Genomic DNA, 576,716 nt, shown 5'->3' with positions numbered 1-576,716 from the left:
TCTGTAATGCCCTACGATTGGTGCAAGGTTCCACATAGAGGTGATTGTCTGTCCCTGGTCATTGTCAAGAAATGAACATACCACGTGATCACGGATATTTTTGGCCTTCTTAAAGGAGTGTAACGGGGGATTCTTGAGGGCAAGGTCGTCTGAGATCAGGTGCCAATGTTTGTTGATCACTTTTTTAATTGCATTGCTGTGAGTAGAAAAGGTTGTTACACAAATCAGGCGTTTCTCATCACTCGGTGTACGCTCATTGGGTTGTAACAGGACCTCTCTGGGATTGAACCATGCTCTTTTTCTGGCTTTCTTGATCAAACGTCTGGGGTAGCCACGCTCTATCAGTCGTTCCATCAGGTTCCCAGACTGTGCCATATAGTCCTCCTTTTTACTACAGTTGCGATGGATTCGCAAAAATTGCCCAAAGGGCAAATTATCCCTCAGGCCTCGGGGGTGGTGGCTGGAGTATTGCAGTAGCGAATTTCTCTCTGTCGGCTTCCTAAACAGAGTTGTATGGAGTGCCCCGTCTTCTGCAATAACTGAGATATCCAAAAAGTTTATGATTTTTTTTGTCAAAGTGGATAGTGAATTGGATATCCTGCGATCTCATGTTAAGCCAACTGAAAAAGTCTGTTATTTCTGTTTCCGTTCCTGACCAAATTAAGAGTATATCGTCGATATACCTCATCCACATATGTATGTTAGATCTAAAAGGATTGAGGTCATTCAATACAAATGTTTCTTCATATGTCGACACGAAAATTATGGCCAGAGCCGGGGCAAAGGCTGCCCCCATTGCCACGCCTTTGGTCTGGAGATAGAACTGTTTCTGAAAAAGAAAAAAGTTTCGCATCATGGCGATTTTCAGTAGTAGGATAATGAATGTCGTGGGAACACGGACAGGTGCTTCCCGTTTGTTCAATGCCAGTGTTGCCACTACCAGTGCTTCCTCCTGAGGTATGCTCGTGTATAGCGACACAATGTCGCATGTGGCCAATAGTTCATTTCTTGGATCAAAGGGACGTCCGTCTATCATATTAATCGTGTGTGTGGTATCACGTAAATAGGTAGCAGTGCCCTCGGCCAATGGTTTTAAGAAAAAATCTATGTATCTACATAGAGGTTCTAATATTGAGCCACAGCCGGAGACGATCGGTCGACCCGGGGGCTTCTGTTGGTCTTTATGTACTTTAGGTAAAGTATAAATTGTTGGAATCCTAGGGTTTTTTTGGTTGAGATACTGGAATTCTTGTTCCGAAAGAAATCCTTGTTCCAGGCCCTCTTGTGTAACTCTGAGGATCTCACCAGCCATGTCTTTCGATAGATCCCCCGGTAGCCTTTTGTAGCTCACTCCATCCTCTAGTTGTCTCATGATCTCTTTGGTATAGTCGTCCACGCTCTGGATCACAATAGCGCCACCCTTATCAGCAGGTTTCACTACCACTGCCTTATTTTCTCTAAGCGATGACAACGCAAGTTTCTCTGCTCTGCTGATGTTGTGCTTGATGAATTTCTTTTCATCTAGGGTCTTTTTGACATCACGTAGTACAAGGCTTTCATATGCCAGGATGCATTGACTCATGGCATAGGTGGGGGGAACAAAAGTAGAAGGGATTCTTAGACCTGTGACAGAGGCGTGTGAACGAGATGGCTTGTCCTTAAAGAAATAACTGAGTCTTATTTTTCGAAAAAAATTGTGCAATTCCGCTATTGTGTTGAAGACATTGGGTCTGGATGTTGGTACAAAGGAGAGGCCACGGCTGAGTACCTTGATTTCTTCTTCTTCAAATTATACGTGGAGATATTCATTACGGGTGAGGCAGCTGGCCTTACCATCTGTAGTTCTTCCTGCGGGTCGATCTCTCTCCGTGTTCTTCCTGGGGGAAATTCACCTGTTTGGTGCCTCTCCCTCTGCCCGAGTCCCACTCGTCTCTCACATTCTGTTGGCCCCTCCCACTGCCTCTGTTCCAATTGTTGCCTCTGCCTCGTGGGGGTCTCCATCCACCTTGTCCTAAAAAAGGATTGGGTTGGTAGGCGGGCCCGTAGGCTTCTTGGTATCTATACGAACCACTCGGACGAGCTTGCTCAGAATCTTCACCGGAACTATATGACGAGTCAGAAAAAGTGGTAAAATTTCGTCTGCCCCTAAAACCACTACCAACCCAATCCTTTTTTAGGACAAGGTGGATGGAGACCCCCACGAGGCAGAGGCAACAATTGGAACAGAGGCAGTGGGAGGGGCCAACAGAATGTGAGAGACGAGTGGGACTCGGGCAGAGGGAGAGGCACCAAACAGGTGAATTTCCCCCAGGAAGAACACGGAGAGAGATCGACCCGCAGGAAGAACTACAGATGGTAAGGCCAGCTGCCTCACCCGTAATGAATATCTCCACGTATAATTTGAAGGAAGAAGAAATCAAGGTACTCAGCCGTGGCCTCTCCTTTGTACCAACATCCAGACCCAATGTCTTCAACACAATAGCGGAATTGCACAATTTTTTTCGAAAAATAAGACTTAGTTATTTCTTTAAGGACAAGCCATCTCGTTCACACGCCTCTGTCACAGGTCTAAGAATCCCTTCTACTTTTGTTCCCCCCACCTATGCCATGAGTCAATGCATCCTGGCATATGAAAGCCTTGTACTACGTGATGTCAAAAAGACCCTAGATGAAAAGAAATTCATCAAGCACAACATCAGCAGAGCAGAGAAACTTGCGTTGTCATCGCTTAGAGAAAATAAGGCAGTGGTAGTGAAACCTGCTGATAAGGGTGGCGCTATTGTGATCCAGAGCGTGGACGACTATACCAAAGAGATCATGAGACAACTAGAGGATGGAGTGAGCTACAAAAGGCTACCGGGGGATCCATCGAAAGACATGGCTGGTGAGATCCTCAGAGTTACACAAGAGGGCCTGGAACAAGGATTTCTTTCGGAACAAGAATTCCAGTATCTCAACCAAAAAAAACCTAGGATTCCAACAATTTATACTTTACCTAAAGTACATAAAGACCAACAGAAGCCCCCGGGTCGACCGATCGTCTCCGGCTGTGGCTCAATATTAGAACCTCTATGTAGATACATAGATTTTTTCTTAAAACCATTGGCCGAGGGCACTGCTACCTATTTACGTGATACCACATACACGATTAATATGATAGACGGACGTCCCTTTGATCCAAGAAATGAACTATTGGCCACATGCGACATTGTGTCGCTATACACGAGCATACCTCAGGAGGAAGCACTGGTAGTGGCAACACTGGCATTGAACAAACGGGAAGCACCTGTCCGTGTTCCCACGACATTCATTATCCTACTACTGAAAATCGCCATGATGCGAAACTTTTTTCTTTTTCAGAAACAGTTCTATCTCCAGACCAAAGGCGTGGCAATGGGGGCAGCCTTTGCCCCGGATCTGGCCATAATTTTCATGTCGACATATGAAGAAACATTTGTATTGAATGACATCAATCCTTTTAGATCTAACATACATATGTGGATGAGGTATATCGACGATATACTCTTAATTTGGTCAGGAACGGAAACAGAAATAACAGACTTTTTCAGTTGGCTTAACATGAGATCGCAGGATATCCAATTCACTATCCACTTTGACAAAAAAATCATAAACTTTTTGGATATCTCAGTTATTGCAGAAGACGGGGCACTCCATACAACTCTGTTTAGGAAGCCGACAGAGAGAAATTCGCTACTGCAATACTCCAGCCACCACCCCCGAGGCCTGAGGGATAATTTGCCCTTTGGGCAATTTTTGCGAATCCATCGCAACTGTAGTAAAAAGGAGGACTATATGGCACAGTCTGGGAACCTGATGGAACGACTGATAGAGCGTGGCTACCCCAGACGTTTGATCAAGAAAGCCAGAGAAAGAGCATGGTTCAATCCCAGAGAGGTCCTGTTACAACCCAATGAGCGTACACCGAGTGATGAGAAACGCCTGATTTGTGTAACAACCTTTTCTACTCACAGCAATGCAATTAAAAAAGTGATCAACAAACATTGGCACCTGATCTCAGACGACCTTGCCCTCAAGAATCCCCCGTTACACTCCTTTAAGAAGGCCAAAAATATCCGTGATCACGTGGTATGTTCATTTCTTGACAATGACCAGGGACAGACAATCACCTCTATGTGGAACCTTGCACCAATTGTAGGGCATTACAGATGTGGCAACTGTAAGGCCTGCCCGTCAACTATACATACCAAGGAATTTGCCCACAAACAGTAACGTGTAACACTTAAATCACACACAATCTGCAACACCCCGAATGTGGTGTATTGTATCATCTGTCCATGTGATCTAATCTATGTGGGACAGACACAACAACGAGCAAAAATGCACTTTCTCCAACATTGTAGTCGCATTCGCTGCAAGGTCCAAGGAGCACCTTTGGTGGAACATTGCATTAAAGAGAATCACCTACCAGAAAATCTAAAATGGACCATACTGGAACAGGTCACATTGGGCCCAAGGGGTGGTAACATAGCTCCCATTCTCAATACAAGAGAACTAAAATGGATTGATTTCTTTGACTCGGTCCGCAATGGCCTCAATGAATCTGAAAGTAGTTTTGCTCAACTGGCTAATCTTTGAAATCTATCCTGTACAGTAGGACATTCTCCTAAACTTACTCTGTCACTCTCTGTCATTCTCCAGTTATTCTGATACTAACCATATGCGTCTGACCGCCTTGTTGGCAGGTTCACGCAGATAATTACTGTGGCTGTGTCCTATTAAATATAAACTTTATTACGTCTTAACCATCCTGTGGATAGGTTCACGTGATTGAGAATCTCCCCCAACATTTTTTTGAATGGCGCAAATTGGTTAACTTCCTATTAATTCCTTATAACCATCAGTGAGCCCTATGCCTAAAGCGTGCTGGTAACACTACTGTGATCTAGATCTAAGCTGAGAGACTTATTGATATACTACTGGCCTAACGTACAATTATATGTTTTAACCATCATGGTGATATGTTCACGGAATCCGATGGCTTCTTCTAGTTCCATGTAATATTTCACGGAGTTTCACTAAGACCTCGCTCCCCCTCGGGGACGCTATCGGTCACCTAGCAACAATGATAGACCAGTCTTTCCTCTATCTTCATCACTTTAGGTTTTAAAGTTACCACGCCCCCTTCCCGCCTGACTTCCTGGTTACGGGGAATGGAGGCGATCGACTGACTCTGTGCTTCAAGCATCGAAATAATTAGGTGAGCGCAATGCGGGACCCCTGAGTACTTATGTGAGTGGACTCTGTTACAACTGTGGCACGTAGATTTACTGATCTACGCTTTTTCTCCTTCCCCCAGAATCGCGCTGCTGAATTTTTTCCAGCCGTTTTCTGCTTACAACAGGTAAACGAATCAGACGCCTCTGATCATTTTGCTCTCAATGTTTTTATACAGTTATACAGCTATCCCTCATAAGGTCCATTTAACTCCTTAGATCTCCGACGAAAAATTGCTGCCTCCATCATCCCACCCCACAATTGTGCTGCTGGATAAATCTAGTCTTCCCTGCTGATTTTGATCCTTCGAAGAGGTAACATATTTAGACGCCCTGGATCACACTGCTCGTAAATCCTATTTACGGCTACCCCTCATAAGGTCCTTTAATTCCCGTAGATCGTCGACGAACAACAGTGGTTTACCTTGCACCAACTAATGGGGTAGGTAATCACGATCTACTTTTTGAGAGCACACCTTGTGGCTCTGTGTATATAGTCCTCAGTATTTTAATGCAAGTCTACCTGCGGTATCTCCGCCGGTTCGATAAGAATTTTTGAGTCTTCCATTGTAAATAGTTTTCATTTCCTTTGACCCTAGGAAGTTTTGCCCTTTCCTTAACTGTCCTGATGAAGACCCGCATTGTAAGGACTAATTATCCTACACGTCAAAGGGTCGAAACGTAGACTGATATCTACCTCGTCAACTCCGAATACCAGCGTGATTTATACAGCCCTTCAGGAGCTTGATTATACATAAAAATGTATTAGATGTTTGCACGTTCTTTTGAGGCCCCGCCAAATGGGGACCATCTTATACAAAGTACACATGATTATAAATATATGTGCTAATGCTATTTCATTTGTAAAGCTAGTCACTTTTACCTTTACTTTAACTATATCCCACACATCTTCCCCTTCCCCCCTTCTTCTTTATGGGCACAAACATTTTTTTTGAACATATGTATGATATATAAACACTGCACTTTAATTGATTCTCTTGACTCGAAATTTCCTTTTCAATTTATTTTTCACACTGTTCTGATTACTGTTGCAGTCTGGGACCCCTCTGTCTATAAAAAATTATCACCCAGGTCCCTCAGACTTTATGGGTTCAACCCTGTGGTTTATAATATAACCTAATCTCTAGGAGTTCTTTCACTTGCTCCATGCTGCCTACAGCAGAGATAGAGGGGGCGGGGAGCCATGGCTTTCTCCTAGCCATATCTGCCCATCAGTCTATCGCGGGTGTAGAAATTTACAGGCAGCCAGGACTGGCGGGACCATTCTTTGAGTCTGTTAGCCATGCTATTTCTCCTATTGCTGCCAAATATAGTCATTGTCTAGTTCTCTGGGATGTTAATATTCATATGGATAATCCCACGGAACCTGAGCTCACGGGGTTGTGGTAATTTGCGATTCCTTAAATGCATTCGCAAAATAGGGAATCGCAAATTTTGTAATTCCCTATTTTGCAAGGGCCTTTTGGGATGATACATCCCAACAGGCGTTTCCCGTTCGCAAAAGGGCTAATTCTGAGAATCGGCCCATTTGCGAACTGGAAATGGGCTTCATACATATGCCCCTTAGTCTCACATGCACGTCACAGTAGGTGCATTTTAAAGATATACTCTCACCTGCACATTTGGAAAAGGGGCGACCGCTCGGTCCCCCCGAACGTATGGTTGGGTGCCCCGAACCTCCCGGGAAACCATTTTGGGCGGGGTGGGCGTAGCCCGGCTGGTATGCCCGAAGTGGCGTAGCCGGGGCGCGCCTTCCCCCGCCCGAGAGAGGTTGTCCTAGACACCTCGACGGAAGACCACGCCCCGTAGGCATATCGGGGACGGGTACACGCCCTCCCGCAGAAGGATAAAGGAGCGGGAATCCAGAAGATCGTCCTCTTGTTCCTCGGATCGGAAGGCTGCACCCACTCGTTGCTCGTGAGCCCTCGACGGAACAAGCAGCAATTTTGAACATGGTAATCCTGTTTTTTCTCTTTCAGTATTCGAAGGACCTTGTGGATCGACCAAGGGCGGAGGACTCGAAACCATGCCTAGCAAGAAAGCAGGAAAGGGTTCCGAGACGGAAAGGGTGTTACGCCTGTTGTCGAACCGGATGGCTTGTATGGACCGAAAGCTCGGTCAGGTCCAATCACCCGGTAGAGGTCTGGCGGAGGTGAAGAAGCAATTGGCCGCATTGAATGACCCAAGTCAGCCGAAAAAGGTAATAGGCCCGGCCTTGCCGGGAGTTGTCCCCGGGGTTAGAGGGAAGCGGGTGAAGGAGAGGGCGGTTTCGGGGGGGGGTCCCAGTCTCAGAGGTACCCCTATTACCCCCCTCGTACCGGCTGAGAACCCAGATTTAGGCCAGCCGATCCCGGTGGTGATAACCCCGGCCGAGGATGATGAGATGCCTAAGCATGGGCGGATCTAGCGGATCTCGCGTACGCGAAATTGCGGATTTACGGATTCGCAATCCGCGAAGATACGCGAACTCTAGCGGATTTGCGGATTTTCCCGTTTTTTGTGTTGGCGCGCGTTCGCGTCGATTTTGGGACAAGTTCGCAATTGCGAACTTACTTTTCGGCTCGCAACGGCCGCGACTATGTTGTTTCTACGTCTGGTTTATCATCACAGGTTCACAGCACCCTCTGTTTCACCACTGCCACCCTCTGGGACACCCATGCCACCCTCTGGTACATCCTCACTGCCACCCATTAGGTTTATTTATCACTGTAGATTATGGTGGTTGAAAAAAGCAAGCACACCTGCCCTTCTTCAACTGCCATCAATTAATTTGTGGGTCATTAATGTGTCAGTAATTTTGAAAGTTCCAGTCTGGCTGGCACCTGCTTCCTTCCTTATCTGTAATTTGCTTTTTGTTGCAGTGAAATTTTTTTTCACAGGACCTTTATGGTCTACTTGTAGCTATTCTATGAGCCTGCTGTTTGGGTCATAGCAGGGTCATAGAATAGTTGCAAACTCTGGAGGGGCCCCTCAGGAAGCACTACCTTGAATGTTACTAATGTTAAGTTTGAACTTTTGCACCTGCTCATTGCTTTCAGTTTAGCTAAAATTGTTTTTTCTGCAATTTCGCGCGTTTTTTGGGGCGCGAATCCGTGCGAGATCGATTTCGGAAGCCGCGAATACGTGCGAATACAAAATTGTTTTTTTTGCGACGTGTATGTTCGCGTGATCTTGCGCGTGTTCGCGAGGCGCTTCTAGCTATACGTTTGCCAAGTTACCCTATCGGTCGTACACGGGCGCGGCCATCTTGTTTGCGTGACGTAATTCCGTTTCCGGCCGCTATGTGTAATCTCGCAAAGTGTGCTGCTCGCTAGTACAATTTCGCGCGTGCTCGCAAGGAAAATCTCGCGCGAACTTACCCACGCGGTCGTGAACGGGCGCGGCCATCTTGTTTCTCATTCATTGCTATGGTTCTGGGCATGCTTTCTCTATCCTCTCTCAATCTCTGCCATCCTTTGCTTGTTTGAAGTTTATTTGATCTAATTTTACTTATTATCTATCCCTCTATTTTTCTAGCTCTATATTTTTGTGTTTTCTGCTGCTTTTAGTTACTTTTAAACTACTTTTTTAAACTCTTTTCTTTTCTTCTTCACTATTCTATTTCTTGTTTATCATTTAACTGTATTTCTGCCCAGACCATGGTAAAGGGAGCCGGGAAGCACCCTGAGAAGGGGAAGGGTCCCGCACCCCGTGCCCGGCTCCCGTGCGGGCGTTTGAGGGGGGAGCAAGTGGTCCCGCGGGAGATCTTCAGCGCGGAGGAAGTGGCGGCACTGATCTTCCACGTCCAGCGCCGCCTCCCCAAGACGATCCTGGGAGGCGGCAAGATCGCGACTGGCTATGGCATCCGGGAGCGCCGCAAACGGTGGGAGAAGGTGTGCCGGGCCATGTATAAGATCTCTGGGGTCCGGCGCACATATAACCAGGCCACCCACCGCTGGACCGATGTCATGGACCGGGAGCGGGACTTGCTGGACGCGCTCGGCGTAGAGGTCCCCGGGCTTGGTGAGTAGTAGTAGCTATTCATTTACTACTCTGTTTTATCCGGCTCTGTTATTTGCAAATCTTTGTTCTTTACCAAGAGCAATAATGCTGCCGATTACATTGAGGTAAATTATATTTCAAAATCTTCTATGCATTTCAGGTGCACTGCTCTCCTTCTCAGTAGCCTTGCTTGCTACTATGCTTCTTTGTTTTGTATGTTGTGTTCAGAAGCATTTCATTGGCCTGAGAAATTATGTATGAGTGTAGTGTAAAGATAAGAACTGCGTAATGCTAGACAGTAAAGTAAAGTAAAGTAAAGTCCACATTTGTAAAGCGCACAATCACCCGTAAGGGTCTCTAGGCGCTGGGGGGCCGTCGGGGAGATTAAGCGAGCTATTGCCCAGAGTCACATGGTGCTGGGCTAACCTGCCGCAGGAGCCGGGGATCGAACCGTGGTCCCCAGATTCCAGCGTCAGTCGCCCTGGCCGCGGCGCCACACCTCTCCCACCTGCTGGACGCGCTCGGCGTAGAGGTCCCCGGGCTTGGTGAGTAGTAGTAGCTATTCATTTACTACTCTGTTTTATCCGGCTCTGTTATTTGCAAATCTTTGTTCTTTACCAAGAGCAATAATGCTGCCGATTACATTGAGGTAAATTATATTTCAAAATCTTCTATGCATTTCAGGTGCACTGCACAGTAAGGGTCATATTTTCAATTACCGGCGCATCCCTGCAAAGTAGCAGGGATGCGGCAGTAATTGTGTGCCATGCCACCACCACCCATTGGCCCAAAACGTCACAGAAGCCTTACGCATCTGTGCCGTAAAGGCAGCGCATTGCTGGAGTTGCGTGCCAACGATGGCGCAGCTCCAGCAATGCTCTGGGGTACCCTATCTCCCCAATGCTGCATCAAGCCGTACGTCGGCTTCAAGCGCGCAGGGTTTGAGTCATGCATCATTGTCCTAAAAGTGACTGATTGACATCTTGTAGATTTCCCTCAGCCACTTTTAGGATTCGTTCCTGCGCAGGTACGCCCTCCCTTGCGCCGGAACGCCCCCTGATGGCGCAGGGCTTTACAACGTGATGCATCGCCCATATGCCCATGTGTGTTTTTTTTTAATATATACGCCGCACCAACACCATGGCGAGTCTTTTGTTCTGCCGCTGCGTCACAAAAGGCACGCAACAATGGAGGAAAATGAGCCGCAAGGGACTTCTAAATCAGCCCCAACAGACTGAAGTCCAGTCCTTCCTTTAGACACATGGCTATAAGAAGAAATAGTGGCGGTGGTGGGTGGATTGATAGTTTGAGTATTCACTGATCTGCAAGCAGGATGGACTTTGTCTGTCACTTCGCGTGCTGCGGACTGCTGCCTGCAGTGCCAGGCCTAGGCAAACCTCTTTAGTAGTCTGTTTATTGAGTTACATAGGAACTTTCTAAGTCAACGTTCCGCAAATCAGGCAATACGAATAACGTAGTATACCACATGAGATAGATCCCGTGGAATAGTTGTCTATCTATTTGCTATTTCTCCAAAATATTTTGTTATTGTTCTTTTGAAATGTTTGATTTGGTTGAAAAATCTCATCCATGTTTTCTGGTTTTTCTTTCTTTCATGTTGTACATCAGCTCCCCCCAAGGGCAAGAGGACACAGGAGGAGGGTGCTGAGGATGCAGGCCAGGATCGGGCAGGCGAGGGCTCCTTTGCTGGCCCCAGTAAGTTTACATTTTAATAAACAGTACCTATTTTTTCCTAGCGTTCCTCATTCGATTTTTTCTAAATCGTCTTTGATCTTCTTGTAGACTGGATATTAAGCATGGGCGGATTTTGCGGATCCACGATTCGCGGATTCAGCGGATTCACGGATCGTGGATCCGCAAAATCCGCGGATTCAGCGGATTTGCGGATTTGGGGGCGGGGCTTCCTCGAGTGTGTGGGCGGGGCCAAACGGACGGGGCTTCCACGCGAGCGCACATGCCTCTTGTGTGTCTAAAAGGTCAGAGACCGATCAGAGCAGCAGATTAAGAGACAGAAGCCCCTGGTCACAGGAACAGCACGGGGGTTGCGCTCGTATGCTGAATGAGTCACTGCATTTGCGCTTCAACTAGTTCCAGCGACCAAGTGTGTGTCACTATGCAATCGCGCCGAAGTGCGCAGGGGTCCCTTGAGTGAAATGTCCATCATAGTGGGTAAATGGCGGGAAGACGGTGCACACCTCGAGTGTGTGGGCGGGGCCAAACGGACGGGGCGTCCATGCGAGCATGCCTCTTGTGTGTATAAAAGGTCAGAGACCGATCAGAGCAGCAGATTAATTTTTGGGCTGATGAATGAGTCACTGAATTTAAGCTTCAACTAGGGCACATGCTTTATTGATATTTGCAAGTGTTTCCTGTTGAGGTTTATTTTTTTGTGCCAGGACCGTCGTGCCCGAATGAACCCTGCCCTTCATATTTATTCAAGAAGACACCACTGTTGAAATAATTTACGATGGCGCCGGCAAGCTGCCAGCGCCATCCTGCAAAAGTTACTTAATTAGCTTCAACAGGAAGCTCCAACTGCTAAAATAAAGCAGGCGCTCGAGCCCCTGCTGTATCTTATCTGTTAGAGCTTCCTGTTGAAGCTAATTAAGTAACTATTGCAGGATGGGCGCTGGCAGCTTGCCGGCGCCATCGTTAATTAGGCGCGCTTGAACTTTTGACCGCAAAATCCGCTCCGATCGCGGATTGCGGATTTTCGGCAAATCCGCGAGAGTTCGCGGATCGCGGATTTGCCGAAAATCCGCAAAATCCGCGATCGGAGCGGATTTTGCGCTCATGCTTACTGGATATAAATTCTTATCCTGCCTCGAATATGACTCCCTGTGGTATTACTAGACTATTCTTATTAGTCTGTCTGTGTAGCTAACTAAGATTGGACATTTGGCAATTCCATTGGACTCCCATTCTATTCAGCAATAGCTCTATGCACTGTCTCCTTACTGACTAGATAGTGTGGCAGAGTCATTCAGCTCCCGAAGTCACCGATTATTGATCCCCAATGATCTCTAGATTATCGTACGCAGGACAAGAGAGTACGGAGTCACAGCACAGTCAAGAAGTGTCAGAGGCACTCATGCTTGCAAAAATTCCAAAACCTTTAGCTCATCCACTCTAGTCTGGAGGAACAAAAACCACACAGTCTATTTAAGTTTAAAAGCTTTATTAAAAGTAAACACATTTATTAAAATCTACTTTGTCATAAAACTATTTAACTGAAAACGGAAAAGTGGTTAGTGCTGACGATTAATTGGACACATTTCTTGTGGTCGAGCCGAGCTCTCACCTGGTTTGAACTTGATCCTGGTCGTGTTCTTAGGAGTCAAGCTTCTGTCTGTTAGGAGAAAAAGTGGTGCGTGTTAAAAATCAAAAGCAAGCATTCATCAGTTGTGCATAAAAGTGCAGCAAGACAACAGCCTTCCCTGGAAAATTGGACATTTTTACTATGGAGTAGACAGTCACAAATTATTACATTGTATTCAGTTTTTTTAACATTTCTCCTAGACCAAATATTATATAGTAGTGAGTGGTGTATTCTAACATTCTTAAATGTACTTTGTAGGTGTAACATCTGGTGACGGGGCCAGCGCGGAGGTGGCTGTGTTGGGCGAGGACTCGGAGGACTCTGGGGAGGAGGCGGTGCAAGAGCCGGCGGACGGTCCTGTGGGGGTTCAAACGGTGGTGGCGGAAACAGGTAAGCTATATATTCCTTACTTATTGAGATTGAAGACTGCATAGTGTGCTTTCTGCACGGGTGTATTACAATTACAAATCAACCAGGTAGTAGCCTCCTCGAAATGTACTTCGACTTAGCTGTGAAGTTTTTGGTGAGAAGAATCCCAATAAGTTCTTAGACGAACGTGATGGATGGGATGAACGAAAAGCGAAAGAAGGGTGTAAGTAAGTGGGACGCGAACTTGTATGATGGCTGGCAAAGAAGAACGATATGTGTTTGCTTGGCCCCCGAGGTGGCTGGGAAGGAAAGAATATGGTATGGTGCATGGCTGGGTCAATGATGAAGCAAGGATGGGTGGAAGGACAGCAGCCTGGGTGGGTGAAACAGAAACTGTATGTGTGCGTATACTTTGACTGAATGGATGCCTGGAGCATGGTATTCTCTGACTCTTAGATAGCACATGTGTATCTAGAGAGAGTAGATGGTCGCCAGATGAAGTAAGTGTTACCTTGAAGAGCATGTACCACCGCACCCGCACGTCCGTTCCAGTGCAGGGAAGGCATGGAAAAGAAATTGTAAATGTGTCCAATACTACCATGAATAGTAGCAGTACTTTGTATTGCGTCTGCAATCACAGCATATATCTGGTTATTACGGTGGACACTCCGTACCTCTCTTAATAACTTTAGTTTACTTGTAGTACGTCATTCATGTGTGGGTGTATCACTGTTCACTCAATATTAAGCAAAGCACCTAAAGTCATCTCATATGTCATCAAATACGTCCCATGTGAAGTGATAGATAATCAAATTAGTTAGCTTCTTCATTTTCCTTTTCTAGTACTCATTTGCACTGTAGGGTGAAAGGTAAATTAATTAAGCAGTAGCCCTTGTAACAGAGTATTCTCAGTGCCACCCGTAATAGAAAAGTAATAGCTTCACCACCTGCATGTACTGGACCGGTACAGTAACGCAAGTCTGTCTCACTCATCATGGTGTGCAACTTTTTTTCTCGGGTGCAAGTTCACTGTGCTGTCCATGTCATTCTGCCGGCTTGCATATGATAACGTACCAATTTCCCTAAACAAGAGAGAAGAAGAAGAATAAGACTGGTGTACTGTCATAGTCGACTGTAATGGAAGTCCATAGTGGTCGTAGAATTTGTTCATTAAACTACCACTAATGTTAGAGCAAGGATGCAGAAGTGGGAGGTTACATAGATACTGTCCTCAATAGTTATGTACTGTGCTTTCAATTTGCTACTTGTACTGTGACCCAACTTTCGGCTCAATCACTTTGTGTTATTAATGCTAAGGAGCATTGGTTACAGACTATGTCTTTCTTTCTTCATATAGTTGCTCCTTCCAAATCAACAACACGGAGGGAGCAGGCTAGAATGGCCCGGCAACGGAGGCTGGAGGCCACTGTCGCCGAATATCGGCGGCTGGTGGCCCTGGAGGAGGAGGAGGACACGCAGTCGAGCGGGGCAACAACAACATCCTCGACTGTGACCACTGCATCCTCCTCCGTGACTAAGCCAGCGGGACCGAGCCGGGCTAACAAAGACAACCGCCACCGCCAAGCAACAGAAATACCAGCTGCCCCCCACAGGAGCTGCAAGGAACGCCAACGCCGCCTACGAGTCCGCATGTCCAACCTGGAGCAGGAGGTCCTGAAGTATAAGAACTTGGTTAAGGGCCTCCGCTCCGAGCTTGCCACCCTCCGCAAGGAGTATGATGCCCATGCCGCAAAATGCACCAGCACCAGCACCCTCCAGTAGTGGAGTGTCCCTTGCCCTTTTTTTATAGACTTTTGGGGGTGGGATTTGGGAGTTGGGATCGTTTTGGGACGTTTCAAAGACAATCGTTGGGGTTAGGGTGGGTGAGGGAGATTATTTTGTTAGGGCTACATAAATATATTTTTAAACTTTATCTGACCATACCTGTTTTTTACTGCTTTTCAGTCTGGTGGGTGGGGGGCGGGGGTGTAACAGTAACTTTGTTTTCATGAACAGTCGTAGGACTTTAGTAGTACAACCGTCAATCTCTTGTCTACTCCGAAATAATACTCCATTATACTACCTCCCACCAAACGCTTATCTTACCTGTAATTTGTGTTAGAAATTAGGGCTAGGCCCAGGGCTGGCTCCACGTGAAATGGGGATTAACGTTGTCAATCCTGGGCGGGTGACATTTCCTCATTGCGGTGGTACTAGTGGTGTGACACAGTGGCAGTTGCATGCCTATGGAAAAAAAGAAAACGAAACCTTGTTTGTCCTTACTGTAGCATTACAACGGTTACGGTACGATCGAGAATATAGCAGGTGACAGACAGAACAGTGCCATAATGTAGCCTAACAAATGGTAAAGTATTTGCTTGCAAGTATAACTAGTACTTGCGTTGAATTTATTTGACATTGGCTACTACTACTAGAAGATATAGTACTGAAGCTGAGTAAGTCTAGAAGATATCCTCGTATTCCTTCACCAGCCTGTTGCTATGACCTTATCCTCCCCAGCAAGTGTGTGGAATTATTGATGTCATTTTAGTCAGACATCAAGCAAAACAACACAGCCCGGGGGAAGAGGGTTAGGGTTTGTAAAATGGATGGGAATGGGGGTTTCTTTTTGGGTAGGTTTTGTTGAGAGAAGAAAAAAAAAGCAGAGCATGGACAAACAATAATTGAAGATAAAGACAATCTTTGGTTACAAAGTAAAGCTAAGCACATGCAGTCACACTCATAGAATAAAATGATGGATACTGTATCTGTATTGCGTATGTTGTTGGAGTTGTCCTTGAATTTGGTAAGTAAGTTGCATGCAGCAAACAATTCCTCTTATTGGCGGCACTCCTCCATTCCAGCTGACGCTTCGTCCATCAATGTTGGTGACCACTGACAGAAGACACCCTGTCCACTGCCTGCCTGGCGGATGTTGACTGAAACCCAGCCTGTAATTATTGAACGGAAAACAGGAAGTGCTATTACAATACCACTGATAAATAAATAAAAGGTATGTACGCTGTGTGGTTCAAAATGTGACACTTTGATTTCCCTAATAGACAGTACAATATTTTTGAAATTGCGTGCTCTGTCTGAGTCACCTTTTTAAGGATAAATAAGTATGGCCAAAATATTATAGCGGATCTTTCCCCTCAAGGTAGGTGTACTGTAAACTGTGTTTTAGAACAAAATTTGACCTTCCCAGCAATGCTCCCACCAAGACCCTTACTAAAGCCAGTCGCAAAAATGTAGAAGAACCCCAATCAGATCTCCAAAAACGATGCCTAGCAGAAAAATGGTTACAAAACGTACTTTGAAAGTAACAGTAGGCCCAAATACAGACCGTGGATTGTATTCAAACCACTTGCAAGCAAGCAAAAGTATCCATAGCCAGCATCGCTCCAACAGTGCTCTACAACACCAGAACTGCGTTGCAATAGAACCCCCCGAACCACATGCAATCCTGCTGCTAGGGCTAACCCTAACGAACCCTAACTTACAAAAAATGCCAAAACTGGTGTTTCCTTCAGGATTTTGTCCAAAACACTTCTATCCGGTATTAGACCTTCCCAGGAATGCCCCAGGCAAGACCCGCCAACCCACCCGGAAAAAACCACCCGACAACACCCCCAAACAGCGAAAAAGCTAAATCTCATACTTACAATATCTCTCGGCCTTCGGTCCAAACGCGGCGCTGTGCAGCTAGGTCATCATCATCATCAATCATCATAACTCCTGTTTTCCACCACGGATTTCCTGAAAAGCAAATGCAATCAAGATTAGATTGTCGCAGCAGTGCTTCGACAGAGACCCCGGCCGCAACCCACCCACGAACAGCAGGAAGCCCCCCAAAACGCTTTATTGAGCAAGATGACAGAAGAAATAGCAAAAAAAAGGCTGTTCCTTCAGGATTTTGTCCAAAACACTTCTATCCGGTATTAGACCTTCCCAGGAATGCCCCAGGCAAGACCCGCCAACCCACCCGGAAAAAACGACCCGACAACACCCCCAAACAGCGAAAAAGCTAAATCTCATACTTACAATATCTCTCGGCCTTCGGTCCAAACGCGGCGCTGTGCAGCTAGGTCATCATCATCATCAATCATCATAACTCCTGTTTTCTACCACGGATTTCCTGAAAAGCAAATGCAATCAAGATTAGATTGTCGCAGCAGTGCTTCGACAGAGACCCCGGCCGCAACCCACCCACGAACAGCAGGAAGCCCCCCAAAACGCTACATTGAGCAAGATGACAGAAGAAATAGCAAAAAAAAGGCTGTTCCTTCAGGATTTTGTCCAAAACACTTCTATCCGGTATTAGACCTTCCCAGGAATGCCCCAGGCAAGACCCGCCAACCCACCCGGAAAAAACCACCCGACAACACCCCCAAACAGCGAAAAAGCTAAATCTCATACTTACAATATCTCTCGGCCTTCGGTCCAAACGCGGCGCTGTGCAGCTAGGTCATCATCATCATCATCAATCATCATAACTCCTGTTTTCCACCACGGATTTCCTGAAAAGCAAATGCAATCAAGATTAGATTGTCGCAGCAGTGCTCCCAGACACCAAAAATTACCCACAAACACCCGGAACCCCGCCAAAGAGCACCTCAAAGGCAAGCAAGTCAGCAAAAACGGCAAGAAATTTCCACCTCATATTTGGTCCAAAACACTTTTGTCCATTATTAGAGCTTCACAGCAATGGGCCCAAATCCGTCAACTCACCCGCAAAGAAGTACAACACCCCCACAAGTGCTGAGTCTTTCTTCATTGGGCGTAATCCAGCACTCTGCTTTGAGGGAAATCGCAGTCTGGAGGAGGAGGATAGAGGAGCATGTTCTTCAGAACTTGTGAACCTGAGGAATGTAGACTGCGGCACCTTCAAATCAATAAGCAAACAAGTGAAGACAGTTCTGATGATGGTCTTGTTTTTGGGATTAGGTGATTAAAGTTTGAATTAAATTAACTGTGCAAAACAAAGAAAGAGAGACACAAAGCACACAGGAATAAAAGTGAATAAGGACGAAAAAGAAAGTTCTTGATTGATTGTCTCATTTTCAGGGCTCGGTGTCAGGGAATAAGAACAAGATTTCGTCATCATACTCTGCAAATTCAGGCTGGATGAGGTCAGTGCCACCGAACAGAGAACAAATCCCCTCATCTACGTTGCCGTCCTCCTCGTCTTCATGCGGCGTGCTCTCTCGTACTTTGTAATCTGGTGGTATGAGGTGCTGATTCATCTTGATCATTGTCAGCCGCTCCACATTTTTGGGCGAGAGGCGGCTCCGTTTGGGAGTTACAATGCCACCAGCAGCACTGAAAACACGTTCAGAAGACACACTTGCGAGTGGGCAAGACAAATAGTTTATAGCCAGGTTGGAGAGCTGTGGCCACAATTGTTTTTTGCCATGCCAATACTGCAATGGCTCATCATTAAGAAAGACCTCTGTTGAGTCATTCATATAGTCCTGCACCATCGACTCAAGGTCATCAACAGTTCCTCCACTTTGCTTACTTTTTGCTGTGCCTTTGACATTTTTTCGAGAACCATACCCAAGCAAACTTAGCCAATCCTCCTCAGCAGCCACTGTTAGTGTTGTGTGTGGTGCAGATGATCCAGTTGCCGGTGTCTTTAACGGCTGAGAGTGTGCCCCAGCCACAGGTGCAGAAGTGGATTCTTGTGACTGGGGATGGCCTGCTGATGCTGATGTACTGTCTTCTCCTTCAATAACCTGCCGTTCTTTTTCAAACCTCTTGGCTGACCAGGCTAACCAATGTTTGTACTTTTGAACATCTGCATCAGCAAAAGGAAAGAATGCTTCGCCTGCCAGCGCCTTTTTGTAGCGTGGATCCAGAATAGTAGCACAAATGTAATGCTGATCTGACTTGATCTTTTGAAGACGTTCATCACCACGTAGGCGCTCTAATAATTTCTCAGACAAAATAAAATGGTCTTTTTTTTGTACATCTTTTTCAAACTCAGAAGACACCGCCATCAGTTGGTGCTCCAGCATGCACAACAATGGGATAGCTTTTCCCAAATTACAGTCCTCCTGGCTGACTGCACGCGTGAAGAACTCAAAAGGACGAAGCATGTCTGTCAGGCTTTTAACTATGTCCCATTGCGCCGCACTCATCCGCAGGTCCTCCTTCTGAGATGTACCCTCTGTGAAGAAATAGTGATCGAGTACCGTATACTGCTCATACAGACGCTCAAGCATGTAGAAGGTTGAGTTCCAACGTGTTGCCACCTCCTGGATGAGTGCTTTCACTGGCATTCCACGTTGAAGTAGCAGTCTCCGCAGATGCTTCCGGGCCTTAAAAGAATGGCTGAAATGGTTGCACATTTTGCGGCAGGTGGCCATTACCTCGAACGCTGGACTCTGTTTATCACCCAAGAATTTTTGAACTACCAGGTTGATACAGTGCGCCAAACACGGCACTCTAACATGGTCACCCTTCAACATGGCCTTAACTACATTGGCGCCATTATCCGTGGAAACATAACCAATCTTGCGTTTTAGGGGGGATAGCATTTTCAAGACCTTTTTGTTAAACTCTTCCAAAAGGTTTTCTGCTGTGTGACTTTTCTCCAAGCCAAACATGGCTAGTGTTGCATGTTTCCGAGCAGCTTTGAAAACTTTGTCCGGGTCAACACCTGCGTTTAGCTTTGCTTTAACACCTGAAAAAGAGACCCAGTGTGCAGTGATGCACATGTAATCAGCGCCTGCGCCACTGGTCCACATGTCTGTTGTCAGATGTATTGTGTGAACAGCACTCTTCTGCAAAGCTGCCCCAATCGCCTCCAGCACATCTTCATGTAGTGCTGGAACCGCAACTCTGGCAAAATAGAACCGGCTCGGAACCTTCCATTTAGGGCAGAGCGTTGCCACTAATTCAAGAAAACCTACCGCTTCTACAAAAGAAAAAGGTAGAAGGTCCACAGCTAGCATTTTAGCCAGCTTAGTGTTATACAGACGCGTCAGTGGGTGGTTGCGTTCATATGGCACGTCTGAAGTAAGCATTGTTCTAATGTTGCCCTGGACCAAGCATTTACGGGCTGATAATGACTTCGTTGACCCAATTTTGCTCGCTGGTGAACTTTTGTGCGTTGGTGTCTCACTCGCTCCAACACTCTTAGTGTGCCTCACATTGGGTGTGCTGCTGACAGGGATACTGGGTGTAAGGGAAGTGTTTGACACGTCTTCTTCCTGCTCGTCATCATCAGATGAAACATCAACGTTTCCTTGAATTTGGCCTTTCTTGATCGCATCTAGGTGCCCAAACCATTTGACAGTGTGCTTTCTCTCAAGATGACCTCTCTGGCCGCCGGTACCATAGTTGGTACCTGACTTACCACGACTAACTGCAAGCTTACAAAGGGTACAAATGGCAAACTTTGGATTTTTGGGACAAACAGTAAAGAAGTCCCAAACTGGGGACTTGAAGTGTCTGTGGGACCTGGAGGAGGCGGCGATACTGGTGGTGGTGGTCATGAAGCTAATGCCAGATGAAGTGGAGGATCTGGATTGCCCAACTTTTGTACGTTTTGCACTTTCACCGCCACTAATTAAGGTCGAGGTTGACGGAGGTCTCTTCTTGCCAGAAAGAAATATGGAAGCGGGACGAGTTGGTGTACTACTTAACTCCAATGATTGTGGTGTTTCCACTGCCTCCTCATCGACAACATCATCATCATCATCATCACGCTCAGCAGCTCTTCGGGCTAGGGTCAAAATGTCTGTTTGCTGCATGCCCGCTGGGGCTGCAGTGACCTTTATGATGACTGGGTCGTCGTTGGCAGAGTCTTCATCAGCAGCAGTATCCGCCACTTCTTGTTGAGCCTCATCACACTCCATAACTCTGAGACTTTGGACGAGCTTCCTTTTACGCTTAACTACCTTTGTTGGATCATGGTGTGCCTCACTCTCAGACGGCTGTGGTGCTGGTTCCCAAGTTTGATCCGTATCATCAGAAGGAGGTGTGCTTGAAGAGGATGTAGACACCACCCTTGATCTCTTCCTTGCTAGGGGTGTGGAAGACAATGAAGGATCATCAGGAGGAGTGGCTTCCTCAAATGATACCTCGCCTTGATTGTCGATTTCCTGATGTGCCCCTACTTCGGGAGGAACAACTATTGTGGGCACTTGTGAGCCTCCATGCACCTCTGCTTGCGCATCTCCTTGCGCTGCCTCTCCTTCCACATGTACTTGGGTTTGTACTTGCACATGTGATTGTTGTTGCGGCTGTGGTTGTTCAACACTCGTCAGATGAGCTACAACAACCTGTGTTGATTGAGGGACATTGCTGCTGCTTTCTTGCGATGACCCAACATCACTGGTCTATGGTGATTGAAGAACTATACTGGCTGCCTCTGCAGCACTCAAGGGCTTGGACTTAAGTTGGCATGGTGGTGGTGGTGGCACTGAGCCCAATGGAGCGGGGGTGCTGCTGCCAGCTTGGTCCCCAGCAGATCCCGCTGCTGCTGCTGCAGGTATACTTTTTTTTTTACTCCCAAAAAAAGGGGCGGGCGGCACACCAGTGTCCTTGGTAACTTGCTTCTTCTGCTCCTTACTGGCACCTTTCTTGCTAGAGGAGCTACGGGTTACTTTTTTTGGGGCCATCTTCTTCAGAGCAGGTCAGCAGGCAGCAGTTGCACGAGTTGCAGAGGGTTCTGTGTCCAGACGTGACGTCGCGTGACGTTATGCTGCACACACACACCGCTGCAGGACTTCTTCCTGGCACTGGTGGTTCTCTTGAGTCTTCTTGTGCACCTAAAAGCAATGGAAGACAGAGGAACATCAGTTCAGTTATACACCCCAAAAAATCGACAAAACACAGAAAAATGAGCACAATCCCATGCCATCCATGATGTTTACATTGAAGACACCCCACAGAAAGACTAGGGACATGCAAGTATGCAACACTCACTACCCCTGGGCATAATGGATGAAAAGTAGGCAAAATAAGTGCAGGCCTCAGACACTGCCTCTCCTCAAAATGGCCCCTTACACCCCAAGCACATGTTGCCTGTACCAGCCAGCACTCAAGATGGCCACCACCACCACCCACATGGCCAGTCCACATCAACAGTACACCCCCAAAAAACAGAAAAACAGCCAGAAATCACCACAATCCAATGCCATCCATGATGTTTACATTACAGAGAGCGAGACCACACCACAGGCACACTCAGTCCATGCACCACCACCCCTGGGCAAAAGGCCACACCAGCAGCCCCCCAAAAACGACAAAAAACAATACAATAAGCACAATCCCAGCCCATCCATGGCCTCAATTATGTTTAAATTCAAGAAGACACCCCACAGAAAGACTAGGCCCATGCAACACTCACCACCCCTGGGCAAAGGGCCCCACCAGCAGGCCCAAAAAAACGACAAAAAACAATAAAATCAGCACAATCCCAGCCCATCCATGGCCTCAATGGTGTTTAAATTCAAGAAGACACCCCACAGAAACACTAGGCCCATGCAACACTCACTACCCCTGGGCATAATAGATGAAAAGTAGGCAAAATAAGTGCAGGCCTCAGACACTGCCTCTCCTCAAAATGGCCCCTTACACCCCAAGCACATGTTGCCTGTACCAGCCAGCACTCAAGATGGCCACCACCACCACCCACATGGCCAGTCCACATCAACAGTACACCCCCAAAAAACAGAAAAACAGCCAGAAATCACCACAATCCAATGCCATCCATGATGTTTACATTAAAGAGAGTGAGACCACACCACAGGCACACTCAGTCCATGCACCACCACCCCTGGGCAAAAGGCCACACCAGCAGCCCCCCAAAAACGACAAAAAACAATACAATAAGCACAATCCCAGCCCATCCATGGCCTCAATTATGTTTACATTCAAGAAGACACCCCACAGAAAGACTAGGCCCATGCAACACTCACCACCCCTGGGCAAAGGGCCCCACCAGCAGGCCCAAAAAAACGACAAAAAACAATAAAATCAGCACAATCCCAGCCCATCCATGGCCTCAATGGTGTTTAAATTCAAGAAGACACCCCTCAGAAACACTAGGCCCATGCAACACTCACTACCCCTGGGCATAATGGATGAAAAGTAGGCAAAATAAGTGCAGGCCTCAGACACTGCCTCTCCTCAAATTGGCCCCTTACACCCCAAGCACATGTTGCCTGTACCAGCCAGCACTCAAGATGGCCACCACCACCACCCACATGGCCAGTCCACATCAACAGTACACCCCCAAAAAACAGAAAAACAGCCAGAAATCACCACAATCCAATGCCATCCATGATGTTTACATTAAAGAGAGTGAGACCACACCACAGGCACACTCAGTCCATGCACCACCACCCCTGGGCAAAAGGCCACACCAGCAGCCCCCCAAAAACGACAAAAAACAATACAATAAGCACAATCCCAGCCCATCCATGGCTTCAATTATGTTTAAATTCAAGAAGACACCCCACAGAAAGACTAGGCCCATGCAACACTCACCACCCCTGGGCAAAGGGCCCCACCAGCAGGCCCAAAAAAACGACAAAAAACAATAAAATCAGCACAATCCCAGCCCATCCATGGCCTCAATGGTGTTTAAATTCAAGAAGACACCCCTCAGAAACACTAGGCCCATGCAACACTCACTACCCCTGGGCATAATGGATGAAAAGTAGGCAAAATAAGTGCAGGCCTCAGACACTACCTCTCCTCAAAATGGCCCCTTACACCCCAAGCACATGTTGCCTGTACCAGCCAGCACTCAAGATGGCCACCACCACCACCCACATGGCCAGTCCACATCAACAGTACACCCCCAAAAAACAGAAAAACAGCCAGAAATCACCACAATCCAATGCCATCCATGATGTTTACATTAAAGAGAGTGAGACCACACCACAGGCACACTCAGTCCATGCACCACCACCCCTGGGCAAAAGGCCACACCAGCAGCCCCCCAAAAACGACAAAAAACAATACAATAAGCACAATCCCAGCCCATCCATGGCCTCAATTATGTTTAAATTCAAGAAGACACCCCACAGAAAGACTAGGCCCATGCAACACTCACCACCCCTGGGCAAAGGGCCCCACCAGCAGGCCCAAAAAAACGACAAAAAACAATAAAATCAGCACAATCCCAGCCCATCCATGGCCTCAATGGTGTTTAAATTCAAGAAGACACCCCACAGAAACACTAGGCCCATGCAACACTCACTACCCCTGGGCATAATAGATGAAAAGTAGGCAAAATAAGTGCAGGCCTCAGACACTGCCTCTCCTCAAAATGGCCCCTTACACCCCAAGCACATGTTGCCTGTACCAGCCAGCACTCAAGATGGCCACCACCACCACCCACATGGCCAGTCCACATCAACAGTACACCCCCAAAAAACAGAAAAACAGCCAGAAATCACCACAATCCAATGCCATCCATGATGTTTACATTAAAGAGAGTGAGACCACACCACAGGCACACTCAGTCCATGCACCACCACCCCTGGGCAAAAGGCCACACCAGCAGCCCCCCAAAAACGACAAAAACAATACAATAAGCACAATCCCAGCCCATCCATGGCCTCAATTATGTTTAAATTCAAGAAGACACCCCACAGAAAGACTAGGCCCATGCAACACTCACCACCCCTGGGCAAAGGGCCCCACCAGCAGGCCCAAAAAAACGACAAAAAACAATAAAATCAGCACAATCCCAGCCCATCCATGGCCTCAATGGTGTTTAAATTCAAGAAGACACCCCTCAGAAACACTAGGCCCATGCAACACTCACTACCCCTGGGCATAATGGATGAAAAGTAGGCAAAATAAGTGCAGGCCTCAGACACTGCCTCTCCTCAAATTGGCCCCTTACACCCCAAGCACATGTTGCCTGTACCAGCCAGCACTCAAGATGGCCACCACCACCACCCACATGGCCAGTCCACATCAACAGTACACCCCCAAAAAACAGAAAAACAGCCAGAAATTACCACAATCCAATGCCATCCATGATGTTTACATTAAAGAGAGTGAGACCACACCACAGGCACACTCAGTCCATGCACCACCACCCCTGGGCAAAAGGCCACACCAGCAGCCCCCCAAAAACGACAAAAAACAATACAATAAGCACAATCCCAGCCCATCCATGGCTTCAATTATGTTTAAATTCAAGAAGACACCCCACAGAAAGACTAGGCCCATGCAACACTCACCACCCCTGGGCAAAGGGCCCCACCAGCAGGCCCAAAAAAACGACAAAAAACAATAAAATCAGCACAATCCCAGCCCATCCATGGCCTCAATGGTGTTTAAATTCAAGAAGACACCCCTCAGAAACACTAGGCCCATGCAACACTCACTACCCCTGGGCATAATGGATGAAAAGTAGGCAAAATAAGTGCAGGCCTCAGACACTACCTCTCCTCAAAATGGCCCCTTACACCCCAAGCACATGTTGCCTGTACCAGCCAGCACTCAAGATGGCCACCACCACCACCCACATGGCCAGTCCACATCAACAGTACACCCCCAAAAAACAGAAAAACAGCCAGAAATCACCACAATCCAATGCCATCCATGATGTTTACATTAAAGAGAGTGAGACCACACCACAGGCACACTCAGTCCATGCACCACCACCCCTGGGCAAAAGGCCACACCAGCAGCCCCCCAAAAACGACAAAAAACAATACAATAAGCACAATCCCAGCCCATCCATGGCCTCAATTATGTTTAAATTCAAGAAGACACCCCACAGAAAGACTAGGCCCATGCAACACTCACCACCCCTGGGCAAAGGGCCCCACCAGCAGGCCCAAAAAAACGACAAAAAACAATAAAATCAGCACAATCCCAGCCCATCCATGGCCTCAATGGTGTTTAAATTCAAGAAGACACCCCTCAGAAACACTAGGCCCATGCAACACTCACTACCCCTGGGCATAATGGATGAAAAGTAGGCAAAATAAGTGCAGGCCTCACACACTGCCTCTCCTCAAAATGGCCCCTTACACCCCAAGCACATGTTGCCTGTACCAGCCAGCACTCAAGATGGCCACCACCACCACCCACATGGCCAGTCCACATCAACAGTACACCCCCAAAAAACAGAAAAACAGCCAGAAATCACCACAATCCAATGCCATCCATGATGTTTACATTAAAGAGAGTGAGACCACACCACAGGCACACTCAGTCCATGCACCACCACCCCTGGGCAAAAGGCCAAACCAGCAGCCCCCCAAAAAACACAAAAAACAATACAATAAGCACAATCCCAGCCCATCCATGGCCTCAATTATGTTTAAATTCAAGAAGACACCCCACAGAAAGACTAGGCCCATGCAACACTCACCACCCCTGGGCAAAGGGCCCCACCAGCAGGCCCAAAAAAAGGACAAAAATCAGCACAATCCCAGCCCATCCATGGCCTCAATGGTGTTTAAATTCAACAAAACAGTTGTATCATGCACCCCTAACCAACCCTGGTCCTACTGGATACTGTGGCTACCCACAATATAATTTATTTAATGTTCTGAAAAAGTTCCAAAATGTTACTTGCAGCAACTGTAATGCCCCAAACAAACTTACTTGTGAAAGTTGATTTCTAATCCAAAAGTGATCCAAAGACAGTCAAAAAGGCCTCAAATCCAAATATCCAGCAGCACCCACAAAAAGTAATCCTTCCAGCTCCAGATCCAAATGAAAGTGACCAGGAGATGGACAAAGCACTGGGAGGAGCCTGCTGGACAGGAACAGGAAGTTGGAGACTGTGGGGCACTTCCTTCCTCCCCCCCCCCCAAAATGGACTCCTTGCAAAAAAAAAGGCCATGCAAATGTCAACCTGAGGAGTGATTCTGATAAAAATCATAATTTTCTGAAGGTTTATCCTGTTTGCTGGTGATTTTCTTGTGCGAAATTGCAAAATCTCTATTTCGCAAGTGCGAGATTGTTCCTTTCCACCGCAACTACGTGTTCGCAATTGCGAACTCTCGCGAGGTGTGCTGTGCAAGGTGGCAAGCCGCGATTACGTATTCGCGGGCGCCAAACTCCCGCGGGAACACGCAGCAAGATCTAAAATGGCGCGTCACTCGCAAAGAAAAACAACTCGGCAAACGCTAAATGACGGAAAGTGAACGCCGTGCACCACGCCGCGCGCCGCAACCAAGCAAAAAATCCGCCGCGAGCGGATTCACGGATTTTCGACAAATTCGCGAGCGTTCGCGGATTGCGAATTTGCCGAAAATCCGAAAAATCCGCGAGCGGAGCGGATTTTACGCCCATGCTTATGCCCCCTGAATTGGCCGCACAGTTGACGGCATGGCTCAAATCGAAGGTGGGGGGCACAGTGAACCAGGGAGATCCGGCCGAAGAAGCCAGAGTACTAATGAAGCAGTTACGGCAATCGAGAGATGTCGCAAAGGCGAGTGTTCCTCTTGTTCCCCCACAGCTGGCACCTGGAGTACCAGCAGCTGGTCAAGAAAAGATGGCGGCAGCAACGGCCGATCCGGGTAAGCTCGCATTGCCGATGGTGGGGGAGGGCTCAATACCCTCAAGGCGGGAAAAGGTTGCACAGCACATTCCCATGGCCACGAAAGAGTTGATATGGGGAGACAAGTATGTCAACATGTTTTCATTGTTAACTGACCATCGCGAGATGCAGTATGCTAAAACGCAGAAAGATTTGTGGCACCCGAGTGTTTGGCGCGCCAAAATGGCCGAGTTCAGGGTGGACGAGACAGTGACGAACTGGGTTAAGGCCTTCTCTATATTTACCGCAGTCATGGGGGAACGTAAACCCGAGGTTATGACTGAGTTGGTTTGCTATCAGAATCGTATTATGGATTTTTATTCAATGTATGAGGGAGAAGAATGGAAAGGCTATGACATGAAGTTCCGTAAAGCAAAAGAATATGATGCTTCTTTGTCTTGGGATTGTTTGGACTCGGTGTCATGGCACAAGCAACTCCTGCCAGGGGCGACAGGTACGTCCTCGCCAGGTGGGAGCGGGTCCGGAGTGGTCCGCCAAAAGCCCGGGGTGCCCTTTCGAGCAGGCACAGGTGGGGGCTACCAGCCTAGAGTTGGCGGGAATGGCGGAAAAGGGGGGGTCTGTTGGGGCTTCAATCGAGACAACTGTAACAGACCACAGGGGACATGCAAGTTTAAGCATGTGTGTGCCGGCTGTGGGAATTCCTCACACCCGGAAAGTGCATGTAGATCAAAAAATGGCGGGACGGGGGGAAAAGGTGGTTCTAAGCAGGAGTGAGGTAGACCTTTGTGACCGATTGCCCACACCCGTTGATCTCATGGTTATGATTCCGTGGTTAAACAAATACCCTGATCATGTATCCGCTGGGGTGTTGAGGAAGGGATTCTTATATGGCTTCCACATCCCAGTGGGGGATTTTCGGGGGAACTCCTTTTGTAGAAACCAGTTATCGATACAGCACAACCCAGGCGTGGCAGAAAAGAAAATAGCAAAAGAAGTCAGTTTAGGGAGAGTGGCTGGGCCCTTTCAATGCCCGCCGGTGGCCGAGTTCATCTGTTCCCCGTTGGGGGTTGTCCCGAAGAAAGATCCCGGGGAGTTTAGACTCATACATAACCTTTCTGCTCCTAGGGGTTCCTCGGTGAATGATGCCATTGACCCAGAAGTTTGTTCAGTACGATATGCATCGTTCGACGATGCCGTGGCCATGTTGAACCACCTAGGCCCTGGGGCGCTGATGGCGAAATGTGATATCGAATCAGCGTTCCGGTTGCTTCCGGTGCACCCGCAGGATCAGCGCCTGCTAGGTTTTGCATTTCAGGGAAGTTATTACATGGATAAATGCATGCTCATGGGTTGCTCCATTTCTTGTGCTTATTTTGAAATGTTTAGCTGTTTTTTGGAATGGGCCTTCACCGAGGCTACAGGGCATAGACATGTTATGCATTATCTGGATGACTTCCTTTTCTTGGGGGCAGCTGGTGATACGAACTGCGCACAGGCGCTGTATGATTTCTGCACTCTTATGAGTGAATTTGGGGTCCCATTGGCACCAGGTAAGACGGTTGGACCATCTACTTCACTGGAGTTTCTGGGAATTGAACTCGATTCTGTGGGGGGGTGTTTCAGATTACCAATGGAAAAGGTGGTCAAGTTCCGGGCTTCCTTGATACAATGCCTGGATGGAGAGAAAGTGACCCTGCACCAGTTACAACAAACGGTGGGTCAGCTTAATTTTGCCTTGAGGGTGATGCCTATGGCCCGCCCCTTTTCGCGCTCTATCGCGCAAGCAATGGTAGGTCTCAAAGAGGGTCACCACCGTACGAGACTGTCGGGGGAGGTTCACCAGGATATGCGTATTTGGTTGGCATTTCTGGCGGACTTCAACGGTCGAGTCGTGTGGAACTCCCCGCCAGAGTCTTCGGAGGAACTAGGTCTATGGACCGACTCGGCTGGGAGCGTGGGTTTTGGCGCCATCTTGGGTAATCGATGGTCGGCACAAACATGGCCAACATGGTGGCACTCCAACGGTCTCACAGGTAACATTGGGTTCCTGGAGTTATTCCCCATCTGGGTTGCTCTGATGACATGGACCGACAACTTCAGGGATCGCTCGGTGGTGTTTTGGTCTGATAATATGACTGTTGTCGAGTGTATGAACCAACAGGCAGCACGCTGCAAATTGATCCTAAGATTGTTGAAAGAAATTGTGCTGCTTTGCATGAGATGGAATGTACAGTTCAGGGCGAAACATGTGCCAGGTGTACTGAATCATGCGGCTGATGCACTCTCTCGTTCACATATGCAGGCATTCAGGGGTTACCTGCCCACTGCGGACCTAGAGGCAGCACCATTCCCCGAAGCAATGTGGCTAATCGGTGCCCCGGATTACAAGACCTCGTGGCAGCGAGTCTAGCCCCCAGGACAAGGAAAGCATACGAAGGAGCGTTTCGTTCCTATTGCACATATTTGGGTCCCACAGAGAGTCGGAACTGGGGTCAGGAGGAATCCTTCCTGGGGTACCTGATTGCACTACACAGAGAGGGCCGATCAGTGGCAACGGCCAGTAGGCATAGGGCGGCCATTTCCTTCATGGCCCAGGTACACGGAATAAGGGACCCTACAGGTTCCTTTTTGGTGAAGAAAGCCCTTCGCGGCTGGAAGCGCCTTGAGGGTCGCAAGCAAGATACGAGGCACCCGATTGGCTTAGACAGACTGTCTCTGCTTTTAGCAAAGCTGGATGAGACGTGTTCCTCCCATTTTGAAGCAGTTCTGTTCCGGGCAGCGTTCACATTGGCATTCCATGGGGCCATGAGGGTGAGCGAACTTGTCGCAAGGAACAAGAAAGATATGGAGGGAGGCTTGTGCAGGGATCACATCCAAATAAGGGGTGATTCGATGGTAATCGTGATAGCCATGTCCAAGACTGACCAGGGGGATATGGGAAATAGTGTTGTCGTACAGCGCAAACGTGGGTCCCCCATCTGCCCGTTGAAGTGCGTGGAAGACTATTTGGCGCTAAGAGCGGCCCCATGGGGGGGGAGTTTGCTCCGACATGAGGATGGCACCCCACTGACGAGATTTCAGTTTCAGAGGGTGCTAGCACTGGCAATCACTGACGCGGGCATGGACCCGTGCGATTTTGGGACCCACTCCTTTAGAATAGGGGCTGCTACAGAGGCTACAGCCAGGGGTCAGAGTGCTGAGGAAGTGAAACAATTGGGCCGTTGGTCCTCGAATTGCTTCAAGAGGTATGTGCGATTGCACATGTTGTGAGCGATCAATTGACATGCACTCATGTTTTCTGTCTTTTGTTTACTTTACAGTTTCGCGAGCCTGCCACGCGGGGCAGATTTGGAGGTCGACCCAGCATCAGGAGACCAACGGTCAGAGGCCACCGACTGGAGAGAGGATGGTATGGGTCGTGGGCCACTCATACGTGAGGCGCGCCGGTGACGTATTCAAGGAAGGTGACGCGATTCACGCACCTGGGGAATACGGGTTCAGAGTGGCCTTCCATGGGAAGGGTGGGCTCAATTTTGACAACTTTGAGCCATTTTTCGAGGGACTTCTAGGGCGGCATAGGTCACCGCCATCTGTAGTCATAGTACACCTGGGAGGCAACGACCTGGTGACACTGGGGAGACGAGTGTTACTTGAACGAGTTTTGTCGGCTGTTAGCTGGTTGGCTAAAAGAGTCCCGGGGTGCACGATTGCCTGGTCCCACATGATTCCTAGAAGGAGGTTGCAGGGGGGCCTTTCGGTGTCAGCTCTGAACCATTCAGTTAAACGGGTCAATAATAAAATTGGTAGATTGTTCCGTTCTGCACAGTTGCATAACATTCCTCATGGGTGTATTCGTGGTGATCATATGTATCTGAACGATGGGGTTCACCTGTCCAGGGAGGGGAATGACTTACTCATAGGAGACTTCATTGCATGGCTAAGGGGTTTGAGGAAGCATGACCTTTAGGAGGAGTTGGGGGGACCGGATAGTCGGTCAACTATCCGGTCTGTGGCGGTAAGGTCATGATCGGTGAGCAGTAATTTCAAGGTCCCTAGAGTGGGGCGCCACCCACAATGGATGGGAGCGCCCGGGGGAAGACGGCCATTGGCCCCTTCCACGGGGAGGCGGCACCCACTAAGGATGGGGCGCCTATGGGGAGATGGCCATGGGGCCCCTCCCAGGGGGGGAGGCGGTTAGATGCCCCTCCTACTAACTTCCCGGGGGCCGGATATCAGCGACGGCGGATAGAGAGTGTGGGGATGGGGGGAGAGTCCACGCTGTCCTTCCTACAGAGACCTCATACGGGAACTCGGACGACCCTTAAGATGGTGTCGGGTAGTAAGGGGGCCCCCACCACGACAAGGGAAGTCACAGTTGGCAATGAGGGTAGAGCCCTCTGCGCATGCGCCGCTCACACAGTGAGGGCGGGAGTCTGGTAGTAGGGATCTGACACCGGTTAAGACCTTGCCGTTGGCCCTTAATGCTAGGATGTACAATTTGAGTTAGAGTGTATGCATTTTTCAGGATGTTAGCCAAAAGTACATGACTGCATCGAAATGTAATAAATGACAAATTGTACATAATGCATAATGATGAAACTTTTATTTAATGTTTTAAATTTTGTTTCATATTTTAATAAATACGGCCGGGAGGGTGACTCCCTCCCGCCTTCCAAAAGTTCAACTATTGTCCGACTTCCCATCCTTGGGGATATGTGTTGGGAGGGGGTGGCGGGCATCCCGGCCATATGGAAAAGGGGCGACCGCTCGGTCCCCCCGAACGTATGGTTGGGTGCCCCGAACCTCCCGGGAAACCATTTTGGGCGGGGTGGGCGTAGCCCGGCTGGTATGCCCGAAGTGGCGTAGCCGGGGCGCGCCTTCCCCCGCCCGAGAGAGGTTGTCCTAGACACCTCGACGGAAGACCACGCCCCGTAGGCGTATCGGGGACGGGTACACGCCCTCCCGCAGAAGGATAAAGGAGCGGGAATCCAGAAGATCGTCCTCTTGTTCCTCGGATCGGAAGGCTGCACCCACTCGTTGCTCGTGAGCCCTCGACGGAACAAGCAGCAATTTTGACCCACCCACCAGCCCCTGATAGCAAGTGTTTGGAGGAAATAAAGTTTTTATGGGTGATGAAAGTATAGGCCTCTTTTCCTTGGTGAGAGAATGAGGGAACGTTGAGAATAAAGATTTGATTTTTTGCATTGCAGAAATGTCTTCTTGCAGGAAAGAGCAGTTGATGACACAGTAAGATGATGTGGAAGTTTCTTTCCTTAGTAGGTAAACAACTGTCGTATTTATTTGTCGGGCGGTAAGGTCATGATCGGTGAGCAGTAATTTCAAGGTCCCTAGAGTGGGGCGCCACCCACAATGGATGGGAGCGGCCGGGGGAAGACGGCCATTGGCCCCTTCCACGGGGAGGCGGCACCCACTAAGGATGGGGCGCCTATGGGGAGATGGCCATGGGGCCCCTCCCAGGGGGGGAGGCGGTTAGATGCCCCTCCTACTAACTTCCCGGGGGCCGGATATCCGCGACGGCGGATAGAGAGTGTGGGGATGGGGGGAGAGTCCACGCTGTCCTTCCTACAGAGACCTCATACGGGAACTCGGACGACCCTTAAGATGGCGTCGGGTAGTAAGGGGGCCCCCACCACGACAAGGGAAGTCACAGTTGGCAATGAGGGTAGAGCCCTCTGCGCATGCGCCGCTCACACAGTGAGGGCGGGAGTCTGGTAGTAGGGATCTGACACCGGTTAAGACCTTGCCGTTGGCCCTTAATGCTAGGATGTACAATTTGAGTTCGAGTGTATGCATTTTTCAGGATGTTAGCCAAAAGTACATGACTGCATCGAAATGTAATAAATGACAAATTGTACATAATGCATAATGATGAAACTTTTATTTAATGTTTTAAATTTTGTTTCATATTTTAATAAATACGGCCGGGAGTGTGACTCCCTCCCGCCTTCCAAAAGTTCAACTATTGTCCGACTTCCCATCCTTGGGGATATGTGTTGGGAGGGGGTGGCGGGCATCCCGGCCATAAGAGGAGAGAGTTAAAGATAACCTCTCACCTGCATGTCAGAGGAAGTAAATGTTAAAGATTGTAAGAAAGTGGCTCTTTTTGACATGGTTAGCCCCCACTATTTGCCGGATGTCTGATGTAATTTCGTACTGTAAGTGCACTGAGTACCTGCTAACCAGGCTCGCAGTGCCAGATCTCCTTTCCCTTAAACTGTACCATGATTGGTACAACTGTTGTTCCTCTGTACACCCTTGGTAAAAGGTACCCCAAGTACGCAGGGCCCAGGAGCAAAGGAGGTTCCCTTGGAACCCCTCGCCCGACCCAGGCAGGCTGCGTGCCTAGGTGTAAGACAATCCAAAGAGTCGACATGACACACAGCCCTGTGTGCCATCCCACCCACCGCTGCATGAAACATAGGTAAGTCACCCCTATGGCAGGCCTTGAGCTCTAAGGCAGTGTGCACTGTATCCTATGCGAGGACATATCAGCAGGAGCAGATATGCCACTACAATGGCCAGTCCATTCTGGGTGTTGTAATTGGACAGGGAACCCATAAAGAGTACATGGGCTGGACATTCGTCAACACAAATTCCTAACTCCATGATGGCTTCACTGACTCCTAAGATGATTGGTACCAAACATTTTGTCTTAATAAATCAATGCTGAGACCAGTATTGGTGGTATTAGTAAATTCATGAAGGAGACCCTTTTAGAGGATCCCCTAAAACCTTAGCAACCGCTGGTGTTGCCTCTGTCTAATTTTAACCAGCCTACCATTACCAGGCATGTTTCTGGACCCCTGGGTAGAGAATCTGCACTCCTGCATCTAGAGACAAAGCCTGCTCTGGGCGGAGGTGGTAACACCTTCTCCCCTGCAGGATCTGCCTCAGCTGAAGCGGGAACTTCAAAGGCCCTGCCACCTTTGAACCCTGCCTACAGCCACCGCGGTAAGAAGCAGATGGTGACCCCCCAGTCCTGCCCCAGTTTAGGCAGATGGACTGATCGGAAAATTAGGGTAAATCAGGAGGTAGGTCTACCTTCACCCTGCACCACCCCTCACGTAAGGAGGCGAAGAAGACCACACCTTTCATTGTCTGCCATATTGAGAATGAGAATAGTAGTCAATTAGAAGTCAAGATAGGCCCACTCCCCATGTGGAGTGAGCCCCAGAGGGTTTGGACACCCTACAGGTAGGTATCCTATTGGCTACTACATGACCCCCCTAAAAAAAAAAAAAAATTCAGTATTTAGTCAGCTCCCCGAGAACCTGACTTTAGATTCGAGACCCAAGGAGACGATGGAAGAAGACTGCAAGAACTGAGAACAGTGGAGAAGAAACTGGCACAAACCCAGATGCTGGAAACAGCCCTGCTCCTGAGAGCCAGCACACTCTTGTCAGTGGAGTCAACAGCGTAAAGCATCAACCTTAGCACGACCACTTCATCCTGGGTCATCTGCCCTGCATCACACCTGTGGCCTGTGACTATGAAACTCCTCGGTGGAAACCTTCCAGTGACCGCAACGGTACCTGAGTTGGTGGACCTCAATCACCAAGCCTCCACACCACTCTCCAAGCAACCGCGACTGCTGGGTTGGCGGTATTCCAAACTAGTGACTTCCAGTGACCTGCTACTGGCAACCTGTGATGGTGGCCGATTGATTCCAATTTAGCTGTATGCTCCATTGTGCTCTTTGCCGACTGCAATGGTAAATATCTAACAGTATCGACCGCCGAGTGCCTAGTCCCCCCCCCAACTTCAACCAAGAGGAGGGTGAGGATGGTGCCTCTTCCATTATCTCTACTAGTGGCCATATGATTCCAGATGGTGGGAGTGGGGAAGGGTCCCGTACTCAGGAACCACCACTGTCCCTTGCAGAGATACAGCTTGAGGCTCAATTAGCTTTGATTGTCTTGGAGAAGGAGAAATTGGAATTGGCTAAGAAGAAATGGGAGAGGGAGGAGGCGTTCAAAAGAAATGGTGGCAGTAAAAATGATGAAGATTTTGAGATGTCCATGGATGGTGGATTTGATCCCAAACTTCCAAAGGGTATAGTGCCAAAGTACACTGAGGGGGATGACATTGACAAATGGCTAGCAGCTGTTGAGAGGGCCCTAAAAATGAGTAGGTTCCACTCTAGGCATTGGGGTGCACTCCAAGTTACACCAGTATCTAGTGGACTCCGACCTCACAGTGTAGTGTAGTTCCTAAATTCCCAATAGTCTCTGCGTATTGGAATATTATATCCTATAGAATTGACGTAGGACTTAGGTCGACTGGGTCTCTATTGAATATATTAGACTTAATTGTGAGTGCCAGCTAGCTCAGAGGTCACTAGAAACTTTCTTGAATAAACAAGAAGGGATTAGTTACTGACAACCGCATAAACATGACAACTTTGTTTCCCAAGATAATTCGTATCTCTAGAGTCGTGGAAACAATAAATAGATATTTCACTCAGTCAATCGTGCATGCTTCGTTTCACCAGGGTGGCAGAGAAAATAGAGGGACGGGCGTTTTGAATAAAAAGGTATTTATTGAACAGTCTTCTTTCTCATGCAGAAGAAATGAACTGCTACAATCGTAATACTGGCTGCAAAGTATAATGCGTACAGTACGAAGAGTATTAGAAAATAATACTGTAAAAGCATGGTATGGTTTATAAGCCATATAAAATAACATACATAAATAACAATGACTAAAATTTACTCAACTGGTGCTTCTAAAATATGCCTACCCCGGTGCACCTAACCTAAGTCTAGTACGAGGGAAGAAGTAAATGAGGTGTAGCTTAGTTTTAGTATTCTTTGCCAAGAATCTATCCAAGATTTCTCTAAGGGTCTAAACAGTTCCATACCTTGGTTTAGAATGAAGGAGATCTGGTATCTCTCTCTCAGGACTTGACTTCCCAACACCCCGCAAGGGAAGCTTGGTAACACTGGAGCTGGATTTCTCGGCAAAAGAAAAGACAGCGTTTTTCTCAGTGCGTCTGCTGGAGGGTCGGCTTCCTTCGGGACTTGCTTCAGCGAGATGCGTCGGGCAAGTAGATAATCGAACTGCTCCAAACCACCGTGTGTTAACTTGGGTAAGTGTGGGCATATTTATACCTTGAAGGTGCTGGGTTTGACGTAAGGTTGGACATAATAACGTCATCAAAGAGCCTCAGTTCTTTGAAAACTACATGAGTTCTTGGACAAATCAATATTCAATAGTTCTACTTTAAGCAGATTACTTTGTGCCAAAAAAGAGTTCAATTTTAGAAAAAGTCAAATCAAATCGTAGAAAAATAGAGTTCCAAAGTTAGAAGTTTTGTTTTTGAAAAGTGAAGGTGGAATTCAGAGTTCATGGAACACTGTGTGCAAATTTCAAAAGTTATTCTCGGTGTCAGGAGAAAACATCAAATCGTCTAAGCTGTCAAAGAAATTTGAACCACTTCATTAAGTAGATCAATTGTACACAGATGAGAAGCATCGCCGTCAGCGTCAGTCGCATTAGCAATGTTCGCAGTAGATGGTACCTGTGTGTCTGTTGGTCCACGTATCTCACCCTCAGCTTGAATTGCCGGTGAGACCTCAATGAATGCCGTCATCAGCATTGGTAGCCGTTGGGGGCAACCCAATGCATGAGCCGTTACCAAACCAAGCAAAGCGTCAACATCCGTTGGCAGTGCTGATGGAAGTGTCAGACATATATCTAACACGCATTCCTGTCCACAAAGCAGGCATCGTAGAACAGGTAAGATGCAATCTTGCCAGATTAGTCTGAACGAAAGGAACCATGTGGTATTCAGATCTCTCAAACAAGCCAAGCCAAGAATCTGTGTTATTCGGTCACAATACTGCATCGCCAGAAGTGCATTTTCCATGGTAATCTGGGTACCGCTGGTGACAGGACTTGCCATATTGGAGCAGAAGAAATACAAATAGTATCCCTGCAACGAGTCCTAAGACGAGAGGCTGGCCGCCGCACAGAGAGTGCACGAAATTTGGAAAAATGCCTGGGACTGCTTCAAAGGGTGCTAACAGTCCCAAAAAAACTGTCTTAAATACATGTACAATACCACTGGTATCAGACATGTTTAGGATATGACCTAACATTTCTGTGAAATTTATTGGACAGTTTGTTGATAATAGGGCATGTATCTCCGCAGAGGACCTTGCAACTTGCAGATCATATGTCTCTCTGGAAGAGGTCAGTGGCACAGTTTTTTGTAAAAGAATGGCTTTCATTCTGCTTAAAATATCAATTTGTATAGAAGAGATGTTCAGTGAAGGCCATAGCGGCGACTCCCCGTCTGTCTTGCTTTTAGGAAACAATACTTGCATACAACAAGGGACCCTGGCTGACAACTCTAACTAGATAGGCTTTTCCTGGCATCATTCCACAACAGCTGTGATCATTCAACATTATGTAGCTACCATTGGATAGCTGCCTAAAAACTGGATCTATCACTGCTGCCGGGGAACCCTGCAGGTGGCAAGAAAGGTTATTTAAAGAACCTTCACAGACTCCGTGTAAATTGATACCTTGACACAAAAGTGTACCGCTTAGTGAATCTTTGCAATTGTTACCACTAAGAAATATCTCCTTTCCCCCACTCCAACATGTGTGTGTGTGTGTATGGTAAATAACAGGTTGACTTAATGTATTCTTTACCCAACCTTTCATATAGGCCTGCTGGTATATAATTTAGGCAATACTGAAACTGGAAAATCCTCACTGGTATCGTGATTGTGCCATGTATTATCCATTTAACGACTAGTTTCTCATAAACAGTTAATAGTAATCGTAATCTTTCCATTTTTTCTATGCTCAGCACCATATAGTCTGCTCCTTTTTGTGCCAACGAGATTTGTTTATCTGTAAGGTTAAATGCAGAAAACAATGACGTGGTGTTGATTAGACGCCATGGCATGTAGCCTGAACTGAGATTTTGTACTGTCCAGCCCAGTAGCATTATAGAACGTAATTGAGACTAGCCATCTAGTAACATGAGCAAGTCCTGTTCCATTATGTCTATGGCAGAGGATACTATGCAGTCCAAAGAATAAATTCTGGAGGACAGAGTCATTAACCCATTGTCCACTACAGAGAATGCTTTCTCTAAATTAAATTAATACAATCAATTTCTCGTATTTTTTCTGCAGTATCCCTTTGCGTGACTTTTCATGCTTCATTATAAGCAGTGTATATACCGGTGTATATGAAACGTTTATGACGTGGTTTACGAGGTCCTAGAAAGAAATCTCTCAAATCAACGCCATCTTTAAGTAAAGTTAAGTGTTGTTTTATTTCTGGAAGTGTGGATTTCTGTAGCCACTCAAGGCATAGTTTTCCTACACTGTATGTTGTTATTATCCCTGGATGTTGTCTCTGGGCATATCTAGGATCTGGCCTGGTTACTGTGAACCCTTGTGTCTTTTTCAGGAATCTATCTTGACAGTTATTCGTGTCTGTAGGCCAGATTACCAATTTTTTCCAATCAGGATTAGTTCTGTTCTGTTGTAAAATATAATTTATGTCTACCTCCTCATCTGTAGTGCCATTACTATCAGGTGTGGGCTTAGGTATGGACGGTTTATTTAAATCCTTTATCTTAGCTATGCCAATACAAGATGTTTGTTGAAGAGTGTCATTTAAGAACATTATTTGTTCTGGGATGATGCAGGCTCAAAATAAAGTTTCTAATCTCTGCACCTGCCAGTCTTTTGTGACCCAGTTTTTGTCTCAATGTTGTCTTTCCAAAAGTCGAAACCTAATGTAGACAACTGAGCATAAAAGGCCACAGAATAAATTTGCTTTGAATTGGTCAACATATTTTTCATTCCTGTCTTATTAACATTTTTAAAGTAAAACGTTTCTGAATTTGTGACATTAAAACCTGAGAAGATTGGAAACTTTTCGAAAAACGTTTTTGAGCTACCCTTTGGTGGCGTTGGACAATGTTCCCATTGATTATAAGTAAAAACATTTCTAGGGTTTGCAGATTTATGTAAATAATGATGACCACAATGATTAAAAAAATACATTTGTTCATAATCTGATGAACCTTCTAAGTATTCATGTTTTGACATTTCTAAGTCTGCCATCATGTTATTAACAGTCTCAAAGTCCCAAGCATCAGAAAATGTGCTGGGTGAAACAAAGTCACTCAAAGAAACCTTAAATTGATGTAGAATCTTCAACAGCTCCACCGGGCCATAAATGTCATAATCAGTTGTGTCCCATGCTATACCACCAGGTATAGGAACGGCTGTGATGTTTACTGAGGACAGGTCTCTTTGTTCACGATGAGAAGATCTGTGAGGTTTCAGGAGCAAGTTGATGTTCTTACTTGCTGTGTCCATTTTACTATATTGTCCATCTATCAGCTTTCCCAAACTTAAAACAAGGATGAGCCAACGTAGGAGAAAAATTACACCTAACACAATCCAAAATTCAACCCATGGTGAAACCAGATATGTATTTTCAAGTCGATGAAAGAGTTCTGTTGTTTTTTCTTTAAAAGTTTTATTTCCTGGCGTTGTTTCGGTCTGACTGGGATCCTCAGAAAAACTATCAAAGTTGATGAAATAGCCAGAGGCAGTTCTGTCAATTGTTGGAATTGCATCCGGATTATTTGAAATCACCGGAGCTGCTTGATCTTTTGTCATATTTGTGTACTCAGATGTTACATCATTGTAGACAGGTGTTTCTTGACGAACTGTTATTTGGGTTTCAAGAGGCACAAGTTCCATGGCTTTGTTGCAATGTCCTTCTTTTCATGCTGCACGTTTATCAAAGGTGATGAGTCTTTCAGTTTGAACCTCTTGGATTGTAGCAAGATTTGGTCTTCTGCTACTTCTTTGGAGTCCACTGGGCCTACTACTTATTATCGGCCACATGATGTGGTTTGACCAGGTCGATGGACACAACTCTGTTCTCCTTTCCTCCATCAAGGGGCGGCAGTAACACTGATCTTGTTCCGTGGATTGCTAAAACAGGTACTGGTTTTCTGTAAGAAGGCCCAAATTCCTTCTTGACCGCGATCTTTTCTCAGACTAGATCCCCAATCTTTGGAATCCAGACGGACCTTGCTGTGACAGGTGGTTGTTCTTCAGTGGTCGTTGGCTTCAGTTGTGTGTTGCTCAGACTTTTTTTTATTTCATTTAAGTCCTGCAAAACAGCCAAGGTTCTTTGATATCAAAGGGTTTTTGTTCTACCACTGAAGTGTGACGATCGAGGTCTTCGATAATCATTCTAGTACCAAAAAGTATTTCATATGGAGTAATTCCACCTAGAGAATGTCTTGGCAGATTATTAAGAGTACGTTGGACACTTATTAGATGTTTGACCCACCTGTCACCCGAGCCTAATACCCTACCTGTTATAGATTGCTTTATGTCTCGTTTTTTCCTTTCCACTACCGAATTTCCCTCACGATGGAATGGACTTGAGTACCGCAATGCAACGCCCAAACTGGCCATGGCCTCCTTGTAAGCTCGAGAGCTAAACGCAGGACCCTGGTCAGAATGTAGCGTGCCGATTGCGTATGTGCCTATAAAGACTCACAAATCTTTTATAACAGTTCGTGCGTCAGCCGAGCGCTGAGGCCACATCCAAATGAATCTTGAGCATGAATCCACTGCGTCCATGATATATTTATAGTTGCCATCCCTCTGTAAGGGACCACAGTGGTCCAGGTAAACGCACGCTAGTGGCTTATCTGAAATAAGAAGGGATGTCTGCGCAGGACGTTTCACTGTTGAAACCTTCATTTTTTGGCAGATTTCACATTCTAGAACATAATTTCTAGTTTGTTTCCTCATGCATGGCCACCAGGATCTCTGTTTTAATAACAACACTGTGGCAGTAACACCTGTGTGTGCAGAGGCGAGTCCTTCATGTTCTGCTAAGATTAGTCGTAATCTATGTTCCATGTTTGGAATTAATCTATCCCCCACTCCAGGGATTCGAGCAAAAGGAACATTATTTGCATTAGTTATATATGAGTACTTGAGTGGAAAGCCTTTTGGAAGTGTTGTACCACTGTCTTTTATTGAAGCAGTGAGAGCTTGCATTATTTCGCTGTCTATTTTTCTTTTTGAACAAGTGATTGCAGCTACGGAAGCTGTTTGCACAGCTGCCTTCGCGGCTACATCAGCCAATGAATTCCCTGCAAAGTGAACGCCATCACGCTGATGACTCAGTGTATGAATCACGTCAGTCTTTTGTAGTTCTTTCTGTAATTGAATTACTTGTTCCCAAAGCATTTTATGCTTGCTTGTTCCACCTTTTGCGTCTTTGAAACCATTTTGAACCCAGTTCTGCAAGTATTCATTGTAAGATTGGATGCAGTAATACGAATCGCACAGTATGAGTGTGGGGAATTCGCGATCAGTATTTTCAAGCGCCATCTTGAATGCTTGGAGTTCAGCTTGCTGACCTGTACAATCTCCTAGTGATTGAGTTTTTGTGACCATGGGTCGGAATTTACCATTGCGCCAGAGACCTTTAACAATCGCGCACGCAGCACTATAAGCCTATTCACCCCCAATTGCGGGCTGTGCTGATCCGTCTGTATTAATTATACATCCGTAATGTTCTAGAGGCAGAATCTTAACGGGCAGAGGACATTCATGTTCGTATTGTAGAAATTCTTGTGTTTTCAAGTATGGGTCAAAAACGTATTCAACGTCTGTTGCAGCAAGAGAGTTAACCCATTGTATCCATCTCGGATGTAAAACCTTAGCATTTGGAATGCTTGCTTTTGTCACTGCCTCTAAGGCAGGTACAGGCGTAACGACCATTATGCGTTTTCCCTGTGCAAGGGCTCTCTCTTTTGCTACTGCAATTTGAACCGCTGTCAGAATTTTTTCTGTTGAAGTGAATTTCATTTCACCTTGTGAGTACAAGTGTGATTTATAAGCTATTGGTACCTTTTCACCTTCATTAAAGGTTAGGTATGTGAATCCGCATCTCCCTGGGATATAACAATGACTAAAAAGTACTCAACTGGTGCTTCTAAAATACGCTTACCCCGGTGTACCTAACCTAAGTCTAGTACGAGGGAAGAAGTAAGTGAGGTGTAGCTTAGTTTTAGTATTCTTTGCCAAGAATCTATCCAAGATTTCTCCAAGGGTCTAATCAGCTCTGTACCTTGGTTTAGAATGAAGGAGGTCTGGTATTTCTCTCTCGGGACTCGATTGCCCAACACCCCGCAAGGGGAGCTTGGAAACACTGGAGCTGGATTTCTCAGCAAGAGAAAAGACAGCGTCTCTCTCAGTGCGTCTGCTGGAGGGTCGGCTTCCTTCGGCACTTGCTGCAGCCAGATGCGTCGGGCAAGTATATAGTCGTACTGCTCCAAACCACCATGTGTTTGCTTGGGCAAGTGTGCGCATATTTATACCTTGAAGGTGCCGGGTTTGATGTAAGGTTGGACACAATAACGTCATTAAAGAGTCTCAGTTCTTTGAAAACTCCATGAGTTCTTGGGCAAATCAATATTCAAGCAGGGGTAAGTCCCTGACTGCTGAAGGCGGGTTGTCCAAGAAATCGTTGTGGATTTTCGGAACTAGTGGAAGTAGCCATGCCGTATTTGGACTGCATGAGCTATGTCTAAATATGGTTATGATTTCTATGCCTATATAAGTATAGGGTGATTTATACCTATATAAGGGCATGAATCGGGAAAATTACACTAGGGTCCTAAAATGCTATACAACAACAGACCCCAGAGAGCTGGGGGAAGCAGCTGATGAGTGGGTGAGAACCCGGGTTTCTATTCAGCACCAGGGGAGTGACCAGAAGATAGGGGGACAGGTCCCTTCCCAAGGGAAAGCCAAAGGGAAGGAAGGTCAAAACCAGAAGGAGTCCTCCAAAGACCCATAAAAACCTGCACAAGGAGGGGGGCCCGGAGCCAACCCAAATTCAAAGGGAGGTGGAATCAGAGAAAAAATGGTAGGTTCTTTGATCCCTCAAAAGTGAGTAAGTGCTTTCACTGTAAACAGCCGGGGCACAAACAGGGAGATGCTGTCTGCGCCAAGAAGATCCCCCTAAGGGGCCATCCGCAGGGATTGCCAGTGTAAGTGTAGGGGTGGAGAGTGGTGCCCCAGAAAGGGGAAGTCAGGTGGTGGAAGCTACGTTAGTGTCCCTTGGTGGGGTGAATATTGCAAACCTTGCTGCCTTACCTCCAAACATGGACACGTACAGGCAGAGGCCTAAAGTGAATGGGACTGAGGTTGAGACTATCAGAGACACTGGGGTTAGTGTAACTATGGTCCTGGATGAGCTGGTGCCTCTAGAAAGGTTGCTACCTGGTGAGTTTCACCAGGTAACTTATGCAGACAGTCCTATCAAACTCCATCCTATGGCTGTGGTGGATTTGGAATGGGGAGGTGTGACAGGCCCTATGAAGGTAGCTGTGTCTAAGGTGCTCACAGTCCAGTGTTTACTGGGCAATGATCTTGAAGCCTCTGTGTGGTCAGGGGTCGAGAGAGGACTCCATATGAAAATATTGGAGCTCCCTGAGTGGGTATATGCTGTGACTAGGTCACAGACTAGTCAGAAGGGAGAGGCTGGACAATTGTACCCTGGAACAAAGGGCCAAGCATCCAAGGGCAAGGGTACTGGGCCTGTTGAGCCAGCCTAGGGAACTCCAGATTTGCATCAGGAATCAGACCCTGATGGGGAGGATCTGGCCTCTGAGGCAGGGACTCCATTCCTGCCAGAGCGATCAGATTTGGCAGAGCTGACAGGAGCAGGTGGACCCTACAGAGAGGAATTCAGTAACGGACAGAGAGACTGTCCCACCCTTGAGAGCTTGAGACGGATTGCTTCTAAGTAAGAGGATGACAGTGGGTTTCACAAACTCTACTGGGAAGATGGACTGCTTTATACTGAGAACAGAAACCTCAAGGAAGGGGCCACCAGGAGGTTCGTGGTGGCCCAGAGGTACAGAGAGTTCATCCTGACTTTGGGTCATTATATCCCCTTAGCAAGACATTTGAGACAGACAAAGACATGGAACTGGTTGGGGAACCATTTCTACTGACCCCAGATGTCTGAAAAGTTAAAGGAGCTTTGCAGCTCCTGTGTCACCTGTCAGGCCAGTGACAAGGCTCCCCTAATACCACTGCCAGTGGTTGGGGATCCTTTTGAAAGGGTGAGGATGGACATTGTTGGTCCCCTGGACCCACCTACTGTATCAGGGAATAGGTATATCTTAGTGGTAGTGGACCATGCCACTAGGTACCCTGAAGCAATCCCTCTTACAACCATTGATGCTCCTGCAGTGGCTATAGCACTGCTTGGTGTGTTTACCAGAGTAGGTTTCCCAAAAGAGATGGTATCAGATAGGGGCACAAACTTCCTGTCCTATGTGGGATGAGTGTGGTGTCAACTACAAGTTCACCACCCCCTATCACCCACAAGCAAATGGTCTTGCTGGGAGATTCAACAAAACCCTGAAGGGTATGATAAATGGGTTGTTGTCAGAGAAACTCAGGAGGAGCTGGGATGTTCTCCTCCCATGCTTACTGTTGGCCTACAGTGCCTACAGGGAGGTGCCATAGAAAAGGGGTTGGTTTCAGTCCCTTTGAGTTGTTGTTTGGACACCCTGTGAGGGGGCCGTTCAGCCTGCTGAGAGAGTCTTTGGAGAAACCCCTTAAAGAAGCAAAGGACAATGTGCTTGACTATGTGCTAGGACTGAGATCTAGAATGGCAGAGTACATGTACAAGGCAAACAGGAAACTGGAGGCCAGCCAGGAGCTCATGAAGCACTGAGATCCAGTGGCATCACCGCTGCACCAAACTCGAGCTCAAGGCAGAGTGCTAGACTGGACACTGTGGGCTCATGACCAATGCGGCTGCAACGTCGTCATGACTGCCAGCCTGAGGTGCATTACAGACAGACTACTACAGTACTGAACAAAGAAGTAAGTACTTTGGCCTGCCACTGAGTGACTTAAGTAGTGTTGTCACACAGCGTATCATACACACTGCTCCGTGATGAAGACGGTAAATAACAGCGGCGTATGATGATGATGCAGATCCAGCCGCACATTCATTAGTAGCAGGGCCCGGGGCACACCGTGCCAGTAAGTAGTAGTTAATATTGTTTGCCGGCTCCGGCTGCGCCATCCGCCTGTGGAGCCTGTATGATCTGCTGCACAGCAAGCAACACAATGCCAAATCAGATAAGTTCGGGACTCGCTTTAAATGGGAAACATCCTTTACAACGCAACTTTTACCACGCAGTGCCTTTACGACGCAACTTTTACAACGCAAACCATTACAACGCATTGCGCTGGGGGGCGCTCTAGGATAGGGAATAAGTTTAATTTACTGTCCAACACCTTCCCTAGTGTCCACGGGGACTGGAGTTGGAATAGTAAATTAAACTATTCACTATCCAGCACCCCAAAGCGCTATGCGTTGTAAAGGTTTTCGTTGTAAAAACCGCATTGTAAAAGTATGCGTTGTAACGTCATACATCCTCTTTAAATCTTCACTGTATTGCTTTTTATGTAGGGCCCACTGTAAAGCAAAGTAAATATACATATAAACTTCAAAAAAACTGAATTCCTTAAAGTGACTGTGATTATTGTAACTATTGTAACAGCATATTTTAATTTCGGGAAGTGATGGCTCCTTATGAGGAAGGAAAGCATCCAGAGACAGCCCCGCATCTCTCACGCTCAGCTTGTTTCATACTTGAGGCACGTATTTAGAAAAGTAATGAGGGTCATATCAGCAGTTTTTTGTTATTTGAAAGTTGGTGAAAGACAACATGTAGAATTCTCACCTGGGCACAGAGTGTGCATGGCTGCTTATTGAGAATCAGGAGGCATGATTGTATTTTGTTTAATATTGGGCCTCACTGCTACCATTTACTCCCTTGTATAGCCGTGGTGCCCTTTTAGTTTCACTGATATTGTAATTGCTGTTTTTTTATTGTTGCTTGAGAGGCCTTTTTGTGTGTTTTTGTTATGTTTTAATTCTGTAGGACATACTGTGGAAACAGTACACCCCACAGGACAGTAACCCACCGAGCACGATGGTAATGGAAACTTATAAAATATATCTTGTAGTAGTCCGGGCTGGTCAGGGTTTTATTGCACTGGGTATTTCCCCACATCCCTGCAATCTGAGGGGAGGAGCTGGGTCCGGAATAGAACAAGTTGCTTGTGATGGAGTTTATGGTGACTGCACAGGAGAGACAGAAGGTAATAGTGGGGAGAGTGACTGTCACAGAGATATTTTATCTAACTTCCTGAACCAGAAGCCTGCCCTGTAAGTGAAGTAACAGCGCCTGAGGGGAGCTAAGCATTGCAGTCACTGTCTGCAATCTGCCCAATGTTGAGTTCGTCAGTGAGGCTGGCTCAGGCTCCACGCTGTAGCCTCTCTCACGTTCTAGGGCACTTCCATTTCTGGTGCAGCAGTTTAAAGATGTTCCTAGAGTTTCTCCTTGCACAAATGGATATATTTCCAGATATTGATATGTTTCCCTCATCTGCATTGCTTGATTTTGCTCGCAAATAAGTGTCACTCATAGCCGTTGAACGTCACTCATAATTTCACTGAGTTTATGAAAATGTCACACATAAGCTTTGGCACCTATGCCAGAGGCAGCACAGAGCTAAAAGATAGAACATTGCAGCAGGCTGAAAGTGCACAGGATCTGTTTATTGAGCCTGCTGCAAGTCTCTGCAGAGAGCAGCAAAGCCCTTAGCCTGGTACATGTGTCACAGGGGCCGGCCTGCGCTAGCAGCCTCACGTAGCCAGATTCAGCGCTGGTATAGGGGAGTAAGACAGTGACATTTAAATGCGTGACAATGCATTTCAGTGCGGTGATGTGGATCACCCCACTGAAATGCGTTAGAGTCACGCCTCATGCGTGATACTTGGCAGGCCTGCATTCTGGGAGTGCACTCTTTGGTTCCTGCCCTGCGGTGAGGGCCGCAGTTTCTTCATGGGAGGGGTTTTCTTTAAGTCCCACCAATCAAAGCCCTACATGCAAGAGCAATGAATTCAATTTTATGCAGCAGCATTTTCACTTTCACTATTTACTGCGAAAAGATGGCTCCCGCTCCGGTTGTCTGTTCCTCGCTCTCGAGGGTTGTCATTGAAGATGACAGGTAAGAGCGTGGGGGCTTTCGAAGAAGGCATGTTAACTACTCACGTTCTGACACAGAAACCACTGCGATTTTAGACTTCACGTTTGGAATGCCGGGATGGGTACAGTCTCAGCCCTCTAACACACTGGATCCTGGAAGTGACGTACACATTCTCAATCCTGGGATCTTAATAGTGCACAGTTTCATGCCCGGCCTTCGGGGCAACCCCGGTCTTTTGTCATACGTGTTACCGTGCCTGGGAACCAGAGCTGTCTGAGAACATTCCTGAGGAATTTATAATAGTAATGAGTGTACCAGGAGGAGTGGCGGGGCACAGGTGTCAAGCTGCGGGCAAAGGTTTCCATGCACAGGAGCTGCTTGGAATCCATCGTGTTAATGAGAGTATCAGGCAGAGTTATAGAATGCCCTTTCACTTTGACAGTCTCACCCTAATGTGTTTTCATAGTTCAAACCAATCCAGGCGCTTTAAATAGATATATATCAGCGGTTGAAGTGCATACAAGTTTGGGAACGGTCGGTGAGCCTAAGTGCAACGGGGAATGGCTAGTACTTCTGGGAACGGGGTCAAAGACGGAGCTAAAATGGGCAAAATAATCTGTAGCTTCTTTAGTTGGTCTTTCACTTTCAGGAAACTGGACATAAAATAACCACACACCTTCAGTGAAAAATAAATACAACTTAAATGAATCTGTGGAAAATGCACTCTTATACATTAAGAAACCTCAAGTGGTGAATGCAATCGCTGCAGATGTCTGTATGTGTAACCAGAGAGTCACAGACTCAGTGGTGTCACTAGGGGGGTGTGGGGTTATCAGTTGTGCACAGTTTTTCCATGCTTGCTTCCTCAATTAATATCGCCCTCGGCCTCCATGATGAATGCAGCCTTGAGCCCCTCATGTAAAGAACACTCAGTGCAGTGGGAGAGGTGTGGTGCTGCAGCGGCCAGGGCAGCGCTGATCTCATGCTCAACATCAACAGTGGGGGCAGCCTTGATGCACAGCAGTCCATGCTCTCATGAAGCAAATTGTAATGTGCATTAAACAGGGCTCATCTGTGGGTAAGTCCTAGTCCTTTCTATTTCTGCTGTACATCACCCTGTCCCTGGTCACATTACCTTGTATCCCCTGCCACGCATATCACTATGACTCATGCTGCATATTGTAAAGAAAAGCTTTTAGTCTCTGTTCAGCTGTATATTTGTTTACCTGCACATATGGATGATTTTATATCTGCTGCATTTAGTGAAATGTATGCCTGCCAGTGTGTGTTCGGGATTAATGTGTGCATGTTCGATGTGTGCAAGTAAGCATGAATGTTGAGTGCCTGCACAATTCGAAACTCAACCTTATGTGCTATGACAAGGCTTCGGGATGCCCCTATTTTACATCATCAGCTCTGGCTGGAATTATGACAACAGCGGCAGTGGCGTCACTAGGGTTGGTGTCATGCCAGACTGGAGGACAGGTGAAGGAAAGTGAGAGAGACAGAAGCGAAGCAGGGAGGGTAGTGATAGCAAGCTGGGGTGGACAGGAATGTGGCAACACTGCAGGGAAGACCAAAAGCAAGCAGGGAAATACTCTGAGTAGAACGCATGGCCTCCAGGGAGAAAGATGAGGAGTTATGAAAGGATGGGTAACACCTCTGCAGTGCTTTAGACTCTGGTGTATAAGAAGACCCCAGAAGAAGAAGGACCCCCTCCATGGGTGCTGCACAGATGACTACATCTCCTCGAGGAGGTCCATCATGGATTCATGGGATAAGTCGTGAGGGGGTGACACCATGAGTTACCCGCACTGGGTGACACCAACCCTAGTAACGCCACTGCTGAGATCAAAAGGCTACTATGCCTGAGTATACTCCAGGACAATTGGTGTGGGTGTTGGAGCCTGTGGCTCCCAAGGCCCTCTATGACAAGTGGAGTGGGCCCTATCCAATCCTGGAAAAGAAGGGTGAGGTTACCTATTTGGGTAACCTTGGCACCCCCGGGAACCCTCACAGGGTCCTGAATGTGAATAGATTGAAAACCCACAATGTCAGGGCACCCATGACCATGTTACTGGTCACTGACGAGGATGTGGAGGAGGAAACTGAGCCTGTGCCCAACCTCCTCTTCAGGGAGTTGTGCTCTCTCCCAAGTTGATTTAAGAATGCACCTGCCACCTTCCAAAGGTTGGTGAACAGGGTCTTGTCTGGGTTGGAACAGTTCAGTGGAGCTTACCTGGATGATATAGTTGCATACAGTTCTACCTGGGGGGATCACTTAAGCCACCTAAAGGAAGTGCTTCAGGCCATGCAGCAGGCAGGCTTGACTATTAAGGCAAGCAGGTGCCAAATAAGGCAGAGTTCTGTAGTGTACCTGGGCCACCTGGTAGGGGCCATGTACAGCCTCTCCAAGCTAAAATCCAAACTATTTTACCAGACTCAGGTCAGGGCATTCCTTGGACTGACAGGGTATTATAGAAGGTTTGTTCAAAATTATGGGACCATTGAAGGGCCCTAACAGAAATCACTTCTTCGAAGTGGCCCAAGAAGGTGGATTGGACCCCAGAGTGTTAGAAAGCTTTTGAAAATCTGAAAACAGCTATAAATGTGGGATACTTGTAAAGCGCACTGTTACTCTACCCGAGTGTCCTGGCGCTGTAGACCGCTGGGGAACCCGTCCTGGTTTTCCCTGTGAGATGGTCCCTTTTTCTGGGTATCTCCAGGGTGAAACCAGGCATCCCCGGCGTCTGTGGGGGCCGTTGTAGAGATGAGGCAAGCTTAATGCCCAGAGTAGCCGAGTGTGTTCCCTGGTTAGAGTAGGCACTGAGGTGAGAATTATCGAGTCCGTTGACCCTGGTCCAAGACCCTGCCGCGTCGGGAGCTGAACCCTGGTCCCGGGCCGTTCTCTGCTTACAGGTCTGCCGCCTCTAACCATTGAGCCACACCACTCTACTATGTGTTCAGCACCAGTGCTGCTGGCCCCTGACTACACAAAATAAGTTGTGGTTCAGACAGATGCTTCAGAGCAAGGTATTGGGGAAATGTTGTCACAGCTAAATGAAGGAGGCCTTGATCAGCCAGTTGCCTTTATTAGCAGGAGGCTTCTTCCCAGAGAGCAGAGGTGGAGTGCCATTGAGAGAGAGGCTTTTGCTGTGGTTTGGACCCTGAAAGAGGTCCATTTTATTTGGGACTCTCTTTCGCGTTCAAACTGACCACAGGCCTCTCAGATGGCTCATGCATATGAGAGGGGAGAATCCCAAGCTGTTAGGTGGTCCATTGCCCTACGGGGAATAGACTTTACAGTGGAACACCGACCTGGCGTTGCCCATGCAAACGCAGATGGACTTTCCACGTTTTTCCACTTAGCTGATGAGGACTACCAGGGTGTAGGTTAGTAACCCATCACCTTTCGTTTGGGGGTGGGGGTTATGTTGCAAAGTCATCCTGTACCCTGGGCACCCCCCAACTTTTTGCTGAATGGTACTGGTGGTAACTGACTCTGACTGACCCTGGGCTCTGCCTAACCAGGCCCAGGGCCAGTGCAGTGCTGAAAGAGACACATTTAGAAGACAGTGACAACACCTACATACACTAGGGTGCACTATGGTATGGGGTACCCCTGTGACTGGCATGAGCTACCCCCTAAGGCCCTAGTGCATATTAGGGCAGGGGGATTGAAACTTCCTAGCAGTCCCTAGTATAAATAGGGCATGGCAGTTTAGAGACCAGCAGCTTCTTTGCACTTGCATGTGTGCACTGCTGAAGCCTGAGGTCAGTTTAAAAGTAGCCCTGGGTGGCAGGACTGCTTTTAAAAAGTAAACTGTGCTCCAACTCGACTTTGGAGTTTGGGGCCCTTAAAAATGGATAACCTACAATTTTTTGGCATATTACGAACCCCCAGGGTCTCCCCTAGGTGTCCCAGGGGTGGGGGGTCAGGTATTTATAAGGTAGACCTTTATAAAATGAGTTTTATATTCCCTGGGTTAAGTGAAATGTCACATTTCACTCCCCACATTGTGATAAAGTGGTACCCAAATTCGACTTTGAAATGAAATGAAATATGAAATGAAATGTAAAGCGCACAGCTACCTCCGGAGTGGTGTCCCGGCACTGGGGGCCGTCGGGAAGATTAAGCAAGCTATTGCCCAGAGTCACATGGTGCTGGGCTAACCTGCCGCCAGGGATCGAACCGTGAAACCTGTGGTCCGGAGTCAGGCACCCTGGCCGCTGCGCCACACCTCTGGAGGGAGGCTCTGCAATATTTCTACAGATTCAGAACCCCTAAAGTCTCCCCTAGTTGTCCCATGGAGTGGGGGCCCTGTAGATATAAGCGAAGTACTTATAAAATATGTTTTTGTAAGTCTTGGTGCTGGAAAAATGGCCCAAGTCATTTTCCCATTGCAAATCCCATGCCACATAGGTAAACATAGCAGGAAGGTATTAACTAATAACTCTTGATAGGAGAGCGCTAGAAGTACCTTTCAAAGACTTCCCTGAACGTTATTAATAAACTAAAGAATATGATATGGTTGAATTTCTCCTAAAGTGTACATACAAGAAGTTATAGGACATTCTTGTTTTTAAGTCCAGATTCAGCCTTCCAGTGGTCTGTCCTGATTGGTCAGAGTTTAGTGGATTAGCCAGGCTGCCTTGAAGAGGTGATCAAGAGCCCCTGGGGTTAACCAGCTCTGCTGGGAGGGCAGTGTGCTGCTACACAGGAATGCCATAGCAGGGGGAAGAGTCGTAAACCATGGTCTTCAAAGAGAAGAGGAGGCCTTAGCGTCATTTACAACTCTAAACTTTTCACCTCAGCCAGAGCTAGCCTTATGGAAGGAATGCATAAATGCAAGGGGGAGAGTTCATTAAAAGTACTCTTACCTCCCTGATGGAACGTCAGCCATTATGAATTTGGAGGATTTGGTGCACTCTGGGACAAAATAATGCCACACTCTACAGGATGTGGTCATATTCTTGGGGAGTTGCCATGCTCCCATTGGTCAGCAGTTACCTCCTGCTTGACCCAGAGAACTTGGAATAAGTATCTGAGAGGGGCAGAGTCTCTCAGATCTGTTGCTTGAAACTTAAGGAAGCAAGACTTTGCCAAGCTGATAAGTTGGGGTGAAAATTCTAAGGCCTGCCCTCTGAAGACTGCACCAGCTGAAACTACAGCCCTGTGGATTACCTGGCTCTAAATGTACTAAAGAGTGGACTCCCTGCAAGATACAGGTTAAAAGAGCTCACCTGGACCATCAACACCAAGGATCCTCAACCTGGAAAAATACCAGTGGATGTGTAAGGGTTTTGTCCAAGTGGATTGTGGGAACTGAAGTCCTCAACTTTCAAGGACCATCTTAGTGCTTCCAGACCCTTGGAGTGAGTTTGAGATACTCTGGGACCCTTTGGGGAACTTCAGGAAGAAGTTCCAGAAGTTTGGAGAACTTTGGAGCAACTTTGAAAAAAAGCTCCATAAGGGGACCGACTCAACCTGACCAGCCAAGCCGCATGCCTTCAACCGCGAGCCGGCCAAGCAATCCAGGTTTGTCCCACTAAAAGCTCCGTAGGTCCCACTTCCAGAGTTTGACAAGGAGTAGAAGAAATCCAAGGCCGGCGAACGCTCACTGAATCCGGCCTGCTGAAGAGCATCGAGGGACCCTGCGAGCAAAATGCTCCGTAAAGGTTTCTAAGTCCGAACGAAAAAACGGTGACCCCTAGCAACCACAAAAGCCTTCAACCGTGTGTCGGCCTGGATCCTGGGTTTGCTCTGCTGAAACACTCCGGAGGTCAGACTTCCATAAGTTTGACGGGAGCTTATCGCAGGCAATCCGGCGAACCCTTACCGAATCCGGACTGGCTGAGAGCTAGGAGGGACCCCGGGAAGAAAAGCTCCAGAAAAGTTTCTAAGTCTGAAGGTAAAAACTGTGACCGGGACCTACTGTGAGTGGTGGCCGCCCAGGGCTCCATCGCGGTCGGCCTGAAACTTTGACTTTGAGCCAGTCTAACGCGACCAGATATCCCAATAAGGTGCTATATGTTTCTAAGTGCTATATAATTCTAAATCTTTTAAAATTCATATCTCCTGGTTCCTACATTGGGTTTTTGTTGTTTTGGTGTCATTTTAAAGATACAAATAGCTTCTATTTTTATAAATTGGTATTACATTTTTATTGTGTTGTGTTTTAATTATAGACCAAATTGGTGTTTTTAAATGCTTTACATACCTGTCTTTGAAGTTAAGCCTGCCTGCTCGCAGCCAAGCTACCAAGGGCTGAGCATGGGAATAATTTTTTAAGACCTATGCTGAGTCCTATACTGTGTAAGTGGCCTTATTGCCAGTGGCAGACTCACAATTGTAAAAACACAGACATTAACCAATTTTAAAAAACTGTCTTTTCTTTCACAGGCATCAACTACAAATCACAGTACAAAATTATAGTAGCGTCGATTCCTTCACTGGAGGTAAAGAGCTGGCCGGGCGGTGAGGTGAAGGAATTGACGCTACGCGTTTAGAACCTGCTCCCGTAACCCGCTCCCAGCAAACTTTCCAGCAGTCTAGACGTAAGTCGGCATCCTGCCTGCAGTCACTTTTTCTTTGAGCCTGTGCCCCGAAGGGCCAGCAACCCCACTAACTACGGTTCATAACATTTAGTTGACGAACGTGCTCAAGCCGGTTCATGTAAGCAGACTTGTTGTTCACTGCGGTGCATGTTTCACGGCATACCGGTATCTGGCACATCACTCCCGTTAAACCGAGCACTTCACCACGTACCACTCACCACATGCGCAAACGTGCGAATGCATCCACCTATTTTGCATGAAACCCTAATGTATAGACGGTCATCGTTATATATCTGAATGTTGATATGACGGGCAATATTGTTTATTTTCGTTTTTAGAGCTCCTAGACAAAGGGCTAACAAGCCCGAAATGCATCGGAGCGGTTAAATACTTTATGAAACAAGTATCAAGGAACAACAAACATGGATTGTTTGATAGACACATTTAATATGAAAGAAAAATATTGAACGGAATCAACTTTGAAAAAAAAAAATTAAAGCTATAACAACGTTATTTGTACAGAGTCTTCTATGAAGAACTAAAGGTGTGCCCAAGGCAGGGATGCACTCATAATCGATGTGTGCACAATTTTACGGTAGACCAAAAAATAATGTCACTTGTACCTCCCCACTGTCTTCAACACATAATGGTGGTACACTGACTGTTTTTCCGGAGGTTAGCCAATCTGATATTAGTTCCCTGATCATCCATATTAAAACAGGGTCTCCTGCGGATTTTCTACCCGCCAAAATGGTTCCCTCCTTAGGCAACCTGCTTTGGCCCATGATTCAGACTGTGATGAATCTCTCCCTCAAAGAAGGACAGTTACCCCAAGACTGGAAGAAAGCTGTAGTGAATCCCATTCGTAAGAACTCGGCCTTACCCTGGGCAGATCTATCCAACCTCCACCCCATTTCTCTTCTGCCATATTTAAGCAAGATGACCGAGAAGCATGTGAATACCCATTTGTCTAATTTCATCGAGGCATCGGGGGGTCTAGACTATACTCAATCTGGGTTTAGACCCAACTACAGCACTGAATCAGCTCTCCTCTCCGTGACAGATACCATCAGGATGGCACAGGATAGAGGAGGCTCTATGACTCTGGTGCCTTTAGAACTGTCCGCTGCCTTTGACACGGTATCACATGAAATTCTTCTCGGTCGTCTGCAGAAGGTGGGGATTGGAGGCTTGGCTCTGTCCTGGCTTGAAAGTTTTCTATCAGGCCGCTCACAAAGTGTCCGGTTGGGCTCTCATCGTTCCACCTTTAGGGAGCTCACCAAGGGAGTCCCACAAGGCTCATGTTTAAGCCCCACACACTTCAACGTGTATGTGGCCCCTTTAGCTGACATTGTGAGAGCATATGGATTCATTCCATTGTCGTATGCTGACGACACTCAGCTTTTGTTTCCATTCCAGACCCTCACTCCTGCAATTAAACACTTCTTTGCCGAAGGTATGAGAGCGGTGTCTGACTGGATGGCCCCGAATTGCATACAATGTAATGTGGGCAAAACCGAGGTCATTCTTTTTGGGGAAGCCCTCCTCCTGTGGTCACCGGAATGGTGGCCATTGGAGTTAGGTCCTGTTACATGTCCAAAGCAGACAGTGAAGAACCTAGGCGTGCGGCTGGACCAGGCACTATTATTAAAAGGAAACGCGAACCAGGTAGCTGGGTCCTGCTTTCGGCTGATCGGAATCCTGAGACGCGTGTTTCCGTTCTTGCTCAACAGTTACAGAAAGACTCTTGTCCAAGCCCTTGTAGTCAGCCGGTTGGACTATTGTAATGGCCTTTTTATATCTGCCAACGAAGATCAGCTCAACAGACTACAAGTGGTTCAAAATACTGCGGCAAGACTGGTCCTCAATGCCCCGCCTAGATCACCTTCACGTCCCCTACTGAAGAAACTTCACTGGCTACCCATTCGCCAGCGGGTAAAATTTAAAATCTGCTGTGTTATACATAGAAGCCTTTTTGGTTCGGGTCCTAAATATTTGGCCGAAAAATTCTACATCTATAAGCCTGGACGCCTCCTGCGGTCTAGTAATCAACTGCTGCTTCAGATCCCTTTAATTAGGAAGGCAAGACAGGGTGGTCGAGCACTTTCTTATAAGGGCCCCACCCTCTGGAACACACTCCCGTTTTCTCTGAGGCAAAATAATAACTATCTGGCCTTTAGGAAATCATTGAAAACTCACTTATTCCTGACAGCTTAATTTTCTTGTGCACTTCTTGATTCAGCTTTAGGCATCTACAGTGAACCAAGCGCGGAGATACCCCTTCGGGGGTCGAGTCCAGCGCTATATAAGAATATAAATAAAGATTTGTCTATGCATAGACTTAAGAGACTTAAATCAAAACATATGGGTTGACAGACAACCATTACCAAATATAACAGAGATGTTGAGTGTGATGGGTGGCGGAAACGTTTTTAGTGTACTGGACATGTCCGCTGCTTATCACCAAATAAATTTGCATCCAGAGGCACGGCCATTAACTTCCTTTGTCACACCGTTAGGGGCTTATCGCTATCGGCGCATGCCATTCGGATTAGCTTCAGCCTCTGCGGTGTTTCAAAGAGTTATGCAAAATATATTTCAAGGGGGGGCGTGGCCAAGCAGCATGGCCGACAGGACGTGAGCTCCTCCAGCTCCGTCCCGAAGACCGACGAAATCCTGTTCAAAATCCTGCCCGGGCTGTCCTGCTCTCTGCGAGCTGTCTCGGATCCCGCCCTGACCTGACCGAACCCCTTGAATTGGAGAAGCGGCCCCGGAGCCCCTCGTGCTTGGGGAAGAGATCTCGGCTGGGGGAGGCTCCGGCGTCCTGTCCTACGCGACGCCGGGGACTGGGCCTGTGTGTGTGGCGGCGCCGGACTGCGGGCGATCCGTTTGCTTCTGCCGGGCTGGCCGGGCCCCTGGGGGGTCCCGCTGCCCTGTTTGGTTTCTCCGGAGGTGTCCTGGCCCAGAGTGGTGTAGCGGCTCTGCGCCCTGGGACCGGAGTGCGGAGGACGGCTTAGTGGACCCACCGTCCATTTTGGATGGGACCCTGAGGCACGGCCCTGCCCCTGATGCTGCTGAGGACCGGGGTTGTCCGGTGTATCGCTGGAGTCGGAGGCCAGTGGTGGAGGGAGTGAGTACTGCTGCCCCCTGTTTTGCCGGTGCCCCCAGTTGGAGGGGGGTTCCTGGATCTCTGGTGCCTGACCTAGCCTGACCCTCCCACGGCGCCCTGCAAAGACTGAGCATCGGCTCCTGTTGGCCCCCCCCCGCTTTGGCTCCATCTCTCGCCGTCGCACTGTCCTTGGGGGACAACGGACGCTGGTGTTCCTCTGTGGCCTCTCGCCCCCTCCCCTCCCCCACGCGGCCGCCATCTTGACTGTCCCTGGGAGAAGCGGTGCGGTGGAGTGCAGTGTTGCGCCTATCCCCCGGCCTGGCCTGCGTTTGTGGACCCCTTCGGGGGGAGGGCGAGTCCGGAGGCTTCTTCCACTCGGCTACTGCCTGGAGCGGAGAGTGATTGTACTGCGAGGGAGTGGACGGGACTGCCCTGCTGCCGATCTTGCTCCTTGCCGTCTCGGGGGTGTCCCGGGGCCCTTGCCTTCTCTGAACTGCTGGGGTCGTGAGGAGCTGGCTCCCTCCTCTTGGGTGCCGCCCGCGCTGTGTTGCCTGGGGACCTGGAGGTGGATTCCTACCCCCTCGGGAGCTAGTCCCGGATTTGACTTGGCAGTTCCTCCTGTGCCCCTGGGGTAGGCATAGCTGCCTTGGACGTTCCTACCTGGTGCTTCAGTCTCCGCCATGGCGGCCCGTTCAGGCTGTTCTTCAAAGGCTTCCCAGCCCAACACGATTGTCCAGTATACCACCCCTCGCCTCCCGCCACAGAGAATCACGCGGCAGTCGGGGGCAGAGGATGGCGGAGAGGGGGCTTCGGAGCCGTCCAGGGCTGACCTCCTCAAGGCCATTCAGGGATCCCACACTGCTCTGGAGCACCAGATAGAAACAGTCTCTATCGATGTCAATCTGCTACGGACGGATCTCCGCAAAGTGGCGGACAAGGTGTCGGATGCGGAGGGCAACATCACTCAGTTGCAGGGAGAGGTTGCATCTCTACAGAAGTCGCTTGCTCAACTTACCTCTACTACCCGCGCGTTGGAACGACGAGCTGAAGACGCAGAAGGAGGGCGCGCCGGAGTAATATCAGAGTCCTTGGGGTTCCGGAGCGACTTGAGGCGGGGAACCATGAGCGCTTCTTGGAAACGTGGATCCGCATGGCCTGTCCAGTGTTTTCGTGGTGGAGCGGGCGCATCGGGCCTTGGTCCCCCCTCCGCGACCGGGTGAGTCTCCCAGGGCCCTTATCGCCAAGATCCTTAATTATAAAGACCGCGACTGCATCCTGAAGGCTGCTAGAGAATCGGAGTCCCTCATGATCGAGAACAGTCGAATATCAATCTATCCTGATTATACCCAGCAGGTGCAGGAACAGAGAAAATCCTACTTGGGGGTGAAACAAAAGTTACGGGCCATGCAGCTTCAGTATGTGCTGTTATACCCTGCCAAGCTTAAAGTGCTCTCTCAAGGCCGTGCGCACTTCTTTGAGTCGCCAGCGGAGGTCTGGGAGTGGTTGGAGATTAGAGGAGACGATTTGCCCCCAGGTGAATGTGGGGGTCCCCGTGAGACTTGGGGGACCAGGCCACAGAGGAGACGTCGTGGTAGGAGAGGGCGCCGATCTAGGTCCCGGGGTTCTCCTGAATCTCGACCCACAGTGGGAGCGGATGGGGCTATACACATGGAATCCTCGCAGAGAGGGGCGGACCCGGGGTTGTCCGAGGCTCCCACTCCTGGTGATGTTTTGGTACCGGACACATTGCAGGAACTGTCCCTAGAAACGGACCCTGAGGCTCCTGTGGTCCCGGAGACGGCCCTAACTGAATCACGGTTGGAATGACTTTTTCCCTACTATTGGTCTGGCCTCCTCTGTTCATTCATCTTGCCCTTCAAGAGCCTGGGTGGGGAACTGTCCTCGGGCTGGATACCAACTGTACGGGGTCCCCGCTCACCGTGCTGACTGTGGGTGTTTTCCTGGTCGCTGGAACATGTCATGTACCTGGGGCTCTGCTGTTCCGTGGAGGGGGGGTGGGGTGTGGGGACCGCACTATTGATCTGTGAGTTGCTGTACCCCCACTGCTGGCAGCATTGAGTGGACATGTCCGGGCTTTCTTTCTCTGGTTGGTTGGGTCTTTCGGGGAGCTGGGTGGGAGGGTGGTGGGGGGGTTGACTTGGTGTGTGTGAGTGTGGGTTGTTTGGGTTGTATGGGGCGGCTGTGCACGTCCTGGCACTGGCGGGGGAAGGGCGGGGTGGCGTTGGTTTGTGTTGCTATCCTCTTGCTCGTGGGTGGGGGCGGTTTGGGGGTGTGCGTGAAAGTTTTGTGTTTTGGGGATGTTGGGGGTTGGAATGGGGTTCATTGCAGACGTTGTATTGGCATCATGTACACACTGATTCGACCTTATGGGGGACTTGATTTCTGGGCTACACCCCCGGATGTACACGTTGTGGGGGTCGGGGGGGTCAGGTTTGCGTTCTATCCACGATATAGCCCGATTGGGCGTACTACTCTGCCATGGGTTTCAAGTTTTTGACGTGGAATGTGCGTGGCCTGGGCACCTGCACTAAAAGACACAGGGTCCTCACCTTTCTTAAACGCCATGGGGTGTCGGTGGCTTGCTTACAGGAGACCCATCTAGACGATGAAGGCGCGCAGCGATTGTCTAGGAAATGGAGAGGCCAGTTCTTTCATTCCTCTTACTCTACGTACGCTAGGGGGTCCTTATTTGGGTGGCCCCGGGGATTCCATGCGCTGTACAATACATAGAGGCGGATGTCGAAGGCAGGTATTTATTGGTGAGGCTTAGACTGGATGACAAGGAATTCCTGCTGCTTAACACATCTGCCCCAAATACTGATGACCCGACCTTTTTCTCTGAGATTCAGGATCTTTTGGCTCCAAGTTTAGATGCGCCCCTCCTTTGGTTTGGGGATTTCAATTGCATCCTGGACCATGAGCTGGACCGTCATCCGCCTAGGGCGGGCACTAAGCCCCGGATGACAGCGCATCTGCGGGACGTGATGCACAATCTGGGTGCGAGTGACGTGTGGCGAACTTGCCACCCCACCCAGAAGCTCTATACGTGCTACACTCCGACCCACGGTACGCATAGTAGACTGGACCGCATACTTGCAGCAAACTTAACTGCCTCCCTTGCCCTGTCGATCACTCATCAGGCTCGATACTTGTCGGATCACGCTCCGGTGACGTGTGTGGCGGAGTGGCCTGATCGTGCTGCGCGCCCGCGTACGTGGAGGTTACCGATTGACTTGTTACTTGATCCAGTGGCTAAGGAACATGTGGCGGAATCGCTGTCGGGTTACTTGGACCTCAATTGGGGGGGGGGATGGTTTATCCTACTCCACCAAATGGGAAGCGTTGAAGGCGGTGGTACGTGGCGCATGTATGGGCCTCACGTATGGAGTCCGGAAACAATTGTTGTCTGACTTGCGAGACGCGGAACTGACGCTACAACGCGCTCAGTCCAGTGCTCATCCTGATGCCCTGGGGCGCCAGGTGGAGGGGGAGGCCTTGGTATCAATCCATGACATACTTGCACGGCTCGATAAATTTACGTTGGGTCAGTACAGGCAACGCCTCCACCGGGAGGGCGATAAGTCCGGCCGCTTGTTGGCCTGGATTCTGCGGCGAGAGTTCGCACCTGAGAGGATCGTGGCCCTACGGAACTCCGCGGGTGCTGTGGTCCACTCGGAGGCGGAGATTCTTGACGTTCTCCGTGACCATTTACGGACTGTCTATGAGGCTGACCCGTTGATCTCGGAGGCGGTCGGTCAGTCGTATCTCGAGGGCCTCCACCTCCAGACTTTGCCGGAGGCTGCGGCGAAGGAGCTCGACGCGAATCTGACACTCGGTGAAATTACGGCAGCGATCGCTGCCCTCCCCTGTGCCAAGACCCCTGGGAGTGATGGCTATCCGGCTGAGTTCTATCAGTCCTTTGGGAACGTCCTGGCCCCCTCCTCTTGCAGGTTTATAATGAGGCTGTGAACGCTGGCACCCTTCCGCCTACCATGAATCAAGGGGAAGTGTGCATGATCCTGAAGCCTGGCGGGGACACCACGGATCCCGCGGCGTATCGCCCTATCACATTGCTGAATACGGATGCGAAAATCCTTACCAAGTTACTTGCCACGCGCCTTGCTCCGCTTATGACGAGCCTCGTCCACCCTGACCAGTGTGGATTCATCCCGGGTCGTAACACGGTGATGAATCTGCGTCGCCTCAACTATGTACTGCATGAGGTGCAGGGACGGGAGGGTCCTCATGTGTTGGTCGCCGTTGACTTGGCTAAAGCATTTGATACGCTGCACTGGGGATTTCTGCTACAGGTTCTCCAGAAGATGGGGTTCGTACTTCGCTTTCGGGATTGGATCCGGGTGCTCTACCAGGCGCCACGCGCCAGGGTACGGCTGGGATCGGCCCGCTCAGCGGAGTGGTCACTGGGGAGAGGCACCCGGCAGGGTTGCCCTCTCTCCCCTCTCCTATTGGCTCTTGCAATTGAGCCACTTGCTGTCTCTGCTCGCGCTGACCTGCGGGCTTGGGGTATAGTGGTGCATGATACTACCAATGTGGTCTCCCTATATGCGAATGATGCACTTTTTTATTTGTCCTCTCCTGTTGAGGCCCTCCCCAAACTACTGCGACTCTTGGATCGATTTGGCGCGGCCTCTGGGTTGCGTATAAATCTTACCAAGTCCCTTGTTTTCCCGTTGACTGATTCTGTCCCAGGTTTGGGCGAGGAGCTTCAGCACCTGGGTCTCCGGTACGAGAGTACGGCGTTCCGGTACCTGGGCGTCCAGGTGGCCACATCTACGGAGGCCCTGCTCGCTTACAACATCGATAGGATACTCACGGCCCTTCGCAAATCCATTGTCTTTTGGAACACGCTCCCCCTTTCTCTTTTGGGGCGGTTGGCGATTGCCAAAATGGTGATGCTTCCTAGGGTCTTATATGTCCTGCAGAACTCTCTATGTCCGCTTCCTCCCCGAGTGTTACGCACGTTGAACTCTCTCCTCACCTCGCTCCTTTGGGCAGGTGGACGCAGTAGGGTCGCCCTGCGCACAGTGACAAGATGTTGGGAGGAGGGTGGTCTCGGGGCCCCGCGCTTTGACTTATATTATTACGCGGCGCAGCTTCTCCCCGCCGCCAGATGGTTCGCTGCGGGTGAGAATTGGGAGCTGGCTTTGCTGGCCGGTGCCGCTACTGATACGACCCTGCAGGTGGCACTGATGCAGGGGCGCGGAGCCGACGTCGCTCTACCTTTTGTGGTGCGTCACACGGCTAATATTTGGCAGCGCTTTGTGGAGCGGGTGTTGCTGCGAGCGCCGTTCCACAGAGAGCTCTCAGTTTGGTCCCTGGCCCCGATACGCCACTTGGAGGAAGCCATGTCCTTTCGGGAGTGGCGGTCTGGTGGTTGTACGACTCTTGCAGACCTCTACCCGAATGACTCCTTTGTGACCTTTGAGAGTGCCAGGGATTCATTTGGACTGACTGAGGGCCAATATCTTCATTACGCTAGCCTACAGGAAGTGGCCAGGATCACGTGGCCCCAATTCCCGGAGGCACCTCCGCTCACCGATACCCTTGATGTCATCATGTCCTGTAGGAGAGGTAAACGCCTAATCTCCCTCCTTTATTCCGCTATGCGTCGGGACTCGATTCCCCCGCTGGCCCCGGCGTGGGGGGCGTGGGAGGCAGACCTGGGAGTGGAATTAGAGCCCGCACAAAGGACGCGGATTGGTCTCTTGACCCATAAGGTCTCCTGTAATGCTCGATTTAAACTTATCCACTTTAATTTCGTTCATCGCACATACATGACACCGGTCTCCCTCCACCGCATTTCGGCGGAGAGAAGTCACAACTGTCCCAGATGTGAAATGGGGAGGGCGGGCTTCCTGCATTTGGCATGGGAGTGTCCTCTTGTTCAGGATTTTTGGCGAGACCTAAAAAAAAGAAACTATCGTATAAGTTACTGCAACTCCTGGTGGTCTTGGCGAGGAGATGGGTGGCTATTACTTGGATGGGTCAAAAAGCCCCTGATGTTCTTATGTGGTTGAGGGACGCGAGGGAATGGGCCCTGGCGGAGGAGACTCACATGCAGCGCACCCGCAAGGACGACAAATTGCAGGATGATTTACTTGCCTGGAGAACACTGTGCATGGAGGGATTGGCGGTGCTGAGCTGTTTTCCTCTGATCCCTCGGAGTCTGAGAGTGGAGGGGAGGGGACTGGTGGGGAGGGCTGTGAGACGGTGTAGGTGTTCCACGCTGCCATGTTACGTACCCTTGCTATGTATGTATGTTTGTTGATCTGATCCCCATGGGTAGATGCTGTCGTCAATTGCATAGACCAACCCTGGCCCCTACACAAATACACAAATGTCCTACACTATTGAGTCAGTACTGTCGATGCCATTCGTGGGGTTACTAGTTGTTTTTGAGTTGTTTGTTATTACAATAGAATGTACTGGTAGTAATTGCAAAGCCACTGCTGGGTTTTCTATCATTGGAGCATGACCGCAGTATCCTTTACTTAAGACCATGTTTTGATCTGACGCCGCCCAGCCTCCGGGATGTGGGCCGACTATGGCCGTGTAGTGCTGTTAGTATTGCATATTCTTATTGATCGTCTATTGCTGGTGACAATGCCGTTATGCTCTGTATACTACTTTCTGTGCCTTCGCTTTAATAAAAAGATGTTTTAAAAAAATATATATATTTCAAGGGATGCTTAGCGTTTTGTGTTTTCAGGATGACATAATGATTGTAGGCAAGTCTTTTGAAGATCATGGTGAGTTAATGAATGAAGTCTTGGGAAGGATTGCTGATCATGGTCTAACGATAAAGAAAGAAAAGTGTCAACTGAGAAAAGACCGAGTGAACTACCTTGGTCATGAAATATCTGTTGGTGGTATAAGACCAAAGAAAAGTAGAGTAAAAGCAATTATAGATGCTCCTCAACCGTCAGATAAAGACTTGTTGAAATCATTTTTTGGTCTAGCAGAGTACAGTTCAAAATATGTAGCTAACTTCTCAAATATTGTAGAGCCTATAAGGATGTTATTGAAAAAGGGAGTGTTATTTGAATGGAATGCTTCATGTGAGGCGGCATTTAAAAATGTCAAAATGTCATTGGTTACTGCACCTACTTTAGCTCACTTTGATGTCTCGAAGAAAACAATATTAACAACTGACGCCAGTAATGTAGGATTAGGTGCGGTTTTAACCCAAAGAACAGCTGAAGGAGAAAGTGTGATTGGGTTTGTGTCACAACGCCTACAAGGGGCAGAGAGGTCTTACTCAACCATTGAGAAGGAAGCTTTGGGTTGTTGTTTGGGGATAAATCATTTTAGATTTTATTTATGGGGACTGCCTTTTGTTTTGAGAACCGATCATAAGCCCTTAGTGCACAGCTTCAAAGTAGGAAGGGGTCTTGCAGGAAATGTTACTCCAAGAATTTCTAGATGGTTGATATCAGTAATGGAGTACAATTTTTCAATTGATTTTGTTAGAGGTAACAAGAATGTTATAGCTGATTGCTTGTCACGGATGCCAATTGAGGAGGAAGAAGATAATTTTTCTTTGGTATCTGAGGTGGAATCTCCATGTATAGTCAATGAATTAGATTTAGCCTTGAAACAAGAAGAGTGGCATGAAGCCTTGAGCTGTGATAAGGAATACACTGAGCTCAAGGACGTCATACGCGATGGTTGGGGAGATGTGATGAGCTTGAATGAGGAATTAAAGAAATATTTAAAAGTCAAAGACCAGTTAAGTATTCTTACAGATAAAGTCTTGAGATGCAATCGTGTAGTCCCATCTATGATGTTAAGAAGTAAATTAATCAAACTTGTACACGAGGGACACTTAGGGAGAAGCATGTGCAAAAGAAGATTGAGACAGAATTTTTGGTGGCCGTAATAGAGAGGTAGAAGAGGTAGTAAAAGATTGTCAAGCGTGCAGTAATAGCGACAAGTCTAGGGTAATCCTGCAACCACCACTGGGTTGTGTAGGTATTCCCAATCGACCCTGGGAAAAATTAGCGTTGGATTTTCCAGGGCCAATTGAGAGATTGGGTGTGAGAAGCAGATTTTTAATTGTATTAGTTGATTACCACAGTAAATGTTTTTTGGTAAAACCAGTAGAACATATTACATCAGAAGTAGTGATTGAGTTTCTGAAAAGTGCATTTTTAGAAGAAGGAATGCCAAAGTGTCTGGTTACGGACAATGGAGTCCAATTGGTTTCGAGTATGATGTCAAGGTTTCTTTAGCGATTGGGTATAAAGCATGAAAGAGTGGCGTTGTTCAGACCACAAGCTAATGGATTAGTTGAGCGAGTTAATCGCATCATAGTGGACAACATTCAATTGTCTTTGAGTAATGGTTTAAAGTGGAGAGAAGAACTAGACAAGATGATCTGGGCTCACAGGGTGAATCCTCATTCGATTACTGGTGTATCGCCTTTTGTGGCTTTAAAAGGAAGGGAACCAGCAACCAAAGAATCTCCTGTGTGGTTGCAAAAGAAAGATCAAGTCCTGGTGGATCGAGAATTAATAGCAGAAAGAGTTAAGGAGTCTCAATAAAGGAACAAAAATGATTATGACAGAAGGAAAGGAGTGAAGGATGTTGAAATCATTATTGGTGATTGGGCGGTTACAAGGAAAATGGGATTTGTTAGAAAAGGTGAGAGCAAGTTTTTCAGACCTCAAAGAGTGATAAAAGTGTTGAACTCAGTAGTAACTCTGGATGATGGAAAAATGTGGAGTATGGTTAATTTATGCAAAGTGGGTGTTCCTAATTCTGTTAAGCAATTGGTGCAAATGTAAGAAAAAAAAGAAATGTTATTGTGTATTATGTTATTGTTGTTGGGTATGTTCATTTCTTGTTATTGATTTTAATATGTATAAGTATTTATGTTTTATTGCAATTCCTTGTAAGGGGGGGATGTGTGGAGATTTCATTCTCCCATTGTAGAACCCAGTGATGCCATAGTATGACATCACTGGGAGATTCTGAAAGAATGGTCAGTTGATGAAGCTGGAGGTTGCTGTACACTTGTGTAGCTGTACTTATATGAATAAAGACCTTTTATTCATTTACCACTGCCTCTGTGGTTACTACAATATCCTAAAATGAGGATTACATTTCAGGCAGTAAACTGCAGTATGAATTGAATAAACTATCAACATTATGCTTTGCACCTACTGACAGTGTGGATGTCTTCTACACATCAATTACTGAATCTGCATATGTTACAACTAACAATGACTAATTGGCTCCCTTACTAAATTACTTTGAGTACACATGGATTGGCCATTCAAGCAGGTCGGGTTGAGGAGGAATCCAAGGTTTCATGTGAAGTTGTGGAACTCTTACACAACCTGCCTAGAGGGAGCTGCAAAGACTAACAATGCCATAGAGGGATGGCACAACTCCTTCATAAATCAATGGGAAAACCTCACCCACACTTTTATCATTTCTTCACAATTTTGAGAAAGGAGCAAAGTTTCCAAGAAATGAGAATAGCGCTATCATTGACTGGTAGTCTGAACACTCGAATTTCCAAAAGAATTAAAGAAATGTCAGAGCGACTATTGGTACAAATTCAACAGTTTCGTTGATGGTGGTATCAGACTACCTAGTTATTACATGCATACTGCAATTCTAACTATCACTAACACCTCTTCTATCTTACTTGCCTGTTTTGCATTTCTTTAAAGAAATTATTTAGGCATTTTTTAAATTATTTTTTAAATTAAAAGAATGTTGGCCTTCTTACCTGAAGTTGTTTTCTTTTTTCAACTCTTGATGATTTATAAACAACCGCTCTTCACCAAGAGTCTTCAGCACTCCAATAATCCAAAGTAACATATCCATATTCCATGAAGGTATCCAAATCCCTCTGTAAACTAACAAAAAAGACACAGATTGGCATAGCCATATTTTTCCAACATATCAACTGTTGGAAAAATTACTGTGTAGTCTAAAAAAATACAAAACCAAAAAACACAATCCCGACTAAGATGTGCTTTTTTTTTTAAAACGCAACAGCAAATCCATTAATCCAATCCACTGTCCAGATGATAGTATTCCATCCATATCCTTCTCTGCGATGTCCCAAAATCCAAAAATCCAATGGTGCACATAGTCAAAATGCTTTTTTCAAACAAAACATCCAGGAAAAAAATTTCAAAATATTGCCAAAATCCAATAGCCAATCCAAGGCATCCATGTTGTCGTTACTCCCACTTGTTTTCAGGATCTCAAATACCAAATTCTAAGTTTTAAAAAACACACTGCAAAAAAACCTTACAATGTATTTATTTTTTTAATTTTGGTTTACAAGAAATGATATTGTTTTCTAAAATGAGCATTTTTTTTAAACCAAAAATTGAAAAAAAAAAACAATCAACCCAATGTGGGCCGACAACCGCTTGCTGCATAAGAATCAAAAAGTGGTTAAAACATTCAAAACATACATCTTACTATTAACATGCATATAACTACCTCCCTCCACTCTCCTTACAATAAAGTATGGCACCCATATCTCAGTTTTGGACGATCGCGAGGAGGAGGAGCAGCCCGCTCCTAAGATAGCGGTGCTCGTCGGAAGATTACATGTGGTCCTGGAGCAGCTTCAAGCGGGCCGTACGCTTGGAGTCGGAGTGCAGGGCTGAGTGTGGCTCGGGCCCCTGAGGCGGCAGCTGACATGAGGCGGGAGATCAGAGGGCATCCTGAAAAACGAGGAGTGACGTCAGGCTTGCCGATCGTGACCCGCTCCCACATCAACCTCGCCCTCGCGCAAGGTAGGGGACACTTGCTTGTGGGAGTGAGAGACTCCAGCTGGCCATGGAGATTCCCCTAGTCTTATGGTGGTTTGCCCCCTGAAATCCCCCTGAATGCTTGGATTAACAGGAACTTGAGCGGATGCCTGACCCTAAGATGGCAGCCGCTACCTTAAGGGAGCACTAAAGAGAGACAGAGGTGAACTGCCCTAGTGATAATTCGCAAAGGGTCATGTTGCAAACGGCGTGCTACACCAGAAGATGCTGTTTAGACCTATAACAACCCAGGAAACCTAGGCTGGGCAACCCCAACGTACAGAGTCAGGGAACCTCTACAGACTTTGCAACTGTCCTTTCCACCTCTCCTCTCACCACTCTTGACCTGGGGGCGACCTGGAGGACGAGGCGGACAGAGCTTCCCAGTAACACTGGGACCGGTGCTTGCGATGGAACTATGACAAAGCCCCCTGGGAGAACACCATAACTGTTTATACTTACCGCGGAGCCCGAGCAACCCTGGACGATACCCGGTGGAGCTGTCCTATGCAGCTATAGAGGAGTTTGGCTCTGGTTCACCCCCTCGGCCATCACCTACCCAGACGGACATCTGACATTGTTTTCCTCGTCTCCCCGTGGTGTTTCGTTTCCTCCCCTGTCTGCCTGACTCCATCTGCATTCCTTACCCATGTTTACCATTCCCCTTCTACCTTCCATTCCCCATAAGACGTGTGTCTGGGCTATGCCACGCGCTTATAACTCATATTATTGTGTAATCTCTTGTTTTTCTCTTATGTCTATACTTGGCTCCTGTAATTGATGTAACTATGTAACCTGTAACTAGCTGCTCCTCATGAAAAGCACTCTGATACCTCCGGGTCTAGCCAGAGCTATATAAAACTTCGCAAATTAAATAAATAAGTTTAATAAATTATCATCTTACTGGACCGCAGGTGTTCTTTGCTTCGGATCTTGACCACGACGCTCCACAAAAAGGACCATTTCTCCCATTGATCGCAATGGAAAAGTGTGGGAAAGAACTTAAAAAAATTATTTAAACATGTTAATAAAATTATTTTGTAAGGAATTGTAAGATTTTTTGAATTTTTTCCAGAAGTTTACTGCACTATTAAATATTTTTTAAAGAAACAAATGTATATATATATATTTTTTAATCTGTTTTTGAAAATGATTTCAATAAATCCATATTTTTTTCCACACCACACTCCGCACCACCTCGCTTCACATCTTCACCCTGGTATCCCCGACAATGCTGCTTCACACCAACATCGATGCCGCTGCTTGCAGAGTGGTTCGAGGGTACTGTTCGTACGTTTTTTTGTTTTTTTTAAGTTTTATTGAAGTTTATGCATGTTACATACATAGCATACACAGCATTGTAAATCGTTTTAGTCAATACAACAAACAAACAACACTACTCTTAAGTTACACAATGCACTGCCCTCATCCCGCACCGCAGTCTTGGCATACCGACGCCAGAGTAAATGACTCCAGTTTGTCAGCCCTGATAGCGCTTCAGCAACAACGACGCCCCTGCTTGCACCGTGACCTGCCAGCATCGCGACGAACATCGCATCACTTCGCACCACAGCCCTGGTCTCACTGATACCGCTAGACGACCGTCGCCGAGCCGCTGCCTGCACAGCGACCCGAGGGTTCCGCACGCCACACAGCTGCACTTAGCACCGCAACACCCAATGCCTGCCGACGCCCGCGCTCCTGACTTCAACTGATAGGAGTTCGATCTGCAACGCGTGGACTTTAAGGGCCCGACGAGTCCCGCACCAACCTCAGGAACCAACGTCTGGGGACGCCGTGCCTTCGGAGCTCAAAGAGAGGCCGCTGACACCCTGCATTTCGAAAAGGTACTGATTTGCGGGTCTTCCTGACACGGTAGCTGGTCCACGATGCTGCGGTCAGCCAGAACTGTTTGGATTTGTTGTTCACAACGCCGTGATAGCCCGAGACGGAGATATTGACTTCAAGGAACTGTTTTTCAAGTTTATTTTGATAACTGAAGATTTCTAAGTATTGAATTGTGGATTTTTATCATTTTTGGTCTTGTCTTAAGTATACATAAATATTGGATTTGGTTTACTTTTGAGGTGCTTACACTGTATTACTGTTGGTTATGTGCAAATGCTTTACATACTGCCTCTAAGATAAGCCTGTCTGCTCATGCCAAGCTACCAAGGGGGTTGCAGGAGTTATTTTAGGAGTGTAACTCCCTTATCCTGACTAGAAGGAAGGGTCCATTCTTGGACAAAATCCGAAAACATTGCCAACTAGAGACCCCCATTTCTTACATTGGTGTCAACGGTGGAGTAGGACTTGCATTTGTACTTGACTTACAGTGATTGATGTGCACTACTACCATATCGCTGACCATAATGTGCCACATACTAGGGTTTTTTTCTGGTTTATTTTTGTGATCCTATCTTTTTGGAACTTTAACTTCCTATTGCATTATGCTGACACAGCAGCATCATCACTGCCATCTCTAGAGGTGGCCTTTGAGGAGGAAAGGTTGGAAACCTACAACGTCAAGGAGTTGAAGGCTATTTGTAAAAACCTAAAAGTCCAAGTCAGAGACCTCACCAGGAAGGCGGAGCTACAAAAGGCGCTGAGGGCCTTGGTAGCAGCCAGACATGCCAGTGGGCAGTCTGGAGGTCTTAGTGGGGAGGCGGAAGAGCCTACTCCTAGGGAAGATGTGCTGTTGGGAGGCTGGGGTCCCTCCAGGTTAGGTAGCAGTGGTTTGTTCCCAGAGGAGCTGGAGGACAGAAGGGAAGCTAGGAGGCATGAGATAGAGCTTGAGAGGCTCAAGATGGAGTCACAAAATATGGCTTTAGACCATGAGCGTGGGCCCAAGGAGCTGGAATTGAAGAGCAAGTCCAGCATGTATGGTGGCAGCAATTTATCACGGCAGTCTGACAGAATTGTGCACATCCCCAAGAATTTAGGCAAGGAATTCAAGAAGGGGATGACATACAAAGGTGGTTCCAGGTGTATGAGGCATCTATTCATATGAATGGGGTTCCTGAAAGGAATTGGGGGGGGCAGGATTGTGGCCTCTCTTTCCAGAAGAAGCTAAGGACACTCTGTTAGCTTCGGGTAAGGGGCAGAACCTCACCTATACTGACATGAAAGACACTCCCCTCACTAGGTATGGTCTCACTCCTGAATCAGTTTAGATCCAGCAGGAAGTCTGATGCCAACACTTGGTTGGAATGTGTAGATTCTATCTGCAGATCTCTGGATGGCTGGGTTAAGGGCAGTAATGTAACAGATTTTCAAGGGCACTAGAGTTTGATTGCATGGTAGCACTTGTCTAGTCTATGTTTTGCAGAGCTTCACCAGCACTCGGTTGATAGTAAGCTGACAGACTCCAGGAAGCTTACTATTGAGGTGGACCGCTGGAAGAGTACCAGGGACAACAAGAAAGCATTTAGGGGAGATTCAGCCAAAGATGGGCAGGGTACCCAACAGAAAAGTGTGGGGGACAAGGGTAAAGCGGAGTTCTCTAAATGGCCCCAAACTAACACCCAGGGTAAAGGTTCCCATCCCCCAGGAGATAAGAAACCAGGGTCTCTTCAGGAAAGCCTGCTGAGACCTGCCCGCGTAAATGTTTTGCATTTGACCAGGTGGGTCACTTGAAGGGGGACCCCAAGTGTCCCAAGAGGGAACAGCCACCCACCGGTAGACAGACCAAGGTGTTGGTGAGTGTATCGCTTGGGGAAGAAGGGTGCCCACAGGAGGGTGGGGATCCCGCAGAAATGACCCTCATCTCACTAGGGGATAGTGAGATGGTCCCAGGAAACCAGGTGCCCCCTAACAGAAAGAAATACAGCACCTGGGTGACCATCAATGGGAAAAGGGTAGAGGCTCTCAGAGATACTGGAGCCAATGTGACCTCAGTCCGGTGTCACCTGGTCTCTGAGGAGCAAGTAGTCCATGGGTCATTCCACCAAGTAGTTGCTGTAGACAACTCAGAGCACCAGTGTATGGTGGAACAGGTTCCCCATGCCTGTAGATTGTCTGCCAGTTAACGATCTGAAGCAGTCCTTGTAGAAGGATGTTGAGCATAGGTCTCACTTGGAGATGCTTGGGTTGCCAAAGTGGGCATGAGTGTCCACTTGGTCAATGGCGGCCAGAAAGGGAGATCAGAAGGACCTAGAGCCTGAAACAGTGGCCCAGGTCCCTGCCAAGAGAAAGGGCAAGGGGTGGGCATGAGTGTCCACTTGGTCAATGGCGGCCAGAAAGGGAGATCAGAAGGACCTAGAGCCTGAAACAGTGGCCCAGGTCCCTGCCAAGAGAAAGGGCAAGGGGTGCGGGAAACCATACTCTGAAATTCCCACATACAGGGAGAAGGCTGACTTTGAGGGGGACGCCCCGGTAACTACAGGGGAGCAGGTAGCTGAACTGGCAGACATCTCTGAGCTGACCCATTGGCAGCAAAAAGGTGGTCCCACCATGGAGGAATTCTGCAGGGAGCAGAAGGAGTGCCCTTCCCTGGATGGTCTGCAGTGGCAGGCTGCAGACCAGGCAGCTGGTGATCAGTCCGGATCACATTGGATCTACTGGGAGAATGGCCTCCTGTATAGTGAGCCCAAGGACGCTGAGCCTGGGTCAGCCCGTCTGCTGGTGGTACCCCAGCGCTTCAGGAACTTCCTACTGGGTTTGGCTCATGACGTGCCTTTGGCAGGACATTGGGGGTGAGACAAGACCTTTGACACGCTTTGCACCCACTTCTTCTGGCCCCAAATGTGAAGACAGTCAGATGGATGGTCAAAGTTCTTCTCCAACCTTTTTCAGTTGTTTGAACCCCTTTTGAAACGGTAGGGATGAACATCGTGGGGCCACTGGATTCCAAGACAGCCATGGGCAACAGGTACATCCTGGTCTTGGTTAACCATGCCACCTGTTACCCGGAGGCAATCCCTCTCAGGACAATGACGGTGCCAGTGGTGGGCCGGGCGTTAATGGGGATCTTTTCCCACGTGGGTTTCCCCAGAGAGGTGGTTTCTGACTGCTGGACCAATTTCATATCGAAGTATATGGCATCCCTGTGGAAAGACTATGGTGTAACCTACAAGTTCACCACTCCTTACCACCCACAATGTAACGGTTTGGTGGAGAGATTCAACCAAACCTTGAAAGGCATGATTAAGGGTTTAACAGAACCCATGAGGTATAAATGGGGCATCCTCTTGCCATGCCTTCTCTTTGCTTACAGGGAGGTGGAGGACAGAAGGGAAGCTAGGAGGCATGAGATAGAGCTTGAGAGGCTCAAGATGGAGTCACAAAATATGGCTTTAGACCATGAGCGTGGGCCCAAGGAGCTGGAATTGAAGAGCAAGTCCAGCATGTATGGTGGCAGCAATTTATCACGGCAGTCTGACAGAATTGTGCACATCCCCAAGAATTTAGGCAAGGAATTCAAGAAGGGGATGACATACAAAGGTGGTTCCAGGTGTATGAGGCGTCTATTCATATGAATGGGGTTCCTGAAAGGAATTGGGGGGGGCAGGATTGTGGCCTCTCTTTCCAGAAGAAGCTAAGGACACTCTGTTAGCTTCGGGTAAGGGGCAGAACCTCACCTATACTGACATGAAAGACACTCCCCTCACTAGGTATGGTCTCACTCCTGAATCAGTTTAGATCCAGCAGGAAGTCTGATGCCAACACTTGGTTGGAATGTGTAGATTCTATCTGCAGATCTCTGGATGGCTGGGTTAAGGGCAGTAATGTAACAGATTTTCAAGGGCACTAGAGTTTGATTGCATGGTAGCACTTGTCTAGTCTATGTTTTGCAGAGCTTCACCAGCACTCGGTTGATAGTAAGCTGACAGACTCCAGGAAGCTTGCTATTGAGGTGGACCGCTGGAAGAGTACCAGGGACAACAAGAAAGCATTTAGGGGAGATTCAGCCAAAGATGGGCAGGGTACCCAACAGAAAAGTGAGTGGGACAAGGGTAAAGCGGAGTTCTCTAAATGGCCCCAAACTAACACCCAGGGTAAAGGTTCCCATCCCCCAGGAGATAAGAAACCAGGGTCTCTTCAGGAAAGCCTGCTGAGACCTTCCCGCGTAAATGTTTTGCATTTGACCAGGTGGGTCACTTGAAGGGGGACCCCAAGTGTCCCAAGAGGGAACAGCCACCCACCGGTAGACAGACCAAGGTGTTGGTGAGTGTATCGCTTGGGGAAGAAGGGTGCCCACAGGAGGGTGGGGATCCCGCAGAAATGACCCTCATCTCACTAGGGGATAGTGAGATGGTCCCAGGAAACCAGGTGCCCCCTAACAGAAAGAAATACAGCACCTGGGTGACCATCAATGGGAAAAGGGTAGAGGCTCTCAGAGATACTGGAGCCAATGTGACCTCAGTCCGGTGTCACCTGGTCTCTGAGGAGCAAGTAGTCCATGGGTCATTCCACCAAGTAGTTGCTGTAGACAACTCAGAGCACCAGTGTATGGTGGAACAGGTTCCCCATGCCTGTAGATTGTCTGCCAGTTAACGATCTGAAGCAGTCCTTGTAGAAGGATGTTGAGCATAGGTCTCACTTGGAGATGCTTGGGTTGCCAAAGTGGGCATGAGTGTCCACTTGGTCAATGGCGGCCAGAAAGGGAGATCAGAAGGACCTAGAGCCTGAAACAGTGGCCCAGGTCCCTGCCAAGAGAAAGGGCAAGGGGTGGGCATGAGTGTCCACTTGGTCAATGGCGGCCAGAAAGGGAGATCAGAAGGACCTAGAGCCTGAAACAGTGGCCCAGGTCCCTGCCAAGAGAAAGGGCAAGGGGTGCGGGAAACCATACTCTGAAATTCCCACATACAGGGAGAAGGCTGACTTTGAGGGGGACGCCCCGGTAACTACAGGGGAGCAGGTAGCTGAACTGGCAGACATCTCTGAGCTGACCCATTGGCAGCAAAAAGGTGGTCCCACCATGGAGGAATTCTGCAGGGAGCAGAAGGAGTGCCCTTCCCTGGATGGTCTGCAGTGGCAGGCTGCAGACCAGGCAGCTGGTGATCAGTCCGGATCACATTGGATCTACTGGGAGAATGGCCTCCTGTATAGTGAGCCCAAGGACGCTGAGCCTGGGTCAGCCCGTCTGCTGGTGGTACCCCAGCGCTTCAGGAACTTCCTACTGGGTTTGGCTCATGACGTGCCTTTGGCAGGACATTGGGGGTGAGACAAGACCTTTGACACGCTTTGCACCCACTTCTTCTGGCCCCAAATGTGAAGACAGTCAGATGGATGGTCAAAGTTCTTCTCCAACCTTTTTCAGTTGTTTGAACCCCTTTTGAAACGGTAGGGATGAACATCGTGGGGCCACTGGATTCCAAGACAGCCATGGGCAACAGGTACATCCTGGTCTTGGTTAACCATGCCACCTGTTACCCGGAGGCAATCCCTCTCAGGACAATGACGGTGCCAGTGGTGGGCCGGGCGTTAATGGGGATCTTTTCCCACGTGGGTTTCCCCAGAGAGGTGGTTTCTGACTGCTGGACCAATTTCATATCGAAGTATATGGCATCCCTGTGGAAAGACTATGGTGTAACCTACAAGTTCACCACTCCTTACCACCCACAATGTAACGGTTTGGTGGAGAGATTCAACCAAACCTTGAAAGGCATGATTAAGGGTTTAACAGAACCCATGAGGTATAAATGGGGCATCCTCTTGCCATGCCTTCTCTTTGCTTACAGGGAGGTGCCTCAGAAGTCTCTTGGGTACAGTCCCTTTGAGCTTCTGTACGGTCACCCTGTGAGAGGACCTCTGAGTTTGGTGAAGGAAGGAAGGGAGGCAGCTCCCAGGACGACTCCCCAGGATATGTTTAGTTACATACTGGCCTTCAGAAACCAAACTGCCCGCTTTAGGAAACTCGCTCATGCAAACCTGGAAGCAAGCCAGGAAGAGATTTAAAAGTGGTTTGACCAGAATGCCACTCTGGTCGAATTTCAACCTGGGCAAAAAGTGTGGGTTATGGCCCCAGAGGAACCTTGTGCCTTGAAGGACAAGTGGACTGGACCTTTTGAGGTCGTAGAGCGCAAAAGTGATATCACCTACCTGGTGAATTTGCAGACTCCCAGGAACCCTTTGAGGTTCCTCCACGTGAACTGCCTCAAACCCCACTGCGAAAGGTCCAAAGTGAGCATGCTCTTGGCGACAGATGCTGGGTTCGAAGAGGAGAGTGGGCCTCTCCCTGACCGCCTGTCAACCAAGAAGCACGATGGGTCAGTGGAAGGTGTGAGCCTCTCCCCCTACATTGATCCCAGAGCAGCAGAGTGACTGTCACCAGTTGAGGCCCTCGGAAAGGCCCCCATCCCTACAGACCACGCACGAAACCTGGGCATCATCCTGGACTCCTCACTCTCGATGACCAGACAAGTCAACGCCGTTTCATCTTCTTGTTTCAACATTCTTCGCATGCTCAAAAAAACATTTCGCTGGATCCCCACCGAAACTCGTAAAACGGTCACTCACGCACTGGTCACTAGCCGCCTGGACTACGGAAACACCCTCTACGCCGGTACCACCGCAAAACTCCAGAAAAAATTCCAACGCATCCAGAACGCCTCTGCCAGGCTCATTTTAGACATCCCGCGTAAAGAACACATCTCTGGTCATCTGAAAACCCTCCACTGGCTCCCCGTAAATAAGAGGATTACTTTCCGCCTCCTAACCCACGCACACAAAGCACTCTACGAACTGGGACCTGAATGCCTCAACACACGACTGTCCTTCTACACCCCCTCCCGTCAGCTGCGATCCTCCAACCAAGCTCTTGTCACTGTACCTCGCATCAACAAAACAACCATGGGAGGCAGATCCTTCTCCTACCTGGCAGCTAAAACTTGGAACTCCCTTCCCACTCACCTTCGCCTTACTCAGAACCACCTAGCGTTCAGAAAGCAACTTAAAACTTGGATATTCGACAAGTAATTCCCCACCCTTCTTCAAGCGCCTTGAGACCCTATGGGTATGTAGTGCGCTATATAAATCTTTTTGACTTGACTTGACTTGACTTGTTGGGTCAGTTTGCCCCACTGTTCTCTCTGACTCCAGGTGTTAGTCACTGGTGTACTCATGACAAAGACACTGGTGACAGCCCTCCTGTATAACACAAGGGGCCAGATGTAGGTAGGCTTTTACCCGTCAGTAACGGCCGAAAACGGCCGTTATCGGCCAGTAAAAGCCTTTTCCTATGTAGGAGGCTATTTTACCGATTCGGTAAATAACGAATCGGTATTTACTAATTCGGTATTTACCCAATCATCATTTACCGATTCGGTATTTACCGAATCGGTAAATGAGATGTAGGATGCACTGTAAACAGTGCTTCTGGGCTTTAAGAATTCGTTATTTACCACCAACTATTAGTTGGTGGTAAATAAGGAATTCCTATGTGTGAGAAGTTGGCCTGGTAGGGGATGTTTCCAATTCTGGAACCACCTACTACCTGACCAAACAATCCCTTATGGTGTCTGGTTGTAAGTCAACCTTATTAGACAAGCTATCCTAGGGGTAGCATGGACTAAGCAGCCTAAAGGCTTAACTTAAGAGGTCGTGTTAAGCGAGCTGTTTTACCACATACAATCCTGTAATATCAAATGAAAGGACACCACACAAGTATATATTATAAAAATATATGTGTTTATTACTAAAAACAATCCCCAATATTCTTTATGAATAAAGGGGCACAAGCGTTAAATCAAAAGCACTGTTTAAACATACAAGTTGCACAATTATGGATGAGGGCGGGTGGCCACCCAAACCATATACTAAACAAGTGGTATAAGAGAGGCCACTCGAACAGTGGTTAGGCCTAGGGCCTAGGGAATCGCTGGGAGCAGTCAGGACAAGCAATGCTGAAGTCGGGAATGGCCCTCGGGATTCGGGAGATGTGCGGGAAGCGCACGCATGCACCAATGTTAACCAATGGTGCGTAAAAGTCATAGAGTTAAAGTTTAAGGACACTTCCGCTGGACCTAGAGGAACAAAACTTAACACACAGACCCTAGAGATGTGCACCAGTGTAGGAACACCGGCGGAGCAAAGTTACCTCACCCACAGGAAGTGGGTGCACAGGGTCGAAGTGGCGTCGGGTTTTGACACGCAGGCTCTTGGTGCTTGAAGCTGAAAGGGCTGCAGGCGGGTTGAAGATGAAGTGTCCGGTGGAGTCCAAGGGTGGACTCAAGTTGTAGAGTACCTGAAAGCAGAGGGGACAGAGTCGGGGTCACTCAGCAGTGACCAGGGTGGAACCAGGACGGAACCAGGCAATGTCGGGCGCAATCAGGTGGTCGTCGAGGAGCTTCTCTCCGCTGTCACGTGGGCTCTGGGGCATCTGCGACGTCCAGGAGCAGGTCACGATCTGTCCCACGCAGGCTCTCACCGTCGGTGCAGTGGGCTTCAAGTTTGGAGCAAACAATCCTTGGCAAGAGCAATCCACGCGGGATCGGAAGATTGCTTCTCACTCGGACCAGGAAGGTCAGAGTCGGGGCTCCTTTTCAGGGGAGCTGGTGTGGATCTGGAGCGACCAGATTCACGAGTCTTCTTAGTTAGTTCGTCGGCACAGGGACCACTAGCCAGCCGGCAAGTGACCGGGCCAACGCGTTGAGCCAAATAGAGCCAAAGGGCCCCACGCAGCACTCGTCGAGTGTGGAGGGCTGAACTTCGGCTCAGGAGCAGCTCAGGGTGGGGGCTTCTCAAACCCCGGTGCACAGCTTCGAGGGTCACTCGTGGGCTGCACGGTCAGCGTCTCGTGGTCAATTCAAGATGGCGTGCCCCACGCTTCCGGTCGCCTCCACGGGTCTCAGCTCTGCAGGGACTGTGGATCGGGCTGTTGGAAGGCAGGCAAGCTTGATCTCGTCGATCTCAGTCGCTCGAGTTCCGGCGGGAACTGCAACTAAGTAGACGTCGAGGGCTGGATGGTGCCTGCTGCTGCAGGGTGGTCACTCCTTGACCGCAAGGGAGATTCTTCGGGCTTCCACGTTGAGATGGAGGTCCAAGGGTCCAGAGTTTCGTTTCAAATGTTTCTTCCAGGAAATCTGATGTGCATTGGCACTGCTCCCACTCTTATTCCAATCTGGGGGGCGTGATTACCTGCTAGGTCCCTCCCTATGGGTGGGACCCAGGAAGGGGGTGGATACACCCCTTTCCTTTGATCCAGGCCGCCCTGGCACGAGGGCTGGAGTGCCCCAGAACCGGTTTGGCCGGATTATGCAAGGGGCAGCCTTGTGCGCCCCAGGCAGTGTCTGGTTTCTTTCAAACCTCCCTGCTACAATCCACTATCTCCTGTCTGGAGGGTGGTGACACCCTCCTGTGACAGGAAACCCTTTGTCCAGGCCCCATCTGCTGAGTTTCGGTCAACTGCAGGGGTCCAGACATTTGTCTGTGGCAGAGGCATCCATTTTGTGGATCTTAAGGTCTTTGGAGAAATTAACCGCATTTAGTAAAGGAACATGTCTTACCCCTCTAGAGGGGTGGAATGCCATCCCCGTAGCCAGAACTGGCGAGGGGATGGTATTCCAAATCGTATGACACCTTACACGACATGTTTTGATAAAGCCAAACCAAAGTTGCTATATAACCGCGAGGATTATAAGGCACTTAAGAGTATATGGTATGGCATTATCCTGAAACAGCTTAGGGAGTTGTTCCCGACAGCTGCAGACAGGCTCAGCTCATGCTAGAGCTCCATCTCACATGAAACCACGCACTCTGCCTCCAGGATTGATGAGGCCTTCCATAGGAGTGGCTCACAGGTTAATATGTGTCCAGATATAGGTTTAGATATAGGTATACTATATCTAAGCAAGGGGTGATTACACCACCTTACCCCAGCTGAGTGATCAGCCAGTTGTGTCAATTTAAGAACCAGCCAGGGGTGGCAAAAGATATGCTGCAGCCCCTGGTAGGCCTTGGTGGCCCCTATGCCCTGGGCACCTATAGTGCATTATACAGGGGCTGACAAGGAGTCCATTTCCAATTGTGGTATGTACCTAGGGTACATGGAATCCATTTTACAGAGAGAGCAGATGGCCTGGGGCCCTGATTAGCAGGGAACCAGGTCAACTAAGTCAAAAAACCAGCTAAACACAGGCAAAAAATCTGGGGTAACCATAGTCAGGTAGCCACCTTCCTACATAACCCCCCCCCAAACGAAAGGAGATAAGGCTATCCTTGGCCAGGTGAGCCTATATTGCCTGAGTGGCCATATAAGGAAGTACCTGCACTAGCATGGGTACCCCCTGTCTCATGGTCCACTAAGCAGTCCCTCACCCTTTGGGTATTAGAGGGTCTCCACCATAGGGAATCACTACCTTGGGTGTGTTTATGCAAAGTTAAAGGCTGGTTTGGATATGGAGTATTGAAGTGAGGCTCTACTAAGTTAGGGCTTGGCTTCCTCCAATTATCTTCCACCATGTGTGCCTTTCTTTCTTTAACTGAGTTGCACTGTGCTCTCAGGGTCAACCTCTGGCTACCTAAAGCGGGAGGCTGGGTCCCTCTGTTTGGCTTGCTGGAGGGACAGTTCAGGTTTGGGCCCCTTGGGTCCCAGGTTTGGCTGTGCCCAACAGAATCCATCTGTGGGAGGTCCCTAACTGTTTTTAAGGGGGCTCCCTCAGGAGTTTTTAAAGTTTTCACCTTTCTAGGGCTACTAGTTTTGGTGCACCTAATCTTTTGATGGGGGTGCTTTATTTGACAGGGGGCCCTCTGGGTCTCACTGTCCTTCTTGTCCTCTGCAGCCCTGGGCTGGCTAAGGCAAGGTAGAGAGGGGCAGGTTACCTGCTCCAGACTGGGTCCCACCTGAGAAGGGTCCACCGCCATCAGAGGCTCTGTCAGGCCAGGCCTAACCACCTCTGGGGCAGTTCCTTCATCAGGGGTAAGATCAGTTCCCTGAGGAGGCTGATCCTGTCCTAAAGTCTGGTGAGGGGGAGATTTCTCTTCCTCCTCCATGCTCTCAGTTTGTGTGGAGTTATCCATCATTTCAGGCTTCACAACACACATATCAGTTTGAGTTTGGGCTGTGGGCCATCACAGCCCCACCAACCTTTTCAGGCGGAGACTCAGTTTGGGTTTCTGCTGTTATCATAACAGCTTTGCTATTCTGTTCAGGAAGAGCTTTTGCTAAAGATGGGGCAGAGAGTTTCTCAGCCCTACCAACCTTTTCAGGAAGGACATCTTGCATTGGGGCTGTAGCCATTACAGCCCCACTAACCTTTCCATTGGAATTCACCATTCTAGAATGGGTTTCCTGTTCAACCTCAGCCCAGGCTGAGATCTCCAAATCATTACCAAGTAGGCAGTCTACAGGCAAGTTTGGTGACACTGCCACTCTCTTTGGGCCAATGACACCTCCCCAGCTGAGACTTACTACTGCCATGGGATGATTTGTGTGGATTCCATCAATGTTTGTAACCTGGTATGTGGCACCAGGTAAAAGTTGCTTAGAGGGGACTATGCCATCAGCCACCATGGTGATGCTAGCCCCTGTGTCTCTAAAAGCTTCAACTTTCAAACCATTGATGATGGGTTCTTGTCTATACTTGCTCAAAGTATTTGGGCAAGCAGAGAAGTTGGCAAACCCCATGCCAGTCTCATAAACAAGATCATTGGGTGATGGGGACCTGGATAGGCCAGGGTCCACCTGAGCTCCAACAGTAAACCCACCCAGATTCCTGGGTGTGCTTCCACTTCCTGGGGGATTACTGCTGACAGTAACAGGAGGTGTTGAAGCTGGCTTTGGAGGTATATTTTCTTTATTGTTATTCTTGGGACAACAGTTGTCTGTTTTGTAATGCCCAACCTGTTTACAGGTATAACAATAAGGCTTTTTCTCAGTTGAAGAAGTGTCTTGGGACCCACCCCCATTCTTGGAGTTTTGGGGCCCTGGGGAAGTCTTTTCTTTATTTTTATCCCCACCCTTATCTTGAGGCTTGGTAGACTCCTTCTTCTGGTTACTGTCCTGATTCTTAGGCCTAATCCTGGTTCTGACCCATTTGTCTGCCTTCTTTCCCAATTCTTGGGGAGAGGTCAGATCAGAGTCCACCAGGTGCTGGTGTAAGAGCTGGTTCTGACAATTACTTAGGATCTGCTCCCTCATAATCAAATTATACAATCCTGTAAAGTCATGTACTTTGCTGCCATGTAGCCAACCCTCCAGAGCCTTAGTTGCACAATCAACAAAATCAGTCCAGTCCTGAGTCTGTGTCTTCTGGGTGTCTCTGAACTTCAACCTGTACTGTTCAGTGGTTAAGCCAAACCCATCTATCAGAACACTCTTCAGGACTTTGTAATTGTTTGCATCCTCATGTCTAACAGTGAGGAGCTTATCTCTCCCTTTCTCTGAAAAGGAGTACCATATGATTGCTGCCCACTGTTCCTCAGGAACCTGCTGTACCATGCAGGCTCTCTCAAGAGCAGTTATCCACTTGTGGATATCATCCCCTTCCTTGTAGGGGGGCACAATCTTTGTCAGGTTTCTACTATCATAGGACCTGGGTTTCTCTTTAGGAATATTGCTGCCACCAGTGGCATCTAAGCCACACAATTTCTGCTCTCTTGCCAAGGCAAGTCTAGCTTGAGCCAAGGCTACCTCCTCCCTCTCTATCTGGAGTTTGACAGCCCTCATTCTGGCCCTATGCTCTAGCTTTTGAGAAGCACTCATGCCTCTCTGTGATTCTCTGGAGGCACTAGAAACATGAGAGTCCCCTGAGGGAGATCTCACTCTTCTGTTGCCTGGGAGAATAACATGTTGGGTTCTGGGGAGGTGCTGGCCCTCTCCATTCCCCAGTAGGTCCAAGTTGGCCTGGCTAAGCCTGGCAACTGGAACCTGGCTACCCTGATCCTGTACTCCTAAGTCCTCAACATCTGAGTCCTCATCCAAGTCATCATCACCCTCCTCTTCAAGGGGATCAACTGCAGGGGGGTTCCCTCCAGTTCCTGTATCTAGGGAAGCTGCTTTTGCCTTCTCTAAGTCATCCTGTTCTAGGATTTCTACCAGGATTAGGCAGGTGGGGCTTCTGCCCCTTTTTAACCCTCTTGCTTTGCACAAGGCAATCAAGTCTCTACGGGTTAACTTGTCATATCCAAAAGTTGCCTGGGTAAGGTCAACTGTCACAGGATTAGACCCTGAGGCTTTTCCTGTGTCAGACATGGTTACTAGTGAGGTGTAAGTGGTGCACTTACCTACACTAAGTGTTTTCCTACTGTACCTTGCTAGTGAGTTGTAGTCAGGGTGTGCTAATCCCTTTTCTCTACAACTACTAAGTTCAGTAGAACTTAATATGCTAAGCTTTTGATTTATATGTACCTAGAGGTACTTGATGTGATCTTTCAATTTGATATAAAGATTGCAATGGTAAAACAACAGCAAGCTCAAATCCGCACCGCTGCTCACCAATGTGAGAAGTTGGCCTGGTAGGGGATGTTTCCAATTCTGGAACCACCTACTACCTGACCAAACAATCCCTTATGGTGTCTGGTTGTAAGTCAACCTTATTAGACAAGCTATCCTAGCGGTAGCATGGACTAAGCAGCCTAAAGGCTTAACTTAAGAGGTCGTGTTAAGCGAGCTGTTTTACCACATACAATCCTGTAATATCAAATGAAAGGACACCACACAAGTATATATTATAAAAATATATGTGTTTATTACTAAAAACAATCCCCAATATTCTTTATGAATAAAGGGGCACAAGCGTTAAATCAAAAGCACTGTTTAAACATACAAGTTGCACAATTATGGATGAGGGCGGGTGGCCACTCAAACCATATACTAAACAAGTGGTATAAGAGAGGCCACTCGAACAGTGGTTAGGCCTAGGGCCTAGGGAATCGCTGGGAGCAGTCAGGACAAGCAATGCTGAAGTCGGGAATGGCCCTCGGGATTCAGGAGATGTGCGGGAAGCGCACGCATGCACCAATGTTAACCAATGGTGCGTAAAAGTCATAGAGTTAAAGTTTAAGGACACTTCCGCTGGACCTAGAGGAACAAAACTTAACACACAGACCCTAGAGATGTGCACCAGTGTGGGAACACCGGCGGAGCAAAGTTACCTCACCCACAGGAAGTGGGTGCACAGGGTCGAAGTGGCGTCGGGTTTTGACACGCAGGCTCTTGGTGCTTGAAGCTGAAAGGGCTGCAGGCGGGTTGAAGATGAAGTGTCCGGTGGAGTCCAAGGGTGGACTCAAGTTGTAGAGTACCTGAAAGTAGAGGGGACAGAGTCTGGGTCACTCAGCAGTGACCAGGGTGGAACCAGGACGGAACCAGGCAATGTCGGGCGCAATCAGGTGGTCGTCGAGGAGCTTCTCTCCGCTGTCACGTGGGCTCTGGGGCATCTGCGACGTCCAGGAGCAGGTCACGATCTGTCCCACGCAGGCTCTCACCGTCGGTGCAGTCGGCTTCAAGTTTGGAGCAAACAAGCCTTGGCAAGAGCAATCCACGCGGGATCGGAAGATTGCTTCTCACTCGGACCAGGAAGGTCAGAGTCGGGGCTCCTTTTCAGGGGAGCTGGTGTGGATCTGGAGCAACCAGATTCACGAGTCTTCTTAGTTAGTTCGTCGGCACAGGGACCACTAGCCAGCCGGCAAGTGACCGGGCCAACGCGTTGAGCCAAATAGAGCCAAAGGGCCCCACGCAGCACTCGTCGAGTGTGGAGGGCTGAACTTCGGCTCAGGAGCAGCTCAGGGTGGGGGCTTCTCAAACCCCGGTGCACAGCTTCGAGGGTCACTCGTGGGCTGCACGGTCAGCGTCTCGTGGTCAATTCAAGATGGCGTGCCCCACGCTTCCGGTCGCCTCCACGGGTCTCAGCTCTGCAGGGACTGTGGATCGGGCTGTTGGAAGGCAGGCAAGCTTGATCTCGTCGATCTCAGTCGCTCGAGTTCCGGCGGGAACTGTAACTAAGTAGACGTCGAGGGCTGGATGGTGCCTGCTGCTGCAGGGTGGTCACTCCTTGACCACAAGGGAGATTCTTCGGGCTTCCACGTTGAGATGGAGGTCCAAGGGTCCAGAGTTTCGTTTCAAATGTTTCTTCCAGGAAATCTGATGTGCATTGGCACTGCTCCCACTCTTATTCCAATCTGGGGGGCGTGATTACCTGCTAGGTCCCTCCCTATGGGTGGGACCCAGGAAGGGGGTGGATACACCCCTTTCCTTTGATCCAGGCCGCCCTGGCACGAGGGCTGGAGTGCCCCAGAACCGGTTTGGCCGGATTATGCAAGGGGCAGCCTTGTGCGCCCCAGGCAGTGTCTGGTTTCTTTCAAACCTCCCTGCTACAATCCACTATCTCCTGTCTGGAGGGTGGTGACACCCTCCTGTGACAGGAAACCCTTTGTCCAGGCCCCATCTGCTGAGTTTCGGTCAACTGCAGGGGTCCAGACATTTGTCTGTGGCAGAGGCATCCATTTTGTGGATCTTAAGGTCTTTGGAGAAATTAACCGCATTTAGTAAAGGAACATGTCTTACCCCTCTAGAGGAGTGGAATGCCATCCCCGTCGCCAGAACTGGCGAGGGGATGGTATTCCAAATCGTATGACACCTTACACGACATGTTTTGATAAAGCCAAACCAAAGTTGCTATATAACCGCGAGGATTATAAGGCACTTAAGAGTATATGGTATGGCATTATCCTGAAACAGCTTAGGGAGTTGTTCCCGACAGCTGCAGACAGGCTCAGCTCATGCTAGAGCTCCATCTCACATGAAACCACGCACTCTGCCTCCAGGATTGATGAGGCCTTCCATAGGAGTGGCTCACAGGTTAATATGTGTCCAGATATAGGTTTAGATATAGGTATACTATATCTAAGCAAGGGGTGATTACACCACCTTACCCCAGCTGAGTGATCAGCCAGTTGTGTCAATTTAAGAACCAGCCAGGGGTGGCAAAAGATATGCTGCAGCCCCTGGTAGGCCTTGGTGGCCCCTATGCCCTGGGCACCTATAGTGCATTATACAGGGGCTGACAAGGAGTCCATTTCCAATTGTCGTATGTACCTAGGGTACATGGAATCCATTTTACAGAGAGAGCAGATGGCCTGGGGCCCTGATTAGCAGGGAACCAGGTCAACTAAGTCAAAAAACCAGCTAAACACAGGCAAAAAATCTGGGGTAACCATAGTCAGGTAGCCACCTTCCTACACTATGTAAATGCATAAATGTGCATTTACACCTGTGCCATGTGACAGACATACATGCCCTTAGGGCCAAGGAGGGATCAGCATTCTCAACTCCAGAAGGACATTACCAGTTCCCGATAATGTCCTTTGGGTTGAAGAATGCCTCTGCCACATTTCAGAGGTTGGTCAACCAGGTTTTGGCGGGACTGGAGGATTTCAGTGCCACCTACCTGGATGACACTGCAGTTTATTTTAGTTTTTTTTTTTTACAGAGTTTTACATAGCGCAACTTGACCCGAAGGTATCGGGTATCAGAGCGCTTTGCATAGCACCAGTTACGTTACATGAGGACACATTCATTTCTGTTAGGCAGTGTTCAGTTCCAGCTGGGAAGAACACTTGCAGCACCTCAGGGAAGTGTTGAGGGCTCTGCAGAGGGTAGGCCTCACCATCAAGGCCAGTAAGTGTCAGATCGGGCAGGGCCCTGTGGTGTACCTGGGACACCAGGTCGGAAGTGACCAGGTGGCGTCCCTATAGCCCACGATTGACACCATTATGGCAATGGAACCCCCCAAGACCCAAACAGAGGTGAGAGCCTTTTTAGGTCTCACCGGTTACTACAGGAGGTTTGTTAAGGGCTATGGCACCATTATTGCCCCCTTAACAGGGCTGACATCCAGGAAGCAACCCAAGAAGGTGATTTAGGCTGAATCCTGCCAGAAAGCTTTTGGCTTAAGGGCCGCCATGCGCACGGAGCTCGTGCTCAAGGCACCCGACTTCTCCAATGAATTTGTCGTGCAGACCGGCGCTTCACAGCATGGTGTGGGAGAGGTGCTCTCACAACTGAACGAAGAGGGCCTAGACCAGCCTGTAGTCTTTCTTAGCAGGAGACTACTTCACAGGGAACAGAGGTGGAGTGCCATAGAAAGGGAAGCTTTTGCTGTGGTCTGGGCACTGAAGAAGCTGAGGCCCTACCTGTTTGGGACTCACTTCCGAGTTCAGACAGACCACAGGCCCCTCAGATGGTTGATGCAAATGAGGGGTGAAAATCCAAAACTGTTGAAGTGGTCCATCTCCCTACAGGGAATGGACTATACGGTGGAACACCGCCCTGGCACAGAACACGCCAACACAGATGGTCTGTCCAGGCTCTTCTGCCTTAGTGAAGAAAACTCAGAGGAGGTTGGATAGTTCTCCCTACTTTCAGCTGGAGGGGACGTGTTAGACTTGGCATCTTTTGGAAGGTTCCCCTGACTTTTTGCTTTCTGACCTCCCGGTTTTTACTCTGTTTTTGCTGGTTTAGTGTTTCTGCGCACTTTCACACTGCTGTTCAGTGTTAAAGTGCAAGTGCTCCTGTTGTTAATTATGTTATGGATTGGTGTTTCCATGATTGGCATTGTTGGACTTTGGCCCTTAGGGCAGGTTCACCCCTAGACTTTTTGCGTGAAATGGTGACCTGGCAATGGTGATTTTTGGGATTCTGCGCACTTTCACTGTGTCCCAGTGGAAAGTGCGTGCGCACTCTGAGTGCATGTGCTGAGCTAGGCCTGCCCGCCCATAGGAATGCAAGGGGAATGTATGTGTCCCTGGTAGTTCCTGATGCGTGGGGTGTACAGGCTTGAGTCTCCTGAGGCGGAAAGCCGGGAGTGAGCCCTGACTTTTAAAAACTTTGTTGTGTGATACTTTGCATTTTAAATCACTTACCCCTGCATTTAAACAGCGGACTTAGCGCTGCAACGAACTCTTCCATTTCCGCCATCACTGAGGGCGAGGCGCCACGGCGGACACGCCCACCTCAGCTGGCCACGCCCCCTCCTGACACTATAAAGTGCGCGCGGCTGGAAAGCGCGACACTTTAAAATTGTGAGTCTCCTGAGGCGGAAAGCCGGGAGTGAGCCCTGACTTTTAAAAACTTTGTTGTGTGATACTTTGCATTTTAAATCACTTACCCCTGCATTTAAACAGCGGACTTAGCGCTGCAACGAACTCTTCCATTTCCGCCATCACTGAGGGCGAGGCGCCACGGCGGACACGCCCACCTCAGCTGGCCACGCCCCCTCCTGACACTATAAAGTGCGCGCGGCTGGAAAGCGCGACACTTTAAAATTGTGAGTCTCCTGAGGCGGAAAGCCGGGAGTGAGCCCTGACTTTTAAAAACTTTGTTGTGTGATACTTTGCATTTTAAATCACTTACCCCTGCATTTAAACAGCGGACTTAGCGCTGCAACGAACTCTTCCATTTCCGCCATCACTGAGGGCGAGGCACCACGGCGGACACGCCCACCTCAGCTGGCCACGCCCCCTTGACGCTTCTCTTTACAGACATTAAATATGTGTCTTGCCAGGAAGCGCAGCGGACGGGCGCAGCGGGCGCGCCGTCAGCGCGCCGAAGGCGCGCCAAAGGCAAGCCCGTCTGGGCCCGTCCGGGCCTGGACCGGGCCCAGGGCCATACCCCCTGCCTCTTCCACTAGCCCCGTCCGTACGTGTTGGACCAACACCCAACTACACCTACTTAATCCTCGCCCGTGCTCGACCTGCACGCGCTGTATCCCAAACCATCTAGAATCCGCTCATTTCCTTTGCCCAAAATGCAAATTCACCCTTCCACCCTACCTACCTGGTCTCTCTCCTCGGCCCCCTTCACAGCCATCCTTTTCTGATCAGCATACCCTGAAAGCTGGTTTGATTAATTGCCGCTCTCTCCCCCGTCATGCTAATGACATCTGGATGTCCATCTCCTCAGAGGAATGGGATATTCTTTTTCTCACCGAGTCTTGGATTACTGACTCCTCCTCTCCGGATATCTACCTGGCTATTCCCCCAGGTTACGATATAAAATGCTTGAATCGGGCTGGCGGTAAATCTGGAGGCGGCCTAGCCGTCATTCTTAAAACCCACCTCCAGCTGACCTTTACCAAACTCACTAATATTGGTATTATTGAAGCCATGTACTTTTCCGTTTCCCACTCCTCGGCAGTTATCCTGGCTGGCGCATTAGTTTACAATCCCCCTACCGCCACCTCCCTCTCTCTCACTGCCCTCTTTCACCAACTGGCTGATTTATCTCTCAAACACCAATACTTCATTGTCCTGGGCGATTTTAACCTCCACGTAGACAATTCGCTCTGCGTGAAGGCTAATAATCTGCTGGAAACTATGGATAGTCTGAATCTTAAACAATTAGTTGCTGGTCCCACTCATGTGGCTGGTCACACCCTTGACCTTATATTCGTTAATTTCTCAAATATCACTGTCCTCCCCCCCCTCCCCCTTACCTGGACTGACCATTACCTCATCTCCTTCTCTCTTGCCATCGGACGTAAAACTGCCCCTCTGGCTCCCAGGAAGGAGCTGGGAAGAAAGTGGCATAAGGTTACATGTGCTACCCTGGACCCGGTATTCCACTTTGAGACAGAGCACCTATCCTCTGATATAGATGGAAATGTCCTTAGGCTGAATGCTGCCCTCATCAATGCGATTGATTCCATCGCCCCCCAGAAAACCATCATTTCCACTAGATCTCGACCCTCTGCCCCCTGGTTCACTACCCCTCTCCGGGAGGAGAAAAGCAGATGTAAAGCTCTTGAACGGAAGTGGAGATTAAACTACGATCTCGAAGCCAAACTTGTATACAGATCTGCCCTGAAAAAATTCCGTAAACAAAAAAAAATCGCTATGAAAGACCACTTTGCCTCTCAAATCACCAAGGGCAATAACTCATCAAAAACCCTCTTTAGCATTGTTAAAGACTTCATTAATCCTCCGGCCAGGGCTCCTCAGAACACCGTGAGTCAGACTCTTTGCGAAGGACTCGCAGACTTTTTCCTCGAAAAGATCAATAAACTCTGTGTCTCCTTCCCCAAAGGGCCAGCCCCCATGTCTCCCTCCATTTGTCCTCCAGAGCTTCCGTCCTTTCTTTCTTTTAGTAAGCTCAATCAGGAGGAGGCTATCAGGTTACTTACCCTTTGCAAATCCGGCGCCCCCTCCTATCCTGTCCCCGCGAAACTTATGGGAGAACTGGCGCCTTCTCTGGCCTGCTCCTTCCTTTCCATTTGGAATGCCTCCCTACACCACGGCTTCTTCCCTACCACCTGGAAGGAGGCCTTGGTGATTCCCATTTTAAAAAAAGCGGACGCAGATCCCTCTGTTTTTTCTAATTATCGCCCCATCTCCCTCCTCCCTAAACCCGCTAAAGTCCTGGAAAAAGCCGTGCAGCTGCAACTTACGGAATATCTAGAAACCCACTCTCTGCTGCATGGATCTCAATCCGGATTTAGAGCCGGATTCAGCACTGAGACGGCTCTGCTGGAGGTTTCCGAAACGATTCGGGAGTGTGTGGACAGGGGCGAGGAGGCCATGTTGGTCCTCCTCGACCTGTCCGCAGCTTTCGATACGGTCTCCCACTCGATCCTCCTTGACCGACTTAAACAGATAGGCATTGGTGGCACTGCCTTCAACTGGATCGAGTCCTTCCTTTCGACAAGAAGTCAGAGGGTACTGTTGCGACCCTTCAAGTCAGAAAACAAACCTCTGTCATGCGGGGTGCCACAGGGTTCTGCCCTCAGCCCCCTGTTTTTTAATGTTTATCTTGCCCCATTGGCCGACGTTGTGGAGTCCTACGGAGTCAGGGTGGTCTCTTACGCTGACGACACTCAGTTGGTGTTTTCTTTCAGGGACCACTCTGACTCCGCATTCGCCAACTTCCGCCAATGTCTCACCAATATCAGTATCTGGATGACCGCCAATCATCTCAGACTGAATGCAGACAAAACGGAGGTACTGTTTTTCAATCAGAGAGCCTCCATCCCCTCCTCTTGGTGGTGGCCCACGGCGCTTGATCCTGCCCCATCCCCCGTTCACTCGGCTCGGAATCTGGGTTTCCAGTTTGACGACTCCCTGTCATGCAAAACTCAGGTTACTAAAGTCACCTCTGCCTGTTTCCTGAAGTTGCGCATGATCAGAAAAATCCTTCCCTATCTCCCCCTGGATTCCCGCCGCACTGTTTGCCAAGCCCTCATCACGTCCCACCTGGACTATGCTAACAGCCTCTATGCAGGTGCCCCCCAGTACTTGGTAGATCGGCTGCAGATTATCCAGAATGCTGCAGCCAGACTGATTGGCAACATCCCCTATCGCCAATCTGTCTCTGCCTATCGGAGGGAACTCCACTGGCTCCCAGTGGCCAGCCGCATTCAGTTCAAAGTCCTCACCCTCACCTATCGAGCCGTTAACGACTGCGGACCTAACTATCTGAAGAAACGTGTCTCGATATCCCGCTCCACTAGATCCTTGAGATCCAATGACCTCCGCCTCCTGATCTCGCCCCGTTTTAAATTATCTAGAATGGGTGGCAGAGGGTTCAGTGTCATTGCTGCCAAGCTGTGGAACTCCCTACCTATCGAGCTGAGATTCTGTCCTTCCGAATCCCTCTTCCGAGCCAAACTCAAAACCTGGCTCTTTTCCAGACCCTGAATCGCTCTCCTGCTCTTTCTTGCTCTTCTCTACCCATTCCACCTGGGAGGCTCAGGATTTTAGCGCCGGGACACCCCTTCGGGGGTAGCTGCGCGCTCTACAAACTACATAAAATAAATAAATAAATAAATATGTGTGAACTCGTGTGAGTGAATGCTGCGCAACGGTGTATGCAGCATGTATGTGTCTAGTAGGGAAGCGCCATTTCTAGACATGGCTGTACGTGTGCTGTGAGGGTGCTGGCGTGTGATTGGCTGGAGCTGGCTGGCATGCCAGGCTCCAGGAAGTCTGGATGGGTCTGCCCGGTGGTGAGTGGGAGATCTGCATGAGTAATGTGTGGGAGGAGTGTACCTGTGTCCTGGATGGGCTGGGTTTTCCCCACACAATGCTGGCTCCGCCCCCCTGTGGAGAGTCTAATGACCCAGGCCCTGCCAGTGAATAGAGAGGGTGGTTGAGGTAAACAGAGTACTCAAGAACCAGCTGCGACTGGTTCCGCCCCCACTCTGCACCCTCAGACAAAGGGAAATGTTGTATAAAAATGGGGCTGTGTCCCCACAGATGTTCTCTCTTTTCCAGGATCCTGAGGGGGCTGTTGCTGCTGCTGGGTCAGAGGACCGCCACTTGGGGTGTCTCCCTGCCTGGAGACCCAGTGTGCTGGCTCTGGGCCCAGCCTTGCCTCCCTGCCAGCCTACAAGGACTTTATTGCTGAACTGAGTGCTCCCTAGCGCTTGAGAGCGCTTTTCTTTGGCTTATAGCACTTGGAGCGCTTTACTTTCCACTTGTAGCGCTTGGGAGCGCTGTGACCCTGTTCCTAGCGCTGAGAGCGCTTTATTGATGCCCCTGGCGCTTGGGAGCGCGTGGTCTGCTGGAGGCCGGTGCCCACCCGGCATTTGCCTGTTCGTTTGTCGATCGCGCTTTCCCGCCCCGCATTTTGCGTGGGGAAAGCAGGGGCCGCCCTGCGTGCTGCCGCCGGTTCGCGGCTGCCCACGCCGCACCTGTGGCTGTTGTTATTGCCCTTTTTGGGCTGTGCCCCTTTATTTGAATTTGCGAGTACCCACCTCGCTTCTTAATTTAATTTAAGGCCGGTGCCCACCCGGCATTGCCCCTCGAGATTCACCGCCGCAGCCCGGGGTGTTTAAAAACGTTGCCGGGCCGCTGCCAAGTGCGACCCGGAAGTGCCCGCCTCCCTGCGAGGAGCCGCGCTGCAATTGGCTGCCCGGCCGGAAGCCAGGCAACCCGTGGGCGGGACTGCGGGACAGCCGGAAGCAGCCTGCCTTTCCTGCCCGGGGCTCCCAAGTGAGGAGAGAGCCCCGGACTCCTGCAGCCGGCGTCTGCTACGAGGCTCCATGAGTGAAGGGAGAGCCCCGCAGCCAGCAAAGAAGCCGAGGAGGAGCCCACACCCCCCAGAGTCCCGGTGAGTGCTGCGCTGTGTCTCCGTGCTGGGGGGGGGCGTCCTCTGCTTTTCGAGTCCCCCCGGAGGGACTCCAACGTGTGGGGCATATCTGTTCGAGCCCACGAGAGGTTCCCCGCCCGCATCTTGGTTTGTTGGAGCCACGAGGCTCCAGGGGCAGCATCCATTTGTTCAGAGCCCAGAGAGGCTCGTGTGGGCACTACTTGATTCTTGAGTCCAGGAGGGACTCCCACACGCCCCATTGGTGTTTCCAGCCCAGAGAGGCTCCCCCAGTGTTTCTAGGTCCCCCGTGAGGGACCCCAAGAGCCCAGAGGGGCTGCATTGATTCATTTTGAGCCCAGAGAGGCTCTAGGGGGGCATTTTGATTTACTTGGAGACCAGGGAGGCTCAAAAGCGCCACAGTTGTGTCTAGAGCCCTGAGAGGCTCAGGGGGACAATTTAGTTCTGCAGATCCTGCGAGGCTCCAGCGTTGGCCCCATCCTCATCTCCAGCTGCCCAGCACTTTGTGGGCAACTGCTACGTTTAGGACCCTGACTTTGGACACAGGGCGTCCTAGCCCCAACAAGGCCAGAGGGCCTAGGGACAGTCACAGGTGGTGACTTACGTGAGTTTGGCGCAATTGTACTTTCTATGCACCTCTGAATGTATTGTTTATGCGTCATGTGCCTTTACACCTCTGAATGAATGTTATGCATTGCATCATGTGTTTTCCTCTTACACCCCTACAGGTATTGTAATACATAGGTGGTTGTTTTCTCCCTAGTACAGGTGGTGCTAGTGAGGTCCTGGTTACCAGTAGATACTGGTTGTGTGCTATTTTGTGCTAAAGTAAATTTATATTCTACCTTCTAAGTGCTATTTCTGAAAGTGCTACTTCTGATTCCTGACAGTGGTCCTTGTGGCCCTGTCTTGTACATAATCCCTTGTAAATTCTGCCCGTGCCTCTGGCACATTGTAAAGTGTGTGTTCTATCTAATGTGTTTTGGTGTAATACAAAGGCTATTTTTATATAACCTTGTGTGGAGTTTCCTTTGTGGTGGGCCTTTGGTTGTTGTTGCTGGGGTGCGTGCGCAAATACTTAGCCTACATCGCCTCCAAGTTTAGCCTTGCTGCTCGCGCCACGTTACCTAGAGGGTGAGTAGGGGTTATCTTGGCGTGTAACTCCCTTGCCCTGACTTGGGAGTGGTGGTCTCTGACTGACTTTGGCGAAAGCCCTGGCCAGCCAGGGATCCCATTTCCAACAGGCATATTTGATTTACTGGTGAGGCCCTGGTAAAGTGCACAGAGAGTGCTAGAGCTGGAAAATCAAATGCTACTAGTGGGCTTGCAGCACTGGTTGTGCCACCCATGGAAGTAGCCCATAAAAGATAACTCAAACCTGCCACCGCAGAGTCTGTGTGCAGTTTGTAACTGCCATGTCAACCTGGCAAGAGTACCCACTTGCCAGGCCCCAACCTTCCCTTTTTCTATATGTCAGTCACCCCTATGGTAGGCCCAAGGTACCCCTGTTGGCAGGGTGCAGTATATGTAAAAGGTAGGACATGTCCTGGTGAGTGTGGCATTTCCTGATAGTGAATTACTGCCAATTTCATTTTTAACTATTGCAAGACTAACTGTTCCCCATAGGACAAAATGCGGACTTTGTTTATAACATCTTATAAACATAACTGGTCCTGGGAATAAGGTAGAGAAATAAAGTTTAGTATGCCTGAACTCAGAATCTAAAGATGCATCTTTAGTGAAGTTGATTTTTACACTCTGTGTTTGAAAATACCACTTTTAGAAAATACATATTCTCTTGCCTAGCCATCCAGTATGCCTCTGGTGGGTTTGTGGGTTGACTGTCTGGTTTTGGGGTGACAGGGGCTGGGGAGGAGCAGTGGCTCTAGAGAGTCTAGATGGGTCAGGGATCGGCTGAATAGACCTGGACTGCGTGGGAGGAGATTTTCTTGCACTTGAATGGGCCTGGTCTGCCTCTGACAATGCTGTCTCCAGCTCATGCCAGGAAGGTGTATCAGGGAGGACAGAACTGGTTCTGGCTGGGCATAGACATTCTCTTCCTGAGAGGACAAAGGATTTTGGGGTATAAAAAGTGGGGCCCAAACCCCTAAACTTTAGAACTCTTTTGGACTAAGAAGACTGTCAAGAAGAAGAGCAGGAGAAGCTGTGAGGAGGAACTACCACTTTGCTGTGTTGGTATGTAATGGCTGTTTCTGTCTTAGGCAGTGAATGGACTGGACTTGAACTTTCTGCAATCTATTTTTGTGAGTTTCTCCAAAGGCTTGAGATAGAACTTGCCACCCTGTGCAAGAAGTCTAAGGAACAGCAAAGACTTCAAGTTTGTCTGCCCTCAGCACTGGGAACTGTGTGTTTTGTACTGCAACAGAAGAAAAAGCAACCCAAGGCCGTCAATGATGCTGCCGCCGACTCTGTGTCCTGAAGGCACTGCAGAGGGCACCACCGCAATGCTGCACTGCAACCCTGATCTCCCCGACGACTCCTGCTGACACCGCCACCGACCAGCTGCTTGGACCCGTGACCTGTGGGCATCACACTCCACACTGCCTCGCTTCACATCGTCGCCCTGGTATCCCCGACGACACCGCTTTATGCCAAAATAGATGCCGCTGCTTGCACAGTGGTTCAAGGGCACTGCCCGTAAGTTACATGCCCTTATCACACACCACAACCTTGGCCTACCGATACTGGCGCCATTGACTCCAGTTCGTCAGCCGACGACAGCGCTTCAGCAACTTTTGAAGTTTTGACAGTGCTCTGGGCCCCTCTCCAATATGGCCTTCCGATACTGGCGCCATTGACTCAAGTTCGTCAGCCGACGACAGCGCATCAGCAACTTTTGAAGTTTTGACAGTGTTCTGGGCCCGTCTCCAATATGGCGGCAACTTTGAGCCCTTGCAGTATGTTAGTCCCACATGAGGACAGGAGGGGTCACATGACTGGAGTCCCGGATCACATGAGCTGCAAGGAGCGGATGTAGCCAAAGGAGAGTGTGTCACGAGCACACATGGGGTGAGGGGAGCGGCACATTGATGTGGCGTCATACACTTGAGGACGCGAGTACAGCTCTGTAATGGAACGCGTAGCTTATGGAGGGTTCTGCAACGTGTGAGGGAGGGGTGTGACTTAAACACAAGCACCAGGTACATGAGTGCCGCAGAGTTATCCTCCTTTTCCCGCATCACATTGAGTACCGGCTCCAATCTTACGAGTGCCGGCGAGGTTTCCCTCAATACCCAGCATCTCATTGAACCTGAGAGAAGCGGAGGGAACCCGCAAATTTTAACAACTTGACTAGTGGGGCAATTATCGCAGTGGAGCGATGGAATAAGCTTTCATTTTACATCTCACATGACGGGAGATTGTTTTTCAATTAATTTGATTATCGCTTCTGTGTGTATTTAGTGTGTGACTACAGAGAGAGACGCTCCTGATCGCACATCAGTTCCAGAGGATGGATTAATGAGACTTGGTAAGCGTATTTTAATTGCTGCATTTGGTATGAAAGTGCCCTCTTTTTGCATGGTTGCCCCCACTTTTTGCCAAACTGTTGTTGTACCTTGACTGAGTTTGCCCTGGGTTCCTGCCAAACGGGTGCCCAGGGCCTATGTTCTTTCCCTAAAACTGCATTAATACTAAACCCAATAGGCACTCTTTGGCCACATGTAAGTCCATCGTAAATGGTACCATAGGTACCAAGGGCAGTGCGGCCAGGGAAGGTCTCTAAGGGCTGCAGCACTTATTGTGCCAACCTTAGCGTCCCTGTTCCTTTACACACTGACACTGCCATTGCAGGCTGCGTGCTTTGGTGCACAACTAAGTGAAGAGTCGACATGGCACACATCTCTGTGTGCCATGCATACAACCCAATGTCCTGGCATAGCTAAGCCACCCCTCTAGCTGGGTTCATTGTACCAGTGGTGAGGGTACAGGTGCATGAGCCCTGTACCCCTACAGTGTATAAGCCAATTCTTAGACCTTGTAAGTGAGGTATTGTCATTAAGAGTATATGGTGCTGGGAGTTTGTCATTACGAACTCCACGGCACCATAATGGCTTTACTGAAAACTGAGAAGTTTGGTATCAAACTTCTCAGCACATTAAACCCATACTGATGCCAGTGTGGGATTTAATGAAAAATGCACACAGAGGGCATCTTAGAAATGCCCCTTGAAAAACGACCTGACTCTAGTGTCTTGGCTGAATGGCTGCTCACCTGCTGTCACCACCAAACATGTTTCCGGACCCTGGGGTCAAGAGCCTGTCGCTCTTGGGGTCCAGAAACAATAGACATCCTGGGACGAGGTGCCAAGCCTCCTCCCCAGGATGGGCTGAGTCCACAAAGGGGAAGCTTCAAAGGCTTGCTGCTCCAATCAATCTGGCCCCCACCAGCTCTGACCCCCACTTTGGGTGGGTGAATCTGCGGGAAAACCAAGTTAGGAGGAGAGGTGTGCCCACCTTTGCTAACCCCACCCTTCAAGTGGGTGAGGCGTGGTGAAGATGGGGGGACCCAGCCAACCAGAGTGAGGCTTATGCCCCCTCCCACTAGAGGGTGGCATAATACGGGGTGTACCCACCCCAAGAATAGGACCCATTGGCACCTGTACCTATCTGTTACGCCCCTAAATTTAGTATTATGGGGCAACCCCGAACCTTGCCTCCTCAGACAAGAGAGAGAAGAAGGACCGAAGAAGCTGCGCTCAACTAAGAAGAGGAGGACGTCCACTGACTTGGGCCCAGCCCTACTGGCCTGTCCCCACCTCAAACCTGCTCTAGCTAAATCCTGGTGTGTTCTGCAGCCAGCAGCCCCCAAGAACCTGGAGGACCGGCCCTGCCTTCCAAACCCAAGACTTTGTCTCACGTGAGCATGGGATTTGCTCACCAACAGACTCTGTCTCCGGCCAAATCCGTAAGTCTGCCCAAGGCCTGAGTTTGAGTGGCCCAACACCACGAGGAGTTCTCCACAGCGAACCTGACCTGAGATCTGGCGATCTCTGACCTGCCTCGAATGTCCAATTGATGCCTGCAGCCCCTTTCTGGAGGATCCCCCTGACCGCGCCCATAGCTGTTAAGAAAACCCGACGCCTAAAGGCACCCCTGCACCCGACGTCCCATGGCCTTTGGTGGCCCAACCGATGGTGTCTCCACATCCCCAGGCATCCCTACTTACCTCTCCAACTGGTGGTCACCTCTAGAAGATCTCCCCAAGCCTGCAGTCTTTGTTGCAACCATAGAATCCCAATTGAAACCAACAGGGCGCCCAACGCCAAACCAGCACCCTGCACCTGGTCGCCTCTGTGCCTCTTATTTGCTAAACCGGATTCCCCTTTGCCCTGAGCCTAACACCAGGAGCTTTGCTCTCACAACCTTGTGGCCTGCTTGTGAGAAGCCACCAACCGGAGGCCCCTATCCCCCATTGGATAGCATTGGGCCTCAGCACTCAGCACCCGGCCCCCCCAGCGCCGTTGAGGGTGCTTTGAGGGTGCATCCTCGACCCTGGCGAAACCCCAGAAACCCAACTCCCAAGATAAAGTAATTACCGGTAAACCGATAACTTCATTTCCTCCCAGAGGACTGCATTGACTGCTTTTCTTGAAAGTTGTTCTGAAGTGTGGAGTTGGTTTTGTATGGAACTCTTAAGAAACTGCAAATATACAAAAACTGCTTTACTTACCTTTTCTCTAGGAAACGTCCCAGTGTGATATCTAGGCATATCACACTGAGTAGAAAAATTAATCCATAAAGTAATCTGCAAAGTAATCTAACAGTAATCTAACAGATGAATATGCCTCTTCACTCCACATACCATTATCCCACATGCTGTCACAACGTGGTCGTAACAATGACCGCGTTGTGACAACGCATACCATTACCCCGCAAGTCGTTACAATGACTTGCGGAGGGGGGGCGTTGGATGTTGAAATAGTAATATTTACTATTCCAACTCCAATATGTGCGGGTATTCGGGAAGGTGTTGGATTTTAAATCCAACACCTTCTCCCCCCTCTGCAAGTCGTTGTAAGGACTTGCAGGGTAATGGTATGCATTGTCACAACGCGGTCGTTGTTTCGACCGCGTTGTGACAGCATGCAGAAGCTCGGATGCGGGGTGAAGGTAGTTTACTATTTCAACTGTATTCAAAGAATTTACATACCTGGAACAAAGTCATTTTCATTCAGCTTGCTTGTATTGTTCAACCTACTTTGAAAAGTTCAATTCACACTTACCTGTGCCAGGCTTGCTTTCTTCTAGAAAATAAATATAACTAAATAATATTTTTATACAAAACAATTGGTCTAAGGTCAGTCTTTGAGTGTGTGAAATCATGTCTTGCCTGAGTGTGTACCATAAATGCCTAACACTACCCTCTGATAAAACATTACTACTCGCCCAAGCTACCACAAATAGAGATTAAGGAATTAGCTACTTTAACCTTTGCCTACCTCTGGGGATCCACTGGACTCTGTGCACACTATACCTCACTTTGGTATAGTATATACAGAGCCAGCATCCTACAATTTGTCCTTCCCTATATCTACTATTTGCATTTCACTTTAGGGTGGGGCTTGATAGTGGTTTTGGAATAATAATATTTTTATTCCCGGATATCACTGCATGAATTTAAGAAGAGAGTGTGCAGAATGGTCATGCCTTGGAATATTTGGCCAATGACTATTACAAAGAGAACAAACATTGAATGAGTTCCCTTGGTTTTATCTAAGGATGAGTGTCCGGCAAAATGAGAATAACGCATTAATTGTCTGTGTAATGTACAGGGTACTAGTTGTTTGTCTATTTGTGTTATGTGCCATTGCAGGAGTAAACGCAGTGTGTTTACAGACAATACCAGAATTGGTTATATAGCTCTACTGAAAGTTCCAAGTAGGATAGAAGGGGCCGATTCATAGAACTAACTTAAGACAAAATCCTCAACTTACTACTTTTGGTATTCACAGAAGGCATTTAGTAGTAGTAAAGTTAGGATGTTGTCTTAAGTTTGATTTAAGACAAACTTAAGACAGACTTAAGACAAACTTGAGACAGACTTAAGACAGACTTAAGACAAACTTGAGACAGACTTAAGACAGACTTAAGACAAACTTAAGACAAAATCCTAACTTAAATCTTTCTTAAGTCTGTCTTAAGTCTCTCTTCAATCAATCAATCAGGAGTTTGTTAAAGCGCGACTACTCACCCGTAAGGGTCTCAAGGCGCTAGGGGTGGGGGGGGTTTGGGGGGGTGCAGGTTCCATTCCATCAAGGAGGGGGTCTGTCGAAGAGCCAGGTTTTGATGTTTCTTGCGAAGATGGGGAGCGATGTGGTCTGTCTGAGGTGGAGCGGAAGGGCGTTCCATGCTTTGGCCGCGAGGAAGGAGAAGGAGCGGCCTCCCGATCTGGTCTTTCTGGTGCGGGGGACCACAGCGTAGGAAAGCTGGGCTGATCGTAGGGTCCTTTGGGGTGCGTGGAATTTGAGTCGGCTGTTCAGGTATGCTGGTCCGGTGCCGTGGAGGGCCTTGTGTGCGTGGGTGAGCATCTTAAAGGTGATTCTCGCCTCGACGGGGAGCCAGTGGAGTGTGCGCAGGTGCTGGGAGATGTGGCAGTGTTTTGGCAGGTTGAGGACCAGTCTTGCGGCGGCGTTCTGGATGTTCTGTAGCTTGCGGATGAGGTTTTTGTTTATTCCGGCGTAGAGTGCGTTGCCGTAGTCGAGTCTGCTGGTGACCAGGGCGGGAGTGACTGTCTTTCGGTGTTCGAGGGGGATCCATTTGAAGGTCTTACGAAGGAGGCGGAGGGTGTGGAAGCAGGAAGATGAGACAGAGTTGATCTGGCGGTCCATTTTGTGCTCGGAGTCCAGGATGATTCCCAGGTTGCGTGCGTGGTCTGTGGGGGTTGGCGGGTTTCCGAGGGCGGTGGGCCACCAGGTGTCACTCCAGGCGTCGGGGTTTGGGCCCATGATGAGTACTTCTGTTTTGTTGGTGTTTAGTTGAAGGCAGCTGTTTTTCATCCATTTGGCGACGGCTTCCATGCCTTCTCGAAAGTTGCGTCTGGCGGTGTTGGGCTCGTTGGATAGGGAGAGGATGAGCTGGGTGTCGTCTGCATATGACACGATGTTGAGTCCGTAGGTTCTGACGATGGGGGCAAGTGGAGCCATGTAGACGTTGAAGAGCGTCGGGCTGAGGGAGGAGCCCTGGGGGACTCCGCAGGTGATAGGTGTGGGGTCCGAGAGGAAAGGGGGGAGTCTGACCCGCTGCGTCCTGCTGGAGAGGAAGGAGCAGATCCAGTCGAGGGCCTTGTCCTGGATTCCTGCATCGTAGAGTCTGCGTATTAGGGTGCGGTGGGAGACTGTGTCGAACGCCGCTGATAGGTCGAGGAGGATGAGGGCTACTGTTTCTCCTTTGTCCAGTAAGGTGTGGATGTCGTCTGTTGCGGCGAGGAGGGCGGTTTCCGTACTGTGGTTTTTTCTGAAGCCGGATTGGGAGGAGTCGAGGATGTTGTGTTCTTCAATGAATGTGGCGAGTTGGCTGTTGATGGCTTTCTCGATGACTTTCGCTGGGAACGGGAGCAGGGAGATGGGTCTGTAGTTTTTGAGGTCGGTGGGGTCCGCTGAGGGTTTCTTTAGGAGGGGGTTGACCTCGGCGTGTTTCCAGTCGTCGGGGAATGAGGCGGTCGCCAGGGAGCGGTTGATGGTTTGGCGGAGCATGGGTGTGATGGTGTTGGCGGCTCTGTTGAAGATGTGGTGGGGGCAGGGGTCCGTGGGGGCCCCTGAGTGGATTGACTTCATTGTCTTCAGTGTGTCTTCGGTGGTGAGGGCTGTCCAGTCATCAATCGCTGGTTTCCGGGTGTCGGGGGTGGTTGGTGAGGGTTCAGTGTGTTAAGTCTCTTAAGTTTGTCTTAAGTCTGTCTTAAGTCAAACTTAAGACAAAATCCTAACTTTACTACTACTAAATGCCTTCTGTGAATACCAAAAGTAGTAAGTTTAGGATTTTGTCTTAAGCTAGTTCTGTGAATCGGGCCCTTAGGGTTTAGGATAGTGTTGTAGTGTTTGTGTAATGTAGTGTTTTAGAGTTTAGGGTGTGTTCTAGTGTTTGGGTATTGTTTTAGGGCAGTGATGTAGTGTTTGTGAAGTGTAGTGTCATTGTGGGATCGATAGTCCTGAGGAAGGCTGAGTGACCTGGTAGGGCAAATACAGGGCTGCCGAAACATGTCGACGTTTTTATTGACAGGAGGGATGAAGGAATAATACCTTTCCCCTTTTCATCACTGTCCTTTAGTTATTTTTAATCACAGCCAGAAATTCCAAGAATACATTTAGGGGTATTCCCGAGCCAGTTGTAACCACCGTTTTGTTGGAGTTCTGACACTTAAGTCAGTCATGTCAGAGGCTTCTAAGCACTAACAGAGCTGCGGGAAGAGAAGGCGGAAAATACATTTTTTCAGTTTTATATAACACGAAACCGACCCAAGGAAGCGCTTTACACAGGCAGCACGTGCATTGCACAAGGACACATTTAAACTGTGGACATTAAGTGATTTGCTCAGAATCACAGGGTGCTGAGCCGACGCTGGGTCTCGAACCTGGTCCCCAGTTCTAAAGTCGGCAGCTCTGGCCATAACGACACATCCTCTCCTTAGCCAATACTAACAGCGAGGGCTTCCAAGCGCTTTTAGAATCAGACTACAGGCCCACCAACGCCGCAGAAGCAAAGGGGGCGAAACAAAAAAAGAGGGGGTGAAACCCCGGGTCAGACTCTTCACTGGTCTGCAACCAGGACGGGCAACGAGGACTTCGAAGCACTGTGGACTGTGGATCAGGACAGGAAACGACACTTCTGGCTCCCCTTTGCTTTCACTTTCACGTCCTCTACAGGTGTGATAAAAGAGATGGCGGAAAATCAGTTATATAGCGCGAAACCGACCCGAGGGAGTGCTGTACACGGGCGCCAGTCACATTACACAGTCACATTCATACTGGGGACACTAAGGGATTTGCCCAGAATCACAGGGTGCTGAACCGACGCCGGGAATCGAACCTGGTCCCTAGTTCCAAAGTTGGCAGCTCCGGCCATAACGACACGTCCTCTCCTCAGCTAATAGACACAGGCAGCGCCCACCAAAGCAACACAAACAAAGAGAGGAAAACAAACAAATACAGAGAGAGGGTCAAAACTGGAGGGAAAAACAACACAAGTGTAAGGGGGGATCACTGTGCAGACTCTTCACTCTGGTCTGCAGCAAGGATATGCAAGGGAGCTTCTAAGTACTTTATAAAAGACAGAAAGAAAACGAAACTTCTGTCTCTTCTTTTCTTTTCACTTTTCCATGCTCCTTCTAGCTCCTCGCAGCGAGGCTCTACCTGGTGAGTGATGACGCGCTGCTGTTCTGCCTTCTGATTGGTAGATTCCCCTCGCCCTCCAAACCCTGGGGGGAGGGGGGCTGAGCTCAGATCTTGTGTAATTTTCACCGGAGGTCGTCCTCACCGAAGGCTGTGATTATTGCCCCCTCTGTGCTCCCCCCCCCCCATCCCATCATGAGCTGGGGTGCCCCCCTTCTCCTGCTCCTGGGGGGGCTCTGGCTGCAGCCGGCCCGGGCAGGTGAGTGATTGGGGGGGGGACACACACATTATGGGTGGGGGGTGAATAGGCAGGTGGCCTCCACTAGCGTGTGTGAGGATCATCGGTGTGACACGGGGTAGGGGTGTATGTGGGGATCAGTGTAACACAAGGGGTGAGGAAGGGCTTTAAGTGAGCCGGGTCTCACCGGTGCTCAACACCGGCAATTATTTTAAGGAGGCCTCGAAACGGGTATCTATCGGGCTCTGTTGTGTGCCCTGGCACAGGTGGAGGGCAGTGACAGCAGGCACATGGATGTGCGCTGCTCACTTCTCACTAGAGGAGAAGCTATGGCATGACGTCATGCCAGGCGAGAGTTGTAGGGGAAGGGAAATCATTTAAAGAGTAATTTTCTCTCTGGATTTCCCTTCTCTTTTTGAAACTCAGGAGCAGCAACATTGTCGTGGTATCACCAGGGCTTTAAGTGGAAGCTTTTTCAGTATTATATACAAGCCATAATTGCTGCTTATTTATCTTATGCAACTAACAACCGTTGAGAAAGCCAATCGTCCTGACTTGTTGTAGATATATTAATTGTTGTATTATATATCGGGAAGTAGCAACAGAAACAGCAAAATACAAGTCGTGCGGCACACTATGCTAAGCACAGATTTTTAGCTTACGTCTTTTAAGCCACGCCCTTTATTACACTGACCACGCCCCTTTGAGAGACCATCCCCCCCACCCGTTTTTTCACTCCACTTAAAGCCCTGGGGTGAGGGCTGTGTGTGGGGATCAGTGTAACACAGGGTGGCGGCTGTGTGTGGGGCTCAGTGCAACACAGGGTGAGGGGTGTGTGTGGGGAGCAGTGTAACACAGGGTGAGGGCTGTGTGAGGGGATCAGCGTAACATGGTGTGAGGGCTGTGTGTGGGGATCAGTGTAACACAGGGTGCGGGCTGTGTGTGGGGATCAGTGTAACACGGGGTGAGGGTTGTGGGTGAGGATCAGTGTAACACTGGGTGAGGGCTGAGTGGGGATCAGTGTAACACGGGGTGAGGGCTGTGTGTGGGGATCAGTGTAACACCGGGTGAGGGTTGTGGGTGGGGATTAGCGTAACATGGTGTGAGGGCTGTGTGTGGGGATCAGTGTAACACGGGGTGAGAGCTGTGTGTGGGAATCAGTGTAACACGGGGGAGGGCAGTGTGTGGAGATCTGTGTAACATGGGGTGAGGGCTGTTTGTGGGGATCAGTGTAACACGGCATGAGGGCTGTGTGTGGGGATCAGTGTAACACAGGGTGAGGGCTGTGTGTGGGGCTCAGTGTAACATGGGGTGAGGGCTGTGTGTGGGGATCAGTGTAACACTGGGTGAGGGCTGTGTGTGGGGATCAGTGTAACACAGGGGAGGGCTGTATGTGGGGATCAGTGTAATATGGGGTGAGGGCTGTGTGTGGGGATCAGTGTAACACGGGGTGAGGGCTGTGTGTGGGGATCAGTGTAACACGGGGTGAGGGCTGTGGGTGGGGATTAGCATAACATGGTGTGAGGGCTGTCTGTGTGTGTGTGGGGATCAGTGTAACACGGGGGAGGACAGTGTGTGGAGATCTGTGTAACATGGGGTGAGGGCTGTGTTCACATCATTGTAACATGGGGTAAGGGCTGTGTGTGGGAGTCTGTATAACACGGGGTGAGGGCTGTGTGTGGGGATCAGTGCAACACGGGGTGAGGGCTGTGTGTGGGGATCAGTGTAACACGGGTTGAGGGCCGTGTGTGGGGATCAGTCTAACACAGGGTGAGGGCTGTGTGTGAGCATCAGTGTAACACTGGGTTAGGGCTGAGTGGGGATCAGTGTAACATGGGGTGAGGGCTGAGTGGGGATCAGTGTAACACGGGGTGAGGGCTGTGTGTGGGGATCTGTGTAACATGGGGTGAAGGCTGTTTGTGGGGATCAGCGTAACATGGTGTGAGGGCTGTGTGTGGGGATCTGTGTAACATGGGGTGAAGGCTGTTTGTGGGGATCAGTGTAACACGGCATGAGGGCTGTGTGTGGGGATCAGTGTAACACAGGGTGAGGGCTGTGTGTGGGGCTCATTGTAACATGGGGTGAGGGCTGTGTGTGGGGATCAGTGTAACACTGGGTGAGGGCTGTGTGTGGGGATCAGTGTAACACAGGGGAGGGCTCTATGTGGGGATCAGTGTAATATGGGGTGAGGGCTGTGTGTTCACATCAGTGTAACACGGGGTGAGGGCTGTGGGTGGGGATTAGCATAACATGGTGTGAGGGCTGTCTGTGTGTGTGTGGGGATCAGTGTAACACTGGGTGAGAGCTGTGTGTGGGAATCAGTGTAACACGGGGGAGGGCAGTGTGTGGAGATCTGTGTAACATGGGGTGAGGGCTGTGTTCACATCATTGTAACATGGGGTAAGGGCTGTGTGTGGGAGTCTGTATAACACAGGGTGAGGGCTGTGTGTGGGGATCAGTGCAACACGGGATGAGGGCTGTGTGTGGGGATCAGTGTAACACGGGGTGAGGACTGTGTGTGGAGATCAGTGTAACACGGGTTGAGGGCCGTGTGTGGGGATCAGTCTAACACAGGGTGAGGGCTGTATGTGAGCATCAGTGTAACACTGGGTTAGGGCTGAGTGGGGATCAGTGTAACATGGGGTGAGGGCTGAGTGGGGATCAGTGTAACACGGGGTGAGGGCTGTGGGTGGGGATCTGTGTAACATGGGGTGAAGGCTGTTTGTGGGGCTCAGCGTAACATGGTGTGAGGGCTGTCTGTGTGTGTGGATCAGTGTAACAAAGTGTGAGGGCTGTGTGTGGGGCTCAGTGTAACATGGGGTGAGGGCTGTGTGTCGGGATCAGTGTAACACTGTGTGAGGGCTGTGTGTGGGGATAAGTGTAACACGGGGTGAGGGCTGTATGTGGGGATCAGTGTAATATGGGGTGAGGGCTGTGTGTTCACAACAGTGTAACACGGGGTGAGGGCTGTGGGTGGGGATCAGTGTAACACGGGATGAGGGCTGTGTTTGGGGATCTGTGTAACATTTGTGAGGGCTGGGTGTTCACATCAGTGTAACATGGGGTGAAGGCTGTGTGTTGGGATCTGTGTAACACGGGGTGGAGGGCTGTGTGTGGGGATCAGTGTAACACAGGGTGAGGGCTGTGTGTGGGGATCAGTGTAACACGGGTGAGGGCTGTGTGTGGGGATCAGTGTAACACAGGGTGAGGGCTGTGTGTGGGGATCAGTTTAACACAAAGTGAGGGCTGTGTGTGGGGATCAGTGTAACACGGGGAGAGGGCTGTTTGTGGGGATCAGTGTAATACGGGGTGAGGGCTGTGTGTGGGGATCGGTGTAACACCGGGTGAGGGCTGTGTGTGGGCATCAGTGTAACACGGGGTGAGGGCGGTGTGTGGGCATCAGTGTAACACTGGGTGAGGGCTGAGTGGGGATCAGTGTAACACGGGGTGAGGACTGTGTGTGGGGATCAGTGTAACGGGTGAGGGCTGAGTGGGGATCAGTGTAACAGGGGGTGAGGGCTGTGTGTGGGGATCTGTGTAACACGGGCTGAGGGTGCTACAGCGCGGCTCCAGAAATAATTTCTAATCAATACTCACCATTTCCCTGAAACCTTAACACTCACAAATCATGCATCAGTGGGGCCCATAACACTGCGCATTTGCTCTGTTCACGTACACTTGGCTTCAAGGCTTTGGTGAATCGAAATGGAGAAATGCTGTAACATTTGGTGGAGTGTCTAAACCTATTTAACTATTTATTTTTTTACACCTGCAGATTATTACACTTTACCATCGTTTTATTCAAACATTTAATTATTCTGACACACCACCATAGTGGCAGTGGATCTGCTAGAACGAAAATTAGGCGTAGGAAGAATGAAAGACCAGTTTTACTTCTTCATTTATCAAATTTTTTTTTAAAGCAAAACTTTATCATGTCCGACATTTATGCTTTAGTAAATCTTTATTCAGTAAAATCTTAAACTTTATTTCAAAATGATCATTTTATTTAGAGCTCAAGAAAATTGCTTTATTTTAGAAAACAGTTAAAGTTTAGCAAAGAACAGATAGTTCCAAATTCATTCTCTCCTAACATCCCTAACTAACACCCTCATCTTATCCTTCAATCCTGCAAAGCAAACAAGTAAAAAAAAAGTCATTAGAATCTTACATCCAGGAATCGGTCAGCAATCGGGCAGCATCTCCGATAGAAATTGAAAAGGTGACCCCTTCTAGCTAAAACCAGGGTTTTTTATACCCTATTTCTCCAACTTAATCTATCTAAATTGTAACTACCATCACTTATTCAAAATTTCATTGGACAATTTCGGGGTGGGTGAGCATCACCTCACTATTACGACATCATTTTCTCGATGGTTCAGCAGAAAAATAAAGGGTCTTTGTTTTAGGACAGTCTTTGGCCTAGCTGTTTCCTCGAGTAGATACATCGAACAACTTTCACATGATCACAACTTTAAAGCGTCCAGGTTTGGCACTCATCCTAGGTTCCGGGCCACGGCAGCCTTGAACCTCCTCGAGCACAAGCAGTTCACTCTGACTTGCAGGTTTTTGGCACGCCTCCGCTGTCCAGCTCTTGCTCACTGTTTACCCAAACATCCATTTTATTTTAGGCCTCAGAAGCCACTCTTTGGAACTATCATAGAAACAAACACAGATTTATGTTAATTATTGAATTTAAACCCGTTCTGTTTACCTCCCACCTTACTAACGTTTCCCAATTAGTTGTTACCTAGCAAATAAGCCACATAAACGCGTTTTATACTTACATTTTCGACCACCTCTTAACACAGAAACATGTAAAATAAGCACATTAAATTGCGTTTGTTTACGACTAAGCTGCACGTTAGTTCACAACACGATAACAATACATATTAGTTAATTTTATTGCAACATGCAAGCTTAATTAGTTTCCCCATGTGTAATAGAAAGAAAATAATGTGTGCATTTTACTGTATGGTTGGTTAATTTTGCAAAACATGCAATCAGTAAATATTAACGTTATGGGACATTAATTTCGGGAGGGGTACACAAAATTTTGTGTTTGCCACCTCGCTCCATCAATTCCCTCTTCTGGTGATTTTATCACCAAATAACTCTCAAAATTTTGGAAAATTTAGCAGAACATGTTTCAATTTCTTTTTGTTAATGTCATCTATACTTTTGTCTCTTTTTCTCTAGAGTCTTTAAAAATCTTTTCTCTTATTTCTTCCATTTCTATCTCACTCTTTTCTTTCATTCTTGCCAGCTTTTCCTCATTTCTTTTCTTTACTGCTTGTCTAAAATTTTCTCCTACCTTTATATATGCAACATAATCTTATAAAGAAAATTACTATCACTATAACTGTTATTGGAATTAGTATCTTACCTATAATTGAACTACCTACTTCTTGAAACCAATGCTTATTTGCTGAGAAACTTTTACCCAGCTTTTCAAGGACACCTTCAAACTCCATTGGTTCAATTTCTTTATGCAAATCTGTAATATTTATAATATACTTTTCAATGTTCTGACTTTTATCTGGAATATAAGTACACCAATGTTGAACTTTCAATATTCCACAGACTCCTCCCTCTTTTGCTAAAATTATATCAAGGGCAAGTCGGTTTTGCATAACCATAGCTCTCATAGCAACCATTTCAGTATTGACCATCAGGAATCCTCCTGCTGTATCTGTTGATAATTTATCAACTATTGTAGACAATTTTCTGATTCTATTTGCATTAAACGAAATTCCCACTGCTGGTATCAGTGCTCCAAATACATCACCTATCATTTCTACTTAAAACTTTACCTATCTCATGCTTTCCATTAGTACCTCTATCTACATGGAAAATTTTAGGAAAGACCAAATCCACATAACATGTCCCATACCAATGGTCCGGAAGTCTATAATAGGCTCTATTCCCACAAATGAAATAAATTCCAGGAAAAACAGGATCATTTCCTCCTTTAAATCTGCAACCCTCTATAATTCTATAGGTATCTTCACATTGACTCGCACCCACAAAATAATTGTCATGCATTGAGTTATCTCTTCTAATACAACATTTTCCCAACATTGGTGGATCTATATTGATTGCTACATTCACATTCTTGTCCTCAATATTCTCATCATCAAATGTATAATATTTTGACTTTGCATGTTTCATTTTCTCATTTCGTTTGTAAGCAATTCTTCTTTCCTCAACCATATTTAAAAATGCTTTTTCCTCAACTCTCATTTTACATGTCAAATTATGATTAAACGCATACTCGTGCGTTAACTCATCTACTTCTAGGAAATATTCTCCCATTACCTCTGCATGTTTTCTTTTCTTTAATGTATTGTCAATCTTTAATTTCACAAATATTTCATCCACATTGGAAGATTGATATTCTAGTTTCCCAGTCTTATAAAACAAACTTGCAATTACACTACACGTAACTCCATATGTGAGTGGAAGGTGGTGATATGTCACCCCTTCTGACACTGATGCTGGCAATTTTACACACACATAACAGTCATCAACATTCATAGTTTTAATGTACTCATGCAATAACGTTGAAAAAGTATTTTTGGTGTAATCGGTAATAGACCTATCTTGATGCAACTCTGGCTTATACACATGAGTCTCATGCACTTTTTCTTTCTCAATTGGCTTACTTGAACTCACATTCGGTTTTAATGTTGTTAAGTTAGTTTGAAAAAGAATCACAATAGCTAAAATTATTCATAGTATAGTCAACAACCCCATGCATATTGTAAAGCATCTGCACCATTTTCTAAAAATAGAACATTTAGTCTGGTGATTATTCATTGCCATTTTCCCTAACACTGTTTCTTCGACCTTATGTCACATATAAATTTCACACCTCTCAGCACTCTAATAAGTTTTCTTCGACCTTGTGTCAATTACTATTCTAAATTTGACTATAATTAGATTTTTCTAACAAGTTTTCTTCTAACTTATGTCAACTCTGACCTCTTCTATATTTAAAAAAAACGTCTCACAGGACTTCAGACTTTTTACTTGAATATCATATACTTTGAACACCTAACTCTCCATTTCTTAGTTGACCTCTTTTACTCACTTTTCCCAATTAGTTTTGGGTTGTACATGTTTTCTTGACTGCTATTAACTTCAACAATTGGTGGCAGGACAATATATGCCCACTCAGGTGATTTGTACCTCTGATTTGGCTGTCTTACTCTTTTAGGACTCTGAATAGTCTCTATTTTCTTTCCCAATGTTTCTTTCTGACTGGAGATCTCATTCACTTGGTCTTCTTGCTCTTTTGTTTTGTTCACTATTTTTAATCTTAATCCTCTGGCTCCTTTAGGCCAATTGTCTCCTTTGCATCTTTAATCTTTGGCTCTACTGTATTATGCTCCACTCTCCAAGCTCTTTTTCTTGTGCTTTTTCTCAAAGGAGTTTCATCTGCACTGTCATCAGTTTCACTTTCAGTGTCTTCTACTGTATCATTGATTATGATCTTCACAATGTCTTTGTCTTCATCAGTTTCAGTTCTCTCTACTGTTACTCTGTTAGGAATACCTTCATAACTGGTACTTGGAATCTCATCCTTGTCGTGAGTTACTTCCTTTTCTCCAGTTTCACGATTTCCGTTCCTGCTTTCAGAGTCTTCGGATTGCTTTACAGTTTTCTCTTTTTCAACAATTTTTTCTTCACTTTCTTTTGCGTCTTTACTGGTGCTTGTCTTTACCGATGTCGACCTTCAAGTTGATCTTCTGAATCTGGTATTTCAACAATCTCCCTTTCACCTTCACCTTCAGACGCAGAACTGGCTTCTGATACTTCCAGATGCCGATGTTCTTGTCGATCTTCAGTATCTGGATCCTTTTCTGGTTCACCCTCAGAATCAGAGTCAGTTGTACTCTCACCGTCGTATGGGTATTCAGGTTCAGGCACACGGATGGTGTGACTAGCATGAACCCACCTTTTTAGTCCAGCACACTTAACTGCAGTAGTACTGACCAAGATCACTTGACGTGATCTTTGCCACCTTGGTACCAAACAATTCCTTCTGCGATGGACTTTCACTCGTACCCAGTCCCCAGGGACTAGATCATGAGCTGGAATTTTCTCTTTGGAATTTGATTCAGTTCCCACCTGGTGGAGCACAGAAGTTACTACATCAGATGGATTCTTGCAGTAATCCAGTATGATGTCATCATTTATTGTCAACAACTTATTAACTGGTACATAGGCCTGTCTCATCACCCTTCCCATCAAGAATGCGTGTGGACTTAATCCAGTTTTTCTGTCAGGTATGCTTCTTAATGTCATTTACACAAGTGGCAAAGCATCTTTTTCTGTCAGGTATGCTTCTTAATGTCATTTACACAAGTGGCAAAGCATCTGGCCACTTCATTCCTGTTGCCAAACACATTTTATGAAATTCTGTTTTTAATTGTTCCATTCACCTGTTCAACTACTCCTGAAGCCTCAGGTCTATATGCACAATGTAGCTTCTGGTGAATGTCCAGAGCTTCACAAATCATCTGCATTAACTCATTTCGGAAATGCGGGCCTCTGTCCGATTCAATCGTGACCGGAAACCCGAAACGTGGTATTATCTCACGCAAGAACAGCTTAGCAACAGTTAATCCATCATTCCTTCTCGTGGGGAAAGCTTCTACCCATCGAGAGAACAAACAGATTATCACAAGAACATATCTGAGTCTGTTGCATGGAGGTAATTCAACAAAATCCATCTGAACTCTTGTAAATGGGCCACCTTCCCGTCCTATGGTTCCCAAACTTACAACAGTTTTTCTGTTTGGATTAAATTGCTGACAGACTAAGCATCTTTGACACAAACTTTCAGCAATCATTCTGAATTTAGGATTATACCAAGTCTGTCTAAAGAGACGAATCATAGCGTCTCTGCCAATGTGTGCTTGACCATGGTACATTCGGGCCATATCTGAAATCATGCTATCGGGCATTACTGGTCTTTCATCTTTGTAAACCCAAATGTCATCTTCCTCCCTTTGTCTGCAACCTGATTTTAACCAGATATCTTTTTCCTCTGTTCCTGCCTCTTCCTGCATCTGCTTCACTTCCTGCCAAGTTTCTACTACAGTGGTTAGCATTAAAGGACTTGGAACATGTTCTTCAGTTTTTTCTCGATTGATTGAAATTTGATTCTTTGCGCAATGCTTTGCAATTGCATCAGCGTAACTATTTCCTCTTGTGATATAATCTTCACCTTTCTTGTGAGCGGAACATTTTACCACAGCCAATTTTTCTGGCAACTGTATCACGTCAATCAGTGTCTTCACAAACTCTGCCCTCCGAAAGGGTGTTCCTGCAGAGGTCAAATAACCTCTTTGGGACCAGAGTTGTCCATAGTCATGAACAACTCCATAACCATATTGACTATCAGTCACTATGGTTACTTTCACCTCTTTTCCCAACTCACATGCTCGTATCAAAGCAATCAACTCTGCTATCTGAGCAGAATGAATTCCTTTCAGTCAAGATGCTTCCAGCACTTCTGCCACTGTACAGACAGCATATGCAGCACTTAGAACACCACTCTCTGTTCTCAAGCATGATCCATCCACAAACATTACAAAATCTGATTCAAGCAAAGGTTCATCTTTGATGTCTGGACAAGGCTTTGTGCAATATTCCAGAACATCCAAACACTTGTGATCAAGCTCACCTTTCACTTCTGCATCAACTGTATCAGGTAACAATGTTGATGGGTTGACATTCACACACCTTACAATTGTCACATTTTCAGCTCCCAAAATTATTTTCTCATAACGAGTCATTCTGCTGTTGGTCATGTACTGAGTCTTTGCTCTAGTAAGGAGAATCTCCACTGAATGAGGTACATACACCCTCTGAGGAAATCCCATCACAATTCCTTCACTTTGCTCCAAACTTACACTGGTTGCTGCTACTGCTTTCAGACAACCTGGCAAAGCTTTTGCAACAGGGTCCAAAACAGCTGAGAAATACGCAATTGGTTTTCTCATTCTTCCATGCCTCTGAATTAATACTGACAGAGCACATCCTTCTCGCTCACTGCAGTACAGTTTAAATTCTTTTTCATAATCAGGCATTCCCAATGCTGGTGCTTCACATAATTTCGTTTTCAACTGTTCAAATGCTTCCATCTCTCTTTTGGTCAGAACAATAGGGTCTCTGATGTCTGCCTTTGTCAGTCTCTGCAATGGTTTTGCAATCAATGAAAATCCACTTATCCACTGTCTACAGTAACCTACCATTCCTAAAAACATTCTTACCTGTCTTTGAGTTTTAGTTGGCTGCATTCCCTGTATCATTTCAATTCTTTCAATTGTGACCTGTCTGATTCCTTCAGCAATCTTGTGACCTAAATACTGTACTTCTTTCTGGCAAAACTGTAATTTTGATGGAGACACTTTATGTCCCTACTCTGCCAAATGATTCAATAATGCCACTGTGTCAGTTACACAGGCATCCTTTGTTTTTGATGCCACCAAGAGATGATCAATATACTGCACTAGCACAGAATCTCCAGGCATGCTTACATTTTCTAATGATTTCTTTAGCAGCTGATTAAAAATCGATGGACTCTCAGTGTACCCTTGCGGAATTCTACACCATGCTAGGATACGATTTTGGAAATGAAACGCAAAAATTGGTTGGCTTTCTGGATGCAATGGAACAGTAAAGAACGCATTGCACAGATCAATCACTGTATACCATTCTGCATCATGTGGTATTTGGTTCAGTATCACTGCTGGATTTGGAACAATTGGACAACATGGGACAACAATTTTATTAACTTTTCTCAGGTCCTGCACAATTCTAAATGTTCCGTTTGGCTTTTTCAATCCCATAATTGGTAAATTACAAGGACTGCTTTCAATTTCTCGTAAAATTCCTTGCTCAATCATTTTGTCAATCACTGGAGTAATTCCTTCAATTACTTCGGCAGTGATTTTATACTGTGGTATATTCGGATGGCTTGCACCTTCTTTTATGGACACTTTCGCAGGATCAACTCCTTTCATCAAACCTATATCTTTTCCAGTGAAATCCCACACACTTTCTTTCACTGCTTCTTTCAGTTCAACAGGAATTTTCTCTTTATCAAAAACAGGAAACAGTTTTGTCTTGTTCTGCCTCAATCATGAGCGTTGTCAATTTATACAAACTATCTTCATCTGGAGTCTGCAATTCTATGCCATCTGATGAACAGTATATGGCACAGTTCATTGTACACAATATATCCCTGCCTAGCAAATTAACAGGACTGCTGTCGCACTCTACAAACCGATGCATATCTTTATATGTCCCAATCTCTATTACAACTGGTTTTGTCAATGGAGTATTTATTTGTCTGTTAGCCACACCTACAACCTGGATTGTCTCACCCGAGAGAGGAAGATTTTGAATTTCCACTGATCTAACAGTAGAACGGGTAGCACCACTGTCCACTAGGAAAGTTATTTCCACATCATTCACCTTTGCGCTCACAAATGGACCTGACTGATCTACCTCAAGAGTGGCTCCAAGCACACACTCTTCTTCCTCCCTCAGGCACCTTCAGAAACTTTCATCCGGCTCACTGCCATTCTCTTCTTGCAACCTATATTGAGGACACGCATTTACTCTTTGCGGTCTTTTTACCTGCTCACCTCCGCTGAATCCTGTCTCTGCACTGTATCTCTGCTGATTCCTACTGTATGGCAGTGGCGGTTGCGGCACCTGACTTTGCTGATTTGCTATCTGCTGTTGCTGCATTTGCTGCTGATTTACCTCAAACTGCACCTGCGGATTCAATGATGTATGTTCCCCTTTAACTCTAGGCGGACATTTACACTCTCGTTTCCAATGCCCTATATTGCCGCAGTTGAAACATGGCATTTTATTTTTCAATTCGTCAATATTCCCTACCAATTTAGGTTTGCCTTTAAACCCACCTTGATCCCCTGCATTCTTATTCTCCATCTGTGCTACGTGTTGTTCTGCGACTTTTACTTGTGCCCACATGGCTTTCTCTTTTAGCTTCTTCTGTTTTGCATCAATCTCCTCACTACAATACTTTGCTTGTCTCAGTACCTTATCTACTGAACTCAACTGCCAATCCATCATGCTATGTCTAATCATGTCTGAAAGTTCTGGTCTCAATCCATACACAAACCTATACACAAAATGAGTCATGTCTTTCTCATTTAATTCCTCATAGCCACTGTACTGTTTGAAAACTAACAACAACCTTTCACAAAATGAATGCACAGTTTCTTTCGGCTCCTGGGTAGTCCTGTCTATCTTTACCCAATCAGTTTCTTTTGGAGGTATTTTGTTTTCCAACCACACTATTTCTGGTTCGTATTTTCTCATCACGTCTGGTGATGGAGCTCCTGTTTTCTCATCTCTGGGATATTCCTCCCTTGGCCAATCCACAGATATTTTACATTCTGTCCATAAATCTGTTGGCACTACTATGTCAAACAATCCATCCAAATCAATCCACAGTACCTTTGACACCTTTACGAATCTGTTAACTTGTCAATACCATTCTACTAGTTTTTCTCCCAGTCTGGGGAAATCATTCGTAAATGACAATATATCTTGTCTGCTCCAGGGCACATGTACATATCCTCCTCCAGGAATTTCTCTCATAGGGAATTCAGTTGCCACTTTTCCTTTTTCTCTAATAGGGAAAGCTAGAGTAGATTTATCACTATTTTCTTCTTTCTTCTTTGCCCACTTGACTCTCCATTTACCTACATCACCCCATTTGCGTAACAACACAATCAAATCTTTTATCTGAACTTGTCTTCCTGCAGTATTCATATTTTCAATGTCTCTTTCTGCGAAATCTACTCGATAAGTTTTCTGCAATGACTTTATTTTGGAAAAGCCTATTCCACATTCACTTGCCACTTCTTCTAATTGATCATACATTGTCTTAGCTCTCCATGTAATGCTTTTACATAAAAACATGAGCTCATCATCATGGTAAGTTTTTAATCTATCTGTCCCAATTGTTCCAATTATTAATTCCTCCATATCTATTTTTAATTTGGCCACATCCAACACTTTTGATTCCTGCTCTTTTAATTTCAACGTTTTTATCCATTCACTCAATTCTCTATCTGATGGACCCATTGGCGTCTGTGTCAAATCTATTTTGTCTGCACTCCTTTCTGGAGTTGCATAGTCAGATTCGGCTCCTGTCGGGAATCCACATGTCATATTTTTAGGTCTCGCCTGTCGATGCGCATGCGCATCGAGCAAGGCGAGAGTATTGGGACTTATCCGCTCTTTATCCACACTGCAAGGAATCGTGGCGATTCCTTGCAGTGCCCGTGACTTTTAAGCTCAATGCGCATGCGCATTGAGCTTAAAAGCGCGTGCACGTCCGTCTTTGTTTACCCGCTCCGCCCCCTCCCCTTCCCGCCGTCTCGCATTTCCCCTGTCGCACTTCTCCTCCCCCCTCCCCTCTCTTCCCTCCGTCTTGTTTATTGTACCCGCTCCGCCCCCTCCCCTTCCCGCCGTGTCGCATTTCTCCTCCCCCCTCCCCTCTCTTCCCTCCGTCTTGTTTTCATCTTTGTTGTCTTCCTTTGTGACTGTTTTTCTATCTATATCTTCCTCGGTCTTTCTTCGTTTTCTGTCTTTCTCTGTTTAGCTCTGGGTCACCATCGAGTGTGCTGGCCCACCACCACAGGCACAATTTAAACACACCTTAGCTGTTAAGAAAATGTTACTTCCAATTCCGCTAAAAGGCAAATGTATCAGTGGAATAAAAAAAGATTCCCGATTTGTTGTACATTAAAGCACAGCTGCTGTGAACTGCCATGGTTTTCTGTATAATGGAAAATATTGCCGGTAACTTGAAGTTTGGATCAAATCTTTAACAAAATTATGTTACATGTCTGTATGCAGCGTGAAAAAAAATAAGTATTTTGAAATGGAAAAAAATGAAAATAAGTGGGCAATTTCCTCAGCTGCTGTATAAATCTAAAGATTTCCAGTTTATTTTTCATGGAATTTTGCACAAGCTCTATTTTTCAGTACTTAAAATTACAGCTCTTACTGTCAAACCATTAAGTCGAACCGTTTTTAAAAACATTTTTTATGCTGTTACGGTAGATAGAACACTGCCTAAAGTAGCTGACATCTTTCCGAATGTCCCTGCCTACCATATAGTTTCTAGTTTGCTACAGAGGCGTGGCAGGATCGGCATCTATAGCATGCCTACGAACCCTTACCCTCCCCCTTTTGTTTCAAGTTTGTCTTGCCACTTGCCCCATTCTGCGTGTATTTTGCTTCATTTCCCCATTCTTGGTTGTGTTAATCCTTATCGCTCGCGCATTTATATCTTAAATGACCTGACGATTTTCAAAATCTCCTTTAGCAACACTACTTTCCCTCCCCCCCACCACCACCATATCTCCTCCCTGACTCCCTAATATGCACTTCAAAATTTGACCTAGAGTGTTAGAGAGCTGTTATTATGTGAACCTGCGTGAGATCGAATGAGTGGGTGCCATCCCTTGCATACCACTGTGTATCACCTCGGGTGGTCTTCTAGGCGCCCTGGTCCTGCTTCAGACGTCTGTCGAGTTAGCTCGAGCGGTTTGCATTATAACAAACGCTCATGTGCCGTCCGCTTCGTAATCTTTACCTGCAGAAGAGACTTGAATCATCGAAGATAGATTGAGTTAGCCTGGCAGAATTTCCATGCCTGCTTTAAGTGCGTCACAGCATTCTGCTCTCGCCTGGTCATGCTGTTTTCCCTGGAATGACTGTTTTGCTAAGCAGATCCCTCTGTCATTGTTCCAGCATGCTGCTTCACGGGCTACATTACGGAATGCAGCACTGTCTTAATTATTTGCATTTGGCACGCGACCTTCTAAATCTGCATCCTGTCAGGCAGTTCCATTTTCGGTGCGCCTTGCACCTTTTCCTGGAGTCTCCTGCGTGCATTGAAATGTACTTTGTAGGAAGGTGGCTACCTGACTATGGTTACCCCAGATTTTTTGCCTGTGTTTAGCTGGTTTTTTGACTTAGTTGACCTGGTTCCCTGCTAATCAGGGCCCCAGGCCATCTGCTCTCTCTGTAAAATGGATTCCATGTACCCTAGGTACATACCAATTGGAAATGGACTCCTTGTCAGCCCCTGTAGAATGCACTATAGGTGCACAGGGCACAGGAGCCACTAAGGCCTACCAGGGGCTGCAGCATATCTTTTGCCACCCCTGGCTGGTTCTTAAATTGACACAACTGGCTGATCACTCAGCTGGGGTAAGGTGGTGTACACACCCCTTGCTTAGATATAGTATACCTATGTCTAAACCTATATCTGGACACATGTAAACCTGTGAGCCACTCCTATAGACAGGCCTCACCAATCCTGGAGGCTGGGTGCATGGTTTTTATGTGAGATGGAGCTCTAGCATGAGCTGAGCCTGTCTGCAGCCGTCGGGAACAAATCCCTAAGCTGTTTCAGGATAATGCCATACCATATACTATTAAGTGCCTTATAATCCTCGCGGTTATTTAGCAACTCTGGTTTGGCTTTATCAAAACATGTCGTGTAAGGTGTCATACGCTTTGGAATACCATCCCCTCGCCAGTTCTGGCGACGGGGATGGCATTCCACCCCTCTAGAGGGGTAAGACATGTTACTTCACTTTAATGCGGTTGATTTCTCCAAAGGCCTTAAGATCCACAAAATGGATGCCTCTGCCACAGACAAATGTCTGGACCCCTGGAGCTGACCGAAACCCAGTCAAGGGGGTCCTGGACAAAGGGTTTCCTGTCACAGGAGGGTGTCACCGCCCTCCAGACAGGAGATAGTGTATTGTAGCAGGGAGGTTTGAAAGAAACCAGACACTGCCTGGGGCGCACAAGGCTGCCCCTTGCATAATCCGGCCAAACCGGTTCTGGGGCACTCCAGCCCTCGTGCCAGGGCGGCCTGGATCAAAGGAAGGGGGTGTATCCACCCACTTCCTGGGTCCCACCCATAGGAGGGGACCTAGCAGGTAATCACGCCCACCAGATTCGAATAAGAGTGGGAGCAGTGCCAATGCACATCAGATTTCCTGGAAGAAACATTTGAAACGATATTCTGGACCCTTCGCCCTCCATCTCAACGTGGAAGCCCGAAGAATCTCCCTTGTGGTCAAGGAGTGACCACCCTGCAGCAGCAGGCACCATCCAGCCCTCGACGTCTACTTAGTTGCAGTTCCCGCCGGAACTCGAGCGACTGAGATCGACGAGATCAAGCCTGCCCAGCTTCTAACAGCCCGATCCACAGTCCCTGCAAAGCTGAGACCCGTGGAGGCGACCGGAAGCGTGGGGCACGCCATCTTGAAGTGACCACGAGACGCTGACCGTGCAGCCCACGAGTGACCCTCGAAGCTGTACACCGGGGTTTGAGAAGCCCCCACCCTGAGCTACTCCTGAGCCGAAGTTCAGCCCTCCACACTCGACGAGTGCTGCGTGGGGCCCTTTGGCACGATTTGGCTCAACGCGTTGGCCCGGTCACTTGCCAGCTGGCTTGTGGTCCCTGTGCCGACGAACTACCGAAGAAGACTCGTGAATCTGGTTGCTCCAGATCCACACCAGCTCCCCTGAAAAGGAGCCCCGACTCTGACCTTCCTGGTCCGAGTGAGAAGCAATCTTCCGATCCTGCGTAGATTGCTCTTACCAAGGCTTGTTTGCTCCAAACCTGAAGCCGACTGCACCGACGGTGAGAGCCTGCGTGGGACAGATCGTGACCTGCTCCTGGACGTCGCAGATGCCCCAGAGCCCACGTGACAGCGGAGAGAAGCTCCTCGACGACCACCTGATTGCGCCCGACATTGCCTGGTTCCGTCCTGGTTCCACCCTGGTCACTGCTGAGTGACCCAGACTCTGTCCCCTCTGCTTTCAGGTACTCTACAACTTGAGTCCACCCTTGGACTCCACCGGACACTTCGTCTTCACCCTGCCTGCAGCCCTTTCAGCTTCAAGCACCAAGAGCCTGCGTGTCAAAACCCGACGCCACTTCGACCCTGTGCACCCACTTCCTGTGGGTGAGGTAACTTTGCTCCGCCGGTGTTCCCACACTGGTGCACACCTCTAGGGTCTGTGTGTTAAGTTTTGTTCCTCTAGGTTCAGCGGAAGTGTCCTTAAACTTTAACTATTTGACTTTTACGCACCATTGGTTAACATTGGTGCATGCGTGCGCTTTCCGCACATCTCCCGAATCCCGAGGGCCATTCCCGACTTCAGCATTGCTTGTCCTGACTGCTCCCAGCGATTCCCTAGGCCCTAGGCCTAACCACTGTTCGAGTGGCCTCTCTTATACCACTTGTTTAGTATATGGTTTGAGTGGCCCCCTGCCCTCATCCATAATTGTGCAACTTGTATGTTTAAACAGTGCTTTTTGATTTAACGCTTGTGCCCCTTTATTCATAAAGAATACTGGGGATTGTTTTTAGTAATAAACACATATATTTTTATAATATATACTTGTGTGGTGTCCTTTCATTTGGTATTACAGGATTGTATGTGGTAAAACAGCTCGCTTAACACGACCTCTTAAGTTAAGCCTTTAGGCTGCTTAGTCCATGCTACCCCTAGGATAGCTTGTCTAATAAGGTTGACTTACAACCAGACACCATAAGGGATTGTTTGGTCAGGTAGTAGGTGGTTCCAGAATTGGAAACATCCCCTACCAGGCCAACTTCTCACATTGGTGAGCAGCGGTGCGGATTTGAGCTTGCTGTTGTTTTACCATTGCAATCTTTATATCAAATTGAAAGATCACATCAAGTACCTCTAGGTACATATAAAATCAAAAGCTTAGCATATTAAGTTCTACTGAACTTAGTAGTTGTAGGTTGAAGGGAGTAGCACACCCCTGACTACAACTCACTAGCAAGGTCCAGTAGGAAAACACTTAGTGTAGGTAAGTGCACCACTTACACCTCACTAGTAACCATGTCTGACACAGGAAAGGCCTCAGGGTCTAGTCCTGTGACAGTTGACCCTACCCAGGCAACTTTTGGATATGACAAACTAACCCGCAGAGACTTGATTGCCTTGTGCAAAGCAAGAGGGTTAAAAAGGGGCAGAAGCCCCACCTGCCTAATCCTGGTAGAAATCCTAGAACAGGATGACTTAGAGAAGGCAAAAGCAGCTTCCCTAGATACAGGAACTGGAGGGAACCCCCCTGCAGTTGATCCCCTTGAAGAGGAGGGTGATGATGACTTGGATGAGGACTCAGATGTTGAGGACTTAGGAGTACAGGATCAGGGTAGCCAGGTTCCAGTTGGTAGGCTTAGCCAGGCCAACTTGGACCTACTGGGGAATAGAGAGGGCCAGCACCTCCCCAGAACCCAACATATGATTCTCCCAGGCAACAGAAGAGTGAGATCTCCCTCAGGGGACTCTCATCTTTCTAGTGCCTCCAGAGAATCAGAGAGAGGCATGAGTGCTTCTCAGAAAGCTGAGCATAGGGCTAGAATGAGGGCTGTCAGACTCCAGATAGAGAGAGAGGAGGTAGCCCTGAGTCAAGCTAAGCTTACCTTAGCTCAAGCTAAACTTGCCTTGGCAAGAGAGCAGAAATTGTGTGGCTTAGATGCCACTGGTGGCAGCAATATTCCTAAAGAGAAACCCAGGTCCTATGATAGTAGAAACCTGACAAAGATTGTGCCCCCCTTCAAAGAAGGGGATGACATCCACAAATGGATGACTGCTCTTGAGAGAGCCTGCATGGTACAGCAGGTTCCTGAGGAACAGTGGGCAGCAATCTTATGGTACTCCTTTTCAGAGAAAGGGAGGGACAAGCTCCTCACTGTCAGACATGAGGATGCAAACAATTACAAAGTCCTGAAGAGTGTTCTGATAGATGGGTTTGGCTTAACCACTGAACAGTACAGGTTCAAGTTCAGAGACACCCAGAAGACACAGACTCAGGACTGGACTGATTTTGTAGATTGTGCTACTAAGGCTCTGGAGGGTTGGCTACATGGCAGCAAAGTACATGACTTTACAGGATTGTATAATTTGATTATGAGGGAGCAGATCCTAAGTAATTGTCAGAACCAGCTCTTACACCAGCACCTGGTAGACTCTGATCTGACCTCTCCCCAAGAATTGGGAAAGAAGGCAGACAAATGGGTCAGAACCAGGATTAGGCCTAAGAATCAGGACAGTAACCAGAAGAAGGAGTCTACCAAGCCTCAAGATAAGGGTGGGGATAAAAGTAAAGAAAAGACTTCCCCAGGGCCCCAAAACTCCAAGGATGGGGGTGGGTCCCAAGACACTTCTTCAACTGAGAAAAAACCCTATTGTTATCCCTGTAAACAGGTGGGGCATTACAAAACAGACAGCTGTTGTCCCAAGAATAACAATAAAGAAAATATACCTCCAAAGCCAGCTTCAACACCTCCTGTTACTGTCAGCAGTAATCCCCCAGGAAGTGGAAGCACACCCAGGAATCTGGGTGGGTTTACTTTTGGAAATCAGGTGGACCCTGGCCTATCCAGGTCCCCATCACCCAATGATCTTGTTTATGAGGCTGGCATGGGGTTTGCCAACTTCTCTGCTTGCCCAAATACTTTGAGCAAGTATAGACAAGAACCCATCATCAATGGTTTAAGAGTTGAAGCTTTTAGAGACACAGGGGCTAGCATCACCATGGTGGCTGATGGCATAGTCCCCTCTAAGCAACTTTTACCTGGTGCCACATACCAGGTAATAAACATTGATGGCATCCAAACAAATCATCCCATGGCAGTAGTAAGTCTCAGCTGGGGAGGTGTCACTGGCCCAAAGAGAGTGGCAGTGTCCCCAAACTTGCCTGTAGACTGTCTACTGGGTAATGATTTAGAAATCTCAGCCTGGGCTGGGGTTGAACAGGAAATCCATTCTAGAATGGTAAATTCCAATGGAAAGGTTAGTGGGGCTGTGATGGCTACAGCCCCAATTCAAGATGTCCTTCCTGAAAAGGTTGGTAGGGCGGAGATACTCCCTGCCCCATCTTTAGCAAAAGCTCTTCCTGAACAGAATAGCAAAGCTGTTATGATAACAGCAGAAACCCAAACTAAGTCTCCTCCTGAAAAGGTTGGTGGGGCTGTGATGGCCACAGCCCAAACTCAAACTGACACGTGTGTTGTGAAACCTGAAATGATGGATAACTCCACACAAACTGAGAGCATGGAGGAGGAAGAGAAATCTCCCCCTCACCAGACTTTAGGACAGGATCAGCCTCCTCAGGGAACTGATCTTACCCCTGATGAAGGAACTGCCCCAGAGGTGGTTGGGCCTAGCCTGACAGAACCTCTGATGTCAGTGGACCCTTCTCAGGTGGGACCCAGTCTGGAGCAGGTAACCTGCCCCTCTCTCCCTTGCCTTAGCCAGCCCAGGGCTGCAGAGGACAAGAAGGACAGTGAGACCCAGAGGGCCCCCTGTCAAATAAAGCACCCCCATCAAAAGATTAGGTGCACCAAAACTAGTAGCCCTAGTAAGGTGAAAACTTTAAAAACTCCTGAGGGAGCCCCCTTAAAAACAGTTAGGGACCTCCCCCAGATGGATTCTGTTGGGCACAGCCAAACCTGGGACCCAAAGGGCCCAAACCTGAACTGTCCCTCCAGCAAGCCAAACAGAGGGACCCAGCCTCCAGCTTTAGGTAGCCAGAGGTTGACCCTGAGAGCACAGTGCAACTCAGTTAAAGAAAGAAAGGCACACATGGTGGAAGATAATTGGAGGAAGCTAAGCCCTAAATTAGTAGAGCCTCACTTCAATACTCCATATCCAAACCAGCCTTTAACTTTGCATAAACACACCCAAGGTAGTGATTCCCTATGGTGGAGACCCTCTAATACCCAAAGGGTGAGGGACTGCTTAGTGGACCATGAGACAGGGGGTACCCATGCTAGTGCAGGTACTTCCTTATATGGCCACTCAGGCAATATAGGCTTACCTGGCCAAGGATAGCCTTATCTCCTTTCGTTTGGGGGGGGGGGTTATGTAGGAAGGTGGCTACCTGACTATGGTTACCCCAGATTTTTTGCCTGTGTTTAGCTGGTTTTTTGACTTAGTTGACCTGGTTCCCTGCTAATCAGGGCCCCAGGCCATCTGCTCTCTCTGTAAAATGGATTCCATGTACCCTAGGTACATACCAATTGGAAATGGACTCCTTGTCAGCCCCTGTAGAATGCACTATAGGTGCACAGGGCACAGGAGCCACTAAGGCCTACCAGGGGCTGCAGCATATCTTTTGCCACCCCTGGCTGGTTCTTAAATTGACACAACTGGCTGATCACTCAGCTGGGGTAAGGTGGTGTACACACCCCTTGCTTAGATATAGTATACCTATGTCTAAACCTATATCTGGACACATGTAAACCTGTGAGCCACTCCTATAGACAGGCCTCACCAATCCTGGAGGCTGGGTGCATGGTTTTTATGTGAGATGGAGCTCTAGCATGAGCTGAGCCTGTCTGCAGCCGTCGGGAACAAATCCCTAAGCTGTTTCAGGATAATGCCATACCATATACTATTAAGTGCCTTATAATCCTCGCGGTTATTTAGCAACTCTGGTTTGGCTTTATCAAAACATGTCGTGTAAGGTGTCATACGCTTTGGAATACCATCCCCTCGCCAGTTCTGGCGACGGGGATGGCATTCCACCCCTCTAGAGGGGTAAGACATGTTACTTCACTTTAATGCGGTTGATTTCTCCAAAGGCCTTAAGATCCACAAAATGGATGCCTCTGCCACAGACAAATGTCTGGACCCCTGGAGCTGACCGAAACCCAGTCAAGGGGGTCCTGGACAAAGGGTTTCCTGTCACAGGAGGGTGTCACCGCCCTCCAGACAGGAGATAGTGTATTGTAGCAGGGAGGTTTGAAAGAAACCAGACACTGCCTGGGGCGCACAAGGCTGCCCCTTGCATGATCCGGCCAAACCGGTTCTGGGGCACTCCAGCCCTCGTGCCAGGGCGGCCTGGATCAAAGGAAGGGGGTGTATCCACCCACTTCCTGGGTCCCACCCATAGGAGGGGACCTAGCAGGTAATCACGCCCACCAGATTCGAATAAGAGTGGGAGCAGTGCCAATGCACATCAGATTTCCTGGAAGAAACATTTGAAACGATATTCTGGACCCTTCGCCCTCCATCTCAACGTGGAAGCCCGAAGAATCTCCCTTGTGGTCAAGGAGTGACCACCCTGCAGCAGCAGGCACCATCCAGCCCTCGACGTCTACTTGGTTGCAGTTCCCGCCGGAACTCGAGCGACTGAGATCGACGAGATCAAGCCTGCCCAGCTTCTAACAGCCCGATCCACAGTCCCTGCAAAGCTGAGACCCGTGGAGGCGACCGGAAGCGTGGGGCACGCCATCTTGAAGTGACCACGAGACGCTGACCGTGCAGCCCACGAGTGACCCTCGAAGCTGTACACCGGGGTTTGAGAAGCCCCCACCCTGAGCTACTCCTGAGCCGAAGTTCAGCCCTCCACACTCGACGAGTGCTGCGTGGGGCCCTTTGGCACGATTTGGCTCAACGCGTTGGCCCGGTCACTTGCCAGCTGGCTTGTGGTCCCTGTGCCGACGAACTACCGAAGAAGACTCGTGAATCTGGTTGCTCCAGATCCACACCAGCTCCCCTGAAAAGGAGCCCCGACTCTGACCTTCCTGGTCCGAGTGAGAAGCAATCTTCCGATCCTGCGTGGATTGCTCTTACCAAGGCTTGTTTGCTCCAAACCTGAAGCCGACTGCACCGACGGTGAGAGCCTGCGTGGGACAGATCGTGACCTGCTCCTGGACGTCGCAGATGCCCCAGAGCCCACGTGACAGCGGAGAGAAGCTCCTCGACGACCACCTGATTGCGCCCGACATTGCCTGGTTCCGTCCTGGTTCCACCCTGGTCACTGCTGAGTGACCCAGACTCTGTCCCCTCTGCTTTCAGGTACTCTACAACTTGAGTCCACCCTTGGACTCCACCGGACACTTCGTCTTCACCCTGCCTGCAGCCCTTTCAGCTTCAAGCACCAAGAGCCTGCGTGTCAAAACCCGACGCCACTTCGACCCTGTGCACCCACTTCCTGTGGGTGAGGTAACTTTGCTCCGCCGGTGTTCCCACACTGGTGCACACCTCTAGGGTCTGTGTGTTAAGTTTTGTTCCTCTAGGTTCAGCGGAAGTGTCCTTAAACTTTAACTATTTGACTTTTACGCACCATTGGTTAACATTGGTGCATGCGTGCGCTTTCCGCACATCTCCCGAATCCCGAGGGCCATTCCCGACTTCAGCATTGCTTGTCCTGACTGCTCCCAGCGATTCCCTAGGCCCTAGGCCTAACCACTGTTCGAGTGGCCTCTCTTATACCACTTGTTTAGTATATGGTTTGAGTGGCCCCCTGCCCTCATCCATAATTGTGCAACTTGTATGTTTAAACAGTGCTTTTTGATTTAACGCTTGTGCCCCTTTATTCATAAAGAATACTGGGGATTGTTTTTAGTAATAAACACATATATTTTTATAATATATACTTGTGTGGTGTCCTTTCATTTGGTATTACAGGATTGTATGTGGTAAAACAGCTCGCTTAACACGACCTCTTAAGTTAAGCCTTTAGGCTGCTTAGTCCATGCTACCCCTAGGATAGCTTGTCTAATAAGGTTGACTTACAACCAGACACCATAAGGGATTGTTTGGTCAGGTAGTAGGTGGTTCCAGAATTGGAAACATCCCCTACCAGGCCAACTTCTCACATACTTTATCCGTATTCTCTGAAGTTATCCAAGTTCTGGCAAGCACCATGCAGGAGTCCTGCAACACCGCCGCTGCTGCCGTGAGCAATTCACGGATTTCCGGCTATTTGCGCGTCCACAACACTGTACGCAGAACAAGAACATCTGGGGGCGCCGCCATGCTTTCAATAATCTCCAAATTCTCCACGGACCACCCTCCGGCGTTTTTCACAAAGCTGCTCCTATTTCACACTCCCCAGTCTCACGTGGTACACCCCTCCTACCAGCCTTAGTGGTACTCAACCCATACCAACCCCAGAGATCTTCTTGCCATTCCAGCTTCGCGCGGGTTCTCTGTCCTGCCACTGTCCCAGTGCGTTTCTACCCTGGGAATGCCCCACCGTGCGCCGGTCACAATATCTCACACAGTTCGCACCTTGCTGTCTCGCTGTGGTGCTCTCTCTGCCCTGCAAATCTCTGGCCGTTTTTCCGCTCTATCAACTCCCAGTGGTATTTATGCTATAGCCCCCTCCTGTGGTATTTCTGCCCCCCATAGCTTTGCGGTCCCTCACTCACCCTCAACCCCTCACCCTCACTCACCCTCACCCTCACTCACCCTCAACCCCTCACTCACCCTCAACCCCTCACTCACCCTCAACCCCTCACTCACCCTCACCCTCACTCACCCTCACCCTCACTCACCCTCAACCCCTCACCCTCACTCACCCTCACTCACCCTCACCCTCACTCACCCTCACCCTCACTCACCCTCAACCCATCACCCTCACTCACCCTCACCCTCACTCACCCTCAACCCCTCACCCTCACTCACCCTCAACCCCTCACCCTCACCCTCACTCACCCTCAACCCCTCACTCACCCTCACTCTCACTCACCCTCAACCCCTCACCCGCACTCACCCTCACCCTCACTCACCCTCAACCCCTCACTCACCCTCAACCCCTCACCCTCAACATCAACCCCTCACCCTCACTCACCCTCACCCTCACTCACCCTCACTCACCCTCACTCACACTCACCCTCACTCACCCTCACCCTCACCCTTACTCACCCTCACTCACCCTCACCCTCACTCTCACTCACCCTCAACCCCTCACCCTCACCCACCCTCACCCACCCTCACTCACCCTCACTCACCCTCACTCACCCTCACTCACCCTCAACCCCTCAACCCCTCACCCTCACACAGTGGAATAGGTCTCGGAGCATTTGAGTTAGAGCTTTTAGAAATCTTTATGGTTTTTTTTTAAATTCTTTAGCATTGGCTACAGGAAACAAAAATGCTAAAGATTTACAAAAAAACCCATAAACAATTCTAAAAGCACTAACTCTAATGCTGCGAGACCTATTGCATTTCCAATGCTTGTTATTAAAAGTTAACTCTGGTGGATTTACACTCGTATTCTGTCTTATTTCTGACAAATCAGGATAAGTACTTTCTCTCGCTCTCTGTAGGCTTTGTTGCAACGGAATGGTTAATCTTGGCTCTTTTATTTTCTGAACATCAAATACTGGTATCACAGGTCCTATCGTTACTGGTACAGTTACAGCTTCCATATTTTTAGTAAGGTTTTGAATCAATTCACGTGCAGAACGCTCATAATCAGACATACACGGCTGTTCATTACCTCGTCTTTCCGGACTTAACACAATTCTGTGTGTCTCATTACTTTGTACAGGAGTACCAGTAATTCTAGCTTCTCCTATGGGTGTACACGGGATATATCTTATTTCTACTCTTTCAGGAAAATCTCTAAAATTTGATGGTTGTCTTGGCGTATCATCTACTCTTTCTTCCGGCATTGGGGCATTTGGGGTAGTCCATAAAGAACTTGGCTGATATGGGGGCAGTCTCCTATTTAATATTTCTTCTAAAACAGCATCCTCTGATTCGCTTTCACCATAGCTTTGATTTCCTAATTCAGTATTCTTTTTCTTCTCTGTACTCTTTCGTCCCTCATATTCTTCTGTCAATCTGACTGGATAAATGCCATCGCACATACTACTATTTCTCTATCTTCGCATTCTAGTCTCATGTGTTTCTCTCCACAAATCTCTACCTCTACCTCTTGGTCTAAGATACTTGCTCAACCTCTCACTTTCCATTTCATGCATCTCATCTTCCCATTCCACCAATGCTTCAAACTGAGTCGGTCTAGGTCTCGGTTCAAGTTTCATAATTTTGTCTCTCAAATTTCTCAAAATTGCTACATCAAACGATCCTCCTTCTGTAAAAGCTAACACACCATCATTCTTCGTATACTGTACCCAATTTTCCAACCAAACACACGTATGGTAACCATATTTCGTCAACATATAGGAAGCAGGCGTTTTCAGTGAAGGAAGTACTTTTCCCTCTCTCGTAACTACCTCTTTGTCTTTTACAAACATGTTTTTCAGCTTTTTGAACCATGAAGATTTCTTCCTGTCATCATCATAATAGTAGTATGACATTTTAGGTAACTTTTCCCTGCTTTCAAAAGATCGCGTACTATTCTGTTGCTGATTTCGTAACACCAACCAATCACAGCGCGGTTTAGACTAATGCACCTGTTAGAACACGATACGTCACTTTAGTGCTTAACCAATAGCCTTTGCTCCTTTCTGTGATGAACCAATCAACTCCTACTCTGCCTTGGTCACATGGACCAATCCCAGCGCGACACTTTTGACGTCACCAGCACTCCGGCTTCTGCAGCGCCGACTGACCCCTCCTTTACAAGGATTTTTCAAGAAGCCGTATTTACAAGATATTTTACAAAATCAGTTAGTAACTTACACAAAACAATTCCACTAATCTGTTTCGCTAATAAAGTGATAGAATTTTCAATCGCACAAGTATTCTGTAACCGGAGTAGACGACGCTTATCTTCTCAGAATTTTTTAGACTCGCCGATAAAGCAACACTACTGGCTTTACCCTTCTATCAGGCAATAACGTACTTGTTTCTCCAGGAAAGCACATACAGAGATATTTTTCACCTCCTTAGAGACAATCCCAGAGTTTCACTTGAACGCGTATTGCAATTTCATTTACACACGTTCATACGGAAAACCCTATTCATATACACATGAACTCTGTGTTACCACCCCTCCCTACACCTCCACTGCTACACCACTTAAATGGGGAGTTCCACAGGGCTCCTCCCTGAGCCCGCTCTTGTTCAATGTTTACTTTTCCCCCTTGGCTAAACTGATTGCGCAAACTGGGATTAAATCCACCTCCTACGCTGACGACATTCAGTTACTCTTCACCTTTGATACCCCCACTGCCTCTGCCTTCGACCCATTGAAAAACTGTCTAAGAGACATCTCTAGCTGGATGGACTCCAATTCCCTCCGACTCAACGCTGGAAAGACAGAGATTTTGTTTTTTAACTCATCATCCCCTCTTGATTCTAATTTATGGTGGCCGGATGATCTCAGCCATGCCCCCACGCCTAAAGACTCGGTGAGAAACCTGGGAGTGCGCTGGGATAATCATCTCAGTTTCAACGCCCAGGTTCAAACAGTAGCAGCATCCTGTTTTGCTAAGATCAAGACAATTAGACGGCTCATCAACTACCTGCCGATGGACTGCCGTAAGACTGTGGTACAAGCCCTGATAATATCTCACCTGGACTACGCCAACGCACTATATCTTGGCATCACAGCAGGCCTATGCCACAAGTTACAAACTGTCCAGAATGCTGCTGCTCGGCTGGTTGAGAGAATTCCTGCCAGACATCACATCTCCCCACACCTCCGTAAACTCCACTGGCTCCCCATTTCCAAGAGATGTATTTTTAAGGCCATGACCCTGGCTTTCCGGGCCTCCAAGGGCAAAGGCTCGGCCCATCTGAAAAGCACTCTGAGACCGTATGTCAACACCAGGACATTACGCTCAAATTCTCTACTTCTGCTGGAAACCCCTAGATTTAAACGTACTCGCGCCGGAAGGAAAACATTCGAGGTCTGTGCCACTCGGTGTTGGAATAACCTCCCGGTTGCATTACGAGCCTGTCAAACTGAATTAGCATTCCGAAAGTCCCTGAAAACACATCTCTTCCCCATATAATGCCCCATTGGTGCCTAGCCTCTAAGTTCCATGATTTATTAGCGCCGGGACGCCCCATTGGGGCAGCTGTTGCGCTTTACAAAATACACAAATAAATAGGCAGCGCGTCCATCTAACCTACCACAGAATTTCTCTATCGCTAGTAAACTAGACGCCGCTCCTTTACCCTTCTTTCAAGCTCGGGTTGAGTCTTACTATTCTCCCAGCAGTAAGTTTTAATCAGGATGCACGGAATGATCCCTATACTTGAAGGGGGAAATTTCATAGACTGTCCTCACTATACATTTATCCTTTCACACCTAAGGTCCCTAAACAGTGATATACGACGATACCACCGCAGTATTCGGCGATACTCCTTTTTTGAAACAGACTAATTCACTGGGCGACTTTACCTTGCCACACTACCTCCCTCTGCAGACAGAGGCACTGGCTTCACCCAACACTTGGAAGCCTTTTCAAAACTACATATAACGTAATACAACTCAACAGATGTTAGTCATAATTCTGTACATCAAACTCTATATAGTACTTTATACATAACCCTGGCTAATTTCCTTAGCAACCACTACTCTGCTACCAAGATATAACTGCTACAGCGCGGATCCAGAAATCATTTCTAATCAATACTCACCATTTCCCTGAAACCTTAAAACTCACAAATCATGCATCAGTGGGGTGCTTAACACTGCGCATTTTCTCTGTTCACTTACACTTGGCTTCAAGGCTTTGGTGAATCGAAATGGAGAAATGCTGTAACATTTGGTGCAGCGTCTAAACCTATTTAAATATTTATTTTGTTACACCTGCAGATTATTACACTTTACCATGGTTTTATTCAAACATTTAATTATTCTGACACACCACCATAGTGGCAGTGGATCTGCTAGAACGAAAATTAGGCGTAGGAAGAATCAAAGACCAGCTTTTACTTCTTCATTTATCTAATTTTTATTTGAAAGCAAAACTTTATCATGTCTGACATTTATGCATTAGTAAATCTTTATTCAGTAAAATCTTAAACTTTATTTCAAAATGATCATTTTATTTAGAGCTCAAGAAAATTGCTTTATTTTAGAAAACAGTTAAAGTTTAGCAAAGAACAGATAGTTCCAAATTCATTCTCTCCTAACATCCCTAACTAACACCCTCATCTTATCCTTCAATCCTGCAAAGCAAACAAGTAAAAAAAAAGTCATTAGAATCTTACATCCAGGAATCGGTCAGCAATCGGGCAGCATCTCCGATAGAAATTGAAAAGGTGACCCCTTCTAGCTAAAACCAGGGGTTTTTATACCCTATTTCTCCAACTTAATCTATCTAAATTGTTACTACCATCACTTATTCAAAATTTCATTGGACAATTTCGGGGTGGGTGAGCATCACCTCACTATTACGACATCATTTTCTCGATGGTTCAGCAGAAAAATAAAGGGTCTTTGTTTTAGGACAGTCTTTGGCCTAGCTGTTTCCTCGAGTAGATACATCGAACAACTTTCCCATGATCACAACTTTAAAGCGTCCAGGTTTGGCACTCATCCTAGGTTCCGGGCCACGGCAGCCTTGAACCTCCTCGAGCACAAGCAGTTCACTCTGACTTGCAGGTTTTTGGCACGCCTCCGCTGTCCAGCTCTTGCTCACTGTTTACCCAAACATCCATTTTATTTTAGGCCTCAGAAGCCACTCTTTGGAACTATCATAGAAACAAACACAGATTTATGTTAATTATTGAATTTAAACCCGTTCTGTTTACCTCCCACCTTACTAACGTTTCCCAATTAGTTGTTACCTAGCAAATAAGCCACATAAACGCGTTTCAACCACCTCTTAACACACAAACGTGTAAATTAAGCACATTAAATTGCGTTTGTTTACGACTAAGCTGCACGTTAGTTCACAACACGATAACAATACATATTAGCTAATTTTATTGCAACATGCAAGCATAATTAGTATCCCCATGTGTAATAGAAAGAAAATAATGTGTGCATTTTACTCTATTGTTGGTTAATTTCTCAAAACATGCAATCAGTAAATATTAACGTTATGGGACATTAATTTCGGGAGGGGTACACAAACTTTTGTGTTTGCCACCTCGCTCCATTAAGCGCTGAGTGGGGATCAGTGTAACACGGGGTGTGGGCTGTGTGTGCGGATCAGTGTAACACGGGGTGAGAGCTGTGTGTGGGGATCAGTGTAACACGGGGTGTGGGCTGTGTGTGGGGATCTGTGTAACACGGGTGAGGGCTGTGTGTGGGGATCAGTGTAACACAGTGAGAGGGCTGTGTGTGGGGATCAGTGTAACACTGGGTGAGGGCTGTGTGTGTAGATCAGTGTAACACTGGGTGAGGGCTGTGTGTGGGCATCAGTGTAACACGGGGTGAGGACTGTTTGTGGGCATCAGTGTAACACTGGGTGAGGGCTGTGTGTGGGCATCAGTGTAACACTGGGTGAGGGCTGTATGTGGGCATCAGTGTAACACTGGGTGAGGGCTGAGTGGGGATCTGCGTAACACGGGGTGAGGACTGTGTGTGGGGATCAGTGTAACACCGGGTGAGGGCTGTGTGTGGGGATCAGTGTAACACCGGGTGAGGGCTGTGTGTGGGGATCAGTGTAACACCGGGTGAGGGCTGTGTGTGGGGATCAGTGTAACATTGGGTGAGGGCTGTGTGTGAGGATCTATGTAACACGGGGTGGAGGGCTGTGTGTGGAGGTCAGTGTAACATGGTGTGAGGGCTGTGCGTGGGGATCAGTGTAATACAGGGTGAGGGATGTGTGTGGGGATCTATGTAACATAGGGTGGAGCGCTGTGTATAGGGATCAGTATAACATGGGGTGAGGGCTGTGTGGTGGGGATCAGTTTAACACAGGGTGAGGGCTGTGTTTGGAGATCAGTGTAACATGGTGTGCGGGCTGTGTGTGGGGATCAGTGTAACACGGGGTGAGGGCTGTGTGTGGGGCTCAGTGTAACACGGAGTGAGGGCTGTGTGTGGGGATCAGTGTAACACCGGGTGAGGGCTGTGTGTGGGGATATGTGTAACACGGGGTGAGGGCTGTGTGTAGGGATCAGTGTAACACTGGGTGAGGGCCATAGTGTAACACAGGGTGAGGGCTGTATGTGGGCATCAGTGTAACACGGGGTGAGGGCCGTAGTGTAACACAGGGTGAGGGCTGTATGTGGGCATCAGTGTAACACGGGGTGAGGGCTGTGTGTGGGCATCAGTGTAACACGGGGTGAGGGCTGTATGTGGGCATCAGTGTAACACTGGGTGAGGGCTGAGTGGGGATCAGTGTAACACAGGGTGATTGCTGTGTATGGGGATCTGTGTAACATGGGGTGAGGGCTGTGTGTGGGGCTCAGTGTAACACGGGGTGAGGGCTGTGTGTGGGGCTCAGTGTAGCACCGGGTGAGGGCTGTGTGTGGGGATCAGTGTAAAACGGTGTGAGGGCTGTGTGTGGGGATCAGTGTAAAACGGTGTGAGGGCTGTGTTTGGGGATCAGTGTAAAACGGTGTGAGGGCTGTGTGTGGGGATCAGTGTAACACGGGGTGAGGGCTGTGTGTGGGGCTCAGTGTAACACGGGGTGAGGGCTGTGTGTGGGGATCAGTGTAACACAGGGTGAGGGCTGTGTGTGGAAGTCAGTGTAACATGGAGTGAGGGCTGTGTGTGGGGATCAGTGTAACACAGGGTGAGGGATGTGTGTGGGGATCAGTGTAACACAGGATGAGGGCTGTGTGTGGGGATCAATGCAACATGGGGTGAGGCCTGCGTGTGGGGATCTATGTAACACGGGGTGGAGGGCTGTGTGTGGGGATCAGTGTACCACGGAGTGAGGGCTGTGTGTGGGGATCAGTTTAACACAGGGTGAGGGCTGTGTTTGGGGATCAATGTAACACGGGGTGAGGGCTGTGTGTGGGGATCAGTGTAACACAGGTTGAGAGCTGTGTGTGGGGATCAGTGTAACAAGGGGTGAGGGATGTGTGTGGGGATCAGTGTACCACGGGGAGAGGGCTGTGTGTGGGGATCAGTGTAACACAGGGTGAGGGCTGTGTGTGGGGATCAGTGTAACACCGTGTGAGGCCTGTGTGTGGGGATCAGTGTAACGCAGGGTGAGGGCTGTGTGTGGGGATCAGTTTAACACGGGGTGAGGGCTGTGTGTGGGGATCAGTTTAACACGGGGTGAGGGCTGTGTGTGGGGATCAGTGTAACACGGGGTGAGAGCTGTGTGTGGGGATCAGTGTAACACAGGGTGAGGGCTGTGTGTGGGGATCAGTGTAACACCGTGTGAGGCCTGTGTGTGGGGATCAGTGTAACACGGGGTGTGGGCTGTGTGTGGGGATCTGTGTAACATGGGTGAGGGCTGTGTGTGGGGATCAGTGTAACACAGTGAGAGGGCTGTGTGTGGGGATCAGTGTAACACTGGGTGAGGGCTGTGTGTGTAGATCAGTGTAACACTGGGTGAGGGCTGTGTGTGGGCATCAGTGTAACACGGGGTGAGGACTGTTTGTGGGCATCAGTGTAACACTGGGTGAGGGCTGTGTGTGGGCATCAGTGTAACACTGTGTGAGGGCTGTATGTGGGCATCAGTGTAACACTGGGTGAGGGCTGAGTGGGGATCTGCGTAACACGGGGTGAGGACTGTGTGTGGGGATCAGTGTAACACCGGGTGAGGGCTGTGTGTGGGGATCAGTGTAACACGGGGTGAGGGCTGTGTGTGGGGATCTGTGTAACATGGGGTGAGGGCTGTGTGTTCACATCAGTGTAACATTGGGTGAGGGCTGTGTGTGAGGATCTATGTAACACGGGGTGGAGGGCTGTGTGTGGAGGTCAGTGTAACATGGTGTGAGGGCTGTGCGTGGGGATCAGTGTAACACAGGGTGAGGGCTGTGTGTGGGGATCAGTGTAACATGGGGTGAGGCCTGTGTGTGGGGATCTATGTAACATAGGGTGGAGCGCTGTGTATAGGGATCAGTATAACACGGGGTGAGGGCTGTGTGGTGGGGATCAGTGTAACATGGTGTGCGGGCTGTGTGTGGGGATCAGTGTAACACGGGGTGAGGGCTGTGTGTGGGGCTCAGTGTAACACGGAGTGAGGGCTGTGTGTGGGGATCAGTGTAACACCGGGTGAGGGCTGTGTGTGGGGATATGTGTAACACGGGGTGAGGGCTGTGTGTAGGGATCAGTGTAACACTGGGTGAGGGCCATAGTGTAACACAGGGTGAGGGCTGTATGTGGGCATCAGTGTAACACGGGGTGAGGGCCGTAGTGTAACACAGGGTGAGGGCTGTATGTGGGCATCAGTGTAACACGGGGTGAGGGCTGTGTGTGGGCATCAGTGTAACACGGGGTGAGGGCTGTATGTGGGCATCAGTGTAACACTGGGTGAGGGCTGAGTGGAGATCAGTGTAACAGGGTGATTGCTGTGTATGGGGATCTGTGTAACATGGGGTGAGGGCTGTGTGTGGGGCTCAGTGTAACACGGGGTGAGGGCTGTGTGTGGGGCTCAGTGTAGCACCGGGTGAGGGCTGTGTGTGGGGATCAGTGTAACACAGGGTGAGGGATGTGTGTGGGGATCAGTGTAACATGGGGTGAGGGCTGTGTTTGGGGATCAGTGTAAAACGGTGTGAGGGCTGTGTGTGGGGATCAGTGTAACACGGGGTGAGGGCTGTGTGTGGGGCTCAGTGTAACACGGGGTGAGGGCTGTGTGTGGGGATCAGTGTAACACAGGGTGAGGGCTGTGTGTGGGGATCTGTGTAACATGGGGTGGAGGGCTGTGTGTGGGGATCAGCGTAACACGGGGTGAGGGCTGTGTGTGGAAGTCAGTGTAACATGGAGTGAGGGCTGTGTGTGGGGATCAATGCAACATGGGGTGAGGCCTGCGTGTGGGGATCTATGTAACACGGGGTGGAGGGCTGTGTGTGGGGATCAGTGTAACACGGGGTGAGGGCTGTGTGTGGGGATCAGTTTAACACAGGGTGAGGGCTGTGTTTGGGGATCAATGTAACACGGGGTGAGGGCTGTGTGTGGGGATCAGTGTAACACAGGTTGAGAGCTGTGTGTGGGGATCAGTGTAACAAGGGGTGAGGGATGTGTGTGGGGATCAGTGTACCACGGGGAGAGGGCTGTGTGTGGGGATCAGTGTAACACAGGGTGAGGGCTGTGTGTGGGGATCAGTGTAACATGGGGTGAGGGATGTGTGTGGGGATCTGTGTACCATGGGGAGAGGGCTGTGTGTGGGGATCAGTGTAACACAGGGTGAGGGCTGTGTGTGGGGATCAGTGTAACACCGTGTGAGGCCTGTGTGTGGGGATCAGTGTAACGCAGGGTGAGGGCTGTGTGTGGGCATCAGTGTAACACAAGGTGAGGGCTGTGTGTGGGGATCAGTTTAACACGGGGTGAGGGCTGTGTGTGGGGATCAGTGTAACACGGGGTGAGAGCTGTGTGTGGGGATCAGTGTAACACGGGGTGAGAGCTGTGTGTGGGGATCAGTGTAACACGGGTGAGGGCTGTGTGTGGGGATCAGTGTAACATAGTGAGGGCTGTGTGTGGTGATCAGTTTAACACAAAGTGAGGGCTGTGTGTGGGGATCAGTGTACCACGGGGAGAGGGCTGTGTGGGGATCAGTGTAACACGGGGTGACTGATGTGTGTGGGGATCAGTGTAACATGGGGTGAGGGCTGTGTGTGGGGGATCAGTGTAACATGGGGTGAGGGCTGTGTGTGGGGATCTATGTAACACGGGGTGGAGGGCTGGGTGTGGGGATCAGTGTAACACGGGGTGAGGGCTGTGTGTGGGGATCAGTTTCACACGGGGCGAGGGCTGTGTGTGGGGATCAGTGTAACACCGTGTGAGGCCTGTGTGTGGGGATCAGTGTAACGCAGGGTGAGGGCTGTGTGTGGGCATCAGTGTAACACAAGGTGAGGGCTGTGTGTGGGGATCAGTTTAACACGGGGTGAGGGCTGTGTGTGGGGATCAGTGTAACACGGGGTGAGAGCTGTGTGTGGGGATCAGTGTAACACAGGGTGAGGGCTGTGTGTGGGGATCAGTGTAACACCGTGTGAGGCCTGTGTGTGGGGATCAGTGTAACGCAGGGTGAGGGCTGTGTGTGGGCATCAGTGTAACACAAGGTGAGGGCTGTGTGTGGGGATCAGTTTAACACGGGGTGAGGGCTGTGTGTGGGGATCAGTGTAACACGGGGTGAGAGCTGTGTGTGGGGATCAGTGTAACACGGGGTGAGAGCTGTGTGTGGGGATCAGTGTAACACGGGTGAGGGCTGTGTGTGGGGATCAGTGTAACATGGTGAGGGCTGTGTGTGGTGATCAGTTTAACACAAAGTGAGGGCTGTGTGTGGGGATCAGTGTACCACGGGGAGAGGGCTGTGTGGGGATCAGTGTAACACGGGGTGACTGATGTGTGTGGGGATCAGTGTAACATGGGGTGAGGGCTGTGTGTGGGGGATCAGTGTAACATGGGGTGAGGGCTGTGTGTGGGGATCTATGTAACACGGGGTGGAGGGCTGGGTGTGGGGATCAGTGTAACACGGGGTGAGGGCTGTGTGTGGGGATCAGTTTCACACGGGGCGAGGGCTGTGTTTGGGGATGAGTGTAACACGGGGTGAGGGCTGTGTGTGGGGATCAGTGTAACACGAGGAGAGGGCTGTGTGTGGGGATCAGTGTAACATGGGGCAAGGGATGTGTGTGGGGATCAGTGTATCACGGGGAGAGGGCTGTGTGTGGGGATCAGTGTAACACGCGGTGAGGGCTGTGTGTGGGGATCAGTGTAACACAAGGTGAGGGCTGTGTGTGGGGATCAGTGTAACACTGTGTGAGGGCTGTGTGTGGGGATCAGTGTAACACGGTGTGAGGGCTGTGTGCGGATCAGTGTAACACAGGGCGAGGGCTGTGTGTGGGGATCAGTGTAACATGGGGTGAGGGCTGGGTGTTCACATCAGTGTAACATGAGGTGAAGGCTGTGTGTGGGGATCTGTGTAACACGGTGTGAGGGCTGTGTGCGGATCAGTGTAACACAGGGTGAGGGCTGTGTGTGGGGATCAGCGTAACACGGGGTGAGGGCTTTGTGTGGAGGTCAGTGTAACATGGAGTGAGGGCTGTGTGTGGGGATCAGTGTAACACAGGGTGAAGGATGTGTGTGGGGATCAGTGTAACACAGGGTGAGGGCTGTGTTTGGGGATCAGTGCAACATGGGGTGAGGCCTGTGTGTGGGGATCTATGTAACACGGGGTGGAGGGCTGTGTGTGGGGATCAGTGTAACACGGGGTGAGGGCTGTGTGTGGTCATCAGTGTAACACAAGGTGAGGGCTGTGTGTGGGGATCAGTTTAACACGGGGTGAGGGCTGTGTGCGGGGATGTCAAGTCAAGTCAATAAATTTATATAGCGCGCTACATACCCAGAGGGTCTCAAGGCGCTTGAAGAGGGGTGGGGAATTACTTCTCGAATATCCAGGTTTTAAGTTGCTTTCTGAATGCTAGGTGGTTTTGGGTGAGACGAAGGTGCATGGGGAGTGAGTTCCAGGTTTTGGCTGCTAGGTAGGAGAATGATCTTCCTCCCATGGTGGTTTTGTTGACGCGGGGAACAGCAGCGAGGGCTTGGTTGGAAGAGCGCAGCTGGCGGGGGGGGTGTAGAAGGAAAGAAGTGTATTGAGGCATTCGGGTCCAAGTTCGTAAAGAGCTTTGTGTGCGTGGGTGAGGAGGCGGAAAGTTATCCTCTTATTGACGGGGAGCCAGTGGAGGTTTTTCAGGTGACCAGAGTGTGTTCTTTACGCTGGATGTCTAATATGAGTCTGGCTGATGCGTTCTGGATGCGTTGGAGTTTTTTCTGAAGTTTTGCGGTGGTACCGGCGTAAAGGGTGTTTCCGTAGTCCAGGCGGCTTGTGACTAGTGCGTGAGTGACCGTTTTTCTAGTTTCGGTGGGGATCCAGCGAAATGTTTTTTTGAGCATGCGAAGAATGTTGAAGCAAGATGAAGAGACGGCGTTGACTTGTCTGGTCATCGAGAGCGAGGAATCCAGGATGACGCCTAGGTTCCGTGCGTGATCCGTCGGGAAGGGTGCTTTTCCAAGTGCCTCTGGCCACCAAGAGTCGTCCCAGGCGGAGGGGGAGGTACCTAAGATAAGGACTTCTGTTTTGTCTGAGTTCAGTTTCAGACGGCTGTGCTTCATCCATTCGGCTACCTCTTTCCTTCCTTCATGTAGGTTGGTTTTGGCGATGTTTCGGTCTTTGGTGAGTGAGAGGATCAGTTGAGTGTCATCAGCGTAGGAGATGATGTTGAGGTTGTGTTGGCGTGCGATGGTCGCGAGGGGGCTCATGTATACGTTGAAGAGGGTGGGGCTGAGTGAAGATCCTTGTGGCACGCCGCAGATGACTTCAGTGGCCTCTGACTTGAATGGCTTGAATGGTGGGAGGCGTACTCTCTGAGTTCTTCCGGCAAAGAATGAGGTGATCCATTCCAGTGCTTTTCCTTGGATTCCGATGTTTTTGAGTCGTTGTAGCAGGGTGTTATGACAGACTGTGTCGAAGGCTGCGGAGAGGTCGAGGAGGATGAGGGCGACTGTGTCTCCATTGTCCAGTAGAGTTCGGATGTCGTCTGTTGCTGCGATGAGTGCGGTCTCAGTACTGTGTTTGGCTCGGAAGCCGGAGTCGAGGGATTTGTTGGCTTCGAGGAAGGCGGCGAGCTGGTTGTTGACAGCTTTCTCGATGACTTTGGCCGGGAATGGAAGGAGCGAGATGGGGCGGTAGTTTTTGAGTTCGGTGGGGTCAGCTGTGGGTTTTTTCAGAAGGGCGCTGAGTTCGGCGTGTTTCCAGCTTTCTGGGAAGGTGCCGGAGTTGAGGGAGCAGTTGATGACGTCTTGGAGGTGTGGTGCTATGATGGAGTCTGCGATTTTGTCGTGGAAGAACGAAGCTAGGGAGTCGCAAAGGGTTTGAGAGGGGGTGATGTCGTTGGAGTTGGCAGTGGGGTTGGTAAACTCTTTGACGATGTTGAATAATTCCTTGCTGTTGTGGGCATTTTTGTCTAGTCGGTCTTTGAATGCGGTTTTCTTGGCAGTCCGGATCAATTGGTGGTGTATGCGGGTGGCGTTCTTGAAGGCGTCCCTGGTGTTGGTGTTTGGGTCTTTTTTCCAGGCCTTCTCAAGGGAGCGACAGAGTTTCTTGGATTTCTTAAGATCCTCGTTGAACCAGGGGGCGTTTTTGCTGCCTAGTTTGATTTGACGTTTTTTCAAAGGTGCTAGGTTGTCGGCGGTGTTGCATCAGTGTAACACGGGGTGAGAGTGTAACACGAGTGGATCAGTGTAACATGGGGTGAGAGCTGTGTGTGGGGATCAGTGTAACACGGCTGTGTGTGGGGATCAGTGTAACAGGGTGAGGGCTGTGTGGGTATAGAGTCAAAATATCGAGTTTTTAATATCGACTAGACATAATATTGAGTAAAAAATATAGAGTGGACATAATATCGCCTAGACATAATATAGACTACCAAAATATCGACTAGAAAATTATAATATTGAATAAAATGGACATATTATCGAATCAAAATATAGAATGGACATAATATCGACTAGACATAATATAGATAAAAAAAATATCGAATTTTAGGTAAGTTAATATTAATTGTTTTTGTAATATAAATCTGTAGCGGGTTGTGGGTTTATAGGGGAATAGGGTGAGAAGTAATTTAATTATAATTAATTAAATATGTTATTTTATTTTTTGTTATTTATTTAGAATTAATTGTTAATTAATTATTAATTGGTAAGTAAATAAAATATAATTGGTAATTAATTTTAATTGATTAATTGATAAATATTTTAATTTGAGTAATTTATTTTCTGTAGCGGGTTGTGGGTTTATAGGGGAATAGGGTGGGAAGTAATTTACTTATAATTAATTAAATATGTTAATTAATTAATTGGTATTTATTTTGAATTAATTGTTAAATAATTTTTAATTGATAAATAATTAATTCTTAATTGATAATTAATTTTAATTAATTGTTTAATTGACAATTATGTGAATAATATCATTTTATTTTCAGTAGTGGGTTGTGGGTTTATAGGGGAATAGGGTGGGTAGTAATTTAATTTTAATTAATTAAATATGTTAATTAATTAATTGATTGGTATTTATTTTGAATAAATTGTCAATGAATTTTTAATTGGTAATTAATTATTTGGTAATTGATAATTCATTTTTATTAATTGATTAATTAATAATTATGTGAATAATATTATTTTATTTGTAGTAGCGGGTTGTGGGTTTATAGGGGAATAGGGTGGGAAGTAATTTAATATAATTAATTAAACATGATCAATTAATTGGTATTTATTTTAAATAAATTGTTAATTCATTTTTAATTGGTAATTAATTAATTCTTAATTGGTAATTAAAATGTATTAATTGATTAATTTATAATTATGTGACTTAGATTAATTTATTTTCACTAGAGTGGGGATATTAAAATGTACCCCTATGCTATCCAACGCTTTCCCTACTGTTGCACTCTCTGGAGTGGGAATAGTAATTTTTACCCCTACGCTATCCAACGCTTTCCTTACTGTTGCACTCTGTAGAGTGGGAATAGTAATTTTTACCCCTACGCTATCCAACGCTTTCTCTACTGTTGCACTCTCTGGAGTGGGAATAGTAATTTTTACCCCTACGCTATCCTAACCTTTCCCTAGTATTGCACTTACTGGAGTGGGAATAGTACTTTTTACCCCTTCGCTATCCAACGTCTTCCCTACTGCTGCACTCTCTGGAGTGGGAATAGTAATTTTTATCCCTACGCTATCCAACGCTTGCCCTACTGTTGCACTCTCTGGAGTGGGAATAGTAATTTTTACCCCTACGCTATCCAACGCTTTCCCTACTGTTGCACTCACTGGAGTTGGAATAGTTATTTTCCCCCCTACGCCATCCAACGCTTTCTCTACTATTGCACTCTCTGGAGTGGGAATAGTAATTTTTACCCCTACGCTATCCAACGCTTTCCCTACTGTTGCACATGCTAGAGTGGGAATAGTAATTTTTACCCCTACGCTATCCAATGCTTTCCATACTGTTGCACTCACTGGAGTTGGAATAGTAATTTTTACTCCTACGCTATCCAACGTCTTCCCTACTGTTGCACTCTCTGGAGTGGGAATAGTAATTTTTACCCCTACGCTATCCAACACTTTCCCTACTGTTGCACTCTCTGGAGTGGGAATAGTAATTTTTACCCCTACGTTATCCAACGCTTTCCCTACTGTTGCACTTGCTGGAGTTGGAATTGTTATTTTTACCCCTACGCCATCCAATGCTTTCCCTACTGTTGCACTCTTTGGAGTGGGAATAGTAATTTTTACCCCTACACTATCCAACGCTTTCCCTACTGTTGCACTCGCTGGAGTGGGAATAGTAATTTTTACCCCTACACTATCCAACGCTTTCCCTACTGTTGCACTTGCTGGAGTTGGAATAGTAATTTTTACCCCTACGCTATCCAACGCTTTCTCTACTGTTGCACTCGCTGGAGTTGGAATAGTAATTTTTACCCCTACGCTATCCAACGCTTTCCCTACTGTTGCACTCTTTGGAGTGGGAATAGTAATTTTTACCCCTGCGATATCCAACGCTTTCCCTACTGTTGCACTCGCTGGAGTTGGAATAGTAATTTCCCCCCTACGCTATCCAACGCTTTCCCTACTGTTGCACTCTTTGGAGTGGGAATAGTAATTTTTACCCCTACGCTATCCAACGCTTTCCCTACTGTTGCACTCACTGGAGTTGGAATAGTAAATTTAAACCTCTCGCTATCCTACGGAAAAAATATTGTATATGTTTTGTTAATAATATGTAATAATATTCCATCAAGTCCCACTTTTTCCAGCAGTCAAAGCCAGGCCACCTTTGATGCAATCTGGGATCTACAAAACCAACCATCTATGGAAGATCTTAGGGATGTTCCCCTGGAACCAATTGAACATCGGGTTACCCCCTTCAAGCCGAAATCCACCTTTTTACCCATTATGACTCATGACAACCTGGATACATTTCAGGAAAGTGTGGTCCGCGATATCAAACATCTTTATACCGCCACTAACAAAAAAAAGTTCCACATTTCCAAGCAGAATCAATGCTACAAACAACTGGTTGTGAAACTGCAAAAAAACAACAATATTATCGTCAAACAGGCCGATAAAGGCGGCAACGTGGTCCTGTGGCCTAGGGACATGTATCTAAAACAGGCGGATTCACAACTGAACGATATATCCTGTTATCGTAAAAGCAACATACAGGTTGTCAAAAATGCGTGGACCACACAACATCAAAAACTACATGTGTGGAGAAGTGCGGGGTTACTCACACATGAGGAATTTAAATACCTCAAGGAAGATTACCCTGTCATCCCTTCTTGGTATTTACTCCCTAAGATACATAAGGACAATCATGTACCACCTGGCCGTCCAATCATCTCGGCCATAGACAGTTCTCTGGAAAATGTGTCCAAATATATTGACTTTTTTTTTACAATGCCATGTCAAAAATCTTCCTTCCTATGTCAAGGATTCTTTTGCTAGGATCGACAACTTCATTTGGGAGGACAGCATGGTACTTGTGACTTTAGATGTTTCATCTCTCTATACCTCAATCAAACATGAGGATGGACTCAAAGCCTTGGCCCACTATTTGAATAAAGACTTACCTCTCCCAACGGCACATAACAAAATGCTGGTGGACATGACCAGAATGTGCCTGGAACAAAACTTCTTCATTTTCAATGGCGCAATTTACCATCAGGTTAGAGGTGTGGCGATGGGGGCCTGTTTCTCACCTAGCTACGCGTGCCTTCACGTTGGGCTATGGGAGGAACAGGTCCTAGTCGGTCAGCACCATGATTTATTTTCTAACAACATTGTTTTATATTTGCGTTACATTGACGATGTTTTCTTGATTTGGAGGGGTGAAGTAGATGAGGCCAAAAAGTTTGTTGATCTGATTAACCTGAATACCATCAATCTTAATTTCACAGCAAACTTTAGCACTGAGTCCATTTGTTTCCTGGATGTCGAGGTATTAGTGGAAGGTACCAGTCTAAACACCAGACTATATAGGAAGCCCAGTGCAGGAAACACCATCCTACACTCCAATAGTCAACATCCAGCACACCTTATTCGTAGTATTCCCTTTGGGGAAATGCTGCGAATAAGGAGAATCTGCAGTACAGATGCCGAATGCGCGGCTGCGCAAGAGGCATGCAGATTACGCTTCCTAGCTAGAGGCTACTCCCCTGAAATTTTGGCAAAGGCTATCATACGTTCCAATTCCATGAGGAGGCAGGAGGCATTAATACCCAGAACTAGGAATGCTCAATTGAACAACGATGTGACTAATGTTGCTCAAACGTGTTCCACCAGAGCTATTTTAACATTCAATCGACAACATGGGGCAATTCGCAAAATTATAAATTGGAATTGGAATTTGGTTCTTAGTGACCCTGTGATTGGTCACAAGGTGGACACCAGGCCAATCTTGACCTTTAGAAGATCCCCATCAATGTCCAAAGCTCTGGTTAATAACACTTTGGAACCCAAGGTTTCTAACACCTGGTCAGCCTTGAAGAAGGGCTTTAAGACCTGCCCCCAATGTAAGGCCTGCCGCTTTGGCAGTAATAGGACACATTTCAAAAGTCCTTTTTTTGAGCATCCTACAGCCATTTCCAAGTGGCTTACATGCAAAACGGAATATGCCGTTTATGTGTTGGAGTGCCCCTGTGGGCTACAATATGTGGGCAGCACCAAGCTGCCCGCCCACAAGAGAATACTCCAACACATACGAGCAATTTCGGGTCACGACCAAAATTACCCGGTTGCCAGGCATTTTCAGGACAAACACTCTGGGGTCCCTGATTCACTTGTATTTTTCCTAGTGGACTGTGTCGAGGCGTCAAGGAGGGGAGGGGACCGTGAGGCCAAACTCCGTCTCCTTGAGACTCGTTACATTCTGGAATTGAACACCAAGAATCCCAATGGCCTTAATGACAGGGAAGATCTTTACACTTGTCTTTAGTTTTGATTTTGATGCCTGTCAATGCCTGTCCGGATATTTTAGCATTCGTTGAACTGTTCCCTGCAAATGTGTTTCCTGTTGTATATATGATGAATTTCTCTCTTTTTTAACTTCAGCATATAACTGTTTCTGATTTTAACTTTGGAATCACCTATGATTATTTCATTGCACTTTATTCACTTTTGCACTTTACATATGCACTTTTCATGCCTATGACTATTTTTGTGACTTGCCCACTGGGGCCTAATTCTAAAATTGCATATATTGCGTGTCATTATTCTTGCTGCTACTGGATTTGCATTATTTGCACTATTTGTAAATACTTTATTCTTTTATACAAGGCGGAATATTTGGATGTTGACACTTCAGATTGTACATAGATGAATTAAGTTATCATGTACATAGTGATTGTAGTGTTTCATATGGATCAAGTTTTGCAATTTCTACATGTTTTTATCCAGTATTTCTTAATTGACATACATAATTGATTATAAATATGTATATTGCTTTATCTTGAATCAAGGTAGCCCACTTAGGTTTTATCCTCTTTTCTTCCGTTGTATATATTTGCAGCAAGTGTGTTCTGAAATATTTCTTTCATTTCTATGACACGAGGTAATGCACTGTCACTTTAAATAGTCTAGCATGATGCACGCAGTTTGTCATGTGATCAAGCCTCCTTGGAGGCGAAACGCGTCATGGCGGCAGCGCTGGCTTCTACGGAATAAAGACACTATTCACCAGCACCTTTTGGGTCGGCTCTTTGTTGCTGAGTATTTGGACTGTTTTTTGTTCTATGCGACAAGAATCATCATATATATATATATATATATATATATATATTCCTTCGCGCTCTACCTCGTCGCAGGGGGAACACATTCACGCTGGTGCCATCGTCGGGATCGAGGTCGTCTCCCACTTTACATCCAACACAACAGTTTCCAAAGTATTGATGGCACTCCACTCAGAGGTTGCTTTTCAAATTATTTAATGATAACAATTGAGATCGCCTACGCGTTTCGAACTGGAGCGTTCTTGATCACGGCATAATTTTAGACAGTCAGTCCTTCTTTGCTTTCGCATTAAATACACATGTAAGCAGCTGTGCATTGTGGGCCTTGTAGTGCAGTTTTTTTACATGTGTGCATTTGAACAATTTAATTCATTGGACAAATGAGTGCATTATCAATTATTTCATTCAAGTACACTTGTACCTTAAGAAATAGGTTCTTGGGCTTAGTGCCCTTTGTGTGCTTTTCTATTTGCAGGTGTATTGTAGCAGATAAACAGATCTGAATATTTCTCCCTTTGCCTATGTGGCCTTGCGGCGAAATGCTTCCCATGCGTTAGTATCATTAGTTAGCGCATTATTCTCTGATATGCCTTTGTGTGTTTCATCAGGGGTTATATTAACTGTGGACAGCTGTATATATATGCATGTACAGATGTGATTGGGAGCATTTAAGGTTCACGGGCTGAGTGCCCTGGTCACCGCAGTTACTGGCCATAGGTATATGGGAGTGGGCTGTAATGTGTTTGTCATAGGGTGCATCAATCTTCAGTCTTAGCAAACAGTGTTTTTCAGCAGTCACATTTTGCAATAGTGTCAATAATTACAGATGTACATGTAGTTCAGCGTCTCCATTCAGTCCATGTGGTTGCATCGTTTTAAATCTCATGATGAGTCTCGATTCGAGTCGTCTCAGATCCAATTTTCTGTCCCCGCCACGTTCGTTTTGGGGTGTCACCGCCAGGCCAGAGTATGTCATGTACTGCCATGATTTTCCAGGGTGGGTGGCCATGTGCTTTGCCATGGCATACGAGAAATCTTTATTTTGGATCGCACGAGTATGCTCCAGGATTCGCTTTTTCAATGGACACGTGGTACTCCCTATATATTCTTTCCCGCATTTGCATTGTAATATGTATACCACAAAGGATGTTTCACATGTTATCACATCTCTTACTTCAAAGTTTTTCCCAGATGGATCACAAATATTTTTAAGATTTTTGCCAATCTGACATGCTTTACATACTAAGCATCTTGTAAATCCTCTTTGTTTGATTTCCAACCAGGATGGTTTTTTGCGTATTTCAAAATGGCTATGTACCAGGTGATCCGATAAGTTTGGTGCTCTTTTGTAGCTCACTAGCGGATTCTCTCCTATGTCCCTGCCAATGTCACCATCCTTTTTTAGAACATGCCAGTATTTGGTTAATATTCTTTGTATTTTGTGACTCTCCTTTGTGTACCTCATTATTAATCTTGGTTGATCTTCTGGTGTTGTTTCTTCCATTCGGGATGGTTGTTCATCTGTAATTATTGTTTCCGGTTGATTTCTTTTCCTTTTCTTTGGTAATGACCTTTTCATCTTTTCGCCAGATATCAGCATCTCGTCTCTGTGCATTTCCCTTGCTGCGTTTTCTCCTCTGACAACGTCCTTCATTTTGTACCCCCTCTGCATGAAGCGGGTCTTTGTCTCCTTAAACTTCTGTTCCATTTCATTTACTTCGGAACAATTTCTTTTCATGCGGAGCAGCTCTCCATATGGTATGCTCCTTTTTAGACTCTCGGGGTGGAAACTCTGTCCGTGGAGAATACTATTGGTGGCAGTTTTCTTGCGATGTACAGTTGTCTCCAGTTTGTTATTCCTCACATACACTTTCGTGTCCAAGAACTCTATCTCGCTGGAACTTAGGTTAAATGTGAATTTGAGGCCAACTTTGTTGTTATTCAAAGCCTCGAAGAACACAAGAAATTCCTGCTTTGTTCCCCTCCATAGCAGGAACAAATCGTCTATAAAGCGCAGCCACAACGCTACGTTGGCCATATGTTGGTCGTTTTCTTCTCCCCAAGCCACGCATCTCTCCCACCACCCCATCATGAGATTAGCGTAGCTTGGGGAGAAGGAAACTCCCATGGCTGTCCCGCAGCGCTGCATGTACACCTTCTTATTAAAAAGGAAGACGTTGTTGTATAGGCACAGTCTTATCATTTCCATTAGCATTTTTGAATGCTCGTATTGGCCAATTGGAAGTTGTTGAAGGAAATATTTGATTGCTTGGAGGCCAATTTCATGGTCAATTGAGGTGTATAACGAGATTACATCAATCGTTATGAGTAGATAGTTGGGTTGCCAGTCAGTATTTGAGATAATTCGCAGGAAATCCCCAGTGTCCTTTATGTACGACGTGAGTGTGGGGACAATCGGTGCTATGAAGTTGTCCACATAGTTTGAGATATTTTCATACAGGCTCCCACAGCTCGATATTATTGGTCTCCCCGGTGGTTTGTTGAGTGTCTTATGCACTTTCGGGAGAAAGTATATTGTCGGTGTTCTGGGGTTATCCGTCATTAAGAATTTCCTCTCTTGTTCGGAGATCAGACCTTCTTTTTTCCATTTCTCCAATTTGTTCCTTAAATCCAATGTTAGCTCTTTTGTCGGATTTTTTGCAAGTTCAGTGTATTTCGTGGTGTCTTCCAATTGTCTCATCGCCTCCCTCACATAGTCTTCTTTTTCTAGGATGACGATGTTGCCTCCTTTATCGGCGGGCTTTATTTCAATGGTTGTGTTTGACTTCAATGTTTGTATCGCCAATCTTTCTTCTTTGCTTAGATTTTCACGCTTATTGTTGGAGATATTGGTCATTCTTTCTAGCTCTCCCAATACCAAGTCCTGAAAAACATCTATTTTGTTTCCTGGATATAGGGTTGTGCAAAATTTTGATTTGGCCTTGAACATTGTTTTGGGTCTTTTGTTGGTATCTATTTCCATTTTCCGCCAGTATTTGTGTATCACCAAGTTGTGTACTTGATGTATCATTGGCTAAGTCATGAGCAACCCGCAGTTGCGGTATTTCCACCATTTTAAATACAGTGTTACTTGTCTTATTAGATTTATTTTTTTCTTGTTCTAGTGGTGTTGAGTCTGATTTAGGATATTTTTTGAAATGTTTTTTCAGTTTTAATTTCCGTACATATTTGTACAATTCAATTTTCGTCTCTGTCATGTCTTGGTGAATTTCTGGACAAAATGACAGTCCTTTGTTCAAGAGATTCCTTTCGTTCTTTGTCAGAGTATATCTGGATAGATTGATAACCAGATCTGGGGTCTTTTTCTGTTTTCTCATTACCTTCACTTTTTTATTATCGTTCTGTTCCTCAGGTTGTATCCACCGCTTGTGTTTCCTGCTTCTCCTTGTTTTCCGGTTGGATTTTTTGATGCCTGAAATGATCCCCTGCCTCTTGCTCTGGTACGGTTGTATCCCCCTCTTTGCGGTCTTCCTTTTGACGTTTGCTGCTCCTTGTGGAGTAGCTGAAGTTCGTCTAAAAAACTCAGCTGTTGGCCGCCAACTTGTCGTTGTTCCCCTTCGCTGGCTTCTGATTCTTCCTCGCTTGCTGATTTCTCTTCATTCCCAGCCGGGGTGCGCTTCCACTGTTTCTTGTAGGAGTCATATTTCTTTGCAAATGTCAGGATTGTTCCGTAGAGGTAATCATCCTCGTCTCTCCTGAACTTTCTCTGTTTTCTATTCTGGATTTCTTCTTCATGTTTGTCCAGATTAGTTTCCATTTCCATTCTCATTTTCTTCACATTTTCGGGATTTTCATTTTGTTCAGAAATGATTTTTTCCATTTCACCAATTGCCACATGTAATTCGTCAACCTCAATGCACAGAGACGAGATGCTGATATCTGGCGAAAAGATGAAAAGGTCATTACCAAAGAAAAGGAAAAGAAATCAACCGGAAACAATAATTACAGATGAACAACCATCCCGAATGGAAGAAACAACACCAGAAGATCAACCAAGAATAATAATGAGGTACACAAAGGAGAGTCACAAAATACAAAGAATATTAACCAAATACTGGCATGTTCTAAAAAAGGATGGTGACATTGGCAGGGACATAGGAGAGAATCCGCTAGTGAGCTACAAAAGAGCACCAAACTTATCGGATCACCTGGTACATAGCCATTTTGAAATACGCAAAAAACCATCCTGGTTGGAAATCAAACAAAGAGGATTTACAAGATGCTTAGTATGTAAAGCATGTCAGATTGGCAAAAATCTTAAAAATATTTGTGATCCATCTGGGAAAAACTTTGAAGTAAGAGATGTGATAACATGTGAAACATCCTTTGTGGTATACATATTACAATGCAAATGCGGGAAAGAATATATAGGGAGTACCACGTGTCCATTGAAAAAGCGAATCCTGGAGCATACTCGTGCGATCCAAAATAAAGATTTCTCGTATGCCATGGCAAAGCACATGGCCACCCACCCTGGAAAATCATGGCAGTACATGACATACTCTGGCCTGGCGGTGACACCCCAAAACGAACGTGGCGGGGACAGAAAATTGGATCTGAGACGACTCGAATCGAGACTCATCATGAGATTTAAAACGATGCAACCACATGGACTGAATGGAGACGCTGAACTACATGTACATCTGTAATTATTGACATTATTGCAAAATGTGACTGCTGAAAAACACTGTTTGCTAAGACTGAAGATTGATGCACCCTATGACAAACACATTACAGCCCACTCCCATATACCTATGGCCAGTAACTGCGGTGACCAGGGCACTCAGCCCGTGAACCTTAAATGCTCCCAATCACATCTGTACATGCATATATATACAGCTGTCCGCAGTTAATATAACCCCTGATGAAACACACAAAGGCATATCAGAGAATAATGCGCTAACTAATGATACTAACGCATGGGAAGCATTTCGCCGGCATTAGCACACTTGGGACAGGAGAAAGGCCGAATTCAGCAGTTAAGTGCAGTGGGTTGCGCAGGACATTATCATCATACCCCACTTGGGAATTAATGTGCATTATTGAACAACGCGGCTGGAACTCACTAGAGTAAGATGGTGAAGCACTACAGGAACCAGCGGACTTTGCGGCTGGTAACACGCCCACATGGGCAGGTCTTCGATAATATCAGGTGCTCCAGAAACTGTGCCGCGTTTGTTAGCATTTTTAGCCCATGATGAAGTGCGTCAGAGCACGAAACGCGTCGGGCCCTTTAACAAGTTGATGAATTGCCTTGACATCCTAACTGCTGCTGGCTTCATTAAAAGCGCCGAAATCAATCCCCTGTGTGTGGCTTTTTTCGAGGGGACAACTCTCTGTGATTTATATATATATATATATATATATATATATTCACTGAAAAAACCATAGGTTATAGACCATATATAGTTAGGAATTAGCATTTACAAAACCTTATTTTACTCACACAAAACCATTGAAATTCCATATATAGTTAGTTGCACTAACTATATATCGCGCACCCGCAATCCACTGCTGATGATGTCACATATTACATCATTCATGACATGGTCAGTGACATCACTGATGACATCACTGATGACATCTCAAATGACATCACTGATGACATCACTGATGACATCATCCGGTGACTGTGTGTTTCTGTAAAGTTTAAATATGTTTTACATATTGAAGAATGAATAGATGTATAAGTGTCTGGATGAAGGATTTAGTAGGTGCGTGACTGACTGTATGAGTGAGTGATTAAATGTGTCTCACTGAGTGCATGGGTTAGTGACTAAACTGTCTTAATTTGTGCATCATTATGTCTGTTGTTCTGTAAACTGCTGCATGTGTTGATCAGTAGCTATATGAGTAACTATATGGGTTATTGATTGATTGTCCAAGTATTTTTATGGGAGACTGAGTGTGTGTGTGGCTGGCTGGGAGATGTGTGACTCTGTGCAGATCAATGTGTACTTGTATCAATGATTGTATAAGAGAGTAAGTATGTGTTAGTATATGTTTGAAAATGTAAGGTACTCTATGTTTAACTGTATAGATTAGAAAATGGAAGTGTGATTGATTTTTTACAGGACTGACTAGGTGTGTGAGTAACTCCATGGATGAGTGGCAGAGTGTGAGTGTCTGTATAGGTGTATGAGTGCATATGATAGTGTTGTAAAGATGAGTGATTGTATGTATGAATGATTGTATGGGTGAATGAGTGAATGTGTGTGTAGACATAGGAATCAGTGAGTGCGTATGTAGTAACTAGCATTGGTGTGTCAATGGTTTAAAAAATTATATTCTGTATTTAACACTGGGTGTAACAGAGGTTATATTAAAGTGTGAGGAGATGCATTGTATTGTCACATGAATGATATCATCAGTGATGTGACCATTGATGTCAAATGAGATGTCATCAGTGATGTCATCAGTGAGGTCATTTGAGATGTCATCAGTGATGTCATCAGTGATGTCACTAACCATGTCATGAATGATGTAATATGTGACATCATCAGCAGTGGATTGCGGGTGCGCGATATATAGTTAGTGCAACTAACTATATATGGAATTTCAATGGTTTTGTGTGAGTAAAATAAGGTTTTGTAAATGCTAATTCCTAACTATATATGGTCTATAACCTATGGTTTTTTCAGTGAATTTTCAAGGTTTTGTAAATGCTAATTCCTAACTATATATGGTCTATAACCTATGGTTTTTTCAGTGAATTTCAATGGTTTTTTAATAGCAAATATCAAAAGCTTTTTTGTGGAAAATGACTAAAATTAGGTATACATAAGCGGCGTTCATTTATGTTCACCACAGCCACTGTTGAAAGTAAAGTGAAAGTCGTGAAACAGTGGCCACGCCATATTGTCCCATTTAGGCCCCATCATGCACGTAAGTGACAGCCATTTTGTGTGTCATGGCCTCTCTGCCCACTGCCAATAGCCTATGATCGTTCGGAATTGGTTCTCTTTGGGTGATTCTCTATTCACAAATAAGCACAGAGTCGCAATACTCTGTTTAGTCTTTGCGGATAGTGAAGGATAGGTAGTGCAGACTTTTGTCCCCTTTGTAACCCGTCATGCCTATCTCTGCCCCGTTTGTTGGTAGTTGGTTCAACCCGGACCGTTTATTAGAGGTAGATCATCCGACTCCACCGGAGGACACCCCTAAAAAAAAGGACATATATATATAAAATGCGGACTAGCCGCTGTATCGTGCTAGCAATCTATAACATAAAAATCGTTAGAAAAAACAAAAGGATTCGAGCAAAATCAGTAGGCCACTGATGGGATCTCTTTTTGACCTCGCTAAAATAGAAACATTAGGAACAACCTCTCATGAGAAATATGAAACTAGTGAGAGGAACCGAGCTCGACGCCATGATGGCTGCAAGACAGCTCGGCTCCGCCGCCCACCCCGCCCAAAATAACGACAAACCCTATGCAAATATTATAAATATATACAACACACCAGCAAAGTAACAGGGTAAAACGTTTTATTAAATAACTATTTACATGGCAGCCTGCTGCAACATCGATCCAAATGCATGACGCTGTTCCTGTCCCTCCTTCCTTAAAGTAGCAATGTTGGGCTACTTTGGGCTACTTTTTAGTAGGATTTGGGCTTTAGAAAGTCTACAAAGGCCATCAGCCGGCGAGGTAGCATAGGTGGCGGCCTAGGGGTGGAGGACCGTTGTGCAAATAGCCCGGGGGCGACACCACGCGCCAAGGCTCGTCCCCAGTACATCCAGAGGTGATGTCCGACAAGTTGTGTGGGGGGATGCCTTGCTGATGCCGCCACCCCCCCCCACCTTCTTGTTGCCTGATCCGGCCAGCTCAATCGATCGAGCATGAGACTCTCAAACCCAGGGTCGTAGGCCCGGCCATCTTGTGGGGCGCCCGCAGGAGAGACGGCGCGGACGGCCCCCTCTCCCCTCACCCCCAGGTGGAGCTGCAGCAGGGCGACCCTTAGCGTTTCACTCGCCGGTCAGCTGAAGCAGGGCGACCCTTAGCGTTTCACTCGCCGGTCAGCTGAAGCAGGGCGAACCTTAGCGTTTCACTCGCCGGTCAGCTGAAGCAGGGCGACCCTTATCGTTTCACTCCCCGGTCAGCTGCACCAGGACTGCCATTGGCGTTCCACTCGGTTGGATGGCCGGGGACCCGCTCCGGTGGCCGGGGTGAAGAGCGGCTGTTGCTGCGGAACGCTCAAAATGGCGGCCGACTCCCCGGATTTGGGCCTGGTCCACTAGAACGGCTCTGGACTACCCTGGAACTCGAATGCTTGCCTGCTCGGGCATGAGCCCCACTCTTGAAGACGTCCTCTCAGTTTTAAAGGTTCTACGAGAGTCGTTGGCCCTCGACTCCTGCGGGCTTCCGATGGGGGCAACCGCCACTTTTGCTCGACTATCCTCCATGGATATACCGCTGCCACGGGTGTCCGCCGCCTTATCCACATCTGGTGCCGTGAGGGAGGCTGATTCAGTGCATCGGCGGAGGGATACGCCTGCTGTCCCGCTCTCCGGAAGTGGCCACAACATTGTCACAGGATGGTAGTACTCTCATGCTGACGCCAGTTTTTGTCCGAATTACTAAGAGACACTGTAGACTACCAACTTGATCAGCTCCGGTGGGACCTCAGCGTGACCCGGTAGGGAAGATTTTGCCTCCCTCACCTTTGAGTCATGGTTCATGCTGCCTGTTCTTTTTGTTGGCGCTAACGAACTTTTTGAACTGCCGAAAGGGATTCTGGTCCTGCCGCTAGTTATTGGAGACATTGAACTATACTCTGGACTGTAGAAGTTACAAGAAATTAAGAATATAAATAGGGAAATTGCTATAGTTTGAAGACAATTCTGAGGATTTTGTGATTATCAAACAATTTCAGGAATTAATGTAATTTATTGCTTTCCAGGATTAGTGGCAGAGCGTCCAAAATCCACAAAAAACACCACTGCCAACTCTTCAATAACTTCCATCACCCAGCACCGCATTTCCAAAGAAACAGCATAGCACGCTTTCGGGATACGCCTGCTGTCCCGCTCTCCGGAAGTGGCCACAACATTGTCACAGGATGGCAGTGCTCTCATGCTGACGCCAGTTTTGTCCGACTTACTAAGAGACACTGTAGACTGCCAACTTGATCAGCTCCGGTGGGACCTCAGCGTGACCCGGTAGGGAAGATTTTGCCTCCCTCGCCTTTGAGTCATGATTCATGCTGCCTGTTCTTTCTGTTGGCGCTAACAAACTTTTTGAACTGCCGAAAGGGATTCTGGTCCTGCCGCTAGTTATTGGAGACATTGAACTATACTCTGGACTGTAGAAGTTACAAGAAATTAAGAATATAAATAGGGAAATTGCTATAGTTTGAAGACAATTCTGAGGATTTTGTGATTATCAAACAATTTCAGGAATTAATGTAATTTATTGCTTTCCAGGATTAGTGGCAGAGCGTCCAAAATCCACAAAAAACACCACTGCCAACTCTTCAATAACTTCCAGCACCGCATTTCCAAAGAAACAGCATAGCAAGCTTTCGTGGCCTTTAGAGTTTTCGGAAGCAGTTTCCCAAGACCATCACTGCAGCCATTGCAATCCAACAGAGGAACTTTTTCCAAGATCGGCATATTAACAGGGCTGCTGGTGTAATCGGGGCTCTTGCAGCCATTCAACTTAATTGAAGCTTTCACAATAACAGACCGCCCACTGAACTTTGTGCCATGACATTTACTTATAACATTCTGCTGGGTCTTCGGCGAACTGAAGTCTACAAATGCAAAGCATTTCATTCCTCTTTGACATTTCTTGACATGTAGTGGGTTGAAGTCTTTAAAGAGGTCCACAATTTGCTCCTCAGTCACATCACTTGAAAGATTCCCCAAGCCAGGCAGGTCCCACACCACTTGAAAGGACCTGCCTGGCCTCGACCAAAATGGCGCCAGTATGGGAGCGACTTGCAACTCCTTATGACGTTCTAGTTACTTAGCCTTGACGTTATGGGGGATGTATGCGGTCTTTGTGCACATGGCGGGCGGGGAAGGGTACTGACTGGCCATACGGACAACCCTATTGATGTCGGTTTTTCATTATTGATTATTGTATTATTAAAGCTTCGAAGTAATGTTACCCATGATACTCGCCCTTGGTGTGCGTATGGACGATTTTATTGTAACTGATCCTGTTATACTTTCGAATAAAAAATCAACCTTCACTGATCCTGCAACCGTTTGTCACGTTTATTTTTTTCAATTAAATGGCTCGCTTGTTACATACTCCTATACCCCTGGCTTTTGACCCTTTCCTACGCGCGGTCTGTACTACCGCCCTCAGGCGATCTATGTAATGAACAGACTACCGTTGCCGAGACACAAGGGAATGCATCTCAGAGAGATAAGTCAAGTACGTGGTAGATAAAAACATTTTCTTGTTTATGCACGCTGATGTGCTTTGAACGCTGCCCCCCCCTCTTTTCTTTTTCTGCAGGTTACATTGGAATTTCAGCTGAAGTATGGAGAAGACCTAAACCGCACCGTGTTCCACGCGAGGAAAAATAGGCTAGCTCTGTGAGACGGTACATTATATGTACGAGCTATCTCTGGGAGCGTGAAAGATTGTATGGTATGAATGTGCGCATGGGCCCTGATTTGTACGGTATGAATGCATATGTGTGGCGCACGACTGGGTCAATAAAAGAATGCTTTTTGTATGACTGAGGCGTTGATCGAACGGTTAATGGAATGAGAAAAATAAGCCCGAACATGGTATCCGCATGTGAAGGACGAAAAAGAATATAGCACTTTCCTTACTTAGGAAGACTCTCTCTGGAGCTAGTGAATGGGAGAGTAGCCTACACCAGAAACTTGAAGGGTTATTTCAGTACGACGAACCCGACCCCAACCGATATTCCAAATGTACACCCAAAATAATGCGCACCAGTAAGTCAATTTATGTGCTGACTAAATAGAGAAGTTAGCTCGGCTCCGCCGCCCACCCCGCCCAAAATAACGACAAACCCTATGCAAATATTATAAATATATACAACACACCAGCAAAGTAACACGGTAAAACGTTTTATTAAATAACTATTTACATGGCAGTCTGCTGCAACATCGATCCAAATGCATGACGCTGTTCCTGTCGAGGTAGCATAGGTGGCGGCCTAGGGGTGGAGGACCGTTGTGCAAATAGCCCGGGGGCGACACCACGCGCCAAGGCCCGTCCCCGCGGTCAGATGCAGCAGGGCGACCCTTAGCGTTTCACTCCCCAGTCAGCTGCACCAGGACTGCCATTGGCGTTCCACTCGGTTGGATGGCCGGGGACCCGCTCCGGTGGCCGGGGTGAAGAGCGGCTGTTGCTGCGGAACGCTCAAAATGGCGGCCGACTCCCCGGATTTGGGCCTGGTCCATTAGAACGGCTCTGGACTACCCTGGAACTCGAATGCTTGCCTGCTCGGGCATGAGCCCCACTCTTGAAGACGTCCTCTCAGTTTTAAAGGTTCTACGAGAGTCGTTGGCCCTCGACTCCCGCGGGCTTCCGATGGGGGCAACCGCCACTGTTGCTCGACTATCCCCCATGGATATACCGCTGCCACGGGTGTCCGCCGTCTTATCCACATCTGGTGCCGTGAGGGAGGCTGATTCAGTGCATCGGCGGAGGGATACGCCTGCTGTCCCGCTCTCCGGAAGTGGCCACAACATTGTCACATGATGGTAGTGCTCTCATGCTGACGCCAGTTTTTGTCCGAATTACTAAGAGACACTGTAGACTGCCAACTAGATCAGCTCCGGTGGGACCTCAGCGTGACCCGGTAGGGAAGATTTTGCCTCCCTCGCCTTTGAGTCATGGTTCATGCTGCCTGTTCTTTCTGTTGGCGCTAACAAACTTTTTGAACTGCCGAAAGGGATTCTGGTCCTGCCGCTAGTTATTGGAGACATTGAACTATACTCTGGACCTGCCTGGCCTCGACCAAAATGGCTCCAGTATGGGAGTGACTTGCAACTCCTTATGACGTTCTAGTTACTTAGCCTTGACGTTATGGGGGATGTATGCGGTCTTTGTGCACATGGCGGGCGGGGAAGGGTACTGACTGGGCATACGGACAACCCTATTGATGTCGGTTTTTCATTATTGATTATTGTATTATTAAAGCTTCGAAGTAATGTTACCCATGATACTCGCCCATGGTGTGCGTATGGACGATTTTATTGTAACTGATCCTGTTATACTTTCAATTATAAAATCAACCTTCACTGATCCTGCAACCGTTTGTCACGTTTAGTTTTTTCAATTAAATGGCTCGCTTGTTACATACTACTATACCCCTGGCTTTTGACCCTTTCCTACGCGCGGTCTGTACTACCGCCCTCGGGCGAGACACAAGGGAATGCACCTCAGAGAGATAAGTCAAGTACGTGGTAGATAAAAACATTTTCGTGTTTATGCACGCTGATGTGCTTTGAACGCTGCCCCCCCCTCTTTTCTTTTTCTGCAGGTTACATTGGAATTTCAGCTGAAGTATGTAGAAGACCTAGACCGCACCGTGTTCCACGCGAGGAAAAATAGGCTAGCTCTGTGAGACGGTACATTATATGTACGAACTATCTCTGGGAGCGTCAAAGATTGTATGGTATGAATGTGCGCATGGGCCCTGATTTGTACGGTATGAATGCGTATGTGTGGCGCACGACTGGGTCAATAAAAGAATGCTTTTTGTATGACTGAGGCGTTGATCGAACGGTTAATGAAATGAGAAAAATAAGCCCGAACATGGTATCCGCATGTGAAGGACGAAAAAAAATATAGCACTTTCCTTACTTAGGAACGACTCTCTCTGGAGCTAGTGAATGGGAGAGTAGCCTACACCAGAAACTTGAAGGGTTATTTCAGTACGACGAACCCGACCCCAACCGATATTCCAAATGTCCCCCCAAAATAATGCGCACCAGTAAGTAAATTTATGTGCTGACTAAATAAGAGAAGTTAGCTCGGCTCCGCCGCCCACCCCGCCCAAAATAACGACAAACCCTATGCAAATATTATAAATATATACAACACACCAGCAAAGTAACAGGGTAAAACGCTTTATTAAATAACTATTTACATGGCAGCCTTCTGCAACATCGATCCAAATGCATGATGCTGTTCCTGTCGAGGTGGCATAGGTGGCGGCCTAGGGGTGGAGGACCGTTGTGCAAATAGCCCGGGGGTGACACCACGCGCCAAGGCCCGTCCCCGCGGTCAGCTGCAGCAGGGCGACCCTTAGCGTTTCACTCCCCGGTCAGCTGCACCATGACTGCCATTGGCGTTCCACTCGATTGGATGGCCGGGGACTCGCTCTGGTGGCCGGGGTGAAGAGCGGCTGTTGCTGCGGAACGCTCAAAATGGCGGCCGACTCCCCGGATTTGGGCCTGGTCCACTAGAACCCTCTGGACTACCCTGGAACTCGAATGCTTGCCTGCTCGGGCATGAGCCCCACTCTTGAAGACGTCCTCTCAGTTTTAAAGGTTCTACGAGAGTCGTTGGCCCTTGACTCCCGCGGGCTTCCGATGGGGGCAACCGCCACTGTTGCTCGACTATCCCCATGGATATACCGCTGCCACGGGTGTCCGCCGCCTTATCCACATCTGGTGCCGTGAGGGAGGCTGATTCAGTGCATCGGCGGAGGGATACGCCTGCTGTCCCGCTCTCCGGAAGTGGCCACAACATTGTCACAGGATGGTAGTGCTCTCATGCTGACGCCAGTTTTTGTCCGAATTACTAAGAGACACTGTAGACTGCCAACTTGATCAGCTCCGGTGGGACCTCAGCGTGACCCGGTAGGGAAGATTTTGCCTCCCTCGCCTTTGAGTCATGGTTCATGCTGCCTGTTCTTTCTGTTGGCGCTAACGAACTTTTTGAACTGCCGAAAGGGATTCTGGTCCTGCCGCTAGTTATTGGAGACATTGAACTATACTCTGGACCTGCCTGGCCTCGACCAAAATGGCGCCAGTATGGGAGCGACTTGCAACTCCTTATGACGTTCTAGTTACTTAGCCTTGACGTTATGGGGGATGTATGCGGTCTTTGTGCACATGGCGGGCGGGGAAGGGTACTGACTGGGCATACGGACAACCCTATTGATGTCGGTTTTTCATTATTGATTATTGTATTAATAAAGCTTCGAAGTAATGTTACCCATGATACTCGCCCATGGTGTGCGTATAGACGATTTTATTGTAAAAGATCCTGTTATACTTTCAATTATAAAATCAACCTTCACTGATCCTGCAACCGTTTGTCACGTTTAGTTTTTTCAATTAAATGGCTCGCTTGTTACATACTCCTATACCCCTGGCTTTTGACCCTTTCCTACGCGCGGTCTGTACTACCGTCCACAAACGCCAAAGTTATTAGACATAGAATTTTCAAAAATCCCATAGAGAAAAAATCCTAACTATATATACCTACTGGCGACCGCCAGTAGGTAATAGGTAATATATATATATATATATATATATATATATATATATATATATATATATATATATATATATATATATATATATATATATATATATTACCTACCTACTATATATACATATATATATGTGTTTTAAATTTTTTTTTAAGTTACAATAAATATTTATTAATTTTAAGTTTATTTAAGTATTTTAAATATGTTTAAATTAGTTATATTTATTATTATAATACTTTAAAATTACTTTTAAGATATTTAAAAAAATCGATATTTTGACTGTCTATATTTTTTCCTATCGATATTTTGGAGTCAATATTTTTGTACTTACCTGTTTGTAGATAGGAAGTCGATATTCTGGCATTCGATATTTTTACCTCGATATTTTGACTGTCGATATTTTGACTGTCGAAATTCTGTCAGTGATCCGGCTGTGTGTGGTGATCAGTTTAACACAAAGTGAGGGCTGTGTGTGGGGATCAGTGTATCACGGGGAGAGGGCTGTGTGGGGATCAGTGTAACACGGGGTGAGGGCTGTGTGTGGGGATCAGTGTAACACGGGGTGAGGGCTGTGTGTGGGGATCAGTGCAACATGGGGTGAGGCCTGTGTGTGGGGATCAGTGTAACACAGGGTGAGGGCTGTGTGTGGGGATCCGTGTAACACGGGGTGAGTGCTGTGTGTGGGGATCAGTGTAACACAGGGTGGGGGCTGTGTGTGGGGATCAGTGTAACACAGGGTGAGTGCTGTGTGTGGGGATCAGTGTAACACAGGGTGGGGGCTGTGTGTGGGGATCAGTGTAACACAGGGTGGGGGCTGTGTGTGGGGATCAGTGTAACACGGGGTGAGGGCTGTGTGTGGGGATCAGTGTAACACGGGGTGAGGGCTGTGTGTGGGGATCAGTGTAACACGGGGTGGGGGCTGTGTGTGGGGATCAGTGTAACACAGGGTGGGGGCTGTGTGTGGGGATCAGTGTAACACAGGGTGGGGGCTGTGTGTGGGGATCAGTGTAACACGGGGTGAGGGCTGTGTGTGGGGATCAGTGTAACACGGGGTGAGGGATGTGTGTGGGGATCAGTTTAACACTGGGTGAGGGCTGTGTGTGGGGATCAGTGTAACACGGGTGAGGGCTGTGTGTGGGGATCAGTGTAACACAGAGAGGGCTGTGTGTGTGGATCAGTGTAACACAGGGTGAGGGCTGTGTGTGGGGATCAGTGTAACACAGGGTGAGGGCTGTGTGTGGGGATCAGTATAACACAGTGTGAGGGCTGTGTGTGGGGATCAGTGTAACACGGGGTGAGGGCTGTGTGTGGGGATCAGTGTAACATGGGGTGAGGGCTGTGTGTGGGGATCAGTGTAACACAGGGTGGGGGCTGTGTGTGGGGATCAGTGTAACACAGGGTGGGGGCTGTGTGTGGGGATCAGTGTAACACAGGGTGGGGGCTGTGTGTGGGGATCAGTGTAACACGGGGTGAGGGATGTGTGTGGGGATCTGAGTAACACGGTGTGAGGGCTGTGTTCACATCAGTGTAACACGGGGTGAGGGCTGTGTGTGGGGATATGTGTAACATGGGGTGAGGGCTGTGTGTTCACATCAGTGTAACATGGGGTGAGGGCTGTTTGTGGGGATCTATGTAACACGGGGTGGAGATCAGTGTAACACGGGGTGACGGCTGTGTGTGGGGATCAGTGTAACATGGGGTGAGGGCTGTGTGTGGGTATCAGTGTATCACGAAGTGAGGGCTGTGTGTGGGGCTCAGTGTAACACTGGGAGAGGGCATGTGTGGGGATCAGTGTAACACGGGGTGAGGGCTGTGTGTGGGGATCAGTGTAACACTGGGGTGAGGGCTGTGTTTGGGGATCAGTGTAACTCTGGGTGAGGGCTGTGTGTGGGGATCAGTGTAACGGGGTGAGGGCTGTGTGTGGGGATCAATGTAACACTGGGTGAGGGCTGTGTGTGGGCATCAGTGTAACACTGGGTGAGGATTGTGTGTGGGCATCAGTGTAATACGGGGTGAGGGCTGTGTGTGGGCATCAGTGTAATACTGGGTGAGTGCTGTGTGTGGGTATCAGTGTAACACGGGGTGAGGGCTGTGTGTGGGCATCAGTGTAACGGGTGAGGCTGTGTGTCGGGATCCGAGTAACACGGGAAGAGAAGATAACAAGCGGTGTGCTTTTATTTCCCCTCCATTGCATTTGCATTTAAGTGTGAGGTTCCAACCCACGTCCAGCAGGCGTGCAACGTCCATTGGGCTCAAAGGGCTTCAGCCCCCACCGTTGTGTGTGTCAGCCCGGGCTGAGACAGCTTCCCAGGCACACCAGCTGTACCAGAGTACTTCACAGGTCTTTACAAGACCATTAACTTGTTAAAGAGGCTTTGTTGCTCTTTCACCCCTTCCTAGAGCCCCTGCATCTTCACTCTGCTGATTGCTGGAAGAATTAGCCCCACCCCCTAAATGTTTATTAGCCCTCGTCCCCCCCCAAAAAATGTCACTCTAGTTGCGCATCTGATGTCCAGCTTGGATACTCCATCAAAAGGAGGCCTGATGGCCCCTCAACGTCAGCCTCTATCTGTGTCCAGCTGGAGGTGAAAATAAAAACTCTCCCTCGCTGCCTGTAGGTTGCTGCTGGGAGTGGAAAGCAGACAGCGAGCAGGCGCTGCTGAACTTGTCCCAGTCTCTGAAATTTACACTCGGATGAGTTCAGCATATTTCTGTGGGGCCCAAGGTCTTGGCAAGATGGACGGTGTCCACCCTGTGAAAATAGTGGGTGGACGCCGTGTACCCGCGTGAACCCCCAACTTGTGCCTGGTGGTGGTGCATTCGAGATGGTGATTAATAGCAACAATGTAAAAGGCAACGTCATTCAATGTAAAAGTGTTTTTTCAAAGCAGTTTCCCATTGGTGAGCCTTACCTTCTATTTTTATCTTATTATGCACCTTACTCTGTGGTAAGGAAGGCATGCATAAGCTGGAGGGCAAGGGGTCATGCTCCATTAATATTTCACTTCGGGGAACCCTGCAGAACGAATTTTATGGAGTTGTTGGCTGTAAAGAAGTGGAGAGGACATAAACACAATCAAGGTGACGAATGGAGCTGGTTCCACGGAATGTTGTCATTGAGGCTAAGCCTTTGGGTGCTGAGCCTGTGTGTGGTGAGACCGTGGGTGGCGAGATTGTGGGTGGTGAGACTGTGGGTGCAGAGCCTGTGGGTGGCTGGGTGGTGAGACTGTGGGTGCCGAGCCTGTGGGTGCAGAACCTGTGGGTGCCAAGTATGTGGATGCAGAGCTGGTACACCCACCATTGCTCTCGCTCGAGCTGTGTTTGTGGTGTGTTTTTGCTCATAAATACTTTCTCTATAACCCTTTGGTATAGATCAGTATCCATGTGTCCTTTTTTGACAAAATGTGTGGCCAATTTGGTTGAAGACCATTTGCAACTGATATTGCTATAGTCTCCCCAATCCTTGCCTTGATGTTCCTTCATGTCATGTCAATGTAGCATAACTTACAGGGGCATTTGATTATGTAAATCAAGCTATTTAAATTACAATTAAAACATTAGAATTTTGCTGTGTTTTGTCATAGGGTATACTGATCATTGCCCACAAGAAAAATGACTGTTGACAAGGGGGGGAGAGGTGGGAGGAGTCCTAGAGTGCTCTGTTCTTGGGGGCTAGTTATTCTTGGTCTGGTGCGGAACAAAGTATTCCTTAAGCTGGTGCATGACAGTTTTCTGGGTGCTGATTGGGAGCCATTTGACACTGTTCCTCGGTATCTTCAGAGTATGAAAGCATGAAGCAGTGGCGGTATTGACCTGGGTGATTATGTTGAGTTTGCTGTTGAGGACGATCCTAAAGGTGTAGGTGTGCGTGGGGGGTCAGAGTGTCAGTCCTAGCTCTTTTGGCCACCAGGTGAAGTCCCGATCCAGGTACTGGGTGTCTTGTCCACGAGGGACAGCATGATTTGCGTGTCGTCTGCACAGGAGGGGACAATGATGTTGTGAGAGCGGATGATGCTGAGTAGAGGGATCGTGCATGCATTGAAGAGGGGCAGGCTCGGAAGATCCTTGCGTGTCATCCGCATAGGAGAGGACAATGATGTTGTGAGAGCGGATGATGCTGAGTAGAGGGATCGTGCATGCATTGAAGAGGGCCAGGCTCGGAAGATGCTTGCATGTCGTCCGCATAGGAGAGGACAATGATGTTGTGAGAGCGGATGATTCTGGCAAGAGGGATCATGCATGCATTGAAGAGGGCCAGGCTCGGAAGATCCTTGCGTGTCGTCCGCATAGGAGAGGACAATGATGTTGTGAGAGCAGATGATGCTGAGTAGAGGGATCGTGCATGCATTGAAGAGGGCCAGGCTCAGAAGATCCTTGTGTGTCGTCCGTATAGGAGAGGACAATGATGTTGTGAGAGCGGATGATGCTGATTAGAGGGATCGTGCATGCATTGAAGAGGGCCAGGCTCGGAAGATGCTTGCGTGTCGTCCGCATAGGAGAGGACAATGATGTTGTGACAACGGATGATTCTGGCAAGAGGGATCATGCACGCATTGAAGAGGGCCAGGCTCGGAAGATCCTTGCGGACGACCACATTGGATAGGACAATGATGTTGTGAGAGCGGATGATTCTGGCAAGAGGGATCATGCATGCATTGAAGAGGGCCAGGCTCGGAAGATCCTTGCGTGTCGTCCGCATAGGAGAGGACAATGATGTTGTGAGAGCGGATGATGCTGATTAGAGGGATCGTGCATGCATTGAAGAGGGCCAGGCTCGGAAGATGCTTGCGTGTCGTCCGCATAGGAGAGGACAATGATGTTGTGACAACGGATGATTCTGGCAAGAGGGATCATGCATGCATTGAAGAGGGCCAGGCTCGGAAGATGCTTGCGTGTCGTCCGCATAGGAGAGGACAATGATGTTGTGAGAGCGGATGATGCAGACTAGAGGGATCATGCATGCATTGAAGAGGGTCAGGCTCAGAAGATCCTTGCGTGTCATCCGCATAGGAGAGGACACTGTGAGAGCAAATGATGCTGGCTAGAGAGATCATACATGCATTGAAGAGGGCCAGGCTCAGAAGATCCTTGCGTGTCATCCACATAGGAGAGGACAATGATGTGAGAGCGGATGATGCTGGCAAGAGGGATCGTGCATGCATTGAAGAGGGCCAGGCTCGGAAGATCCTTGCGTGTCGTCCGCATAGGAGAGGACAATGATGTTGTGAGAGCGGATGATGCTGAGTAGAGGGATCGTGCATGCATTGAAGAGGGCCAGGATCGGAAGATCCTTGCGTGTCGTCCGCATAGGAGAGGACAATGATGTTGTGAGAGCGGATGATGCTGAGTAGAGGGATCGTGCATGCATTGAAGAGGGCCAGGCTCGGAAGATCCTTGCGTGTTGTCCGCATAGGAGAGGACAATGATGTTGTGAGAGCGGATGATGCTGGCTAGAGAGATCATACATGCATTGAAGAGGGCCAGGCTCAGAAGATCCTTGCGTGTCATCCACATAGGAGAGGACAATGATGTGAGAGCGGATGATGCTGGCAAGAGGGATCGTGCATGCATTGAAGAGGGCCAGGCTCGGAAGATCCTTGCGTGTCGTCCGCATAGGAGAGGACAATGATGTTGTGAGATCGGATGATTCTGGCTAGAGGGATCGTGCATGCATTGAAGAGGGCCAGGCTCGGAAGATCCTTGCGTGTCGTCCGCATAGGAGAGGACAATGATGTTGTGAGAGCGGATGATGCTGAGTAGAGGGATCGTGCATGCATTGAAGAGGGCCAGGCTCGGAAGATCCTTGCGTGTTGTCCGCATAGGAGAGGACAATGATGTTGTGAGAGCGGATGATGCTGAGTAGAGGGATCATGCATGCATTGAAGAGGGCCAGGCTCGGAAGATTTTTGCGTGTCGTCCGCATAGGAGAGGACAATGATGTTGTGAGAGCGGATGATGCTGAGTAGAGGGATCGTGCATGCATTGAAGAGGGCCAGGCCCAGAAGATCCTTGCGTGTCGTCCGCATAGGAGAGGACAATGATGTTGTGAGAGCGGATGATTCTGGCAAGAGGGATCATGCACGCATTGAAGAGGGCCAGGCTCGGAAGATCCTTGCGTGTCGTCCGCATAGGAGAGGACAATGATGTTGTGAGAGCGGATGATTCTGGCAAGAGGGATCATGCACGCATTGAAGAGGGCCAGGCTCGGAAGATCCTTGCGGACGACCACATAGGAGAGGACAATGATGTTGTGAGAGCGGATGATGCTGAGTAGAGGGATCGTGCATGCATTGAAGAGGGCCAGGCTCGGAAGATCCTTGTGGACGTCTGCATAGGAGAGGACAATGATGTTGTGAGAGCGGATGATGCTGGCTAGAGGGATCGTGCATGCATTGAAGAGGGCCAGGCTCAGAAGATCCTTGCGTGTCATCCGCATAGGAGAGGACAATGATGTGAGAGCGGATGATGCGGGCTAGAGGTATCTGCATGCATTGAAGAGGGCCAGGCTCAGAAGATCCTTGCGGACGTCTGCAGATGAGGTGCAAGTCTGACTGACTGGGTCTTTCCAGTCAGGAAGAAGCAGATCCATCGGAGTACGTATCTGATGCTGTATAGGCATTGGATGAGGATGGGGGGAGACTGTCAAATGCTAAGGAGAGGTCCAGGAGGACGAAGACAGCTGTGTCTCCTCTGTCCAGATGCAGGAGTCATCCCTAGCAGAGAAGAGGGCAGTTTCCATTCTGTGGGAGGGTCTGAAACCAGACTGATTGGTATAGAGAAGATGGTCGTCAATAAGGTATTCAGTGAGGCGTTTGTTGCTGATTTTCTCTAAGACCTTGGCTAGGATGGGTAGCACAGAGATTGTTCTGTACTAAGTGAGCGTTCAAGGGTCCACATGGTGCTTCTTCGTTGGTGTGTGGACAGGTTTGTGTTTTCCAAACATCTGGGAGGGTCACTAAAGAGATAGAGGCTTCAGATTGGATGCAAACATGGCACTGATGGGTTGCTGTCCTCTGGAGTAGGTATGGGGGGGTCTGAGGTCCGATGGGGCACCAGAGTCAACAGACTTCATGGTGGCGGTGGTTTCTGCTGGGGTGATGATGGGCCATGTGGTTAGCATTGGCTCTTTGGATGAGATCAGGTGAAGTCCGTTGGGTCTGTTTGCATGTTAAAGTTTCTTTAAATGGAAGTGATTTTGTTGCCGAAGAATTGAGAGAGATTGTTGCAGAGGGTCTACAAGGCAGTCATAAAGTTGGAGAGAGCGGCGGGTGAGGTGAAATCCTTTACTATGGCGAAGATTTCTGTGTGTCTGTTGGTGTTGGCATTGTTATCGTCTGCCAGGGCGGTGGTCTGTTTCATTTCGTTCTAGCATCTCATGGCGGAATTTAACATGCTCCTGTCTGCATTGTGCTGGCTCGCTCTTTGCTTGTGCTCCTGTTTGCTGAGACATTTATCAGTTTGAGTTCCTCCATGTACCAACTGGCCTGGGTTCTAGAGCTTGTTGTACAACTATGTTTGAGGGGGCCCAGGTAGTCGGCACCAGAGGTGATCCAGTTGTGAAATTCTTCTTGGCTTTGGGGAGGTTGTTGCTGTGTTCAGGTCTGTGGGTATTGAGAGGTTAGTTCCAGTCCTTATCAGTGATTCTGTTCCAGTTTCTATGGGCTGGTCTAGCAGTAGTCTGTGTGTACATTGGACTGGGATGAAGGTGGGGTGCTCAACTTGACAAGGGCATGGTCTTTTGAGTAGACTGGTGTGGGCTTGTCGACTCTGATGTTGTTGTAGGTTGTAAAAGTAGGGTCCAGGAGATGTCCAACTGCATGGGTAGGTCCCTTTACTTGTTCGGTGAGGCCCAGGCTTCCAAGGTCTTCGATGAGTGTTTTTGAGTTGGGGTCGGCGTGGTCTTCTAAATAGAAGTTCAGGTCTCCGAATAGGATGTAACTGCCAACGTCCAGGGTGAGTGGTGCAACAAAGTATGTGATGGTGTTGGTGAAGTTGGTGTGTGTTCCCGGTGGTCTGTAGATAAGGGTGCTGCTTAGCATTAAGTTGACTGTGACATGCAGCTTAAATGACAGGTGGGTGGTAAATAGGGGTTGGCGGTAAACTCCGCTCCTCCAGCTGAATTTACAGAGGTTCGCTCACTCCGCTTGGAACATTAAGTTCCAGAAAAACTCCACCAACTGTCCGGCTTGCCTATGCTAAGTGCTAGACTGCCTCCCGGTGAGATTTCCCAACGTGGGCGGTCACTTCAGGTCGCTACCGCTCGTGTTGAGGAAGCTGCCACTCGAGTAGAAAATCCACTGGGACGCCACGTGGCTCAGTTTGTGCTGATTTTACAATGCAAGACAAGATCCTGGTGCTAAAAATCAATGCCAGCAGCGCGACGTATCAAAATTCCACCTTTTGAGGATCTTCGCTGAATCTTACTTTTGCCGACTTGGGGAAGATTCTGCTGGATCTTCCGAGGGGACTGCTGATTTTGGGAGGAGACTTTAATTCTGTGGTTTCTGGGGTGCTGGATAGGCACCCCCAGCGTGATACGAGGCGTGAGCGGAGATGGCTCCCTGACTTTCTAGATGCCCTGGGGTTAGTGGATGGCTGGAGGCTGCTTCACCCGGACCAGAGGCAATACACCTTTCATTCGGGGGCCCATGGTAGTCTTTCCCATTTGGATTATTGCCTTGTGCCCACTGCCCACGCATCCTACATTGCGGAGGCGGTTCACCTGGCCAGGGGCATCTCTGATCATTCCCCGCTTTTAATCCGTTACTGTATTGAGTCGGGGTCGGCGGGTAGGATAACTCCTATTAACCCCTGGTATCTGCGTAATCCCAGAATTCGTAAGGACCTGATTAGGGCTCTGGAACAGTATTTTCTGGAAAATGAGGGGTCGGTGTCCTCTTCTGTTTCTCTCTGGGAAGCCTTTAAGACTGTTATCAGGGGTCAGGCTCTGTCCTTGATAGTTGGAGCGAAGAAGGAGAGGAATAGGGAAGTTGTTGAAGCAGAGGCTGAGATAGGTTGCCTGGAGGCAGGACTGGAACAGGAGGTAACACGCGCTAATTTGCAGGTCCTGAATCTTAAGCAACTTGAGTACAGAGCTCTGGTCACTGATAGTGCCAGAGCCCTGAGTAGAGAGCAGCAGTGTCGGCTATATGATCTCGGTGATAAGGCAGGGAAGCTTATTGCTTGGCTGGACAAAAAAGATACCGGTCCCCGGAAGCTTGTTTCCTTCCCAGTGTAAGAATTGGCTTTTGTAGTCTGGTCTGCCCTGTTCCCATGATGCACTGGGCCAGGGACAGACTAATTTGCATACAGCCAGGTTCTGAAACTGGGATGGTGCAATGAGCTAAAAAACGGTGTTGGATCTAGCCCTGATCTCTTGACTGGGTGAGAGTACTCTGCTTAATTCAGAGACTCTGTCCATCACCACCCCTTGTTGGACAAAAAAGATAGGGCAGATCGTGTTGTTCCAGAACTTGTGACGGCGGAGGGGGCACGGCTGACCGATCCTCAGGGGATAGTGGATAGTTTTGCGGCTTATTTCCACACTGTTTATACATCGGTGTCGGATCGACCGTCGGAGGACTCCCATTCGCTGCTGTTAGATATGAACAAGGAGGACAGTGAGTTCATGGATAGTGCCCTTACCGCTGATGAAATGGTTCGCTCCTTGAACTCTGGTAAGGCACTGGGACCGAACAGGCTCCCCATTGAGCTATATAAGCTTCGGCCTGATAAGATCGCTCCTTACCTTAAGGGTATGTTTGTTGAGGCCCGTGAGCATGGTATACTACCTTATGATCAGAGAGTAGCGTCGGTGGTGGTTATTCATATAGAGGGCAAGCGAGGGACTGATTGTTCCTCTTATAGGCCTATCTCGCTATTGAACGCAGAGCCCAAAATACTTGCCAAGCTTCTTGCCAACAGGTTGATTAAAGTGATTAGCGGACTGGTACATCTGGATCAGTCGGGCTTTATTCCCCATTGAAATACTGCCCTAAGTTTACGCAGGTTACACGGCGTGATAGCCAAGGCTCATACCCTGAAGGAACTGGCCATAATAGCCTTGCTGGATGCAACCATGGCCTTTGATATCGTGGAATGGCAGTATTTGTGGGCAGTCCTGGCTAAATTTGTGTTTGGTCCCGACTTCATTGGCTGGGTGTGTTTGTTATATACTGAACCGCTCACCCAAATAGTGGTGAACAACCGGGTCTTGGCGTCCTTCTGTCTCGGGCGGGGCACCCGACAGTGATGTCCCCTCTCTCCTCTTCTTTTCTCGCAGGCTCTTGAACCTTTGGCAGCTTGGATTCGTTGGGAGCCTTCTATCCGGGGTATTTGATGGTCCCCAGATTGGTAGGACCGAGTCTCTCTGTATGCGGACGACATTCTACTTTATTTGACCTCGCCCAGAAAGTCCCTAATTGTCGTTTGTGATGTGCTGGCATCCTTTGGTAGGAATTCTGGGTTGTCTATAAACTGGGGGAAGTCTCTCTTGTTTGTTCTTAGTGGGGAGACTCCGGTCCCTCCGCGAAATTGTCCGATTCAGATCGCTATGGGCAGTTTTAAGTATTTGGGGATTTACATTTCCTTGGACCCGGCGGTCCGGTATGCAAGGAATCTCCTTCCCCCATTGCAGAGACTAAGGACCGATACAATTAATTGGAAGAAAATTCCTCTTTCCCTTTTGGGGCGTGCAGTCCTCTTTAAAATGATGTCACTGCCTCGGTTTCTGTATACCCTTCAGAATACTTTAGATATAGTGCCTGCCAGTTATTTTCGTGAGGTGGAAGGGTTGCAGCGTAGTCTATTATGGGAGGGAAGACCCCGTATTGCTGTGGCAAAATTGACGTTTCCATGGTATGACTGCGGTGTCGCTCTCCCTGACATCAAACGATATTACTGGGCTTCCCAGCTTGCGGCCATTAACCAGGGCACATATGGGTCTGTCGCGAATCCCGGATACGTGATGGTTAGGTGGCTTCTCCCTGGAGGTAATTACAATAGAGCATTGTATGCTAAGTCAGCAAAATTGCACTTGACAGGGCCAACTAAACATGCGGTTCGGATCTGGCATGACGCCACGAGTTTGTTGGGATGGAAGGACCGATTGACACTAGCCACTCCACTGTTTGACTCTGAGAAATTGGGAAAGCTTTGGAATACAAAGGTTTTGACAAGTGAGATTTGATAGGGATTTCAACCATCGGGGACATCTGGGATAAAGGGAGGATTAAAACATTTGAAGACCTGCAGGCCGAATTTGCCCTGAGTAGAACTGAGTCCTTTCGCTATGCACAGGTCTGGCATGCATTGAAGGCGGACCTGCCTGCGGAGGCGGACCTTCCAGAGGCCTCACCCCTTGAGGATAGGATTCTAGATGACCATTTGCCTGAGAAGACTATCTCCCTGATCTATAAGAAATTGATTAATCATAGAGCGGATCTCCTCACAGTTCTGAGGGATAAATGGATGCGGGACGGCATTGAATTGGACGATGAGGACTGGCAATCTGCTGTGTCTTCACCAAAGGAAGTTGCGATCCCAGCGCGACTGAGGCTTGTTCAGTTGAAGATACTACACAGGGTTTATGTCACAGGGCCCCGCTTAGTTCAGATGGGGCTATCTGCAACAGACCTGTGCAGACGGAAGTGTGGTCTTGTGGGTACATTTCTCCACGTCCTCTGGGAATGTCGGTATAAACTGGAGTATTGGGGTGGGATCCACGACACTATGCATGAGGTCTTGGGGGTGGCAATATTGCCGGAGGCAAGGAGATGCCTCCTGAATATTTGGGAGCCCACGGATCTTAACTTGGCACAGACTAATTGGGCAACACTCGGTTATATGATTGCGTACAGAAATATTGCTCAGCTGTGGGGATCCGAGCGAGTTCCTATCCTTGAGGGATGGAAAGAAGACATGGATTGGTGTATGTTTCGTGAAAAGACTGTTTACATAGCGAGAGGCCGGCCTCGAAAGTGGGCGTCAGTGTGGGGACCATGGAACCGGTATAGGGGGGAGATCTGTGTACCGCCTAGAGACTCCGTTATTGAATTTCCCACATCCCCTTGAGTTCTTGATGTGTATGTACCCCGTTCCCCCCACTCCTTGATGACGTAATGTAATGTGGAAAAGTGTATCTTCTGTATTGTGATTTTTAGGTCTCGCACCTGCGACGCATCGCGAAGCGATGTCGCAGCGAGACCTATAGCCGTCAGCTCTGCTTTCAAGGAGACCACGGAGACAGGAGATGGGCACGTGCAGCATGCCGTAATCGGATCAGGTTGCGCGCGCTTTCACCATCTACTGTCTCCCTTGAAAGCCTCCAACACACACAGCCACACTCCCCTGCTTTCGCTTCGCACATGCATGCACACACACACACGAGCACACACAGACACGCACGCACACGAGCGCACATACACGCACGCACACGCACACACACACACATACAGAGACACCCCCCCCCCCGCCGGCACCACCAGCCCCCAGTTCAACTAAGCCCCACTCACCACATCGGCGCCACTCTGGACTTCTTTGCAGCCTCCGCGGGGTACTCCCTCGGGCAAGGGAGCCCCACGTCACCACTGCTCCTCTAGCCAGCAACTCCGTGGGCGCGGGCTTCAGAAGACGAAAGTCCCGTCCCACAACAGGACAACAGGCGTGGCGTTCCTGAACTTCCCGTACATCTCCTCGCAGTTTGTTTTATAGTGGGTCTGTGTTGGCGAAGCTTCATGAATATAAATCACGGGGACTGGTAGCCGCAGTGCAAGCTCCCTTGACATTACCACAGCTCCTAGACAGCTGGTGGTAGTGCCTGCCAACATGGCATTGAGAGTGCACGTTTCTCTGTTTATGGTGATACTGGTTTATACCTCTTGCACACATATTGTCAGCTTAGACATTTAAAGGTTTGGCAGTGCCAGTGCTTATTTATATTTTGTATCAAAGAGCACTTTGCCGACTACACACTAATTTAAATCCTCTATTTTTAAGGAAAAACCAAGTGAAACTCCTGGGTTAATTGGGTATATTTTACTCTTACCCTTTTATTTTAAGTTTTCAATTTTTGAATATTTACATGTATAAAAGGGACACTTTAACGTTCAGTTTCATTTACACATAAAGACTGTACATTTCTACAACACAAATACAACATTTATATATACACAAATATTTTCTTTGAATTTATACACAAGCATTTGTTTTCTTGAAAAGACAAGAGTCACACTTTGGACTCAAGATGTAACTAAACAGCAAATAAATGCAGCCAAAAGAGTATATTTATATATACAAAAATAAACCATAAATTAATTGTGTGGCTTATTAGGCAACTGATGTCTATCTTTGTGTGCCAGACATCAGTTGCCTAATAAGCCACACAATTAATTTATGGTTTATTTTTGTATATATAAATATACTCTTATTTGCTGTTTAGTTACATCTTGAGTCCAAAGTGGGCTCCAGAGAACTGCGCCAACAGCAGCGGAGTGCACATGCGGACAGAAAGTGATAACCGGACGTCACGTGGGCATGTCCACCACCTGCACCCTGGGATCTTTCCACCCAGACAAAGCTGACCTCAGAGCTGCCTGGCACACTGCACGCGCCCTGGAGGGCTTCGGGTGTGGGCATCGGACCTGTGGGTGAGTACATGCGGTGCCCTTCCAGACAGCGTCCCATCCGTGCTCCTGGACACACATCTCATGGATACAGCGCTCTTGTGTACTTCGGGGCTCCAGGCCTCTTAGCTAAACCCTGAAGGAGGGGTTTGCTGCTGAAGCTTGTGTGCAGCCTGCGGCTCAGTCTTCCGAGTCTCTGCAGACCCAATTTGGCTTTTTAGGTTTTGCCTGGCGAAAAGATGCGCTCTGCGCATCTTTTTCGCGCAGGCGAAAACCTGATGAGAACTGTAGTGTGGCTTTGGGTCGGCCCTCGTCATTCATTGGCTGGCTCCATAAATGGAGCCTAGCCATTGGACGAGGGGCCTGTCCGTCAATGCCGGACCAGATTCGGGGGCGTTCCCGAGATTCTTTGGCTTTTGCCGACGTCACGCGACGTCAGCCGAAAGCCGGGAACGCCCCCGAATCTGGCTTTACTCTGTGGGCAAACACGAGGAATTGTTCCTTTCAGGTCATTTGCTTTCATTGCCCCCAGGCTATTGGGATTCTGCGGTGGTTTCAGCGTGCCGGAGCTTTTGTCAAAATGTTTCTGCTGAGTTGCTTTGTGCCGCAATTTCTTCATATAATGATCCTGTTGAGTGGAAGAAATGGCTCCGAAATGATAGGTAATCTCGCGCTTAATTTTCTTTTCTACCCGAGTCCTGCAAGTGACTTGGCTTGCAGGGTTGCGGCGCCTCGCCTCTCGAGTTCAGCGGGGGCAATGGATGGCTTCTCCTTCTCGTCGGGGACTTTCTGCGTCTCGGTTTCCCACAATTTCAACTGTATGGCGAAATGCTGACGAGAGAGTAAATTGTAGTGGGCTGCCTGTGTTAATCGTCGGGGTAATTCGAGGCTTGTGTATAAGGAGCCGGGCATATTTGTACACCGCCTCTGGCCGTTTCCGTGCTTATATTATGATATATTTAAATTCTAGAGGACCCCATTACTCTCAGCTGTAAAGCCAAAGTGCCTATAATGCACCAATATTGAAATCTGCAGTAGTAGCGCGTAGCGCGATGTTTGCTTCTACGGCAGGCTATGGGAATGGTTCATCTGCTCCTGTGCTACAATGTAACACCAAGAGGACTGACGTCAGAAGAGGAGTCATTGTGAGTGGCAAATTGTGAGACCCGTTTTAATTGGGTGGGCAGGCAGGCGCGAGAGGGCTGTATATTTTAAATTTAGTAACTGGCTGGGCTGCTCCACTGCTGTGCGCGCGCGGGATTTTGGTAGTGCAGTTGAGCACGCTGCTTCCATCTGTTGCAGCGGTGGCGGCATAACGGATCCCGTGGGCAGCTCGAGCTGCACCCTCTGAGGCTCAGCCGACCCCCAGCGCTGCAGGCGGGTGACTCACTCGCCCCCGTGAGTCTGCTGCTCAACTTTAATAAATGTAATTCTGCGTAAGTCAAATTATTTTATTTTTCTGTTAATTTATAATGAAGAAACTGAATAATCGGAGCTGGAATTGAATCATACATGGCGAGGCCCGTGTTTTACAGATTTGCCGTGCCCCGCCTGGCCTGCCTCTGTCCGAGTTTACTCTGGGTATTATAGAAGAGCCCGGATTGCTCTCTACAGCGCTACAGGCATGAGTGATCCATGAGCGGCGCCTTGCCTGCAATTTTCCTGCGAAGTGTGTGCCATCAAAGGGGCTCCCCTTTGATGGCCAGCAGCGTCACACACCTCGCAGATTGGCCCCAGATAGGCAGAATGACGCCGGGCGGCATCTTTGTTTTTCTTTGCAGCGCTGCCATCAGCAGACTTTCTGTGCCGTCTGACCCGACCCTTTCAGTGTTGTGGGTAGGGTCATGGTAGAGGTTGTTGGTTTGCAGCCTGCTGGGCCCATGCCTTCCTAACCCCCCACAGATTACTTACCTCGGATTGTTGTGAAGAATCGATTTGCAACTCTTGCCCTCCAATCACATATGGTTTCAGGAACTGGCACAGTGTTTGTTCATTTTCCCGATCCCGGGCCTTTTTCGGTCAGCAGAGCGCCCAAGCGTTTGTGTGACCTCCAGCCCAAACTTGTCAAGGTTCCAGTCGAGGCTTGTGACATCCCCCATCCCAAAAATCAGAAGGCCGTCTGTACTGTAGAACCTGGGAGACAACCCAACCCAGCGCGAGGATGAGGTCAGCCAGCAGCAACAATTTGGTAGGGAGCAGGGATAAATGTGCAGTGCGCGCCATGGCAGATGACAGCTAAATTCTTCAGAGATCGGAAAACTGCTGTCATTAATTTAGGTAATGCGTATCAATTAAAACTGAAATACCAAACTAGTGTAACATTTTGTTTACAACAAAATTAATTTCTACTTACAGATCAAAAGGGTATAAACAGGCCAACCCTGAGATAAGACAGCTGTTATTTGGTATAGATTACCTGCTGAATTTTATTAAATGCTACTAAAACATGTTACAGGAAGGTATGGTATGGCAGAAAAGGGTGCAGGGCAACTTCACAAATCATACCAGGTGTGAGTGGTGTATTTAATCCAGGTACTACACGCACTTAATACAATTTTTTTTATCATTTTGTACCATACATTTTCTTAAACCACTGCGCCTTATAAAGTATCACTGAAGGCATTGCACAGGAGATGTGAAAATCACTTATACTTGACTTGAAAACAGAAATGTTACTTGTGTGTACTGAGTACTTGGCAGCTATGTTTGGGCCGCGCCAGTGATGGTCGGGTGACACTGATAGTTGTGACGGCGATAGTGTCACTCATAGTCATTGAAATGTCACTCATAATTGCACTGAAATTATGAAAATGTCACACGTAGCAATCTGAAACCTTGGCAGCTATGTGCCCGTATGTACGTCAAAGGCTTCTTTCTAAAAGGAGATACAAATCATGGCTTTTAATAGCGCCTAGTGAAGGGTGGCGCACTTACATTGTTGAATATATCTTATAACTAAATCTTCGATACGGAGCGTTAGACATCAGCCCCTTTGTAACTGGCTGATGCGTGTGTATACAGGAGCAAACACATACTTTTAAAGCGCCTTACGAGATTGGTGTGCTTATATTTTACCGAAAATTGACATTACTGAATATTTATAATTTCACACCAGAGCAGGAGCGTCTCGTCTGAACCCAAAAACATGGCTTTTAATACAGCACCGTATGGAGGTCGGGAGTGTAAAATTATAAAAAAATAGGTAAATTATAAAATAATCCACATAAACCGAGGGTTGGACCACAACACGATGCCTTTGTTTACTAGAGACCAGAAAACATGGCTCCACATAGCGCCTTATGGAGGTTGGTGCATTTATTTGACTGAATATTGAAATTCTAATTTCATAAACTGCGACGTGCGCACTTATTGGGATGTGTTTGTTTAAATATAACCAGTCTTTTCTAAACTCATCTATACGTTGTTGACTTTAGTAACGAAGAAGATTCAGAGTGCAGAGGCAGATTCAGAGTGCAGATTCAGAGTCAGAGTGCAGATTCAGAGTGCAGATTCAGAGGCAGATTCAGAGTGCAGAGTGCAGATTCAGAGTCAGAGTGCAGATTCAGAGTGCAGATTCAGAGTGCAGAGTCAGAGTGCAGAGTCAGATTTCAGATTCAGAGTGCAGATTCAGAGTGCAGATTCAGAGTCAGAGTGCAGATTCAGAGTGCAGATTCAGATTCAGAGTGCAGATTCAGAGTGCAGAGTCAGAGTGCAGAGTCAGAGTGCAGAGTCAGAGTGCAGAGTCAGAGTGCAGAGTCAGAGTGCAGATTCACAGTGCAGATTCAGAGTGCAGATTCAGAGTCAGAGTGCAGATTCAGATTCAGAGTGCAGGTGCAGAGTGCAGGTGCAGAGTGCAGATTCAGAGTGCAGAGTCAGAGTGCAGATTCAGAGTGCAGATTCAGAGTCAGAGTGCAGATTCAGAGTGCAGAGTGCAGATTCAGAGTGCAGATTCAGAGTGCAGAGTGCAGATTCAAAATGCAGATTCAGAGTTCAGAGTGCAGATTCAGAGTGCAGATTCAGAGTGCAGATTCAGAGTGCAGATTCAGAGTGCAGATTCAGAGTGCAGATTCAGAGTGCAGAGTGCAGATTCAGAGTGCAGAGTGCAGATTCAGAGTGCAGATTCAGAGTGCAGAGTGCAGATTCAGAGTGCAGATTCAGAGTCAGAGTGCAGATTCAGAGTGCGGATTCAGAGTGCGGATTCAGAGTGCAGAGTCAGAGTGCAGAGTCAGAGTGCAGAGTCAGAGTGCAGAGTGCAGAGTCAGAGTGCAGAGTCAGAGTGCAGAGTCAGAGTGCAGAGTCAGAGTGCAGAGTCAGAGTCAGAGTGCAGAGTCAGAGTCAGAGTGCAGAGTCAGAGTGCAGAGTCAGAGTGCAGATGCAGAGTGCAGAGTGCAGAGTGCAGATTCAGAGTGCAGATTCAGAGTGCAGAGTGCAGATTCAGAGTGCAGAGTGCAGATTCAGAGTGCAGATTCAGAGTGCAGAGTGCAGATTCAGAGTGCAGAGTGCAGATTCAGAGTGCAGAGTGCAGATTCAGAGTGCAGAGTGCGGATTCAGAGTCAGAGTGCGAGTGCAGAGTCAGAGTGCAGAGTCAGAGTGCAGAGTCAGAGTGCAGAGTCAGAGTGCAGAGTGCAGAGTCAGAGTGCAGAGTCAGAGTGCAGAGTCAGAGTGCAGAGTCAGAGTGCAGAGTCAGAGTCAGAGTGCAGAGTCAGAGTCAGAGTGCAGAGTCAGAGTGCAGAGTCAGAGTGCAGAGTCAGAGTGCAGAGTCAGAGTGCAGAGTCAGAGTGCAGATGCAGAGTGCAGAGTGCAGAGTGCAGATTCAGAGTGCAGATTCAGAGTGCAGAGTGCAGATTCAGAGTGCAGAGTGCAGATTCAGAGTGCAGATTCAGAGTGCAGAGTGCAGATTCAGAGTGCAGAGTGCAGATTCAGAGTGCAGAGTGCAGATTCAGAGTGCAGAGTGCGGATTCAGAGTCAGAGTGCGAGTGCAGAGTCAGAGTGCAGAGTCAGAGTGCAGAGTCAGAGTGCAGAGTCAGAGTGCAGAGTCAGAGTGCAGAGTGCAGATTCAGAGTGCAGATTCAGAGTGCAGAGTGCAGATTCAGAGTCAGAGTGCAGATTCAGAGTGCAGATTCAGAGTGCAGAGTGCAGATTCAGAGTGCAGATTCAGAGTGCAGAGTGCAGATTCAGAGTGCAGAGTCAGAGTGCAGATTCAGAGTTCGGAGTGCAGAGTGCAGATTCAGAGTGCAGAGTGCAGAGTGCAGATTCAGAGTGCAGATTCAGAGTGCAGAGTGCAGATTCAGAGTGCAGAGTGCAGATTCAGAGTGCAGATTCAGAGTGCAGATTCAGAGTGCAGAGTGCGGATTCAGAGTCAGAGTGCGAGTGCAGAGTCAGAGTGCAGAGTCAGAGTGCAGAGTCAGAGTGCAGAGTCAGAGTGCAGAGTCAGAGTGCAGATTCAGAGTCAGAGTGCAGATTCAGAGTGCAGATTCAGAGTGCAGAGTGCAGATTCAGAGTGCAGAGTGCGGATTCAGAGTCAGAGTGCGAGTGCAGAGTCAGAGTGCAGAGTCAGAGTGCAGAGTCAGAGTGCAGAGTCAGAGTGCAGAGTCAGAGTGCAGAGTCAGAGTGCAGAGTCAGAGTGCAGAGTCAGAGTGCAGAGTGCAGAGTGCAGAGTCAGAGTGCAGAGTCAGAGTGCAGAGTCAGAGTGCAGAGTCAGAGTGCAGAGTCAGAGTGCAGAGTCCATTCCGAGTGCAGATTCCATTCCGAGTGCAGATTCCGAGTGCAGAATGCAGATTCAGAGTGCAGATTCAGAGTGCAGATTCAGAGTGCAGATTCCATTCCGAGTGCAGATTCCGAGTGCAGAATGCAGATTCAGAGTGCAGATTCAGAGTGCAGATTCCATTCCGAGTGCAGATTCCGAGTGCAGAATGCAGATTCAGAGTGCAGATTCCATTCCGAGTGCAGATTCCGAGTGCAGAATGCAGATTCAGAGTGCAGATTCAGAGTGCAGATTCCATTCCGAGTGCAGATTCCGAGTGCAGAATGCAGATTCAGAGTGCAGATTCAGAGTGCAGATTCCATTCCGAGTGCAGATTCCGAGTGCAGAATGCAGATTCAGAGTGCAGATTCAGAGTGCAGAGTGCAGAGTGCAGATTCAGAGTGCAGAGTGCAGAATGCAGATTCAGAGTGCAGAGTGCAGAGTGCAGAATGCAGATTCAGAGTGCAGATTGTGTGGGTGACTCTATGTGTGTGTGGGTGGCTTTGCGTGTGTGGCTCTGTGTGGGTGTAAAATGCAATAGGTCATGCATTTGCGAGCGATTAAGCTATTGGCATTGTAAATGACAAGGCCATTTATTTAACGATTACGCTATGGGCAATGTAAATGACTGCCATTTATTTATGATTTTTTTTAAAAAACACCCCCAAAAAAATGTCATGAGCAATGCCAATAGCTCTACCTTTAATATTGCCGAGACCATTGCATTGTAAATGCTTGTTTACACTGTCACCCTGCCTCAGAGACACACATTTCTCAGTCAGTCCCTTCAACGCTCAGTTGGAAGTTGCCAAAACCCATTTTTGAACTTTAGACACGCAAATATCCGGTTGTATATTATTAGATATGTTGAGTAGCCCATCGAGTCTGTTTGTGTTTTTCCTTTTGCTTTTCATGTTAAAAATGCGAACTCGAGCAGCGGAAAACCCAGAAAAAACGTGAGCAGGCGGACTACTCGCTTGTAAAAAGCTTTCTGAACTTCCTAGTCAACTGCTATTAAACGCGTAAAGTGTATACATGTTGTATATGGTCGTTTTTAGGGTGTGCAGGCAAAAATGGGGGTAAAATTGGGGTCTGCAGTGCTACACGGTGAGCTCTCCTAGATATCAAGTGTGTATGTTACTGTTTTAAACACATTTTTGGTCTGGCAATAATTGTCAGTATGGAACTAATTAAGTTCTATCAAGCCCTGTGTGTGTTGAGGAGGGCCCCTCAGTGTTACACATGCTTTTACGGAGGTTTAGGGACCTTGTTGCTGCACTGCTGATTGGGCTCTGAGACGGCCATCCTGCCTAGTTGCCTGTTGTGAATGGGTATAAACAATAAACGTCCGATTATGGTGCCGGTTGGACCTATCCCCCCTCAAGAACACAAAGAACCTACTGACATTTTCTACCTGAAATAGACCATCTAATTTGGAAAGACCACCCTGTGTCCTTCCTGATTTTATTTTCACCCAGTCACTAATCTCAAACTTATACTCCTTTCTCTCCATGCTCACATTTGTCCCCTTGCCTCCTACACCATTTCAACCTTTCAGCCATGCAGGGACCAATTTAGTACCAGGTAAGCATCACACATCTATTGAAATGGGGGTCGCAGTGTGTGGGGGGGCTCGCAGTGTGTAGGGCTTGCAGTGTGTGGGGGGGGTCGCAGTGTGTGGGGGGGCTCTGTGTGGGTGTGTGTGGAGGGCTCTGTGTGGCTGTGTGTGAGGGGCTCTGTGTGGGTGTGTGTGTGGGGGGCTCTGTGTGTGTGTGTGGGGGGGTTCCATGATGAAATATCGATTACTAAAACATCGACCTACAAAAATATCGCCACAAATACATCGTCTACAAAAATATCGTCACCATATACTTAAACAAGAAATTACACAAATATCGATATTTTTTTATCGACTACTCTAATATCGTTAACAATTATATCGACTACATAAATATCGACTACAACATTATCGACTATCTTTAAAATAACATTACCTTCTACACTAATATCGACTACACAAATATCGACTACCTTTCTACTTATATTAATATACAAAAAATATCGTCATTTTCATTATAACCTTATATACACATTACCTTTCTATTATTCACTTTTTCATAATAATTAAAAATCAAAATAAGCTTTTCTAACATATATGTATATACACTATGTATGTTTTATTTATATATAATAATAAAAAGATACATTAGTAATATAAAGGATGTATGACGTTACAACGCATACTTTTACAACGCATACCTTTGCAACGAAATTTTTACAACACAAATACTAATACAACGCATGAATTTACAACGCATGTTTTTACAACGCAAGTACCTTTACATCGCATACCATTACAACGTAAGTATTGGTAAGTATATATTAATTTTGTTAATATAAATTAATTGAAAAAAATAAATTGTAAATTAATTTAATATAAAATCATTTCATTTAAATTTATTTTTAATTTATATATAATTTTATTTTTTTCTATCCTGTACCCCTGTACCCCAAAAACTGAAAACTGACCCTGAACCCTAAAAATACCCCTTTACCCAAAAACTGAAAACTGACCCTAAACCCTAAAAATACCCCTTTACCCAAAAACTGAAAACTGACCCTGAACCCTAAAAATACCCCTTTACCCAAAAACTGAAAACTGACCCTGAACCCTAAAAATACCCCTTTACCCAAAAACTGAAAACTGACCCTGAACACTAAAAATACCCCTTTACCCAAAAACTAAAAACTGACCCTGAACACCAAAAATACCCCTTTACCCAAAAAATAAAAACTAACCCTGAACCCTAAAAATACCCCTTCACCCAAAAACGCTAAACTGACCCTGAACCCTAAATATACCCCTTAAAAAAAACCAAACATTTTACATTTTAAATATAATTATATACTTACAAATACTTACGTTGTAATGGTGTGCGTTGTAAAGGTACCTACGTTGTAAAAACATGCGTTGTAAATACATACGTTGTAATGGTTTTAGCGTTGTAAAAGTTAAGTTGTAAAGGTGGTAAACCAATATAAACATTACCAAACACTATCATACACTCTTATCGGATTACTTTAAATAACATTTCACTAATTTTAACATTGTAATAAATATTTACATTTAAAATAAAACACATATAATACATTTTGTAATTAAAATCGAAAACAATTATTGATGCTACAAACTCTTTACAAATTAACGGCTTTCAAATTCAAACTAATGTTCTCAGCCAATGAATTTAAAATATATGTAATTGAACCAATCAAATATAACAATTAATTAACTCACTACTATAAAGACAATTACAGAATTAACGTAATTTACCATTTTTTGGCCAAACTTGGATGAAAACGGTTACTTTGCTGAAAACAAGAGAATATACACCTACTACAACGACTACAACACAGCATACTAAAAATCAAGTAAGTGAAGTCCCATTTCATTTATCATACAAACCTGTCGATAACTAGCTAAACTCCCTAAACTAAAAAGATGGTCTTTTTATTTGTTTAAATATAACTACAACATCCTATCAACAACTACCACAAGATAATAATTAAATGAAATTATGAACTGCCTTATCCATGTGTACTTAGAAAGCTTTAAAATAAATGTAAAAAGTCACAAAGTAAACTTGCTAAAGACTTGATATGTTATTACCTACTAATAGATCCTAATACAATAAATAACACAATTTAACTTTCTTTTACAGATTATAGAAAATTCATCTACCAATCTACAACTAAACTAACAACATCTTCTACTACATTAAGTAAGTATACCCACTGTGTCTATTAATAATCAGAAAGTACAAACAAACAACTATAAAACGAAATCATTTTTTTGTATTATTCTTTACCACAACTACAGAACATTAAAGAGTGAAAATCTACATATAAGAACAGAAAACATATAATTAGCAGGAAAACAACATTGGAAGTAAGTTTTTGCAGTTTTTCCTTTTAACGTACACATGTCAAGAAATGTTTATCACTTTTACTAAAAAAAATATATATGTCTTCACAGATCTACCTTAGACATGGCAACAGGAGCTACTTTTATTACTTCTCAAAAAGGGAAAATTATGCTGAGCTACATGGGTTACACCTACACCCAAGAAAGAATCAAAGGGAATAAAACTTATTGGAAATGTAGTAAATATTACTCAACTGCATGCTATGGTAGAGCACAGACTGTTGATAACAATGTTGTAAATGTACATGAGCATAACCACCCACCCAATGTAACAGAAGTCGAAGTAAGAGAAGCACTAGAGACATTGAGAGAAGCTAGTACAGGCTCACAAGAAACAAGCACCACCATTTTGAAAAATGTTTTAAGCAAGGTGCCAGAACATGTCACAGGACAGTTACCTTCAATACCCAACTTGAAAAGATTAATTGCAAAAACAAAACGAGCTTCTGATCCAACTCCACCAGCACCTAAAACTTTTCAAGACATTATAATTTATCCTGAATATACTATTACACACAATGAAGATAAATTCTTAATGTATGATAACCACAGTCATGATAAAAGAATTTTACTTTTTGCAACAAATAGCAATTTGCAAAAACTAAAATCGTGTGAAACCTGGATGATGGACGGAACTTTTAAAGTATGTCCCAAACCTTTCTATCAACTTTATACCATCCATGGTGAGTACCAAGAAACAAATATCCCTTTAATTTATACACTGCTGCCAAATAAAACAAATGCTAGCTACGTAGAAATTTTAACAACTATCAAAGAATTTACTGATAATTACTATCCACAAAGAATAATAATAGACTTTGAAATAGCCATGATTCAAGCTATACTTAAAATATATCCTCACACATCAATACAAGGGTGTTATTATCACTACAACCAAAGTTTATGGAGGCACTTACAAAAATCTACTTTAAGCATTGAATATTCAACAAACAGTAACTTTGCTTATCAGATTAAAAAGTTAATAGCATTGGCATTTGTACCAACAACAGAAGTTGCTAACTATTACAATTTACTACTTGACAGCCCTTTCTACCGCACCAATGAGACAAAATTAACTCCCTTCTTAGACTATTTTGAAGATACCTGGGTGGGAAGATTACATCGTTCGGGCCACCGCAGACAACCTAAATTCCAAATTCCATGGTGGAATGTGTATGCTAGTACTATGGCACAGAAAGCCAAAACCAACAACGCAGTTGAAGGATGGCATAATGCCTTCCAAGCCACAATAGGAAGAACACAACCCACACTTCATAAACTAATCCAAAGCATCAAAAAAGAGCAAAGCTACCAAGAACTAAGAATAGAGCAATCTCTATCTAAAATCGGCCCTAAACTAAGTAAACAAACATTAAATATGTACGAATACCTACAGCAAAAAGTCAGAATGTACCCAAGTATTGAAGGTATTGAATACTTAGAACTAATAGCAAAATCTATCCTTTAACAAGCAACACATAAAAACATTTCAAACAATAAATAAAACAAACCTTTTTATTTAATGTAGTTACATTATGTCATGTAAAAATAAATGTAATCTATTATTACAAGACATAATAAAACGACATTAAACAAAATTGCACAATATAGCTCAATCCACCCCAATCTAAAATATAATAATAACTTAAGTGTTGTGCAGCTGTAGAATGTGTTCCAAAAAGATGGTTTCAAGACGAATAGAACATAAATAAATCCACATGGTTTAAAAAAATCCCCACAAAATGGAAAAAAACAACTGTTTTATAAGGGTCCCACGTAGCAATCCTCTTGAGAACGGAACCATAAAAAACGAGAAAAATAATGACGATAAAAACGCTCCAAAACCCCGAAAAATCAAGAAATGTAGTTAAACATTTAGCTGTATTTAACCAAAATTACGCGATAAAATCCCTCAGCCCACCAAAACGAACACCTGTAAATAAATACAAACAAAACTCACCCACAATAAATACGAAAGCCACTAAGCCTAAACATAACATATAAAACATAGGAAAACACCTAAATTAATTCATTTACACAATACATAAACCTTAATTTCATAATAAATATCTTACAAAGTACGTTATCAATAAAGACCTTAAATAACACGTATTTTTCACATAAACTGTAAAGTACAACACATACCAACACTTACACAATACAACTAGCTCTATAATGTCTTAAAATGTAGTTAAAAATAATGTAAAATAAACTTACATTCACCAACACGAAGCAGCTCCCAACCGCGAGGTTCCGTTTTCTGAATTGACCCAAACAACGATGTGGATAGACAAAAAAGTGAAGTTCAAAAATTAAAATGGCAGCACAATAAAAACTAAAATAGGACTAAATCCCCATAATTTAAACAAAAATAGAGATGAATAGCATTATTTTTTCCATGTATTGTAATAAATGTATTATTGTTTGTAAAGAACCTTTTGATTAATGTAAAATATACAATAATATTTTTAATATAATTATATATTAAATAATTATAGTATATTAAAAATATGTTTTTGATTGTTAATTTTTTTTTATATGTATAACACTGAACACAATTTTATGTACATACTGTAGAAAAATACAATTACATGTAAATTAATTAACATATTAAATTTTAATTTAAAAATGTAAAATTTAATATAGTAATTAATGTAATATAACAATGTATATATGATAAAAATTGCAATGTAGAATGTAAACAAATATTTGAAAAAAGTGTATTAAAAAATATGAAAATGTTTGCATCAACAATTGAAAAGTATGAATAAAAAAAGTGTCCAAAACTATATTACCATTGTACTTAATAAATGTTGACACTTGTGATATATATGTAAAAATGTACAAAAGAATCATATTTGTTTATGATTAAAAAAATATAGCAAAATTATATATCATAATATTTGTAAAATATAAAAACAAAAAAAACAAAAAAATGTTTTTATAAAATATAAAATATAAAACATAACACATAGAAAATACTTAACAGTAAGCTAAAATAAATCACAATTTTAACTCCAATCCTACATAAGTCAGGTAAAGTGCTGGACAGGAAACAATAATATTTGTGATATTATAACACATAAACATCACTACATATATTAATAACCACTCTTATCTATTATACTACAAAATAGACTATTAAATTACAATCACACAATATTTTATTTTGAACATAACAATACCAAAATTTTTAACCAAAATTTAAAATTTCAAAAATCTAAATTTTTTAACAATTTTAAAAAAGTTTTAAAATTTTTAAAAATGTAACCCAAACTTTGTATATTTGTATTTTGACTCATTCTTAGCATATATTATAACAAATACACAAACATAAAATATTACACACTTGACTTATAATAATATAATTTAAAAAATAAAAGTAAAATTTCAAATTTCAAATTAGAAATAAAAAATTTAAAATTTCAAATTTCAATTTAGAAATTTAAATATTGAAATTTCTAATTTCGTATTATTTATAGAATTTTTTTTATTAAACACTATATAAAAAATATAACACTTAATTACCAAATTATTATATAATACATTCAATTCCAAATAAATTAAATACATTTTCGTATTTCAATTTATAATTTATTTTAATTTAATTTAAATTTTATTAAACATATTTTAATATACTACCCACCCTTATCCCCTATTTCACCAACAACCCGCTACTAAATCTTTAAAAAAAACAATTCAATCAATAATTCAGTAATTTAAATTAAATTTAAAATTTCGCCATTGAAAAAAATTTTAATTTTAATTTTTCAAATTTTTTACCATTATATACATATTATTTACACTACTTTTTAAAATTACTACCCACCCTTATCCCCTATAATACCAATAACCCGCTCCTAAAATATTTACTAATATTAAAAAAAATTACATTTTTATCCCTATAATAATAAAAATAAACATTTAATTAATAATATTTAAACATAAAACAAATTTTTCTACACTTATATTACACATTCAATTATTTTGTCGATATTATATTCAACGATATTTCTCTAAACGATATTCTATTCAACGATATTTTATTTTGACGATATTTTTGTCATTCTACAAAAACGATATTTACAACAACGATATTTACTACAACGATATTTTTTACAGTCGATATTCTTACCTCGATATTTATGCTAGTCGATATTATCCCGTCGATATTCCTGCTTTATACCGTGTGGGGGGGCTCTGTGTGTGTGTTTGTGTGGGGGGGCTCTGTGTGTGTGTGGGGGGGCTCTCTGTGGGTGTTTGCGTGTGTCATTTGCGAGAGATAAAGCTAGTTGCATTGTAAATGACAATGCCATTTATTTATGTTTTAAAAAAAAAACATAAATAAAAATAATGTCAAGGGCAATGCCAATAGCTCTAACTTTAACAAAGGCAAAACCATTGCATTGTAAATGCTTGTTACATTTTGAAAGTCCAAAGAATGGAGTGGCCTGTTTGGCAGAGGCAACGGCCTTTTCCCTTATTTACCTCTCAATTTATGTTTAGGACATGAAAGGCCAAAATCTGTGATCGCAGGCACTATAATAAATAAAATCATGAAATGTTTTTAAAATTGAGTCTTTCCCTTTCCAAACTGAGTCGGTTGAATTAAAGGTTGTTTGTCCGCCATGCTGCCCACGATGTGTTCTACAACTTCTTGTTGTGCAGTGGCACTTTTTTGGTCAAGAGCATCACCTAGGCTGTATTTATTTTTAGGTGTCTGACGACTATAAAGACGTCGGTGGCTGGAAAAGTGCTGTTTTGAGGTCACTGGAGTCTGAACTCCGTGGTTGAGTTTTAGCGTGCAGCTTGGCAGCAAATCTAAATACCTGGCTTGGCATGGAGCTCCGGGGTCCCACTCAGTTGACAATTTGATCTTCATCTCTCTCTTCAAAATGCAGTTGTGTTTTTTTTATTATGTTTATACAAGCTCCTATTAAAGGTATCCATCGTGGGTTGTCTTTCTTTTCCTTACTGTGGACTGAGAAGTTTGTTTTTATTTTTCAAGTTGCATTTCAGTAATAAATGCCTGTAGGATTAAACACTGGCTATAAAAGTGCGAAATCTGTTTGGGTAAGTGCATCTATTTGCATGAGTGATGCAGTGATCAGTTGTACTAACTTGCATCGCTTGCACAGTGGACATTAATATTTAGGTTTGTTTGTATGACGTAGTCTGGTATTGGAGTGGGATCCATTGCTGATCAGTGGGTTCAGTCTTGGAGGTGTAAGAGCAGGTGTATCCAGTTGCACTGGTATTCAAGCACAGCGATCCAGTTTTGCGGTTTACCTTAAAATGTGTGAAGAGAGGTAGCAGCTTGCGGGGCGGCAGGGAGAGCGTCACGGTGTCAACTTGTTGAGGCGCATTGCTGTTATTGTTAAAGGCACTAACAAGTGCTGCATGGATGCAGCGGGCTAAACTTTGCACTGAGGTATATTGTAGTGGTAATGCACCAAACCTTTAATGACTAGGAGAAATTGTCGGACCTGCCTGCGGTTCCTTCAAGGTAGCAGGAATGTTTCTTGAGATATTAAAGGGGGTTTGCGTGACAAATTGAATGACTAAGCAGGAGGAGATCTACCTGTAGGTTGTAGTGAGCGATTACTTTGCTTATGACTACGGTGTTAAGGCTCAGACTCTGTGGTACCAGAGGCGGATTTGTGTGAGTTTTCCACCTTAATGTTGGCAAAGGTTGGTGTAGCGAGTTTGACAGTTATGAGATGCACGCTGGAGTAGACGAGTATGCCAAGGGTTTTGCCTGAAGGTCGGGAAATACAGGATTAGATGGAGGGGCTTGTTGAGTAGGCGTCTGGGTGAAAAATATTTAAAAAATGGAGGAATTCTGCTTTAGCAAGTGGAGAGGCACTCAATCTATCTATCTGTCTATCTATCTATCGCCCTCACTCTATCTATCTATCACCCCTCACTCTATCAATGTATCTATCCATCGCCCTCACTCTATCCATCGCCCTCACTCTATCTATCTATTGCCCTCACTCTATCTATCGCCCTCACTCTATCTATCTATCTGCCTATCTATCTATCTAGCTGTCTATCTATCTATCTATTGCCCTCACTCTATCTATCTATCGATCGACCTGACAGCACTGAGCTCCTGAGGCGAAAAGCCGGGAGTGCCAATTTGTTTTAACTTGTATTTTAAATATTGCATTTGAGAGTCACTGTATTCCTGTGTCACTGCCTACCTACTTCGCCTCCTCACTCCTGGTCACGCAGCCGATTTAGCGCTGGCGCGGCCCCTCTAAACAAACTTCTCTGCCGCCATAGCGGCGTGCCCAATGACCACGCCCCCTTTTGTCGAGACCACGCCCCCTTTTGCCGAGGCCACGCCCCGTCCGCCGCCCTTCATTTAAGACGCTGATTGCAAGCGCCCAAGACCTGACAGCACTGAGCTCCTGAGGCGAAAAGCCGGGAGTGCCAATTTGTTCTAACTTGTATTTTAAATATTGCATTTGAGAGTCACTGTATTCCTGTGTCACTACCTACCTACTTCGCCTCCTCACTCCTGGTCACGCAGCCGATTTAGCGCTGGCGCGGCCCCTCTAAACAAACTTCTCTGCCGCCATTGCGGCGTGCCCGGAGGCCACGCCCCCTTTTGCCGAGGCCACGTCCCCCGGCCGCCGCCCTTCATTTAAGACACTGATTGCAAGCGCCCAAGACCTGACAGCACTGAGCTCCTGAGGTGAAAAGCCGGGAGTGCCAATTTGTTTTAACTTGTATTTTAAATATTGCATTTGAGAGTCACTGTATTTCTGTGTCACTACCTACCTACTTCGCCTCCTCACTCCTGGTCACGCAGCCGATTTAGCGCTAGCGCGGCCCCTCTAAACAAACTTCTCTGCTGCCATCGCGGCGTGCCCGGAGGCCACGCCCCCTTTTGCCGAGGCCACGCCCTCCGGCCGCCCTATCTATCCATAAAACATGTGCATTTTCCGGAAGCGCAGCGGACGAGAGCAGCGGGCGCGGCGTTTGCGCGCCAAAGGCGCGCCAAAGGTAAGCCCGTCTGCACCCGTCCGCGGCCGACCGGGCCTAGGGGCGACCCATCATGCCCAAACTATTCAATATTCACCGGCACAGCTTCACAATCTCCAGGGACCATGGCCCTTAGAGGACTCTGTGACTTTGCACATTGGTAAATTGGGTTTGACGGCTCCGTGCCCTCTCCCCTCTTTCCCGATCATGTCCTCCCTCCCCCCTCTTCCCTCTGATCCTCCTTCCGCCCACCTTGCGCCCCCTGTACCCACTACCCTTTCCGTTTATTACCTCAACACCAGGTCAGCAGTCAAGCACTGCCATGAACTTTTTGTGTTATTAGACCTGCACAAACCAGACCTACTATTTCTCACTGAGACTTGGTTCGCTGACCACTCCCTCCCCTCTTTGTTAGCTACCCTTCCCGTCACATACTACGCTCTGCGCACCGACCGTCCTTCCGGCAAATCAGGAGGCGGCGGCGCACTGATTGCTCGTAGAGAGTTCTCTTTTCAGTCCTTAACCTTTTCCTCCATTGGCTCAGCCGACTTTTTAGTTGTGCGCTCAACGTCTTTCGGAGTCCCACTTACCTGCCTGCTCATGTACCGTCCCCCCCAGCCCTCTCAACTCTTTCTCCCCGGGTTCCAAGATCTAGTGGCCACCCTTGCGGTCAACAACTCCTCCATATTGGTGTTAGGAGACTTTAACTTCTGGCCCTCCGACCCTGCAGAATGCCCTACTTCTAAAGAATTCTCAGAAACCCTTCGTTCCCTCAACTTCGACTCCCACGTTCACTCTCCCACTCATAATCAGGGTCACATCCTTGATCAGATTTGGTCCCTCAACTGCCCGATAGCCTCCCTGTCTATCTCCCCTTGCACCTGGTCTGATCACTTTCTGATATCCTTCTCCCTACACCTTAACCCAGTCACCAAGCCTCTCCTTCCCATACACACCTGGGCGCGCTCTTGGAGCAAGGTGGATGTGGCCGCTCTATCTGTCACACTCTCCGCATCTAGCCCGGATTTAGACGGACTGTCATCTTCCGCCCAAGCCGACTCTATAAATTCCTGGTCCTATCGGCTTGCGACTCTGTCGCTCCCATCAGGCGGGTGTCTTCCAGACGTCCGAATGACGCTAATCGCTGGTTTAATGAAGAACTCAAAACGCTAAAACTCTCAGTACGTCATGCTGAGCGGGCCTGGAGGCGTGACTACTCCCCAAACCTTAAAACCCAGTACTCCGTTCTCCTATCCCAGTAAGAAAAAGCAATTCGGGCCACTAAGACCGCCTTTTTCTCCTCAAAAATTTTAGCCGCTGAAAATCAGCCCAGGGAAATCTTTTCCATAGTACACGATCTGGCCTACTCTGATAGAACCACCCTCAAACCTTCTCCTTCCCAGGATCTTTGCGACTCCCTTAATACCTACTTTCTAGATAAAATCTCCAATATCAAAGCAAACATCCCTCCTCCCCCCCTACTTTTGTCGACCCCCAGTGTCCGTTAGGCGAGGCTCGCCTCGCATCCCTCCCCCCTTTGACAGAGGAGGCCTTTCTTACCCTCATCTCGACGGTCAAATCAGGCTCACCCCTGGATCCCTGTCCCCCTCACATCCTCAGACATATCTACTCCACCTGTGTGCAGCCCCCTCTCAAACTTCTCAACAGCTCACTGTCTCAGGGCATTGTTTTCCAACCCCTAAAAACAGCCACCATCTTGCCCATCCTAAAGAAACCTGGAGCCGACCCCTCCGCCCTTGTCAACTACCGCTCTATTTCATTATTGCCCTTCCTAGGGAAGGTACTAGAGCGCCATGTCACCCATACGCTTAGCACCTTTGTGGAGGAGAGCGGGGTTTTAGCCCCCCGGCAGGCGGGGTTCCGCCCCGCACACTCCACGGAGTCAGTGGTGCTATCGGTCCTTGACAACCTCAGAGAGGGTATGGACACCAACCTTCCCCAGGCCCTGGTCCTCCTCGACCTCTCCGCCGCCTTTGACACGGTTGATCATTCCATCTTACTTTCTCGTGTCAGGGCGGCGGGGATTGGAGGTTCGGCCCTGGTCTGGCTGTCCTCCTTCCTGAGGGACCGCATCCAGGCAGTACGCCTGGGCGACTTCTCGGCGGACTTCCAGAAAGTCCCATGCGGGGTCCCCCAGGGTTCCTCCCTTTCTCCCCTTTTATTTAATTTGTACATCGCCCCTCTTATTTTCGCCCTCCACCAAATGGAAGTCACCGTTCTTAACTATGCGGATGACCTGCAGCTTATTTTCACCCTGTCCCCATCCCCATTGTCCATGGTGAATTTTCAGTCCACCATGATCTTCATCCGGGACTGGATGAATTACAACCACCTAAAGTTAAATCCAGATAAGACCGAGTTGATTCTGACAGGTGGTTGCTCCAGTCCCTGGACCTCTCTCTTCTGGCCCCCCTCACTAGGTCCCCCTCCATCCCCTTCCTCCTCCGTAAAAACGTTAGGGATCAAACTGAATAACCAACTCACCCTGCACTCCCAGGTCAGTTCGGTGGTGTCCTCTTCTTTCCTTTCACTTCGCACCATCCGCAAAGTTTCCCGTTTTTTTTCGTTCTCTGCCCTTAAACTCATTGTCCTAGCGATGGTGGAAATGCTCTATATTGCGGTATGCCCGCCTATAGCATGCGACGTTTACAGCTGGTTCAAAACCAGGCGGCCCGCCTGGTCTACAACTTGGCCAAATTCCAAAACGCTACGCCTCTCCTAAAGTCCCTACACTGGCTCCCTATTCGAGAACGAGTCCAGTTCAAGATGGGATGTATCACCTTTCAAGCCCAGGCTGGCACAGCTCCCGCCTTTATCTCTGCGGAAATCAAGGCATACGCCCCCGCCAGGGAACTTCGCTCATCTTCCCAACACCTGTTGGCAGTCCCACGCTTCAGACGTAAAAAGTGGGGGGGCACGAAATTCTCCACACTTGCCCCCGCCTTTTGAAATTCTCTGCCTGCCCACTTCAGATCTTCCACTCAATACTCCCACTTCCGAAAGGCCCTAAAAACCTTTCTTTTTTCACAAGCCTTCCCTTCATAATCCATCCCTCCTCATCTTCCCCGACTTCCCTACCCTCTAGGGCTCAGTACCTCATAGCGCCATGAAACCGCCAGGTGTACGCGCGCTCAATAAATGTTTTAAACTCAAACTCAAACTCTATCTATCTGTGTCTATGTATCTATCGCCCGCCCTCTATCTATCTATCTAGCGCCCTCCCTCTATCTATCGCCCTCACTCTATCTATCGTCCTCCCTCTATCGCCCTCCCTCTATCTATCGCCCTCACTCTATCTATCGTCCTCCCTCTATCGCCCTCCCTCTATCTATCGCACTCACTCTATCGCTCTATCTATCTATCTATCGCCCTCACTCTATCAATGTATCTATCCATCGCCCTCACTCTATCCATCGCCCTCACTCTATCTATCTATTGCCCTCACTCTATCTATCGCCCTACTCTATCTATCACCCTCACACTAACTATCTATCTGTCTATCTATCTATCTATCGCCCTCAGGCTCACTCTATCTATCGCCATCACTCTATCTATCGATCGCCCTCACTCTATCTATCTATCGCCCTCACTTCCCTATCTATCGTCCTCCCTCTATCTATCCCCCTCACTCTATCTATCGCCCTCCCTCTATCGCCCTCCCTCTATCTATCGATCGCCCTCACTCTATCTATCTATCTATCACCCTCACTCTCTCTATCTATCGCCCTCTCTCTATCTATCCCCCTCACTCTATCTATCGCCCTCCCTCTATCGCCCTCCCTCTATCTATCGCACTCACTTTATCTATCTGTCTATCTATCTATTGCCCTCACTCTATCTATCTATCGCCCTCACTCTATCCATCGCCCTCACTCTATCTATCTTTTGCCCTCACTCTATCTATCGCCCTCACTCTATCTATCACCCTCACTCTATCTATCTATCTGTCTATCTATCTATCTATTGCCCTCACTCTATCTATCTATCGATCGCCCTCACTCTATCTATCTGTCTATCTATCTATCGCCCTCCCTCTATCTAGTGCCCTCCCTCTATCTATCGCCCTCACTCTATCTCTCGTCCTCCCTCTATCGCCCTCCCTCTATCTATCGCCCTCACTCTATCTATCGTCCTCCCTCTATCGCCCTCCCTCTATCTATCGCACTCACTCTATCTATCTGTCTATCTATCTATCGCCCTCACTCTATCAATGTATCTATCCATCGCCCTCACTCTATCCATCGCCCTCACTCTATCTATCTATTGCCCTCACTCTATCTATCTAACGCCCTCACTCTATCTATCTATCACCCTCACTCTAACTATCTATCTGTCTATCTATCTATCTATCGCCCTCAGGCTCACTCTATCTATCGCCATCACTCTATCTATCGATCGCCCTCACTCTATCTATCTATCGCCCTCACTCTCTCTACCTATCGCCCTCTCTCTATCTATCCCCCTCACTCTATCTATTGCCCTCCCTCTATCGCCCTCCCTCTATCTATCGCACTCACTCTATCTATCTGTCTATCTATCTATTGCCCTCACTCTATCTATCTATTGCCCTACTCTATCTATCACCCTCACTCTAACTATCTATCTGTCTATCTATCTATCTATCGCCCTCAGGCTCACTCTATCTATCGCCATCACTCTATCTATCGATCGCCCTCACTCTATCTATCTATCGCCCTCACTTCCCTATCTATCGTCCTCCCTCTATCTATCCCCCTCACTCTATCTATCGCCCTCCCTCTATCGCCCTCCCTCTATCTATCGCACTCACTCTATCTATCTGTCTATCTATCTGTCGCCCTCACTCTATCTATCTGTCGCCCTCACTCTATCTATCGCCCTCCCTCTATCTATCGTCCTCCCTCTATCTATCGTCCTCCCTCTATCTATCGTCCTCACTCTATCTATCGCCCTCCCTCTATCTATTGCCCTCCCTCTATCTATCGTCCTCCCTCTATCTATCGTCCTCCCTCTATCTATCGTCCTCCCTCTATCTATCGTCCTCCCTCTATCGCCCTCCCTCTATCGCCCTCCTTCTATCGCCCTCCCTCTATCGCCCTCCCTCTATCTATCGTCCTCACTCTATCTATCGCCCTCCCTCTATCTATCGCCCTCCCTCTATCTATCGTCCTCCCTCTATCTATCGTCCTCCCTCTATCTATCGTCCTCACTCTATCTATCGCCCTCCCTCTATCTATCGCCCTCCCTCTATCTATCGTCCTCCCTCTATCTATCGCCCTCCCTCTATCTATCGCCCTCCCTCTATCTATCGTCCTCCCTCTATCTATCGTCCTCCCTCTATCTATCGTCCTCCCTCTATCGCCCTCCCTCTATCGCCCTCCCTCTATCGCCCTCCCTCTATCGCCCTCCCTCTATCGTCCTCCCTCTATCTATCGTCCTCACTCTATCTATCGCCCTCCCTCTATCTATCGCCCTCCCTCTATCTATCGCCCTCCCTCTATCTATCGCCCTCCCTCTATCTATCGTCCTCCCTCTATCTATCGTCCTCCCTCTATCTATCGTCCTCCCTCTATCTATCGCCCTCCCTCTATCGCCCTCCCTCTATCGCCCTCCCTCTATCGCCCTCCTTCTATCGCCCTCCCTCTATCTATCGCAATCACTCTATCTATCTATCGCATCACCACAGCATCACTCAGCACTACCACAGCATCACTCAGGGGCACCACAACATCACTCAGTGCCACCACAGCATCAATCTGTGCAACCATTCAACAACAACTGGTTCAAATATGTTCTCTCAATGTTTCAAGATTTATTACAAATGTCTTAAAAATATGTTATTTTTTCACTTCTGTTCTTGGATTTTCGTCACAATAAAATACACTGAACATAATCTTCACAAAAGTTATTTACAAAAGTTTAAGCTATTGCCAATATAACGCCCTCACTCTATCTATCTATCACCCTCACTCTAACTATCTATCTGTCTATCTATCTATCTATCGCCCTCAGGCTCACTCTATCTATCGCCATCACTCTATCTATCGATCGCCCTCACTCTATCTATCTATCGCCCTCATTCTCTCTACCTATCGCCCTCCCTCTATCTATCCCCCTCACTCTATCTATCGCCCTCCCTCTATCGCCCTCCCTCTATCTATCGCACTCACTCTATCTATCTGTCTATCTATCTATTGCCCTCACTCTATCTATCTATCGCCCTACTCTATCTATCACCCTCACTCTAACTATCTATCTGTCTATCTATCTATCTATCGCCCTCAGGCTCACTCTATCTATCGCCATCACTCTATCTATCGATCGTCCTCACTCTATCTATCTATCGCCCTCATTCTCTCTACCTATCGCCCTCCCTCTATGTATCCCCCTCACTCTATCTATCGCCCTCCCTCTATCGCCCTCCCTCTATCTATCGCACTCACTCTATCTATCTGTCTATCTATCTATCGCCCTCACTTCCCTATCTATCACCCTCCCTCTATCTATCCCCCTCACTCTATCTATCGCCCTCCCTCAATCTATCGCACTCACTCTATCTATCGTCCTCCCTCTATCTATCGTCCTCCCTCTATCTATCGCCCTCCCTCAATCTATCGCACTCACTCTATCTATCTGTCTATCTATCTGTCGCCCTCACTCTATCTATCTATCGTCCTCCCTCTATCTGTCGCCCTCACTCTATCTATCGCCCTCCCTCTATCGCCCTCCCTCAATCTATCGCACTCACTCTATCTATCTGTCGCCCTCACTCTATCTATCTATCGTCCTCCCTCTATCTGTCGCCCTCACTCTATCTATCGCCCTCCCTCTATCTATCGTCCTCCCTCTATCTATCGTCCTCCCTCTATCTATCGTCCTCCCTCTATCTATCGTCCTCCCTCTATCTATCGTCCTCCCTCTATCTATCGTCCTCCCTCTATCTATCGTCCTCACTCTATCTATCGCCCTCCCTCTATCTATCGCCCTCCCTCTATCTATCGCCCTCCCTCTATCTATCGTCCTCCCTCTATCTATCGTCCTCCCTCTATCTATCGTCCTCCCTCTATCTATCGTCCTCCCTCTATCTATCGTCCTCCCTCTATCGCCCTCCTTCTATCGCCCTCCCTCTATCGCCCTCCCTCTATCTATCGTCCTCACTCTATCTATCGCCCTCCCTCTATCTATCGCCCTCCCTCTATCTATCGCCCTCCCTCTATCTATCGTCCTCCCTCTATCTATCGTCCTCACTCTATCTATCGTCCTCACTCTATCTATCGCCCTCCCTCTATCTATCGCCCTCCCTCTATCTATCGTCCTCCCTCTATCTATCGCCCTCCCTCTATCTATCGCCCTCCCTCTATCTATCGTCCTCCCTCTATCTATCGTCCGCCCTCTATCTATCGCCCTCCCTCTATCGCCCTCCCTCTATCGCCCTCCCTCTATCGCCCTCCCTCTATCTATCGTCCTCACTCTATCTATCGTCCGCCCTCTATCTAGCGCCCTCCCTCTATCTATCGCCCTCCCTCTATCGCCCTCCCTCTATCGCCCTCCTTCTATCGCCCTCCCTCTATCTATCGCAATCACTCTATCTATCTATCGCATCACCACAGCATCACTCAGCACTACCACAGCATCACTCAGGGGCACCACAACATCACTCAGTGCCACCACAGCATCAATCTGTGCAACCATTCAACAACAACTGGTTCAAATATGTTCTCTCAATGTTTCAAGATTTATTACAAATGTCTTAAAAATATGTTATTTTTTCACTTCTGTTCTTGGATTTTCATCACAATAAAATACACTGAACATAATCTTCACAAAAGTTATTTACAAAAGTTTAAGCTATTGCCAATATAAATTACAATAACTTTTATTTAAGTATTAATTATTTAAAAAAATTAAAAGCCATTGCTATTTTTCTAATATCAATACATCTAAGTCACGTAAATACAAAACATGTTGCATTACAAATGCTATAGGTGTCACATTTGCAAAAGTTATAACTATTGGCATTGTAAATGACAAAGCTATTAATTTCACTAAATAAAATATTTGTCATTTACAATACCAATATCTCAAACTTTCCTAATGCGAGACCTATTGCATTGCAAATGTTTGTTATTGTTGATGCCTTGTCTTAATAAAAAGAAATATAAAAAAAAGATCATTTTCCTCTGATCCCTGAGCTCTGCACCCCCTGCCTCTGACACCCACAAGTCACCTTTCTCTAATCCACGAGCTCCACACCCCCTGCCTCTGACACCCTCGCATCACCTTCCTGTGGGTGGTCTTCGAGCTCAAACCCCTGCCTACCTTTTCTGAACCCAGGACTCACCACACCCTGCCTCTGATACCCAAAACTCAACTTCCTCTGATCCACAGGCTCCACACCCCTCTATCTCTGACACCCACAAATCACCCTCCTCTGATCCCCGGGCTCTGCACCCCCTGCCTCACACACCCCCAAATCACTTTCCTCTGATCCTCGGGTTCCGTATCTCCTACCTCTGACACCCACAAATCACCTTTGTCTGATTCCTGGGCTCCAAACCTCCTGCCTCTGACACCCACAAGTAACTGTTCTCTGATCCTCAGACTCCACTCCCATCCACCCCACTGACAACGACAAATCACCTTCCTCTGAACCTAGGGCTCCACAGCCCCTGCCTCTGACAACCACAAATCACCTTCCTCTGATCCCCGAGCTCTGCACCCCCTCTCTCGGACACCCACAAATCACCTTCTTCTAATCCCTGTGTTATGCAGCCCCGCCGCTGACGCCCACAAATGACCTTCCTGTGATCTCCGGGCTCAACCCCCTGCCTCTGACGCGGAAGAGGTGTGGCGCCGCGGCCAGGGCGACTGACTCCGGAATCTGGGGATCACGGTTCGATCCCCAGCACCGGCGGCAGATTAGCCCAGCACCATGTGACTCTGGGCAATAGCTTGCTTAATCTTCCTGACGGCCCCCAGCGCCTAGAGACCCTTACGGGTGATTGTGCGCTTTACAAATGTGGATTTACTATTTACTTTACAAATCACCTTCTCTGAACCGAGGGCTCACCACAAACTGCCTCTGACACCCAAAAATCACCTTCCTCTGATCCCTCGGGCTCCCCACCCCTCTATCGCTGACACCCACAAATCACCTTCCTCTGATCCACAGGTGCTGTATCCCCCATGCTCTGCATCCCCTGCCTCTGACACCCACAAATGACCTTCCTCTGATCCCCGGGCCCCACAGCCTGTGCCTCTAACACCTCACTCTGACACCCACAAATCACCTTCCTCTGATTCCTGGGCTTTGCAACCCCGGCTTCTAACACCCCCTGATCACCTTTGCCTGATTGCCTGGCTCCACACCTCCTGCCTCTGACACCCACAAGTAACTGTTCTCTGATCCTCAGGCTCCCCCCCCCCCCCACCGCTGACAAACAGAAATCACTTTCCTCTGAACCTAAGGCTCCCCAGCCCCTGCCTCTGACACCCACGAATCACCTTCCTCTGATCCCTGTGTTATGCACCTCTGCCTCTAACACCCAGAAATGACCTTCCTCTGATCCACAGCCTCCGCACCCCCTGCCTCTAACACCCACAAATGACCCTCCTCTGATCCACAGGCTCCGCACCCCCCTGCCTCTGACACCCACAAATCACCTTCTCTGAACCCAGGGCTCTCCACACCCTGCCTCTGACACTCACACATCACCTTCCTCTGATCCCCGGGCTCTGCACCCACTGCCTCTGACACCCATAATTCACCTTCCTCTGAGGCAAAGGAGCATCGCCCCACTGCTCTCTGAGCCAAAGCAGAAACATAATGATAATAACTAAAGTTATTATCATTATATTTTTAGTATCCACCAGGTCAGGGCTGGGCGGGGCTTGGCTCCTGTGACGTCGGGGACGAGGAATGGTTGCTGTACTCTAAAGTGCGCATGACAGTTTGGTTGGCCGTTTTGGGCCGACCAGTCATGCGCACTTTGGATCTTCCTCACCAGGCCGTAATACACAGCCTGGTGAGGTACATGCCCAGGTTCCCTGTCGCCGTCTGGGCGCCGATCCACGGCACTCATCACAATCGCATTGTAGTATTGTGATTGGCTTAGGGTAGCCTGGGTGCTTCCTTTAAGAGAAGCGGAGGAGAGACAACATCAGAGAGATGGCTGCTCAGGAAAGTAAATATACATTTTTCTTTTTGTCCCTACTGAAGAAAATATAAACCTTCTAAGAGGTTCACAGATACACCTGGTTCTTTCAAAACAACAAAGAAGAGATTGGCACAGAAGCTCTAATATAAAGAAAACATATTTATTAACCTCATATGAGGGAGACTACGTCCAATAAGTACCCTAAGGTCACTGTAGGAGGCATTCTAAGGAGTACAGAGAACAGGAGCCTTATATATGCATAGGTTACATTAGTCAGCATAAAACCAAGGGGAGGTCCTGGCACATGCAAGCATGCAAAATGACTAATATGGGTATACAAGATTTGCTTGCTCAACAAAGTGGGAGGAGAGATATTTCTACTTACATCAGCAAGAATAGCCTGACAGTTGTATTCTAGGAGCAGGTGCATTCTATCAGCTAGGCCTTTCCTAGTGTGTGTGAGGCTCTGAAGAGGGAAAAGCACATGGAAAGCACACAACTAACTAAAATGGCTGCCAAGTACAAAATGGCTTTCAGCTCATACTAACAGATTCCTGCAATCTTTAACACCACTATCCCCCAACCCCCCGCCCTGCCACCCCGTACCATACAGGCCGCCAATGATTAACATCCACAATAGCCAGGAGCGATACTGGGGTGTCCCTGTTGGGTGGGGGTGCAGAGGGAAGGTATCACATGTTGATGGAGGGGTGTGCACTCTCTCCCAAGGCTCCTGCTCCCTCCGTTGCTTCTCCCTCTTTCCCGGGGTCCCCTACTTCTGCTGGATGAGTAGAATACACTGCAGACGGTAGTAGTTGCTGGACCTACAAAAACAAATCTGTTATCTGCATGTTACGCAATGTGCTTTGCAGCAGGCACAGTAACCCTCTGTGCTACTTCAAGTCAAAACTGTAACTGGGCAAAACACAGATCTCTGCAGCGGTAAACAGCCATGACAACGCGGGCTTTACCCCGCGCTGCCATTACGACGCTGCCATCACAACGCAAGTCGTTACAACGACTTGCGCTGGAGGGCGCTCTTGGTAAAGGAATAGTTTTATTTTCTATTCCAACACCTTCCCTACTGTTATGTGGGCTGGAGTTGGAATAGAAAATTCAACTATTCCACAATCCAGCGCCTACAGCGCAAGTCGTTGTAACGACTTGAGTTGTAATGGATGCGTCGTAATGGCAGCGCGGGGTAAAGCCCGCGTTGTCATGACATACATCCCTCTGCAGCAAGTGCATTAACCTGCCAGAGTTATCTTGTCAGTATCAATATTATTCAAAAGTTGCTGGGCACACACATCTCTGCAGCAGTGCATTAACCACCTGAGTTATCTTTCCAGCACTTTTATCCCCTGAATGTTGTTTTGCACACACAGATCTTTGCAGCAGGTGCTTTAACCACCATAGTTATCTTGGCAGAATTATGATCCCCTAAAAGTTGCAGGGTACACAGATCTCTGCAAGTGCATTAACACCCAGCGTAATCTTGCCTTTATTATTATTCCCCACAAGTTGCTGGGTACACACATATCTTGGCAGCAAGTGCATTAACCCCCGGAGTTATCTTGTTAGTAGTATTATGCCCTAAAAGTTGCCTTGCACACAGATCTCTACAGTAGGTGCCCGAACCCCTGGAGATATTTTAAAACGCAGCCTCTTTGTGACCAAGTAAGTGAACAAGAGCAGATCTAGTGTCACATTTGTCCTTGTTACCTTTTTTGTGGCTGAGTTTTCAAAACATAGCAGTAGATTGCCAGACTCTGTTTTTCATGACCTCCTCTTGTTTGCTTCCACACCGTAACCCTTAGTTATGGGGTCCTGGAATATTATTTTCGGATCCCAGCTCGGTGCGTTGAGATACTTCTACCCCTCCCTCGGGCCCTTCCCTGTGCCCCCCAGTTTATTTGTAAGAGTCATATGCACTGTAGAGGAGGGGTGGACTATGGAAGGGGGGTCAGTGGTGTGTGTGGGGTCATCTTACAGAGGGGGGTATTACATGTGGGAGGGAATGTGTGCTCTCTTCTTTGATCCCCCTGTTCCCTCTCCCCCCCACAGGCTCGCACTCTTTCCGGTACTTCTACTCCTCCCTCTCCGGACCCCTCCCCCGGGTCCCCCAGTTCTCCATAGTGGGGTATGTGAATGACACCCCCATCGTGGGTCACTCCAGTGAGAGCAGCAGGGCGGGGCCCCGGACCCCCTGGATGGAGAAGATCACTGACGACGACCCCCAGTACTGGGAGAAGAACACGGAGATCCTCAGAGGAAACGAGCAGGTGCACAAGGCCAGTGTGAGGACCGCGATGGAGCAAGTCCACCAGACCGGGGGTGAGTGACACCGGGGTGAGGGGCAACCAGAGGGGGTGAGTGACACTGGGGGAGGGATTGTCTTACTCTCGGCGTGGGGTGGTGTTATTTGTTGTTGTGTCGTAGATCCCCCCTCTCTGAGGTCCTTGTCTGACCCTCTGTTGCCCTCCCCGCAGGCTCTCTCATCCAGTACTTTTTCCCCCCCTCGGCACCCCCAGTTTATTTGGAAGAGTCAAATGCACTTTAGAGGGGGGTGGGAAATGTTGGGGTTCAGTGTTGTGTGTGGAGGGGTCAGTGTTGTGTGGGGGCGGAGGGAAGGAGTTACATGTGGGGGGGCGTGCTCTCCTCTGACCTCCTGACTCTCTCCCCTCCTCCCCCCACAGGCTCACACTCCCTCCGGTACTTCTACTCGTCCCTCTCAGGGCCCCTCACTGGGGTCCCCCAGTTCTCCATAGTGGGGTACGTGGATGATGCCCCCATTGTCAGTTACACCAGTGAGAGCCGCAGGATGAGGCCCAGGGCCCCCTGGATGGAGAGGATCACCGCCGAGGACCCCCAGTACTGGGAGATGGAGACGGAGAGAAACCGAGGAGTGGAGCAGGTGTTCAAGGCCAATGTGAGGACTGTGATGGGGCGAGTCAACCAGACCCGGGGTGAGTGGCACCTGGAGGAGGGGACCAGAGGGGGGTGAGTGACACAGGAATGGAAGGAGGCAGCCAGAGGATGGGGTGTGACACAGGAGGGGGAGGGGGACAGCCAGAGGGGGGTGAGTGACACCAGGGGAGGGTCTACCAGAGGGAGGTGAGTGACACCGGGGGATGGGCAACTAGAGGTGGGTGAGTGACACAGGGGGAAGGGGGCAACCAGAGGGGGGTGAGTGACACCAGGGACACTGGGGGCAACCAGAGGGGGTGAGTGACACTGAGGGAGGGGGCAACCAGACCGGGGGTGAGTGACACTGGAGGGGGCAATCAGATGAGCGTGAGTGACACCAGGGGAGGGACAACCACACGAGGGGTAAGTGACACCGGGGGAGGGGCAACCAGATTGGGGTGAGTGACAGGGGGGCAAGCAGAGGGGTGAATGATGGGGGTTTTAATTACAGAACAGGACCTGGGTTATTGACACATGGAGGCGTCGGTGAGCGACATGTAGGAGTTGAGGGGCGGTTTCAAAGAAGGACGAACTGCACACTGCTGTGTGACTGTGAATTGATCTTGATTTGGAGAGGGGACCCAGGAAGAGGGGTTGTGAGGTTTGGGGGGGTGACTGTGTAAGGGGGTGATGGGTACAGTCACACATTATTTTGAAGCACTGAAGCTGTGATTGGTGGTTCTGTTTGGCGGGGCAGTAACAAGACTCACCCCCACCCCTCAATTGGATGGGGGATATTCTTTCTTCTCTACAATCGCTGTTTTGCCTATCATCCTTGTCCCCCTCCTGCTTTGCTCCTTCTCCGTCCCTCACCCACCACCCCTATGGATGGTTCTATGGTGGGGTGAGGGGGAGTCCCCATCCTCTCTGCTTGGAGGTGCCAGACCCTCGCTCCCCTCCCTCTGCCCCCCTCAGGTTTCATCATACTCTAGGAGATGTCTGCCTATGAACTCCTGGGCTGATTCCGTAGGGGGGCTATACCATCAGTCATTGACTGGAGTTGCGACACGCTTGCTCCCAGCTGGGGCCTCACACTCCTCTACCCCCCCCACCTCAGGACTCTACAGTGTCCAGCGCATGTCTGGCTGTGAGCTCCAGTTGGACGGCTAGGTGATGGGAGGAGGCGAGGTGGGGGGGCTATGTCTACCCTCACTCTCGGTCTGCAGGAGTCAGACCACCACTCCCTCCTCAGCTCCTCTTTCTTCCCCCCTCAGGACTCCACAGTGTCCAGTACACGAACGGCTGTCAGTTCTGGGAGGATTGCTCTATGGGGGGGTGCAGAATTTATTGGCTCCCCCAGCTCTCTGCCTAAGGCATCAGGACCCTCTGCCCGCCCTACACCCCTGCCGTCATTTCACCTCTGGTCTCCGGACCTTTACTTTACTCCCTGCTGCTCCCCCCTCAGGCACATGCAAAATCAACAGTTGATGGACAGAATGCAGAACAATATCATACATTCACCCCAGTACAGAGATCTGGGCCTAAATCCATTGTTTGTTTGCTCACCATGCCATTCCAGAGTGAACCCAGCCATATGCAAATCAGTCTTGACCCTGTGCCCCATAGGAACAGTACAGCCGGACTGCTAGGCCAGGTCCTCCCTGGACTGGAATCAAGCATCCTAGGACCGGTTTCAGGCTTTCAGCCCTCGTCAGCCAGGATAGCTTGATTCCAGTGGCATGGAGAGCACGGGACTCACGTCTGAGCATACCCATCCCACTCTTGGTGACAAATGCAAAAACAACAGTTGATGGACAGGCACAGCCTCTCTACCCCCCCCCACCCTCCAAAGGGGGGCTCTCCTCACTCTCTGTGCCCAGAGGTGTCTGTTCCTCCCTCAGCCCCTCATCCTCCTTTACCCCCACACTCAGGTCTCCACATTATCCAGTGGATGTTCGCCATGAGCTCCAGGTAAATAGCTCCCTTGGGGGGGCAGGCGAGAGGGAGGGTTTTTTGTGTCCCTTTACTCTGGTGATGTAGGTCTCCCTCACTCCTCCCTCAGCCCCTCATTCTCCTCTCTCACACTCAGGTCTACATATGTTGCAGCTGATGTACGGATGTGAGCTCCGGGAGGACGGCTCCGTCGGGGGGTTTGATCAGGAGGCCTTCGACGGACATGACTTCCTCAGCTTGGACAAGGACAGACTGACATTCACAGCGGCCATGGATGCGGCCAAGATCACACAGGACCAATGGAACTCGGAGAGGATCTATGCCCAGCGTTGGAAGGGCTACCTGGAGGGAGAGTGCATCGAGGATCTGAAGAAATACCTGAAGCTCGGGGTGGAGAGGCTGCAGAGAGGTGGGTTATGGGGTTTTGTATAGCGCTTACTGCCTTCCGCCAGGCACTGATGCATAGGTGAACAGGTACAGGTACCGCTGTACTGCACGGAGCTGAGGGTAGGGGCGGACGGGGGTGGAGAGGGGCCACACTGTTACACTGAAGTGATTGTGGTTTGATATTGCCCCTGTGAGTTCTGATCTACACCTCCCCCCACATAGACCGCTGGGGGAGGGGGCACTGTTGTGTGTGGGAGGTAAAGTCTTCCAGTGGGAGGCTTTGTACCCCTGTATGAGCTCTGTGCTATGACTCACCCCGAGATCTTCCCTTGCTTTCTACTCCCTGTCATGGTGGGAGGAGTGGGTGAGAATAGCTTTTTGGGTCGAGCCTAGCGCAGTGCACATGCGCTGCTCTATGGGAGGCTTCTTGTGAGCACTCCAAACTTCTCCGTGTGGGTCTGACTCCTTTCACACATTGGATCGGCCTTTGCGTGTGTCTTTCAATAATGAAAGAACACAAATGGCCAAAGGCGGGTGCATGTCCCACCTCCTTTCCATTGTGTCACTTCCACAGCGTTTTGCTCTCGGGAGCGAGCAGCGACGCACAGGGTGGCAGCATTCCTGGTGGGTCTGGTTACACATTGTTGCTCCTGTAGCTATTAAATACGTCACAGGTGTCCCCGCGAGCTGTAGCTCAAATCAAAATGATTCAGCATGAAATTGATGTAAAACTATTCCGTGAAAATATTTTACTAATGAGCAAGAGTTCAGATACTCATTGCAGGACCTGTCAGACTTGCCAGGCAAGTGGAATAAGTGGGAGGAAGCACAAGACTCCTCTCCAGCCATTCCCTGTGGTCCGCAGCCCCTTTGGACGGGTGGACATTGACATTGTGGGGCCTCTGGATCCCAAGGCAGCCATGGGCAACAGGTTGATCCTGGTCTTGGTGGACCATGCCACCTGGTACCCAGAAGCCATCCCTCTCTGGTCCGTGATGGCCCCCGTGGTGAGTTGTGCGTTGATGGGGATTTTCTCCCGTGTGGGGCTCCCCGGAGAGGTGGTGTCCGACCGTGGTACAAACTTCATTTCCAAGTATATGAAATCTCTGTGGCAGGAGTGTGGTGTAACTTATAAGTTCGCCACTCCCTACCACCCCCAAGGTAATGGGCTGGTTGAGAGATTCACCCGGACCCTCAAAGGCATGATTATGGATCTTGAGGAACCTAGGAGGCGTAAGTGGGATGTCCTCTTGCCATGCCTTCTCTTTGCTTACAGGGAGGTGCCACAGAAGTCCCTAGGGTTCAGCCACTTTGAACTGCTGTATGGATACCCTGTAAGAGGGCCTCTGAGTTTGGTAAAGGAAGGCTGGGAGAAAGCTCCCAGGAAAAATCCCCAGGATGAATATAGCTACATGCTGGCCTTCAGAAATAAAACCCGGCGTTTCAGGCAACTCAACAAGGCGAATCTGGAAGCCAACCAGGAGGAGATGAAGCAGTGGTACGATCAGAATGCCACACTGATTGAGCTTCAGCCTGGTCAGAAAGTTTGGGTCATGGCCCCCGTGGAGCCCTGTGAGCTCCAGGATAAGTGGACCGGACCATTTGAGGTGGTGGAGCGCAAGAGTGATGTCACCTATTTGGTGGGCTTGCGGTCTCCCAGGACGCCTTTGCGGGTCCAACATGTCAACTGCCTGAAGTCCCACTTAGAGAGGTCTGAAGTTGGCATGCTCCTAGCGACAGATGATGGACTGGAGAAGGAGACTGAGCCTCTTCCTGACCTCCTGTCTGCAACAGAGAAAGATGGGTCAGTGGATGGTGTAAACCTCTCTCCCACCCTGACCCCTGAGCAGCAGAATGACTGTCACCAGTTGTTGGGACAGTTTTCTGATCTGTTCTCCCTGATTCCCAGTGTCGCTGAGTGATGTGTCCATGATGTAGACACTAGGGACAGTCCTCCTGTTAACCTCTTCCATGCTCATGACGAGCTGAGCTCGTCATGCTGCACAGTGCTCCTGTGCTCATGACGAGCTGAGCTCGTCATGACCACACCCGTTTTTATTGCTGTCCAGCACAGCAGGGGAAAATCTCTAGCAGGGATGTGGTTAAGCACAAAACTTACAGAGTAACTGACAGGGTGAGAGCTTGCATCAAGGAGGAGGTCTCCAAGATGCTTGCATTAGGAGTGATTCAGTCCTCTAACAGTCCTTGGGCCAGCCCAGTGATCCTGCTCCCAAAGGCTGCCACAGCGGGTGCCATGCCAGAATTCCAGTTCTGTGTGGACTACCAAGGGCTCAATTCAGCCACCCGGTACCTCAGCATGTTTTTAAAAAATATATTTTTATTTGCATTTTATCATATAACAACAAAACAGTCATGTCATCATCAGTCCACATATCCTACCTGCCCACCCTCCACCCCCCTATCCATACCATTAAAAACAATAATTCAGTGTTTATCTCACACCATTTCACCTGCACAGTCTGTGACCCAGTCTGCCGTGTTCCTCCCGAGTTCCCTTGGCCCCCCCCTAGCCGTGTATACACCTGCTTCCCTCCCCCCGCTCACAGGCCCCCGTCAAGACCATGGTATTTCCTCCACTTACTCCAGACCCTGCCAAATATTTTCGGACAGCCCCACGCCTTGTATGTTACCCTTTCAGCCGCCATGTAAAGGTCTAGACCTCGTCTCCATTCCTCCAGCCGAGCTGTCGTGGCTTCCCCCCAGTATTTTGCCACATCTCTCTTCAAAACTACCAGGGCCAAGGTCAAGAAGATCAACAGTGGGCGGGTGAGATCAATATCATTGGTCATACCAAGTAGGGCCAATTTTGGGTCCACTGGTAGGGGAGCTTCCAGCACCTCACGCAGTTCTCTAAGAATCTCCCCCAGTAAGCCTGAATCTGCGGACATGACCACAGTGTGTGGAAGAAGTCCCCTCCGTCTCTGCCGCATTTTAGGCAGTTCATATCTCCTATCTTCCCCATTTTATGGAGGCGTACCCTATCAAAATAGGTCCTATGAAGGATGTTAAATTGTATCAGACGTAACCGGGATTTAATCGCTACTTCCCTGGGATGCATGAGAACAGTGTCCCAGTCTATCTCGTCCATGTCGCCCACTTTACTTTCCCATTTTCGTCTAAGTGCCCCTTGGTCCTCTGGCATGTTATTCATAAGGGTCCTGTACGTAAGTGACACCGCTCTCTCTGGTATTTGTTCCTGCAATAGACGGCACTCCAGGGGTGCATACTCAGGGAGTGTGTCAACCAGGATCTCCTCCGCTCGCCACGCATGTCTCAGCTGAGCATATTTAAGGTATTGCATGGGAAGAAGGCCAAATTCCGCCCTATGGGCCGGGAACGACTTCAGTGTCCCCTTCGCAATCACAACTCCCAACGTCGAGATCCCTATTCTATCCCATCCCTTGAACCCCTTTAGTTTATTAAAGTCTGGTAGCCATGCACAGTGCCACAAAGGTGTCTGTCTTGTGGGCTTTTTTTCCCATCCGATAGTCCTATTCGCTCTGTGCCATAGCGCCAGTGTGAACCTGGTGGCCGGCAGCTGTCTCCCTTTCCCTTTGCCCCCGTATAGATAGTAATTGTAGGGGCGGGTACCCATCGCATACCTCTCTAGTGCATATGTGGGGTGCGTAGCCGGGGCATGAAACCAGTCGTTGATGGCTACCAAGTGTTCCGCCCAATAATAGACTTCATTATTTACAACAAGGGGTGGTGATGGACCGAGTCTCTGAATTAAGCAGAGTACTCTCACCTTTTCTGAATCAATAATAGACTTCAGCGTTGGGAAGTGAGATCCCTCCACTATATTGGTGTCTTTGCAAGGTCGACATAGCTACCCTAGGTTGTTTACCAAGCCAGAGATAGGAGCGGACTTCCGAATTTATTTCCCGGAACACCCTGCGAGGAAGAGGGTAATATTTGTTCTGAAAAGCATAGAGGAGCTTGGGCAGTGTCATCATTTTGAACATGGCCGAGCGACCTAGGAGTGTGAGGGGTAGGAGCCGCCATCTAGCCGCGTCATCTACGAAAGTACGTAGTATCCGTCCGACATTTTTTCCATACAAGACGGACTTATCGAGAGTCATAAACACTCCCAGATAGATGAAGCCCTCCGTTGTCATCTGCAGCCTTTAGCGGAGGTTCGGCCATTACTCTAGGCCCCTGGGGTCATAAAGTACCGACTTATGCCAGTTAATCCTATAACCCGCGTGTGCTCCATAGCGTTCCAGCTCTGAAAAGAACACCGGTATCGTCATTTCGGGGCTCGTAATATAGAGGAGGACGTCGTCCGCATATAGGGATATTTTTTCTTCCGTTGCGTCCCTTGGCCCCATCTGAAAGGCTTTGATGTCTGAATGCTGTCGAATCGTCGCTGCCAACACCTCGATTGTCAATGTGAAGAGCAAGGGGGACATTAGGCATCCCTGCCTGGTTCCCCGTCTCACTGGGAAGTCCCCCGACATAGTCCTATTTACCTTGACTCTTGCTCTCGGATCCGTATATAGTAGACGTATCCATTGCCGAAAATTGGGACCAAAGCCCAGTCTCACCTGGACTCCCTCTAGGAAGGGCCAGTGTACCGCGTCGAACGCTTTCTCTGCGTCTAGCGAGAGAAACCAATGGGGGTCTCGCCTCTTACTCACCTCCTGCAACCAGTTATGGGATCGCCTGAGGTTGAATCTTGTAGCCCTACCCGGGAGAAATCCCGTTTGGTCCAAATGAACCAGATCCGGGATCACCCTCCGCAGTCTAAGCGCCAGTACCGTCGCTAGTAGTTTCACCTCTATGTTTAGGAGGGAGATAGGACGGTAGGAGGTGCAGTCCTCCGGTGGCTTACCTGCCTTAAAAATCGGGATGATTGTGGCCATACGGAGGTCCGGAGGAAGAGTCCCTTCTTTCTTCGCCTCCTCAAAGAGTCCCAGCAGATGGTGGGACAGAAGGTCCACCGTTTTTTTTAAAAACTCTGCCGGGAACCCATTCGGGCCCGGGGCCTCCCCTACTTGTAGTCTAGCCATGGCTTGTTTAACCTCTTCCAGCTTGATGGGAGCCTCCAGGTCAGTGACATCGGTGTCTGTCAGTACCGGGAGTTCTATGTGCTCCATATATTTCAGAGCATCCTCCTGAGTACCCAGATCCCTCACCTCATAGAATGCCCGGTAGTGCGCGGCGAACGCCTCAGCGATCTGGACATCTGATCCCGTCAGGTTCCCTTGGGTGTCTCGTACCTGTTCTATCCATCGAGCATCTCTCTCCCGTCTGCTCAACCATACCAGCAGTTTGCCAGATTTGTCACCTACGTCATATAGACGGTGTAGCGTCGCCAACGCCTGTGTTGTGGCCTCTCCTGTTACCAGGTTCCTATATTGACTTTGTGTGTCCGTTAGTTGACGGAGAATCCTTGCAGCTTTCCCGTCCTGATATTCCCTTTTTAGCATTAACATCTGGGTTTCCAGTGTCTCCAGCTCTTTCTGAACCTCACGTTTCACCTCTGCTAGTCTGTTTTGGGCCCTGTCTCTCATGACTGTCTTGAAGGCCTCCCATAAGACTACTTTGGATGATACTGAGCCCTCGTTTTCTGCCATACAGACTTTTACATCCTCCCGAATGCCCTTCAATACGCTCGGGCTCTGCAGGTCCCATGCTGCCAGCTGCCAGGACCCCTGTCGTTGGGTCCTTCTCCCCACCTTTACCACGAGCGGGGAGTGGTTTGATATCCCCCTAGCTTTGCACTCGGCAGAGTCATCTCTTGCTATCGCTTGTCTGGCAAGGAAGATATAATCCAGTCTTGAAAAGACCCTATGTGCACTGGAGTAGAAGGAATAGGCCCTCTCCTCCGGGTGGAGCCACCTACACACATCCGCCAGTCCTATAGCATTAATTACACCAGAGAGAGTGGTTTGGTTCTGGTCTCTGCCCTTATCTCCCGTTCTATCAAGGGTCTGGGTCATTACGTCATTAAAGTCTCCTCCCAACACCTGTATAGTATCAGACGTATGAAGTAAAATCTCTGTGACTCCTTTCAGTGTCCCTGCCTGTAGTTTGGGTGGTGCATAGACCGACACTATCGTGTATTCTTTCCGCCTCCAGGTGCCTCTCACTCCAACATATGTCCCCTGTGGGTCTGCCCAGATCCGTACTACCTGGAATGGTTGGGGTTTCCTCATCAATATTGCCACCCCCCTCGAGCCTTTGGTGAATCCCGCATGTGCTAGGACTTTATATTGCCCTCTCGCTAGGAAACTGCAGTTGCTCCCCAGAAGGTGCGTTTCGTGTAGCAGCACGATATCCGGGCCGATCCTCTTGATGTATGCATTCACCAGGCCTCGCTTAATCCTACTAACCAGCCCGTTCACATTCCATGTTATTATCGAGAAACCCTCCAGGTCCTGTCTCTGTTCTAGGTGTCTACCCGGCATCCCTCCGTGTCCCGATGTGTGTGGTGTTCTGGTTTCTCTCTAGTGGAGTGTCCTGCATTGCGGCATGTGCGACCTTCCTGACATGACCCGTTCCCTCCCCCTCCCCGCCTTCCCCCCCTCTCCCCGCCCCCCCCCCCCATTCACTCCCTCAACTCCTTCAAACTGGAAACACCCATAACTCCCCCCCGCTCCCCCCTCCCCACCCCCCCCACCCCTTCAGTCTCAACTTCCACAGAAACAGGACTGTCGGCGGAGAGGGTCTGTCGACCTCCCCCGGAACCCCCCCCTCTTTAACCTACAATTGCGATCTGCGTAGCGGGTGTGTGGCCCATCCCCGCCCATTCAACCTGGAAAGTCACAAGAACAGAACATAGGAATAAATAGCAAACAATAGGTAAAGGGGAGTTGTAACTTGCGTGCCCCCTTAGCGATGAGCTGCAATCTCTGGCACCATTCCTGTCCCCTTTTCAGGAATGTGAGTCCTGGGTATCAGTTCTTGGGTCTTCCGCCAGTCCAGGCGCTTCCTGCTCCATTTCTCGGATTGCTGTCACCAAAGGATGCAGAGAGCGCCTCTCCTCCTCTTCCCCTCCTTATGATCGACCCCCCATGTCTTCTTCACCTTCAGAGCGGGGATCCCTTTCCAGACAACTGAACCTAGACCCCGTCGCTGCACTCCCATCGGGCGATGCCGAGTTCCGTCTCCTTCGCCCCGACGTGGTGAATCCCGGATAAGGCGTCATCTGCATTCGTCTCCCGCTCCGTGGTTTCTTAGGTCTTTGGGTCTTTGGAGGGCTTCGCCGAAGTCCGGGTACAGCCAACCCGTCCCTCACCCTATTTCCTTCTGCCTCCGCTCTATGGAATGTAGGACGTTCCTCCAGCCACTGCCAAGCATCTTCCGGATGATTGAAGAAGTGCGTTCTACCGTCATATAACACTTTCAATTTCGCCGGGAAGAGCAACATGTACGTTATGTGCAAGACACTTAGCTTCGCTTTTACTGCATCATAGGAGCGTCGCTGTTTTTGCACCTCTTGGCTGTAGTCCGGGAATATCATAATGTTCGTATTTTCTAGGCGGATTTCCCCCAGCTTTCTGGCCTCGCGAAGTATTAGATCTCGGTCCGCAAAATTGAGGAAGCGTGCACTGACCGGTCTTGACCTCACACCCTCTGGTGGCTTTACCAACAGCGCCCTGTGAGCTCGTTCAATAACAAAGCAATTCGAGAACTGTGCTTTCGGAAAGGTTTTCCTCAGCCAGGTATGTAGGTAGGTCGCTACGTCCGTCCCTTCGATGCCTTCTCTAAAGCCCACAAAGCATAGGTTGTTGCGTCTCGCCCTGTTTTCTGCATCATCCACCTTCCATAGCAGTTGGTGGTGCGATGCTTGGAGTTCCGCCATGTCTTTCCGGAGGGTAGTGAGAGAATCCTCCGCCTCACTGATCCGCGTCTCCGCCGTCGTCACCCTCTCTGTCAGGTTACGGAAATCTTGACGCAGTAATGTCACCTCTGAGCCTACCTCACCAATCTTGACCTCCAGGGCTGCCCGGGACTCTTGGATATCAGTCCTAGATGCTTGTATTGCCCCCATTAGCAGTTCAGTATCTGAGCATGTGCCAGAGGCCGGAGCTGTAGCCTCTTTCTGTGGTCGAGCCGTGGCGTAGCTGTCCATGGTCTCCTGCCTAGAGGTTTTAGCAGCCAGGTCCCTCTTCCCCATCTCGTACCCCTCCGTGCGCTCACCCGCGCAGATGGCTTCTTCGTGCACTCTTCGCCGCCTTTTCGTCGTCCGTGGGGAGGGGTTGTCTTCCGTATACCCTTTTCGTGGAGGCTTCTCCCAGTTCCCTCCTTCCTCACTGCCCGTCTTCTCTGTTGTCTCGCCAGCCTCTACCTCCATCTGTATCCCTTCCGCCGGCTTCACCGTGTCTCCCACTGCTCCTCGGTGTTTCGGCCGTTCGCTGGCGGTGGGAGGGTCTGGTCTTGCTCTGGGGCCCCGCAGCAGTTAGACCTTTGTCGCAGGCCGGTCTCGTCAGGTGCGGGGGCGGGGGGGCGGCAGGCCACTATCCGCACCCGCAGCACCGGTCCGATCTCTCCTTGCCGCAGTCTCCCCCGGCCTGCGGCCTACCACCACCGCTGGGATACACTCTGTCCGGCCGGGCCCTTCGTCTCCGCTCCCGCGCCGAGGTGTTGAAGATCCCCCCGCAGTCTGTTCATCTGCGTCTGAGGTGGGAGGAGGGGGGTGGCTACAGCGCTCCTCTCTGTCTTCCTCGTTACCGGCGTTTTCCCTGAGGGCTCAGGCTCCGGGGTCGTTCTTCTCTGGCACCAAGTCTCCTGTATCCTCCGGGAGAGTCCCGCTAGTGGCCTCTGTCCTTTGTCGGGCGGCATTCGGCACTTCTAGCCCTCGCCAGCGCCTCTCCCCTCTGTTGTGATGCGCCCTCCCTTCATCGTCCGCGGGGCCTGGGTGCACGCTAGTACCGCTGTGATCAGGACTCGGGCCGAACTGTGCGGCTCTGCACCTCAGAGCTGCTCCGCTGCCTCTGAAGCGGGGACGCCGGGACCGGCACCCGCCTCGGCTGCACTTCCTGATTCTGAGACTACCAGCTGCGGTCCGGCTATCCCCTGGGGGTTGTGCGCGTCTCTCACTGCATCACTTGGCCCATCGCTCCGGGGCCGGCCGCCATCTTGGGGCTCCCGTCCTGGCTCACTGGTACTCCGGTGCAAAGTTACCCTGTTTCCAACTGCACTTTCGGCAGTTTCTCGGTCTGTTTCCCTCCGGACTCGTTTCCGTTGTCTTGGGGCTGCAGGACTGGTTTTTATTGTCGGATTTAAGGCAGCTCATTGGGAGCTACACCGGAGCACGTCTTATCCGGCCATGCTGTTGGCCACGCCCCCGTACCTCAGCATGTTTGATCTAATGTCTGGGTTCTGGCAGATCACCTTAACTAATGGGGCAAAAGAGAGGTCAGCATTCTCCACACCAGATGGGCACTACCAATTCCAGGTTATCCCCTTTGGGATGAAGAATGCCCCTGCCACCTTTCAGAGGTTGGTCAACTAGGTGTTGGCTGGAATGGAAGATTTCAGGGCCGTCTACCTGGATGACATTGCAGTGTTCAGCGCCAGTTTGGAAGAACATTTGCGCCACCTCTGGGAAGTGTTGATGGCACTGCAGAAAGCAGGCCTCTCCATCAAGGCGAGTAAGTGCCAGATCGGGCAGGGTTCTGTGGTGTTCTTGGGACACCAGGTTGGGAGCGGACACGTGGCACCCCTACAGCCCAAGATTGAGACCATCCTAACTTGGGAACCCCCCAAGACCCAGACAGAAGTGTATTTATTATTTATTTGAAACGTTTTATAAAGCGCGAACAAGACCCAGATCAGGTTTTAGAGCGCTGGCCAAAAAGAACATTTTTTGTTATAATTCTTTTTTATTAAACATCATTGACAAAATTCACCATTTTGAAGCAAGAGACAATACAAATTCCAAATTTCTGATTTAGATCACAGGGAATCAAGTCACATTGTACAACATAAGACAAATCAAGGGGTCACAAGAGTCTCAGATTCACGCAAGGGAGTCGGTGGAGTACAGATATTCCCTCTGTATTGGTTCCATGGCCCCCACACTCCGTTCCATTTCCTAGGGCATCCTCTGGCAACATAGACTGATTTCTCCGTATACATACAGCAATCTAAGTCCTCCTCCCACTTTCCCAGTGTAGGTGACTGATGGTCCCCCAGTGTTGTGCAATATTCCGTTTTGCAATCATTAATGCCAGATTTGCCCACTGTGTAGTGTAAGAGGTGAGATCCGTAGGTTCCCAAATGTTTAGGAGGCAGCTGCGTGCCTCGGGCTGCAGGTCAATATGGAGTACCTCCTGTAGAGTGCGATGTATGGCTTGCCAATAAGACTGTATATGTACACAGTCCAATAAGATGTGTATAAACGTGCTGACTTCCCCACACCCACGTCTGCACTCCCCACTTTCTGCTTTGCCCATGCGTACCAAGGCTGGCCCTGTGGTGTAGATCCTGTGTAGAATTTTTAGCTGTACTAAACATAGCCTTGCCTGTACCGCTACTTCTCTTGGGGAGGAGACTGCCTCTCGCCAGTCTTCCTCATCCAGTTCTAATCCCTCTCTTACCCATTTCTCCTTAAGTGATTGTAGTGGATCTTCCATATTGTTAATCAGTTTTTTGTAGATCAGGGAGATGGTTTTTTCAGGGAGGTGGCCATCGAGTAGTATGTCCTCCAAGGGGGAGGCCTCCGGAAGTGTGGACTTGTCAGTGACATCAGTGAGCAAGGCATGCCGTATTTGGAGATACCGATAATATTCAGTATCAGCCAGGCAATATTGCTGTTAGAGTGAGGCGAAATGAAGAACAGCATCTTTAACCCAGATATCTTTGATCCAGGAGATTCCAATGAGGTCCCATTTATCAAAGCCCCTGGATTGCCGCAGGCTTCCCAGCTTCTCGGAGTTCCACAGTGGAGTTGCCAGTGTAAGTCTACGGTCCCATCCCAGCTGTTTGTTAGCCACGTGCCATATGTGGACTGAGTGTGCAGTCGGTCCAGTGAGGGTATACCTGCGGGCCTAGAATAGAGCGCTCTCCTGTACTCCCCCCTGGGAGGAGCCATCTGTCCATGGCGTACCTGGGGTCATCAGGTCGACCATATATCCCCTGGTTGATAGCTGCCAAATCGGTCGCCCAATAATACTTTTTAATGTCTGGGATATACCAATTGAGGGTCAATTTGGTTAGGGCAATTCGGGGCTTACCATCCCATAAGAGGTCTCTTTGAAGGTTCTCTATTTCTTTGAATTAGGATGTGGGAACTGGATTCATTGAGTTCTGGAGGGCGTATAGGAAGCGAGGCAGTGCCATAATTTTGAAAAGGACAGCTTTACCCAATAGCGAAAGGGGCAGAGACTTTTAGTGTTTACATCACTTTTCAGCCTCTGTATAGGTGGTAATAGTTTGCGGGCAAAGCGGAGCTCCAAACTCAACGTGATGAAGATGCCAAGATAGCGGAAGCCGTCCAACGCTATCTGTATCGGGCAGCCCCTCAGGAGGATGGCTCTTCCTGTAGGACTTAAACCACGGACTTTGACCAGTTTATGGTGAATCCGGAATACCTTCCAAACACTGCGAGAATGTCCAGGAGGCTGATTAAGGAGGCTCAGGGGGAGGTCAGATATAGCAGAATGTCATCTGCGTATAACAATATCTTGTCTTCCCAACCCAGGGACCAAGGCATACCGCGGATCACTGGATCCCTGCGGATCCATGCCACCAGGGGCTCCAATGCTAAGGCAAAAAGAAGCGGAGATAGAGGGCACCTCTGGCGTGTGCCGCGGCTCAGTTGGAAAGCAGGAGACTTGCGGTTGTTTACGACAACTTGAGCCCTAGGGCCGGAGTACAACAAGCGGACCCAGCTGTTAACCCCTTCCGAATCCCAATTTGTCGAGCACAGTGAAGCGGTATTGCCAGTCAACCATATGAAATGCCATAGTGGCGTCTAGGGGTACCAATATGGCAGGTTTTAGGATACTTGGTACTCTGCCCAGAACACCATGCAAGCGGCATACATTTAGGGCGGTATTCCGATGTGGCATGCAGCCTGACTAGTCGGGGTGCACTAATGTATCAATCACTTTTATCTAGCGCGTAGCTAATACTTTTGCAAGGATCTTAGGTTCTGCCTTGAGCATCGATATTGGTCTATAGGTCGCACAACTGGTTTTGGGTTTACCCTCCTTGTGAATGACCACGATATTTGCAATTCTTTGCTCAAAGGGGAGCATCCCCTTGTCTCTGCTATCTATGAACATCGAACGGAGGTACGGGGCGATCTTGTCAGGTCTCAATTTGTACAATTCAATTGGAATGCCATTGGGACCCGATGCCTTCCCCGAGTTCGCCCCCCCATATCGCCTGTGCCACCTCATCGTCCGTAAAAGCGGACTCGAGATACTCACGATTTTCGTCTGAGAGAGTGGGAAGTCTGATACTTCGGAGCAATTCACTATTGTCTATGTCGGTTTATTTCCCAGTTGTGCAGTAGACCGTCTGATAGTAATCTGCAAACTGGTCAGCTATTTCCTGCCGGTCGGTTATGGGGACGGTGTCCTTACCTTGTAACTCAGGCACCAGTCGGGCAGCTCATTCCCTCCTATCCAGGCATGCTATTAGCTTCCCCGCCTTATCACCAAGCTCGTAGATTCTGCTCTGCGTGTCTCTACTCTGTGCCCTGGCTCTGTCCTCGGGTATGCTTTTGAATTCATCATGTTTTAAATTAAGGAGATGTAGTTTTTTGGGTGTCACACCTGAGCTAATTCTTCTTCCACTCTAAGTATTTCTTCTTCTGCTTGCACTAAATCTTTCTGCTTGTCCTTTTTCTTGCCCGCAATCAGGGATAGGGCTTCTACGCAAATAACTGATTCATAGGCTTCCCATAACGTCTGTGCTGAGTCAACAGTCCCCTCATTTTCTTGAAAGTAGTTTTCTGTGGCTTGGGCTATTTTCTTTAGAGTTTCCGGGTCTTGTAGATACCATGCATTAATGGGAGCTATCCTCCCGGCACTCATTTGACCCAGGACCACCTTCATCCAGACCGTTGAGTGTTCCGATATGCCTCTACCCAAGTGGCGAATCTCCTGCATATTAAATGCCTGTGCCGCCAGGACTAGAATGTAATCAATATGAGATAGACTTAGATGGGCTCCAGGCAAGAAGGTGTATTGGGTCCTATCTGGATTGCGTATCCTCCATGCGTCCACCAGTCCCATGGACTCGAGAAAATCCGGTAACCATTTCTGCGTGGGTCTAATGTCCCGCGGAGGATAACGATCAAGCGCTCCAGACATCACAGCATTGAAGTCTCCTCCTATCACTAGGAGGCCTACTGGGAGTGACAAGAGTATAGCACCCAGGTCCTTGAATGCGTCGCTCTGGAGGCCGGGGGGAATGTACACTGAAACAAATGTGGCCGTCCTGCCCGCCCATATTCCGGAGACACCGATATATCTACCCTGATTATCAGACTATGTGGATTGCACAGTGAAGGGGAACAAGTTTTTAATTAATATGCCCACTCCCCGCGACTCAGTAGTGAAGCCTGCATGTGCCCCCAACCTATATCCTCCCTTGTTCAGTGCCTGGCATATGTTCCCAATAAGATGTGTTTCCTGTAGGAGGATGACATCTGGGGCCTGCCGCCTGATGTACTGGGTGACCATGCCACGTTTGATCTTGTCACCAAGTCCGTTTACATTCCTGCTGAGGACTCTAACCCCTATATCCCACTGTGTACCCATCTGTATTAATGCATAGCTGCTGCTCCTGCTCAGTAACACAAGTTGGTGTTGTCTAAAGAACAAACTCTACATACATTTCAAACCTTGAGAACATAAACTTTCCCTCCCAACCTCCCCCCTCCCTGCACCCTTGCACTCCGGGCTTCAAACTGCCCATGACTCAACCTGCAGAGTGCCTGTCGCCCTACAAAATACAAAAAGTAGAAAAGTGGGGTACGTGGTGCCCCCTCCATCTCCCACCCCCAGCCACAATCAATAAAGTTGTGCAATCCCTTACCTACTGTTGGACTTGGCCTTTCTGGCAGGTTCACCCCTAAACTTTTTGCTTTTAATTGTGACCTGGTGTTAGTGATTTTTGGCTTCTGCGCAATTTACCACTGTGTCCCAGGGTAAAGTGGGTGCGTGTGGTAAGGTTGGCCTGCCCTCCCATAGGAATGCATGGGGGATGTATGTGTCCCTGGTAGTTCCTGATGCGTGGGGAGTGCAGGTGCGAGTTTGGTATGTTTGCGACTCGTGTGATTAAATGCTGCGCGATGATGTGTGCGGCGTTAATGCGCCTAGTGTGGAAGTGCCACTTCTAGAAGTTGGCATGTCTGTGTAATTTATGTGAATTGGCTCTCTGGCTTGTGATTGGCTGGAGCTGGCTGGTGAGCCTGGTTCCAGGAGGCAGGATGCCCCAGTGGTGAGTGGAGAGATCTGCATGATTGATGTGAGGGAGGAGTACACCTGGGACCTGAATAGGGCTGAACTTTCCCCACACAATGCTGGCTCCGCCCCCTGTGGTGCGACTGATGGCCCTAGCCTGGCCAGTGAATGGGAAGAGGGGCGGAGCACATCAGAGTGCTCCTAAACCTGCTGTGACTGGTCTTCTCCCACCCTGCCGACACAGACAAAGGATTTGTATGTATAAAAAGGGGCTGTGACCCCTTGAAAATTGTTCTGTTCCTGGATCTTATCTTGGAGGGGGCCTGATGCTGCTGGGCGCCAGGAGGACCGCCACTGGGGACTGCCTCCCTGTCTGGAGGGCCCTGTGAGCTGGCCCCTGGGCCAAGCCTTTGCCTGCCCCCCCTTTTCCTTCCTAAGGACCTGGCCCCTGAACTTTGACCTGCAGCGCCTGAGAGCGGTTTATTTTCCTTTCAGCGCCGTGGGGCGCTGGATTGGCTTCAAGAGGCTGTCTGCAGCATCGCACTGCTGATGGGAGAGAGAGGATCCCCCCTTGCTTCATTTTTGGTACGGGTGCCCACCCCGCATCTATGCCAATTTGTGTAGTCCCTAGCGGGTGCCCACCCCGCCAGGGACTCTGTGCTGATATTTTTTACCGTCACGGGAGTCCACCCCGTTTTATTTAATTGTCGGGAGCCTACCCCAGATTACTGAGTGAGCCGCTCTTCCCTCCGCCCTCCTCTGGGCCGCCGCCCTGCCTGCGACGACCCAGAAGTACTTTAGCCAAACACCGGAAGCTGACGGGAGTCCACCCCATGCTCCGGTGAGAGAGAGCGAGAGGAATAGGACGCCAGCACCAGGAAGCAGGAAGCAGCGGGAGCCGACATCGCGCTCCTGCATGCGACGACAGGTGCTGCCGTCAGCGAGGCTCCCCGAGTGGAGGGAGAGCCACGCAGCCCAGGAGCCGAGAGAAGACGCCGCCGAGAGGAGACGCCGCCTCCCAACAAGCCGGTGAGTGCGGGCATCCCCGCGGGTCGCTCCTCAGCTTCGTGAAGCGCTTCCTCTTCTTCAGAGCCCACGAGAGGCTCAGGGGGCATTTTTCCACTTCGAGTCCCCTGAGCGGGACTCCAACGACGGGGGCAGTTCTTCCGAGCCTGAGAGACTCCACCAACAACAGGGGCATTTTCTTTGTTGTTTCGAGTCCCCCCGAGCGGGACTCCAACTATTCCGGGGGCACTTTGGAGGGTAGAGCGGCCCCGATTGGCAGCGGGCTTCTCCCCCCCCCCCCAGTTTGCAGGGCACATTTCTTTTGAGCCCGAGAGGCTCCAACGTGAAGGGGGCATATTTGTTATAGAGCCCAAGAGGCTCCCGGTCACATTGTGCATTTGTTCTTTCAAGCCCACGAGGCTCCTGAGGCCCCGGTTGTTTGTCCAGAGCCCACGAGGCTCCCACGTTGTCCCACAGTCATTTTCTTGGTATTTAGAGCCTGAGAAGCTCCAGGGGACACAGTTGGTCATTTCTTACGAGCCCACAAGGCTCCAATGCTAAAGGGGGCATTTCCTAATTTAGAGCCCCAGAAGGAGAGCCAGGAGGCACACTGGTGCCAGGCTCAGTTGCCCCAGCTGCCCAGCACTTAGTGGGCAGCTGCTTCGTTTAGGCCCCTTGTGAAGCTTCTTTTGCTGCCTGCACACAGGGCGTTTCAGCCCCTGAGAGGCCAGTTGGCCTGGGGACAGTTCATGTGTTGTGCCCTTGCGTGGGGTACATGTTTTTGCCCCATGTGATCTTTTGCGCAAATGTGATACCTGCCTAATGTGATTTCTGCATCATGTGTAATTCTTTTTGCCCAATACCTCTGAATGTATGTTGATGCTTAATAGGTTGTTTTTCCTAGTATAGGGTATGCTAGTGAGTTCATGGTTCCCTGCGTGATATTTGCCAAAGGTGTTTAGGATTGCGTAGGTGGTACTTACCTTTTGCCAGTGGTTACTGGTTGTGTGCTACATTTGTTATTTGGTGCTACAGTTATTATATGTTCTATGTGCTAAGCGTTATTCCTACAAAGTGCTAATTCTTCCAAGTGCTAGTTCTAAAAGTGCTTATTCCTGACAGTGGCCCATGTGGCCCTGTCCCATGTACATAATCCCCTGTAAATTCTGCCCGTGCCTATGGCACATTGTAAAGTGTGCGTTTATTATCTAATGTGTTTGGTATAATACAAAGGCTATTTTTATATATAACCTTGTGTGGAGTTCCTCTTGTGGGGGGCCTGGGATGTTGTTGCTGGTGGGTACGTGCGCAAATACTTAACCTACATTGCCTCCGGGATAAGCCTTACTGCTCGTGTCACGTTACCTAGAGGGTGAGCAGGGGTTATCATTGGCGGGTAACTCCGTTGACCTGACTAGAGTAGTGGTTTCTGCCTGGCTTTGGCGCAAGCCTTAGCCAACTGGAAATCCCATTTCTAACACCTACAATTCTACTTGTCAAGCAAGACTACTCTTGTGGAAAGCTCATACAATCCCATGGAATGACAGTCAGGCTGCCCCGCCAGAGTCTCGGCTCCCCTTTCAAAGACAGGGTGGCAGTATAGACCCATATTAACTGCACTCCCATCACAAGTCCGCCCCCCTCCCCCGCCAAAACCACTTTACCACAGTGTCCCATGAGGTGTCAATCAACGATTTTACAGCCAGTCCGCCTCTATTTCTGGGTTTTCAGAAAAACAGGCCTTTCCGTCCGCTTCCACTCGAAGCCTGGCTGGGAACCGCATGGCATATTTGTACCCTTTGCCTCTCAGCGCCTTCTTGATCCCCAGGAAGGAGTGTCTTTGCCTCTGCACCAAGTGGGTGAAGTCCGGAAAGAAGGTTATTTCCGTGTTTTCTTATTTCAGGGGAGGCCCCGTCCGGGCATGTTGGAGTATCACGTCTCGATCATGGAAATTGAGAACCCTAGCAAGGATCGGTCAAGAGGGGGCTCCAGGTTTCGGCCACCCCCTGGGGACTCTATGTGCTCTCTCAATAACAAAAACTTCCCGAGCCCCCTGGGTTGCAGGTGATTTAGAATAAGATCCTCTACAAAGAGATCCGCGGCTTGGCCCTCCGATTTTTCTGGGACACCTAAGATTCGCACATTGTTACGTCGAAGGCGCCCTTCATAGTCATCCAGCTTGGTTTCAGCAAATTTCCGGAACTGCTGCAATTCTTTGACATCCGTCTGCAGCTGAGAGGCATCTTCCACAAGACTTGCTTTGGAAAGTTCCACTTGTTTGATCCGCTCGTTATTTTTGTTCATGTCCGCCCAGAGTAGGTTGACCTCCACCTTGATGGCGTCCATCTTGTGTTCTAGTGAAGACTTGATTCCAGCAATTGCTTCTAGCCGTCGTTGAGTGTGGGCTCCTTGGTCTGCCTCCCCCGTCGCACCTCCAACCCTGCTCGTAGGGGAGGGTTCAGGTACTGATGTTTTAGGGAGTGTGTACCTGTCCAGTTTGGTCTGCTGCCCAGGTTTTTGCCTCTACTGGACGACATTGTGCATTGGTTATTGATCCTGGCACTTCAATGGATGGAACTCTGCAGCAACAGGGACACCTACTCGGGTTTGTGGGCAGGACTGCCACCCCACCTGGTCCCGTCAGCTTCTTCCGTAGGTAGGGTCTCACTTTCGGGAGGAGGGGAGGCGGGAGCCAGTGGCAGCCGCGCCCGACCCGTGCTTAGGCTCTACTCTGGGTGGGCTGTCCAATGCTCTGGCCGAATGTGTCCAAAAGTACTGTAAGTACTACTTTTGTGAGCCAGGAAGATTAGCGCTGCGGGTTGCGCAGCCGGATGTATGAATGGCGCTCCCCGGGGAAAGGATGGGCTGAACGTCATCTGAATCCCAGTGTCAGTGGAGCGCTGGACCAAAGCCGCCCCGTGGGAGTCACTATCGTCCCAGACCACGATGAGGGGTGAGAATCCAAAGCTGTTGAGGTGGTCCTTTTCCCTACAGGGGATGGACTTCACGGTGGAACACTGCCCTGGTACAGTACACGCCTATGCTGATGGTCTGTCCAGATTTTTCCGCCTTAGGTGAAGAGTACTCCCAAGGGGTGGGTAGTTCTCCCCACATTTCAGCTGGAGGGGACACATGTTAGACCTGGCACCATTGGCGTGGGTCTCCTTTCCATTTTTTTCACTGTTGCCTCCTATGTTTTGCTATGTTTTTCCTGGTCTAGATGCTTTGGGCACTTTGCCACTTCTATTCAGTGTCAAAGTGCAAGTGCTCCCTACTGTAAATTGAAGTAGGGGATTCATCACTCCATGATTGGCTATTTGATTTACTTGTCAGACCCTAGTACAGTGCACCATGTGTGCCCAGGGCCTGTAAATCAAATGCTGCTGGTGGGCTTGCAACACTGATTGTGCCACCCACAGAAGCAGCATATAAAGTGTGGCTCAGGCCTACCATTGCAGAGCCTGTGTGCAGCCTCAGGCTGCCATGTCGACTTGGCAAGTGCACCCACTTGCCAGTCCCTAAACCTTCCCTTTTCTACATGTTAGTCACCCCTAAGGTAGGCACAAGGTACCCCCATGGGCAGGGTGCATTGTATGTAAAAGGTAGGACATGCCCTGATGTGTGTGGCATGTCCTGATAGTGAATTACAACCAATTTCATTCTTTACTATTGCAAGGCTACCTGTTCCCATAGGCCAGAATGGGCAGTTTGATTATAACATCTTATAATCCTCACTGACCCAGGGAACAAGGTGGAAATTTGAGTTTAGTATGCCTGAAGTCAGAATGTTAAAATACTTCTTTTAGTGAGGGTGTGTGGAAATGAGCCTTTCTAGGGGCCCACCAGTGCAGGGATTCACCCTTATCTGTCCACAGGGCCTTAGACCAATAAAACAGAGATTGGCAGGGAAGCTGGAATATCAAATGACAAGTTTATTATACACTCATGAGTGATACTACATCAATACATTACCCCCAGGCGCTGTAGGAGGCAGTACATGGAATACAGAAACCAGGGGCCTTTTATACACACTTTGTAGCTGAGTAAGCATGAAGACTTAAATAGACGGTACATGCATACATAGTAAAAGCTATTGGCTAACATGGGCAGATAGATATCACTTGGTCAGCAGAGTGGGAGGGGAGACAGAACTGCTTACATCAGTAGGAAATGCTAGACAGTTACATTCTCCAACAGGTGCATTCTAGCATCTACAGACCTTTCTGGGCTCATACATTGCTCTTGCTCAGTACTGAAGGAGTTAATTACAGATGATGACTCAAGCAAAATAGAAAGGTAAGCAACAGTGAAGACGGGAGAATCACATGGCTAATAAAATGGATGCCACAACCAAAATGGCTTCAGCTCATGCTAACAGAAATGATCTGTGATTTCCACAGGTGATTTTTACATTCGGTGTTTGAAATTACCACTTTTAGAAAGTAGGTATTTACTTGCCCAACCATCCAGCATGCCTCTGCTAGGTTTGTGTATTCCATTTCTGGTTTGTGAGTGACAGGGGGCTGGAGAGGGCCTTGGCTCCAGCAGTCTGAAGGGTCAGGGCTGCATTGGATAGGGCCTGCATTAAATAGAGAGTAGGGTGAGGAGATTTCCTTTCACTGACCTGAGCACTCATAGAATTTAGAGTAGGGGGAGGAGTTTTCCTTTCAGCTACCTGAGCCAGGTCTGCCTACAACCATGCTGTCTCTACCGCCTTCCAGGAAACTGCACAGAACTGTTTTTTGCTGGGCACAGGCACCCTCTGCCTTCAGAGGACAAAGGATTTACTGGTATAAATATTGGGGCCCAGACCCCAGACCTGTAGATCACTTCTTGGAATCAAGACAAACCTTTGCCAAGGAGAAGAACCAAGGAAGCTGAAGGAGGAGTCTGCCCCTGTGCTGTTTTGCTATTTCTGGGGTTGGCCTGCAGTGGTTACTTTTTTGCCAAGGAAAGGGGAAAAGGTGACCTTTTCATAATCGTGAGGAAGGATCTCCAAGGGCTTGAAGTGTGCTTGCCTCCTGCCTGAAGTCTCAGGGATACAAGACTTCACCACCAGCTCCCCTGAATTCCGTTGCTGGGAATTCTACCTGCAGAGAGGCGCCTGCTGTTGTTTGGGCCCTCTGAGAAGACTGCGTGTCGCTGGGAGCTGGAAGCGCAACGCAACGAGGTGAAGCGTGTCGCCGCCGCAGCATTTGCCGTCGCATTGCTGAAGAAGCGTGTCGCCACCACAGCTGTTCGCCGTCGCATCACCAACAAAGTGTGTTGCATCACCGGAGAAGCGTGTCGCCGCCGCAGAGGTCGCTGTCGCATCACCGGAGAAGCGTGTCGCAGGGCCTGTCGCGGCTCAGATGTTACCGAGTTTACAGCACAGCCGTTGGGCGTGCACGCATCATATCCAAAGTTGTCGGATCGCATCAAAGACGCCATTTTGTCGCATCACACAGGATCGTCGCATCGCATTGAGGCGCCATCTTGCCGCATCGTCACCGGGCCGCAGTAAGAAACGGGGCATTAACTCCCGACACAGTAAGGAAGCGATCCTCAACTCCCCAGTGCAGCAGTAAGGAACCGATGCATTCACTCCCCTGAGTGTAAGGAACGGCGCATCAACTTCCCCCCTTTTTTGTTTTGCGTGACACATCTAAGGTACTTTGAGGGTAAAGTGTTGCATTTACCATCTACATTGAACTAAGCTATTTTCTACCATTTTAAAGTCTATTTTTGATTACAGTATTGTGGATTTTTGTCGTTTGGTCTTGTATTAAGTCTAGTAAAGATTACTTATTTTTCTAAACTGGTGTGGTGTCTATTTGTAGTGTTTTCACTGTAATACTGAATGTGTTCACAAATGCTTTACACACTGCCTCTGAGATAAGCCTGTCTGCTCGTGCCAAGCTACCAATGTGGTGAGCAGGGGTTATTTTAGAAGTGTAAATCCTTACCCTGACTAGAAGCAAGGCTCCCTATTTGGACAAAGGTACCTACCTATACCAACTAGAGACTCCCAATACTAACAGTATTTCAAAGTAACATTGCGCCCCTAATGTGATGTGGAAGGAGTGGGTAAACCCCGCCTGTGCTCCGGCAGCCCCGGAGGTACCGTCCACTCCTGAATACGACATGACTTCAGAGGCTGAAATTCCAGCTGCCACCGGTGGGAGACACATCCCACTGTGTGATCCTTGGCATGGCCTTTAAAGAGAGTCAGGTTTCGGGTCTGTTTCTTGCAGATTGAAGTAGCAGACCGTCTTGGCGGGCCCATTCATGTATTTATTGCTGCGACAGGAAAGGAAACGTCTCAGCTCAATAAAATGCACTAGTACTTCCTAAAGTGCCTTACGAGACTTCATGCGCATTATTACAGCTTCCTTTCAGATTTTAAGCTAAACATGTATATAAATGTGCAGTATTCTTAATAATTATATATGTTTTTAGAAACATTTTATTGGCATTTAAAATTCATGCATGCAGGGCACATACACAATCTGAAATGAGCAACATATACAGGGGCTATAATCGGTTACAGAAAGCACTACATGTCCATCCCCATGAACGGTGCCTGCTGATTCTGCTCTGGGCACTCTTTACACATGTAAAAGTCCTTACCGGTCCCGCCCCCTCAACTGCAGAAGGTTGAACAAGCCCTGTGTCCACGTGACGTACCCTACCCATCATGCTATCGCAGGTCTTTGTATGTCCTGGTTGAACTCACCCGCCCCTGTGTCTTCAGCGGTGAACTGCGAGCACATTCCTTGGTTAAGTCAATGGAAAATGATCTAAGGCGAGACCTATTCGGTTTGCCAATGCTTGTTTACCTTTGACTCTGTTCCATGTTCCACACCAGGGCCATCTTTAGCGCTGGTGCTGTCCAGTCCACCGTCTTTTTTGTTCCCTCCCTCCATAAGACCACCTTCTCAACGAATTTCCTCCTTACCCCTCTCCAAAAGCATTTCGCCATCTTGTAGTGCTACTCGTAGTTCACTTGCACGGTTCTTTGCAGCAGGCACATTAACCCTCTGAACTACTTCATGATCAGTCAAAACTGACACTAGACAAGAGTCCCACCTCTAATCAGCAGCAGCATTAATCACCAGTGTTATCTTGACGTTTTTATCGTTGCCTGAAAATTGCTGCAGCATACTTTTAAATCTTCCCCACTCCACTCTACCCCAATCTACCCCACTCTACTCTACCCCAATCTACCCCACTCCAACCTACCCAGCCTACCTCACTTCATCCTTCCCACTCCACTCTACCCTAATCGACCCCACCCCACCCCACCCCAATCTACCCGACTCCATCCTATCCACTCCACTCTACCCCAATCTACTCCACTCCATCCTACCCACTCTACTCCACCCCAATTTACCCTACTCCACTCTACCGCAATCTACCCCACTCCACCACACTTGACCCCACCTGTATCTACCCAACTCAACTCTACCTGATTCTACCCAGCTCCACTGTACCCCAATCTACCCACTCGACCTCAGTCTACCCAACTCCAATCTACCCGACTCTACCCCACTCCACTCCACTGCACTCTACCCTACTACACTCTACCACATTCCACTGCACCCAATCAATCCCCACTCCACCCCAGTCTACCCCACCCCAATCTACCCCACTCTACCCCACTCCACTCTACCCAATTCTGCCCCCACTCCACTCTACTGTAATCTACCACACTCCACCCCACTTTACCTCACTCCATCCATCCCACTCCACTCTACCCAATTCTACTCCACTCTACCCAATTCTACCCCACTCCACGCTACCCCAATCTACCCCACTCCACATCAATCTACCCCACTCCACTCACCCCAATTCTACGCAACTCCACTCTACCCTAATCTACCCCACTGCACCTCAGTCTACCTCACTTCACTCTACCCAATCCTACCCCATTCCACCCCAATCTACCCCACTCCACTCTACCCAATTCTACTCCACTCCAATCTATCCCACTCCACTCTCCCACAATCTACTCCACTCCACCTCATCCCAATCTACCCCACTCCACCTCACTCCAATCTACCCCAATCCACCCTAGTCTACCCCACCCCAATCTATCCCACTCCATCCTAGCTGCTCTACCTCACTCCTCCCCACTCCACCCCACTCCAGTCTACCCCACTCCAATCTACCCCACACCAGTATTCCCCACTCTACTCAACCCCCTCTCCACTTTATCCCAATCTACCCCACTCTAAACTAAAGGGCATTCGAATGCCAACCCACATTGAGACAACATTTAAGAGGTATGTCAGTCGACTTTACCTCAGAGTTTTCATTTCTGCGTCAATAAGACCCTATATCAGAGCCAATTCTAGAAGTAAATCTCAGTAGTAACTGTAGGTCTGATACTACAAGCAGCATGGATCACACAGGAGATATGGAAGATCCCGGCTGCCCCTGTCACTCCATGTCTGTTCTTAGGATAGACCACCAACAAACTGTTCACCTGAATTAATTCTCTAGAAAATGCCCTTGCCTGGATTATTAATGTTGTGTATGTGGTGGGGGGTCACAAAACTCCACGGAAACAGAGATTGGAAATAGAGGAAACATTCATTAATGAAGCCGCCCACTGGGCGAGGGAGATTAGACACAGGTATTCATTCACACAGAGGGACATCCAGGAGCGAGGAGACTGAGGGACCCGAGGGTCCATGTGATGACGTCAGATACAACTCTCGAATGAGGAACTTACCGACGCTTCATCAGCATCGAGTACAGAAGATTTCCTCCCTTGTGCACAGGAGTAGAGACTCAACACCTTCTGCCATGTGTGCAATACACCCAAGCCATCGAGGGCCCTTATAGGAGACTCAACACCTTCTGCCTTGTGCGCAATACACCAAGCCACCGAGGGCCCTAATAGAAGCCTGAGGTCAGTGAGAGTATCTCACTCTTCTGATATCATATGATCACTTCCCAATCTATTGCAGCCATTGATTAAACCATCTGTTGCACCACATTGATCTCGATAGAAGAGAAAGCTTAATGTCCCCCATCAGCCATGTGACCTCCAGTGTCAGAATCCATCGTCCTTCAATAGCACTTAAGACACTAAGGTATCTTTGCAGGTGTTTCTGATTATAGATCTACGAGTGCATCGAGGCCACTGGAGCACTGTGTGATGAAAGAGAGAGTCAGTGGAGCCAGTTCTGTCAACTCTCACCTTTTCTGCACAAACTACATCCATGTGCTGTCTTGTGGGCTGGCGTGGGCTGGCACCAAGTCTAGAGATCCCTATTGGTGCAGGTCCTTATCCAGTTACCATATCTGACTGTTCATGAAGTGTAGTGCCTGGAGACAGTCTTTATTCAGGTGGTGCACCACCTTTAGTACACCTGCGGTCCCCTCTTGCAGAGGTGTGGAGCCTGGAGACAGTCTTTATCTAGGGGTACACCACCTTTAGTATACCTGCAGCCCCCTCTTGCAGAGGTGTGGTGCCTGAAGCTAGACTCCATCCAGGGGGTACACCACCTTTTGTACACCTGCGGTCCCATCCTACAGAGGATGGTCACCTGGAGGATTCAACATCTGAAGAGATGACAGGCTGACCTGCCAGACTCATTCTATGAACACATCTTCCAGGGATATACAACATGAGAATCACTAGTCATTTTTAGTTCTCGCCTATGCAGCGCACATGCGCTGCATAGGAAAAAAGACTTTTTGTTATCGATTCTCTTTTCGCCCTAAAAACGTGCACGCGTTGCATTGCTTTCAATGGCAACGCATGCACGTTTGGCGATTCCCTTGCGGGAGCGAGCTTTGACACCATATGTTTCTAATTAACTTGCAAACATATAGTGCCCCTGCTCGCTCTCGCAAGGGAGGAAACCGGAGCAGGCCCCCTCCTCTCTCCCCTGCTGCCTCCTTTCAGCACGAGGCTCGCACGCGCCTCATATAAATGTTGCGAGAAAATACAGCTCTCTTGCACTTTTTTATATTCTTTCTGGCTATTGCGTATGTGCCAAGACTCATCTTACACTTTGCCCCTTCCTGTGTGTTCTTTTATATTGTGCGAAGCAGAAGGATCTTAAAGCCATGTTAAACGCTGTGCGCTTGTCAGCTCAAGTTGGGCAAAGTAAGAAGAGCGAGTGCTTCAGGGCACCTATAGCTGTTCCTTCATCATCCCAGCTGCATTGTTTCTGAGGTTCCCTGGTTGGAGTGATTGCGCACTCCTGCTGCCCTGACGAGGACTCATGCGTGCTGTACCACGGGCACGTGGGGAGAGCATTTCCACTGCAAATTCAGGAGCATGACACAGTGATGAGTTTTTTTTTCTCCTCAGTTAAGCCCTGCGAGGCTCTTAAATGGCGTGGCTTACGTAACACAGCAAGGGGTTGGAGATTGCTTGGATCTAATCAGACTGCAGGGTTTTTTCTGGATCATATTAAAAGAAAGTTTAATGAGTGTATAAGATGCTCATCTGTGTGCATCTTAGGCTGTCTACAGCCTGGCATGTTATGTGAGCAACATTTGGTAGGCAGAGTGATAAAATTTTTAAATACAAAAAAGACTGGACATAAAATAGACATATACATAGGTTTATATTTTGGTACTGTCTGGAGATGGGGGGTCGTCAAAGGTCTTACATGGCAGCACTCGCGAGTGTGTAGACAATTAAAATCACAAATAAACTAAGCTCAGGTCCTATGGTTGGTATTTCTGTGATAATAACAACACTGAGAAAACAAATGGAAATTTGACATACTGTATCATCTGCAAATTAAATTACCCAACGCAGAGAGTTGCCAACCTACATGCATGGGTGGGGCAAGGAGACCCTTTTCTAAGTCCTTCGTAGAATGTGTTGCTCATGCCATAGGACACGTGACTTGGCACCGGTCACTCAGTGCTTAATGTGTAAAATAGTAAGTTCCAGGGCCCTAACCAGGAGGCCACTGCAGCTTGCACCATCCATTGCCCTGTCATTGCTGCCAAAACAACTACTAACTAGGGGTGGGCGTAGTTCGCGAAGTAGCGCTACGCGAAGCTACACGAAGTGCACTTCGCACTACGCGAACTTCACGTAGCACTACTCGAGCTGCGTAGTAGCATGTTCGCACTGTGCAAGATGCGTTTTCAATGATTGCACAGTGCGGACAAGCATCCGGCACTGTGCAAGCATTGAAAACGGCATCTTGCACAGTGCGAGCTGTAGTTTTCTGCTGCTCGAGTAGATTATTACTCGAGCGGCAGCTTTCTCAACGCGAACAGTTAGTTTCTCATTGAGAGCGGTCGCGAGCATGCGCAACCACTCACAATGAGAAACCTGACCTCCTCGCGTTGAGAATCTCGCCGGGATGTCATTTTGCTTGCTCGCGGTCGCGAACATGACATTCAGGACCGCGAACAAGCAAAAAATGACCGCTGCACTACGCTACGCTGCACTACGCATGTTCGCACTGTGCTACGTGCAGCTCGAGTAGTGCGAAGTTGCAAAAACTTCGCAAACTACGCGAGCGTAGCGTAGTGCTTCGCCCAGGGTTACTACTAACCATCTCTCTCACCTGCAAGTGTGACAGTTCATAATATCCCAGGTCCCCAAAGCTAAAGGAATGACTGGGGAGGCAGGTATTAGTATTCTTTAGTGTATATTGTATTCACAAACAACCGTTGTTCTGCTCATCTCTAAATTAGATTAGCAGCGCCACCAAGTAGCAGAGTGCCATAAGTGTGGTGATGACAATTAAGTTTGGTGCCGAGCATCGGAAACCAATTAAGTGCCGGTAGGAAGCACTGGAAACCACTGGCTAAAATTAAGCACGGAGGGCACCTGTCCAAAGGCATACATTTGGATGAGGCACAGCTGAGCTAGTGTGAAGCAGCGCTGCACGAGACCCTTTCCATGTGTACCAATGCTACACTGAAGAGAGAGAGGCACATACAGACTACACCTTCTTAACAATACTGAACATTCTTACTTGGCCCTCTCTCATAATCAGAACTTGCTTCAGATTTAATAAAATTTGCAGCAACAAATGTCCATAAGCTGGCCGGATGCTCAACAATACTCATTCACATTGACAAGGCCGATACGCTCAGGCATTGCCGAGATCTATTGCCTTAGCCAATGTTTGTTCTGATATATGAACACTATTCATTTAGAGTGCAGGACTACCCTATAGATATAGGATGACCACTTCTCAGTCCAGAACCAAAGCTAAAGCTAAGATAAGGGCTTCGTTCGATGCATTGTGACACCTTTGCCACCAAAGGGATTGGCACGGCATGGTAATGAGAAGATCCGGCCAGCTTTTTGACATCTGTTGCCTCAAACGTTAATAAATCTACTTCAAGTTGCGATTTTGAGAGAGGACCAATAAGAATGTTCAGTATTGTTGGGGCTGTGGCGTAACGGCCAGAGCTGCCAACAGGGAATATTGGGAACCAGATTTGAATCTCAGGGTTGGCTGAACAATTTGTGATTCTGGGTAAATCACTTATGCTTCCCCCTGCCTCTGACATCGAATGTGTCATTGTGTAATGTAACTGGTGAGCAATGAAAGCACTCCAATACCATCGGCTGGTGTTAGCACTATGGCAAGATGGAACATGGAACAAGCGCTCCAATACCTTTGGATTGTGCAAAAAAAAAAAAGCAGTAGCGATGAGGGAGGTAGTGGATGGCTTGATCAAGCAGGGAAGCAGGCGTAGGTGGGGAGATGGGCAAGCAACAATGGAAACAAAAAACCTTAATTGAAGCAGGATTAGCGACAACAATTAATGTGTCATTCTGTACTGTAACTGGTGAGCATTTAAAGCACTCCAATACCATTGGCTTGTGTTTGCGCTCTGGCAAGACAGATGACAGAGTGAGTTCTCCAATACCATCGGATTGGGCAAAAAATAAAATGAACCAGTGCTGCTCATGTTTTAACAGCTTTTTAAGAAATCCATTTGTTTATGTACATGCACATGCATTTTTGTGGTATGTGTGTATGTTTATAAGGGAGACAGCCTGAAAACACAAGTACTCCTATGGAGTGCTTAAAAACAAAGACAACTAGCATTGGCATAGCCAATGGGTCTCGCCTTTGGGACCTTATAAGTATTTAGTTATGCAGCACAACTGTTTCATGGCTAAACAATTATAAGGTCCCAAAGGCGAGACCTAATGGCTATGCCAATGCTTGCTATTTTACAATCAACCCGACACATCAGGAGGTGTTGCTGAAGATTCCTCAATATGCGCATATGTTTGTGGTATTTCATTAGCACAAAGCCAGCTAAAAGTCAGCAGGTCAAAGACAAGCATAAAGTCAACAAGTGATAAGAGAGATAGCAAGCTTGTGGACAGTTAATGCACTGGTATGTTATGTTATGTTAATTGCAAGTGTGTCATGCTGCTGGCTACTGTCTTTATGATCGCAGTGTGTGCATTGACCTATGTGGCAAAAAGCCAGGTATTCAGCCCTTTCCTGAATGCCAAGAGCTCTCAGGTGTTCCTGAGATGGAACAGAAGCTCGTTCCATGACCGAGCAGCACATGTGACAAAACTTCGACAGCCCCAGCTAGCTTTTTTTGCTAGAAATATAGCCACCCTTTTTTCTTTGGCTGAGCGAAGAGCTCTACTGGGGATATACCATTTGAAATGCCGGTAGTCTGGGCCAATTCCGTGGAGGGCCTTAAAGACCGTACACAGAGATTTGAATTGTATCCGTTGTTTCACTGGGAGCCAGTGTAGTCTTTTTATTTCTTTTTTGACAGAAACAAACTTTGGTGTCCCTGTCAACAGTCTGGCTGCTGCCTTTTGCACTAATTGAAGCTTGTTTAGGTTTTTTTTTTGGATAGTAAGTAAAGGCTATTGCAGTAGTCCACCCGCTCTAGGATTAGAGCTGATATCACTATCCTTTGACAGTCCTCTGGTAGGAATGATTTTATTTTTCTTATCATTCTGTAGAGATGGAAGCTCACAGAGGTTACCGCGTTTACCTGGTCCCCAAAGGTGAGTTTGTTGTCAACGATGACACCCAGGTTTTTTGCTTTCCTGGTTGGGTCTCGGAGAGACCATAGTTCTTCCGCCTACCAGTCTGGGGTCCAGTAGTTGTCATTTTTGCAAAGATGAGGTCCTCTGTTTTACTGGAGTTTAATTTCAAACAGTTGGTCATAATCCATCACTTGATTGCTTTCATACAACCATGGAACGTTTTCCGTTATTTGGGTGTCATCGGCGTAGCTGAAATCCAAAGGATCGAATCACCGTTGCCAAAGGTGCCACATAAACATTAAAAAGGGTAGGGCTAAGGGAGGAGCCGTGTGGTAATACACAAGGTAGGGAAAAAAAGGTTTAAAGTGAGCTTTATCGAGGTCGACTGTTTGAATTCTATCTGTTAGGAGGGACTTTAAAAGGTTCCAGACATTCCCTTGGGCCCCATAAGTTGACAAACGGTCCATCAGAACGTCATGGTGGACCGCGTCGAAGGCCGCGGAGAGGTCTAGCAGGATAAGAGCAGCCTTGCCCCCTTGGTCCAATGCTTCTCTTAGCTCTTCAGTAGCTTTTACCAGGGCTGACTCAGAATTTTGTCCTTTGAAACCATATTGAGTGGTATTAACTTGCAGGAATGTGCTGAGTTGGGCGTTCATAGTTTGTTCCACCAGTTTTGCTGGCAGTGGTAGATGAGATATTGGTCGGTAGTTATTTGGGTCCTTAGGTAAAGATTAGTTTTTTTTAGCAGCGGGAGAATGGACACTGTTTTCCAACTCTTAGGGAACTGGCCGGATTCAAACATAGCGTTAAATATAGGGGTCAATACTTTACCTATGATCTCAGGAGCGAGTTTGATCACTGAAACTGGGCAGGGATCATGGGGGGATCCTGATGTGTTGGAGGCAATAAGGATTGTCGTGTCAGGCTTCTCCGGTGGTGAAAAGAAGCCAAGAGTACGTCGTGAATCGGTTGTAATGGTTGCCAATGAGGCTGGTTCACCTAAGTCTCCAGGCTGGGTGAGGCTAAATGCAGAGAAGATAGCTTCCACCTTTTGTAAGAAGGTGGCAATTTCCTCACAGAGTTCAGAACTACTCTGACTTCTTGGGGTAGAAGGGGTAGTCAGTTTAGCTACAGTCCTAAAAAATTCTTTATAAGACAATTCCGCTTGTAATATTTGATCTGTAAAGAAGGTCTTTTTGGTGTTAAACAGTAGCTTTTATAGTTAGTGAGCTCTATTTATAAGACTCTTTAGCTACAATGTTGTAGCCTCTCCTTCAGCGGCGCTCTAGACGCTTACAGGCATGCTTTTGCTTCCTTAGTTCTTCAGTAAACCAGGGGGTGAGGGTTGAGAGAGTTTAGGGGCCCAAAATTTTACTGGGGCTAGGATATGGCATGCTGTGTCGGCTCACTCTGTGTATCGGGCAGTAGCCTCGTCTACTGCAATAGGATGGGCAGGGGCCATGGCCCTGAAGAACGCTTCTAATATTGGGCTCTTAATTTTTTTCCAGACTCTTGGTTTTACCTTTTTTTTTACTCCTTCCTTATCATGAACAGAATCGGGGGGAGTGAGTAAAATTGGATAGCAACATGATCTGGCCAAGCAAGTGGTAGGGCCTTCGTACAAGTCAGTAGTGGGTTGTTGGAAAAAATCCCATCTAAGGTGGGTCCTGCAACATGAGTGGGTAGTCTATATTCATCACCTCCCCAGGCTGATAGTTTCTAGGTCTGAAAGTGCTTCCAGATGGAAGTTGAAATCCCCAAGGATTGTGTAAGAATCTGCACTGAGCCCGTCCTCTAACAGGGTCCCAACTGCCACTAAAAAGGCACTCTTAGGGCCTGGAGGACGGTAAAGATGAATGCCCTTAAACGAGTTGAGGTTACTAGTATAGAAATTAAAGGAGAGTGCTTCACAAGATGGATTGGAAGCTGTTAAGAAGGATGACTGTAGGGAATTGTGATATATAACTGCCAATCCCCCCTCTCCTAAGAGGTCTGTCTTGCACGTATCATACGAACCCTGGATGTGTAGCCTTAGCCAGATCTGGCCCTAACACCTTGTCTGACAAAGTCTCAGTAATAAATGCAATTTTTATGTTATGTTCCTTAATGAGTGTAATGATGTTCGCAGCCCTCCCCACACAAGAGGTCTGGAGCCAGTTATTTGTTGAGAATTGCTTTAATATGTATAACTATCGCAGTAGAGCGCCGGGACAACGGACGCCCTCAGGGGTATCACCCGACTCGCGCTATGTATCGCAATCGGGAAAATGGCCACCTCGCACGCTACGTGGTGACGTAGCTTGCAACACTAGAGCGCGACTCTACATATCTTCCCATTTTTGTACTACAACATAAATCACAGCGTCTTTACCGTGTAGAGCTAATTTCCTTCCTCCAGTTCAAAGTCTCGAAATCTTGCAGGCCTCACCACCACTCGGGTGTGCCTTACCGGGGTGGAGATCACTTCTCTGGAACAGTTCTCAGCTGTGGTCACTGCCTTCCCCTCCAATGCACTCGGCCGTTCTCTCCGCGGGGACTCTCTCTCTTCTCCTAGATGTTCTTCTGCTCTGGAGACCTCTCCTTCTCTCAGCTCTCCTCTCTGTACTTCCGTTTCCCCGCTACCTTCTCCTTCCAGGCTGCCTGGTTCATTTCCTAGTGCCCTCGGCTCCACTGCAGTTCTCTCTCTTTGTTCCAGTGCCCAGTCCAGTATCTTACTGCATCGGGACATGCGATCTTGGGACCACACATTCCCATCGCTGAGCAGCGCCGCTCTGTCACAGACCTCCTTCACTTGTAGAGGTTGACTGTATTTGCTGTCTCCTTTTTTTCTAAGTACTGCCAGTTTGACTCTGACCCATTCCCCTCTTTCCAGTGTTGTTTCTTTCACGTTCCTCCTCTTGTTATAGTGTTCCATATATATACGCTGGGCCTTTTCTAGGTTGTGCTGCACCACCGCCGGTGACTATTTACTTGTCACAGTCTTTTCCTTCCACGCCAGATTGTCCTTCGTGAAAGGGTCTCTACCTCTCAAGATCTGGAAGGGGATGTACCCCGTGCTCGTTGGAGTGATGCGGTAGGCCCATATCATGCTTTGTATTTCTTTCTCCCAGTCTTTTCCCATCGTGATGGCGGCTTGAATGGAACCCATTAGAACTCGGTTAAAACGCTCCACTTGTCCATTTCCAGCGGGGTGGTATATGGATGTGTGTTTGGTTTTGATGCCATTCCTCTCCATATACTTGTACCATTTCTCTGAGGTGAACTGTGGACCGTTGTCACTTAGGATGGATCTGGGTATGCCCTCTCTGAGGAAAATAGACGTGAGGAATCGAAGTATAGTGTCGGTATCCATTTCTTCTTTCCCATACACTTCTGGCCATTTTGAGTATCTGTCAATGACAACACGTAGATATTTTGGGGTTCCCTGGGTATCTAATATGGGTCCCAGAATGTCTATCGATATCTCCTCCCAGGGGTTTGTCGGATTTATAAACTTCACTAAGGCTGGTCTCAGGGGTGTCATGGTCTTGTCTGCTCGTTGGCACTGGTCACATTCTCTCACATGTCTCTCTATTTGGATGTCCATTCCTTGCCACCAGTACATCTGCTTTGTCCTCTTTTTGGTCTTTACAATTCCAAGATGTCTTCCGTGTAGTATCGCCAACAGGTGCGGTACTAGCGTGGTCGGGGGGACAACTTTGTCCCCTCTGTACATGAATGTGCCCTTGTCATCCAGGGACAATCCTTCTCGAACTTCATAGAACTTCCTGAGTGGTGTTCTTAGATGTTTCTTTTCCAGCCATCCCCGAAGGATATATTGTTTAACTTCTTGGATATCTTGGTCTTCTTCATATGCTTCCAACGACTCCTGGTTGCTAATTACCTTCTCCGGGTCTCCGGGTCTTCCGGGCTGAGTTGGGCGTTCATAGTTTGTTCCACCAGTTTTGCTGGCAGTGGTAGATGAGATATTGGTCGGTAGTTATTTGGGTCCTTAGGTAAAGATTAGTTTTTTTTAGCAGCGGGAGAATGGACACTGTTTTCCAACTCTTAGGGAACTGGCCGGATTCAAACATAGCGTTAAATATAGGGGTCAATACTTTACCTATGATCTCAGGAGCGAGTTTGATCACTGAAACTGGGCAGGGATCATGGGGGGATCCTGATGTGTTGGAGGCAATAAGGATTGTCGTGTCAGGCTTCTCCGGTGGTGAAAAGAAGCCAAGAGTACGTCGTGAATCGGTTGTAATGGTTGCCAATGAGGCTGGTTCACCTAAGTCTCCAGGCTGGGTGAGGCTAAATGCAGAGAAGATAGCTTCCACCTTTTGTAAGAAGGTGGCAATTTCCTCACAGAGTTCAGAACTACTCTGACTTCTTGGGGTAGAAGGGGTAGTCAGTTTAGCTACAGTCCTAAAAAATTCTTTATAAGACAATTCCGCTTGTAATATTTGATCTGTAAAGAAGGTCTTTTTGGTGTTAAACAGTAGCTTTTATAGTTAGTGAGCTCTATTTATAAGACTCTTTAGCTACAATGTTGTAGCCTCTCCTTCAGCGGCGCTCTAGACGCTTACAGGCATGCTTTTGCTTCCTTAGTTCTTCAGTAAACCAGGGGGTGAGGGTTGAGAGAGTTTAGGGGCCCAAAATTTTACTGGGGCTAGGATATGGCATGCTGTGTCGGCTCACTCTGTGTATCGGGCAGTAGCCTCGTCTACTGCAATAGGATGGGCAGGGGCCATGGCCCTGAAGAACGCTTCTAATATTGGGCTCTTAATTTTTTTCCAGACTCTTGGTTTTACCTTTTTTTTTACTCCTTCCTTATCATGAACAGAATCGGGGGGAGTGAGTAAAATTGGATAGCAACATGATCTGGCCAAGCAAGTGGTAGGGCCTTCGTACAAGTCAGTAGTGGGTTGTTGGAAAAAATCCCATCTAAGGTGGGTCCTGCAACATGAGTGGGTAGTCTATATTCATCACCTCCCCAGGCTGATAGTTTCTAGGTCTGAAAGTGCTTCCAGATGGAAGTTGAAATCCCCAAGGATTGTGTAAGAATCTGCACTGAGCCCGTCCTCTAACAGGGTCCCAACTGCCACTAAAAAGGCACTCTTAGGGCCTGGAGGACGGTAAAGATGAATGCCCTTAAACGAGTTGAGGTTACTAGTATAGAAATTAAAGGAGAGTGCTTCACAAGATGGATTGGAAGCTGTTAAGAAGGATGACTGTAGGGAATTGTGATATATAACTGCCAATCCCCCCTCTCCTAAGAGGTCTGTCTTGCACGTATCATACGAACCCTGGATGTGTAGCCTTAGCCAGATCTGGCCCTAACACCTTGTCTGACAAAGTCTCAGTAATAAATGCAATTTTTATGTTATGTTCCTTTATATGTGTGATGATGTTCGCAGCCCTCCCCACACAAGAGGTCTGGAGCCAGTTATTTGTTGAGAATTGCTTTAATATGTATAACTATCGCAGTAGAGCGCCGGGACATCGGACGCCCTCAGGGGTATCACCCGACTCGCGCTATGTATCGCAATCGGGAAAATGGCCACCTCGCACGCTACGTGGTGACGTAGCTTGCAACACTAGAGCGCGACTCTACATATCTTCCCATTTTTGTACTACAACATAAATCACAGCGTCTTTACCGTGTAGAGCTAATTTCCTTCCTCCAGTTCAAAGTCTCGAAATCTTGCAGGCCTCACCACCACTCTGCCCACACGGGTGTGCCTTACCGGGGTGGAGATCACTTCTCTGGAACAGTTCTCAGCTGTGGTCACTGCCTTCCCCTCCAATGCACTCGCCCGTTCTCTCCGCAGGGACTCTCTCTCTTCTCCTAGATGTTCTTCTGCTCTGGAGACCTCTCCTTCTCTCAGCTCTCCTCTCTGTACTTCCGTTTCCCCGCTACCTTCTCCTTCCAGGCTGCCTGGTTCATTTCCTAGTGCCCTCGGCTCCACTGCAGTTCTCTCTCTTTGTTCCAGTGCCCAGTCCAGTATCTTACTGCATCGGGACATGCGATCTTGGGACCACACATTCCCATCGCTGAGCAGCGCCGCTCTGTCACAGACCTCCTTCACTTGTAGAGGTTGACTGTATTTGCTGTCTCCTTTTTTTCTAAGTACTGCCAGTTTGACTCTGACCCATTCCCCTCTTTCCAGTGTTGTTTCTTTCACGTTCCTCCTCTTGTTATAGTGTCCCATATATATACGCTGGGCCTTTTCTAGGTTGTGCTGCACCACCGCCGGTGACCATTTACTTGTCACAGTCTTTTCCTTCCACGCCAGATTGTCCTTCGTGAAAGGGTCTCTACCTCTCAAGATCTGGAAGGGGATGTACCCCGTGCTCGTTGGAGTGATGCGGTAGGCCCATATCATGCTTTGTATTTCTTTCTCCCAGTCTTTTCCCATCGTGATGGCGGCTTGAATGGAACCCATTAGAACTCGGTTAAAACGCTCCACTTGTCCATTTCCAGCGGGGTGGTATATGGATGTGTGTTTGGTTTTGATGCCATTCCTCTCCATATACTTGTACCATTTCTCTGAGGTGAACTGTGGACCGTTGTCACTTAGGATGGATCTGGGTATGCCCTCTCTGAGGAAAATAGACGTGAGGAATCGAAGTATAGTGTCGGTATCCATTTCTTCTTTCCCATACACTTCTGGCCATTTCGAGTATCTGTCAATGACAACACGTAGATATTTTGGGGTTCCCTGGGTATCTAATATGGGTCCCAGAATGTCTATCGATATCTCCTCCCAGGGGTTTGTCGGATTTATAAACTTCACTAAGGCTGGTCTCAGGGGTGTCATGGTCTTGTCTGCTCGTTGGCACTGGTCGCATTCTCTCACATGTCTCTCTATTTGGATGTCCATTCCTTGCCACCAGTACATCTGCTTTGTCCTCTTTTTGGTCTTTACAATTCCAAGATGTCTTCCGTGTAGTATCGCCAACAGGTGCGGTACTAGCGTGGTCGGGGGGACAACTTTGTCCCCTCTGTACATGAATGTGCCCTTGTCATCCAGGGACAATCCTTCTCGAACTTCGTAGAACTTCCTGAGTGGTGTTCTTAGATGTTTCTTTTCCAGCCATCCCCGAAGGATATATTGTTTAACTTCTTGGATATCTTGGTCTTCTTCATATGCTTCCAACGACTCCTGGTTGCTAATTACCTTCTCCGGGTCTCCGGGTCTTCCGGGCTGAGTTGGGCGTTCATAGTTTGTTCCACCAGTTTTGCTGGCAGTGGTAGATGAGATATTGGTCGGTAGTTATTTGGGTCCTTAGGTAAAGATTAGTTTTTTTTAGCAGCGGGAGAATGGACACTGTTTTCCAACTCTTAGGGAACTGGCCGGATTCAAACATAGCGTTAAATATAGGGGTCAATACTTTACCTATGATCTCAGGAGCGAGTTTGATCACTGAAACTGGGCAGGGATCATGGGGGGATCCTGATGTGTTGGAGGCAATAAGGATTGTCGTGTCAGGCTTCTCCGGTGGTGAAAAGAAGCCAAGAGTACGTCGTGAATCGGTTGTAATGGTTGCCAATGAGGCTGGTTCACCTAAGTCTCCAGGCTGGGTGAGGCTAAATGCAGAGAAGATAGCTTCCACCTTTTGTAAGAAGGTGGCAATTTCCTCACAGAGTTCAGAACTACTCTGACTTCTTGGGGTAGAAGGGGTAGTCAGTTTAGCTACAGTCCTAAAAAATTCTTTATAAGACAATTCCGCTTGTAATATTTGATCTGTAAAGAAGGTCTTTTTGGTGTTAAACAGTAGCTTTTATAGTTAGTGAGCTCTATTTATAAGACTCTTTAGCTACAATGTTGTAGCCTCTCCTTCAGCGGCGCTCTAGACGCTTACAGGCATGCTTTTGCTTCCTTAGTTCTTCAGTAAACCAGGGGGTGAGGGTTGAGAGAGTTTAGGGGCCCAAAATTTTACTGGGGCTAGGATATGGCATGCTGTGTCGGCTCACTCTGTGTATCGGGCAGTAGCCTCGTCTACTGCAATAGGATGGGCAGGGGCCATGGCCCTGAAGAACGCTTCTAATATTGGGCTCTTAATTTTTTTCCAGACTCTTGGTTTTACCTTTTTTTTACTCCTTCCTTATCATGAACAGAATCGGGGGAGTGAGTAAAATTGGATAGCAACATGATCTGGCCAAGCAAGTGGTAGGGCCTTCGTACAAGTCAGTAGTGGGTTGTTGGAAAAAATCCCATCTAAGGTGGGTCCTGCAACATGAGTGGGTAGTCTATATTCATCACCTCCCCAGGCTGATAGTTTCTAGGTCTGAAAGTGCTTCCAGATGGAAGTTGAAATCCCCAAGGATTGTGTAAGAATCTGCACTGAGCCCGTCCTCTAACAGGGTCCCAACTGCCACTAAAAAGGCACTCTTAGGGCCTGGAGGACGGTAAAGATGAATGCCCTTAAACGAGTTGAGGTGACTAGTATAGAAATTAAAGGAAAGTGCTTCACAAGATGGATTGGAAGCTGTTAAGAAGGATGACTGTAGGGAATTGTGATATATAACTGCCAATCCCCCCTCTCCTAAGAGGTCTGTCTTGCACGTATCATACGAACCCTGGATGTGTAGCCTTAGCCAGATCTGGCCCTAACACCTTGTCTGACAAAGTCTCAGTAATAAATGCAAGTTTTATGTTATGTTCCTTAATGAGTGTAATGATGTTCGCAGCCCTCCCCACACAAGAGGTCTGGAGCCAGTTATTTGTTGAGAATTGCTTTAATATGTATAACTATCGCAGTAGAGCGCCGGGACATCGGACGCCCTCAGGGGTATCACCCGACTCGCGCTATGTATCGCAATCGGGAAAATGGCCACCTCGCACGCTACGTGGTGACGTAGCTTGCAACACTAGAGCGCGACTCTACATATCTTCCCATTTTTGTACTACAACATAAATCACAGCGTCTTTACCGTGTAGAGCTAATTTCCTTCCTCCAGTTCAAAGTCTCGAAATCTTGCAGGCCTCACCACCACTCTGCCCACACGGGTGTGCCTTACCGGGGTGGAGATCACTTCTCTGGAACAGTTCTCAGCTGTGGTCACTGCCTTCCCCTCCAATGCACTCGGCCGTTCTCTCCGCGGGGACTCTCTCTCTTCTCCTAGATGTTCTTCTGCTCTGGAGACCTCTCCTTCTCTCAGCTCTCCTCTCTGTACTTCCGTTTCCCCGCTACCTTCTCCTTCCAGGCTGCCTGGTTCATTTCCTAGTGCCCTCGGCTCCACTGCAGTTCTCTCTCTTTGTTCCAGTGCCCAGTCCAGTATCTTACTGCATCGGGACATGCGATCTTGGGACCACACATTCCCATCGCTGAGCAGCGCCGCTCTGTCATAGACCTCCTTCACTTGTAGAGGTTGACTGTATTTGCTGTCTCCTTTTTTTCTAAGTACTGCCAGTTTGACTCTGACCCATTCCCCTCTTTCCAGTGTTGTTTCTTTCACGTTCCTCCTCTTGTTATAGTGTTCCATATATATACGCTGGGCCTTTTCTAGGTTGTGCTGCACCACCGCCGGTGACTATTTACTTGTCACAGTCTTTTCCTTCCACGCCAGATTGTCCTTCGTGAAAGGGTCTCTACTTCTCAAGATCTGGAAGGGGGTGTACCCCGTGCTCGTTGGAGTGATGCGGTAGGCCCATATCATGCTTTGTATTTCTTTCTCCCAGTCTTTTCCCATCGTGATGGCGGCTTGAATGGAACCCATTAGAACTCGGTTAAAACGCTCCACTTGTCCATTTCCAGCGGGGTGGTATATGGATGTGTGTTTGGTTTTGATGCCATTCCTCTCCATATACTTGTACCATTTCTCTGAGGTGAACTGTGGACCGTTGTCACTTAGGATGGATCTGGGTATGCCCTCTCTGAGGAAAATAGACGTGAGGAATCGAAGTATAGTGTCGGTATCCATTTCTTCTTTCCCATACACTTCTGGCCATTTCGAGTATCTGTCAATGACAACACGTAGATATTTTGGGGTTCCCTGGGTATCTAATATGGGTCCCAGAATGTCTATCGATATCTCCTCCCAGGGGTTTGTCGGATTTATAAACTTCACTAAGGCTGGTCTCAGGGGTGTCATGGTCTTGTCTGCTCGTTGGCACTGGTCGCATTCTCTCACATGTCTCTCTATTTGGATGTCCATTCCTTGCCACCAGTACATCTGCTTTGTCCTCTTTTTGGTCTTTACAATTCCAAGATGTCTTCCGTGTAGTATCGCCAACAGGTGCGGTACTAGCGTGGTCGGGGGGACAACTTTGTCCCCTCTGTACATGAATGTGCCCTTGTCATCCAGGGACAAGCCTTCTCGAACTTCATAGAACTTCCTGAGTGGTGTTCTTAGATGTTTCTTTTCCAGCCATCCCCGAAGGATATATTGTTTAACTTCTTGGATATCTTGGTCTTCTTCATATGCTTCCAACGACTCCTGGTTGCTAATTACCTTCTCCGGGTCTTCTGTCAGTGCCACCATCTCCTCACTCTCTTCTACACCTTCTGGAGCTCTTTCCATTGCAGCAGCTCTGCTGAGGTAGTCCGCTACCCTGTTCCTGTTTCCCGGGATGTATTCCACATCGTATCTGTATTCCAGTAGTTTCAGCGACATCTTGGCTATTCGAGGGGTGGCACTCGCATGTCCACTCGACGTGAGTACCTTGACGAGGGCGTCGGTTCTGAGTTGGAACCTCGTGCCCCACAGGAACTAGCGGAATTTCCCCATGGCCCATACCACGGTCAGCATCTCTTTCTCTATGACACTGAATATTTGTTCGAGAGGGCCCTGGACGCGAAGCTGAGAGTTTCCATGGTTCCATTCCTTCCTTCTTGCATGAGGACTGCTCCCAGTCCCTTATCGCTAGCATCCGTAGTCAGCACTGACAGTCCTTAGGGATCATATCCCTGCAGGGGTATGGCTTGGCTGATGTCGTCCTTCAGGCCATTGAATTCTTTCTGTGTCCCTTCCGTCCATGTGAACACTGTTTTGTCCCTTAGGAGTTGACTCAGGTGGTGCGTCTTCTTGGCAAAATGTTGTAAAAATGTGCTGTAGTATTCAGCCATCCCTAAAAAGGATCTCACTTCTTCCTTGCTGGATGGTGGGGCGCATCACAAATGGCTTTGACATTCGCTCTTTTCAGAGTGATGCCGAGCTCTCCTATCTCGTGTCCTGGGTAGGTGACGGAGGTCATTCCTAGCCGGCACTTCTCCCACTCCGCAGTTAAGCCCTTTTCTTCTAGGACTCGCAGTACCAGTTCCAATTTCTCGTCATGATCTTTCAGGTCTTTCCCCATCACCAAGATGTCGTCCTGGAAGTACTGCACTCCTTCGATGTCCTTGAAGAGGCGGTGCATCAGTTTCTGAAATACTGCAGCTGCAAGTCCGAACGGCATTCTGCAGAACTGGTAACACCCAAAAGGCATTATGAACGATGTCAGTCTCCTGCTCTCCGGGTGCAAAGCTATTTGGTGATAGGCTGACGTGGGATCAATGGTGGAGAACCATTTTACTCCTTTTGTCTTGGCCAACATTTCTTTGATGCGGGGTAGCTGGAATTTCTCTACCTCGATGCACTTGTTTAGCTCTCTCAAGTCCACGCAGAGCCGGACCTTGCCGTTGGGTTTCATCGCTACCACTAGGGGCGCCAACCACTCTGCGCAGTTTATGGGCTCGATGATTCAATTTCCCTCCAATCTGCGTAGCTCTTGTTGTACTGCCTCTCGTACTGCGATGGGAACATTCCACACCTTGTGAGAAACCGGTCGGGAGTCTTCCTTGAGTTCTATTCCATGTGTAAATTTCTCCAATTTGCCGACCTTTCCTCCAAACACTCTGGGGAAGTCCCTCTTCATTTTATCGAAATCCGGTCAACGCTCAGGTGCTGTCATCATTACTTGGGTGTCTCCTCCAGGATCCAGCTGTATGCCTAGGTCTCCTTGATCCATCCACCCTAAGACCGATGGTCCCTTCTCTGCCACGTACAACTTGCACTCTGCGCTCCGTCCATTGAATTCAAAGGTAAGCGCTCTGTAGCCCACCATGGGGATCGGCTCTCCTGTGTACGTGACTGGTCTTATATCCGGAGGTTCTAACCGTGGGCCCAGACAGGGTCTGAACTTCTCATTCCACACTGCTCTTTGTACGATGGTATACAGGGACCCCGAATCTACTACAATTCTGATCAGTACTCCTCCGATCATCATGTCGCACTGCGGCTTGCGGGACCTCTGGCCATCTATGCCTAGTACTTGGCCATCCACATACAGTACTGTGTCCTCTTCCTCTTGCTCTTTACCTTCCGCTTCTTCTAGATCTTGCCTTACATATTTTACGGTGTTGCGACCAGCTTTCCGGCGACATACTTTCTCGTAGTGTCCTATTAGGCCACAGAACATACACTTCGCCCGGAACGCCGGACATCTTTTGTCGTGGGCCGCATCGGTAGCACGCGTTCCTGCCTCCTCTGTTCTGCTTTCCTTGCTGCGTCGGTTTCCCGGGCCATCTGTTGGGTCCTCTATTATTTGCCGTCGAGATTTTGCTCCTTCCTGCTGGTTCTTCATTGTCTACCTTGTTCACCATGGATCTCGGGGCTGGTTCCCTCTTTGCTGCGTCGGCACACCTTTTTGTCATTTCAGCCTTTTTCACCATGGCGATCACCTCCTTCAGCGTGGCGTCTCCACTCGCCCACAATTTGTCTTGCACTGTTTTGCTGGTGGTGTGCATGACTATCTGGTCCTTTATGAACTCATCATGCAGCGCCGAACTTGCATGTCGTCGCCATTTTCTTCAACGCCGCTACATATTCGTCAATTGACTCGCCCATTTCTTGCTTCCTCTGCTGGAAATTGTATTGGTCGATCGACGTGCACACCGCAGGTCGGTAGTGATTGTTCAACTCTTCTATGGCATGTCCGAACACGTCATCGTCTGCGGCATCTCTGGGCATGGGCACTAAGTTCTGAAATACTCTAATCCCTTTGGGGCCCAAATTGTGTAGGAGTATCCTCTTCTTTCTTTTACTTGGAAAGGCTTCTCCATTCTCGTCCTCTAGGGCTTCAATGTAGTTCATAATATTCTCTCTCCAGTCCTCCCATTTCATCAGGGGCTCTCCTGGTTTGGGTAGGAACGGTATCGGCGTTGTCAGTGAAGATGCCTGCGCACTCATTTCGGCGCGTCTCCCTGGTTCTATCTCCTGGCCTCTTGTGCTGCCCGGCGCGCTTGCTCCCTCACCCTGCACTGGTTGCTGTTGGGGACCCTCTGCGCCCCTTACGCCGTCTCTCACTGGTTCCGCCAGGGTCACCTCCTGGATTAGTGTCTTCCTTGTATGGCCTCTACTCTGGCGTTTCTCCCCAGTTCTCTTCTTTCCCCTTCAGGTTGCAGGGGTCTCTGTGGGGCCTGTTCCCGTCTCCTTTTTTTTTCTTTTTGTGCCTCAGTGCCCTTTGTACCTGGTCTTGTGAGCAATGCTCCAATCTGTGTCCTCTTGTGGCTCTGCCATGCCCTCCTGCTGTGCTTGTTTGCTTGTCTGTTGTCCAAGTGGCTCTGTCTTTGCTTCCTATGTGGGTCTGGGGCCTCAAGGTGCTGGGTTCTTTCTTCTTCCTCGTATCTTTTTCCTCCTTATTTCCTGCTACTCTCGTCACCACTGTAATGATGTTCGTAGCCCTCCCCACATAAGAGGTCTGGAGCCAGTTATTTGTTGAGAATTGCTTTAATATGTATAACTATCGCAGGAGAGCGCCGGGACATCCGACGCCCTCAGGGGTATCACCCGACTCGCGCTATGTATCGCGATCGGGAAAAGGGCCGCCTTGCACGCTACGTGGTGACGTAGCGTGCAACACTAGAGCGTGACTCTACAACGAGGAGTGCACCTGGCATTAAGTAAGAGAGAGTGCACTGTGATTTTGTGTTCTTTAGAGGGTGAGTCTTCAACTCTTTGCTGCATTAGAGCAGTGACAGGACGCTCCTGAGGAATACAGGGTCGTTCCAGATCCTGGGTGCACAGATGGAAAATAATTGTTGTCTTATCTTTTTCCACGTCTTTCCTGCAGTCTGATGGTGTCCTGGCTGCGGGTGATCCGTGATCCATGAGAGATGGTGGGCTTGTCTGCAAGATAAGCGGGGTGCTGGTCATGATGGCTCTGCAAATGATGCAGATGGTTTTGAAGATGGTGCTGGTCGTGATGGCTCTGTAAATGGCGCAGATGGTTCTGAAGATGGTGCTGGTGGTGATGGCTCTGTAATTGATGCAGGTGGTTTTGAAGATGGTGCTGGCCGTGATGGCTCTGTAAATGATGCAGATGGTTTTGAAGATGGTGCTGGTCGTGCTGGCTCTGTAAATGATGCAGGTGGCTTTGAAGATGGTGATGGTGGTGATGACTCTGTAAATGATGCAGATGGTTTTGAAGATGGTGCTGGTCGTGATAGCTCTGTAAATGATGCAGATGGTTTGGAAGATGGTGATGGTGGTGAAGGCTCTGTAAACGATGCAGGTGGTTTTGAAGATGGTGCTGGCCAACTGTAAATGAGGCAGATGGTTTTGAAGATGGTGCTGGTCATGATGGCTCTGTAAATGATGCAGGTGGTTCTGAAGATGGTGCTGGTGGTGATGGCTCTGTAAATGATGCAGATGGTTTTGAAGATGGTGCTGGTGGTGATGGCTCTGTAAGTGATGCAGGTGGTTTTAAAGATGGTGCTGGCCGTGATGGCTCTGTAAATGATGCAGGTGGTTTTGAAGATGGTGCTGGCCGTGATGGCTCTCTCAATGATGCAGATGGTTTTGAAGATGGTGCTGGTCGTGATGGCTCTGTAAATGATGCAGGTGGTTTTGAAGATGGTGCTGGCCGTGATAGCTCTGTAAATGATGCAGGTGGTTTTGAAGATGGTGCTGGCCGTGATAGCTCTGTAAATGATGCAGATGGTTTTGAAGATGGCGCTGGTCGTGATAGCTCTGTAAATGATGCAGATGGTTTGGAAGATGGTGATGGTGGTGAAGGCTCTGTAAACGATGCAGGTGGTTTTGAAGATGGTGCTGGCCAACTGTAAATGAGGCAGATGGTTTTGAAGATGGTGCTGGTCATGATGGCTCTGTAAATGATGCAGGTGGTTCTGAAGATGGTGCTGGTGGTGATGGCTCTGTAAATGATGCAGATGGTTTTGAAGATGGTGCTGGTGGTGATGGCTCTGTAAGTGATGCAGGTGGTTTTAAAGATGGTGCTGGCCGTGATGGCTCTGTAAATGATGCAGGTGGTTTTGAAGATGGTGCTGGCCGTGATGGCTCTCTCAATGTTGCAGATGGTTTTGAAGATGGTGCTGGTCGTGATGGCTCTGTAAATGATGCAGATGGTTTTGAAGATGGTGCTGGCCGTGATGGCTCTGTAAATGATGCAGATGGTTTTGAAGATGGTGCTGGTCGTGATGGCTCTTTATATGATGCAGATGGTTTTGAAGATGGTGCTGGTCGTGATGGCTCTGTAAATGACGCAGATGGTTTCGAAGATGGTGCTGGGCGTGATGGCTCTGTAAATGATGCAGATGGTTTTGAAGATGGTGCTTGCCGTGATGGATCTGTAAGTGATGCAGGTGGTTTTGAAGATGGTGCTGGTCGTGATGGCTCTGTAAATGATGCAGGTGGTTTTGAAGATGGTGCTGGCCGTGATGGCTCTGTAAATGATGCAGATGGTTTTGAAGATGGTGCTGGTCGTGATGGCTCTGTAAATGATGCCACTGGTTTTGAAGATGGTGCTGGTCGTGATGGCTCTGTAAATGACGCAGGTGGTTTCGAAGATGGTGCTGGGCGTGATGGCTCTGTAAATGATGCAGATGGTTTTGAAGATGGCGCTTGCCGTGATGGATCTGTAAGTGATGCAGGTGGTTTTGAAGATGGTGCTGGTCGTGATGGCTCTGTAAATGATGCAGGTGGTTTTGAAGATGGTGCTGGCCGTGATAGCTCTGTAAATGATGCAGATGGTTTTGAAGATGGTGCTGGTCGTGATGGCTCTGTAAATGATGCAGATGGTTTTGAAGATGGTGCTGGTTGTGATGGCTCTGTAAATGATGCAGGTGGTTTTGAAGATGGTGCTGGTGGCGATGGCTCTGTAAATGATGCAGATGGTTTTGAAGATGGTGCTGGTGGCGATGGCTCTGTAAATGATGCAGATGGTTTTGAAGATGGTGCTGGTCGTGATGGCTCTGTAAATGATGCAAATGGTTTTGAAGATGGTGCTGGTTGTAATGGCTCTGTAAATGATGCAGCTGGTTCTGAAGATGGTGCTGGTCGTGATGGCTCTGTAAATGATGCAGATGGTTTTGAAGATGGTGCTGGCCAGCAATAAAGTTCCATCAGGATGGGAGTGCTGTGATCATATTTCTCCAGGCCTTGGATAAGACGTGCTTAGGTGTGCAGATGGCATTAAAGGGTGCCAGTGTGGAGTCTGTGATCCACGGAGCAGGATGCTACTACCCTCCAGATACAAGAGAACAAGGCTTGAATAGCAGTTCAGTCGTCGCTTTCTGAAAGAATCAGTTTCACTTCCTTTAGAAGAGAGAGCTAGTACCAGGCCATCCTTGTGTTTTGGCAGTATTCCTTCCTCTGATGATAGATTTAAGGTTTAAGAAACCTGCAATGTGGCTGGTGGCTCTGATGTGGGAGGATCCGGGCTTCAGGTAGGAAGCAGTGTGACTGTCGGCTCTGGCTCGGCGGACGCCAGGGACATTTGAGAGGAGAAGGCTCTCAGAGCGGCTGTACCTGGTTGGAGTGTGGAACTGGATGCAGCTGTTGAGGGATGCTAGGCTTTGCTTGTGTAGTGCCTTGTATGTGTGTGAGGCACTTGAATTTGGCGGGTTTGTGGAGTGGGAGTCAGTGGAGGTCCTTGAGGGGTTTGGATATGTGACAATGGAGTGGGAGTTTGAACGTGAGTCTGGCTGCTGCGTTCTGTATGACTTTGAGTCTCTTGGTGAGCTGAGAAGTGACTCTGATGTAAAGGGGGTTGCCGCAGCCCAGTCTGCTGGTCATCAGGGCTTGTGTGACAGACCTTTGGGAGTCCAGCGGGGTCATCTCTACACTTTAAGGAGCTTGAGGGTGTGTACGCAGGTGGAGACGACCATATTTATCAGGTTGGACATCAAGATTTGATTATCGATTATGAGTCCCATATTCTTGGCAGCGTTGGACAGACTTGGTGTCGGCCCTAGTTCTGAGGGCCACCAGGCCAAGGATCAGAGAGAGTTGTCTTTTCCAAAAGGTACCACTTCTTTCTAGTCGATGTTGAGTTTCAGACAGTTGGAGGCATATTTTTGAAAATGTTTGCATCACTTGGAAAGGACAGGAATGCGCCATATTTAAGGCTATTCGGTGCATTCCTGTCATTTCCCCTGTGCTGGTGCACAATGGGCTGCCTGGCGCCAAGGCAGTCACCCTTGCACTATAGTGCCAGGATCCCTGTGTTGCATGCAGACTTGTGTTTGTGCAGGAAGGGGCACCTTCCTGCACAAACATAATCATGGGAGGCTTTTTTCTCTTTCTATGTGTGCTGCATAATTAGGATAGAGGACAATCGAAGAGAAATCGTGATCAACAAGTGTATCATCAAATACATAAACAGCACAGCCCGTTACAGAAAATTCTCAACAATCATATAGGGCCCGTGTTTTTAAGGTCACCAGCATTTCGTTCCCCGTAAAACTGTCTGGTTCGTCATCAGGATTCAGAGGGATACAACGAGTCAGAGAGAGAGCGGAAACAATAATAGGTAACGGATGATCAGAGCGGGGCTAAGACACAGAAAGTGCAATAGAGCCAGTACAAGGCATAGACAATAACTCTGAGACCGTACTTGTATTATGAAAGGTAAATCAGTTGCTAAAGGAGAGGGTCCCTGGTGACAAGCCTCAGGAACATGTGGGGGAAGAGGTAAAAAAAAATGAAATGGACAAAGGAGCTGCTTAAAACCTCCCAATGGGTAATCTTGGAGAAGGAAAGTGTGTACAGTATTATGAACAACACTGACCTGAGCTGTAAATATGCTGAATACCCCTAGGGGGCGCTAATCAGCCCACGTTGGAAAGCACACGTGTGGTCTGGGTCTCAATGGCTGAGTGACAGATTCCTTCAGTGGGCTCGAATCAGTCAAAAAATGCGACGGTGAAATGGAAATTCTAGTTGACTTGACTTGGATGCTGGGTGTCATGTTGAAAATAGTTGAATTATTCCACTTGATGGTGATTCTCGCGAGGCTTTTAAATAGCGTTAAGTCTCGGATAAGGGGGCCTAGGTTGCGAGCCGGGTCGCACCGGTATAGGATGATGTCATCTGTGTACAGGGATACTATACGGTTGCGGGGGGAAATTTAGGCCTGGCTGCATGTGTAGTTGTCTAATAGAGCAGCCCCGAGTCTCTGGTACCAGGGCATACAAGAAAGGGAGGCAAGTGCCTCTCCTTAAAGGTATCCGGTCAAAGAGGGGACCATTCAGCCAGATCCAGGCTCGCTTGTTCTGGGAGAGGCAAGCCTGACAGCTGTAATAATATCTGGTTTACAACCACCTTCGCGAGGATTTTGGCATCCACATTGATAAGAGATATTGGTCGGTATGAGCCACATGGTTGGTATCGCGAAGAGGGTTTGCAAGGTTTCAAGAGCACTATGAGCCCCCCTGAATGAGGGCGCGGGAATGATCTTCTCTAGCGCCTCATTGTACACTCACAGGAGCTAGGGTGCTAGTAGGTGGGAATAGGTTTTGTAAAACTCTTCAGGAAAAAAATCCAAGCTTTGTACGTGGGGAATCCGAGGATTGCAGCTGTGATTTCCTCAAGGGTGATAGGTGTGTCTAAGAAGTGCCACTGAGGACCCTCCAGCCAAAGCGATGCAATGCTGTCAAAGTATATGGTTTAATCTACAGGTATAGGTGTAACCTTTCGGGTGTATGCTACATGTATAGGTGTAATCTATCCGGTGTACTCTACATGGATAGGTACATGGACAACTACCTGGGGGACAGCTCCTACTCATACTAGTGAGAATGTTTGGATTCTTGTGGATTAAACAAGCCTTAGGCAAGTCCCGTTCTTGAGGAGGGATTCCCTAGTGACCTCCAAGCTTTCCCCTGGCCTCCTCAACGGGATGCCCGTCCCAGACTTCATCCTGCCCAATGGTGTGGTTCAAGAGAGCAAAACGGCCACTAGTCTCTGCTACTTCCTCCTCCATACATCTGAATTTTATCTGCCTTGGGAAGGAATTGGTCTAGAGTTTTCTGCCTTAATCCCAAGCTATGGAGACCCAAGAGCGTCCCACCGGTACCCTGGTGAGCGCCATCAGAAGTGCTCACTGACCCTCTGTGGCCGTTTTAGACATGGTTTCAGTGGTTTCTACAGACATCTTTGTGGTCCTAGATAGCACTAAGGCAACATCGGGGTCTATGCCATGGGAATCCTGTTCCTCCTTCCCGCAGTCTGCCTCCATGTGATATCCATGGTCCTCACCAAGGGATCATCTGGATCCATACCATGGAATCCTGTTCCTCCTTCCCGCAGTCTGCCTCCATGTGATATCCATGGTCCTCACCAAGGGATCATCTGGATCCATACCATGGAATCCTGTTCCTCCTTCCCGCAGTCTCCCTCCATGTGGTAGACATGCTCCTCACCAACGGAACATCTGACTCCATGCCATGGAATCCTGTTCCTCCTTCCCGCGGCTGCCTCCATGTGGTATCCATGGTCCTCACCAAGAGATCATCGGGGTCCATGCCATGGAATCCTGTGCCTCCTTCTTGCAGTCTGCCTCCATGCGGTAGCCATGGTCCTCTCCGAGGGAACATCAGGGTCCATACCATGGGAATCACGTTCCTCCTTTCCGCAGTCTGCCTCCATGTGGTATCCGTGGTCCTCACCAAGGGAACATCCGGGTCCAAGCCATGGAATCCTGTTCCTCCTTCCCGCAGTCTGCCTCCATGTGGTATCCATGGTCCTCACCAAGGGAACATCTGGGACCATACCATGGGAATTCTGTTTCTCCTTCCCGCAGTCTGCCTCCATGTGGTATCCGTGGTCCTCACCAAGGGAACATCGGGGTCCATGCCATGGAATCCTGTGCCTCCTTCCCGCCTCCATGTGGTAGCCATGGTCCACCAAGGGAACATCTGGCTCCTTACCATGGGAATCCTGTTCCTCCTTCCCGCAGTCTGCCTCCATGTGGTATCCATGGTCCTCACCAAGGGATCATCGGGCTCCATACCATGGGAATCCTGTTCCTCCTTCCCGCAGTCTGCCTCCATGTGGTATCCATGGTCCTCACCAAGGGATCATCGGGCTCCATACCATGGGAATCCTGTGCCTCCTTCCCGCAGTCTGCCTCCATGTGGTAGTCATGGTCCTTGGCTGCCTTGTCAGATAGATATACCTAGAGTTTACAAAAACATTCAACCAGATGTGTGCCAGCCCGCGTATCAATTACTTCACAAATGTTATATGGTAATTGATCACTTAAGCACTTAAGCAAGACAATTCCCACTGAAGACTTCAGGATCATCATTGGAGTCCGCACACGGTCATCTGATACAAGATGGCCGGACACGCTAAGACTTGGAATGAGACTACCTGTGTGTCTCTGCACCACCTCTGAGTTGTCTGTACATGGAGGCCGCCCTCTCTCCCTGTTCTGCCCCCTTGCCCCTCCTGCTTACTGCCCAATTCTTTTGTCTCTGGCATTACTGATGAAGGTGCTGTTCAGTTAATGGGACAGACTTCTACCCCTGCGGGTGAAAATCCAACCCTCACTGGAATAGGCGGTAAACAGGTGACTTTCCAAGCTTCCTTTTATCATAAAGGCAAAATATCCCAATCACTGCAAACAGCCAGCTGATGGGAATGCGTTTTGCAACAAAGCACCAATATTGTAAAACATAAGAAACATTTATCTCGGCTGCTGCAAGTAGCAAAGACTGAGGCTGAAGGGAGATTGCGGGGCAATATTGTGTACTATTATTGTAACGATCAGTTGACTTTAACTATGTTAATTTGTGGTTTCGGACCGTGGCTTATTGGGTTTTGTAGTTTGTTTTATTCTGTTTGCTATAAGTAGTATAGGAAGGCCATAAGCCTAATCCTCGCCACAAGTCCTGACACAGGGTTCGAGGCATAAAACAAACACCATTACCAACAGAAGAAAGACTATGGTTAGAATAATGCAAATCAGACAGACATTGTAGAAAGACTGTGCCAAAAAATACTGCAAACTAAACAATGTTTTCTTTCACTCATGTCTGTCTAAGGCTAGATTAAGGAAGCCATACAGATGAGCCCAGTAGAAAGACTATGGCAGATGAATGACTGATGTGAACCAGACAGATGATACAAAATGGCTGCCGCTGCTTTGCATGAGTGCCTGCCTAGTACTGTGGAACCACAAAAACTCGAGTAGGAAGTTAGTTGGAAGAACCATACGGTTGCGAAGTTAGGATTGGTTTTGTACATTCAATATAGAAATGTTGGATGTGCCCATTCTCTTTTTGTATTTAACTCATGACTCACTCCGCTCTAAGTCAAGTTTCTGGTCTGGGTTGCTTCTGTTCCGGTTCAGAGTGGACCTGGCCTGGCAGCTGGGGCTGGACCGATTCTATTGGAGCAGTACCAAGGATGATTTGCATTTGGCTAGTGGTCTGAGGTGGCATGGTGGACAATTGGGGATGGACTGGGATGTGACCCGAGTAATTACCAGTGGCTAAGATTAATTTGCATATTCCACTGATCCACTTTTTTGTATTCCTAAGTAAAGCTTAAATACTCCTTTTTGTGAAGTAACTTGCGTTCACGACCATATTTCTGGGGAGTCGGTGGAATGTGAATACTCAAAAATGACATACGCTGGGCCAGGGGTCTTGTGGTCCATTGCTGGAGCAGCATTCACCCTCCAGTACCCCTTGTGTTGCAGTAGCTATTGAAGGCACATGTGGTCCCACACTTAGGGGGTCATTATGATGGCGGATTTTCCGCATACTCCGGGCCGGCGGAAGCCACCGCCGGCCCGGAGTATGCGGGAAATCCGCCGAGGAGGCCTGAAAGACCCACCGCCAAATCAGGATGGCTGGTGGGTCTCACAATGTGTCCGCCGCTTTTCCGCCGCGGTCGGAAGGCGACCACGGCCGAAAAGCACTAACATGGCTGGCGGTGTCTATCAGACACCGCCAGCCATATTAGGATGTAGGGAAAGTAATGCTTTTCCGCGGCGGCTTTTCCGCCGTGGAAAAGCATACGGACAATCACTTTGGGGGCCCGTTGCGGGCCCCCTGGGTGAAGGTTGCGTGGGGGGTGCACATGGGGGGTACCTATGGTACCCCCCTGCCTTTGCGTGCACGAAGCGGCAGGAACCGCGCGGTGCCTGCCGCTTTGTGCATGCAAATGCACAGCTTTCGTTTTTTACATTGCGGCGGGTGCTGCTTCAAGCAGCACCCGCCGCAATGTAAAACATACAGGATGTGACCGCCAGGGTGGCGGTCACATCCTAATTGCCATGGAGGGACCGCCGCTGCCCATGCGGACGGTCCCTCCTACTCAGGGGTGGCGGACGGACGCAAGTCCGTCCGCCATCCTAATCGGCCCCTAAGTGTGTGATTTCATCTGCTTTGTGTGCATACAGTGACTCCAAGTCTGAAGTTGGACCCCATGCTGTAGTGGACGTTTAATTTTGCGGAGGTTCGGGAACTTATTTTGCTGTTCTTAATAAAGATGAGCAAGGGTTGTGCATCTCATCCGTGGCTAATGCTTACGTTTCATTGCTTCTTCATTAAGCCTTTTTCATCTAATCTTCTGATAACCACCAGTTCACCTTCATTGTTTGACTGATACTGGTGGTAAGTGACTCTGACTTGCCCTGGGCTCTGCTAAGCAGACCCAGGTCCAGTGCTCTGATTAAAAAGGTATATTGTAATTAGGTATAATTTCAATTGCCAATGACTGACTCTTGTAAGCCCACAGTATATAATAGGGAAAGGGTGATCCAAACTACCTATAAGTCCCTAGTATATAATTGGGCTTGGAGTTTAGAGGGAGGCCCAGTAGATTTTCTGCACTGGAGTGTGCACTGCTGTGCTGCCACTGTCATTTTTAAAAACAGCCCTGCTTTGCAGATTGTCTTTAAAAAGTAAATTACATGCAAACTAAACTTTAGTGGTACAGGTACTTTCAAAGTGTTAAACTACTTTATTTTTCCTGAGAGTCACCCTAAAGTCTCCCCTAGGGGCCCCAGGAGGGGGGTAGTATGTAACTATAAGCAGAGACATTATGACATATGTTTTATATGCTCTGGTGAGGGAAAAACTGCCAATTTCTTTTTCCTCATTGTAGATTAGTATCACCATAGTCCAACAGTGGAATATGTTATTTAACCACAAATATTGCTAGGAAGGAGCTCAAATTGTCATTCAAAGACTTAAAAGAAGGGCAATTATAAATCCAACAACTTGCTGCTGTAGAACCTTTCATAACTAGTACAGAAGAGAAGTTATAGCACTTTCTTTTCCGTGAGCAAAAATCTGGCCTTCTGGCAGCCTCTTCTGATTGGTCAGGAATGTTAGATAGGGGTCAGTGTTTTATTACTTCAAATGAAAGGACTTTCTCAAAAGTTCAAAAGACAATTTCAAAATCGAAAAATTCAAATGTTCACCACAATACTATTTCACAATTCATATTTAATAAGCATGAAGTTATGGAGACTCAAAACCAATTTCGTAGCTCCAAATGTATGATTCAGACTATCCGCAATGTATCGCATAAAAATTTGAACGTGCTCTCAGTGAGGAAGAAGAAAAGGGTGTTTGGGTGAGACGGGGGTGATGAGGTAAGTGGGGGACTGGGTAAAGGTGGTGTGACAATAACACAATCACAATACAATTTGAAGAACACCTTGACAGTCTAATACGATCCGTAGTTCCCTAGATCTCTTCACACATAGGATAGGTTTCTCAATTTATTTTAATCCTATGATGCGAGACAGTAGTGTAGTCTACGTTTCGACCCCGCTGGATTTAAGGGCTATTCACGCCTCATTCTGGGGTGTTCATCAAGACATTGTAGTGTGGGAGCACTTCATGAGCGGCCTCCAAGTGACCGTCTGTCTGGGACCTTTCAAAAGTTCCTCGGTTGCTTGGTTGATTGAGAAGGTGTCTGGGCGGAACCGGGTATCAATCTCCTGGTTAATATGCACCGTCGCTGCTCGAGTCTGGACTCGAGCAGCGATGGTGGCGGTGCACAGATTCACCGACGGGGCCTGACTTTCCTAGCGACCCGAGACGGCAGATTGATAACGCCGCCCATGGAAATATACCATCGGACTTTATGCATATTAACCAGGAGATTTTCTTGGTTTTACTAAAAAGTCCTTTCAGTGCAGCACAGATATAGATGCCGTGTGATGAAAAAATTACAGTTACTCCACTTGTGTGGAAGTTACCATACTCCACATCTTGCGGGTGTTGACTTTGGACCAGGCTGTATGTTATTATCAATACCTCATCCATCAGTGGATTATAACCTTTGTTCATATATTGTTTTAAGAACTTAAAAGTTGATATCTGATAACTTTTGGGCTTCTAGTTTCCTCCACTCTTGAATCAGTTTGCAGGAACTTCAGGTGTCTATACAGATTGTTGCAATAGCGCACTCTGTGGTGCTCTTGACTTGTGGATGGAGAATCTTCAGGATGTACATTGAACAAGCCCTGAAGCAGTCCAATTGTATGAAACACGTTGGCTGCAGCAAGAATCCAAGAAGAAAACGATATGTTTAAAAAAAAAAAAAAGGAATCTCCTTTCATCATAAAAAGATTCAGTGGGTTATGAGTAGCATCTTGTTTAAATCTGATAGAGAGCTTTCTCCTGGTTTTGAAGACTAAGACGGCTTCTCCTCTTGACTCGACCATCACAATTTTTTGAATAACAAGCAACCATGTATGTGTTGTGTGCGGTATCCTATTGCCTCAGCCACTTCTTGGTAAATCGCTTGATAAATTAATTTAAAAAACTGGATGTGAGGTTCCCTGTAATCCCGTCACTGGGTATGTGTCATGCAACACTACTTTGGCATCATATTGTTTCTCCTTCATCGAGCCTCTGCAGGTGAGCCCCAACACCTGTCACCTTCTGTGGTCCTTTCCTTGAGCTCCTAGTAGCATCCTCAGCTCTTTGTAGGATGGAGCTACCAATGTAGTTGAGTCTGCGATCCGAGGTAGCTGTGATGAGGCTTCTACTACCAGCCCCTCTACCCAGGTTCCTCCTCTGTGCAGGTGCACATGGGGTCGTGGAAGTGTCGTGAAGGGGGGGGCGTCAACGCATGTGCTCAAAAGTGTCACTTGCATGTAATTCCAAATAACATACTAGGTAAAACCCAATGTTGTGATTGTTGTGTAATTGTACATATTGTGTTTCCTTCCAGTTGCCCCTCAAACAATGGTTACAAGAAGAAAGAAGGGCGGTCGCACCTTTCTGACCGGCTACGCGTATGGATTTTATCCCAGAGACATTGCGGTGAAATGGGTCAGGAATGGTGTGCAGATGCCCTGGGAGTCAAGGGATCTCCTGCCAAACCCCGACGGAACCTACCAGATCCGGACAACAGTGGAAGTTCAGGAAGGAGATGATGAGAAAACGTACAAATATGAGGTGTATCACAGCAGCCTGCCGGACACTGTGACCGTGATGTATGGTAAGTGCACTTTGGTCTGTAGAGATTGATTGTGACGGTGGTGAATATATTGACTTCGCATGGTGCCTAGTTTGACCTTTTCCTGTTACTGGCACTAAGCCCAGCCACAGAAGTGGAATACATTTTTATGGGGAGATTTGTGGGAATTTTGTAGATCCCTGCAGATTTCAGATGTTTCCCTCACATAAGTGTGAGCAAAATGTGTGACTTTAGCCAAAGGCTGAGGTTCGAAGGGCATTCTGAAGTAAGAAAGCTTAGTGGAATCCATGCAGGTCACCCTCTCCAAGACTCACCTACAAAAAATGAATCAAGGAACTTTGTTCAGAGTGGTGCTAGCCACTCTGTAGTTATAGTTAGGGCTCCCAGAGACGGGATTGCCTTGGATTTTGGACCGTTAATAACTTTGCGCCCATTTGAAAAAATTTGTGCAAAACCTCACAGACCTATTCCTTTTTTAGGTCTCGCCTACGCCTACGCAGCGCGCATGCGCTACATAGGAGTGGACCTCTTGTAATAGACTCGCTTTTTTGGCCAAAAACGTGCACGAGTTGCGTTGCTTTCAATGGCAACACGTACACGTTTGGCGATTCCCTTGCGGGAGCGAGCTTGAAACCATCTGTTTGTAATTAACTTGCAAACAGATGGTGCCCTTGGCTTACTCCCGCAAGGGAAACAGGCGCAGGCCCCCTCCTCTCTCCCCTCCCCCTGATGCCTCCTCCTCTCCTCGACAAACAGCTTGAGGCGCGTGTACTTTTTTGCAATTGAAATGGTGAGACTGGAAATAGCGTCCTCTTGACACGAGCCATTTTTTTTTTTTTTTCTGGTGTTAGTTTTCTTTGTGGGGTGGGTCTTCTCTCATCCAGGCATAGATTACATATTCATTGAATTGAGTAAAAGTGTCATCGTAAACCAATTGCCTAAAATGTTGATGTGGCTAAGTAAGCGAAGTACCTGCAGCGGTGAATGAATTTTACTGGCGTGTCCTCTAGTACGGTGTTCTCTGGGGTCTCTGGTACTGTCCAATCCTTCACCAGGCTCCGAGCCCATCTCTGGAGCCACCTCTGGGAACATCCAGTGGTTCGGCGCCCTCTTATGCGCAGCGCCAGGAGCCTGGCTCCCCAGGGACCTCTAGTGACCACGTGCGGTAGTGCAGCCCTGTTCCACCAGAGCTGGATCTCTAGAAACGGCTTGCGGTAGTGCAGCCCTTTACTCCTTGCCTTGGAGACTTGCTCTCCTGGGACTTGTACTGACAGCTTGCGGTAGTGCACCCCTGCACCGCTAGAATGTGGCTCTACAGTAACCTATAGTAATGGCGTGTGGCAGTGCACCCCATTACTCCTTGCCTTTGAGTCTTACTCTCCAGGGACCTCTAGAGACAGCGTACGGTAGTGCACACCTGTTCCATCAGAGCTGGAGTGCGGTGCTACGGGGACCTCTAGTAACAGTGTGCAGTAGTGCAGCCCGTATCCCTTGCCTTGGAGTCTTGCTCTCTAGGGACATCTAGGGACAGCCTGTGGTAGTGCATCCCGTACCACCAGCGCTGGAGTCTGGCTTCCCAGGGACCTCTAGGGACAGCATGCGGTAGTGCGCCAGTGTACCCCTTGCCTTAGAGCATCACTCTACAGGGACCTCTAGTAACAGCGTACGGTAGTGAAGCCATGTTACAACAGAGTTGGAGTGTGGCTGTGTAGGAACCTCTAGCAGCGGGGGCAGTAGAGTGTACCCTTTTATTTGAGCCTCACTTTCCAGGGATCCCTAGTAACAGAGTGCGGTAGTGCGGCCCTGTTCCACCAAGCTGGACCTCTAGTGACAGGGTGCGGTACTGCACCCTTGTACCCTTTGCCTTAAAGTGTCGCTCTCCTGGGCTCTCTAGTAAAAGCGTGCGGAAGTGCAGCCCTGTCCCACCAGAGCTGGACCTCTAGTGGCCGCGTGTGATAGTGCAGCCCTGCACCCCTTGTCTTGGAGCCTTGCTCTACAGGGACCTCTAGTAACAGCCCGTGGTGCTTCACCCGGTTCTGGTGCCAGACTCTTGATACCTTAAGCATCTAACTGGGTCTGTTACTGCAGCGGATGGTAATGTTAAAGACATCCTGAGGAAACTTTTAACCTACTCGGAAAGCGAAGTATCTGGTTTAAATGCAAATGTGTACACGTATATTCCGTTTAATACAAAATAGTAAAACAAAGTACATCACACTGCTCTCGTTGTGTTTACATTACATTCTATTCTGTTAAAAAGTAAGGTAATGCACATCTACCCCGCTGTGTACCATCTGATCTCGCGGTCTCTTCCCTTTCACGCATCCGTCAGGTTGTCGCTGTCCAAGGATCTCTCCAATTTCAAACACCTCACCATACCCCCAGATTCATCAAGAACACATTTTGCTATTCCTTAATAGCGAAAAATACCGATTCCTATTAAGGAATAGCAAAATGCTATGCATCAAGAAATCACTACAAAAATAGCGATTTCTAATAATTCCTTAATTGAGAATCGCAAAGTGCGAGTCGCAATTAAGTAATATCTCCCCATTCATTCCTATGGACCTAGAGGCCTGTCAAGCTTGACACAGCGCTGAGGACACACCGGGCATCTTCGGCCCGGAGGACATTCAGGACGAAGGTTACCCCCGGCGTCGACCGCAGATGAGGGCACCTTCTCCCACAAGGACAGTTTGGAGTCTGAGCTCGAGATGCAGGACCTCCTACCAGGACAAGCTGTAAGTACAGAATCCTTCTAAGCCATCCCCAGCACTAACAGGCCGTCCTCAAGGGCCGCATACCTGCCCAGAAGCAAACAAAATCTTCAGTCGGGCCGCCACTGCCTTCGGGCCATTGTCAGTACCAAACATCTGTGTCAAAGTCGAGCCCTGCCTCAGCACCAAAAATGCAGCAGAACACGCATGCTCCCAAGCCGACTTCCACACCATCGGAGTCAAGCCAACCATCCAAGCCGAAAGCAACGACGCTGAAACATCGGTCCAGCTTGGTGCCAAAGCTGACTACTTCAAACCTGGGACATTCAGCATCAAAGCCCTTGGTGCTGTAAGCTGCGTTGGAGCCGAAATCATAGTCCTTCCGGAAACAAACTGCTGGATCTGAACCTATGGAGCCAGGCCTTCAACGGCTCCAACAGGCACTTGTCATCCATCTGGACACAGACTGTATTTTAACACGACCTCCATCCACTGCTGCACTAAAGACAATTAGCTTTTGAGGAGGCATTGGGCATTCCTATACCGACAAAGCATAGAAAAAAGACTGACAAGGCTACTAGCCCTGTGCACCCCACTTCACCACCACCACCTGTTGCACCTCCATATATTCTTTTAGGGGGGGGGAGATGAGGAAGACCAGCCAGTACTCCATCCCAACTCATGATAATCCTTGGGACACATACGATATTGAACCACCCACAGATACAGACCCCGATTTATACCAAGTTAAGCCATCTCCCCCAGACAGCAACACTACATACCATGATGTTATAGGTAAAGTAGCCACATACCATAAGGTTGAGTACCACACCGACCCCATAGAGGAAGATTTTGTATCTGAAACCCTCTCCTCTAGCCAAAAGTCAGTACAATATCTACAAATGCTTGAAGGTAAGCTCAGACACACACCAGACAAAGAACCAATCAAGCCCTGTGTAGGAAAGTGCCTCTTTTGGACAGGGTTAGCCCCACCTATGGCGTCAGAAAATTATGTTGTTTTGACTGGACGTGCACAGAGTCTCTGCCAATCAGGTCCTCTGTGCCAGATCTCCTTCCCTAAATTGTTTCACGATTGGCACTTGTGGTTGAAGATGGTTCTAAGGCCTGTAGCACAAATTTTGGCACCCTGAGTGACCTCTCACCAAGGACATGTACACTGCCACTGCAGCCTTCATGTATTGGTGAAGACAAACCTAAAGAGCAGACAAGGCACACATTCCTGTGTGTCATGCCCATTGACACTGCATGAGATGTAAGACACCCCTCTAGCAGGCCTTAGCCCGAGGCAGGGTGCACTATATCTCCTGTGAGGACATATTTGCACAAGCAGATCTGCCCCTGCAATATCCGTGTTGATTCGTGGATATTGTAAGTGACCAGGGAAGCCATAGTAAGTACTTGGGCCCCCGATCTCGCCTGTGATCGTATTGCTGTATCTGGTATCGTATTATTGTAGCTTTTCAACTGTTGTGCCTTGCTTGCGCCTGGTTGTGCCCCCGATCCCCCCACTGCATTTTGTACTGTGCCATTTGGTCCTAGCTCCCTGCCGCTGCTCCCCCGCGGCCCCACCCCCGTTCCCTCGAGCTTCCCTGGACATCGCCACCCCGCTCCCGTCTCCCAGCTGCTCCTTCCTCTCTCCGCCCCCTCCACTCTCCACTTATGACAGCTGCACTTCCGCGCAGCGTTCATGCGCAGCGGACGCGCCCCATGCGCGACGAAGGCGCGCCAAAGGTAAGTCCGTCTACGCCCGTCCGCGCCTGGACCGCGCCCAGAGCCATACCCCCTGGCCCCCGCAAAAACCACTCCACCCGCCTGACGTACGACGACGCGTCCCTCACTGCACTCAACACCGGCCGACTCCCTGACTGCCACCAAGCCGCCCCAGGACGCACCCACGGACCCTTCAGCTGCCTAACCTGCAAGTTCTGCTGCATCAGAACCCACACTGCATCCACAAACGCCAAGCAGAGCTCAAACAACAACCACCTGAAGTGCATCCTGCTCAACACCCACTAGGTCCACAGGCACACCATTGAACTATGGAACCTACTCGATACCACAACTCCGGACGTCGCCTTTCTCACGGAAACATGGATGAACACCTCATCAGCGCCCGACATCGCCATAGCCATCCCGGACGGATACAAGATCATCCGATAAGACCGCATCAACAAAACTGGAGGAGGTATCGCCATCGTTCACAAAAACACCATCTGCATCACGACCAGCACCGACGACACCTTCTTAGCCACTGAACACCTCCACTTCCAAATACAAACCAACCCCAAAACCACACTCAGAGACACCCTCATCTACAGACCCCCAGGACCCCGCACACAATTCAGCGAAGACATCGCTGAGTTCGTCAGCCCGCACGCCCTCCCCTCCGAGGACTATATTCTCCTAGGAGACCTCAACTTCCATCTGGAGAATAACAACGACAGCAACACCACCTCACCAATCTCGGACTCAAACAATTGGTGAACACCCCCACCCACTACGCCGGACACACACTTGACCCAATCTTCACCTCCAGCAAGCACATCTCCTTCAATCACGCCACGGGACTCCACTTGACTGACCACAGCTGCGTCCACTTCAGCTTCAGAAAGACCACGACCCACCACCACCCGCAACAAGTTCCCCGAAGATACTGGAACAAAATTACCACCGACCAGCTCACCACATTTCTAAACCAAAACCCTGCCGCCAGATCAACGGACCCAAACCAAGCAGCCATCAATCTCACACAATGGATCACCCACTGCGCTGACGAGCTAGCACCCTTGAAAAACCCTCCCAACAAGCCAGGAAGCAAAAAAGCCCCTTGGTTCAACGACGACCTCAAGAACTCCAAAAAGAACTGCCGCACCCTCGAGAAAGCATGGCGAAGAAACCCAACCACAAACAACATGACCGCCCTCAAGAACACCACCCGCAAACACCACCAGCTGATCCGCACCACCAAATCAGCATTTAAGGAGCGACTAGACAACAACGCCCACAACAGCAAAGAACTCTTCAGCATTGTCAAAGAGCTCATCAACCCCAACGCCGGCAACAACAACATCACTCCCTCTCAAGACCTCTGCGATTCTCTTGCCTCATTCTTCCACAGCAAGATCGCTGACATACATAACAGCTTCCGTGACCTGACCACTCCCCCAACCACAGAACAGAAGCCCCCCACCACCACCCTCCGCGCCTGGACTCCGATCAGCACCGAAGACACCATCCGCACGATGAACTCCATCCACTCCGGATCGCCAACCGACCCATGCCCCCATCACATCTTCAACAAGGCCGACTCCATCATCGCCCCCCAACTCAGGGACATCATCAACTGCTCCTTCAACACCGCCACCTTCCCGGAAAGCTGGAAACATGCCAAACTTAGTGCCCTCCTGAAAAAACCTACAGCGGACCCCACCGAGCTTAAGAACTACCGTCCCATCTCGCTCCTCCCATTCCCCGCCAAAGTCATAGAGAAGACCATCAACAGTCAGCTCGCCGCCTTCCTTGAATCTAACAATGCTCTAGACCCCTCACAATCTGGTTTCCGAGCCAACCACAGTACCGAGACCGTCCTCATTGCAGCCACAGACGACATCCGGACACTGCTCGACAACGGGGAAACAGTGGCCCTCATCCTCCTGGACCTCTCCGCAGCGTTCGACACAGTCTGCCACGGCACCCTTGTACAATGCCTCAGGAACGTCAGAATACAAGATAAGGCCTTGGACTGGATCATCTCATTCCTAGCCGGAAGAACCCAGAGAGTCCGCCTCCCCCCTTTCAGATCAGACGCCACCGAAGTCATATGCGGTGTACCACAAGGATCTTCACTCAGCCCCACCCTCTTCAACATCTACATGAGTCCCCTCGCTTCCATCGCACGCCAACACAATACCAACATCATCTCCTATGCAGACGACACCCAGCTGATCCTCTCCCTCACCAACGATCCAACCACAGCCAAAACCAACCTACACGAAGGGATGAAAGACGTAGCCGAGTGGATGAAGAACATCCGCCTAAAACTGAACTCAGACAAGACGGAAGTGCTTATCCTAGGATCATCCCCCTCTGCCTGGGACGACTCTTGGTGGCCCTCGGCCCTAGGCAGCGCACCCAAACCAACGGACCATGCTCGCAACTTGGGATTCATCCTAGACTCCTCCCTCTCGATGACCAGACAAGTCAACGCCGTCTCATCATCATGCTTCAACATCCTACGCATGCTCTGAAAGATCTTCCGTTGGATCCCCACTGAAACAAGGAAGACGGTCACCCAAGCACTTGTCACAAGCCGTCTGGACTACGGAACACCCTCTACGCCGGAACCCCAGCCAAATTACAGAATAGACTTCAACGCATTCAGAACGCTTCCGCCAGACTCCTCCTAGACATACCTCGCCACAAACACATATCTGGTCACCTGACAGACCTGCACTGGCTCCCCGTCAACAAGAGAATCACGTTCCGACTCCTCACCCACGCACACAAGGCCCTTCACGACCTAGGACCCAGATACCTCAACACTCGCCTGACCTTTTACACCCCCACCCGTCAACTACGATCGTCCAACCAAGCCCTCGCCAAGATTCCAAGCATCCGAAGAGCCACCATGGGAGGAAGATCCTTCTCCTACTTGGCGGCCAAGACCTGGAACTCCCTCCTCACCCACCTCCGTCTTACACAGAACCACCTCTCCTTCAGAAAACAACTCAAGACCTGGCTGTTCGATCAGTAGCGAACCCCTCTTCCCTTAAGCGCCTTAAGACCCTCTGGGTGAATAGCGCGCTATACAAATTTATGACTTGACTTGACTTGACAATCGTCATTATGAGTTCCCCAGCTCCGTGATGGCTTCACTGAAATATGGGATGTTTGGTACCAAACATCTCAGCATAATAAACCTGCACTGATTCTAGTGTCAGATTAATTAAAAAGTGCACACCGAGGACCATTAAAGGGGTCTCCTGAAACCTACCAACCCTTAGTGTGGTCACCGACTGGCCTAAGCCAGTCAGCTACCACCAGACAGTGTTCTGACCTCATAGGGAGAGTGGCGCGACAATGCCTGTCCTGTGTGGAGGTGTTCACACCTCCCACTGGTCAGGAACAGCCATTCATAGCGGAGAGCTTCAAAGGCCATGCCGCCTTTGTAATGTGACCACAGTCTCTACTGTAAGAGGGAGCAGGCACCTGTCCTGTCCTCACCCCATTTTTGGTGGGAGGACAGGCGGGAAACATAGAAAAAATAGGAGGTGTGCCCCCCTCTGCCAACTCTACTTCTCAGGTGCTGGAGGTGAGGAAGTACACTTTTCAGTGCCCACGATCTTGAAGATGGTAGGACTCCTCTAATCAGGAGCAGGGATATGCTCAACCACCATGTGGGGTGAGCATTTAGAGGGTATAGTCACCCTTAAGGTAAGTAGCCTTTGGCTACTACCTGGTAGTCCCTTTAAACACCCTTAAATGTAGCATGTTCGAGGCATATGAGCTGCAGATAGTACACTTTGCCTAGATCGCTATCTGGTGTTGGGCTCAGATGCTTGCACCATGTTTTTCTTTTTCTTTTTTAAACTTTATTTTGCAGTTTTGTAAAGGTACAAAGCAAAACACAGATTTCAATGTTGTCATGTAGCAGAGATATCTTGCCAATGGCTGTTCAGTATTTTCTACATTGCACAATACGACAGTGTGTCCTGGTCACCATACAGCAGACACAATTCGAAAAAAAAGGAAAGAAAGAAAAAAAAAAGGAAAAATAATACATTCGGCAATAAGCAGAACCAGTTTGCAGTCATGAGCAACCCTAGTGAATCTCCAGAAGATCATTAATCTGTATCTGTAGGTGCAATATGTCACCTTGAGCCACCCAGGGGTATACAGGGTAAAAATTATGGATGTGATATCTCTTTCAGCCTATCCCCGCAGGTTCTTTGCCCTGGCTGTGCTGCGTGGGGGAGGGATGCTGCTGCGAGGTCAGGAAAGTGCGGAGAGGTCCCCAAACATCCCTGGGTCTGGAAGATACCGGAATAGTACTGGCATACTTATCACTATGTGTCGAACAAGTTACCATACTTCGCATCCAGCCCTTTGTCGTCGGTGCCCTCCTTCCACCCCAAGAAGTCACCACTTCCCTTTTGGCTAAGAGCAAAGAACTGGCCACGAATCTACAAACTTTTAAAGGAATTTGCACCACGTACCCAAGCAATGCTATCTCCGGTAGTGGTTCTAGCGGAGTTTGAATCATTGTACTAATGAGTTTATGAACGTCCACCCAGTAATCGTGAACACGTGGGCAGCCCCAGGCCAGGTGCGCAAAGTCCGCGTGGGGTGTTTGGCAACGCGGGCATGTGTGCGATCTGGAGGGGTCTATTCTATGTGACTTAGCGGGTGTAACGTAGAGCCTACGGAGAAATTTGAAGTGCAGCCGTCTATGTTTGCTATTTAACAATATCGTTCCAGTGACCCTGCAGCATGCTGACCATTGCTTGTCTGATAGAGGTGCCCAGGTCTGATTCCCAGGGTGAGCGGACCCTTGTATTGTCTAATGGCATCACATCTGAGCAAGCCTTATAGAGCTGTGATATGAGGTGTAGTCCCTTATCGCTGTTTATCACTAGTGTCAAGGGGGAAAAAGAGGGTGGTTCCAGTGGGTAGTCTGGAAACTTAGCACGTAGTGCTGCACGCAGTCTGGCCAGCACAAACCTACCCATGAATGAGGCCTCAGAAAGTGAGGGCATACCTTATCAAGTCTCTAATAAAATGTATCTTTTTTGCCCTCTATCCCTTTTTAACTCACCACTAATATTATTTTTGCACTGCACATGATCCCATCAGATCAATCTCATACGATCAGAGTGTGATTGTGGGTAAATACCCAGCTCCGGGTTGGGGTAAGATAGTGGTCTCAATGATCAAGAGACATATTGCCCCGGTTGGATGACCAAATGATAAAATTGATCATCACAAGACTTTGATGGGAATCCTAGGAACACTTTTTGGGTTTCAAACAATCACCTGTGGCTGTGTGTATTGAGTTGATGTCCTACTTTGTAAATTTGCTCAGGGCTTGATCATCAATGTATCTTGTTAGACACCATTGATTACTGATGCAGGCTCTCTGATTGGGGGGTTATAACCTAGGCTAGGTCTTTAAATATCCCTCAGACCCTTCGTCTACTGGTTTTTATATTACGTGTGTATAGCAAAGACGTGGTATCTATAAAACCTTGGGGCATGCCCATGCGTTGCATTATTGAAAGGAAAAAGTGCCATTCTAGAGAATCAAAAGCCTTCTCAGTGTCCAATAATATTGCAGCTGAATGAATGAAAGAGGGTCTTGTAATGCGCAGACTTAGCCCAAGGGGCATCAAGGCGCAGGAAACAAACAAACATAACACCTCAGAAAACAAACATAAATAGTCTCAGAAGTGTGGAAGGTCTAAGATCCGTAGGCCTGAGAAAAGAGCCAGGTCTTTAAGAGTTTGCGGAAAGTCCCCAGTGAGGGTTGATTGGATAGTTCATGGGGAAGAGAGTTCCAGAGCTTCGGGCCAAGATGGAAAAGGCTCTTCCTCCCCACTTCGCCCTTTTAAATCTGGGAACAGAAAGCAGATTTCTAGAGGCTGAGCGGAGAGTTCTGCTAGGAGTATAGGGGGTGACCAGAGATCTAATACCCTCAGAGCCTACTGCCCTATGGGCCATACAGATGAGCTTGAAAGAAATCATGGCTTGTATCGGTAGCCAGTGGAGATCTTTCCGAGCCTGAGTTGTAGAAGCAAGCCTAGGAAGGTTCAAGACAATCCTGGCTGCGGCGTTATGGATCATCTGGAGGTGATGGAGGGACCTCTTATTAATGCCACTATAGAGTGCATTACAGTAATCAAGCCTGGAAGCTGCAGGTGTTTCCGTATCTTGTCTATGTAGAGTGTTAAATAAGGTTCGAAGATTAAAAGCAGTGGACCGATGAGGAACGAATCCTGACTGGACTGGGGAGATTATGGATTCCATTAATAGGGATAGGCGGCATGCCTGGGCTTTCGCTAGAATTTTATAGTCTAAATTTAACAGCGATAGTGGTCTATAAGAGCTACATTGGAGGGGATCTTTGCCGGGTTTTGGGAGCAATATTATTACTGCCTCTCTTAATGTGGGAGGGAGCTGCTGGGATTTTAGGGCCTCTGCATACATATCTAATAAATGCAGGGTCAACAGGTCCTTGTACGCTTTGTAGAATTCAGACGTGAAACCATCTAATCCCAGGGCTGTGGATGTGTTTAAGGCATGGATGGCCTCGTGAATACTATCTGCAGTAATGGGTTCGGCTAGGAAATCATGCATACATTTTTCCAGGTAGATTTCCGAAAGGTATCTTTCCTGCTCAGAGTGGTCGGGCCCAGCTTGGTAGTATATAATGTTTTGAAATAGGACAAAAATTCCTTCTTTATCAGCAGAGGATCTGTAAGTGTATGTCCTGATTCCGATTGGAGCTCAGTAACGTATGCTTTTGCGTAGGGGGGTCGAAGCATCTGAGCTAAGACTCTACCGGGACGCTCCCCTTCCCCATAGACTCTGACACTGTGGTATTTACACATATATAGAATTTCCCGTTCGGCTGCTTCCCTATACTACAGGAGTAGAGCTGCCCTCTCGGTGTCATACCCGGGCTTGGGAGTCACCTGTTGTGAAGTGTCTAGTGCTGTCAAGTCCACCTCCAGTCGGAACAGCGTGGCCTGTAGGTTTCAAAGTGTCCCAGCGCTTTTTGAAATACATACGCCCCTCATGTAGGCCTTGAAGCCCTCCCATAGCTCTGCCTCCGAGTCTACTGAGCCCGTATTTATATCGAAGTACGCTTCGATGACTACATTTAGTTCCTTCCAACACTGCTCATTGTGTAGTGCACGTGACGGGAGCCTCCATTGTCGCTCCTAGCCCTCTGGACGGGGGACAAGCATTCTCATCAGTACTGGGGAGTGGTCGGAATAGGACCTGGGCAGCGTGTGCATACTGTGGAACCATCTGGAGAACTCTGGGAAGGCTAACCAATAGTCGAGCCGTGTCCAAGTATTATTAGCACCTGTGTAATGTGTGTGTGTGGTGTGGTTGGGGTCACGGGCCCTTCCCAGATCCATCATTGAGAGGCAGTCACATAAGGAATGCAGGCCCCTGCGCGCTCTAGGCTTCGAACCAGGGGCTGTTGACGTGCTGTCTAAGAGCGGATCGTACGTAACATTAAAATCTCCTCCCAGTAGCAGGGGAACAGGGCCCAATTTCAATAGCATCGCATTTAGGTCATGAAAAAAGTCAGGGGGGTCAGTGTTAGGGCCGTATATACAACCCAGTGCGATCTTGTAATAAAAAAGAGTGCCCACGACAATAACAAATCTACCAGAGTCGTCATGTATGACAGAGTGGCATTTGAAGGGGAGTCGCTTGTGCGCCAGGATAGCTGTACCCCTGGCATAATTGCTATAATTCGCAAAGTAACAGTTTGGGCCCCAGGTGGATGCAAATCGGGATCGGTCCATAGGGGGGAGATGAGTTTCTTGTATCGGTGCTATATCTACGTTGTGTCGAGTTAAGTAATGTAGGACCTGCCGTCTTTTCCGATTGTCCCCTGACATTCCACATGGCCAGGGTGATGTTGGATGGGCCCACAGTGTGCCCTACTTGTGCCATAATCGTAGGTAAGTCGTAATGTAGTGGAACAGCCTATGTCTATACTCCGCTAGTGTGTCAATGTTTGTAAAAAATGTAAACACTGTGCATTGCAAGAAAAACAATTCCCATCCCGCCACCCCCCACCCAGTCGGAAAGGTAACATCCAATTGTCAACAATAGCCCACTGTACCCAGAATACACAGTTGTTTTGCAAAGTTAAACCTTTGGAGTACATGATAATTCGATAAACACAGGTCAGTGGTGTACACCAAATAGGGGGACGTTCGCTTTCCAGCAGTTAAGGAACCAAGAACAAATAATGTCAATACATCATAAAATACTGTTAAGGAACACTTGCGGCAACGATGGGCCAAAAGGATACTGCTCAGCCGGGGCCAGACGTGGAGAACATGTCCGCACTAGCATCACATAACATCACATAACAACACCACTTAGCGGTGGGGATGGGGCAACAGTGTCCGGCAAGCTCTTGTTGTTGAGCTTTTACGTATGACAAAAGTCTTGTACTTCCGCCGGGTTTTCAAACACACGGGAGCGTCCATTAATGTCCACGCGGAGTCTTGCGGGATATAGCATTCCATATTTCAGCCCCTTGGAATTTCCTCCTGGCGTCTTGCACCATAGTGGTAAAATCAGGATATAGTGACAGTTTGGAGCCTTGCCAATTAAGTTCCCCTTTTTCTCTTGCCATCCGCAGTGCAGTGTCTCGATCCCGGAAGTTTAGTATCCTGGCGATGATAGGCCTCGGAGGGAAGCCAGGGTTGGGTCTTGGGCCAAGTGACCTATGAGTGCGTTCTACTACAAAGCTTTGGGTGAACGCCTCTCTCCCAAAAAAGTCTATCAGGATAGTTTCCACCAGGCTGTCCATCCGTCCAGTCGCTGTAGTATCCGGTACGCCTACAATGCGGATATTATTGCGGCGACTCCTGGCCTCCAAATCCTCGTTCTTTATTGCCACTTCTTTCAGTTTTTTCTCCATCCTGTCGATCCTCTTCAGGGACTGGGCCATACCGTCTTCCAAGTCAGATGTCTGGGACTCCACCACGTCCAGACGGCGGTCATGCACCTGGAGCTTAGCGCCTAGGTCAGCTGTATGTTTGTCTAGGGTATCGAAACGAACGTCCAGCGCCTTGAACCCTGCCCGCATTTCCTGCAACAGGGGGCCCAACTGGCCTGTTTCTTCTGCGGGTGTAGATGGGTGCTTACCACCCGTTGCCATGGTGGTAGGTGGGCCCTTGTTTTCGTCTGCTGGCTTCTCAACGGAGAGCTGGCTTTGTTTTGAATCTCTGCGGCCCATGCCGCGATAGCCTGCTGAGGAGAGCGTCGGGGCAGGTAAAGGAGCCAAGGCGCGTATCCGCGAGGATCAACGATACTCCGTGTCTGAAATCCTGTCCTCCAGAAAACTCCCTCGGTCAAAGACTGTGTGTTGACGAGGACTAAGAATGGCTCTTGGGCGGGAGCACTCCGCTCGGCAGGGCAAGCTGATGTCCGCTAGGGCCACTGGTTGAATCTCCGGTGGGCAGCGTGTCAAAGGAGTCAGAGGGATGTTACTATGCCAGCACGGTTCAAGAATCCATGGGCTGATGGTAGCGGGAAGGAGCCTGGTCATTGGAGGCAGAGAGCGCAGCGCGGACGAAGTTGGCGGCGGCCAGGTCGGCGTGGAGTGAGAGGAGGGGGAGTGGCTCTTGGGAATGTTGTGTCTAAAGCGGGGGGGGAGGCAGTATGGATGGTCACTGCACATCGCAAGTGGGCGCGGCGGCCACAAGCAGGGTCGCTGCCTGGATCCCCGTCGCCCCCGCAACTACGGCCGCTACAGCCCCCAGGTTGAAAGGAATTCCTCCCAGCTGCCTCTCCCCATCCGCCGCCAGCGGGATGTACCGGTTCCCCAGATGCAGAGCCTCGTGGTCAACGCTGTGCCTCCCTGAAGAGAACCAGCAGTTATGGGAAATGTTTGGAGTGCCCCCCGGGCTGCTCTCCCGGTGTCCTCAATCCTGCAGCCTCTCAGGTTCCCGCTGGGACCCGCACCACAGCCGGAGCGGAGAGCGCAATCTGCAACAGGGCTTTGGTGGCCAGGCCAGCGCAAGTTGGGGTGGAGGGGAGGGCAGGTTTCCGCTGGAATTATAGCCGACAGGATCGGGGGGCAAATATGTGGTATCTGCCACCTACCGTACCATGCTGTAATATCAAGGCGGGATGTCGCCGCTGATGCGCTCAAAAATCTCGCGGCCGCTGCAGTCCCGGTCCCCGGGCCGCAGGTTGACTCGGGCGGCAGTGCACTAATGGTCGTCTAGGTCCTCTGCTCTTCACCACTGCCGGCAGGATCGACAAACTTACAAGTCCCAAGACCGGATCGGCAGTCCCAGTCTAGCAGTCGCAGGGACAGCGGTCAGGAGAGACGTCGGGGATTGTCAGCGGGCCGCCATTTTGTTCTTTCTTCAGCCGCGCGGCTCTCCGGGTGGGTTTGTGTGCTCCAGGCTGATCATTTCAGGGCTCAAGAGGTCTAAATCAGGTGCGGAATTATTCCGACATCCAGTGCCAGTAGAATTCGGGCCGCAAGCATATCCCACAATGTCGGATGGGCTACATAACACCGGGAGCTTCAGCACAGCGTGGCCATCACTATCGCCGGCAAAACCACGCCCCTTGCACCTTGTTGTTGTCTTAGAAGAAGTCTTTTGTGGTCACGAGATAGGTGACTTCCCCCTTGGACGATAGTGCGCATGGGAATCGACTCCATCTTCAGATTGTTTTTTTCCGCCATCGGGTTCGGATGTAACTTCTGTGCTCCGGTTCGGCACCATATTCTCCAAACCTTTTCGACGCGCAAAACCATCTTAGACTCAACGGTATTGTTTTTGATCACGTGATCTTCGACGCGCTCCTCAAATACTCGATTCCGGTCATCGACGCGGGCCGCTTGGCTTATCAATGTTATTTGGGCCTACGGCTCATGGAAAGGACGCCATTTACAAAATGCCCAAAGTGTGGAGCAAAACAAGGTCTGTAACCTGTGTCTCTCACCTGAGTACGACAAGAACAATTGCCAGGCCTGCGCCTCCTTTAGATCTAAAAAGACCACCCGTGATGGCCGGGCCCCATGACACATCATGACGCAGCGAGCAGCTCCGGCACCGGTGGACATCTTTGATGAAGGCCCAGATGTTCCAAAAGAGGACTCTGAGGATCTGCAAATCGTGTCCGAAGCAGACGACTCTGACTCAGACCACTCCATCACTCCAGGTCAACGAGTGAGTACAGCTGCCCTTGACCCAATCACACCTCCAAAAAAGAAGGCCCTGGTCAAAACTTCGCCTGCTGGCCTCAGTCACGACCAAAAACAAGCTTCAAAAGCCCCGCTCTCGGGCTCGGCTCCGAAGATAAAAGGCAAAGCTCGGACTGAGCAAACCGCATATCACTGTCCCACAGGCGCCATCGGCACCGAAGCACGGAGCGCAACCTACTGGCTAAAAGACCTCGGCACCGACCACCCCCGTCCCGAAGAAAAAGGCATCGGATCCGAAACCGAAACATTTGGAACTGAAAAAGATTTCCGCCTCCACATCAAAGCCAAAGGACCCCAAAACACCCTCCAAGGCTCTGGAGCAGATATCCAAACCTCGCTCGAACCTGAAAAAATCGGTGCCGAAAGTATCTATCGAAGAGGAGGAACTTTTTCGACTGGATCCTATAGATCCAAAACAAAAATACTCCATATGAACCCCAAAACAGGACATATGTCTACTGTTCCACGCAACAAAAGGAAACTGGCCACCCTAGGCATTCCTGCAGTGCCTGTAAAGAAGGACTGTGCTACTTCACCTTTGCAATCCTCTTCTCCTGTTCTTCTTTCTAAGCCAGTCTCTCCTCCACACTCTCCTATACTTCCACCAAACTCACCACTACCACCCGGGGATGATGATTTAGGGGATGGGGGACACAACACTGACCCTTTTGATGGACCTGATAACTATACAGACGTACCACAATATGATTGGGACAATTATGATGACCCAGTAGATCCTTCAGACCTCCCTAATACTCATGCATATCCAACAAAGCGATCTCCACCATACAATATTGGTTTTAACCAGCTTGTAAATATGGCAGCTCAATACCATGGTGTTCCAATGCATTAAGACCCCGCAGAGGAGGATTGACTACTAGACACCTTTGATCAGTCACTAAAGACTGTAGAAACACTGCCATGTTAAAAGGTGTCATTAAACATGCCCCTGACATATTCAAGGATCCTGTTAGGACTAGAATTCTAAATCCAAGGATTGACAAAAAATATAAGCCCACCTCCAGTGATCCTGCCTACATCAAAGATCTACTCCCTTTAGATTCCCTAGTGGTAACTAACGCTAGAAAACGTGCCAACTCTCAAACCTCCGGTGTCGCACCACCTCCAGACAAGGAGTCTAAATTATCAGATGCTTCTGGCAAACGAGTAGCTGCCCAAGCTGCTAATAACTGCGGGATATCCAACACACAAGCATTACTGGTATGATATGGTTCACTATGACCAACTAGAAACCCTATTGCAACATTTACCTGATCAATATAAGACCAAGGCTAATGATTTAATTAAGGAGGGGAAGTTAGTAACTAATGCATCAATCAAATGTGCCCTTGAAGCAGCAGACACCGCCTCTAGGGCCATTAACACTAGTGTGCTGCTCAGAAGACATGCCTGGTTGCGCATCTCTGGCTTCAAACAGGAGGTACAAACAACTATCCTCAATCAGCCGTTCAATCAGCAACAGCTTTTTTTGACCGGCTGTAGACACTGCTCTTGAGAAAATGAAAAAGGCCACAGAGACTGCTAAATCCATGGGAGCATTGCAGTCTCCATCCCCATGTGGTTCCTTTCGAAGCTTCTTCTATAGGGGAGAATCCAAAAACATCAATACAGACACTGCTTCATACAAAAACACCACACACAAACATCCCCCAACAGGGGATATTTTAGAGGTGGATACAGGGGAAATAACAACAAAGTGAGAGGTTGAGGTAACAACAACAATTGCACCTCCCCCAGTAATAAGCAGTGACTTCCCTCCACTCCCTCCAGACCATTCCACTCCGGTTGGAGGAAGACTATCACAGTTCCTACCTGTCTGGAATTCCATCACTACAGACAGGTGGTTAAGACAAATTATCCAATATGGTTACTGCCTGGAACATACTGCTACTCCACCCAACATACCACCCAAACAGCGCTCAATGTCCGGAGAACATTAAAACTGCTCAAACAAGAGGTTCTTTTACTGCTTCAAAAACATGCAATAGAATCAGTTCCCTTACAACATCAGGGAACAGGGATTTACTCCCTGTATTTCCTAATCCCCAAAAAAGACGGGACCCTAAGGCCAATACTGGACCTCAGACCTCTCAACTTGTGCATACATTCAGATCATTTTCATAGGATCACTCTTCAACAGGTTCTTCCCCTGCTTCTTTCCCTGCTTCAACAAAGCGACTTCCTTGCCACACTAGATCTCAAGGACACCTACTTCCACATTCCCATACACCCTGCTCACAGAAAATACCTGAGGTTGACAGTGTACGCCCATCACTATCAGTTCAAGGTCCTTTAATTTCGGGTGACCACAGCACCCAGGGTGTTCACAAAGTGCCTTGCAGTAGTAGCAGCACACTTGAGAAGACAGCAAATTCATGTATTTCCATACCTGGACGATTGGCTGATAAAAGCCAACTCATACAACCAGTGTGTTTACCACAATTATCAAACAATTAACTGTTACACGACTAGGGGTTCACACAGGACTACTCCAAGTCACACCTTCAACCCTCCCACATACATCAGTATCTAGGAGCCACAATAGACACTTGCAAAGCTCTAGCATACCCCAATCCAGCCAGGATAGCCAGCATGCAAACCCTCATCAACAGGTTTCAGCCCCAACACTCTCTCCCAGCACAAGTGTTTATGCAGCTCATAGGAATGATGGCCTCTTGCATTTTCATCGTACCTCACACAAAACTTCAGATGCGCCCTTTACAAGAATGTTTGGCACATCAGTGGAACCAGGCTCAAGGACAACTTACAGATCTGGTGTTGGTGGACAGCCGCACACATCGCTCTCTGCAGAGGTGGAACCCACAAAACCTGTCCAAAGGGCGGCCGTTCCTAGAGCCAGTTCCACAGATAGTGCTAACAACAGACGCATCACTCACCGGCTGGGGAGCCCATCTCCTAAACCATACAATTCAGGGCAGGTGGACCACCCAACAAAAATCGCTCCACATCATTCACCTAGAATTATTAGCAAAATTTCTAGCCTTAAAGCCATTCCAAGTACATCTTCTCAACAAGACTGTCTTAGTCAGGATGGACAATATGACAGCAATGTATTACATACAAAAGCAAAGAGGAACACTTTCTCTGCAGCTCTCTCGCCTAGCGGAAAGCATATGGAGATGGGCCATTTCACAAAACATATATCTTCTGGCGGAACATCTCCAAGGATTAAGCAATCAGATAGCGGATCAGTTAAGTCCGCAGACTCAACAAATACACGAATGGGAGCTTCATCCACAAGTTCTTCAACCTTTCTTTCAAATGTGGGGCCAACCAGAGAAAGATCTGTTTGCCACACACGCAAACGCAAAATGCCCAACCTTCGCCGCCAGGTTCCCACACTAACTGTCCAAGGATAATGCGATATGGATGAACTGGTCAGGCAGATTTGCGTACGCTTTTCTGCCACTCCCACTCATTCCACTAGTAGTACGCAAGCTCAAACAACAGTCTCTCAAAATGATCCTAGTTTCTCCCACATGGGCACGGCAACCATGGTTCACAACACGACTCGAACTATCACTAGTCTCTCATCAAAAATTACGGCTCTCCCCAAAGCTGCTGACGCAGAACCATGGAGAAATAAGGCACTCAGATCCAGCACAACTGAAACTAGCGATCTGCCTCCTGAAGTCTTAGAGTTTGGTTACCTGAACCTCCAACCGGACTGTATGAATATTTGTAAAGAAGCCAGACGCCCCACTAATAGAGCTTGCTATGCAGCCAAATGGAAAATATTTGTTATTTACTGCAAAAACAACAAAATTGACCCATTAGATGCTTCAATACAAAACATTATTTTCTATTTGCTCCATCTACAAAGATGCAATCTTGCATACTCATCAATTAGATTACATCCGGCTGCCCTTGCCACCTATTTACAAAACAGACAACATGAATCTGGTGGTTCAGTGGACTAAAGCAGACACTGCAGGGGCCTGTGTTTGCCCTCATGGTCACAGGTTTAAATCCCGGTGGGTCCACTCAGCCTTTCATCCATTTGAGATCGATAAAATGAGTACAATTGAGTTGGGTAACAATAAACATCTGTTATTCAGCTCCAGGACACTTTCAGGTAATCGTGCGCTTTACAAATACACCTTTTATGTTATTGTTTCGAGTACCTGCTATCAAAGCCTTCATGGAAGGCCTTAAAAGGATAACTCCACCCAGACTGCCACCATCTATGGTGTGGAACCTCACCATTGTTCTTACTATACTTATGGGTCCCCCATTTGAGCCTTTACATAAATGCGAATTACAATTCCTTACATGGAAAGTAGCGTTCCTTGTCGCAATCACATCTCTACGGAGAGTAAGTGAGATCCAGGCTTTAACCATACAAGAACCATTTTTACAAATACATCCAAACAAAGTGGTTCTTAGAACAAATCCAAAATGTCTTCCAAAAGTAATTTCTGTTTTCCATCTTAATCAATCAATAGAGTTACCAGTGTTTTTCCAAAACCATGTTTCTGTTGCACAAAGAACTCTTCACACGCTCGAAGTAAAAAGCACTTTACTTTATTACATAGACAGAATTAAACCCTTTAGGAAAACAACACAACTGCATCTTTCTCTCCACCTCATAAAGGCAACCCCATCTCCAAAACAGGAATTGCCAGGTGCATACTGGTAAGTAGCATTTTCCTTAGGTGGCCTACAAGCCCTGAACAGCAGTCCCTGATAACCTAAGAAAGCCCGGACACTACAGAGTCGCACCTGCAGAGAAGACTGCAGAGACCAACTGACTTGGCCCCAGCCCTAACAGCCTGTCTGCAGCCCTTGACGATCCTTCGCCACAAGAGGACTCATCCTATAGCCCTGCGACCTCCTAAACCCTGGGAGGACTGACTGCCTTCAACAAAGTTCAAGACTCCCGAGATCAGCGGACCTGTTCACCAAGCAACCATCTTCAAAGTAAAGACTTTGTGATCGCAAAGCCTGCCGCCCCCGGTTTCACCTCTGCACCCGACGCCTCCGGCCCGAGTCCAAGTGGCCCAATGATTCCAGCAAAGTTCCCCAGCACTCCAGAGCCCGAGTCCACTGTGAGCTAACCTCTCCTGGATTCCTCAACGTCACCTGCAGCCTCTGCACGGAGACCCCCTCAACCACAATTTGTTCCGGTAAGCTGTTTCCGGCACCAAAAGGCAATACTGCACCCGTCCATCCTGGGTCTTAGTGAAGAGGACAGAAGGTGTCTCTACGTCCCCGAACATCGCAACTTACCTCTGCAGCTGTTGGTTTACTTCGACTAGCCTCTTGGCCTGAGCCTGCAGCCCTTGTTCTTTTTGGGTGTTCTCTATTGCGTACATTGGGCCCCCGACGCGTGTTGGCACCATGCACCTGTCCGTCCCTTTGCTGCTGCTGGTGTAGTGTTGGTAGTGCTTTGGGCCCTGTCCAGTGCTTGCTTCAACCCCTGTAGACTGGCCCCCCAAGCCGTTGCTACTTAGCTGTAAAAAGTCTCTGTCCGATTGCCCCAATCCCTATTGATATGTATTGGGCGCCCAACCTCAAACTTGCATCCTGCACCCGGCAGACTCTGTGCCAGTGGTGGTGTAGTGTTGGTGCTGAACTGAACCCTGCCCAATACTGTCCTTAACGTCCGAATATTGGTCTTGTAAGTCGATGTTATCCATATCCGTATGCTGAATGTTTTCTTCCTCCCATAGGTGAAAATTGCAAAGTCTGAAAATTGCACTGTGACCAATGTTTAAACTGAAAAGTATATATATATTTTTTTATATATATTTTTATTAATGAAGAAAGACAAGAGGAACAATACACATATCGGCTATCACATCACTTCGCCTATTACATCATGTAATAGGCGAACAAATCAATGAGGAAGGATACACTCACGGGGCATGGAGCAACAACATGCGCAAATATACGAAAGAAGTGGTAACATATACAATCACCCCGGAAAGCCAATACCTCCAAAGCCCGTCCGCCCACAAAACATGATAAGTGAAAAAAGTAGATCGCCAGATATGCGAAGGATAGATTCAGGATTGTCAAACGACCTCTTGTGTGGAGGGAAAGGGAAAGAAAAAAAAAAGGCCATAGAACTAAACAAAGACAAAAACAAAACACCCCCCACCCTACACCTCTGCAATGGCTATGGCCCATCCCCACTAGCAGCGTGCCTGTCGCCCCATAACTAGGTCCTAAAAGTAGGAAAAAAGAGAAAAAGTGGAGGAGGAGAAGTCATACAGGCCCCCGGCCCCCCTACCCCCCGCCAGCAGCAAACCAGCAAACCACCCAGGGAAATACGATCAAAAACAATGCAAAAGAGCAATTATGATCGAAACTATCGGGGAAAGTAAAAACATCACCCGAGCCCCGCGACAGTTTAGGATGCAAGTCCTGTAACCCTGAAACCTTTATATCCAGCCTAACAATCAAACTCATCCCTGGCCCTTCCGATCTATCGTGTAAGCTCTCCCCACTCGAGTCGCCATACTGAAAGGAGAATCCACAATTCAAGCAGCGACATCTATCCACCAACCTTAAGTCCCAAGGATATGAATGAAACAACCAGGAAGGGAAGAACGGCGAGTCAATACGAGCGACGCTGAGGTCCAGGGGTGTAAGGATAGCTGCATCCTCCATGGGCGGTATCGCTAACGAAGTTGACGAGTGTTCAATAGTTCCAAGCTCGCTTGTTGTTGTTCGGGAGCCAACAACGGGCACCAGATCCAGTTTCCACACGGGGCCCTGTGTCTCAGATAAGACCAGCTGCGGGGACAACACATCATGCGTCGAGTCGGGCAAGGAGTCGGAGTCCGGTCCCAAACATATTTCTTCCGCTGTTGCAATCATTTTGTGGATAATGACGGTGAATTTCGAGTGGAGCCCCAAAACGGCGGCCATTACGGAATTCAGCGACGGCGAACAGTCCGCCTGCTCCATTTCTTCTCGCGGAGCGGCGAATTAGGTCCGTAACCCCGGAGGTCGACTACTCCGGGGAAACCGTTACCAATGGAGCGGACAATACCAATAAGCGCTCGATCCACAAGCCGTCGCCGCAAAGCGAGGATCCGACCCGTCGACCCCGGGGCGGCAACAGGGTCTCCGGGCGACGGATCCCCGTCCTTAATCACAGGAGCGGCACGCCGCCGTATCCTAGGCGTCCACCCAAGCACCGTGAGCAAATTGTACCAATCAGGATAGTCTCCACTTCGATAGACCGGACTCCACCCAGGTCCCGTGGCCGATGTTATTCAACTGCAACCCGGATGGGTCAGTAATCGAGGCCCCGGCTTCCACGCTGTGTTGGGCCGAAAATGCATCTTGGCATAACTTCGCCATTCAGGATGTTAGAAACCTCGGGATTGCATCCACAGTATCAGCCCTTCAGCCACACAGGGGTACGGTGCAAATTCAGGATCGATGTCAGGATTTATCAGCTACTGGCGGAGGTCGACGGAGCCGGGAGCTTACGTGGCCATCTTGGTTGCTAGCGTAGCTCCTCCCCCCTGAAAAGTATTTTTATTGAAAAATGTATTTACCCATAATTAAGTTCTGTAAAATAAATATAACCAAGTATTATTTTTATAAATTGGTTTCGGATTTATTCATTGAGTGTGTGTCTCATTTATTGCCTCTGTGTGTACAACAAATGCTTAACACTACCCACTGGTAAGAATAACTGCTCACCCACACTACCACAAAAGAGAGCATCAGTATGATCTACTTTAGCCTCTGTAAGCCGCTGGGGATGCACCGGATTCTCTGCACACTATACCTCATGTTGGTATAGTATATAGAGAGGGTATACAACCTTTACCACGCAACTTTTACCACGACCTACCTTTACCACGCAACTTTTACAACGCAGGACCCTTTACCACGCATACCATTACAACGCTGGTATTTACAACGCAGGTACCTTTACAACGCATACCATTACAACGTAAGTATTGGTAAGTATATAATTTTATTTAAAATATTTTAGGTTTGGGTTTTGGGTAAATGGGTATTTTTAGGGTTCAGGGTCAGTTTTCAGTTTTTGGGTAAATGGGTATTTTTAGGGTTTAGGGTCAGTTTTCAGTTTTTGGGTAAAGGGGTATTTTTAGGGTTCAGGGTCAGTTTTCAGTTTTTGGGTGCAGGGGTATTTTTAGGGTTCAGGGTCAGTTTTCAGTTTTTGGGGTACAGGGGTATTTTTAGGGTTCAGGGTTGCAGGGGTATTTTTAGGGTTCAGGGTCAGTTTTCAGTTTTTGGGGTACAGGGGTATTTTTAGGGTTCAGGGTCAGTTTTCAGTTTTTGGGGTACAGGGGTATTTTTAGGGTTCAGGGTCAGTTTTCAGTTTTTGGGGTGCAGGGGTATTTTTAGGGTTCAGGGTCAGTTTTCAGTTTTTGGGGTACAGGGGTATTTTTAGGGTTCAGGGCTGGGTTTGGGTTTTGGGGTTCAGGGGTATTTTTAGGTTTTAGGGCTGGGTTTGGGTTTTGGGGTACAGGGGTATTTTTAACATATATATTTAAAAATTAATAAATAAATATTAATATAAATAATTAAAATATTAAATATTAAAATAATAATTTATTAATTTAAAAAAATATTATTAATAATTAAATTATTTTACCATATTATTTACTTACCTATAATTACGTTGTAATGGTATGCGTTGTAATAGTACCTGCATTGTAAATACCAGCGTTGTAATGGTCTGCGTGGTAAAGGATCCTGCGTTGTAAAAAATGCGTGGTAATGGTCTGCGTGGTAAAAGACCGCGTGGTAACGTCATATATCCATAGAGAGCCATCTTCCTAGACCTATGTGTCATAACTCCAGGGGTCGATTGAAAAGTACAAGGCTTCTCCATCTGATCCAAGATACATTAAAGGCCAACTGTCTCCCGATTAACTGGTGGTCGCTACAGCGAGAAAAAGGGTGAACTCACAAACATCTGGTGAGGCGCCACCAACAGACAAGGGACGGCTCTTAAGACCAATTTTGGAGCGAAGACCCCCCTAAACCAATAGATCATCTCAGAGCACTTTCACATGGTCCCTCTTCAAGATGTCTTCCCACTGCTGCAACAAGGCGACTTCATGGCAGCACTTGACCTAAAAGATACCTACTTCCACATTCCCATTCACCCAGTGCAACCCTATACTCCAGGTTTGTGATAAACAACCACCATTTCCAATTCATGGTGCTACCCTTCGGGGTCACAACTGCCCCCAGGGTCTTCACCAAATGTCTCGCAGTGGTAGCAGCCCACCTGCGTAAGCAAAACACACTTTTTCCAAATTTAGATGATTCGCTCATCAAAAAGTGCGCTACTCATTAACTGTGCTTCCAACACACTCAGGCCAACATAAATTTACTTCATCAACTAGGCTTTACCATCAGGGCAGTCAAATCTCATATCCAGCCTCTCCGAATACAACTCTACGTAGGAGCCAGTCTCGATTCACAACGAGGGATAGCTCACCCCAATGTCGTCAAGATTCCATCCTTCCAAGCGCTTTCCCCCCTATTTCAACCTCATCCGTGAGTAACAGTGAGGACAGTCATGTGTCTCCTCGGTATGGTGGCTTCATGCATAGCCATAGTACCTCATTGCAGACTCATCACACGTCCATTGCAAGAGTGCTTAGCGTACCAATGGCCTCAAGCAGAGGGTTATCTGGAGGATCTAGCTTTGTTTGGCTGTCAAGCTCCCCACTCTCTAACAGTGAGATACCAACAATCTCCCTCACGGGCTGGGGAGCGCATTCACAAGATTGCACTGTCTAGGGACACTGAACACCCAGCCAGAGACATCTCCATAGCAATCACCTGGAGTTCATCTAGTGCTAAAGGCCTTCCTTCTTCCCCTGATTGGCAAGACACTATCTCCAAAAGCAGGGGGCACCAGATCCCCTCAGCTCTCTTCCCTAGCCCAGACCATTTGGAGCAGGCAACAACTTTGCAGATCTCCTCAGCAGGAGGATTCAACAAGTCCACAAATGGGAGCTCCACCAACAAGTCCTCCCCCCATACTTCTGGGGTCACCCAGAAATTGACCTTTTCGCCACAGCAGAAAATGCAAAATGCCCAAATTTGGCCTCCAGGTTCCCACAGACTAGGGCAACGCACTATGGATGAGTTGATCAGGGATATGTGCTTACACTTTTCTGCCTTTCCCAATGCCTCGGTTTGTGGTTTGCAAACTTCAGCAGGCATCTCTCACCCTCATCCTAGTGGCTTCAACGTGGGCACAGCAGCCATGGGTTATCACACTCCTAGAATTCTCAGTAGTCCCAGACAAGGTACTGCTTAACAGGAAGGACCTTCTCATGCAGAACCATGGAGAACTTAGAAACCCAGATCCCAGACTCCTCAACCTAGTGATCTGGCTCCTAAAGTCCTAGAGGTTGGTTATTTGACTCTACCACACCCCCATATAGACATCCTTAAGGAAGCATGCAGGCCAACTACGCGCGCTTGCTGTGCTGCAAAGTGGAAAATATTTGTCCACTACTGTCATTCCTCAGAAATAATTGATCCTTTAAAACCCAATGTTCAGGACATTGTCTGTTATGTGTTCTATTTACATACTACTGGTCCAGCTTGTACATCTATGAGGCTAAATCTAGTTGCAGTGGCCGCATATCTACAAAACAGACAACACGCTTCTCTATTCAGAATTTAGAGTTATTCCTCCTAGGGTGTCAGCTGCCCCTACTTGGAAACTTTTATATTGTACAGATTAATGGGCACTCCATTTGAACCCCCACATTTTTTATCCTGCAAAGTATCATATCTCTTCGCTATCATTTCACTCAGACGTGTCAGTGAGCTTCAGGCCATTTCCATATCAGGCATTGCACCTTGAATTGTCAAATGCATGGAAACATGTTTTGCTAAAGCTAAAACAACTTTGCCTATCCCTCCTAGAGCTCACTCCACTCGTGAAAAAGGAGCTTTGATGGTCTTTCTAGGAAATATACCTATAGCTGACATATGTAAGGCAGCTACATGGCCTGCACCACATATATTTACCAAACTGTGTAGATGTTCTGACCTGTCAACAACCTAAAGTTGGCTAAGCGGTTCTACTTACTCTATTTCAAACAACCCTAACCCCCACAGGTTAGCCACTGCTTGTAGTGGAGGTCTACTCTTTAGTCTATGCTAAGCATGTGAATCTATAGCACACATGCCTCAAACTGAAAGTTTTACTTACCCAGTAATCATCTGTTCGTGGCATGTAGTGCTGTCGATTTGCATGCACCCACCCTTCTCCCCGGACACCTGTGTGTGTTTTACAGTTACTTATAAAAGTTATCATACATTTATGTGGCATGGGCATCTTACTATACTACACCATGCTTCAACTCCATCCTCACCTGCCTTGCAGGAATATAATTCGAACAATGGAGTCAATGCCCATGCGCGTTACCAGCAAGAGGAGGAGTCACTCTACCTCGTGACTCGAAAGACTTTCTTAGATGAAAAACAACTTGAACACTTCTGAGCCCAACACTAGATGGCGGGATCATGCTAGACATGTGAATCTACATCACTACATGCCACAATCAGATGCTTACTGGGTAAGTAACGTTTTCCTCATTCTTTCTATACAAACTCAACTTAAACTTTACAAATATTAGAAATTCTAAAGATATTGTTATAACTTAAATTTATAATTCACGCACCACCTTCAATTTACTATAACTCGCACACCTCTGTACATCGTCTTGTCACCTCACTCGCTACAATACATGAACTATAACTCGCTACTCTACCATGCACTGTGCTCTCAGACACTATGTCATTTTGGATGTCATTAGTGTTATAAATGATATGATTTCACATGCTGTAAGTCATGTCAAATGAAAGGGTATATAACCAATGCATGGAGACGGCATGAATTATAATTAATGTAGTTCCTCTGAGCGACATGAATGTACAGAGGTGCGCGAGTCAGAGCCCTGGCTGGCAGGACAATCCTTCCTTTGAATTTTTATCTTAGAAATACTTTTGGAATTCTTCCTGCTTCAGTTAAAGTCTATTGGCAAATACAGTCCCACAGATTTTATTTTTAAAAACACCCTCTTTCTGTTTTCCAAATGTTGGTGTATGAAATACAGAATAAGATGCCAGCACAGCTTTACATTTTGCATCTACTGAGATAAGGCATTGCTTATCTTTGTTTGCGAGACTATGCACATTTTTTTTAGCATATTATAAACTTGAGGATGAGTCCTCCCTGTTTTGTAAGCAATTGTTATTTTTCTTGGAGTCTTGTGGCAGTGACTGTAAAATAAAGTCCTACTAAGGCAGTACTGAAATGATTTTACTTATTTGCTGTAAATAGTGAATTCACCTATTATTCTAGGGATGACCATATCTAATACTGGTCTAAGATCGTCTTTGGATTGAACAGATACATACAGTAGGAAACGTTGTATGGCCTTTACTACGGAAACATTCATGGCTATGAATCTCTAGTTTAAAATTAAGGTGCAAGCAGCTCTAATTATTAATCTCTTTGCCAATCACATCACATGGGCAATAGGGCTCATTGGCATGACTCTCCTTTCTAGGGAGAGGAAGGGGTCAATCTGCCAGAGAAAAAACACAATAAAAGTGAGTGTATCACAGTGGATAAATTAATGTTGAACTTTTTACAGCACTATTATTTTATAAAATTAGAAGGCTAATGTATGCTAAAGACACATGCTTACAACAAAGAGTCATATTGTAAAATGAAGTACAGTAGTTTTGGAAAACAAAGCTATAGAGACCATCCCACCATCACAAAACACCAGAGTGTACTCTGTATACTTCGTCCTAGTATACCAACCTGAGATCTTTAGAAAACAAAGCTATAGAGACCATAGCACCGTCCAAAAGAACACAGGAGTGTACTCTGTAGACTGCCTCCTAGTATACCAATGTGAGAGCTTTGAAACCAAAGCTATAGGGACGGTACCTCCATTGCAAATAACACCGGAGTGTACTGTCTATACTGCCTCCTACTATACCAACGTAAGATCTTTAGAAAACAAAGCTATAGAGACCGTACCACTGTCACAAAGAGCATGAAGGTACTCTGTATACTGCCACCTAGTATACCAATGTGAGATATTTAGAAAACAAACCTATAGAGACCGTACCACCATCACAAAGAACACTAGAATGTACTCTATACTGCCTCCTAGTATACCAATGTGAGATCTACCATCGTGCTTAGGCCGGGCACCGCTGTTTCTGATAAAGCAGGGGGCCCGATGAATGGAACCCTGGACAACTATTTTACTAAAGCTCTTTCTGTAGGTTCAAAAGACTTATCCTTAGCAGAACGGCGGGCCAACCGCCGTCGTTCTATTGAATGCATTAAGAACAGGACTCTTTCTGAGCCTATTCCTGTTGTCACTTTGGACAATGAGTTCTGCGCCGATACCATGGATGCCATTTCACCTGTGGCCAGTGCGCCCCTACTGCTTAGGGAATGCTTAGCACCTTCCATCGGCCTAACTCAAACTGAAGCAGATACCATTCCTCTTGATTCCTCTAGTACACCTAATGCATCAAAAGTCATGATTTCACCAACACCTAGGCCAGGGAAGGTAGTAAGAGGAACAAGCATTGGAAATGCAACAGGTCTCGCAATAGAAAAGTTGGAGCTATTGGTTTTGTAATTGACAATTTATATTTAATGTGTGGGTCTTTAAAATTGCAAAAGTAATAGCTTTGTGATTTACAATACCAATACTTTAAGCTTTTTTAAATGTGACACCTATAGCATTTGTAATGCTAAATATTTTGTATGTACGTGACTTAGATGTATTCATTTACCAAATACAAATGGTTTTTAATTTTTTTAAATAAATAAGACTGAAATAAAAGCAGCTGTGAACATCTCTAAAGTAAAAGCATATCTCCGCCACAATAAGTGACACGCAACAGATATTCACAAACATTCTTGTCTCACGTTGCTACATCCAGAAATCTGCTTTTCTAATATGATGGTAAAAGGGGGCTGCATCCACCACTGCGCCTTTGCTTAATTACTACCATACATGCCAACATTTTAGATTAGAAAAGTGAGAGGTTGCCCAAAAATCAGGGGAATTAATTCCCTATTGACTTTTATTGAAGCAGAGGCAATTTCATGCGGGAGACGGGTAAAATAAAGATGTTTGGGTTTCAGAAATAGGGGTTCTCCCGCCACAATCGGGTGTTTTGGCATGTATGTTTACTACAAAGACATGGAACGGCGCCAGACAAAAATGTATCGTGATTCAACCACAGCGCTCACATTATGCGACATGGCCCCTGTTCTCGTTGTGCTCGTCAATTGCTTATTCGCACTGCTGCAGCTGTGTATTATTTTCTAGATGCGTAAAGGTTAAAATCAAAGTACATTTCAGCAACAGTTTTCCTAACACACAGCAGAGGTATTCATATATTTATTTCTGGTCAGCATCAGAGAGTTGTGTGAAAAAAAATCAAAGGAAAAAAAGAGTGCATTTGCGTGAACTATTCTGTGTATGTGTGTGTGTGTGTGTGTGTGCGTGTGTGCGTGTGTGTGTGTGTGTGTGTATGTGCGTGTGTGTATATATATATATATATACATTTCTGCAAAAAGAAGAGAGGGATGCCTAACTATTAACGGTGCGTTTGCTCTGCAGCATCTGGAGGGCTGCAGAGGGGGGGAGCTTGCAAAGAGCTGCACGCGCCCTGAGGCCAAAATCTCAGCAATGTGTTGAGTCTTGCTGCAGATAAGAAAGCGGCTCGGCATGAAGTGGTCTGGCAAAGCTCAACTCTCCAGGGGCCGCCAAGAGATTCGCATTTTATAAGGACTCTGGTCGTGCATGCTGTTTGGTTTGTTTTCCTGACGGGAGATATTTGCTTCCTGCAGCAATAGTTCTAATAGTGGGAGTTGTGTGAGGAGGAAACGGGAGTCACATCGTGTTATAGAGCGCCCAGCTGCTCCTAATCGCTGGGACACATTATTTTCCAAGGAAGTAAACATGGAATGTAACTTGAAAACAAGTTATGTAAGATTTTCCGTTTCAATCATTTTGTCTGTTAAGGGATCCGGTCGAGATGAAAGTCCAGTGCTCAGTATTCTGGAAAAGATGGTACTTTCAGGCAATCGTGATGCTGCAGTTCCCTTTGCGAGTTATACTATGCTGGACCACTTTTTTCTAACAAGTTAAACAAGTTTTAAAAGGAGACACGGCCTGCGGCCGTGAAACTGAAAGTACGGCCGGCCGGCCGTGAATAATTAGGGGATGAGCGCACGCTGAGAAGCTGCCTTTGATGTGGTAATGCGAGGCAGGCAGGCAGGCGGCTGGTGGCATTGTGCACGCGCTTTTTAGGGCTTGCGCTTGCGCAATGACCTAAAAAGCACATGCACTTCAAGAAATCGCCAGTGGAATCGTGCTTGGGTAAACGCTGTTTAAGCCCCTATAGAGCTTCGCCAGCTATGCGCATGCGCACAGCAGGCGAGCCCTAAAAATGTTGGGGTCTCTGCCATATAAAATTCATGGCCCCCCGCCAACTAAAAAGAGACGTAAGAGGATGGATCCAACCAAGCCAAAGCCGAGCCACTCTGACTTTGGAAAGAAGTCTAACCCTATTAGCACCGGAGCCACGGGAACTATAGTCGTTAAGGAAGCTGCAGGAACAGCGTTAGTTCCCCCAACCACCCTACCACCAGCTTCGTACTCAGTTAATGAGTTTAATACTGAACATGATCTAATGGTTGAAGGGTCTCAATTAGCCCCTACTACTAATCTACTGGATAGTATAGAACTCATTGTGAGAAGCTATACATTAGCTATAGTTGAAAGACTAAAGGGAGTGGAGCTAAGATTAGGGAAAATAGAGGCAGATTTGGCAATACATGGAAATCCTAGTAGGATCATAGAAAAGAAAGGGCCAATAACAGCATTAATCCCTTCTCAAGCTTCTACATCGGTACATACTTCCCCATCAGACGCAGTTGTAGCAGTACCTTCTACTATCATCTTACATAACAACCTGAAATCAGTTATACCAGCTGCTACTAATCATTTGTCTATAAGTACAACATCTGCACCTAAACACCCCCTCAATCCTAAAACAAACCAGCCAAAAATACCAACGATAAGACCGACCACAACATTGAATCGCATTTCTGATCTTCCAGCTAATAACTTAGCAAGGGAAAGGGGTAATTCATTAAATGGGTTACCAAGATTGGAGGGGGAAGAAGCTAGACATACAAGAGGGGCTCAAGGCAGGAGACCACCCACTGAACTCCCGCCGGAAGCTGTACCTTATGTGGTGGTACTCACCGGGGTACCAGAGTTCTCCGGAAACAAGCGGGAAGGTTTCTTCCAACTAAAGAATAAAATAATGCACTGGTTGACCTCATATAGACCAATAGCCAGTAATATTAACGGCGACATAGTTCATGTCTGACGTTTGCCATGGCTAGGTGGAAGGCCAAAGGACATAGGGGGAGATGTGGTTATAGTAAATTTTAGGGATAAAAATGCAGTACAATACATTCTAAACTGGCCACATGGTAATGGGAATAACTGTATCACGCCACGTTCATTAACCTACTTCTATCCAAGATCTGTGGTATTTCCACCCCAATCGGTATCCAGCAATTCCTTCTATGACAACCATTTTTCTAATATGGAGCTTGTTAGGAACCCTGTTTTTATGTACCCACCAGCCCCTGTTACATTTGGGTGGAACATCGTACCCCCCAGACCCAATACATGTGAACACAGAAGAATGGCTCATCTAATGCCATTCACGCCATTGGAGCTATCGAATAGGTTTGATGTATTTAGTGGTCTGGATGAATGTGATTGAAGATTAATGTACAGGGAGGAAGATAGTGGTGGTACAAACATTTTTAGCTCAGACGAAGATAAGGTGGCAGAAGGGAATAGATCCCTGAGGGTAGAAAATACTATTACTGTAATCCGCACTGGGGTCAATAGTAGCATGTCCTTATCTACACTATCAAGCAAATGTGGGTCAAATGAGGGGCCCTCTCTGATAACACTAGTCTCATGGAACATAGCGGGAGTGCATGCAAAAATATGTGACCCTGACTGGAATATTTATATGAATACCTTTGATATCTGTGTGTTGCAGGAAACTTGGGCTACGGATCAGGTTCACAGAGTTGGATATAAAACATACCAAATAGAGGCTGTGCCTCATCAAGAGGACGAGCCTCAGGAGGGTTATTAATATGGATCAGTGTATCTATTAACATTGGCATAAACATTTTAAATATTGATTCCCTAGATATACTTGGTCTGGAAATAACCACAGAGGATAAAAGGGTGATTAACCTCATAAATGTGTATAACAGTCCTCATTCATCCTATAAGGATTCGCTATGCATTGAAAAACTGGAGACTTTTTTGGACACTTTAGAACCAGATGCAAGCGTAATCTTATGTGGGGATATGAACTGCAATTTTGAACCGATTATGGGTATGGTTAAATTGTACGAAGAAGAGGATGAAGCTAACAGGATACCTGTATTGACTAATAATGGAACAGTTGCTGGAACCACACTAGCCCTTCAGATTACAAGGCTACTCACAAGTTATGGTTTGAGGGCATGTAATGGGCGCATGCCATCTGACAGCCCGAAAGCACCTACCTTTAAGAGGCGAGATTGCGAAAGTAAACTAGATTATGTAATTGTTTCTTTTGACCTATGGCCTTATACAAATGATTTAAAGGTCAAGGAAAGATTTGACAGTGACCACTACCCACTTGAAACTAGCTTTCTGCAAAGCTTATTAAAGGGGCCAGGAGACATTGAGGGAGGCCACAGTCAAGCACAGCTACCCACAATAGATAATATCACTCTCAGTAACAATCGAAGGGCTGTCAAATGGGCATACATACTGGAAAGAGAGGACTTATTGGCTAATATTTACTGTACTTTTGCAAACACATTTGAATTATATTGTCCATTTAGATGTGAATCTGGAGAATTCATTAAATTACATAAATCCCTTTTTAATAAATTGTTAGACCTTCTTACAAAAAGACCAAAAAAAGGGACTAGCACAGTAAATGCAAAACCAGTAGGTAAATCATGGTACAATAAGGAATGCTGTGATGCCAAAACCATTCTGATCGATGCACTCAAAAGAAAAGGTCCTATAGAAATTAAAGATAAAAGGAAATCATATACTAAGATAATGGTAAAAGCAAAATCTTCTTGGGATGAGGAACTATGGTCCAGCATGCTATCTGCAGCAAAAATTAAGGACCAGAGGCGATTCTGGGAATTAGTAGCCAAGGGGAATAAACGTGATAAAGGCTCTAGAGGTTTTCCTAGATGAGGCCACGTGGGTAAAACATTTTACTATGTTGTACGCAGCCCAAACCTCTGAGGAAACTCCTCAGGAAGAACACATTTCTATCCAGCCAGAGAAAGCACACCCACTGGTAGTCTTTGACCTGCAGGAAACTGAGTTAGCAATTGCTTCAGTTAAACAAGGGAAGGCGCCTGGACTTGATAAAATTCCGGGCGATCTTTTTAAGCACAATATTGATGTTTGGGCACCCTACTTAAATCATTTATTTAATGTTATTGCGGCTGGTAACCAAATCCCGGACACATGGGATGGTGCAGAAATTATCAAAATTTTTAAAAAGGGGGACAGAGGCGATCCAGACAATTATCGCCCCATCAGTCTTTTAGACATAACTCAAAAGATATATGCCAGGCATATATTAAACCGTATTAACACTTGGTTGGATGAAAAATCAGTTTTATCAAAATATCCGGCGGGGTTTAGGGAAAAAACTGGGACCATAGATCAGGTATTAAGGTTATGCTGCTTGTATTGGAAATATGTCATCGTTCGCAAGGGTCACTTGTATGTGACCTTTGTAGACCTACGAGCAGCATTTGACCTTATTCCTCGTGACCTACTTTGGAAATCTCTGGAAAAGCAGGGACTTCCTGGAGAATTATTAAATTTGGTGATGGGCCTGCACCAGAAGAACTATGCTAAGGTTAGGTGGGGCCCAAATGGGGAACTTACAGATCCAATCCCCATAAAAAGGGGAGTACGCCAGGGATGCGTACTGGCTCCAACACTTTTCTCCCTTTTTGTTAATGATATTGCAGCTTATATGGAGAATTGTGATAATGATTCGCCCCGATTGGGGGGGGAACGAGTACCGTCCCTCCTCTTCGCGGACGATACGATCCTCATTTCACAAACTCCTCGGGGCCTTCAGATCCTACTAGATAGGTTCCAGCAATATTGTACTTTAAAAGTGTTAGAAATTAATATAAAAAAACACAAAATATATGGCACTAAACCCGCACAAAAGCTTTAAAAGAAACCTAATGTTAAATGGTCACAAACTTGATTATGAACAGAGTTTCACATACTTAGGGGTATTACTAGATTCGTCACTGGGATGGAGACCACAGCTAGAAAAATCAAAAATAGTGTTTAAACAAAACTGTCTTCCAATACTAAAAAGACACAATAAATGTGTGAACAAGGCAGTTACCCCAGCAATAGAGATTTTTAGGTATAAGGTCCAGTCAGCTGTTTTGTATGGGGCAGAACTATGGGGACCAGTATGTAGGAAGACCTTTGAAATACAGGAGAACAAGTTCATTAGGGGATTACTAAAAGTACCTAATAACACTCCATTGATACCACTATTTTTAGACTTAAACATTAAGCATACTGACCACCGTGCAATGTTGAGACCATTATTATTATGGGTTAGATTATGGACAACCCCCGAACTGATTGAATACAAAAATGGGTTGAAAGAAGTATTGGACCTAGATAGTGGCAGCAAAATTTATTGGTTCAAGCACGTAAGAGCCTGGTTAACCAAACTAGGACTAACCCATTTTTGGAGTGAGCCGGAGTCTCTAAGCTTGGCCTCTAAGAAAATTGTTAAATTGTCGTTTTGGTCTTATGTGAGCCATGATTCTGCATACACAAGAGCGCACGGCCCTTTAACTGAAAAATTTCTAATGGTTAAAAATGTGGCCCATTTCGAAATGTTTCTTGATGAGGTCCAGCCACCATTGGCCAAAACCCTGTACTTGAAATATAGATATGGAATATTGAGAACTATGGCCACTGAGAAAAGCTGGGGGAAGATAAACAGTGATCACTGCACCTTATGTATAAACAATATAAGGGACGATGTTTTACATATATTGTTTTTTTGCCCTAGTTATGGTAAAGCAAGGAAAAAATGGATAGTGCCACTATGTCATAATATTGGTTCTATTTCCCACAAGGAAGCCGGCAGAATCTTAAATACGGATACTAGCCAAGTGATTGTGTTTGGAATTAGTAGATTTCTTTTGGCTGTAAACTACGTTAGATTGAAAATGTCTCTTCCTTTTTAAATTTGCATACCCTGTGGATCTGTTCAAACCACCAACCATGTTGTGTTTTTTTTTTTTTTAAACTTCTATGCCTTGGCTGTTATAAATGTAAAATGTAATGACTTTTTAAATTTGTAATAATTTATTTCAACCTTTTATATATATTTATTTAATATCTTGTGACAATTCTAAACCATAACATGTGTCCCAAAATGATGACGTATTGTACTGACTATTGATTTTTGGCATTGTACAATGTACTTTTTATTGTATATCTTTTATGTTGCAACAGCAGCGAAATAAAGATTATTGAATTGAAATTGAATTAAATTGAGATCTTTAGAAAACAAAGCTATAGAGACCGTACCACTGTCACAAAGAACACAGGAATGTACTCTGTATACTTCCTCCTAGAACACTAATGTAAGATCTTTAAAAACAAAGGTATAGATACTGTACCTCCATCGCAAAGAACACCGGAGTGTACTCTGTATACTGCCTCTGAGTTTACCAACATGAGATCTTTTGGAAACAAAGCTATAGAGACTGTACCACTGTCACAAAGAACACAGGAATGTACTCTGTATACTTCCTCCTAAAACACTAATGTAAGATCTTTAAAAACAAAGGTTAAGAGGCTGTACCTCCATTGCAAAGAACACCGGAGTGTACTCTGCATACTGCCTCTGAGTATACCAACATGAAATCTTTGGAAAACAGAGCTATAGAGACCGTACCACAGTCACAAAGAACACCGGAGTAAACTCTGTATACTTCCTCCTAGTATACTAACATAGGATCTTTAGAAAACAAGGATATAGAGACGGACCACTACCGCAAAGAACATAAGAGTGTACTCATATTCTTCCTCCTAGTATATCAATGTGAGAGCTTTAGAAAACATAGCTATAGAGACCGTACCACCGTCACAAAGTACACCGGAGTGTACTCAGTATACTGCATCTGAGTTTACCAACATGAGCTCTTTAGGAAACAAAGCTATAGAGACCGTACCACTGTCACAAAGAACACGGGAATGTACTCTGTATACTTCCTCCTAAAACACTAATGTAAGCTCTTTAAAAACAAAGGTTAAGAGGCTGTACCTCCATTGCAAAGAACACTGAAGTGTACTCTGTATACTGCTTCCGAGTATGCCAACATGAAATCTTTGGAAAACAAATCTATAGAGACCGTAACACCATCACAAATAACACCAGAGTAAACTCTGTATATTTCCTCCTAGTATACTAACGTAAGATCTTTAGAAAACAAAACTATAGAAATCTTATCACCATCACAAAGAACATAGGAGTGTACTCGTATACTTCCTCCTAGTATATCCATGTGAGATCTTTAGAAAACAAAGCTATAGAGACCGTGCCACTGTCACAAAGAACACCTGAGTTTACTCTGTATACTTCCTCCTAGTATATCAGCATGAGATCGTTAAAAAAACAAAGCTATAGATACCTTACCACTGTCACAAAGAACACAGGAATGTACTCTGTATACTTCCTCCTAGTACACCAATGTAAGATCTTTAAAAACAAAGCTATAGAGACTGTACCTCCAACGCAAAGGACACCGGAGTGTACTCTGTATACTGCCTCTGAGTATACCAACATGAAATCTTTGGAAAACAGAGCTATAGAGACCGTACCACCGTCACAAAGAAAACCGGAGTAAACTTTGTATGCTTCCTCCTAGTATACTAACATAGGATCTTTAGAAAACAAGGCTATAGAGACATACCACTGCCGCAAATAACATAAGAGTGTACTCGTATTCTTCCTCCTTGTATATCAATGTGAGATCTTTAGAAAACATAGCTATAGAGACCGTACCACCGTCACAAAGAACACCGGAGTGTACTCAGTATACCTCCTCCTAGTATATCAGTATGGATCTTTAGAAAACAAAGCTATAGATACCTTACCACCATCACAAAGAACACATGAGTGTACTTTCTATATTGCCTCTTAGTATACCAATGTGAGATCTAACATTTAAATCAATTCTAGACGTTAGATTCTTAAACATATTGGTCAACAGAAAGACTTTCAAAATGTCAATCAAATATCTACTACTTAATGCCCTCATGTATTATGATTTGAAGTAAAGTAACTTTAACAATTAACAGGTAACTGTCTAAAGATCAACTTTTCAGTAAACACTTTATCAAAAGATAAAAACACCAAAAACCCTACATGCAAACCTATACCATTTTACAGTACAATAGCATTATGTTTAATACAAACTGAAAAGAAATTATTAATATGATTCTTTCAGAGGGGATCAAACAAACACTGGCCCTGAGATAAAGACAGCTAACACAGGTTTTGCAGCATGTAGTTCGCCGCTTTACAGGGCTGTATGACAAAATGAAAAAAATACAACAAAATCAAAAGGATATACTATGAAATTTACCTTACAAAATAATGCATCACTAACAACAAAAGTTAATTTTATAGCAGAATTGTAACCTTACACAAAGATATGTTACTAATCAGGCAGTGATAATTATGAGACCATTTGTATCATAATCAAAAGAAATGGAAATTTGCCGGTTGCTTCACAAACTAGATCATTATATACCAAAACCTGATATTGTTGTATTGTTTGACAATAAGAAATTCACAAATCACATATATTATAAGAATTACTATAAATTGCAAACACAAAAATGTTGAGTACAATAATTACATTAGTATACGTGTGAATATAAATCTAAGTACGGTATTAGATTAGCAACATGATCTGGTGATAAGTCAACTCTTAGCACAAAGATATATCCAAACACACCATAATATAATGATCTAAGTTGTGGAAATTATGCGTCTCCATTTAAGTAGAAAGCCCAAACATCTTATGTCAACTTTCTTTAATATTGAAGTCGAGGGCACACCTAATATTACTGTGAATTTTCAAACAAAACAGGTGATGGCTATGCAACAATGTTCACAAATCCAAAAAGCCATTAACAGGCCGGGAGATGTTGTACAATGTTAAAGGAAATAATTCTTAGAAGTGTCCAGGCCGGACAATGTTGAGACAAGAGGTACTGAAGCACACAAGGAAGTCCACTGGTTACTGTGTAATGGAAATAATGAAGTGCTTTAAAGTTCAAGTACTTATCGTTCGTATTTATTCCTCCCAGTACTTTTCACAGTCCTTGTGGAGCGAGTCGTGACATCACAGACAAAGGGGCAGCAGACACGTGTTTCGTCACAGGGACATTTTCAAGGCTGAAAATTATGTGGGTACAATGTCCCTCATTATTTGAAGTCATGATGATTAGGACTAAGCTAAGTGTCTTAAAGTAGGCTCACCTGAAGAGTGAAGAGGTCTGGAATTAATGTGTGAAATTCCAGAGAGAAGATATAAAACTGGAAAAAACCAAAGTGGTAAAAATTAGTTACCTATTGTCCATTTCTTCCATGAACCATGTCTGTGGTGTCACACCTTGCTCCTCAAGGACTATGAGAAATGCGGGGAGAATTGAATACAGAGGATGTGTGCGTCGGGACCTTTTGTCTCCAAATTACTGTATATTTTAGTCGCTCCGTTCGGTGGATTGTTATAATACCAAATCTTCTAACATTAGTTTTTCCTAGTGTTCGCAGTACAAAAAAAGTAAATTATGTTGCTGTCTCTAAATTCTACTAGAACAGACTGCCTTTGTAAAACAACATTCAATAGTGATGGGGTGGAGCTGCATATAGGCGCCGTCCGTGCATCAGTTCCTCTCTTAATGTGCCTTCGAATTTGGATCAGGAGCTTGACTTAATTTCAATGGTTGGTGAAGTCTTTGAAATTCTTTTTTTACGGTGTGCAAGGGAACAATGTCCCCATGCACTTAAGGGTTCAAATGGGGCTGTGACTGTCGGAAACAGATATCAATGATGGACACACACAAGGTCTCGCTGATGCTTGGGCTTAAGGCATAACTCCAAGATGTGCGAAGATTGTACCCTCATGCAACTGAAGGCGGTCCGGGATCATGAAGCAAAGCTGTATATCGCTGAACACCGAAAGAAGTCACATACCTCATGCATTGAGGGTATTACAAGAAGGGAAAGCTTCTGTAGAGGAACAAATGCACCCAGAAGAGATAATGGTGATAGTTGGCCATTTGTCACGGAGACCCAGACACAGCAAGCACAGGGCATGAGCGCATCACAAGTGACATGACATTGGCAACGGAGCTCACTGGCATGGCTCTCCTTTCAGGGAAGAGGTGGAGGAAGGAGCCAATCTGTAAGAGAAGGCGCACAATAAAAGCGACTATTACGTCACACCCCAGAATATACAACTCCATGCTCCATGGTCCTGGTGGTTTGTTGTCCCTAAAATATCAGTAAGTGCGGAGGCCGCTGAAGCACAAGCGCAGCCATTGAACATATGCACAGGGGTGCGCGGTATCCAGGAAGGACCCTACTAGGAAGGCCTGTCTCCTAGCAACCGTAATCGCGTCCTGTTACCCGGCAAGTCAGGCACGAATGAGATATTTGTGATACGAGCTTTGACAGGCACAGCTTAAAGAAGCAGCCTGTCGCGCAGTGCGTGTTAGAGACAGCTGTAGTCGTAACAAGACAAGCACTGACAGGAACAGCTTAAAGAAACAGCCTGTCGCGCGGTACGTGTTAACAAGACAAGCGCTGAAAGGCACAGCTTAAAGAAACAGCCTATTGCGCGGTACGTGTTAACAAGACAAGCGCTGACAGGCACAGCTTAAAGAAACAGCCTATCGCGCGGTACGTGTTAACAAGACAAGCGCTGACAGGCACAGCTTAAAGAAACAGCCTGTCGCGCGGTACGTGTTAACAAGACAAGCGCTGACAGGCACAGCCTAAAGAAACAGCCTATCGCGCGGTACGTGTTAACAAGACAAGCGCTGACAGGCACAGCTTAAAGAAACAGCCTGTCGCGCGGTACGTGTTAACAAGACAAGCGCTGACAGGCACAGCTTAAAGAAACAGCCTATCGCGTGGTACGTGTTAACAAGACAAGCGCTGACAGACACAGTCTACATTTTTTTTAAAAGGGCTTGTCGCACATAGTTTAAGGAATAGCCTTTTAATGTTTACTTTTGCATAATTACTGCCGCAGTGGATGAATGATAAATGATAAATTGACGTCACTGAATCAATTCATTTTGTTCTCCTGCAATGTTACCTCCTGGATGATATTATGGGTGCGAGTCATCTATAATGTGCATGTAGTCATTGCTACCTTCAACTGTATCTAGTTGTGCCAGTAAAGTTCCTCTTACTAAAGTGACAACGGTGACTACTTTTGTTATTTTATTTAATTGTGTTTCATTTCTAAGATGGAATGGTAGATTGTTCCATAATGCGGGGTATTACCACAGACGGGGAAGTGTCTCGTAAGATCCGAGCCAATAAGGCCCCTTCTCTATCCGCCTCGCTATGCATACGTTGTGTAAATGCTGCAAGGTCTATTACTCGCAGTGATTCCAGCAGTTCCGCGTGTCGTATCCGTGCTTCTTGCAGTGGCTCTTTTTTCCCGGCATCTGTAAGTACTTCTTTCTCCAGGGTGCCCATGTTACCTTCTACTTCGACAAGCGAGTTATGGAGCTCCTGACGTGCCCCTACCATTGTACCTATGGCCCTACCACTCACCACCACCTTAAACGCGTCCCACTCAATCAGTGCGTCAGATGCGGTATGTCTGTTTTCCACAAAATAATTAACAATAGTGTCAGAAAGGGTGCTACGGAAAACTTGATCTTCTAGCAGTTGCGGCCATAAGCGCCAAGTGGGGACAGGTGTAGCTATTCTACCCCCATGTAATAGTGGTTTCTAGTGGGTTATGATCGGAGAGCGTCTTTGGTAGATAAGTGGAATCTATCACTTGCATAGATATTCTACCTGTACAGAGGAATCTGTCTATTCTCGTGTGGAGGTAATGTACTCTAGAGTAATATGATTATTCTCTGTTGAGGGGGTGTCTCATGTGCCATACATCCCGTAGGTCCCAGCCCAACATCCAGTGTGAGAATGCATCTGCCTGTTTCAAAACCATAGTGCCCTGCAGAGGAGGGTGTGATCTATCCAGTAATACGTCTAAGACTACGTTACAGTCCCCCCCCCCCAAGAGCCAGGGGTATTTCTCTCAACCTGCTAGGGCCCCAGTCAGCGTAGGCCAGTATTGGTCTTGTTCGTAATTAGGGGCGTAAAAGTGCCTAGTACCACCAGTTGGCCATCCAAAAGCCCTTTAATGAACGCGTACCTACCATGTTTATCAATTCGCTGGTCTTGGGCTATAAAGGGTACACCGTGTCGAATCCAAATCGTGGCACCCGAGCATAATTGGAATACCCAGTGGAAAACACTTGACCCCTCCACTTTTTCCTGAGCTTTGCAGCTTCGCTCTCTATCATATTTGACTCCTGTAAGTAGACTATGTGCGCTTTGCGGCGCTGCAGTTGTGCATGTATCCTGTGCATTTTATGAGTCGCGCCCATACCCCTTACGTTCCATGTGATAATTTTATACTTTCCCAGTATATGCATTTAATCAGTAAACATGACATGCAGTAACAATACAATATGCATCCGCATTTACACAGACCTAATGTAGCAAGTAATTCCAGACCGCGACCCAATCACCCCCCAGCAATACGAGCAATACTAGGTCCAACAAAAAACAAGCATATATGCTCCAATATACAGAGAAGAACCTGCAATGAATGTACCAAACGAATAAACATAACAATCAGTAAAATAAAGAAAATTACATCACGCCTTCGCCGTTTAGGGGGTTGCGGCTGTGCCTTACGTATGGTATACCGTAACAAACAAATGCCAGATCGAGCTACAACAGCACAAGAGCACTAATGCTGAGTGCCTATACAGGAGAAAAATAAGAATCATGCCACCCGGGGAAAGGGGAGCAATGCAGCCGAAGTATGAGAAAAATAACAAATTAAGGTCTGCAATACTTGTGTGAGTCCGTCAAGCAAACAGGTTCGCAATCAGCTGTTGCATTGCCGAGGGAAACAGAGCCACGCTACCCTCGGAGTCTGATTCATGAGTGTCTTCCGCTGCCGAGGATGAGTGATGGGGCGATCTCAGCGCATTCGTGAGGGTCGCAGTGGCCAGTACCACCTGTTGCTTCGTCTGTTGGGCTTGTTGCGAAGTGATTTTGTCTTTGGCCCTCTGCTGTCTCCGGCCTCTGTGTCTGGGCGAAGGACCCCCCCATCGAATTCCGCCGTTCCTTCGCAAGCAGAGTTTTCTCTTCCGCATTAGTGAGTTCCATGACCTCTAACCAATCCTCGACATCGACAGGACTCTCAAAAAAGTACGATTTTTGGTCATGAATGATCTTGAGGCGTGCCAGATATAAGAGCGCATATTGGAGGTGCAAGTCCTGGAGACGCCTCTTCACTGCCATGAAGGAAGCTCTTTGTTTTTGCACCATTACAGTATAGTCCGGGAATAGCGAAATCCGGGTATTCTCGAAGTGTATCGTGCTGCCGTTCTAGCTTTCTGGAGTAAGACATCACGGTAGTTTAAGAACTTCACTATAAGGGGTCTCGAGGGGCTTCAGGTTTTGGGCGGCCCGTTCTAATTCTGTGCGCCCTTTCGATGCAATACTGCATGGACAGGCCCTCTGTCGTGACATTATCTTTGAACCATTGCTCCATGAACGCGACCGCGTCCGGCTCTTCACTTCTCTCTGGAAGGCCTATGACGCGGACATTATTTCTGCGTGCTCTTCCTTCCGCGTCCTCCACTCTGTCCTTCAAGATGGCCACTTGCGTTTGGAGCTGTTTTACGTCAGATTCCGTCTGCTTTTGCTTGGGCAATAATTCAGACAGTGTCATCCCCTGCTCCTTGATCGTTTCCACCGTTTTCACGTGGCCCGCTCTCAGTAAGTTCAGGCTCGTGGACAAAGACCCTATTTGCATCTCCAGAGCCTTGCGAGTGTCCCGTAGTTCATGCAGGATGAGGTCTAGCTTATCCACCTGGCCGGGTTCTGTAGTTGAGGGCACAAAGTCAGAACCCATGGCTTCACCCGTACTCTCCAGGTCTTCTTGGGAGTGGTGTGCATTGTGGGATTCAGGCATCTTCGGTTTAGGGCGCCCCACTTTACCCATAGTCCATCCAGTAGGCGATATACAGAGGGGGTACAAGTCAGAGGAGGGGCTCGGTGGGATGAGACCTTCAATGTGCGCCCTGGGACAGTAGGAAACCAAGGAGTGGGCTGAAGACGTCCAGTAGTACCACAAGTCAGAGTGTTGTCCCCATAACTACAGTAGCGTCCTCACAGTGCACCGAGGTAGGGGGAATGGTGGACGGTTACACACGCAGGGGTTACACCAGGCAAGTAGATTTCCCTCAGCAGGACCCTGATGGTATGTCTGGCCCACCGACGAGGAGGAAAAGGGCCTGTGCTCGGCAGGTAGTTGGTCAGGAGAGGCAGTAAAAACGTGCAAGGCCTGTTCACAGAAGGGTTGGAGCAAATACACCCAAATAGCCAGCAGCGTGGGAGCACTCACCGCCCACCGCCCTGTACAGAAAGACGATAGGTGGTCCAGCACCACTCGCAGCTCTGGAAGTGAAGCCGCAGGATAGCTCATCGTAACAGAGACACACCGCACCTCTCGCCACTATTAAGAAGAAGGCCCCAGCAGATCCGCGGCCTCGCATAGACACGAGTCCCGGGTCCAGGGCAGGGTGTGAGTCAGCGCAGCAGCCGTGGCCGTAGTCACGGGGCAGTCATTTGCGGCTCACCGCTCGCCGCCAAAGTGTCTCGCCCGACCCTGCTGCAATCTCCGTTCGCAGGCAGTCCATCTCCGGCAGCGAAGCTTCAGGGGTGCCTCTCACTCGCAGCCGCAGTTCAACTCACGGCATCCACGCTCAGCACGCGTCCGCTGCGATTCTCGGCAAACGGGACACACATCAGTGATATTGACAGCTCCGTGCAGTCCGGTCCGGCCGCACTGCCCCGCGCCACCGCCAGAGGTGAGTTATAATCTATCTTGGCATGTATTTATAAAGGATTTTGGATACTCGAGGCCTGAGCTCGTTTATCAAGCGTCCGCCATGTACGGCAGTTGGCCACGCCCCTCGGGACAAACAACCTTTACAGTATGAAGGCTTGGTTCTCTCACTATATCCGGATTTCACTGCCAGGGTGCAGGAAGCAAGGAAGCAGTTCGCACCGATGAAACGGCAACTGTGTTAATTGGGGGACAGACTACGCGATGTTATACCCGGCAAAACTGAGATTCAACAGGCAAGGGAAGTCTATGATCTTCACGGACCCTAAAGCGCTCCAGAGGGCCCTCAAGGACTGGCAGAGGGGGAACGATCGCCCCGGAATGAAGAGTCTGGCACTGCGGGAGGCTCCATGGACAACCAAGACTGACTGAACTTTGCACAGATAAGCTGCAAGATTTATACTGCATGATGTTCCGGGGGGTGGGGGGGAGGGAGGAATGTTGGGGAGAAGTTGCGTGAGACCAAGGCTATCCACTGATCTACTGGTGAGTTCGGGGTGAGGCGGAATGGGGGTTTTCTAAATAGCGTAGTCACAGTAGACCACTGCACAGAAGGAAACTATATGGGAGTGCATGGGCGGCTGCGGCTATCTGGATATATGCTGCGCTGTTAAGTGCTATAGTGAACCCTGCCTCCTGCCCAGCGGGACATCACTGTCATTCCGGTCTGAGAGGGTGGGATGGATAATGCACCAGATGACTATACTTGCTTTCCGCAGCACAAGGGGTTCAGCTGTCTATTGTTTCTCTATAAAGGGATGTCTGGTTAGAGCTGATGGTTGTACGACTACTAGTCTGTTTTCGAGACGGTGGAGGGGCGGGGGGCAATGCAACATATTTTTCTCTTTTGATTGACGATTGTTACTTGAGAGCTACCTTTGCCCTCGTGTGATACCCACTGAGTTTTTGATGCAGGGGAGGGGAGGGGGGGAGGGCTCTGTTCTCCGGTTATCGATTTTAATGCTGTAGGGATGGGAGAAGGGACGTGGGTGAGTTTTGCGGGATGGGGGGGGGGGGTTCGCGGCCTAGTGGGGGAAGGGCAGGCTTGGGTGGGTGAGCGACGGGGGCTGTCAGACGCTGCGGCGTCTGGAAGGGGCTGAGGGGGGTTAGGTTGTGTTGTGCGGAAATGTTTTCCAAGTTTACATGTATGGCAATGGCAGACTATATTGGCACGATAATGATCAGGCCACTATTGGTGGGACACACACACAGAACATTTCGAGCGGAATCACACAGGAGGGGGAAGGCTCTGACACGCTGAGGTTGCTGACTTGGAACGTGCGAGGCCTAAACGAGCACCGGAAGTTGCGAAAGATCTTGCAATATTTTGCCAGACACAGAGTGGACATAGATATATTGCAGGAAACGCACCTCCCCACAGACAGCCAGATATTACAATAGCGGGGCCTCATGAGTAATGTACATGCGGCGGGATTCACGACACACGCAAGCGGCGTCCTTACGTGGATCAATCCCAAAGCCCCGCTGAAATGGTCGCCACTTGTGACGGACAGTGTAGGGAGATACACGATCACTAATTGTTGTGACAAGGGCATGGACATGTGTATAGTAAACACTTATGGTCCTAATTAAGAGCACCCGGATTTTATACAGAACTAGCAGCTAAGATTGTACCGCTCTCAGAGGGGATGGTTTGTTGGGGAGGCGACTTTAACATGACAAGGCACCCAGGTATCGACAGGTCGGACGGCCCTACTTGTATACCATCATCCTCCGCTAGAGTGCTGGCCGCGCAACTCACCAACCTGGACTTACTTGATGTTTGGAGGCACAGACATCCGACATTGGGAGGGTACACGCACTACTCGGCCCCACATAATATACATACCAGAATAGATTATTGGTTTGTTGCATCCCAATTAATCACTAATATCCAGTCTTGCACTGTCCTACCGCGCACTTATTCGGACCACTCACCGATCTTACAAGCAATAACCACGCCGACGCAACGTATTCCACCATTTGCGTGGCGCTTCCCTCCGTACTCTTTGTTGGATGCCCTCTTTAAAGAGGAGCTGGCTATTGAGACGTTCTTTGATGCCAACGTGGGCTCCGTTGCCTGATTCCAGTCTGTCTGGGAGGCGTTCAAGTTGAATGTCAGGGGTGTCACTATTTCTAAACACACTGGGGTCCTAAAAGTGATTAGAGGCAGACTACAAACCTTAGAAACCAAGCTAAAGGACCTGGAGCACCAACCCCTCCAGGCTGATAGCGGGACTCTAACACAGGCAATAGCTGGGGTCCTGCAGGAGTATAATGAGGAGGCGGACGCTGAGGTTAAGCACTTAGGCAAATATGCCACGGCTCGGTCATACTGTGAGGGAGATCGTCCGGGTTCGGTTCTGGCACGGCTTGCTAAGCAGGGCAGAGACAGAATGAGCATACCAGTGTTGAGGTCCGAGACAATGGAGGAACCACTCTCGAACACACAGGTCGCAGAGCTCTTTCGTGAATATTATACAACGCTATTCGCTTCACGCGGCCCAACCCTGGAGGAAAGTATTGTCGACTACCTCTCTCATATAGAGCTACCATGGCTCCCTAATTTGCACAGCGAGTTCCTGGTGCATCCGTTTGGACGAGATGAAATTGTCCTGGCGCTCTCTACAATGAAGGGAGGGAGCGCGCCGGGGAGTGATGGCCTCATAGTAGCCTGCTCTCACACCTACCATTGGATACATGGCCCAGTAGATATCCCCCATAAACGCATCGAAATGATTGTCGCAGATCCGACTCCATTACCTGCGCTTCTAGCGAAACCTCGGGACCGACGTACGGGGATTCTTGATTCGTTGAACGCTGTCACGCATGCTTGACACCAGATGATGGATATCCAAGCATGCACCCTGCTGTACGTCCAAAGGCGGCCTTCGCAGCTGGTTCTGGAAGGGTTCCCAGTTCTTTCAGCCACCAATCCGATGACTTAGATTTTTCCAGACGTAAGTCTCAGGCAGTTGGATGCCATCCATCCTTAGATGGCTTTCATACAGTCGTGACTTTTTTTTCTGGTTTCAGATTCATGGCCACACTGAGGGGGCAGAATAATTTGAGTACCGTCTGCTTCTGGTGAGCCCTTGCAGAGCAGCCATTGTGGCAGGGTGACGCTCTAGTGCTCCACCAGCAGCAGGCTATATTAGCAAAGCATGGCGCTGACTCGCAGTGGACAGAAAGCCAGAGGTTTGCTGAGCTGCGCTAGCGCCCCGCTGTAATCCTGTTTTAAGATTTTTAAAGAAAATAATTGCACTCTTGTTAGTTCTTTTAATATTTCTCACATGTGTTTTGTTTCTATTCTGCTGCCTATCTGGCATTCTGTACTCCCCGGTCCACTGCAGCAATCTCGTGCTGTTTGTGTGGAGGGAGCCATGCTATTTTTCGACAATACCGGCATTTTTCTCACTTCCTGGTGAGCCCTTTCAGAGCGGCCATTGTGGCATGGTGACGCTCTAGTGCTCCACCAGCAGCAAGCTATATTAGCAAAGCATGGTGCCGACACGTAGCGGACGCGCTGCCGTCGCGCCAAAGGCGCGCATAAGGCAAGCCCGTCTGCGCCCGTCCGCAGCCGGACGGCAGCCAGGGCCAGAGATGGTACCCGTTTTATCATTTCCCCTGGTTTATATATAGATCTTTAGATTTGACTTCTCTCAGGCCTCCACTCTGTTCGTACCCGCCCGTTGTAATATCGGGAGAGCTCATGATTGAGTACTCTTGCCCGTAGTGCGAGTTTTCCCTCAATACGGCTAGCCTCACTAGTTGCACTACTAATTGTATTTTAAAACCCTCTCCAGCACCCTTGACAGTTAATTTACAAGCTGGGCTGATAAATTGTAGATCATTGCCCAAACATGCCTTTGATATTTTTCAGTCTATCACAGAATAGAATTGGGATCTTCTGTTTTTAACGGAGGCTTGGCTTCGAGACGACTCCAATCCTGCTTTGACCCTAGCTATACCGGAAAACTATGGTATTGTTTGTGCAAATAGGCAGAAGGGTAAAGTAGGATGGGGAGTGACTATCATTTACAACACGCGTTGGGAGATCACCGTTTCTAACTTTGTTCAGGTTGACTCTATAGAGGGTCTGTCATTCAGCATTAAGCTTTCGGCGTCTTCCGCCTGCTCTGGTCTTCTGCTCGATAGACCTCCTAATTCTAGTCTCAGCCTCATTGCCACCCTTGCGAATTACATTTCCCAAACTAGCATACGTTACTCAAATTTTACGGTGTTAGGTGATTTGAATCTCCTTGTAGATGACACTTCCTGCCAGCACAGCTCCAACGTTATCACTACCCTAGCCGGCTGTAACTTAACTCAGTATGTTACTTATCCTACTCACTAGGTAGGCCGCACCATGGACTTGATCTGTTCAAATCTCCCTGATATTACTGTCTTTGCCCCACTCCCAGTGATATGGTCAGATCATTTTCTGATCCCTTTTCAACTCCAGCTGCGCAACTCAGAAAAAGCTACTTCCATCCCTAAAGTCAGTAGGAATTGGAAAAAAGATACTATAGAGTCTCTAACACATCATCTGAAGGACTCCTTGCCTACCCCCTCCAACGATCTGGAGGCTAGCATTTCTAACTTTAATAGTTGGGTAGGTGGTGCGCTTGACCTATTAGCTCCACTGAAAGCAGTAAAGTCTCCTAGATCCTCCCCTTCGGCACCTTGGTATTCAGAGGAACTGAAATTAAAAAAGTCAGAGTGTAAAAAACTCGAACGCAGCTGGAGACTGTCTTATTCAGCAGATAGTAAGCTAAGCTATCGTTTAGCTCTTAAAGAATATCGCAGACTCCTGATTGATAACAAAAGAAAGTTTTTAGCCAATAGAATTGAGAATGCCAAAAACTCGTCTAGTGAGATATTTAAAGTTGTTAAGTCCTTCACTGACCCTCTGGCACTTACCCACACCCACCCGCCTTCACAAACCCTATGTAATAAACTTTCTGAGTTCTTTGAGGATAAAATTGTGTGTCTATTTATGCTTCCTTTCCGAAATCTCTTGATATTACTCCGACCTCTGAGGACCACCTTGTGATGCCGTTCCACTGCTCTGTGTTCTCAGAATTTGTTGTAATCTCGGAGGAAGCCTCTCTACTCGAACTGCAGAAGTGTAAATCCAGTTCTCCAAGTGACCACTGGCCCGCTAATCTATACAACACCCATGCTAAATTTCTCAATCCCCATTAAAACGTCATCTGGAACCTTTCTCTTAGATTGGGATGTTACTCGGATGTGTGGAAACATGCTCTTCTGCTGCCTATTTTGAAAAAAGCTAACGCAGACCCAGAATCTCCTTGCAATTATAGACCTATCTCTCTTTTACCCGCTCCTGCAAAGATTTGAGAGAAATTGGTCTATCAGCAATTGATGGGATTCATTGAGAATAATAGCCTCCTTCACGATTTTCAATCGACTTCTGTCCCGGCTATAGTACGGAGTCAGCCCTTATTGAAATGGGAGACTCTGTACAGTGGGCGGTTGATGGAGGGTCCAAGGCGGTGTTGGTGCTGTTAGACTTGTCTGCAGCGTTCAACACCGTCGCCCATCTCTTCCTTTTGAATCGCCTTAAGACCATTGGCGTGCGAGACTCAGTGCTGAACTGGATATCGTCCTTTCTATCTGACCGAACACAACAGGTCCGGACTCATCCGTTCATCTCCCCAGTCAAAACACTTAAATGGGGTGTGCCGCAGGGCTCTGCCTTGAGCTCGCTACTTTTTAATATTTACTTAACCCCGCTTGCAGAATTGATCTCTCCGTCTGGGGTCAAAATTATCTCAGAACGCGGCCGTGGCTAATCATCATGCCGAGTCTGTTATACTTTCCTCACTCAGGTATGACAGGAGCACTCTACTTAATTTAAGGCCACACCACTGTGATTTTTTCCATAATATCCCTTCTGCCCTTACTACCCGCACTTATCCGTGCATTCCCTGTAAACCTGACCATGCAGATAGCACTTCTGTGACTTTTATCCCTCCTCAAACCACCTTTCAATGCCCTCTATCTTGTCGTAAAAACACTACCATCAAGGCAGGCCTTATTAACTGCCGCTCTCTTGTCAAACACTCGTTGGACATAGCTCAATCCCTCTAGGATAATAATTGGGATATTCTCTTTTTAACAGAGACTTGGCTAGGGGACGAAACAAATCCCGCCTTGTCTCTGGCTATCCCACCTGAGTATCATATTCTTTGTGCTAATAGACAAACTCCTACACGTGGTGGAGGTGTTGCCATTGTTTATAGATCCTCTTGGACTGTCACTTCCTTCCCTTATACACAGATAGAAGCCATAGAAGCTCTCCCTTTTTCCATTCAACTTGCTGCTAATTCTACTCTCACAGGCCTACTAGTCTACCGCCCCCCCCAAATCTAAAACAGCATTCCTTCCGGACTTCCTGGATTATGTTCTCCAGGCTAGCTTTCGTTATGCTAATTTCACATTACTTGATGATTTCAATCTCCATGTGGAAGACGTGCTCGATCCAATAAGCACTAATTTTCTTAACACGCTCTCTGCTGGCGGATTAAATCCTCTGATCTCTCGTCCTACGCATAAAGCGGGTCATACCCTTGACATTATATGTTCCAATCATGCTGGTCTTATCACTGAAGATCCTTATCCTGTGATTTGGTCCGACCATTATCTTATTCCCTTTTCTATTTTGTTACCCCAGCAAGTAAGACCTCAAGTTTTAGCTAAAACTCTTGGACGTAACTGGAGCAAGATTACTCCAGAAAGCTTAAGAGTGCAACTGGCATCGACGACCCCCAGCGAGGCTACCGATTTAGACTCCAGGCTGATCAAATTTAATGGCTGGATCACTTCGGCTATAGATTCAATTGCCCCAATCAGGCCGATCAAAACATACCGTTCTGCCCCTTCTTCACCGTGGTACTCAGATGAACTTCGAAAATGTAAGTCTGCCTGTAAATATCTAGAGAGACGTTGGAGACTACCATACTCCACAGATAGTAAACTGGAATACAAATCTGCTCTGAAAAATTATAGGAAAAAGATCTTAGACCACAAAAGAGCTTACTTAGAGGAGAAAATTAAAAATGCCCAAGGCTCTGCTAGGGAAATTTTTAATACAGTTGGATCCTTTACAAATCCCTCAGTCCTCTCACGCCAGTCCCAGGTATTTCAATTACTTTGCAACCGTTTGTCAGACTTTTTTGAGGAAAAAATAGCCATTATTTACGACTCTTTTCCCTGTACAAATTCTACCTACACTTCTGATAACCCCATAGTCCTTCCACAATCCCGTCCTGTTCCTTCTCAGATTTTTTCAGAGTTCGATAAGATTCCCCTTGATCGTTCACTTGTCGAACTTTCTAGCTGTAGATCTGTCTCGCCAACAGACCCCTGGCCGGCCAAACAATATAAAGCCCTTGCCCCAATACTCAATCCAGCTCTGAATAGTATTTGGAATGACTCCTTGAGTACTGGCGTCTTTCCGGACTCGTGGAAACACGCGGGCATTATCCCTATCCTGAAAAAGGCTGATGCTGATCCTAATGAGCCAGCCAATTACAGGCCCATTTCTTTGTTGCCAGCACCCGCGAAGGTAGTAGAAAAACTGGTACAACAGCTGCTAGCGAACTTCTTGGAAGCTCAAGGGTCACTCCATAATTCACAGCATGGATTTAGACAGGGCCACAGTACGGAATCGGCACTGATTGAGATGGCGGACGCTGTCCGATGGAAATTAGATACAGGGGCGAGGGCGGTGTTGGTGCTGCTGGACTTATCAGCAGCATTCGACACCGTCTCTCACTCTGTCCTCCTCAACCGTCTTCACTCGATAGGTATCCAAGGCCAGACCTTGAAATGGGTGTCACCCTTCTTGTCCAATCCCACCCAGGCAGTGTTTACCCCCCCTTTCACTTCAGACAGTCGACCGCTCAAGTGGGGAGTCCCTCAGGGCTCTTCCTTGAGTCCCCTTCTTTTTAATGTCTACTTTTCTCCTTTGGCCGAGCTGATCGCCCAGTTGGGAATCAAAGCCACCTCATACGTGGATGACATCCAACTGCTCTTTTCATATGAAGACATCTCAGACACTACATTTGACCCATTAAAAGACTGCTTGCGTAAAGTCACATGTTGGATGGATAACAACTGTCTACGACTTAACGCGGGAAAGACAGAAGTCCTTTTTTTCCACCAATCATCCCCGCTGGATTCCAACTTGTGGTGGCCACATGATTTAAGCTCACCCCCCCACCCCCAAAGAATCCGTAAAGAATCTCGGAGTCAGGTGGGACTCTGCTCTCTCTTTTCACACTCAAGTCCAAACGGTATCTGCCGCCTGTTTTTCTAAAATAAGGATGGTAAAAAAACTGATTAACTTCCTACCCAGTAACATAAGGAAAACAATAGTCCAAGCATTAATTACATCGCACTTGGATTATGCCAATGGCCTGTATGTTGGACTTGCCGCAGGCCTCTGCCATCGGCTTCAAATTGTACAGAATGCCACAGTTCGATTAGTGTGCGGGATTTCTCTTCAAGAACACATTTCCCCTCATCGCCGCTCTCTCCATTGGCTACCAATACAGAAACGGGCTAAATTTAAGGCACTCATACTGGTCCATTGGGCAATTAAAGGGAAGGGCTCAGCATATCTCTCTACCTGCCTCCGTCCTTACAAAAATATCAGATCTCTGCGATCAGGCTCCAAAAACCTTCTCACTATCCCGAGATTTAAAAAGACGCGATCAGGAGGAAAAACCTTCCAAACCTGCGCTGCATCCCATTGGAATAAACTCCCGCAGTCGATTCGCTCAATTCAGGAGGAACTCCCCTTTCGTAGGGCTTTGAAAACCCACCTCTTTTGCTAAATCCTTATGGAGTTAGAATTATCTCATCTCCTGGAGCGCCGGACACCCCGTTGGGGTAGCTGCGCGCTATAAAAGAGACACTAAATAACTAAAATAAATATGCTGATGATACCCAGCTTCTATTCACTTTTAATGCTGTGTCTGCCACCACTTTTGATCCATTAAAAAAGTGTCTCAAGAATATTGCGGCCTGGCTGGACCGCAATTTCTTGAAACTTAATGCAGATAAGATCGAGATCCTATTTTTTAATCAACCTTCTCCCCTCTCTTCTATTCTGTGGTGGCCAGACGAATTAGGTATTGTCCACCACCTAAGGACTCAGTCAGGAATCTGGGAGTCAGATGAGACAAACAGTTGTCCCTTGCTACACAGGTTCAAACGGTGGCTGCCGCTTGCTTCGGCAAGATTAAAATCATCAGGAAATCTATTAACTATCTGCCCAACGCAACCCGTAAAACTGTGGTCCATGCATTGATAACCTCCCACTTAGACTAAGCAAATGGTTTATACATGGGTCTTTCATTAGGCTTGCTCCGCAGACTGTACAAAACGCAGCCGCCAGCTTAGTATGCGGAGTCCCACTCCGACACCATATCTCCCCGTATCTGCGTCTACTCCATTGGCTACCCATGGCCAAGCGAATAGAATTCGAGTCTCTGACACTCGCCTTCAGGGCAGGAAAAGGACGAGGGCCGGTCTACCTTAGGAGAAGACTTCGTCCCTATTGTCAGTCGAGATCTCTATGGTCCAACAACAAGCTCCTGCTCATTACCCCTCGGTTTTTAAAAGCCAGATCAGGAGGCAACACCTTTGAGGTAGTAACCACCCAATGTTGGAATAATCTACCCCTTCCCCTGTGTTTGATTCAGTCCGAAGGCGAGTTTCGTAAAGCCCTTAAAACTTGGCTTATTAGCCAGCTTGACTAGTTGCTGCTCTGTCTTCTGCCTCATTTTCTGCCCACTATAGCGCTGGGACACCCCGTTGGGGTAGCTGTGCGCTTAACAAATGCCTTATTAATATTATGATTACGATGTCAATTGGAACTCGAAAGACCTTATCAGACTCCCAGCAGAGATACGTAAATAAATGTGATGGACCGTATCGAAGGCCGCCGAGAGATCCAACATTATCAGGATAGCGGCGTCTCCTTTTTCGAGGGCCTCCGTGACTTCCTCAGTGGATTTGATCAAAGCCAACTCTGTGCTATGTTCAGCTCTGAATCCATATTGGGTTGGATCCAGTATATTATTGGTCTGCAAGAACCGGCTGAGTTGCACATTCAAGGCGTTCTCAATCATTTTTGCCGGTAGTGGGAGGCCGGAGATGGGCCTATAATTGTTCGGGTCCTTGGGGTCAAGGTTTTGTTTTTTAAGAAGCGGCAGTATGGATGTATCATCCATTTTGTAGGAAAATGCCCCGACTTAAGAATAGTGTTGAACAAGGGAGTGAGAGCTGCCCCAAAAGTATCTGGGATTTGTTTGATCACAGAGGCAGGGCATGGATCCAGAGGTGAGCCAGATCAATTCAACATCAAGAGTTTGATCGAATCTTGTATCTCTAGGGGAGAAAAACTGTCTCGTGTCGATGTTGTATTAGGCACAGAGGGCACCACACCGGCAGAAACTTCGATGTCGTGGGCCTGATTGAGAGCAAGTGATGAAAAAATGGCTTCCACCTTTAACTGAAAAAAGGAAGCAAGATTTTCACAAAGTTCAGGGCTACTTTGTATTTTGGATGAATTGGGGGTAGTGATATTAACAAGGGTCCTAAAGAGTTCCTTGGAGGAGGATTTAGCCAGATTAATCTGTTCAGAAAAGAACCTAATGTAACGTAACTCGTGCTATGTAAATCGCTCTGATACCCGATTCGGTTCGGGTCTAGTTTGCGCTATATAAAACTCTGCCAAAAAAACAACTCTTTTTGGTGTCTAGGAGTAGTTTCTTATAAAGAGAGAGACTTGCTTTATAAGCCTCTTTATCTATCTTATGGTAGCCGGTCCTCCAAAGTCGCTCTAACCGTTTACAGGCCTGTTTTGCGTGATCAATTCTTTTGAATACCAGGGGGTAGATGGATGGACCTGTTTAGGGGTCCACCATTTTACCGGGACAAGTTTATTGCAAGTGGCCTCTAACCATTCCGTGTAGACTGCTTTTGCATCTTCAACTCCCTCAGGTAAGTTGCGAGCTGTGGCTTTCAGTAGGTTGCCTATCTCTGTGCTATTAATCTCTTCTTAGACCCGTATGGCTGTCTTATCCTTGAGCTCAGAATTGCATCAAGGATACGTTGTCCATGCTAATTCAAATAGAATGGCAGAGTGATCTGTCCAAGGGAGCCGCAACACCTCTGTGCAAGTCAAATTGGGATGGTTGGAAAAGATCCCATCAAGAGTGTGTCCAGCTACATGGGTAGGACCTTCTACCAGCTGCTTGAGGTTCCCATCACTCATCATTTGGCTCAGTGTCGTTGTGTTTACCATCCTCAAGATAAAAATGTTAATCCCCTAGAACGGTGAAAGAATTTGAGCAAAGGCCATCTTCTAGTAACGTCCCAATTGCCTCCAGGAAATCATCTCTGGGGCCCGGGAGGGGCGGTAAAGAAGGATTCCCTTAAATGTATCATGTCTGGAAATGTGAACACTGAGAGACAGAGCTTCACAAGCATAATTAAAGGCTGTGAGGAAACCGGGTTCCAATGTGTTATGGAAAATGACCGCCAATCCTCCACCTCTCCTATTGGGCCTGTCTAGCTTATAACAGAGAAAGCCCGGAGGAGTTTCTTTGGCTAGGTCGGGCCCTGATGCTTTGTCGGACCAGGTCTCCATTATGAAGGCTGGCTTGATGTTTTGTTCCTCTAGCAACAATGCGCATTCCGTGCTGTGTTTAACCAGCGACCTAGCGTTTAGAAGTAGACATTTAAGTGGGGCAGAATTTACAGTCTTTTTTGACACTCCCTCCATTATTACAGGGCGACCAACTGAGTGATCCAAAATGACCGGTTAAGTCTTTCAACATTTTGGACACGTACCTGCTCGATCAGTAGGCGTTGCTTTCAGCGGAATCCTAGTGCAGCATGACTTCCCGCCAACTGGATTAAGCCTCATAAGAAGGAATAGGTTATAAGATCTGACCCGAGTGAACAAGGGGGTCAGGCCCTGAGCCCGGTCCGAGCAAAGACGGATGCAGACAGGCTTGCCTTAGACGCGTCTTTGGAATGCCAGCGTCGCGCCCGCTGCGCGGTCGTGTCAGCGTGCCAATTTGTAGGAAGCGGCTGAGCGACTACACCGCTAACCGTGCAATGGCAGCCCAGCTCTCCGCCCCCAGTTCCCTCTGGAACAGAGCCTTCCCTGAGAGCAGCAGTGAGTAAAGTGCGTTGTGCGATAGCAAGCAGTGTATTGTTATAAACTATTAACGCACAATTCAGTGAGCAGCATTAAAATAAAAACAAATGAACAAGAGCAATTAATTTAATCCTGGCGAGCATTGAACACAGCTCGGGAAAACCAGGAAGGCAACGTGGAAGGCGTGATGTCACCCACTCAGTTCCTTGGGGTACCTGGTGAGCCTGTAGTGCCATGGGAAGATTGGAAGGAAGGATTCAAAGCATATGCGGAGGCTATTGGTGGTGATACATATACAACCTCACGCAAACTTGCTATGTTGAAGCATTGCTTCTGGGCAGAGGGACGTCGAATTTTAAAATACTTACCGCTTTTACCGGAAGAAGATGAGGAGGATTCTGAAAACTATCACTATGAAATAGCATAAAAAAACTGGAAGTAAATTACTGTAAAAAAATAAATGCAGTAGTAGATAGGTTGAAGTTTTTGCAAAGCCCAAATGTCTGAGCACGGGATTTGATACGTTCTGACAGTGTTAATGTTTCCTATGTGTAACACTGTGGAATTAAATTGTTCCTTCATTTTGTGATTATATATTCTTACCAATGCTTTTGTGACTTTCTTTTTCTAGGAATATATTGTTGTATGCTAGTAAAGCAGGTTGTAAATACCGTAGAGCAAATCCAGTTTGAGTATTAGGTTGTTTTTTTAAATTCTTTTGTTGTCTTTGCATTCTGCTCCTGTGTTATTTTAAGTGTTAAATATAAGGATGGAGATAAGTTGCATGGTGCATTCTGAGCCTGATGCATTCGGGATACTATGGAATAGGTGGATTGGAATGCGAGGGCTCAGGATGCAGTTGAGAGGATGATTGCGGAGCTGGCTGGCAGCTTCCTCCTGGTGATCTGACCTACAAATAAAATAGGATTGTTAACCTGCCTCATTTGGAAGATCTGTTTCACATAGTCTTTCCTTAATTTTAAAAGGAAAATGCAATACTTATCTATTGCAGCTCTTAGTTAAAAATTAAGGTTTCTGAGAGCTCCTTGTAGCTTATGATCGGCTGGTTGTAGACACCTGACATAATGGGTGCGGTTCTGCGGGCTACAATAACTTTTGTTTCACAATCAGCGTTGGTGCATTCAACTGAGTACACCCGGGGGTGTAAAAAAAATTGTAGAGCTGAGCTCAAGACCCAATTTATACTTCTGCCTTCTCCAAGAACTTCATCCCCTCAAAAGACCTTTGTAACAAGCTCTCTGAATGATTTTGTAATAAAATCACCTCCATATGCAGCATCTACGAACCTCAACCAGACCCCGTCACCGTCGCAACTCAACTTCCCATCACTGCAGAAGAACAAACCCTACCTTGTGGCCTGCTATCACCACATCAAAATCAATGATACCATGAAGACCATCTACGTGGGACCCCTTCTGATCCTTCTCCCATCACACCTTAAGCAAAGGACTCCTTCCGATCAGCGAAGCACCAACACCCATCCTCAACACCTGCCTGGATTCCACCTCATTCCCAGACACCATCATGCCCCTGCTCAATAAAACATCCGCAGACCCAGCTACTCTTTCCCATCACAGACCAATTGCTCTACTATTATACGCGACAAAGGTCTTTCAGAAACTAATCCAATGACGCATCACCGAGGACCTCAGCAACCACCAGCTCCTTGATGCCACACGGTCTGGTTTCAGGCCAAACAGGAACTGTACCTGTAAGGCAGGTACAGGTGTAACGACTTAAATGCATTTACCCTGTTCGAGGGCTCTCTCCTTTGCTACCGCAGTTTGAACCGCTGTCAGAATTTTTTCTGTTGAAGTGAATTTCATTTCAGCTTGTGTGTACAAGTGTGATTTGTAAGCTATTGGTACTGTTTCACTTTCATTACAGGTTAGGTATTTGAATCCGCATCTCCCTGGGATGATTCGGATTACAAGGTTGCTTACATTGTCGCGTGTTTGTAAATGTTTTGTCGCTAACATGTCTGTTTGCACTGAACGCAACAATTCTGTGTGTTTTTGAGTCCAATTAGTAGGTTTGAAATCAGGTTTGTTCAGTTTGTAGAGAGGTTTAACCCTTTCTGCGTAATTCAGAATGTAAATTCTTCCGAAGTTTAGGAATCCTAAAATTGACTGTAAGTTTTTCAGCGTTTTTGGAGGCTGGAGCAGCGCACATTTTTCTAAAAATTTTGCTGCCAGGCTTTTGCCTTCACTTGAAAGTTTGTATGCTAAGAATAGGACATTGAGGTGGGCAATTCTTGATTTCTTAAAATTGAATTTATACCCTACAGAGGCAAATCCAAGTATTATGGTGTTCACCCTGTTCAAGTGCCTGTCCAAATAATCATCTGTAAGATAGATGTCATCGACATAAGATAATGCCTCATCATCATACTTTTGTAGTAACTCTGTTACTCTGGCTAAATATAATCCAGGACTATTTTTGAATCCCTGGGGGAGACGGCAACATTGATGGTGTGTCCCCATTATTGAGAAAGCGGTTAAATACCTGCTTCTGGTGCAATGTTTTGACAGAAGAAACCGTTTGAAATGTCTAATGTTGTTTTGCATTTCTTGCGAACAATGTTATTCATCAGTGCTGCACTGTGTGAATTTTGTACTGTAAAAGTTCTGCAGCAAGAGTTTAAATGTCTGTAATCCAAAACTAGACGATATGTTTCGTCTGGTTTGGAGACAGGAAACAAAGGATTGTTCATTGACGAGGTGCATGTTTCAATAACCCCTTGGTATTCAAGTTGATCTAGGATCTCCCTGACTTGTTTTTTAGCTTCCTACTTTACTGGATACTGCCTCTGAGCAGTAGGTTGATTTTTTAACTGGATTTTATGGTGACGAGAGTCCTCATCCCATCCTACATGAGTTTTATATCATGCTGGAGCCTGGGCTACAGCCCATTTTCTGGTATAGGTGTATTTTTTATGAATAGGAATATGATTTGAGAAGGCTGGCATCATGATTTCTTCGCCATGTGGGCACTCCCTGACAAATTCAGGTGGCCAGTCTTTTTCAGCCAGAAGGATGACATAACCCTTAGATAGTTTTTCCCAAAAGAGTGATTTTATTTTTCTAGTTATGTCCCCCTCTATCCGGAATGTTACTTCATATAACTTATGGGGTACACTAACCCTGGTGTCGGCAGTTTCAACCTGAATGCATTCATTCAGATCCACTGTCTCCAGATGATCTTTCAGGATCCTGCGAGCTATGGTGACCTCTGCTGCGCTGTCCATCATTGTCTGGGCCCACTCCCCGTTCTTGATGTGTATCCTCAAGATCCTCGGCATTTCTGATTTCAATACTTGCTACCTTCTTTTTGGAGAATTGAGTTTCCTTATTTTTTGGAACCTGTTGATCTTCTCTGGACTTCATGCGTTCTTCTTTGTGTTCTGATCGTCCTCTTCTTTTGGATTTCTGCGAGGAAGTCTGAAAGGTACGAGAGGATCGTGTATCAGTTTCTTGATATCTATCAGGTTTTCTTAAATTATCCATATTTCTAAGGTTATATCTTTTTTCAGAGTGCTCCTTTTAAGGAGATCTACCTCTGGACTGAGAGCGCTTCTCTTTAGGAAGTGACTGTCTACTATTTTCCCATTTCTTTTTAGGAGTAGTTAGATTGTTTTTGATAAAAACTTTTTCAGGATTTTCTGTTAGTTCGGGTTTTACAGGTTTCCCTCGCAAACTATCTCTTCCTAATTCTTCATAGGATTTTTCAATAATTCTGGCAAGTTCATACGGTTGCTCAGTAATATCGAGTTCTTTTAATTTTTGGCGGATTGCCACGGATGCTGCTTCACCTTTAATGTTAGCTAATTGAATAGATGAGACTTGTTTGAAATCTTTCAGTAATTTCATACCAAGATTCAAGGCTGGTTCTGGACCGTGTTCATTATGAATCTGTCTCAGAACGTCTGGTATTACCGCCATAGACGGGACACCATGTGTTTTTGTGTAGATTGAAGCAAAGACTGTACCCCAAGTGTCACAGTCCTCCACGTGTGGTGCAATCCCCATTGGTAAACAGATTGTTAGAATCCTGTGTTTCTCATGAGGTGTACTATCGGGAAATACTTCCTCTATTTGAGTAATTTTCTGGGCTAACCAGAATGGAATATGTTCCCTTTTTGTGGGCAACTTACCGATTATTGACTGTATAATCTGTGGTGTGATTTTGTTTGTGTTCTGCTGATGAGGGGTGTGCTGTGGAATTCTTATAGCAGGTTGGACTGTTAAAGTCCGCATGACATATTGTACCAATTGTCTATGTATTTTGATTAATTGTTTTAGCTGAGCTAACAGTTCTACATCTGAAATGCTTTCAATTTCAGGATGTGGTGTATAGCTGGCTAGTACCGGCCATGTCGCTCCTGGTCTACCTAGTGGACCGAGCCTGGTAATGTGATTTTGATGTTGTAGGGCGCCTTTAAACCAGAGCTGATGCCCTTGGTAAGTTAGTGGAATTTCAATGTCGTCGAAAGGAACGTATTCCGCTGGATGTTCCTCTAATTTATAGAAGTGGAACACATGTGTTGTTGGATTTGCTTCTGGAAAGATAATCCATGAATAGAATACCTCTGTCTGCCAATATTCATGTGCCTCTATGACAAATAGGACTCTACCACCTCTTGGTGATAGGCCATTTTCTATAAGTTTTATAGCTATGGTTTTCCTTACGTTTTCCGGGATGATTATATCATCCGCATCGGCTTCATTGAAACCTGTAATGTCTAAACCCGGTTGGGTTGCAGTTCTTGCAGCTCCACTTCCCCCGGGATTATCCTCGTCTGACATTTTGTTAAGAAGTTTTGCAGAGAAAGTTTCAAGGAAACAAAGATAAGGTGCACAATATTTTGGAACACTGTATCCTTCAACGTTGAACAAAACCAAAAACTAATAAATAGGATTTTTCCTCCTACTCAGTTTAAGGCAGATATTTTATCCTTTAACCCACTCCAGACATCTATTGGAGTATTTTGAGAGGTAAAGGAGTCTATGTGAAAAGCACGACTGAGTTACTCTTGTATCTAGCGTTAAATTAGTGCCTTACCAAACGTTGGGCGCCATGTAGCGTAGTTCCTATATTCCCAATAGGTCCTGCGCATTGGAATATTATATCCTATAGATTAGACGTAGGACTGAGGTCTACTAGGTCTCTATCGAATACATTAGACTTAATTGTGAGTGCCAGCCAACTCAGAGGTCACTAGAAACGTTCTCGAATAAACAAGAAGGGATTCGTTTCTGACAACCGCATAAACATGACAACTTTGTTTCCCCAAGATAAAACTGATCATCAAAGTCGTGGAAAAAAGAGATAGATAGTTCACTCAGTCAATCGTGCATGCTTCGTTTCACCAGAGGTGTAGAGAAATAGATAGACAGGCGTTTTCAATAAAAAGGTTTCATTGAACAGTCTTCTTTCTCAAGCATAAGAAATGAACTGCTACAATCGTAAAACTGGTTGTAAAATATAATGCATACAGTATAAACAGTAGAATAAAATAATACTGTAAGAGCATTGTATGATTCCTAAACCATAGATAAATGCATACATAAATAACAGAGGCTAAAAGTACTCAACTGGTGCTTCTAAAATACGCCTACCCCAATGTACCTAACCTAAGCTTAGTACGAGGGAGGAAGTAAGTGAGGTGTAGCATAAATGTGGTATTCTTTTGCCAAGAATCTGTCCAAGATTTCTCTTAGGGTCTAATCAACTCCGTACCGTAGCTTAGAATGAAGAAGGTCAGTCTCAGGACTCGATCTCCCAGCAACCCACAAGGGTAGCCTGGAAAAAACACTGGAGCTGGATTTCTCAGCAGGAGAAAAGACAGTGTCTCTCTCACTGCATCTGCTGGAGGGTTGGCTTCCTTCAGCACCTGCTGTAGCAGGATGCGTTGGGCAAATAGATAGTCGAACTGCTCCAAACCACCGTGTCTTTGCTAAGGCAAGTGTGGGCATATTTATACCTTGAAGTTGGCGAGTTTAACGAAAAGATGGACATAATAACGTCATTAAAGACTCTCAGTTCTTTGAAAACTATATGAGTACTTGGACAAGTCAGTTCTCGAGCAAGGGAAAGTCCCTAGCTGCTGAAGCCGAGTTTTCCAAGAAATCGTTGTAGACTTTCAGAACTAGTGGAAGTAGCCCTGCCGTATTTGGACTACATGAGCTAAGACTAAATATGGTTATGATTCTTATGCCTATATAAGGACGTAGTGATTTATACCTATATAAGGGCATGATTCGGGAAATTTACAATAGTGTCCTAAAATGGTTCACAACAGATAGAGACGACACGGCCCCCCTCATTGTGCTGGACCTCGCTGCCACAGACAACATCGGCATGGTCCTTGATAGAGGCAACACGGCAGCCCTCATTGTCCTGGCCCTCTGTTAAAAATAGGCTGTTGATACTTCTGAAGTACAATAAGTTTATTCAAGAGGACCGCGGCAAGCAACCCAACGCCTTCTGACCAAACTCCCAACTTACCCAAGTAGAACATTGGTTGTCGAATCAGAGTCAGGTAGGCATTCTGGAATGTATGGGAAAGAAACATAGAGAGCAACAAAGATCATAGAGTACCACAGTATAAATGGTTTAAAACACATATTCCTCCATTACGTACAGAAACAGAAATAAGAATGTAAAAGATAATAAGAAGGAATAAAAATTGCTTAAACACATTAGTCACAATAATTGTTAAGATAAAAAGGTGGTCTACGATACCTTGCAATTCTAGTATTACCAGGCAAAGAAACATTTTGAGAAGTTGAAGAATCATTGACAACATTGTTTGGAACATAAGAACTGCAGGAATCAGTAGAAAATCGCCTCCACCATCACATCTCCTGTCAACTGAAAAAGAAAACAAGGTAGAATCTTCCATAGAAGATAACATGTAGCCACTATTCCCACTGTTACAGTCAGAATCAAGAGAATTTTGTGAAACCCCATCATTGCAAGACAAACCTTTTTTTGGTACAAAACAACTCTTCTGAGGTTCCATTTCTCACCATTGGTAAGAAAAACATAATGAGGAAAAACTTTTCTGACACAATAAGGACATCTAAATTTGGATAAGCCTTTAGTGATCCTGCCCGGTTTCACTTTAACATAGTCACCTTTTGATATGTGTGATATTGGAGTCTTCTCTCTAATGTGGACATTCAATTGATCACCTTTAGAGACCAATTCTTTCAACCATGAAGGAATGAGTTTTTGTACCTGGTGGTCTGCCATGCATGAGTTCAAAAGGTGACTTATCTTTAGAACCATGAACAGTTGTGCGATATGCAAAGATCATTTCTTGAACAAGATCAATGGCTAAAACCCCTTTAGAGTGAGCCAATTGAATTGTACCTTTTACAAGTCTATTGACTCTCTCACATAAACCATTTCCCTGTGGATTGTAAAGAGAAGTACGATGATGTGAGATGCCACAACCAGATAAAAATGAACGCATATTGTGTGACACAAGTTGCATGCCATTATCAGTAATAATGATATTAGGATAACCCTCTTCTTGAAAAAGAGATTTTAAAAATGTTATGGTGTTCTCAGTGGTAATGTCTTTTACAAAATCTACACTTAACAAGTTAGTGAAAACATCAATAGATACAATTGCAAAACGCTGTGAAAGGGGTAGTTCCTCCTTTGGCCCAATTAAATCTAGACAAATGGTATGCCAAGGGATATCAGGAGAAACTAATTTTCCCATTGACGAACCAACAGCGACTTTGAGTCTTTCCTCCCCTTCCTTGCAAGTTGGACACTTCTCAATCCACAAAGACTCCTGAGAATCTATACCAGACCACCAAAAGTTGGCTTTTAATCTCTGTTGGGTTAGAGTTTGTCCAAGATGTCCTTCATGGGCTATTGTAATTAATTTAGACCTCATCTCTGAAGGTGGGATACATCACGCATTAGAATATTATCACCACAGGTTGATAACTCCTCAAGCACTTTTAAGAAAGGGCGAGTAGAAACATGCAAACAACTTTCCCGTCTAGGATCTAGTTTAACCATATCGATAACTTCTTGCAAAATGTGATCATTATGCATGGCCTTAACCGAATCATCCTGTGAGAAAGATCCCTCACCTACTGACAAAATGTCATGGATCCATGCAATACTTTCATCTTTGCTTTCCAAATGAAGAGAATCTTCACTGAAATCTTTACCTGTAATTGAAAGTCTAGAGACAGTCAGCTTGAAAGTTACACCAGCCCTGAATATGTGAAATCTCATATTGATAATCTTGAAGTTTTGACACTAACCTTGCTAATCTTGGTGACCCCTTGGTCGCACCACCAGGGGACAGAATGCGGACTAAGGGTTTGTTATCTGTTTTGAGGTGAAACTTGGTGCCCCACAAGTATGTGCGGAAATACTGTGCCCCCCAAGCAGCTGCCAGTGCCTCCTTTTCAATAACAGAATAGTTCTGTTCAGACGAAGTAAGTGTACGTGAAGCAAATGCAATTGCGCGCTCCCCGTCAGTATGCTTTTGCAAAAGTACAGCACCTAACCCAGTTGCACTAGCATCTACCATCAAAATTAAGGCATGTTTAGTGTCAAAAAGAGCAAGAACATTAGCTTCACAGATGTCATTTTTGATCTGAATGAAACTTGAATTTTGATCAGCACCCCGCACAAACTCTTAAATGTATGGTCTTTTCTGTTTTTTTTTTTGTTTTACAAATTTCGAGTAGTACTCTATTAAACCCATGAATGACCTAAGTTGGTCCTTGTCAGTATGACATGGGGCAGAACGTATAGCTTCCAATAGATCTTTTTTTGGTTTGACTCCTAACGCTGATATTTCATGGCCAAGATACTCTATAGGCTGCACAAGAAAGGAGCACTTCTCTTTACGCAAAGTAAGACCAGCATCCCAAATTCTGTGCAAGACATCCCTGAGTACTCGATTGTGATCAGCTATGGAATCCCCAAAAACTAAAATGTTGTCCTGGAAGAAGACTACTTTCTGTAAACCTTTAAAAATCTCAGTGACCATGCATTGGAACACGCTGGTTGCTGAAATTAGGCCAAACGGGAGACGTGTAAATTGAAAAATCCCTTCCATTGTGGTGAATGCAGTGAGATGTTTGCAGCTTTCATGTAGTCTTATCTGGTGATACGCACTCTTCAGGTCTAACTTAGAAAAAAACTTCGCCCCCTGAAGAGTGGATACCAATTCCCCAATGTTTGGTAAAGAAAAAGTATCTGCAATGACACACTTATTTAAGGATGTTAAATCAACACAATATCTCAATTTTCCATCCGACTTTTTTTAAATCACGACCTGAGACACCCATGAAGATGCCTTAACAGGTTCTATTACACCACTCTGTAGCATTTAATCGAACAAGCATTTTACTTCGTCTCTAATTGAGAGTGTTGGATTGGCAAACTATTTTTCTTTAACTGGATAAAATGTGAATAACCTTTAAGTGCCCCTAGTTCATCTTTGAAAACAGATTTAAATTCACTCAAAATATCATCAACAGAATCATCCTCAATAACCATAACTTGGGTTGGTGCTCTCGGATTGATAATGACATGCAGATCATAGTGATAATCCCAACCTAATATTGGAGCACCATCAACCGAGACATATACTTTGCCAAAAGTGGATCTATTACCAAACACAATATTTGATTCAAAATAACCCACAATGTCAATGGTTTCACCCTGGAATCCCCTTGGTGAAATGTCAATGTTAACCAAGACTTTGCCACTCCAGATACTATTGAAAAGTGATTGAGGAATAATTGTATATCTTGACCCTGTATCGACCATGAGGGACATTTCACGTCCATCTATACTAATATAATAAAGAGAGAGCCCAAACCTTTGAGGCGGGTAATCTCAGTAACCACAGCATCAATCACAACACCCAATACAGCGTCGGAAAGGGCAGTTGCAGCAAAAGGACATAGGCTATGCAGACGCCCACCATATACATTTCAAAGGTAAAAGAACCATGCCAGCAAAGTAGTCCCTTGTGGGCGTGTCTGCGTTGTGCTGTGGGCGTGTGCTGGGGGCGTGACAAACGCTGGGGGCGTGTGGTACGTTCCGCCCTTCATGCCATGTCTCTTATCGTGTACTGTGGGCATGTGCTGGGGGCGTGGGCATGTGCGGGGCGCGGGATTACGGAAAAAAAAGCTAGCATTGTGCCCAATATTTCATTGTTTTTTCTTCCCAGGTTCTGTACATTCCAGCTCCGGGTGTCCACCCTGCTCCCTTTAAATACCCCTACACCCATAATCATAACCCACCCTTACTCCTTAAAATACCCCAACACCCTTAAACACTAACCCATCTTAACCCTATAAATATGCCCTGTACCCCAAACCCCAAACCTATCCCTAAACCCTAAAAATACCCATGTACCCCAAAACCCAAACCTAGCCCTGAACCCTATATATACCCCTGTGCCTCAAAACCCAAACCTAACCCTGAACCCTAAAAATACCCCTGTACCCCAAAACCCAAACCTAGCCCTGAACCCTAAAGATACCCCTGTACACCATAACCCAAAACTGTATCTGAACCCTTAAAATACCCAAACACCCCAAAACATATACCTCAGTACCCCAAAATATATACCCCTATACCCATACTTATCTTATCCAAACATTAAAAAAAACATGTTTTTACCATTCATGCATTTACAACGAATTTCGTTGTAAATGTATGCATAGGTAAAAGCATATAAAATGTAATGCCATGCGTTATAATGGCATTGCGAAGTTATGGTACTTTCGTAATGAAAGTATGCGGAGTGATGGTATGCGGAAAGAAAGTTGCGGAATAATGGGTGTTTACCCTCCCCCAGTAAGTACATTGGTGGCACGGCGGCCCACATCTCCAGCAACATACTCATATTTTTTCACCACCGATTTGAAAAATGCACAGGTCTTCTCATTGATGGCCAGCACCGACATACACTTTTAGACACACCTCCCGCCACAAGTTCTAGAATTGCGAACTTTTGAGCTGGGGAGCTACGTTCGAATCTCGGCATCAGCTCAACATCCTGTGATTCCAGGCAAATCGCTTTGTCTTCCCGTGCCTACCACAAATGAATGTGTTCTTCTGTAATGTAAATTGTGCTCATGCCATGTTGTCAAGTTCGCGCTATATAATATTGCAAGGAAAAATAAAGTAGGGAAACTCGAGTTCACACACTACTGAACGCGCACTCTTAAGTGCATCAGCAGTGCACTGTGAATCGGAGCGTTTCACAGGCCTGTCACAGATAAGAAATGCTATCAAAACGAAATCCTACAAAACAAATTACTACTGGCCGGCAGCAATTCATACCCGGACAACGTCGGGACGGGCTGCTAGTCAGTTATAAAGTCTAAAGAACACTGTTCCAATGGTCTTTGTGGCGTCTGTAAAGATATTAACAGACCTTTGGTTTTTCCATGACCACTTTTACTACGAGCACAAATTTCACACTCTGCGGTCCATTTTGTGATGTCTTTCCTTAATTGTGGTCACCAAAAAGTTCGTTGGATGGCTTCTATAGTTTTTAATTTGCCTGGATGTCCAGAACACGGATGGTTATGATGCCAGTCAAACACTGTCTTTTGTAACTGTTCAGTGGGTACAAATAAGGCATTTTCATGAAAAGGTACGTCTTGGATAGTTTGTTGATCTGCTTCTTGTGTTAGCCATTGTTTCCACTTTTGAACTGGGAAATTATCCCGTACAGAATCCAAAAATTCTTCAGTACTTACAAGACAAACAACCTTATCAGGATCGATTATGGCTTGTGGTTTTTCAGAAACAGTGAGTTGAGTGGAATCCTGACGTGAAAGTGCATCAGCCTTTCTATTATCTGCACCTGTGCGAAAAGTAACTATAAAATCATATTCGGAAAAGAACAACATCCATCGCATTTGTCGTGGTGTTAATGCACGAAGTTTTCATGAATTGCAAGTTGAAGTTGTCTGTAAATACTGTGATAGTATGTCTTGCTCCCAATGAATGATGTCTCCATTTAGTAAAAGCATCCTTTATTGCTAATAGTTCTTTTTCCGCAATCGTGTAATTTTTTTCTGCTGGAGATAACTTTCTTGACATAAATGCTATGGGATGCATTTGCCTTGTGGTCAAATTCCTTTGTGATAGAATAGCTCCAATTGCTAAATCAGAGGCATCAGCTTCCACAATGTAAGGTTGTTCAGGGTTTGGGTGTACCAAAATAGGAGCAGATGTGAAGGCTTGTTTGAGATGTTCAAATACCTCCACACCACTGGAGTCAAGCTATCCTGGCTGATTACGGCTGATAGCCAGAAACCGGTCCTTGGATGCTTGATTCCGGTCCAGGGAAGACATGGCTTGGCAGTTCGGGCTGGACTGTTTCCATGAGACACAGGGTCAAAGCTGATTTGCATATGGCCATGTCTGAACTGGGGTGGTGTGGAGTGCAAAAAAACGATGTATTTAGGCCCAGATCCTTGTACTGGGGTGAATGTATGACATTGTTCTGCATTCTGTCCATCAACAGTTGTTTTTGCATTTGTCACCCCGAGTGGGACGGGTATGCTCAGACGTGAGTCCCATGCTCTCCACACCACTGGAGTCAAGCTATCCTGGCTGATGATGACTGAAAGCCAGAAACCGGTCCTAGGATGCTTGATTCCGGTCCAGGAAAGACATGGCTTGGCGGTTCGGCTGGCCTGTTCCCATGAGGCACAGGGTCAAGGCTGATTTGCATATGGCCATGTCTGTACTCGGGTGGTGTGGAGTGCAAAAAAACGATGGATTTTGGCCCACATCTCTGTACTCGGGTGAATGTATGACATTGTTCTGCATTCTGTCCATCAACTGTTGTTTTCACATTAAATGAGGCAGTTATTGACAAGCATTGTTATAGTAAATGTTCACAGAGGTATGAGGTAGTACGTAAACATCAATAAAAAGATAATATCCATTAAAAGTTATACACAAATTATATATATAACATGACGTAAGTTTGGTATACAATTAAATATAAAGTGTACTTGAAGCGATAGTTCCTAAGTGTTTATATCCTGTGCATTTTTCCGTTGCAGCCCATGGCCGAATATTGTGTAGTCCCGAGCCTTGCCTATGGAAGGAACTTACTCATTAGGCAGATATTAGTTTCTCCTCTTAAAGTATACTGTGTCTGGAATTTTTCTAATGCTTGGAGGAAGTGAGTTCCGGATTCTGGGGCCTGCTCCTGAGCAATCTCTATCATATGTTTTCTTCTTCCGGAAGATGGCTGGTTTCAACACCAGTTCCTTTGCACTCCTTCCCGGGCTTTTTCCTCCAGATAGTTTAATTTTCTGCGCGAGGTAGCTTGGTGTATTGTAGTGGAGCGCTTTGTGGGTTATGCATGCCATTTTTAGCTGGATTCTGGCCTCGTAAGGTAGCCAGTTTAATGCTTTCAGGTGAGGTGAGATATGGTCGAATTTCCTCGACCCTGTGATAAGTCTTGCAGCTGCATTGAGACAGGCCTTTAGTGGTGCTTTTGAAAATTTTGGTAGACCTGCTAGAGTTGTACATCCATATTCAATCCTCGAGATAACTAGTGATTGTACTGCCAGTTTGAGATCCCCCTTAGATATGAATGGTTTCACTTTTCTAATGGATAGCGGGCACTTTTTGCCATTGCTTTGATGTGGGCCTTCATGTTTAGGTTCTCATCTAGTGTGATTCCTAGTGATTTCGCTGAGACAACTAGGGTAGGGGTACAGTTTAACGCTGTGATCATTTTGGAGCATTCCTTCACTTCTGTGTGTTTCTTTGGTGGTGATATTAGTAAGAATTCTGTTTTTTGCGCATTTAGTTTCAAATGATTGTTAGTTAGCCATTGTAATGACGTTTTTAAGGCCTCATTCATTTTCTTGATGTCTTCCAGGGATGTGATCTTGATGTAAATCTGTGTGTCATCCATGTACATGTGATAGGATATTTTAGATTTTCGTAGGATTTTTGTGAAAGGTTCGACGTACAGGTTAAACAGTGAAGGAGATATTGTAGAACCTTGAGGGACTCCAATTGAGTTAGGGCTTGACGGTGAGAGTGATTGGTTGACAAGGAATCTTTGCGTTTTATTCTGAAGGAATGATTCAAATCATTTTAGCACATTTCCAGGCAGTTCCATCCTGTCATGGAGTCTGTTCAGTAGTTTTTCATGATTTACCGTGTCAAAAGCTGATGATAGGTCAAGGAGGATAAGTAGACATGTCTGATTAAGGTCTAAGGCCTGTAGTGCATCATCTACAATATGTAGGATCGCTGTTTCTGTGCTATGTCCAGTTCTGAATCCTGATTGGCAGTCGTCCAGTAGCGAGAAGTTAGCAATGTGTTGGCTTAGTTGGTTTTGTACACATTTCTCTATTAGTTTGGCAAGGATAGGAATGTTGGTCACTGGGCAAAAGTTGTTTGGGTCTGATGGGTCCGCTGTAGGTTTTTTGATGATGGGGACGACTTGACCTGTTTTTAGGCAATCTGGAAGGATCCCTTGGGATAGAGAGGCGTTTATTAATCTCGTCCAAATGGGAATCATGATATAGCCTATTTCTTTGAGGCATTTTGAGGGGAGTGGATCATTATAGTGGTTGTTAGGTTTGATGTCTGATAGTGTTTTGGTGATGGTATTCTGGTCAAGTAGTTTGAAGTTATCCCATTGTGCCTTGTTTTTTGTCCTAATATGGGTAGTTTCCACTGTGTTATTGACCGCTGAGGGTGTTTGGTTGTCTGTATTGCCAATGTTGTCAGCTTCTTCCCTGAGCTCTTTTTCCAACGAGTTGGCCTTGTCGGTGAAGAATGTTGAGAACTCTTCACAACTAAGTTGAGTTTTTGTAGTTTCTTGGGCAGTTTTGACCAATTTATTGGATTGCTGTTTTAAAATCTCGAATAGTTTCCTAGGTCTGTTTTTGGCGTTTTCTAGTTCAGATCTAATAAATTCTTTTTTGGAGCTCAGGATCTTTTTGTTGTATTCGTTCCTGATTTTTCTGAGGGATTTCAGTTCGAGAGATTATGGGTGTTGTCTCCACTTTCTTTCCGCGAGTCTTAGTTTCGGTCTTTCTTCATTCAGTGTTCCACTGAACCATAGATTTTTAACCTTCTCTGTGACTCTTTTCAGTTTTAGCGGCATGGTAGTGTTGACTATATTCGTTACCGTTGTAGTGTAATGATCTGTAAGATTCTCCACATTCTGCAGATTGTTCGGTGGATTTAGGTTCTTCTCACATCTTTCTACTAGTAGTTCCATATTCAAATCTTTAGTATCTCGCATCCACTTCTTGTGTCTCAAAGGTTATAAGGTCTTGTTCTTTTTCACTGTGTTTATCAGGAAGGTAATGGCATGGTGATCTGACCAGTCACACGGCTCAATTGATAGGATTGAGGTGTTGTTAGTTTTTGAGATTATCCAGTCTAACGTGGCTCCTTTCACGTGTGTTGGCTGTGTACATGGTTGGTTAAGGTTTAGCTCCGCTAGAAAGTCTTTAAGAGCATTGACCTGTTTGTAATCGTTGTCGTTCCAGTGTAAGTTAAAGTCCCATAGGACAATGTTATTAGTTTCAATATTGGAGTTGGTGGTGATGATTTCCATTAGCTGGTCTATGAAAGTCATATTATTTCCCGGTGGGTGGTAAAGCGCATGTAGGTTGCATCTTTGATTATCTGCTGATCTTATCTTGAGACCTAGGTGTTCACAGGATTCGAGTGGTTCTGACAGAATTTGGCTGACCTTTATATCCAACCGGTGAATGCAGGCTACACCACCCCCTGTCTTTTTTTGTCTATCAAGTCTCACAATACTGTACTGTGGGGGCACTAGTAGGTCTATAAACGGATACGAGGATTCCAATAACCAAGTTTCTGTCAAGATTGTCACGTTGATTTCCTGGTTTAGGATGAGGTCAGATATGTCTGATGCATGTTTTGCGGTGGACCGACAGTTAAGTAGTAGGCATTTCAGTAGTTTCCCTACGTTACTTGTGTTCGTGTTCTGTGAGTCAGAGTTTAGCTGGACTTGCTGTAGGTTGTTAAGATTGGGTTTCCTTTCATTTTGTCTTGACGTTCTATTAGCATCGATCTGGACTGTTCTAATTTCCTCACCTCTATCGAGGTCTTTAGGCTCATAGTCCCTTAGTAAAGCTAGGGTTTCTTCTTCCGATAAGTAATTACGGTTCCTATCAAGTCGGTTTTTCCTGTTTGATAATGGCATTGCCATCTTATTGCCCTTTCTTTGATAATTAAGTAGAACTTCTCGTATGTGCTCGACTTTGTTGTGAGTGCTTACCAAGATTTCAAGCACGTTTTGCATTGTTTGTAGTGTGCTTAGAATATTGCCCACTTGTGTTTGAAGCTCTTTGATTTCTCTTAGAGTCTTAAATGACGTATTAAGCGCGCTCACCCTCTTCTTTCTGGATCCTCCTTTTGCGTTCCCGTGTTTTGGTTTTGTTCTCTTCATCGGACATCTTTTCTTTTTACCATTATTTCGGTTGTCTGCTCCGCTTCTGTTTAAGCCGCTCTCTATGCTTAGTGCTCTTACTACCATGTTTGGGGGATAGATATTTCGTGTCTTTCTAGGTGTCCTTTGTGTTGTGGTAGAGCGGGGTATGGAAGGGGTGATATTTTCTATATCAGTTGTTTCCCTGTTTTCATTGGGTGCCATACTCATCAGCGATGACCTGATAGTGTGGAGAGGCATCGAATCTTCCCTCTGAGGAGGTTTCAGGATCCCATATCGTGGAGCTAATTCAATTCTTCCTGAATCCTTCCTGTCGTTGTGGAGAGTCGTCGACTCTTCCTTCTGAGAACGTTCCAGGACTGTATTTGCATATCGTGTGGCCAATTCTGTTCTTACTGTATCATCCCAGATTGCGCGCCTTCTGTTCTGCATATGTCTCCTTGATGTGTTGGATGTAGTTGACCCTGAAGGTTTATAGTTGATGCACTGTCTGTGGTGGTAGTACTGTCGTGGTCTATAGTGTCTTCTTGTAGTTGAGATCTTGAGTTATCTACACATCCTTTTAATGTTGGGAACATGTTGTCGAATTTTTCTAGTTCACTGTCAGCTGATTGTATGAGCACTATTCCGTTCTTATATATAGTTATGCATAGGTCCGCTCTGCATCTTGGTGAAGGTTTGATCATAAGTTTTGTGCCATGTGGGATGCTGGTTATAGTTTTTGTGTTAAGCCTTTTTGTAATGGCATTGTGCCAAGTCGCCATTCTTCTTGTGAAGAAAATCAGGTCATTCACGATAATACATTTATCTGTGCAGAAAGAGGGGTCTGAGATCAGCGTGTCTGGGTTTTTTCTCAATATGTTATGTTTGAATTTTTTGGCTGCGTTTTTGGATAATTTGTATGTTTTTTTTTTTTTACATGAGCGTTCATGCCTTCTGGCTCTAAGTAGTTGTCTGTCATATTTGTTGATTGGCGTGGAGTATTATTTGAGGTGTCCTCGATTACTGTTTAATTATTCTTCCTTTCTTGCCTAAATTTGTTTATTTATTTTTGTTTTTGTTTAATTTTGTCTGACATTTTTAATCTGTGTTTCCCTTTTAGTGTACATCATTTCCATTGTCAGTCTTTACTTAGGGTTATTTCAAGATGGCTGCCAGTTGCCTGGCTTAACTGATAGCTGTATGCCCTTCTCTCTTTCAATAGCCTGCTTGTCCTCTTTCACTTGCCTTTATTTGCTGCAGTTATCCTAGGACTGAAAGCTCTTTTCTCTTTCCATAGTGTGGTTGTACTTTTTCACTTTCCTTACTTGCTGCTGCCATTTTTGTGGTGTTTTCATCTTTTATTTAAGATGTCCAGGGCCTCAGTCTATATGGCTTAGATAGTGTCTGTAGCTAGCAGTATGTGTGAGATGTAGAGTAGCTAGCTGTTTCATTAATATGTAGGTGTGGATTGTTGTATCTGCTCACTTAGTACATTGATGTCAGCGGCGGCCGCCATTTTAAGGTCAGGCAGGCCAGCCCCTGACTCCCCCGATTTTTAGGTCTCGCCTATCCCATTCCGTAAGGAATGGATAGGGTAGAATTTTAGTATGCAAAATAATTTGTCAAACCATCGGCGGATTTCAAACAGTTCACGTGAACACAAGCACGCGCTTTTCCCCCACAGGCGCCATCTGCGTCCACATCAAAGTAATCAGCCTCCCTCCCACAGGCTTCTGAAGCTTCCCCCAGCATGCGCTTGCTCGGCCTCAGGCATTTCTCCTCTGCGTGTCCTCCATTTCTCCTCCCCTAATTAATCACTGCCCACGGCCGGCCAGCGGTACTTTCACTTTCACGGCCGTCAGGCCGTGTCTCCGCATCATTGTAACATCAGGCACTCTGCACTTTTAAAGATCCTGGCACACAAGGCGCTTTTGCTGTCAATGCATTTTCTCCCCGTTTTTAACTTATTCACAAGCCTTCACTGCGCTTCAGGCTCAGCGCGCCTCCCAGCCATGCATTTATTGAACCATTACGGGTTCATTGTGCCAGCCCCATCCGGGCATGTATTTACAAATGGATGCCGGCCTAATTCTCTGCCCGCTCCAGGCACCCTGTAATTTGTTCACGAAAAAATGCCGGCATAAAATACCAGCCCGCATTTTTGAAACATCAGGCACGCTGCATTTTAAGATCTTGGACGCAACGTTTGTCTCCTGGCAACAAACCACTGCCTATTCTTATCTTTTTCCATATGAAGTAGAGAGTCTTTTCCATCACTTTGAACTTCGTTACTTACGTGACACACGATATGTCTCATTGATTACCTTTACTCGCCACCATGTTTCTCTAACATGCCGCATTTGTTATACAGCACTACTTTTTTCACCTGAGCGCCTTGACTTAGTTGATATCCCTTCTTCCCGCAGACACTTATTTGTTTTTCTAACTCATGTTCTTCTTTTCCCTCTCTCTATTTTACTCTTCCAGTATCTCACTTTTTTCAAATCCATTCCATCGCTACGTGTCCCTCGACCTCCATTATTCATTTCCACCTCTTTCCTCCCGCCCATTCTCTTCTCCACTTCCCTCTCTCCGATTCCATCGTCTCTAACCCCTTATCTCTGGCATCAACCTAATTTCCCCCCTACTTCTATCAGTGTTCTCTCTTGCCAGCCTCTTCTATTCCTCTCTACTACTCACCCCATCCCTTTTCTCCTTTCTCCGTTGCTCGTTTACACCCATTCCACCCTTTCTCCTCTCTCCGCCTCACTTGCCTCTTTTCTCACCCCTTCATTCTGCATTGCATTTCTCTGCTATTTTATTCTTCTGTCATTATATCCCTTTTTGTTTTGGTTGTCCTTTTCGCTGTGTTTTCTTTTACTCTCTCCCCCTTCTCCCCACTCCCTCATGTCCCCTCTGATATGTTCCTTTGAATTAACCCATTTGCAGAACGTTCACCGCGCATTAAAGTGCCTAGGGGTACCTATTTCATCTCTGTTCACATTCCCCCCCCCCTCGCGCTTTCTTTTCTCTCCCTCTCTCGGTCCTTTGATGCTTGTTATCTTACTCTTGCGGAGCGGCTCCCATTGTACTGAGACCGATTTCAGCCACTACAGCAGACTCGTGGCGGCGGGGGCGACATAAAGTGCCTTAATTCGAGGCTTATTTATTCGCACAGCTGTTCCTGCTGTACAAAGGGGAGGGGAGGGAGCAGGGAGAGCAGGGGCGGGTGAGCCAGCCACATAGCATAATGGCAGAACCCATATCCTGCATAATCGCAGGTGTGCGTGAGGCTTGCATAGACGCAGGCACTGATTGCGTACTTTGTGCTCTGAGTTGTCTCGGTGACTACCATTCATCTATACATCCATCCGTGTATCCACTCATTCATCCATGCATCCATTCTTCCTACCACTCATCCATCCACTCAGAGCCTTCCATCCATTCCTCCACCCACCATCCATCCTTTCGTCCATGCATCCATCCACTCACTGATCCATCCATTCATCATCCATCCACTCAATCATAGATCCATTCAACCTTCCATCCCCTCACTGATCCATCCATCCACCCACTGATCCATCCATCCATTCATCCATCCACTCACGGATCCCTCTACTGAATGCCACAGCATCACTAAACGCCACAGCATCACTAAGCATCACTCAACGCCACAGCATCACTCAGCTTCACTCAACACCACTCAACCCCACAGCATCACTCAACGCCACAGCATCACTCAGCACCACTCAACGCCACAGCATCACTAAACGCCACCGCATCACTCAATGCCACAGCATCACTCAGCGCCACAGCATCACTCAGCTTCACTCAACACCACTCGACGCCACAGCATCACTACACACCACAGCATCACTCAGCACCACAGCATCACTCAGCTTCACTCCACGCCACAGCACCACCCCACGCCACAGCACCACTCCACGCCACAGCACCACTCCATGCCACAGCACCACTCCACGCCACAGCATCCCTCAACGCCACAGCATCACTCCATGCCACAGCATCACTCAGCACCACAGCATCACTTAGCACCACAGCATCACTCAGCACCACAGCATCACTCAGCACCACAGCATCACTCAGCACCACAGCATCACTCAATGCTACAGCATCACTCAGCACCACTGAACGCCACAGCATCACTCAGAACCACTGAACGCCACAGCATCACTCTGTGGAACCATTCAATTCAACAACAACTGGTTCAAATATGTTCTCTCAATGTTTCAAGCTTTATTACAAATGTCACAAAAAAACGTTAATATTTCACTTCTGTTCTTGGATTTTCGTCACAATAAAATACACTGAACATAATCTTCCCAAAAGTTATTTACAAAAGTTTAAGCTATTGCCATTATAAATTACTATAACTTTTATTTAAGTACTAATTATTTAAAAAAAATAAAAGCCATTGTTATTTGTAATATCAATACATGTAAGTCCCGTAAATGCAACACATATTGCATTACAAATGCTATAGGTGTCACATTTGCGAAAGTTAAAACTATTGGCATTGTAAATGACAAAGCTATTAACTTAGCTATTTTCAAAATCAACACATAAATAAAAAATGTGTCATTTACAAGACCAATAGCTCAAACTTTCCTAATGCGAGACCTATTGCATTGCAAATGCTTGTTCCTCTTTGTTGCTCTCGTGTGCACTTTAGTCTTAGTATCTGCGTTACCTCCGCCTTACAACCGTCTTGGTTGTACATCTGTGCACTCCGGCTCCGTGTTTCCAGGTCCCCCTGCGGCGATCTTGAGAGCAGCTGTCTTGATCCCCTCTCAGGCTCTTCCCTCTTCGTGCTCCGCCCCCAGCTCGAGGCCCAATTTTCCGCCGTTTTTTGTGTAGCCGGTCCCCGCGAGCGCAGACAATCATAAACCCTGTGGGGTGATAATTTGTTTGCTTTTCCTTCGTTGAAGACCTCTCTGTACTTCTCATATTGTGGTGGCAACTTTGTATCTTTTTCTTCCGATGTAGCAAGACCGTGATTTACCTCAGCTTTAGTTTCTCGTTGATTTGGTATGTTTTCTATGCAATGTTGTTTACAGAACTCTGACAGAACAATGATTTTTCGTTGAACCCAATCTATCTGTGGGTTATGGGCTTGTAGCCATAGCATTCCTAAAATAAACCGATATTGAGGAGCATCAATTAGATTAAAAGAAATAGTCTCAATATGTCGTTGAGTGGCCACGGTAAACTCTAATTGCATAGCTTGGGTCTGTTTTGTAATGGGACCGAAAGTTACTACACGTCCTTCAACTGTTTATACAATTTCTTGTTTTTTCTTGAATTCACATGGTAATGACAAATTATATGCTAAAGTTGAATGTACAAAATTTCCTGTCGCTCTAGAATCTAGTAGGACAGTTGTTTTTTGTCTTCTTTGTTCTGGAACGATTTCTAAGACCATGCTTATGGCTACATGAGCCACTTGCTCACTTGCAGAAGTCCTTAGGGAAGGGCTTTGCCAGAAACTCAAAAGGTGCCCTTCTATTTCTTTTGAGTTGCTTAGTTTTCCGTCGGATTTGTTATTGTGTTTACTGTTTTGTTTGGTGGTTGATAAGGTCTGTTTTTGGGTTTAGTAGGGCAATCTTTTACGATATGCCCTTTTTCCCGCAATACACACACAACCCATTCTTTCTCCGTGCCTCTTTTTCCTCTTTTGTCAGAGACGGATGAACCGAACCTATTTGCATGGGTTCTCCATGAGTGTCTTGTGTTGGAATACTGAGACGAGGTTTGTTTCGTTCAAAGCGAAAGGTATTGCGCTCAGGTCTAGACCTTTTCTCTCAGATAGGCTGTGGTCAAGGCGAAGAGTCAAGTTTACAAGTGCCGTGCATCCTTTGGGTTGTGGATCTATTTGTGCCAGAACATTTTTTAACTCATCACGTAACCCATGATAGTAAATGGCAGCTCTTTTCTCTTCTGGCCATTGCGTTTCTGATACTAAACGGTTGCAATGATTAGGATACGTAACCTAATGACGACTACCTTGATGCAATTTTAATAGCTCTTTATCCGCAGAGAAGGGTTCAGTTCGTCAGTTAAATACCTTTTCAAATTCTTTTACAACGGACTTCCAATTGTACAAGATGGCGTTATCTTCACGCACTAGAGGAATGGCCCTTGCAGCCGCATCCCCAGCTAAATATGAAATAAGAAACGCAACTCGTGACTGGGCATCAGGAAATGCAGTGGGTTTGCAAGTAAAATGTAGTTCCACTTGTGTGAGAAACACTTTAATTTTAGTGGAATCCCCGGAGAATCTTTCTGGAACTGCCAATGATACTGGTGAGGGCACTGTGATAGATATGGAAGTAGGAGCAGAGCCCCCACCTGTAGCTCCCTGTCCCTGTCCCAAAGTCTGTGTTTCACTTGGAATATTTCCTAACGGAACATCAAATGGATTTTGTTCTGCTTTTTCTTTACTTTCAAAAAGTCTTTGTAAGTGAGAGACACTCTATGCCAGTGGTTCCCAAACTTTTGACTCCTGAGGACCCCCATTGAGTCACCACTGGAAGCCGGGGACCCCCAAGCAATTTGTATGAGTTAAATTTCAAATATTAAAACAGTAATTAAAAAAAACCCACATGTGTTCACACAAAACAAATACTCAAAGTACTAAGGATTTTGGGGCCAGATGTACGACCATTTAATTTAGTGCCTTCCAATCGGGGACACAATGCAAGTGGCAAATTGCGGGTCGCTAAATGAAATGTACAACAGTGTGTTAACACTGTTTGGGATTGCCAATGGGGTTGCAAATTGCAGGGCTCATTAATATTAATGAGCCTCTCGCAATTTGCGAGCCCATTGGAAATGCCCGCCCTCCCAGGGATGGTGGCCTGCTTTTAAATAAAGCAGTTTTTTTAAAAATGCAGCCCGTTTACCATGCATTTAAAAAAAAAAAAAGAAAATGAAACGTTTTAGTTTCATTTTTTAAGGGCAGGCAGAGGTCCCTGGGACCTCTGCCTGCCCTGCCTGCCCTGCCTGCCCTTAAAAATAATTTTGCATGCATTTGCAAAGGGGAAGGGGTCCCTTGGGGACCCCATCCTATTTGCAAATGCATTACCATCTACTTGAAGTAGGTGGTAATTGCAAGTGTTTTGCGACCGAAAAACATTTGTACATGGTTTTGAGACAAGCTATTTGGAAGGGAATGCCCCTTCCAAATAGCAAGTTGCAAAACCTATTTAGTGAGTCACAAACAAATTGCGACTCACGAAATAGGCTATGTACATGGCCCAATAGGTTTTGTGCATATAAAAACGTACATCTGGCCCTTAGTATTTTATATTGAAGGAACAGCCCCTCTGTCACATGGATTTCATTTGTTTTATAGCATCTCTCATACCATTGTAGGATGTCAGAGCACTTTACATCACACACATATAGAGACATTGAATCATACATGTAAATCAGTGTGTATATAAAATGTTACATAAGGTAAAGGGGACTACAAAGATTACATGTCATTCATACTGGTAGGCATTTTTAAAGAGTGCTTGGTCTGGAAAAGCACAAACTCAGGATTCAGAACATAACACATTGGCTAGTAACATTAAAAATGTATTTCCGCCCAAATAAATCTTTTTAGCAGCATCCAGATAATGAATAACTGGGAAAAAACATAAGTTACTAACTGGTAACATGCAGTTTGCAAGCAGCTCTTTGATGATAGTTTATAGGCCCCTCTGCTAGATTACGATTGCCACTTATGAAGTGCACAGTAACAAAATAATCTCTGTGACAAAAGCAGTAACCACGAACCTATGCACATAAAATACTGCTCTTCTAAAATGCATGTTACACGTTCTTTGCAGTAGGCACATTAACCCTCTGTGCTACATTAGTTAAATCAAAGCTGCCACTGAACAAAACTCGCCTCGCTCTCCCGCAGGTACATTAATCACTGGAATTATCTTGACACTTTTATTGTTGCTGGAAAGCTTCTAATTACACAAGAAACGTTTCTGTGCTTTTAAAACTGCTGCCTACAGACCCCCTGGGAATGTGTCACGGACCCCTGGGGGTCCGGGGACCACAGTTTGGGAAACACTGCTCTATGCTAAAGCAGTTGTACGAGCCTTGGAGTCTGCCAACTCCTGTTGTAATTGTCCTAAAGCTATTAGAATATCATCGAGGGTAGCCATTCTAAAATCGAGCAATAAACTTCGTGGGCTCACAATTCTGTCAAGGCGTAGATTCCTCGGAACCTGCACGATGTTGGAAGGGTCCACCTCTAGGCAGCTCCAATTCTGAATTGTCATAATGACACAGAGTATTAGAGTGGCCAGGTGGGGGAAAGGGTGTTGGGAAAGGAACAGCGGGGAAGGAGATTTGTAAAATAAATATAAAATACATCAAACATGACTGACTCATATGAAAAATAACTATTCTCTGATATATAATGTATTTTCATGAGACTGTATTGGTATAATAACCTGTTCTTCCCTACTGTGCTTAAAAGCTTGCAATGAGAAATATTCTCCTGCTCCTCAATTAGAGGTAACAGTATGCGTGGGTTACTGATACCCATGCCAATATGCAATAGCACGTCAACTCCTGAGATACAGATGCTAACTATGTTGTAGACATGGGATGTTAATACCTAGGACTGTGGATATAGCAACAAAGTAACAATGATTCTGTAAAAAGTGCACCATGTATAAATGCTTAGTTTATTTGTAACAGAAAATTAATACAAATTTAATAAAGATATTAAAAATAATAATAATAATAATAATTTAAAAAACCTCATTTAATATTTCTAACCTGGATCCCCAAGGGTGGTTGGTATGGCAAACAAGTTCTGATTCATGCCAACATGGCTTTCTGGGTCTGGCCCCTGGCTACACACAGGATAGACCGGACCCCCGTTTTGAAACCTCCCATTCAGTTACTACCTATTTGGTAGGAAAATTATGCTGTCAAAATTGGCTGAAACATTCCACCCTAGCGTCAGTTAAACATAATTTGTCCTTATTAACTGACGACATTGATTTGACTGATTTTGTTAAAGGCCCTATAGGTGGCAGGTCCAAGAGATATTTATATGCTATATACATGAAGTTTGGAAACAGTCGCAAATTGAAGCAGCTTCCCGTTTAAGGGCTATAGACCAAGCAAATTTAGAAAAGGTGCTTGCTGTCATTGATAATAGCATTAACACTCTTTCCTCCAGGATTTATACTTTAGATAACATTGTTTCATCTGTTGTGGATATTGTACAGTGTGAAGTGTCTGTTTTGTACCATGGTCAAAATCAATTGCGTTCCATAATGCAGTTGTCATGGACTTTACAAACATTGAAATCTGGAAAAGTGCCTTGGGACTACATGAACACTTCTTCTTTGTTTTTACCTTTTAATTTGACAGAAAGACAACAGTTCATGTCCATGAAGGATGCAACATAGTCTTTTTTGCATATTGAAAAATTAGAACCATTGCCATTTTCTGTTGCCGAATCGAATTCTGCTGTATGCTCATCCATGGGTTAATAACACTGCCTTTTTCTATGTTTAAATTTAGTTCATGTATGAAGCACTATGCCCGAGGCAGGTATGAACCATTGGGTACCACCTTTCTCCATGAGGTTTGGTCTTTGCCCTTCTCATACAGATGCCTGAGAGATGGCAAAGAGGTTTACTTAAAAGGGGAAGAGTGCACTTCCACACCTGATCACTCACTCGTGTGTGAGAATATACAGTTGCACGGCGCTTGTAATACACAGGCTCTGAATATAGCTTGCATTCTAAAAGGAAATCCAGTGCCAGCTATTACACCAACTTTCACATTGCTTGCTAACAGTAGCTATTTGCTTTTAAATAATGAAGCTTGCTGCGAGATGTTAGCTGGGATCCCTTATATTGAAACTGTCTCTCAGCGTGTAGTTTGTTGTAAAAATGTGCTTTTCCTTCCCCGCATGGAAGGCTCGACATCTCCATTTGGCCTTCCATTCCGACTCTGAAAGGAGAGTTCAACAATTTGAGCAGAGAATAAGGGCTCTATTGTCACAAAAAGAAGTCGCTCTTACTTCTTCTCGTGAAACATTTGTCCTTCAAGTAGCTAACACCCATACAGAGGTGCATGCGCTTTTAAATACCAATCTCCCACTTCATTTCGGCGCCTTGATCCACACTTTTTTCATTGCCTCTACTACAACAGGCTTGGCCCATTTTTTTGTGAGCTTCAGTCTTGTGACCTCATTCCAAACTATATTTGTGTGATACCGGCATTTTTTCATTCAATTTTTTCCAGCATCTTTGGCGGCTTCCCGCTAATTCTTAACTTGGCTGCCGGTGTGCTGCTGTTGATTTGCTTGCTCTGGAATGGCTGCACTATCTGTGCCAATAGACAGCCGACCTCGACTGACACAGCTCCGTAATTGTATGCTTGAATACTGTGGAGTGCTGCCCTTGGCCACATTGAGCATCGCATATGGATTATCCTTCCGATTTTCATGCTTTATTTGCATCCAACCTGTCTTCCATTGCCTGGATTGCCCATTCGAATGGGCATTAGATCTCTGCCTCTCCAACACGGTGTCTCCTGTCCCGGATTATGATCAGATAATGAGTCCCTTAGTGCCTCATGAGCTGGCCTGTTCTGGTGTTGTGATCATGGCCTGCGCGGCTGCGCATGGAGTTTTGGCTAATTGGGATACCTGTGCGGCTGCACATGACTTCCTGGAACGGAGTTATCGCGAAGACCTGGCAAGTTGTCCTCTGATGGTGCTAGTGGCTCCAGTTATCAAGGAACATGTATGTTCATTTACTTTATTGAATTGGATGGCGGATCTCTTTGCTGATGATAACAATGACTTCCTCTTGGAGGCTGTTGCAACATACTGCGCATACACGCAAATGGATTAACTATGCAGCAGTCCATCTTATTTTGAGTGCAATACTGAAGTTTTTTTCTATCCCTGGCTGGCTGACACCCACATCTTGAATTGTTTTCCCTTCGATTTTTCTTTTTAAGAATTTTGTTTTTCTTTCCTCTCTTTTGTTGCTTTAAATTGGCTCATTTGGCAAAACTGAACTTGTTTCTGTCTCACTCGAACTTAAACTCTGTGTTCCTATTTTGCGTTCCTTTGCTCGTTGGCCCGATCTGGGGAGGGTGTAGTGAAGACACGATTCTGTTTGCACACATTGCTATGTTAGCATAAGTGAATTAGATGCTTAAACGCCATTTTGCCGCTTTTGCACACGACACCACATGCCTCTGTTCTTGTAAGTCAAACTGCTTGCTTCTCTTTGCATGAGAACGGTCTGTTTTTCACATCTCTAGACTTACACCGCAACCTCAGTCTGTACAGAGTGTTCAAGGTCAAATAACAATGTATGCTGTTGATTCAGGTTGATCGGCCCACGCTCTAGACATAACATGCACACAGCTGCAAATAACTGAAACTCAGGTGCCTTTAATATTGCATTGCATGTATGACGGGGACACTTGGAGAAAACCTTACCATCTACAGAGAGCTGTGCTGATCTTGGGATGAGATTTACTTCATCTGATCTTGGAGGTATGGGTTCCCCCGTTTTAACCTAGAGATCTTCTATTATTATAAAAGCTAGCTCCTAGCAAGGGAAGGGTGGTACACAAGACACTGTAGACCTGGTTCCACTATCATTATAATATGATTTCTCCCTTTGTATTTTATGGAATTGTAAAAATGCTCATTGTATTATTATTATGCATCTTTTTATTAGTATTGGCCAAGGTACTGCATCTTAGAGCACGTAGTTAAAATAAACATTTTAAACTATACTGTGTTTCTGATTACTCACTTTGTGGACTTGTATGAGAATTAAAATGAAAGAGTGTTCTTGATTCCCACTATTCCTGAGAGTTCACTAAGTCGCTTGTTCTTGGTTGTCTAATCATTGGTAGCTTCGCTGTAGCACGGAGAACGAATGAGACTCTGATGCTAGTCGAATTGGGGTTCTGGGCACTGAGGTGGGTTTTTGGTACACCACAGTACACTGAGGTCCTGGTTTCCTGCGCATAGTTCTGTGCATGAGCAGAATCCCTGCAACACTAGACCCTCCATAATCGGGCAGTACATTCACTGAATTATGTATAGCCATATGACGGGTATCCCCCGGCCACTTAAACGCAAGTGTAAAGGACACTTCTCACAATGGGGGAGCGAAATGTGTAGCCTGTGCCAAGGTTGTTTTGTTGATCTGTGTATTAACAGGCTTTTGCTGTTGTTTTGATATGCTGGTACTATTCTGTAACACATTTCATCCTGTTTTTTTATGTAATTGGCTGCGGTTGTAATGTACCACAACATTTCAAGAAAATTTGTTTAAAAAAAAAGCACAGATTATCGTAAAACAAAGCAACTTATTGTTGCATTTGCTCCACCTCATAACGACCATGTTTAAATCTGGTATTTCTAGATGGATTGTTAAATGTATTCAAACTTATGTTAAAGCTAAAAGGACTTTATCTATACCTCCTAGCGCACATTTCACTCGAAAAATAGGAGCATTTATGTCCTTTTTAGGTAACATTCCCATAGCTGACATATGTAAGGCAGCAACATGGTCTACACCACACACATTCAACAAACATTATTGTGTCGACCTATTAGCACGTCAACAAGCTAATATAGGCCAAGCAGTGCTTTATCAAACAACTGCAATACCCACTGGTTAGCCATTTGGCTTGAACCCAGGTCAGGGATCAATCAATCAATCAATCAGAGCATTTGTAAAGTGCACTACTCACCAGCGAGGGTCTCATGGCGGGAGGGGGGGGGGGCGCTGATACTGTTCGAACTGCCAGGTCTTGAGTAGTCTTCTGAAGGATAGCAAGTCCTGGGTCTGCCATAGGAGTATGGGGAGGGTGTTCAGTTCTCGGTGGCGAGGTGGGAGAACGATCTTTCGCTGGAGGTCACTCTACGGATGCGGGGGATGGTGGCAAGGGCGAGGTCAGCAAAGCGCAGCTGGCGGTTGGGGGTGTAGAAGGAGAGTCGACTGTTGAGGTATGCTGGTCCGGTGTTGTGGAGTGCTTTGTGTGCGTGGGTGAGGAGCTTGAAGGGGATCCACTTGTTAACGGTAAGCCAGTGCAGGTCTCCCAGGTGGGGTGTGATGTGTTGCGGCGAGGGATGTCGGGGATCAGGCGTGCGGAGGCGTTCTGAATGCGCTGTAGTCGTTTCAGGAGTTTGGCTGAGGCTCCTGCGTAGGGGGCGTTCTGTAGTCCGACCTGCTGCTGACGAGGGCCTGGGTGACCGTTGTCTTGTTTTGGTGGGGATGCACCTGTAGAGCCTGCTGAGCATGCGGAGGGTGTTGAAGCAGGAGGCTGAGACGGCGTGACCTGTTTTGTCATGTAGAGAGTGGAGTCGAAGATGAACCCCAGGTTGCGTGCGTGGTCGGTGGGTGTTGGTGCTGTTCCCAATGCGGTCGGCCACCAGGATCATGTAACTCAGTATGGCGTAGGGAAGGCTTGAAGGATAGCTGGTAAATTCAACCTCTCTATATATCTGCACAGATGGTATATCTATAATGGTAAGTTTTAGATGAAGAAACCGGTTCTGTAGCCTTATTTCATTTATAACAATATGTAGTTTCCGTCAAGCTAAGGGCTGACACGTGTTTCGGTGAAAAGGCTAGATCCCTAGCCGTCACCTTCTTCAGGGCACACAACGAATGCAGTCCAACAGGAAGTGTATGAAACAAACGGGACAAAAAGCATCAGAACTGAATAGTCACTGAAAGTCGATGGAGTTCAGGGGTTCACTATATAACAGCTCTCAGATGGGAGTGAATCGGTCAGCCAAGAAGCACAGATGTAGGTGGCTGTCAATACATCCAAGAAAAGCAGTGCTCCAATGGGACGAGGGGAGTTTTTGCCAGAGGCTGACATATGGTTAGGAAGCTGAACTGTAGAAAACAGGGTCACAAAGATGTGGAATCCCATGGGAACGAGTGGAGGGGAATCCTAAAGGTCGTTCTGACTGAGCCTATCCAGGATAGAGGTTAAGATGGATAGACAGCGGCAACCCTGGGCAGAGCCCCCAACAGCGCATGGCATGGTCTTCAAGGGCACCTCCATCAGGCAAAACTGGAGAGAGAAAGCACTTGATGGCAGAAAGCTCCAGAAAGGTAGGGAAGCTCTTAGAGAGAGGATAAATCTTCTAGGCGTCCGTAATGGATCCGACCATATTAGGGCTGGTCTTAACATTACTTATTGTCCTGGGCATGGGATGAGCAGTAGAGTGATGCTTCGCCGACATCCATGGATGCGATCCTGTGGTTTTTCTGGAAATATGCAGGCATCCCTTACAGATATGTCTTTCGACGGGTCACGCTTGTTTGGTCAGAAGGCTGACTCTGCCCTCAAATGCTTTCAGGGAAGCAGAGTCACAATGCATTCATTGGGTCTTTCCAGCACTTCCTTCCAAGGTCACTGCGGGAGGTTGGCATACAGAAAACATCAGACACATCCACCCTCGCAACAGCCACCCCAGTCCATTCGAGGACGGGGATCAAGCAGACATCGAACAGGTCACAACTACCAACGCTCTTCTTGGTCCCCCTTCCCTGGGTATGAAGTTTGGCAGTTTGGGAGCGGGGTGGCACGCACCGCTATGCTCCCACACTGCCAAAGCTCACAGCTGGCCACCCAACCAGATTACGAGTTACCTCGTTGTCTGGCGGGCCCTCCTTTGGCGTTCCCACGGCAGTGCCTATTAAAAAGGTGCAGCAGTGGGAACGCAAAAGCAAGTTCCTGGGTGGTATGGACTGTTAAGTCCATGCCTTGCAGTAACTGGGCATAGATGCAGGTGCCCCACTGCATGCATCCCCATGGCCCTGCAGAGCACATGAATCTACAGCACTACACACTCCGAACAGATGCTTACAGGTTAACCCTTTCCCTTCCTTTTGTGGCTTGTAACTCTTCAACACTCACACCTTAACTCCTTCCCCCTCCCCCATCTCCCTGGTGAAAAGAATTGAAAGATAAAACAGTTTTACTGAGCCAGGAATATCTGGACCCAGCCACTAGATAACAGAATGCTGTGAATAGAGAAGAATTACACGCTACAACATTGATACAGGGAAGTTGTCAGTTTGGCCTTCTCGCTGTTTATCTGGAGGTTGACCTCTACAGTTGTCGCCAGGGCCCACGCCCCATGACAGCAGATGATACAGAAGGCCAGCCCTATGCCAGACGATTTTACCTGGCTGAAGCCATTAATGATGGAGCCAGTCAGAAGGAGGGGATGCGGGCTTGGATATGAGAATGTAGAAAGTAGCCAGTGCAGTGTGTAAAGTGTGGCCAGTGGTGGTATAACAGTGTCTTGAGGAAAGCTACAAAGCACGGAGGGTTCCATGGGCTGTGGGGTGACAGTCTGTTTGGACTCTCTCAGGGCACTGCTGTGTACAATGTGGGCTCTGGTGATAGCAGCGCCCTGAGAGGATAAAGTGTGGAGTAAACCATGGTCTGTGGTGAGACACTAGTGCCGCCTCGAAGACTACAAAGGAGTGAGTATACCATGTGCTGTGGTGTGATAGGAGTGAGTGCCGAGGGTTACAGAGCAATGAGTATACCATGGACTGTGGTGTGACAGGAGTGCAGTACGGAGAGTTACAGAGCACCGAGTATTCTTCAGGGCTGTAGTAGGATCAGACCCCTGTTTCTAGGCTAGGGTACAGCTCTCTCTGACTCTTAACTCACAGAGATCTTCGTGCCTGCAGCCTTTAGTGATATAACATTTTAAATCATATCTATGAAGTGATTTCTGCGCTGTAACTCTGCTCCTGTCCGTCTCTGTCCCACAGAAGAGAAATCTCGTCCAATGGGAGTAATTATCGGAGGTGCCATTGGAGCCCTCGTGGGTTTTGGACTGATCGCTGCTGTCATTTGGGTTGTCTACTCAAGGGAGAAAACTTCAGGTGAGTGGATTTAATTTGATACTGTGAGTGGTAGCTTCTTCTTTTTTTTCCTTTGCTGAGAAACTGTTGAACGAACATGCTGCCGGTCACCAAGCCATAATTATGGACACAAGTACTGTGTAAAAACGTATCTGATCCTGGGAACCATGAGATTCTGTTGCAATTACTGCAAGCGTCTTGTGTACTTGAATGAGCTCTGAAGAAGCCTCAGTGTGAGATAAAACACGTCGGCTATGATCTTTTGTGATTTAATGAAAATCGGCCTTTGAACAAAAAAGAAAAATGATTTGACTTTGGATTTCTCTTCATGTGCTCACTGCTTTGAAGCAACCCTTGACACTGCCTTCAGGCAGGTAGCTCCCCCTCACCGCTCAGCTCCACCAGTGGGAGGGTGTGTCCCTGCTGCGAGCTCACCACCGTCGCCAGATTCAAGGCTCCTCTGCCCCGGTAGGCAGGTCTTGCTGACTTGTTTTGTTTTTCATTTCTATTCTCAGTTTATTTGCATTTGTCTGTTCTGCAGTCTGTTACTGTGTACTGTACTCCCCTCATTCATTGTTTTCCCTCGCCTCTCCCCGTGTGATCCATTTTGCCTTCTGTTACCCCTCGCCTCTCCCGTTTTTCCCGGCGCTGCATCCCTTGTGTCCCTGCCCCCTGCTCACCCATTCGCCACCCCACTCCCGCCTCCCAGCTGCTCCTCCCTCCCACCTCCCTAAGGCAAACCCGTCTGCACCCATCTGCGCCTGGACCACGTCCAGTGCCAGGACCCCTGGACCCCGAGACTGCCACGACACCCGACGCAGCTATGATGCCAGCACTCTCCATGCACTCAACATCGGACGATCACGCACCTGCTGCCTGGCCCCCCCGAAGCTCATCCAAGGCCTCTTCTCCTTCCGGAACTGCAGCCTGACCAGCATCCGACCCACCAAGCCACCGACCAGGAAATAACCCAACTACCTCAGATGCATTCTCCTCAACACCCGCTCCACCAGCAAACACTCCGTCGAACTCTGGGACCTACTCGACTCAACCTCCCCAGACGTCACCTTCCTGACGAAAACCTGGCTGAACCCCTCATCGGCACCCGAATTTGCCATAGCCACCCCGGAAGGCAACAAGATCACCCGCAGGGACCGCACCAACGGAGTAGGAGGAGGAATCACCATTGTCCACAGTAACACCCTCTGAGTCTCGACCAACACCGATGACAGCCTCAGCGCCGCCAAACATCTGCACTTCCAGATACACACCGACCCCAACACCACCCTCAGAGGAACCCTTGTCTACTGCCCCCCCGGACCCCGACCAGTATATCAGCGACCCAATCACCGACTTCGTCAGCACACGCCCTCGCCTCCATGGTTTACATCCTCCTCGGGGACCTGAACTTCAACCACGAGAACAATAACGACATCAACTCAGATACCCCGCAGCTGCTGGAGCAAAGTCACCGTAGACCAGCTAACCACCACCCTCGCCCAGAGCCCACCCGCCGACCCCACCGAGCCAGACACCGCCGCCTGCAACCTCAGACAGTGGATCAACGACTGCACCAACACCCTCGCCCCATTCAAGAAACCCTCCAACAGTCACCCCAGCAAGAAAGCCAGCTGGTTCACTGAAGACCTTCAGGCCTCCAAGCAAACCTGTCAAAAACTGGAGAAGAACTGGCTCCGTGAATGAACACCGGACATCTACGCAGCCCACAAGAACTCCATCCAGAGACACCATCACCTCATCAGAACCGCCAAAAGGGCCTCCCTAAAAGACCGCCTAGACAACAACGCACACAACAGCAAAGAGCTCATCAACATCGTGAAGGAACTCTCCAACCCCAGCTCCAACACCAACGACATCCCACCTTCGCAAGACATGTGCAACTCGCTGGCCACCTTCTTCCATCGTAAGATCGCAGACATCCACAACAGCTTCAACACCACAACCGCCCCGACCACCACTGAGACCCCCGCCTCCACTACCACCACCCGCACCAACCGCCTGCTCTCCTGGATCAACATCAATGAGAATTACATCATCAAGATCATGAAAACCATCCACTCCGGAGCTTTGTCAGACCCATGCCCACACCACATCTTCAACAAAACCAGCACCTCTATCGGACCACATCTCCGGAAAGTCATCAACATCTCCTTCGAGACAGCAACCTTCCCGGAGAGCTGGAAGCACGCCGAGATCAAGGCCTTACTCAAGAAACCCAAGGCGGACCCCAAGGACCTCAAGAATTTCCGGCCCATCTCCCTGCCCGGAAAAGGTCATCGAGAAGACCGTCAACAAACAACTGACCCGCTACCTCGAGGAGAACAGCATCCTGGACCCTTCCCAGTCCGGGTTCCGCAGCAACCACAGCACCCTGCTAGACAACGGAGAAACCGCGGCCCTCATCCTCCTGGACCTATCAGCCGCCTTCGACACGGTCTGCCACCCCACTACCAACACGCCTCTACGACGCCGGGATCCAAGAGAAGGCCCTGGACTGGACCGCCTCCTTCCCCTCCGGCAGAACACAGAGCGTCCGCCTTACCCACTTCCACTCCGAAGCCACCGAGATCATCTGCCGCGTACCCCAGTGCCCTGAGAGAGGGTACAAGATGGAAGCTCTAAAGCACTGAGTATACTGTGATGTGTACTCTGATAGCGATGCCTTCAGAAAGGGTGCAAGATGGAAGCTGTAAAGCACTGAGTATACAGTAGGGTGTACTCTGATAGCGGAGCCTTCAGAGAGGGTGCAAGATGGAAGCTGTAAAGCAATGAGTATACCGTGGGGTGTACTCCGATAGCGGAGCCTTCAGAGAGGGTACAAGATGGAAGCTGTAAAGCACTGAGTATACTGTGGGGTGAACTTTGATAGCGGTGCCTTCAGAAAGGGTACAAGATGGAAGCTGTAAAGCACTGAGTATACTGTGGGGTGTGCTCTAACAGCAGTGCCCTGAGAGAGGGTACAAGATGGAAGCTGTAAAGCACTCCGTATACCGTGCAGCGTACTCTGATAGCGGTGCCTTCATAAAGGGTACAAGATGGAAGCTGTAAAGCACTCTGTATACCGTGCAGCATACTCTGATAGTGGTGTCTTCAGAAAAGGTACAAGATAGAAGCTGTAAAAGCACTGAGTATACTATGGGGTGTACTCCGATAGCGGTGCCTTCAGAAAGAGAACTAGATGGAAGCTGTAAAGCACTGAGTATACTGTGGGGTGTACTCTGATAGGGGTGCCCTCAGAAAGGGTACAAGATGGAAGCTGTAAAGCATTGAGAATACTGCAGGGGGAACTCTGATAGCGGTGCCCTGAGAGAGGGTACAAGATGGAAGCTGTAAAGCACTGAGTATACTGTGGGTGTACTCCGATAGCGGTGCCTTCAGAAAGGGTACAAGATGGAAGCTGTAAAGCACTGAGTATACTGCGGGGTGTACTCTGATAGCGGTGCCTTCAGAAAGGGTACAAGATGGAAGCTGTAAAGCACTGAGTATACTGTGGGGTGTACTCCGATAGCGGAGCCTTCAGAGAGGGTACAAGATGGAAGCTGTAAAGCACTGAGTCTACTGTGGGGTGCACTCTGATAGCGGTGCCTTCAGAAAGGGTACAAGATGGAAGCTGTAAAGCACTGAGTATACTGTGGGGTGTACTCCGATAGCGGTGCCCTGAGAGAGGGTACAAGATGGAAGTTGTAAAGCACTGAGTATACTGTGGGGTGTACTCTAATAGTGATGCCTTCAAAAAGGGTTCAAGATGGAAGCTGTAAAGCACGTAGTGTACTGTGACTGTACTCTGATAGCTGTTCCTTTAGAAAGGGTACAAGATGGAACCTGTAAAGCACTGAGTGTACTGTGGGGTGTACTCTGATAGCGGTGCCTTCAGATGGGGTACAAGATGGAAGCTGTAAAGCACTGAGTATACTGCGGGGGTGTACTCTGATAGTGGTGCCTTCAGAAAGGGTACAAGATGTAAGCTGTAAAGCACTGAGTATACTGTGGGTGTACTCTGATAGTGGTGCCCTGAGAGAGGGTACAAGATGGAAGTTGTAAGGCACTGAGTATACTGTGGGGTGTACTCTAATAGTGATGCCTTCAAAAAGGGTTCAAGATGGAAGCTGTAAAGCACGTAGTGTACTGTGAGTGTACTCTGATAGCGCTGCCTTCAGAGAGGGTACAAGATGGAAGCTGTAAAGCACTCTGTATGCCATGGGGTGTATTCTGATCGTGGTGCCTTCAGAAAGGGTACAGGATAGAAGCTGTAAAGCACTGAGTATACTGCGGGGTGTACTCTGATAGTGATGCCCTCAGAAAGGGTACAAGATGGAAGCTGTAAAGCACTGAGTATACTGCGGGGTGTACTTTGATAGTGGTGCCCTCAGAAAGGGTACAAGATGAAAGCTGTAAAGCACTGAGTATACTGTGGGGTGAACTTTGATAGCGGTGCCTTCAGAAAGGGTACAAGATGGAAGCTGTAAAGCACTGAGTATACTGCAGGGTGTACTCTGATAGCGGTGCCTTTAGAAAGGGTACAAGATGGAAGCTGTAAAGCACTGAGTGTACTTTGGGGTGTACTCTGATAGCGGTGCCTTTAGATGGGGTTCCCAGATGGAAGCTGTAAAGCACTGAGTGTACTGTGGCATGAACTTTGATAGCGGTGCCTTCAGAAAGGGGAAAAGATGGAAGCTGTAAACCATTGAGTGTATCGTGGGGTGAATTCTGACAGTGGTGCCCTCAGAAAGGGTACACGATGGAAGCTGTAAAGCACTGAGTATACTGTGGGGTGTACTCTGATAGCGGTGCCTTTAGAAAGGGTACAAGATGGAAGCTGTAAAGCATTGAGTATACTGTGGGGTGTACTCTGATAGCGGTGCCTTCAGAAAGGGTACAAGATGGAAGCTGTAAAGCATTGAGTATTCTGCGGGGTGTACTCTGATAGCGGGGCCTTCAGATGGGGTACAAGATGGAAGCTGTAAAGCATTGAGTATACTGCGGGGTGTACTCTGATAGCGGTGCCTTCAGAAAGGGTACAAGATAGAAGCTGTAAAGCATTGAGTATACTGTGGGGTGTACTCTGATAGCGGTGCCTTCAGAAAGGGTACAGGATGGAAGCTGTAAAGCACTGAGTATACTGCGGGGTGTACTCCGATATCGGAGCCTTCAGAGAAGGTACAAGATGGAACCTGTAAAGCACTGAATGTACTGTGGGGTGTGCTCTGATAGCGGTGCCTTCAGATGGGGTACAAGATGGAAGCTGTAAACCACTGAATGTACTGTGGGGTGTGCTCTGATAGCGGTGCCTTCAGATGGGGTACAAGATGGAAGCTGTAAAGCACTGAGTATACTGCGTGTGTACTCTGATAGCGGTGCCTTCAGAGAGGGTACAAGGTGGAAGCTGTAAAGCACTCTGTATGCCCTGGAGTGTATTCTGATAGCGGTGCCTTCAGAAAGGGTACAGGATGGAAGCTGTAAAGCACTGAGTATACTGCGGGGTGTACTCTGATAGTGATGCCCTCAGAAAGGGTACAAGATGGAAGCTGTAAAGCACTGAGTATACTGCGGGGTGTACTTTGATAGTGGTGCCCTCAGAAAGGGTACAAGATGAAAGCTGTAAAGCACTGAGTATACTGTGGGGTGAACTTTGATAGCGGTGCCTTCAGAAAGGGTACAAGATGGAAGCTGTAAAGCACTGAGTATACTGCAGGGTGTACTCTGATAGCGGTGCCTTTAGAAAGGGTACAAGATGGAAGCTGTAAAGCACTGAGTGTACTTTGGGGTGTACTCTGATAGCGGTGCCTTTAGATGGGGTTCCCAGATGGAAGCTGTAAAGCACTGAGTGTACTGTGGCATGAACTTTGATAGCGGTGCCTTCAGAAAGGGGAAAAGATGGAAGCTGTAAAGCATTGAGTGTATCGTGGGGTGAATTCTGACAGTGGTGCCCTCAGAAAGGGTACACGATGGAAGCTGTAAAGCACCGAGTATACTGTAGGGTGTACTCTGATAGCGGTGCCTTCAGAAAGGGTACAAGATGGAAGCTGTAAAGCATTGAGTATACTGTGGGGTGTACTCTGATAGCGGTGCCTTCAGAAAGGGTACAAGATGGAAGCTGTAAAGCACTGAGTCTACTTAGGGGTATATACTGATAGCAGTGCCTTCAGATGGGGTACAAGATGGAAGCTGTAAAGCACTGAGTATACTGCGGGGTGTACTCTGATAGCGGTGCCTTCAGAAAGGGTACAAGATAGAAGCTGTAAAGCATTGAGTATACTGTGGGGTGTACTCTGATAGCGGTGCCTTCAGAAAGGGTACAGGATGGAAGCTGTAAAGCACTGAGTATACTGCGGGGTGTACTCTGATTGCGGTGCCTTCAGAAAGAGTACAAGATGGAAGCTGTAAAGCACTGAGTGTACTGTGGGGTGAATTCTGATAGCGGTGCCCTCAGAAAGGGTACAGGATGGAAGCTGTAAAGCAATGAGTATACCGTGGGGTGTACTCCGATATCGGAGCCTTCAGAGAAGGTACAAGATGGAAGCTGTAAAGCATTGAGTGTACTGCGGGGTGTACTCTGATAGCAGTTCCTTCAGAAAGGATACAAGATGGAACCTGTAAACCACTGAATGTACTGTGGGGTGTGCTCTGATAGCGGTGCCTTCAGATGGGGTACAAGATGGAAGCTGTAAAGCACTGAGTATACTGCGGGTGTACTCTGATAGCGGTGCCTTCAGAGAGGGTACAAGGTGGAAGCTGTAAAGCACTCTGTATGCCCTGGGGTGTATTCTGATAGCGGTGCCTTCAGAAAGGGTACAGGATGGAAGCTGTAAAGCACTGAGTATACTGCGGGGTGTACTCTGATAGTGATGCCCTCAGAAAGGGTACAAGATGGAAGCTGTAAAGCACTGAGTATACTGCGGGGTGTACTTTGATAGTGGTGCCCTCAGAAAGGGTACAAGATGAAAGCTGTAAAGCACTGAGTATACTGTGGGGTGAACTTTGATAGCGGTGCCTTCAGAAAGGGTACAAGATGGAAGCTGTAAAGCACTGAGTATACTGCAGGGTGTACTCTGATAGCGGTGCCTTTAGAAAGGGTACAAGATGGAAGCTGTAAAGCACTGAGTGTACTTTGGGGTGTACTCTGATAGCGGTGCCTTTAGATGGGGTTCCCAGATGGAAGCTGTAAAGCACTGAGTGTACTGTGGCATGAACTTTGATAGCGGTGCCTTCAGAAAGGGGAAAAGATGGAAGCTGTAAAGCATTGAGTGTATCGTGGGGTGAATTCTGACAGTGGTGCCCTCAGAAAGGGTACACGATGGAAGCTGTAAAGCACTGAGTATACTGTAGGGTGTACTCTGATAGCGGTGCCTTCAGAAAGGGTAGAAGATGGAAGCTGTAAAGCATTGAGTATACTGTGGGGTGTACTCTGATAGCGGTGCCTTCAGAAAGGGTACAAGATGGAAGCTGTAAAGCACTGAGTCTACTTTGGGGTATATACTGATAGCAGTGCCTTCAGATGGGGTACAAGATGGAAGCTGTAAAGCACTGAGTATACTGCGGGGTGTACTCTGATAGCGGTGCCTTCAGAAAGGGTACAAGATAGAAGCTGTAAAGCATTGAGTATACTGTGGGGTGTACTCTGATAGCGGTGCCTTCAGAAAGGGTACAGGATGGAAGCTGTAAAGCACTGAGTATACTGCGGGGTGTACTCTGATAGCGGTGCCTTCAGAAAGAGTACAAGATGGAAGCTGTAAAGCACTGAGTGTACTGTGGGGTGAATTCTGATAGCGGTGCCCTCAGAAAGGGTACAGGATGGAAGCTGTAAAGCAATGAGTATACCGTGGGGTGTACTCCGATATCGGAGCCTTCAGAGAAGGTACAAGATGGAAGCTGTAAAGCATTGAGTGTACTGCGGGGTGTACTCTGATAGCAGTTCCTTCAGAAAGGATACAAGATGGAACCTGTAAAGCACTGAATGTACTGTGGGGTGTACTCTGATAGCGGTGCCTTCAGATGGGGTACAAGATGGAAGCTGTAAAGCACTGAGTATACTGCGGGTGTACTCTGATAGCGGTGCCTTCAGAGAGGGTACAAGGTGGAAGCTGTAAAGCACTCTGTATGCCCTGGGGTGTATTCTGATAGCGGTGCCTTCAGAAAGGGTACAGGATGGAAGCTGTAAAGCACTGAGTATACTGCGGGGTGTAGTCTGATAGTGGTGCCCTCAGAAAGGGTACAAGATGGAAGTTGTAAAGCACTGAGTATACTGTGGAGTGAACTTTGATAGCAGTGCCTTCAGAAAGGGTACAAGATGGAAACTGTAAAGCACTGAGTGTACTTTGGGGTGTACTCTGATAGCGGAGCCTTCAGAGAGGGTACAAGATGGAAGCTGTAAAGCACTGAGTATACTGTGGGGTGAACTTTGATAGCGGTGCCTTCAGAAAGGGAACAAGATGGAAGCTGTAAAGCACTGAGTATACTGTGGGTTGAACTTTGATAGCGGAGCCTTCAGAGAGGGTACAAGATGGAAGCTGTAAAGCAATGAGTATACTGTGGGGTGTACTCTGATAGCGGTGCCTTCAGAAAGGGTACAAGATGGAAGCTGTAAAGCAATGAGTATACTGTGGGGTGTACTCCGATAGCGGAGCCTTCAGAGAGGGTACAAGATGGAAGCTGTAAAGCACGGAGTGTACTGCGGGGTGCACTCTGATAGCGGAGCCTTCAGAAAGGGTACAAGATGGAAGCTGTAAAGCAATGAGTATACTGCGGGGTGTACTCTGATAGCGGTGCCTTCGGAGAGGGTACAAGATGGAAGCTGTAAAGCACGGAGTGTACTGCGGGGTGCACTCTGATAGCGGTGCCTTCAGAAAGGTTACAAGATGGAAGCTGTAAAGCAATGAGTATACTGCGGGTGTACTCTGATAGTGGTGCCTTCAGAGAGGGTACAAGATGTAAGCTGTAAAGCACTGAGTATACTGCGAGGTGTACTCTGGTAGCGGTGCCTTCAGAGAGGGTACAAGATGGAAGCTGTAAAGCACGGAGTGTACTGCGGGGTGTACTCCGATAGCGGTGCCCTGAGAGAGTGTACAAGATGGAAGTTGTAAAGCGCTGAGTATACTGTGGGGTGCACTCTAATAGTGATGCCTTCAAAAAGGGTACATGATGGAAACTGTAAAGCACGTAGTGTACTGCGGGGTGTACTCTGATAGCAGTTCCTTCAGAAAGGATACAAGATGGAACCTGTAAAGCACTGAATGTACTGTGGGGTGTGCTCTGATAGCGGTGCCTTCAGATGGGGTACAAGATGGAAGCTGTAAAGCACTGAATGTACTGTGGGGTGTGCTCTGATAGCGGTGCCTTCAGATGGGGTACAAGATGGAAGCTGTAAAGCACTGAGTGTACCGTGGGGTGTACTCTGATAGCGGTGCCTTCAGAAAGGGTACAAGATGGAAGTTGTAAAGCACTGAGTATACTGTGGAGTGAACTTTGATAGCAGTGCCTTCAGAAAGGGTACAAGATGGAAACTGTAAAGCACTGAGTGTACTTTGGGGTGTACTCTGATAGCGGAGCCTTCAGAAAGGGTACAAGATGGAAGCTGTAACGAAATGAGTAACCTGTGGGGTGTACTCCGATAGCGGAGCCTTCAGAGAAGGTACAAGATGGAAGCTGTAAAGCACTGAGTATACTGCGGGGTGTACTCTGATAGCGGTGCCTTCAGAAAGGGTACAGGATGGAAGCTGTAAAGCACTGAGTATACTGCGGGGTGTACTCTGATAGCGGTGCCTTCAGAAAGGGTACAAGATGGAAGCTGTAAAGCACTGAGTATACTGCGGGGTGTACTCTGATAGCGGTGCCTTCAGAAAGGGTACAGGATGGAAGCTGTAAAGCAATGAGTATACTGTGGGGTGTACTCCGATAGCGGAGCCTTCAGAGAGGGTACAAGATGGAAGCTGTAAAGCACGGAGTATACTGCGGGGTGTACTCTGATAGCGGTGCCCTGAGAGAGTGTACAAGATGGAAGTTGTAAAGCGCTGAGTATACTGTGGGGTGTACTCTAATAGTGATGCCTTCAAAAAGGGTACATGATGGAAACTGTAAAGCACGTAGTGTACTGCGGGGTGTACTCTGATAGCAGTTCCTTCAGAAAGCATACAAGATGGAACCTGTAAAGCACTGAATGTACTGTGGGGTGTGCTCTGATAGCGGTGCCTTCAGATGGGGTACAAGATGGAAGCTGTAAAGCACTGAATGTACTGTGGGGTGTGCTCTGATAGCGGTGCCTTCAGATGGGGTACAAGATGGAAGCTGTAAAGCACTCTGTATGCCCTGGGGTGTATTCTGATAGCGGTGCCTTCAGAAAGGGTACAGGATGGAAGCTGTAAAGCACTGAGTATACTGCGGGGTGAACTTTGATAGCAGTGCCTTCAGAAAGGGTACAAGATGGAAACTGTAAAGCATTGAGTATACTGTGGGGTGTACTCTGATAGCGGTGCCTTCAGAAAGGGTACAAGATGGAAGCTGTAAAGCACTGAGTGTACTTTGGGGTGTACTCTGATAGCGGAGCCTTCAGAGAGGGTACAAGATGGAAGCTGTAAAGCACTGAGTATACTGTGGGGTGTACTCTGATAGCGGTGCCTTCAGAGAGGGTACAAGATGGAAGCTGTAAAGCACTGAGTATACTGCGGGGTGTACTCTGATAGCGGTGCCTTAGAGAGGGTACAAGATGGAAGCTGTAAAGCACTGAGTATACTGCGGGGTGTACTCTGATAGCGGGGCCTTCAGAAAGGGTACAAGATGGAAGCTGTAAAGCATTGAGTATACTGCAGGGTGTACTCTGATAGCGGTGCCTTCAGAAAGGGAACAAGATGGAAGCTGTAAAGCACTGAGTATACTGTGGGGTGTGCTCTAACAGCAGTGCCCTGAGAGAGGGTACAAGATGGAAGCTGTAAAGCCCTCTGTATACCGTGCAGCATACTCTGATAACGGTGTCTTCAGAAAAGGTACAAGATGGAAGCTGTAAAAGCACTGAGTATACTATGGGGTGTACTCCGATAGCGGTGCCTTCAGAAAGAGAACTAGATGGAAGCTGTAAAGCACTGAGTATACTGTGGGGTGTACTCTGATAGCGGTGCCTTCAGAAAGGGTGCAAAGCACAGTTTATACTTTGAGCTGTTATGTGAGAGCAGTGCCAGGAGACAGACAATAGGTTTACTGTCATGGTAGCAGTGCCCTGAGAGAGGGTACAAGGTACTGTGTGCTGTGGATTGATAGCAGTGCCCTGAGAGGGGGTACAAGGTACTGTGTCCTGTGGTGTGATAGCAATGCCCTGAGAGAGGGTACAAGGTACTGTGTCCTGTGGTGTGATAGCAGTGCCCTGAGAGAGGGTACAAGGTACTGTGTCCTGTGGTGTGATAGCAATGCCCTGAGAGAGGGTACAAGGTACTGTGTCCTGTGGTGTGATAGCAGTGCCCTGAGAGAGGGTACAAGGTACTGTGTGCTGTGGTGCGATAGCAGTGCCCTGAGAGAGGGTACAAGGTACTGTGTGCTAGGGTGTAATAGCAGTGTCCTGAGAGAGGGTACAAGGTACTGTGTGCTGTGGGGTGATAGCAGTGCCCTGAGAGGGGGTAGAAGGTACTGTGTGCGTTGTGTGATAGAAGAGCCCTGAGAGGGGGTAGAAGGTACTGTGTGCTGTGGGGTGATAGCAGTGCCCTGAGAGGGGGTAGAAGGTACTGTGTGCGTTGTGTGATAGAAGAGCCCTGAGAGGGGGTAGAAGGTACTGTGTGCTGTGGGGTGATAGCAGTGCCCTGAGAGGGGGTAGAAGGTACTGTGTGCTGTAGGGTGATAGCAGTGCCATAAGCAAGGCTGTAAAGCACTGAGGATGATGTGGGGCGTGGTGTGATAGCAGTGCCCTTAGAAGATATAAATCACTGAGTATACCGTGGGCTGTGGTCTGACAGCGGTGACCGTGAATGGTACAAAGCACTGAGTGTTATATCAGTGGCCTGAGAGGGACTACCCAGCAATGAGTATATTGTGGGCCGTGGCCTGACAGCGGTGCCCGTGAAGGGTACGAAGCACTAAGTCGTACAAATGTGCTCAGCGGACCCGAGGTCTGGAAAAAAAGTGCTTGGCCAGAAACGCAGTGAAACTCAGACCGTTGCTGATGTGCATAAACTGTTGAGTTGAGCGGAGGGAAAGCAGAGTTATGATGCTTCCATCAGTTAGAAAGAGACAGTGGCAGTGGATAGAGGGGAATAAAAATGTCAGCCAAATTACGCACAAAGACCTGATGACCCCCCCCCCCCATTGCAAGAATGGAAAAGCACCCTATGATGAACAATCAGGGCTCGACTGAGGAGCCCAGAGAACATACACTCCTCACTCTCCCCAAAAAAGTAGAAGAAGCTGATAGCGTGGGGGCCGGCGGACGAAGACACAGAGAACTGCTAGGAAACACAGCAAAATAGCTAATCACGCTAACTAAAATAACTCCATTCAGCTACCTATGCCTCTGAGGATCATCAGTATGCAGCATGTTTATTATGGACGCCTGCCAGTACCATTCTAGTGTTTACTCTATTTCATTTTAACATGAATATTATGTAATGAGTTAACATCTTGCAGCAAACTGAGTACCACCGGAATCTGAGTTGGGGCCCAACATTTTTATAATGTAGTAAAAAACAGAGCCAAGCAGACAGAGTCCACTGGGCCTGAGCCCCCGACTCTACAAGAGAAGAAAAATGGAAGATCTTGCAAGGGACTGGGCACAACAATACATACAAACTAAGCAGGGCAGTGGTGCTGACGCCCACAGCCCCCCAACAAGAGAACTTGGAATAATGCAGAGCAAGACTGGTGCCAATGGAAGCCAGGAAGAACAGAAAAGTCAGGATGTGGAAAAACTCTCCAGAACCCGAAATTCTCATTGAAATGAATCAATTAGGCGTAATTGAATACTAGCCCCTGTACTGGACAGTACAGAAGACTCCACCTCAACAAAAAGCACACTAAGAACTCTAACGAAAAACATTATCTGACAGCTTAAAAAAGAACACAAAAAAGCTGAAACAAAGGACCAACATTTTTCAATCAAAGATCTAACAGAAACATTCCAGTATTTGGAAAATCGAACAGAGGATGCCAAATGTATATCATACAGAAATAACATCAGAGTAGTAGGCCAATCAGAAGCATCTGAAGGCACAGACGTAGTCAAATACCTAGAACGGTGGTTAGAAACAGAAGTAGCCCTCCAAGCACTGTCTAAATGTAATGCACGGGAACCAGAGTCCTGATGAAGAAATCCTTACCTGTTGCAGTGCCCTGACCTGTGGTGGTGTGTCTAATACATTCTAGGGACAGATACACAATACTGCACAATGCAAACATTGCAGGTGGATTCCAAGTATAGAGCCAAACAATATCCATACTCCCAGACTATACAACTTCAATTCAGAAACACAGTACCTCATTTGTGGCATAGAAACATCGACATTGTGAAGCCAATATAAACTACATGCTACTGTTCGTGCAAAAGTTAAGATAATAAATAAAGATAAAGCACCCTTTTTTCAGGATTCCGGAGAAGTTATGGAGAGATTGTAGTGGAGAGGTTTGGTGCAATGGCCAGGGCAGCTGACTTTGGAGCACAGGGTTCATGGTTCAATCCCCGGCGGCAGCTCAGCTCAGCACCTTGTGACTCTGGGCAATAGTTCACTTAATTTCCACAATGGCCCCCAGTGCCTTGAGACCCATACGGGTGAGTAGGTTGCGTTTTACAAATCCGGTTTTAATTTTTTTTAAATCTGCATTGCAGTGAAGGTGAGAGCAAGACAACATCAACCTCACCTTCATGGAACATATTCTTCCAGAAAGCAATTTTAGTGCTGCTGTTTAAGCCCTCATTCTCCTATATGGACGGCAGTAGCACTCACTTCATGGCCTTTCAGACTCCACACTGGCACCCTTTTAAAGCATCCTACATGCTGCAGCACTTCTTATCCTGGGCTTGAAGAAATACTCCCTTGGCTCACCTTGCTGACCTGCATTAACTTCAAAACCAAATGCATCATTTACGAAGTCATCATGACCAGCAACCTTGCTTATCTTGCAGAAAACCTCGGTAGGAAACCGAGTATTTTTTTGCAGTAGTCCCCCAACTTTTTCCCTGGCATTTGATGCAACTCTGACTCAAGTGTACTGGGTTCCTGATAACCAGGTACCCAGTGCGAGTGTTCTTTCCCAACACTGTATAATTGCTTCCCCAATTGGCTAAACCTTTAGCACCCTCTGTAAGTCCCTAGTAAATGGTAACCTTGGTACCTAGGGCCTGAGGAACTAAAGAGGGCCCCCAAGGGTAGCAGCACGAATTGCACCACCCTAAGGGACCCCTCACCAAGCACTTGTAGGCTGCGTGTCTTGATGCAGATCAAAGTGAAAACACAACATGGCACACATCCCTGTGTGCCATGTCCCCTATCACTGCATGTAATATTTATGTCCCCCCTATAGCACTAAGACATGGTGCTGAATTTTAAATGTGAGGACATACTTGCATGGGCAGATATGCCAATGTGTAGGTCAATCCTATTATTGCCAGTACAAGTGGACAGAGAAGCCATTTTAAAACGTTTTGGACACTGGTGAACATGAGTTCCCCAGCTACATGATGGCTTTGCTGTAAATATGGATGTGTGGTATCAAATATCTCATATTGGTAAACCCACACTGATGTCAGTGTTTGATTTACCAATGCATGCACCCAGAGGGCACTTTACAGGTGCCCCCTGAAAACCTACCAGCCTCTGGTGCGATTGCTGACTGTATCTGCCAGGCTGCCACCCGAGACCCTGTTCTGACCTCCTATGGTGAGAACCTTTGCTCTCAGGAGACCCAGAACAAAAGCCTGTTCGGGAAGAGGGTGTAACACCCCTCCTACAGGAAGACATGTTGATTAGCTTCTTTGGGCCGGCAAGCTTCAAAGAGCTGCCGCCTTCAGAACGAGAATCTGGCTCCCCTCAAAGGAGTGGAAGCCACCCCCCCCCCTGTCCTGAGCCCCCTTAGCACCTTGACAGGTGGGAAAATTAGATAGTTAGGTAAGCCTGCCACCTCCAGGCTAGTACCACCTCTAAGGTGGGCTACTGTGAGGTTGGCACGATTTTTCAGAAGTAGCAATCTTTGTGATGGAATACTTAAGAATTCTGGGACAGGGTTATGCCCACTTCTGACAGGTAGTGGACATACAGGGGGTGTAGAGACCCAATGGGTCAGTAGCCCATTGGTTACTACCCTACACTCCCCTAGCACACCTAAATTCTATATTTAGGGGAGTCCCTGACACCTGAGAAGCAGATCCTGGCAACCTAAGAGGACATCGAAGAGCCGCAAAAACAGAGAGGAGAAAAGAAGCAGCAGACCTGGTTCCAACCCTGTCGGCCTGTCTGCATCCCTCATCAAAAACTGCGCCAAAGTCGACTCATCCTGCAGCTGTTGACTCCAGAAACCTGGGAGGAGTGCCTGCCTTCGAAAAAGACTCAAGACCTCCCGTGAACAGCGGACATGTTCTGAAGTAACTTCAAAAGAGAAAACTCTGAGGCCTCTGGAACTGCCAAAACTCGACACCCGAAGTCCCCACTGTACACATCGCCTCCGGCCCGAGTTCAAGTGGGTCCACTGGTGTCAACAAGGTTTCCTCAGCCCTCCAGAGCTTGTGGCATCGTGGTTTCACCCCTCCGGGACGCCAGACATCACCTTCAGCCTCTGCAAGCAGGCCCACTCAACCACGACTGCCCCGGTAAGGAAACACCTGACGCCTAAGGACACCTCTGCACCCCTCTCCCCTGGGCCTTGGAGAAGAGGACCAAAGGTGTTCCTCCACCCCATCCTCGAGCATCAAAAGACCTGAGCCCTTTTGCTGGTTCAGTCCACCTGGCTTCCCAGCCAGAGCCTGAGCCTCTTATTACAGTGACTGATCCTCATTGAAACGCATTGGTCTTCCAACACTGATTTGCACCCTGCACCTGGCTGCTCTTGTGCCGCTGGTGGTGTACTGCTGGTGCTGCCTTGGACCTTGCCCATCACTCACCTTGACTCCTGGAGATTGGGCCTGTAAGTCGATTACAGAACTCAGAAATTGTGCTGTGTCCACTTTTTAAAGTGAAATGAATCTAAATTTTAAAACGTACTTATCTGGCCAATTTTTCTCTGACGCCAAATAATACATAAAGGTATTTATATAAAATTGGTCTGGATCTCCTTCTTGAGTCATGTATGTGATTTATTAATTGTGTGTATTTGCAAATGTTTTGCACTCCTCTGTGTTAAGCCTAAGGCTGCTCGAGCACACTACCCCGAATAGAGCACTTTGGGGTTGCATAGCAAACCTCTGCCCACTCATAAGGGAACCTCTGGACTCATTACACTGTATATCAAGTTATTGATATCTATGCTAATATAATAAAGAGAGAGCCCAAACCTTTGAGGCGGGTAATCTCAGGAACCACAGCACCAATCACAACACCCAATACAGCGTTGGAAAGGGCAGTTGCAGCAGAAGGACATAGGCTATGCGGACGCCCACCATATACATTTAAAAGGTAAAAGAACCGTGCCAGCAAAGTAGTCCCTTGTGGGCGTGTCTGCGTTGTGCTGTGGGCGTGTGCTGGGGGCGTGAGAAACGCTGGGGACGTGTGGTACGTTCTGACCTTCATGCCATGTCTCATATCGTGTGCTGGGGGCATGGGTGAGCGCGGGACGCAGGATTACGGGGGAAAAAAGCGAGCGTTGTGCCCAATATTTCATTGTTTTTTCTTCCCAAGTTCTGTACATTCCAGCTCCGGGTGTCCACCCTGCGCCCTTTAAATACCCCTGCACCCCATAATCATAACCCACCCTTAATCCTTAAAATACCCCAACACCCTTAAACACCAACCCATCTTAACCCTATAAATATACCCTGTACCCCAAAACCCAAACCTATCCCTAAACCCTAAAAATACCCCTGTACCCCAAAACCCAAACCTAGCCCTGAACCCTATAAATACCCCTGTACCTCAAAACCCAAACTTACCCCTGAACCCTAAAAATACCCCTGTACCCCAAAACCAAAACCTAGCCCTGAACACTAAAAATACCCCTGTACCCCAAAACCCAAACCTACCCCTGAACCTTAAAATACCCCTGTACCCCAAAACCCAAACCTAGCCCTGAACCCTTAAAATACCCCTGTACCCCAAAACCCAAACCTACCCCTGAACCATGAAAATAACCCTGTACCCCAAAACCCAAACTTACCACTGAACCCTAAAAATACCCCTGTACCCCAAAACCAAAACCTAGCCCTGAACACTAAAAATACCCCTGTACCCCAAAACCCAAACCTACCCCTGAACCTTAAAATACCCCTGTACCCCAAAACCCAAACCTAGCCCTGAACCCTTAAAATACCCCTGTACCCCAAAACCCAAACCTACCCCTAAACCTTAAAAATACCCTTATACCCCAAAACCCAAACCTAGCCCTGAACCCTAAAAATACCCCTGTACCCCAAAACCCATACCTATCCCTAAACCCTAAAAATACACCTGTACCCCAAAACCCAAACCTACCCCTGAACCCTAAAATACCCCTGTACCCCAAAACCCAAACCTAGCCCTGAACCCTATAAATACCCCTGTACCTCAAAACCCAAACTTACCCCTGAACCCTAAAAATACCCCTGTACCCCAAAACCAAAACCTAGCCCTGAACACTAAAAATACCCCTGTACCCCAAAACCCAAACCTACCCCTGAACCTTAAAATACCCCTGTACCCCAAAACCCAAACCTAGCCCTGAACCCTTAAAATACCCCTGTACCCCAAAACCCAAACCTACCCCTAAACCTTAAAAATACCTTTATACCCCAAAACCCAAACCTAGCCCTGAACCCTAAAATACCCCTGTACCCCAAAACCCATACCTATCCCTAAACCCTAAAATTACACCTGTACCCCAAAACCCAAACCTACCCCTGAACCCTAAAATACCCCTGTACCCCAAAACCCAAACCTAGCCCTGAACTCTTAAAATACCCCTGCACTCCAAAACCCAAACCTACCCCTGAACCATAAAAATAACCCTGTACCCCAAAACCCAAACCTATCCCTGAACCCTAAAATACACCTGTACCCCAAAACCCAAACCTAGCCCTGAACCCTAAAAATACCCCTGTACCCCAAAACCCAAACCTAGCCCTGAACCCTTAAAATACCCCTGTACCCCAAAACCCAAACCTACCCCTGAACCCTAAAAATAACCCTATACCCCAAAACCCAAACCTAGCTCTGAACTCTAAAAATACCCCTGTACCCCAAAAACCATATCTATCCCTAAACCCTAAAACTACCCCTGTACCCCATAACCCAAAACTATATCTGAACCCTTAAAATACCCAAACACCACAAAACATATACCTCAGTACCCCAAAACATATACCCCTGTACCCATACTTACCTTATCCAAACATTAAAAAAACATGCTTTTACCATTCATGCATTTACAACGAATTTCGTTAATTGAATGGTAAGTGTTAGAAATGGGGTCTCTGGTTGGCAGGTTGTTACCCTGTCCAAGTAGGAACCCTTCTTCCTAGTCAAGATACGGGGGATACACTTATAAAATAACCCCTGCTCACTCCCTTGGTAGCTTGGCTTATCTCGGAGGTAGTGTGTAAAGCATTTGCACATAACCAGAGGCAATACAGTGAAAACACCACAAAAGGACACCACACCAGTTTTAGGAAAATATCCAATATTTTATCTTTGCAAACAGGACCAACACGATAAACATCCACCATACAGGTCTTAGAAATATCAGTAATCAAAAATAGACTTTAAATACAATTCCTTGAAGTCGATAGCTCCATCCGGGGCTATGACAGGGTCATCAACAACAAATCCAAACAGTTCTGGCTGACTGCGGCCTCGCGGACCAGCTACAGCATCGGGGAGACCCACAAAATAGTACCTTTGGAAATACATGGTGTCGGTGACCTCTTGAGCTCTGAATAGCTGACGTCGGCAGGCATCTGTTCCAGAGGTTGGTGCAGGAGTCATCGGGCCCTTGAAGTCACATGCTTTGCTGATTGAACTCCTCGAGGTTGTGGTGCGACGTGGGCTGTGGTGCGACGTGCAGTACCCTCAGGTCGCTGTGCAGGCAGCGCTTGGTGACGGTCGTCCAGCGGTGTGGGACAGGACAGGGTGCGGTGCTTGTCTTGGTGCTGGTAGGTCACGGTGCAAACAGCGGCGTCGTTGCTGAAGTGCTGTCGTCGGCTGACGAACTGGAGTCGATGGTGTCGGTAGGCCATGGCTGCGGTGCAGGATGAGGGCAATACATTGTGTAACTTCCGAGCGGTGCCCTCAAACCACGCTGCAAGCAGGGGTGTCGATGTCAGTGTGGGGCGTCGTTGTCAGGGACACCAGGGCAGCAGCATGAAGTGAGTCAGTACGCAGTGCAGTGCCGACAGGCTGCGGTGCAAGCAGCGGCTAGGTGGGGGCGGCGCTGGAGGTGAGACCAGGGTTGTGGTGCAAAGTGCGGCGTTTCCCTCTGCTGTGCCTTCAGGACACAGAGCTGGCAGCAGCGTCGCTTCGGGTTGCTTTTTCTTCTGTTGCAGCACAAAAAGAAAAAGCACAGTTCCCAGTGCCGGTAGCAGGTGAACTTGAAGTCTTTGCTGTTCTTGAGACTTCTTGAACAGGTGTCAAGCTCTACTGCAAGACCTTGAAGAAACTCAAACAGCTCAAACAAAGAAGTTGCAGAAAGTTCAGTCCAGTCCTCCCTCTGCCCAAGGCAGGTGCAACCACTGCAAGCCAACACAGCAAAGCACACAACAAATGGACAGTTCCTCTTCACAGCTTCTCCAGCTCTTCTTCTTTGCAGGTTCCTTGGTCCTAAAGAGTTCTAAAATTCTGGGATCTGCGCCCCAATATTTATACCACATTTGCCTTTGTTCTCTTGTGGCAGAGAGACTCTAAGCTTAATCCAAATCAGTTCTGTTCTCTCTGGTCCAGCTTCCTCGCTGGAGGTGGAGACAGAATTGTAGAAGGTAGACGAGGCCTATCCAGGTGCAAGGAACTCTCCTCCCACTACTCTAAATGCAGCCCAGGTTTATTCAGCCCGGCCCTGACTTACCCTGGAAAGGCAAGAGACACCTCAACCCATCAGTGGCTGTCTACAGTGAATGCACACCCCCAGTCCCTGTCACTCCCAAGCCAGACAGTCAATCCACAACCCAGCAGAGGCGCACAGGATGGCTAAGTAAGAAAATGCCTACTTTCTAAAAGTGGCATTTTCAAACACACTTTAAGAACCATCTTTACTAAAAGATGTATTTTTAAAGTCTGAGTTCAGGTGTACTAAACTGCATTCTCCTATCTTGTTCCAATGGAAAGTTATACTTGCAAGATGTTACAAAGTATCCCTGATTCTATACTGTGGGACAGATAGCCTTCCAATAGTGAAAAACAAAATACACTGTGTTTCACTATCAGGGAATGTCACACACACACACCAGTAAATGTCCTACCTTTCACAGCAGTGAGAAAGTGTGCAGAGGAATTAAACCAGCAAAACAAAGTCCAACGTACCATCAATTACAGAAGGCCAGAGAGCAAAAAGACAGGGGAAACATGCCTAAAGATGCCAGGTCTAACACATGTCTGCTCCAGCTGAAAGTAAGGAGAACTACCCGACCACCTGGGAGTTCTCTTCACTAAGGCGGAAGAACCTGGACAAACCATCAGCATTGGCGTGTTCTGTGTCCACCGTAAAGTCCATTCCCCGTAGGGGGATGGACCACTTCAACAGTTTTGGGTTCTCACCCCTCATCTGCATTAACCAGCGGAGGGGCCTGTGGTCTGTCTGAACCCGGAGGTGAGTCCCAAACAGGTAGGGTCTTAACTTCTTAAGTTCCCAGACCACAGCAAAAACATATTGGTCTATCGCACTCGACCTCTGTTCCCGGGGCAGTAGTCTCCTGCTAGGGAAGACTACAGGCTGGTCTGAGCCTCTTCCGTTCAGTTGTGAAAGCACCACTCCCACGCCAAAAGATGCCAGGTCTAACAGGAAGTATTTAAAACTGTAGTCAGTGGCCATTGTATAGTTACAACAGTTGCAGTGCTTAAGGCGTTAGAGGCGCACTAAGTAGATTTGCACCACCGAGAAATCTGGGGAAGATTATCTTGACTAGTCCAAGATACAAGAAGTTCCAATATTACCCATTTATATAATCATACGATCACAAGAAGATATTAACAATGCTTTTCTTAAGACCTGTTGAGAGAATTCTGTTTCTGACCTCCACACCAGCCTCTGGCTAGCCGCTGCTCAGGGAGTATTGCTGTACAGTCGATGCAGAGCATGTGTACCTACAGCCGCACATGCTTAGTTCAAGCAGAAAATGTTGTTTTACTGGAATTGTGAATGTGGATGTTTGCCATGGCTACATGTGGTGTGCTAACAAAGTTAATTGGGGGCTTTGGAAACTATATGGGCCATACATTGAGCTAGTGTCTTGCCTGTCTTTTGTACGGGAGGGCATACCTTGTTTGCAGTTTTCATGCAGGTGGTTGTAAGTAAAACAACCGCAAAGGTGCACCACAAGAAACAAGAAGTAAGTGCCAATAGTATTAACACAAAGAATTTTTCAAAGGGATGTTGATATTCTTCTAGTAATCTTTATTTTCAATTTTCAGAACAACGTACAGCCGACGCGTTTCGTCCCAAGCGGGGACTTCTTCAGGGCTTTTTAATCGTGGTTCGTCACTTTCCGAGCGAGTATACAGAAAGAAAGTCTGGAGAACGTCTTCCCAGACTCCGTATCCCAATATGCAAGATAGTATATATATTTTCATCCAGATTGGTACAGTCAAGATGGAATTGTGGAATTATAATCAATGTGGACAAAGCTTTGCAGGATTCCTAAATAAAAAAAAGATATGGTCTCACAACCTGAATGAGTATATAACCCTTTTCAGTGTTCTGTGATATTTTGTGTTAATACTATTGGCACTTATTTCTTGTTTCTTGTGGTGCACCTTTGCGGTTGTTTTACTTATACTTGGATTCCTTAGGGAATAGGCACAGTAACGATGGGTGCCAGCCAGTGTGCACACAACTCCCTTTTGTAATCTAAGGGCAATTTAATATTTCGGGGAGAAAGGTAGTCAGGTGCTGTCATTAGGAAGGGTCCATCGCTATACCTCTGTTTTTTACTTCATGCAGGTGGTTGGCCACATGTAATAAGTATAAAAGGCATGTAAAAAATCACACAGTTTTGGCCACCCCTGCGCCGCACCCTGGCTTATCTTTGTAAAGCTAAAAGGAACTCTGTAAAAATACCAAATATAACTGAAAAAGGAATTGTAGGTAAGTAAACTGATTCTTATCCCATATTAGATCTTTCATTGTCAAAGATACTGTGACCTTCTGACCCCGCTTTAGTGTAACTCCCAGAAGACTGTACAGAATGAGGCGTTCTGGTCTGTAGACCTTGGCAGTCCCAGGGGCTCAGACTCCCCCATGCATCCATAGAAGGGGGTTCACAGTAACCAAATTACATATGCACATGTCCAAAAACATGCTGATCCCTGCATTTCTTGGGGGGTTAAAAAAAGTTTACTTTTAACTGAGGAATGGGGTTACCATGTGACGTGGATAAGGGAGTGTCAACAGTGCCACTTTCCTGGTCTGAGGTAGAAGTCGTTTTTCTCAGCCTTTAACCTACTCCTGCAAGGAGCTTCAGGAAATAGGATGACTGACTCTAAGCAAGTCATAGGTGTGTGTCCTACACATGAGAAATTCGCCCAACTCTGTATCAATGACACAAAGTGGCTACTGGGCTCTGTCAAGTCCAGATCTCCCTATGACCCCTGCCCTGTGACAGTGGCCAAACTAGCCCTAGTACCTATTGCCACCACACTGACATCAGTATTTAATGCCATGTTTGAATCAGGTGACTTCTCTAGCTTTTGAAACATGGCCTCTATACTCCCACTTTTGAAAAGAAATAATCTGGACCCAAACAAATACAGGCCCATCTCCCGCCTCCCAATACCAGCAAAATTGGTAGAAAAAGAAATAAACGCTCAGCTGAGTGCATTTCTCTACGAAAACAAGCTACTGGATCCCACACAATATGGCTTTAGGGTAGGGCACAGTATGGAGACCACCTTGATAAAGTCAAGAGAAGAAATTAGTAAAGCCCTGGACCAAGGAGGTGAGGCGGCCCTCATTATGATGGACTTATCCGCGGCCTTCTACACGGTCCACCATGACCTTCTGATGTACCATCTGTTTGAGATTGGAGTCAAAGGAAAGGTGTGAAGGTTGCTAAAAGCATTTCTAATGGACAGGAAAAAACAGTGTCCTTAGGGAAATTCTACTCTAACCCTTTTTCGCTACCATGTGGAGTTCCACAAGGATCGTACCTTAGTACGTCCCTTTTTAATGTGTATGTGGCTCCCTTTGCCCCTTTGATCAGATCATATGGTTTTAGTCTTACGGCATATGCAGATGACACACAAATTGTAGTGTCACTACTACCAGGGCAAAATGTAGGCATGAGCAAGAAATTCCATGACAGTATGGGAGCAGTCAAATCTTGGATGCCTATACAACTGGTAGTAGCAGTCACAACAGTGACAAATCGCACCTCAAGATAAAAGGCAAGTCTTAATAATTCAATAGTAATAGCGTGAATGTATATACAATAATGAACAAGATAAGGGGTCCTGATCTAACTAGTGGCACCAACTACCAAATGGTGGTCCTGGCAGGTTCAAAGAACATGCACATAAACAATTAAGCAATACAGTTAAACACTCCCTGGAATAGTCACAATCAATTTCAGTATGCATTCACCTATCGTTCCAGTGGACCGACTTATCATGGTTAGAGTCCTGTACAGCACAGATATTTATATTTGACTGCGTTTTGCCGTATATGCCTCGGTGCTACGTGTAGGATTTCAGTATCCTGGTTGGGGTCAAGGCTTGTGATGGTGTTTACTTGACTGCTATTAGACACCAACTATTTGCCACATTTTTGCTAGTTGGGTTGACTTGCCAACTACGTCAGGGTAATTTTATTATTTTGTTCCCCTGACTCGGACACCACCTACTTTAGGAACGGTATACGATGTGGAATCCAGACTTGAGTGTCTATTTTTGCCTTGAAAAAGTCTGAGTACTAATATTGTACAGACGAAACACGTGTTGGCTTCGATAAAATTGCTGGAATTTGCCTTGAACAAATAAAGAAGGTCTGTTTTCATCATTTGTGGATAATCCTTGAGAACCTTTGTGTTTTGTGGACACACTTTATTCGCCTCACAACTGGAATCTTTGAGAATTGTGTGTTACTGGAACACGCTTTATTCACTTTACAATTATAGAATTGTGATATATATTGTTGTATGATGTTCCAACACTAATGACATGTTCTATTGAAATTGATTGTGACTATCCCAGGGAGTGCTTTAACTGTATTGCTAAATCTTGGATGTCGCAAAATTGCCTAAAATTAAACTAGTTCCTCATGTTTGGAAACAAGGCTAATTTCTGGACCACGGACTGATGTCCAGTAGATCTGGGCATCCTCCCTAAACCCACGAATCAGGCAAATAATCTAGGTATAATGGCGGATAACAGACTGAACTTTGAAGACCAGATAAATGCCACAACCTCAGCCAACTTTCATTCCCTTAAACGGCTAAAAAAGGTCAAACCTTTCCTGTCAGAATACAGTCTGAGAACAGTCGTCTCATCCATTATCTTACCCTGGCTGGAATACTGCAATGGGCTCTATTTAAACATCCTAAAGCGAAATCTAAACATATTGCAGATCCTGCAAAATGCAGCAGCAAGACTGGTGACAGGCACCCCCAAATTCATATCGGTAGCCAAAGAAATTAAAATACTACACTGGCTGCCCATTAGGAAAAGGGTGTAATTTAAGTCACTTTGTATTTCCTCTAAGGCTCTACATGATCAGGGTGCTGATTTTTTGACTCATCAGTTTCAATGGTACACTCCTAAAAGAACCCTACGTTCACTAGGAGCCAAACTTGTGAGCGTACTACCCACGAAGAAAGCCTCATGGGGGGGGGGAGAAGTTTCATACAGGTGCAGCCAAAGCGTGGAATGCCCTCCCCTGGAGTTTGAGGCACTCCACTAACCTCCTCGCTTTCAGGAAACAACTCAAAACCTGGCTTTTTTACTTGTAATTCTCTCCAGATACATTTTTCCGTGCCACCCTGTTCTCAGTAGAGTTGAGCTACTAGCACCAGGACACCTCCAGGTGACCATGCGCTCTATAAATATAATTAACATAACATAACAATACTAATGTTCTCCTCAGAAGGCATGCATGGTTAAGGATTTCTGGATTTCAACCCGAAGTTCAACAGTACATTTCAAATACTCCCTTCAACAAAGAACATCTTTTTTGTCCTGAGGTCGATCAGGCGCTTGAAAATATGAAAAATTACACTGAAGTGGCAAAGATCATGGGAGCACTACAGTCGCCTTCAAATAGAGTCTCCTTTCGCCGCTCCTTTTACAGAGGAGGGTCCAAAACCACATTCTCAGACCAGAATGCTTCCTCTTACAAAGGTAAAAATCAATCCTCTTCCTCAAGGGGAAGGGTATAGAGCAGAGGTCTTCAAACCTTTGGATGCCGAGACCCCCCTGTCAACATTTTGAGGTGTAAGGACCCCCTCCTGACAAAAATTTCTAAACCTGCAGGCAGGGCTACTGGAATTATGAGGCAGGTGAGGACAATATTACGCGAAAGGCTTGACTAAATTGTGTGGGAAGAAAATGTAAATGATGGCATGTGATGCTGCATATTTTGGGATAGCATTGCTTTATTATTTTGAAATTAATTTTTTACACACAGTAACACTGAGGAAAGATTTCACCCCATCAGTACCTGTTTATAACCAAAATACAACAATTAACATCAGAAAAATTTCTAGTCAACCTTTGGGAAGGGCCTTCCACTCCGCAGGAATACGTGCTGCCACATTAGAAGCTCACCTAGCCCTGGCCTAGAGAAGCAGGGGTCCCTTAAAACCCTGGCGGTTTTGTGCAGAGTTAAGCAGTTTGCCCATGCAGCTTTCCTCTCACCCCCTACCTTCCATCCCTCTCCCAAACCTGGATCCCCCTCTCACTTTGCAGCCCATTTTCTTTCACCCCTTTTTACAACTTCTGAACTCTCCCCATTCAACCCCTCACTTCACCTTTAATCACTGCCCATATCTCTAACAGTCTCTCGCATTTATCTCATGGCCTCTCTGGCCCTGTCACCTCCCGTGCCCCTCAGCACTTCTCATTCACCCCGTCTATCCATTAAAATGTTTGTCTATTTGTATCTTACACCTCTCCAGTTCCCCCATTCATCTTTCACATCTCCCCTTTGTTCTAACAGAAGCCCTCACCTTTGGCTCACAGTCACTTCTTCCGTGTATACACTTCTCTTCCGCAATTCACATTTCTCCTCATCCCTGACCTCTTCAATCAAATTCTCTAACTCCCTTGCTGTCCTCTCTCATCCTCTCATCTCTCCTCATCAAGCATACGGGTCAGACCTGTATGCTCCTCTCAGCCTGTGCCAATCTGCTTTTTGTTCCCTAATTCAAGAAGGCATGAGTTGTCTGTCTCGATGTTTTGGTGGTGCAGGCTGCGCAGTTATAGAACTTGCACCCTCCTTTGCTTCGCTCCACCAAGAATCTATTATCCTTTAGGAAGATATAAAAACCTTTATCTAGGCTCTATAGGTTACCCCATTTGGCGGGTTCTCCTTCTGTGTGTTTCACACGGTGCAACAGTCTTTTTTGGTGCCCCACCCCTGTTTCCTTCTTCTCCATGAATTCCCTCCCTACACTACACCAACAATACACCTCATCTCTCTATAGCACCTTTCTGACAAACATTTCATTTTTTTATAGCGCTACTCATAGTTTACTCACACTCATTTTTGTGAAGTGAGGTTTTACTCTTTCACTTTGAAGACCCGGAGAGGAGCAGGGGCAGGAGCGGAGCAGGAAGAGCCGCAGGAAGAGCCATGGGAGCCAGAACGGAGCGGGGAGAGCCGCGGGAGCCTGATAGCCCAGCCCCTGTGAGAACCGAGCGCCGAGCAGCGGGAACCAAGAACCGGTAGCCCGCATGTGAGGCGTGATCACAGAGCCGCGGGAGCCAGGAACGGAGCAGGGAGAGCCGCAAGAGCGTCGACAGCCTGGCGGCACGGCGGAGAGAGCAGCGATAGCCCAGCCGGAGAACCGAGCGGCCGGCGGCCCGCAGGGGGAGTCACGGCCGCAGAGCCACGGGGCGAGTGCTGTGGAAGAGACAGTCACGACGTCCCAGAGTTGGCAGCAGGTTAACAGGTACCACAGTGCGGGGACCGTGTGGAGTGCCGCGGGGCCCACAAAAGCTGGGGTTGGCCAGCAGGAGCAAATAGAAACCGCGGCAGACCAGTAGCGCGGTCACAGGGGGTCACAGGGGTCAGGGAGCCCCACAAGAACCCCACAAGAACTGAGAGAGACCTGGGTAAAGCTGCAGAAGCGCAGAAGCCTAGAGCAGGCAAAATTTAGTAGGAGAGTGGCAGTGTGGTTCGCCAGACCTCCTCCAGCACAGAAAGAGCCACAGGAGTGCTAACATCCCTCAGCCCAATGGGCCCCAGAACCCAGAAATCAGACCAGCAGGAACCACAGGCGGAGCAGAGGAGGAGAGCGGGAAGGCTGCGAGGTTGCAAGGAGCAGAGGCCCACAAATCATCCATTTCCACCCCCCCAGGTGAGGTGTTGCCATCACCGCTTGCACCAGACGGAGACAACCTTCTACCACCAACTGCTCATCCCCATACCTCACCCCCGACTGCGGACAGACAACCGCAAGTCCTTGAGACCAGCCAATTGAGGGGTGAGGTACATCGGGCAGTGCATAGGGAGGGGCGCCCAGAGCATAACAGGTGAAACACTGGACTCGTGAGTGAAAGGAGCAGGTGCAGGAGCAGAGTTCAGGGGGGCCAAACCAGTCCTCCTACTCCCACCCAGCCAGTGCCAAAGGTTGAGTAAGACCCCCCCCACAGAAACCTAAGGAGTGTGACAACATCGCAGTCCATCATGAGATCAGGGAGAGACAGAACAGAGACCAAAACAAAACCAACAAAAAGAGACCAAGAGCACATCAGCAAGTCAAGTGAAGGAGCAATTGCTCCCATTGAAGAAGACAAAGCATAGGAGTACAACGCACACACCCGTTCTCATACTGTCAAGACGCATTTGAAAACATCAGGACTCACAAACTCAAAGATCACAGATTTCCTAATTTCACCAGCTTCACTAGCTCCACAAGCTCAGAAACCGAAAACTGTTACCAGCAATAAAAGAATGTCCCAGTCAGTTGGCTCCTTATCGAACCTATTGCAGTCACAGTGCAATACCTCATTAGAGATTACCCAAAGCCCTTGGAAAACCCTCAAAACGATCGCCAATAGAATAACAGTGACAGCACAAATAAATACAATGGAAGCAGTAAACAACGACCAAACAAACCTGTGCAAAACACCCTCGGAATCACCAAAGGTAAAAACATCAAAGGTGATAGAGAAGCGACCCTCAATAAGCTTGGGCTCACTCTCTTGCGCCCAGGTGCCTGATTTTGGGGGTGGCCGGCTATTAGTCTCAAGCACGGACAAAACGGGCACAGTGGGCAATGAAAAAATCGACAAAGAAATCACAGCACAACAGGAGGACAGCCTAAATATAATGTTTATTCAAACTTGGAAAGACAGAAGGCACAGCAGCGCTTACCAAGTAGCGAGGATCTACCAAAGGATGTGAAAACATCAAATTCTGCTTCAGCTTTAGATACACAGGAAGCACACGATTGCTTAATTAGTTCAATAATTTGCCATGACTCAAACAAAATACCATCAAACGGCCCGATAGGACGCCCTTTCATCTATCACACCATTCTTTCACCAATTAAGGTCCCACCATCAAACGGTTCATGCTCCCAGACAAAAAGGGACCAACAAACACCATAACCAGGCGCATGCCTGGGAGGAGACCTACCAGATATCATCTGGAATAAACCAGGGGAGGATACCTGATCAAGCCAGCAAGTAGGCGCTAATCAAACAGACCATTTCCTACCATCACAGGCCCCATTGTAGTCGCCATTCATAAGTACTATGGAAACTATATCTTCAGCACTACTGCAACACTCAGAAAATCTAGAGTTACAAATTGATCTCTTGCAAATTTTGGCATCTCACGTGGTTGGCATAGACAGAAAAATACTAGAGTTAAATTCACTCATCGAACGGGTACAGTAAGACCCCCATACAATGTACCATGAATGCCAATGCTCTGGAACAATGAACCAACTTAAAGCCCTACCGACAATTCTAGCAGACTTTCTGGCAGAGGTAAAAAAACAAAACAAATGACCACCATAACAGTATTGCAAGCCCCTGCACAGAAAATATTCAGATCATTCGAAGTACACTACTAGCTGTGACACTTCAGCAAGCGAGGAAACAAGTGTGGACACAACGGAAGGCATATCAAAAAATCTTACATCAAACGCCCAGACAGAAATATCCCAAAGCATGCCATTGCAACACAAAGACACACACGAATCTGTCGACCAACCGAGAGAAGAATCAGGGCTACAATCAAATGGGCAACAAAAACAAAGCAATCCTTTAACCAAACGTGAACGAAAGAGATTGAGGAAAGCTAGACAAAACAAGCAGCAAAGTAAAAAAGCAACAGCACTCTTCAATCGGTACCAGTTACAAGAGACATCACCGGTCAGCTACCAAAACATAAACTCGACCAGAGTAACTCCAGAAAAGGGGTCGAAGGGTAAAGAGTCATGCAACAGGGACCGGGAAGCCCTAGGGAAAGTTGGGCAGGAACCTCAAACATCAATAACGCCCCCAACAGCCCCAACAATAGAAAAGCCAAGTAGCTTAAGTGACTCTAAGTCAATCCAACACAACACAAAAACACAACCTGCCGTTAGCTCACCTATACAGAAGATTCGAGCAGAACAAAAAAGTATTTCTCATTACTTTTCAAAAATCGCAAAGGATCAAAAAGAAAATCTCATGGCCAAATTGCACCAGCCAAGAACTACATTACAAGGACTAGAGATCCCAAGAGTCCACCCGCCCGCTTTAGGCATCGAGGCAGTAGCACAGTATAAGATCTCTTATCTGGACAATCCAGCCAATAAATTAAAAACAAATACTCAAAACATGTTTTTGGACCTAAAAGAAATGACAGACCCAACTTACCCAGTAGGCCTATTAACACTTGAAACTATCCTGCATTATAGCTCCAGAGGGAAGCACGACATCCTCAATCGGAGTGCCATTCTAAAACTCGCCAATTCAATTGAAACGCTAAAACATCTGATGAATCATATTGAAAGTATTGAGTTCAAACCACTCTCAAATGTAAAAGGGATAGATAAGACAGTGGTAACTTGGAGCGATCCAAAGAAAGCCAAAGAATTTTGGCAGCATAGAGAAGAGTTCGCAAAATGGGGAATTGAAATTAGACGAGCAACCAGTCAGACCAGGAAAGTCCTACCCCCAACATCAAGTTCCACGGACTACAGGAAAGATGAAGCATTTAAATCTAACTCGAAATTATGCTAGTGGAACATAAACGGACTAGGGGGCAAAACAGAGGATGCCAAATTATTAGCCTTCCTAAAACAATTTGACATCTTATTACTCCAAGAGACCAGGTCAATTACATCGGTTCAGATAAACGGCTTCAAAGAATTCCAACAATATGCCACCAAAAGAGGTTCAGTAGGTAGGGCAGCCGGCAGATTATCAATCTACCTGAACACCAGCATACCATGGACGTATGATTTAATCGACTCTGGACAAACATGGATTCAGTGTATCAAAATTGAGCTACCATCTGAAATCAGCTCAGGATCACAGGGCGCCCAAGAGATACGGTCATTGGTAATTTGTAACATCTACATACACCCAGAAACCAAAACGAAACAAGAGAAAATCTCGACCCTGAAAGCACTTGTCAAATCCATGCAATCTACTTTCCCACAGGCGGGATTGGTTGTGTCAAGCGACTTTAACATGTTTTTATTACAAGTGGACCGCACACAAAATATCCAACAAAACAAACTGAAAGGGAAAACCATTTCTCCAATGATAACAAACCACCGAAAAAAGGACAAATATGGCCAGCTGTGCCTTAAACTTTTCAGAAATCGGCATGATCACTTTGAATGGCAGTTTTCCACAAGATCAACCAGCAGCCATCACCAGAATTGCTAAACAGGCTCAATTAGTCCTAGATTATACCATAGTGGACTTGGAGGTACTTCAAATGATCGTCAACTACAGAATAATTCACAAATTGGAGAGCGATCATAGTCTGCAATCAATTGATCTCAGCCTTCAATATGCAAGGGCACCAGCACGCAATGACTTGACGGAAACCCCAAGCCCATATAACCTTAAACGACTCGTATGGAAGGAAAAGAATGTTGAAGAAATCATGATCCATGTAAAAAATGTACAGGAAAAAGGCGAAGGAAAAAGTTTGGCTGCGCAACAGGCCAACTGGGAAGAGATGATCATATGTTTAACCGATAGATTCGGTCTCCAAAACAAAAGCCAAAGAAGTAAATCAAGCACAGTACACTCAGTGCATCTTGGCTCAATAGTGTGCAAAAAACGGATTTTAAATCAGGAAATCAGAAAGTTACAAGGAAAAGATCAGAATATGGGTGAAGAAACAAAGCGACAAATTCACAAATTAAGGCAAAAATACAAAAAAGAGGTTTGGATAGCAAAGAAAAATCAACAAACAGAAACTTGGCAAAAACTATTGGAAACAAGCAAATCAAATAATAACAGGAAATTTTGGGCAGAAATTAATAAAATAGCAAACGGAGCAGCCCACGATTATAATGCAAATATATTACAGGCAGATTGGATCCATCACTTAGAGCAAACCCAAGGGAACGTCTGCAATATCCAAGAACTGAAATTAAATTACACTACTCACCAGCAACACAAAAGGGAAGAATCGGAACAAAACTTTGGTGAAAATTGGATCAGTCAACATCAAGTCCAAACGGTCATAAATAAATTGAGGACAAACGGTGCACCTGGCCCTAACGGCTTGCCAAATGGGCTCTTTAAACTCGACCAATTGTTCTGGGCAGAATACCTCACCCCATTGAACAACCACGCCTTTCAAACGGGAAGCATACCTTCATCATGGAGAGGGAGCATTTTGCATCCAATTTTTAAAGCAGGAGTTAGATCAGACCCGGCGAACTATAGGCTGATCGCTCTCATTGACGTAGAGGCTAAAATATACGCATCAAACCTCTTGAGAGCACTGGAAGAATGGGTCACCACGAGTAAGATCCTTCCAATGACACAGACTGGGTTCAGGCCGGGAACAAACACGTCGTGCAACCTGCTCACTTTAAACCTCCTTGTCGAAAAAGCAAAGGATTAATCAACAAAACTGTACACCTGTTTTGTAGATTTAAAAGCAGCGTTTGACACCGTACCGAGGTAGATCCTATGGCAAAAGATGGCAAACTGGGGTATCCCAACGAAGTTACTGCGGGTCATTATCAACCTATACACATCCACCTGGGTCAAGATAAAATTAGGGAATGGTGAAAGAACAACAGCAAAGATCCCAACCCACATTGGCCTAAAGCAGGGATGCGTATTGGCTCCCACTCTTTTCTATATTTTCACTGCAGACCTCGATAAGTGGATTTCAGAAATTCAGTGTGATCCCCCAAAGCTAGCACACCACAAAATAAGTAGCATGCAGTATGCAGATGACATCGTACTATGCAGCCAGACCCCTATGGGCCTACAACACTCCATCACAAGGTTGCATGAATACATCAGGGAGCACGGTTTGCTTATCAATTATAAAAAATCGAAGGTCATCTGTTTTTCATCACGTACAGGGCAGCAAAAATTCAAATGGCACGTAGCGGGTAACAACATAGAGCAAAGTCTCGCATACAAGTACCTAGGAGTAGTAGTAGACTCAAGGAGGACTCTAAAAGACCATTTACTGTATAGAAAAGCCCAGGCTAACAAACTACGTTTCGCTCTAAATTTACTAAAAACAAAACTGAAGTGCCCATCCAACTTATACTTGTTAAAAGTAATCGCAGCTAAGTTTCTCCCAACCCTCACATACGGTTCTGAATTATTTAGAGGCCAAGACGCCAACTTCCTGAATCTACAACAATCAGAGTTATTCAAATACATCTTCCAGATTCCGAAGTTTGCATCACAAGCACAAGTACGTTTGGAATTTGGGCTATCAAACCAGCATTTAGTAAGACAATCTGCAATATTAAAAACGTGCTGGAAATAAAAAGCAGCACAAGAGGACTCGTTGATGGGTCACTGTTGATTCGAAATAAAGAATCAAACAAAAGTAAAAAATGCCTGGATTACAGTCCTTGAAGAAGCATTGACAAACCTCAAAATGCAAGAAGCATGGAACGCCAATTACACCTTCGCAGCTTTTAAAAAAATAGCCAATAATGTGGCAAAACAAAAAGCCTGGATCGTAGATAAAGCCGCACTAGCAACGATAAAACACGGCTGGACGGTATTAGCTTCGTACGAGAGATGTTCCCCACAACCATACTTAGTCAATCACATCACAACAACCACCCAACAACTGTTACTACGAACTTGGATGGGGACATTTATCTCAAAAGATCAGGTTCCTGCATGGAAACAAACATGGCCAACATCACTCTGCAGACTTTGTGGCCAAGCGGAAGAAACTCTGATTCATTTACTGTGTATTTTCCCATCCCTGAATAACCTGAGACGTTTCTATCTATTACACGCATTTCGCAGAGTGCTAGTACTGAATAGTCAACTGTTACATGTAGCATACCAGATTCTTGCAGAAAGTTAGCCTTTTAATACAGAAAACCGAAAAAACAGGGCATGAGATCAAATGCCCAAAACCAAAGGACTGAGGTGTAAATAATAGTTCAGAACCCAAGACAACGTCAGTTTATTTTATAAAAATATGATTGTATAGATTGCCTACGTATTTTTTCTTATTCTTTTAAATGCCAGTTCGAAGATTTTCTTGTACAATAATTGAAAGGGTTTTAATTAAATATACACAATAAAAGCAGCTGGCTCCTACTGCTGAGGGCGAAGCGCAACGGTTAGCATTGTTGGTTAACTTCCGTGAGGAAGCGGACAGAGAACTAAGATATTTGTCTAGACAACACCCGGCGCGGCAGTACGGGGAGGGTGACAGACCCGGGAAATTGTTGGAGCAATTGCTTCGACCACCAAGCCAGTCGCCATACATTACGGGCATCGTTGCGCCGGATGGTAGTCTCCGCCATTCCACCCCGGAAGTTTGTTAGACCTTCTTGTCCTACTACAAGACTCTATACACTTCCACCCTATCTGAGGATTTAAGCGGTCAGACTGCATATTTAGATGAGATTGCTTTGGTCTTCCTTAAGAGGCACATGCAGGAGTTTCTTTCCCTTCCAATTACCCTGGAAAGCGTCATGGAGGCCATCGACGCGATGAGAGGCTCATTGGCCCCTGGCTTGGACGGCTTTTTGGCCAATTTTTATAAAGCATACAAAGACGAGCTCGCTCCCCGGCTTATTGAAGTCTATGCTGAAGCCCTTGATTGTGGATATTTACCCCCTACATTCAGGGAAGCGGTGATAATCCTCCCCAAACCAGGTAAAGACCCCACTTTGTGCAGTTCCTACAGACCTCTCTCATTATTGAACCTCGATTACAAGATTCTAGCCAAAGTTGTAGCCATTCGGCTTTCCCTTTTAATGGAGTTTATAATATCTCCGGCCCAGTCCGGGTTTGTCCCACATCGGTCCACCTCTTTAAATTTGCGGACTCTGTTCTCGGTCATAAACCGCATCGACCCTGCCACCCCGGCCGCCGCCATTTTATTTGACGCCAAAAAGGCGTTCGATTCGCTAGAATGGCCCTTTTTTTTATCAATCATGAGACGCATGGGTATGCCCGAATGCCTGGTTTTAATGGTAGCTTTGCTGTACACTCTCCCCACAGCCCGGATTCGCCTGAATGGCACCATCACTGAACGATTCACATTATCGCGTGGCACACGGGAGGGCTGCCCACTGTCCCCCCTACTTTTTATACTGCCTATGGACCCTCTGGTCCGACACTTCCAGGAAAAGCACCTGTTTAGAGGCCTTCAGTTTCGCACTGGCCCGCTTTTAATGTCGCTGTACGCGGATGACATGATTCTTTATGTTAGAACACCTGTTGTGAATCTGTAACCGCTGCTGGCCGAAATCATGCAATTTGGTGAGTTCTCAGGGCTTCGAATTAACTGGCATAAATCCCTTATTTTCCCTCTCACCCCGAGTACCACCCAGTGGGACAGTGAGTTCCCTTTGGAATGGTGCGCGGACTCGGTTAAATATTTGGGGATACACATTCATCTTGACACCGTGGACATTATAAGGTTAAATTACGGCAGGGCGTTAGATTTCTTGGAAGACCATATAGACCGTTGGATACGCCTGCCACTGTCGATGGTTGGACGCATCGCCATTATAAAAATGGTCATACTTCCTCGATTTTTGTATCTTTTTAACAATATTCCTATCCCTCTCACAAAGATATTTTTCTCCCAATTACGCTCCCTGATTTTTGCGATTGGTTTCGGGAGACAAAAACCCGCGCGTATCCTGGCAAGTGCTTACTCTCCCATATGACCGGGGTGGCCTCAGTGTGCCCGACTTTTATTTGTATTTTTTGATTGCGCAGTGCTCCTTCGCTTACTCTTGGTTCCACCCTGATGCCCTTATATTATATCTTAGGCCTGAAGCTGACCTGGCCCTACCGCACACGCTATCAACGATTCTTCCCAAGGGGATTCCTAGGGATCCCCAGGATATCCAGACTGTATCCTACACGTGCTGGGCGTGGGATAAAGTACGCAGGTTGCTGGGCCTTGACATATTGTACTCTCCTTCCCTTCCTCTCCCGAATGCACACTGGCTTCCGATAACCGGTGAGTTGGTGGTTAAACATATCCTCGCCAAGTTTAACCTACACACGATTGGTGACCTCATCCCCGACGGCCATGCCTTTAGCATAATTGATGACCCCCGCTTCACAGAACGCACCTTTATGGACGCTTTTGTATTAACCAGGCTCAGATCTATGATGCGCTCTGTTTTTCCTACTTTCCCGCTGGCCCCTGATGAGGCTCTCCCGCTCTCGGCTATCATTCAACATCCTTTTGGTGCGCATTTGGTAGCCTGGGAAGCAGACTTGGGGAAACCAATTACGGACGACCAGTGGGCCCAGTGCTGCAGGGTCACTAAGCAAGTCTCGTTAAACAGTAGGCATAAACTTATTCACTTCGAGTTTTTGTGACGCCTTTACCACACTCCCGCTTTGGCCCATAGGATTGACCACACCCGCGCTCATCAATGCCCAAAGTGTGGGGCACCTCACGCAGACTTTGCCCACCTTTCCTGGACTTGCCCCTTGTTGTGCGACTACTGGTCCCAGGTTCATCACACTTTTAGTCAGGTGCTTGGGGTTCCCTTGTCCCCTACCCCAGAGATTGCACTGCTAGAGTATGTCTCGAACTTTCCACGGTCTGTCCGTAAGCTTGCGGCACTGGGGTTTCTATTGGCAAAAAGAGAAATAGCTCTGTTGTGGTGCTCCAGGAGGCGCCCAGCTTGAAATCCTGGCTGCGCAGTATGGCCTTCTGCAACATTAATTGCGTGGAGTACTCTTCCACGATCCCCGCTTCCTCACGCCCTCTTGACATTTGGGGTCCCTACCGGGATTACATAGCTAAGATCACTGCTGAACGCCAGTCCCAGTTGGAGAGTCAGGTGATCCCGACAGGGGTGGGCTGATGGGCCCTGCTTACTTAGTCTATCCCAGGCAGGCCGCCTGAGGGCTGCTGTGGTCGGCGGTCGTGGCCTGCCAGTCCATGCCAGGGTCTCTTCTGGGTATACATGACCTGCTGCTGTGTGTATTACTGGTCCTCTCCCCCTACATTTGTGCTGGGACGCTGGCTATCCTTTCATGCCACTATTGTAACAGCCTCTGACTTCCTCCATATTTTGGTTATACGTGACTATTGAATTATCATGTCATTATGCGATTGCTTTTGTGATGCTATACGGGAATTGTGCGGATGCTCTGTCTCCCCTGTACAACTCTACTATGAGTGTGATGCACTGTGTTATATGGATTGCATATGTGATTCCTTTCTTGTTATTGTTTTTATTTGTTTTTATATATGTTGGAAAATGACAAATAAAGTTTAAAAAAAAAAAACTATACACAATAAAATGTACTTATTCCATTCATTTATGTGATCTGCATGGTACATATTATTTGCAGCAGGCACATTAACCCTCTGCACTGTGTGGGTGACAAGAGTGCCCATGTGAGTGCATGGTGAGCGATGCAACAGTGTGAGAGTAGGGTGAGAGGAGTGACTGCAGGGTAAGTGAGGTGGCCATATGAATTTGGGTGCGGATGCAAGTTCAGAATGGGACAAATTAATGTATGTTTACTGATGGGCTTGTTTGAGTGAGTTGTATATTGAGCAGTGAAGGGGACAGATGAGTGAAACGTCACATGAGTGCAGGATGAGTAGTGTGCTTGTGTTACTGCAGGGTGAGGTATAGGGTGAACAGCGCAAGTGCATTGTGAGTGCAGAGTGATCACTGTGAGTGCAGAGTGATAGGTGTGCTTATGTGACCGCAGGGCAATTGGAGGGAAAACAGTGTGAGTTCATGGCGAGTGGCATAAGTGCAGCGTGGTCACTGTGAGTACAGGGTGAGCGGTGTGAGTGCATGGTGATCAGGGTGAGTGCATTGTGATCGCTGTGAGTGCAGGATGAGTAGTGTCCTCATGTGATTGCAAGGTGAGGTACAGGGTGAACAGTGCATTGTGAGTGCAGAGTGATCACTGTGAGTGCAGGGTGAGCGGGTGAATGGTGTGAGTGCATGGTGATCAGTGTGAGTGCATTGTGATTGCTGTGAGTGCAGGGTGAGCGTGAAAGTGAAGGGCAAGAATGAGAAGTGAGTTGTCTGAATGCAGGGTGCATTCCCAGACACTTGAAGTAACTCAGCATTTTATTGACGGCAGCGTAGGGTTTCAGATATAAGTTAAACTATTGCTATTATGGCATTATTCGGGGATCGAGGGTGGAGTAAATAAATAATGTGCTGATCCTGCAACAAACTTCCAGTCCTATGGTTAGCGTTGCCAGCAGATAATTTTGATGGTCCAGTTGGTACAAAAATAAGCAGTCACCTAAAGCAGTATTTTAAGCACTTATCTGTGCATACTTCGAACAGCAAATATAAATAGAAAGCACTTTTAATTGTGTACTAGGGCTGCCTCAATGATCCATAACTGATAATTAACGAGAACAAAGACAGAAAAGTTGCATAATGAATGGTTACATACTTTTTTATTTATAAGTCTATTTTGTGTCAAGAGGAGGTATTTGCAGGCTCTTTAAACAGCACATGGTTGGCATTTTTCTTTTGGCAACCCTACTTTATATTCCTTTTCATGTAATGTATTCTCACACTACAGCAGTAAATGTAAAATACAAATGTAAGGAGTAGGCAGGGTGGGGACCCAGGGGGTACAGGTACCAGGAAAAAACACTAAGCCTCTGTAACCAGTTTACAAAGGCATGGCAATATGCAAATGGTGTTTAAAAGACCTGTGAAAAACTCCGACGGGCGTGGAGGATATAAGACTCCGGACACTGCCCAGCCGAGCCCCCAGCAGCTCGATTTACTCTGCAGCAGCGCGGGCTGGGGCACAGGGGGGGGGGGAAGGGGGGCTGAAGCCCCGGGTCCAGGGCAGAGAAGTGTGACTGGGAATGCGCGACCCCCTTTGCATCGCTCCATGGCCCCCCTGGGGGTTGCGCCCCACAGTTTGAAGACACCTCGTATAGAGGAAACCACTCCAAAGGTAGGGGAAATGGCGCCACACCTCGTAACTTCCCTTCCTCTAATAAGCTGTGACTTGCCCACACTTCCTCCCGATTGTTTAACACCTGTCAGGGGAAGACCTTAACAGTTTCTTACCATTTGGCAATCCATAACACCCGGCCAATCGGTGATCGGCATTATCCAACATGGTTATTGCCTGGAGCTTACCGCCAATTCTCCAAACATTCCACCTCGCTCTCACAAACTGTCACCTGACCACTTACAGTTACTCAAACAAGAGGTTCTATCTCTCTTACTAAAGGGAGCCATAGAACTAGTTTCAGTAAAGTACCGAGGTTCAGGGGTTTACTCTCTCTTCTTTCAAATCCCAAACAAGGACATCACCTTAAGGCCTATTCTGGATCTCAGAGTGTTAAACCAAAACATATTGCCAAAGCACTACCACATGGTAACGCTTCAACAAGTGCTTCCACTTTAAAGCAGGGCGATTTTATGTCTACTGTAGACATAAAAGACATATACTTTCACAATCCAATTCATCCAGCTCACCGCAAATACCTCAGATTTATGATAGCAGGCAAACATTATCAGTTCAAGGTACTCCCATTTGCAGTGACCACTGCACCGAGTCTTTACCAAATGCCTGGCAGTAGTGGCAGCTCATCTCAGAAGGCAACATATTCAGGTCTTCCAGTACCAAGACGACTGGCTCATCTAAAGCCAGCACTTACCAAATGTTTCTACAACAGACTCAGACCACAATAGACCTACTTCATCAAATTCTTTCAGGGTCAATGCTCAACAATCTCACCTGCAGCCTTCACAAATGCATTTCCATCTGGGAGCCACTCTTGACACTCACAAAGCTCTAGCCTCTCCAAACGCAGCCACAGTTCGCAACATTCAAACTCTGTTGCTACAGTTTCAGACCAACCAAACTTTAACAGACAGGGTATTCATGCAACTGTTGGGAATGATGGCATCTTGCATAGAGGTTGTACCCCATGCAAGACTTCACATTCGTCCCCTACAATAGTGCTTAGCACGTCCGTGGAGTCAGTCGCATGGTCAATTAACTGATCTAGTGTTGGTGGATAGCCGTACCCATCGCTCTATGCAGTGGTGGAACCCACAAAATTTATCAAGAGGACGATCTTTCATCGACCCTATTCCACAGATCGTGGTAACGCAGATGCACCTCTGACAGGTTGGGGCGCACATCTCTAAGATTACACAATCCAGGGTCTGTGGAGCGACAAGCACAAAATTCTCCACATCAACTATCTAGATCTTCTAGCAGTGTTTCTAGTGCTCAAAGCTTTTCAAAGCAAAGTTGTCCTAGTCCGCATGGACAGCATGACAGCTATGTAATATGCATAAAAACGGGGGTAACGCACTCTCTCCAACTGTCACGCCTCTCTTACGCCATTTGGCGTTTGTCAATTCATTACAGGATTTATCTTCTGGCAGAACACCTTCCAGGGATAAACAAGTAAGATAAGTACCTCTAACTTGACTTGATGACTTAGTGGTTGATTCCTTTACCACAAAACTTACCAGAGTATTACCCAGGAGGAATCAAATTGTTTTGCCTTTTTCTTTTTTTTTTCCTCTTTAGTGCTTTTGATGTTGGGATATGTGCGGCAGCATTAATTGTAAGTTAATTGTGGAGAAGTGTGGCTCAATGGTTAGAGCGGCAGACCCAGATGCGGAGGTCTAGCCCGGGACCAGGGTTCAATTCCCCGTCTCGGCGGGTCTTGAGCTCAAAAATTCCGCGGACCTGATAATTCTCGCCTCGGTGCCTATTCCAATCATGGAGTCCCACTCTGCAACTCTGGGCAATAGCTTGCTTAATCTCCACAACGGCCCCCACAACGCTAAGGATGCCTGGCCTCCACCTTGGGGGTGCCCAGGAGTGGACACCTCACAGGGAAAGCCAGGATGGGTTCCACAGCGGTATTCGTACAAGCGCCTTGAGACCCTTGCGGGTGAGTAGTGCGCTATACAAGTATCAATTTACAATTTATTTTACACATAGAGAAGCATTGTTTTTGGAGGCATAAGGGCTGAACTTCATATATGTGTACTTGTGTCTCACTTGCAGGGCTAACAGGGTGGATTGTAGGAGTGAGGTCTACAACTCCTGAAGACATCCCTATTCTTTGTTTTGCTGCTGCAACTTTATTGTTTCATTTTTTCCCTTTTTTCCCTTTCCCCTATGGTGGTAAGACCTGTAGAGTGATGCATATATACTCACTGGTGTTTCCATGTACGGGGAAAAGGTTAACTAGCATCAACCATCGTTCCCACTGTATCCGACTGTAAAAGGTTAGTGGTTAACCTTCCTCTGTTGTGACAAGTACGCTTGGGAAGCTACGCCACTATCTGGTTTTCAGGCATTGAACTGGCATTAAAACACCTATAAGGTAATGGGACTAGTGTTTGCAAACAGTCTAACGCTTGGCAATTCCTCAAGGTAGTAATCCAAACCGTTTTTGTTTACCCCTGGGCCATTCTAGACTAGGGCCTTATTTAGGATGTAGCAGATGGAGTAGAGGCGTAGAACTACCAAACACTAAATGAGCCCCAAAGACCAACCTAATGCATATCACTACTGACCCGTCTCCTCACGGAATATTGAAGCCTGTGCTCCGGATTCAGCCACTTTGGCTGCTGTGCCACACCTCTCCCTTCTCATAGGAACAGTTCATCCAGGACCTTGGTCACTTCACACATTCTCCCTGTGGCCCAGTGCTTCGTAGTTGAGAAATGTGAGATTTACACCCCTGAATCTCACTGACTAAGCTATGCACATGAAACTGTGCTTTCCTCACCCCTCTCTGCACCAACCTCCTAATATAAACATGGGTGATCCCCCAGTGAGAGGACAGGCTGAGTGACCTCTGTGACCTTAACACTGATGTAATGTTTTTATTTTTCAGGAAAATCTACCTATTCTGTGGCAAACCAAGGTGAGTGCCTCCTGAATTGTTTGCTTGTTTTCTCAGAGTGATTAAGAGAAGACACAGAATGTTCTCATGATTGTTGAATGTCAAAATGAAGGGAACATTGGCCAAGAAACCAGAACCTCTTGAGTGAAACCAGGAAGTCTTTCTGAGTCAGAAACTGTGATCATTGTCAGTAAAAGATCCATGGGGCGGAGGGGTGGCGTATACAAGATAAAATGTAGTCTAATAGATGTTCTTCATCCTACCGATACCAGAATTAGTTAACAAGGATCACTGAACCTGTGCTTAGATTCTGTCGCTGACTTCAAAATCAGAGCCTGCCCCTCAGCTGTTACCAGACTGGTGCATGGCCACTTATTGTCGTGTAGTTCCTATATATAGTGGAGAAGTGTGGCTCACTGGTTAGGTGGAGAAGTGTGGCTCACTGGTTAGAGGAGGCAGACCTGGAAGCAGAGGTCAGCCCGGGACCAGGGTTCAATTCCCGGCTCGGCAGGGTCTTGAGTCCTAAAATGTCCATGGACTCGACAATTCTCGCTCCGGTGCCTACTCGATTCACGGGTTCACACTCTGCGACTCTGGGCAACAGCTTGCTTAATCTCCACAACGGCCCCTCGCGGCGGGATGCCTGGCTTTCACCTTGCGGATACCCTGCCGGGGTTATCTCACAGGGGAATACCAGGACGGGTTCCCTAAGCAAGCGCTTAGAGACCGCTTGGTGATTTGCGCTATATAAATTCCTGTACATTTACATTTACATATAACCTATACAGGATCTGTGCGTTTGGATAACATAAACTGTGTGACTGGTGGTGGACTGATTTTGTGCACCCCCACTGGGTATGTTAGCCTGTCTGTATCAGCTAGCTCACAGTGCCACTAGAATCTCCTCTTACCAAGGAGAGAATAGATTCTGGCAACCTCAGAACATGACAACCCTGATCCCTCAGGATTGTAGAAACAATGTACTACTTTTCGCTCAGTCACTCATGCTTACTTAGTTTGAGTTTGAGTTTAAAACATTTATTGAGCGCGCGTACACCTGGCGGTTTCATGGCGCTATGAGGTACTGAGCCCTAGAGGGTAGGGAAGTCGGGGAAGATGAGGAGGGATGGATTATGAAGGGAAGGCTTATGAAAAAAGAAAGGTTTTTAGGGCCTTTCGGAAGTGGGAGTATTGAGTTTGTCTCTGAGGGATACGCAAAATAAACAGGCTGGGCGTGTTCAATAAGAATTTATTGCACAGTTGTTCTTCTAGTGTAAAATAGATGAGCTGCAACAACCGTTAGACAGTAGCAGAGATATATGATTAGAAGTACTACGAAAGTAAAGGGATGGTAAAGCTCTGCCATATTATAATAATCATGAATACATACAAGTATATAAAACACATGATAAAAAGTGCGTACTCCTACGATGTCTCCCTAACTAGATGTGCCTAAATATACCTAGCATCAGTGTAGGACCCCATTACCTGAGAATGAGAGATTATGGGACCCTGTACTGGTCTCGAGTTGGACACCTTGCGAGGGATGTTAGACCACTGCTAGCTGGAGTGTCTGCATGCGGGAGCCTCAGCGTCTCTGGTCAGAGTGTCAGCCCGGCAGTCTTGGTCTCCTCTCCCCTTCTAAACAAGATGTGATGTACATATACCCATAAGTCTCCCCAGGGGTCCTACCTTGCTGTGTTACTGTGTCTGTCTAAAGGTTGACGTCGGGCCTGAACTTTATACAGAGATATTATTCAGGAGATGGCAGTCCTATTGTGCTTCCAAGAAACCTCATGGATTATGTATGTGATCCAAACTAGGGAAAAACCCGCATTCTGAATGCAGTGTTGTATCTAGGTAAAAGGTCAGTCACTAAGAACCGTTATGTATGTAATGTAGGGAAGAATATATGTGAAAGGTTGCAATGTTACCTGCGCCAAATGTTTTTAATAAACTATGTGCATACCAATATCTAGTTAGCCTAGTAGTAAGGTAATAGGTTACATATGTCGTCCAGTCGGAGGAGGAGTGGGTGTTATATTCCATATAGGTACCTATATGGAATATAACACCCACCTTCCGTAGTTGGGGTGCGATGGCTGCGTCTTCTTTGTTGAATACGTGTGTGGGCACGGGTCTGACGGAGATCCTGAGTGGATGGAGTTCATGACCTTGCGTGTCTCGTTGTCGTTGACGTTGGACCAGGAGGTCAGGCGGATGGCGCTGGTGGTGTTCGCAGGGGAGGTGGAGTCTGGCGTAGTCGGGCAGTTTTGGTGTTGAAGCTGTCATGGATGTCAGTGATCTCGCAATGGAAGAAGATGGCTAGTGAGTCGCACAGTTCTTGCGAGGGCGGGATGTGGTTGGTGTTGGCCCTGGGGTTGGAGAGTTCATTTTAATGATGCTGAAGAGCTCTTTGCTGTCATGTGCGTTGTTGTCCAAGTGGTCTTTGAAGGAGGATCGCTTTGCTAATCTGATGAGGTGGTGATGTCTGTGGGTGGCGTCCTTGTGGGCTGCGTGGTTTTCCGGTGTGCGTTCCTGGAGCCATTTTTTCTCCAGTTTCCGGCATGAGCGTTTGGAGGTCTGGAGCTCGTCGGTGAACCAGGTGGCTCTCTTGCTGGCGTGGTTGTTGGAGGGTTTCTTCAGCGGGGCGAGGGTGTTTGCGGAGTCGCCGATCCACTGTCTGAGGTTGCGGGCTGCGGCGTCTGGGTTGGTGGGGTCGGTGGGTGGGTTCTGGGCCAGCCGGTCTTCGGTGACTGCTCCAGCAGCGGCGAGGCAGCTGTTGGGTGCGGTGGTGCATGGTTGGTTTCTTGAAGGTGAAATGAATGCAGCGGTTGTCGGTCCAGTGGTGTTCGGTGGTATGGTGGAAGGTGACGTGGGTGCCTGTGGAGAAGACTGGGTCCAGCGTGTGGCCCGCGGCGTGGGTGGGTACGGTGACGAGTTGTTTGAGGCCCAGGTTGGTGAGGTTGTCAATCAGGGTGGTGGAGTTGGCGTCGTTGTTGTTCTCGAGGTGGAAGTTCAGGTCCCCGAGGAGGATGTAGTCCGTGGAAGCGAGTGCATGGGTGCTGGCGAGGTCGGCGATGGAGTCGTTGAACTGAGCCCGGGGTACTGGGGATCTGCAGACAAGTGTTCCTCTGCGGGTGGTGTTGGGGGCGGTGTGGATCCGGAAGTGCAGGTGTTCGGCAGTGTGGAGGGTGTCTTCTGCGTGGGTGGCGACCTTTAGGGTGGACTTGTGGATGATGGCTATTTCTCCTCCGATTCCGTTGGCGTGATCCCTGCGGGTGATCTTGTAGCCGTCCGGGATGGCTATGGCGATGTCGGGCGCCGAGGAGTCGTTCCACCAGGTTTCGGTCAAGAAGGCCACGTCTGGGGTGGAGGTGTCGAGCAAATCCCAGAGCTCGATGGCATGTTTGCATGCGGAGCGGGTGTTGAGGAGTATGCAGCGGAGGTGGTTGGGTCCAGTACTTGGAGGTTTGGTGGTTCTGTCGCAGGTGAAGCTGCAGGAGTGGCAGGAGAAGGGTCCGTGGGTCCGTTTCGGTTTGGTTTCGGCCGGCGTTGAGTGCATGGAGGCTGCTGGTGTCGTAGTGGAGTTTGGTGTTGTGGCGTTCGCGGGGTCCAGGGGTTCTGGCGCTGGCGCCATTTGAAGGGGAGCTTTCTTCCGCAGTATACGGACCCTGTAGCACCTCGCACAGATGATATTCCACACTGTCCACAGCCGGTGCTGGGGCAGCCTGTGTGCCGTCCAAAGCCTGGGTGTCAGTAGAGGAGCCGGTATCCATACCAATAGGTGCAGTTACTACCTGCGGTGGCTCAAGGAATGTCGCCATCAATACTGGAATAAACTGAGGACACTACAGAACATGGGCCATTATTGTGTCCAGTAAAGCATTCACGTCCAGTTGCGCACTTGATGGGAGTGTCAAACAAAGTTCTAACACCCATTCTTCTCCCAAAACAGGCATCGGAGGACAGGTAGGATGCAGTCCATCCAGCCTGGTTGAAAAGACAAGAACCAAGGACCAAGTTCTCTTAGGCAAGGCGTGCCTAGATTTTGTACCATGCGGTCACGGTATTTCCACTCCAGGAGTGCTTTTTCCATCTCCTTGGTGACTGGGACGTGCATTGCATAGCAGGTGGAAAATAATCAGGAAACCTACTTTAAAAACAGGATCAGCGGAAGTCCTCCAAAGACGCTTCCGAATACGGAGTGTATGAAGCCTGGTATAACTCCAAGTACCGTCTGAAAGATGCCCAGAAGCCCAGAACCTATGGTCTTAAATAGGTGGACCATGTCTGTCATATCAGACATGTTATAAATATGGTTTACCATTTCTGCAAAATGGAAATGCAGTTTGTATGGATAAGCGCCTGTATCTCTGCCGAAGACTCTCGAGCGGAGGTTAAGTGCACAGACTTCTGTAAAAGCATGGCTTTCATTCTGCTTAGAGTATCAACCCTAAACATTCAGTGAAGGCGCCTCCTTGACTGTATATGTCAGTGGAAACAATACTTGCATACAACAAGTAACCCTGGAGCTCACGATGACCAGATATGCAATGCCCGGGAGCATTCCGCAACAGCCTTGACTGCATCAAGTAACTCCCATTTGAAAGTAGCCCGAATGCTGGAGTAACTCTGCACCTGGGGCATCCCTCAAATGGCAGAACAAGTTCAATACAGAACCATTACAAGCCTGGTGCAGCATTATATCCTGGTATGTGAGTGATCCATTTAAAGTGTTCTCAGTTTGTACCACTAGGAAACACTTCTCGATCCCCACTCCGGCATTAAAATCTGTATGGTAATACCCATGATTCCTTAATGTATTCCTTACCCATTTCTTCATATCTGCCTGCCTGCTTTTGTTCAAGGCAAAACTGAAACTGAAAATTAGTGACTGGTAGAGTTATGTGGCCATGGATTAACCATTCTGTGGACAGTGATTCTGCCACTGTAAATGGTAATCCATCCAGTTTTTCGATAAACAGCATTGTAAATTTTGCTCGCGTTTGTGACATTTCTATCTGTTTATCTGTTACATTGTGTTCAGAGAACAGAGACGTGCTGTTATAATGCCAAGGCTCATATCCTGCATGCAAAGATTGCAGCGTCCAGCTTAACAACGATTGCCCGTGTTGTAATATCGCCAAATCTTGTTCTAGTATGTCTATCGCAGAAGATACAATGTTGTCTAAGGAATATATCCTGGAGGTCAATGTAGTTAACCCATTATCTACCACTGCTAGAGATTTGTCTAGATTCATACGGTCTATTTCGCATAATATCTCTGTGGTATCTTGTTGGCATAATTTCCATATTTCATTGTAGACAGCATAAATGAAAGATTTCTGACGTGGCTTTCTGGGACCTAGTAAAATGTCCCTGCGATCCACATCCTGTGACAGTAAGGATATGTGATTCACCTTCGTGAGTGTTGAGGTTTTTAGCCAATCAAGGCACAACTTCCCAACACTGTAGGATGTCACTACCCCTGGATGTTCTCTCGGTACATAACGTGGATCTGGCCTATGGATACTAAAGCCTTCGGTTTTACCCCTTTACGACCAGTATTTTTGCATTTGGGATGGATCATCCCAAATGCAAAAAATGCAAATTGCGATTGCATTTAAGGAATCGCAAATTGCGATTCCTTAAATGCAATGCAAGTTGCCATTTAAAAGAGCAATTTCGCTAATAGGGTCCGCTATTTACCAAAAAATAATGCCAGGTGGTAAATAGCGAAAACTTTGAAAAATGCACTAAAGTGCATTCATCAAAGTTGCATGTTACACACCACACATCAATTTCAGGGGTGCAACAGGGTGTCCTTTTGGCACCCTTGAAATTACATGCGCAATATGCGAGTACCTATTGTGTACTCGCAAATTGTGCATGTAATCTCCATTCATTCCTATGGGCCTGTAGGCCCATAGGAATGAATAGGAAGCCATTCCTTAATTGCAACTCGCAATTTGCGAGTCGCAAATAAGGAATATTTGGGAATCGCAATTTTTTTAAGCGATTCCTACATGCATAGGCTTTTGCCATTCCTTAATTGCGATTCTTAATAATCGCAATTAAGGAATCGCAAACGCCTACATTGATGCATGTGTCCCTAAGTCTTTAGTCTGCTTGGTTAACCCAGGCCACCAATAGCGTTATTTCAATAAAGAACAGTCGCCGTAACTCCTGTATGCGCAGAACCTATCCCTTCATGTGCTGCTGGAATTAAACCTAACCTATAATCTATGTTTGGAATTACTCTATTCTCCACTACCAGAATCTGAGCATATGGAATGTTATTGGCATCTAACTTGTAGGAGTACTTGAGTGGAAACCGTTTTAGTACTGCTTTGCTGTTTTTGTGGGATGTATGACAGCCACCATAATCTCACCATCTATTCTCGTTTTAGAATGAGTGGTTGCAGCTACGTAAGCTGTGCGTACATCCCCTTTGCGGCTTCATCTGCCAAGGAATTCCCTTCAATCTGAACGCCATCACGCTGATGACTCAGTGTATGTATCACGTGAGCCCTCGGTAGTTCAATTTTCAACTCCACTACCTGTTCCTATAGCATTATGTGCTTAATTGGGCCACCTTTTGCGTCTGTGAACCCGTTTTGAACCCAGTACTTCAAAAGTTCATTATATGACTGTACACAGTAAAAGGAATCACACACAATTAGTGTGCGAAATTCTCGATCCTTATCTACTAGGGTCATTATCAAGGCTTTTAACTCTGCCAGCTGTGCCGTGCAGTCTCCCAGAGATTACGTTTTTGTGCAACTTGGGTGGAACTTTCCAATCCACATACGACCTTTAACGATTGTGCATGCCGCCCTATATTGTTGCTTACTTCCTATGGCCGGTTGAGCAGATCTGTCAGTGCAAATTATATATTCATAATGATCTAAAGGCATTATTTCGTTTTGTAGAGGATATTCTTGTTCTTATTGCAGGAATGCTTGTGTCTTTAGATTTGGGTCGTACCTGCATTCTACATCTGTTGCAGTGAGAGAATTAGTCCATTGTATGCATCTCGGATGTAAGGGTTTAGCGTTAGGAACACTTGCCTTTGTCGCAGCCTCTTAGGCTGGAACCGGAGTCACTACAATTATCCGTTTTCCCTGTGCCAGTGCTCTTTCTCTTAGTACAGCAGTTTGTACTGCTGTTAGTATCTTTTCTGTAGAAGCGAAATGCATCTCAGCATTTGTGTACAAATGTGACTTGTATTCTATTGGTACTGGTTCACCTTCATTACATGTTAGATAGGTTACCCAGATTGACCCGCAACTATATGGATCACCAGCTTGTGTACGTTTACGTGTGTTTGTAAGTGTTTGGAAGCTATCATGTCAGCTTGTAAGAAACAAAGTGTATCTGTGTGTTTCTGTGTCCATTGTCTATTTGAAAAGTCAGGTTTTATTAAATTGTAGAAAGGTTTTACTCTTTCTGCGTAATCCAAAATGTATGTTCTACCAAAATTTAGGAATCCCAGGATTGATTGTAAATTTTTTAATGATTTTATAGGTTGGAGCAGCGCACCTTTTTTCAAAAACAATTGGCTGCCAGGCTTTTTCCTTCACTTGAAAGCTCATATCCTAAAAACAGGACACTGAGGTGGGCAATTTTTGATTTTTTAAAGTTGAATTTGTAGCACTTAGATGCAAATCCCAAAATTATGGTATTCACTCTGTTCAAGTGCTCCTCTAGGTCATTGTCTGTTAGATAAATACTATCCACATAGGACAATGCCTCTTTATCCAAATTTTTAAGTAACTCAGTTACTCAAAACAACCCCGGGCTGTTCTTATACCCTTGGGGGAGTCAAGAAATTGACCCTGGGACCCTAGCACTGAGAATGCTGTTTGAAACCTGCTTTAAGGTGATATATATTGGCAGAAAAATCCTTTCGCGATATCAAGTGATGTTTTATATTCTTTCCGCACAATGGTATTCATTAATGCAGCACTGTGCATTTTGGACTGCAAATGTCTTAGTGCAAGTGTTTAAATGTCTATAATCGTAGACTAAACAATATGAATTGTCAGGTTTCATGACCGGAAACAAAGGATTATTCTTCGATGAGGTGCAATTTTCGATCACCCCTGGTATTCAAGTTGATCTAAGATCTCCCTGACCTGTTGTTTAGCTTCTTTCTTTATTGGATACTGCCTCTGTGCAGTTTGAGTATTGTTTTAAAGGATTTATGTGGTGGGTTGAATCCTCATCCCATCCAACATGATTTTTGTATAATGTTGGTGCTTGGGCTACTGCCCACTCCTGCGCATATATGTGTTTTAGGTGCCTGGGAATATGGTCTGAGAATGCCGGTAAAATTACCATTTCTTCTGTAGGGCAATCCATTACGAATGCTCGTGGCCAATCTTGTTCAGCTAACAAAATGTCATAGCCAAACAACAGGTTCTCCCAAAAGAGACCTCTAACTATCCTACATTTGTCCCCCTCCATTTGGAGTGTTATTTCATATAACTTATGTGGGACACTTAAGCTAGTATCAGGTGTTTCCACTGTGATGGAATGATTCAAGTCTGCTGTCACCAGAAATTCCATCAGGTTCTGGTGAGCTATTGTTACCTCTACCACACTGTCTAGCATCGTCAGAGCCCATTCCCCATTCAGTAGTTGAGTCCTCAGAATTCTGGGCATGACTGATCTTTAGACCTGCAGCCTTCTTCTTTATGAACTGTGGCTTTTGCTTTGGTTTCTCTTCTTTTTTAGAAGTGTAATCTTGAGCGTGCTTCTTGTCTCTGGGCTTTGTACGCTATTCTAGTCTGTCTGACCGTCCTTCCTCTTGAAGTTTTTCGATGAACCCTGAAAGGAAAGAGAGGAACGCGTATTAGTATCCTGATACCTGTCAGGTTTTTTAATGTTATCCCAATTCCTAAGGTTATACCTCTTCTCGGAGGGCTTCTTTGGAGGAGGTCTACCTCTGGATTGAGATCTGTTTCCTTTAAAGTCTTGTTGTTTTTAATTGTCCCACTTCTTCTTAGTCGAAGCCGATGTCTGCTTGGAAGTGTCCTTTGCAGGGCTGCCAATCAGTTGTGGTTTTAAATGTTTCCCACCCAAACCATCTCTGCCTAATTCTGTATATGCAGTTTCAATTATTTTCGGTAGCTCGTGTTCCGGTTCTAAAGAGTGAACTCCCTTAGGCATTGGCGGAGAGCCACTGAAGCTGCTTCCTCTTTAACATTAGCTAAGATTATGGCTGATACCTGCGCATAGTTACCTAGTAACTTCATCCCTAAGTTCGGAGCAGGCTCTGCTGCGTACTCGTTTCGTATCTGTCTCAATACATCCGGTATCACTCCTAATGATGGAATACCTTGAGTTCGGGTATAAATGGCAGCAAAGAATGTATCCCAAGTGGTACAATCTTCTATTTGTGCTGTTATCCCCATGGGCAAGCAAATTGTTAGCATCATTCTGTGTTTTTCATACGGGGTAGTATTTGGGAATACTGCCTCCAGCTGTGTTATTTTCTGAGCTACCCAGAATGGCATTTGTTCACATTTTGTGGGCATTTTACCCATCACTGCGTGTAATGTTTGTGGTGTGATTTTAGGTGCTGTACTCTGAGTTTGAGTTCCATTTATTGCAACCATTGCTGGTTGGACTGTAAGTGTTCTCATGATGAATTGCGTCAAGGTCGCAGGTCCCATACCTCGACCCTCCTTGAATCACTCCACTGGCTCCCGGTGAGGAAGCGTATCATCTTCAAGACCCTGACCATGACTTTCAAATCCTTGCATGGTACTGGTGCAGTCTACCTTAGGAAGCATGTTCAGTTCTATCATCCTTCTAGATCTCTACGCTCGGCCACACAAGCCCTGGCTGTCGTCCCAGCTGTAAAGCATGCACGTATTGGAGGTCGCTCTTACAGGGCTCGTGCTCCGCAGCTTTGGAACAAACTCCCCCTTTTATTGAGAAGAACAGACAATATCCTGTCATTCAGGAAAAGCCTTAAGACCTGGCTTTTTGGCCTTTAGTGTGTTCTGGTGTGTTCTGACTCCCTCTACAGATCTGTACAGCGCCGGGACACTCTGCCCGAGTAGCCGTGCGCTATATAAACCACCATCATAACATAACATAACATAACAAGTTTCTGTAAATTTTGACCAATTCTTTGTGTTGTGCAAGTAAGTCTCCTGGTGGGATTTTTTCAATGTCAGGATGTGGTGTGTAGGCCACTAATATCGGCCATGTGGTCCCTTCTCCTCCGAGCAGGCCTAGTCTTACTCTTGTTCTTGTATGGGGTAGGGCGCTTTTAAACCAGTATAAGAGTTCCTGGTATGTGAGCGGAACTTCTATGTCCTCAAATGGACAATATTCTGCTGGTACATCGCCTTCTGTGTAGGAGTGAAATGCTTTTGTTCTTGCATTTGGTACTGGGAATGTAACCCACAAATAAAATACCTCTGTTCTGTTTGATTTGTGCGCCTCAATCATGAATACTACTATACCACCCATAGGTGTTAAACCATGCTCTAGCAGTTTCAGGGTGACTGTATTTCAAACCTTTTCAGCAATGTGGATTGCGTCTGCATTTTCTTCTCCGGCTGAGAGGTGTAGATATACTATTACGTTATCTCTGTCCTCAGTCATTCTTGTAAAGAAGAGCTTTCCAAGGAAACTAAGATAAGGTGCTTATGCACAATTTCAAGCTTGATTAACCAATAGCCAATAAGTAGTTTTTTTTTGCCTACTCAGCTGTGGCAGAGTTTGTGCCCACCCACTCCAGACGTCTCTGGTGTTTTGTGAGTAGGCATGACTGAACTACTCAGATTCTACTGTTAAATAAGTACCCATTCAACATTGGCGGCACCATGTGATGTAGTTCATTGATAACCTATACAGGATCTGCGCGGTTGGATAACATAACATAAACTGTGGGACTGGTGGCGGACTGATTCCGTGCACCTCCCCGGCTATGTTGGCCTGTTTGCATTAGCTAGCTCACAGTGCCTCTAGAATCTCCTCTTACCAAGGAGAGAATAGATTCTGGCAATTTCAGACCATGACAACCCTGAGGATCGTGGAAACAATGTATTACTTTTCGCTCAGTCAATCGTGCTTATTTAGTTTGTCTCAGAGAGATACACAGAATAAACAGGCCGGTGTTTTCAATAAGAATTTATTGAACAGTTGTTATTCTAGTGTAGAATAGATGAGCTGCAACAACTGTTAAAATCTAGATTGTGGCATAAACATTATCGGCGCCATCTTGTCCTTTTCAGATCTATATGTGCGCGTAAGCAGCAGCCGTTTTGATTGCCATGGCCTCTCTGCCCACTGCTGATAGCCAGCGCGTCTCTCCCCCTCCCTCTCCGGCCTCGCAAGCATCCCCCGCGCTCTGATAGCCCCCGATCTCTCCTGCCTGGGCCATAAGCGCACCTCCAGCGCGACCCTGCCTCAGAGCCACATCCCGTGCGGAACCCTCACACTCCTTTCATCTCTCTCACGCGAGCGGGCCTTTTGATAAACTCTCCCTCCTCGTCCATTATCTGAACCGTTCCCAGGCCACCACCTAGCCTTGCAGCTGCAGTTTATTGCCCCTACAGTAGGAACTCACCCCATATCAAAGGAGCGGGGGTTAATCAATACTCTCACACCTCCAGATCCGACCGATCGCCCACTTTCCCGTTCCCAGAGGAATGTCCAGCTGCGCGATAACCACCACATGCTGAGATCGGGGTGGGAACTCTACTGTAGATGTGTGTGGGAACGGGCCTGGACCGGGGATTCCGAGGATGTCTTTTCTGGCCTTCAAAGAAACATTACGGATGCCATGTATGTAATAAAGCCATAAACCTGTGTATAAGAGGCCAGGCCTCAGAGATGCGGTTAGAGCACCTCGAGAAGATACCCTGTTGTCTGATTTGACGTGTTCTGCTCCGTCGGAATAAACTCCTGTTTCCTGCCTTCCTGTCTCCAGCGCCTGCCTCTTTGTTTGATAATCTTGAGTTGAGTTAGAGGCGGCTACGCCGGGCAATCTTAAAAGAAAAGGGCTATCGATCACGTCTGCCTCTCTTTCTACAATTGGCGTCCCAAACGTGGGGCCCATCAGCGACACGTGGATCCAGTGGGAGAGGTCCCGACGACAGTGTGAACGGCTGCAACGATCGGGAAGAGCTCCTGCCCGATAGACCCTCGTCTGGCAGCCGATCATCCGAACTTCACCGGTTCCGAGCAGACCTCTCTCGAGTGATCTACGGTCCTGACTGGGAACCATCAGGAGTGCCACAGCAATTACGGAGAATAGAGGACGATCGGGCGCTGGAAGCGGAAGACGAGAAACCGTCCATGCGGTCCGGGTAAGGTCGTGTAACACGACGAATTGCGAATTGATTGTTTGATTGTTTGAAAATACTAGTATTACTCATTTGATTGTTTCTGAGAGATTCTCTGTCTGCAACAGGGAAGAATAGGAGTATTCTCTCTTTGCAGATAGTGCAGGGTAGGTAACGCAGGCCTTTGCCCCCGTTGTAAACCGTCGTGCCTGCTTCCCTCTCCATTTGATTGATTGTTATCCAAGCATTTACTGTTTTGGAATTGGTTCTCTTTGGATCATTCTCTATTTGCAAACAAGCACAGAGTCGCAATACTCTGTTTAGTCTTTGCAGATAGTGAAGGATAGGTAACGCAGGCTTTTGCCCCCGTTGTAATCCGTCGTGCCTATTTTTATCCCTCATTTGATTGATTGTTTATCCGAACATTGATCGTTCGGAATTGGTTCTCTTTGGGTTATTCTCTATTCACAAATAAGCACAGAGTCGCAATACTCTGTTTAGTCTTTGCGGATAGTGAAGGATAGGTAGTGCAGACTTTTGTCCCCTTTGTAACCCGTCATGCCTATCTTCGCCCCGTTTGTTGGTAGTTGGTTCAGCCCGGACCGCTTATTAGAGGTGAACCATCCGGCTCAACTGGAGGGCACCCCTAATAAGGACATGTTTACTAAATATGGACTAGTCACCGTGGCTTATAGTAAGCTGTGGCATAAATACACGAGAAAGGATCGGGAAAGTCAGTGGCCACTGATAGGATCCTTTGATAACGATAAAATAAAGGCGCCGGGAACAGCCCTTTATAACAATAAGACAACACCCACTATGCTCGATAGCTTCGGCATGTTGCGCAAAGAAACAGAACAGCGGAAAAAGAGAAATGAGGTCAGGTTAGAAAAGGAATTACGCAAAGCAGCTCACCTAGCCGCTAACAAATTGAAGGAAGAAATAAAAGAAAGAGAGGAAACCAAGCTAAAACAAGATTCCGAATCATCAGGCCAGTGTCCCGTCAGGGCACCCTCTACACTTTACCCCGAGCTACCTTCGAAACAGCGAACAAACGATTATTTACTACTAGGTCCCCCGATCATCTACATGCCCCCTCCATACGCCCCTTCCCAACCCTTAGCGCAGCACCCACAACCCCCAACGACAGGCGAGAGTAGTGCCGGAGCCTCGGTCCTCATGGCCTCTGCGCCGACCGAACCCCTCGTACTCAGCGCAGCACGAGCAGCGACTTCAGATGATCCCGAAGCTGGGAGGAAAGACACTGCTAGATCGAATAGATTAAGTAAGCATGAACGAGCTGGGATCGATAAGATTGTAAAGACACTGGTGGTGCGAAAGGAAAGTGAGTATTATGTAACGGATATGTACAATACATATGCCAATAGCCACAGACGACACTTTGTCGTACGCCTTTGTTACCATACCCTTAATGCCTATGAAGACCGATACCAAGGAAAAGGCCCTGAAAACCTAACGACTCTGTATAGGAAAGTTGATGTCGGAGATGGAGGCGAGTGTGATGTGACGAACCTCTTCACGCGTACGCTTGAAGTTTTCCGCCACCTCACGGAACAGAAACCAGAGACTAACACCACGACTCCTGCAGCGACTGAAGCCAGAGTAGAAAAAATTGACACGATGATGCCCATAAAGGAGGCCGCTCCCTATTGGGTTCCCCCACGAGGACAGGGAACACACGACGATATTAACCACCAAGATGCGAGAGGGAGGTTAGTTTACAACTGGGTTTACCAACCATGGGATCGGCAAGACATCCTGACTTTCCGAAAGTCCTTGCCTGATCTGCGAAAGAACCCCACAGCCTTCTATACAGAATTAGCCACCGCATTGGGTTCAACGATTATGACCCTAGCGGATATCGATTTGTTTTTCGGGCTATGTCTGCCAGCTGATGTGTGGAAGCAAATCCGGAAAGTCGACCACCTTGAGCTGTTCGGACATACCTGGATACAACTCGGTGATGTAGACAAACAGCGAGAGCCGGGACAGAAACCTTTGAAAGCCATTCTAGACCTACCAGATAAGATCGTGCAAAAATTAAAAACCCTAGTCCCAGAAAGGAAGGTGGACTGGTCGATAGTAACGGCCTGTCGCCAGAAACCCCAGAAAGACGTATCAGAATACTTCTCCCGGTTTGAAATGGTGTTCTCCGATTACAGCGGCCAGGACATGACCACTGCAACCGGACATCACTTGTTTGTCCAGAACTATGTGAAAGGCCTGACACCAGAAGTCTCCCAGAAACTACAGACTAGTGAGAGTAGTTGGGCGGCCTCCAAGCCCGCAGCTATCCTTCAGATGGCTCAATACTATGAGCGACAAAAGAACGAGAACGATCAAGCGACTGAGAAGAAGAAAAAGGACTTGAAAGAGAGGGTGATGATTGCTCAGTTGCAAGGGGTGACTATAGGAAGGGAACAGTATAGCGGAAACTACCAGTCGAATGCTCCTAGAAATCCACCCCCTAGAGACCGCACACCCGCACCCGGCGCTCCACGAACAGACCTCGATGAGAACCAGTGTGCGTTTTGCAAAGGATTTGGCCACTGGAAGTCTCAATGTCCAGTTCTGCAAGAAGCACTCAGAAATAAAGACACGAGAGACGTAGCGGGCGGGCCGAGAAATAGAGGACAGGGACGAGGGCACACAAGCGACGCCAACAATGACAGACCTGGCAGACCGAACACGTTTGACTGTCCCCGACAGAATCAGTGCCAACAGTCTGACTGCGACAATGCCCACGACTTTGCATAGGACTGCCAAGGGCAAGGAAGGGATCCAGTCGAGCTCTATGTTGACCAGCAAGGTCCTTATGTCACCGCTAAGGTCCTAGGTACGAAGTCTCCATTTCTGGTAGATACTGGTGCAACACGTAGTGCGTTGTCTAAACGATTGATTCCCAGGGCACCCATGTCTGGCTCACATGTGACATCAATAGGTTTTGATGGAACGCCCTCCACTAATCCCTTGTCCACACCGATCTCTTTTAACTTGGACAATAACACCACTGACACGACGTTTTTGCTCTCCTCCAACACCCCCGACGCCATTATGGGACTTGACTTGTTGAAACATTTTCGAGCCACTATTAGGTGTTCACAAGACGGAGTTCGAGTTATTCTGTATGACAACCCAACGCTGCTCAGATCTTGTCGCACACAACGCATGTTTTCCATCACTGACGCTGACTTGTCCTTACTCGACACCCTACCTCTGTACCTATGGGCAAAGACTGACTCGGACGTAGGACGCATGATGATAGACCCTGTACACATAACTGTTCGACAGGACGTAGTGCTCCCAAAACTCCCACAGTATCGGATATCGCCCGAAGGCGAGAAGGCATTGGTAGAAATCATCCAGTCCCTGGTAGACGCAGGAGTGGTAGAAGAGGTAGTTAGCAATGTTTGCAACAGCCCTATCCTACCCATTGTGAAGAAGCAGGGTGAGGGAGATGAAAAAGCGTACCGCTTCATCATCGCCCTACGAGAAGTCAACAAAGTAGTTGTACCTCAGTACCCTGTAGTCTCAGACATCACCACCATTCTGACCCTGATTTCTTCCACTGCCACCACCTTCACGGTAATCGATCTCAAGAACGCATTCTTCTCCATCCCCATTCACTCAGACAGCCGCTACCTTTTCGGCTTCACTTTAAAATCCCGCTCATATAGATTTTGCAGAGCACCCGAGGGCTACACTGAAAGTCCAAGCATCTACAGCCAGGCCCTCAAGAGACAGCTGGATGCAGTCCAGTTACCGGATGGAGTGGTGTTGATACAGTACGTCGATGATAACCTTTTGGCGGCCGACACCACTCCACTTGCAGTCACAGCCACCATCCAACTCCTGCACTTCCTCGCGGAAAATGGCCACAAGGTCTCCAAGAAGAAGTTGCAATTCTGCCAACCTCAAGTCACTTACCTAGGCCACCTCTTGTCCAAAAGATGGGAGAAAACTCACACCTGATCGAATTCAGGCTATTCTAGAGACCCCTATCCCTAAAACCCCGAAGCAAGTCCGCTCTTTGGTAGGCATCACCTCCTTCTGTCGACAATGGTTACGAAATTTCAGCCTCATTGTGAAACCACTACTTTCCCTACTGGCTAAGGATGTCCCCTTCCCGCTCCCTTGGACCCCTGAATGCCAATCCTCCTTCAAGGAACTACGAGACGCCCTTTGTTCAGCACCAGTCCTAGGAACCCCTGATTATACAAAACCCTTCTCTCTCTACACTCACGAAAGGGAGGGATGCGCTTTGTCTGTCCTGACTCAAACCATTGGCCCCAAACAACGACCATGTGCCTATTTCTCTGCCACTCTTGACCCTGTAGCAAGAGCTTTGCCTGCCTGCCTTCGAGCAGTAGCTGCTGCTGCTGTCTCTATCCGACAAAGTGAGGGGATCGTACTCTCGAATTCCCTCACGGTACTAGTGCCTCATGCTGTTGACACCCTCCTAAACCAGACCAAGACACAACACCTGACCAGCGCACGAATGACTGGGTACGAACTGACACTGCTCGCACCTCACATCACGTTGAAACGATGCACCACACTGAACCCAGCCACCTTGTTGCCTCTGCCTGAGAATGATCCCGATGTGCCCCCTATACATGACTGTGTGACCCTCACGGACGAACAGACTAGGAGTAGAGTGGACCTTCGAGACACAGCTTTCCCAGATCCTGACGGAGAGCTATGGGTGGATGGCTCTTGCATCAAACTCCCCGATGGCACCACCTCAGCTGCGTATGCAGTTACCACAGCCCGAACCGTAGTTGAGACCGCCCGCATCACACAGAAATCTGCACAGGCAGCAGAACTGATTGCCCTCACACGAGCGTGTATCCTAGCAGCAGGGACGACAGCAAACATTTACACAGACAGCCAGTATGCCTTCGGGGTGGTTCATCATTTTGGGCTCCTGTGGAAGGAAAGGGGATTCCTGACCTCACACGGCACCCCCATCCTACATGGAGATCTAGTCTCCGCTCTGACTGAAGCAGTTCTCCTTCCCAAACGACTTGCTGTGATCAAATGTCAGGCACACAAAAGGGTGACAGATATCGTCGGACAGGGGAATGCACTGGCTGACATCACCGCCCGGACGACAGCAGAGAATAGGACGACGACACGCATATACGTGACCAGGTCACAAACAGAGAAATGGAAGGAAGCTAGGGAGACCATTAGGGACATCCAGATAGCCAGTGCACCACACAAATTGACTGAATGGGCACGGGTGGGACTGAAAGACGATCAAGGCTGCTGGCGGACAAAAGACACAAACAAATGGTTGCTACCCAATTCATACTTGATCCCTATACTGACCATGGCTCACTCCCCTGCACACATAGGAGCAGCCCCTATGGCTGAACTTGTCTCCCGAGTTTGGCATAACGACAAAATTACAGACTCAGCCAAACGTCTTGTCCAACAATGCCTAGTCTGTCTGCAACACAACCCTGGGAAAGGAACTGTCGTACCCCGAGGAGGATTTGGGGTCCCCAACCACCCATTTGAAGTCCTACAGATGGACTATATTCAGTTAGAGAGATGTCAAGGACTGAAGTATGTACTTGTTGTTGTATGCGCTTTTAGCAAATGGGTGGAAGCCTACCCGACGCGTGACAACACTGCCATTGCCACTGCAAAAGTACTACTGAAAGAGTTCTTCCCTCGCTATGGCCTTTGCCGTATTTTATGGAGTGACAATGCCCCCATTTCGTAGCCGAGGTTATCCAGCTTATCCTGAAAGGACTGGGGGTACAACAGAAATTCCACGCAGTTTTTCACCCCCAATCTGCTGGACTGGTCGAGCGGCACAATGCCACATTGAAACTAAAACTGGCGAAAATAGTGGCTACCACAGGACTAAACTGGCCAGACGCTCTTCCCCTGGCATTGCTGTCAATGCGTTCCACCCCCACCAAACACCACTTGACCCCTTACGAGGTCGTTTTCGGCCGGCCCATGAGTATCTGGTCCGCACCCAAACCGACATCTATTCACGACGTCCCGGACGTTCTAATGTCTGACTATCTGCATAACCTAACTAAAACACTGTCTGTTATTCATCATCAGGTGCTGCAGGCCATCCCCGATGCTTCCAGGGGCCCCGGACATACCATCCAGCTTGGAGATTTCGTCCTAATTCGGAACTTCCAGCGGGAGAAGAGTCTGGAACCCCGCTGGATGGGCCCCAGGCAAGTCTTGATCACCACCTGAACAGCTCTTCGAGTGGAGGGGAAGCGAAATTGGCTGCATGCATATCATTGCAAGAAAATCTCTCCGACCCTGACGTCGACCGAAGACGTGACCACCCAAGAAGAGCTCCTGCACAAAGACCGACCATCCCTGAGCTGCTACCCTGAAACAGAGACACTCGAATTGGCGAAATTCCCTGATCCCACTGTGCCATCCAGAGAAGGGTATAACCTGCGACGAAAGGAGGGAGCTTCGGCTAAGTAGACCACTGACTAAGTTACCATTCTCAGAGCGGCGGCCTAACACTACAAAGGCTGCCAGGAGAGAAACCAAACGAAGTCTGTGGTTCGGCCCACTACCGAGCACCTTGAAGATGATGGAAGCCCCCGATACGAAGATGATGGAAGCAACCGGACATCCGAAGACCCACTACAGAAACCCGAAAACTGACAGGTTGCACAGCTCAAAGACTATTGCTCTTCTTATCGCTCTTCTCTTTTGCCTCCTCCTCATGACTACCTTCTGGATCGTGGAAGAGAACGCACCGGCTCATAAGACATTTCTAACGACTGTACGGCCTACCACCATGAAAGAACATTACCTGGTCTCTCTTTCACCTCAAATCCAAGAAAGGCGTAAGGAGTTCTGGAACAACTCCTTCGTACAGTTGCTGCACCAACACAACCTTGCTGCCAATGCCACGAATTGCTGGATCTGTGGGTTGATACCACATGCCACCGGACATTCCACCCCCTTCATCCTTTCACCTTTCTCTGTTCATGGATCCTGCCTTGCTTGGCTGATCCTCTTGCAAGAGAGCTACAGAGACAATGCCACTTCCAGCGAAACTATGTCACACTTTTATCATGGAGTCTGGCTGAACAAAACCGGAAGAACTGCTGCTCCCTTTTGCCCTCTATCCTCCAATGCCTTTGTTCACATGGACATCCCCGCCAAAGAAATGGTGGAGATGCAAATATTCAACAATCCAGCCAGACCCACCTTCTCCTACCTCCGGAAACGAACAGCTGCCACCCTGACTGTGGCCCTATCTGTCGTCAATGTCTCGGGCCTTGTATGCATCACAGGCCATGGGACACAAATGGTGGGCCACAGCACTTGCCGCATCACCAGAACTTTGGACTCAACCGACCCACCCTCTTTTGTCACCTCTCCAAACATGTACTTCGTCTGTGGTACAAAAGCCTACACCTGGCTCCCAAAGGGCTGGGGAGGTACCTGCTACATTGCCTTCATCCTTCCCCCAACCTATGTGGCTCCGGAAAACCATCACCGACAGAGACGAGCAAAGGACATTGAGCAGGCCGACTCCACTGGAGCACAATTCTTGGATGCAATGAAAGGACTTGTTCCACTTTGGGGTCCGATGGCGAACAGTCGTGCCATTCGACATTTATCCCAGGCAGTCGAGACAACGATGAACATTACAGCTGGTATCCTCACAAACAATACAGCCGAGCTTCAGGCGGTCCGTCTGGTGGCTCTTCAAAACCGCCTTGTTCTAGATGTGGTTCTGGCGGACTGTGGAGGAGCATGTCGTATCATCGGGTCCAGCTGTTGTACCTACATACCAGACAATTCACCCTCAGTCTACAAGGCCATTGAACACCTCCACAGACTCTCCTCTGAAGTTCATCAGGAACAAGAAGGATGGTCGCTTGGGAGTTGGTTCTGGAGTGCTGTAAAGGACTGGGGATGGAGGTTGTTCATGATCGTACTGATACCAATCGTCGTAATATGTGGACTCTGCCTGGGTATTCAATGCTTGCCACCTCTGTGTTCACTATTTGCTAACTGTATTTGCCCTAAGATTCCGAACTTCGAAGCTGAACGCATGAAAGCTTTGTATGATATCGAAATACGTAATATAATGGGGATGGACATAAATTGACAAGCTGGCTAGATATGTTGAAAAGGGAGGACTGTTAAAATATTGATTGTGGCATAAACATTATCGGCGCCATCTTGTCCTTTTCAGATCTATATGTGCGCGTAAGCAGCAGCCGTTTTGATTGCCATGGCCTCTCTGCCCACTGCTGATAGCCAGCGCGTCTCTCCCCCTCCCTCTCCGGCCTCGCAAGCATCCCCCGCGCTCTGATAGCCCCCGATCTCTCCTGCCTGGGCCATAAACGCACCTCCAGCGCGACCCTGCCTCAGAGCCACATCCCGTGCGGAACCCTCACACTCCTTTCATCTCTCTCACGCGAGCGGGCCTTTTGATAAACTCTCCCTCCTCGTCCATTATCTGAACCGTTCCCAGGCCACCACCTAGCCTTGCAGCTGCAGTTTATTGCCCCTACAGTAGGAACTCACCCCATATCAAAGGAGCGGTGGTTAATCAATACCCTCACACCTCCAGATCCGACCGATCGCCCACTTTCCCGTTCCCAGCGGAATGTCCAGCTGCGCGATAACCACCACATGCTGAAATCGGGGTGGGAACTTTCCTGTAGATGTGTGTGGGAACGGGCCTGGACCGGGGATTCCGAGGATGTCTTTTCTGGCCTTCAAAGAAACATTACGGATGCCATGTATGTAATAAAGCCATAAACCTGTGTATAAGAGGCCAGGCCTCAGAGATGCGGTTAGAGCACCTCGAGAAGATACCCTGTTGTCTGATTTGACGTGTTCTGCTCCGTCGGAATAAACTCCTGTTTCCTGCCTTCCTGTCTCCAGCGCCTGCCTCTTTGTTTGATAATCTTGAGTTGAGTTAGAGGCGGCTACGCCGGGCAATCTTAAAAGAAAAGGGCTATCGATCACGTCTGCCTCTCTTTCTACACAACCATTAGACAGTAGCAGAGATATATGATTAGAAGTACTACAAAAGTAAAGGGATGGTAAAGCTCTACCATCTTGTAATAATCATGAATACATACACATATTCAAAACACATGTTAAAAATTGCATACTGCTACAATGTCTCCCTAACTAGATGTGCCTAAATGTACCTGGCATCTGTAAACGTGTTATGCCATGAATCCCTCTAGGATCTAGTCAACCCCATTACCTGAGAATGAGAGAATATGGAACCCCGTCCTGGTCTTGAGTTGGACACCATGCGATGGTTGTTAGACCACTGCTAGCTGGAGCGTCTGCATGCGGGAGCCTCAGCGTCTCTGGTCAGTGTGTTAGCCTGGAAGTCTCTGTCTCCTCTCCCCTTCTAAGCAAGATGTGATGTATATATACCCATAGGTCTCCCCATGGTTCCTACCTTGCTGTGTTACTGTGTCGGCCTAAAGGATGATGTTGTGCCTGAACTTTATACAGAGATATTATGCAGGAGATGGTAGTCCTGCTGTGCTTCCAAGAAACCTCATTCATAATGTATGAGATTCGAACTAGGGAAAAACCCGCATTCTGAATGCAGTGTCGAATCTAGGTAAAAGGTCAGTCCCTAAGAACCGTTATGTATGTAATGTAGGGAAGAATATAGGTGAAAGGTTGCAATGTTACCTACGCCTATATGGGGTAACTATATGGAATATAGCATTATTCTCTGACCTCAGTTGCTTTTTTGCCACACCCTTTGATGCGGAAGCAGAGCTCCTCTCCTTAGTGTGTACCAAATTCTTCAAAGAATTGCTATGTTTAGGAATGTACTGGTTGCACTAAATGCTCTAAGACATGGATGAGTTCTGTAGTGTGTGCTGCGTGGAATGCCCTTGTACATGGATGAGTGTAGTGATTGTTCTGTATGGAATGTCCTAGTACAGGCATGAATGCAGTGGTGTGTGATGCATGAAATGCCTTAGTGCAGGCATGAGTGCAGTGGTGTGTGCTGCGTGGAATGCCCAAGTACAGGAATGAGTGTTTTGTGTGCTGCATGGAATGTCCCAGTACAAGGATGAGTGCTGCAGTGTGTGCTTCTTCGAATGCCCCAGTGCAGGGATAAGTGCAGCGGAGTGAACTGCTTGGAAGACTCTAGTTCAGGGATGAGTGCGGCGGTGTGTGGTGCATGGAATGCCCTAAAAAACGAATGAGTGCAACAATATGTGCTGCATGTATTGTCCTGCTTTTGTTGCTTTTGTGACCTGGCCCAATAGGCAGTGTAGAGGGGATAGCTCCACCCCAAAACCGGTTCCACTCTTCACCCGCTCAACCACCTAGGCCTGAAATTGGTGCACCCCAGGACGCCCCAATGCTAGGTGCAGAAAATCCAGCCCGTCTTTGCCACATTTAAAGCAAGTGTCTAATCAGTCTGGGTCAATGCAGTACAGTCTCGCCGGGGTTATGTATATGCAGTGCAAGTAGCTGAAATGTAGCAACTTAAAATGTGCATTGCAGGATACAGTGTGCGTGAGTGCACATATTGCTTTCCAATTCTTGTCGCTTAGGGGTATCATCAAGTCCCTATCCTGTGCTGCCCGTGCCCTAGGGGGTGGGCCCATTGAGTCAGCCCTCATGGCTCTGTACAATAGCTAAATAAGCTGACGCCTCCGTCCGCAGGTGAGCATTATGTCGAGTGTTTGAGACGTCTGCGGAACATTAGGATATGTGAGCCATGTGCCCTAGCCAGGTCTGTGAGGCCAGCATGCTGAAGGTATTGGCCCTGACACAGTCTAAAACCTTCACAGGCCTGTTCATACGAGATGAAGATCTAATTCGGATACAAGTCTGCTAGTACCTGGCAACCCCTCTCCCTCTGTTGTGTAGTTCATATGTAGCCTATACAGGATCCGCATGTTTAGACAACGTACACTGCGGGCTCGGTGTCCAGACTGATTCCAGACACCCCCACCGGGTATGTTGGCCTTTGTACCAGCTAGCTCACGGTGCCACTAGAAACTTCTCTTTCCAAGGAGAGAATAGTTCAAGGTAACTATCGAACATGACAACCCTGTTCCCTCAGGACCGTGGAAACAGTGTATTACTTTTCGCTCAGCCACTCGTGCTCACTTAGTCTCAGAGAGATACACAGAATAAACCGTTGGGACGTTCTTCAATAAGTATTTATTGAACTGTCGTTATTCTGGGTGTAGAGTAAATGTGCTGTAACGATCATTAGACAGTATTAGATATAAATGACTAGGAGCACTAAAAAGGTAAAAGGATGGTAGAGTTCTACCATTTTGCTTTACACATGAAAGCAGGCAAGTATATAAAATATATGACAATAAAGTGCGTACTCCTACGATGCTACCCTAACTAGATGTACCTAAGTGTACCTGGCATGTATGTAGGTGTTAAGCCAAGAATCCCTCTAGGATAAAGCCCATCCCTGTTACCTGAAGTGAGAGACTGTGGGACCCCGTCCTGGTCTCGGGCTGGACACCCCGCAAGGGATGTCAGACCACTGCGAGCTGAAGTATCTGCATACAAAGGTTTCAAAGTCTTGCTTCACTGTGTCAGCATGGAAGTCCTGATCTCCTCTCTCTATCTCAGCAAGATGCGATGTTTATATACCCTAAGGTCTACCCGGGGCTTCTACCTTGCTGGGCCAGTGTCAGACTTAGGATGACGTCAGGAGTGAACTTTGTACATAGGTATTATGCAGGAGATGAGAATTTTGCTGATTTTCCAAGAACCCTCATGCATCATGTATGAGGCTGATACCAGGGAAAACCTGTGTTCTGTGTGCAGTGTCATACCCATATTATGTATGTAATATAGGGGAGAATATATGCGAAAGCTAAGATGTTACCCGTTCCTATATTGGAGTACCTATATGGAATAGAACACCTCCATGCCTGAAATGACAAGATTTCCATCATTTTTTGCATGGGGTAAGAATCCATACACTGAGCTCCTTGTGAAACGCCGCATGCTTTAAGATGCGCTCTACAGACGACTGCCATATGATTGCAGTCTGTTTGACCAAATACAGCAGGTCACTTGTGGCACCCACCCCCTCCATCAGTGCCTTTTGGAGACTATTTGGCTGGACTCGACCCTCAATAATCTTTTTTCCTAGTTGTCTTCCTCATCCGGCCACGGGGATCGCATGTTGTAAGTGAGCTGCATAGTAATATGAATCCAGGTTTGGGGCTTCCAGGCCCCCCTCTTCATACCTCCTCATTAAGGTGTTCAAGGCCACTCTGCTGTGATGCCCCGTCGAATACAGGAATACCAGCACTGAGTTCATTTGCCTGAACACTCTCATGGGGGTACTGCACAATGAGTTTTGAAGCACGTACAGGCAATGCGGGAGGACCACTATCCTAGACACCACTATTCTACCCATGAGGGAGCGCGGCAGGGGGTTCCAGACGCCACTGATTGCTTAAAAGCTTCTATCACCTCATTCACATTGAGCTGTAGCAATTGCGATTCCTCGAGTGCCACCTGTACACCCAGGTTCGAGGCATGTGGGCTGCTAAATTCATATCTATTGCATAGATCGCCGCCTAGTGTTGGGTCCGGATGATTGCACATTGTTGTCCTGGAAGAGTCTTCGAAGTATCACGAGATAGGTGGCTCCTCCCCTGGACTACAGTGCGCATGGGCATCGACTCCATCCCCAGATTGTTTTTTTCCGCCATTGGGTTCGGATGTGATTTCGACGTCTCCTTGTCGGAATCGAAAAACTTACTTCTTTAAGGCCAAAAGGCCTTCGTTAACTGCGTCGGTATTGTTCGCGTACGGTCTCGGCCTTCATTCGACTCTTCGAGTCGAAATTCTGCGGAGTCGACTAACTCTTCGGACATCGAGGCCCTGTCGTCGCAGCAAGATCCCGACGAACTTACCATGGAACGAAGTCCGTTCAAGCGCTGCCCCGTGTGTGGGTCCAAGTACCCACATATCGACGTGCATCCAGTCTGTAACAAATGCCTCTTGCCGGACCACAACGAGGAAAACTGTATGGCCTGCTCAAAGTTCAGGTCGAAGAAAACGCTCAAGCTTCGGCGCGCGGCGCGCCTCGAGGCCCAGCGAGCGGCTCCGGCACCCGACGACATCTTCGACGAGCCCGAGGCAGAAGGCACAAGCCATCACCTGCAGATTTCGCCACCATCGACGGAGGTCGAGGCCGATCCCGGAGAACCCCTTGAGGGCCAGGACCTTGAATACGTCGAGGAGGTAGGGGATGACGAAGAAGTTTATGGGGCCGCGGAAGATAGCTCGGAGGAAGAGCTATGGCCCGAAAGTTACATGATTCAGGCTCAGTGTGACATCTTGCTCATGCTTTGCATTTCCCTTACTTAGATTTCCCCATTGCTTAGCCACTGCATCTAATAGAATGTTTGATGACACACTAGAATGTTTGGTACCTGACTGCTGACTGAGTAGAGGCAGTTGATGGCAGACAGGCTGAGCAAGAGAAGATCTGCTCCTGGTGGGACTTTTATCATTATATCTATTGATCTTATAACTTGGATTAATCTACAATAAATTATATTTACTTTATATACTGGATCCAAGAACTTTATTTACTACAAAATGGCAACGAGGTACGGAACTGAACTTATGCGTGGAAAGAAAACGGATTTAATGGATAACTACTGTAACTAAAGGAACTACTTTAAGCTGGAAAAGAAAAGGTAAATTTACAGAAACGCCCTGCTTAGCCCCACTAGTGTCCCCAGCCATCTGGACAGCCTACCATCCCAGGGTGTTTAAATTCTGACTGCGTGATTTGAGCTGAGAACTTTGATCTATTCTCATATAAAGCTTTTAATTGGAAAAACATGAAGAAAACTATTAAGATTTAAACTGTTTTGCATGATTTATCAAGAACTTTTAAAAAGAAAGATATGCCATGTTTAGGAAAACATGCCTTTGCCATCTACTATAGTGAATAGAGGTGCAACATTCAGTTTCATTAAACATTTAAAGAAGTTAAGCAGCGTAAAAATGGACATAATGTTTTACTTTCACCTCTTCAAGATAAACGCTGGATTTGCGTGTTAAACACAAAATGCTGTTTCTGCTGTGTTTTCCGTTTTGGCATCTGTGAGCGGAGAAATGTGTGCGCTGTATTCCGAAATTTCAAAAACAGATTTTCGAGCAATTCAAACCTGTATTATTTCCTAATATCCTTTGCTGATTTTGGCACAATTCTTACTATACAATTTCTGGGACGTTTTAAAAGATAACAACCACACGACTTATGTAAGCAATGGCTCAAGCGCTTACAAAGATTATTGAGCCTGGTCATCACCCTCACAATGTTAATTGTGAAAAGCGCGTGTGTGCAAAGTAACTCTTTTACCTAAGATTGTACACTCACCGTCTTGGTGAAAATGACGGTTGATCGTCAAATTGCCAGCAACGATCTTCTCTCAATCCCCACTAGCATACGTTTGATGACGTATTTGGAAGGCATCGGGGAGTTGGTGATTCCTTTACCTCACGTTCTGCCTTGTGATTTGCTCCTGCTGTGACGTCAGGATTACCCATGCTGCCACTGTCCGATTGTCAGCACGCCCTCACCGTGAACCATCCGGTGAATACATGACAACGTGACGCCATTTTAAGGAATATTTTTTTTTCTGCAGTGAATTGCCTGTTGTTCACGAATACGGATACCAATAAAGTTAATAAGAAAACGACGGAGATCCCTAATATTCACATTTCAGAAGAGACATTGACAATTTCATTAATAACGTCTAAGAACACAAGCAATCATCTGTCTACAGTGCTATATACAGCGTTAACACCGCTCTTATTCACACGAGTGTCTAAACTTCAGCAAGTGTCTATTGGTGATAATCTTCGTGAACATTGGAAAAGAGGTCTTGTCAATCTGCATTGGATGTCTTCTGCACTTCTCGGGTGAGAGAGTTCGCTCACCGGCGTAATATTAACTTGTTTTCTTTGCAGGGATAATTGTCTGCATGCTTTTATAAGGCATCGTGTTTTTATTTATAATGTAGTTTGTTTGTTATGTTTTGGATTTGGTTCAATTTCAAAAGTCCTTAGGTTTGGGTACCTTAGGTACGATATTCAATGGGTGGCATGTTTTATTTCGTAATATAGCTTACGCCTGAGCAGTATTTGTCACTCTTCAATTTGGTTGTTAAAAGATAATTTATGGAGCTTTTTGGTGTTGATAAATAGTTTGCTTATATTCTTCAAGTTTAAAACTGTGATGTCAAGATGTACCTTTAGAATGCTCAAAAATGTTTAATTTCGTGAATATTTGCAGAAATATTTAATATTATTATACTAAGTTGAACCACCATTAAGGTGCTCAAAATTTATTGAGGTGTTCAAAGTTTTTCTTACTTACTTTTAATGTGCCACGTTTCTAGTGCTATAAATTTAGAGAAGTTCACATATATTACTTAGTTGAGTGATGCATTTTCTCTTATTGTTGTGAACCACTACGTGCTCTAATTATTGTGAAGTTTTCGTTTCAGAGAATTAGTTGTCCCAGTGTTGGATTTATTGAATATGAAATTTTGCTGGAGCCACTTCGGTGCTCAGTTTGAGGCGCTCCACTATAAATATGTACTTTCTGGGAAGCCACTTCGGTGCTCAATTTGAGGTGCTCCATTTTCCTAGCTTTGGGCTGTGAAGAGCGGTAGGTTGCTCTATTTTCTTGATATAAACTCTGAGGAGTTTGGATTTATTGTATGTGTAGTTTGCGGAGCCACATCTGTGCTCATTATGAGGTGCTCCATTTGTTTGATATGAACTCTGAGGAGTTCAATTATTCTATTGTTATGAAGAACAATAAGTTGCTCAATTTGCTTGTATGGACTCTCAGGGGTTCAATTGCTGATGTTTAGAAGAGCCGTAGTTGCTCAATTTTCTTTTTATGGACTCTGAGGAGTTCCATTGTGCAATGTTGTTAAAAGCCGCAAGTTACTCTATTGGCTGTTATGAACCACGCAAGTGCTCTGATTATAAGAGGTGTTCATACTGTATTTACTTTGTTGTGAAAAGCCGCAGGTTACTCTATCTGGCTTATATTTATGTATTTATCTGACTCATCCATTTTTATTCTTATGGATGTTATTGTGTATTTAATCCATATTTTCCATTCTAGTGGATTTTATTAAGTTATGCATATAATCCATATTTTCCATTCTAGTGGATAATTTTTATTAGGGAAGGGGATGGGGCCTTTAGATTTGAAAGGTCATTAAATATGAAAATGAAATCCTTCTTGCATTTCAACTGTTAATTAAGAATGCAATGCAATGTGTTCCTTTAGTCATTATATTTTAAAATGAAAATGCAATCCATCTTATATTTCAATTGTTATATTTTTATGAATGCAATGCAATTTATTCTATTATCTTTATTTGTTGTTTTCTAAGGAAGGGGGATGTGTTACATCTTGCTCATGCTTTGCATTTCCCTTACTTAGATTTCCCCATTGCTTAGCCACTGCATCTAATAGAATGTTTGATGACACACTAGAATGTTTGGTACCTGACTGCTCTGAGTAGAGGCAGTTGATGGCAGACAGGCTGAGCAAGAGAAGATCTGCTCCTGGTGGGACTTTTATCATTATATCTATTGATCTTATAACTTGGATTAATCTACAATAAATTATATTTACTTTATATACTGGATCCAAGAACTTTATTTACTACACTCAGGTCACGGGATCACCACTCGGCCTTACCCACGACCCTGCACCGCTATCCCCAGCCCCGCCTTCTGGCCCGGCCACGGACCCACCAGCGGAGACGCCATTGTGCGTATCGAAACCGAAACCTTCGGATTCGATGACACCAAAGATGGCCGACGTACCATTGAAAACGAAAACGAAACCTTCGGATTCGAAGACACCTAAGATGGCCGACGTACCATCGAAAATGACAAAGCCTGCTACGTCATCGACTCCGTCGCCGTCCGGCCCTCCGAAGTCGAAGAAGGCTGTCGAGCCGACACCGCCACAGAAGGTGGCCAAGGACCCGTCCTCGAAGAAGGTCGTCCAACACGTGTCGAGCACGGTTACTCCGGCAAAGTCCACTAAGACTGTTGAAACTCCTTCAGACGCGACTGCGGCGCCGACAAGCAAACGCCCGGTCGAAGCAAAGTCGACAAAGGGCCACGACCCGAAGTCCGGAGGCCCTCCGCATCGGCACAAAGACGCCGGATCTAAAGCGGCATCGGCGCCTAAGCCTACAACGGAGGCACGGACCATTGGAGCCGAAGATGCGTCGGCGGACACCTCGTCAACACCGAGGTCCTCCGATAGTGACGGACATAGGGCATCGGTTACCAAACCCTCCGCTTCCTTCACAAAGCAGGTCACTGACTCCCTCAAACGTATTCGGGAGAAGACTTTGACGTCGACGACTCACACGCCGTCGGTTCCGAAACCGGTGGACGCACCTGCGAAGACTTCAACCAAGCTTCTCTACACTCTGCCGCCGAAGGTGGCACCGAAGGCATTTGCACCCAGATCGGTGCCGAAGAACACTGAAACGTCAGAACCTTCGACGCTAAGTGGCCGATTGGATCGACATCAAGCTTCAGAAGAACAGTCTGAGCATTACATCGATGCCGAAACGGGGAAATTGACGCTCTATAAGCGAAAGATCACTTCCCAACCATTGGAATCATATGTCATACCACTAAAGAAGAAAAGGCCGGCACAGGACATTCCTGCCCTTGTTGAACCTATTCAGCCTCCACCAAGGAGGAGCCCATCACCTTCCCCCAACCAGTCAGGGGGAGAGGACGATGACCAGGATGACCAATATAATTTCCCGGCTGACAATGACCCTGATGAACAACAGGACTCATATGAGGACACTGGTGACCAGAGAGGCCATCAGGTGGTACAGGACCCACAAGGTTTTGGTGCACGTACATCCCCAACTGAGGATTCAGCGGCATTTAATGCCTTGATAGAGCGGGCAGCTGCAAATCATAATGTGGACATGCATGCTGACCCGGTGGAAGAAGATTTTTTGTTTGACACTTTCTCTGCCTCAGAAAAGACTGTTAAAACACTTCCTATGCTAAAAGGTGTCCTTAAACATGCCCCAGAGATCTTTAAGGAACCTACCAGGGCGAGAGTGGTGCACCCACGTATTGAAAAGAAATACAGACCGGCACCTGGGGACCCTGCATATATTCGGGGACAGTTGCCTCTGGATTCATTGGTGGTCGCAAATGCCCGCAAAAGGGCGAACTCCCAGACAACGGGTGAAGCTCCTCCCCCAGACAAGGAGTCGAAAGTGCTTGAGGCATCTGGCAAGAGGGTGGCTGCGCAGGCTGCCAATATCTGGCGCATATCAAACACACAGGCACTGTTGGCACGATATGATAGGGCGCATTACGACACCCTAGAACAGCTCCTTCAACACCTACCTGATGAGTTTAAGGAGGCAGCCGAGATGCTCATACAGGAGGGAAAGCTCATTTCAAACGCTGCAATAAAGTGTGCGCTTGATGTGGCAGATACAACGGCTAGGGCTATTAACACTAGCGTCATGTTAAGGCGCCAAGCATGGCTTCGCATATCAGGTTTTAAACCTGACATTCAAACAACTATACTCAACCAGCCCGTTAATCCTGACAGACTGTTTGGCCCAGAAGTTGACACCACCCTCGAAAAAATTAAAAAAGACAATGAGACAGCGAAGTCCATGGGGGCGCTTCAGTCTCAGCAATTCAGGGGAGCACTTTTCGTCGCTCAGGTACCCGCGGTGTTACCAGGGGACACCTGGCGCAACAGACACAATTCACGAAAGGTGGCGCACAGTCCTCATACCCCAAGCAAGGTAGAGGGGGTTACAGAGGAAATAGTACCAAGGGCAGAGGCAGAGGAAACAACAACTCCCGTTCCTCTGCCACCAACAAACAGTGACTCTCTGTCACTGCCCCCCGACCATCCAACACCTGTCGGGGGGAGACTCCAGCAGTTCCTGCCAGTCTGGACGTCCATCACCACAGACAGGTGGGTGAGAAAACTTATCCAGTACGGTTATTGTTTGGAGTTGACATCCACTCCACCCAACATTCCCCCAAGACAACGTCCTATGTCGGCAGAGCACTTGCACTTATTGCAGCAGGAAGTGGTGGTTATGCTGCAAAAAGGCGCAATCGAGCTCGTACCAGTGGAGGAGGAAGGTACAGGGGTCTATTCCCTGCACTTCCTTATCCCAAAAAAGGACGGATCCCTGAGACCCATTCTGGATCTACGCCCTCTCAACCTGTATATACTGTCAGAACACTTTCACATGCTGACGCTGCAGCAGATTCTTCCACTGCTAAACCAAGGGGACTTCCTAGCGACCTTGGACCTCAAGGATGCTTATTTTCACATACCACTCCACCCATTCCACAGAAAATACCTCAGGTTCACCATCCAAAACAGGCATTATCAGTTCAAAGTCATACCCTTCGGAGTGACCACTGCTCCCAGAGTGTTTACAAAGTGTCTGGCGACAGTTGCGGCGCACCTCAGGAGACAGAACATACATGTCTACCCTTACCTAGACGACTGGCTCGTTCAAGCAAAGTCGGAACAGCAGTGCGCCGCAGACATGTCCCACACCATTCACCTCCTTCACAGTCTGGGGTTCTCACTGAACTACCCAAAGTCGCACCTTCAGCCAGCCCATGTGCGGCAATATCTGGGCGCGACAATAAATACCCTGACTGCTATGGCTCAGCCAAACCCGGTGAGGATCGACAACATTCAGTCGCTCATCCAGAGGTTCAGACCGCATCACTCACTACCAGCAAGAGTGTTCATTCAGTTGATAGGCATGATGGCCTCCTGCATCGTCATAGTCCCGCACGCAAGGTTGCATATGCGTCCGCTCCAAGAATGCTTGGCAAATCAGTGGACACAAGCTCAAGGACAACTGACAGACCTAGTGTTGGTGACCGGTCGGGCATACAACTCTCTGCATTGGTGGAATCCACACAACCTTTGCAAGGGCCGACCGTTCCAAGAGCCTGTGCCACAGATTATCCTAACGACGGACGCATCTCTCCTGGGGTGGGGAGCTCATGTGCTCCACTACACGGTGCAGGGACTGTGGTCAACGCAGCAACAGAAGTTGCACATCAACTACCTGGAACTGATGGCAATCTTCATGGCGCTCAAGTCCTTCAAAGTACATCCGTGCAACAAGGTCGTGTTGATCCGGACGGACAACATGACAGCCATGTACTACATCCAGAAGCAGGGAGGTACTCACTCTCCACAGCTGTCTCATCTGGCTCAGAGCATGTGGAAGTGGGCCATTCAGAGGAACATCTTCCTCATGGCAGAACACCTCCCGGGCAAGGACAATCAGATGGCGGATATGCTCAGCAGGTACAGCCATCAAATGCACGAGTGGGAGATACATCCATCAGTACTCCACCCGTACTTCCAACGGTGGGGTCATCCGGAGATAGACCTCTTTGCCACAAGGGAAAACGCAAAATGCCAAAGCTTTGCCGCCAGGTTCCCTCACCCGGAATCGCAGGGGAATGCGATATGGATGAACTGGTCAGGCAGATTTGCGTACGCTTTTCCCCCAGCGCCTCTCATTCCGCTGGTGGCAAGAAAGCTAAAGCAACACTCGATGACGCTCATCCTGGTTGCTCCAACGTGGGCACGCCAACCATGGTACACCACGTTTCTAGAACTTTCCGTGGTACCGCATCAAAGGCTGCATCTCTCTCCAAGCCTCTTGACGCAGAACCATGGCGACATTCAGCATTCAGATCCGCAACAGCTCAATCTGGCGATCTGGCTCCTGAGGTCCTAGAGTTTGGCTACCTCAACCTGCCTCCTGAATGCATGGACATCATCCGGGAGGCAAAAAAGCCCACTACCAGAGCTTGCTATGCAGCAAAATGGAAGCGGTTTGTCATTTACTGTACAGAACACAATATCAACCCGCTAGATGCATCCATTCCTAACATCATCTGCTATTTGTGACATCTTTGCAAATGCAATCTAGCGTACGCTTCCATTCGGATACACTTATCCGCCATAGCGGCTTATCTCCAGAACAGGCAGCATCTCTCTGTTTTCAGGGTGCCTGCCATTAAAGCCTTCCTGGAGGGACTGAAACGAGTCATTCCTCCGAGAACACCACCAGCTCCAGTGTGGAACCTCAATGTGGTCCTCACTAGGCTGATGGGCCCACCTTTTGAGCCACTGCACTCATGCGAGATTCAGTTCCTGACATGGAAAGTGGCTTTTCTCATTGCCATTACATCACTCAGGCGTGTTAGTGAGCTGCAAGCGCTCACAATCCAAGAGCCATTCATACAAATTCATTCAAACAGGGTGGTGCTCCGCACTAACCCCAAATTCCTTCCGAAGGTGGTGTCACAGTTTCATATCAACCAAACTATTGACCTGCCCGCATTCTTTCAAAACCCACAAACAGTAGCGGAAAGAATGCTCCATACATTAGACGTAAGAAGGGCGTTGATGTACTACATTGACAGAACATAACACTTTAGGAAAACACAACAACTTTTTGTTGCCTTCTCAGCCCAGCACAAAGGCAACCCTATTTCCAAAGCAGGAATAGCCAGATGGATTGTTAAGTGCATTCAGATCTGTTATCAAAAAGCTAAACGTACTTAAACAATACCCCCAAGGGCGCACTCCACACGCAAGTTGGGGGCCTCCATGGCTTTCCTGGGGAACATTCCTTTGGAAGACATTTTTAGAGCAGCCACGTGGTCTACACCGCACACATTTACCAAACATTACTGTGTCGATGTGCATTCCAAGCAGCAAGCAGCTGTAGGACAGGCTGTTCTCAAGACACTCTTTCAGACTTCTGCAGCTGGCACGGGCAACCGCCGTTAATGGAGGGACTGCTATGTATTCTATGCAATAGATATGAATTTAGCAGCCCACATGCCTCGAACTGAATATGCTACTTACCAGTATGCATCTGTTCTTGGCATGTAGGGCTGCTAACATTCATATCGCCCACCCTCCTCCCCGGTGCCCGTAGCGGCTGCAGATACTCTCTTGCATTCAATCATTAGCATGGACATCCTTTACACTATTTCACTCCATCTCTGCCACAATGGCTAAAAACAATCTGGGGATGGAGTCGATGCCCATGCGCACTGTAGTCCAGGGGAGGAGCCACCTATCTCGTGATACTTCGAAGACTCTTCCAGGACAACAATGTGCAATCATCCGGACCCAACACTAGGCGGCAATCTATGCAATAGATATGAATGTTAGCAGCCCTACATGCCAAGAACAGATGCATACTGGTAAGTAGCATATTCAATATCAAAAGTGCCACAGACAATACACGTAATCCAAACCTCGGAAGTCTCTCCAGCCGCAGCACAGACAAATCAGCTAGAGGGAAGAGCAGGGACTTGTGCTTATTTAGGCACAAACTGGAGTAGTCACCGAAGTCTTCAAGGAGCTGCAATAATCTAAGGACCGCATCACGGAGGGATGTGATGTAGAACAGGGCATCGTTGACGTACAACGATATTAAAGGGGATCTCTCCTCTGTGCGTACACCCCATTGCTCAAATTCCTGTCGAGCCCATACTGCTATAGGTGACAAACAACGGCTACAATGGGCAGCCCTGCAGCGTTTCTTGCTCCAATGTCCATTTTTCTGACCGGCTCTGACCCACAGGTACCCGGACTCTCTGCTCCCTATAAAGAAGTTTGACCCACCAGCAGAACCGGGTGCCGATTCCCGCTGCCCTTTATACCTCCTGGAGGCACCCCCAATCCACAGTGTCAAATGCCTCCTCGAGTCGGACGGCCACTAGCGCCAGTTCCACATCCCAATGTTGTACCTCATGCATGACATGCATTAATCTCCTTATATTCATACCCTTGTTGCGGCCAGGAATAAACCCACACTGATCCTCAAGGATGTGGTGGGGCTTATGTGGGGACAGTCGCCTCACCAGTGCTTTACAGAGTATTACAGCATAGTGAGCGGGCGATATGCCTTTGGTCCCGACCATCACCCCCTTCCCGTAGGGATTTGGGCAAGAGTATCCGTTCGAACGCCTCCTCATATACTTGTAATAGTGGTTGTGCCAACTTCTCCGAGTAGGCCTGATAACAGCATCCTGGACTTGTCCCAGTCCGGGTTCCGCAGCAACCACAGCACCGAAACTGCCCTCATTGCCGCCACCGATGACATTAGGACCCTGCTAGACAACAGAGAAACAGCGGCCCTCACCCTTCTAGACCTATCAGCCGCCTTCGACGCGGTCTGCCAACACACACTACGAACTTGCCGGGATCCAAGAGAAGGCCCTGGACTGGACCACCACCTTCCTCTCTGGCAGAACCCAGAGCGTCCGCCTTCCCCCCTTCCACTCCAAAGCCACTGAGATCACCTGCGGTGTACCCCAGGGCTCATCCTTCAGCCCAATGCTGTTCAATATCTACATGGCACCACTCGCCCACGCCGCCCGACTGCACAACCTCAACATCATCTCCTATGCAGACGACACACAGCTGATCCTCTCCCTCACCAAAGACCCCCACACTGCCAAAATTAACCTCACTCTGCTACCCAGTCCTAGGAAGCTTGTTTCTGGTCCAGGGAAGGTATGGCTTGGCAGTTCGGGCTGGACTGTTCCCATGAGGCACAGGGTCAGACTGATTTGCATATGGCCATGTCTGAACTGGGGTGGCAGAGTGGGCTAAAGAACGGTGATAGATTAAACCCAGATCTTTTGACTGGGTGTGAGTGTTTGATTGGTACAGATGCTCCGTCCATCACCACCCCCTTTTGTACCGCTGCTGTACACTGAGGCAGGGGGAGGCCACCACAACAGCCCAGACTGCCCCATTGTCATTCTGTATGTGGCCCATACAGAATGACAATGGGCGGGTGGGGCTGCTCTTGTGCTCCAGGAGGCGTGTGAGGCGGCCTACTCAGGGGCTGAGGCTTCTTGTAGGGGAGCAGTGTTGCTCCCTGCAAGGCCATAATTACAGACAAAAGGCATCCGTAAAAGGGATCCTCACTGACAACGGACGTGAGGTCCAATTTACGGAGGGTCCATGAAATTCACAGACGGTTGGTCACCCTATCTGTTCCTTCTGTGCTCTCCATGCCCTGCTGCTGCACAGCCTGAAATATTAGTTCTGTATGGGATGTTAGTGGTGTCATCCTGTGTGTGTGTGAATGTGACGCTCTGTTGGAGGAGGAGGCTGAGAAGGAAGCTATCCGGCTCCATGTGGGGCATCTAGACATGTACTTATTATCAGCTGTACTTTCCACTAAAGAGGAGCTACCTCCATGGACACAGGGATCCAGCGTAGTTGTGAATATTTACAGCAAGTGCTGCATTAGCACTTCCCAAGGTGAGGTGGTCAAGAAATAAAGCTACGCTATTCATGTTGCACTTAGGGAACGTTTCATCCTCCCTGAAGCATGTCACCCAAGTGGGATTACTCCAAGGTAACACCCTCTTTCTAAAAGCACTAGAAGCATCAAAGCCCCTCTACTCCTCTAAGATTCTTGCTTATTCGAGGGACATGATCAATAAGTGGCAGCCATGTCCCTGACCCCATCCTCAATGTAGTTTTCAGAGCTAATTCTGGTGCTGGCAATGTTGCGCACAGTGTTTCCTCGTACCACGCTGCTGCTGTGCACCTCAGGTAGCAATACCATGGTCTGCTCCTGCGCTCCCGCTGCTGCTGTGTGCCTAAGATAACAATACCATGGTCTGCTCCTGTGCTCCCGCTGCTCCTATGCGCCTAAGATAACAATACCATGGTCTGCTCCTGCACTCCCGCTGCTCCTGTGCGCCTAAGATAGCAATACCATGGTCTGCTCCTGCACTCCCGCTGCTTCTGTGCGCCTAAGATAGCAATACCATGGTCTGCTCCTGCGCTCCCGCTGCTGCTGTCTGCCTAAGATAACAATACCATGCTCTGCTCCTGCTGCTGTGCGCCTAAGATAACAATATCATGGTCAGCTTCTGTGCTCCCGCTGCTCCTATGCGCCTAAGATAACAATACCATGGTCTGCTCCTGTGCTCCCGCTGCTCCTATACGCCTAAGATAACAATACCATGGTCTGCTCCTGCACTCCCGCTGCTCCTGTGCGCCTAAGATAGCAATACCATGGTCTGCTCCTGCGCTCCCACTGCTGCCGTGAGCCTAAGATAACAATACCGTGGTCAGCTTCTGCGCTCCCGCTGCTGCAGTGTGCCTAAGATAACAATACCATGGTCTACTCCAGCGCTCCCGCTGCTGCCATACGCCTAAGATAACAATACCATGGTCTGCACCTGCGCTCCCGCTGCTGCCGTGAGTCTAAGATAACAATACCATGGACTGCTCCTGCTCTCCCGCTGCTGTGTGCCTAAGATAGCAATACCATGGTCTGCTCCTGCGCTCCCACTGCTGCCGTGAGCCTAAGATAACAATACTATGGTCTGCTCCTGCACTCCCGCTGCTCCTGTGCTCCTAAGATAGCAATACCATGGTCTTCTCCTGCGCTCCCGCTGCTGTGTGCCTAAGATAGCAATACCATGGTCTGCTCCTGCGCTCCCACTGCTGCCGTGAGCCTAAGATAACAATACCACGGTCTGCTCCTGCGCTCCCACTGCTCCTGTGCGCCTAAGATAGCAATATCATGGTCTGCTCCTGTGCTCCCGCTGCTCCTATGCGCCTAAGATAACAATACCATAATCTGCTCCTTCGCTCCCGCTGCTGCCGTGAGCCTAAGATAACAATACCATGGTCTGCTCCTGCGCTCCCACTGCTCCTATGCGCCTAAGATAACAATACCATAATCTGCTCCTGCGCTCCCGCTGCTGCCGTGTGCCTAAGATAACAATATCATGGCCTGCTCCTGCTTCTGCCGTGTGCCTTAGATAACAATACCATGGTCTGCTCCTGTGCTCCTGCTGCTGGTGCGCCTAAGATAACAATACCATAATCTGCTCCTGCGCTCCCGCTGCTGCCGTGTGCCTAAGATAACAATACCATGGTCTACTCCAGCGCTCCCCCTGCTCCTGTGCGCCTAAGATAGCAATATCATGGTCTGCTTCTGCGCTCCTGCTGCTGCAGTGCGCCTAAGATAACAATACCATGGTCTACTCCAGCGCTCCCGCTGCCGTCGTGTGCCTAAGATAACAATACCATGGTGTGCTCCTGCGTTCCCGCTGCTGCCGTGCGCCTAAGATAAGAATACCATGGTCTGCTCCTGAGCTCCCGCTGCTGCCGTGCGCCTAAGATAACAATACCATGGACTCCTCCTGCGCTCCAGCTGCTGCTGTGTGCTTAAGATAACAATACCATAGACTTCTCCTGCGCTCCCGCTTGAGGTTACGTAGTTTTCGGCTCCGCTTCGCTACAGCCGCCATTTTGTGTCTAGCCGCCATTTTATGTTGCCTCACTCAGGCAGCACGGCTAACGCGGTAAAATGGTCTTTCTGCCTTTTCAGCTGCTCCATGTCTTTTCCGTTAAAGAACAACCTTTGTCCTTGTGTACGGCACTGATGTCAGGGTCTGGCCGAGGTCGCAAAGCCATGTCTAGACTGATTAATCCATGTCTTACTCCACTGTTTGGGTCCCACCATTATTCTTATCTTTATCTTGTTTAACTGGCCTTCACTATTCTCTTCGGGTGTTCTCTTGTTACATAGCCCTTCTTTTGAAGCATTCTACACATGTTTTGCCACCTGCAAATTGAATTACGGGCACTAGTGTTGATTAACCTGAGGGGAGGAGAGCACAGGGGGTCTGAAAGGAAGGTGTGTTTTAGACATCCGATAGCTTGTTTTCGAACTATTCCTATTTGTCAGTTTTGTGTATATTGGGAGTTGTCATTGTAAACTTGTGCTGTATAATAGACTGTGCGCCACGGATTGAAGTGGCAGTCTCTTGAGAACCTACCTGTGTGGTACTTCTTAGATCACTGTACTTGACTGCAGCTAATAAATCTACTTTTCTACGCCTAACAGAGTGTCTCGTGTCTCTGTCGGTCGAGGCAGGTGAACTCGGAGATCTTAGGCGTGCCCTGCGCCGCCTGGCCCATAAGGTCAGGTTCCCCAATTGGCGGCCCATTGTGTGGGCGACTTCAGCGGTAGTAGTTTTTGCCCGAGAGTCATGAGGAGCTTCGCAAGAAAATTCCGGAGGATTTCGCGAACCACGTGAGCGACCCCTGCATGTCGAAGTGGACCGAAGGTCTTTTGAAGCGTGGCTACTCCTTCCCGACGGCTGCTGACGACTGCTGCCCTGACTGTCGCCCTGCCTTGGCCCTTTGGTGATGATTGGTATCGCGAGACGTTAGACGGACATATGTTGGCGTGAGAAAAAACATTTAGTTAAGTATTTGTGGGTAGCGCCCACCCTTTGTTTTTGTTTTTGTTATTCGATTAGCACGCTAACCGAAGCCAAGGGGTAAGTACGTTTGTGCTGTGACTCTATTGTCTGAAAATCCCTTGACATTTGTAAGGAAGTCCAGTACGTTACGAAATGCCTGGATTTAGTAAGTTTGAGAAATTTTGCTGTTTTGGTTGTTCTAGGGATTCCCGACTAGAGGATTCTTGTCCGATTCCTCCAGTTGGAACTCCTACATACGAGCTTTACTCGAAACATGGTCTGGGTCCTATTGTTTTTAATGAAACATGGATCCGATATACTAAAAAAGATGGTGTTTTACAGTGGCCACAAAATGGTTATTTTTAGCCAGATATATTAGATAACTTGGAAACAATTCTATTCAAGAGAAAAGCCCGGCCGGCAATGTTTGACTCTTTTCGCCTCTAGCGTAAGGAAGCCAAACAGAAAGAAATTAAGCAAATGAAGAAAGATAAGAAGGAGCAGAGTATGTCGATTCTACAGGCTGCCCAACAATTTAAAAATGACGAAGCTGATCAGGTGATTGAGGTGTCGGAAAGACAACATCGTATGGCAATAGATAGATGTTATCCTGTGTTACCTACTGTATCGAAGAGTAAAACTCCCGATGATGATTCTTTTATCTCCCATCTGTTGACATTACCCCCACCTTATGTGTTAGGTGCCAATGCACCGCCATTACAACCTGCTGTTAATCCAGCTGGTTTGGTTCCTGCACAATTGCCTATTCCTGTGATTCCAGTTCCGCCCCCTTTGCCAGCGACTTCTGTACCCCAATCTTCTGTGCCTCAGCCTCCTCCATCTGTCGTTTCTTTTGCTACAGATTCTCCTTCTGTTTTACAGAATACGTTGTCTCCTGTTTTAGTGTCAGATTCCCCTACAGCTCGACAACGTTTAGTTGACACTGTTTCAGGTCTTTTGTCGCCCTTTCTTGGGCCTCTTTACTTTTCTCCTGCGTCGTCTAGGAGACAATCCCGTAGTCAGTTTCCGGATTTGGAAGAACGGACTAAATTAGATTCTCTTGCTCGTAATTGGGTTATGAGTAGTGTACAGTACAGTGTACGTGATATTTTAGATACTTTCCTTCAATGGAACGCGCCCACACAGAGATACGTGTTTAATGTTATGTGCAATACTTTGATTAAAGAATGGGGAGATGTGGATCTAGATTCACCTCCTCAGGATTTATTCGACATACAGGATCAATTTGATAAGGGACTTATTGTGGGTCCTGCTGTGGAGCGCGCTGTTCAGAAGCTTGTTACTTTTCGATCCGCCTTTTTCTCTCAAAATTCTCTTGAGCCTGATCCCGCGGTTCGTCGTAAGATGGCACAATATCCAATGCGAGAAGTTCCACCGATATGGAGAGATGAGGTTCCTCAAGCAGGCGCTATTCCAGGTGTCCCTGCTCATTTTCAGCGTATATGGGTACATGACCCTTGGAAAAGGTCAGAAGTATTGGCACTTAAACAGTCTTTACCGGACCCTCGTAAGAATCCTGCTGGGTATTATAAAGAGTTGTCCCAGACTGTTGACGCTTGTATTATGAATTTGGCAGACATTGATTTACTTATGGGAAATGTAGTCCCACAAGCAATATGGACCAGGATTCGTAAACAGGATCATGATGCAGCTTTAGGTGTTAATTGGGCTGCTATTACAGCTGCGGATACAAGACAAATAGGTGGTGCCAAACCGGATGAGTTGATTACGGAATTACCTGGAAGAATAATAGATTTGATGAAAACCATGATGCCTGCAGTGCGCGTTAACTGGGATAAGTTAGCGGCGTGTAAGCAAAAGCCGGATGAAAATGTCTCCGACTTCTTTACTCGTTTCGTGGAGACTTTCATCGACCATAGTGGTCAAGACATGAGTACTGAAGGTGGACAGCGATTGTTCGTGGACAAATTTGTTTTTAATTTACTTCCAGAATTATCACATAAATTGAAACAATCAGAGAGTTTGTGGGCTGTTTCTTCTACTGCCCAGATATTGGCTACTGCTCAATATTATGAGAATAGGGATAAGGAAGATAAGGAGAAAGCGGAGAAAAACGAAGGTTCTTCTGCAACAGGCTTATCCCCCCCATTCTGCTCAGCCCCAATTTCAACAGCCCCCGCAGTTTCAGAGGTTGTTGCAGAAAATGGTACCCTCAGTTCCACGAGTTCCATTGGGTCCTAATCAGTGTACCTACTGTAAGAAAGATGGTAATTTCAAGAATACTTGTCCGATTTTATTGCAGCGTTATGGTGGACCATTAGCACCACGGGGTCGTGGTGATTCTCGGTCCATATCCAGAGGTAGGGGACGTGGTGCATCGACTCAGGAACGACGTCCCTCTCCCCCTCAGGATTCTACAAATTACTTTGATCAGCAGACTTCTCAATCTGCACAATATTACAATGATGACTATTGTCTCAATACTGAGGACGTTGATTTTCATACTAGCTAGGACAGCTATAGGCAAAGTAAGGGAGTCGTATCAGTTCCAGTAGATCAGGAAGGACCTTATGTTAATGTTATGGCATTAGGTGTTACAGAACCATTTCTCTTGGATACTGGTGCAATGAGAAGTTCCATAATGCATTCTAAACTTCCTGGGGCACCTTTGTCTGGCTTAACAAATGTTTCTGTAGGATTCTCTGGCGCCCCAGTTTCAAATCCGGTTTCTTGTCCTTTGCCCATTTCTATTGGTCCATACGATTTGGAAGCTCCGCTTCTTTTAACAACAGGTTGCGGAGAGAATTTATTGGGTTTGGACTTATTGAAACGTTTACATGCTACGCTGTATTGTTCACCTTCTGGTGTGCACCTCACTTTGGGTGATAAATTGACTTCCCCGATGTATGTATCTAAAGAACAGCTACCACCTGAATTGCGTTCACTTCCTGCTACACTTTGGGCTACGGGTCCGAATGATGTTGGCTTACTGCAAATTCCGCCATATGTGATTACCGTTAAACACAATGTTAAGATGCCACGTGTTCCTCAATATATAATATCTAGTGATGGTGAGAGAGCTTTGTTGGCCATTGTTCATGATTTGGTACAGAAAGGTGTGGTTGAAGAGACTAGAGGGAATGTTTGCAATAGCCCTGTTTTACCTATTCTTAAACGTGCTGATCCCTCTCAGCCACCTGTGTACCGTTTTGTAATTGATCTTCGAGAGATCAACAAAATTGTTGTCCCTCAGTTTCCTGTTGTGCCGGATATCACTGCTTTGCTTACTATGATTCCTGCTTCAGCGGTCTGGTTTTCGGTTATTGATCTTAAGAATGCTTTCTTTAGCATTCCTATTGCTGAAGAAAGTAGGGATCTCTTCGGCTTCTCTCTCGGAGGCCGAAGCTTCCGGTTTAAGCGTGCACCTCAGGGCTATTGTGAAAGTCCTTCAATATACAGCCAAGCTTTGAAGTCTCAGCTTGACACCTTTTCTTTGCCCCCGGGTGCTACTTTTATCCAATATGTGGATGATTTGTTAGTGGCTGCTGATTCGGAGAATATCTGTAAAACTGCAACTGTGTCGCTCTTACGACATTTGTCTGATTTACACCATAAAGTATCATCTTCTAAGTTACAATATTGCCGACAAGAAGTTACCTATTTAGGTCATCTCTTGTCGAAGGAGGGAAGGTGATTGACCCCAGAACGTATTCATGCAGTTGCACGGATGCCTGTACTGTCCACACAAAGAGAAGTGCGTGCTTTCTTAGGCATTACCTCTTACTGTAGACAGTGGATTCCGAATTTTTCCCTACTTGCTAAACCTCTGTTGGCACTTACACTTAAAGATATACGCCCCAGCCTCTTCCTTGGACCGATGAATGTCAAAAGAGTTTTTCTGATTTACGTACTGCCTTGTGTTCTGCTCCTGTGTTGGGTACTCCAAATTACAGTAAACCTTTCACGCTTTATGTCCATGAAAGGGAAGGTTGCGCATTATCAGTTCTGACGCAACAATTCAGCGACAAACAAAGGCCGTGTGCCTATTTTTCGGCAACATTAGATCCAGTAGATAAGGCATTACCTAGTTGCCTCAAAGCAACAGCAGCAGCGGCAATATCTATTCGTCAATCTGCTGGACTAGTGTTAGATCATACTCTTAATGTTATGGTTCCACACGCAGTAGATACTCTTCTTAACAGGACGAAAACTCAGCACTTAACGAGCGCCCGTTTGTCTGGATATGAGTTGACACTTTTAGCTAGTCATATACATATATAAAGATGTAATGTCCTGAATCCAGCAACGTTGTTGCCTATTTTTGATGAGGAAAATGTACAAGATCAGCATGATTGTTTTCTTTGCACTAAAGAAGAAACAAAGGGTCGAATAGACCCGAAGGATACACGACTTGTGGATCCGGATGGGATCCTATGGGTAGATGGGTCTTGTTTCAAACTTCCTAATGGCGAAACCACAGCTGCTTATGCAGTAACAACCTTGCACACAGTGGTAGAAACTGCACACATTTCGCACAATTCAGCGCAAGCTGCAGAGTTTATTGCGTTGACAAGAGCATGTGTGTTGGCGAAAGGGAAGAGAGTGACTGTCTATACTGACAGTCAGTATGCATTTGGCGTTGCCCATAGTTTTGGTCGTTTGTGGAGGGATAGAGGATTCTTTACCTCCCACGGCACCATGATACAGCATGGTCAGTTGGTAACTGACCTTCTTGAATCACTTGCTTTGCCCATTCAGATAGCGATTGTGAAGTGCAGTGCACATAAAAAGATTACTGATGACGTGGGTCAAGGAAATGCATTTGCAGATGAAATAGCGAGGGAAACAGCGAGGAATGTTGAAAGTCGCATGTATGTTGCAGGCCCTGCAAGATGGGTCGCAGAAGGTGGTATGTGTGAAGACACAGTGGAAAGCGTGAAAGCGATTCAGAAAGAGGCCACCGAGAAAGAATTGAGTACGTGGAGAGAAAGTACGGGAATGTTGGATAGTATGGGATGTTGGACGGAATTGTCAGAGCTTCACCGATGGTTGTTACCAGATGGGTATGAACTGCCTGTAGTTACTATGGCTCATGGACCAGCCCATATTAATGCAAGCGGTATATGCAAGCTTTTAGCTCCAGTATGGCAAAATGAAGGTATTCCTAAATGTGCAGAAAATGTGGTGAAACACTGCATTGTTTGTTTGATGCACAATCCAGGAAAGGGAACTCCAACTCCAGCAGGTCACTTTGCACCCCCTACGTACCCATTCGAGGTACTGGAAATAGATTACATACATATGGAACGCTTTAATAATCTCAAGTATGTCCTGGTGGTGGTTTGTGCCTTTTCCAGATGGATAGAGGCCTACCGCCCAAAGGACAACACTGCCTTGTCTACTGCAAAAATACTTTTGAAGGAATTTTTCCCGAGGTTTGGTTTGCTGCGCATTGTCTGGAGTGACAATGGAAGTGAATTTGTAGGTCAAATTATGCAAAAGGTGTGTGTAGGTCTAGGCATTAGACAGAAATTCCATGCGGCAAACCATCCTCAGTCGTGGGTCTGGTAGAGTGCTATAATGGCACTCTCAAACTTAAATTAGCAAAGATTCAGGCCAGCACAGGTCTTTCCTGGCCTGATGCCTTGCCTTTGGCACTCCTTTCAACTAGAACGACTGTTCATTCTCGTTTGGGGCTTAGCCCATACGAGATTGTTTTCGGACGCCCAGCTAATGTTTGGGGAGTCCCCAGACCCAAAAAGTACTCAGATATTCTGTATCCGTTGTTGGTTAACTACTTGCATGATCTCACCACTAAATTGCATGTTATTCGTTAACAGGTCCAAAACGCTTTGCCGGAGGCCTCCTCAGATCCCGGACACTCCATCCAGCCTGGGGACTGGGTGTGTCTGAAGAACTTCCAGAGGAAAAAGAGCTTGGAACCTTGTTGGGGGCCGCCGAGACAAGTGTTACTCACAACTCATACAGCTGTCAAAGTCATCGGAAAGAAAAACTGGATCCAGGGCGTGCATTGCAAAAGGGTACCATTGCCTTTACCTTATGACCAGTGGGTCCGAGAAGGTGTCGGTGATAGTGAGTGTGAGAAGGTACCCAGGTTCGTACCGTTCAGCAGTGCACGCCTGGATTGGACTAGCTCGGAGAAGGAAGACGATGACGTCTTACAGGAAGCTGTGCCTGTACATCTAAGACTTGATACCACAGATCCTGAACGTTTATTCAAGGACCAGACGATATCAGGAAAGAGACGATAAAATCTGAGAAAGAGATTGCCTAAAGACAATTTATTTTGGTTTTCTTTAATTTTGTTTAAAAAGAAACGTTCCTTTTTCCTTTATCCATCAAGTTGCAGGGTCACGGTAGGAGTCTTGAGCTGTGACCTGAATAGTGACTAGGTCAACAGGACTTGCAGTGTCATAGGACGGCTGACAATCACAGCCAAGTGAGTAAGGAAGATTATCGTGAGCAACGCCTTTAGAGTAATGGATAGTACAGGGAAAGGAAGTGATATTAAAATGATGAAAAGAGCTCATTACAAGAAATTATTATTCAGTCATTGTGGCGTAGCATTGTGTATTTTAGTATGTTTATGTAGTTTATTAGCATGCATAGGATGGCTTATTCATGTCCTACAGTTAGTACCTGTTCCCACTCCTGTCCCTCTAACTCCCTCTACTACTGTTTCTCCGCATACATTTTACTCACTCCCAGACCACGAGCAAATGAGAAGAATGGAATATCTTAACAATTCGTTCATTCAATTACTACATCAGCATCAATTGATAGTAAATGTTACTGATTGTTGGGTCTGTGGTCTCATACCACATAATACACAGAGAGGGATGCCGTATCTAGTCTTCCCATTTTCATATGAAGGTTCTGCTTGGGCCATCTGGCCATGTTTTCCAATGCATACCAGAACTTACTTCGATATCCTTCTGGTGGATCCTATAATGGTGGAGTGGATTTCAGTCACAGTCCTTTGATAAAGGGTATTGTGACGATGGCGAAGATTGCTGACATTAGCAAGATTCCCAAAGATGAGAAGAAAGCATACGATGGGTGGAATATAACTCGTTATACTCTCAGTCTCACTGACAAGGTTAAGCAGCAGAGTTTTACACCGATTTGGGTCCTACCCCAAAGAGGTCGTTCGTGTTTACAAATAAATGGCCAGAATACCAAAACTAAGCAAGAGAGGAGTAATTGCTCCTATACTTATGTTTATACTCCTTCTACTCCTGCACCACGGGTGGCATCTCAAGGTACATATTTTATCTGTCATGACAAAGCTTATACATGGCTTCCCACATACTTCTCGGGAACGTGTTATGTAGCTTTTCTCCTCCCTCCTACATATACTGCTCCTGCTGATTATCATAGGAAAAGAGTTCGTAGAGGAGTTGTAGATTCAGAAGATACAGCAGGACAAGAAGGAGGGGACTTTCTGAAAGGGTTTCTTCCCTTTTGGGGTCCGATGGTCAATAGCAGAAATATTAGACAGTTAGTTTGTGTGGTTGATGCCACAATCAATGTAACTTCCGGAGCATTAAAGAATTTGACCGCCGAACTTCAGGCGGATCGACTTATGACTTTACAGAATAGAATGGTTTTAGACATAGTTCTTGCAGATAAAGGAGGAGTCTGTAAACTGATTGGATCTAGTTGTTGCATTTATATTCCTGACAATGCCCCTACAGCTGTGGTTCCCAAACTGTGCGCCGCGGCGCCCCGGTGCGCCGTAATGAGGTGCCAGGGGCGCCGCGCACAGTCTAGGGTGACCAACCGTTCGTAAATTCCACAGGCCTTTTATCTGTAATTTTGGCCATCACAGGGAGCAGCGCTGCTCCCCTGTGAGAGCCTCACCCCTGCTGCTGGAGGCGCCTCACACTCCTCCAGGAGCACAAGAGCAGCCCCTCCCGCCCATTGTCATTCAGTATGCCGCTGATTGCCACTTACTGAATGACAATGGGGCAGTCTGGGGGTGTGACACCATGTGGCGGCCTCCTCCTGCCTCAGTGTACAGAAGGGCATTCTGTACGATAAAAAGTAAAACCCCCATGCTGCACCGTTAGAGAACACTTCATTTAAAGAAGCCTGTGAAACACGTTAAAATAAAAATAACGGGTTATCGTTCTCTCACTGTCCTGTCATTTTAGAACTGAAGTATTTTCAATATTGTATTCAACAAAGCCATGGTTGCTCCTTTTTTTTTTTAAGGAACTAGCAACCATTGACAAAGCCAATAGTCCTGGCTTGTTGAGGTGTAATGATACTTGCTGTATTATATATCTGGATGCAATGACAGAGACAACATAATACCAGTGAGGCCGAACACTATGCTAAGCGCAGATTTTTAGCCTAGGTGTTTTAAGCTGCGCTCTTAATTACGTCAAACACCCCCTTTGAAGAGACCCCCCAGTTTTTTTACACCGCTTAAAGCCCTGGAAACAACACCATGTTACAGTAACCTCACATCCTGGCACTGTGCATCATGCATGACTTCTACGTTTTCAGTCTGCCTATGTGCAGAGGCATAGTGAACTCTCCACCAGCCCATCCCTTGCTGTAGTTCATTCTTGATGGGACTCTTCTGCCTGCAACTCTGCAAACAAAGGCTCAGCTCATAATGTGGAAAGGTGGGTGAGTAAATAAGTGAAGGAATGTCTGAATGGCTGGATGGATTACTGAAAGGATGAATGCATGAATGAAAGGGGGAATGGATAGATAATGAAAGAAAGGATGGATGGATGAGTGAATGAATGGAAGTATGGATGAGAGAAAGGGTAAATAGATGGATGTATGGGTGGAAGGGTAGATGTATGGGTGGAAGGGTAGGTGGGTAGGTGGGTGGGTAAAAGTGTGGATGGGTGTGTGAAAGGATGGATGGATGAGTGAAAGGGCAGCTGATGAGCGAGTGAATTGGTGGATGGATGTGTGAAAGGATGGATGGGTGGATGAATGAAAGGGTAGATGATGGGCAAGTGAATGGGTGGATGGATGAATTGATAAGTGAAATGGTGAATGGATGGATGAGTGAAAGGGTGGATGTAAGGATTGATGAGTTAGTGAAAGGGGGTAGATGGACAAAAGGATGGATAGATGAGTGAAGTGAAAGAGTGGATGGATGAGAGAACGGATGGCTGGATGAGTGAACGGATGGTTGGATGAGTGAAACAATGGATGAGTAATAGGATCAATGGATGGATTCATGAATGGATGAGTAAATGGGTGGGTAGATGGATGGATAAGTGAAAGGGGGATGGAGAGAGAAAGGGAGGATGAATGACTGAAAGGGTGAATGGGTGGAAGGATAAATGACTGGGTGAATGGATGAGTAAGTGAATGGGTGGATGGATGAGTAAGTGAATAGATGGCTGGGTGGAAGAGTGGATGCATGGATGATTGTACAGATGGATGGGGTGAAAGGGTGGGTAGATGAATAATGGATGGATGAGTGAAAGGGTGGATGGATGAGTGAAATGATGGACGGAAGGATATATGGTGGATAGGTGTGCAAATGGTTGAATATGTTTGGATATAGATGGGAACACAGATGGAAGGACAGACCTTTTTAGTGTAAAAATAAGGCTGGGGATACTGATTACGACAGACCAAACTCAATGTTCCATTTTCTCAGAGCGGGTCTCAGTACCAAAAGGTACTGAAAGCAGCAGCTGGCATAAATAAGGGTTTGGGACCAGGCACTCTGTTGGGGAAAAAAACGATGGATTGGGATGCAGCCAAAGTGATTGCCAGTGGATGAGATTAATAATTCAAGCATTCCAACCAATATAATACCTTCATTGCGTCCCAAATACTTTAAGGAAGATAACAGGAGGTACACACCACCCACCCACCCACCGGTAAAAAAATGGTGGGGAGCCACGGCCAACTGCCGATTAGGTCAGGGGAGCCACAGGTCAAAAAAGTTTGGAAACCACTGCCCTACAGTATACCAAGCCATCTCTAAGCTACATGTCATCTCTGAGTCTATTCACCAAGATACTGGAGATTGGTCTGTGATGAGATGGTTTTGGGGACTACTGTCCACTTGGGGATGGAAAGTGTTAACTTTCCTTGGGATGATTTTAGCAATCATCTTTTCCTGTTGTCTCTGTCTACAGTATGGTCCAGCCATTTGTGGACTTTGTGCCACAATCTGTGTCTCCAAACCAGTAGCACAGCAGACAGAAAATATTAAGATGATGGTGCAACAACACCTCAATGACCTCATGACCATTGATATCGACTTAGACTAACATGGGTCTCTTTGTGCATTGCCTTAGTATGGCAAAAGGAGGGTCTGAGGTTACGTAGTTTTCGGCTCCGCTTCGCTACAGCCGCCATTTTGTGTCTAGCCGCCATTTTATGTTGCCTCACTCAGGCAGCACGGCTAACGCGGTAAAATTGTATTTCTGCCTTTTCAGCTGCTCCATGTCTTTTCCGTTAAAGAACAACCTTTGTCCTTGTGTACGGCACTGATGTCAGGGTCTGGCCGAGGTCGCAAAGCCATGTCTAGACTGATTAATCCATGTCTTACTCCACTGTTTGGGTCCCACCATTATTCTCATCTTTATCTTGTTTAACTGGCCTTCACTATTCTCTTCGTGTGTTCTCTTGTTACATAGCCCTTCTTTTGAAGCATTCTACACATGTTTTGCCACCTGCAAATTGAATTACGGGCACTAGTGTTGATTAACCTGAGGGGAGGAGAGCACACGGGGTCTGAAAGGAGGGTGTGTTTTAGACATCCGAAAGCTTGTTTTCGAACTATTCCTATTTGTCAGTTTTGTGTATATTGGGAGTTGTCATTGTAAACTTGTGCTGTATAATAGACTGTGCGCCACGGATTGAAGTGGCAGTCTCTTGAGAACCTACCTGTGTGGTACTTCTTAGATAACTGTACTTAGCTGCAGCTAATAAATCTACTTTTAAACGCCTAACAGAGTGTCTCGTGTCTCTGTCGGTCGAGGCAGGTGAACTCGGAGATCTTAGGCGTGCCCTGCGCCGCCTGGCCCATAAGGTCAGGTTCTCCACGCTGCTGCTGTGCGCCTAAGATAACAATACCATGGACTCCTCCTGCACTCCCGCTGCTGCCGTGCGCCTAAGATAACAATACCATGGTCTGCACCTGCGCTCCCGCTGCTGCCGTATGCCTAAAATAACAATACCATGGTCTGCTCCTACACTCCCGCTGCTGTGCGCCTAAGATAACAATACCATGGTCTGCACCTGCGCTCCCGCTGCTGCCGTATGCCTAAAATAACAATACCATGGTCTGCTCCTGCGCTCCCGCTGCTGTGCGCCTAAGATAACAATACCATGGTCTGCACCTGCGCTCCCGCTGCCGCCGTGCACCTAGGATAGCAATACCATGGTCTGCTCCTGCGCTCCTGCTGCTGCAATGTGCCTAAGATAGCAATAACATGGTCTGCTCTTGCGCTCCCGGTGCTCGCGTGCTCCCGCTGCTGCCGTGTGCCTAAGATAACAATATCATGGGCTGCTCGTGCCCTCCCGCTGCTGCTGTGCGCATAACATAACAATCCCATGGTCTACTCCTGCGCTCCCGCTGCTGCTGTGTGCCTAAGATAGCAATACCATGGTTTGCTCCTGCGCTCCCGCTGCTGCCGTGAATCTAAGATAAGAATACCATGGTATGCTCCTGCGTTCCCGCTGCTGCTGTGTGCCTAAGATAACAATACCATGGACTGCTCCTGCGCTCCCGCTGCTGCTGTGCGCCTAAGATAACAATACCATGGACTCCTCCTGCACTCCTGCTGCTGCCGTGCGCCTAAAATAACAATACCGTGGTCTGCTCCTGCGCTCCCGCTGCTGTGTGCCAAAGATAACAATACCATGGTCTGCACCTGCGCTCCCGCTGCTGCCGTATGCCTAAAATAACAATACCATGGTCTGCTCCTGCGTCCCGCTGCTGTGCGCCTAAGATAACAATACCATGGTCTACTCCAGCGCTCCCGCTGCTGCAGTGTGCCTAAGATAACAATACCACTGTCTGCTCCTGCGTTCCCGCTGCTGTGCGCCTAAGATAACAATACCATGGTCTGCACCTGCGCTCCCGCTGCTGCCGTGTGCCTAAGATAACAATACCATGGTCTGCTCCTGCGCTCCCGCTGTTGTGCGCCTAAGATAACAATACCATGGTCTGCACCTGCACTCCCACTGCTGCTGTGTGCCTAAGATAACAATACCATGGTGTGCTCCTGCGTTCCCGCTGTTGGCGTGCGCCTAAGATAAGAATACCATGGTCTGCTCCTGCGCTCCCGCTGCTGCCGTGCGCCTAAGATAACAATACCATGGTCTGCTCCTGAGCTCCCACTGCTGCCATGTGTATAACATAACAATACCATATCAGCTCCTGAGCTCCCGCTGCTGCCGTGTGCCTAAGATAACAATACCATGGACTCCTCCTGCGCTCCCGCTGCTGCCGTGCGCCTAAGATAACAATACCATGGACTCCTCCTGCACTCCCGCTGCTGCCGTATGCCTAAAATGACAAGTCACAAAATAATCCACCGAGCACTCTAAAATCAAATTCAGTCCACAGAAAGTATTTTCCTTCTTCAGTCTTTTCTTTATTCAAAAGCTCTTCTTCATTCAGGTCTGCACTTAAGGAACTTACTTGCAATCCAGAGATAACCATACGCAGAGCCGATAAGGGAGGAAATGTAGTTATACTTAATACTGTTGACTACAAAAGGGGAGTAATGTCACAACTGAATGATGCCAAATACTATGAAAAAATAACTAGTAATCCCTTAGTATCTTTGACAAAGGCAATTAATGATCAACTTAAAATCTGGTACGATCTAACGTTATTAGATCATGACGAGTACACATACCTGAGGGTCACTGCACCAAGGGCCCCATGTATGTATACTCTACCCAAGATACATAAATGCAGAGACAACCCCCCAGGAAGGCCTATCATTTCAGGGATAGGGGGCCCTACAGAACGGCTATCCCAATATGTGGATACATTTTTACAAATGTATGTCCGCAATTTACCATCCTTCATTGAGGATACCAAGCATGTATTGAATCTACTACAAGACCTGGTGTGGGATGAAAGGATGATCCTAGTGACACTAGATGTAGTGTCTCTGTACTCGAATATAGACCATGATCTGGGAATAAAAGCTCTAGACTACTTTTTAAGTAGAAGACCAGCAGAACTATACGATCATACACAGATGGTCCTTAAAATGACAGAGATTGTATTACACAATAATGTTTTTTTATTTGATGGACAATGGTTCAGACAACGTCTTGGTACTGCGATGGGTTCCAGATTCGCTCCTTCCTTTGCGAACCTCTTCATGGGGAGGTTCGAGGCGGAGAGAATCTTGAGCCCATCTGGTGAAAAATGGATACAGTACATCCATTACTGGGGGAGATATATAGACGATTGTCTGTTAATATGGACAGGCTCTGAAAATAAATTGAAAGAATTCTTTGAGTATATTAATGACGCTACCAACAACTTAGAAGGACGATCCACTCGAGTATCTCGCTCCGCAAGCATATCAATCAGCATAAAAAGCTCTTCGAAATTGCCTTTGGATGTAAAATTAATTATTATAAAAATTTACCAGGTACAGCTTAAAAGCATCTTTCCAGGAAAGACAAAAAGCCTGCGCCTCCCCCTGCTCCTGGAGTAACAGCAATCATGCCAGCAATTTCCACTTTAAACCAGGCTGACCTGCCCCCCTTAGCTCAGCCTGATGTAGAGGGAGCAATGGGCAAGTTAAAACACGTAAATCCGTCAAAATAAATGTCCTTACACTCCCATGTTTCTTGCATAAAAATTATATAATAGGTCATAATACAAGACCGCCATCCCTTCAATACAATCTTTGAGGCTATATCTGCTATATTCCAATTTTGGATTTTCAGCCAAGCATTATCTATATTGCCTTTGTCATTGGTTGTACTCACACTTACGTCATCGGGGAAAGAGTAAGGAACAGGAGGGGAAATGGGAAACAAAAGTTAGGTTAGCTGAATCCTCCAGGCTAGTCCCAGTACAAGATCCTACCCGAAGATAGTCATGCGGAAGAATGTTGTTCATTAGTACACTAGGACCAGGGTTACAAGAAACCCTGCCCACCTCCTCTAAGCCTGACACCAAGAATGTGGGCTTAGGTCGGGGAGGGGATGGTGTTTGTCTGGCAAAAACTGAGCTGGCAAGTGATCTGTCCGCCTCCTGAAAGGCAGGGTAGACGGACACCTCCCCCTACCGTAAGTCTATTTCTTCCAAGCCAGCCAGTGGGGCAAATTTATTGGACAGGTGAAGTGATAGTAGAGGGGGGGGGGCAGAAAATGCTGAGTCTCTGGTCAGGAAACTGCCTGAGGTACCCAATTGACTCACCAGGTGCTGATAAAAGAAGCCAAGTGGGACTATCTTGATGGAACTATTTTTGACCATTCCCATTTTTGCTTTATACAGTATTTCCTGGTCTACCTTTGCAAACAGAAGTTTATCACAATAACATCTCCATTTTTCCGCATGCCCCTGCCCCCAATATCTCTTGCCCGCCTGGCCAATAAAATGTCTCTTGAAATATCCCAGCTACCAGAAACGTTCTTGTTCAGCCAACAAATAGATGCATTTATCAGGCCTCTTGTAGTTTCCACATTAGTTTCTGTGAGCCTGGGCACATTTGTCAATACTACAACATTTGTAGCCGATGCTGGAGGAAGATCTATCACAGGAAGAATGGCTATGTCTGTGGGGCAAGCTGCCGGGCAAATAGCAGGTGCAGATGTTGACAAAATTTCAGCTGGCTGGGCGGCATCCTTGCTTTGGTCAATAGAAGTAGAGGTGAAATTACTGGCTGAATGCTGGATGCAAGTAGAAATTGAGGACCGGAGATCGGTTGACTTTGCTATGTTGGATTCAATTATACCCAGTCGATCAAGAATGGGGCATAGATTGGAGTCCAAGAGCTCACTTAAGCATTTGTTCAAAGCACACCATGTATTCTCATTAGGCTCCACCAGCCCCCCACCCAAAAAAACACCATTTACAGCTTTGTTTTGCAGAAGGGGATTCCTAGTTTTGGCAGAACTTCTCGACTTAGTAGTTTTGGCAATTTTCCTCCTCCGCTTGGTTCTAGGACCACTTTCCCCTTCCGAGACACAGGGCCGATCCACGCCATCAAGACTTGTTGAGCCAGGCACCGGCTCCCCTCCAAGCACAGCCCTCCCTATAAGGCTGTGTCACAGAAGAGGTCATGGTCAAGGTCCATAGTGCCTCTAATGGACTTCTTACCCCCACAACACCCTGTGTATTGGTAAAAGCTCATTGCAACTCTGGTTGATGTGAGGATGGTTGACCTCTTCAGTTGTAAGGGAAAGGCGGCATTCAACCATTCGGATCTCACTTGACACCATATCCACGGCTCGAGTTAGTTAATTTTCAATGGTCAAGCACGTGCGGGAGGTGGTAACATGCTGGGCAAGCTTAGAGCCCCCTTTCTCTTGCTCATTTCTGAAACTTCACTTAAAAGGGTGAAGTAAAATAAGCGTAACTCAGACGCAGCGATGGAATAGACTGGATAAGCTGGCATTCCTTACACCATAAAAAAATCACACTATTCTCAGAGCATTACGGTAAATAAAAACACTGTACCTCAGGCAGAGAATTCAGTAATTTATTTATTTATTTATTTGTTGGGTTTGTAGAGCGCGACGGCTACCCGAATAGGGTTTCCCGGCGCTAAAAAATACTAAACCACAGAAGCAGTAATTCAATATAAGTATCCGGAAATTTGACTGCAGACATTAGGGGGGTGGCCCAGCCCAGCCTTCTCCAGGCTTTGACGGGCCCGCCCTTGGCCTGGGCTTCGCGTGGGCGCGCCTGCGCTTATCCCACGCTGCAGGAGTCTACGGGTGCTTTTCTGCTCCTCCAGGCGCATCGCTGGTGTGGGGATGGCCCTCCTGTTGCTGGGGCCAATGGGAAACGGAGTTCAAAAACTCCGACAGGCCCCCGGTGCAGTTTACAGGCTTCCTACTCAATTAAATCAGCAAAGACACAACACATCTTCCTCCTCAAAGTAAAACAAAACAAGGAAAAATACACATATAAATAACAAAAAAGAAAAATCTCATTTGTAATACTGCAATTTAAAATTTGACAAATTCCCATAATTTATGTAGGTGTGCATCCTAGACTAGCTCTGCATCTGACAACCTGATGCCCTGAGCCAGATCCCTCTTGAACAACTGCACCAGGCATCTGAACATATTCAAGCTCCTTAGTTCAGGGCCAGCATGCCCTCCCAGACATACCAGATGGGACTTCAAAATAGACATTATCCTCAGAGGTGTCCAGAACCTGGAATGATTGTTCCCACCCAGCTCGCAACCTACAGAAACCCTGCTCAGGTGTCAGATCGGATCACTGACAGAATATCGACGGACTGAATATCGACCTACAAGATTATTGAGTCTAGAATATCGATGGACAGAATATCGACATCCTATCTTTACAAAGGTGTAAGTACAAAAATATTGAAACCAAAATATTGTTGTTTAAAATACTGTTGTATAAAATATCGTTTTTTTAAATGTCTTAAAAAGATATAAAATTAATTAAATACTAAATATAATTAATAGAAACATTGTTAGAATTATTTCAAAATGTTAAAAATCATAAATAATACATGTAACATTAAAAAAATTAAACATACATATTTAAAAGAAAATTATATATATTAACTTAATATTATTAATAAATAATTATTTTATTGAATTATAAAATGTGAGAAACATAATACAAATTATAAATACAAATGTTTATACATAAACATGTCATATAAATATACAAATAAAATATAGATATAATTTAAAAAATATATATTATTTTTAAAAAATATTTTACTTTACATTAACTATAACAGTAAAGTAAATGTTGGATATAGTAGGGGATACAATTACTATTCCCACTCCAGAGAGTGCAACAGGAGGGACAATTTTAGATAGTGAAGGGGAATAATCTACTATTCCCACTCAAGCAATTGCAACAGTAGGGAAAGTGTTGGATAGCAGAGGGGAATAATTTACAATTCCCACCTCTCTGGTGGGAACCTGATGATGAAGCTTGTCACCAACTGGGTTGTTGTGTAACGGTTCTTTTAAATAAGAGGTATTCCTCGTGCTGTGTTGCCCTCTCTACTCACTCTTTTGTTGTTACTGAACTTATACGTTAGGGGAATAAGAGTGATTATCCCTCCCTCTCCCGTTGGTACTATAAAAATTAATATTCCCACTCCAGCAAGAGCAACAGTAGGGAAAGTGTTGTATAGCAGAGGGGAATAATTTATTATTCCCACTCCTGCCAAATATGTAATAAAAATTACCAAATAATTAATTTTTTAAAAATAATTTATCTCCCACCATATTCCCCTATAAATGACACCACCAATATTGATAAATATTACACAATTAACATACACAGTACAGGCATGCTCATATATCCACACATATCAATGCCAGCCCACCAGTAAAACTCCCTGATGCTCATCTTAACGTCTGACATGCAGAAATGCACCTCATGTACAAATTACAAATCCTCCCCTCAACACAACAGGCGGAACTACTTTATCTTCTATTCATCAGCATTCCATCGTACTCCGTCAACTCATCCATGACTTTGAAAAACACATTCAATTCAGCATTAAGCTTGCATTCATCTGTTCACACCTTAACCAGTCTTGCAATCAGTCAGATTCACTCTATCGTCCTTCTTCAGTTTCATCAGAGCGCCTTAGTTATGGTGGACACTGACTTTTCCCCTCCGTTGTAAACGAGCACCTCCTCCATCGAGAATGCCACCACACATTCCTCGTCCCCATTCTCATTAACCTGACAACAGCAAACTGGACAGTCAGACTGATGAACTTGGCTCTGCCAGAAAAATATTCCACATAAAACTGATCTACCTTTAGCGTAACAGCTAAGCATGCCAACTGAGCCATCAATTATCTGCTGCCCGCAGGTGACAACATGCGGACAAGCAGCTTGTGAACTGTCCTGAAATAAAAATTGTCTGAAATAATCTATATTCCATGTGCACCCAAAGAGCTATCCTTCCACGATGGAATAATAACACTCTGACTCCTTCAGTGTTGTGGACGCATACTACACCCTGGCCCCGGTAGGTAAGGTGGCCCTGCCTGGTGCCTGGAGCCCTGGCCTGTCTGGAATGAGCCTCCAACGCAAAAGCCGTGGCTTTGCACTCCTCTCAGTGGGGATTACAGGAGCTGTCCAGCCTACAGGGCCCCCAGACTGCTCCCTGGTCCCACTGGGTAGGGAAGGTAGCGTGGGTCTGTGCCTAGAACCCTGACCTTTAGGTACCTAGCCTCCTAGACAGAAGTTATGCCTTTCCCGGCTGCTCATAGGGGATTACACCAGTTGTTCAGTTTTCGGGAGCCCCAGACTCCTCCTTGGTTCGACTGTCCCGGGATGTGCCTGGTGGCTGTACCTTCATATGGAGAGATGGTAGTGGAGTCCCCTCTCCTCTCCACACCCCGGAGGGGCACGAGTCCTCCCCAGTGTGCAGCCACCATGCCCAGGGTAGGGACTGTCACCCTAATCTAATTGGCTGTGGGTGTCTTGAGCGTGTGCCTCTTACCTTCCTGGCACCTGAGGAGCTAAGGAATGATAAGCCCCCACCAACCCTCTTCCCCCTTTGGGCCTGCCTGAGAAACTGTTTTTGTGTTTGTGGGGGCCTAAAGAACAAGTCAGAGTTAGCTGTGCCGGCTGACCTGCCGGTAATGTGGTTGGCCAGCCACTGGCTACTCACCTGGTCATCCAGCCACGAACTGATCATCTGGTCAGTTAGCCTGCGACCAGATGTCTTAGGCCGTCTGAGTGACGAGAGTGCCAAGGCGGCAGCTGACAACAAGAAAAGTGCTCAGGAGGCTCCTTCATAAAGCCACCCACTGACTTCTTTACTCTCTGCGACTGGTGCCCGCTCCGACAATCTGGTAATTCGGGTGGCCTGCAAGGGATCTTGTCTCCCATCCCTGCACCCTGTGATGCAGAGCAGGAGGAGAAGGCCCAAGTGTCACACTGCACATGATGGAATCATCCTCCTCTGGGCCCGCAATCCATTCATCCTGCCCAAATGGTAACAGAGGAACGCCAGGGGGCACGGGCAACCACGGTCAATTCTGCTTCACAATGATGCGAAGAGCTGACATTGAAGGATCAAAAAGCGACCTCGCTATGAATATTTGGCCGCCACAAGCCAGCTAGTACTGTGGTAATGTTTCTGACACCTCCAATCATTGAAGTGAAATCATGTGAGTGAGTTCTGACTTGTTTTAGTTAAACTTCCTAAGTGATCTGAGAGCAGGGAGAAGGAGGCTTGAAATATCTTCACACTGTGCCCTCTGTGCCTCTTTCTGCATATATGGCACCCTGTTGTTTCATTGTCCGACAGGCCCCTGCTTAGAGGGTGCTTCCAGGCACTATTTGTTTACAAAGGTCCAGATTATATCTTGTCTCCTGTGTTTACCAAAGAGACACATCTCTCATGGGGTGGGAGAGAGACAGGAAGCAGTTGTATGTGGGTGAATGGCATGGGTGTGATCGAGGGGCTGGATGGGGCAGAAGATGTCATACGGCTTACAAATGAAATTTGTGTATTATTGTATGCTATAATGTTTCTGGGTACTGGTAGTACTCACTTTGCTGGTGTGGGAATGTACCATTGTTGTCCTAATGTTGCTGACTTGTTAAACTGCAAAAACCACAAATAAATAATTTTAAAAAGAGACCTATCTGGACATGAAGCAGCCGCCTCACATTCTCCTCTCTCTTTTCAGACGCAACTCCTACGGACTCTTCGTCCAGCCAGTGCTCTGCTTGAAGGTAGGTGTCGGCAGCACTCTGTGGACATAAGTTACTCAAAAATAACCTTCTCATATTGTCAGCTTCAGTGGGTAAAATTATGACTAAATTATCTACTTGTGAAATTTGCACCTATGACTGTACGACAGTAGAGTTTGCCAACTGTATCCATTTGGGGGACTCCAGGCTTTTGATGAGAGTATTGCCAGCTGATTTTGAGTCTCTGCTGGACAGGTGTGTGCCCAAAGTGAACCTGACTTCCACACACTAACATCGGACCCCACGAACAGACGTATCTGATCATTGAAAAGTTCACCCCACCCGCGATCCAAGGCCACTGTATACTTGTGAGCCCAAAGTGAACCCTACTTCCACACACTAACATCGAACCCCAGGAAAAGACGTATCCGATCATTGAAAAGTTCACCCCAACCGCGATCCAAGGTCACTGGATACTTGTGACCCCAAAGTGAACCCAACTCCCACACCCAAACATCGAACCCCAGGAACAGATGTATCCGATCATTGAAAAGTTCAACCCATCCGCGATCCAAGGTCACTGGATACTTGTGAGCCCAAAGTGAACCCCACTTCCACACTCTAACATCGAACCCCAGGAATAGACGTATCTGATCATTGAAAAGCTCACCCCATCCACGATCCAAGGTCACTGGATACTTGTGAGCCCCACTTACACACTCTAACATCGTCCACAAATCCACTCTCTGCCAGAGCACACTCCCAAAGAGCCCACAGACCTGATGGAACACCTTCACTTCAAGATACTGGCCGGCCCTACCTCCACCCTTCGAGGAAACCTCATCTACCGACCCCTTGGACCCCGGAGATTTTTCGCCAACTCCATCACAGACATCATCTCTCCGCATGCCATCGCGTCCACCAACTACACCATACTGGGAGACCTCAACTTCCACCTCGACAACCAACTGGACCCAAGCACCACATCCCTCCTGGACAACCTCCAAAACATTGGACTCCGCAAGATTGTGACCGAACCCACGCACTCAGCAGGACACACGCTTCACCCCCTCTTCACAACCGGAAACTTCATCACCTTCAGCCACACCACCGAACTCCCATGGACTGACCATCGATGCGTCCACTTCAGCTTCAGAACACCCACCATCCACAGACACCAGCACCTGCTCCCACGAAGAAACTGGACCATAATCACCGGCGACCAGCTAACCTCATCACTCAGCAACTCCACCCCAACCATCACGGAAAACGACGACGCCAACACCGCAGCCCGAACCCTGCACAGCTGGATCTCCAACAGCACCAACACCATAGCCCGCCTCAAGAAAAACAACTACACCCACGCCAAGAAGGCTAGATGATTCACCACCGAACTTCCAAAGTCCAGACACACTTGCCGCCACCTCAAAAAGGCCTGGAGGAACACCAAATCCACAGAAGCCCACAACTTCAGAGCCATCACCAACGCCTACCACCAACTCATCAGAAAAACGAGGAAAAAAGCGATTGAAGACAGAATCTCCACTCATGCACACAAAAGCAAAGAACTCTTCAACATCATCAAGGAGTTCGCCCAACCCACCAGCGAGTCCACCTACATCCCTCCCTCAGACCTCTGTGACTAACTCAGCACCTGTTTCCACCACAAAATTAAGAGCATTTATGACAACTTCGACGAAGACAACCAACAACCTGAAACCTCACCAACCACCCCCGACACCCTGAAGCCAGCGATCTACAACTGGACAGCCCTCACCACCGTAGACACAATGAAGACAATGAACTCAATCCACTATGGGGCCCCCACGGACCCCTGCCCCCACCACATTTTCAACAGAGCCGCCAACACCATTGCACCCATGCTCTGCCACACCATCAACTGCTCCCTGGCAACTGCCTCGGTCCCTGACGAATGGAAACACGCTGAGATCAACCCCCTCCTGAAGAAACCCTCGGCGGACCCCACCGAACTCAAAAACTACAGACCCATCTCCCTGCTCCCGTTCCCAGCAAAAGTAATCGAGAAAGCCATCAACAGCCAACTCGCCACATTCATCGAAGAGCATAACATCCTCGACTCCTCCCAGTCTGGATTCAGAAAAAAACACAGTACGGAAACTGCCCTCCTCGCCGCAACATACGACATCTGTACCTTACTGGACAAAGGAGAAACAGCAGCCCTCATCCTCCTCGACCTCTCAGCGGCGTTCGACACAGTCTCTCACCGCACCCTAATACGCAGACTCTACAACGCAGGGATCCAAGAGAAGGCCCTCGTCTGGATCTGCTCCTTCCGCTCCGGCAGAACGCAGCAGGTCAGACTCCCCCCTTTTCTCTCAGACCCTACACCTACCACCTGCGGAGTCCCCCAGGGGTCCTCCCTCAGCCCTACACTCTTCAATGTCTACATGGCTCCGTTCGCCCCCATCGTGAGAACCTACGGACTCAACATTGTGTCATACGCAGATGACACCCAACTCATCCTCTACCTATCCAACGAACCCAACACCGCCAGACACAACTTTCGAGAAGGAATGGAAGCCATCGCCAAATGGATGAAAAACAACTGCCTACAACTAAACACCAACAAAAAGAAGTACTCATTATGGGCCCAAACCCAGATGCCTGGAATGACACCTGGTGGCCCCCCACCCTTGGAAGCCCACCCACCCCCACAGACCACACACGCAACTCAGGAATCATCCTGGACTCAGAGCTCAAAATGGACCGCCAGATCTACTCCGTCTTGTCCTGCTTTCACACCATCCCCCTCCTACGTAAGACCTTCAAATGGATCCTCCTCGAACACAGAAAACCGTCACTCAAGCCCTGGTCTCTAGCAGGCTCGACTACGGTAACGCACTCTATGCCGGAATAAACAAAAACCTCACCTGTAAGCTACAGAACATCCAAAACGCAGCCGCAAGAGTGGTCCTCAACCTGCCAAGACACTGCCACATCTCCCAGCACCTGCGCACACTCCACTGTCTCCTCATCGAAGCTAGAGTCACCTTCATGATGCTAACCCCCACTTACAAAGCCCTCCACAATACTGGATCAGCATACCTGGGCAGCCGACTCAAATTCCACGCACCCCAAAGGACCCTACGCTCAGCCCAGTTCTCCTACGCCGTGGTCCCCCGTGCCAGAAAGATCAGATCGGGAGGCCACTCCTTCTCCTTCCGCGCGGCCCGAGCTTGGAACGACCTTCCGCTCCACCTCAGACAGAAACCTCAAAACCTTGCCTTTTGACAGACCCCCTCCTTGATGGACTGGAACCTGCGAAACCCTTACATGTTAGTAGTCGCGCTTAACAAACTCCTGATTTGATTTGAGCCCAAAGTGAACCCTACTTTCACACTTCACGCAGCCAGAGCTTGGAACGACCTTCCGCTCCACCTCAGACAGACAACATTGCTCCCCATTTTCGCAAGAAACCTCAAAACCTGGCCTTTTGACAGACCCCCTCCTTGATGGACTGGAACCTGCGAAACCCTTACATGTGAGTAGTCGCGCTTAACAAACACCTGATTTGATTTGAGCCCAAAGCAAACCCTACTTTCACACTCTAACATCGAACCCCACAAACATACGTATCCTATCATTGAAAAGTTCACCCCATCAGTGATGCAAGATCAGATCGCATCCATACTGAGGCAGCTACACCTCAAAGAAAATGTTTGGACAACAGCTATGTATTATGATATTAAGATTTCAAATCTTGTGGACTCAACACCCCATTTCAGCTCAAAGAGTAACTAACCCTGGTTCACTGTCTCAAGGGCCAAAGCCAGAGGATCCCTCAGAAATAATGAGACCTAAGCTCAGACAGGAGTATTAGACATCATCCTAACAGCAAAGTCCACATTAATCCAAGAGCCAATCGTGGGCTTTCCCCGGTGTCGCTTGTGTGTCTTCAGGCAAATCAAAAATCTATCCACACTTCAAAAAAGATCACCAGCCCCCCTCTCCAGAAAGAGGCAATACATTTCTCACTGAGAAGATGTACATAGTAGGAGAAGTTTGATCTGGACAGTACACTTCACAAAATAGTTCCACACATAGGACATTGTGTAAATGTAAATGTGTGTATACTTGTAAAGCGCACTATCACCTAGAAGGTATCTTGGCGCTGTATACCGCTGTGGAACCCTTCCTGGCTTTCCCTGTGAGATGCCCCTTACTGGGCACCTCCAAGGTGAGGCCAGGCATCCCAGCACTGTTGGGGCCGTTGTGGAGATTAAGCAAGCTATTGCCCAGAGTTGCAGAGTGGGACCTATGATTAGAGTAGGCACCGAGGCGAGAATTATCGAGTCCGTGGACATTGAGCCCAAGACCCTGCCGCGTCGGGAATTGAACCCTGGTCCCGGGCCAGACCTCTGCCGCAGCGTCTGCCGCTCTAATCGGTGAGCCACACTTCTCCACATTTCCAACCCTATCTCCACCAACAAGCTCTTAACACAAACTGCTTCACAGCTCCCATCCCAGAAAAAATATCAAACACAAAGTTAAGAAAGCCAACCTAGGCCCAGCCAACAACTGTCCTGTGCCCAACATCTCATGGAAAAGGAAAAGCCATTGAAACGAACATTTGCAATCCAATCTCACCTTTGGGACCTTTAGGCATATTTACTTAATATAAAATAGTTAAATCAGCATTGCTATAAAAGTACAGCTTTAAACATTCCCAAAATATTAATTTCCAAACATTTACCACAATTTACGTTTCCTAATATGTGAGCGAGGCTACGTTGCAGCAATGTGTGATAATGTGCTGCATGGCTAAATACTTATACTTATAAGGGGCTAGATGTAGGTAAATCATTTGTACTGATTCTAAAATACTGAATTTTACCGATTCGGTATTTTAGAATCTGTAAATCTGATGTAGGTAAATTTTCGGTATTTTTTACTGAATCGGTAAGATTCGTTAAATACCGATTCGGTAAATACCGAATAATTCAAGGGTGGCAGGGTGTCACTTTGACACCCTGTTGCACCCCTGATTAGGGCTTGTGTGCCGTGTGGCACACATACATGCCCTTAGGGCATGTATGTGTGTCACATGGCACAGGTGTACATGCACAGATTTGCATATACACAGGTATTCATTATTTACCACCAACTAATAGTTAGTGGTAAATAACGAATCCTTGAAGCCCTGTAACACTGTTCACAGTGCCACCTACATCTTAAAATACAGATTCGGTAATTTTACCGAATCTGTATTTTAAGATGCCCTACATCTCAGTATCCAAATACCGGTCGGTAACGGACAAAAATCGGTATTTTCGGCCGTTACCGACCAGTAGTTGCATACCTACATCTGGCCCCTAGTTCCCAAGTTGGCAGATCTGGGTTTTATGCCAATTGAGTACTATTAAACAGTTGGACTAACCTTGCCTGAGATGTTTATAATACTGGTGGCTACAGCTGTTTGTGCTCACCTTTCTTCCTACTTCGTTTCCTAAGTAATCACGTTACAGAATGTTGGACAGGCCCCATGACGGGCTCGCTCCCTCCCCGCATGACAGAGCCCAGACACCGGCTCTCCGGGTGCTACCCACAGAACCAACCCGCAACCCGTCCCCTATGGGACGCCTGCTCCCGGATGTCCCCGTGTCACGGGCCCGGGCCACCGTCAGCACCTTTGCCCGGCCCAGCCGCCATCTTGGACACGGCATCACGCGGCCGCGCGGCCTCAGCTCGACCCCAACCCTGGGCCTGGCCAGGCCCCGACATCCCGGCACCACCATCCACCCAGGAGGTGAACGGACCACTTGGCAGGTCAATGGGAGTAAGAAGTGTCGATGGCTCTCTCCCGCCAGGTGCCGATCACCCCCAGCCTCCTCGGGCGCTGGCTCCACCCCCCTGCTGGGTGTCTGGACTCCCTCATCCCGGACCTCCCGACCTCCAAGAGCGAGGGTCCGGACATCAAAGAGCGCCAGACCTATAACTGAGGCAGTTCCAGAACAGGAAGGCAGTTGTATCCTGGAGTCGAGAGACACCGAGAAGAACTCATCCTTGACGGACTGCTGGCGCTGCCGCAGCCCTGCCTTGTGAACTATCGTCCTGCCTGCTGGCGCTGCCGCGGCCTTCTGCAACCTTCATCCTCGTGGGACCTGCTGGCGCTGCCGTGGCCCGTTGTAACCATCATCTTCGTGGGGACCTGCTGGCGCTGCCGCCGCCCATTGCAACTACCATCCTTGCTGAGGACCTGCTGGCGCTGCCGCGGCCCGTTGTAACCATCATCTTCGTGGGGACCTGCTGGCGCTGCCGCGGCCCATTGCAACTACCATCCTTGCTGAGGACCTGCTGGCGCTGCCGCGGCCCGTTGTAACCATCATCTTCGTGGGGACCTGCTGGCGCTGCCGCGGCCCATTGCAACTACCATCCTTGCTGAGGACCTGCTGGCGCTGCCGCGGCCCGTTGTAACTACCATCTTTGCTGGGACCTGCTGGCGCTGCCGCGGTCCGACCTGTCCGAACACCGAGCTCGAGGATTGTGAGCTACCACCGTCTCATCGCAGTACCCGTGGGTACCAAGACTGTCCCGCTACCCCCTTTCCCTACTAGAGACTAGAATTGAGAGGATCCTCGTGTCCTGATCTCACTGTACCGTAGTACCTTACTCCAAGAACGGCCTATAAAGAGTGTTGAATTTTATCTTCGTGTGGTGTCCATCTGTGGGGGGGAAGTTACTTGTCTGTACGATCGCTGGAGACGGCCCTCACCGGAGGCCTCTCCCCTTGTGCTCGGCCGACCCTCCAGGTTCCCGTCTAACATTGGTGGCCAGCGGCGCGATCCGAACCGACGCGTACCGTACAGATAGTAACTCACCCTACGACTAAACCACAATGACGACCAAAGAGAGCGGATCTGCAGAGAAGTTCCAGATGGAAAAGCTGGAGGAATACAACCACCGAGAGCTAAAACAATTTTGCATGGACTTAGGCATTGCTACCTCCGGGCTAAGCACAAAAGAAGACTTCAAAAACGCCCTAGAGGCCTGGACAGAGACGAATACCGCCACCCCCCGGGACCTCGAAGCCCCGGAAGTCAACACCACCCTGACGGAAGAACGGAGAACAGGTCCCTCCCGAGAAGAGATCCAGGAGCGGGAAAAAAATAGACTACACGAGTTAGACTTGGCACGGCTCAAATTAGACGGAGAATTGAAGCTGGCGGAACAAGAAATAAACTTAGAACACTTACGGCTCAGAGAAGAGCGAGAAGAAAACCAGAGACAGAGGGATCTCGAAGAAAAAAGACTGGCATACGAACACGAGTGCAAACTGGCAGAGATAGAAATGCGCAAACTGAACAAAAACCTAGGGGTGCCCGAACCACCGCGCTCCCCGGGTACTACCGAGCAGAAGGTCCACATCCCCAAGGATGTGGTCCGAGAATACCACCGAAACGACGACATACAGCAGTGGTTCAAGGCCTATGAGATCGCCATGACTGCCCACCGGATCGCTCGAAGTGACTGGGGAGCCGGTCCATGGGGGAGATTCGTCAATGAGGGCCGTGATGCCCTGCTGCAGCTTCCGGACCATCAGATGACGTCCTATGACCACATGAAGGCCGCCCTCCTCAGTCGATATGGGCTTACGCCCGAAATGTACCGCCAGAGGTTCCGCAACTGCACCCGGATCCCAGGTACAACTTGGGTGGAATACGTGAACTATTTCAGCCGAGCCTTCGAGGGATGGATCAAGGGTAACCACGTAGCCACTTACGAACAACTCTTCAATCTCATTGTGTGGGAGAACCTCTCCAACAACTGTTTCGTCGAGCTCAGGCAGCACCTCCTCGACAGTAAATTGACTGAACCACGGCAGCTCGCCACCGAGGCGGACCGGTGGGAGAGCACCCGAGTGGCCCGGAGTGGGCCGAACGAGCAGAACAGAACCAACCAAGGTCATCATCGTCCCCGAGGAGGAGGAGGAGGACAGGGCCGGGGCAGAGACGCTGTCCCGGTCACTCCAGCTAATACCACCCCGCCCCCAGCCGGCCGGGGAAACCCCCTGATGCGCCCGGGGTTCCGAGCCAACGTTACGTGTCACCGTTGCCAGCGAGTCGGCCACTATGCCAGTGACCCGACCTGCCCGAAGAACCAGGCTCCCGGGCCCCGCCAGGTGGCGGCCGCCGCCCTAGGAGAAGAACAAGTGTCATGAATTGAAACACGAGTGAACTAACCTTTCATAGCAGGATACAGCGGGAGCGATGGTGATGCTTAATTCCGACCACCCCTATGTGCAATACACCACACACCACCCAACAGGTAACAAGTCAATGTAATGCAGAGTGTGAAAGAGAACTACACTTACAATAATCACTGCTGCAAATGGCTGTACTCAAAATGGCACAAAAATAGAAAAATAAAGTAAAGAAAAGAAAAAGCAATCATGACAGCGTATACCACTCTCTTTGAAACAGAGAGCGTATACTCTAAGCACATTCAGCGCACTCTACTTATCTTAACCAGTGAGAGTCTCTAGTATTGTTAGGTCCGCTGATGCAGTCTCCAATGTAACCGCCACACACTCGTTATCCTCACGAGATGAACCTAACTAATCCAGCGCGGCATGCGCTATAACTAACTACAAAGTCTTGGGAATTTCTGCACGACTTAAACAAGTCCACGCGACAGTATTTCCACAAGTTCAAGCGTTCCTTTCACGCTTTATGAAAAGCGCAATGCCTTTACCCGACCGCGCTCGCACACGCGAAGTCAATCTTGGCGTCTTCAGTTCCAACGCGTCTAGCGCTGCCGCTCTAGCAAGGGAAACAGCGGATTCTTCGTGGCAAAGATCCAGCGCGTCATGCGCTGCCACTCAAAAGAGAGAAACCGCGTTTCTGTTCTCTCAGCTTTACAAACACGAATGTTCTTCCTCCGGACCGGGACTCTCACTTCGAAAACAGGTGACAAGCACCTGAACACAGGAAAAGGAAGGGCTAAAAGCAAAAAGAAGAAAACAGAAAAGGGACACACCTAGCACCAGGCATTCTGGGAATAGTAGTCCCAATTCTCCAGCCATACCAAATCATGACAGGACCCCCTCACAACGACCGACGTCCCGGCGGTCCACCAGGCTTTCCAGGAAAGCGAACATGGAAACGCCGCAAAAGGGCAGGACAATGCAAATTAGACCGGGGTACCCAAGAGCGATCTTCAGGCCCATACCCCTTCCAATCAATCAAATACATCACTCGGCCCCGAACTCTCTTTGAATCGAGAATCGCCCTCACTTCATACTCCAAATCACCCTCCACATCCAAAGGACAAGGTTTCACGGGCAGGCGAACACCAGGAGCACATGGCTTCAATAGGGAAACATGGAATACCGGATGTATGTGCCACTTGGGAGGAAGGACAAGCCTAACAGCCACAGGATTGATCACACTATGAACAACATACGGACCCACAAACTTCGGCTGCAATCGGGTATTCCCCTTAAACTTCAAATGCCTCGTGCTCAACCACACCATATCCCCTTTTTGATAGGAAGGCTCCTCTCGTCTCTTTGCGTCAGCATAACGCTTGTCCCTCTCCCTTGCTTCCCCCAAATGTGTCTTAGCCTCCTTCAACACTGATCTTAAATTGGCATGATGACTCTGGATAGAAGGATGTGAGGAAGTGACAGGATGGGCAAAAGGCAACATATTGGGATGAAAACCCAACAAACAAAAGAAAGGTGAGCACCCCAATGAAGAGTGTGTGGCATTATTATAGGCGAATTCGGCAGTCCATAGAAGGGTACTCCATTCAGAACAATGTTGGAGAGAGAAACACCTAAGATATTGTTCAAGGGTTTGATTTAACCTCTCCGTCTTACCATCTGTCTGAGGATGGTAACTCGAAGACAGACGGGCATCAATGTTCATACTGGTACACAACTCCTTCCAAAAACGTGATGTAAATTGCGCTCCCCGATCAGTTATCAAAACAGATGGAAGACCGTGTAGTCTCACGACATGTTGCAGAAATGACATGGCCAATTCCCCGGATGTAGGCAATGAAGGCAAGGCAACAAAATGTCCCATTTTGGACAAGTGATCGACAATGACCAAAATAGCAGTGTTTCCATGGGAAGAGGGCATTTCGACAATGAAATCCATAGAAACCGTATGCCACGGAGAAGGAGGTACTGGTATCGGACGCAACAGACCACTTGGAGACTGATGACTTGACTTAGCTTGGGCACAAATAGCGCATTTAGAAACATACTCCAAAGTGTCTTTTCTGATCGAGTTGCACCAAAAAGAGCGAGACATGTTCAATAAAGTTTTCTGTTGTCCTAAATGTCCCCCTAAGGAAGAATCATGAATCCATTGCAAAGCTTGTAAACGCAAAGGTCCCTCAGGAACATACAGTTTATTATCTTGCAGCAGCAATCCATCCTTCATACCTCGATGCACCGGATCTACATCCACCCAAGCCTGTGTATCTGGTATATCACATTGGCTCCTCACTTCATCCAGAAAACTCACAGATGTAATAACCGCTGTCAACCCCTCCTGATACAGGGCATTGCGAAGAATGGGTGGCGGTTCCACCTTTTCATCCGGACAACAACCAACTGCAGGATTTGCTGGTCTTGACAAAGCATCAGCCTTACCATTCTGAGGACCTGGACGATACTTAATAATAAAATCGAAATCCGCAAAAAATAAAGACCATCTGAGTTGGCGAGGTGTCAACGCCTTGGCACTTTTTAGAAAGAGAAGATTACGATGATCCGTAAATATTTCCACCGTATGCCTGGCCCCCATTAAGTGATGTCTCCACTCTTCACAGGCTCTTTTGATGGCCAGCAGCTCTTTATCCGTGATGCTGTAATTTATTTCAGACGGAGTCAGCTTTTTGGAAAAGAAAGCAACAGGATGGATCTGCCCGGATTCAGGATGTCTCTGAGACAGAACGCCCCCTAACGCATAGTAGGATGCGTCCGTTTCCAACATGAATGGTAGATCAGGGTCTGGATGTCGTAAAACAGGAGCACTCGTAAAGCACCTCTTCAATGTCTGAAAGGCTACTTCCGCGGCCTCAGTCCAGCAGAAAGTGACTCCTTTTCGCAACAACAATGTCATTGGTTGAATGATGGAAGAAAAACCCTGTATAAATCTTCTGTAAAAGTTAGAGAAGCCCAGAAAGCTCTGCAAACTCTTCACACTGGTAGGAGACTCCCAATGAATAATTGCATCAGTCTTCTTTTTGTCCATGAATATCCCCCCTGGGCCGATCACATAACCCAGAAACTCCACCTCTGTCGCATGGAACAAACATTTCTCCAATTTCACGAATAATGTATTTGATTGCAATCTTTGCAACACTGCCTCCACATGCTGGACATGTTGGTCAATCGTCTTGGAATATATTAAAATATCATCGATATAGACCATACATGATACGTCCAACAAACCTCTTAAAACCTCATCCATAAAAAACTGGAAGGCGGCAGGGGCATTGCAGAGGCCGAAGGGCATCACACAATATTCATATAGGCCGTATTTTGTTCGGAATGCAGTCTTCCACTCGTCGCCCCGCTTCACTCTCACCAAGTGGTATGCACCCCGAAGATCCAGTTTAGTGAACACCGTGGCTCCCTTCAGCTGGTCCATAAGCACCGGTATCAAAGGCAAGGGATACCTATTCTTTTTTGTGATCCTGTTAATTGCCCTATAATCAATACATGCCCGCAAACCGCCTTCCTTTTTCGAAATGAAAAAAAGCGGCGAAGAGGCAGGTGAGGTAGATGGGCGAATAAAACCAGCAGCCAACATTTTCTTTAGATAAGATTGCAAATAAGTATTTTCGGGCTCCGTGAGTGCATATATCCTACTGCACGGTATACTTGCGCCGGGTTCCAACTCAATTACACAATCATACTCCCTATGGGGAGGTAGTCTACTTGCTTCCTTCTCGCAGAACACATCCTGGTAGTCCACGTATTCTTCAGGTAAAGTAGATACAAGACATACGGACTGGACACTACACCCAGAAGCCAATAACACAGCCGGGTTATCCTCCTTAAAGATGTCTGATGCGTAATGTGCTCTTGTACAGTGCTCAGCACAGAATACTGAGTTCATATTGATCGTTCTAGCGGCCCACTGGACATGAGGATCATGCGTGGTAAGCCAGGGCATTGCCAATATCAACTTAAAATTTGGCGCATCAATAAGATCGAATTGAATCTTTTCAATATGCGTTGTTCCCATTTTCATCATGAGAGGGTACGTATGATAGCACACGGGTCCAGATGTCAGTGCCGTTCCATCAACTGCCTTAACAGGTTCCGGTTTTAGTTTTCGAATACAAAGTATACCCAACTCATGAGCATATGTTTGATCTATGAAATTTCCTGTGGCTCCACAATCAAGCAAGGCGTGTACCAGTTCATATTTTCCATCAGCCACCTCCAGCGTAACACATACATTAATGTGGGCTACAGTATTTTGGATCGTATTGATTAGAAAGGAAGAGACATCATTTTTCTCTGACCTCAAACAAGGCGTCTCCTTCATGCTTGAGGTATTCAGTTTTCCGCCGGCTCTTCAGCCCACTCCACCACAGGCACTTTTTTCACAACTGGCCTTTCCTTATAGGGGGTCTGGTTTCTCATAGAACAGTTCTGTATAAAATGGCCAGCCTTCCCACAATACATACACAACTTCAGTTGTCTTCGCCTTTGTCGCTCTTCTGCACTGATAGGCCCTCTAAGGCCCCCTGCTTGTCTTGAGTCATTTCCAGTCACATTAGATGAATTGCCTTCTGCCAACACTCTGGGCCTGATGTAGGGGATTTTAAATTCACCACGTTGCTTATCTTCCTTTCTCTCCTGCAACCGATGGTCTAACTGCACTGTTAAATCAATAAGCCCCTCACAAGTGACAGGTAAAGGAACTACTGATGCAAGGACATCCTTCAGATCACTACGCAGCCCTTGATAGAATAAGGAGATGCGTTTTTCTTGTGGCCACTCTGTTTCCACTACTAGTCTATTGAATTCGGTTATATAAGGCAGTAAATCTCGTGTGCCCTGTTTCAATGTAATTAGTTCCCTATCCAGAGACAGAGAATAAGCCTTCCTATCAAATAACTTCCTCATTTCATCACAAAATTTTGTAAAGTCAACAAGAATAGGGTCGTTCCTTTCAACCAACGGAAAAGACCATGTAGCCGCATTGCCACCCAAATACGACATTACAAACGCTATCTTGGACTTATCATCAGGGAAAACTGCCGGTTTACACATAAAGTGCAAACGACACTGCCCCAGAAAGACATTGAACCTTTTTGGATCCCCAAAAAACCTTTCTGGAGGTGAAAGAGGAAGTTGAAGGGGCTGTATAACCTGTATAGTGGAGGAACTAGCACCGCCACCCTGCCCTTGCGATGCTTCCCTAGCAACCGGAGGAGGCAACGTACTTCCCCTAATGTTATGTCCTCCCTGTGCACCAACAGGACCACCCCTTGAAAAACCTGCCATTTCTCTACGTACTGTAACCATCTCAGAACGCATAGCAGCATTCTCTCCTCTCAATGCTTCTACCTCCATTCGTAAGGCAGACAAAGTTTCCAACACTGAAGTCGCTATAGCGTTAGAATCCATCGCTCAGGCTGTATTCAATTCGTGGGCTTGTCACTCTGTCATGAATTGAAACACGAGTGAACTAACCTTTCATAGCAGGATACAGCGGGAGCGATGGTGATGCTTAATTCCGACCACCCCTATGTGCAATACACCACACACCACCCAACAGGTAACAAGTCAATGTAATGCAGAGTGTGAAAGAGAACTACACTTACAATAATCACTGCTGCAAATGGCTGTACTCAAAATGGCACAAAAATAGAAAAATAAAGTAAAGAAAAGAAAAAGCAATCATGACAGCGTATACCACTCTCTTTGAAACAGAGAGCGTATACTCTAAGCACATTCAGCGCACTCTACTTATCTTAACCAGTGAGAGTCTCTAGTATTGTTAGGTCCGCTGATGCAGTCTCCAATGTAACCGCCACACACTCGTTATCCTCACGAGATGAACCTAACTAATCCAGCGCGGCATGCGCTATAACTAACTACAAAGTCTTGGGAATTTCTGCACGACTTAAACAAGTCCACGCGACAGTATTTCCACAAGTTCAAGCGTTCCTTTCACGCTTTATGAAAAGCGCAATGCCTTTACCCGACCGCGCTCGCACACGCGAAGTCAATCTTGGCGTCTTCAGTTCCAACGCGTCTAGCGCTGCCGCTCTAGCAAGGGAAACAGCGGATTCTTCGTGGCAAAGATCCAGCGCGTCATGCGCTGCCACTCAAAAGAGAGAAACCACGTTTCTGTTCTCTCAGCTTTACAAACACGAATGTTCTTCCTCCGGACCGGGACTCTCACTTCGAAAACAGGTGACAAGCACCTGAACACAGGAAAAGGAAGGGCTAAAAGCAAAAAGAAGAAAACAGAAAAGGGACACACCTAGCACCAGGCATTCTGGGAATAGTAGTCCCAATTCTCCAGCCATACCAAATCATGACAACAAGTCTCCGAAGACCCTGAAGCATACGAGTCGGAGCAGTTCGAGTGGGAACCCGCCGCCATGACCCTGGCCTGCCTAGGAGGAAGAGACATGGTTCCGCGGACCCCCCTGCCCGCCAACACTCGGAAGTACAGCCAATGGGTGAGCATAAATGGGCGCAAGGCCGAAGCCCTGCGTGACACCGGGGCCAGTGTGACGGCCGTCCGTTGTCACCTGGTGACCCCAGAACAAATCCTGCCAAACGTTCTGTGCCCCGTCCGATCGGCAGACAATTCGGAGAGCCTGTGTCGGATGGCCTGCGTCCCCTTCGAATGGGGAGGAGTGTCCGGCATGCTGAAAGTAACTGTCCGCGACGATGCCCCCGTGGACTGCCTCCTGGGGAACGATCTTGAGAGCTCCCCGTGGGCAGCTGTTGAAAGAAGAGAGCATCTGGGGATGTTGGGTCTCCCGGACTGGGCGTGCGTGACCACCCGGTCCATGGCCACCCGCACCATCCCTAGACCAGAAGAACCCGAATGGTCAGCACCTCCGCCCCCGATCGCTCCAGAAGGAGACTCCATCTATACCGATCACCCGGAACCAACCCCAGAGGAGTCCGCACAGCCCCCCAAACTTCCCGACCTGGCTCAGTGGCGTCAAGAAGGGGGGCCCACCCAAGAACAATTCCGGCAGGAGCAAAAGACCTGTCCCTCCCTCGAGGGACTGCGACAGCAAGCGTTCGCCCAGGGCCAAGGAGACACCACCGGGGCCCACTGGGTTTATTGGGACAATGATCTCTTGTACAGCGAGCAAAGAATCGCAGAGCTGGGGGCCGGTCGAGTGCTGGTGGTGCCCCTCCCCTTCAGAGACTTCCTGTTGAACTTGGCCCATGATGTCCCCCTGGCCGGGCACCTGGGGCAAGACAAAACCTACCACCGCCTGGTGACTCACTTTTTCTGGCCCAAAATGAGAAATGACGTCTCCAACCACTGCCGGTCCTGCCCGACCTGCCAGGCCAGCGGGAAGAGCGGCCGCAAACTCAAGGCACCCCTACAGCCATTCCCCGTGGTGACCACCCGTTCGAAAGGGTGGGAATAGACATTGTGGGGCCCCTGGACCCCCGAACAGCACAAGGGCATCGCTTCATCCTGGCCCTGGTGGACCACGCCACCCGCTATCCTGAAGCGGTCCCCCTTCGTACTATAACAGCCCCAGTAGTGGGTCGAGCCTTAATGGGGATCTTTTCTCGAGTGGGCTTCCCCCGGGAAGTCGTCAGCGACAGGGGTACGAACTTTATTTCAAAGTATATGAAATCCCTCTGGCAGCAGTGCGGGGTCACCTACCGATTCACAACCCCCTATCACCCCCAGGGAAACGGACTGGTTGAGCGGTTCAACCGCACTCTCAAGGGGATGATCATGGGACTAGAAGAACCCCTACGCCGCCAGTGGGACGTGCTACTACCGTGCCTCCTCTTCGCCTACCGAGAAGTCCCCCAGAAGTCCCTCGGCTTCAGCCCCTTCGAACTCCTGTACGGACACCCCGTTCGCGGGCCTCTCAGCCTAGTGAAGGAGGAATGGGAAATGGCCCCCCTGAAGACCCCTCCAGACGTCTACAAGTACCTCCTGACCCTCCGCAATCAGACCCGGCGATTCAGGGAGATCGCCAAAGCCAATCTTGAGGCCAGTCAAGAGGACATGAAGAAGTGGTACGATCAACATGCCTCCTCCATCGAGTTTGAACCGGGTCAGCAGGTATGGGTGATGTCCCCCATCGAACCGTGCGCCTTGCAGGACAAATGGACGGGGCCCTTCAAGGTGATCGAGCGCAAGAGCCCCGTCACCTATCTCATCGACCTGGAGTCCCCCCGGAACCCCCTACGGGTGCTCCACGCCAACAGACTCAAACCACACTTCGCGCGCTCAGAGCTCAGCCTGCTGATGGCTACCGACAGTGGCGCAGAAAGAGACTCCGAGCCCCTCCCTGACCTACTGAGGTCCCGGGAAAGAGATGGTTCGGTGGACGGGGTCCGACTCTCCGAGGCCCTGACCCCGGAGCAGCGTCAAGATTATCGGGCCCTCCTGCTACCGTTCGCAAACCTGTTTTCTCTCACACCCGGAGTCACCTCCTGGTGCCTGCACGACGTGGACACCGGAGACAGTCCTCCTGTCCGACACCGGGCGTACCGAGTACCGGATCGGGTACGTACCTGCATCCAAGAAGAAGTCTCCAAGATGCTCGCCCTCGGAGTCATCGAACCTTCGGACAGTCCCTGGGCCAGTCCGGTCGTCCTGGTCCCCAAGGCCGCGGCCCCGGGCACCACACCTGAGCTCCGATTCTGCATCGACTATCGGGGTCTGAACGCGGTCACCCGAACCGACGCTCACCCTATCCCCCGAGCAGATGAACTAGTCGACCGCATGGGGGCAGCCCGCTACCTGAGCATCTTCGATCTTACAGCGGGCTACTGGCAGATCGGCCTCACCCCCAGGGCCCAAGAACGCTCCGCTTTCTCCACCCCGGATGGGCACTACCATTTCAGAGTGATGCCATTCGGCATGAAGAACGCTCCAGCCACTTTCCAAAGACTGGTGAACCAGGTGTTGGCGGGCCTCGAAGAATTCAGCGCCGCCTACCTGGACGACATCGCTGTATACAGCCGCCACTGGGCAGACCACCTCCACCACCTCCGAGAAGTCCTGCAGGCCCTCCAACAGGCCGGCCTCACAATAAAGGCCAGCAAGTGCCAAATCGGCCAGGGGTCCGTGACCTACCTCGGACACCAAGTGGGGAGCGGTCTGGTGGCCCCCCTTCAACTCAAGGTAGCTGCCATTCAGTCCTGGCAACCCCCCGAAACACAAACAGAGGTCCGAGCCTTCCTGGGGCTCACCGGATACTACCGGCGGTTCGTGAAGGACTATGGCAGCATTGTGGGGCCCCTCACGGAACTCACGTCTAAGACCCACCCAAAAAGAGTCAACTGGACGCCCGACTGTCAAGCGGCCTTCGAGCAGCTGAAGGCCGCCATGTGCACCGCTCCTGTGCTCCAGGCCCCCGACTACAGCCGCGAGTTCATCGTTCAGACCGATGCCTCCGACCATGGTATTGGGGCCGTCCTCTCCCAACTGAACCCCGAGGGAGTCGACCAACCAGTGGCCTTCATCAGCAGACGCCTACTGCCCCGAGAGCAGCGCTGGAGCACTATTGAGCGGGAGGCCTTCGCTGTAGTGTGGGCCCTCAAAAAGCTCCGGCCTTACCTCTTCGGAACCCACTTCCGGGTACAAACAGACCATCGGCCCCTGCAATGGCTAATGCAAATGCGGGGGGAGAATCCCAAACTATTGCGATGGTCCATCTCCTTGCAGGGGATGGACTTCACTGTGGAACATCGCCCTGGCCAAGACCACGCCAACGCAGATGGCCTGTCCCGCTTTTTCCGCCTCGACGAGGAGAGTCCCCAGGAGGATGGGTGACTCTCCCCGCCTTCAGCTGGGGGGGACGCATGTTGGACAGGCCCCATGACGGGCTCGCTCCCTCCCCGCATGACAGAGCCCAGACACCGGCTCTCCGGGTGCTACCCACAGAACCAACCCGCAACCCGTCCCCTATGGGACGCCTGCTCCCGGATGTCCCCGTGTCACGGGCCCGGGCCACCGTCAGCACCTTTGCCCGGCCCAGCCGCCATCTTGGACACGGCATCACGCGGCCGCGCGGCCTCAGCTCGACCCCAACCCTGGGCCTGGCCATGCCCCGACATCCCGGCACCACCATCCACCCAGGAGGTGAACGGACCACTTGGCAGGTCAATGGGAGTAAGAAGTGTCGATGGCTCTCTCCCGCCAGGTGCCGATCACCCCCACCCTCCTCGGGCGCTGGCTCCACCCCCCTGCTGGGTGTCTGGACTCCCTCATCCCAGACCTCCCGACCTCCAAGAGCGAGGGTCCGGACATCAAAGAGCGCCAGACCTATAACTGAGGCAGTTCCAGAACAGGAAGGCAGTTGTATCCTGGAGTCGAGAGACACCGAGAAGAACTCATCCTTGACGGACTGCAGGCGCTGCCGCAGCCCTGCCTTGTGAACTATCGTCCTGCCTGCTGGCGCGGCCTTCTGCAACCTTCATCCTCGTGGGACCTGCTGGCGCTGCCGCGGCCCGTTGTAACCATCATCTTCGTGGGGACCTGCTGGCGCTGCCGCGGCCCATTGCAACTACCATCCTTGCTGAGGACCTGCTGGCGCTGCCGCGGCCCGTTGTAACCATCATCTTCGTGGGGACCTGCTGGCGCTGCCGCGGCCCATTGCAACTACCATCCTTGCTGAGGACCTGCTGGCGCTGCCGCGGCCCGTTGTAACCATCATCTTCGTGGGGACCTGCTGGCGCTGCCGCGGCCCATTGCAACTACCATCCTTGCTGAGGACCTGCTGGCGCTGCCGCGGCCCGTTGTAACTACCATCTTTGCTGGGACCTGCTGGCGCTGCCGCGGTCCGACCTGTCCGAACACCGAGCTCGAGGATTGTGAGCTACCACCGTCTCATCGCAGTACCCGTGGGTACCAAGACTGTCCCGCTACCCCCTTTCCCTACTAGAGACTAGAATTGAGAGGATCCTCGTGTCCTGATCTCACTGTACCGTAGTACTTTACTCCAAGAACGGCCTATAAAGAGTGTTAAATCTTATCTTCGTGTGGTGTCCATCTGTGGGGGGGAAGTTACTTGTCTGTACGATCGCTGGAGACGGCCCTCACCGGAGGCCTCTCCCCTTGTGCTCGGCCGACCCTCCAGGTCCCCGTCTAACACAGAATATATTTACAGAATGTACTATTATGAAAATAAATACAGCAAAATGATTGTATTTAGAGGAAAGTAGAATAAACGGGGAGCACAGAACGCCTTTAACTGCACTAATCACTCAATAAGGAAAATAATGTCATTTCACACTTAAAGTAGCTGTTGCTTTTGATAGTGAATAAGTACGCGTTGCAGCTAGGTTATCACGATCGCAGGCTTGAGCAGGGCGCTCTGAGGAGGCCTTTAGGGAGGGGCCGCTACAGTGATTGGCAGGTTGGCTTGGAGGGTGCGATGTGCAGGCCGTGCAGAGAGGCCACGCTGAGGGTCTCACTGAAAGGGGCAGCCATACCGGGCTCTGACGCCAAGGCTCTTCAAGAGACCCGTCTCTCCCATGAGAAGGGGAAACAACGTATGGGGAAAGGCAGCACGTGCACACTGTATTTAGACCAGTGGTCGAAGTGAGGAGAACAAAGTAGGGGAACTGTGGGCGGACCATCAGGAGGCGGGAATAACCAGAGGATTGGGTCAGTGGGTGGAGTCAGAGGTGTGGCTAGAAAGAGCAAAACATACAAATTTTTAATTTTGTTTGGTATTTCACTGACCAGTTACAGCTTAAAACGTTATTTAATGCAACCAATAGATACATGTTTATTTGAGGTTTAATATATGAGTTATTGACATTAAAGTACATTTACAATGTGGGATATTTTTTCAATAACAGAATGTCTCAACTACGCTTATAAGTGGAATCATAAGCCATTTGTCTCCGAGCCGTGCAGTTTCTTTCATCAGCACTACTCCTCCCTTTTTCAAACCATTTCTGAAGATAAAATTTGGGTTTAAATTCTGTGACAGGAGACCCCACGTTTTGGGGAGCACAATTGATAATATCATTCTGTGCCCCACGCTCAATGCAAACTTGTAGTCCTACATTTTTTATGTGCTTCACGCAACATGTCATGAAGCCAGCATTAGATACCTCTTATTTCCTGTTATTGTATCTAGACATAGCACACAAAAGTGAATATATACACCAAATACAACCCAGATATGATGGTTTTGCAGATACTTTAAGCAGTTTCAGATGAATGAGATATAACTATTATATTAGTAGTTTGTGTAATTACTACTCAAGGTAGTTAGCATTGAGAATTACAAATGTATCAACTCTGGAATTATGAGTGTAGGAAGCTGGCTCTGTGTACACTATACCTTGCTTTGGTGTAGTATATACAGAGTCCAGTGAATCCCCAAAGGCTTAAAAAGGTAAAAGTAGATAATACCTTACTCTCTATTTGTGGTAGTGTGGGCGAGCAATAACGCTTTTTTCAGAGGGTAGTGATGAGCATTTATTGTACACACTCAGGCAAGAAATGATAGCACACACTCAAAGAAGGAACTCAGACCAATTGCTTGTAACAAAACACTTCTTTTATTGTATTTTATTTTTAGAACCAAGCAGGATTTGGTAATGGTAGGTAAAATTGTAATTTCACAGACAGGTTATAAGAATATGCAAGCTGAATGAATTTGACTTTGTTACAGTTTCGTACAAAGCTTAAAAACAGGTGTACTTACTTTTGGATTACTTTGTGGTTACTTTTTAGGTTACTTTTTCTACTCAGTGTGATATGCCTAGATATCACACTGGGACATTTCCTAGACAAAGGTAAGTAAAACGCTTTTACATTTTTTTTTTTTAAAGAGTTTTATATAGCGCGAACTAGACCCGAACCGAATCAGGTATCAGAGCGCTTTACATAGCACCAGTTACGTTACATGAGGACAGACACACATTCATTTTAGGCACGGGGAGATTAAGTGATTTGCCCAGAATCACAGGAGGTTTTGGCGTCGTTACCGAGACTCGAACCCAGATCCCCAGGTCCGAGGTCGAGCACCCTAGCCGTTAGGCCAACCCCTCTCCCCGTTAAAAACACAGTTGCTTAGATTTCCATACAAACACAACTGAACACAGAACTTTTTCAGAGAAAAACAGTCTATGCAATCCTATGGAGGAATATGTGGTTATCGGTTTGCAGGTAAGTAATCGGTCTTGAGGGTTGAGTTTCAGGGGTTAGAACAAGGAATTCCCCAGGGTCAAGGATGAACTCAAAAAGCACCCTCAGCGGCACTAGGGCAGCTGGTTGCAGAGTGCTAATGCCCAATATTAGCCTATGGGGCCTTTGGTTGAAGGCTGCTCATGGGCAGGCTACTCGGATTTGGGAGCCAAGATCCTAGGGTTAAGGTCAGGGCAAAGGGGGTCCCAGGCCAGTAAAAAGTCCACAACACGAGCGGTGCCGGGGCGGCCGAGTGTAAAGTGCTTAGGAGGGGTCGGGAGCCCAATGCAATCCTATTGAGATAGCCTGTTTTGTTTTTTAGCTACAGGCTCGGTCCAAGAAGTCTTCCAGGAGGAACCAAGAGCTGGGCAGGTAAGTTTGAGGGCCCAGAGACGTAGGTCCACCTCAGGTCCTCTTCTCCGGGGTGCAGGGCGGCCAGATGCAGGGGTACCTTTTGAGGTCAGATTTCACCTTACCGGGCCACTCAAGGTTAGGGGGTCTCCATACAGAGGCTGCAGGCAATGTCAGGGAGTCCTGGAGGGGTCGACTCATGGAGGATTTGGACTCTGTAGCGCTGGGACTGGTGGGCCACTTGGACTTGGGCCGTAGGCGACGAGTGGAGTGGTGGTTCCAGGCATCAGGTTTCTCATCTTCAGCAGGCTCAGAGTCTTTCTTTAGGGATTCTTTTGAACAGAGTTGCTGTTCACAGGATATCCTTTGTTGAAGGCAGTCAGTCCTCCCAGGGGTTTATGGAGGTCGCTGGCTGCAGGACAAGATTACTTCTGGTGCAGATGAGCTGGTAGGGCTGGGCCAAGTCAGTTCTCCTCTGCTGTGCATCTTATTTCGTCCTTCTTCTTAGGTTGTGGAATCTCCCTTCTGGGTCCAGGGCAGCCCCCAAATCACAGTATTTAGGGGGCGTTTTAGGGGCCTTCACCTCGCCTCTCCCACCTGAGGGGTGGTGTTGGCACAGGTGGGCACATCTGTCCTAATTGTGCCCACCTGTCTTCCTGCCGAAAAGGAGGTGAGGCAGGAAGGGGGCCTGCTCCTGATAGCGGGAGAGGCTGGGGGTGGCGTTGCAAAGGCGGCAAGGCCTTTGAAGCTCCCCTGCCACAGATGGCTCTTCCTGACCTGGGGGAGGTGTGAACACCTCCCCCAGGAATGGCTTTGGTTCTGGCCTCAGAGAGCGTAGGCTCCCACCCCAGGGGTCCAGAAACTTGTATTGTGGTAGCAGGCTGGTGTCTACCAGTCAGGGAACCCACCAGAGGCCGGTTGTTTTTCAGGTGTCATCTCTGAGATGCCCTCTGAGTTTAATCTGGAATAAATCCCACACAGGCATCAGTTTACCTTTCTGCACAGAAATAATCCTGAAAGGCTTTTTCCTCTTTCTATGTGTGCTGCACATATAGAAAGAGGAAAAACAGGGAAAATAAAGATATTTCTCCCTGTTGTGCCTCCCTTGGGGAGGCATAAGATTTTGATGCATTCCCAGGTTAACAAGTCCTTGTAAATATGGAAATGTGTCAAAAACCATGGAAGTTGAGTGGGAAAACCCACTGCAATGCCTTCCTTGTGCAAAGCAGCGATTTACGCTGTGTTGCATTACTCCATCTTTATGAAGCCATTCAATGCATGCAAAGTGGCTTTGCGTGGCTTCATAAAGATGACGTTCCGTGGTGCAAGCATGATGCAAGGCCCTCGTAAATATGCCCATTAGTTTGGTGTGCGTGCAAATCATGCATTGCCGATCCCTAGTGAGTTGCACTACTACTGCTGGAACAAGGCCAATGGAGGCACCAATGGGTGAGGCAGACTGGCCTCAAGGGTCCTGTAATCTCAATGACAACGTCTCTGTTGATCTAGGGTGTGCTGCTTTGTAGGACTGCCTGCAAGACTGGAGGTGAACCTCAGTATGGATTGTGGTGGACAGGGCTTAAAGGTTAGCCCTTATTGGCCATTAGTAGGATCCACCTGCTGGTGCTAAGAGACCAGGGCCTCTATGGATTAGCAGGGGCCTTTTACGGTCCAGTAGGGAAATGTGCTCCCTCAGGATAGTGGTCTGGGTGACTGGTCATGATGCCTGATCCTGGTTCCCCAGTTTCAAATTTGGTAGCTCTGGCCACAGTGCCACATTCTCTCCCCCCTGAACACCTTTCTGCCCCACTGAGAGAAACATGAACTGCCTTCAACTACAACCCAATTGTGCCCTGTTGTAAATGCCTTGATATGACCCAATCCAAATTATGCCCTGCCTGGAAGCAAAATATTCATAGGGAATGCAAGATTTTGTAAAGCATGCAAAATATAAGCAGGAACAACATGGTTACCTTAACGCTTTAACACTCCCTGTTCAGAAATCAATGAGTGTTTTTGTTGCCTCAAACGTTGAAGACACAAATACAGGGCTCCTCCTGTACACAGGTGTGCCTTTATTGCACTCGTGGACAGCAAGGAAGGGGTTAAGTAAGGCTCAGAAGATAAAAGGACTCTTCAGGAAAATCTGATCTGACTCACGGAAAGCCAAAAGGGCTTCTCCACATTCATGTCAGCCACCTGGCTGCTCGACATTATGTATTCAAGTGTCCTGCAAAGGATATATTTTGAAGTGTCCGGCTTGGCTAACTCTCCTACCCACAAAAAACTTGAGTTCCTGAGAGTTAAAGGCAAAAATTATATTTTCATTTGGTAAGTGAAGGATACATCCAACTTTATTTTTTTGGGGGGACACTATAGTATGTTAGTGATGCTGAAAAGCGTCGCTAAAACAACTCACAAGCCTAAGAGCCCCCAAAGCAAGACCCATTGCCTTTGCTAATGCTTATTTAGATATCTAATTTGCTAAATGGGGCACTTTTAATTTAATGCCAGACAGGGCTGAACTGGGAACTCAAAGCAGTCCTAGCAAAGAGGTCCCAAAGACAAGACCTATTGGCTTTGCCACTGCCTGTTTTTATATCTCATTTGCTAAATGGGGTACTTTTAATTTTGTGCCATACAAGGCTGAACTGGGAACCCAAAACAGCCCTGGCACTTTGTCCATCCCCTGTACGGTGTGTTGCGAGCCAACGCAGTAAGCGAGCCTAACCACTACAAAGGGGACATGGGAAGAGGGTGTTCTCTATCCAAGAAAATTTAGAAAAAATTACATAAAGTGTGCATTCTACAACACATTTTATTATATATTCTTTTGTATTGGCATTTAGAGCACAGTAAATGATTACCTTATAGTGCACCAGGATACGACAATATTGTTGGCGCTCTTCAATGTTTCCCTCACTATCACCCTCCAACACTCCCCCTCATCTCTCCATAGCCCCCCTTACATGCATTTCATTTGTTTTATGTAGCGCCGCTCATACCAGTGTAGCTTTGCGCGACAGGGAGGGAGCAGTAGAGCGCCATATTTTCAGAGATATGGCTCACTCCTCCCCTTCCCTTGCGCCGGCGCTCATCACAGCTGCTGTGCGCCACACACACACCTTAGGGCCATAGCGCTAGGGTGTGTGAGTGAGTCCAGCATAGGTTTTGTACAAGAAGGGTACCCTTCCTGTACAAAATATGATACCCAGACAAATGCAACGTTTTTCCCACTTAAAAGGAAGGAGAAATTAAAGCATTTCTCCTTCCATACGCCTACTTGAAAAAGGCGCAGTTTTCTCACGCTAAACCCAATCTACTTCATTTAGTAAATTGGTTGTAGTGAGAGAAACCCTGGGTGGGTGCTTGGGACACCCATGCTCCACCCTTGATACGCCCCCATGGCGCTAAGTAATGTGAAAAAGCTCAATGCGCTGCTCCGCATTACTTTTCAGTTATTTCTAGGGCTAAAAAGTAAATTAGGAAAAAAGATTTTGCGCCGATTTTGCGTCACTTTTGTTACGCAAACACAGTGTAAAATCTTTATGAACAAAAGAACTGGGGAAAGGGGTCTAAGCACAATTGCACCTATCCTAAGTGCTGCCTTATTTAATTTTGTTGGTGCCACAGATCGGAGATTCTATATCCCCTAAATCTCCCAGGACAACAAAGTGTCCCAAATTTCAATTCGAACAAATTTTGATCCAGCACACAAATTTCTTTTTCAGTTATACAATAGTAACCATAGCTTATCAATCACAGTAGTGAAACATTCAATAGCAGAATCAAATGATGTTGTTTTGAAGTTCAATCTTTATTTAATCTTCATAAAGCACTGTAGCCAACGCGTTTCGTCCTCCACGGACTTCTTCAGGGCTACAAATAATACATATACATACGGTCAATCATTATATATACAATATATACACTATTTTACAATATAAAAACACATTTTATTTATATCTATACACTTATTTTTATTTAATTTTTTTTAAAGCAAATATTGATTCCTGTGCATATTTTTACATTAGAAGTAATATCATTTTAACAAACATGTTTGTCAGAGAATTGTCCTCTATTATGTCATTATACTGATTCTGCTTCTTTTCTCTGTTACAACACCACATCTAATAAAAAGTGGCTAATAAAAATGAAAGATGGACATTTATGGGGCCTTTAAAATCAATTCACTATACAGGGTCGGGTGGGCTCATACAGTCTTAATTTGGAGTTATTCATTGATTCAGGAAAGTTGGCTTACCAAATAAAGAAAGCTCTTCTAATATTAACATGTGGGAATGTATCCTTCTGTCCAGTCCAATATATACTAGATATCTAATGAAGAAAACATGTCCTTAATACAGATCTGTTTCAACTTATAGTATATCAGTAAAATATCAAGTTCAAACATGTTGGTCGTTCCTGTATATTAAAAACATACCTTCAAGGGAATTTCCCCTACTTCTTCATGGGTTTTATTCTCATATAGTGAAGAGCATTGTATTCTCAGTGTCGAATTGCTTGGGTATGATGGTCCAGTAATTGTTGAAATTCTAAATTGGAACAGGGAAATGACGCAAATTATACTATTGCTATATATAAAGATGCTATTATTATGATCTATTATTAGAAAGCGGAAGTTTCCAGGTCTGGCTTTATATAAGGATGTTATTATCATGATCTATTATTAGAAATGGGAAGTTTCCAAGTCCCTGACCCATACAATCGTTAGATATATACATGGGATATTATCTTTCCAAATATAATCAGATTATACCCACGTGTTTCTATCGAGTGTCTCAAGAATATTAAAAACCACACATATGAAAAGTAGTTAAAAGAATGTTATCGGTAACATCTTGTTGGAGAGATAATTCAGTTTATGAGTGATATTCCAGACATAGGGCTACTCAGGATATTTGTTCAATTCGGCCGCCATTTTATAAAGTAGTTGTTTCCTGTTTAGTTTATATGAGAGTATGGAATAACATCTTTATATATAGCCATAGTATAATTTGCGTCATTTCCCTGTTCCCATTTAGAATTTCAACAATTACTGGGCCATCATACCCGAGCAATTCGACACTGAGAATACAATGCTCTTCACTATATGAGAATAAAACCCATGAAGAAGTAGGGGAGATTCCCTTGAAGGTATGTTTTTAATATAAAGGAACGAACATGTTTGAACTTGATATTTTACTGATATACTATAAGTTGAAACAGATCTGTATTAAGGACATGTTTTCTTCATTAGATATCTAGTATATATTGGACTGGACAGAAGGATACATTCCCACATGTTAATATTAGAAGAAGAGCTTTCTTTATTTGGTAAGTTAACTTTCCTGAATCAATTAATAACTCCAAATGAAGACTGTATGAGCCCACCCGAACCTGTATAGTGAATTGATTTTAAAGGCCCCAAAAATGTCCATCTTTCATTTTTATTAGCCACTTTTTATTAGATGTCTGTTGTAACAGAGAAAAGAAGCAGAATCAGTATAATGAAATAATAGAGGACAATTCTCTGACAAACATGTTTGTTAAAATGATATTACTTCTAATGTAAAAATGTGCACAGGAATCAATATTTCCTTTAAAAAAAAAAAAAAAAGGGTATAGATATAAATAAAATTTGTTTTTATATTGTAAAATAGTGTATATATTGTATATATAATAATTGACCGTATGTATATGTATTAGTTGTAGCCCTGAAGAAGTCCGTGGAGGACGAAACGCCTTGTCTAAGGTGCTTTATGAAGATTAAATAAAGATTGAACTTCAAAACAACATCATTTGATTCTTCTATTGAATGTTTCACTACTGTGATTGATAAGCTATGGTTACTATTGTATAACTGAAAAAGAAATTTGTGTGCTGGATCAAAATTTGTTCGAACAGTGTAGAATCTTAGGAAATCTCCCCCTCAATGTGCGGGACAGCCTGCTTATTTTGTTACTGGGGGACAGTTTTGGAGCCCGAGTAACAACACCAGCCTTCATCCCGATGCCCATTAAGCCAGTCCGGCTTTGGTGCCTGGGCCTATTTGTTTTCGCAGTCCGACCCTGGATGGGTTCCATAATAGCTCTGGTGCTCGGGTGTCTCAGAACTGGACACCTGGGGCTGATTTATGTTACATCCTTAAAAAAAGTTAAACAGTATTTTTAAAAAATACCACATCCCTAAATACAGACAGAGCAGCAGTACACAATCTATAAAATAAAATAAGGAAGACATGTTTTCTACAGCTTTTTTTTTTAGAGTGCCAAGGTTGGGGAACAGTTTGCCACAAATTCCACACTGGAGTGCTCTTCACTTTTCTTGTGGCGTCGTCAGTCTGGGTGAGGGCGGGGCTGCCATTCCATCCTAATGTGACACATTGTATTAGTCACTGTGGGGCGCAGGCCGGTAGCATCATCTCAATGAGATGTAAATCATTGCAGCAGCAGGGGCATCATTGGAAGCCACTTTATCATGCTGCTGGATTGCTCCTTATAGTGCGAAACAGCACCCACAGTGTTCCTGGGCAGTTCCCTTCCCACAGACACGGAGGGGAAGGGGGGAGGAGGTCCCGCAACTGCAGAGGCCGTCCTCAATGTGCATAAAACAGGGCTCCAAATATTTTTCAAGTTCAGACCTTTAAAATAATAAAGAAGTAGGGGAACGGACTTTGCTAAATTTAAAAAGTAGGGGCACGCCGTGCCCTTCCGATCCCGCCCACTTCTACCACTGATTTGGACAGTAATCAATCGTGCAGGTGACACGTGACGCCCATGATGCGATGGGGAGAGGATGTCTGTAGGGGGAGGGGTGGGGTTGGAGGGCTGCAAGGAGTGTCCCGTTCCTCACCGCGCCTGTCTCTGCTTTAACAAGAACATAGTAGTCACCGGCGAACAGACACAAATCAAATGATAACAAGCATTGGCATAGCCAATAGGTCTCGCCTCTGGGACCTTATAAGTGTTTAGCCAGAGATATTGACTTTACCTATGTCTTTAAGCTGTGCTGTACAGAAGTTTGCAGGATGCTGAAAAGTTATAATAAAGAAGTGACAGAAGCATTTGTGTTACCTTAGAAATGACCAAAAAAGCATTATGTACAACTAAACGACCATATTAAAAAAGTATTAAAATTAATGTCTTGAGTTTTTGTGAGAGAGTATCTGTGAGTGAGTGTCTGTGAATGAGTTCTGTGAGTGTCTGTGAGTGAGTGTCTGTGAGAGAGAGTCTGTGAGAGAGAGTCTGTGAGAGAGAGTCTGTGAGAGTGTCTGAGAGTCTGTCTGTGAGAGTCTAAGAGAGTGTCTATGAGAGTCTGTGAGAGAGTGTCTGTGAGAGAATGTCTGTGAGAGTGTCTGAGAGAGAGTGTCTGAGAGTGTCTGTGAGAGAGTGTCTGAGAGAGTCTGAGAGAGTGTCTGAGAGAATCTGTAAGAGTCTGTGAGAGAGTCTGTGAGGGTCTGTGAGAGAGTGTCTGTGAGTGTCTGTGAGCGTCTGTGAGACAGTGTCTGTGAGAGTCTGTGAGTCTGTCTGTGAGAGAGCATCTGTGAGAGACCGTGACAGTGTGAGAGAGTATCTGTGAGAGTCTGTGAGAGAGTGTCTGTGAGGGAGTGTCCGTGAGAGAGAGTCTGTGAGAGAGTGTCTGTGAGAGTCTGTGAGAGACTGTCTGTGAGAGTCTGCAAGAGAGTCTGCGAGAGAGTGTCTGTGAGAGTCTGTGAGAGAGTGTCTGTGAGAGTGTGAGCGTGTCTGTGAGAGAGTGTCTGTGAGAGAGAGTCTGTGGGAGAGAGTCTGTGAGAGAGTCTGTGAGAGAGAGTCTGTGAGAGAGTGTCTGTGAGAGTGTGAGAGAGTGTCTGTGAGAGTCTGTGAGAGAGTGTCTGTGAGAGAGTGTGAGAGTCTGTGAGAGAGTGTCTGTGAGAGTCGTCGAGAGAGTCTGGAGAGAGTCTGTGAGAGAGTGTCTGTGAGAGAGTGTCTGTGAGAGTTTGAGAGAGTCTGTGAGAGAGTGTCTGTGAGAGAGTGTCTGTGAGACAGTGTGAGAGTCTGTGAGAGAGTGTCTGTGAGAGTCTGCGAGAGAGTCTGCTAGAGTGTCTGTGAGTGTCTGCGAGAGAGTGTCGAGAGAGTGTCTGCGAGAGTGTCTGTGAGAGAGTGTCTGTGAGAGAGTCTGTGAGAGAGTCTGTGAGAATGTCTGTGAGAGTGCCTGTGAGAAAGTGTCTGTGAGAGAGTCTGTGAGAGAGTGGCTGTGATAGTCTGTGAGAGTGTCTGTGAGAGTCTGTCTGTGAGAGAGAGTCTGAGAGAGAGTCTGTGAGAGTCTGTGAGAGAGTGTCTGTGAGAGTCTGTGAGAGACTGCCTGTGAGAGACTGTGAGAGAGAGTCTGAAAGTATCTGTGAGAGAGGGTCTGTGAGAGTGTCTGTGAGTGTGAGAGAGTGTCTGTGAGGGAGTGACTGTGAGAGAGTCTGAGAGAGTCTGTGAGAGTGTCTGTGAGTGTGGGAGAGTGTCTGTGAGAGAGTGTCTGTGAGAGAGTGTGATAGAGTGTCTGTGAGAATGTGAGAGTCTGTGAGAGTGTGAGAGTCTGTGGGAGAGAGTCTGTGAGAGAGAGTTTGTGAGAGAGTGTCTGTGAGAGTGTATGTGAGAGTGTGTCTGTGAGAGAGTGTCTGTGGGAAAGAGTCTGTGAGAGAGTCTGTGAGAGAGTGTCTGAGAGTATCTGTGAGAGAGTGTCTGTGAGAGAGTCTGTGAGAGTCTTTGAGAGAGTGTATGTGAGAGAGTGTATGTGAGAGAGTCTGAGAGTGTGAGAGTGTCTGTGAGAGTGTCTGTGAGAGTGTCTGTGAGAGTGTGTCTGTGAGAGAGTGTCTGTGGGAGAGTGTCTGCTGCAAAGGACACAGCCCTATGTATCTCAGTTTGGGAAAAGCTGCATTCAACAAATGCAAGGTCTTCTAAGCGCTGATCTCTGCAGTACCATCAAGTATGTTCGCTTCATAAGGAGGATATTGTCTGTCCACCTTACCTGAGCTAAAACACTTGCTTTTATTACAACTTACGAACACTTATTTACACTCAGTCTCACGGCATTTTTCCTTTTAGAATTACCCACTTACGACTTCATGAGAAACAAACATTTTAGCACATTCCCAATAGACGTGCCAACATTAAAAAAAACACAGCATGCACACCTCCAAATAATGCAGGATGTGTTTTTTTATTTGGGGATCTAAGTTGGGTCAGCAAATAAAATTTAAAAAATGGTGAAAACCTTTCTTTCAGCACAAGTTGTAGGGGAGCAACTCTGAAGGTGCAGGTGGGAGGAGCAACAGGGAGAAGGGAGGAGTAGCAATGGAGGGAAGACACGAGTGAGCAACATGGCGGGGGCAAGAGAAGCACACACGTGACAGTGAGGAACAAGAAGAGCAGGGAAAGAGAACTACACGAAGGAGACAGCTGTAAAACACAGGGTCTCTTGTTGAATGCGTAACCAAACTAGTGCCATAAGTATTTCTTGTGCCTTTTGTGGCTTTCACAGCTAATGTTTACACTTTTAGCCCCCCTTTACTCATGATTCTACAAGTGCATTTGTACAATGATGTGCCTTGCAGCCTTGGTGTAGAAGTTACATGGAACTGTGGCAGATTAGAGTGAATAATTGCTTGGTGTATGGGTAAATAGATGCCCTGGTGGAAAGATGAGAGATATTTTGCTGCACAGATGTATACACATGATAGGAAGGATAGGTGCATAGATGGGTGAATGAATACATGGATGGATGTGATGGGGCCGAATTCTCTCTTTTCCTTTTGTTCAGTGTCCAACCGATTTATTGCTTGCTAAGAAGTGTGGAGGGAAGAAATCAGTTTATCAAATTACTTTCCCCTCCCATTAAACTAAATAATTACTGACTCCGAATTCAGATTTTGTTAATTTATTACAAAGCCAGAAACAACAGAATACAAACACACCGCAATATTAAGGTGTAAAGATACAAGAAAACTAATAGAGAGCCCAATCTACGAATATAGTTCAAACGGAACAATAGGCATAGAACAATGAATTACAAAATCAGAACCCAGCTAAGTATAGACGCTGCATCCAAATCCTTTTTCATTTGTATTTCCGAATTACAGAATATTCTGTCCCTACTCTACTTCTAAATAGGCATCCCTTCCTAATCTCCCAGAAGAATCTCCCAGAGCTCGTTCTAGATGCTCTTCTTCCTCAGCCAAAACCAGAAGTCCTGCAAATCTGTCCCTGTGCCTAATACAAAAAGACAAAGTAACATCCCTACTAGGTCACATGGTACATATTCCGTGAACACCTTCTTGAGTAACTTTCCACAGGAATCCAATGAATTTACAGCTCTGTCCGCCGACCTTGGTTCCCAAGTTTCTCCAGGCACGGAAGGTGTCCTCCCTTCTCTTTGTCGGAGCACCTGAAAGCCATTCCGTTCCTCCCATGTATCTCCGTAGATCTTAAAATAACGAGGTCAAATTCCTGGACCCACAGTAGTGGTGGAAAGAACACCATCTACACACATACATTTTAATTAGCTCCTGACCTAAGAGCAAACGAGGAGAAATGAAACCTTGAAACAAATGAAAGTTAGGTCTACATTGTGGCTAACCTAAAACGTTCTTTAATATGCATTTGTTAAACAGGCCTTTATATGAACCCTTTTTTTTGTTTTTTTTTGTTTAGGAGATTTTTATTAAAGTTTAACAAGATACAGTACATTGAAATACAAATACTAGATGTAGGCGTAAGATACCAAATATATTTAGAGATCAAGGAAGTACAAAAAAGGACAAAATAAGTACTATAATGATCAAATGAAAAAAAAGAAAAAATTCAAAAGAGAAGAGAGAGGGAAAGACAGAGAAAGAAGAAGAAAGGAAAAAAGAAAAGGAAGGGAAAAAGAGGGGGAAACTTAAAGAGAACAAAGGAAGCTAGAACATAGGGGCAGATGTAGAAAGATATGTAGTGAAAGGTAACCAGAGAAGGTCAGACTTAATTTTGCGAGAGAGGGAAATAGAAGAGACAGTAGAAATCCTATGTTCATCACAAACAAAATTCCACCAGGTTACTAAAGAAATTTTAGAAGTATCTTTCCAAGAGGATAAAATAACTTTAAAAGCAAGAGCAATAAAAAGGTCGAATAACAATGAAATAGGGGATGTGGTATTAATATCAGAAGATAGAGAGCCTAAAAAACATTTTGAAAAGTCATTGGAAAAGCACATTGAAAAATTTGCATACATATATCCCAAACTGATTTCCAGAACAAGGAGACATGAGAGCATTCAAATAATTGATGCATTAGTGTACCCTTAACAGTAGAACATGACCACCACATCTGAGAAGAGGATGGAGAAAATTTAGAAATACAAACAGGAGTAATAACTGCTCCAATATAAATGAAATACATGGACTGCGTAATACGGGCAGCAGGAGAAACTTTGAACAATTTAGACCATAACTTATCCCAAGTGGCAATAGAAAACGAAACAGATAAGTCAGTTTCCCAAGCAAGTTCAATATGGGATTTAGGTCTTTCATCAACACTAGATAACAGTAACTTATGAACAAGGGCAGCTTTAGGTCTATGAGTGGGGAAAAGCGAGAATAAAGGAGAAGAAGGAGTAAGAGAGGGTGTATCATCAGGTATAACAAAAGTGGCTAGATGTGATTGTATAGCAGTGGAAATAATGGTATATTGAGCAAGAGAGGAGTCTGTTAAATGAAATGTAGCCTGTAGGGTAAGAAAAGGGAGAACAGAACCAAGACGTACTAGTTGATGTACGTAGAGGATACCCTTTTCTTTCCAATATTTGAAATAGAAAGATTTACCCTTATACTTAAGAAATTTATTGAACCATAAAGAGGAATAAAGGAAACATTGGAGTGGTGTAAAACCAACAGAAAAGGTAGTAAATAACAAGTATCTGGAGTATTTTAGGATAGGGTTTGTAGATAAAAAAGTACTGTTGGACATGAAGATGATATCCGAAAAGGGAAAATCCTTGAGGAGGGATCGCTCCTAAACAATCCAGGTTGGATGAGGAGCATCACCAAAGTCATAAGCAAAAGCAAAAGATTGTTTGAGTAAAAAAGCAGAGTGATACATTTTGAAATTTGGAAAACGAACCCCACCTTCTCCCTCAGGACGAATAAGCTTGGCAATGGCAATACGTGGGTGTTTGTTATTCCACAGGAATTTTGAACATATAGAATTGAGTTGAGAAAAATAAGAAAGGGGAATTTTAACAGGGAGCATAGAGCGTGTGTATAAAACATGCGGGGCAATCATAATTTGTATGGTGTCTAACCTACCCCACCAAGATAAAAATAAGGGAGACCAAGTAAGTAAAAGTGACTTGAGTTTGGATATTAGGGCATTGAATGTGAATTTAAGAGTATCATGTAAGGAAGGGGAGAACCAGATTCCAAGATATTTAATTTTGGAAGGACACCATGCAAACTCAGTATTATCAAACATAAACTGGTAACAGGATGAGTTCAAGGGTAGAACCTCTGTTTTGGAAAGATTCAATTTATAACTAGAGATACTAGAATATAATCGTACTTCATTCAAAAAAGGAGGCAGGGAGTCAGTGGGATTGGACATATATATTAATACATCATCAGCATAGGCAGAAATTTTCGTTTCAAGGGAATTATGCTGAAAGCCTTGAATATGTGCATTAACACGGATACGTTCTAAAAAGGGTTCAAGGCAAAGGATAAAAAGTAAAGGGGAGGGAGGACAACCTTGTCTGGTACCCCTTGATAGAGGGAAGGATTTGGAAAAGTGATTATTAACAACAATACTAGCTCTGGGATACAAGTATAATAGTTTAACAAAAGAGATAAAGGAAGGCCCAAACCAAACCATTGGAGAGTTGCAAACATAAATTGCCAATTAATACGGTCAAAAGCCTTCTCTGCATCTAAAGAGAGGGCGGCGAGGGGAGATTTACATTTTTTGGCATAAGAAATAACATTAGCGAACATTCGTGCGTTATCAGATGCCAATCTGCCTTTGACAAATCCAACCTGATCTGTTTTAATTAATAAGGGAATCACATTCTCAAGATGGGTGGCAAGGATTTTTGCAAAAATTTAACAATCATAATTTATTAGGGAAATGGGACGATAATTCTTACAGTAGGCGTGGTCTTTATCCGGTTTAGGAATGAAAATAATCAAAGCATCCATAAAGGATCCAGAGGCTTTTGCATTGGAAATGAAAAAATTAAAACGCGCCAAGAGCTTTGGGACAAAAATGGAGGAAAACGTAGTATAAAATTAAGCGATAAGGCCATCAGGACCCAGAGCCTTGGACTTTTTCAGTGATTATATTGCATTAATTATCTCTTGAGAAGAGATATCTTGTTCTAAAGTATTACATTCGTCAGGTAGGGGAGGTGGAGAAGGAAGGCCAGAAAAAAAAGTATGTACGTTTTGAGTAGAGGGGAAGGTATCATCAGAATAAAGAGATTGATAATACGTATGAAAAACATCAGCAATTTCTTCATCCGATGAAACCTTTTTATTAGAGGATTCATTTAGGATAGTACCGATTGATTTACGTTCAGACTTGATCTTTAGATAATTGGCTAACATACATCCGGCTTTATTTTGACCCCCATGGTATTTGGATTTTATTTTAAGGAGAATGTTACAAGCCTCAGTCGAAGCTAATTTATTAAGATCCGACTTAGCTTTGATCAACTGATGAAGTGCAGATGCCGATTTAGAGGTGAAATAAGTATGTTCCAACTCTTTAATTCGACTTAGCTGATCCTCGTATTTTTTCCGTGACACCTTCTTCTTGCTATAAACATATGAGATGGTAAAAGCACGGAAAGAAGCCTTGAAGGCATCCCAGTTATTAGGAATGGTAGTATCTATAGGATTGTTAAAAGTAAAAAATTAATTAGTAAAAGCAGTAGCCTCTTTAACAAAAACAGGGTCAGATAATAAAGAAGTATTTAATTTCCATCGACTAAAGTGAGAGGAAGTAAGGGAAAAATCTAATGTGGCATGTACAGGAGCATGGTCAGTAATAAAAATAGAGCCTATATCAGCGGCTTGAATAGACGGCAGCAGGGATTTACTAACAAGAATATAATCAATCCTAGATCTTGTTTGATGTACATTAGAGAAAAAGGTGTATTCGAGCAAATCAGGGTTACAAGTCTTCCAAACATCATACACAGGACGAGAAGTGATGGCAGATTGAAAAGCTTTGTGCGTTTTATCTGGGTTAAATATTGAATTCGATAATCTGTCAGAAAAGGGGTCCAACCATTGATTAAAAATCACGGCCAAAAAATCACATTGGGACAATCAAATGAGGAAAGTAAAATTTTAATATTATTCCAAAATTGAGGGTCAGGTTTAACCGGGCCATAAACATTCAATAAAATTAAAGTTTTATTGTGGACAACCATCTTTGCCATCACCCAACGACCATCTTCATCAGTTTGAGTGGATAAAATTTGTACAGAAAGAGATTTATGAAACAATATGGCAACACCACCTTTTTTGACCAACCCATTGTCTCATTAACTTAAGCGATTCAGCTTCAGTACAGTGAGTTTCTTGAAGAAAAGCAATGTGAGAATTAAGTTTGGATAGATGAGACAGTACCTTTTGACGCTGAACCGGGTTCCCGATACCACGGACATTCCACGTAACGAGTTTACACATAATGAAGGGTAAGGAAGGTAGTACACGAAGGGATGAGAAACATTGCAGGGAAACATCTGAAAGAAAAAACGGACCACGTAATAAATAAATAAACATATAATGTTACACAGAATACAAAACATCCAACAATTGCAAGATGTATATAAAAAAGAATAACATTGCAAAACAAGATAAAATACACTTAGGAAGAAACCAACCAGTAGAGATACACGCCAATTGAGAAGAAGCCCAGATGAGGAAAATATGAACAAGAAGAAAGGAAAAGAGGAAAGAGGGCGAAAAAGGAGGAAAAAGCAGGCAGGTAAAGAGGGACAGATAGAAAGAAGTAAACAGACCAAAGCAAGAGAGCCAGGTCTGAGGAGAGAAGAGAAACCGAGATAGCAGGAGCATAGAGACGCCGAAGAGGAGACAAACCCCCAGCGAGCAACACAGAAGATAAAAGGGAGACAAAAACCTCAAGACTACAGAAACAACAAAGGGAGAAGGAATTGTAGAGGATAAATATAAAACACAAAGAAGAAAAAAACTCCGAGCAATTCAGACCGGAAAGGTGACATAAAGGAAAAAGAGAAATCAATCATTAGTATCCATGCCAGAAGGATAAATGTTCTGCAAAAAAGACTGGAGTTTCGGCGGATCATCAAATGAGCGAGTACGACCATTATGTGTAACTTTACAAAAACATGGATGAAGGATGCCATACTGGATATTCAATTGTCTCATCTGAGGTCGAAGATTCAAAAATTCTTTGCGTCGAGCATTCATTGCATTAGAAAGGTCTTGAGAAATAAAAATATTATGACCAGACCAAATAAGACGCCTTTTGAGCTTAGCAGCCTTCAACACAGTCATTAACTCAGTAAATTCGAGAAAAAGCATAATAATACCACGAGGTTTAGAGGCATTAGGCTGAAGACGACCTAAACGATGGGCTCTCTGGATATTAAGAGGTTGCGCTGTAGTTTGGAGTTCTAGAAGATCCATCAGAAATTTCTGAAGAAAAGACACCATATCAGATCCCTCAACATTTTCAGGAAGACCGTAAAGGCGTAGGTTGTTCCTCCGATTACGATTTTCAAGGTCCTCAGTGTGAAGTTTCAATTTGTGAATCTCTTGTTCTAAAAGAGGGACCTTGGTGGAGACATCTTGAATATCGCTGATACGTTGTTTCTGATCTAGAACTTTACCATCCATAACAGCCAGTTTTGCTTCAATTTGATTGAGTTTGACATTGGTAGCGGTCATAAATGGTTGAAGACCACGAACCTCTTCTAAAATAGAATCCAGAACAGGATTTGGCGATGACGTAGGAGATGGAGGGTCATTCTTTGGTCTCTTTACCTTAGTTCCAGTGAGAGAATGCTTCGAATTACCAGACTCATGAGACATATTTAAAATTTCAAGTGCGAAAAAAAATAGGCACAAACAGTCTCGTTCAAAGCGATGTAGAATGAGTAAGGATGAGCAAATATAAGGTCGTCACGAAAGAAAGCAGGAGGCATACAGAAATACTGAGAGACCATGCAGCATATAACTGAATGCCTAGCTAAAAGAAAAAAAAAGCATAGACCAGTCACAGGAGAGGCAGAACTTCCAGGACGAGGTGGAGTAAAAATCCAAAGTAAGCACCATTCATATTATACTCCAAGGCGTTTGCAAGGGGAACAGAATAACAGGAGCCACACAAAATAGCAGAAGTGAGCATTTGCACCAGTAAGCAGAGCTTGTGAACATCACAGTTTAAACCACACTACAGTAATGGAGGAAAGGTGGACACGTGATAAGTGAAATGCTCTAGAAATTAAATAAGCCAGCAACAGTTATCCATCATAATGTACTCTGAAGCTTTTCATGGTGAGCGACGATGCAGGGGCTAGCAAATATTAAAAAATGAGCATCCACGCCAGAACACAAAATGGCAGCAGCATTACCTCAGGTATAGAAGTAGAGGCGGTTGAGAAGAAAGTGCCCAAAAGCATAGGTTGCGCTTCACACCAGACAGCAGTAGCCAAAAAGAGAGTTAGCACGCGATTTAATAAATGTAATGACAGTTATGAAGCCTGCAAATAAAGTTTGTGGGTTGTAGAGAGGACGCGGGCTCAGCGGCACAAAATGGCGGCCGCCCGCGGCCGAAATCAGGAAAAAAATAACTGGCAGTGAAAATATGTTATTGAGGATCAGCAGGCAACCGGCATGGAAAGCATTCTTCTCCCGGCACCTTCCGACGTCTGAAACTGCAAACAGGAACATCTATAACGTTGTCTGAGGTCCGGAAACAGCATTGAAGGCTCGCAGCACCGCGGAGCTCACCGAGGGAACGCCATCACCCGTCGGCGCGTAAGCTACGCCCCCTTATATGAAACCTTTAACAGTGAATACATTTAGTTATCTCCTCATCATTATATACATGCACAATACCATGATTTCTCTAATATTCATACAAATTATTAATCAGCCTTGTCGATTATGACATAATTTCACTCTACAGATTTTCGTACAATAATACATAGGCTTCGTTTTACTATGCACGAAGTTCACCCAAACGCTGAATTATACGAGTGCAGTTGAATCATGAGTATAATGCACCCCTTTACAAATTTCAATCACTCAATCAGGGGTTTGTTAAAGCGCGACTACTCACCCGTAAGGGTCTCAAGGCGCCAAGGGTTGGGGGGGGGGGGTGCAGGTTCCATTCCATCAAGGAGGGGGTCTGTCGAAGAGCCAGGTTTTGAGGTTTCTTGCGAAGATGGGGAGCGATGTTGTCTGTCTGAGGTGGAGCGGAGGGCGTTCCATGCTTTGGCAGCGAGGAAGGAGAAGGAGCGGCCTCCCGATCTGGTCTTTCTGGTGCAGGGGACCACGGCGTAGGAGAGCTGGGCTGATCGTAGGGTCCTTTGGGGTGCGTGGAATTCGAGTCGGCTGTTCAGGTATGCTGGTCCGGTGCCGTGGAGGGACTTGTGTGCGTGGGTGAGCATCTTAAAGGTGATTCTCGTCTCGACGGGGAGCCAGTGGAGTGTGCGCAGGTGCTGGGAGATGTGGCAGTGTTTGGGCAGGTTGAGGACCAGTCTTGCGGCGGCGTTCTGGATATTCTGTAGCTTGCGGATGAGGTTTTTGTTTATTCCGGCGTAGAGTGTGTTGCCGTAGTCGAGTCTGCTGGTGACCAGGGCGTGAGTGACTGTCTTTCGGTGTTCGAGGGGGATCCATTTGAAGGTCTTACAAAGGAGGCAGAGGGTGTGGAAGCAGGAAGATGAGACAGAGTTGATCTGGTGGTCCATTTTGAGCTCCGAGTCCAGGATGATTCCCAGGTTGCGTGCGTGGTCTGTGGGGGTTGGCGGGTTTCCGAGGGCGGTGGGCCACCAGGTGTCGCTCCAGGCGTCGGGGTTTGGGCCCATGATGAGTACTTCTGTTTTGTTGGTGTTTAGTTGTAGGCAGCTGTTTTTCATCCATTTGGCGACGGCTTCCATGCCTTCTCGAAAGTTGCGTCTGGCGGTGTTGGGCTCGTTGGATAGGGAGAGGATGAGCTGGGTGTCGTCTGCGTATGACACGATGTTGAGTCCGTAGGTTCTGACGATGGGGGCAAGTGGAGCCATGTAGACGTTGAAGAGCGTCGGGCTGAGGGAGGAGCCCTGGGGGACTCCGCAGGTGGTAGGTGTGGGGTCCGAGAGGAATGGGGGGAGTCTGACCCGCTGCGTCCTGCCGGAGAGGAAGGAGCAGATAAAGTTGAGGGCCTTGTCCTGGATTCCTGCGTCATAGAGTCTGCGTATTAGGGTGCGGTGGGAGACTGTGTCGAACGCCGCTGATAGGTCGAGGAGGATGAGGGCTACTGTTTCTCCTTTGTACAGTAGGGTGCAGATGTCGTCTGTTGCGGCGAGGAGGGCGGTTTCCGTACTGTGGTTTTTTCTGAAGCTGGATTGGGAGGAGTCGAGGATGTTGTGTTCTTCAATGAGTGTGGCGAGTTGGCTGTTGATGGCTTTCTCGATGACTTTCGCTGGCAACGGGAGCAGGGAGATGGGTCTTTAGTTTTTGAGGTCAGTGGGGTCCGCTGAGGGTTTCTTTAGGAGGGGGTTCACCTCGGCGTGTTTCCAGTCGTCGGGGAACGAGGCAGTCGCCAGGGAGCGGTTGATGGTGTGGCGGAGCATGGGTGCGATGGTGTCGGCGGCTCTATTGAAGATGTGGTGGGGCAGGGGTCCGTGGGGGCCCCTGCCCCAAATTTAAGTGTGTCGACCGCTCTATCAGATGTGTAATTGAATGACCTGGCCGACAGCTGGATTTATTGGGCCAGGCCGTGCCTTTAAGACCAGAGTATAAGACGCTCCGGCAAAAGGACAAACTTTTCCACATGTATGGGTTAAGCATATGAAGAGCAGAAGAACTTTAAGGAGAAATGCTTAGGATCTATACCGGAGCCCTGATGACGTCCAAGTGAGGACGAAACGCATAGGCTGACGATTGGATTTTGTTATATCTTGGAGCGATGATTTTCGTTGAATTAATAAATGGAACATTAATATGAATAAAGATTGCCTATGGATTTGATTCTTTAAAGTGAATACAATAATTGATTGGATACTACATCTGATACATCAACGCTCCTTTCCATTTGTAGAATACATTCAAATGTGGCCGGACTAATGTACACTCACTCAAGTTAATTCAGGATGTTCAGTGGCTACACTGACATCTGACTCTTCATGTGAGTAGCTGGTGTTGTTGCCATTAGAGAGTTGCGGAGATGATCTGAAATGGAGTAGTGCCATGCAGATGGAATGCCAAGTGCTTGAAAGATATAAAGCATGCAAGAAGGCGTGCATCTGAGTGCATGTGCTTTCTGTGCTTTAAATGCAAAACCAACAGTTGATGGACAGAATGCAGAACAATGCCATACATTCACCCCAGTACAGAGATCTGGGCCTAAATCCATCGTTTTTTTGCACTCCACACCACCCCAGTTCAGACATGGCCATATGCAAATCAGTCTGACCCTGTGCCTCATGGGAACAGTCCAGCCCGAACTGCCAAGCCATGTCTTTCCTGGACTGTTGGTTCTGCATTTGTCACTCCGAGTGGGACGGGTATGCTCAGACGTGAGTCCCATGCTCTCCACACCACTGTAGTCAAGCTATCCTTGCTGAAGACGGCTGATAGCCAGAAACCGGTCCTAGGATGCTTGATTCCGGTCCAGGAAAGACATGGCTTGGCATTTCGGGCTGGACTGTTCCCATGAGGCACAGGGTCAAGACTGATTTGCATATGGCCATGTCTGAACTGGGGTGGTTTGGTGAGCAAAATAACGATGTATTAAACTCAGATCTGTGACTGGGGGGTGAATGTTTTGCCATTGTGCAACATTCCGTCCATCATCTTGTGTGTTTTTCTGTGCTTTAAAGTCATTGTATAGAATATTTTGGGCAATTCCTTCTGGTACTTGATGTTTTAACTGTATGGAAACAACCAGTTTGGCAGACTTTTGTTTTCAGACGCATTAACCTACAAATCACTACCCAAAGAGAGGGGTGCTCCATCACGCACCTCCGTGCAGGCAGAGGCCGGCAAACCAACAAAAAAACAGCACCTCGATTTGCTTTTTATTAGCACACAGGTAGGGGCAATTAGTGGAGCCTAGGACGGGCTACTTCTCCTTCACAAAGACCAGATCAGCGCTAAATAACCAACGATTAAATGTATGCAAAGAGCGGTACAGTAAGAGATGGAATGTACAAGCTCCAGGCGTATGTTCACAGCATTCCTACGTACAAATAACATGAAAGAGTTTTACACAGTTATGGATTATATGTAAATGTAAAGCCGTGACTGGGACTGCATGCCGAAATCAGTACCTAGAAAATGTATAGAATTGCATTTCCCTTTCTTCTCCTGCACGCAGACTGCTTCGCAGGTGGCTGTTTGAGTTGAGTTGGAGTTTAAAATATTTATATAGCGCACTTTCACCAGCGGTTTCATGGCGCTGCAGCAGGCAGGTCCCTAGTACGGGAGCCGCGGGGATAAGAAAGGAGAAAAGGGAACAAAGGCAGCTAAAAGATTATTTAAAAGATTCTAGCAAATAAGTAAGCTTTGAGTATTTTTCGGAACTGGGGGTAGACAGTTATGTTGAGTATGGTAGGCTGTTGAGATGCTAAGATTGGAAACAGTCATGTCTGAAATGGGTCGGGCGCACAAGGAGGCACCTATCTGGAACACCGGTCGTCTGCATTTGGTCAAAAGAGGCATGTGTGGCAACTTGAAAGAAATAACATTTCTAAACGTAATACATATGCGAATCAAAGTCTTCCTTTTGGAAACCCCTTACGATGTTGGTAAGGAAGATATAATTATGAGCGTTCTTCATGGGAAGTATATTTGGGCCAAAAGAGAAATTTGTATCTAGTCTTTGTCGATCTCACGGCTGCTTTTGATTGTGTGAGGCACTCAAAACGTTGGGAGACTTTAGAATCGCTAGGGTCGATAAAAATAGATTTCATTTTATCCACCGCCTCTACAATGGAGCAAAATCACACGTGCAATTTAGCTTGGGAGGAGAGTGTACTGCCTCTTTCGTTATTGGAAGGGGGATAGGCAAGGTTGTGTCCTAGCCCCCTTCCTTTTTAACCTTTATATCAATAGGTTAGTACAGGCATTCCTTAAAGATACCCAAGATTTCCTTCAAAATAGGTAATCGTCCCAGGGCCGGACTGAGAACCAAAACCGGCCCTGGTAAAGTGCTCGGCCGGTCCCCTGGGGGTGCGACCAAGCTCTTTGTCGGTCGGTTTTCGGCCTATTTTGTTACAGGACCGATTTTACAGCTATGCTGCAAAAACGGTCCTGTAACAAAAACGGCCCCAGGGCCCAAAACCGGCTCCCACCCTTGCGGCGCACCGGGGGATTGCCCGGTGCCCGCAACGGCCAGTCCGGGCCTGAATCGTCCCATTCCAGCATTGTTATACGTGGACGATGCTGTGATTATGTCTCGTACCCAAATTGGCCTACAAAAGACCCTAAACAACTTTTTGAACTTTATGAAGGAGATGGATCTCAGAATTAATATCTCAATAACCTTTACAATGAGATGTGGTCGTGGGATCCAGAAGTGCAGGGAAATTTTTGTGGAGGGAAATCCGATAGCCCCGACTAACAGCTTTTGATATTTAGGCATATTCTTTAGCCATAATGACACCTGGGCTCAAGCAGTTGCAGCTAAAAAGCTTTGCAAAATAAATGGGACGTAAACCACCACTTGAACTTCTGAACATGTACAAAGCAAAATGTGTTTCAGCTGTTATTTATGGGGCTGGGATTTGGGGTTTTGCTGACACAAATTCAATTCAATTAGTTGAGAATTCTTTTTTAAAATATATTTTGTCAGCCTCCTCTAGTACCTCCACCTATGTCAGTCATGCCGAATTGGGTCTCCCATATATATCCAACCTCATAAAATTGGAGCAAATTCTTCTTTGGCACAGGATTAGGTCAAGGGACGAGACTACATTTAACAGGGACTTATTATAGGATATTATCAGACTGGATGGTGCACAAAAAATACCATGGGTTAAATGTATCCAAGATTTTAAAAAACACATGGGCAACCCGGAATATTTTACTAACGCTAGCACTATCACCCTGGTCTCCAGGAAACATCTTAGGAAAGAGGCCCTCTCTTTCCTGGATAGCCTAAGACTACGACTATCGGGAGAAATCACTAAGCCTAGTGTCTTGCAGTACCAGATGGTTCTCACAACTTTTAGTTTGCAGCCATATTTAGTATTTGTACCGGGTGGCTTTGATAGGTTTTTATTATTAAGATTTAGATTGGGGACAATACACAGACTTATCTCTTTCTCCAATATGAATGACTGGGCAAGTGAGCTACAGTCATGTCCATGTCATAACTTGTCATCTCAATCCTCTTTACACTTAGTTTTCTTTTGCAAATGTTATACGGAGGTAAGAAAGATCTGATAGTTACGATTTTACAGAAATGGCCGCCCTGCTTTTATTAAGCTCCAGCTTTTAGAAAACGAACATGTAGCTTGGAGCATATCCATGTTTTTAAAAAAAATTCTCCACCAGAGAAAGAGTATTGGTATCTAGGATTGAGGAGGTGGCCTCTTTTAGACGCATTCTTAATTAATTCCTACCAGTTTTAAGTGATGTAAATATACATGAAATATATTTTAAGACGAAATACTTTTATCTGGATATTGTATCTAAATTTGTTGATGAAAATTCTTGTATTAATTATGTATTCTATCTGTGCTTTTTATGATTGTTATATCACAATCGAAATAAAGTTTGTTTTTATTTGAATATGATTTATGTTACCCTATCAAAGTTTATAAAACAATAAACCATTTTAAAAATGTGTAAAACGTTTGAGGAGAAAAATACATATCCTCTAGTGTTTCTTGGGAATTAAAAATGCTTCTCATTTCTTTACTGATATTTTCTCAACAGCCAATAAAAATAAAGTAACCAAAAATACTGTGATACCCATGAATACACTTCGGGTCACATATACAACCAAAGAGAGTGTCCCTTATATAGTCTCCAGTCACAGTGACAGTGTCCTCTTTCTTTGACAAAACATCAAAGAGTTAAGTCCATAAACAACAACTTGATCTTGAAGAACCATCCTTAACGTAGAACAACCTCCACTAGCAGATGCAACTTGGTTCCTGAACCAACGCGTCGCATTAAGCTCCGTGGAAACGTGAAGACCATCCAATAGTGTGGACCATCATGCTCTACTTGAGATCAGCACCTGAAATGAAAAGGATAAGACTGTAACACTGTTCGCCTTCTGATATCTCACCAATACATCATAAAAGGGAAGGCAAAACATAAGAACATATATGCAGTATAAAGACACTTAAATAACCATAAAATGCCATTTACAATGTAAAATACATGTCTTTTGGGTGGGATAATCCTCACCTTCTTGTCCGTAATAGAATAGAAAATTCTTGTCACGTATATTCGCAAATTTTATTCTATGTCAGGCCAGAGCCTCCGATTATGCTTGTTTAAAGCTTAGCCACCACCACAGATGCCACATCCATAATAGGCTTATAGTACAAGGATTTGAAAGTGGTTTCATTTGACCAATGAGCTGCATTCATAATGTCTGCGAGGCTGACCCCTACAGAGAATGCCTTAGATGCCATAGCTCCATGAGCTGAATGTGCTCCAAATTTCGAGACATCGATACCCGCTTTGCTCATGAGCCAACGCACCTATCTAGGCAAGGTTGCTGGAGTCACTGGGTGAAAAGGGTTTTGGAGCGCAATTAACAATTGACCCCTCATGTCTGCTTTAAACACTGTACCACACATAGTTTAGGATTGTTAGGGAAAGATGGGTAAGCTATTGAAGAGGTATTACACTTAGTCCGCTCTGTAATTGCAAAAGTCACACCCTTTGGGGATAAACAATGACCTGCTAGATCTAAAGCGCAGACATCTGAGACCCTTTTTCATGATACTAGGCAGAGTAGCATGGTCAATTTAGTAGATGGCTGTTTTCTTGACAAATACTTATTGGAAGGCCAGGCTTCCAAGAACCTCAGGATGGAAGACACATCCCATAACTGTGAATACTTGGGACAAGGGGGTTTGACCATCCAGACACCCCTGAGCAGTTTACATACCAAAGGATGCTCTTCTGCCGGTTTGCCATCCACTGATATATGACCTGCTGGGATGGCGGACCTGAAGTTATTCGCCATTCTATAGGCTAAACCCTGAGCCCCGATGGAAGCTAGAAGTGTACAACAAAGGAGACATGTGCTTTAATGGGATCCACTTCCCATTGAGAGCACCAACTACACCATTGTTTCCAAGCCGATGAGTATCTCTTGCGGGTGTTAGTTGGCCATGCCTCGCTGATAAATCTGTCAGCGTCTCGAGAAAGGCCTGAGAACTTCCATCTGTCACTGAATCCCGCCATGCTACCAGACGGAGTTGCCCTGATTCTATCAAAGGATGCAGGCCTTTAGACGGTCCAGCCTCAGGTTCCACCGCTGTGGAAGAAGGATCGGCACCGCAAAAAGCATCTCCAGAAGTACTGGGAACCATGTCTGCGCTCTCCAGAGTAGAGTGCTCAGAATCAACTCTGATTGATGATGTCTGGGTAGTGCCAGAACTCTGGGAATCATCATGAACGGCGGGAAGGCATAGCATAGAGATGTCGGCCAGAACTCTCCAATCCCAGCTCCTGCACCAACGACATCCCGCCGTTGCAAGCCCTGTACGACACCCTTGCAACTTTCTTCCACCACAAAATCACCGACATCCACAGCAGCTTCGACACTCAAATCAACCCAACGCACCCCACCACGACGAAGACACCCACTCCCACCCACCACAACCCCCTGACCACATGGGCTAACGTGAACACCGAAGACATAATCAAGACCATGAGCACCATTTGATATTTTTGATATTTTTTTATCCATTTATATAGCGCTCTTACACTCCACGGAGTATCTTGGCGCTAAAACTCATAGCCGATGTTCTACAGCTATACCATTCCGCCTGCGAATAAAAAAAGGCTAAATCAGGACTTTACAGGCTTGTTCCGACAGGCCATAAATCCACGTTTTAAGAGCTTTCCTGAATCCTTTTTCAGTTGTGATCAGGCGCAAGTGATCAGGGAGTTTGTTCCATGCCCTTGCACCGATCACAGCCAGGGATTTCCCTCCCTTCGTAGAGAATCTAAATTTAGGGACAATGAGTAAATTTGCTGTGGCTGACCTGAGGTTTCTAGAGGGATAATATCTCGCAAAATTTTTGCGAAGATATAGTGGCCCTTGCCTATGAAACGCTCTATAGGTGATCGTTAAGCCTTAAACAAGAGCCTCTTTTGGATGGGAAGCCAATGTAGGGCCTCCAGCGCTGCTGTGGCTGAGGATCTTCTCGGCGATCTGAGCACCAAGCGAGCAGCCGCATGCTGAACCATCTGGAGCCTATGAAGGTCAGTTTTCTGGACCCCTACATACAAACTGTTGCAGTAGTCCAGTCTGGATGTAATAAGTGCCACCGCTACCGTTCGTCTGGCAGCTAGGGGGAGTAAATCAAAACATTTCCTCAACCCTTTTATGATGGAAAAACAGCTGCCTGCAATAGTTCCTATTTGCTGTTTGAAGGAAAGGGTGTCATAAAATGTAATCCCCAAATTTCGGGCAGAGCTAATTGTGCTAGGCGGTGCTTCCGTATCCTCCGGCCACCATTTATAGGGGTCAAAGGGATTATTGGGCCCACATGGAAGGATTTCTGTTTTGGCCGTGACAGTTTTTGAGCTCTGTGTTTGTCGTATCTTTATCTAGAATCAGTACCAGCTGCGTATCATTCGCATACGCTATGGTACTGATCCCAAACGAAGAAATTAACTCAATCAAGGGGACCATGTAAAGGTTAAACTATACAGGGCTCAAACTGGAGCCCTGTGGTACCCCTGTATTCAAAGTTTTTTCCTCAGATAGAAATTGCCCTAGCGTGATTATTTGGCGTCTGTGTGTGAGGATGTTTTTTAGCCATTGTAATACAGTTCCTGCCACACCCGCGGACACCAGACGGTCCACCAGAATGACATGGGACACCGTATCAAAGGCCGCTGATAAGTCTAAAAGGATCAGGACGGCCTTCTTGCCCTGATCCACAGCCCTTCGAATAGTTTCTGTTGTAAACAAGAGGGCAGACTCCGTAGAGCGCTGAGCTCTGAAGCCTGCCTGATTAGTATGAAATGCTTTATTTTCTTAAAGAAAGGTCATAAGCTGCCTGTTTACAAATGTTTCTGCTAATTTGCCAATTGTCGGGAGAAGTGAAATCGGCCGCAAGTTAGACAGAGTCGTAGGGTCCTGTAGTATCTTTTTCTGCAGTGGTCTTACTGCTGCCACTTTCCATTGAATTGGAATCACCCCCGTCTGGAGCGATGAATTGATGATGTTACTTATTACAGGACCCACCTCACCAATCAGGGCTTGTAGCAGTCTCGGAGGGCAGGGATCAAAAGGAGATCCCGACTTAATTGAAGATACGGCCTGCTCTATCTCTTGTGGTATGATCGGGGAGAAAAACTTCATATAGATCTTTTCTGTGTCTGTCTCCACCATGTTCCCAGAATCTACTAACTCCACTGGTGGGAAATCCTTCGTGAGATTGCATATTTTATTTTCGAAGTAATTGGCAGTGGAGTCACAAAGGGTCTGAGAGGGAGGAATCACCTTTGTGAGGAATTTCGGATTTCTAAAGTTATTCACAATTTTAAAAATCTCCTTCTGTCTATTATTAGAAGATTCAATGGCAGCTGTGTAGTAGTCCGCCTTTATATGTTTAATTAGCTTATGATAATTCCTCCTTGCTGTTTTATACACCTCCTGGTCTCTATTGTCATAGTTGTGACGCCAATATCGCTCCAGGGTTCTCACCTCCCTATGCCTTTCTTTTAGTTCTTCTGAGTACCAGGGCGCTGATTTCTTTTTTAAATGAGATGTACCATTTGGCCCCATAGGTTTTAATCTATTTCCTATTCCCTTTATCCATTCTTCAAACTGACAATAATCTCTTATGGTGTCCCCTGTCAGGATGGGTTTGCACTCTTTTGCCCATCTGTGGAAGTCTGGGTGATCTATAATTTTTCCCCAGCATGGTTTATTCGTCTCTTTGTTGTGGACATATGTTTTTGTCGCACTGTCACTGCCTGCTGAGATGGTGAATGCTATAAATTTATGATCCGACCAGGATAGGGGCAGAGGGAGTTCTACCTTCAAGGTCTCTAAATTCGAGCTAATGCAGTCTAGTGTGTGGCCGGCTATGTGTGTAGGATCTAGGCATCTCAAGGTTAAACCCAGGACCTGCATTAAGTCTTTAAAATGTAGTGCATTTGGCTCACTCATATTATCCAAGTGAAGATTTAGGTCCCCCAAGAGAGTAAAATTGGAGAACCTGAGGATTGGATCACTGAGTACTTCTCCTATGCTTTCTAGGAACTGAGTGGGCTGTCCCGGTGGGCGATATACCAGTACACCCACAAATGAAAAGGAATCATGGACCTTAAAACAAAACCCAAAACTTTCTGCTCCTTTAATAACCCCAAGCTCTAGAACCGTACAGGTCATAGAGTCTCGGAAAATAATTGCTACTCCACCTCCTCGTTGAACAGGTCTATCCATCCTTTGTATTGAGAACCCAGGGGCGAGGGCAAGTACGATATCAGGGTTTGACCATTCTTTCAACCACGTCTCGGTGACAAACAGGCAATCGAGCTCTGTCTCTGCTATTAAGTCATAAATGTGTAGGGCGATTTTGCTCATAGAGCGTGCGTTTATTAATCCACCCCTAATCGACAATGGCATCACTTTCCCTTCCGACTTTGGAGCAGGCTCCATTGTCTGTTTACAACCATCACATGTAATCGGGGCAACCCAAGTATCCACATTAATAATCTGATGGCAGTTCTTATGCTGACTATTCAATGTAATTAAATAGTCTCTAGACAAGTGGTTGGCATTGATTCCCTGTGTAGCATGCCCAGTTCTCTGCCCGTCCCCGGCGCGGACGGGCGCAGACGGGCAGGACTTAGGCTTGACTTTGGCGCGACAGAGGCGCGCCCGCTGCACGCGTCCTCTGCACGGAGACATATCCCTATACCTTTATACTGTACACTTAAAGCGCTAGAGCGCTGTACCTTCGACCTCCCCTAAGATGGCCGCTGGATCTAATTCAGCGTCTATGCCTCCTTCCGTTCAGCGGCTATCTCGGCTGAGCGAAGTGAGCAGGGTGCAGGCTGGAGCGGGGTCCTGTGAAGTGCTCTGATTAAAAAAAGTCGCAAAAGCAAATAAGTAAGGTGATCACATTTTTAAAAGTTACACACACACAAGCTATCTATCTCCCGGCTTTTCGCCTCAGGAGGAATCGTAGAGGCACCCCATCGGACCCTCTTCCCCACCACATCGCCAACAAAGCCAGCAGCCTCATCGCACCCGACCTGTGCAGCATCATCAACCTCTCCTTCGAAACTGCCACCCTCCCCAGAACTGGAAGCACGCCGAGATTAACGCCCTCCTGAAGAAATCCAAGGCGGACCCGAGCGACCTCAGGAACTTCCGGCCCATCTCCCTGCTTCCGTTGCCAGCGAAAGTCATAGAAAAGACCATCAACAACCAACTCACCCGCTACCTAGAAGACAACAACATCCTGGACCCATCCCAGTCTGGCTTCCGCAGCAAAGACAGCACTGAAACTGCCCTAATCGCCGCCACAGACGACATCAGAATGCTGCTCGACAAAGGCGAAACAGCAGCCCTCATCCTCCTGGACCTCTCCGCCGCCTTCGACACCGTCTGCCACCACACCCTCCGTGCTCGCCTCTTCAACGCAGGCATCCGAGATAAGGCCCTGGACTGGACCACCTCCTTCCTCACCGACAGAACCCAGAGAGTCCTCCTCCCCCCATTCCAATCCGGAACCACCAAGACCATATGCGTGTCCCACAGGGGTCCTCCCTTAGCCTGACGCTATTCAACGTCTACATGGCTCCCATCGCATGCATCGCCAGACTACACGACCTCAACAATATCTCCTACGCCGACGACACCCAGCTGATCCTCTCCCTCACCAAGGACCCCCTCACCGCCAAATCCAAACTGCACCAGGGCATGAAGGCCGTCGCCGCCTGGATGGAAGCAAGCCGGCTGAAACTGAACACGGACAAGACGGAGATCCTCGTCCTGGGTCCCAACCCCTCGGTGTGGAACAACTCCTGGTGGCCCCCCTCCCTGGGAGCCCCCCCGACACCGACCAAACACGCACGCAACCTAGGAATCATCCTTGACTCTACGCTCAGCATGACCAACCAAGTCACCGCCGTCTCCTCCTCATGCTTCCACACCCTCCGTATGCTCCGCAAGATCTACAGATGGATCCCGATGAACACTCGGAAAACAGTCACCCACACCCTCATCAGCAACCGACTCGACTACGGAAACGCCCTCTACGCCGGAGCCCCAAACAAACTCATCAACAGACTCCAGAGAATCCAGAACGCCTCCGCTCGCCTGATCCACGACATCCCCCGCAGAAACCACATCACCCCCCACCTGAGAGATCTACACTGGCTCCCCGTTAACAAAAGAATCACCTTCAAACTCATGATCCACGCACACAAAGCACTACACAAGACCGGCCCGCCTACCTCAACAGCAGACTATCCTTCTACGTACCCAACAGGAATCTCCGCTTCGCCGACCTGTCCCTGGCCACCGTCCCACGCATCCACAGATCCACCTCCGGAGGCAGATCCTTCGCCCACCCCGCCGCCAAGACCTGGAACGCCCTCCCCCTCCGCCTACGCCAGACTGCTGACCTCCCGGCGTTCAGAAGACTGTTCAAGACCTGGCTCTTCGACCCCTAGCTGCTTCACACCCCCCCCCCCCCGAGCCTTGAGACCCTAGCGGGTGTGTAGCGCGCTCTACAAATTTCCTGATTGATTGATTTATTGAGTCCTGTAGAAACGCATCCGTGGCAAGAGCCTCCGGATCCGGAGGCCAGCTGTAAACGGCTGGGAGTTGTCTGTTGAGGTCTATCTGGCAGAGGCCCCAAAGATGGTTCAGCGACAGGAAAACCCGAGGATGGAGTCTCCAGTTGCTGAAATCCTGCAGGTGCCGGGAGTGCCAGTCGGCTACCTGTTTGTTGCAGCCTGGAAGGTACTCCGCTACCACCGAAATTCTGTTTTGAAGACAAAAAGTACCAAAAATCCTTGGCAATCTCTGCTAGAATCCAGGACTTTGTCCCCCTAGCTTGTTCACATAGCATACCTCCAACACGCTGTCCATGCGAAGCAGGATACAACAGTCCATCTTTCGGGGTGAAAGGCAGCGGATCGCAAAGGAGCCTGTTAGAAGCTCCAGGCAATTGATATGCAATAAAAGTTCCTCCTTTGACCAGCGGCCGTCCATGGAAATCTGGCCACAGTTGGCTCTCCAACCCCACCTGCTGGCATGGGATTCTATCACTACATCTGCGGTAGATCCGAAGAGGGCTCTGCCGTTCCAGGCCTCCATGGAGTTGAACCACTATATCTCCAACTTCGCCTCCTCGGAGAGGGGAATTTGTTCTGAGTATCCAAGTCCTTTCTGGAGATGCCGAATCTTGAGCTGCTGAAGCGCCTGAAAGTGAAGGGGACCCGGGAAGATCGCCTGAATTGAGGAGGCTAGCAGCCCTACGGTCCGGGCTACAGATCTCAATGACACACCCTGCTTGTGCAAAATCAACCTCAACTCTCTGTTGTTAGACCTGATTTTCTGAGCTGGCAGGTGGAGTTGACAACTCAGTGAGTCGATCAGAAAACCCAAAAACTCAATTGATTGAGTTGGAATTAAAATCGATTTTTGTGGATTTACAATAAATCCGGGACTCTGTAAAAGATTGAATGCCCATTCTAGATGGATCATCACTAGTTGAGGACAATGAGCCATGATGATGATTTCATCCAAGTACATAATCAGACGAACTCCCTGTGCTCTCAATGATTCCACTACTGGCCCAAAGGAGTTTCGTGAAGCACCAAGGTGTTGAAAAGAGGCCGAAGGGGAGGACTCTGTATTCGTACCATATTCCCTGCCAGTGGAACTGTAGAAAACGTCAATGTGGCGCATATATGAAAATGGACAAGTATGCATCTTCCAGGTCCAGACGGACCATCCAGTCCTCCTCCTGAAGGAGGTCGCATAGAGGATGGATGCCCTCCATCTTAAAATGCCGATATACCACCCATCCATTGAACTTTAGATTTAAAACTAGCCTGGATCCACCCCACCTTCTTCTTGACTTTGAAGATGCTGCTGATGAAGCCCCGGGGGTGAAGGTCCGCGGCCACTATGGCCCCTTTCCTTAGGAGAGAATCTATCTCTTCGGAGATAAAGACCTGATCTTGTCGGAAAAATAACTTTAGTGTGGAGGAAAAACTTGATTGGGGGAATTGTAAAGCTCTATCTTGTACCCCTGCACTGTTTGTAAGAACCATGCATCCTGCGAGATCGTGTGCTTAGTGTACAGAAAAAACTGTATCTTCCCCCCAACATTACTTCCGTAGACGGAATCAGTCTCACCTGAATTTCCCGGATCTTGTTGACCGCCCTGATTTCCTCCGTATCTGCCCTTCCGGAATCTGTTTTATGCTTGACGGGTCGGGTAGAAGGAGGAGTTACTATTGTAATTGGAGTCCTGGTAGCCTCCTCGTTGTTGCTGGTACTGACCACGCAGGGCGCCTTCTTTGTAATCACGGGCGAACGACCGCCCTCGTTATCGCCCGGCCCTGCCGAAAACCGGTCGGAAAGCTCATGAGAGGGATCCCTGATCCTTATCCAAACCACTAAATGTGGTGGCAAACTTCATCAGCTCCTTGAGAAAAGGTTGTCCGAAGAGCAGGCCCTGGGCTAGGGGACCCGATTCAGAAGAAGAGAGCTCTGCCAATTTGGGATCGAGCTTTAGAAGTATTGAGCGACGTCGCTCGCTGGACATTACGCAGTTCATGTTTACCAGCTGACAGACCGCCCTCTGTGACCATCCAATCAATTCCTCTGGATCAATATCCATTGCGGACTCCTTGGCCCGAAAGCCCAACCCCAGTATCTTAGTGAAGGGACCTGTCAAGTCTTAAAGCTTGTCCTGGCATGATCTCCATGCCCAGTCTATGCCCTTTTTAGGGTCTTTGGAGTACTTTTTAAGATAAATGAGCATGGAAGGATCCACCTCTGGCGTCTCCGCAACTTTACCAGCCAGGTCAGGCCTTGAGCACTCTGATCTGAGTCGCGCTCTCACACCCTTGTCAAATGCCTGCCTAAGGTGATATTGAACATACTTGGCCACTTCTGGAGGCGGAAGCCAGGCGGTGGCATTTGGATGAACTATCTCCGCCGACTCTAAGGTTAGGAGTTTAGGTTGGGAAGGTGCGTCTACATAACGCCCTTTGTGATTTTTTGGAGAGTCTAGGGGCCTCCTCCTGGTCAGACACCATGTCCGAGGAGGTTTAATCGCCATCCCCGTGAGGTAACTCAGTGATAGTTGCTTCCTTTGTGGAAGTGCCATAGTTATGGTCATTAGCCATTGCTTTGGCCAGCTTCGCAAAGTCTGCCGCGTGGGGATTCTTGGACCCTTTCCCACTAGCGTTAGGGTGACTGCCTGAGCTGGGGAGCCAACTCTGCTGTTGGGCGTAGGTGCATAGATGGCACTTCGGTGGCTCTATGGCCCTCACCAGGGCCCTATTTACTGAGTGCTGCCCTTCTGCGTCTAGCGCCTCAACGAGGTCCTGCTCCATGGACCCAGAGGGTTCCTCCTCAAAATATTCCTCCTCTAATAACAGTCCGACGTGACTGCACACGTTAGTGACACACTTTCCCACAGGAGGACTGCCTGTCTCTCCCAAGAAGGGTTAATTCACACTGGTAAGGTCTGTAACCAGTTGTAACTGATATTCTATTAGGGGGAGTGGAGAAACCACAGTCAAGCCAATGCACTTATATGCAAACAGAAATGTTTTAAATGTGGAGGGAGGGCTTGCCAGATCCACTCTATGCAGAGCCTATGCAGCAATTATCCAGCCCCACTCCAAATTATGAAGGGGCGCCACTGTGAGCCTGGAGAGAGCAAGTGGGAATAAGAGCAATGCTCCCGCGCTCATTCAAGCCCGAATAAAGCTTTGTAACGGGCAAAATGGCCATCGCGCATGCGCAGTGCAGGCCGTCCGTCAACACAGAAAGAGGACTACGCGTCGGAGCGATGCGTGTCCTCGCTCCCTTTTTCCTTCCTCTTCACCGGGACTCAACAGGGGCGCAATTCACCCGGTTGGGGAGGCAGAGCGCTCCTAAGGCACAAGCGCTTGAAAATATGATTTGAATAAGTCTCAAAACTTGCACTTAATCGAGTGATAAATGCGCAAGAACAAACATTTCGCAAAGAATAAACTCGCTCGGCATAGCAAATCAGAATCGATAGAAGACAGCACTAAAACACTAATAGACTGTCAGTATCAATTAGATATACCCCAAAACCAACGTCAGTTAGAATAACAAATAGAGTAAATTAGAATGCACTTAACTGGCTGCTGAGCAGCAAAGAAAGAGGACACTGTCACTGTGATTGGAGACTATATAGGCGACACTCTCTGTGGTTGGTCATGTGACCCTTAGTGTATTCATGGGTATTGTAGTATTTTTGGTTACTTTATTTTTATTGACTGCTGAGAAAATATCAGTAAAGAAATGAGAAGCATAATCGGAGCCTCCAGTCCTGACATAGAATTTATTTTGCAGCGCCCTACTTTAAAGAAACCTCCTACAAGTCATTGGTGAAATGGTCGCTGCGGTGATTAGCGGCTCATAGGTGAGTGGAAAGGGTGGAAGCAATTAGTTCAGAGCCACGGCTGTTTCTGAGAGGAATAGGGCGGCCATCTTAAAATGGAACAATTTGCTTCTCATTTCATTTAATTTTGTAGGATTTCACGAACAGTTTAGAAGAAATATACGCCAGATAATTACTAAAATGTTCAGCAACTGTTGTATATGAATGTGAATTTTCTAGATGTTGGGTTTACGCAGAAAATTTATTTAAAAATTCGATAATCTGAGTTTGTAAATTACCAAAAGTTGCGCAATAAACACCTCTGTGTAACAAGTACAGATGAATACACGGATTTCAGCCATCGTATGGCCAAGGGCAATGGCTACATGTCAAGGCGCTTCCTGTTAGTGCGGAGGGATGAGAGGAGTCACGGACAACGGGTACAGGAGGAGGGTCGGCGGAGAAGGGGGTGAGATGGCACCGGACAACGGGAGGGGAGAGAAGGGGGCATGAAGGCATAGATAAAGTAGTGCTCACAGTCTAAATAACACATACTGTACTGTCAAAGTAAAGGGGCCGGTAGCCATGGGAGGGTACAAATGAAGACATGGCCATAATAATGAGGGACTAACAAGCCTCATAATCAGACGGCAGCATTTACAAAATACAATGACACAAGCCAAATAAAACCATGGGCGGAGAGTGGGCAGAGCTTCCAAGGAGCTTCTACTCCATACTCCATTATTGCAATGCTCGCAAAGCGAGCACCGCTTGCGCGCTGCCGCGATAGGCTCAACCTAAAAACTATGGCAGACCAACTAAACACCATCATTGCCAGAAAACTAAGAAAGGCTACTTTGGAGTAGTTTCCAGTTTCCAGTAGGAACTGCCCGTTTGTTGAGCAACATGAACGTAGGGTCGGTGCCCGACTGATTCTGTGCACCCCGCGGGATATGTTGTCCTACAGACCAGCTCGGCAGGTGGCAAATGGTTTTTGGCAACCACAGAACAAGACAGCCTTGACTCTCCCGAAGCCGTAGTAAAAGATGTAGAACTCTTTTGCTCAGTCGCTTGGGCTGTCTTGGAGAAATATCAAAGGAATACACAGAGGGGCGTTTTCAATATTTATTGAACCATTGAGATTCTTGTATAAAATATATGTGCTGCGATGATGAATAGACAGACGCAGATGAGCGTGATTAGCAATATTGGGACAGGGAACAGAATGAACAGTTCCACCATCTTGCTAAAACACTGTGTATATATAGCGTGCTCCTACTATGCGTTCCCTAACCTAAATGTCTAGGGTGTGAGTGCATGTGTTCTGCCAAGAATCCCCTATTGGATGATCGAACCCCCATTACCTGAAGAGAAAGAAGTAAGTCCCTCGCAGAGGGATCAGCAAGCAGCGGGCTGAGGTTTCAGCGTGTGTTGACCTTGCAATGACAGCGCGTGCTTCTCTTCCCCAACGCGGACATGCTTGTTTATTTATAAGAAAAAGCAACCTTGCCCCGAGTCGAGGCCTTAGTCAGGCCAACATTGCTATGATCTGTTGGTAGCTGCGTCGCCTTATGGATGAAAGCAAACACCGGCATTTGCACAATGTGCGTCGAGGCCTTGTACGTGATGCGCAAGGTGTCATGATAAGGTTTTTACTAAGTGGAATTTGTAAGCAATGTAGTTTCAGAGAAACTAATCCTACATTGTCACGTATGCAAAAGTCTACGTGTGAAAGAGAAGGCCACTTAAGAATTGTGCACATGATCGTCTGACAGGTTAGCAGGGTGCGACAGTGTCAGTCATGTGTTCGACTTGTGTCTTAATGACCTGCTGGACTGAGGTAGCGTCAGTCCCGTCAGGCCAGTGCCTTTCAATGGTCAGCAGGGATGGGGCAGCGTCAGCTCAATTACAGGCCTTGCATCATGAACGGCTGTGCTAGGATATATATGCCCGGCCCTGAGAGAGGAAGGAATCGCACCAGGGGGTGTGCGCAGAGGGCAGGGTTCATTCACAGTTCCATGTAAGAGACACTCTGCATAGGCGTGTTGGTCTCAGTGCACAGCAAGTGTCTGAGGGCCAGCAAAAAGCAAGAGGCTTCACGAGACTTACAGCAGTGTCTGCCGAGACTCCCGCTGGGTGCAAGGGACTGAGCCACATTGGCTGGACATACGAGGCTGTCAGCAGAATCTTCATGAGACTCGCAGCAGTGCCTGCTGAGACTGTCAGCAGAGTATTGGACAATCAACCGCATCCACCGGAGACTGCAGCATCTGAATGAGACTCTCAGCAGGAAACGAGATAAAAGAGACTGTCATCACCATCTGCAGCAGGCTGCTACCAGGAGACTGCCAGATCCATCAGTATGACACTCTCAGCAACATCTGGAAGGAGAGAGGGCAGCATCTGCATGAAACTTGCAGCAGGAGACAGGGAGCTGAGCAAAATCGCTGAAGAGTGTGTTTCTCTGCGCGCGTGTTGTTTCCCCTCTCCACGATTAGTACGCCAAGCTGTCTTCATTGGGTGTTATTTTGTTTCGTTGCTCAAAGTCCTGTGCACACGTATACAGTATATTACGGGTTTACCTGGTCAAACCAAACGTATAAAACCACTGTTCATATCAGAAATGATGGAGGTCAACATTCATGGTTTCATGTGGGATGTAATATATTTCAACTCGATCAGTACAACAGAAAAACAAATTAGCCGACACGTGTTTCGTCACACCATGTCAAGATGTGACTCTTCAGAGCTGGGAAGGAAAAAATGAAAACAGAACTAAACAACATAAAATAAAATAAATGGCAGGAGAAATATGAAAAAACCACATGTATTTGGTGACTAAAGTGCCAACATCAGAAACACCAATGTAAATGTGGAGACCCTACGTGCGAAAGTACATAGACGGAGTGACAACCCTAGCATAGAAAAAAACATAAATACAAATGTTTGTGGATTGTGACAGAAGGTCAAAACCACGAGTTAAACAGGTGAGTAGCGCAGTGTTTATGAAAATCAAACTTCCTAAAATGTAAAGGCCGGTTAATGTAGTCTAAACTAATGTATCACACATGTAGCGAGAACAGTATGGAAGACGTAAATATCACAGTTCTGATGCGGAAATAAGTGTCATGCAGAAATGGAAACAGAAAACGGGTAAGAAAGACCAAGCTAAAATAACCAAACTAACATTTCTAGTTAGAAAATACACAAGATGAACGTGATCTACAATGCTTGAAATCTGAAAATGATAGCGGGCACGTTTTGGAAGATTAGGTTGGCTCATGAAACACAAGTAATCAGGATTGTGTGGCAGAAGGTGACTCGCAGAATCATACATCAATTGTGAGAAAAGGTCTAAATGTGAACATACGATACGTCTGGTAGGCAGGATGCTAAGCACGGCACTAATAAATGCAAGCTATAAACACACACGTATGGCAGTCTGACGGGTAATCAAAAAGCCCCTAGCTTATATGCGACAGTTCTCTTTCCGGTGCTGATCTGACCCAGCCTGTGAAATTTCCAACTCATAAGTATCCTCGACCTGGTATTTTCCAACATCCCGTCCATGAAAATGGAAGCGCCTGGCCAAATGACCTGGACTGACCACTGTTTAATCCCATTTTCATTTAGAGTGTAAGATCCAGCCTGCCAGAGAGTACCCGCTACCTTTAAAAAAGGAATTGAAATAAACTGACTGAGGAGTTCCTAGGCCCAGTTTTGCTGAGTAGCCAGCCACCATTATCTATAGACCCTAACGCAGATATATGGCGCTAAATAAGTGAATTTCCGCAGCGGTGGAGTCCACCGCCCCAGCCAGAGCTACAAAATCAATGAGAAAATCCCCTTCGGCCACTTGGTATACAGAGACTCTAAGGAAACACAAAAGCAGGTGCAAACACCTGGAACGGCAGTGTAGGGTGGATTATGGTGCTGCGGAGAAAGCGGCATATAAGAATTCTTTGAAAGAGCTTCATAAACTAATGAGAGAGGCTAGGAAGGCCTATATAGCAATGTGCATCAGCAAAGCTGATAGCTCAAGCTAAGGCATTTTTAAAGTTGCTAATTCTTTTCTTAAACCACACAAATTAGTGATTGCAGCATTGCTTTCTCTTTCACTAGTGGAGTAGTGTGGCTCACTGGTTAGAGGCAGCAGGCCTGAGAGCAGAAGTCAGCCTGGGACCAGGGTTCAATTCCCGACGCGGCAGGGTCGTGGACCTTGGTCAGCGGACTCGATAATTCTCGCTTCGGTGCTTACTCTAATCAGGGGTTCCACTCGGCAACTCTGGGCATTAGCTTGCCTAATCTCCACAACAGCCCCACCAATTCCGGGGATGCCTGGCTCCACCTTGGGGACTCCCAGCAAGGGACCATCCCACAGGGAAAGCCAGGACGGGTTCCCCAGAGTTATACAGCGCCGGGACGCCCCGTTGCTGGGGCAGCTGTGCGCTTTACAAGTATACTACATTTACATTTACATTTACATCTATGCGAAAGAATCTCTGACTTTTTTAACAGCAAAAGAATTCTTTCTCAGCGGAAGTAGAGATTGTTAAAACAGATGTGACTGATAGAAATAGTCCCAAGTCTCTCCTTGTAGAATTCTCTCCTATCTCCCAGCAGGAGGCGCTGGTAGAGATTCAGAGATGCAAATCAGGGTCACCGGAGGACCCTTGTCCCCCTAAACTGGGGAAGGAGTTGGCGCCCTCTTCTTTCCATGTGTTGTCTCACATTTGGAACACTTCTCTTACTTCTGGCTTTTTCCCTGACCTGTGGAAGCATGCCACACTCCTGCCTCTTAAAAAAAAAAAACAATGTTGATTCAGGCGAACTGAACAATTATAGACCCATCTCTTTGCTACCTGCACCAGCAAAAATGTCAGAAAAAGTGGTGCAGTGACAACTGGCCTAGTTCATTGAGAGCAATAAAATTTTGCACAATATCCAATCTGGTTTTCGTGCTGGTTTTAGCACGGAGACGGTTTTATTAGAGGTGGCAGAGTCAGTAATGATGGTGGTAGATTCAGGGGCATCAGCTATGCTGGGGCTCCTGGATTTATCAGCAGCATTCGACACAGTGGACCACCTTATGTTGGTTCATGGACTCCAGGATGTCGGCATCAGTGGAACAGCCCTAGCTTGGCTGACATCATTCCTTAACAACCGTACACAAAGGTTGGCTCTCCAACCATATCAGTCCAATCGTAAGCATTGATGGTGTGGGGTCCCTCAGGGGTCGGCACTCAGCCCGCTTCTTTTCAATATTTATCTGGCCCCACTGTTCTCACTTATAGCAAACTGTGGTGTGAAGGCGATTTCTTATGCCGCCGATACCCAGTTGGTGATTTCTTTTAATGATCATTCGGAGGACACCTTAAAGTGCTTCTAGGGCTGTTTGAAAGAAATTGCTTCTTGGATGAATAACAACAAACTCAAGCTTAATGCGGAGAACATGGAAGTGATGTTCTTTGGTAAGATCCAGCCACCAGCACCGGATTTGTGGTGGCCGGCATAAATGGGCTTACCACCCATTCCGGCAGGCACTGTTAAAAATCTGGGAGTAAAGTGGGATGCAGATCTTTCTTTTGCGACCCATATTTAGCAGGTGACAGCCTCCTGCTTTAGCAAATTGAGAAATGTGTGAAAGTTTTTACATCTGCTGCCAGAGAAATGCTGAAGGGTCATAGTCCATGCCACTGTGACATCTAGGCTGAACTATGCCAATGGCCTTTACTTAGGCCTGCCAGCGTACCTTGTCAGGAAACTACAGATGGTACAGAATGCGGCTGCGAGATAGATTAGACGTGTTCCATTTCGTCACCATATCTCTCCGCATAATAAAGAACTGCACTGGCTGCCGGTGAAAAAAAGATTTGAGTTTAAGGCCCTCACCCTAGCCTTCCAGACATTCCACGGTAACTGTCCTAGTTACCTGAAACAACAGGTTCGAGGCATATGAGCTGCAGATTGTACACTTAGCATTAGATCGCCACCTGGTGTTGGGGTCGGATGATTGCATGTTGTTGTCTTCTTGGAAGAAGTCTTTGTAGTCACGAGATAGGTGACTCCTCCCTTGGACAATAGTGCGGATGGGCAGTGGCTCCATCCTTAGATTGTTTTTTTCCGCCACTGGGTTCAGATGAAAATTTTCCACTCCGGCTGGAAAATAGACTTTTCAAGCACTTTGAAGCGCAAGAAACTTCCCAAAAGTCTCCCAACTAATTTTGATACCGCCAACATCATTTTGATTCCATCAGCTCGATTCCGATCGTCGACGCGGGCCATTGGGCCTATCCACGCCGTGAGGCCTACACCTCATGGAAAGGACGCCATTCAAGAGATGCTCCGGGTGTGGAGCAAAGTTTCCACGCAGTGACCACCACGAGCTCTGCAACCTGTGCTTATCGCCAGAACACGACGAATCCAGCTGTACAGCCTGCGCATCCTTTCGATCCAAGGAAACCATCAGAGATCGGAGGGCCCGTCGACACGACATGCAGAGATCAGCTCCGGAACCTGTGGATATCTTCGACGAGGAGGTTCTGCTCGTTCCCGAAGAAGATTCCGATGATCTCCAAATCGTATCAGAGGCAGATGACTCAGATGACTCCATACCATCGGGTCAGTGCATGAGTACTACTGCCCCTGCACCACACACAGCACCCAGACCGAAGACAAAGGTCAACACTCCACCTCCGGGGCCCAGTCACGACCGAAAAACCACTTCGACAACCCTGCCATCGAGCCCAACTCCGAAGAACCTAACTAAGCCTTCCGGTACCTCGGTACCAAGCACGCCGCATGTGCCGATTCCACCAGCTCCCTCGGCACCGAAACCGAAAGAAGTCTCGGCTCCGAAACCGTCGACTTCTAAAGACAAGGGTACGTAGCCAGCGTCCAACGACTCGAAGCCGACGAGACCAGCTTCCACTCCGAAGACATCGTCTTCGGTGCCAAAACCGACAAGGCCTGATTCCGACGCGTTCAAGACTTCGAAACAGCCTACAACACCGAAAAAAACACCTTCAGTGCTGAAAACTACGCCAAAGGACACTGTAACAACTCCTAAGGCTAAAGACAAGCAGCAACCTCGCCCGGTACCGAAAAAATCGACGCCGACACAGCTTTCACAAGGAGAAGAACTTTTCCAGCCAGATCCTCCGCAAAAGAAGATCTACATTGACCCAAAGACAGGTCATGTGTCTACTACACATGGATAAGCTGGCCCTTGAATGGTTCAGATCCTTTCTATCTGATCGCTCCTTCAGGGTCATCACTCCCCCCTTTGAATCCAAACCTCATGCGGTGGCCCAGGGCGTCCCCCAGGGATCGGCCTTAAGCCCCACTCTTTTTAACCTTTATGTCCAGCCGCTGGCTGATGTCGCCAAGCGTGGGAACCTTTCCATCGTGTCCTACGCTGACGACACGCAGCTTGCGGTAGCGATTAGTGGGGCCTCCGATCTCGAGGCGGCTAAGTTCCGTGAGGGACTTATATCTGTGGCCCACTGGATGAATGATAACTTCCTACAATTGAATGCTAAAAAAACCGAGGTGCTCATTGTGGGGAAACAAATTCATCTGTGGGGTGACAGCTGGTGGCCACGTGAGCTCGGTCCTACCCCTACCCCTGTCACTGAAGTTAAAAACCTCGGGGTGTGGTTTGACTCCCAACTAAGCTTTTCCATTCACACAAAAAAGACCGCTGCATCTTGCTTTGGAATCTTGCGTCAACTTCGGTCCACTCTCAAATTCTTTGACGCTCCTACACGCCAACTCATTGTGCAAGCTTTGATTCTATCTAAACTAGACTATGCCAGCTCTCTTTTTCTTGGAGTCAATCAGGCTGAGCTCTCCCGTCTCCAACGCGTCCAGAACGCTGCCGCCAGGGCTCTGGTTGGTTTGCCTAAATTCTGCTCAGCTAGGAGAACCATTTTTAACCTCCATTGGCTCCCGGTGGCACAGAGAATAAAGTTTAAATCTCTGATTTTGACATTCAAAATCCTTAAGCTTTCTTCTCCTCAGATCCTGCAGCAACTTATTCTTCCTTATGCACCAGCTCGTCCTTTGCGGTCTTCTGTTCTCCACCTTGCCACTGTTCCCCGTTTTAAAAGATCCAGGATTGGCGGCCGCTCCTTTCGAGTCCTTGCCGCCAAACTGTGGAATTCCTTGCCCGTCCACATCCGTGCCATCGATGAGCTTCTTGCTTTTAGGAAGGCGGTTAAAACTTTTCTCTTCCCCATAGCCCCCTAGTCCTTTGTCGTTGTGTTGTGTTTTCCACCTCCTGTCCGGTTTTAGTTCTGCACTAGCGCCAGGACGCCCCTTTGCTGGGGCAGCTGAGCGCTCAATAAATCAGGATAACATAACATAACAAGAAAAGGAAAGCAGATGAAACATCCACACCTGTGATTCCTGGTAAGAAGAAGGACTCTGCCACATCTCCTATGCACCCTTCTTCTTCTGTACTTCCTTCTTCATCTCCTGCTCCTGTTAACATTTCACCACAAATGTCTCCTTCACAATCTCCTCTTTTAGCACCACACTCACCTCAAAATGATGATGAGTGTAGTTTAGGAGGAGGGATAGACACAGATGAACCTTTCCATTACCCTACAGATGACACAGTCTGGGAGTACCCAAACCCACAGGATATACCAGACATGCCTGACCCACAGACATACCCATCAAAACCTTCTCCCCCAGAAGATAACAAAGGCTTTGGGCACCTACTGAACAGAGCTGCCATTTACCATGGGGTCACTATGCATTCTGATGAGGCAGAGGAAGATTTTCTATTAGATACATTCGAACAATCACAGAGATCTGCTCAAATTCTTCCTATGATTAAAGGGGTCATTAAACATGCTTCAGATATTTTCAAAGACCCTGTACTTACTAGGATTTTAAACCCTAGAATTGAGAAAAGAATATAGGCCTGCACCTGCAGATCTAGCTTACATTAAAGGACAACTGCCATTAGATTCACTAGTTGTATCAAATGCTAGGAAGAGCGCAAACTCACAAACTTCAGGTGATGCACCCCCACCTGACAAAGAATCCAAAGTCATAGATGTCTCAGGCAAAAGGATAGCTGCGTAAGCTACGAACATATGGCATATAGCTAATAAACAAGCCCTCCTTTCCCGAAATGATAGGGCTCATTATGATCAGTTAGAGAAACTGCTAGAACATCTACCTGACCAATATAAGGCACAGGCAACTGATCTGATACAAGAAGGCAAGCTCATTTCTAATGCCTCAATCAAGTGCGCACTAGATGTAGCTGATACTGCATCTAGAGCTGTAAATACTAGTGTCGTACTTAGAAGACATGTGTGGCTACGCATTTCAGGGTTTAAACAGGAAGTGCAAACTACCATTTTAAATCAACCCTTTAATCAAAACCAATTGTTGGAACCAGAAGTAAACAGCGCACTTGAAAAAATGAAGAAGGATACAGAGCTCTACAGTCCATTCAAACGAGAGGTTCCTTTCATCGCTCCTTCTATAGAGGGGGCTCCAAACAAACCGGTGCAGACAATACAACATCCTACAAATCTAACACACAAACATCCTCTAACAAGGGATATTTTAGAGGAAATAACAACAAAGGAAGAGGTCGGGGTAACAACAGTAATCAAACCTCTTCCATCACAAAACAGTGACTTCCCTCTGCTCCCCCAACAGCATTCCACTCCTGTGGGGGCAGATTAACACAATTCCTGCCTGCCTGGAATTCCATCACAACAGAGAAGTGGGTAAGACAGATTATCCAGTATGGCTACTGCCTAGAACTTACAGCTACCCCTCCACATATACCACCCAGGCAGCGTCCAATGTCTACAGAACACCTTACTCTGCTCAAACAAGAAGTTCTGTCACTTCTACAAAAGGACGCAATACAAATAGTTCCTTTACAAGAAAAAGGAACAGGGGTTTACTCGCTGTACTTTCTAATTCCCAAGAAGGACGGGACACTAAGACCAATTCTCGACCTCAGGCCCCTCAATCATTACATACAATCAGATCATTTTCATATGATCACTTTACAACAAGTACTCCCATTGCTGCAACAAGGCGATTTCCTTACAACACTAGACCTAAAGGGCGCCTATTTCAACTTTCCTATACATCCTGCTCACAGGAAATATCTAAGGTTTGTACGGGAAGGAGAACATTATCAGTTCAAAGTCCTTCCATTCGGAGTGACAATGGCACCACGAGTATTCACAAAGTGCCTGGCAGTGATAGCGGCACATCTCAGGAGACAACAAATACATGTCTTCCCTTATCTAGACGATTGACTCGTAAAAGCAAAATCATTCACTCAGTGTGTCCAACACACACATCAGACAATTCAAACGTTGCACGACTTAGGGTTCACAATCAACTACACCAAGTTGCACCTGCAACCCTCTCACATACATCAGTATCTAGGGGCTACAATAAACACGTCTACGGCTCTAGCGTATCCCAGTCCAGCAAGGATACAGAACATTCAAGCCTTAGTCACAGTTTTTCAACAGCGACAATCTCTGCAAGCCAGAGTGTTCATGAGACTAATAGGCATGATGGCATCTTGCATCTTCATAGTACCATATGCAAGACTGCAAATGCGTCCGTTACATGAATGTCTAGCACAACAGTGAAACCAGGCTCAAGGGCAACTAACAGACTTGGTGTTGGTGGACAGCCGCACACATCGCTCTCTGCAGTGGTGGAACACCAAAAACTTGACAAAAGGCCGGCCGTTCCTCAAACCTGTTCCACAACTAGTGCTCACAACAGATGCATCCCTCACAGCTACATCATACAACTCAAGGACAATGGAACAGTCAACACACATTGTTCCATATCAACCATCTAGAGGTGCTAGCGATATTCTTAGCACTCAAAACATTCCAAGTACAAGTACAGAACAAAGCTGTCTTGATCCGGACGGACAACATGACAGCCATGTACTATATACAAAAACACGGGAGGGGACACTCTCTAACACTTTCCCAGCTCGCACAGAACATTTGGAGATGGGCCATTCCACAAAACATATATCTGTTAGCGGAGCACCTTCCAGGAGTTCACAATCAGATAGCAGATCTGTTGAGTCGGCAGACACAACAAATTCACAAATGGGAACTTCATCCGCAGGTTCTTCAACCATTCTTTCACAAGTTGGGTCATCCAGACATAGATCTGTTCGCCACACACGAAAACGCAAAATGCCCAAACTTCGCCGCCAGGTTTCCACACCCGCTGTCCAAGGGCAATGCGATATGGAAGAACTGGTCAGGCAGATTTGCGTACGCTTTTCCGCCACTACCACTAATACCAGTAGTAGTACGAAAGCTCAGACAAAAGTCTCTCAAACTAATCCTAGTAGCTCCCACATGGGCACGCCAACCATGGTTCACCACACTGCTAGAACTATCTCTAGTTCCACATCATAAGCTACGACTGACTCCATTCCTGCTAACGCAGAGCCATGGAGACATCCGGTATCCAGACCCAAATCAACTGAATTTGGCGATCTGGCTCCTGAAGTCTTAGAGTTTGGTTATCTTAACCTACCACCAGACTGTATGAATATTATTAAAGAGGCCAGGAGACCTACTACCAGAGCTTGCAATGCTGCTAAATGGAAGAGATTTGCCATTTATTACAACAATAACCAAATTGATCCCCTGGATGCTTCCATTCAGAATATCATTTGTTACCTTTTACATTTACAAAGGTGTAACTTGGCATATTCATCCATAAGCCTGCACCTGGCAGCAATTGCAGCATATTTACAAAATAGACAAGATTTGTCTCTTTTCAGAGTGCCTGCAATTAAAGCAACCTCCCAGATTGCCACCTTCTCCAGTATGGAACCTAAACGTTTCTCTTACAAGACTCATGGGACCCCCTTTTGAGCCTTTACATAAATGTGAACTGCAATTCCTCACATGGAAAACAGCTTTCCTTATTGCTATTACCTCTCTTAGAAGAGTAAGTGAGATACAAGCATTTACAATACAAGAACCATTTTACAACTGCATCGTACCAAAGTGGTTTTAAGAACTAATCCAAAATTCCTTCCAAAAGTCATAACTCCTTTTCATTTAAACCAATCTGTAGAGTTACCTGTGTTTTTCCAAAACCCAGACTCTGTAGCGGAAAGGGCTCTACACACGTTGGATGTTAGAAGAGCTCTTCTCTACTATATAGATAGGACTAAGTCTTTTCGAAAAATAAAACAACTGTTTGTGTCTTTCTCCCCACCGCATAAAGGCAACCCCATCTCTAAAGGTGGGATTGCAAGGTGGATTGTAACATGTATACAAATATGCTATCAAAAAGCAAAACATACATTAACAGTTCCTCCTAGAGCGCACTCAACACGCAAACTAGGAGCCTCTATGGTTTTCTTAGGAAACATCCCCCTAGAGGACATATGCAAAGCAGCAACATGGTCTACAACACACACCTTAACTAAACACTACTGTGTTAATGTGCAAGCTAAGCAGCAAGCTGCAGTAGGCCAAGCTGTCCTTAAAACTCTTTTTCAAACAACTGCAACAGATACAGGTGACCACAGCTAGGGGAGACACTGCTGCACAATCGACGCTAAGTTATCTGCAGCTCATATGCCTCGAACGGAAAATGATACTCACCAGTATGCATCTGATCTTGGCATGTAGACGTGTCGATGTTGTACACGCCCTCCCGCCTCCCTGGGACCTGTATCTGTTCCAGTTTTATCTTCATTAGATGCACACGCATAGACATCTTTTTCTTTACTTCTACTAAATCCATAATTTCCCATCATGGCGAAGAAAAATCTGAGAATGGAGTCGATGACCATGCACACTATCGTCCAAGGGAGGAGTCACCTATCTCGTGACCAGCAGCGGTGCGTCCATTGGGGCGTAGTAGCGTAGCCCCACCAGCCACCATGGACCCGCATCCCGGCCGCAATCCTAGTATCTTCTAAATAAAATACAGCCGCTGGCGGGAATTGCGCAGGGGGGGTGGCCTGCTGCAGCTTGAGTGACAGTCCACACTCAAGCTGCAGCAGACCGTAGTGCGCAGTGACAGTCCCGCTGGGGAACTTACAGTGCGCATGCTTGGGAAAGTTGGCAACTTTCTCAAGCATGTTGTAACAACAGTTGTAAGTTCCCCAGCGGGACCCAGGGGTGCTTGTTTGCTGCCACAGCCCGGGTTTCCAAAGGACGACAGGGCGAGCAGCAAATGTACCCCCCTAGCCAATCCTGGCGCTGCATGCAGCGCCTGGATTGGCTGGTCCACCGCGCAGCATCCATCATTGGATGCTGCGCCTGGTGGGGGTGGGACATCCTGTCAAGGAAGAGCTCCGCCTCCGTCACGGTCGGCGTCTCTTTCGTGTACTCCAGACGCGTGGTATAAACAGGTAAGTTGTTCAGAGATTATATTAGCTGGCTGCGCTGTAATTTTACGGTGTTTTGTGTTTTGGATTAGAGCATTCGTGTAGTTCGGAGCTCGGGGGCAGGAAGGCATCTGGTGTAGGCGGGCGGGCGGGCAGGCGTGGAGGGATGAAAGCTGCTCACGGCTGGAGCTTGAGGGTCAAACTTGTTATAGGACTGACGCCTCTGGTGACGACGTACCCCACAGCACAAGGAACCCCGGGAAGGGAGTATGTCTGTCCTCTCACAGCTCAGGGTGTCTCTTTGAGCCTCTCTCTCATACAGGCCTGTGTGTCCGCCTGTCTCTCTCGCAGAGAGCTGGCCGCGTCTCCTTCACCATATGTCTGTCCTCTAACAGCTCAGGGTGTCTCTTTCTAGAACAGTCCTTGGTGTCAATTCTTCTTCTAACTTAGCACTAGGCGTGTCTGTCTCTTAGCCCCGCGTGACACTTTGACCCAAGCAGAGGTGTGTGTCTTAATCCCTCCTGCAGACCCCCTATGTGTCTCTATGGGCTCTCTGTCTCTTTCTGTCTAATAGACCTCCCCTTTTGTGAACCCTCCGGGAATGTATGTTTCTCTTGGATTGCCCTCCGTGCTGTCTCGCGACAGGGATCGGAGTGGTGGGGGTGAAGGCCGGAATGGGGGGGGGGGGGTTGACAGTCCTCGCTCAGGGGAGCTGAGGAGTTCTCTCAATCTGTTTTGTTTGACTGACCTCTGGGGTGTCCCAATCCCTCTGCCAGACCTCTGGGGTGTCTCAATCGCTCTTCTGCCAGAGCTGCGTTGTTCAGAGCCTGTGCCAGTTCTAGGTTAATTGTCTTTGTAGCGCGTATGCCAGATACTGGACGCTTCGAAGCGCTACAGGTGAAGGGAATGGCTAGGTTTGGATATGCGAGGACGAGTCCCACCTTGTAGGGCCTTGAAGGCAGGGGCGGGGGGGTGTATAGTGCTTTCCTCACCCTCAAGTTCTCGCGCAAGCAGCTACTCAGTTTGTGGTGCATGGTGTGGGGGGGGGGGTTTGCAGGTGAGAGGCGTGGCCTGAGAGGCGTGAGTTTGGTGCTGTGCGTGAGGTTAGGAGGTGCCTCACGCCCTAGTGGTTTGAACCAGCAGTTCTGCTGGAGTTTGAGAGAGGAGCACGGTTGTGTCACACCAGGACATCTTGTGTCCAGCCAGAGAGCCACCCTGCGTCAGGAACAGCCAGGGCTCAGTGGCGTCTTGCTATTCTAGATGGTTCCCGGTTACCCTGCGAACACACTGTGTGATCCTGGCACCTCTGTGGGTCACATTATCCAAGTGCCCTGGAAGTGTGACAGGCACGTGCTCCACGGCCTTCTTGTGCGTGGGCGCGTGACACTGCGAAAGTGAGACTCGAAATACCGCACGAATGTTTTTAAACCTACTGATGTGCATGCGTAAAGTGCCAGGAAGTGAGCAGACTGTGTAAACCCATTGATAACGTATCTCATTCGACGACCGTAGCCTGTGGCTGCAACAATGGTACAGCATCCCTCATCATGCTAAACAAAGCATGGAGGTCCTTGAACTGCACTTGGACCGGTTCCTGATGACCGGTCCTGTCTCTTAGCATTGATGCGTGTGACGTTGGTCTGTGGGTCTGTCTAGCGTGGAGACCTTGTGGTGGTGTTTGCTTGGCCTCTGGAGTCCATAGGATCAGATCCGGCTCTGTCTGGATGATGAGGGACCCGTCAGGCGCTTCTCTTGCACTGTTGCCAAAAGCTGATATGATCTCAGAATGACTCGAGGTATTTCACCTACATTTCAGCTTATTCTATAGTTTTATATGATTCACACTGAGCTGCATGTCAAGACTGGGGGTAAACGGCCGAGAACTCCAAACCACGCAACCGGCCTGCCGCCTCACTGCCCACTGAAGGGACCCACCTGCCGTGCCCCTGCCCTGCTGGCACCTCCCTGCTCCGGAGTGTGGGTGAGGCAGGGCTCTGTCATCGGACAACTGGCACTGGAGGCAGGACTCAGGCTGTCCAACGGCCAGACACCTGGGGTCCCCTCCAACACCACTGCGCTGTTACCCAGTGAAGTATTCTAGGTTACAGCACTTCACACAGGCACATCCCTGCTGCTCAGAAGACACTCTGCACCTTAGCAAAGGGAAACATCTGGAGAGCAGGTGAGGACAGGTGTGTGCAGCCATTGTAAAGTGACAGCAACCACACAGAGAGAGAGAGAGAGAGAGAGAGACGACCACCATGCCACCCACGCAAGGACCTGAAGTGCTTGGTTTGTTCTCTCCATCTCCCCGCAGCCCACCCACACATGGACCTGAAGTGCTTGGTTTGTTCTCTCCATCTCCGTGCAGCCCACCCACGCATGGACCTGAAGTGCTTGCTTTGTTCTCTCCATCTCCGTGCAGCCCACCCACGCATGGACCTGAAGTGCTTGCTTTGTTCTCTCCATCTCCCAATAGTTGTACCTTTGCAAGTGTAGTTGCCATTTCAACAGAAAATGTACTTTCTGTAAATAACAGTGCGCTACCTCTCAAGCGCTCCAAAATGCACTACCAGGTTCATACCACACTCAAAACATTCTCCTGCTGAACGGGCATGGCACATTTGCCACTCTTGTTTTTTTGTAGGACACTCGGATTTTTCAAAGTTCCTAGTGTGCGGACCGGGGTCATTAAAGCATGGGGGAGACGGGCACAGCATTGGTGGGGGCAGACAAGGTGCTGGGACAGAAGGGGTTAACTTAAGGTCATAGATTGTGTGATATTGCACCTGGCGGATATAGAATGAGCGAGGGCACAGAGGGAGTGACGGGACAGGATGTCCTACCGACCTTGGTGCTGGGGAATCAGGTTTTTGTCTCGGCTTCGGCTCAACAACCTGTGATTCTGGGCAAATTACTTAATCTCCCCGTGTTTATCGAAAATGATGTGTATTGTGATTGGTGTTCATATAAAGCGCTGCAATACCTTCTGGTCGAGTTCGCGCTATATAAAAATTGCAACAACAAAAAAAGCGGATGAAGGCTCGAAGATGGGGTTACAAGTACATACCGAGTGGTATGCGCATGGGGGAGTGTGACGCAGTGGTAGACGGTGCACAGGGCATGGGTGCCATAGAGTGCAGGAGGGCAGAGAGTCCTTCATAGCTCAGTGAAAGTGGGAAAGTGGCAGAGTGGGCGTTTTGTTTTGTTATGCTGTAGAACCTTGCATGGTCATTCTGTGGGTATACTGAATAAGCAGCTACCTATTTTATGCCATCTATTAATGTAATAACTGCACTTTCACAATTGCTTTATTAACCTTCCTGCTTTCTCAAATTTGCTTGAAAATGCACGATTTTTCTTCAAAATTTTATTGGGGGGGGTAACCCCACCAAACGCCCCTTTTGGGGTTCGGGCTCGCTCGCTGCGCTCGCTACGGTGCTGTATGCACATCAGTTTGCGCTGCACCACTTTGAAATGTCACCCACCGCCCCTGCTCGTGACTACAAAGACTTCTTCCAAGAAGATAACAACTTGCAATCATACGAGTCCAACACAAGGTGGCAATCTAACTCTAAGTGTACAACTCTGCAGCTCTACATGCCAAGAACAGATGCATACTGGTAAGTAGCATTTTCCTTTTGCACTTATAAGCAAAATCACTTACTGAGGTCTAATACTTAAAACCTGCTTTGCATTCATCGAGTTAGGAAAGCTCGGCTCGGTGGCAGATCTTTCACAGCGGGGGTAGCCAAATTATGGATCTCTCTGCCGAACCTCATGCGTCACATTGACTCTAAACCAGTATTCAGGAAAACTGCAAAAACGTGGCTCTTCAGTCTTAGCTAATTTTCGAGTGTTATGTTGCTGTGCCACTTGTATGGGCCACCTGTTGCTACAGCGCTGGGACACCTCAGTTGGAGGTAGCTGTTTGAACTTTATAAATGTCAGCATTATTATTATTATAGCTGCTAAGTTTTCAATTTGCTTTTGTGTGATATTTCCACATTTACTGTTTGTTTACGTTTGACATGTCAGTTTTTATGTGTGACACTTTGCGTGACACCTTACTGTGAATAGATCAAAGCAGTAGTGTCAATGCCTGGATAAATAGATTTCACAAATAATCCTCCCTTACGCAATATAATTTGCCAGACACAAACTTGAAACAGCTGCAGTGCTCCTTCAGCATGTATGGAAGTTTAGTAAGCTGCTCCCCATTTCTAAGTGGAACATCCTGGAAACAATAGTGGCATCATAAAAAATAGTTAGGGCTGGAGTACATAATATGTTATTCCTATTTTAGAATGGGCACTGTTAGGAAAAGTTGTGTGGGATGTTGCAAGAGGCTGAAGAAAGGCGTTGCAGGTGGGCAGTGATATAATACAATATGCTGTGGCCCCTTGCAAAGGTGTTGATGGGCCCTGAGACTCCTATATGTCAAAGGAGTTAGGGGGTTTCCCTGAAGCGTGGAATCACACTGCGCCCCTGGCCTGCGTTGCGCCGCAGCATGTGATCTCTGCACACCATGGACATGCTGACGATGAGGGAAGAGCGGCAGTACAAAGGGTATAATGTGCCACAAAGATTCTGAACCTTGTTTGCCTAATGAAGAGGAATGAGATCACACCTTGTGAAAGAGCACCAAACCAGCAGGTGACCTCCTACACACCAGAGCATTGAATGCACCAAGATTTAGCCCAGTATGCTTAACGGTCAGCCGCTCCTCGGGCAACTAACTACATGTTCATGATTGCTAGGCTGTTTTAGTTAAAAAGCCAGAACTGGTCACAAGTTTCAGATACACAACACAAGATCACTTGGTGATTGTACCCAATATGTGTCTGCCATCCAGTTCCTTCACACTGGCTACACTAAATAACTATATCCTGATGGAAAGTAGATTGATGAAGGATCACTTAGTTTGAGGTCTGAAAGGTTTATGAAAATGGAAGAGTCCTTTAAATGCTTGTATGAAGACATATATATCCATACTAATATAATAAAGAGAGAGCCCAAACCTTTGAGGCGGGTAATCTCAGGAACCACAGCACCAATCACAACACCCAACACAGCGTTGGAAAGGGCAGTTGCAGCAGAAGGACATAGGCTATGCACTTGCAGACGCCCACCATATACATTTCAAAAGTAAAAGAACCGTGCCATCAAAGTAGTCCCTTGTGGGCGTGTCTGCGTTGTGCTGTGTGCTGGGGGCGTGACAAACGCTGGGGGAGTGTGGTACATTCCGCCCTTCATGCCATGTCTCATATCGTGTGCTGTGGGCGTGTGCTGGGGCGTAGGCGTGTGCGGGGCGCGGGATTACGGAAAAAAAGTGAGCGTTGTTCCCAATATTTCATTGTTTTTTCTTCCCAGGTTCTGTACATTCCAGCTCCGGGTGTCCACCCTGCTCCCTTTAAATACCCCTGCACCCCATAATCATAACCCACCCTTACTCCTTAAAATACCCCAACACCCTTAAACACTAACCCATCTTAACCGTATAAATATACCCTGTACCCCAAAACCCAAACTTAGCCCTGAACCCTATAAATACCCCTGTACCTCAAAATACCCCTGTACCCCAAAAACCAAACCTAGCCCTGAACTCTAACAATTCCCCTGTACCCCAAAACCCAAACCTACCCCTGAACCCTAAAATACCCATGTACCCCAAAACCCAAACCTAGCCCTGAACCCTTAAAATACCCCTGTACCCCTAAACCCAAACCTACCCCTGAACCCTAAAAATACCCCAAAACCCAAACCTATCCCTGAACCATAAAAATAACCCTGTACACCAAAACCCATACCTATCCCTAAACCCTAAAACTACCCCTGGACCCCATAATCCAAAACTATATATGAACCCTTAAAATACCCAAGCACCTCAAAACATATACCTCAGTACCCCAAAACATATACCCCTATACCCATACTTACCTTATCCAAACATTTAAAAAAAACATGCTTGGGAGGAGGAGCTTAGCTCGCGACGGAGATGGCCGCCTAGGAAATCGGCTCCGCCGACCCTGGCGCTTTACTTCGATATCCTGTTTCCTATCCTGTCCTTCTACCCCATCACGACAACGGTGATACTATCCTGACTACGCCGGTGTGTCTCCCGGCGAAATCCGAGTTGTATTGGCGGTGATCCGCCCCTTGCTCCTTTCCCGGCCCGGTGCTGCTGGGGGACCGGGGCTTTGTTTGTTGGCTCTGCCGGCCTCGGCCACAGCGGTGGCGGTCAGCGCGAAGGTGGGGGAGCCGGTCGGCGGAGGGGAGGCTGCCGATTGCTCTTGTCACTGAAGCGCCTCGTCCCGCTCTGTGCTCCTTCGCTCCCGGATACATTGTATCTCTGCCATTGCCTGGCTTGGAGGACGTCGGAACAGTTTCTTTGTTTCCTCTGCTGCTAGTGGACGCCATTTTCTGCTTTGCCCCTCGGCTTCTGACGGTGGAGATCTCGGAGTTCACTCTGGGGTCCGGATGTCGCCTGAAAGCGATTGAGCCTCTTCTACGATGCCCTCAGTCGCCCCCATGTCTCTGGCCCGGTGGCCCCTGGCGAGAAGGCGGCGCAGTGCACGGTGGGCGATGAGTTATCATGGCGCTCGGCTTCCCGGGCTGCCTTTCATTAGTGAGCCTGGTGTGGTTGAAGCTGCTCTACTCCCTTTGCCTGAGACGCCGCTGGGGACCGGTGCTATCCTGTGTGCTCTGGAGGCGGTTGGGGCTGCTCTTCGTCTTTATGCCCGAGATTTGGGGTGCAGGCTTGCTGCTATTTCTCCTGTGGGCGGTGGTTGCCCCCAGTGCTGTACACTGCGCCACACCCTGAGCCGATTTCTGTTCATTTCCATGCCGGGGTGCCTATGGAGAGGTCGGAGGAACATGGATCTGATTCTGCTGAGGTGCCAACCACGATGATCCGGAGGAGATCTGGACTTTATGGTTTCGTACGCTGGCCGGGATGTCGTCCCTGGGCGCCATTTTTGTCATCTCCTTCGTATGCTGGTGGCCTGACTTTACATCCATTCCTGGGACTATCGCTCTGGCCGGCTGCTTCCGACTTACAGTTGCATTGCCCTGTGGATTGTACCATTCCCGGACATATGACTGTGTTTGACGTGGACTTTCGTGGGCGACCTCTTATCCTCTGCTGGCTGTTCCGGGATTGTTTCTTCTCCGCAGCACTGGCCGGACGGCTGGAATCCATCAACCACCATGATCGCAAGGGGCTAGGTTAAGACATTTCTCTTGGGTCGCTATTCTTTCCGTTGCTGGGACTGTATACTGTGAGCGGGACATTGCTTACACCGACCGTTGGTATCCTGTCGGATGTGGAAGCCGGTTGTAGGTGGCCGGATATGTAATTGTTGGTGCTTTTCTTCTTCTTTTGCTGATCCTTACCACCTTCGTTGTCTCATTCTCTCCTCCTCCATTCTTTGTACTTGTTGTACTTTTTCCCTTCTTTGGGGCAGTTTCGGGGCGACAGGCACGCTGTTTATGGGCTAGGCCGTAGCCATCACAGGGGTGCAGGGTGGCGGGTGTGGGGGGGGTTTGTTATTTTAGTTTTTTTTTGTTCTATGGTCCCTTTCGCTCTTTTCTAGCTTGGGAGGGTTCTTTCCTCTTTTGTAGGGCTGGCTGTCCCTTGGTTTTGTGCCTTCTTTCTTTCTCCGGGTGTCTTTTTAGGCCCCTGACTTTCTCTTACTGGGGTGGGATTTCTGGGGTGATATCTGGGAATGTGGTCTATTGTATTGTGACCGGTTACTTGGTATTACCGTCTTGGTCGTTTTGTTTATTTGGTAGTTATAATTATTGCCTGCCTCAGTTCGCAATCCGGGTGTGTCCCCCATGTCTTTTGGTGTTTCTCCTTTTTACGTGTGGTGCAATATCCTTGTTGTGACAGCCCCTACTCTCCTTTTGTAAATTTCAAACGAAAACCTAATATCCTTTGTTTTACTTCCCACGACCGGATTTGGTGTCTTTTCGTATATCCTGTTGGCCGATTGGTATACCTCCCTCCTGTCTATGATCAACTGTTTTGCGGCCGGCCATGATGGTTGTGGGCCTGCGCATGTAACTCCTTGTTTTTTCGAATAAAGGTTTTCAAAAAAAAAAAAAACATGCTTTTACCATTCATGCTTTTACAACGAATTTCGTTGTAAATGTATGCCTGGTAAAAGCGTATAAAATGCCATGCGTTATAATGGCATTGCGGAGTCATGGTGCTTTCGTAATGAAAGTATGCGGAGTGATGGTATGCGGAAAGAAAGTTGCGGAATAATGGGTGTTTACCCTCCCCCGGTAAGTACATTGGTGGCACGGCGGCCCACATCTCCAGCAACATACTCATATTTTTTCACCACCGATTTGAAAGATGCACAGGTCTCTCTCATTGATGGCCAGCACCGATATACACTTTTAGACACACCTCCCGCCACAAGTTCTAGAATTGCGAACTTTAGAGCTGGGGAGCTACGTTCGAATGTCGGCATCAGCTCAACATCCTGTTTCCAGGCAAATCGCTTTGTCTCCCTGTGCCTACCACAAATGAATGTGTTCTTCTGTAATGTAAATTGTGCTCATGCCATGTTGTCGAGTTTGCGCTATATAATATTGCAAGGAAAATAAAGTAGGGAAACTCGAGTTCACACACTACTGAACGCGCACTCTTAAGTGCATCAGCAGTGCACTGTGAATCGGAGCGTTTCACAGGCCTGTCACAGATAAAAAATGCTATCAAAACGAAATCCTACAAAACAATATACTACTGGCCGGCAGCAATTCATACCCGGACAACGTCGGGACGGGCTGCTAGCGTTCTAATAAAGGGCCACAAACCATATTCCTTTACCAAAATTGTATCCCACAGGTATGTTCAGGCACATAATGTAATGGGAAACACGCATATGCAAAGGGCATATGCACAGACATGCATGAGTGAAAATGTACACAAGGCTTAGTAAATATTTAACTGGAGTTAAAAAGAATTGTCCTGAGAAGGATTCATAAACTCTCTGGCTAGGCTAGAAATTGACAGCAAACAACATTGGCCGAGGCAAGACAAGGAACTTCTCTGGAAGAAGAGAGGAGGAAGGCAGGACTGGTCTGGGAAGAATGATAAACTCTATTAGGAGGCTGGAGTAGTCTGCGAAGGACTGAGAAAACATTGTGGAAGGGAAGTGAGAAGCTGGGCTGTGCTGGGCAGGCCAGCTAAACTCTCAAGAAGGGAAGATGGAAGCAGGACTGGGCTTTGCAGTGCTGCTTAAGGAGTACTGTTTGGAAAAAAAGAGCCCAGCACGGTAATACTGCCTAGAGCCAGCTCAGCTTGCTTAGCCCAGCACGGCACAGCACACGTCACAGAGATCAAGCAAATAAACCAGCTCACTACGCCCAGTTTCATCAGATCAAAATCAACTCCTGCCCACCCCTTCCAGTTCACCCAGCACCCCAGCCTTCTCTCTGCACTGATGCTCTCAGCCATCCAGCCCTATTTCATACCTTCAGTGTGCGACTGACCTCCAGCAGGAAGCTACCCCATCTCAGGAGAAGTGCAACTCGGCATTGAAGGTGACGAGCCACGTGTCCCAGTGGGTTCTCAAACAAGTGCTTGATGAATGAAGAGCACCTTCACTGTGAGAAGATTTGTCTTGGGCGCCAGTCCAAGTCATATTACACAGGGGCGGCTCTAGGCTCATGGCGGCCCTGGGCAGGGAGCGTAGGTAGGGGGCCCCGGAAGAGGCGCGGAGGCCAGTGAAGAGGGGGGGGTCAGGGTGTTTGGAAGTGGAACAGAGCCGGAGGCCGCCAAATCCCTGCCAGGGGCCGCCACACAAATATGTATCCATCCTCAGAGGATTATTAAATTAAGGATATACATTGGCGTGGTGACCCCTGGGGTTTGGTGGCCCTGTGCAGGTGCACAGCTTGCACATGCCTAGAGCCGGCCCTGGATCGCAGCCTCTGGTAGGACTCTGCAGCTGAGCATTGCAATCATGCCGCAAGAGAGGCCGAGGGGCAGGCTCCATACGAGCATACTGTCAGCTGTAACTGTGACAACAACCTCTCCTCGACCATGGATGCAGAGCATGCTGCAGCAGCTAAATGCTAGCTGCTGCTAGTTTCATTTTGCGATAGTTTAATATATACTGCCACTTCATCTATATGCTTTCATCATCACACACAAAATGGCAAGGAATTTCGCCGATCCAGTACAGAAAAGCTAAGATAGGAGAGCTTTCCATTTGTTTCAAGCCATTTCGCCCTTTCAACTTTTTAAAATTTTCGACGCTGATGACGGAACCGCTCCGTCATCAGCCGCGGTGGCACTGTGCTAATGACGGAGCGGTTCCGTCATGGCCCGCCCGATGCGCCTGCGTGGCGCTGGTTTCGTGCCTGTGCGGCGCGTTCTATTGAGTGGGCGGGGCCATGACGGAACCGCTCCGTCATCAGCACAGCTCACCCGAAGCTGGTGACGGAGCGGTTCTGTCACCAGCTTGTGAGCGCCGTATGGCCCCCCCGCCCCCTTAGCGCTGCGGCGGAATAGCCGCCGCAGCGAAGGTGTTAATGTATTTAGAAGGAATTTGATTTACACTGTTAACGTAGCGTATAAAATAACACATGTATTTGATGTTCAGCAACTGCAAGTAAGTTTGAAGTTGTGCTCACAAGTTTAAATATAAGTTTATATCAGCAATGATGAAATTGCACCAAGTAGATTCCTCCGGACATAGCGGCCATTAAGTGTTTCTACTAGTGCCTGTGTAACAGGCCACCGGCCGCGCTGGCTGGACACTTCACAGTGAACGTGCTGCGGACTCCAAAGGACTGTGAAATAGGACAAGGTGCCAATGTAGTAATGTGAGGACAATCACTCATTTAATTTATTTAACTCCTCAAACGTCATGCTTCGCAGACCTATCCTTCACACAGGCAAACACACATACTTGCACAGCACACACATGCTTGCCGCCGGGGGACTACCCATACCCACTTACTCTCTTCTTAAGCAAGGTCTGTAAATCAGAATGTCCCCTCTCATAGTTTCCATGTGGATACAAAATAAGATCCTGGCAGGGGCACATTTCGAGGTCTGTGTTTTGTTTTTCTCCTGTTCTCAGCACCTGAATTATTTATCACATTTTAAACCTGGTCTAGGCCTCCTCCCTCCGTATCCACAAAGGGCTACAACACTTGCCTGCCATACTAACTTCCAGCCATTCTTGTTTCCGAGCACGTTGCTTGGTTTTATGAGGCGCACATCATGGACAGCCAGCCTCATTCGCTCAATAAACAGACCACGCAGATGTTAAAGTGTAAAAGGCCATTTATTAGGATCAGGCTGCACAACTAAACAATAAACCAATAGCATCAATATTAATAACAGCAACCCCATATCAACTCTTCCTTGCTTCACCCTCTTCACCCACTCTGACTCATGTCACCAACCACTCCATGCCCATTCCATACCTCATCCATATCCACAAATCACCTAGCATCCTATCCCGATATCCTCTGGCATTCCAGTCATGCCTCCAGCTCCCCACATCATTCAATCCTCCCCCCCCCCGAGGGATGGGTGTGCCCGCTCTTGACCCCCCTACCCCTCCAAAGTATCGCCAACCAAGGCAGTTACCTGGACCACCCCCCTTCCGGGTCCGCACAGTGTATCTTTCAACCACACCACCCTCACACAGTCCTGCAACGCCAAATCGCCTCATTCCACATCTGACCACATCCCTCATCTCCATCATGTTATGTTATGTTAAAGTTATTTTTAAAGCGCACTTACACCAGACGGTTTCATGGCGCTGTGAACAGGGGGTGGGAAAAACCAACACAGGGTCCTGGCTTTACCCCAGTAAGGCAGAGCCAAATATAACAATGCCCGTCTGGTTTTTCTATTATGCAGTCTTCAATTTCCACCTTTGTCGGAATTGCCGGTCGCGTCTAACAGTGTTTGGCGCGACCGGCAATTCCGACTGAAGGTTGTCTACCATGATTATTTTGGTCACTGGTATTTGAATAGTTTGAATCAAGTCCAGTATTGGCCACTGAATTGTTCTTTTGTGAACAGGGGGTTTCAGAACCAGCAGTGAAGAGTGATGGGAGGGCAATGCGTTATTCGTAGGCCTGGCGAAACAAGAGTGTTTTCAGGCGGGATCTAAAGTGGGAATAGGATGTAGTTAATCTAAGTTCCAGAGGGGGTGAGTTCCAACAAGAGGGGGCAAGGAAAGAAAATCTGAGACCTCCGTGTTTCTTGCGAATAAAAGTGGGAGTTGTGAGTAGAGCAAGGTGGGAGGAGCGAAGATTACGAGAGGGAAGATACCGGTGGAGCAAGGAGGAAGTAAAGGCTGGACCGAGGCCAGCCATTGCTTTAAAGGTGATACAGCCTAGTTTGAATTCGCAGCGTTTGGCCACCGGGAGCCAGTGAAGGATTTTAAGCAGGGGGCGGACATGATGGTGTCTAGGTTGGTGAAAAATGAGTCTGGCAGCCTGGTTCTGTAACAGCTGCAAACGACGGAGCTGGTAAGCAGGGATGCCAACGTAGAGTGAGTTGGCATAGTCTATGCGGGAGATGACCAGGGCCAGAAGAGCCAGGGATAAGGCCTCCATGGTTTAGAATCTAGAGATCTTTCGAATTCTGCGAAGGAGAAAGAAGCAGGATGATACCACTGCGCTAATCTGTGACTTCATGGATAGATCTTTATAAATTATAACCCCCAGGCTTTTTGCTGAATCAGCAGGGCAGGGAGGAGTGCCTAGGCGGAGGGCCAAATGTTAGAGTTCCACGGGTTGGAGGGACCTCCGGTCAAGATCAGCTCAGTCTTGTCGGGTTGAGTTTTAAATGATTGGCCGCCATCCAGTCACTAATGAGGCACATGGTGGGCTGGAAATTGTTGATTGAGTGATCTGATGGATAAATATCGAACACCAGCTGGATGTCATCTGCGTAGTTAAAAGCAGTGACCTTGCTTCCGCGCAGGGACCGAATAAAGGGAGTCAGGTACCGGTTAAAAAGAAGGGGGGAGAGGGAGGATCCCTGGGGAACACCACAGGTCAACTTTACTTTTTCCGCGGAGAAGTTGGAGAGGCGGACGGCCTGGTGTCAGTTACTAAGGAAGGAGGTAATCCACCTAAGGGCCAGCCCCTGGATGCCGGCGTCGCCGACCCGATCGATCAAGATGTTGTGGTCGACGGTGTCAAAGGCAGCCGACAAATCCAGGAGCACTAAGGCCTGGCTGATATTATGGTCCGCTCCCCTCCTAAGTTCATCCATAACTGAGAGAATAACTAACTCAGTAGAATGAGCTGGTCTAAAGCCTGCTTGTTGGGGGTCAAGGAACTGAGAATGTTCGATGAAGGAGCTAAGGAAGTTGGTAACATGGGCCTCAAGCAACTTACTAAGGTAGGGGAGCAGCGAGATGGGGTGAAAATTGCTCATTAGGGAAGGGTCAGCATTAGGTTTCTTCAGAATGGGGACGACTTCAGCTATCTTAAAGGAGTCGGGAACTGAGCCTAGTCTGAGAGAGTTATTGAGAAGTGACAGAGGGGGTTTGAAGCAGGTGGCAAAGACTTCTTGTAGGACGTGAGGTGGACAGCAATCTGTGGGGGAGCCAGAGCCTACCTTTTTTAATAGAGCCAAGAACTTGTCCTCGGATATCAGGGGTATTTGGTCCACTACCTGGGAATTTTTTATAGTGGATTCAGGGGTAGTGGGTGCTGTGGGGGACAGGATGCTGCTTTCGATTTTAGCGATCTTTTCCGTAAAGTATAAGTTGAGGGAATCACAGAGAGTTTGAGAGGGAAGGGGCTTAATTGTTACTCTGTCTGGGGTTGAAAGCATCTCAACTATGGAGAAAATATCTTTGGTCTTAGTAGCAGAGTCGGTGATTTTCAGGGAGAAATATGTCGTTTTGGCCTGGACAATTGTTTGTTTGCAATCTTTAAGCAGCGCCACAAATGAAGCTTTTTTACCAGGGGCGTAGTCTTGACTCCAGCTACGTTCAGCCTGCCTAAGTGGGAGTTTCTTATTTTTTAATTCATCCGAGAACCATCTCTGGGCATCATGGGGGCATTTTAGTTTAATTCACCTAAAAGTTGCGACAATGTCGCTGGCTGATTCGAGCCAGTGTTTAATACTGGTAGCCTGACTGTCTAAGGAGTCCTGTTCAATGAGAGATGAGGCGCTAAGTAAGGTGCAAAACTCACTAAGGTCGGCCCTGCTCCAGTTTTTTGCCGTAAGATTCCCTATGGGGACCTGTTTTGTATGGGGGGCACAGGCCAGGGAGAACGTGATGATGTAATGATCTGACCACGGACATGGACAGATTAGGGGTTGGGTGATTTCCAGATTAGAAGTCCAAACTTGGCCCAAGACATGTCCCTTAACATGCGTAGCGGACTGTATGTGTTGAATGCAGTTCATGCCAGATAGGAGATCAGTGAAGTCAGAGGAGTTGGTGCTCTCCTTTACATCTGTAGGCCAATAGTTAAAGTCGCCAATAATCAACATTTTAGAGTTATTGATTATTAATTGGGATAGCATATCGCCGAACAATAAGAGGAAACCAGGCATGTTGAGGGGGCGGTAAACAAGGACACAAATGAGAGGGGACAGGGAGGATTCAAGTCATGTAATAAGCATTCCCTGAACGTGAAAGATGCACTCCTTCGTACCTGAACAGTAAAGGCTCCTCAAGTCGCAGTCCAGCGTGAGAAATAACCTTAATGTCCTTGTCCCCACAAAACAGTCTCATTGCTCTGTTGAGCTTCCTCCGGCCTTTTCAATAGCCCCATTTTTCATTGCACCCCTCCATATTTTCCTGGGGACAAACTTAGTCCAGGCAATGCAAGTCCCTGCAAGCCTGTTTTTTAGTACTTCCAAGTCCCTCTGCATCACCTGTAAGAGCGCCAAACCCGACAGCTGGACCAAATCATTCTCCCCCAAGTGTATGATCAGTAAGTCCGGGCATCCCTTCTGGGGAACCATCTTTGCGAGCCAAGGCAATAGTGCCCCCCATCGCATCCCCCCCTTTCCCCACCAGTGCACCTCATGCTGTTGTCCTTTGAGTCCCAGGTTAAGGCCGTACACCTGTTGCTCTGCGTACTTGGATGCCCAGTGAACTAAGGAATGCACCACAATCCATGTGACAGTCTTGGCCCCCGGTTCAACCATGCAACCTACGAAAGAGAAATATGTTAGAAGAAGGCCTAACAGCAACACAAAACTTCAAACTGGTAAGCCACACCCACACACTCCTCCCTTCCGCACATACCGCTCACAGCACCTACACTTCCACCTCCCAATCTGCCGAATCCTATTCCAAGATCACCCCAAATGGGCCGCCGCTGTCACAGCTCCAATGCGGAAAGAGTGAGTCCCAAAACCAGTGGCTCTAGCCCCAAACTCCGCAAAGCCATGCGCAACACCATCAACAACTGCCCCGACGTCACCCTCGATCCAGACCTGTGACAGAATATTTCGCCAGACGCGCCCTGCGATGCAGCCAAAAAAATCCTCCTTTCACAAGCCGGACACACACCCTCCCCACCCGTCATGCACAGCCAGACCCACTTGCCCCGGCCCAACTGATCCGTCCCTCTGAATTCCCCAACCAAATCCCCAGACGCACGCCGTCCAATCTGATCTCATCATACCTCCTGCCACATACCTCCTGCCACACATTGACCGCGTGCCCAATAATTCAGACACCCGAAAAGCCCCAAAGAACATCCAAACCATGCACAACCGAAAAATCCGCACCTCAAAAGAGTCATAACAACATTCCGGCGAACCAATAACTCAAACGTAACTGCCTCCCGCAACACCCTCCTCTCCTTTGTCCCTCCCTACCCCAACCTCTGAGCATCCTACTTAAAATCACATCCTTCGTAGGATCAAACCCTAAAAACAAGCTACAGTAAAAAGACACTCCTGCCAGTTTTCCAGATATAGTCGCAGTATATAGTCAATACAACACAACACAAACTGCCGGACACCCTGCTCCACTGCCGCGCAGTCCCCCAGAACAGAATCCTCACGCCAACCCATAAAAGAGCCAAACTCCGCCCAGGTCAGTTGGTATGTCCTTCTCATGGTATCAGCAATAGAATGTTCAACTAGACCTATTACTCTCACTCCCCCAAGGCCCAGATGCCGTTTGGCAGCTCGGTCTTGCACTGATCCTCTCCTGGTGCCAAACGCCAGAACCGCTGCCACTGCGAACAAGACAAATCATCCGCAATGTCATTATTCGCTCCAGGGACATGTTTGGCTCTAAAAACCACATTCAATCGTAAGCATTTCAGCATGAAACTCCTCAGTAATCTCAGCACTCTCAGATCCCTGGCCTTCTGGCGGTTAACCAGCTCAACCACAGTCATGTTATCCACATGGAAGAGCACTGATCTGTGCTGAAACTCAGGACCCCACACCCCCAGCACCACCAGCAAAGGAAAGAATTCTAGAAAGGCAATGCTCCCCCCCTGTTTCAACCTATGAGCCGGCCAGCTCTCTGCACACCACTTGCCATTCCAGAAAATCACAAAACCAGCTGCCCCGGCTGCATCAGAGTAAATTCGACATTGCCAAACCGCCCTCTCGTTATCAAAGTCCAGGGACACTCCGTTGAAATCCGTCAAGAACGACAGCCAAGTCCTCAAGTCTGCCCGAACCCCCATGGAGATCCGAACCCTGTGGTGTGGAAGTACGGCCCCCGACATGACCATGCCGAGCCGCCGGTAGAACGTCCGTCCCACCCTGAATACCCTGCACGCGAAATTCAGGAAACCCAGCAGCCGTTGCACTGCCCTCAAAGCAATCCTCTTCTCACTGATCGCCCACAACAGGCACTCCTGAATTTCCGTCACCTTTGCCGCGGGAAGCCGAGCCAGCCAGTGCATGGAATCTAGCTCAATCCCAAGGAACGTCAGGCTGCAACTGGGGTCAGCTGTCTTTTCAGGGGCTAGGGGGACACCAAAGTGCATCAACATCTCCTGGAAACGTGACAGAGCCCTGCCACAGTTCCCAGAGTGGTAGTGAGTGACGTCCCGATGCCCACTGAACCGTGTGAAGGCCTATTGCAAGAAGGTGCTGAAGAGTTCGAAAAGCGCGCAAGAAATAGCACACCCCATGGGCAAAACCTTGTCCACGTAGATGGCACCTCCGAATTGCATTCCCAGGAGCGAGAAATCCGCGGGGTGTATAGGCAGCAGGCGGAAAGATGACTTGATATCACATTTCACCAGCTCCACCCCCTGCCCACACACACTCACTAGGCGGATCGCATCGTCCACCGACGCATAAAGCACCCTCGAGTCCTCTTCAGCGATGAAATCGTTCACGGATTGACCTTCAGGCCACGAGAGATGGTGTATCATCCGAAACTCACCCTCTTCCTTCATGGGCACCACCCCCAGTGGAGAAATGATTAGGGCATCCGTCGGCCAGTCGCTAAACGGGCCAGCTATCCTCCCTTCCTCCACCTCCTTCTTCAATTTGGCAGCCACCTCTCCTGGCAACTCCTTTGATGACTTGAAATTCGCTGCCCACCTCCTCACTCTGGGACCTTGATAGCCCCCTAAAGCCCTCTGTGAAACCCCACTGAATTCGCAACGCAGCCTCCTGATCGGGGTAACACGAGAGCCACGGGGCCATCGCCTCCACCTTAACCGGTGTAAACGCCCTTCTGCCCAGCCTGTCCCCTTCCCTTCGCGTTCCGCCACTGTTCCGAGGGGGTGACCAGGGTAAGACACTGTGTAAGGGCATGATTACCTCCGCACTTGGAGCACTTGTGCTTAAATTTACAAGGGTAGCGCGAGCAATAGCCTCTGTTGTAGCTCCAACAGGCTCCTGTGTTATAACTGCCCGGCTTGGTGACTTGACCAGTGGTAACGGCACCTGCGGCAGCCCCTCATCCGCCCCACTGTGGGCGGGACACTGCGGAAAGGACCGATAAGCCACGGGCAAACCGCTGGCAGTATGGGTAGATGCCGACGAGTGCATGGATGCCATCCATTGCATCCACAATTCCTGGTCCACCTCACCCCAATGCTTGTCAGGATTAGTGCAAACCCTAGCCCTGAACTCCTCATCATAGCTCAGCCACGCAAAACCACCGAACTGCATTTGGGCCTTCCTTATTATGTCCATGTACTTCACTAAAGCAATGGCCCTATCCAGGTGCTTCTCGCAGTAAATACTAGCGTAGATGAGAAATGCCGAAGTCCAATTTTCCATTGTCACAGGGATCCTGGGCCACCAGGTCAACTCCCACTCCTCCTCGGAACCCTCCTTCGCCTGCACCTCCCTGTGCAAAAACGTACACACGTCCACATATTCGTGTTTCCAAATCCTACCCCTAATCTTGTCTGACAGGTGAGACCCCAGGGGCATAGCCAGCCCGATGTAGGGGAGCTTCTTCTGATGTTTGTCATCCGCCTTGTCCCCTCTATCGTCCTTCGCATCCACCTTGTCAGTCTGGACCTCAGCCGTAGAAACAGACTTATCATCCAACTGTTTGTCCCCCAGTGGCAGCCCACCCTTAGGCGTCCCTTCGAACTCCCGGACAGACCCATCCCCAATGCCCACTGACCTACACGCTTTTTTCTTACTCCCTTTTGTCCCACCATCCCGCGCTGCCCACCAAGTCCCCTCACCTGATAGCGATGAGTGCAGCTCTCCGGGCCGTCCTCTGGGGATAGAAACCTTGGCCGCCTTCGCCTTCTCCTTGCCCTTCGATGGCCTAGGAACCTGTAAGACACCAAGGCCACTGTTGTCCTTCACTCCCCCTGTCCAGTCATCATCATCTCTCACCTCCCCGTGCTCAAGCTCCTCAGTCTCATTCTCGTAGTCCAACTCCACCACCGGATCCACATCCACTGGCGACCACAACACCTCTTTCACTGCCCTCTTCACACCTTTACTCTTCACAGCATTCTCTCCCCGACCCCCAGACACACCCGCTGCTGATGCCCGTTCCCGCGTCGGAGGGATGGCCGCCATGGACCGCCCTGCTTGCTTTCAGCCGGCATCTCGGGGCTGTCTTGTGCCCCGCCAGGCCACCCCGAATTTTGCCAACAGCCACCGGCTGGGAACCGCACCCGCTCCCCATGTCGATCCAACCTGAGTGGACCCCGGCACCATCGGGCCTCAAAGCCGTCCTGGCCGTCCCTGACCCCACCTGCTGGCCCTTACTACCCTTTGCACTCCTGGACTTGCCTTTCGCTAACCTTGCAGCCTCTTCCTGCTCTGCCCACCACTCCTGCTCAGATGTAGGAGTCGGGGGCCCCTCTACCTCATCCCCCCAAACCGCGCCAACCCGGGCCGCAGACTGTTCAGCCCATCTCGCCTCATTAAGCTGCTCAAGCAGACGTTGTTCCTGGAACCTGTCGTCCCACGCTAGGTCCCCCCAAATCGGGAGGGGAGGGGGCGGGCAATAGCCCTGGTACCCCACTCCAGGCGGCAATAACCAGTCCTGCGGCCCCCCTGCTCAGTGCCCCCACTCAGCACTGGGGCACCCACATTGTCTGCCCCACCTTAGCCTCATTCCGAACAGCCTCCCCTGCACCCCCTGCTGAGGCCGGAGTGTGGACTCTGGAGCCTCTAGAAAGGTCAATGGTGGCATCCTCCCATTGCCTCCAATCTGCCTCCCTCTCTGCAGGAGCAGGAGCATGTAATGGGGCCTGTCGCGATGAGCCCCCTTTCCCCCCTCCCCTCCCACCAACAACTCACTTCCAGGTGCCTCCATCGCGTCTACGTGCTGAAAAAGTAGCGTCCCCTGCCCTCCCCCTCCCGCTCATCCTTCGCCGCTCGCTGCTCCTCCGCGAGCACCCGCCCGCCCATTGTCCCGTCCGGCCCTTGAGCCACAAACTCTAGCTACGGGAAGACCATATGCGGGCCCAGGCTCTTCCGCCTGCCTCTGCGGGCAGGCTCGCGCCGAGCCCCACCCTGCCCTCTTACAGACGCCTGCAATCCCGGTGGTGGCGCGTCCTCCTGGCATGCAAGGACAGCCGCCGCCACTCCCGCTGAGGCCGCCCGCGGGGCCCGAGAGAAACCCACCCACGCCTCCCCAAGGACGCCGGGCCGAAGGAGATCTTCCCGCCCCGCGCGCCCCAACAACAGCAGGGCTGCCATCACCTCATCTGCGGACACACCCGCCATGTCCGGACTGACGACTCCGTGCCGGAGGAGCTCCCCGAGCCACCGACCAGTGGCCCTTGAACCGCTGCACCACGAGGAACCACACCGGGAGCTGCAAAGCGCCTTCTGGACCAAAGGAAGTAAGCTCCACCAAATCCGCTTTATCAGCACACGTAAAGGCCCTAACCACTCAACCCTACACTAACTAACCCTTTCAATAACCTCCTTCCTGATGGTGCCGAGCGCAGGAAGAGGAAGTTGCCTTCCTCCCCTGCGCTCTTATACCCATCCCCTAACTCCACCCCTTCCCCCTGCCTGGTCCTACCCTTGCGCGAATGATCCCGGGGAAGACTAGTCTGCGACAGTTCACCAAAGATCCTTTCCAGCTCTTTCCAGGATGGGGTGGGGCCATGGAGGCTTGTTTCCACCTCACGCTGTGACGAGTTAGGAAATGGGAGGGTGGGTGCAGTGATACACAGCACACCCTCGCTGATTGACAAGCAGCCTCGGAAACCTAGGGCTTCTGCTTAAAGCGCCCAGGCTGTTTCCAATCAGCGGGGCTGCAGTGCGTCATCCGGGGCAGTGCCTTACAATGTTGTAAGACACCGGTGGTCAGGGCTGAAGACAGGTAAATTCTCCGACGACCGGCACATGCGCTCTAGCAAAGGTGCCTATTAAAAGTGCCTAGCTTTGCCTGACCCTCGTGCAGAGCGAGGATCATAGATGTAATTAATTAAACATACGTAAAAAGAAATGCCAGATGGCAACTGAGGCAGAAATTGAAGCGGGTTGGAGCCCTGCCACCCTAATCAAGAAACCAACCCTGGACACGCGACTGAATGCCACATCGCGCCGCAAGCAAGGAGTGCGTCACTCAAAGTGACCAACCCTGCCAAGCATAACTGAACGGAGGCAGGATCAGAGCCACGACGGCATAGCCTTGAGATGCAAGCACGACACCCTCGAGTTAAGAGCAGAGAAGCATCGCAAGAACCCTGAGTATGGGAAGGGGCCGCCAATAGGCCCTCAAGGTGAAGAACGTCCTGCCAACAGGATAGACCTGCGACAGGTCCGCAGAAATGTGAAGACCGTCCCAAGAACTGGACGCGACCAGCGAGATGTCCATGTGGCGCAAACACGAGACAGGTGGCAGTATGCCACATCCAAGTGAGGACCTGGTTGGAAGGAGGAAAAGAGAATGGCAGGATGCCACTCAGCGAGGAAGAAAGAACAGTGGCACAATGGCACACCACCACAGGCGCGCAAGGAAGAACAGAGAAGAGCGAGAGGACAGAGGACTCGTGCCAGCACTGGGGAAGCTGTTCATCAGCTCACGCCAGCCACCGGAGTGCAGAGACATCAATGGAGACAGCTTCGCAGGAGCACCAGCCGTAAGTGGCTAGCAAGAGCATTCTGCGTCCAGGCTCCATGATTCCAACAGGTATTATTGAGAGACAATTTCAATTATGTATGCTGAAAGACATTACTGAGAACAGAGACAAGGAGTCAAAATGGATTTTGAAGAAAGGTGGTATTATTCACCAAGGACAAGGGGTATTAGATGTACATTTACAGTTAGGAACAGCACTGTAAAGATTAGATCTTATGACAACCCAGTGGCACTTGGTGCAAGGTGCTATATACAGTTTAAAGTGAAATAAAAAAGTGCAAGTGCTTAAAAAACAGCATTTGGTGGCGCATAGAGTATATAGTATACATCAATTACAGCTTCAATCACAATTCAAGTTACAATCACTTGGAAAGGGTTAGTTTCTTGTAAGAGCTGAATGTGTCATATGCGTCTTTTAATTCAAGCTGTGTGGTCGACGGCGTTTCGATCCCCTTTGGTCGGGATCGTCATCAGGACGGGGTTGTCGATAAATACAGTGCTGTGGAAGGATGAAGGGTAGAGTGAATAGGGTTCGCCTGGGGGGCGGGAAGTGAGGGTGCAGCAGCACTCAAGGGGACTAACTCGTAAAGGTATACTGTGTTTAGGGAATGGGGGTGGTGGTGGCCAGACAGGGAAGAAGAGTGATATTGGGGGTGCCTATTGTGCAGGTTGGGAAAAATATCTAGGTGGGAAAGTGTTCCACAATAATAAATGATTGGATGAACACTTACAGGAAGCCAGGCAGGGATGCGTGGCTTGTGGCATTCATGGGAACTTTGCGCCGATAGCTAGAGGAAAGAAGGAAGGTATAAATATAGGCACGATTGTGTGAGAATAACCAAGGCCGCCGGGGGAGTTACTACCTGGTCGCGGTGAGGTCCTGGGTCTGCTCACGTAGTTGGGCAGCGTCTGTGTGAAGGGAGACAGATAGCGTGTGGTCAATCGGGAGAAATGCCACCGTTTGTGAAACAGGCGTGCAATTGAGCAGCGCGAGCTAAGGGCGTAGTCTCTGTTCAGGAGAGAAGCGCTTACCTGAAGATTTGAGGGCACAGAAGGCGGAGACTCATCTGGCGAGGGTAGTCAGCAATGAATGCGATAACAGACCGCATCTGCACCGTGTACTTGGCGATATGAAGCCGCGCGGGGGAGGCGGGGAAGTGGGCGTGTGCCGGGGGCGGGATCTGCAACTGAATGCAGATGTGTCGCGAGGTGATTGGAGTGATGCTGGGAGGCGGGCGGGGTCAGGGCGGGGAGGCGAGCGGTTCCTAAGGAAACCGGAGAAACAGGAAGTGTCAGAGCAAGGGCGGACACATTGGTGGGGGGGCGAGACACATGATTGCACAAAAATGCCTTAGTTACAAATCAAAGTGAAAGCAAAAAACACAGTAGCTGTAGCACACATTGAAAAATCAGTTAGCGCTAGGAGGCAAGGTTCTGAGTTACGTTTGTGATGTCAACAACATAGATTCGCAATATTACTGGTTAATTAAAACGGAGTTTAACATAAAGAAGGTCAAGGTATAAAACCGGGTGGTTAATTACAGAGTCACAATATGGGTGGGACAGAGCCTCTCATACAAGGAGGGGACTAGATTTCAGCAGTGGTCAATCACCAGGTTACAGTACAGGGATAATATTTATCTAAGACCATTGGTGTTGACCCAGGGCGTGTACGCAAGGGGGCAAGGGGTTAGATGGAAATAGTGCTGGTCCATTCGTCAAGGGTATTGAGCCCATGATTCACCGAGTCCACCCTCGCGATCCATTTACATTCGGCTCTGTTGAGCAGGGCAGTCATGTTACCTCCTCTGAGGGGTAAGGTGGGTTTCTCAATGACTTGCCATCTGAGATCCGAGTCCATGTGGGAGTGCTCAATGAAATGTGAGACCAGGGGTGCTGTGAGTACCTTGCAGTTGATTCTGCTCTTGTGTTGTATGATCCGTAGTTTCACCATTTGGGTTGTCTGACCGATGTAGATCAGGTCACATGGGCGTCGGATAGCGTAAATAACGTTTTGGGTCTTGCAGTTGGACTGATGGGTGAGATGGTGTGTTTGGTCTTTATATTTGAATTCCTTGGTGTTAGATGTCAACTCGCACACGCTGCATGATTGGCATTTGAAATGCCCGATGACCGGGGGCAGGCCCCATGCCGCTGTGATGGTGTTTTTTTCGGTGCCGGAAGTCGGCCAAGTAATGGCACGAACGAGGTGGTTGGCAATGTTGTTACCTCTCTTGTATGAGAACAATGGTGGTTCATTAAATTGTTCCTCTGATCGTAGAACAGTCCAGTTCTTTTTGATTATTTTTGCTACTTTATTGCTGTCTGGGCTGAAGACTGAGACAAAGGGAATCCTCTTCAGAGTAGGTTTGTTAAGGTTTGGCTTCAGTAGGTCCTCCCGGTGGTTGTACCATGCCCTTTTCTTGGCCTGCTTAACCAGTCGTCTGGGGTATCCCCTGTTGATCAATTTGGAGCCTAAGATGTCCGCTTCTCTAAAGTAATCCTTTCTCCATTTGCAATTTCTCCGAATGCGGAGGAATTGGCCAAATGGGAGACCATCACGTAGGCCTCTGGGGTGGTTACTTGAGTAGTGCAACAAGGTGTTGCGTTCAGTTGGTTTGCGGTACAGTACTGTTCCAATTTTGCCTTCTTCCGCATGTGTAGTTACATCAAGGAAGTGTAGATCGTTGGTTTTGGTTTCGTGGGTGAATTTAAGGTGTTCCTGAGAAGAATTTAGCCAGTCAATGCAAGGTTGTAGAGAGTTGGCTGAGCCATTCCAAAATAATAAAATATCGTCGATGTATCGACGCCACAGGTGGATCTGGGGTCGATGTGGATTGATTTGGTTGAGGAATAGTGATTTCTCAAGGGCATGTACATAAAGGATGGCAAAATTAGGAGCAAAGCAAGCCCCCATCGCTACTCCCTTGATTTGTAGGTAGTAGGTATTCTTGTACATAAAGTAGTTGTTTTGCAGTGCCACTCTAAGAAGGTCCATTATGAAATCAGTTGGAGTTTTGGATGGTTGTGGTCTGGAGTTCAGAAGATTTTTGATAACCTCGAGTCCTTCACAGTGGGGAATGTTCGTATAGAGGGACTCGATGTCCAGACTGGCCATGATTTGATTGTCCATATCGAACGGTTGGTCTTCGATCGTGTTAATTAGATCCATCGTGTCCCGGATGTAGGTGTCTGTGATGGGTACAAACTCTTTAATCATAGAGTCCACATATTTGCCAAGGGGTTCCAAGATGGAGCCGCACCCTGATACAATCGGGCGGCCAGGAGGGTTTCTGGCATCTTTGTGTATTTTTGGAAGTACGTAAAGGATCGGGGTCCTAGGGTGTTGGTTGTTCAGGAACTCAAATTCTTTTTTGGTGATGATGTTGTTGTCCCTTGCCGAGGTAGTTATGGAGAGAATCTTTTGTCTAATGTCTGTTAATGGATCTTTAGTCAGAGCACGGTAATGGTCGTGGTTCGTGAGTTGACGTTCCACCTCTCGATCATACTCGGTATTGTTGAGGACAACGATACCTCCTCCCTTGTCCGCGGGTTTGATGACTATCCCCGGATTATTTTGGAGAGTGGTAAGTGCTTCTTTTTCTTCTCGTGGCAAGTTGTAGGGGACGTAGCGTGGAGAGGTCTTGAGTTCCATGACTTCTTTAAGGACCAGCTTTTCAAAGGCCAAAATTTCGGGTGGCATGTGGTGCGAGGGAGGATTAAAGGTTGAGGGGGGACGAAAAGGGGAGACTTCTACCCAACTGGTGTCTGGTTTGTCCGAGAAGAAGTATTTAAGTCTGATTCTTCTGAAGAATTTCAGGAGGTCAGCTTGGAGATCCAGGAAATTTGTTCTGACCGTTGGCACGAAGGAGAGACCACGTGACAGAAGTTTCGTTTCAAGAGGTGTCAGGTTGTGGTCCGACAGGTTGAAGATGGGGATGGATGTTACTGTATTTGTGGTTCCCGTGTTCATTGTTGTGGTTGTCCCCACTGGTAGTATCGGTTGCGGGTTTGTCTGTTGCCCGGTGTTGGAGGCTGGTACTGCTTGGCCCTTGTTTGACGATTTTGTGGTTGTGGATGTTGGCCGCGACCTCGGCCCCGTCCTAAAAAACCAGGAGGGAGTAGTGGCTGTGGGCCGGAGGTGCTGGCGTCTGTGTCTTCGCCTGAGCTGTTTGAGGAAACTGAAAAGGTAACACGCTGGTTGTTTCTGTAGCGGCCCCAATTTTGTGATCTGGGCTGGTTCTGATGTGTATTATAGAACTCCTCGTTCAGATAAGGGTATGTATTTTCATTCTTATAGTTTTTTATATCTTTCTCAATTTTATTGATCTTCTTGTTGACCTCGAAGGTGTTAAAGGTTGCGATAGAATTGTGTATTTTTTCCAGGAGGTTTTTTGCGTCAGTGATGGTAGAATCTTCTAGGATGCGTTTTTCCAGTTCTTCAATTTCTTGAAGTTCTTGGCGGCTATGTTCTATCGCTGTGTCTATTCCCAAGACCATCCAGTGGCGAGAGCAGGTCGTCGCTAGGTGGCTAAAGCTGACACGAAACTTGGGGTCCTGTGTGAATATCGCCGGGGTGTTCCGGATTTGTAGGCCTAGAGGAATTACACCAGACCGTAGGTAATCTGTAAGCATACGTGCATGTAGATCCGTTCTGATCTGTTTCTTCTTTAGTTTCTCCAGTTGATCCAAAAGGACTCGGGAGGAGTTGGGGGTAGTGGGGGTAGATGTAGACTGTTGAGGGCCTGACAATAATGAGGGCCCCGTAAGTCTAGATTGGATGTATTCCTCTGAGTAAGTGAGGGACTCCTTGGACATCTTGTGCAGGCCAGGGGGTCCTGGGCAGATGTGTACCTAAATTAATGGGGTAAACCAGATCGAGTACACAGAGGTACTCCTCTCGCAGCGAGAAGGCTGCTCCTAATAGTTATAGGAAGAACAGGAGGAAACCCATAAACCACGTTGGGATGGGTATGTTGTGTAAACAAAAACAAGTTCCCAACAGGTATTATTGAGAGACAATTTCAATTATGTATGCTGAAAGACATTACTGAGAACAGAGACAAGGAGTCAAAATGGATTTTGAAGAAAGGTGGTATTATTCACCAAGGACAAGGGGTATTAGATGTACATTTACAGTTAGGAACAGCACTGTAAAGATTAGATCTTATGACAACCCAGTGGCACTTGGTGCAAGGTGCTATATACAGTTTAAAGTGAAATAAAAAAGTGCAAGTGCTTAAAAAACAGCATTTGGTGGCGCATAGAGTATATAGTATACATCAATTACAGCTTCAATCACAATTCAAGTTACAATCACTTGGAAAGGGTTAGTTTCTTGTAAGAGCTGAATGTGTCATATGCGTCTTTTAATTCAAGCTGTGTGGTCGACGGCGTTTCGATCCCCTTTGGTCGGGATCGTCATCAGGACGGGGTTGTCGATAAATACAGTGCTGTGGAAGGATGAAGGGTAGAGTGAATAGGGTTCGCCTGGGGGGCGGGAAGTGAGGGTGCAGTAGCACTCAAGGGGACTAACTCGTAAAGGTATACTGTGTTTAGGGAATGGGGGTGGTGGTGGCCAGACAGGGAAGAAGAGTGATATTGGGGGTGCCTATTGTGCAGGTTGGGAAAAATATCTAGGTGGGAAAATGTTCCACAATAATAAATGATTGGATGAACACTTACAGGAAGCCAGGCAGGGATGCGTGGCTTGTGGCATTCATGGGAACTTTGCGCCGATAGCTAGAGGAAAAAAGGAAGGTATAAATATAGGCACGATTGTGTGAGAATAACCAAGGCCGCCGGGGGAGTTACTACCTGGTCGCGGTGAGGTCCTGGGTCTGCTCACGTAGTTGGGCAGCGTCTGTGTGAAGGGAGACAGATAGCGTGTGGTCAATCGGGAGAAATGCCACCGTTTGTGAAACAGGCGTGCAATTGAGCAGCGCGAGCTAAGGGCGTAGTCTCTGTTCAGGAGAGAAGCGCTTACCTGAAGATTTGAGGGCACAGAAGGCGGAGGTTGTTTTTTGCTTTCACTTTGATTTGTAACTAAGGCATTTTTGTGCAATCATGTGTCTCGCCCCCCCACCAATGTGTCCGCCCTTGCTCTGACACTTCCTGTTTCTCCGGTTTCCTTAGGAACCGCTCGCCTCCCCGCCCTGACCCCGCCCGCCTCCCAGCATCACTCCAATCACCTCGCGACACATCTGCATTCAGTTGCAGATCCCGCCCCCGGCACACGCCCACTTCCCCGCCTCCCCCGCGCGGCTTCATATCGCCAAGTACACGGTGCAGATGCGGTCTGTTATCGCATTCATTGCTGACTACCCTCGCCAGATGAGTCTCCGCCTTCTGTGCCCTCAAATCTTCAGGTAAGCGCTTCTCTCCTGAACAGAGACTACGCCCTTAGCTCGCGCTGCTCAATTGCACGCCTGTTTCACAAACGGTGGCATTTCTCCCGATTGACCACACGCTATCTGTCTCCCTTCACACAGACGCTGCCCAACTACGTGAGCAGACCCAGGACCTCACCGCGACCAGGTAGTAACTCCCCCGGCGGCCTTGGTTATTCTCACACAATCGTGCCTATATTTATACCTTCCTTTTTTCCTCTAGCTATCGGCGCAAAGTTCCCATGAATGCCACAAGCCACGCATCCCTGCCTGGCTTCCTGTAAGTGTTCATCCAATCATTTATTATTGTGGAACACTTTCCCACCTAGATATTTTTCCCAACCTGCACAATAGGCACCCCCAATATCACTCTTCTTCCCTGTCTGGCCACCACCACCCCCATTCCCTAAACACAGTATACCTTTACGAGTTAGTCCCCTTGAGTGCTGCTGCACCCTCACTTCCCGCCCCCCAGGCGAACCCTATTCACTCTACCCTTCATCCTTCCACAGCACTGTATTTATCGACAACCCCGTCCTGATGACGATCCCGACCAAAGGGGATCGAAACGCCGTCGACCACACAGCTTGAATTAAAAGACGCATATGACACATTCAGCTCTTACAAGAAACTAACCCTTTCCAAGTGATTGTAACTTGAATTGTGATTGAAGCTGTAATTGATGTATACTATATACTCTATGCGCCACCAAATGCTGTTTTTTAAGCACTTGCACTTTTTTATTTCACTTTAAACTGTATATAGCACCTTGCACCAAGTGCCACTGGGTTGTCATAAGATCTAATCTTTACAGTGCTGTTCCTAACTGTAAATGTACATCTAATACCCCTTGTCCTTGGTGAATAATACCACCTTTCTTCAAAATCCATTTTGACTCCTTGTCTCTGTTCTCAGTAATGTCTTTCAGCATACATAATTGAAATTGTCTCTCAATAATACCTGTTGGGAACTTGTTTTTGTTTACACAACATACCCATCCCAACGTGGTTTATGGGTTTCCTCCTGTTCTTCCTATAACCAGGCTCCATGATTGGCATATGGATGTATGCCGTTATAACGCATACTTTTACTCCGCAGACCATTACAACGCGACTTTTACTCCGCATACCGTTACAACGCATAGCGCCTTGGGGCGCTGGATAGTGGTAAGTATAATTTACTATTCTAACTCCAGTCCCCGTGGACCCTAGGGAAGGTGTTGGATAGTAAATTATACTTATACCCTATCCTAGAGCGCCCCCCAGCGCAATGCGTTGTAATGGTATGCGGAGTAATGGTCGCGTTGTAATGGTAGTGCGGAGTAAAAGATCCGTTGTAACGGGTGTATACCTTGGCATATCAACCGTCCTCTCACCTGTCACCAGCTGCTTGGTATTGATAGCACCACGCCTAGCAGACAACAGCAAGTGGCCACGAAGTCTCTCTAGTCCTCCTCACTCCACAAGGTCACTCAAGGCAAGAGATCGCCGCCTGTGTCCCAACCGAAGGAAAATGACTGTGTTTGTCATCGTCATCCAGGTGCATCATCACCAAGGACGTCAAAGGAGCATCGCACCATGAGAGTGGATCCCAACACTCCAGACAACTGGAGTTCAACGAGGAGAGCCACCAAGGAACCATCGGTGTGCCTCTGTCAACCTCAAGCCTACCGAAGTAAAGCATACCCGAACATTGGAATATCCACCCTTGGGGTTACACGAGGCTTAGCCGTGACCCTGTTGAGAATTCTACAGCGAACCCTCAGAGCGACCTACGAAAGCCCTGCACAGCTCACGCAGTCACATGGCAATCCAGAGGCAAGAGCCTCGATGGAGTTCCTGTGAGAGGGGAATCCGAATAGGAGAGATGTATCTGCAGCAGCTCCATGACATGTACGGCAAGCATGCAGGTCACAGTCGAAGACTGGTCACCCAAAGACCATCGGAAGAAGAGATAGAACCTGAGTACTGACGGCGAGAACACCTAGACTGAGACACCACGCTCTCCGGCTACATGAGCGATTATGCTGTGGTACTGTTAGCAGTTCCTCAGTGACGCCTACGCGCGGCCTACACGAAGCCCGCGCAGTCATCACGGTTCCATGGCAGCCCGGTAGGAAGGCCCTCCAGGAGACTCCAGTGAGAGAGGAGTCCAGGCAAGAGAGGCAAGTCTGAAGGTGCTCGGCTGTCAGGAGCTGGAAAGATCATCAAGTATGTTGCTTCCAAGGAAAGTTCTCATTCACCAAGATCATCCTCAATAGCTGTTGGTTTGTCGTCCACCGGAACCAGAGCACCTGCAAGATCTCTGGAGTGGACTCCACCACCGCTCCTAATGCACTGATATTAGAACTTTGTAAATAGACTCCAACACCGCAAGACCAGGCCGGTCTGAACCTCATCGCCGAGGCGGACCAAAGCTTCCTGACCGTGTGGTCCAGAACTCCAGCACCGCCCAGCAGACAGCCTGAAGAGAGTTATTGGTGCTGTGTATTGTTGTTTGTTTTCTTTATAGGTTGGACTTTTGTTTACTTCCTTCATTAAAGTTTGGGAGGGATGTAGTGTCCTGCTGGACACGTTCTAGTGTTCCATCTCTGTCGCACCCCACACTGAACACACACCCATCACAGACGTCACCGGTCAGGTAACCTTGTTAATAAAAGGGGCCTGGCGCAAGGGCCCTAAGCCAGTTCCAGTACACCACTATGATGTGTCTGTGTCATCCTTAGCAGCATGTGGACCCAGGGTCCACATCACTACATATGTGTCCCTTTTCCTTGCTGGGACACTGATGCTGGTACATGTGGTGAGACGCCTCACATGGGGCCACACTACCAGTCAGGTATGCACGGAGTTACGCCGAGAGGCATAGGCAGGGCTGGGCTCATCGGCCGGATTAGGCTGGGTGTAAAGTTGTTTCCTTCCTACCTCAACAGCGGCAGGAGGTACAGAGTGCCTCGGTCTGTACTCCCACCATGAGGAATGGTGAGTCGGCTGCTACCGCGCACACGGGATAAGATCCGCTTGTCGTCATTGTGGTGTCTTGGGCCTTAGGCCCACATGCTTTGCAAATGACCACACAGACACAACGTACTTGGGTGCTGTAACTGGCCCAGGGCACGTGCACCGGACCCTTTTATTTGCATGGTCACCCAACTGGTGATGCCTGTGATGGGTGGGTGTTAGTGTAAGTGTTGTACAGGGTGAAACGCTAGAACGTGTCTAGCTGGACACTACAGTAGTCAACGCACAAATCTCGCTCCCTTTCCAAGTCACGGAGCCACCTGCTGCCCCAGTCACGAGGCTGTTCCTGTGAAAAGTCCAGCTCCTGATTGAAGTTTTCTGGTAAGTCTTCAATCGAAGAGGTGCCATTATGCAGGAACGTGAAGCAGGACTCGATCTCATCCCACCATTCGATGTCCACTGAGAGGGCGTGAGGGATTCAAGCTGAAGACTTCAACCCTCTGGTGTTGCCAGAATATGACCTGGTCTTGAAGTTGGTTTCGATGGGTCCCTGGGGCGTCAATGACACTGCAGAAAATAGTAGCTTTCAAAGAAGCATGCTGCATATTTTTCATGCACTTCCAGCTCTTACTGGCATGGCTTTGGGCCCCACAGCGCCACAGGGGTCCCCAGTTTCGCATCTGCCAATGGGTCTGTCCTCGACTGCTCCCTTCAGACCTATTCCTCCTGGGTCTGCTTTGATGTTAGTGCAGACTTCTACTCTGGCACAAAGGTTCAGCTCCTTCCATGCCGATGCTGAATCTGGCCCAGTGTCCAGTCTCGATGCCGGTCTCTGACCTCGAACGAACGTGAGCCCTCTCCACTCTACGAGATAACAAAGATTCATCTGATCATTCTTCAGCCGACACCAATCCCAGACCTCTGCCAGAACGCCAGTACTACCCAAGGCTAGAAGCTTTCTTTGGATCTGATTCTGATGCAGTTTAAGAAATACCTCTTGTTCCTCATGACACTGAATATGATGAGCAGAGGTATCATTTACTTACCCATCATTGCACTAATGATGGCTTATAATTAGACTTACAAAATGCCAGTGGGGCTGATCCATCCCCTGAAACAGATCTGGACTCTTTACTTGGGGCACCAGCGCCTCTTGCAGGAGTGGAAACGGCGTCTGGAGTGGACCAGGAGGGTCCGGGGTGCTCCTCTTTTGAAAGGGAGCAAAGGCCAGTCTGGAGCAACCAGACCAGCAGTGGAAGTTTCAAAGTTCGTCGTCTAGGAGGCCACTAGTCAGCCGGCAAGTGACCAGACAACGCGTCTAGCAGCAAACAAGCACTAACGACTAGGTCCCTCCCCTGGGTGGGACCAGGAAGGGGGGTGGCTACACCCCCTATCCTTTGTCCGGCTTCCCACCAGAGCAGGGGCAGGGATGCCCCAGCAACTGGTTTGAGCCGGTGTATGCACCGGACACCTTGTGTGCCCCAGGCATGTCTCATTCCTTTCAGGCCGGTCCTACCCAATACACAAAATCCTGTTTGGGGTGGTGCTAGCACCTCCCAAGGCAGGAAACCCTTTGTCCAAGCCACCCTCGCTGGAAGGACTCCCAGCAGCAGGAGGTCAGACTTGTGTCTGTGGTGGCAGCATCCATTTTGTGATTCCAAGGCTCGAGTTAACCTTAACCGGGGTTCCACAGTCACATACATGTCGTGTCCCTCTAGAAGGGTGGAATGCTACCCCCGTCGCCAGGATTGGCGAGGGGGTAGTATTCCAATTCGTATGACACCTTACTCGACATGTTTTGATAATGTTATACCAAAGTTAGCATTCAACCGCGAGGATTATAATGCACTTAAGAGTATCTGGTATAGCGTTATCATGGAACAGCTATTAGGACTTGTTTCCGCAAGCTGCAGACGGGCTCAGCTCATGCCAGAGCACCATCTCACACAATTCCAAGCACTCTGCCTTCAGGATTGATAAGGCCTGCCATAGGAGTGACTGTTAGGAATATATGCGTCCATTTTGGGGTTAGATATAGGTATACTATATCTACAGCAAAGGGTGATTACACCACCTTGCCCCAGCTGTCAAGCAGCCAGTTGTGTCAGTTTTGGATGGCCAGCCTGGGGTGGCATAATACATGCTTCAGCCCCTGGTAGGCCCTGGGTACACCTATGCCCTGGGCACCTAAGGTACACTGTACAGGGTCTGATAAGGTGACCAAGTATCCAATTAGATATGTACCTAAGGTACATGGAGTCCATTTTACAGAGAGAGCAGGAAGCCTGGGGTCCTGAATAGCAGGATCCCAGGCCAACTAAGTCTAAAACCAGCTAAACACTAGGCAAAAAGTTGGGGGTAACCATAGTCAGATATCCACCTTCCTACACAGATTTCCTGAATAAACAGAAGACATCAGAACGACTGGGTATTTCAGGCATCTACCATTAAGGTGAACCCAAATTCTTTTCCGACCAATCCTCTGAATAGAGTCAAACCTAATTGATGCTTTTGAAGAGAACATGTTCTACTAGACCATCTTTGCCCTCAGAGCTCTCAACACAGTGAGCTTCTTTGGTGGGTACACCCATGCTTTGTGGAATCATGGCCATCAAGATCTAAGCTGCTGTCCGGAAGACCTCAGGACTTAGCTAGCCAATGTAATGCAAGATGGCCAGGACACAGCCTAGTATGTTCTGCATGCCAGCCTGGACACTGCACGGTGCATAGGTAAAGTTGTTGGCACCAGTGTCTTGCTTAGAAGGCACACACCAGCGAGATCAACCAGGTTTTCAGGAGATGTAAAAGCGCCCCTTATGGATATGCCTTTTGATGCATCTCGATTGTTTGAGAGAAAGCTGTTTCGACACAAGTATAATTCAGATAGTCTCGCCACAACACGGTCTTTGGGGCTCTTGTATCCAACTAAACAGTTTCACGAACAGTAGAGAAATTTCAGAGTCTACGCTAGTGCCAGCCCTCACAACCTGTCCCGGAGGATGGAGCCCGTCCTTTTGGGGCAGAGGTTGTGCTGGCGTCTAAGGCTGTTCCTCAAGCAGGAGCTGCAATCCTTCAGCTTCTCGCCCCGCTGCAGCAGATGCCAGGCTGCTCTAGGTTGCTCTCAAAGGTACATGCCCAGCTGCAAGGGCCAGGATACAGAATTTTCTCCCAGGCTGGAGATCCATCACCCCTGATGGGGATGGATCCATTACTTAGACCAGTGGGTCTTGAAAATGATCTAAAAGGACTACACCCTGCCTTTCATTTACTCCCCTCCCCCTCTTCCCCCAACACCAGAGCAACTTTCAAAGGATCACTCTGCAATCTTGTTGCAGAAACTCAAACATCTCCTCAATAAAGGTGTCATTGAGTGGGTGCTGAACTCTGCGAAAGAGAAGGGGTGTTATTCACGCTACTTCTTCATTCTGAAGAAAGGCTGAAGCCTCAGGCTTATATTGGACTTCCGGCCACTGAGTACCTTTCTGCAGACAGAGAAATCCAGATGCTCATTCATTCTACTCAGATTCTTTCTTTTCTGGACTCTGCTCACATCTCACTTATCCCCATCCCCTTTAGTAGTAAGATGGACCCTTTTTGTAGCCATTCACTCCAGTTCCGCTCTATTTACTACAAAAATGTATGGGCAGAGGCTCCACAGGTGGGGTGTAAAACCCTGCACATAGGCAGTGCAGAGTCATAACACTCCAACCATAGTTTGTGAATTGCTTATGTTTTGTTGCACTACAAAACATAAGCAACGTGCAGATTGTGAATCAGGCCCTGAGATGTGAATACTGAAAAGTAGTAAACATACTCAAAAGTGTAAACTTATTCAAAAGTGTAAACTTACTCAAAAGTGTAAACTTACTCAAAAGTTTAAACTTACTCAAAAGTGTAAACTTACTCAAAAGTTTAAACTTACTCAAAAGTTTAAACTTACTCAAAAGTACAGCAGACCTTTAGGGTTGATGAGCTTTTCAAGACAGAAATCGCCTGTTATTTTTTTTTGCTCGGATTCTGGTATTGGGAATAGAAGGATCCGTTCCTGCCTGTTACTCACAGCATCCCTAGGCGGCTCAACACAGAGTACAAAGTAAAAATGGAAGGCAAAGATGTTCAGTGATATTCAGTGTATTCATGTTTTTCCTGCACTGTTACTTATAATCTGTTCTCTGGCTGAGGCTGGGGCTCTCACCATACAAACCTCTGACCTTCAGTCTTTCTGTTACAGATCCGAGCCCTGGGGTTTGAGGCTCCATCAGCATCTTCAGGAAGGAGGGAGCATCCTTTGACTGAGACGAGGAATCCATCCCTGGGCCCCTGTTAGCCTTCGCTCCTGAATGCGGCATCAGCGCTGTTCCTTCTTGAGCCCGAGCGCTTGCCTCTGTGGCCCTCTTCTGGCTTCCATGGGAACTTCAACTTTATTGTTATAATTCTGCCCTTGAGCATAAAATGGTGGTGGGGGAGATAGTATTGAACACTCTGAGATTGTTTGAACTGAGGAAAATGTTATTTGTCATATATTTTGATGTATTTGCCTGGGAGTCATATATCATGAAATAACATATCATTCTTACTTTTAGTTTTAATTTTTATATTTTCAGACACATTTAACTTTTGTGCATTAACAAACAGCAACATTTAATGCTTTTGGCTTTTTATTTTTATAGCCAAGTTCAGTAGATCACTTTCATGAAACATCAACTTTCCATGTATTTCCCATAATGCCCTTCACCCGTGTGTGCATCAGATTCCTGTACCTTGCGAATATCTTTGAGTACTGAAATCAGAGATTTGAACTGTGAGTGAGGGATCTCTTGTTACAAGGCATTTGAACTGTGAGTGAGGGATCCCTTGTTACAAGGCATTTGAACTGTGAGTGAGGGATCTCTTGTTACAAGGCATTTGAACTGTGAGTGAGGGATCCCTTGTTACAAAGCATTTGAACTGTGAGTGAGGGATCTCTTGTTACAAGGCATTTGAACTGTGAGTGAGGGATCCCTTGTTACAAAGCATTTGAACTGTGAGTGAGGGATCCCTTGTTACAAGGCATTTGAACTGTGAGTGAGGGATCTCTTGTTACCAAGCATTTGAACTGTGAGTGAGGGATCTCTTGTTACAAAGCATTTGAACTGTGAGTGAGGGATCCCTTGTTACAAGGCATTTGAACTGTGAGTGAGGGATCCCTTGTTACAAGGCATTTGAACTGTGAGTGAGGGATCCCTTGTTACAAGGCATTTGAACTGTGAGTGAGGGATCCCTTGTTACAAGGCATTTGAACTGTGAGTGAGGGATCTCTTGTTACCAAGCATTTGAACTGTGAGTGAGGGATCTCTTGTTACCAAGCATTTGAACTGTGAGTGAGGGATCCCTTGTTACAAGGCATTTGAACTGTGAGTGAGGGATCCCTTGTTACAAGGGATTTGAACTGTGAGTGAGGGATCCCTTGTTACAAGGGATTTGAACTGTGAGTGAGGGATCTCTTGTTACCAAGCATTTGAACTGTGAGTGAGGGATCTCTTGTTACAAAGCATTTGAACTGTGAGTGAGGGATCCCTTGTTACAAGGCATTTGAACTGTGAGTGAGGGATCCCTTGTTACAAGGCATTTGAACTGTGAGTGAGGGATCTCTTGTTACAAGGCATTTGAACTGTGAGTGAGGGATCCCTTGTTACAAAGCATTTGAACTGTGAGTGAGGGATCTCTTGTTACAAGGCATTTGAACTGTGAGTGAGGGATCCCTTGTTACAAAGCATTTGAACTGTGAGTGAGGGATCCCTTGTTACAAAGCATTTGAACTGTGAGTGAGGGATCTCTTGTTACAAGGCATTTGAACTGTGAGTGAGGGATCTCTTGTTACCAAGCATTTGAACTGTGAGTGAGGGATCTCTTGTTACAAGGCATTTGAACTGTGAGTGAGGGATCCCTTGTTACAAGGCATTTGAACTGTGAGTGAGGGATCTCTTGTTACAAAGCATTTGAACTGTGAGTGAGGGATCTCTTGTTACAAAGCATTTGAACTGTGAGTGAGGGATCCCTTGTTACAAAGCATTTGAACTGTGAGTGAGGGATCTCTTGTTACCAAGCATTTGAACTGTGAGTGAGGGATCTCTTGTTACAAAGCATTTGAACTGTGAGTGAGGGATCCCTTGTTACAAGGGATTTGAACTGTGAGTGAGGGATCTCTTGTTACCAAGCATTTGAACTGTGAGTGAGGGATCCCTTGTTACAAGGGATTTGAACTGTGAGTGAGGGATCCCTTGTTACAAGGCATTTGAACTGTGAGTGAGGGATCTCTTGTTACAAGGGATTTGAACTGTGAGTGAGGGATCCCTTGTTACAAGGCATTTGAACTGTGAGTGAGGGATCTCTTGTTACCAAGCATTTGAACTGTGAGTGAGGGATCTCTTGTTACAAGGCATTTGAACTGTGAGTGAGGGATCCCTTGTTACAAGGCATTTGAACTGTGAGTGAGGGATCTCTTGTTACAAGGCATTTGAACTGTGAGTGAGGGATCCCTTGTTACAAAGCATTTGAACTGTGAGTGAGGGATCCCTTGTTACAAGGGATTTGAACTGTGAGTGAGGGATCTCTTGTTACAAAGCATTTGAACTGTGAGTGAGGGATCTCTTGTTACAAGGGATTTGAACTGTGAGTGAGGGATCCCTTGTTACAAGGCATTTGAACTGTGAGTGAGGGATCTCTTGTTACCAAGCATTTGAACTGTGAGTGAGGGATCTCTTGTTACAAGGCATTTGAACTGTGAGTGAGGGATCCCTTGTTACAAGGCATTTGAACTGTGAGTGAGGGATCTCTTGTTACAAGGCATTTGAACTGTGAGTGAGGGATCCCTTGTTACAAAGCATTTGAACTGTGAGTGAGGGATCTCTTGTTACAAGGGATTTGAACTGTGAGTGAGGGATCTCTTGTTACCAAGCATTTGAACTGTGAGTGAGGGATCTCTTGTTACAAAGCATTTGAACTGTGAGTGAGGGATCTCTTGTTACAAGGGATTTGAACTGTGAGTGAGGGATCCCTTGTTACAAGGCATTTGAACTGTGAGTGAGGGATCTCTTGTTACCAAGCATTTGAACTGTGAGTGAGGGATCTCTTGTTACAAAGCATTTGAACTGTGAGTGAGGGATCTCTTGTTACAAGGGATTTGAACTGTGAGTGAGGGATCCCTTGTTACAAGGCATTTGAACTGTGAGTGAGGGATCCCTTGTTACAAGGCATTTGAACTGTGAGTGAGGGATCCCTTGTTACAAGGCATTTGAACTGTGAGTGAGGGATCCCTTGTTACAAGGCATTTGAACTGTGAGTGAGGGATCTCTTGTTACCAAGCATTTGAACGGTGAGTGAGGGATCTCTTGTTACCAAGCATTTGAACTGTGAGTGAGGAATCTCTTGTTACAAAGCATTTGAACTGTGAGTGAGGGATCCCTTGTTACAAGGCATTTGAACTGTGAGTGAGGGATCCCTTGTTACAAGGCATTTGAACTGTGAGTGAGGGATCCCTTGTTACAAGGCATTTGAACTGTGAGTGAGGGATCCCTTGTTACAAGGCATTTGAACTGTGAGTGAGGGATCTCTTGTTACCAAGCATTTGAACTGTGAGTGAGGGATCCCTTGTTACAAGGCATTTGAACTGTGAGTGAGGGATCTCTTGGTACAAGGCATTTGAACTGTGAGTGAGGGATCCCTTGTTACAAGGCATTTGAACTGTGAGTGAGGGATCCCTTGTTACAAGGCATTTGAACTGTGAGTGAGGGATCTCTTGTTACCAAGCATTTGAACTGTGAGTGAGGGATCCCTTGTTACAAGGCATTTGAACTGTGAGTGAGGGATCCCTTGTTACAAGGCATTTGAACTGTGAGTGAGGGATCCCTTGTTACAAGGCATTTGAACTGTGAGTGAGGGATCTCTTGTTACAAGGCATTTGAACTGTGAGTGAGGGATCCCTTGTTACAAGGCATTTGAACTGTGAGTGAGGGATCCCTTGTTACAAGGCATTTGAACTGTGAGTGAGGGATCCCTTGTTACAAGGCATTTGAACTGTGAGTGAGGGATCTCTTGTTACCAAGCATTTGAACTGTGAGTGAGGGATCTCTTGTTACAAAGCATTTGAACTGTGAGTGAGGGATCCCTTGTTACAAGGCATTTGAACTGTGAGTGAGGGATCTCTTGTTACAAAGCATTTGAACTGTGAGTGAGGGATCCCTTGTTACAAGGCATTTGAACTGTGAGTGAGGGATCCCTTGTTACAAGGCATTTGAACTGTGAGTGAGGGATCCCTTGTTACAAGGCATTTGAACTGTGAGTGAGGGATCTCTTGTTACAAGGCATTTGAACTGTGAGTGAGGGATCCCTTGTTACAAGGCATTTGAACTGTGAGTGAGGGATCGGCATTTGAACTGTGAGTGAGGGATCCCTTGTTACAAGGCATTTGAACTGTGAGTGAGGGATCTCTTGTTACCAAGCATTTGAACTGTGAGTGAGGGATCTCTTGTTACAAAGCATTTGAAGTGTGAGTGAGGGATCCCTTGTTACAAGGCATTTGAACTGTGAGTGAGGGATCCCTTGTTACAAGGCATTTGAACTGTGAGTGAGGGATCTCTTGTTACCAAGCATTTGAACTGTGAGTGAGGGATCTCTTGTTACAAAGCATTTGAACTGTGAGTGAGGGATCTCTTGTTACCAAGCATTTGAACTGTGAGTGAGGGATCTCTTGTTACAAAGCATTTGAACTGTGAGTGAGTGATCCCTTGTTACAAGGCATTTGAACTGTGAGTGAGGGATCTCTTGTTACCAAGCATTTGAACTGTGAGTGAGGGATCTCTTGTTACAAAGCATTTGAACTGTGAGTGAGGGATCCCTTGTTACAAGGCATTTGAACTGTGAGTGAGGGATCCCTTGTTACAAGGCATTTGAACTGTGAGTGAGGGATCCCTTGTTACAAGGCATTTGAACTGTGAGTGAGGGATCTCTTGTTACCAAGCATTTGAACTGTGAGTGAGGGATCTCTTGTTACAAAGCATTTGAACTGTGAGTGAGGGATCCCTTGTTACAAGGCATTTGAACTGTGAGTGAGGGATCCCTTGTTACAAGGCATTTGAACTGTGAGTGAGGGATCCCTTGTTACAAGGCATTTGAACTGTGAGTGAGGGATCCCTTGTTACAAGGCATTTGAACTGTGAGTGAGGGATCTCTTGTTACCAAGCATTTGAACTGTGAGTGAGGGATCTCTTGTTACAAGGCATTTGAACTGTGAGTGAGGGATCTCTTGTTACAAGGCATTTGAACTGTGAGTGAGGGATCCCTTGTTACAAGGCATTTGAACTGTGAGTGAGGGATCCCTTGTTACAAGGCATTTGAACTGTGAGTGAGGGATCTCTTGTTACCAAGCATTTGAACTGTGAGTGAGGGATCTCTTGTTACAAAGCATTTGAACTGTGAGTGAGGGATCTCTTGTTACCAAGCATTTGAACTGTGAGTGAGGGATCTCTTGTTACAAAGCATTTGAACTGTGAGTGAGGGATCCCTTGTTACAAGGCATTTGAACTGTGAGTGAGGGATCCCTTGTTACAAGGCATTTGAACTGTGAGTGAGGGATCCCTTGTTACAAGGCATTTGAACTGTGAGTGAGGGATCCCTTGTTACAAAGCATTTGAACTGTGAGTGAGGGATCCCTTGTTACAAAGCATTTGAACTGTGAGTGAGGGATCCCTTGTTACAAGGCATTTGAACTGTGAGTGAGGGATCTCTTGTTACAAGGCATTTGAACTGTGAGTGAGGGATCCCTTGTTACAAGGCATTTGAACTGTGAGTGAGGGATCTCTTGTTACCAAGCATTTGAACTGTGAGTGAGGGATCCCTTGTTACAAAGCATTTGAACTGTGAGTGAGGGATCCCTTGTTACAAGGCATTTGAACTGTGAGTGAGGGATCCCTTGTTACAAGGCATTTGAACTGTGAGTGAGGGATCTCTTGTTACAAGGCATTTGAACTGTGAGTGAGGGATCTCTTGTTACCAAGCATTTGAACTGTGAGTGAGGGATCTCTTGTTACAAAGCATTTGAACTGTGAGTGAGGGATCCCTTGTTACAAGGCATTTGAACTGTGAGTGAGGGATCTCTTGTTACAAGGCATTTGAACTGTGAGTGAGGGATCCCTTGTTACAAGGCATTTGAACTGTGAGTGAGGGATCCCTTGTTACAAGGCATTTGAACTGTGAGTGAGGGATCTCTTGTTACAAGGCATTTGAACTGTGAGTGAGGGATCTCTTGTTACCAAGCATTTGAACTGTGAGTGAGGGATCTCTTGTTACCAAGCATTTGAACTGTGAGTGAGGGATCTCTTGTTACAAAGCATTTGAACTGTGAGTGAGGGATCCCTTGTTACAAGGCATTTGAACTGTGAGTGAGGGATCCCTTGTTACAAGGCATTTGAACTGTGAGTGAGGGATCTCTTGTTACAAGGCATTTGAACTGTGAGTGAGGGATCTCTTGTTACCAAGCATTTGAACTGTGAGTGAGGGATCTCTTGTTACAAAGCATTTGAACTGTGAGTGAGGGATCCCTTGTTACAAGGCATTTGAACTGTGAGTGAGGGATCCCTTGTTACAAGGCATTTGAACTGTGAGTGAGGGATCCCTTGTTACAAGGCATTTGAACTGTGAGTGAGGGATCTCTTGTTACAAGGCATTTGAACTGTGAGTGAGGGATCTCTTGTTACAAGGCATTTGAACTGTGAGTGAGGGATCCCTTGTTACAAGGCATTTGAACTGTGAGTGAGGGATCCCTTGTTACAAGGCATTTGAACTGTGAGTGAGGGATCTCTTGTTACAAGGCATTTGAACTGTGAGTGAGGGATCCCTTGTTACAAGGCATTTGAACTGTGAGTGAGGGATCGGCATTTGAACTGTGAGTGAGGGATCCCTTGTTACAAGGCATTTGAACTGTGAGTGAGGGATCTCTTGTTACCAAGCATTTGAACTGTGAGTGAGGGATCTCTTGTTACAAAGCATTTGAACTGTGAGTGAGGGATCCCTTGTTACAAGGCATTTGAACTGTGAGTGAGGGATCCCTTGTTACAAGGCATTTGAACTGTGAGTGAGGGATCTCTTGTTACCAAGCATTTGAACTGTGAGTGAGGGATCTCTTGTTACAAAGCATTTGAACTGTGAGTGAGGGATCTCTTGTTACCAAGCATTTGAACTGTGAGTGAGGGATCTCTTGTTACAAAGCATTTGAACTGTGAGTGAGTGATCCCTTGTTACAAGGCATTTGAACTGTGAGTAAGGGATCTCTTGTTACCAAGCATTTGAACTGTGAGTGAGGGATCTCTTGTTACAAAGCATTTGAACTGTGAGTGAGGGATCCCTTGTTACAAGGCATTTGAACTGTGAGTGAGGGATCCCTTGTTACAAGGCTTTTGAACTGTGAGTGAGGGATCCCTTGTTACAAGGCATTTGAACTGTGAATGAGGGATCTCTTGTTACCAAGCATTTGAACTGTGAGTGAGGGATCTCTTGTTACAAAGCATTTGAACTGTGAGTGAGGGATCCCTTGTTACAAGGCATTTGAACTGTGAGTGAGGGATCCCTTGTTACAAGGCATTTGAACTGTGAGTGAGGGATCCCTTGTTACAAGGCATTTGAACTGTGAGTGAGGGATCCCTTGTTACAAGGCATTTGAACTGTGAGTGAGGGATCTCTTGTTACCAAGCATTTGAACTGTGAGTGAGGGATCTCTTGTTACCAAGCATTTGAACTGTGAGTGAGGGATCTCTTGTTACAAGGCATTTGAACTGTGAGTGAGGGATCTCTTGTTACAAGGCATTTGAACTGTGAGTGAGGGATCCCTTGTTACAAGGCATTTGAACTGTGAGTGAGGGATCTCTTGTTACCAAGCATTTGAACTGTGAGTGAGGGATCTCTTGTTACAAAGCATTTGAACTGTGAGTGAGGGATCTCTTGTTACCAAGCATTTGAACTGTGAGTGAGGGATCTCTTGTTACAAAGCATTTGAACTGTGAGTGAGGGATCCCTTGTTACAAGGCATTTGAACTGTGAGTGAGGGATCCCTTGTTACAAGGCATTTGAACTGTGAGTGAGGGATCCCTTGTTACAAGGCATTTGAACTGTGAGTGAGGGATCCCTTGTTACAAAGCATTTGAACTGTGAGTGAGGGATCCCTTGTTACAAAGCATTTGAACTGTGAGTGAGGGATCCCTTGTTACAAGGCATTTGAACTGTGAGTGAGGGATCTCTTGTTACAAGGCATTTGAACTGTGAGTGAGGGATCCCTTGTTACAAGGCATTTGAACTGTGAGTGAGGGATCTCTTGTTACCAAGCATTTGAACTGTGAGTGAGGGATCCCTTGTTACAAAGCATTTGAACTGTGAGTGAGGGATCCCTTGTTACAAGGCATTTGAACTGTGAGTGAGGGATCCCTTGTTACAAGGCATTTGAACTGTGAGTGAGGGATCTCTTGTTACAAGGCATTTGAACTGTGAGTGAGGGATCTCTTGTTACCAAGCATTTGAACTGTGAGTGAGGGATCTCTTGTTACAAGGCATTTGAACTGTGAGTGAGGGATCCCTTGTTACAAGGCATTTGAACTGTGAGTGAGGGATCTCTTGTTACAAGGCATTTGAACTGTGAGTGAGGGATCCCTTGTTACAAGGCATTTGAACTGTGAGTGAGGGATCCCTTGTTACAAGGCATTTGAACTGTGAGTGAGGGATCTCTTGTTACAAGGCATTTGAACTGTGAGTGAGGGATCTCTTGTTACCAGGCATTTGAACTGTGAGTGAGGGATCTCTTGTTACCAAGCATTTGAACTGTGAGTGAGGGATCTCTTGTTACAAAGCATTTGAACTGTGAGTGAGGGATCCCTTGTTACAAGGCATTTGAACTGTGAGTGAGGGATCCCTTGTTACAAGGCATTTGAACTGTGAGTGAGGGATCTCTTGTTACAAGGCATTTGAACTGTGAGTGAGGGATCTCTTGTTACCAAGCATTTGAACTGTGAGTGAGGGATCTCTTGTTACAAAGCATTTGAACTGTGAGTGAGGGATCCCTTGTTACAAGGCATTTGAACTGTGAGTGAGGGATCCCTTGTTACAAGGCATTTGAACTGTGAGTGAGGGATCCCTTGTTACCAAGCATTTGAACTGTGAGTGAGGGATCCCTTGTTACAAGGCATTTGAACTGTGAGTGAGGGATCTCTTGTTACCAAGCATTTGAACTGTGAGTGAGGGATCCCTTGTTACAAGGCATTTGAACTGTGAGTGAGGGATCCCTTGTTACAAGGCATTTGAACTGTGAGTGAGGGATCTCTTGTTACAAAGCATTTGAACTGTGAGTGAGGGATCCCTTGTTACAAGGCATTTGAACTGTGAGTGAGGGATCCCTTGTTACAAGGCATTTGAACTGTGAGTGAGGGATCTCTTGTTACAAAGCATTTGAACTGTGAGTGAGGGATCCCTTGTTACAAGGCATTTGAACTGTGAGTGAGGGATCTCTTGTTACCAAGCATTTGAACTGTGAGTGAGGGATCTCTTGTTACCAAGCATTTGAACTGTGAGTGAGGGATCTCTTGTTACCAAGCATTTGAACTGTGAGTGAGGGATCTCTTGTTACAAAGCATTTGAACTGTGAGTGAGGGATCCCTTGTTACAAGGCATTTGAACTGTGAGTGAGGGATCTCTTGTTACCAAGCATTTGAACTGTGAGTGAGGGATCTCTTGTTACAAAGCATTTGAACTGTGAGTGAGGGATCTCTTGTTACCAAGCATTTGAACTGTGAGTGAGGGATCCCTTGTTACAAGGCATTTGAACTGTGAGTGAGGGATCTCTTGTTACCAAGCATTTGAACTGTGAGTGAGGGATCTCTTGTTACCAAGCATTTGAACTGTGAGTGAGGGATCTCTTGTTACCAAGCATTTGAACTGTGAGTGAGGGATCTCTTGTTACCAAGCATTTGAACTGTGAGTGAGGGATCCCTTGTTACAAAGCATTTGAACTGTGAGTGAGGGATCCCTTGTTACAAGGCATTTGAACTGTGAGTGAGGGATCCCTTGTTACAAGGCATTTGAACTGTGAGTGAGGGATCCCTTGTTACAAGGCATTTGAACTGTGAGTGAGGGATCTCTTGTTACAAGGCATTTGAACTGTGAGTGAGGGATCTCTTGTTTCCAAGCATTTGAACTGTGAGTGAGGGATCTCTTGTTACAAAGCATTTGAACTGTGAGTGAGGGATCCCTTGTTACAAGGCATTTGAACTGTGAGTGAGGGATCCCTTGTTACAAGGCATTTGAACTGTGAGTGAGGGATCCCTTGTTACAAGGCATTTGAACTGTGAGTGAGGGATCTCTTGTTACAAGGCATTTGAACTGTGAGTGAGGGATCCCTTGTTACAAGGCATGTGAACTGTGAGTGAGGGATCCCTTGTTACAAGGCATTTGAACTGTGAGTGAGGGATCCCTTGTTACAAGGCATGTGAACTGTGAGTGAGGGATCCCTTGTTACAAGGCATTTGAACTGTGAGTGAGGGATCCCTTGTTACAAGGCATTTGAACTCTGAGTGAGGGATCTCTTGTTACAAGGCATTTGAACTGTGAGTGAGGGATCTCTTGTTACCAAGCATTTGAACTGTGAGTGAGGGATCCCTTGTTACAAAGCATTTGAACTGTGAGTGAGGGATCCCTTGTTACAAAGCATTTGAACTGTGAGTGAGGGATCCCTTGTTACAAGGCATTTGAACTGTGAGTGAGGGATCTCTTGTTACAAGGCATTTGAACTGTGAGTGAGGGATCCCTTGTTACAAAGCATTTGAACTGTGAGTGAGGGATCTCTTGTTACAAGGCATTTGAACTGTGAGTGAGGGATCTCTTGTTACAAGGCATTTGAACTGTGAGTGCTGGATCTCTTGTTACAAGGCATTTGAACTGTGAGTGAGGGATCTCTTGTTACAAGGCATTTGAACTGTGAGTGAGGGATCCCTTGTTACAAGGCATTTGAACTGTGAGTGAGGGATCCCTTGTTACAAGGCATTTGAACTGTGAGTGAGGGATCTCTTGTTACCAAGCATTTGAACTGTGAGTGAGGGATCTCTTGTTACCAAGCATTTGAACTGTGAGTGAGGGATCTCTTGTTACCAAGCATTTGAACTGTGAGTGAGGGATCTCTTGTTACAAAGCATTTGAACTGTGAGTGAGGGATCTCTTGTTACAAAGCATTTGAACTGTGAGTGAGGGATCCCTTGTTACAAAGCATTTGAACTGTGAGTGAGGGATCCCTTGTTACCAAGCATTTGAACTGTGAGTGAGGGATCTCTTGTTACAAAGCATTTGAACTGTGAGTGAGGGATCTCTTGTTACAAAGCATTTGAACTGTGAGTGAGGGATCTCTTGTTACAAAGCATTTGAACTGTGAGTGAGGGATCCCTTGTTACAAGGCATTTGAACTGTGAGTGAGGGATCTCTTGTTACCAAGCATTTGAACTGTGAGTGAGGGATCTCTTGTTACAAAGCATTTGAACTGTGAGTGAGGGATCCCTTGTTACAAGGCATTTGAACTGTGAGTGAGGGATCTCTTGTTACCAAGCATTTGAACTGTGAGTGAGGGATCTCTTGTTACCAAGCATTTGAACTGTGAGTGAGGGATCTCTTGTTACAAAGCATTTGAACTGTGAGTGAGGGATCCCTTGTTACAAGGCATTTGAACTGTGAGTGAGGGATCTCTTGTTACAAGGCATTTGAACTGTGAGTGAGGGATCTCTTGTTACAAGGCATTTGAACTGTGAGTGAGGGATCTCTTGTTACCAAGCATTTGAACTGTGAGTGAGGGATCTCTTGTTACCAAGCATTTGAACTGTGAGTGAGGGATCTCTTGTTACCAAGCATTTGAACTGTGAGTGAGGGATCTCTTGTTACAAAGCATTTGAACTGTGAGTGAGGGATCCCTTGTTACAAGGCATTTGAACTGTGAGTGAGGGATCTCTTGTTACAAGGCATTTGAACTGTGAGTGAGGGATCTCTTGTTACAAGGCATTTGAACTGTGAGTGAGGGATCTCTTGTTACAAGGCATTTGAACTGTGAGTGAGGGATCTCTTGTTACCAAGCATTTGAACTGTGAGTGAGGGATCTCTTGTTACAAAGCATTTGAACTGTGAGTGAGGGATCTCTTGTTACCAAGCATTTGAACTGTGAGTGAGGGATCCCTTGTTACAAGGCATTTGAACTGTGAGTGAGGGATCTCTTGTTACAAGGCATTTGAACTGTGAGTGAGGGATCTCTTGTTACCAAGCATTTGAACTGTGAGTGAGGGATCTCTTGTTACCAAGCATTTGAACTGTGAGTGAGGGATCCCTTGTTACAAAGCATTTGAACTGTGAGTGAGGGATCTCTTGTTACCAAGCATTTGAACTGTGAGTGAGGGATCTCTTGTTACAAGGCATTTGAACTGTGAGTGAGGGATCTCTTGTTACAAGGCATTTGAACTGTGAGTGAGGGATCCCTTGTTACAAGGCATTTGAACTGTGAGTGAGGGATCTCTTGTTACCAAGCATTTGAACTGTGAGTGAGGGATCTCTTGTTACCAAGCATTTGAACTGTGAGTGAGGGATCCCTTGTTACAAAGCATTTGAACTGTGAGTGAGGGATCCCTTGTTACAAGGCATTTGAACTGTGAGTGAGGGATCCCTTGTTACAAGGCATTTGAACTGTGAGTGAGGGATCCCTTGTTACAAGGCATTTGAACTGTGAGTGAGGGATCTCTTGTTACAAGGCATTTGAACTGTGAGTGAGGGATCTCTTGTTTCCAAGCATTTGAACTGTGAGTGAGGGATCTCTTGTTACAAAGCATTTGAACTGTGAGTGAGGGATCCCTTGTTACAAGGCATTTGAACTGTGAGTGAGGGATCCCTTGTTACAAGGCATTTGAACTGTGAGTGAGGGATCCCTTGTTACAAGGCATTTGAACTGTGAGTGAGGGATCTCTTGTTACAAGGCATTTGAACTGTGAGTGAGGGATCCCTTGTTACAAGGCATGTGAACTGTGAGTGAGGGATCCCTTGTTACAAGGCATTTGAACTGTGAGTGAGGGATCCCTTGTTACAAGGCATGTGAACTGTGAGTGAGGGATCCCTTGTTACAAGGCATTTGAACTGTGAGTGAGGGATCCCTTGTTACAAGGCATTTGAACTCTGAGTGAGGGATCTCTTGTTACAAGGCATTTGAACTGTGAGTGAGGGATCTCTTGTTACCAAGCATTTGAACTGTGAGTGAGGGATCCCTTGTTACAAAGCATTTGAACTGTGAGTGAGGGATCCCTTGTTACAAAGCATTTGAACTGTGAGTGAGGGATCCCTTGTTACAAGGCATTTGAACTGTGAGTGAGGGATCTCTTGTTACAAGGCATTTGAACTGTGAGTGAGGGATCCCTTGTTACAAAGCATTTGAACTGTGAGTGAGGGATCTCTTGTTACAAGGCATTTGAACTGTGAGTGAGGGATCTCTTGTTACAAGGCATTTGAACTGTGAGTGCTGGATCTCTTGTTACAAGGCATTTGAACTGTGAGTGAGGGATCTCTTGTTACAAGGCATTTGAACTGTGAGTGAGGGATCCCTTGTTACAAGGCATTTGAACTGTGAGTGAGGGATCCCTTGTTACAAGGCATTTGAACTGTGAGTGAGGGATCTCTTGTTACCAAGCATTTGAACTGTGAGTGAGGGATCTCTTGTTACCAAGCATTTGAACTGTGAGTGAGGGATCTCTTGTTACCAAGCATTTGAACTGTGAGTGAGGGATCTCTTGTTACAAAGCATTTGAACTGTGAGTGAGGGATCTCTTGTTACAAAGCATTTGAACTGTGAGTGAGGGATCCCTTGTTACAAAGCATTTGAACTGTGAGTGAGGGATCCCTTGTTACCAAGCATTTGAACTGTGAGTGAGGGATCTCTTGTTACAAAGCATTTGAACTGTGAGTGAGGGATCTCTTGTTACAAAGCATTTGAACTGTGAGTGAGGGATCTCTTGTTACAAAGCATTTGAACTGTGAGTGAGGGATCCCTTGTTACAAGGCATTTGAACTGTGAGTGAGGGATCTCTTGTTACCAAGCATTTGAACTGTGAGTGAGGGATCTCTTGTTACAAAGCATTTGAACTGTGAGTGAGGGATCCCTTGTTACAAGGCATTTGAACTGTGAGTGAGGGATCTCTTGTTACCAAGCATTTGAACTGTGAGTGAGGGATCTCTTGTTACCAAGCATTTGAACTGTGAGTGAGGGATCTCTTGTTACAAAGCATTTGAACTGTGAGTGAGGGATCCCTTGTTACAAGGCATTTGAACTGTGAGTGAGGGATCTCTTGTTACAAGGCATTTGAACTGTGAGTGAGGGATCTCTTGTTACAAGGCATTTGAACTGTGAGTGAGGGATCTCTTGTTACCAAGCATTTGAACTGTGAGTGAGGGATCTCTTGTTACCAAGCATTTGAACTGTGAGTGAGGGATCTCTTGTTACAAAGCATTTGAACTGTGAGTGAGGGATCCCTTGTTACAAGGCATTTGAACTGTGAGTGAGGGATCTCTTGTTACAAGGCATTTGAACTGTGAGTGAGGGATCTCTTGTTACAAGGCATTTGAACTGTGAGTGAGGGATCTCTTGTTACAAGGCATTTGAACTGTGAGTGAGGGATCTCTTGTTACCAAGCATTTGAACTGTGAGTGAGGGATCTCTTGTTACAAAGCATTTGAACTGTGAGTGAGGGATCTCTTGTTACCAAGCATTTGAACTGTGAGTGAGGGATCCCTTGTTACAAGGCATTTGAACTGTGAGTGAGGGATCTCTTGTTACAAGGCATTTGAACTGTGAGTGAAGGATCTCTTGTTACCAAGCATTTGAACTGTGAGTGAGGGATCTCTTGTTACCAAGCATTTGAACTGTGAGTGAGGGATCCCTTGTTACAAAGCATTTGAACTGTGAGTGAGGGATCTCTTGTTACCAAGCATTTGAACTGTGAGTGAGGGATCTCTTGTTACAAGGCATTTGAACTGTGAGTGAGGGATCTCTTGTTACAAGGCATTTGAACTGTGAGTGAGGGATCTCTTGTTACAAGGCTTCTCTTCCAGTCTCAGTGGATATTTAAATGCAGAAGCCATCAATAAACCAGCTTTAGGCAGTGTTTCAGGGGTCACAGGACACTGTCTGTGGGTTCCAGAACAACTTTGTGGAAGTTGAAAAATGTGTTAAAGGATAAAACAAAATCACCAGAGAATGGATTGTTCCTCCTTGTTGGCTTATCTGAGAGTGAATGATTGGCAGGGCCTCCATTGAGAAAGGGAAAACACACTTGTGTGTAAGTTTACTTAGTTTTTTTGCTATTGAGAAACTCAGAGTTAATGGTAAGTTTACGACTGTGGAGATTCCACAGTCCTGGTGGAGAGCTCTGCACAAAACCAGATAAATAGCAATAAAAAGTGTATGTTTACCTTTGTGAATCAGACCCACAGTACTGATGTTGCACTAGAATTAGAAGGGTCTCTTGGTACTGGCTACAGTTTTCCCCACATGCTCGCTCTTATGGGGCTATTTAGCCACATCAGGTACAAATGGGTGCAAAGACATCACAACTCTTGAAACATTTGTGCTAGGTGCTCTGTATGTTTTTGCACTCAGTGCACAGATCCAGCATAAACATGGGAGATGGTCACTCATGTGTATGTGCAAGCATCTGCATGGTACATACTGTCAGAGCTATACATCTGTGTGCAGGGTGGATCGTGGTAAAGCCATGTATCCATTTCAATGGTTTGAGGGTGCCAGAGCCATACATGTTTATGAACAGTGGAAACTGTCAGACCCAGACATCTGTTTGCAGGGGGATTAGTGTAAGAGCTGTACATCTACGATCAGGATGGAGAGTGGTGGACCCATGGATTCATTTTCATGATCCGATAATGTCGGGAAGAATACACCTTTGTGCACAGTGGACATTCTCAGACCCATACATCTGTGTGCAGAGTGGACAGTGTCAGAGCCTTGCATCCGAGTGCAGAGTGGATCGTGTCAGAGCCTTGCATCCGAGTGCAGAGTGGATAGGGTCAGAGCCTTGCATCCACGTGCAGAGTGGATAGTGTCAGAGCCTTGCATCCACATGCAGAGTGGATAGTGTCAGAACCTTGCATCCGAGTGCAGAGTGGAGAGTGTCAGAGCCTTGCATCCACGTGCAGAGTGGATAGTGTCAGAGCCTTGCATCCATGTGCAGGGTGGAAAGTGTCAAAGCCTTGCATCCGCGGGCAGAGTGGCTAGAGTCAAAGCCTTGCATCTGAGTGCAGAGTGGATAGTGTCAGAGCCTTGCATCCATGTGCAGAGTGGAAAGTGTCAAAGCCTTGCATACATGTGCAGAGTGGATAGTGTCAGAGCCTTGCATCCGCGTGCAGAGTGGATAGTGTCAGAGCCTTGCATCCGTGTGCAGAGTGGAAAATGTCTGAGCCTTGCATCCGTGTGCAGAGTGGCCAGTCACAGACCCATACATCTGTTTTGGAACCGTGCATCCGTATGCAAAGTGGATGGAGTCTGGAGCGTCCTCTTACTGAGGGAATAGGGTTGGGACCATTGATTTGCATTCCGCGTTGATAGGGTTGGGACCACGATCCATATGCAGAGTGGATGGTATTAAAATATGAGCGAAGTCTTTTGTTGCCGTTGCAGATCGGAGTCCCTGGATCAGGTGCCATCGGAATGGGGGAGGGGAGTGTCATACTGAATGGGTTTGTCTGTTGCTTATCATTTTGTGATGAGATAATTAGTGTGTGTGTCTTTGCACTATATTGTAAGAAGTTAATGTGGAATGTTCAATAACCTTGTATTAAATGAAGCGTGTGATCTGCTGATCGCTCGATCTGTATCTCAGCTCTACTGCTGTTCAAAAGGACCTTTAGTGGCATGTGCAGTGTCCCTAGGAATCAACCTGTGAGTGTATTTGAGATGAATAAATAGAATTAATATAGTAATGGCTTGTGTTTCTATCTTGGCGTGCTTTCGATTTATTTATTTCCATCTTTATCAAACTTTGTGGCATTCTCTGGTAGCTGAAGGAACTGCCAAAGCCACATAGTTCCAGGGGCTGGAAGTTATGCATAGACCCAGTAAGAGGCCTGTGCTTATTACCATAGACAGTGAGGCTTCCAGGGTCATTGGAAGGTCACGAGGGGTTCAGTTCCATGGGAGTGGACCCCCAGGGAGCCAGGGCCAGGTTAAACACTAGAACTTCCTGTAGGTCGTCACCAATTGAGACTATCCTGTTGCTCAGCACATGGTGGGAGATGGTCAAGTCATCTCAGGTCTATCCTCTCTCCTCTGACATCTCTTGAAGCAGACCCCATCAGAAATATTTAATGGAACTATTTTATTAGTCTTTAAAAAAAGATTTAAGGTTCAATCCTTACTTCAGAACGCACCCCAGTTTTTCAGATTTTTTGTCTTTTATGACCGGTAGCAACAGATGGAGGTTTAACAATTCCCTTTTATATGATAATTTTATTGAATAGCTGTTGTTTTCCTCAGAATCTAGGGACATTGAATGGATCCGGGGGTTCTTCAGTTACATATATCTGGTGAACCAACAAAGCTTTCTCTGGAGAGGTTATCAATTCTGAAGAAAGGAAAAGATCTGAGGAACACATCTAAAGGCGACTTTAATAGTTTTAAGAAATTAAAGTGTATTTATTTTACCTCAAACACCGGATTCACTGAATTATCCCAGTGTTGACTTGACTTCTTTAGATGGCCTTACTTCAGAGAAAATAATCTTGGTCAATGCATCTTTGAATTGTAGAAAATCAACAGGTCTGGATGATTTTCCAGCCTGTTTAAATCACATTTTTCCAAGGTCCTTGGACCCAAACGACTTTCTCAAAAAGGAGGAACCGGGAGCTTTTTACCCAGGTCCGGCACTTGTACTCCCAACTAAGGTATGCAAAAAATGTATGTGCAGCTCCTAAAGTGAAGGAGAGTTCAGGTCTCTTACGGATTGCCCTCACACACCCCAGAGGATGTCATGCTTCATCATAAGGCTTTTGCTCCTTGTTGGGCCAGCAATGCAACGCCTGACGGGCACCCAGGAAGGGGCTCTGTGCCGGAGATCTCTTCTGATGAAGCCGTTGGGTGTGTGAGGGTATGTGGTCAGGGTAGTGTGGTGAGTGAGTGATATGATTTAAAATAGGTCTAGCCCGACCCTAGGTATTAATTTGTATTCTGTAGGTGCACTAGCCAAGCTAAAATGAGTGAGCCCTGCCTGGAGATAATGATCCTACAGGTTCTTTCTAGTGTTAGTGGTCAACACGTTTCTTGCCTTACCGCCCCTAGCGTGTCTAGCGGCAATTCATCAGGAGCGCTGTTTAAAAAGTAGAAGAGAAGATGCTCTTGACTCTTACACTACCGCAACACGTTTAACCTGAGGATTAGAAACCCCAGACTCAAAAGGACAATGCCGACGGGTTGAGTAAGCAGAGCCCATGTGGCACAGAGGAAGGGAACAAACTGACACGGGAAGACCCCGGCCCAATGGGCTACCGGCAGAATTATCTAAACGTTGTATAGATCTCCTGGGCCCCCACCTGCTGCGTCTTTTCCAAGATGCACATAAAGAAGGCTTCTTACCCCCGATCTATGGTTGGCAACGATAGTGGTAATATATAAAGACGGTAAACCAAACAATAGATGCGACTCAAACCGTCCTATGTCGCTACTGAACACTGAGGTAAACATATTGGCAATGATTTTAGCGACCCGCCTCCTTAAACAGAGTACATCTCTTGTTCATGAAGACCAATCAGGCTTTATGTGGGATGCGCCACCAGATTAAACCTTCACA

At 47.3% G+C, this 576,716-nt stretch overlaps 1 protein-coding gene across 2 annotated transcripts; it reads left to right on the top strand.

Annotated features, from left to right (window-relative positions):
- The first annotated feature begins 103,555 nt into the window (after nt 1–103,555).
- LOC144752881 (H-2 class I histocompatibility antigen, Q10 alpha chain-like) lies at nt 103,556–558,464 on the top strand. Of its 2 annotated transcripts, XM_078640708.1 has the most exons (9): nt 103,556–103,653; nt 204,304–204,573; nt 204,936–205,205; nt 207,236–207,508; nt 262,244–262,513; nt 352,153–352,266; nt 394,252–394,281; nt 453,824–453,869; nt 558,065–558,464. In XM_078640708.1, the coding sequence occupies exons 1-8, from the start codon at nt 103,590–103,592 to the stop codon at nt 453,865–453,867; spliced, it is 1,335 nt and encodes a 444-aa protein (XP_078496834.1). In that variant the 5' UTR covers nt 103,556–103,589; the 3' UTR covers nt 453,868–453,869; nt 558,065–558,464. The 2 variants fall into 2 exon arrangements, with proteins under 2 accessions (XP_078496834.1, XP_078496835.1); XM_078640709.1 differs by lacking the exon at nt 394,252–394,281.
- The last annotated feature ends 18,252 nt before the right edge of the window (nt 558,465–576,716 follow it).

This window comes from Lissotriton helveticus, chromosome 5_1 (assembly GCF_964261635.1).
Source record: "Lissotriton helveticus chromosome 5_1, aLisHel1.1, whole genome shotgun sequence".
NCBI lineage: Eukaryota > Metazoa > Chordata > Amphibia > Caudata > Salamandridae > Lissotriton > Lissotriton helveticus.
The sequence above is the reverse complement of the archived record's forward strand: the minus strand, read 5'-3'. Positions and strand labels throughout refer to the sequence as shown.

What these genes read in the sequence shown, in the direction of transcription:
- LOC144752881 (XM_078640708.1), top strand. Translation starts at nt 103,590, where the DNA reads ATGAGCTGGGGTGCCCCCCTTCTCCTGCTCCTGGGGGGGCTCTGGCTG. An exon ending in GCGAGTCAACCAGACCCGGG is followed by an intron (nt 205,206 to 207,235) that starts GTGAGTGGCACC and finishes TCTCACACTCAG; the next exon opens with GTCTACATATGTTGCAGCTG. An exon ending in CTCAAGGGAGAAAACTTCAG is followed by an intron (nt 352,267 to 394,251) that starts GTGAGTGGATTT and finishes TTTATTTTTCAG; the next exon opens with GAAAATCTACCTATTCTGTG.